General features: G+C 41.4%; 1 protein-coding gene across 2 annotated transcripts; it reads right to left on the bottom strand.

Annotated features, from left to right (window-relative positions):
* Window positions 1–106,105: 106,105 nt before the first annotated feature.
* On the bottom strand, window positions 106,106–556,078 carry negr1 (neuronal growth regulator 1). 2 transcript variants are annotated; one of them, XM_014215672.2, is made up of 8 exons: window positions 555,643–556,078; window positions 395,954–396,180; window positions 337,921–338,046; window positions 310,232–310,363; window positions 233,474–233,594; window positions 231,739–231,887; window positions 201,106–201,147; window positions 106,106–114,076 (listed from the first exon to the last, which is right to left on the bottom strand). In XM_014215672.2, the coding sequence occupies exons 1-8, from the start codon at window positions 555,810–555,812 to the stop codon at window positions 113,976–113,978; spliced, it is 1,068 nt and encodes a 355-aa protein (XP_014071147.1). In that variant the 5' UTR covers window positions 555,813–556,078; the 3' UTR covers window positions 106,106–113,975. The 2 variants fall into 2 exon arrangements, with proteins under 2 accessions (XP_014071147.1, XP_014071148.1); XM_014215673.2 differs by lacking the exon at window positions 201,106–201,147 and having other exon boundaries at window positions 555,643–556,077.
* Window positions 556,079–576,716: the final 20,638 nt, after the last annotated feature.

Here is a 576,716-nt window from a genome sequence, read left to right as displayed (position 1 = left end):
CTATTTTACACCATTTTAAAGACAAGACTCTCCTTTATCTAACCACAGCCAGCCAGAAATAATCAGACACCCATTTTTCAAGCTAGCATATAATGTCACAAAAAACAAAACCACAGCTAAATGCAGCACTAACCTTTGATGATCTTCATCAGATGACACTCCTAGGACATGATGTTATACAATACATGCATGTTTTGTTCAATCAAGTTCATATTTATATCAAAAAACTGCTTTTTACATTAGCATGTGACGTTCAGAACTAGCATACCCACCGAAATTTCCGGTGAATTTACTAAATTACTCACGATAAACGTTCACAAAAAACATAACAATTATTTTAAGAATTATAGATACAGAACTCCTTTATGCAATCGCTATGTCCGATTTTAAAATAGCTTTTCGGTGAAAGCACATTTTGCAATATTCTGAGTAGATAGCCCGCCATCACGGGCTAGCTATTTAGACACCCACCAAGTTTAGCCCTCACCAAAGTCAGATTTACTATAAGAAAAATTGGATTACCTTTGCTGTTCTTCGTCAGAATGCACTCCCAGGACTTCTACTTCAATAACAAATGTTGGTTTGGTTCCAAATAATCCATAGTTATATCCAAATATCGGTGTTTTGTTCGTGCGTTCAAGACACTATCCGAAGGGTGACGAAGGGTTACGCGCCCGATGCGTTTCGTGACAAAAAAAATCTAAATATTCCATTATCGTACTTCGAAGCATGTCAACTGCTGTTTAAAATCAATTTATATGCGATTTTTCTCGTAAAAATGTGGTAATATTCCGACCGGGAAACTCTGTTTTCGTTCAAAGACGAAAAAATAAAAACATGGTGTCGGCTCGTGCACGCGCCTCAGTCTCATTGTTCTCAGATCGACCACTATCCAAATGCGCTACTGTTTTTCAGCCTGGGCCTGCAGAGTCATCTTTCACCGTTTTGCCGCCTTCTGAGAGCCTATGAGAGCCGTAGGAAGTGTCACGTTACAGCAGAGATCCTCAGTTTTCAATAAAGAGAGTGTATAAGGCCAAGAAATGGTCAGAGAGGGCACTTCCTGTAAGGAATCTTCTCAGGTTTTGGCATGCCAAATGAGTTCTGTTATACTCACAGACACCATTCAAACAGTTTTAGAAACTTTGAAGTGTTTTCTATCCCAAGCTAATAATTATATGCCTATTCTAGTTTCTGGGCAGGAGTAATAATCAGATTAAAAACGGACCCGATTTATCCGGCCGTGAAAATACTGCCCCCTAGCCATAACAGGTTAATTAAAGCAAGGCCCTTGAACTCTCATGTATTTTTTGTAATATGCAATGATATGGGCAGCAACCATGTAATGCTTTTACAACATACAGAAGTGCACTGGTTATCAAGGGGTAAAATATTGACACGTTTTTTAAATTGGGAGACGAGCTTAAAGTTCTTTACTGACCATAATTTTCACTTGTCTTACCGCTTGCATGATGACGAGTTTCTCACACGACTGGCCTATTTGGGTGATGTTTTTTCTTGCCTGAGTGATCTGAATCTAGGATTACAGGGACTCTCCGCAACTATTTTCAATGTGCGGGACAAAATTGAGGCTATGATGAAAAAGTTAGAGCTCTTCTCTGTCTCCAATAAAAAGGACAACACACAGGTCTTTCCATCATTGTATGATTTTTTTGTGTCCAAATGAACTTCGTCAAGGTCAAAACAGTAGAAGAGCTCAATATTGGATAGTGCTAGAGGTTCCAAGGGTGGCTTCTGATTTAGGGAGAGCTGATTTTGGTTCATGTTCCACAGATGTGGAATGTGTTGCAAGGGAAGGCTTGATTGCCTGTTGCCCTTTAGGGAATTTAAAACATTAGTGGGAAATGCTCTAAGTGAAGATTTTGTTTTGTAATTTAGTATTTTATTGTGTTTTGTATTGATGTGTGTGTTTGTATTGTGCAGGGCTCATTTGAAAAAGACACCCTGTTAAAATAAAGGTTAATGAAATAAGATGAGAGTTTATCAATAATTCTAATATTTGGCTTAATACAAAAGCTGTGATGTAGGGCAGTAGTTGTTTAGGTGGCTAGGATGAACCGTTGTGAAGAGGAAAAATATATACTACTTTCCATACTTAAGGAATAATCCCATAAATAAGTTAAATAAAAAAGATTGTCTTCTTAAAAAAAAGGGCAAAAGGGCAAAATAGATTAAATCGAAACGTCAGATGAGACTTTCTAGACATCCTGTTTTTTGTATTTTAAACTTTCAATTCTCTCTCTTTTAAGTCTAATTTGGTTGGTGTGGTGGCAGCGAAGGTATTGTGATGAAGGCTGCCGCTTTCCCAGGCAAGGTCATGATTCACAGTGATTTAATTGGAATAATGTATAAAATAAGTTGCAGGCGGGAATGTTAACTTTGAGCTCTGCCAGCCTCGACAGAGATCAATTCACCTAACCTCAATTCAAGAAAACATTCTTTAATGGATCCCCCCGGGACCTGCGCTGAGCGTCTTTCGCTGACTTATTTATTTAAATGTTTGTGCGACTGTGCCACAACACTTTTTAATTATCAGCCTGAGGATTGCCAGACCGGTGGGAGAGGACCATTTTTTATCTTGTCACGCCAAACAATGCCATTTTATCACGTCCTATCCATTTGCGATGACTGGAACTGTTTGTTGTCATCATTAGGACATGTTTTGTTTGACAGCATGGTCAGCATGGTCTGATCTCTTCTTGACTTTCAGGTTTAGTGCATGCTATAGCCACAATGTTTTGAGAGGGATATCCAGTAAATAATATCCAATATTTATCCAATTATTTTCTAAAGTGTAACAATTGTGCATGAGAAGTAGAATGATTACATTCTCTACATGTTTTATCTCAATGCAAAAAAAAAGTATCTCAAAAAAGGTTATCTGTGTGCCTTTGCGACTTTTTGGACCCCAGTTCTTCTTCAGTATGGCATTTGATGTCATTCCCTTTTTAGTTAAATTCATTTTCTCATTTGTTTTCTCCCTCTTCAGATTCCCATGTGAAAAACAAAGGGAACTACAGGCACTACAATGTCCCCCAGCATGTGCATTGCTATGCTATTTTATCACATTTCCCCCACAGACATCCCTACCATACTGCTGAGATAAAATACACAAACATTATTTTTATCAAACGTACAATATTTTATGAGGTTTAGTGTTGGGAATTTGTTTATATTATTTGCCGAGGACTCATTCACTGTTGCTTTGTATATTGTTCTATAGCTAGTAGTGACGGATACTTAAGTTACAAGTGACAAAATACTTGTAGAGATGCCATATGAGCGATTTGGCTCTATAATTGAAAAGCTAGAAGAGCTTAAGGATTGTATTAGAGTTTGCAGATGCACTAGGTTCTCAATACATGACGTTTAATGTGCCATAGTATGTCTCAAAACATCTGTCAGACATGCAGTTTGTCATCGTCACTGGGGCTTTCCATTGGGGCCCTCAAATATTTTGTGAATTCTTTGCCATGAATTGCATTTAAATTGTCATATTGTCAGACACACAGAGCTCCATGTCACAAGGCCCAAGCCAAATACAAAATGGCAGTGTGCTCAAGATTTTCCTTCTTCCTTTTCTAATGTATCATCAGTGGGCTGGCTGCTTCCACCCCACATTGCCCATTGTCCGCCTGACATTCTTTCCTTCATCGTGCTTGGGGGAAAAGGGGGAAGGATGTGTCAGTGTGCTCTTTATTATTATTATTATTATTGCGGGGGCGATACCATTGGTTAAAGCTCAATGGTACATTTGAATCTCCCTACCATCATATTTAAGCCAATATGACACCAATGTCAATGAAAATGTGTAAATCAACTTGATTGGAGGTTCATGAGCTGTCCGGCCGTTACCGAAAACCACATAATGGATTTTTAACAGGGTCTTTAGCAATTGAGTTTTCAGAGTATTTTATGCGCTCACCTAGCTCAAATTCTAGAAGTCGGTTTAAAACGAGAGTATAGCATCCATAAAGTGACAATTGGACTGTGGGGGGGGGGGTCTCAGATGGTTGAGGGGCAGCTCTCTGGGAACTGTGGGGGGGATCTTGGATTGTTGGTGGCCTTGCGGTTGGGAACTTGGGCCATGTGGCCAACTTGACCGTGGTTGCTCCTGTGCGTCGTTCTGGATGATTTGCCAAAATTTCAAACACAGAACAACACATTTTGACATAGTGAATTTAAAATCAAGGAGTGATAAAAAAAGTTAATAATTTACAGTTTTAATACGATTAATGATATTGATTATGCCTAAAAAACAACCTAAATTTTTGCCATTGATTTAATATACTATGTTTTGAGGAAATTTCAAACCCGCATGAAGAAAAGTGTTGATCACTACGAACAGCAGATGGCAGCACATCTTCAAACCCACAGAAGAAGCCTTCAACAGGAAGTTATCTTTGTTACCATCCTCCAAGTTTTCAGGATTAGCATCACGGCAGCAACATTAGAAGTCCGTTTTTTTCCGATTTTGCTTTCAAAATAAAAGTGTGCAATTTTTTGCAACTTTGCATTGTTGTCACATCCTGACCATAGTAAGTTGTTATTTTCTATGGTAGAGTTGGTCAGGGCGTGACAGGGGGTGTTTGTCTATGTTTTGTATTTCTATGTTCAGTTTCTAGTTTTGTATTTCTATGTTGGTTTTGTTTGGTATGATCTCCAATTAGAGGCCGCCGGTTGTCATTGTCTCTAATTGGAGGTCATATTTAAGTTGATGTTTGTCCCACCTGTTTTTGTGGGTGATTAATGTTTGAGTAGTGTGTTTTCTCTCTGCGTCACGGTTTGTTGTTTTTGTGTATTGAAGTATTTAGTGTATTGCATTTAGTTTCACGGTAAATAAAATATGTGGAACTACGAACACGCTGCATTTTGGTCCGATCCTTTGAACAGGCGTGACAGAGGCGGAGGGATCTGCGGGCGGAACGGGGGTTACGCCCTGAGCCGGAGCCACCTCCGTTGCTGGAGGATCGGAGGGAGAGGAAGGTTCTGGGTGTAACACTAGAGCCGCCATAGACTTTTGTCATGCCTGTTCAAAGGATCGGACCAAAATGCAGCGTGTTCGTAGTTCCACATATTTTATTTACCGTGAAACTAAATGCAATACACTAAATACACAAAATACAAAACTAGAAACTGAACATAGAAATACAAAACATAGACAAACCCCCTGTCACACCCTGACCTACTCTACCATAGAAAGTAACAACCAACCGTGCTATTTAAATTTTTTTTTGCATTGTTTGTAACTTATTTTGTACATATTGTTGCTGCTACAGTCTCTTATGACCGAAAAGAGCTTCTGGACATCAGAACAGCGATTGCACACCTCAAACTGGATAAAGAGTTTATCTTTAATGAGTCTGAAGGGAAGGATATACTCCAAACACCCGAACAGGCACTCATCCCCATAATTCAGAAGAGAAAGAAAGAGATTTCGCGGAAAGAGATCGTGGCTAATCTGTCTTTGCCATCCGTATTGTTAGCCAATGTTCAATCGCTGTAAAATAAATGGGACAAAACACGCATATCCTACCAACGGGACATTAAAAACTGTAATATCTTATGTTTCACCGAGTCGTGGCTGAATGACAACATTAACCTCTTACATCTAGACGTTCCGCTAGCGGAACACCTGCTCCAATATCCAATGATAGGCGTGGCGCGAATTACAAATTCCTCAAAAATACAAAAACTTCAATTTTTCAAACATATGACTATTTCACAGCATTTTAAAGACAAGACTCTCCTTTATCTAACCACACTGTCCGATTTCAAAAAGGCTTTACAGCGAAAGCCAGAAATAATCAGACACCCATTTTTCAAGCTAGCATATAATGTCACAAAAACCCAGAAGACAGCTAAATGCAGCACTAACCTTTGATGATCTTCATCAGATGACACACCTAGGACATTATGTTATACAATACATGCATGTTTTGTTCAATCAAGTTCATATTTATATCAAAAAACAGCTTTTTACATTAGCATGTGACGTTCAGAACTAGCATACCCCCCGCAAACTTCCGGGGAATTTGCTAACAATTTACTAAATTACTCACGATAAACGTTCACAAAAAGCATAACAATTATTTTAAGAAGTATAGATACAGAACTCCTCTATGCACTCGATATATGCGATTTTAAAATAGCTTTTGGTGAAAGCACATTTTGCAATATTCTAAGTACATAGCCCAGCCATCACGGGCTAGCTATTTAGACACCCGGCAAGTTTAGCACTCACCAAAATCAGATTTACTATAAGAAAAGTGGTCTTACCTTTCCTGTTCTTCGTCAGAATGCACTCCCAGGACTTCTACTTCAATAACAAATGTTGGTTTGGTCCAAAATAATCCATCGTTATATCCGAATAGCGGCGTTTTGTTCGTGCGTCCCAGACACTATCCGAAATGGTATATCAGGGTTGTGCGCATGGCGCAATTCGTGACCAAAAATGTCTAAATATTCCATTACCGTACATCGAAGCATGTCAACCGCTGTTTAAAATCAATTTTTATGCAATTTATCTCGTAAAAAAGCGATAATATTCCGACCGGGAATCTCCTTTTCGGCAAACAGAGGAAAAATCACAAAGACGGGGGCGGCCAGGGCACGCGCCTAAGCCCACAGTCCCTTGATCGGCCACTTGAGAAAGGCGATAATGTGTTTCAGCCTGGGGCTGGGATGACGACATTCAGGTTTTTCCCGGGCTCTGAGCGCCCATGGAAGACGTAGGAAGTGTCACGTTAGAGCAGAGATCCTTTGTAAAAGATAGAGATGGCAAAGAAGTTCAAGAAATGGTCAGACAGGCCACTTCCTGTAAAGGAATCTCTCAGGTTTTGACCTGCCATTTGAGTTCTGTTATACTCACAGACACCATTCAAACAGTTTTAGAAACTTTGGAGTGTTTTCTATCCAAAGCCAATAATTATATGCATATTCTAGTTACTGGGCAGGAGTAGTAACCAGATTAAATCGGTACGTTTTTTATCCAGCCGTGAAAATACTGCCCCCTAGCCATAACAGGTTAATAACATACTGGTGGGTTATACACTATCGGCAGGATAAAACAGCAGCCTCTGTAAGACACGGGGTGGCAGCCTCTGTATATTTGTAAACAACAGCTGGTGCACGATATCTAAGGAAGTCTCGAGGTTTTGCTCGCCTGAGAGAGTAACTCATAATAAGCTATGGACCACACTTTCTACCTATAGAGTTTTCTGTACTTTCGTAGCTGTCTACATACCACCATAGACCGATGCTGGCACTAGGATCGCACTCAATGAGCTGCACACCACCTTAAGCAAACAGGAAAACGCTCATCCAGAGGCAACACTCCTGGTGTCCGGGAACTTTCATGCAGTTTTACCTAATTTCTATCAACATGTTAAAGGTGCAACCAGAGAGGAAAAAAAATCTAGACCACCTTTACACCACACAGAGAAGCATACAAAGCCCTCCGTTGCCCTCCATTTGCAAATCTGACCATAATTCTATCCTCCGGATTCCTGCTTACAAGCAAAAATTAAAGCAGGAAGCACCAGTGACTCGGTCTATGAAAAAGTGGTCAGATGAAGCAGATGCTAAACTAGAGGACTGTCTTGCTAGCACAGACTGGAATATGTTCGGGGATTCTTCCGATGGCATTGAGGAGTACACCACATCTGTCACTGGCTTCATCAATAAGTGCATCGAAGACGTTGTCCCCACAGTGAATGTACGTACATATCCCAACCTGAAGCAATGGATTACAGGCAACATTCGCACTGAGCTAAAAGGTAGAGCTGCTGATTTCAAAGAGCAGGACTCTAACCCGGAAGCTTATAAGAAATCCCGCTATGCCCTCCGACGAACCATCAAAAAGGCAAAGCGCCAATACAGGCCTAAGCTCGAATCGTGCTACACCAGCTTTGACACTCATTGGATGTGGCAGGGCTTGCAAACAAATATAGACTACAAAAGGGAAGCACAGCCAAGAGCTTCCCAGTGACACGGGCCTACCAGACAAGCTAAATAACTTCTATGCTTGCTTCGAGGCAAGTAACACTGAAACATGCATGAGAGCATCAGCTGTTCCGGACGACTGTGTGATCACTCTCTCCACAGCCAATGTAAGTAAGTAACATTCACAAGGCCAGACGGATTACCAGGACATGTACTCCGAGCATGCGCTGCCCTAATGGCAAGTGTCTTCACTGACATTTTCAAACTCTCCCTGTCTGAGTCTGTAATACCAACATGTTTCAAGCAGACAACCATAGTGTTCTTGCTCACAGGGACTAAGGTAACCTGCCTAAATGACTATCGACCTGTAGCACTCACGTCTGTAGCAATGAAGTGCTTTGAAAGGATGGTCAGGGCTCACGTCAACACCATTATCCCAGAAACTCTAGACCCACTCAATTTGCATACCGCACCAACAGATTCACAGATGATGCAATCTCTATTGCACTCCACAGTGCCCTTTCACAACTGGAAAAACGTAACACCTCTGTGAGAATGCTATTCATTAAATTCAGCTCAGGGTTAAACCCCATAGTGCCCTCAAAGCTCATCACTAAGCTAAGGACCCTGGGATTAAACACCTCCCTCTGCAACTGGATACTGGACTTCCTGACGGGCCGCCCTCAGGTGTTAAAGGTAAGTAACAACACATCCGCCAACACGGGGCCCCTCAGGGGTGCATGCTGAGTCCCCTCCTGTACTCCCTGTTCACTCATGACTGAATGGCCAGGCACAACTCCAACACCATCATTAAGTTTGCTGATTACACAAGTGGTAGGCCTGATCACCGACAATGATGAGACAGCCTATAGGGAGGAGGTCAGAGACCTGGCCATGTGGTGCAAGGACAACAACCTCTCCCTCAACGTGATCAAGATAAAGGAGATGATTGTGGACTACAGGAAAAGGAGGACCGAGCACGCCCCCATTCTCATCAACAGGGCTGTAGTGGAGCAGGTTGAGAGCTTCAAGTTCCTTGGTATCCACATCACCAACAAACTAACATGGTCCCAGCACACCAAGACAGTCGTGAAGAGGGCACGACATAACATATTCCCCCTCATGAGACCGAAAAGATTTGGCATGGGTCTTGAGATCCTCAAAAGGTTTTACAGCTGCACCATCGAGAGCATCCTGACGGGTTGCATCACTTCCTGGTATTGCAACTGCTCGGCCTCCGACCGCAAGGCACTACAGAGGGCAGTGCGTATGGCACGGTACATCACTGGGGCCAAGCCTCCTGCCATCCATGACCTCTATACCAGGCAGTGTCAGAGGAAGGCCCTAAAAATTGTCAAAGATTCCAGCCACCCTAGTCATAGACTGTTCTCTCTGCTACCGCATGGTAAGCGGTACCGGAGCGTCAAGTCTATGTAGGTCCTAGAGGCTTCTAAACAGCTTCTACCCCGAAGCCATAAGACTCCTGAACATCTAATCAAACAGCTTCCCAGACTATTTGCATTGCCCCCCCTTCTTTTATGCTGCTGCTACTCTTTGTTATTAGCTATGAATAGTCACTTTAATAACTCCACCTACACTACCGTTAAAAAGTGTGTGGTCACTTAGAAATAATTATTTTTAATTTAAATAATAATTGTGTCCTTCAAACTTTGCTTTCGTGAAAGAATCCTCCATTTGCAGCAATTACAGACTTGCAGAACTTTAGCATTATAGTTGTCAATTCTAATGTACTTGTCCTCTTGCTCAGTTGTGCACCGGGGCCTCCCACTCCTCTTTCTATTCTGGTTAGAGCCAGTTTGTGCTGTTCTGTGAAGGGAGTAGAACACAGCGTTGAATGAGATCTTCAGTTTCTTGGCAGTTTCTCACATGGAATAGCCTTCATTTCTCAGAACAAGAATAGACTGATGAGTTTCAGAAGAAAGTTCTTTGTTTCTGGCCATTTTGAGCCTGTAATCGAATCCACAAATGCTGATGCTCCAGATACTTAACTAGTCTAAAGAAGGCCCGTTTTATTGCTTTTCTAAAATCAGTACAACAGTTTTCAGCTGTGCTAACATAATTGCAAAAGGTTTTTCTAACCATCAATTAGCCTTTTAACTTCTCTAGGGCCAGTGGGACGATTTCGTCCCACCTACGTAACAGCCAGTGGAATCCCGTGGCGCGTTATTCAAATACCTTAGAAATGCTATTACTTCAATTTCTCAAACATATGACTATTTTACACCATTTTAAAGACAAGACTCTCGTTAATCTAACCACACTGTCCGATTTCAAAAAGGCTTTACAACGAAAGCAAAACATTAGATTATGTCAGCAGAGTACCCAGCCAGAAATAATCAGACACCCATTTTTCAAGCTAGCATATAATGTCACATAAACCCAAACCACAGCTAAATGCAGCACTAACCTTTGATGATCTTCATCAGATGACAATCTTAGGACATTATGTTATACAATACATGCATGTTTTGTTCAATCAAGTTCATATTTATATCAAAAACAGCTTTTTACATTAGCATGTGACGTTCAGAACTAGCATACCCCCCGCAAACATCCGGTGAATTTACTAAATTACTCACAATAAACGTTCACAAAAAACATAACAATTATTTTAAGAATTATAGATACAGAACTCCTCTATGCACTCGCTATGTCCGATTTTAAAATAGCTTTTCGGTGAAAGCACATTTTGCAATATTCTAAGTAGATAGCCCGGCATCACAGGGCTAGCTATTTAGACACCCACCAAGTTTAGCCCTCACCAAAGTCAGATTTACTATAACAAAAATGTTATTACCTTTGCTGTTCTTCGTCAGAATGCACTCCCGGGACTTCTACTTCAATAACAAATGTTGGTTTGGTTCAAAATAATCCATAGTTATGTTCAAATATCCTCTGTTTTGTTCGTGCGTTCAAGACACTATCCGAAGTGTAAAGAAGGGTGATGCGCACGATGCGTTTCGTGACAAAAAAATTCTAAATATTCCATTACCGTACTTCGAAGCATGTCAACCGCTGTTTAAAATACATTTTTATGCCATTTTACTCGTAAAAAAGCGATAATATTCCGACCGGGAAAGCGTGTTTACGTTCAAAGAGAGAGAAAATAAAAACATGGGGTCGCCTTGTGCACGCGCCTCAGTCTGATTGTCCTCTGATAGACCACTTACCAAAGGCGCTAATGTTTTTCAGCCAGGGGCTGGAATTACATCATGCAGCTTTTTCCCGGGTTCTCGAGAGCCTATGGGAGCCGTAGGAAGTGTCACGTTACAGCAAAGATCCTCAGTTTTCAATAAAGAGAGTCAAGAAGAACAAGAAATTGTCAGACAGGCCACTTCCTGTAAGGAATCTTCTCAGGTTTTTGCCTGCCATATGAGTTCTGTTATACTCACAGACACCATTCAAACAGTTTTAGAAACTTTAGGGTGTTTTCTATCCAAAGCCAATAATTATATGCATATTCTAGTTTCTGGGCAGTAGTAATAACCAGATTAAATCGGGTATGTTTTTTATCCGGCCGTGTAAATACTGCCCCCTAGCCCTAACAGGTTCAAATAATAAACTTGGATTAGCTAACACAACGTGCCATTGGAACACAGGAGTGATTATGGGCCTAATGGCCCTATGTAGATATTCCATTTACAACATTAACAATGTCTACACTGTATTTCTGATCAATTTGCTGTTATTTTAAATGGACAAAAAAAAGGCTTTTCTGTCGAAAACAAGGACATTTCTAAGTGACCCCAAACTTTTGAACGGTAGTGTAGATGTACAGTTGAAGTCAGAAGTCATTAAAACTCATTTTTCAACCACTCCACAAATTTCTTGTTAACAAATTATAGTTTTGGCAAGTCGGCTACGACATCTACTTTGTGCATGACACGTACATTTTCCAACAATTGTTTACAGACATATTATTATTTCACTTATAACTCACTGTATCACAATTGCAGTAGGTCAGACGTTTACATACACTAAGTTGACTGTGCTTTTAAACTGCTTGGAAAATTCCAGAAAATTATGTCATGGCTGATAGGCGAATTGACATCATTTTAGAGTCAATCGGAGGTGTACCTGTGGATGTAATTCAAGGCCTACCTTCAAAGTCAGTGCCTCTTTGCTTGACATCATGGGAAAATCAAAAGAAATCAGCCAAGACCTCAGAAGAAAAATTGTAGACCTCCACAAGTCTGGTTCATCCTTGGGAGCAATTTCTAAACACCTGAAGGTACTACACGTTCATCTGTAAAACAATAGTACGCAAGTATAAACACCATGAGACCCCACAGCCGTCACACCGCTCAGGAAGGAGACGAGTTCTGTCTCCCAGAGATGAATGTACTTTGGTGCGAAAAGTGCAAATCAATCCCAGAACAACAGCAAAGGACCATGTGAAGATGCTGGAGGAAACAGGTACAGAAGTATCTCTATCCACAGTAAAACGAGCCCTATATCGACATAACCTGAATGGCCGCTCAGCAAGTAAGAAGCCACTGCTCCACAACCGCCATAAAAAAAGTCAGACCACGGTTTGCAACTGCACATGGGGACAAAGATAGTACTTTTTGTAGAAATGTCCTCTTGTCTGATGAAACAAAAGTAGAACTGTTTGGCCATAATGACCATCGTTATGTTTGGAGGAAAAAGGGGGTGGCTTGCAAGCTGGAGAACACCATCCCAACCGTGAAGCACAGGGTGGCAGCACCATGTTGTGGGTGTGATTTGCTGCAGGAGCTATTCGCAAAATAGATGGCTTCATGAGGACGGAAAATGATGTGGATATATTGAAGTAACATCTCAAGACAAGGAAATTAAAGCTTGGTCGCAAATGGGTCTTCCAAATGGACAATGACCCCAAGCATACTTCCAAAGTTGTGGCAAAATGGCTTAACAAACTCAAGGCATTGGAGTGGCCAACGCAAAGCCCTGACCTCAAACCTATAGAACATTTGTGGGCAGAACTGAAAAAGCGTGTGCGAGCAGGGAGGCCTACAAACCTGACTCAGTTACACCAGCTCTGTCAGGAGGAATGGGCCAAAATTCACCCAACTTATTGTGGGATGCTTGTGGAAGGCTACCCGAAACGTTTGACCCAAGTTAAACAATCTTTAAAGGCAATGCTACCAAACACTTAATGTATGTAAACTTCTGACCCACTGGGAATGTGATGAAAGAAATAAAATCTGAAATAAATCATTATTTTCTATTATTCAGAAATGTCACATTCTTAAAATAAAGTGGTGATTCTACAAGGATTAAATGTCAGGAAATGTGAAAAACTGAGTTTAAATGTGTTTGGCTAAGGTGTATGTAAACTTCTGACTTCAACTGTACATATTACCTCAATACCGGTGCCCCCGCACACTGATTCTGTAACGGTATGCCCTGTATATAGCTGCACTATTGTTATTTTACTGATGCTCTTTATCTATTTGTTACTTATCTTACTTTTTTGCAATTTTCTTAAAACTGCATTGTTGGTTAAGGGCTTGTAAGTAATTTTTTCACTGTAAGGTCTACAACTGTTGTATTCGGCGCATGTGACAAATACAATTTGATTTATAAGGTGGAGCACATTGAGAAATGGCTATGTTTTTAATATGTCATTGTACAGTAAGTTATGTGCTATGACTAGTGCTATGCTTTAAGTGTATTTAAGCCAATAGGGTGCCACTAATAAGACACATGAGGTAATAAGCCACTAGGGCGAGGCCATATTTTCATCCAGAAATACATTTTAAGCAAACTGGAAGTACATTTTATTAACTGTAATAAGATCTATAACAACCATTAATGCCTTGTGCCTTATCCTACTGTAGCTCTGTGAAACCATAACGCTATGTGCTGTGCCCAGCAGTTGTCTTACTATCTTTTGATAATAAATACAAATTATTTGGTAATTCAGAGTTTGTGACTGTTTACCCATGCAACAGAGCAAAGCCGACAACGCAATTAAATGTATACGGAAAACATATTGGACTGTAGAGGAAAATGTTTACTGCCTGTATCAGCTAAAGTGAGGTGGAAAAGACTCAGTAGGGTTCCTAACTAACCAAATATGTTTCGTTTTGGAGGGGGACTGTGGCGTACGGACTGTTATTGGCTTTTTCCATAGCCCCCAATGCAATACACTGTATTTGACTGTCTACTACCTGGCTCTGCTAAAGTGGGGTGGAAAAGACCAGGTAGAGTTTGGACAAAATGCTAAGTCATAGGAAGTGTTGCTGGACTTTTATTGTGGTCAAACAGCTTAAAATGTGGTGCCTGAACAGACAGTTTAAATACAGCACTGTGTCATAGGACATTTACATTTACATTTAAGTCATTTAGCAGACGCTCTTATCCAGAGCGACTTACAAATTGGTGCATTCACCTTATAATATCCAGTGGAACAACCACTTTACAATAGTGCATCTAAATCTTTTAAGGGGGGGGTTAGAAGGATTACTTTATCCTATCCCAGGTATTCCTTGAAGAGGTGGGGTTTCAGGTGTCTCCGGAAGGTGGTGATTGACTCCGCTGACCTGGCGTCGTGAGGGAGCTCGTTCCACCATTGGGGTGCCAGAGCAGCGAACAGTTTTGACTGGGCTGAGCGGGAACTGTGCTTCCTCAGAGGTAGGGAGGCGAGCAGGCCAGAGGAGGATGAACGGAGTGCCCTTGTTTGGGTGTAGGGCCTGATCAGAGCCTGAAGGTACGGAGGTGCCGTTCCCCTCACAGCTCCGTAGGCAAGCACCATGGTCTTGTAGCGGATGCGAGCTTCGACTGGAAGCCAGTGGAGAGAGCGGAGGAGCGGGGTGACGTGAGAGAACTTGGGAAGGTTGAACACCAGACGGGCTGCGGCGTTCTGGATGAGTTGTAGGGGTTTAATGGCACAGGCAGGGAGCCCAGCCAACAGCGAGTTGCAATAATCCAGACGGGAGATGACAAGTGCCTGGATTAGGACCTGCGCCGCTTCCTGTGTGAGGCAGGGTCGTACTCTGCGAATGTTGTAGAGCATGAACCTACAGGATCGGGTCACCGCCTTGATGTTGGTGGAGAACGACAGGGTGTTGTCCAGGGTCACGCCAAGGCTCTTAGCACTCTGGGAGGAGGACACAAGGGAGTTGTCAACTGTGATGGCGAGATCATGGAAGGGGCAGTCCTTCCCCGGGAGGAAGAGCAGCTCCGTCTTGCCGAGGTTCAGCTTGAGGTGGTGATCCGTCATCCACACTGATATGTCTGCCAGACATGCAGAGATGCGATTCGCCACCTGGTTGTCAGAAGGGGGAAAGGAGAAGATTAATTGTGTGTCATCTGCATAGCAATGATATGAGAGACCATGTGAGGATATGACAGAGCCAAGTGACTTGGTGTATAGCGAGAATAGGAGTGGGCCAAGAACAGAGCCCTGGGGGACACCAGTGGTGAGAGCACGTGGTGCGGAGACAGATTCTCGCCATGCCACCTGGTAGGAGCGACCTGTCAGGTAGGACGCAATCCAAGCGTGGGCGGCGCCGGAGATGCCCAGCTCGGAGAGGGTGGAGAGGAGGATCTGATGGTTCACGGTATCAAAGGCAGCAGATAGGTCTAGAAGGATGAGAGCAGAGGAGAGAGAGTTAGCTTTAGCAGTGCGGAGAGCCTCCGTGACACAGAGAAGAGCAGTCTCAGTTGAATGCCCAGTCTTGAAACCTGACTGATTAGGAGATAGCAAGAGAGCTGGCCAAGGACGGCGCGTTCAAGAGTTTTGGAGAGAAAGGAAAGAAGGGATACTGGTCTGTAGTTGTTGACATCGGAGGGATCGAGTGTAGGTTTTTTCAGAAGGGGTGCAACTCTCGCTCTCTTGAAGACGGAAGGGACGTAGCCAGCGGTCAAGGATGCGTTGATGAGCGAGGTGAGGTAGGGGAGAAGGTCTCCGGAAATGGTCTGGAGAAGAGAGGAGGGGATAGGGTCAAGTGGGCAGGTTGTTGGGCGGCCGGCCGTCACAAGACGCGAGATTTCATCTGGAGAGAGAGGGGAGAAAGAGGTCAAAGCACAGGGTAGGGCAGTGTGAGCAGGACCAGCAGTGTCGTTTGACTTAGCAAACGAGGATCGGATGTCGTCAACCTTCTTTTCAAAATGGTTGACGAAGTCATCCGCAGAGAGGGAGGAGGGGGGAGGGGGAGGAGGATTCAGGAGGGAGGAGAAGGTAGCAAAGAGCTTCCTAGGGTTAGAGGCAGATGCTTGGAGTTTAGAGTGGTAGAAAGTGGCTTTAGCAGCAGAGACAGAAGAGGAAAATGTAGAGAGGAGGGAGTGAAAGGATGCCAGGTCCGCAGGGAGGCGAGTTTTCCTCCATTTCCGCTCGGCTGCCCGGAGCCCTGTTCTGTGAGCTCGCAGTGAGTCGTCGAGCCACGGAGCAGGAGGGGAGGACCGAGCCGGCCTGGAGGATAGGGGACAGAGGAAATCAAAGGATGCAGAGAGGGAGGAGAGGAGGGTTGAGGAGGCAGAATCAGGAGATAGGTTGGAGAAGGTTTGAGCAGAGGGAAGAGATGATAGGATGGAAGAGGAGAGAGTAGCAGGAGAGAGAGAGCGAAGGTTGGGACGGCGCAATACCATCCGAGTAGGGGGAGAGTGAGAAGTGTTGGATGAGAGCGAGAGGGAAAAGGATACAAGGTAGTGGTCGGAGACTTGGAGGGGAGTTGCAATGAGATTAGTGGAAGAACAGCATCTAGTAAAGATGAGGTCAAGCGTATTGCCTGCCTTGTGAGTAGGGGGGGAGGGTGAGAGGGTGAGGTCGAAAGAGGAGAGGAGTGGAAAGAAGGAGGCAGACAGGAATGAGTCGAAGGTAGACGTGGGGAGGTTAAAGTCACCCAGAACTGTGAGAGGTGAGCCATCCTCAGGAAAGGAACTTATCAAGGCGTCAAGCTCATTGATGAACTCTCCAAGGGAACCTGGAGGGCGATAAATGATAAGGATGTTAAGCTTGAAAGGGCTGGTAACTGTGACAGCATGGAATTCAAATGAGGAGATAGACAGATGGGTCAGGGGAGAAAGAGAGAATGTCCACTTGGGAGAGATGAGGATTCCAGTGCCACCACCCCGCTGGCTCGATGCTCTAGGGGTATGCGAGAACACGTAGTCAGACGAGGAGAGAGCAGTAGGAGTAGCAGTGTTATCTGTGGTGATCCATGTTTCCGTCAGCGCCAGGAAGTCTAGGGACTGGAGGGTAGCATAGGCTGAGATGAACTCAGCCTTGTTGGCCGCAGACCGGCAGTTCCAGAGGCTGCCGGAGACCTGGAACTCCACGTGGGTCGTGCGCGCTGGGACCACCAGGTTAGAGTGGCAGCGGCCACGCGGTGTGGAGCGTTTGTATGGCCTGTGCAGAGGAGAGAGAACAGGGATAGGCAGACACATAGTAGACAAGCTACAGAAGAGGCTACGCTAATGCAAATGAGATTGGAGTGACAAGTGGACTACACGTCTCGAATGTTCAGGAAGTTAAGCTTACGTTGCAAAAATGTTATTGACTAAAATGATACAGTACTGCTGGCTGGTGGAGTAGGCTAGCTAGCGGTGGCTGCGTTGTTGACTTTGAACGTGTAGCTGGCTAGGTAACCTCGGTAGTTTCAGTACTACACCTTGTCATGATAAAAAGCAACTTTGTAGCTAGCTAGCTAACATAACACTAATCAAGACGTTCCTTGTAGTGTATTTAGTTTCAACAATGCTGCTCGTCGGTAATAGTTGGCTAGGTTAGGAAAAATGGCGTCGCGGGGGACGGAAATAGCTGGCTAGCTAACCTCGATGGCTGGCTAGCTAACAATTATCAATTATCAAGCTATGACAAAGACAACTAGGTAGCTAGCTAGGTAACACTGCACTAGTCAAATCGTTCCGTTGTAAAGTATTAGTAGCTACAGCGCTGCTAGTCGGTAACGGTTGGCTAGCTGGCAGTGGGTTAATGATGACTAGGTGTGTTGAGTAAGTCTGGCGCCGCGTCGCGGCTGGCTAGCACACCTCGATAATACTCAAACTGAAACTACACAATTATCTTAGATACAGAGACAGCAAAGACAACTATGTAGCTGGCTAACTAACACTAACACCACACTAATCAAGTCGTTGCGTTGTAATGTAATAGTTTCTGCGGTGCTGCTAGTCGGTAGAAGTTGGCTAGCTATGACATAGCATATATAACGTAAAAGACAAATGTCTTATAATCTTCCTTCTGGTGGACACTGGAAAGAATACAACACAATATGTTTATACAAAAAGTCGAGAGCTGCAAGACAATTTGGTTAAAATAAGCATACTTTATTCATAATAAATATCACAATGAAGTCAATTATTCAAATTACTCATCAACAGTTAGAGAAGTTTCAAGTTGTATTGCCACGTGCACAAGTACAGTGAAATGCTTACTTGCTGTCTCCTTCCCAACAATGCAGTCAGTAATCAAATTAATAAAAAAAACAAATTTAAGTGAAATATTAGCTTTTGTCTGAAGCCGAAAACGACAGGAAATTCTAAAGCTAATTTGACCTATGCACTAAAGGCTTTTCAGCATAAGTAGCTTGACTACTGCTAGAGACCTGTAGCTTTATTTCTATAACAACAGCTGTGCTCACATTGGATGGGTTGATAAGATTTCAAACCTTCTCTCAAACAGCCTAATACATACTTTTAGAGTTGGTTTACCCCATTAACCTGTTATGGCTAGGGGGCAGTATTTTCACAGCCGGATAAAAAACGTACCCGATTTAATCTGATTATTACTCCTGCCCAGAAACTAGAATATGCATATAATTATTAGCTTTGGATAGAAAACACTCCAAAGTTTCTAAAACTGTTTGAATGGTGTCTGTGAGTATAACAGAACTCATTTGGCAGGCCAAAACCTGAGAAGATTCCATGCAGGAAGTGCCCTGTCTGACAATTTCTTGCCCTTCTTGATTATCTCTATCCATTACAGGGGATCTCTGCTGTTACGTGACACTTCCTACGGCTCCCATGGGCTCTCAGAAGGCGGCAAAAAGCTGAATCGTGGCTTTGCAGGCTCTGGCTGAAAAACATTAGCGCGTTTGGATAGTGGCTGGTCACAGTACTGTGAAACTGAGGCGCGTGCACGAGTCGACTTATTTTCTCTCTCTTTGAACGAAAACCACCACTCCCGGTCGGAATATTATCGCTTTTTTTACGAGAAAAATGGCATAAAAATTGATTTTAAACAGCGGTTGACATGCTACGAAGTACGGTAATGGAATATTTAGAATTTTTTTGTCATGAAATGCGTCGTGCGCATGACCCTTATTTACACTTCGGATAGTGTCTTGAACGCACGAACAAAACGCCGCTATTTGGATATAACCAAACCATCATTTGTTATTGAAGTAGCAGTCCTGGGAGTGCATTCTGACGAAGATACCAAAGGTAATCAAACTTTTCTAATAGTAAATCGGAGTTTGGTGAAGGCTAAACTTGCTGGGGGTCTAAATAGCTAGCCCTGTGATGCCGGGCTATGTACTCAGAATATTGCAAAATGTGCTTTCACCGAAAAGCTATTTTAGAATCGGACACCTCGATTGCACAAAGGAGTTCTGTATCTATAATTCTTAAAATAATTGTTATGTTTTTTGTGAACGTTTATCGTGAGTAATTTAGTAAATTCACCGGAAGTGTTCGGTGGGAATGCTAGTTCTGAACGTCACATGCTAATGTAAAAAGCTGGATTTTGATTTAAATATGAACTTGATTGAACAAAACATGCATGTATTGTATAACATAATGTCCTAGGGTTATCATCTGATGAAGATCATCAAAGGTTAGTGCTGCATTTAGCTGTGGTTTTGTTTTTTGTGACATTATATGTTAGCTTTAAAAATGGGTGTCTGATTATTTCTGGCTGGGTACTCTGCTGACATAATCTAATGTTTTGCTTTCGTTGTAAAGCCTTTTTGAAATCGGACAGTGTGGTTAGATTAACGAGAGTCTTGTCTTTAAAATGGTGTAAAATAACCATATGTTTGAGAAATTGAAGAAATAGCATTTCTAAGGAATTTGAAAATCGCGCCACGGGATTCAACTGGCTGTTGCGTAGGTGGGACGATTTCATCCCGCCTAGCCCAGAGAGGTTAATATTTATCAACTCTGTTGTGCCTTCTCCGCTGCCCCCAACCCCCTTGTTTGTTTAACCTGTTAGGGCTAGGGGGCAGCATTGACACGGCTGGATAAAAAACGTACCCGATTTAATCTGGTTACTACTCCTGCCCAGTAACTAGAATATGCATATAATTATTGGCTGGTGGCTGGTTATTGGCTAGTGGCTGGTTACAGTACTGTGAGACTCAGGCCCGTGCCCGCGTCGACCCCATGCCTTGTTTTCTTTCGTCTGTTTACCGAAACACAGATTCCCGGTCGGAATATTATCGCTTTTTTATGAGAAAAATGGCATAAAAATGGATTTTAAACAGCGGTTGACATGCTTCGAAGTACGGTAATGGAATATTTTGACATTTTTTGTCACGAATTGCGCCATGCTCGTGACCCTTATTTACACTTCGGATGGTGTCTTGAACGCACGAACAAAACGCCGCTATTTGGATATAACGATGGATTATTTTGGACCAAACCACCATTTGTTATTGAAGTAGCAGTCCTGGGAGTGCATTCTGACGAAGACAACAAAGGTAATCAAACTTTTGTAATAGTAAATCGGAGTTTGGTCAGGGCTAAACTTGGTGGGTGTCTAAATGGCTAGCCGTGATGGCTGGGCTATCTACTGAGAATATTGCAAAATGTGCTTTCACCGAAAAGCTATTTTAGAATCGGACACCTCGATTGCACAAAGGAGTTCTGTATCTATAATTCTTAAAATAATTGTTATGTTTTTTGTGAACGTTTATCGTGAGTAATTTAGTAAATTCACCGGAAGTGTTCGGTGGGAATGCTAGTTCTGAACGTCACATGCTAATGTAAAAAAGCTGTTTTTTGATATAATCATGAACTTGATTGAACAAAACATGCATGCATTGTATAACATAATGTCCTAGGTTGTCATCTGATGAAGATCATCAAAGGTTAGTGCTGCATTTAGCTGTGGTTTTGTTTTTTGTGATATTATATGCTAGCTTGAAAAATGGGTGTCTGATTATTTCTGGCTGGGTACTCTGCTGACATAATCTAATATTTTGCTTTCGCTGTAAAGCCTTTTTGAAATCGGACAGTGTGGTTAGATTAACGAGTCTTGTCTTTAAAATGCTGTAAAATAGTCATATGTTTGAAAAATTGAAGTTTTCGGATTTTAGAGGAGTTTGTATTTCGCGCCACGCCCATCATTGGATATTGGAGCAGGTGTTCCGCTAGCGGAACGTCTAGATGTAAGAGGTTTTAATGCACTTGGTAATGTAAATGTGTTCTTTCATGTAAAACATAATCCCAGACACAGATTAAACCAGACTCTTGTGGATCGCCATGATGGCAGCATCCTTCTGCTGTGCTCTCCATACACTCATCATCCAGAGGAAAGGAGTCATCCAGACACGTAGCGGTAGTGTAAGTGCTGCACAAGGGAGGGCAAACATTGGCAGTCTCTGTAATCAGAGAAAGGGCATCTGGTACAACGTTCAGTTTTCCTTTGCTATACTCAATGATGAAGTCAAATAAGACGGCTGTTGGTCTTGCCTGATGCCAGAACCCACTGCGGAGCAGCGTGGTCTGTGACAATGGTGAAGACCTTCACCTCCAAGTAGTAGCTCCATTTCTCCAAAGCCCAGACCAGAGCGAGGCACTCCCTTTCAGTTGTTGAATAATTCCTCTCGGCTGAATTAGGGGTGCGACTTGCATAGGCAAGAACTTCTTCTGTTCCAAGTCCTGTTTGTTGAGCCAAGACTGCTCCAAGTCCTGTTTGTCTTGCATCCATGTACAGAATGAAATGAGCATTCAGGTTAGGATGTTCAAGCACTGGAGGAGTAATGAGACTGTTTTTGAGTGCCTCAAATGCACTTTAGCATGCAGGGCCCTTCTTCTTAGGTTCGGCGACCTTTTAAAAGTCAGGCAAAAACCTGTGGTACCATCCAGCCATATCCAGAAAGAGCTAAACAGCCTTGAGGGATGTGAGAATAGGGAATTCCTGCACTGCTGCAACTTTGGCTGGATACGCATGGATACCTTCAGCATTAACCACATGACCAAGGAACTTGAGTTCTGGCAAACACAAATGACACTTTTTCAAGTTCAAGGTCAAACCAGCAGCGTTTAGTCAGTCGAAAAGTATGTCTTGCAGATGATCTGCGACAGAGGAGGTATAGATTATGATATCATCCAGATACACAAGACATTGACTACCCCTCAGATCTCCCAGGATAGTCTCCATCAACCTTTGGAATGTTGCGGGAGCATTCTTCAAACCAAAAGGCATGACTTTGAAGGAGTACAAACCAGCAGGGATGACAAAGGCAGCCTTGTCCTGACTGGCGGGATCCATTGCAACCTGCCAATAGCCGCTGTTCAGATCCAGATTACTGAAGATGGATGCTCCTGCCAGAGATTCCAGTATGTCATTTATGTTTGGTAGAATGTAGGCATCACTTTCTGTTATGGCATTCGGCTTCCTGTAGTCCACACAGAATTGATATCCACCATCTTTCTTTGGAATCAGGACAACCGGAGAAGCCCATCTGGAAAAAATAAGGTTCCACAAATTCATTCTCTAACATGCTTTTGAGCTGTTCATTGAGAATTTCCAGTTTGGCGGGGGACAGCCTGTAGGGACGCTGCTTAATGGGGACTTCATGCCAGGTATAGATTTTGTGTTTGAAGACGGTTGTACGGCCGGGTGTAAGAGTACAGACTTTACTGTTCATCTCCAACATCTGGGAGAGCTGCCACCTCTCAACAGACAAACATGACTGTTTCACTGCTTATTTGATGTAGAAATCAGCATCAGGTTTGCTTTTGCTCTCAGATAGAAGGGAGGGTACAGCGGTAATCAGGGTGATAGTTGGGTTCTCTGACTTCACTGTTTTTGTCTTTGTCTCTTTGCATTTTCTCTGTCTCCGACTTGACCTAGTGCGGACTCTGCATAATGTAGCAGGCTCCAGCCTGAAATCAGTACATTTCCAGGTTGAAATGGATGAGGCTGGGAATAGTCAGAGTGCAGCCGATAGGATGGTTCGGACATCAAGATGGTCAGTCCACTGAAGAACAGGAAGTCCAGGCCAAGGACTACAGCAAATGCAAAGCTCAAAACTGCAATAATAGCCACAGGAAGGTTAATGGTCTCATCATGCAGTTGTATTGTTATACCAATCCAGCCCAAGGGGGTGGTAGGTTCTCCATTGGCCAAGTACAATGGTCCCTCCTCCCATGTTCGTAGCTCCTCATGAGCTCCTCGTAATGCCATGTTTCGCCACTGGGCCTCCTGCATCAGGGTGTAAGTTGCTCCTGTGTCGATTATGGCCTTCCCTCTCCAGTTCCTAACAGTCAGAGGAACCAATAGTTGTTGCGGAATAGGAATAAGACCGCTAGTTGTGCTGTCTAAAGGCTTCATGGTGGGCATTAAAGCTGACCCAATTGTATGCAAGCCACCACGCCTGTCTAGACTGTCGGTCTTATGTCCTTTTCCTTTTCCTGACGCTGGCCATAGAGTGGGAAAGAACCTGGAGGATGTTGGACTTTACGCCTCCAGCACATCACTGGACTTTTGTCTTGAATCTTGGGCACAAATAGCAGAGACGGTTTAGCCCCAGGAGAGTTATGGGTATACTGGGATGAGGGAACACGGTTTTTAGTTTGGAGGTGGTGCTTTCAGTCCCCAGGCACACCAGATCATCCACATTCTACACACGTTCTCGAAGTTGACTAGCAAGGCAGGGAACCATGTTCTTAAGAATGAGTTTGACAATCTCCTGCTCAGTACAGTCAGCCTTCCATCTCCTACATAGAACTCGATAGGAGAAGGCAAAGTCCCGTATTGTCGCTGCTTCACCCTGGACTCTGGTACGAATACTTTCTGCCAGTTCATCTCCATAGCTCTCTGAGAGGAAGGCTGAGAGGAATATTTTTTGAATCTCCTCCCAGGTTGACACATGTTCACGGGCAATCTCTCAGTCTCTTGCTGTACCATGGAGAACACTGGGGAGGGTGGCAAGAACCTCCAAGTCAGTAAAGGGCTGGATTGAAAGAAAATCATTACACTTAGATAAGGAAAACAATGGATCAACATCATCTTCTGGGCTGCCAAAAGTGAGGAAAAGTAGTTTTATATGGAGGGAGCGCTCTAGAAGAAGCATGACAGTGGCAAGGGGTCTTGGGGAAACAGGAGTTCTGTTGTTTAACAGTATCAGAGAGGTTTTTGTAGTGCTACCTGTTCCTATTCCCTTAATGGCAGAGCCAGTGGCAAACCCTGAGGGAAGTGCAGAAGATTTGTCCAGAAGGGAAACACTGCATTTCCTCCTGGTGCAGCTCCGTGGCCTTCTGTGCTTTTTCCATCTCATTATCAGTGTCCTTTTGAGTCTGTCAAATCAAAAATCGTAGTTCCCGTGAGAGTTCCTCATATCCTCCATAACTTCTTTCAGATAAGAACACACTCCCTTCACAACAGAGGCAGACTCCTCTGCTCTATGTTTTTGTTCCTCCTCAAGATAGTCGTGGCCAAAAGTTTTGAGAATGACACAAATATTAATTTCCACAAAGTTTGCTGCTTCAGTGTCTTTAGATATTTTTGTCAGATGTTACTATGGAATACTGAAGTACAATTACAAGCATTTCATGAGTGTCAAAGGCTTTTATTGACAATTACATGAAGTTGATGCAAAGAGTCAATATTTGCAGTGTTGACCCTTCTTTTTCAAGACCTCTGCAATCCGCCCTGGCATGCTGTCAATTAACTTCTGGGCCACATCCTGACTGATGGCAGCCCATTCTTGCATAATCAACGCTTGGAAATTTTCAGAATTTGTGGGGTTTTGTTTGTCCACCCGCTTCTTAAGGATTGACCACAAGTTCTCAATGGGATTAAGGTCTGGGGAGTTGCCTGGCAATGGACCCAAAATATTGATGTTTTGTTCCCCGAGCAACTTTTGGCTTATCACTTTTGCCTTATGGCAAGGTGCTCCATCATGCTGGAAAAGGCATTGTTCATCACCAAACTGTTCCTGGATGGTTGGGAGAAGTTGCTCTCGGAGGATGTGTTGGTACCATTCTTTATTCAAGGCTGTGTTTAGGAAAAATTGTGAGTGAGCCCTTGGCTGAGAAGCAACCCCACCCATGCATGGTCTCAGGATGCTTTACTGTTGGCATGACACAGGACTCATGGTAGCGCTCACCTTGTCTTCTCCGGACAAGCTTCTTTCCGGATGCCCCAAACAATCGGAAAGGATATTCAGAGAAAATGTCTTTATCCCAGTCCTCAGCAGTCCAATCCCTGTAGCTTTTGCAGAATATCAGTCTGTCCCTGATGTTTTTCCTGGAGAGAAGTGGCTTCTTTGCTGCCCTTCTTGCCACCGGGCCATCCTCCAAAAGTCTTCGCCTCATCGGGCGTGCAGATGCACTCACACCTGCCTGCTGCCATTCCTGAGCAAGCTCTGTACTGGTGGTGCCCCGATCCCGCAGCTGAATCAACTTTAGGAGATGGTCCTGGAACTTGCTGGACTTTGTTGTGTGCCCTGAAGCCTTCTTCACAACAATTGAACCACTCTCCTTAACCTGTTGGGGCTAGGGGGCAGCATTTGCACGTCTGGATAAAAAAAATGTACCCGATTTAATCTGGTTACTAATCCTACCCAGTAACTAGAATATGCATATACTTATTATATATGGATAGAAAACACTCTAAAGTTTCTAAAACTGTTTGAATGGTGTCTGTGAGTATAACAGAACTCATTTGGCAGGCAAAACCCTGAGACATTTTCTGACAGGAAGTGGATACCTGATGTGTTGTATTGACTTTAAACCTATCCCATTGAAAAACACAGGGGCTTAGGAATATTTTGGCACTTCCTATTGCTTCCACTAGATGTCACCAGCCTTTACAAAGTGTTTTGAGTCTTCTGGAGGGAGATCTGACCGAACAAGAGCCATGGAACGATGATGGCCCATTAGACACCTGGCGCGCGAGTTCATGTTGGGTACCCTCGTTCCAATACGTTATAAAAGAGTATGCATTCGTCCACCTTGAATATTATTCATGTTCTGGTTAAAAAGGCCCTAATGATTTATGCTATACAACGTTTGACATGTTTGAACGAACGGAAATATATTTTTTCCCCTCGTTCATGACGAGAAGTCCGGCTGGCTTACATCATGTGCTAACGAGACGGAGATTTTTGGACATAAATGATGAGCTTTTTTGAACAAAACTACATTCGTTATGGACCTGTGATACCTGGAAGTGACATCTGATGAAGAGAATCAAAGGTAATGGATTATTTACATAGTATTTTCGATTTTAGATCTCCCCAACATGACGTCTAGTCTGTATCGCAACGCGTATTTTTCTGGGCGCAGTGCTCAGATTATTGCAAAGTGTGATTTCCCAGTAAGGTTATTTTTAAATCTGGCAAGTTGATTGCGTTCAAGGGATGTAAATCTATAATTCTTTAAATGACAATATAATATTTTACCAATGTTTTCTAATTTTAATTATTTAATTTGTGACGCTGACTTGACTGCCGGTTATTGGAGGGAAACGATTTCCTCAACATCAATGCCATAGTAAAACGCTGTTTTTGGATATAAATATGAACTTGATAGAACTAAAAATGCATGCATTGTCTAACATAATGTCCTAGGAGTGTCATCTGATGGAGATTGTAAAAGGTTAGTGCATCATTTTAGCTGGTTTTATGGTTTTGGTGACCCTGTCTTTGACTTGACAAAACATTACACACAACTCTTGTAAATGTACTGTCCTAACATACTCTAAATTTATGCTTTCGCCGTAAAACCTTTTTGAAATCGTAAAACGTGGTTAGATTAAGGAGATGTTTATCTTTCAAATGGTGTAAAATAGTTGTATTTTTGAAAAATTTGAATTTTGACATTTATTTGGATTCAAATTTGCCGCTCTTGAAATGGACCTGCTGTTGATGGAGTGCACCACGGGTGGCACGCTAGCGTCCCACCTAGCCCCAAGAGGTTAAACTTCTTGATCATCCGATAAATGGTTGATTAAGGTGCAAACTTACTGGCACCAATATCCTTGCCTGTGAAGACCTTTTTTGTGCAAAGCAATGACGATGGCACATGTTTCCTTGCAGGTAACCATGATTGACAGAGGAAGAACAATGATTCCAAGCACCACCTTCCTTTTGAAGCTTCCAGTCTGTTATTCGAACTCAATCAGCATGACAGAGTGATCTCCAGCCTTGTCCTCGTCAACACTCACACCTCATGATGTCAGCTGGTCCTTTTGTGGCAGGGCTGAAATGCAGTGGAAATGTTTTTGGGGGATTCAGTTCATTTGCATGGCAAAGAGGTATTTTGCAATTAATTGCAATTCATCTGATCACTCTTCATAACATTCTGGAGTTTATGCAAATTGCTATCATACAAACTGAGGCAGCAGACATTGTGAAAATGTATATTTGTGTCATTCTCAAAACTTTTGGCCACGACTGTAGATTATGACATGATGATGGTTAGTTTCCATTTGTTTTGAACATGTGCAGTTTTCCTTGAAAATCCTGCTTCAGAGAATCTGAACAATTTGTTGTTGGTTTTCCTTCATTTGACAGGGAAGGTAAGCCAACCTCTGCTGCACATCTATCTGATGAGCCTCCACACTTTCACTGAGTTTGCGAATGTCGTTCTCCTGCATTGTCAAACTATGATTGGTGTGTGTCCGTTGATGTTCCATTTGTCCAGTGATCACGGCCTCCAAACCCTCAAGCTGCATACTGGACCCCATTCCAACTAAACTACTGAAAGAGCTGCTTCCTGTGCTTGGCCCTCCTATTTTGAACATAATAAACGGCTCTCTATCCACCGGATGTGTACCAAGCTCACTAAAAGTGGCAGTAATATAGCCTCTCTTGAAAAAGCCGAATCTTGATCCAGAAATTATTACTATATCGAATCTTCCATTCCTCTCAATATCAGTTTGTCTCTGTGAATGGTTTGTCCTCTGACAAATCAATTGTAAATTTCGGTGTTCCTCCAGGTTCCGTTTTAGGACCACTATTGTTTTCACTATATATTTTACCTCTTGGGGATGTCATTCGAAAACATAATGTTACATTTCACTGCTATGCGGACGACACACAGCTGTACATTTCAATGAAACATGGTGAAGCCCCAAAATTGCCCTCGCTAGAAGCCTGTGTTTCAGACATAAAGAAGTGGATGGCTGCAAACTTTCTACTTTTAAACTCGGACAAAACAGAGTTGCTTGTTCTAGGTCCCAAGAAACAAAGAGATCTTCTGTTGAATCTGACAATTAATCTGGATGGTTGTACAGTCGTCTCAAATAAAACTGTGAAGGACCTCGGCGTTACTCTGGACCCTGATCTCTCTTTTGAAGAACATATCAAGACTGTTTCAAGGACAGCTTTTTTCCATCTACGTAACATTGCAAAAATCAGAAACTTTCTGTCCAAAAATGACGTAGAAAAATTAATCCATGCTTTTGTTACTTCTAGGCTGGACTACTGCAATGCTCTACTTTCCGGCTACCCGGATAAAGCACTAAATAAACTTCAGTTAGTGCTAAATACGGCTGCTAGAATCCTGACTAGAACCAAAAAATTTGATCATATTACTCCAGTGCTAGCCTCCCTACACTGGCTTCCTGTTAAGGCAAGGGCTGATTTCAAGGTTTTACTGCTAACCTACAAAGCATTACATGGGCTTGCTCCTACCTATCTTTCCGATTTGGTCCTGCCGTACATACCTACACGTACGCTACGGTCACAAGACGCAGGCCTCCTAATTGTCCCTAGAATTTCTAAGCAAACGGCTGGAGGTAGGGCTTTCTCCTATAGAGCTCCATTTTTATGGAATGGTCTGCCTACCAATGTGAGAGACGCAGACTCAGTCTCAACCTTTAAGTCTTTACTGAAGACTTATCTCTTCAGTAGGTCCTATGATTAAGTATAGTCTGGCCCAGGAGTGTGAAGGTGAACGGAAAGGCTGGAGCAACGAACCGCCCTTGCTGTCTCTGCCTTGCCGGTTCCCCTCTTTCCACTGGGATTCTCTGCCTCTAACCCTTTTACAGGGGCTGAGTCACTGGCTTACTGGTGTTCTTCCATGCCGTCCATGGGAGGGGTGCGTCACTTCAGTGGGTTGAGTCACTGACGTGGTCTTCCTGTCTGGGTTGGCGCCCCACCTTGGGTTGTGTCATGGCGGAGATCGTTGTGGGCTATACTCGGCCTTGTCTTAGGACGGTAAGTTGGTGGTTGGAGACATCCCTCTAGTGGTGTGGGGGCTGTGCTTTGGCAAAGTGGGTGGGGTTATATCCTGCCTGTTTGGCCCTGTCCGGGGGTATCATCGGATGGGGCCACAGTGTCTTCTGATCCCTCCTGTCTCAGCCTCCAGTATTTATGCTGCAGTAGTTTATGTGTCGGGGGGCTAGGGTCAGTCTGTTACATCTGGAGTATTTCTCTTGTCTTATCCGGTGTCCTGTGTGAATTTAAATATGCTCTCTCTAATTCTCTCTTTCTCTCTTTCTGTCTTTCTCTCGGAGGACCTGAGCCCTAGGACCATGCCTCAGGACTACCTGGTATGATGACTCCTTGCTGTCCCCAGTCCACCTGTCTCTCACTGTTCAAATAAACCTACCATTAAAATTATAGACTGATCATTTCTTTGTAAGTGGGCAAACGTACAAAATCAGCAGGGGATCAAATACTTTTTTCCCCCACTGTATAAAACCCACATCACAGCACAGGGGTAACCCCACCAATAATACCTCATACAATAATAATAATCATTATTATAATGGCAGAGCAATTGAACGGCAACTTCATAGAAGAAATTTACCAGAAACAACCCAGTTATCAGAGGATATGCAATAATCTGTATTACCTTCCAGTGGAGGACTGTGAAGGGTATGAATGTGGGGGGTGTTCATAGACCAAACAAAGACCTTAAAATGTCCACCATCTTCTCGGCCACGTCATTAGCACACACCACCTCAATCCAGTTCAAATACAATACACAACTTGCAAGCAACCTCCCTTTTAACTAAAATGTAAACCCAAATACTTCTGGCAGGGCAATAATTGTCCAGCGCTAATGAACATCAACGGGAAGTGCATTTGAAAATAGAAAGTCTGCTGCAGTGTAAAGCACTGGAACAATAGAGGGGAGAGAGATAGAGATCTTAGCTGTTGACTTCAGGCTTGCAGTTGTACTGTCTAACCGTCTGATGGTTTGTATGTCAAAGCTTCGCAAACAATGTTGCTACTAATCTAAGCGATCCATAACCGGTGCGGTCACAAACGACAACAACCACGACCTAGAGCGGTCACACGATGATTGAGTTAAACACTTTATAAACTAAACACGCTGAAAATAAACAAGGACTTCTGCAACATAGAACACACAATCAAACTGTCATGCCAACCAAGAGCTCCTCCCCCAGAGAGCTGAAAGAGCTGTCTTTATCTCCTCCTTCCTTACTGCTGATGTGCTCTTAAAGTGGCAGCGCACGGTGAAGGCTCGGTGCAGGATTTCGCCACAAGGTCAAAAGCATTAAATATTTTTGACAATTTAACTAGCTAGCATTCTGTTGCTAGCTAATTTGTCCTGGGATATAATCTTTGGGTTGTTATTTGACCTGAAATGCACAAGGTCCACTACTCCGACAATTAATCCACAGAAAAAAAGGTAAACCGAGTTTGTTTCTAGTAACCTCTCCTCCTTCAGGGTTCTTCTTCTTTGGACTTTATATGGCGGTTAGCAACCATCTTTAAGAAGCATTACCACCACCACCAACTGGACTGGAGTGTGGACCTCAGTTCATCTTTCAATCACCCACGTGTGTATATGCTCCTAAAAACCAATGAGGAGATGTGAGAGGCAGGATTTGCAGTGGGTCAAGGGACACAAATAGAACCAAGTTCTATTTTAGCGCCTGGTTAAGCGGACGCTATTTGGCTACGCAGACGCTATGCAGACGCGTGCTGGCAGCGTGGGTGCAATGATTGAATAACATGTATGTATGAATTTATTTTGCAACGCTCGCGCACAGGACGTGAGCGGTGTGGTCAACATATAAGACTACCAAGAAACATTATGTGTGACCCTGATTTAGCCCACTACAGTAAATGGTTAAGATTTTACATTTTAGCAGACGCTCTTATCCAGAGCGACTTACAGTAGTGAATGCATACATTTCATACATTTTTTTTTTCCGTACTGGAAAAACCCACACAACCCTGGCGTTTGTAAACACCATGCTCTACCAACTGAGCCACACATAGTTTAACATCTTTTATTTCCATGTTTTTTCCTGGAAAGGTCTGATAATAGCACAAGTCCTACCACCAAACATGATTACTGTGCATTATAACTATTTGAAATGCCATGATACAATATGGCTGTCAATGACAGCCCAAAGTGGTTGATTTACAAAATGGTACAGCTCTTTCACAGTTTAAGTTACAGACACTGAACTAGACCAACGTTAAAAAGGTCTTACATAACTATATTGATAAAAAAATATAAACGCAACATGTAAAGTGTTGGTCCCATGTTTCATGAGCTGAAATAAAAGATCCCAGAAATGTTCTATAAGTTTATACCCCTGTTAGTGAGCATGTCTCCTTTCCCAAGATAATCCATCCACCTGAAAGGTGTGGCAGATCAAGAAGCTGATTAAACAGTTTTACACTGGTGCCACATTGTGCTGGGGACAATAAAAGGCCACTCTAATATGTGCAGTTTTGTCACACAACACAATGCCACAGATGTCTCAAGTTTTGAGGGAGCGTGCAATTGGCTTGCTGACTGCAGGAATGTCCACCAGAGCTGTTGCCAGAGAATTTAATGTTAATTTCTCTACCATATGTCGCCTCCAATGGCATTTTAGAGAATTTGGTAGTACGTTCAATCGGCCACAAAACCGCAGGCCCCACGTGTAACCAAGCCAGCCCAGGACCTCCACATCCGGCTTCTTCACATGCGGCGGGATTGTCTGAGACCAGCCACCCGAACAGCTGAGGAAACAGAATCGTTTTTCTGTCTGTAAAAAAGCCCCTTTGTGAAGAAAAAAATATTCTGATTGGCAGGTCCTGGCTCCCAAGTGGATGGGCCTGGCTCCCAAGTGAGTGGGCCTATGTCCTGCCCAGGCATGTGAAATCCATAAATTAGGGACTAATTAATTTATTTAAATTGACTGATTTCATTATATGAACTGTAACTCAGTAAAATCGTTGAAAGTGTTGCATGTTGCGTTTATATTTTTGTTCAGTATAGTTTAGGAAATATGTAATGATTTAAATGAGCATACATTTGGATAAAAGGAATATCTTTACCATAGTACCTAACTTCTCCCATGATGGATTCTTGGAATATCTTGCCGAGCCGAACAACGCCATTTACCTGTTTATGTGTTTATTCTTCCTGGGGTCCACAAAAAACATTGAACATGACAAGTAACAAAACCCTGATACACTGATAGACAAGGACAGTCACACAAATGTAAAATACAATGATATAGAAACAATACAACAAAATAAGTTGTGTTAGAGTGTCTGTGTGTACATGTGTTTGTGTGCATGTTCTCTCACAGTCCAGCCGTTCCATGAGATGTTGTTTAATCAATTTTTTTAAAGGTAATTTCGTTGTTTGCATCATGGATGCTGATTGGATGAGCAGTGTTCCAAGCCATGCTGTATTGACCGTCACACTATGCTTGTTAACAGTTCCATCTGAATTATCACAGCGCCTTCATAATACCAACATGGTCTTGTTGCTGTCCCGAATCACCTGCGACTGTATTCATGATACAGTACTGCCTCACGTGCCTTATTGCTTTTATAAAATGGTTACCAACAGGTTAAAATAACAATTAATTAGATATATTCATAACATTTATTTTGGTAGATAAATTCGTAAAATGTCATTCTTTCACCAGAATACATAGTTTCTTAGTTCATAAAGTTCTTGTCACTTGCTAGCCATCTAGCCAACTTCAGCTAAGTCAGTCACATCAAACATAGCACCTGAAATGACAGTACACTAGCTGCATTTTTGTGTTTTAGCTTTTTTCTATTGGCATTCACCTGAATATATCCATGTTAATGACGTTAATGTGTGATTTCTCCTGGCTCAGAAAGAGTTGTCTCATCTTATCTGGGCATCTCTGTATGTATGCTTTTTTCAACAATTAATTATTTAAAAAAACTGAAAATTGGTGCGTGCATGTGTATTCAGCCCCTTTGCTATGAAGTCCCTAAATAAGATCTGGTGCAACCAATTACTGTCAGAAGTCACATAATTAGTCAAATAAAGTCCATCTATGTGCAATCTAAGTGTCACATGATCTCAGTATATATACACCTGTTCTGAAAGACCCCAGAGTCTGCAACACCACTAAGCAAGGGGCACCACAAAGCAAGCGGCACCATGAAGATCAAGGAGCTCTCCAAACAGGACAGGGACAAAGTTGTGGAGAAGTACAGATCAGGGTTGGGTTATAAAAAAAATGTCCAAAACTTTGACATCCCACGCACCACCATTAAATCCATTATTAAAAAATGGAAAGAATATGGCATCACAACAAACCTGCCAAGACAGGGCTGCCCACCAAAACTCAAGGAGGGCATTAATCAGAGAGGCAACAAAGAGACCAAAGATAACCCTGAAGGAGCTGCGAAGCTCCACAGCGGAGATTGGAGTGTCTGTCCATAGTCCACTGTAAGCCGAACACGCCACAGAGCTGGGCTTTACGGAAGAGTGGCCAGAAAAAAAGCCATTGCTTGAAGAAAAAAGTAAGCAAACACGTTTGGTGTTCGCTAAAAGGCATGTGGGAGACTCCCCAAACATATGGACGAAGGTACGCTGGTCAGATGATACTAAAATATAATTTTTAGGCCATCAAGGAAAACGCTATGTCTGGTGCAAACTCAACACCTCTCATCGCCTCAAACACCATCTCTAGCATGGTGGTGGCAGTATCATGCTGTGGGGATGTTTTTCATCGACAGGGACTGGGAAACTGGTCAGAATTGAAGGAATGATGGATGGTGCTAAATACAGGGAAATTTTTGAGGGAAACCTGTTTCAGTCTTCCAGAGATTTGAGACTGGGACGGAGGTTCACCTTCCAGCAGGATAATGACCCTAAGCATACTGCTAAAGCAACACTTGCGTGGTTTCAGGGGAAACATTTAATTGTCTTGGAATGGCTTAGTCAAAGCCCAGACCTCAATCCAATTGAGAATCTGTGGTATGACTTAAATATTGCTGTACACCAGCGGAACTCATCCAACTTGAAGGAGCTGGAGCAGTTTTGCCTTGAAGAATGGGCAAAAATCCCAGTGGCTAGATGTGCCAAGCGTATAAAGACATACCCCAAAAGACTTGCAGCTGAAATTGCTGCAAAAGGTGGATCTACAAAGTATTGACTTTGGGGGTGTGAATAGTTATGCACGCTCAGGTTTTGTGTCTTATTTCTTTCACCAGAAAAAATATTTTGCATCTTCAAAGCGGAAAGCATGTTGTGTAAATCAAATGATACAAACTCCCCCAAAAATCCATTTTAATTCCAGATTGTAAGGCAACAAAATAGGGAAAATGCCTAGGGGGGTGATGACTTTCGCACGCCACTGTACTGTCTGAGTCCGTTCAGCCAGTTTGGTTCTCAGTTCGTCGTGCAGACAGAAATACATATCTCTTCAGGAAGAAGAAGGGCTGGGGTGTATATTTCATTATTAACTAGTCATTGTGTGATGGTGATAACATATATGAACTCAAGTCTTTCTGTTCACCCGACCTAGAATACCTCACAATCAAACGCCGAATGTATTACCTCCCAAGAGAATTCTCTTCGGTTATAGTCACAGCCATGTGTTCTCCCCCTCAAGCTGATACCACGACAGCCCTCAATGAACTTCACTGGACTTTATGCAAACTGGAAACGACATATCCTGATTCTGCATTTATTGAAGCTGGGGATTTTAACAACGACAATTTGAAGAAAATGCTACCGAAGTTTTATCAACACATTGCCTGTAGTACTCGCGCTGCTAAAACACTCAACCACTGCTACTACAACTTCTGGGATGCCTAAAAGGCCCTTCTCCACCCTCACGTCGGCAAATCTGATCACGACTCGATTTTGCTCCTCCCTTCTTATAGGCAAAAACTCAAACAGGAAGTACCCATGCTAATGACTACTCAACGCTGGTTTGACCAATCAGAATCCAAGCTTCAAGATTATTTTGATCACGAGACTTGGATATGTTCCGTGTAGCCTCCGAGAACAACATAGACAAATATACTGATATGGTGTCTGAGTTTATCCGGAAGTGTATCGGAGATGTTGTACCCACTGTGCCTATTAAAACCTACCCTAGCCAAAAACTGTGGATAGATGGCAGCATCCGCACAAAACTGAAAGTGTGAACCATAGCATTTAACCTCTCTAGGGTATCTGGGACAAAATCGTCCCACCTACTCAACAGCCAGTGGAATCCCGTGGCGCGATATTCAAATACCTTAGAAATGCTATTACTTCAATTTCTCAAATATATGACTATTTTACACCATTTTAAAGACAAGACTCTCGTTAACCTCTATGGGCTAGGCGGGACGAATTCGTCCCACCTACGTAACAGCCACTTGAAGCCTGTGGCGCGATTTTCAAAAACATAAAAATCCTATTACTTCAATTTCTCAAACATATGACTATTTTACAGCTATTTAAAGACAAGACTCTCGTTAATCTAACCACACTGTCCGATTTCAAAAAGGCTTTACAAGGAAAGCAAAACATTAGATTATGTCAGCAGAGTACCAAGCCAGAAATAATCAGACACCCATTTTTCAAGCTAGCATATAATGTCAAAAAAAACAGAAGACAGCTAAATGCAGCACTCACCTTTGATGATCTTCATCAGATGACAACCCTAGGACATTATGTTATACAATACATGCATGTTTTGTTCAATCAAGTTCATATTTATATCAAACACCAGCTTTTTACATTAGCATGTGACGTTCAGAACTAGCATACCCCCCGCAAACTTCCGGGGAATTCGCTAACATTTTACTAAATTACTCACGATAAACGTTCACAAAAAGCATAACAATTATTTTAAGAATTATAGATACAGACCTCCTCTATGCACTCGATATGTCCGATTTTAAAATAGCTTTTTGGTGAAAGCACATTTTGCAATATTCTAAGTACATAGCCCAGGCATCACGGGCTCGCTATTTAGACACCCGGCAAGTTTAGCACTCACCATAATCATATTTACTATTATAAAAGTTTGATTACCTTTTGTTGTCTTTGTCAGAATGCACTCCCAGGACTGCTACTTCAATAACAAATGTTGGTTTGGTCCAAAATAATCCATCGTTATATCCGAATAGCGGCGTTTTGTTCGTGCGTTCCAGACACTATCCGAAATGGTAAAGAAGTGTCGCGCGCATGGCGCAATTCGTGACAATAAAATTCTAAATATTCCATTACCGTACTTCGAAGCATGTCAACCGCTGTTTAAAATCAATTTTTACGCCATTTTTCTCGTAGAAAGCGATAATATTCCGACAGGGAATCTCCTTTTCGGCAAACAGAGGAAAAAAATCACAAAGGCGGGGGCGGTCGGGTCACGCGCATAAGCCCAGAGTCCCTTGATCGGCCACTTGAGAAAGGCGATAATGTGTTTCAGCCTGGGGCTGGAATGACGACATTCTGTTTTTTCCCGGGCTCTGAGCGCCTATGGACGACGTGGGAAGTGTCACGTTAGAGCAGAGATCCTTAGTAAAAGATAGAGATGGAAAAGAAGTTCAAGAAATGGTCAGACAGGCCACTTCCTGTAAAGGAATCTCTCAGGTTTTGACCTGCCAATTGAGTTCTGTTATACTCACAGACACCATTCAAACAGTTTTAGAAACTTTAGGGTGTTTTCTATCCATATGTAATAAGTATATGCATATTCTAGTTACTGGGTAGGAGTGGTAACCAGATTAAATCGGGTATGTTTTTTATCCAGCCGTGTCAATACTGCCCCCTAGCCCTAACAGGTTAATGCAACCGCTGTGACAGATTTCAAAAAAGCTTCACGGGGAAAGCACACTTTGCAATAATCTGAGTACGGCGCTTAGAAAAATACATAAGGCAATACAGATACCCACCAATTTTGGAGTCATCTAAAATCATAAATAGCATTATAAATATTCACTTACCTTTGATGATCTTCATCAGAAGGCACTTCCAGGAATCCTAGGTCCACAATAAATGTTGTTTTGTTCGATAAAGTCCATAACTTATGTCCAAATACCTCCTTGTTGTTTGCACGTTGAGTATACTCCAAATGTAGGAAGCGCGCCGAATATTTCACGACAAAAAGTCAAAAAGAGTTCTATTTACGTTCGTAGAAACGTCAAAACGTTGTATAGCATCAATTTTTAGGGCCTTTTTAACATAAAACTTCAATAAAATTCCAATCGGACGATTCCAATGTCTTGAAAAACATTATGGAACACCTCACACGTGAACGCACGCCAATGAACTCATGTCATTTTCTGAGTCAACAACTTCCCGGCCTTCTTGTTCGCTCTCTGTTCACTGCAAAAGCCTGAAACAAGGTTCTAAAGACTGTTGACATCTAGTGGAAGACTTAGGAAGTGCAAAATGAACCCTAAGTCACTGTGTGTGAGGTAGGCAATGACTTGAAAAGACTACAAGCATCAGATTTCCCACTTCCTGGTTGGATTTTTCTCAGTTTTTTGCCTGCCATATGAGTTCTGTTATACTCACAGACATCATTCAAACAGTTTTAGAAACTTCAGAGTGTGTCTATCCAAATCTACTAATAATATGCAAATATTTGACTCTGGGCCCGAGTATTAGGCAGTTTACTCTGGGCACTCTTTTCATCCGAAATCGAAAATACTGCTCCCTATACCTTAACCTCTCACCTACGTAACAGCCAGTTGAATCCCGTGGCGCGATTTTCAAATACCTTAGAAATGCTATTACTTCAATTTCTCAAACATATGACTATTTTACAGCATTTTAAAGACAAGACTCTCGTTAATCTAACCACACTGTCCGATTTCAAAAAGGCTTTACAACGAAAACAAAACATTAGATTATGTCAGCAGAGTACCCAGCCAGAAATAATCAGACACCCATTTTTCAAGCTAGCATATAATGTCACAAAAACCCAGAAGACAGCTAAATGCAGCACTAACCTTTGATGATCTTCATCAGATGACAATCCTAGGACATTATGTTATACAATACATGCATTTTTTGTTCAATCAAGTTCATACTTATATCAAAAACCAGCTTTTTACATTAGCATGTGACGTTCAGAACTAGCATACCCCCCGCAAACTTCCGGGGAATTTACTAACAATTTACTAAATTACTCACGATAAACGTTCACAAAAAGCATAACAATTATTTTAAGAATTATAGATACAGAACTCCTCTATGCACTCGATATGTCCGATTTTAAAATAGCTTTTCGGTGAAAGCACATTTTGCAATATTCTGAGTACATAGCCCAGCCATCACAGCTAGCCATTTAGACACCCACCAAGTTTAGCCCTGACCAAAGTCAGATTTACTATTACAAAAGTTTGATTACCTTTGTTGTCTTCGTCAGAATGCACTCCCAGGACTGCTACTTCAATAACAAATGTTGGTTTGGTCCAAAATAATCCATCGTTATATCCAAATAGCGGCGTTTTGTTCGTGCGTTCCAGACACTATCCGAAATGGTAAATCAGGGTTACGAGCATGGCGCAATTCGTGACAAAAGATTTCTAAATATTCCATTACCTAACTTCGAAGCATGTCAACCGCTGTTTAAAATCAATTTTTATGCCATTTTTCTCGTAAAAAATATAATAATAATAATATTCCGACCGGGAATCTCCGTTTAGGTAAACAGAGGAAAGAAAACAAAGCATTCGGTCGACGCGGGCACGAGCCTGAGTCTCACACTACTCTAAACAGCCACTACCCAAACGCGCTACTTTTTTTCAGCCATAGCCTGCAAAGCCACGATTCAGCTTTTTGCCGCCTTCCGAGAGCCCATTGGAGCCGTAGGAAGTGTCACGTAACAGCAGAGATCCTTTGTAATGGATAGAGATGGCAAAGAAGGCCAAGAAATGGTCAGACAGGGTACTTCCTGTACAGAATCTTCTCTGGTTTTGACCTGCCATTTGAGTTCTGTTATACTCACAGACACCATTCAAACAGTTTTAGAAACTTTGGAGTGTTTTCTATCGAAAGCCAATAATTATATGCATATTCTATATACTGGGCAGGAGTAGTAACCAGATTAAATCGGGTACGTTTTTTATCCAGCCGTGTCAATACTGCCCCCTAGCCCTAACAGGTTAAAAAGTTTTAAGCTGGCTAGTTTGCTATCTGAATGTGTCCTTGCTTGCCAAGTTCCCTAGCTAGCTAGCTTGCTAATGTTAGATAATTTGCTAATATCTTTAATAATCTTATATTGGCTAATTTGAAGAATCTCAAATATAAAATATATTTTGATTTGTCTAACACTTTTTTGGTTAATACATGATTCTATATGTGTTATTTCATAGTTTTTATGTCTTCACTATTGATCTAGAATGAAGAAAATAGTAAAAATAAAGAAAGGCCCTAGAATGAGGTGTGTTCAAACTTTTGACTGGTACTATATATATACTATATATACATATATAGCATCCCGGAGTTGCCTCTTCACTGTTGATGTTGAGACTGGTGTTTTGCGGGTACTATTTAATGAAGCTGCCAGTTGAGGACTTGTGAGGTGTCTGTTTCTCATTGGCTATTTAGCTAGCTATGTTTCAAAACGATAGGTGATCATTGGACCAAGACACTGTCAATCAAGTGAACACCGCTCGTCTCATTGGTGTGTAATGATGGCTGTCCTTCATTGGCAATTTGACCTGTTGTGTAGCCAATACGTAATGTAGAAGGATGAAAAAAGGTGGTTGCCTTCTAGAGTGTCTGAAGATGCACAGAAACCGAACTTGACCAGGTTAGGCAATGTTTTGCCAATTAGATTTCATAAATTGTTTTGTTGCAAGCTGAAAGACTCGGAATTCATGCAAAACGCTATGTACAACATGTATCGTGTTAGGATATAAAAATTGATTTTATCAAACAAAAATATGCTACATTTTATCTCTGGGACTCTCAGGATGACAAATCAGATCAAGATTACTGAATGTAAGTACATTATTTACCGCCAGAGGTGAATGTATCAAACCAGTTGCCTTAACCTGTTTAGGATAGGGGGCAGTATTTTCACGTCCGGATAAAAAACGTACCCGATTTGATCTGGTTATTACTCCTGCCCAGAAACTAGAAAATGCATATAATTGTTTGATTTGGATAGAAAACCCCCAAAAGTTTCTAAAACTGCACAAATTTTTGGTCACGATACGCGCCGGCGCGTCACCCTTCGGATAGTGTCTTGAACGCAAGAACAAACGCAGCTATTTGGATATAACTATGGATTATTTGGAACCAAAACATTAGATTATGTCAGCAGAGTACCCAGCCAGAAATAATCAGACACCCATTTTTCAAGCTAGCATATAATGTCACATAAACCCAAACCACAGCTAAATGCAGCACTAACCTTTGATGATCTTCATCAGATGACACTCCTAGGACATTATGTTATACAATACATGCATGTTTTGTTCAATCAAGTTCATATTTATATCAAAAACCAGCTTTTTACATTAGCATGTGATGTTCAGAACTAGCATACCCACCGCAAACTTCCTGTGAATTTACTAAATTACTCACGATAAATGTTCACAAAAAACATAATTATTTTAAGAATTATAGATACAGAACTCCTTTATGCAATCGCTATGTCCGATTTTAAAATAGCTTTTCGGCAAAAGCACATTTTGCAATATTCTGAGTAGATAGCTCGCCATCAAGGACTAGCTATTTTGACAGCAACCAAGTTTGGCACTCACCAAAGTCAGATTTACTATTAGAAAAATTGGATTACCTTTTCTGTTCTTCGTCAGAATGCACTCCCAGGACTTCTACTTCAATAACAAATGTTGGTTTGGTTCAAAATAATCCATAGTTATGTTCAATTATCCTCTGTTTTGTTCGTGCGTTCAAGACACTATCCGAAGGGTAACGAAGGGTGACGCGCCCGGCGCGTATCGTGACAAAACATTTCTAAATATTCCATTACCGTACTTCGAAGCATGTTTAAAATCAATTTTTATGCGATTTTTCTCGTAAAAAAGCGATAATATTCAGACCGGGAAACCCTGTTTTCGTTCAAAGACTAAAAATCTTAAATGGACTCTTCACGTACACGCGCACCCCCGTCTCATTGTTCTCAGATCGACCACTTACCAAATGCGCTACTGTTTTTCAGCCATGGCCTGCAAAGTCCTCATTCAACGTTCTGGCGCCCTCTGAGAGCCTATGGGAGCCGTAGGAAGTGTCACGTTACAGCAGAGATCCTCAGTTTTCAATAAAGAGAGTGTAGAAGGCCAAGAAATGGTCAGAGAGGGCACTTCCTGTTTGGAATCTTCTCAGGTTTTTGCCTGCCATATGAGTTCTGTTATACTCACAGACACCATTCAAACAGTTTTAGAAACTTTAGGGTGTTTTCTATCCAAATCAAACAATTATATGCATATTCTAGTTTCTGGGCAGTAGTAATAACCAGATTAAATCGGGTACGTTTTTTATCCGGCCGTGCAAATACTGCCCCCTACCCTTGAGAGGTTAACCTGTTTCCTCCACTTCATCTAGACTGATTTAAAGTTGATTTAAGTTAATAAGGGATCATAGCTTTCACCTGGATTCACCTGCTCAGTCTAAGTCATGTAAAGAATAATGTTTTGTATACACATCAGGAAGCCAGATCTGAAGCCATTGATGAGGGCACCCCCTTGCCAACCCCAGCCTCTCTGTAGGCGCTGTGGTAAACTACTCCTCCAACATCATATAGCACCCACCTGGGGGATGCCAGCTTGGTGCCGCTACGGCGCCAAAGCCTCACTGCACATCAGTTACTGGAAAAGTCCACCTTGGAGTAACCACTCGAGAGAGCCGCTCAATTTCAAAAAGCTTTTGCTATCTCCAAGCCAACGATTCTGTTTTTATTAAAATACAAACAATTGCTAGCTAGCTAGTTAGCTACGCTCTCAGTTGTCTTAGCAAACAAACTGACTTGCCAGTTTTACAACACTGTGGATCAACATATTCATAATCAATACAAAAAATAAATACAAGTTGACAAAAAACAAAAATCCTATCAAAAGACCTTTTAAGGTCATTATTATGTCTTATTAGCCATATATTAGGTCTTAATTGTTTTCTTATTCAAAAAGTATAATTCATGTTCTACTGGCAAATCCTTAAGAACCTCAAATAAAGGCATATTACTACTTAATATAAGGAAAAGTACACAAGAAACAGACCCTTGGTACGCTGTCTTTATGTGGGTGTCACGCCCTGACCATAGAGAGCCTTTTATTCTCTATGTTGGTTGGTCAGGGTGTGACAAGGGTGGGTTATCTAGGTTGTTTTATGTCTATGTTGGCCTGGTATGGTTCCCAATCAGAGGCAGCTGTTTATCGTTGTCTCTGATTGGGAATCATATTTAGGCAGCCATTTCCCCACTGGTTTTTGTGGGATCTTATTTTGAGTTAGTGCATGCTGCACCTTTTATGTTACCGTTTGTTGTTTAGTTCCTTTTTGTTTCGTAAGTTTCACCCAAAAAAAGATGTGGAACTCAGAGCACGCTGCGCCTTGGTCAGTCTCTCCACACAATTGTGACAGTGGGACTAACAAGGGCATAGTACCTCAATATATGTTCCCTTTTCTGAAGTGTGACCATACTGTACATTTTCATTAAGATACAGGAAGCATTCACAATTAGGATTTCATGATATGCTTGCTCTGCTTATCGTACCATGAGCAGGTGAATCATTATTTCCTGAGGGGCATCTCATTCTTAAAAGGCAGATGCCTCTGACTTGTATAATACTGAAAAAAATAACTAAAAACAAGTGCCTAGCACTGATTGAACCCAAGCTCCTCGGAGCCATAGCTTGCGGTTTTTTATTTGGTACAATATCTTAAAATATTACTCAAAATGGTATGAAAGCAGTGGAGGCTGCTGAAGGGAGGATGGCTCATAATAATGGCTGGAATGGTGTAAATGAAATGGTATCAAACACACCATGTGGTTGATATCATTCCATCCATTACTATGAGCCGTCCTCCTCTCAGCAGCCTCCATATATGAGAGAGATTATTCAAACCCACCATACAAACTGTCATCGGTGTCTCGGACAGAGCAAGAAGCTAAAGCAGTTAGCCCAGGGGAGTTATGAATTATGCTTTCAGTCAGCAGGTTTGGAGTGATTCCGCAGGTCCTCTTATCCTCAGGTGAAAAAACGAGTGGAGGAAAGTGGCAAAGAGCGATTAGCCGCTTATTATGGCAAGGCATTCTGGGGGAGTCAAGGTGAGGGACAAATGCATTCATTATCTTCACATCCTACCGAAATCATTAAGAGACCTCCATGACTTGGCCACGATTATTACAGCGAAGCAGCTCAGCCATGTTAAAGATTAATCATATGAAAATATATGACACGGAATAATGACAACAAGTCTGCTTCAAATTTCATTCTAAGAATGTAGTGAAAAATGATTGACAGACAGTGTAAAACGTTTTATTTGTCTAAGTTCTCTTGGAAATCCATACAACACATACATATTCGAGACCCCTTAATCTAGGTATATTTCCACACTATGAGTTTGGAATAATACTGTGAAATTGTGAATATTTTGATAATGCACTTTTAGTGTAAGCGGTTCAGCCGTTTTTTTTGTGGGATTGTGTTTTGGCCTGCCTGGAGACATCACCAGGTGGTAAATTAGTTAATAGACCAATAAAAAAAGATTTCAAAACCTCTCTGCCAATAACAGCTAGTTTTCAGACCCCCCCACTTTGACCACTCCCAGACAGCCCTAGCAAAAATATTGCTTGAGAAATTGCCCTCGGCTAAGAATCAATTTTTGCTTATTTCTAACCATTTAATTGAAAACAGTCACAGTAAGGTACATAAATGTTACTCTGAAGTTATTTGATATTGAGATAAAAATGGCTGCATTGGACCTTTAAGTGCCTTGCTAAAGGGAACAATGGTAGGATGGGTCTGAATCCAACAGCCCTCCAACTAATTCAGACTATTTAGCGCATGGCTCGAGATTCAAATCAGCAACTCTCTGGCTATAGGTCTACCTCTCTGACGTCTATGGTACCTACCGCCTTAATTGTGAGCAGCACTATGTTGCTTCAGCCCATAAATCTGGAAAGAAGGCGCTTGTGACAGAAAGCTTGCTTTATCTTAAATCACCAAACTTGTCTTTTATACCTGTTTAGACAATACACACCCCAACACAGTAGACAGTGGTATGCACTTTTTCAATTAATTTACGAACTGCCAATACATTCATAGAAGTAGAAGAAAACATTGACTACTTTAAAATAGAGATAGCCCTCAATGGCGCTGACGATGCTGTCACAGAAGAGGCCATTGTATAAATAGGAGATGGGCTCTCTAGTATCTCTATTCTTCAGTCACACGTCGGACCATGTTTTCATTGGGCTCGTTTGAGTGGTAAGGCTAAAGCAACTGACTGTAGATGCATGGCCGGCCCTGGTTATAAGCAACAGGGCCCCTGATCTCCCCGATCCCACTGTTCTGTCCCTGGGCAAGGCAGTTAACCCACTGTTCCATGGGCACCGATGACGTGGATGTTGATTAAGGCAGCCCTCCATACCTCTCTGATTCAGAGGGGTTGGGTTAAATGCAGAAGACACATTTCAGTTGAATGCAGTCAGTTGTTCAACTGACTAGGTACCCCCCCCCCCCAAAAAAAGAAACTTGGTCGGGGTCTCAACTTACTGTTCTTACTGTTGAGCGTTAGAATAGTAGAATATACAAGGTACAATTTTGGTTGTGCATCAGCAGTCACTGACAGTCACTCAATTAGCTCATGTCAGCTAAAAATTGTCACAGTTTCTGTTTTATTTGATTGTTGTTTCCTTGGGTTACCGCCGGAGGGCACCCTTACCTTGTTTTCTAGGTTCCAGATTACCCTGATTATTACTTATTGGTTTCACCTGTGTTTGATTACATTCTTTCTTCACTTAGTTGCCTTGCTATTTAGGTTCCTCTGTTGTGTGTATCTGTGCTTAGGTCTCATGTTTTCTTAGTGTACTCTTGTGCGGTTACTTGTTTCTGTCAAGACTTTAAGTAAAGATTTGGATTTAACATTACCTCTGCTTGCTGTGTTTTTCTGCACCTGGGTTCGAGTTCGAACAAGCATTATTGTAACAAAAATGTTTTGATTGGTAAGTTAGCTGGGTAGACTATCTAAACTTGTAGTTATCATGGCCGAATTACTGACTGGGCATGAAGGTCACGGGCCCAGGGTTCCTGACCTCCAGAGGGCCTTCATTAATGTTGTTAGTCACTCTCACTCATGTCATATTAGCATGGAATAAGTCATGGCAAAATGTGCAGAATTTCACAATTTGCTTTAACTGAAAAAAAATTCTCCACCTTATGGCAAAATGCGTTGAATTGCTAGTAATGTGTTATAACATGTATGATTCATTAAGATACAGGAACCTTGTACATGTGACTATTATCCCCTAAGGTTGATGTTTGCGCACCCACAGAAATAATGAAATAAAAATCTCAGTTTAAGCTAGCGATATCTGTTTTTGCATTGGATGCATCTCAATCCACCACATCTGCCTATGTCGCACTTTCATAACTGCGGTGAAAGGTGACAGAGCAATGTTTGTCCATGAGACATGGCCTACAAACTATTATGACCCCTATGTGGAAAGATGAGACTCTCACTAACAAAATGGTGTTCTCCATTTTACCCTATGACACCCCAAAAGCTTCTTGGGACTCGTCTGAAGTCGGTACAGCCAATCTGTTAACTTCTGTTTGTAGCGTCCGAACAGTTTGGGGTACACAGTAGTCTGTTATATATATTGTGGCAAAGAAGGGGGTCGAGTCAGGGGCGAAAATCTGATATCAACTTTGGAGGGGACAATTACATGAAATTTTCTCAAGAGCAATTCCTGAGGGGGACACCAAAAGTAGTGCTGTAACACATAGCCTACATTGTAATATGGTAAATGTATATTGAGGAACCAAAGAAATAAGGTGTTTGCCGTACTCCTAACTACTGGTACCCAAAACTACACAACTAATCACAACAGCAATACCATTGCCTTTAACAAATCTTAGTTCAGTCACCAGTTTAAGTTGAGAGTGGTCTAGTCTTTGAGATATTAGGCTACTAGGGTTCTTACTATGCATTTTGGTGTATTGAAAAATACTCTGATGTCCGTCTTTTATTTTTCTGTCATTTTTCTACCTGGCTGGCTAGCTGGCTAAACACACACAGTGTGTAGGTTATTTACAGTAGGAGATGGGCTTCTATCATCTTCTATCATTCTATTTGGGCTTCGATCTAAAAGGTAGCTAACAAATGTGAAACGGATTAAAATGACAAGAGTTGACAGCTGTATGAGTTCACCATTTACACAACATATGCTGCAACCTTTTGTAATTTTAATAGTTTGTTTCATATTGGCTGGCTTCCAACAATAGCTGAATTTGCAAAGCTAGCGAGCACCAATTCAGTTTCAGTGGTGTTTGCTATAATCTTTGCTACCCAGGTTAAATAAAGGTGAAATAAAATAAATAAATAAAAGTTCACTTGCGACAATTTAGCTTTTGCAACGAGACCATTAAATATATTTAAGACAATGGTAGATGAGAGTGTAGTTCTGTTCAGTTTGGATTTCAGTTTATCGCTAACCTTATCACAGGGACTTGAAGCACTAACTTACATCATCTGCATGCTGATTCCATCTTTGACGATGCCACATAAATGGAATAGGTACTAGCTAGCTTAATAGTTAATATCTGCGCGCTAGCTCTGCATATTCAGCTAGTGTGTGTGTGCGATTGACTAGATTAACCTCACGTCAGTTACGTGCATTGAGTGCCAACTAAGGAACTGGCAGTCGATCAAACCATTGTGGGGGGGTTGCAATCTTTTGAAACTTAAAAACGCGTTATTAAATGTCTATAATCAGCACAATTGCTTTCATTGCGTATTATTAATATTATTTAAATTACATAGTTATGTTTCACTGATATATTAGGGGGGACAAATCATATTTTTCCCAGGGTGGGGGGGTCGTGTCCCCCCCGTCCCCCCCGGGATTTCCGCCCCTGGGTTGAGTGATAAATGGCAGATATGTGAGAGCAGAACTAATAAACGGGCTCTGACCTATCACTAAAATGGCCGACCCGATCAGAACTACAGATCAAAATGGCCACCCCAATCAGAACTACAGATCACAAAATGGCCGACTGCCAAAACTACAATTCCCAGAAGGGGAACCCTCAAGTGGGGCCGACCCACAGATAAAGGGTCAAGACAAACCAGGAAGAGAGAGAAAGGGTTGGAAGGATCTGTGAACCATAGAGAAAGAGACGATATATATATATATATATATATATATATATATCGGCAGGATTTACCGTGTATGACCTGGACTGTTTGGACTTACCTGTTGGCGTTTGGACCTGGACCTACCAAGAACCCGATTCGTGTACCGTACCCTGCTATCCTTGACCTTGCCTGCAACCTGGGTGGACCAGGATAGAGAAACAAACACACAGGTACTGTCCTGTTCGAAATAACTCTCATTCTGGGGTGATTTTGGTGACAGTTTCCCACTTAATTTGTGACAAACGCTCCTAATCTTGAAGAGATTTGCCACAATATATAACATTCTCTTATTACCTCTCATTCCCAGGTGTCCATCTCAATAAACCTGGGTGTACCTGGAACTACCACCACTCGTTGTCAGAAAGTTAGAGAATGCATTCGGCATCATGGCAGCAAGGATGAGGATTCTTGATGGACACACAGACTCAGTACTTTGTGTGCACTTTGAACCAGTAGTTTTAATCTTGCTATTAACCTCTATGGGCTAGGTGGGACGCTAGCGTCCCACCCGTGGTGCACTCCATCAACAGCAGGTGCATTTCAAGAGCGGCAAATTTGAATCCAAATAAATGTCAAAATTCAAATTTTTCAAACATACAACTATCTTACACCCTTTGAAAGATAAACATCTCCTTAATCTAACCACGTTGTCCGATTTCAAAAAGGTTTTACGGCGAAAGCATACATTTTTAGTATGTTAGGACAGTACATTTACAAGAGTTGTGTGTAATGTTTTGTCAATTCAAAGACAGGGTCACCAAAACCATAAAACCAGCTAAAATGATGCACTAACCTTTTACAATCTCCATCAGATGACACTCCTAGGACATTATGTTAGACAATGCATGCATTTTTAGTTCTATCAAGTTCATATTTATATCCAAAAACAGCGTTTTACTATGGCATTGATGTTGAGGAAATCGTTTCCCTCCAATAACCGGCAGTCAAGTCAGCAACACAAATTAAATAATTAAAATTAGAAAACATTGGTAAAATATTATATTGTCATTTAAAGAATTATAGATTTACATCTCTTGAACGCAATCAACTTGCCAGATTTAAAAATAACCTTACTGGGAAATCACACTTTGCAATAATCTGAGCACTGCGCCCAGAAAAATACGCGTTGCGATACAGACAAGCCGTCATGTTGGGGAGATCTAAAATCGAAAATACTATGTAAATAATCCATTACCTTTGATTCTCTTCATCAGATGTCACTTCCAGGTATCACAGGTCCATAACGAATGTAGTTTTGTTCAAAAAAGCTCATCATTTATGTCCAAAAATCTCTGTCTTGTTAGCACATGATCTAAGCCCGCCGGACTTCACTTCATGAACGAGGGGAAAAAATATATTTCCGTTCGTTCAAACATGTCAAACGTTGTATAGCATAAATCATTAGGGCCTTTTTTAACCAGAACATGAATAATATTCAAGGTGGACGAATGCATTCTCTTTTATAACGTATTGGAACGAGGGTACCCAACATGAACTCGCACGCCAGGTGTCTAATGGGCCATCATCGTTCCTTGGCTCTTGTTCGGTCAGATCTCCCTCCAGAAGACTCAAAACACTTTGTAAAGGCTGGTGACATCTAGTGGAAGCAATCGGAAGTGCCAAAATATTCCTCAGCCCCTGTGTTTTTCAATGGCATAGGTTTAAAGGTAATACAACACATCAGGTATCCACTTCCTGTCAGAAAATGTCTCAGGGTTTTGCCTGCCAAATGAGTTCTGTTATACTCACAGACACCATTCAAACAGTTTTAGAAACTTTAGAGTGTTTTCTATCCATATATAATAAGTATATGCATATTCTCGTTACTGGGTAGGATTAGTAACCACATTAAATCGGGTACATTTTTTTATCCAGCCGTGCAAATACTGCCCCCCTAGCCCTAACAGGTTAATGATTGTTTTTGGTCACGCGGACTGGACTATGTTCCGGGTAGCCTTGGAGGATAACATTGATGAATACACGTACACGGTGGCTGAGTTCATCAGGAAGTGTATAAGGGATGTTGTTCCCACTGTGACAATTAAAACCTACCCAAACCAGAAACCATAGATAGATGGCAGCTTTCGCGCTAAACTGAAAGCAAGAACCACCGCAATTAACCATTGCAAGGTGACTGAGAGTATTGTCGAATACAAACAGTATAGTTTTTCCCTCTGTAAGGCAATCAAACAGGTAACACGTCAGTACAGAGAGAAAGTGGAGTCGCAATACAACGGTTCACACACAAGACTTGTGGCAGGGTGTCTACCTTACCTGACACCCTAGTACCAGGTAAATGTGCTTATCGTCCCAATAGGTATACAGACGATGCAATCAGTGGGCTCTCCTTCTCCATGGCCGACTGAGTAAGCACCTTTTCTGACACTTTAGACCCACTTCAATTTGCTTACCGCCCCAACAGATGCACAGACGATACAATCACCATCGCACTGCACACTGTCCTATCCCATCTGGACAAGAGGAATACATATGTAAGAATGCTGTTCATTGACTAAAGCTCAGCCTTCAACACCATTGTACTCCTCCAAGCTCATCATTAAGCTCGTGGCCCTGGGTCTGAACCCCGCCCTGTGCAACTGGGTCCTGGACTTCCTGACGGGCCACCCCCAGGTGGCGAAGGCCCCAGAAGGGTGCATGCTCAGCCCCCTCCTGTACTCCCTGTTCACCCATGACTGCGTGGCCACACACGCCTCCAACACAAATCATCCATTTTGCATACGACACAACCATAGTAGGCCCAATTACCAACATTGACGAGACAGCCAACAGGGAGAAGTTGAGGGCCCTTGTGGAGTCATGCCAGGAAAATAACCTCTCCCTCAACGTCAACAAAACGAAGGAGATTATTGTGGACTTCAGGAAAAAGCAGAGGCAGCACACCCCTATCCACATTGACGGGACCACAGTGGAGAAGGTGGAAAGCTTCAAATTCCTCGGCGCACACATCACTGACGATCTGAAATGGCCACCCACACAGACAGTGTGGTGAAGAAGGCGTGACAGCTACATGCATTTCCACTGCATTTCAGCCCTGCCACAAAAGGACCAGCTGACATCATGTCAGTGATTCTCTCGTTAACACAGGTGTGAGTGTTGACGAAGACAAGGCTGGAGATCACTGTCATGCTGATTGAGTTAAAATAATAGACTGGAAGCTTCAAAAGGAGGATGGTGCTTGGAATCATTGTTCTTCCTCTGTCAATCATGTCAATCAGGGCTTCACAGGCAAGGATATTGCTGCCAGTAAGATTGCATCTAAATCAACCATTTATCGGATCATCAAGAACTTCAAGGAGAGCGGCTCAATTGTTGTGTAGAAGGCTTCAGGGCGCCCAAGAAAGTCCAGCAAGCGCCAGGACCGTCTCCTAAAGTTGATTCAGCTGCGGGATCGGGGCACCACCAGTACAGAGCTTGCTCAGGAATGGCAGCAGGCAGGTGTGAGTGCATCTGCATGCACAGTGAGGTGAAGACTTTTGGAGGATGGCCTGGTGCAAAGAAGCCACTTCTCTCCAGGAAAAATATCAGGGACAGACTGATATTCTGCAAAAGCTACAAGGATTGGACTGCTGAGGACTGGGGTAATGTCATTTTCTCTGATGAATCCCCTTTCCGATTGTTTAGGGCATCCGGAAAAGAAGCTTGTCCGGAGAAGACGAGGTGAGCGCTACCATCAGTCCTGTGTCATGCCAACAGTAAAGCATCCTGAGACCATTCTTGGGTGGGGTTGCTTCTCAGCCAAGGGAGTGGGCTCACTCACAATTTTGCCTAAGAACACAGCCATGAATAAAGAATGGTACCAACACATCCTCAAAGAGCAACTTCTCCCAACCATCCAGGAACAGTTTGGTGTCGAACAATGCCTTTTCCAGCATGATGGAGCACCTTGCCATAAGGAAAAAGTGATAACTAAGTGGCTCGGGGAACAAAACATCAATATTTTGGGTCCATGGCCAGGAAACTCCTCAGACCTTAATCCCATTGAGAACTTGTGGTCAATCCTCAAGAGGCGGGTGGACAAACAAAAACCCACAAATTCTGACAAACTCCAAGCATTGATTATGCAAGAATGAGCTGCCATCAGTCAGGATGTGGCCCAGAAGTTAATTGACAGCATGCCAGGGCGGATTGCAGAGTTCTTAAAAAGAAGGGTCAACACTGCAAATATTGACTCTTTGCATCAACTTCATGTAATTGTCAATAAAAGCCTTTGACACTTATGAAAGGCTTGAAATTATACTTCAGTGTTCCATAGTAACATCTGACAAAAGTATTTAAAGACACTGAAGCAGCAAACTGTGGAAATTAATATTTGTGTCATTCTCAAAATTTGGGCCACGGCTGTACATTATAGAATAATAGTGAAGACAACAAAACCATAAAATAACACATATGGAACTATGCAGTAACAAAAAATATATTTTAGATTTTAGATTGTTCATAGTATCCACCCTTTGTCTTGATGACAGCTTTGCACACTCTTGGCATTCTCTCAGCCAGCTTCACCTGAAGGGACTGAGCACGCACCCCTGAGGGGCCCCCGTTTTGAGGATCAGCATGGCAGATGTTACCTACCCTTACCACCAGGGGGCGGCCCGTCAGGAAGCCCAGGATCCAGTTGCAGAGGGAGTTGTTTAGTCCCAGGGTCCATAGCTTAGAATGAGCTTTGAGGGCACTATGGTGTGAATTAATAGTATTCTCACATAGGTGTCCATTTTGTCCAGGTGGGAAAGGGCAATGTGGAGTGCAATAAAGATTGCATCATCCATGGATCTGTTGGGGCAGTATGCAAATTGGAGTGGGTCTTAGGGTTTCTGGGATAATGGTGTTGATGTGAGCCATGACCAGCCTTTCAAAGCATTTCATGGCTACAGACGTGAGTGCTACGGGTCGGTAATAATTTACGCAGGTTACCTTGGTGTTCTTGGGCACAGGGATATGCTGCTCTGCTTGAAACATGCTGGTATTGCAGACTTGGTCAGGGACAGGTTGAAAATGTCAGTGAAACAATTGGCCCTGCGTCGTCCGGGTTAGGGAGGGTTTGGTCGACAGGGATATCCTTGTCTCATCGCGCACTAGCAACTCCTGTGGCGGGCCGGGTGCAGTGCACATTGACCAGGTCGCTAGGTGTACGGTGTTTCCTCCGACACATTGGTGCGGCTGGCTTCCGGGTTGGATGTGCGTTGTGTCAAGAAGCAGTGCGGCTTGTTTGGGGTTTTGTTTCGGAGGACGCATGGCTCTCAACCTTCGCCTCTCGATTCTTTATGGGAGTTGCAGCGATGAGACAAGACAGTAACTACTACCAATTGGATACCACAAAAAAAAATGTCAGTGAAGACACTTGCCAGTTGGTCAGTGCATGCTCGGAGTACACGTCCTGGTAATCAGTCTGGCCCTGCGGCCTTGTGAATGTTGGCCTGTTTAAAGGTCTTACTCACATCAGCTATGGAGAGCATGATCACCTAGTCGTCCGGAACAGCTGGTGCCTGCTTCAATGTTGCTTGCCTCGAAGCGGGCATAGAAGTCCTTTATCTCGTCTGGTAGGCTCTTGTCACTGGGAAGCTCCCGGCTGTGCTTCCCTTTGTAGTCCGTAATAGTTTGCAAGCCCTGCCACATCCGACGAGCGTTGGAGCCGGTGAAGTAGGATTCAATCTTAGTCCTGTATTGATGCTTTGCCTGTTTGATGGTTCATCGGAGGGCATAGCGGGATTTCTTATAAGCGTCTGGGTTAGAGTCCAGCTCCTTGAATGTGGCAGTTCTCCCCTTTAGCTCAATTCGGATGTTGCCTGTAATCCATGGCTTCTGGTTGGGATACGTACGGTCACTGTGGGGACAAAGTCATCAATGCACTTATTGATGAAGCCAGTGACTGAGGTGGTGTACTCCTCAATGCCATCGGAAGAATCCCGGAACATATTCCAGTCTGTGCTAGAAAAACAGTCCTGTAGCTTAGCATCTGCGTCATCTGACAACTTCCGTAATGAGCGAGTCACTGGTACTTCCTGCTTTAGTGTTTGCTTGCAAGCAGGAATCAGGAGGATATAGTTATGGTCAGATTTGCCAAATGGAGGGTGAGGAAGAGCTTTATACGCGTCTCTGTGTGGGGAGTAAAGGAGGTTTCGAGTTTTTTTTCTGCTGGGTACACATGCTGGTAGAAATTAGGCAAAACTGTTTTATATTTGCCTGCATTTAAGTCCCCGGCCACTAGGAGTGCCGCCTCTGGATGAGCATTTTCTTGTTTGCTCATGACCTTATTAATCCTAATCATATTTTTAAAAATCTAACACTAAAAGGCATTATTTTTCACAATTTCACAGTATTATTCTAACCTCATAGTGTGGAAATATAAAACATAGGAAATAACATTTGACTACACTGGGCCTTTAAGTTTGAGCTTTTTTCAACTTCAAGGGTTATGTCCTTTCATCCAACGTGTTAGTCATTTCATTTGGCTTTTTTTGTTGTTGGAATTTCCAAAATGCAGAAATGCTAAATGCACATTCCATCTACGTAGATAAGAACAAAATAATATGGTCATGACCTTGTTTGAGAAATTTGAATGTAGGAAAAACCCTGCATTTCACTCCCTATTCTAGACCAAATTGACCCTTAATTACCATGAAAATGGGTTGAGCTAACATACCCATTTTATAGCAAAGATAACACCATGAATAGACTGCCATGACATCATATTTGTCTCACTGTCAAATCAGGTTAATACATTACTAAACAGGCCATTCTCCAAACTAATCATTGGGAAGTACCCACATGAATATTTCTGTATGCAAATGAATGTTTGTGTAGTACATTGTAAATATTATTTATATTATTGAAGTTGACACTAGTTTTTATGACTACACTACAGGTTTAAATTGTTTGTTAACCATGGCAGGCCTGAATAAAATTAGACCTTTGTTGCCAGCAGGGCCTATTCACTAGGTATGTTAGGCCTCTGGTATGGAGAATGTTCTTTGTTCGAGAATGGAAATGTGTCTATTTACCTTTTTTAGGGGTTGGTAGCACAGTGCCCTTTGAGCAGTTGGTGGCAAGAGATGGATATGAATGCCAGAAACCAGAGATTTCCTGTCAGATCTGGGATACAAACTTCTTACTGGCTGCATCTTTAACCGTTAGGCTACCTGCCACCCATATGTGCGAAGGTCACATTAGTTCAGTGTTGTTACTCTGTTACTTTTTATTTCATGAAGCTGGTACAGCAGAAAACAATTGATATTATTTAGGTGCCAAGTGGATAGTGTTATTCATTCTTGGTTCAAAGAGACGTGGGAAGAAAATGACACTTGTCAATGAGGTGCGAACGGCACAATCTGCAGAAGAGGGGCTCATAATGTGGATGTCAGGCACAGAAGGTCGTGAGACTTATGAGCTAAGACCAGGCTAAAAGCAACATCTCTTATCCAAGTCATAATGGGATGCACAGATGTTATGGAGTGAGAATGCACACTCCACCCCCTGCAGCCACCGTCGGCACCATCGTAAATTAGCACCTGTCATATCGCCGACATTTCAGATATGGTGGAGATATGGACTTGAGCGATTTTCTGGAGTTTTGCTGCCAGCCCATGCCAGAAGCCCAGATTGGAGCCCTAACTCTGTTTTATCAGTCTCCTCCATCTTAAAAGGATAGATCAAACATAAAACACTTGCAGCATAGAAACTGAGATCAGAGTTCAGATTGACTAATCTGGAATACAGCATGTCTAATCTCCATCAATGGAGATGACTGTTTCAAAAAAGTCAACAGCCTCAAGTATCTGCAGACACAAGGTGAGCATGACGCTGTGCTCCCAAATAGATTACAGGCAAACATGTACAACAAAAATAAAATAAAAATGTGTTTCCTCACAGCCACAAAAGTTTTATTTAACCTTTATTTTGATGTCAGTAGGGCTTTATAAATAAATGTGAGTTTAATTGATATACAGATCAATTTATACATCAATACACGAAAAGTAAAACATAATCAAATAAAGCAAAATGTATTCAGACCCCTTCACTTGTTAGGTTATAGCCTTCTTCTAAAATTGATTAAATCATATTTTTCTCTCAATCTACACACAATGCCCCATAATGACAAAGCGAAAACAGGTTTCTAGATGTTTGATCATTTATAAAAAAATATATACAATTCAGACCCTTTGCTATGGACTCGAAATTGAGCTCAGGTGCATCCTGTTTCCATTGATCATCCTTGAGATGTTTTTACAACTTGTTTGGAGTCCACCTGTGGTAAATTCAATTGATTGGACATGATTTGGAAAGGCACACACCTGTCTATATAAGGTCCCACAGTTGACAGTGCATGTCAGAGCAAAAACCAAGCCATGAGGTCGAAGGAATTTTCCCTTGAGCGCCGAGTCAGGATTGTGTCAAGACACAGATCTGGGGAAGGATACCAAAACATTTCTGCAGTCATTGAAGGTCCACAAGAACACAGTGGCCTCCATCATTCTTAAATGGAAGAAGATTGGAACCACTAAGACTCTTCCTAGAGCTGGCCGCCTGGCCAAACTGAGCAATCGGGGAAGAAGGGCCTTTGTCAGGGAGGTGACCAAGAACCGGATGGTCACTCTGACAGAGCTCCAGAGTTCCTCTGTGGAGATGGCAGAACGTTCCAGAGGACAACCATCTCTGCAGCACTCCACCAATCAGTAGAGTGGCCAGACGGAAGCCATTCCTCAGTAAAAGGCACATGACAGCCTGCTTGGAGTTTGCCAAAACGCACTTAAAGGACACTCAGACCATGAGAAACAAGATTCTCAGGTCTGATGAAACCAAGACTCAACACTTCAGCATGAATGCCAAGCGTCAAGTCTGGAGGAAACCTGGCACCATCCCTACGGTGAAGCATGGTGGTGGCAGAATCATGCTATTAGGATGTTTTTCAGCAGCAGGGACTGGGAGACTAGTTGGGATCAAGGGAAAGATTAACGGAGCAAAGTACAGAGTATTCCTTGATGAAAACCTGTTCCCGAGTGCTCAGGACCTCAGACTGGGGCGAAGGTTCACCTTCCAACAGGACAACAACCCTAAGCACATAGCCAAGACAACGCAGGAGTGGCTTCGGGTCAAGTCTCTGAATGTCCTGAGGGGCAGCCTATCCCCAGCCAGAGCCCGGACTTGAACCAGAGCCCGGACTTGAACTTGAACCGGACTTTGATCTCAGAAATGTTCCATATGCACTCAAATGTTGTGCACAAATTTGTTTGCATCCCTGTCAGTTAACATTTCTCCTTTGCCAAGAGAATCCATCTACCTGACAGGTGTGGAATATCAAGATGCTGATTAAACAGCATGATCGATACACAGGTACACCTTGTCCTGGGGATAATAATTGGCCACTACAAAATGTGCAGTTTTGTCACACAACACAATGGCACTGATGTCTCAATTTGAGGGAGTGTGTAATTGGCATGCTGACTGCAATTATGTCCACCAGAGCTGTTGCAAGAGAATGGAATATTCATTTGTCTTCCATAAGCAATGCCATTTTAGAAAGTGTGGCATTACGTCCAACTGGCCACACAACCATGCCAGCCCAGGACCTCCACATCTGCTTTTTTACCTGCGGGATCGTATGAGACCAGCTACACAGACAGATAATGAAACTGTGGGTTTCTCAGGGAAGCTCATCTGTCCTCAGCAGTGTCTTGACCTGACTGCAGTTTAGCATCGTAACCTACTTCAGTGGGAAAAGGCTCACCTTCAATGTGGGCGAGCGGTTTGCTAATGTCAATGTTGTGAACAGAATGCACCATGGTGGAGGTGGGGTTATGGTATGAGCAGGCATAAGCTACGGACAACAAACACAATTGCATTTTATCCATTGCAATTTGAATGCACAAAGACACTGATGAGATCCTGAGGCCCACTGTCGTGCCATTCATCCGTTTCCATCACCACATGTTTCATCATAACAATGAACAGCCCCATGTCGCAAGGATCTGTACACAGTTCCTGGAAGCTGAAAACATCCCAGTTCTTCCATGTTCTGCATACTCACCGTGTCACCCATTGAGCATGTTTGTGATGCTCTGGATCGACATGTACGACAGCGTGTTCCAGTTCCCGCCAATATCCAGAAACTTTGCACAGCCATTAAAGAGGAGTGGGACAACATTCCACTGGCCACAATCAACAGTCTGATCAAGTCTACGCGAAGGAGATGTGTCAAGCTGCATGAGACAAATGGTGGTCACACCAGATTCTGACTGGTTTTCTGATCCACGCTCCTACTTTAAGGTATCTGTTTTCCCAGTCATGTGAAATCCATAGATTAGGGCCTAATGAATTTTTCAATTGACTGATTTCCTTATATGAACGGTAACTCAGTAAAATATTTGAATTGTTGCATAAAATTAGGCTGTATGTATTTCTAGATACAGGCCTATTATAAATCTGTATTGTAGTGTCGCCATCTTTATTGCAGAAATAAATACACATTTAAACATACCTTTAAGCTACATATTCATTGTCAGAGGTAATGAACTGCCCATTGATCAGCACAGCAATTGATAAACACTAGGCGAAATGGGTCAATAACAGGGGATATCTTTATCATGATATCTGACATTTTATAAGATATAAGGAGTAGTAGACATGTTCCAGATACGCATGTCCTTAATTTCATATATGGAGCTAGGATATTCTCTGTAATGGGACAGTTTCTACATGCATCCAATCCAGAATTCAGAAACCTCACTATCATATGAGTCCAGGGAGATATGGGGTGAGATCCCTTCAAGACACTCCTGATGCGCGTGCACCCGCTTACATATTTGTAGAGTATTTTAACTCCAGAAAGGTTGTCAACATGCTGACATATGTAAGCCCTTATACTTAGACATGAACAAATCCTTAACTGATCATTTATGGATCCGTATTTCTCAAAACATTCATGATTTCAATAGAAATCCTTACATGATATGTAATATTCATCCTCATACACTACCGTTCAAAAGTTTGGGGTCACTTAGAAATGTCCTTGTTTTAAAAGAAAAATATTTTGTGTGCTTTTCTTTCAAAAGCAAGGACATTTCCAAGTGACCCCAAACTTTTGAACGGTAGTGTATATTGCTCTTTCCTCCATCACCTGATTGGCTCTAGAACTTCTCATCTATTTCCATTTCTCTGGCAGACAAACACCCTCCTTTTAAATGCCTTAAGAGGTAAAAATAGAACAAATCCTTGATTCTCTATAGAACTTCTAGATCTTATTATGGTGAGAATTATGGTGAGAATTCAGGCTTGCGACTCAGTAGCTGATTGTCAGAGTTTCAGTCATAATGACAAGTACTTTCTCTCATGGCTAAATACCAGGAAGTTTGAAAAGACAGGCTGAGTGGGCGGGAAGCTTATATTCATAAGCTCACCTCAACTGACAGCTCTTTGAAATGCCAATGTCATGCAAATTAGATGCAGTGAACGGTGTTGCAGTAATATCATCTCAAGCTAATTTGGTGACACAGTCACTGAAACATTGAAATTGCATCAATGAGATATATTTTGGCACCAGTAGAGTAGCTATATAAACCACGCCCTTCTGCAAACTGGCTTCTCCTAAGAGAATATCATGTTACCATTGGTGTATTAAAATGAGAGTTAAGGTGATGCCACCTTGTGTTAATAATGAATCCAAGTGTTTGACATGGGGAGGGGACCAGACATTTTTATTTCACGAGGTAGGCCAGTTAAGAACAAGTTTAACAACTGCGACCTGGCCAAGATAAAGCAAAGCAGTGTGACAGAGTTACACATGGAATAAACAAATGTACAGTCAATAACACAATAAGGGAAGAAAAAAAAATCTAAGATTAGAGAGGTAAGGCAATAAATAGGCCGTAGTGGCGAAGTAATTCAAATTTAGCAATTAAAACACTGGTGTGATAGATGTGCAGAAGATGAATGTGCAAGTAGAGATACTGGGGTGCAAAGGAGCAAAATAAAAAAACAATATGGGGATGAGCTAGTTGGATGGGCTATTTACAGATGCAATGATCTGTGACCTGCTCTGACAGCTGGTGCTTAAAGTTAGTGAGGGAGATAAGTCTCCAGCTTCAGTGATTTTTGCAATTCGTTCCAGTCATTGGCAGCAAAGAACTGGAAGGAAAGGCAGCCAAAGGAGGATTTGGCTTTGAGGGTGACCAGTGAAATATACCTGCTGGAGCGTGTGGTACGGGTGGGTGCTGCTATGGTGACCAGTGAGCTGAGATAAGGCGGGGCTTTACCTAGCAAAGACTTATAGATGACCTGGAGCCAGTGGGTTTGGCGACGAATATGAAGCGAGGGCCAGCTAACGAGAGCATATAGGTTGCAGTGGTGGGTAGTATCTAAGGGCTGCCTGGTTGGCTTGGCTGGTGCGTATGTTGGTGTTTGGGTCTGTGTTTGGTTAAATCCAAGATGGCGTAGCAGTCAGACGTCTTTTGTCCTCGTCTTGTCCCGTGTATACATCTTTTTTCTTCGCATATATTTAAAAAAATATTTTTCTTAACCTCAACATAATCTCCTGCAATCCACCTCACCCAATGTGGTATGGATCAACTATTTTCTTTACTTTTGAACCGGAACCCCCAACAGAAGGTTGCCAGCTAACTAGCTAGAATTCAGCTAGCCACTGTTAGCGTCACCAGCTACCTTTTAGCCCGGACAACTCTTGCCAGTCTGCACAGCGCGACTCAAACCAAAGCAAATCGGACTTATTTTTCTTCATATCTCCGGATTCCTACCGCAAGCGCTGAACCTTTTCAGCTGGATCATCGCAGCTAGTTAGCTGCTATCCGAGTGGCTACCGTCTCTGTCCTGAAGCAAGAACCAATTAGCCTGGAGCTAGCCTTTGCTAGGCCCATCTCCCGTCTAGCCGATGAGGTCCATCAGCCACTCCTTGGGCTACAATACCATGGGGCTTTGGTGACAACGGATGGCACTGTGATAGACTTCATCCAATTTGCTGAGTAGTATTGGAGGCTTTTGTAAATGACGTCACCGAAGTCAAGGATAGTCAGTTTTACTAGGGTATGTTTGGCAGCATGAGTGAAGGATGCTTTGTTACGAAATAGGAAGCCGATTCTAGATTGGAGATGCTTAATGCGAGTCTGGAAGGAGAGTTGACAGTAACCAGACACCTAGGTAGTTGTCCACATATTCTAAGTCAGAACTGTCCAGAGTAGTGATGCTGGAGGGGAAGGTAGGTGCAGGTAGCGAATGGTTGAAGAGCATGAATTTAGTTTTACTTGTATTTAAGAGCAGTTGAGGACACAGGAGAGTTGTATGGTATTGAAGCTCGTCTGGAGGTTAGTTAACCTGTTGGGGGTAGGGGGCAGTATTGACACGGCCGGATAAAAAACGTACCCGATTTAATCTGGTTACGACTCCTGCCCAGTAACTAGAATAAGCATATAATTATTGGCTTTGGATAGAAAACACCCTAAAGTTTCTAAAACTGTTTGAATGGTGTCTGAGTATAACAGAACTCATATGGCAGGCAAAAACCTGAGAAGATTCCTTACAGGAAGTGCCCTCTCTGACAAGATCTTGTTCTTCTTGTCTCTGTTTATTGAAGACTGAGGATCTTTGCTATAACGTGACACTTCCTACGGCTCCCATAGGCTCTCAGAGCCCGGGAAAAAGCTGAACGATATCGAGGCAGCCCCAGGCTGAAACACATTTGCGCGTTTGGCAAGTGGCCGATCAGAGGACAATGGGCTTAGGCGCGTGCACGAGTCGACTCCATGCTTTATTTTCTTTCGTCTTTTTACCTAAACGCAGATTCCCGGTCGGAATATCATCGCTTTTTTACGAGAAAAATGGCATAAAAATGTATTTTAAACAGCGGTTGACATGCTTCGAAGTACGGTAATGGAATATTTAGAATTTTTTTGTCACGAAATGCGTCGTGCTCGTCACCCTTCTTTTACCCTTTCGGATAGTGTCTTGAACGCACGAACAAAACGCCACTGTTTGGATATAACTATGGATTATTTGGGACCAAACCAACATTTGTTATTGAAGTAGAAGTCCTGGGAGTGCATTCTGACGAAGAAAACAAAAGGTAATAACATTTTTCTTATAGTAAATCTGACTTTGTTGAGTGCTAAACTTGCTGGGTGTCTAAATAGCTAGCCCTGTGATGCCGGGCTATCTACTTAGAATATTGCAAAATGTGCTTTCAACGAAAAGCTATTTTAAAATCGGACTGTATTCAACATCCTACCATACCCTTGTCTGTTCATTATGCCTTGAATCTATTCTTCCGCACCCAGAAACCTGCTCCTTTTACACTCTGTTCCAAACGCATCAGACGACCAGTTCTTATAGCCTTTAGCCATGTCCTTATCCTACTCCTCCTCTGTTCCTCTGGTGATGTAGAGGTTAACCTCTCTAGGCTAGGCGGGACGAATTCGTCCCACCTACGTAACAGCCACTGCTATCCTGTGGCGCGATTTTCAAAATCTTAAAAATCCTATTACTTCAATTTCTCAAACATATGACTATTTTACAGCCATTTAAAGATAAGACTCTCGTTAATCTAACCACACTGTCCGATTTCAAAAAGGCTTTACAACGAAAGCAAAACATTAGATTATGTCAGCAGAGTACCAAGCCAGAAATAATCAGACACCCATTTTTCAAGCCAGCATATAATGTCACCAAAACCCAGAAGACAGCTAAATGCAGCACTCACCTTTGATGATCTTCATCAGATGACAACCCTAGGACATTATGTTATACAATACATGCATGTTTTGTTCAATCAAGTTCATATTTATATCAAAAACCAGCTTTTTACATTAGCATGTGACGTTCAGAACTAGCACACCCCCCTTCAAACTTCCGGGGAATTCGCTAACATTTTACTAAATTACTCACGATAAACGTTCACAAAAAGCATAACAATTATTTTAAGAATTATAAATACAGACCTCCTCTATGCACTCGATATGTCCGATTTTAAAATAGCTTTTTGGTGAAAGCACATTTTGCAATATTCTAAGTACATAGCCCAGGCATCACGGGCTCGCTATTTAGACACCCGGCAAGTTTAGCACTCACCATAATCATATTTACTATTATAAAAATTTCGTTACCTTTTGTTGTCTTCGTCAGAATACACACCCAGGACAGCTAATTCAATAACAAATGTTGGTTTGGTCCAAAATAATCCATCGTTATATCCGAATAGCGGCGTTTTGTTCGTGCGTTCCAGACACTATCCGAAATAGTAAAGAAGTGTCACGCGCTTGGCGCAATTCGTGACAATAAAATTCTAAGTATTCCATTACCGTACTTCTAAGCATGTCAACCGCTGTTTAAAATCAATTTTTACGACATTTTTCTCGTAGAAAAGCGATAATATTCCGACAGGGAATCTCCTTTTCGGCAAACAGAGGAAAAAATCCCAAAGGCGGGGGCGGTCGGGGTCACGCGCATAAGCTAGTGTCTCTTGATGGGCCACTTGAGAAAGGCGATAATGTGTTTCAGCCTGGGGCTGGAATGACGACATTCTGTTTTTTCCCGGGCTCTGAGCGCCTATGGACGACGTGGGAAGTGTCACGTTAGAGCAGAGATCCTTAGTAAATGATAGAGATGGAAAAGAAGTTCAACAAATGGTCAGACAGGCCACTTCCTGTAAAGGAATCTCTCAGGTTTTGACCTGCCATTTGAGTTCTGTTATACTCACAGACACCATTCAAACAGTTTTAGAAAATTTAGGGTGTTTTCTATCCATATGTAATAAGTATATGCATATTCTAGTTACTGAGTAGGAGTGGTAACCAGATTAAATCGGGTATGTTTTTTATCCAGCCGTGTCAATGCTGCCCCCTAGCCCTAACAGGTTAACCTCTCTAGGGTCGGCGGGACGAAATCGTCCCACCTACTCAACAGCCAGTTGAATCCCGTGGCGCGTTATTCAAATACCTTAGAAATGCTATTACTTCAATTTCTCAAACATATGACTATTTAACACCATTTTAAAGACAAGACTCTCCTTTATCTAACCACACTGTCCGATTTCAAAAAGGCTTTACAGCGAAAGCAAAACATTAGATTATGTCAGCAGAGTACCAAGCCAGAAATAATCAGACACCCATTTTTCAAGCTAGCATATAATGTCACAAAAACCCAGAAGACACCTAAATGCAGCACTAACCTTTGATCTTCATCAGATGACACACCTAGGACATTATGTTATACAATACATGCATGTTTTGTTCAATCAAGTTCATATTTATATCAAAAAACAGCTTTTTACATTAGCATGTGACGTTCAGAACTAGCATACCCCCCGCAAACTTCCGGGGAATTTACTAACAATTTACTAAATTACTCACGATAAACGTTCACAAAAAGCATAACAATTATTTTAAGAATTATAGATACAGAACTCCTCTATGCACTCGATATGTCCGATTTTAAAATAGCTTTTTGGTGAAAGCACATTTTGCAATATTCTAAGTACATAGCCCAGCCATCACGGGCTAGCTATTTAGACACCCGGCAAGTTTAGCCTTCACCAAAATCAGATTTACTATTATAAAAGTTTGATTACCTTTTGTTGTCTTCGTCAGAATGCACTCCCAGGACTGCTACTTCAATAACAAATGTTGGTTTGGTCCAAAATAATCCATCGTTATATCCGAATAGCGGCGTTTTGTTTGTGCGTCCCAGACACTATCCGAAATGGTAAATCAGGGTCGCGCGAATGGCGCAATTCGTGACAAAAAAATTCTAAATATTCCATTACCTTACTTCGAAGCATGTCATTTTTTTATGCAATTTATCTCGTAAAACAGTGATAATATTCCGACCGGGAATCTCCTTTTCGGCAAACAGAGGAAAAATCACAAAGACGGGGGCGGCCAGGGCACGCGCCTAAGCCCACAGTCCCTTGATCGGCCACTTGAGAAAGGCGATAATGTGTTTCAGCCTGGGGCTGGGATGACGACATTCAGGTTTTTCCCGGGCTCTGAGCGCCCATGGAAGACGTAGGAAGTGTCACGTTAGATCAGAGATCCTTTGTAAAAGATAGAGATGGCAAAGAAGTTCAAGAAATGGTCAGACAGGCCACTTCCTGTAAAGGAATCTCTCAGGTTTTGACCTGCCATTTGAGTTCTGTTATACTCACAGACACCATTCAAACAGTTTTAGAAACTTTGGAGTGTTTTCTATCCAAAGCCAATAATTACATGCATATTCTAGTTACTGGGCAGGAGTAGTAACCAGATTAAATCGGGTACGTTTTTTATCCAGCCGTGAAAATACTGCCCCCTAGCCATAACAGGTTAACGGCGTTCCAGGTTTCCCTTGAGCGCTGGACCCAGTCCTCCACCGCAGGGGCCTCCATCTGGCTCTGATGCCAGGGCCCCAGGACCGGCTGATAACCCAACACACATTGAAAAGGTGAAAGATCGGTCGAGGAGTGGCGAAGAGAGTTCTGAGCTAACTCGGCCTCACGGCACGAACCTCGCCCACTCCCCTGGCCGGTCCCGGCAGTAGGACTGCAGAAACCTGCCCACATCCTGGTTTATCCTCTCCACCTGCCCATTACTTTCGGGGTGAAAACCTGAGGTCAAGCTGACCGAGACCCTCAGTCGCTCCATAAATGCACTCCACACTCGGGACGTGAACTGGGGACCTCGATCCGAAATTATGTCCTCAGGCACCCCGTAGTGCCGGAAAACGTGGGTGAATAGTGCTTCCGCGGTCTGCAGAGCTGTAGGAAGACCAGGTAAAGGGAGCAGACGGCAGGACTTAGAGAACCGGTCCACAACGACCAGGATCGCGTTGTTGCCCTGAGACGGCGGGAGATCGGTGAGGAAATCCTCCGCCAGGTGGGACCATGGTCGCTGTGGAACCGGAAGGAGCTGTAATTTCCCTCTAGGCAAATGCCTAGGAGCCTTACTCTGGGCGCACACCGAACAGGAGGAGACATAGCGCCTCACGTCCTTCACCAAGGTGGGCCACCAATATTTCCCACTAAGACCACGCCCCGTACGCTCAATCCCCGGGTAACCCGAGGAGGATAGCGTGTGCGCCCACTGAATCAACCAATCGCGGACACCGAGCGGGACGTTCTTATGGCCCACGGGACACTGAGGAGGAGTGGGTTCCGCCCGTAACCCCCGCTCGATATCCGCATCCACCTCCCAGACCACTGGTGCCACCAGGCCGGAGGGTGGAAGTATGGGGGTGGACTCGGTGGACCGTTCCTCAGGGTCATGGAGACGAGATAGTGTGTCGGCCTTAGTGTTCCGGGAACCTGGGATGTACGAGATTGTGAACTGAAATCTCATAAAGAACATCGACCACCTGGCTTGACGAGGGTTCAGTCTCCTCGCCGCCCGGATGTACTCCAGGTTACGGTGGTCGGTCCAGATGAGAAAAGGGAGACGCGCCCCCTCAAGCCAATGTCTCCACACCTTCAGAGCTTTTACCACAGCCAGCAACTCCCTGTCCCCCGCGTCATAGTTACACTCCGCCAGACTTAACTTCTTAGAGAAGAAAGCGCAGGGGCGAAGCTTCGGTGGCGCGCCCGAGCGTTGTGATAGCACAGCTCCCACCCCAGCCTCGGACGCGTCCACCTCTACTATGAATGGCAAAGAGGGATCCGGATGCGCCAGCACCGGCGCATCGGTGAACAGAGCCTTCAGCCGACTAAAGGCCCTGTCCGCCTCCGCCGACCACCGTAGCCGCACCGGGCCCCCCTTCATCAGTGAGGTAATGGGAGCCGCCACCTACCCAAAGCCCCGGATAAACCTCCGATAGTAGTTGTCAAAACCCAAAATCGCTGCACTTCCCTCACCGTGGTGGGAGTCGGCCAATTATGCACGGCCGAAATGCGGTCACATTCCATCTCCACCCCGGACGTGGAAATGCAATATCCCAGGAAAGAGACGGCTGGTTTGGAGAACTCACATTTCTCCGCCTTGACGTATAGGTCATGCTCCACCAGTCGTTCAAGCACTTTACGCACCAGAGACACATGCTCGGCGCGTGTAGCGGAGTAGATCAGAATATCATCGATGTACACCACCACACCCTGACCGAGCAGGTCCCAGAGAACCTCGTTCACAAAGGACTGAAAGATGGCGGGAGCATTCTTTAACCCATACGGCATGACGAGGTACTCATAATGGCCAGATGTGGTACTAAATGCTGTTTTCCACTCGTCTCCCCCTTGGATACGCACCAGATTGTATGCACTCCTGAGATCTAACTTCGTGAAGAAGTGCGCCCCGTGAAATGACTCTATCGCCAATGCGATGAGAGGTAGCGGATAACTGAAACCCACCGTGATGGCATTTAGACCTCTATAGTCAATGCACGGGCGCAGACCCCCCTCCTTCTTCTTCACAAAGAAGAAGGTCGAGGAGATGGGTGAGTTAGATGGCCGAATGTATCCCTGCCTCAAGGATTCAGTGACATATGTTTCCATAGCCACTGTCTCCTCCTGAGACAAGGGATACACCTGACTACGGGGAAGTGCAGCGCCTACCTGGAGATCTATCGCACAGTCTCCTCGTCGATGAGGTGGTAATTGGGTCGCCTTCGTTTTACTGAAGGCGATAGCCAAATCGGCATACTCTGAGGGAATGTGCACGGTAGAGACTTGGTCTGGACTCTCCATCGTAGTCGCACCAACAGAAACCACTATGCATCTGCCCAAGCACTCCCTTGACCGCCCCTTAAGAGCCCTCTGTCTCCACAAAATCTTAGGGTTGTGAGTGGCTAGCCAGGGGATCCCTAGTACCGCCGGAAATGCCGGGGAATCAATGAGGAAGAGACTGATACTCTCCTCATGATCCCCCTGCATTGACATTACCAGAGGCACGGTAACCTCCCTGACCCGGACCCTAGTGGTCGACTATCTAAGGCGTGCACAGGGAAGGGTTGGCCCAGCTGAACCAAGGGAATCTCTAACTTAGTGGCGACCCCACGGTCCATAAAACTCCTGACCGCGCCTGAATCGACTAGTGCCTTAAGCCGGGAGTGAGGGGAAAAAGCGGGAAAGGACACTAATGCATACATATGACTGACAGAGGGGTCTGGGTGAAGCTGGTGCTGACTCACCTGAGGTGTCAAAGAAGTGCTCTGCCTGCCATCTAGACTCCCGGGTGAGCTCCTCCAGCACCGGTCCACAGTGTGTCCTCTGCGACCACAGGCAGTACAGGAGAGACCCCCCCCCCCTTCCGGCCTTCCTGGCGGCAGCCCCCCCCTATCTCCATAGGCGTGGGAGCAGGAGGGCTAGGAGGTGGAATGAGCAGGGCCCGGTTCGGATGCCCGCGGGCTGCCAGCAGACGGATCGACAAGTCAATCAGCTGGTCCAGAGAGACTGTAATGTCCCTACATGCTAACTCCCGGCGGACGTCCTACCTCAAACTACACCTGTAGTGATCTATAAGGGCCCTCTCATTCCACCCCGCTCCAGGAGCCAGGGTCCGGAACTCAAGAGCAAAGTCCTGCGCGCTCCTCGTCTCCTGTCTCAGGTGGAACAGCCGCTCCCCCGCCGCTCTCCCCTCCGGGGGATGATCGAACACTGCCCGGAAGCGACGGGTGAACTCCGGGTAGTTGTCCCTGGCTGAGTCCGGACAGTCCCAGACGGTGTTGGCCCATACCAGGGCTCTACCCGTGAGACACGAGACGAGGACGCTGACACTCTCCTCCTCCGAGGGAGGAGGACGGACGGTCACTAGGTACAACTCCAGCTGGAGTAGGAACCCCTTACACCCAGCGGCCGTGCCATCATACTCCCTAGGAGGGGAGAGTTTAACCCCGCTGGCACTGGGTGCTGGAGGTGCTGGTTGAGGTGCCGGCTGTTGAACCGGCTGGTTAGTGGGGCCGGAAGCGCTTCGGTCCCATCTCTCTAGGCGCGCCAGCGCCTGGTCCATGGCAGTACCCAGACGGTGGAGGAGGGTGGAGTGTTGGTCAATCCGCTCCTCTATGGACGGGGCTGGTCTTGAAGCTCCTGCTGACTCCATGTTGTGGTGCGGGATTCTGTCACAATGGGTGGCTTGAGTAATCAGGAGAGGTGGAGTCAGGCGCAGGAGACAGATGATTCCGGGAATACATTTTAATAAAATATTCACATGGAGAAATATGCAAAGAACAGAGTGCAGGGTGTGCAAAAATAAAGGCACCACCCTTAACCTCTCTGGGCTAGGTGGGACGAATTCGTCCCACCCACGTAACAGCCAGTTGAATCCTGTGGCGCGATTTTCAAAACCTTTGAAATGCGATTACTTCAATTTCTCAAACATATGACTATTTTACAGCTATTTAAAGACAAGACTCTCGTTAATCTAACCACACTGTCCGATTTCAAAAAGGCTTTACAACGAAAGCAAAACATTAGATTATGTCAGCAGACTACCCAGCCAGAAATAATCAGACACCCATTTTTCAAGCTAGCATATAATGTCACAAAAACCCAGAAGACAGCTAAATGCAGCACTAACCTTTGATGATCTTCATCAGATGACAACCCTAGGACATTATGTTATATAATACATGCATGTTTTGTTCAATCAAGTTCATATTTATATAAAAAAACAGCTTTTTACATTAGCATGTGACGTTCAGAACTAGCATACCCCCGCAAACTTCCGGGGAATTCGCTAACAATTTACTAAATTACTCACGATAAACGTTCACAAAAAGCATAACAATTATTTTAAGAATTATAGATACAGAACTCCTCTATGCACTCGATATGTCCGATTTTAAAATAGCTTTTCGGATGAAGCACATTTTGCAATATTCTAAGTACATAGCCCGGCATCACAGGGCTAGCTATTTAGACACCCAGCAACTTTAGCATTCACCATAATCAGATTTACTATAAGAAAAATGGTCTTACCTTTCCTGTTCTTCGTCAGAATGCACTCCCAGGACTTCTACTTCAATAACAAATGTTGGTTTGGTCCCAAATAATCCATCGTTATATCCGAATAGCGGCGTTTTGTTCGTGCGTTCCAGAAACTATCCGAAATGGTAAATAACGGTCGTGCGCATGGTGCATTTAGTGACAAAAAAATTCTAAATATTCCTTTACCGTACTTCGAAGCATGTCAACCGCTGTTTAAAATCCATTTTTATGCCATTTTTCTCGTAGAAAAGCGATAATATTCCGACCGGGAATCTCCTTTTCGGCAAACAGAGGAAAAAATCACAAAGACGGGGGCAGCCAGGTCACGCGCCTAAGCCCAGAGTCCCTTGATCGGCCACTTGAGAAAGGCGATAATGTGTTTCAGCCTGGGGCTGGGATGACGACATTCTGTTCTTTCCCGGGCTCTGAGCGCCCATGGACGACGTAGGAAGTGTCACGTTAGAGCAGAGATCCTTTGTAAAAGATAGAGATGGCAAAGAAGTTCCAGAAATGGTCAGACAGGCCACTTCCTGTAAAGGAATCTCTCAGGTTTTGACCTGCCATTTGAGTTCTGTTATACTCACAGACACCATTCAAACAGTTTTAGAAACTTTAGGGTGTTCTCTATCCATATATAATAACTATATGAATATTCTAGTTACTGGGTAGGATTAGTAACCAGATTAAATCGGGTACGTTTTTTATCCTGCCGTGAAAATACTGCCCCCTAGCCCCAACAGGTTAAAAGAACGTTCACCAGGGACGCAGCCCAAAAACAATACAACGTAACTCCAAGAGGGAAAAACACAGAACCTCATAACAAACAATCAACCCTGACAATGAACAATCCCGCCGAAACCACAAACCTAACTAGCTAGCCTAAATACCCTTCCCCACTAACAACTAACACAAAACAGGTGCGTAACTAATCTAGACCTAACTAACAGAACGTGAAACATAAATCGGTGGCAGCTAATAGGCCGGCGACGACGACCGCCGAGCGCCGCCCGGGCAAGGAGGGGCGCCACCTTCCGTAGGTGTCGTGACAGTATCCTCCGCAGTTTTTTATCCTCTTACATCTAGACGTTCCGCTAGCGGAACACCTGCTCCAGTATCCAATGATGGGCGTGGCGCAAAATACAAACTCCTCTAAAATCCGAAAACTTCCATTTTTCAAACATATGACTATTTTACAGCATTTTAAAGACAAGACTCTCGTTAATCTAACCACACTGTCCGATTTCAAAAAGGCTTTACAGCGAAAGCAAAACATTAGATTACGTCAGCAGAGTACACAGCCAGAAAAAATCAGACACCCATTTTTCAAGCTAGCATATAATGTCACAGAAAACAAAACCACAGCTAAATGCAGCACTAACCTTTGATGATCTTCATCAGATGACAACCCTAGGACATTATGTTATACAATGCATGCATGTTTTGTTCAATCAAGTTCATATTTATATCAAATACCAGCTTTTTTACATTAGCATGTGACGTTCAGAACTAGCATACCCCCCGTAAACATCCGGTGAATTTACTAAATTACTCACGATAAACGTTCACAAAAAGCATAACAATTATTTTAAGAATTATAGATACAGAACTCCTCTATGCACTCGATATGTCCGATTTTAAAATAGCTTTTCGGTGAAAGCACATTTTTGCAATATTCTCAGTAGATAGCCCAGCCATCACGGCTAGCCATTTAGACACCGACCAAGTTTAGCCCTGACCAAACTCCGATTTACTATTACAAAAGTTTGATTACCTTTGGTGGTCTTCGTCAGAATGCACTCCCAGGACTGCTACTTCAATAACAAATGTTGGTTTGGTCCAAAATAATCCATCGTTATATCCAAATAGCGGCGTTTTGTTCGTGCGTTCAAGACACTATCCGAAAGGGTAAATAAGGGTCACGAGCATGGCGCAATTCGTGACAAAAGATTTCTAAATATTCCATTACCGTACTTCGAAGCATGTCAACCGCTGTTTAAAATCAATTTTTATGCCATTTTTCTCCTAAAAAAGCGATAATATTCCGACCGGGAATCTGCGTTTAGGTAAACAGATGAAAGAAAACAAGGCATGGGGTCGACGCGGGCATGCGCCTGAGTCTCACCGTACTGTAACCAGCCACTACCCAAACACGCTACTTTTTTTCAGCCAGTGCCTGCAAAGCCACGATTCAGCTTTTTGCCGCCTTCTGAGAGCCCATGGGAGCCATAGGAAGTGTCACGTAACAGCAGAGATCCTCTGTAATGGATAGAGATAATCAAGAAGGGCAAGAAATTGTCAGACAGGGCACTTCCTGCATGGAATCTTCTCAGGTTTTGGCCTGCCAAATGAGTTCTGTTATACTCACAGACACCATTCAAACAGTTTTAGAAACTTTGGAGTGTTTTCTATCCAAAGGTAATTATATGCATATTCTAGTTTCTGGGCAGGAGTAATAATCTGATTAAATTGGGTATGTTTTTTATCCGGCTGTGAAAATACTGCCCCCTAGCCATAACAGGTCAACAGATAGACAATATTATTTATATAAATAGTGAAGAGAATAGGGCCCAAAATCAACCCATGCAGCACACCTTTCATAATATTGAGGAAACTAGATTTGACACTGTCAGTAAGCACACATTGTGTGCTGTCCGTTAGATAGTTCTTGAAACAATTGCAAGATGCCTGATCTAGGCCTATTTCAGAATCTTTCAACAAAACCGTAACAAATGCCTTCAAAAGGTCAACAAATAAGGCAGCAAAATTCTAATATCATAATATAGCACATCTTCTAAGACAAGTTTGGCCACTAAAATATTTCCAGGTCTAAAACCAGATTTGTGCTCATTAAGAATAGAATGAGAAGCAGAGAGTAGGCCAGGGACTCTAAAACTCTGAAAAAGCAAGATAGCTTGGAAATTGGACAGTAGTTATCCAAGTCAGAAGGGCCTCTCCCTTTGTGTTGGGGGAAGACTTGTGCCATTTTCAGATCTTAAGGATAACCCCAGAAACAATTGTGAAGTAAAACATATAGGTAAATGATTCTGCAATAAGTGGGGCAGACAGCTACAGCAAAAAGGGATTAAATGAGTCAGACCCAGTGGATTGTTTTTACATCCATCTTCAATAAGGTTGAAATGAAAATGTGGAATGTGTATCTGGGAATGTCTTGTTCTCTGCAACCTGACTCGGGGTGAGTAAAGGAGTCCCTCTGCTGGAATCAGAGTTTTCAGAAGCTATTCTTTCAAATGTTATTGCCTGCTGAGGTAAAGTGGTTATTAAAAGCACCACAAATGTCCATCTTATCTGTGAGGCTGTCATAGCCTGCTGGGGTAATGAGGGGATGGAGTTTTGTTTCAGAGATTTGACTACCTTCCGAAAGGCAGCTGAATTTCCACCATTCTCCAATACACAGTTCAAGAAGTATGTAGCTTTTGCTTTTCTAACCAGGGATAGACATATTTCTCAAGCATCTGAAGGACTGCCAGTTAGACGTAGAATCAGTCAGCCTAGCCTTAGCCCAAGCTAAATTTCTCTTCTGAAGTTTCTGTTATAGTTCATGCCTGAACCAGAGATTAGTTTACCCTTAGTTTTTTGAACGGAGCATGCTTATCTACAATAGAGTTGAGCAAAGAAGTAAAATAATTTAGTGCCTGGTCCGAGTCAGAGATATGTGACACAGCCCATCCATTCACACAATCCCAGATCAGGCAAGAATTGTTGCTCATTGAAATTTCTATAATTTCTCTTTGTAGTAATGTGAGGGTGAGATTTAGGTAGCTTTGCATCTCTTATGCATGCAACGGGACAATGGTCACAGAACTCATTAGCAAAAATACCATTGGCTGTATACTTATGAGGGGTATTTGTCAAATAATACTGTATCTTAAAGAGTAGATTCTTCAGGGTGTTTAAAGTTGGTTCAGTTATCAGATGTGTTCAATTTAGCTCAATGCAGACATATTTCGGCCTATCAGAAGCTGGCATCAACCAATCCAGATTATGATTACCCAAAATGAAGAATTCAGATTTAGTATAGTTAGCAAGTCAGACAACTGGCTAAGAGCACATGTTGAGGCAGAGGGAGGACAATAAATTCCCACTTGCGGTAATTGGGCATTATTACTAAGGCCCACATTTAGGACTAGAGATTAAAAATGCTTAGGGACAGAGGTACTGAGATATACAGAACACCAGAGAAGCCCCCCACATCACAGCGTCATTCCATTTTTTTATTTTATTTAACCAGGTAGGGCAGTTGAGAACAAGTTGTCATTTACAACTGCGACCTGGCCAAGACAAAGCAACGCAGTGCGACAAAAACAACACAGAGTTACACATGGGATAAACAAACGTACAGTCAATAACACAATAGAAAATCTGTATACAATGTGTGCAAATAAAGTAAGGAGGTAGGCAATAAATAGGCCAATAGTGGCGAAGTAATTACAATTTAGCAATTTACACTGGAGTGAAATACAGTTGAAGTCAGAAGTTTACATACACTTAGGTTGGAGTCATTGAAACTCGTTTTTCAACCACTCCACAAATATCTTGTTAACAAACTATAGTTTTGGCAAGTCGGTTAGGACATCTACTTTGTGCATGACACAAGTCATTTTTCCAACAATTGTTTACAGACAGATTATTTCACTTATAATTCACAATTCCAGTGGGTCAGAAGTTTACATACACTAAGTTGACTGTGCCTTCAAACCGATTAGACAATTCCAGAAAATGATGTCATGGCGTTAGAATCTTCTGATAAGCTAATTGACATCATTTGAGTCAATTGGAGGTGTACCTGTGGATGCATTTCAAGGAAAATCAAAAGAAACCAGCCAAGCCCTCAGAAAAGAAATTGTAGACCTCCACAAGTCTGGTTCATCTTTGGGAGCAATTTAAAAACGCCTGAAGGTGCCACGTTCATCTGTACAAACAATAGTACGCAAGTATAAACACCATGGGACCACGCAGCCATCATACTGCTCAGGAAGGAGACGTGTTCTGTCTCCTAGAGATGAATGTACTTAGGTGTGAAAAGTGCAAATCAGTCCCAGAACAACAGCAAAGGACCTTTTGAAGATGCTGGAGGAAACAGGTACAAAAGTATCTATATCCACCGTCAAACGAGTCCTATATCGACATAACCTGAATGGCCGCTCAGCAAAGAAGAAGCTACTGCTCCAAAACCACCATAAAAAAAGCCAGACTACGGTTTGCAACTGCACATGGAGAAATGTCCTCTGGCCTGATGAAACAAATAGAACTGTTTGGCCATATTGACCATCGTTATGTTTGGAGGAAAAGGGGGAGGCTTGCAAGCCGAAGAACACCATCCCAATCGTGAAGCACGGGATTGGCAGCATCATGTTGTGGGGGTGCTTTGCTGCAGGAGGGATTGGTGCACTTCACAAGATCGATGGCATCATGAGGGCGGAAAATTATGTGGATATATTGAAGCAACATCTCAAGACATCGGTCAGGAAGTTAAAGCTTGGTCGCAAATGGGTGTTCCAATTGGACAATGTCCACAAGCATACTTCCAAAGTTTTGACAAAATGGCTTAAGAACAACAAAGTCAAGGTATTGGAGTGGCCATCACAAAGCCTTGACCTCAATCTCATAGAACATTTGTGGGCAGAACTGAAAAAGCATGTGCGAGTAGGGAGGCCTACAAACCAGAGTTAGTTACACCAGCTCTGTCAGGAGGAATGGGCCAAAATTCACCCAACTTATTGTGGGAAGCTTGTGGAAGGCTACCTGAAACGTTTGACCCAAGTTAAACAATTTGAAGGCAATGCTGCCAAATACTAATTGAGTGTATGTAAACTTCTGACCCACTGGGAATGTGATGAAAGAAATAAAATCTGAAATAAATCATTCTCTGTACTATTATTCTGACATTTCACATTCTTAAAATAAAATGGTGATCCTAACTGACCTAAGACAAGGAATTTTTACTTGGATTAAATGTCAGGAGTTTTGAAAAAATGAGTTTAAATGTATTTGGCTAAGGTGTATGTAAACTTCCGACTTCAACTCTATGTGCAGATGAGAATGTGCAAGTAGAAATACTGGTGTGCAAAAGAGCAGAAAAACAAAAAAAAATATGGGGATGAGGTAGGTAGTTGGCCTACGGTAGGTGATGTGCTTCCATGGTTGGGCAGCAGGACTGGTGACTGTACAATCTGCTAAATCCACCAGAACCAACGGTCCTGCTCCATTCCTAGGGGAGTGGGAGACTTCTTCGAGGGGTCCCTGGAAGGCATTGGCCATTTAGTCAAGGAGTGTTGACACGGTGGTGATACTCTTAACACATCGGAACGGCTTCCAGCCTGTGGTGTAGAGAAGGAGAAGGTAGGCAGAGGTACTTTCCCCAGTAGATTGTGCAAGTTTTTTATCTGTTTCCTAAGAGTAGCCACTTCATCCCTATAGTCCTCTGATAGATGGTAGCTTTCTGGTTGGCTGGATGTCCTTTGGGTGGTGGACCATTCTTGATACACACGGGAAACTGTTGAGCGTGAAAAACCCAGCAGCATTGCAGTACTTGACACAAACCAGTGCGCTTTGCACCTACTACCATATCCCGTTCAAAGGCGCTTACATCTTTTGTCTTGCCCATTCACCCTCTGAATGGCACACATACACAACCCATGTCTCAAGGCTTAAACATCCTTCTTTAACCTGTCTCCTCCACTTCATCCACACTGATTGAAGTGGATTTAACAAGTGACATCAATAAGGGATTATAGCTTTTGCCTGGAATCACCTGGTCAGTCTATGTAAAACTACTACCACACAGCCCGGACACCCATGCATACCCCACAAGACATGGCACAAGAGGTCTCTTCACAGAAAATACTATGGGAGGCGTACAGTACTACATAGAGCCATGACTACATGGAAATCTATTCTGCATAATGTAACTGATGCAAGCAGAACAATCAGATTTAAAAAAAACGCATAAAAATACACCTTACGGAACAGCGGGGACTGTGAAGAGACACACACACACACACACACAGGTACCGACACATGCATACGCACATGGGCAGTCTACACACTCTACACACATACATTGTAATATTATTGCATGGTGGTATCATACATTTTGTGTTGTAGTGGTGTAACAATGTAGTATGATGTACTGTTTTATCTTTTGTTTTATGTGTAATGTAAGTGCCTTAATGTGTTTGGTCCCCAGGAAGAGTAGCTGCTGTCTTGGCGGAAGCTAATGGGGATCCCTAATAAATACAAAGATCAGGTGTCCTTAATGTTTTGTACAGTCAGTGTATGTTAGCTAGCTAACCCCAGTTAGATAATGTGTTTTCACTTATTGCATCTGCGTGCTTGTTGCGATCTCCCTGGTGCACGCATTCATTCGTGACATGAGCTGACTGGCCATCCTAAATAGTATAATTCAATCTGTTCAAAACAGTGGCAGCATGTGCAGTAGTGGTGTAGGTGTATTTATGCTGTTGTTCAAGTGCACAGATCGCTTTATATATCTTCTCAAAGAAACTAGCAGTAGTTTGAAAACTTGGCACCATATTTCTGTCATGCTGCTTTATTGACAACTCCGCGTGCCCCAGGTATTCAGCCAATCAGTGGCCCCCATGCTTGTGTGTAACTCTGAGGTTGCCTTATTCCCCTCTTACCAGCGTAGGTGCTAGCGGGTTACAGATCAGCCCAAACAGAGAGTCTCTCTCTTTCAACATTCATACCGGTTATAGACTATGGGTATATTGTCTATATGAATGCAGCTGCCACCGTATAGAAGCCATTGGAGACAGTTTATCATAGCGTACTACATTTTATTACAGGCAATAGGTTTGGTACACATCATTGTTGTGTGATTGTGAGATATGACATATTAAGCTGATTGAAATTTGGCTGATTGAAATTTGGATAATAAGTTAGATTGAAATTTGCTATAACATACTGAGTGAGTGAGAGCTGACAGGGGACTAGCTCCAGTATGAATGTGAGCTCAGTTTTCCAATTCTATGTGAGAGAGTTTTTCAAACTATAACGTTATCTACAGGTTCCATCCACCATAACCCATCGTAGTCTGGGACTACTAATAATATCACGTGGTTATTGAACCCAATGTTGTTTTATATGTAGCGGTCTATAGGCATTTCTGAATTGTTTATGTGGTCTGGGACCACTGTCTCTGGGAGGCTAGAACTGTTGAAGATACATATGGTGCATACCTAAGTATAGTTATATAGGGAAAATAATGAATACCCCAACCAGTTCTGTGAGCTGAGTTTTTAGATTGACAATGTTACAAGATTCATAACGTTATATAGGGATTCTGTATGGAGATATGTGTAACAACCTCTTTCAAGAGGGGGGTGTGTGTGGAATCAGGAGCAGGAGAGCAGATGGGTTCCAGGGAATCAAATGTATTTTAATATAGGCAGTCCCAAAAGCACAGCACAAAACGCACAAGGTAACCACACTAAATGATTTATCCACCCACAGGGAATGGGAACACAGTTCACACAGAGGAGAAATCTCAACTCCGAATCTAGCGAACACAAGTGTCCACGGTAAAACACATACCGTTCAAAACGAAACCAAAATCCCTTGGTCCAGGCACGCACCCCTTACTGTACTAACTAGTAACAATCCCGCACACAGCCTACCCTGCAGCGGGGAATTATAAACCTACCGAATCAGACACAACACGACACAGGTGTGACAAACCAGACAGTGCTAAATGAAAAAGGAAAATGGGATTGGTGGCAGCTAGTAGGCCGGCGACGACGACCGCCGAGCACCGCTCGAACAGGGAGAGGAGCCACCTTCGGTGGATGTCGTGACAATATGAAAGAAGATAGTATTATTCTGAATATACTATTAAATAGAACAACTAGTGTAAATATCTAAACCCCTGTATGAATAAAACACTAGTCTAAGGGAGGAATTTGTGATGTAACACAAATGTATAATGGGTTAGAGATAAAGTAACATAATATTGAGTATAATGAGTTATTAAATGATGATGAAGTAACAATAGAAGTAACAATAGAAAAATAATAATATTCAACTTGCACACCCACACATGGACAGACATATGTAAGTGGTGCAAAAAGTATTCTGAGAAATGTTCAGAGTGGTCCCTTTATGGATCATTTGATGAAGATGAGGCTAAAGCATTGTAAAGGACATTTTTTTTTACCCCTAACCAATGAGATTTCCTCCACCCTGGTAATACATTTTGAAATAAGCCCATACACTGTTAAATAGAACCAATGATTTTCTTTATTCACCTACTCAACCGTTTAACGTGCTAGGTAGAGACTTATTATGGACAGAGCATGCCATCTACAGGGGACTGATAGACAGTGCAACCCAGTTAATACATATTGATTCCTCCAATGTATTACATATGAATCTTCAAATAATAAACATTTAATAAATATTTAAGCAGAAAGTCAATATCCCACAGAAATTTGAAATAAATATAGAGCAACTTTTTAAGTTATACTAAGATAAAAACAATGCCTTCCAATACGGAGAAAGTTATCATGTTTGTTTAGTTTTGTTTTAAACCTTGCAAGAGGTGGAAAAGTAGAATGTTTGAGAGTGAGCCATGTGTTTTAAGCGATTGAGATCTTCCTATGGGGAAGGAAGTCCAAGTTGAGGTAGACAGATATGGAGACTAGTGAAAGTAACAAAGTGAATGGTAATTGTCTTTCAGATAGCGTTCCAATAATGCAATACCTTTAGTAATTTGAATAAGTAAGACAGAGGGATTGAGCATTGTGACTTAAATTAGAGGCTGCTCACTCTTCAAGGCCTGGTCCACTGCTCTCATGTTTAAGTAATCTGTTTATGATTTAAGATAATCTTCCTGTGGAACAATAGATAGCCGCCAATGCACACTGAACTCAAACAAGCTGTAAGAGAGACAGTGGGGACATTGGGCGCAGTTTGTACAGAATGCAACAGGTCAAACTGACAATGTTTACTTTAGAAGGTACCTATTCAGCTTGGCAAGACACGATCATCTGATGTGTCTGAAGTATAATTCTGTATACGACTGATGGAATGTCCGCTACCAAGTTTTTTCATGTTTATCAATGATTCTGTATCCCTCCCTTTGAAAGGCTTTGGGAGAGCTGTTAAAGGTACCCGGATCCAGGTGTTAAGGGAGCTCCCAAATTAAGTAAGGCCTGGCAATTTTGTTTGTTTTTACCCTACGTTTTACCACACATGCCAGTACCCACACACAACCCACCTGTTATGAATATTTCTTAGTGGTGTTAATGCTGATTTATGATGTGTATTTTTACACATTTGGTTTTAGTGGGATTTTCACCTGTCTCTAGTCTATTTTACCATTACCTTGTGGGATACAATTATTTCCTTACGGAGTTATCAAGAGTTGTCATTCTAATTTGATTTGTTATTCTAAATTGTTTATTTAACAGGCAGTGTTATTTTTTGGACACATGAGTCACGATGTGAGTCATGTGTCCAAGGGGAGAATTACCAGGCCCCTGGGACCCTTTTGTAAATATGCAAATACATTTTATTCACATGCCTGCCTGTAAATGGCAAAAAGAGATGTTGGTAATGGTTGACAGTTACTCCAAATGGATTGAAGTTTCCCCCACATTGAGTGATATATGTGTATTGCTGTTGTTGTTTTCTTTTCTTTGTTTTTGTCTTGCTTCACTAACAAATCTCCCCAGATTGGGTCTGCTGGATGGACGGGATTTCTCCCTAAGGATTACTGACCTGTAACTCTGCAGTGAGATCGCCAAGATGATAGGGTAGTATTAATAAACAAAATGTTTTGTGTTTTGACTAGTCTCAGGGACAGTCACAGCAACCGAATGTGGTAAGAGCTATGCAAACAATGGTTAAACATTGAGAGATTTACTCAACTCTGATGTATGTGTGTATCTTAGATTGTAAAACCCAGAATGAAGGGTTTGAAATGAAGTGTCTGATTTTATGTGTTGATTTCCATTTCTACATTTTTACATTTGCGTCATTTAGCAGATGCTCTTATCCAGAGTGACTTACAAATTGGTGCATTCACCTTAAGATATCCAGTGGAACAACCACTTTACAATAGTACATCTAAATCTTTTTTTGGGGGGGGGGTTAGAAGGATTACTATATCCTATCCCAGGTATTCCTTAAAGAGGTGGGGTTTCAGGTGTCTACGGAAGGTGGTGATTGACTCCGCTGTCCTGGCGTCGTGAGGGAGCTTGTTCCACCATTGGGGTGCCAGAGCAGCGAACAGTTTTGACTGGGCTGAGCGGGAACTGTGCTTCCGCAGAGGTAGGGGGGCCAGCAGGCCAGAGGTGGATGAACGCAGTGCCCTTGTTTGGGTGTAGGGCCTGATCAGAGCCTGAAGGTACGGAGGTGCCGTTCCCCTCACAGCTCCGTAGGCAAGCACCATGGTCCCTTACTTTAATAGAAGCTAAAATGCTTACATTAAATGTAATGAATATTATCACAGACGTTATAAGAGTATGGAATGTGATGGAAATGTTATACTTGAGCTTTTCTAATAACTCATTTCTGTGTTCTGTTCATGTGCTGTTCTAATAACCAATTTCTGTGTTCATGCAAGTGACTGATTGAACGAATCAGTATCTGCAATTTGGCAGTACGCCCAGGCCTTATTTTGAGAATGAAAGATATCTCAGTTTCAAGGTCTCAGCTTAGACCAATACCTCACGAGGTTTCTTCTCTCTGTCACATGCATGACCCAGTATTTGTCGGTCACATTAATTAATCAAACGTTAATGATTAATTCATTATGAATAAGCTATATCATGCAAATATGACTTGTCAGTATATAAGAGAGCTAGTGGGACTGCCCCGTTAGAGCTTCTGATAGAAGTTCACAATGGTGCATTGAGTTTGTTGGAACCTCTCCAGCGCGCTGACAACAATTATTAATTTAAGCTTGACTTTGATTGTCCCAGTGTTAAATAATTTCCACAACAACTACATTCTGTATCAGAAAGTAGGCTGGCACACTTGGAGTCTCATAGATCCATGCATTACACACTTTTTAACCTCTCTGGGCTAGGTGGGACGAAATCGTCCCGCCTACGCAACAGCCAGTGTAATCCCGTGGCGCGATATTCAAATACCTTAGAAATGCTATTACTTCAATTTCTCAAACATATGACTATTTTACACCATTTTAAAGACAAGACTCTCGTTAATCTAACCACACTGTCCGATTTCAAAAAGGCTTTACAACGAAAGCAAAACATTAGATTATGTCAGCAGAGTACCCAGCCAGAAATAATCAGACACCCATTTTTCAAGCTAGCATATAATGTCACAAAAACCCAGAAGACAGCTAAATGCAGCAATAACCTTTGATGATCTTCATCAGATGACAACCCTAGGACATTATGTTATACAATACATGCATGTTTTGTTCAATCAAGGTCATATTTATATCAAAAACCAGCTTTTTACATTAGCATGTGACGTTCAGAACTAGCATACCCCCCGCAAACTTCCGGCGAATTCACTAACAATTTACTAAATTACTCACGATAAACGTTCACAAAAAGCATAACAATTATTTAAAGAATTATAAATACAGAACTGCTCTATGCACTCGATATGTCCGATTTTAACCTGTTGGGGCTAGGGGGCAGTATTTTCACGGCTGGATAAAAAAACGTACCCGATTTAATCTGGTTACTAATCCTACCCAGTAACTAGAATATGCATATACTTATTATATATGGATAGAAAACACCCTAAAGTTTCTAAAACTGTTTGAATGGTGTCTGTGAGTATAACAGAACTCATTTGGCAGGCAAAACCCTGAGACATTTTCTGACAGGAAGTGGATACCTGATTTGTTGAATTACCTTTAAGCCTATGCCATTGAAACACACAGGGGTTGATTAATGTTTTGGCACTTCCTATTGCTTCCACTAGATGTCACCAGCCTTTACAAAGTGTTTTGAGTCTTTTACTGTGAGATCTGACCGAACAAGAGCCATGGAACGGTGATGGCCGATTAGACTCTGGCGCGCGAGTTCATGTTGGGTACCCACGTTCCAATACGTTATAAAAGAGAATGCATTCGTCCACCTTGAATATTATTCATGTTCTGGTTAAAAAAGGCACTAATGATTTATGCTATACAACGTTTGACATGTTTGAACGAACGTAAATATATTTTATCCCCTCGTTCATGACGAGAAGTCCGGCTGGCTTAGATCATGTGCTAACAACACGGATCTTTTTGGATATAAATTATGAGCTTTTTTGAACAAAACTAAATTCGTTATGGACCTGGGATTCCTGGAAGTGACATCTGATGAAGAGAATCAAAGGTAATGGATTATTTACATAGTATTTTCGATTTTAGATCTCTCCAACATGGCCGTTTGTCTGTATAGCAAAGCATATTTTTCTGGGCGCAGTGCTCAGATTATTGCAAAGTGTGATTTCCCAGTAAGGTTATTTTTAAATCTGGCAAGTTGATTGCGTTCAAGAGATGTAAATCTATAATTCTTTAAATGACAATATAATATTTTACCAATGTTTTCTAATTTTAATTATTTAATTTGTCGTGCTGACTTGACTGCCGGTTATTGGAGGGAAACGATTTCCTCAACATCAATGCCATAGTAAAACGCAGTTTTTGGATATAAATATGAACTTGATAGAACTAAAAATGCATGCATTGTCTAACATAATGTCCTAGGAGTGTCATCTGATGGAGATTGTAAAAGGTTAGTGCATCATTTTAGCTGGTTTTATGGTTTTGGTGACCCTGTCTTTGAAATGACAAAACATTACACACAGCTATTGTCAATGTACTCTCCTAACATAATCTAACTTTATGCTTTCGCCGTAAAACCTTTTTGAAATCGGACAACGTGGTTAGATTAAGGAGATGTTTATCTTTCAAAGGGTGTAAGATAGTTGTATGTTTGAAAAATTTGAATTTTGACATTTATTTGGTTTCAAATTTGCCGCTCTTGAAATGCACCTGCTGTTGATAGGGTGCACCACGGGTGGCACGCTAGCGTCCCACATAACCCCAAGAAGTTAAAATAGCTTTTTGGTGAAAGCACATTTTGCAATATTCAAAGGATGTTGTGAAGATGCTGGAGGAAACAGGTACAAAATCTATATCTATATCCACAGTGAAATGAGTCCAATATCGACACAACCTGAATGGCCGCTCAGCAAGGAAGAAGCCACTGCTCCAAAACCACCATTCCAAAAAATCCAGACTACGGCTCGCAACTGCACATGGGGAGAAAGATCTTACTCTTTGGAGAAATGTCCTCTGGTATGATGAAACAAAAATAGAACTGTTTGGCCATATTGACCATCGTTATGTTTCGAGGAGAAAGGGGGAGGATTGCAAGCCGAAGAACACCATCCCAACCATGAAGTACGGGGATGGCAGCATCATGTTGTGGGGGTGCTTTGCTGCAGGAGGGACTGGTGCACTTCACAAAATAGATGGCATCATGAGGACGGTAAATTTCCCATCTCAAGACATCAGTCAGGAAGTTAAAGCTTGGTCGCAAATGGGTCTTCCAAATGGACAATGACCCCAAGCATACTTCATAAAGTTGTGGCAAAATGGCTTAACCTGTCTGGGAACCTGGGACACTTGCGTCCCACCCTAGTCAACATCCAGTGGAATCGCGTCGCGCGAAATACAAATACCTCTATATGCTATAACTTCAATTTCTCAAACATATGACTATTTTACACCATTTTATAGATACACCTCTCCTGAATCGAACCACGTTGTCCGATTTCAAAAAGGCTTTACAGCAAAAGCAAAACATTAGATTATGTTAGGAGAGTACCCTGCTAAAAAAAAATCACACTGCCATTTTCAAAGCAACTAACATGCATCACAAATACCCAAAACACAGCTAAATGCAGCACTAACCTTTGACAATCTTCATCAAATGACACTCCTAGGACATCATGTTACACAATACATGCATTTTTTTTTCGATAAAGTTCATATTTATATCTAAAAACAACATTTTACATCGGCGTGTGACGTTCAGAAATGCTTCCGGTGAATCAGCGCTACAATTTACAAAATTACTATTCCAAAACATTGTTAAAATGTAATATTGCCATTCAAAGAATTATAGATTAACATCTCGTGAATGCAACCGCATTGCCAGATTTAAAAATAACTTTACTGGGAAACACACTTTGCAATAAACGACGTGGTATGCCCAGAAAAATAGGCTAGGCGATACATGTTAGCGCCATCTTGGAACCATCTAAAATCAAATATACTATTGTAAATATTCCCTTACCTTTGATTATCTTCATCAGAAGGCACTTCCAGGAATCCCAGGTCCACAACAAATGTAGTTTTGTTCGAAAAAGTTAATAATTTATGTCCTAATAGTTCCTTCTTGTTAGCGCGTTCCGAATGCTACTCATAATGTACTGAAGCGCGCGGGACTTGTCGTCACGAATGTGCAAAAAAATATATTTACGTTCGTTCAAACATGTCAAACGTTGTATAACATAAATCTTTAGGGCCTTTTTCAACCAGAGCTTCAATAATATTCAAGGCGGAAGATTGCATTGTCTTACTAAACGTTTCGGAACAAAAGGGTTCCCATGGGCGCCCGCGTCATAGTGTTAATGGCCCTCCCCCTGTGACCAACTTCCCAAGCCTCTCTTTGGGTCAGTTTCTTCCATAGAAGACTCAAACCACTTTGTAAAGACTGTTGACATCTAGTGGAAGCCTTAGGAAGTGCTAAATGATTAATAAGTCCCTATGTGTTTCAATTGCAAAGGCTTGAAAGTGATTCCACAAATCAGATTTCCAGTTCCTGCATGGAATCTTCTCAGGTTTTTGCCAGCCATATGAGTTTTGTTATACTCACAGACACCATTCAAACAGTTTTAGAAACTTTAGAGTGTTTTCTATCCAAATCTACTAATTATATGCATATTCTAGTTACTGGGCAGGAGTATGAAATGAAAATGAAATGAAAATAGTAACCAGATTAAATCGGGTACGTTTTTTCTCCGGCCGTGCAAATACTGCCCCCTATCCCCAACAGGTTTTAAGGACAACAAAGTCAAGGTATTGGAGTGGCCATCACAAAGCCCTGATCTCAATCCTATAGACAATTTGTGGGCAGAACTGAAAAAGCGTGTGCGAGCAAGGAGGCCTACAAACCTGACTCAGTTACACCTGCTCTGTCAGGAGGAATGGGCCAAAATTGAAGCTTGTGTAAGGCTACTCAAAATGTTTGACCCAAGTTAAACAATTTGAAGGCAATGCTACCAAATACTATTTGAGTGTATGTAAACTTCTGACCCACTGGGAATGTGATGAAAGAAATAAAATCTGAAATAAATCATTCTCTCGACTATTATTCTGACATTTCACATTCTTACAATAAAGTGGTGATCCTAACTGACCTAAAACAGGGAATTTCTGCTAGGATTAAATGTCAGGAACTGTGAAAAACTGAGTTTAAATGTATTTGGCTAAGGTGTATGTAAACTTCCTACTTCAACTGTACCTGAAAATGTAGCTGGATAGACTATCATGCATGATGGACGCGTCTCCCTGTCACGGATGCCATGCCACGGTTTCCCTTAGTTTGAAGATGTAATCCAGAGACCGGTGTTTTCTCCATCTCTTTAGCTATCATACTCTAATTCCATTGGTTTCAAAACTCGATCCTCCAGCAAGTGGAGAGCAACACTTACGCAGCTCCACTACATAATATATTTTTTTAAAAGCCGTGCTCGACAGGATTGCCAACACAGACTGACCAGCTCAAGTAGACAGAAGCCTTCTGTATGGCAGACCAATCCTCTTTCCCCTCTCGCCATGTCCAGCCAACTTATTATCTCAGCCAATCATGGCTAGTGGGAAGGTTGCTGACTTTTTCTGTGGCGTAACCAACAAGTCTCGTAATTTAACAATTTTATTTGTAGTTACAGATGGCATACACGTTTGTTATTAAGTCACATGAAAGTTCACATGTTCCAGAAGGCATTTCTGCCAAAAAACACATTTTGATAAAAATCTTTAAATAAATGTTTAAATGGCTCTCCTGTGAAATCGTAACTTGCGACACACGCCTAGTTTCCTGAAACGGTCACATATAGCTAATATCATCAGAATCCACCACAGTGTTAAAACTGAATCTGGCAAGTAATTTGTTTGTTTGGGTAGCTAGCTAACATTTTGATTTGAATGCAACAACTGCTCTATTTTGTTATCAAAGCTCGAGATCACTGTGTCTGAATGTTGAGGATGGAGAGAACCCGAAAAAGCAAGACGGCAGAAGTGTGCAGTGATGAGGATCGTAGGAAAGACAAAGTTACAAGGCTGCTAATAAAACTCGAGCTTGGGTAACAAAATCAACCAGTTGTTGTATCACTTGCGAGACACAGCTGAGCGTTAATTGAAATAATTTGCAAATAATTAGATTTTTTATTTTACTGGACTGATGGTACCTGCATCTGATAGTTAGTTTCAGCGGAGGGAGGGAAAGAGCAACAAAAGGTCCACCTCTCACGGTCCGTGCTCTCTCCTTTCCTCCAGTTAAACTGACGAGAAAGGGGAAACCGTCTTCCACCTGATGGCGAGTCGCATCGCATTATTCCTGCCTCATGCACAAACTCATGTTGTTCCTATGACCAGAGAAAGTGAAATATTCCACAATATTAAAATAGACATGACGAGCTGCTGAGAATAAAAACACAGTCCTATCGATACATTTGGCTAATCATTCATTGCAGCTGCAGTACAAGTGGAAGTATGAAGAAGCGTGTTTTATGTTTTGTAAAAGTGTTGAATAAAAACAGTGTTGACAGAGCTGAATAAAAACTTAAACCAGAACCTAGGAAACCAAAGTTCCAAAGGCTGGGCCTAATATATTGTTTAAGAGGTCATACAAGAAGTTTTGTAGTGAATCTTATGTTGATGATGTAAATAATATCTGCTGGTCTGTGGTGTGTACTGAGGAGCAACCAGACACTTATTCTAGTTACTAATAATTATGCACCCATTAAGAAAATGACTGTAAAAACTGTTAATTAAATCCCCTTGGATTGATGACGAATTGAAAAATTGTATGGTTCAGAGGGATGAGGCAAGAGGTATGGCAAATACAGTGCATTCGGAAAGTATTCAGACCCTTTGACTTTTCCACAAAAATAATTACGTTACAACCTTATTCTAAAATGGGTTTAAAAAAATCCTCATCAATCTACACACAATACTCAATAATAAAAAGGCAAAAACATTAATATTACATTTACATAAGTATTCAGACCCTTTACTCAGTACTTTGTTGAAGCACCTTTGGCAGTGATTACAGCTTTTAGTCTTCTATGACACTTGGCACACCTGTATTTGGGGAGTTTCACCAATTCTTCTCTCAAGCTCTGTCAGGTTGGATGGGGAGCGTCGCTGCACAGCTATTTTCAGGTCTCTCCAGAAATGTTCGTTCAGGATCACATCAAATAAAATAAAATAAAATGTTATTTGTCACGGGCTCTGGCTGGGGATAAATCTAAGATAACTCAAGAAGTCTGTAATTCATTTTGACGTTTTTGCCGTGGATGTTTTAGTTGCACAATTTTATACCTAACTAAGGTGATTGGTGCAGTATTTCTCAAGTAAAAATATGTGCGACATGTTGTCTTATGTAAAGAAAGTCAGAGCTGCTGGCCAGGTCTGTCTCACTGTCTATGCTACTGGATAGACAGCAATCACCACAGCTGTTCACCCATGTTAGTGGGCAAATGGACATCATCAAATCAGAACCCAACCTTCATTTAACCATTGTGACGCACGAATGTTCCAAACTCCATGTTAGACGAGACTGACTTTATGACCGACATTTTCCTATTTACACTTTGTAGTCAATTTTGACACTAGAATAACTGTTGCTGACTGATATCGATGCCACATAGGCCATTTTCAAAGGGATTGATTGCATCTTATTGCAATTGCATTTTAACACTTTGCCTACCCAGCACGCAGGTCTTCTGAATCAAGAGCACTTAGCACCAACAGTTTAAGATTAATAAAACAAACAGGAGCGCAAGGCTTTATTGTTGTCTTTTCTACAGAAATGTATTGTTGTGTATTATAATGTGTATTTTAATGTATTGTTGTGCTAAACAGAACTCATCTGGAAAAGAGACCTTGGTAGTGTAATATAGATGTGTAGTTTAATGTGTATATTGTATTTTGATGTTTATTGCTGTGCTAAACAGGGCTCATCTGGAAAAGAGACCTTGGTCTCAGCATTGATTCCCTCTCAAACTAAAGGTTCAATAAAAAAATCTAACAATCAACAACATATCAGTTGTCAACACGGCCTCCCTAAAATAAATAGCATTAGCACCTTTCTGTTATTTGTTATCGGTTGCATTATGGAATCCTCTCCTGTCAATGGTTACATTTCCATTAGCCATGCTTACCAGTTGTCGTGGCAGAGAGTGAGCTGGGATATTGACATGGTGGCATGATTTTAGGACACGCACTCTGTGACAGTGTGTCTCTTTCGAGTGCATTTGTAGATCCTCTCCAAAAATATGCACCACGTGAAATGATCCATTGGAACATTTGGAAGATAAATAATCTTCAGGACATCTTCGGTTTTGTTGGCCCTGAATCGTTCAAATCCCATAATAATACAAATGAGTAATCTATGTTTAAACATGTTGGTAATTCTTCATCGTGGTATTAGTCTCAGAGCCTCTCTCTGGTCCTCTTAATGACTGGCTGGATTAACTAGCGTGGGGATGATGGGAGGCCGAGTGGTCTGCTCACTCATTAGTCTCAGTGAGTAGGTGTTCTGGACACCTCGGCAGCCCTCTACACTATACCTAGCACAGGGAAGACTGAGAAGAGAGACCGCTCCCACGGTATCCATCTTAGGAGCTGTGGCCACACAGGACGAGGGCTCACAAAAGTGACCAAGAGTGACAGAAGAAGATAGAGTATGTGATGGGAGTTCGATTGTGTGGAGTGCTCCAACTGTTTTTCATCATGATAAAATGGTTGCATATTGTTAAACGTGGTTCAAATGATGATGCCTTCATGTTCTTGTACGGCTCCCTGACACAATGCATTTGAATTTCACTACATCTTAGTAAAGTAAGATGAGAATATATTCATAAGAGTAACGAGCATAGCTAACCTATCTGGACCCTGTATGTGTGTAACCTTTGAAAGCCGTGTTGGTGATGTGATAATGGTTTCGACACCATTCACTTTGCAACAGTATATTAACAAGTGTGGTTGCAGCCTAAGGGCTCTATTGTATCGCGTAAGTTCAGCGTTACGGTGTGATTGAAATTTAAACGCAATGTTCCCGCGTTAGCAGAGGCTGCATTCATGGTAAATGCTGCGTATGTTAGCTCAATCAGAAATTGCCTTTACAATCTGTAAGAATCAAAGGATAAAATCTTTGTGCTATACATTGGCATGTTCCCAAGAAGGTCTATTCATCTGCAAAACCTCTTAAGAGCAGTTGTTGAGTGACAATATTTCAAAAAGTAAAAGACAGGAAAAGCTAGATAGCTGGCATCCAGCTTGTCATAGACATCCTAATTGATGGTAAAACCATGAATCACCCTGGAATAGAGGTCTCATTATACTGACTTTAATTTCACAAATACTTTGCTTAAGTGTCTCTTTCAGACTTTAGCTGCTGTCATTTATTGTTCTAGCTCAGAACAGAGCTGTTCTGGATCATAAACTCCATCTCTGCCAATTTGCATATTCTCGGCAAGGTGAAGGGATTACGGTTCCACTTTACATTCCAGCTCGGTAATAACCGGGTAATAAGATGCAGTGTTTTCCATAAGCACATGGAATAGCTAGAGTGTATTTTCAACCAGCAACTATCAGGAAATCAGGAAACACAGATTTTTTTTAAAACACACACATTAAGCTACCTTTTAAGAGGCATTTTCCCAGCTATCTGCAATACAGGTATGATTTGAAGAATGAAGCAAGTGTTAAACGTTGGCTTTGCTACGCAGAAAGCAGCAGCTGACTACTGCATTGTCAACACTTTGATTAAATCAGTAGACCTAGATCAATATGTTTGAAAATAGCTTTTAAAACAATTTAATCTGTTTTGTTGTATCATATTTTGAAACCACTAGCCTACCTATTGTTCTGCATTGAGGAGGATTTATCATCTTTATTGAATGTTTTCATTATTTATCTGCAGATAATCACCAAAAAGCCTACCAGTGTGCAAAATAGGGAGCCAAATGAACAGCTCTCTTACTAATACAATTCGGTAAGCTACTGATGAGTCACTCACTTTAACATCACTGCCTGGCAAGTCCTTATGGACTTCATATCAAAAATACAAACGAGATCTTTAGTTTACGTGTCCCGATGCAATATCATGGACATATAACAACGTTGTATATGATGTAGGATATATGAGATCAACTTTCAGTCAGTTCGACACCTTTTCTAAACCAGTCAAGCTTGCTGTTCGTCAATCAAAGCACAGGAAATAGACTATTTATCACCACACTGTGGTTGCATTTGAAACACGCCAAGGTCCAACATGAACTTTTCTTCTCACTGGCCCAGTTGGGCTAGTTTGCCAAAAATCTACTGGCACAAACAGAATTTCTACTGGCCCGGACATGTTGTAGTTTTTAAATGCATTGGGGTCATGCAGGGCTAATTAGGTTGGCATGCTTTCTCTCTATAAATTAATAGGATACATCCAAATTCCAAGATGGCGTAGCAGTTAGACGTCTTTGTCTTGTCCCGTGTATATATAGTTTTCTTCATATATATTTCGTATATATTTTTTAGATTTTTAATCTCAATTTCAACATACTCTCCTGCACCCCGCCTCACCCAATGTGGTATGGATCTGCTATTTTTTATACTTTAGAACTGGAACCCACATCAGAAGCTAGCCAGCTAACTAGTTACTAGCTAGTAGTCAGTTAGCCACTGCTAGCAGTCATCACCGTTAACCTGTTATGGCTAGGGGGCAGTATTTTCACAGACGGATAAAAAACATACCCGATTTAATCTGATTAGTACTCCTGCCCAGAAACTAGAATATGCATATAATTATTAGCTTTGGATAGAAAACACTCCAAAGTTTCTAAAACTGTTTGAATGGTGTCTGTGAGTATAACAGAACTCATTTGGCAGGCCAAAACCTGAGAAGATTCTGTACAGGAAGTACCCTGTCTGACCATTTCTTGGCCTTGTTGATTATCTCTATCTATTACAGGGGATCTCTGCTCTTACGTGACACTTTCTACGGCTCACATGGACTCTCAGAAGGCGGCAAAAAGCTGAATCGTGGCTTTGCAGGCTCTGGCTGAAACAAAGTAGAGCGTTTGGATAGTGGCTGGTTACAGTACTGTGAGACTGTCTAGATGTAAGAGGTTAACTGTGAGACCGTCTAGATGTAAGAGGTTAACCTCTTACATTAGCATGTGACGTTCAGAACTAGCATACACCCCGCAAACTTCCGGGGAATTCGCTAACATTTTACTAAATTACTCACGATAAACGTTCACAAAAAGCATAACAATTATTTTAAGAATTATAGATACAGACCTCCTCTATGCACTCGATATGTCCGATTTTAAAATAGCTTTTTGGTGAAAGCACATTTTGCAATATTCTAAGTACATAGCCCAGGCATCACGGGCTAGCTATTTAGACACCCGGCAAGTTTAGCACTCACCATAATCATATTTACTATTATAACAGTTTGATTACCTTTTGTTGTCTTCGTCAGAATGCACTCCCAGGACTGCTACTTCAATAACAAATGTTGGTTTGGTCCAAAATAATCCATCGTTATATCCGAATAGCGGCGTTTTGTTTGTGCGTTCCAGACACTATCCGAAATGGTAAAGAAGGGTCGTGCGCATGGCGCAATTCGTGACAAAAAAATTCTAAATATTCCATTACCGTACTTCGAAGCATGTCAACCGCTGTTTAAAATCAATTTTTACGACATCTTTCTCGTAGAAAAGCGATAATATTCAGACCGGGAATCTCCTTTTCGGCAAACAGAGGAAAAAATCACAAAGGCCGGGGCGGTCGGGTCACGCGCCTAAGCCCAGAGTTCCTTGATCGGCCACTTGAGAAAGGCGATAATGTGTTTCAGCCTGGGGCTGGGATGACGACATTCAGGTTTTTCCCGGGCTCTGAGCGCCTATGGACGACGTAGGAAGTGTCACGTTAGAGCAGAGATCCTTAGTAAAAGATAGAGATGGAAAAGAAGTTCAAGAAATGGTCAGACAGGCCACTTCCTGTAAAGGAATCTCTCAGGTTTTGACCTGCCATTTGAGTTCTGTTATACTCACAGACACCATTCAAACAGTTTTAGAAACTTTAGGGTGTTTTCTATCCATATGTAATAAGTATATGCATATTCTAGTTACTGGGTAGGAGTGGTAACCAGATTAAATCAGGTATGTTTTTTATCCAGCCGTGTCAATACTGCCCCCTAGCCCTAACAGGTTAACTAGGACATCAGCCAGCCTCAGCCCGGTCAATTCCTGCCAGTCTGCACAGTGCAATATCAACCCTGAGCATATCACATCTCTGGATTCCTACTGCAAGCTCTGAACCTTTACACCGGATCATCGCAGCTAGCTAGCTGCTATCCGAGTGGCTACTCCTGGCTAACGTCTCTGTCCTGAAGCAAGCACCAGTTAGCCTGGAGCTAGCCTCAAGCTAGGCCGATCTCCCGGCCGAAGAGATCCATCAGCCATTTCCTGGGATTCAATGCCTCTTTTGCTAATTGGCCTGGACCCTTTGCTGCCGACACGGAGCCCCGCCGATCCATCATGACTGGTCTGACGACGTAGCCGTTCGAGGGGTTTCAACAGGCTCTCCCGTTGCGACGTCCCCCTGAGGCCCATCTGCTAGCCTGCTAGCCCTGGCCTGCTAGCTGTCTGAATCACGTGTCTCCAGCCTAGCTACTCACTGGACACTATGACCACTCGGCTACACATGCCTCTCCCTAATGTCAATATGCCTTGTCCTTTGCAGTTTTGTTTAGTGATTATTGTCATATTTCACTGTAGAGCCTCCAGCCCTGCTCAATATTCCTTAGCTAGCCCTTTTGTTCCACCCCCTACTTATGCGGTGACGACAAAATCTCTCTCATTGTCACTCAATGCCTAGGTTTACCTCCACTGTACTTGCATCCTACCATACCCTTGTCTGTACATTATGCCTTTAATCTATTCCTCCACGCCCAGAAATCTGCTCCTTTTACTCTCTGTTCCGAACACACTAGATGACCAGTTCTTATAGCCTTCAGCCGAACCCTTATCTTACTCCTCCTCTGGTCCTATGGTGATGTAGAGGTTATCCCAGGCCCTGCAGCCCCCAGCATCACTCCCATTCCTCAGGCGCCCTCATTTGTTGACTTCTGTAACTGTAAAAGCCTTGGCTTCATGCATGTTAAAATTAGAAGAATCCTCCCTAAATTTGTTTTATTCACTGCTTTAGCACACTCCGCCAATCCAGATGTCCTAGCTGTGTCTGAATCCTGGCTTAGGACACCAAAAATCCTGAAATATCCATCCCTAACGATAACATTTTCCGACAAGAAAGAGCTGCCAAAGTGAGCAGAGTTGCAATCTACTGCAGAGATAGCCTGCAGAGTTCTGTCATACTATCCAGGTATGTGCCCAAACAATTCGAGCTTCTACTTTTAACAATCATCCACCTGTCCAGAAACAAGTCTCACTGTTGCCGCTTGTTATAGACCATATGTGAATTGATTGCCCCCCCATCTATCTTCAGAGTTCGTACTGTTAGGTGACCTAAACTGGGACATGCTTAAAACCTCTTACATCTAGACGTTCCGCTAGCGGAACACCGCACCAATATTCAATGATTGGGCGTGGCGCGAAATACAAACTCCTCGAAAATCGGAAAACTTCCATTTTTCAAACATATGACTATTTTACAGCATTTTAACCTGTTAGGGCTAGGGGGCAGCATTGACACGGCTGGATAAAAAACATACCCGATTTAATCTGGTTACCACTCCTACTCAGTAACTAGAATATGCATATACTTATTACATATGGATAGAAAACACCCTAAATTTTCTAAAACTGTTTGAATGGTGTCTGTGAGTATAACAGAACTCAAATGGCAGGTCAAAACCTGAGAGATTCCTTTACAGGAAGTGGCCTGTCTGACCATTTCTGGAACTTCTTTGCCATCTCTATCATTTACTAAGGATCTCTGCTCTAACGTGACACTTCCCACGTCTTCCATAGGCTCTCATAGCCCGGGAAAAAAGAGAATGTCGTCATTCCAGCCCCAGGCTGAAACACATTATCGCCTTTCTCAAGTGGCCCATCAAGAGACACTAGCTTATGCGCGTGACCCCGACCGCCCCGCCTTTGGGATTTTTTTCCTCTGTTTGCCGAAAAGGAGATTCCCTGTCGGAATATTATCGCTTTTCCACGAGAAAAATGACGTAAAAATTGATTTTAAACAGCGGTTGACATGCTTCGACGTACGGCAATGGAATACTTTGAATTTTATTGTCAGGAATTGCGCCAAGCGCGCGACACTTCTTTACTATTTCGGATAGTGTCTGGAACGCACGAACAAAACGCCGCTATTCGGATATAACGATGGATTATTTTGGACCAAACCAACATTTGTTATTGAAGTAGACGTCCTGGGTGTGCATTCTGACGAAGACAACAAAAGGTAATGACATTTTTATAATAGTAAATATGATTATGGTGAGTGCTAAACTTGCCGGGTGTCTAAATAGCGAGCCCGTGATGCCTGGGCTATGTACTTAGAATATTGCAAAATGTGCTTTCACCAAAAGCTATTTTAAAATCGGACATATCGAGTGCATAGAGGAGGTCTGTATCTATAATTCTTAAAATAATTGTTATGCTTTTGTGAACGTTTATCGTGAGTAATTTAGTAAAATGTTAGCGAATTCCCGGAAGTTTGCGGGGGGTATGCTAGTTCTGAACGTCACATGCTAATGTAAAAAGCTGGTTTTTGATATAAATATGAACTTGATTGAACAAAACATGCATGTATTGTATAACATAATGTCCTAGGGTTGTCATCTGATGAAGATCATCAAAGGTGAGTGCTGCATTTAGCTGTCTTCTGGGTTTTGGTGACATTATATGCTGGCTTGAAAAATGGGTGTCTGATTATTTCTGGCTTGGTACTCTGCTGACATAATCTAATGTTTTGCTTTCGTTGTAAAGCCTTTTTGAAATCGGACAGTGTGGTTAGATTAACGAGAGTCTTATCTTTAAATGGCTGTAAAATAGTCATATGTTTGAGAAATTGAAGTAATATGATTTTGAAGATTTTGAAAATCGCGCCACAGGCTGGCAGTGGCTGTTACGTAGGTGGGACGAATTCGTCCCGCCGGTCCCATAGAGGTTAAAGACAAGACTCTCCTTTATCTAACCACACTGTCCGATTTCAAAAAGGCTTTACAATGAAAGAAAAACATTAGATTATTTCAGGAGAGTACCCAGCCAGAAATAATCAGACACCCATTTTTCAAGCTAGCATATAATGTCACAAAAAACAAAACCACAGCTAAATGCAGCACTAACCTTTGATGATCTTCATCAGATGACAACCCTAGGACATTATGTTATACAATGCATGCATGTTTTGTTCAATCAAGTTCATATTTATATCAAAAAACTGCTTTTTACATTAGCATGTGACGTTCAGAACTAGCATACCCCCCGCAAACATCCGGTGAATTTACTAAATTACTCACGATAAACGTTCACAAAAAACATAACAATTATTTTAAGAATTATAGATACAGAACTCCTCTATGCAATCGCGGTGTCCGATTTTAAAATAGCTTTTTGGTGAAAGCACATTTTGCAATATTCTGAGTAGATAGCTCGCCATCACGGGCTAGCTATTTTGACACCCACCAAGTTTGGTACTCACCAAACTCAGATTTACTATAAGAAAAATTGGATTACCTTTGCTGTTCTTCGTCAGAATGCACTCCCAGGACTTCTACTTCAACAACAAATATTGGTTTGGTTCCAAATAATCCATAGTTATATCCAAATAGCGGCGTTTTGTTCGTGCGTTCAAGACACTATCCGAAGGGTAACGAAGGGTGAGGCGCGGACGCGTATCGTGACAAAAAAATTCAAAATATTCCATTACCGTACTTCGAAGCATGTCAAATGCTGTTTAAAATCAATTTTTATGCGATTATTCTCGTAAAATAGCGATAATATTCCGACCGGAAGTCGTAGTTTTCGGTCAAAGACTGATAATCTAAAGTGGACTCTTCACGTGCACGGGTACGCCCGTCTCATTCTTCTCAGATCGACCACTTACTAAATGCGCTACTGGTTTTCAGCCATGGGCTGCAAAGTCATCATTCAACGTTCTGGCGCCTTCTGAGAGCCTATGGGAGCCTTAGAAAATGTCACGTTACAGCAGAGATCCTTTGTTTTGTATAGAGATGACAAATAAGGCCAAGAAATGGTCAGACAGGGTACTTCCTGTACAGAATCTTCTCAGGTTTTTGCCTGCCATTTGAGTTCTGTTATCCTGTTAGGGCTAGGGGGCAGTATTGACACGGCTGGATAAAAAACGTACCCGATTTAATCTGGTTACTACTCCTGCCCAGTAACTAGAATATGCATATAATTATTGGCTTTGGATAGAAAACACGTGTCGTTCTTCTTGTCTCTGTTTATTGAAGAGTGAGGATCTTAGCTGTCCCGTGACACTTCCTACGGCTGCCATAGGTTCTCAGAAGGCGGCAAAACGCTGAATCGTGGCTTTGCAGCCTCTGGCTGAAACAAAGTAGCGTGTTTGGGAAACTTTAGGGTGAAAACTGTTTGAATGGTGTCTGTGAGTATAACAGAACTCAAATGGCAGGTCAAAACCTGAGAGATTCCTTTACAGGAAGTGGCCTGTCTGACCATTTCTTGAACTTCTTTTCCATCTCTATCTTTTACTAAGGATCTCTGCTCTAACGTGACACTTCCTACGTCGTCCATAGGCGCTCAGAGCCCGGGAAAAACCTGAATGTCGTCATCCCAGCCCCAGGCTGAAACACATTATCGCCTTTCTCAAGTGGCCGATCAAGGGACTCTGGGCTTAGGCGCGTGACCTGACCGCCCCCGCCTTTGTGATTTTTTCCTCTGTTTGCCGAAAAGGAGATTCCCGGTCGGAATATTATCGCTTTTTTCGTCTCAAATAAAACTGTGAAGGACCTCGGCGTTACTCTGGACCCTGATCTCTCTTTTGAAGAACATATCAAGACTGTTTCAAGGACAGCTTTTTTCCATCTACGTAACATTGCAAAAATCAGAAACTTTCTGTCCAAAAATGACGCAGAAAAATTAATCCATGCTTTTGTTACTTCTAGGCTGGACTACTGCAATGCTCTACTTTCCGGCTACCCGGATAAAGCACTAAACAAACTTCAGTTAGTGCTAAATACGGCTGCTAGAATCCTGACTAGAACCAAAAAATTTGATCATATTACTCCAGTGCTAGCCTCCCTACACTGGCTTCCTGTTAAGGCAAGGGCTGATTTCAAGGTTTTACTGCTAACCTACAAAGCATTACATGGGCTTGCTCCTACCTATCTTTCCGATTTGGTCCTGCCGTACATACCTACATGTACGCTACGGTCACAAGACGCAGGCCTCCTAATTGTCCCTAGAATTTCTAAGCAAACGGCTGGAGGTAGGGCTTTCTCCTATAGAGCTCCATTTTTATGGAATGGTCTGCCTACCAATGTGAGAGACGCAGACTCAGTCTCAACCTTTAAGTCTTTACTGAAGACTTATCTCTTCAGTAGGTCCTATGATTAACCTCTCCATCGTCTCATCCCGTCAGTGGGATCAAAATCCAGCGAAAAATCATATCGCCAATTAGCATTAAAAAAAAATCATAATTTAAAAAAAATAATAATAATATATATATATTTTTTTTATAGATACACCTCTCCTGAATCGACCCACGTCGTCCGATTTCAAAAAGGTTTTACAGGAAAAGCAAATCATTAGATTGTTAGATGAGTCCATCGTAAAAAGCAGCTTCATAGCCATTTTCCGACCAACCACTTGCATCACATATAATCAAAAAACAGCTAAATGCAGCACTAACCTTTTACAAACTTCATCAGATGGCACCGCTAGGACATCATGTTATACAATGCATGCATTCTTTTGTTCAATAAAGGTCATATTTATATATAAAAACAGCATTTTACATCGGCGTCTGACGTTGACTTAATAATTTCCCCTCAAATGCGTCCCGGTAAACAATGCTACAATTCCCTAAATTACTATCCGATAACGATTTTTTAAATTTATATTGTCAATCTAACATTTATAGATGAATATCTCTTGAGAACACCTGTCATACCAGATTTTAAATTAACTTTACTGGGTAATCACACTTTGCGATAAAAGGAGATGCGATACTGAGCTAATATACAGAGCTCGGCGCCATCTTGGCACAATCGCATGTCACATCTCATCTTGTATAATATTGTCAATAATCGCCTACCTTTAGTTGTCTTCATCAGAAAGCATCCCAGGTCCACAACAGATGTATTTTCGGTCGAAAAAGTCCATACTTCACGTTCCATTAGCCTGCTGTTGGTAGCGCGTCCTTGGGCTCTCTCCAAATTCTCCGATGTGCGCAGGGCTGAAGTTTCGGATAAAATGATTCTCCCGCCTGTAGGTTCGTTCAAACATGTCAAACGTTGTAAAACATTAATCTTCAGGGCCTGTAACACCAAGAGAGCCAATAAGATTCGAGGGGGATGATTTAATTGTCTTTCAAACCCATTCCAAAGGTGGGGGTAGACATGGCCGCCGGCGTCATAATGGTGATGGCCCATCCCCTGTGACCAATCTCCAAAGAGTCTCATTCACTGAGTTCGACTGTATAAGGCTCAAACCACTGTGAAAAGACTGGCGACATCTAGTGGAAGCAATAGGAAGTGCTCACTGAACCATGGTTAACGGTGTGATTTATAGGGAAAGATGAGAAGTCGAGTCCACAATTCTGAATTCCACTTCCTGTTTCAATCGGTCTCGGGGTTTTGACTGCCATTTCAGTTCTGTTATACTCACAGACACCATTCAAACAGTTTTAGAAACTTTAGGGTGTTTTCTATCCATATATAATAAGTATATGCATGCCCTAGCTTCTGAGTTTGATTAGTAGGCCGTTGAAAATGGGAACGATTTTTTTTCAAAATGCGCTGTGGCGCCCTCTATCCTAGGGTATCCTCAAGAGGTATAAAGTATAGTCTGGCCCAGGAGTGTGAAGGTGAACGGAAAGGCTGCCTTGCCGGTTCCCCTCTTTCCACTGGGATTCTCTGCCTCTAACCCTTTTACAGGGGCTGAGTCACTGGCTTTCTGGTGTTCTTCCATGCCGTCCATGGGAGGGGTGCGTCACTTGACTGGGTTGAGTCACTGACGTGGTCTTCCTGTCTGGGTTGGCGCCCCCCCTTGGGTTGTGCCATGGCGGAGATCGTTGTGGGCTATACTCGGCCTTGTCTTAGGACGGTAAGTTGGTGGTTGGAGACATCCCTCTAGTGGTGTAGGGGCTGTGCTTTGGCAAAGTGGGTGGGGTTATATCCTGCCTGTTTGGCCCTGTCCGGGGTATCATCGGATGGGGCCACAGTGTCTTCTGATCCCTCCTGTCTCAGCCTCCAGTATTTATGCTGCAGTAGTTTATGTGTCGGGGAGCTAGGGTCAGTCTGTTACATCTGGAGTATTTCTCTTGTCTTATCCGGTGTCCTGTGTGAATTTAAATATGCTCTTTTCTCTCTTTCTCTCTTTCTGTCTTTCTCTCGGAGGACCTGAGCCCTAGGACCATGCCTCAGGACTACCTGGTATGATGACTCCTTGCTGTCCCCAGTCCACCTGGCCGTGCTGCTGCTCCAGTTTCAACTGTTCTGCCTTTGGCTATGGAACCCTGACCTGTTCACCGGACGTGCTTGTTGCACCCTCGACAACTACTATGATTATTATTATTTGACCATGCTGGTCATTTATGAACATTTTAACATCTTGACCATGTTCTGTTATAATATCCACCCTGCACAGCCAGAAGAGGACTGGCCACCCCTCATAGCCTGGTTCCTCTCTAGGTTTCTTCCTAGGTTTTTGGCCTTTCTAGGGAGTTTTTCCTAGGGAGTTTTTCCTAGCCACCGTGCTTCTTACACATGCATTGCTTGCTGTTTGGGGTTTTAGGCTGGGTTTCTGTACAGCACTTTGAGATATCAGCTGATGTACGAAGGGCTATATAAATACATTTGATTTGATTTGATTTGGTTCAAAGGGGTGGTACATCCGTTCATTGTGTGGACCGACCACAAAAACATGGTGTATCTCCACACCGCCAAGCGCCTCAACACCAGACAGGCGAGATGGGCCCCGGTGTTTACCCAGTTCAACTTTTCCTTCTCCTACAGGTCGGGGTCCAAGAACATCAAGCCAGATGCCCTGTCTTGCCACTATAACCCCACGGCTACCACCCCGGACCCGAGACCATCCTTCCCACCTCGTGCCTGGCAATGGCACTCAGCTGGGGTATCGGGAAACAGGTCCGGGAGGTGCAGCGGTCCCAGCCGAACCCTGGGTGGGGCCCAGATAACCAGATGTTTGTGCCTGACGCTGTCCGCTCGACGGGCCTGGAGTGGGCCCATTCCTCCAGGCTTGCCTACCACCCGGGCTCCCAGCGGTCCCTGCCTTCGTGCGACAATGCTTTTGGTAGCCTACCATGGATCCGGATGTCGCCGCCTTTGTCGCTGCCTGCACAGTCTGTGCGTGGCACAAGACCCCTCGACAAGCTCCGGCTGGCCTCCTCCAACCTCTGCCCATCTCTCATCACCTCTGGTCTCACATCTCCCTGGACTTTGTCACGGGTCTCCCCCCGTCTGATTGCAACACCGCCATCCTGACCCTGGTGGATCGGTTTTCAAAGGCCGCCCACTTCATTCCTCTACCCTAGTTACCCTCTGCCAAGGAGACGGCCCAGCTCATGGTGCAGCAAGTCTTCCGGATCCATGGACTGCCCGTGGATATGGTCTCTGACCGCGGCCCTCAGTTCTCGTCTCAGTTCTGGAAGGCGTTCTGCACCCTCATTGGGTCATCGGCCAGCCTGTCCTCCAGGTTCCACCCCTAGTCTAACGGCCAGTCGGAGCGAGCCAACTAGGACCTCGAGACCACTTTGCACTGCCTGGTCTCCGCCAACCCCACCACCTGGAGCCTGCAGCTGGTGTGGGTGGAATATGCCCGCAACACCCTTCCCTGCTCTGCCACCAGCCTATCACTGTTTGAGTGTTCCCTGGGGTATCTGCCCCCGCAATTCCCTGAGCAGGAAGAGGAGGTCAGGAATACCTTCTGCCCAGATGTTTGTGCAAGCCGCTGTCGTCGTACCTGGAGGAGAGCCTGGTCGGCCCTCCTTAAAGCCACCTCCAGGTATCAATGACAAGCGGATCGCCATCGGACCCCGGCTCCCCGGTATCGTCTCGGGCAGAAGGTATACGGGATCTGTCCCTCCGGGTGGAATCCTGCAAACTCTCCTGGTTTATCGACCTGTTCCCCCATCTCCGAGATCATTAGCCTCTCTGGTGTTCATCTTCTGTTGCCTCGTACCCTTTGTATACATCCCACCTTTCATGTGTCCAGAGTCAAACCAATGTCTCACAGCTCTTTGTCTCCTGTTTGTGATTGTCTCCACCCCCCTCTAGGTGTCGCCCATCTTCCCCACTATCTCCTGTGTATTTATGCCTGTATTCTCTGTTTGTCTGTTGCCAGTTGGTCTTGTTTGTCCGAGTCAACCTGCGTTTTGTGTCTCAGCTCCTGCTTTTTCCAGTCTCTCTTTTCTCACCCTCCTGGTTTTGACCCTTGCCTATCCTGACTCGGAGCCCGCCTGCCTGGCCACTCTGCCTGACCTTGAGTCTGCCTGCCAACCTGTACCTTTGCCCCCCTCTGGATTACCGACCTATGCCTTACCCTGACGCTGAGCCTGCCTGCCTTCCAGTACCGTTGCCCCACCTCTGGTTTGCTGACCCCTGCCTGCCTTGATCTGTCTATCGCCTTCCCCTGTTGAAATACTAAACCATTGTTTATTCGACATGGTCTGCATCTGGGTCTTACCTTCATCCCTGATACCCTGTACTTGCTTCTGGTCTCCCAGTGTCTGTCCTTACAGGCTTTTCCATTTTTGCAGTAATGCTGCAAATAGTTGGTTGTAATTTTGGTTAGAGCAGACATTTCCATATATTTTTGTTAGCTGCTTGTGACATAACTCCACAAGTAAATTTTTTTTATTTCACTTCGCCAATTTTGACTATTTTGTGTAGTCGTGGACAAAAGTTTTGAGAATGACACAAATATTAATTTTCACAAAGTCTGCTGCTTCAGTTTGTATGATGGCAATTTGCATATACTCCAGAATGTTATGAAGAGTGGTCAGATGAAGGGTCAAAGTCCCTCTTTGCCATGCAAATAAACAGAATCCCCAAAACATTTCCAATGCATTTAATTCCGGACACAAAAGGACCAGCTGACATAATTTCAGTGATTCTCTCGTTAACACAGGTATGAGTGTTGACGAGGACAAGGCTGGAGATCGCTCTGTCATGCTGATTGAGTTCGAATTACAGACTGGAAGCTTCAAAAGGAGGGTGGTGCTTGGAATCATTGTTCTTCCTCTGTCAATCATGGTTAACTGCAAGGAAACACGTGCCGTCATCATTGCTTTGCACAAAAAGGGCTTCACAGGCAAGGATATTGCTGCCAGTACGATTGCACCTAAATCAACAATTTTTCGGATCATCAAGAACTTCAAGGAGAGCGGCTCAATTGTTGTGAAGAAGGCTTCAGGGCGCCCAAGAAAGTCCAGCAAGCGCCAGGACCGTCTCCTAAAGTTGATTCAGCTGCGGGATCGGGGCACCACCAGTACAGAGCTGGCTCAGGAATGGCAGCAGGCAGGCGTGAGTGCATCTGCACGCACAGTGAGGCAAAGTCTTTTGGAGGATGGCCTGGTATCAAGAAGGGCAGCAAAGAAGCCACTTCTCTCCAGGAAAAACATCAGGGACAGACTGATATTCTGCAAAAGTTACAGGGATTGGACTGCTGAGGACTGGGGTAAAGTCATTTTCTCTGATGAATCCCCTTTCCGATTGTTTAGGGCATCCGTAAAAAAGCTTGTCCGGAGAAGACGAGGTGAGCGCTACCATCAGTCCTGTGTCATGCCAACAGTAAAGCATCCTGAGACCATTCATGTGTGGGGTTGCTTCTCAGCCAAGGGAGTGGGCTCACTCACAATTTTGCCTAAGAACACAGCCATGAATAAAGAATGGTACCAACACATCCTCCGAAAGCAACTTCTCCCAACCATCTAGGAACAGTTTGGTGACTAACAATGCCTTTTCCAGCATGATGGAGCACCTTGCCATAAGGCAAAAGTGATAACTAAGTGGCTCGGGGAACAAAACATCAATATTTTGGGTCCATTGCCAGGCAACTCCCCAGACCTTAATCCCATTGAGAACTTGTGGTCAATCCTCAAGAGGCGGGTGGACAAACAAAAACCCACAAATTCTGACAAACTCCAAGCATTGATTATGCAAGAATGGGCTGCCAACAGTCAGGATGTGGCCCAGAAGTTAATTGATAGCATGCCAGGGCAGATTGCAGAGGTCTTTAAAAAGAAGGGTCAACACTGCAAATATTGACTCTTTGCAGACTCTCTCAACTTCATGTAATTGTCAATAAAAGCCTTTGACACTGTAATTATACTTCAGTATTCCATAGTAACATCTGACAAAAATATCTAAAGACACTGAAGCAGCAAACTTTGTGGAAATTAATATTGGTGTCATTCTCAAAGCTTTTGGCCACGACTGTATGTCCATTACATGAAACCCAAAGAAAAATCTATTTAAATTACAGGTTGTAATACAACAAAATAGGAAAAATGCCAAGGGGGATGAATACTTTTGCATGGCACGTAATCTTTGTAAAAGTATATTTTTTCTTAGATCTGCAAATACGATGACAGATTCATGCAACGCTTTTACTATATAGGAGATCTTTCCACCCCTACTCTGGTCCACGGTGGTCTGCAAACCCATAACCTTCTGGCCCGCAGTCCTGAGCATGATCAATATTCCCGCATTGTCATGTAATGCTAATGGGACGAAGAAGAGTTTCTAAAACTAAATATCTAAGACTCTGGTCTGTCCAACAAGTGAGTGTAAACGGTAGACATTTTCTCTGCTATCCACGTTGTTTGAATTATTATTTTGTGTATAGGGGAGAGTCACTTGTTTATTTTGTTCAAGCGTTCAGGGAGGGTTTAGGTCAAATACATTTTGCTGAAGGGAGGGCCATCCATTTTCATTTCAGAGAGGTCCAATTTTCTCCATGTAACCCTTCTTTAAAATAACATTCACTCCCTAACACAACAAAATGTGAATGAAGTGAAGGGGTGTAAAAACCTTTTGAAGGCACTGTATATATTTCTGCCGAGGCACACTTTTAAAAGGGATAGTGTGAGATTGTGGCAATAGTGCGAGATTTCTACTTACCCAGAGTCAGATGACTGGTTGTGTTACAGCAAAAAAAATAATATGTACATTTCCTTGAAGAACAGTGCATATGCAAAGTTTGGCAACAGAATGACGATTTGTGCTGTTTGTGGGCTGGTTGGGATGTCTGGAAAGGGGGGAAACAACATGGTAACTACTAATGGTAATTACTAGCTAATTACCTAGTAAATACCTAATTATTACCATCTTATTACCCAGTTATTACCGAAGTGGTACCAGGATTATATACTCCTCTCCGCCAGAAGCCACTTGTGGATTTGATAGCTTTAACACAATTCCACTGCTATATAGATGTTGGCTAAAGCGGTTCTGATTGAATAGAGTCAATGGTTTGGAATAATTATTGCTCTATACACCTACAGAATAGCTGTGAAACCATGGCAGTTTTTTAATCGTGGGGGATCTAAAGAGTGTGATGTAGACTTCATCAGTACTCTGTAGCACTCAGCATCAGGCCACTGCAAATTAGATGTATGGGTGGGTGGGGGGGGGGGGGGGGGCAATTAGACTGTATAGCAGGACTACTCAGTGCTGGTCCCAGAGGACTGCTGTCTCCAGATTTTGGTTCCAGTCAGTTATTCAGCCACCGACCAAACTGATTTAGCCCTCTTTTCTCAGCTCTGATATTATTAATGATTTGAGAGGGGCTGAAGTGTCAGTCAATGGCCACTTGTACTTGATTTGGCTGGACAGTGAAATTCAGCCTTGATGGAGGTACTCTTCATACCGGAGCACCTAAAGTCTAGGTAGACAAATGTTGCATACATTTCTGTGTGAAATAACAACGTGCACATATCAGTGTCTCTGGTGATAGTGGCCGAAAAGTCACTTCACTGCTCAAATCAGACAATACAGAGCATCCTACAGTTCCATCATAAACTGCCATTTATTAGTATCAAACCACTGCTACAAAAATTACATCAAACATGATGAAAATTAACTTGCATACGTGCTATACACAATGTAAGCTTTAAAGTAATTAAAGTACATGATTTTTTTTGTTGTTGACAAATATCAATATATATCAATGCCACTTAAAGCCATATATGTCATTCCAGTGATCTAGAGCCTATAAATATACAACTATATCCCTGGTGGCTAAAGGACCTTCATACACATTTGAGTAAAGATAACCATTTCAAATTTCTCATCACAGAATTTTCTAAATGATGATTTGAGGATGAAATAAATTGCCACATTTTTTAATCTCTACACAAATATTTTTTGTTATGGTGTAACCATCTACTCCACATAATCATCAACATCGTTGTAAAAAAAAAGGATATAATGAAATAAACATATGTACAGAGAGAAAGATATATAAGACAGGGAAATGCTGCACCTCATATTTCGAAGACCCCAGTATCAGAGATTATTGGGAAATAGACTTGCGAATTGGAAATTCGTGACAGGCACACAAAAAAGTATATATTTTAGTGATTAGTACACGATTTTCAATCACAGATAAAGATAGTAGGTTACTTAAGACAAATAAAATAGGAAGGAGGTTGGTCGGGCGTATGTCTAGCAAGCCAAAGGTTGCGTGTTTGAATTTCATCACCGACAACCTTTGGATTTGAACTAATTTGCAACTACTTAGTGTGTTAGCTAACCCTTCCCCTAACCTTAACCCTTTAAGCTAACTCCCAACCTTAACCCTAACCTTAACCCTTAACTACTTAGCTAGCATGTTACCTAACCTCTAGCCCTAGCCCCTAAACCTAACTCTAACCTTAACTCCTAACCCTAACCGTAACCCCTAGCCTAGCTAACGTTAGCCACCTAGCTAGTCTAGCTAACGTTAGCCACCTAGCTAGTCTAGCTAATATTAGCCACAACAAATTGGAATTCGTATAATGCACACAAATGCGTTATGAAGAAGATTGTGTAATACACATTTAATATGTTGTGATGAAAATCTTGTAATACACACAAAAAAGTGTATTTTTTGTGTGCATGTCACGAATTTTGAATAAATAATGATAGTGTGTTGATTTTGAAAGGTTGCCTGGGTGAAAAGCAAATCATTGTCTACTCTGTGCTTCATTCCATAGAAACTAATGGCTCAGTGAAATGTCATAAATTGTTCCCTCTTACACTCAACATCATGTGGTAGTTGGTTATGATTAAATCAATGATTTAAAGATCATCCTGGCAAGAACTCAGGATTTGCCATGTCATTCAGTATGAAACAATAAAATGTGCCATCGGAGGCACAATAACAAAAAAACTAATTGGATTGTACTGTATTTAGTTTCATAGTGATATTTTTTATACAACACCCTGCTTGGTCCTTTTTGAAACTGACAATTGCTCTCAAAGTTTACATAAAAACATTTCTCACTGTGCGATTCAGTCATCAACTGCACATGGAGACTCTCTATGATTAGATAGCTTGCTTTAAAATGTAGCATTATCGGAGTCTCTGCATCAGTGCCTTGCTAACTTATTTTCCAGCTCAGTGAAAGTATTGAGGGAGAGATTGACAAATACTTCATAGTATGCCTTTTAAAGCCACACGTTCCACTTTTTAGCAGCTATTGTACTGCCGAAAAGGATACTATCAACAGCGAGATACATTCACGCCAGTCACAAATAAAAAATTGACAATTTGAAAAGTTCAAGACAGATGCTGCAAACCAGATATATATATTTTTTACATGACTATTTTCCACCACACAATGCTGTATGAAGACTTGCCTGACGATCAGTTATCAAAAATGTAGAAGGGGTCTGTGGCTCGGGTTGACAGGGGCGAGGAGAGCTCTTGCCTGCTGTGCTACAAGCGTATTCACTGAGTTGAATGTGAGTACTTTAAAAACACAGAGGTTTTTACTCAGTATGCTGCTCAGGGAGTGGACACAGAGGGCCCGAGCAGGCAGCACCTCCAGCGTTTGACAAAATCGCCCAGTAAAAATTGACAAAGGCACAGGAAGGATTTTATTAACCGCAGGGTCAGAGGAATCGCCTCTCTCAAAACGGCTCTGGCCATTCTCCATTCACTCAGCCAACAGATGCCTTTGTGAAGAGCCAGGCAAAAGCAAGAGAGAAAAAGGCCGGACAGCATCCTAATCATCTCGATAAACCACAGCATATCCTCTCATACTGCCAATCAAGCAATAGCAAGTTGTTCGAGGACAGGAAATAAACTGTTTTCAATACTCAAAGCCTGAGTAACAGTCACCAATGTAAATTCTCAAATTTTGACATAGCATAAACAGGTTTCAAATAACTCTTCCAGGTCATTTAGTCTAAGTATGATTGTATAACCGGCGCCAGTGTGCTAGGTTAGCATAAAAGCTTTGCCTCCCTGAACTTGCCTCTGACTGGGCTTGAACCAGCATCCTCTACCTCGCCAACACACGTGACCGCCCGCATGACAAAATATAAACTGTTCTAGCTATACAAAAGATGCGCCATCGGAGACATTTCAAGCTAGCTGTGGAGTGAGGTTATGGTATGTCCTTAACTCTGTTACGCATGTTTTACAAGACAATAGTAGAGTTACAAACGAAGCTGTTTTAATTACTATTGTGTGTGTTGATGAGATAACAATCGGGAGTGGCCACGCACTTCGGTTTTGGCACTGTGATTCAATGGAATCTTACATTAGCTACTGAGTTTTACATTAAATTGACAGTTCACTCCAAAATGTAAGTTTGTCATATGTTGAGATTAGTCCACGTCCCAGACCATGTACCTTGTAGAGCCATCTGTAAGCCCCAACTCCAAATTAATGGAAAAGAAAGGCATATGGCTGGATCTACACAACAGATGACATGGGAAATTGACTCATCTTGACATTATTCTACTTTTGGGGTCTGAAAACTTCACTAATTGTAGAGAGAGTCTGATAAATGACTAACACGTCAAATACTTTTCTATCCATTGGCAGCTGGTATGAAGAGTTTTGTCTGCTTGAACGGCAATAGCTCAGATACACAATAAAATGACCCCAGGAATTGATTTAACATCGCTCAGAGATGCACACCAACGATATAACATAAAAAAATGGGCATATCTTTCCTGAGGTCTGAGTATTGTGCAGTAATTTTTTTATTAGACAAGTCAGTTAAGAGCAAATTTTTATTTTACAATGGCCTACCCCGGCCAAACCCTCCCCTAACCCGGACGACGCTGGGCCAATTGTGCACCGCCCTATGGGACTCCTGATCACGGCCAGGATCGAACCAGGGTCTGTAGTGACACCACTAGCACTGAGATGCAGTGCCTTAGACCGCTGCGCCACTCGGGAGCTATGAAGGTGTAATCAGTAATCAAATTATAAAGATTCAATAAAAACACACTTAAATAAGGTTTGCCCATACTCTCATTGAGTTCCTATAACGATGTGAATTGATTTTTGCTGAGGATGCTTTAGACTAACTGAGTGTTGTTTTACTGTATTTTGCTTGGAATGTAACTATTACACTATCTACAAGAAATAAACTGTTTTCACAGCATACTGCAATGAAATGCTGTATGAAGCCTGATCATGTTTTATTTTTTTTTTACATTTTACCACATAAACCCAATACAAGCAAATAGTTGGAGACAAAATGGGGGAAATTATCCACATCGGATCAAATGATCTTAACCTGCATGTAGCACATTGCTTGTATTATTGAAAAGCTTAATATGACTGGTGATATTTAAGCGATAACATACAGCGAATTCAAGATATGGAATGATTAAGCAATCATGAATCTTTTGATATTGTTGAAATACATATGCCCTGTAAATGACCCTTCTCCAAGGGCCTTATCTAGAGGTGCAATAATTGTTTTATAAATGAGGCTAGGATATGGTATTTAACGTATTATTTAAATACTTTAAAGGCACATTCAGTACATTACTTGTTCCCCTTGTGGACTCATTTGACAGCTGTTGTTTCATTATTCAAAACAATGCCTTCTATTCTGTATTCAAAGCATTGCACATTTAAATTGAGGGATTATCACAATATCAGGTGAGTTGAAGAGCACTCTTTGAAGTCGTCCCCAATACTGCAGTGGTAAAACTCAAGGGAAAATTCAGAGCTTGGCCTGGTCGTAATTGCATGAATACTTAAATATCCTCTTATCTGAAATGTGAAAGCTGAATGATTTTCTGTTAACAGCTAGCACAGAGACAGGTCACCTTATTCACAGGGGGATAACCTCTGCAGATGTGTGCCAGGGCCTCATTTTTGACAAAGTGAGGAATGAACATGGTTCATTCCTCTTTTGAAGCCTAATAAACACAACCTTGGTTTTCAAATATACTCTGATTTGGATTATCCTCTGTTGAAATTACAACTGTTGTTGTGACCCACCTCTTAAAGTTAGAGTGGAAAAGTCATGTTAATTTATCTCTTTGTCAAAAAAGAAACCATGTTCCTTCCTGTCCAATAAGAAACACTCAATTTAGTTTTCCATTGCAAAACATTTTAAAGCATTTTTTCTGTTGTGTGCCCTAATGAACATGACCCAGGTATGTTAGTCTAATTTAAACAGCACAAGCTTTTTACCCAAATGCATCCTGGATTGGTATAGTGGACTGTGGCACAGTGGTGTCCGCATCAAACACTGTCTAGGAAACATCTCAATAGATGGAGGGGGGGACTCATTATTATTTTGTTGTTTACCTGTGGTACAGACAGCTATATCGGTCCGCTAATACAGCACTACTTTTGTGAAGAAAAAAAATGTGTGTTCACACGTGGCAAGTGTTTGCACATTCACTCAAAATATGCACCCAGGGGGGTCCCAGGACCGAGTTTGGAAAACCCTGTTCTAGATAACTTGAAACAGTCTAACCAGGTATTGTATCCTGAAATTGCCTAGGCTAGCTATTTCTAGCCAACTTCATTCACCAATTAGCTTCAGCTGGCTGGTGTGGGACTGTGGCAGAGTTGGTTTGACTTTGGATAGCCTATCTTTGGGGCTAGTTAGGGACTGTCAAGAAATTACACAATGTAAATGGGACAATATTTTTATGTTGCACACCTTTTAGTCTCACCTTTTAGTCTCTTATGCTTTCAATAATTGTATATGAATTTCTACAATTTTTTGTTGGTTTGAGGTTAAGTTATTGAAATTTGGAGCTATTGAAATGCCCCATAGGGATATCGAATGTCAAACCAAATTGGCCATAGGCCAGCTGCACTCTGAATTGATGATTACTTGAGTGCTGCCAGCTGTGGGCAGGATTGAAATAAACCCAACCCAAGGAAAACTGTTAAGGTAACCTTCATTCCATTACATAACATTTTTCCCTATCATCTCGCAAATCTCGGTTTTGGACAAGACTGACTTTATGACCAAAATTATCCTATTTAATCAAATCGATACCGCATAGGTGTTTTTAAAAGGAGTAGTTGGTTTTTAGGGGCAGTTGCTCTTTAACTCAAATGTGTAATTTTAAGTCTGTTAACATCAGGAAACATCAGGAAATTGCAAATAATAGTGACTATATAAATGGTCTTGGTTAATGCCAAATTGTATAATCAAAATAATGAAAACACAGTACATTTTACATGATGAAATAATTCCATGTTCTGAGCTGCTTAGACAGGCAACCAACACACTCCATGCTGTCACCAATGTGCCACTCTTACTAAGACTTGAAAATAGCAACACAGTATTGTCACATAAATACTCAAGTTAGATTCAAACAAAACACAAATGGATGTAGCCTGGTGAGTTTTAGTATGCAATGCTCTTTTTTTGTCATAGAGCTGAAACATTCTTAAAACTGGTTTTACCCATAAAAGTATTGATTATTTGTAAACTGGCCACCTTAAAACACAGGTTAATTTTGACATGCAGCACAATCATACTCTCTGCACATCATCAAACAAGTGTGTGAAAACTAAACTACACACCGGCTCTACCAATAAGATCAAAAGGAATCCTATTTTCTCCAAATATACACACAATTTACTCATTTCTATAATACTGTTATATTGGTTCACACCACCTCAGTTTCAAAAAGTAGATAATTAGATTGCAAACATCTCTTTTTTAATCTATTGTTTTGACAAGAATCAACAACAGTGATGGCATCTAAATTAATTGACAACATTATAAACTATGCCATACTGTGCTTCATTGAAATAATTTCACATATCCAGATTCACGTTTTAAATCGTTTTTTTGTTGTTGTTTTTTTACAGTGTTTTCACAAAGGAAGATAATAAATATATTTCTGACCCATTTTGCATCATACTTACATTTAAACAAGATTATATGGTGCAGTATTTTCATATACCACCAAACAGGCTGAAAACAATTCCAGTACAAACAAAATAATAAAAACAGAAAATTAATCAAACAAAAATGTCTTCACTATATATTTTAAAAACAAAACACTACACAATCAAAAATAACAGCAAGTACAGTATTTGTGCTTTCAGATTTATATCTCGATGGCTATGTTGTCTCCGGTTTTATAGTACACGTTTTGTTCATTAGACCAATCTGTGTTTTAAGAAGTTGGCAGACATAATTCCCTTGTCCTGTGGAAGATATGATTCATAAAACTCAAACTGAAACACATCATAATGCATAAATCCTCTTTATCCTCCATTTACCAATCCCATCTTAGTTATTTAAAAGTTTGATCTTAAATTACAAGGCTAATGTTATTTGTAAATTTCGGGATGGAAAATATTTGCATCTGTCTAGAACCATAGTTAGTCAGTGTTAAATGTTGTCTTAAACTTTACTATATTGGAAGATCTTTACTAATACCTAAGTATCCCTTCATCAGAGGTCTTCCTCTTCATGTTCAGTACCTCTGTAAACTTGTAAACGCATCTCTCTCAAACCATAGAAATTCAAATGAAAAACTGTAAACTTGTACTTTCTTGTCCTCAGAGAGGAAAACTGTCTTCCCTTCAGTATTGAAAATGAGTGAGCTGTTTTCTGATGAAATGGTAATTATGTAAATTATATTACCCCCCAGACTACAGTATCTTACCAGTACTAACGTAAACACTTGCTACTCTGTTCACTGCCTGGTCAAATATGAGTGTCAAGTATATATCATACATTTAGGACCCATGCCTGGAAAGAAAGATTACTATTCCAATAGTCAAAAGAGGAAAAATTATTTGGGACAGATGATGAAAGGCTCTGCATTCAAATAGAATATGGCCAAGATCAAATATGTCTGAAATGTTCCCTTTCCAATGTCTATTGTGCAGCATTTCAGCTATTGTATTATTATACTAGCACATCTCAAAATATGTCATCATTCTACCATGCTCTAACCTTAATTTGTAATGAATGGTATCTAAAATGATGCTTTCCTTTTTAACCCTGTATACTTTCAATACTGGCCACAACATTAGTATGGAAATGATGCATTGATGTATTGAGGGACACACAATGGCATCTTTTGAGCCATTTACAAAAACTGAGATGAAAATGTCAATTTCCGCATCACCACCTCCTGGTGAGAGAATAATAAAATAACAAATTTCGGAGCTTTCATGGTCTTTGAAAGGGGACAATGAGCACTGATTCACAAAGTGGACAATCAAAATAAAAAAACGAACGATTTTTAAGTATTTACATGATGAGAAATTCCACAGAAATAAAACGATCATCCCCACATAAGTAATGCTGATTATATCCCACACTGCTTTCAACAAACTGTACCAGATTTGATCCAGACATGAGCATTGTCAAAGGATTCATAAATGCTTGAAGGGCTCTTTACAGTCATTGTGTATGGCTGCCCTTCCACTAGTACACACTGATGAAGGAGGAGAGAGCCAGGATCAGGTACCGACAGGCCAGCAGGACTTCCGCTCTTCCTGTACTCCCATACGGCGCAGTGTTTGGCGCTGCGGGCAGGAAACAAGAGACACACTGATTAGTATGATTGCACTTTCACCACACCACACCTCTTTTTCAGTCATTTTGTTCAGTCATTTGTTTCAGTCGTTAGCAAACCACCAATAACTACTACCGTTTACCTAAGCTCTTATGAAGATTGTGAGTCAGATGACAAACAAATCCATTCTGTTCCAAGAAACAATGTTCTTGCTGTGTTAAGACACTGCATTTTGACATCTCAATTCATGTTTAAACCATATTCCTTCCCTCTACTGAGTCCTTTTATATATGTGGAAACATACGTGTGACTCTCATATTGACACAGTGGGTAAAAGAGGTAACAGGGAATGAGGAGAGGAGGAAAGGAAGCAACTAATTCTACTTGAATGTGGCGTTTGAATGTGCTAGTCAGACACAGCTGTGCTCTCTGCTTTCTAAGGAAATTATGATCCTGACCAGTGGAAAGAACCCAAAATAGCCAGACTACAGTATGTTACCAGTACAAACGTAAACACTCGCTACTCTGTTCACTGGCTGGCCAAAAACAAGTGTCAAGTATATATCACACATTTAGGACCCCTGCCTGAAAAGAAAGATGACTAATCTAATAGTCAAAAGAGGAAAAATACTTTGGGAAAGACACATGTTATGAGGGTGTGATGAAGGGCTCTGCATTTAAATAGAATATGGCCAAGATCAAATACACTCTTAAAAGGCTGCATTTCGACATCTCAATGAATGTTTCAACCATATTCCTTCCCTCTATCGAGTCCTTTCATGTATGTGGAAACATACGTGTGACTGATATTGACACTGTAGGTAAAATAGGCAACAAGGGAAGAAGGAGAGGAGGGAAGGAAGCAACAAATGCTACATGAATGTGGTATTTGAATGTGTTAGTCAGATGCAGCTGTGCCATCTGCTGTTTCCAAGGAAATTCTGATCCTGACCAGTGGACACTAGTACACTGGTGCTTCATGAGCAAACACATCTCTCTGGTCTCTGGAGAGATGCTTCAGAGCAGGAGGGAATGGAAAGGCTTTCATTTTGAGGGAGGGGGAGGATCACACACAGACTCACACACGTGCTACCCGGCAGGCTCAGCCCTACCTGGGGAAATCATGTGGAGCACAGCCCATCACAGTAGGGTGCCTCTATTTACACACCTATGTAATTAGTTAATGTAACTCCTCCAATGTGGACTTTGGTTTGCATATATATACTGCACTGGTGTATACGCAAGCAGTTACTTACTCTCTTACATACACACAAGCAAACACACATTGCAACAACTTCTACAAATGTCTTCAGATTTGTCCACATACATCTGTATTTTATATGTTGAGGATCAACATCATGTTGAGCTATTGTCAATTTATTTTGTGTTTGAATTCAATAAGATTCCTGTAATGGATTATATATCTTAGTGTCATGTGGTGAGTTGCTTAATGACAGGAAAGTGTAGTACATATTTCAGTTTGTTGGTGTTCACATAACAACTTGGTGGTGACAGTTATTTTTGTGAATTACAGAAATTTGACAGCAAATGTGAAAAGCTACACATCCCATTTCAGCCTGCTATTTTTCCTGAATTTTCCTCTGGTATTATGCTTGTTGTTTACCTATTACTGTGAAAACTGTACTCTCCAACAAATGGAAAGCAAAAAAAGAAAGGTTTGAATAGAGGAGAGAAATTGTGCAAATTGTGATGGGGTTTGTAAGATGCATGAGCAGGCTGTGGACTGCAGCCTCTCTCTTTCTCACTTTGCTCCAATCCATAGCGGAGGATAATGACACAGTTTTCCTGGGCTGCTAGAGCCGAGATGGTTACCATGGCAACAGCTCATGTCCTGCATGGCCCTATTGCCGGAGCTTGAGTGTGCATTGTGTAGCCATGCTAACAAAATAATTCGGGGGCCATATAAGCAGATCCTCTTCCCCTTCTCGGCTATAGGATTCCTTATCCGAGCTGTGGACATGGCATGGCATGGCATGGCTGCTGGGTCAAAAGCACAATCAGTGTAATCTCCTGTACAATTTTCTTTTTATCCTCTTTTTTTAAGCACATGTGCATAATAATATCTATCCTGAGTGTTTTTTCTGGTCTACAGTCAAGTGTGCCAACAAACACCATAGCCTTCTCTAGCAGAAGTAATTAAAGAGAGTCTATATTACCTGCTTCTTAGCAGTGCTTTATTTTGTGCTTGTTTAATATCCCCCTGCGCTTTTTCTAAACCGGGCATCCATTGTTTTGACTGTGTGGGTTGCAACTTGCCATTTTAATTAACTCCCCAACCAGGATCTGCCTCGAACACGATTCCTCTCAGCTTTTAACATGAAGGGAATGGGAGGGAGGGATGGAGAGGGGAGGGGGAAAGGAAGAGGGAGAGAGAGAGAGATATAATTGTGCATGTACATCAGCAAACCTACAATGAAGCACTAGAATCCAAGACAATATATCACACAGAAAACAAGGCGATGAGACAAGCCTGTTCAGAGAAAAGCGCTTTCCAAAAGGAAATAGGCTAGTGGCAAGGCATCCACATTTTTTAGATACCCATACCTGAGGTAGAACAAAACACAACCGTGATTTTTTTTTTTCAATCTCTAATTTTTCAATCTCCCATTAATGAAAAGGATGGTTATGAAAACAAAAAAAATTGTACTGCAAAACTGGTTAAAAGTGGTTACATTTATAGCTATTGTGACACACCCTCTAAACTCAAAACATCCAGAATGATGCCAGGCTGGAGGGGTGGTGGGCCACATAAGCTCATGTAACCCAATATTGCAAGCTCTGATTTTGGCAAAAATGAGGAATACAAGTAGTCAATTGTCTGTCCTACATACACAAACTGAACAACATTAGGATATCTTAATGCATCTTAGAAATATAGACCTGTAAGCACAGAGATAAAATATACGGACAGTTTTGGTAGCTAGACAACTTTCTTAGTCAAAGTTGCTCTCATTTAGTGCTGTATGGTCCTGCCTGACAAGAATACATATAGTTACATGTCTTTTGATGTTGTGCTATTGTTATCGACTCTAAAATTAAATCAAATGAAATTGTATTTGTCACATGCGCCGAATACATAAAAAAATTAAGGAGAGCCGCACACTCTAGGAGCTCAGATGCAAAAATATTTATGTCCAACGTTTCGACAGACAAGCTGTTTTCATCAGGGTATAATGACAAACACTGCGGGATGACTCATTTATATAGTGTCAAAAGACACACAGGTGTCTGTAATCATGGCCGGGTGTGGGCTGAAATCATTGCTTAATTCTCATATATTAAAATAGTATACAAAAAACATAAATGGATAGCTTCCGATCATAGATACAATTTGGCTACATAAGCCTACAAACATTTACAATAGCAAAATCACAATAATCACAAGAATGGCTTCAGATCAAAGTCTACGATGAGACCGAAGGGAGCAAGGGTCTTTAAATTAAAGATTCAGGCAGCCTCTCGTTTTAACAATAAATTGTTGAGGTCACCCCATCTCCTAGGGAGGGTGACATGTTCGATGCCAATATAACGTAGAGACGATATCTTCCAAAAAGTGGGCCGCAACTGGGCAAGTCGAGTTTTTGCACCTAATGGTGCTCGATGCTCGGAGATACGTACTTTTAATTCACGCTTTGTTTTACCCACATAATTTTTACCACAAGAACAAGTTATGAGATAAATAACTGCCTTAGTGGAGCACGTGATAACACCTTTGATTGGGATCTGTTTCCCTGTTTGGGGGTGTTTGAAGGATCTACATTTATAAGTGCCATTCCATTGAGCACAGCCGTTCCACTTGTAGTTTCCATCCAGTAGGGGCGCAAATACACATTGTGCAGGGATATTTTGGGGTGGTAAATCAGAGTTTACCTGTTGATCTCTGAGGTTTCTTCCCCGCGAGAATACGACCAAGGGAAGATCCGAAAACACATTACCGATACTATCATCGGATCTTAGAACGTGCCAATGTTTGTGAACAATTCCTTTAATTTGTTCAGAGCACTTTGAATAGTGGGTAGTTAGAATACAAGAATGCTTATTTGTGCGAGACTGACCTTGAAAAAGGTCATGTCTCATTTTGTTTTGCATTTTCTCAATGGCAGTATTAATCTGACCATTTTTGTACCCCCTTTTTTTATTTTCTTTGCGTCTCAGCCATATTTCTGTCAAAATCTGATTGTTTTTTTTACAAATTCTTTTGATTCGACAGAATTGGCTGAAGGCAAATTGTTTTTCAAGGGAAGTGGGTGACAACTATCAGCCCTCAACAAACTGTTATGATCAGTAGGTTTCCTGTAAAGATCAGTGTATAGAACATTATCTTCACACAAGATCAGAAGATCAAGAAAACTGATTTGACGTGTATCAGATTGCATAGTAAATCTCAGATGCTCAGAACTGGAGTTAAGAAAATCATGGAACGCTTGGAGCTGTTTTGCATTTCGCTTCTACGTTATATTGGCATCGAACATGTCACCCTCCCTAGGATAGGGGGTTACCTCGACAATGTATTGTTAAAACGAGAAGCTGCCTGGATCTTTAATTTAAAGACCCTTGCTCCCTTCGGTCTCAACATAGACTTTGATCTGAAGCCATTCTGGTGATTATTGTGATTTTGCTGTTGTAAATGTTTGTAGGCTTATGTAGCCAAATTGTATCTATGATCGGGAGCTTCCATTTATGTTTATTGTATACTATTTTAATATATGAGAATTAACCAATGATATCAGCCCACACCCGGCCATGATTAGACACCTGTGTGTCTTTTGACACTATATAAATGAGTCATCCCGCAGTGTTTGTCATTATACCCTGATGAAGACAGCTTGTCTGTCGAAATATTGGACATAAATATTTTTGCATCTGAGCTCCTAGAGTGTGTGGACCTCCTTTATTTTTTTAAGAGTTCCACTCCGCTAGCCAGCGCCTTGCCTAAATAGGTGTGCGTTTCTTTCGCCTCTAGACATGCGCCGAATACAACAGCTGTAGACCTTACAGTGAAATGCTTACTTACAAGCCCTTAACCAACAATGCTTTAAGAAGTTAGAAAAAAATAAATACATAAAAATAGATAAGTAAAAAATTTAAAATAAAAGAAACAATGAATTAAATACCAGCACCTAAAATAACAAGCAAGGCTATATACAGGGGGCAGCGGTAGAGAGTCAATGTGCGGGGGCACAGTTTAGTTGAGGCAGTTGAGGTAATATGTACATGTAGGTAGAGTTAAAGTGACTATGCATAGATTATGAACAGAGCGTAGCAGCAGCGTAAAAGAGTGGCATGGGTAGCCCTTTGATTAGCTGTTCAGGAGTCTTATGGCTTGGGGGTAGAAGCTGTGAAGAAGCCTTTTGGACATAGACTTGGCGCTCCGCGTGCGGTAGCAGAGAGGACAGTCTATGACTAGGGTGGCTAGAGACTTTGACAATTTTTAGGGCCTTCCTCTGACACTGCCTGATATAGAGGTCCTGGATGGCAGGAAGTTTGGCCCCAGTGATGTACTGGGACGTACGCACTACCCTCTGTAGGGCCTTGCGGTCAGAGCCCGAGCAATTGCCATACCAGGCAGTGATGCGACCAGTTGATGATCTCGCTGGTGCAGCTGTAGAACCTTTTGAGGATCTGAGGACCCATGCCAAATCTTTTCAGTCTCCTGAGGGGGAATAGGCTTTGTCGTGCCCTCTTCACGACTGTCTTAATGTGTTTGGACCATGATAGTTTGTTGGTGATGTGGACAACAAGGAACTTGAAGCTCTCAACCTTTTCCACTACAGCCCTGTTGATGAGAATGGGGGAGTGCTCAGTCCTCCTTTTCCTGTAGTACGCAATCATCTCCTTTGTCTTGATCACGTTGAGGGAGATATTGTTGTCCTGGCACCACATGACCTCCTCCCTATTAGCTGTCTCATCGTTGTCGGTGATCAGGCCTACCACTGTTGTGTCATCGGCAAACTTGATGATGGTGTTGGAGTCATGCCTGGCCATGCAGTCATGAGTGAACAGGGAGTACAGGAGGGGACTGAGCATGCACCCCTGAGGGGCCCCCTGTTGAGGATCAGCGTGGCGGATGTGTTGTTCCCTACCCTTACCACCTGGGGGCGGACCATCAGGAAGTCCAGGATCCAGTTGCAGAGGGAGGTGTTTAGTCCCAGGGTCCTTAGCTTATTGATGAGCTTTGAGGGCACTATGGTGTTGAACGCTGAGCTGTAGTCAATGAATAGCATTCTCACATAGGTGTTCCTTTTGTCCAGGTGGGAAAGGGAAGTGTTGAGTGCAATAGAGATTGCATCATCTGTGGATCTGTTTGGGGCGGTATGCAAAATGAAATGGGTCTAGGGTTTCTGGGATAATGGTGTTGATGTGAGCCATGACCAGCCTTTCGAAGCACTTCATGGCTACAGATGTGAGTGCTACGGGCAGGTTGCCTTTGTGTTCTTGGGCACAGGGACTATGATGGTCTGCTTGAAACATGTTGGTATTACAGACTCAGTCACAGACAGGTTGAAAATGTCAGTGAAGACACTTTCCAGTTGGTCAGCACGTGCTCGAGGTACATGCCCTTAAATCCATCTGGCCCTGCAGTCTTGTGAATGTTGACCTGTTTAACCTCTATGGGCTAGGTGGGACGCTTGCGTCCCACCTACGTAACAGCCACTGCCAGCCTGTGGCGCGATTTTCAAAACCTTAAAAATCCTATTACTTCAATTTCTCAAACATATGACTATTTTACAGCCATTTAAAGACAAGACTCTCGTTAATCTAACCACACTGTCCGATTTCAAAAAGGCTTTACAACGAAAGCAAAACATTAGATTATGTCAGCAGAGTACCAAGCCAGAAATAATCAGACACCCATTTTTCAAGCCAGCATATAATGTCACCAAAACCCAGAAGACAGCTAAATGCAGCACTCACCTTTGATGATCTTCATCAGATGACAACCCTAGGACATTATGTTATACAATACATGCATGTTTTGTTCAATCAAGTTCATATTTATATCAAAAACCAGCTTTTTACATTAGCATGTGACGTTCAGAACTAGCATACCCCCCGCAAACTTCCGGGGAATTCGCTAACATTTTACTAAATTACTCACGATAAACGTTCACAAAAAGCATAACAATTATTTTAAGAATTATAGATACAGATCTCCTCTATGCACTCGATATGTCCGATTTTAAAATAGCTTTTTGGTGAAAGCACATTTTGCAATATTCTAAGTACATAGCCCAGGCATCACGGGCTCGCTATTTAGACACCCGGCAAGTTTAGCACTCACCATAATCATATTTACTATTATAAAAGTTTGATTACCTTTTGTTGTCTTCGTCAGAATGCACACCCAGGACTGCTACTTCAATAACAAATGTTGGTTTGGTCCAAAATAATCCATCGTTATATCCGAATAGCGGCGTTTTGTTCGTGCGTTCCAGACACTATCCGAAATAGTAAAGAAGTGTCGCGCGCATGGCGCAATTCGTGACAATAAAATTCTAAATATTCCATTACCGTACTTCGAAGCATGTCAACCGCTGTTTAAAATAAATTTTTACGACATTTTTCTCGTAGAAAGCGATAATATTCCGACAGGGAATCTCCTTTTCGGCAAACAGAGGAAAAAATCCCAAAGGCGGGGGCGGTCGGGGTCACGCGCATAAGCCCAGTGTCCCTTGATCGGCCACTTGAGAAAGGCGATAATGTGTTTCAGCCTGGGGCTGGAATGACGACATTCTGTTTTTTCCCGGGCTCTGAGCGCCTATGGACGACGTGGGAAGTGTCACGTTAGAGCAGAGATCCTTAGTAAATGATAGAGATGGAAAAGAAGTTCAAGAAATGGTCAGACAGGCCACTTCCTGTAAAGGAATCTCTCAGGTTTTGACCTGCCATTTGAGTTCTGTTATACTCACAGACACCATTCAAACAGTTTTAGAAAATGTAGGGTGTTTTCTATCCATATGTAATAAGTATATGCATATTCTAGTTACTGGGTAGGAGTGGTAACCAGATTAAATCGGGTATGTTTTTTATCCAGCCGTGTCAATACTGCCCCCTAGCCCTAACAGGTTAAAGGTCTTACTCACATCAGCTACAGAGAGCGTGATCACACAGTCGTCCGGAACAGCTGGTGCTCTCAAGCATTCTTCAGTGTTACTTGCCTCGAAGCGAGCATAGAAGTAATTTAGCTCGTCTGGTAGGTTTGTGTCACTGGGCAGCTTGTGGCTGTGCTTCCCTTTGTAGTCTGTATTAGTTTCCAAGCCCTGCCACATCCGACGAGCATCCTAGCCGGTGTAGTACGATTCAATCTTAGTCCTGTATTGATGCTTTGTATGATGGTTCATCGGAGGGATTTCTTATAAGCTTCCGGGTTAGAGTCCCACTCCTTGAAAGCGGCAGCTCTACCCTTTAGCTCAGAGTGGATGTTGCCTGTAATCCATGGCTTCTGGTAGGGGTATGTACATACGGTCACTGTGAGGACGACGTCATCGATGCACTTATTGATGAAGCCAGTGACTGATGTGGTGTACTCCTCAATGCCATAGGAAGAATCCTGGAACATATTCCAGTCTGTGCTAGCAAAACAGTCCTGTAGCTCAGCATCTGCTTCATCTGACCACTTTCTTATTGATCGAGTCACTGGTGCTTCCTGCTTTAGTTTTTGCTTGTAAGCCGGAATCAGGAGGATAGAATTATGGTCAGATTTGCCAAATAGAGGGTGTATGAGAGCTTTGTACGCGTCTCTGTGTGGAGTAAAGGTGGTCTTGAGTTTTTTTCCCACAGGTTGCACATTTAACATGCTGATAGAAATGAGGTAGAACTGATTTCAGTTTCCCTGCATTAAAGTCCCCAGCCACTAGGAGGGCCGCCTCTGGATGAGCTATTTTTCTGTTTGCTTATGGCTGTATACAGGTCATTGAGTGCGGTCTTAGTGCCAGCATCGGTTTGCAGTGTTATATAGACATCAACGAAAAATATAGATGTAAACTCTGGTAACTCTGAAACATAAGATATTACAGTTTTTAATGTCCCGTTGGTAGGATATACGTGCTTGTGAATCGTCTATTTTATTATCGATTGATTGTAAATTGGCTAATAGGACCGATGGTAAAGGTAGATTACCCTCTCTGCGACGGATCCTTATAAGGCACCCGGACCGTCGTTCACAATACCTCTGTCTTTCCTCCTGCAAATGACAGTGATGAGGGCCTTGTCGGGTGTCTGGAGTAAATCCTTCTCATCCGACTCGTTGAAGAAGAAGAATTCCTCCAGTACGGGGTGAATAATCACTGCCTTGATATCAAGCTCTTTTCGGTCATAAGACACGGTGGAAGAAACATTATGTACAAAATAAGTTACAAATAACGCAAAAAAACATATTCAATAGCACAATTGGTTATGGGATCGTAAAGCGGCGGGCATCTTCTTCCGCGCCACTATCTAAGGAAAACAAGTGGGCTCAGACATTGAAATTAAATGTTTTGGGGTCCAAGGTTCCTTCATTTTATATCTTTAGCCCCTGCTCTTGTGATTTAGTCAGGGGGCCACTACAGATTATATTTGTGGCCACCCTGGATTTTGTTTCAAATCCATTATGGCGTCCAAAATACAATATCACTCATGCACATAACGACTGTTTTGGTGTAAATCTATTTTATTCAGAATCCAATATGGCCAACATAATTACATTCAAACACCATCGCCTGCATATAAATTGCCTGGTTTATTTTGTGTTGTGTTATTCGTCTTTAAAAGGGTTTCATACAACTTTTGGTATAACTAGGACTATGAGTGGCACTGCCATGCCCCTGTTGTGTTAAATAGCTGAAGCCAACTAGCGTTTCAAAGGGTGTTCATGTTTTTCAGGACAAAAGCACGTAGTAGCATAACCAAGTTATAGGAAAGCAACCTGTAATACAACAGTCAGCTACTCTAGTAGCGTATATGTACAGCTCTAACATTTCCCCTCTTTTCCTCACTGAAACTAAGTGTGCAAAGTTGATTCAAAGTCTTTGAGGTGGCCAAGACATCATTGTGTCCTAACACGGTGAGGAGACAAAGTAGCCATTCTTGAGCTCCGAGCTCCAACAATGCAGGACAAAGTGAAATAAAACAATAAAATATATAATAATAATAATATTACTGAACAGTTTACCAGACCAATGCATTAGTCACCACAACATGAGAGCTCATTCTTCACATGCGAGTCCAGTTCAGGTGTCACATGAGCTGGCCACCCATGGGTGGTAGCAAAATAGGTACATATGAGGACAATGAACGCCAGCTAAGGCCCACTAAGTTTATGGTATTTGTTGTCAATGATTGTCAGGTTGTGTTGGTTTATTATAGTGAGCACTTGCCTTATGTGTTTGTTATCATGTGTGGTTTCATCCACCCCATACATCACAATGTCACTGTGGCACCGTGAGAGGCATGGGCATAAGTGTGGCTGAAGGACTCAGCCACACTTGTGCAGCACCATGGACAGAGCCACCCACCACAGCACAGGAGACAGGTGCACTCACTTCAGCACCATGGACAGCGGCACTGGCTGCATGACAGTGGACTGTGGAAAGCTGCACTACCTTCAGAACCAGGCCAGCCGAAGATGGCAACACAGCTCTGCTCACCCAACACACCTGTGCAGGATTAATCAACTGACCGGCACAAGACCGCAGCCTGGACCTCACTCAAGTGGAGCAGTTAGGAAGGCACAGCGACAGTGCGCCTACTCTTACACTGTGTTTCTCTCTCCTTCCACAGTTTCCTCAGAATGAGAGTTATGGATGCAAGAGACTACAGGTGGCCACCATCTTTATCCACCCTCTTGCCTGAATGGCTTGTGGACTAGAATGCCAGAGACACTAAAAGCTAATGTAAAAGCATTTTGTTGTGTTTACTCATTGCCGTTGTGTAGTCGGGCACACCCACTCTTCCCGACATATGGTGGAAAATGCGTGCACCTGAGTAAACACAACATTCTTTTTAAATCTGTTTCTTTTTGCGCAAGAGTGGAACCATGTTTAATCGTGGAGTTGGAAACTTGAAAAACATGCTGGGACAACTCATAAATCTTCATGGAGTCAGTCAACAGACCTCCAATATCATAGCAGAAAAAAATGGCTGAAGCCACAAGGCAACTCTGTGGATGAGGTGATCGACAAAGTTGTCCTGGATCAGTTCATGAGAGGCCTTCCCTATGTTCTGCACAAATCAGCCACCAAACAATGCCCTAAGTCTTACCAGGACATGATTCAGCTAGTGGAAAAGTTGGAGGCCTCAAAAGATGCACTTAACCTGTTAGGGCTAGGGGGCAGTATTGACACGGCCGGATAAAAAACGTACCCGATTAATCTGGTTACTACTCCTGCCCAGTAACTAGAATATGCATATAATTATTGGCTTTGGATAGAAAACACCCTAAAGTTTCTAAAACTGTTTGAATGGTGTCTGTGAGTATAACAGAACTCATATGGCAGGCCAAAACCTGAGAAGATTCCATGCAGGAAGTGGCCTGTCTGACAAGTTGTTGTTCATCTTGGCTCTTTTTATTGAAGACTGAGGATCTTTGCTATAACGTGACACTTCCTACGGCTCCCATAGGCTTTCAGAGCCTGGGAAAAAGCTGAATGATATCGAGGCAGCCTCTGGCTGAAACACATTATCGCGTTTGGTAAGTGGCCGATCAGAGTACTATGGGCTTAGGCGCGTGCACAAGTCGACCCCGTGCTTTATTTTCTTTCCTCTTTTTACCTAAACGCAGATTCCCGGTCGGAATATTATCGCTTTTTTACGAGAAAAATTGCATAAAAATTGATTTTAAACAGCGGTTGACATGCTTCGAAGTACGGTAATGGAATATTTAGACAATTTTTGTCACGAAATGCGCCATGCTCGTCACCCTTATTTACCCTTTCGGATAGTGTCTTGAACGCACGAACAAAACGCTGCTATTTGGATATAACAATGGATTATTTGAGACCAAACCAACATTTGTTATTGAAGTAGAAGTCCTGGGAGTGCATTCTGACGAAGAACAGCAAAGGTAATAACATTTTTCTTATAGTAAATCTGACTTTGGTGAGTGCTAAACTTGCTGGGTGTCTAAATAGCTAGCCCTGTGATGCCGGGCTATCTACTGAGAATATTGGCAAATGTGCTTTCACCGAAAAGCTATTTTAAAATCGGACATATCGAGTGCATAGAGGAGTTCTGTATCTATAATTCTTAAGATAATTGTTATGCTTTTTTGTGAACGTTTATCGTGAGTAATTTAGTAAATTCACTGGCAGTGTTCGGTGGGAATGCTAGTCACATGCTAATGTAAAAAGCTGGTTTTTGATATAAATATGTACTTGATTGAACAAAACATGCATGTATTGTATAACATAATGTCCTAGGGTTGTCATCTGATGAAGATCATCAAAGGTTAGTGCTGCATTTAGCTGTGGTTTGGATTTATGTGACATTATATGCTAGCTTGAAAAATGGGTGTCTGATTATTTCTGGCTGGGTACTCTGCTGACATAATCTAATGTTTTGCTTTCGTTGTAAAGCCTTTTTGAAATCGGACAGTGTGGTTAGATTAACGAGAGTCTTGTCTTTAAAATGGTGTAAAATAGTCATATGTTTGAAAAATTGAATTTTTGCATTTTTGAGGTATTTGAATATCGCGCCACGGGATTACACTGGCTGTTGAGTAGGTGGGACGCAAGCGTCCCACCTAGCCCATAGAGGTTAAGTTAACAAACAGGAACAACCTCCACCTATATAACACAACATTTTAACTCAAGAAAATATGAGCTTCTGAAAACAACCGCTTACTTCCCAGCCAGAGAGAAGCGACAAAATGTTGGCTGGTGCGGAAAATGTGGTGCCAAAGGAGACCATACTCATTAGTGTTGACTAACAGATGAGCCAATGACTACAAACCCAAGGGTGGCTGGCCAACCCTCTCATACCAGGGATTGCCACCTGCCAGACCTGAGGGAGGGGGGAAGTGAGGTACCCACTTGCCAGTATCTAGTGCAGGTGGGCTCCCATAACCTAATGGCTCTCTTGGATTCTGGCAATTCCATCACCCTGATATGCCCAGAATGGATTCCTGTAGGGTCTCTTCAAAACCACAACACCCTACCCCTCACCTGTATCCATGGGGACATCTGGGACATACCGACAGCTTGCATCCGTCTCAACACTGATTGTGGGGCACGAACGGTCATTGCAGAGAAAATGCAGAATTTATAACCCCTCTGCTCCTAGGTCGAAACTGCCTGTGATTTGACACGGTCTTTGAGGCTGCTGGGGTAAGCAAAAAATGCCTTTCGCACTACCTCTGTTCTTCACCACACTCATAGACCCAAGCCTTTGCTGCCTGTTCAGAAGGGGCGACATACTAAAAACTGTTCTTGCAGCAGAGGTAAGTGAAGGTGCTGCTGGGTGATGCGGCACAACCAGACCAGCCTGATGACAGCGGAGATCCCGCTGATGTGGAAGGTGAGCCTCCCTCTACTTATCAATTACTTAGCAGTTCTGTTGCAGAGTCTATTCGGCGTGCCCAACTGAGAGACCAAAACCTCCCAAGTGCCTTAGCCTCTTACATCTAGACGTTCCGCTAGCGGAACACCTGCTCCAATATCCAATGATGGGCGTGGCGCGAAATACAAACTCCTCTAAAATCAGAAAACTTCCATTTTTCAAACATATGACTATTTTACACCATTTTAAAGACAAGACTCTCGTTAATCTAACCACACTGTCCGATTTCAAAAAGGCTTTACAGCGAAAGCAAAACATTAGATTATGTCAGCAGAGTACCCAGCCAGAAATAATCAGACACCCATTTTTCAAGCTAGCATATAATGTCACAAAAAACAAAACCACAGCTAAATGCAGCACTAACCTTTGATGATCTTCATCAGATGACAACCCTAGGACATTATGTTATACAATACATGCATGTTTTGTTCAATCAAGTTCATATTTATATCAAAAACCAGCTTTTTACATTAGCATGTGACGTTCAGAACTAGCATACCCCCCGCAAACATCCAGTGAATTTACTAAATTACTCACGATAAACGTTCACAAAAAAACATAACAATTATTTTAAGAATTATAGATACAGAACTCCTCTATGCACTCGATATGTCCGATTTTAAAATAGCTTTTCGGTGAAAGCACATTTTGCAATATTCTCAGTAGATAGCCCAGCCATCACGGCTAGCCATTTAGACACCGACCAAGTTTAGCCCTGACCAAACTCCGATTTACTATTACAAAAGTTTGATTACCTTTGTTGTCTTCGTCAGAATGCACTCCCAGGACTGCTACTTCAATAACAAATATTGGTTTGGTCCAAAATAATCCATCGTTATATCCAAATAGCGTTTTGTTCGTGCGTTCAAGACACTATCCGAAGTGTAAATAAGGGTCACGAGCATGGCGCAATTCGTGACAAAAGATTTCTAAATATTCCATTACCGTACTTCGAAGCATGTCAACCGCTGTTTAAAATCAATTTTTATGCCATTTTTTCGTAAAAAAGCGATAATATTCCGACTGGGAATCTGCGTTTAGGTAAACAGACGAAAGAAAACAAAGCATGAGGTCGACTCGGGCACGCGCCTGAGTCTCACAGTACTGTAACCAGCCACTACCCAAACGCGCTACTTTTTTTCAGCCAGAGCCTGCAAAGCCACGATTCAGCTTTTTGCCGCCTTCTGAGAGCCCATGGGAGCCGTAGGAAGTGTCACGTAACAGCAGAGATCCTCTGTAATAGGTAGAGATAATCAAGAAGGGCAAGAAATTGTCAGACAGGGCACTTCCTGCATGGAATCTTCTCAGGTTTTGGCCTGCCAAATGAGTTCTGTTATACTCACAGACACCATTCAAACCGTTTTAGAAACTTTGGAGTGTTTTCTATCCAAAGCTAATAATTATATGCATAGTCTAGTTTCTGGGCAGGAGTAATAATCAGATTAAATCGGGTAAGTTTTTTATCCGGCTGTGAAAATACTGCCCCCTAGCCATAACAGGTTAGAAAGGGTCCAGGAGGTGGATGGTAAAGTCCTGGGAGACTGGCCATTGGTGACTCCTTACTTCGTCCTTCGTCAAGGGCTACCCTACAGGATTACAGCAGTAGGTTGTATCCCAGCTCCTAGTGCTCAAAATGTATGTTCCAGTTGTTCTCTAACTGGCCCATTCGTACGCCTTGGGCACTCATTTGGGTAAGGAAAAGACAAGGGAACGGATCCTACAGAAGTTTTACTGGCACGGAATATACATGGCAAGTTACTTTTCGGAGGTATCACACCTGTCAGCGGACTGCCCCAGTAGGGCATTCCTGAGCTCCTCTCATTCCGCTACCCATCATTGAGACCTCATTTGATAGAATAGGGATAGACCTAGTTTGACCTCTCCCAAAGTCTGGGCGAGGATACAACATATCCTGGTGGTGGTAGACTACGACACCAGGTGCCCGGAGACGATTCCCCCAAGAACCATTACCACTAAGGCTATAACCAAGGAGTTGGTACATATGTTCGCCAGAGTTGGCCTTCCTAGAGAAATCTGATGGACCAGGGGACCCTTTTCATGTCAAGAATCATGTGGAACATGTGTAAGCTCCTGAGGATCAAATAGATGCGACTTCGGTCTACCATCCACAAACTGATGGACTGGTAGAGTAGTTCAACCATACCCTCAAATAGAATGTTGAAAAGGGTGTCAGACCAAGGAAAGGACAGGGATCAGCTACTGCCTTATGTCCTCTTTCCCATTCATAAAGTGCCCCAGTCCTCCACAGGGTTCTCCTTTTGAGCTCCTCTACGCTCACCACCCAAGAAGGGCAGACACTTAATGTGTTGTGAAAAGTGTTATAAAATGTAATGTCATGTAATATTTGTAATAGTGTATATACTATAACTGCCTTAATAATGTTGCTGGACCCCAGGAAGAGTAGCTTCTGCCTTGGCACCAACAAATGGGGATCCTTAATGAATACAAATACAAGAGAACTCCTCAATGTCACCAGGGAAGCCTGGGAAGACCAGCTGTCTGCCCATCGTACCCTGGTTGAACATGTGGTGGGGATGCAGATTAGGATTGCCACAGAGGACTCAAAAAGTAAATGGGCCTGCCCCGTCGTCCTGGTATCCAAGCCAGATTGTACACTGTGCTTCTGCAACGACTTCCGACAACTAAATGAGGTGTCAGAGTTCGACTCTCATCCCATGCCAAGGGTTGATGAGCTCAGTGGCTCGGACGAGCTCGCAACATAACTACCCTAGACCTTTACCAAAGGGTACTGGCAGGTCCCACTTACTGCCCCAGCCTGTGAGAAAACTGCTTTCTCCACACCTGATGGGCAATTCTTGTTGGCCATCATAGGGCACCAGCCACCTACAGTGCCTTGCAAAAGTCCCCCTTGGCATTTTTCCTATTTTGTTGCATTACAACCTGTAATAAAAAATTTATTTTTATTTGGATTTAAAGTAATGGATATAAACAAAATAGTCCAAATTGGTGAAGTAAAATTAAAAAATAACTTGTTTCAAAAAAGAAGTAAAAAAGAAAAAGTGGTGAGAAAATACATGTACAATGAGGGAAAAAAGTATTTGATCCCCTGCTGATTTTGTACGTTTGCCCACTGACAAAGAAATTATCAGTCTATAATTTTAATGGTAGGTTTATTTGAACAGTGAGAGAGAGAATAACAATAAAAAAAATCCAGAAAAATGCATGTCAAAAATGTTATAAATTGATTTGCATTTTAATGAGGGAAATAAGTATTTGACCCCCTCTCAATCAGAAAGATTTCTGGCTCCCAAGTGTCTTTTATACAGGTAACAAGCTGAGATTAGGAGCACACTCTTAAAGGGAGTGCTCCTAATCTCAGTTTGTTACCTGTATAAAAGACACCTGTCCACAGAAGCAATCAATCAATCAGATTCCAAACTCTCCACCATGGCCAAGACCAAAGAGCTCTCCAAGGATGTCAGTGACAAGATTGTAGACCTACACAGGGCTGGAATGGGCTACAAGACCATCGCCAAGCAGCTTGGTGAGAAGGTGACAACAGTTGGTGTGATTATTTGCAAATGGAAGAAACACAAAAGAACTGTCAATCTCCCTCAGGCTGGGGCTCCATGCAATATCTCACCTCGTGGAGTTGCAATGATCATGAGAACAGTGAGGAATCAGCCCAGAACTACATGGGAGGATCTTATTAATGATCTCAAGGCAGCGGGGACCATAGTCACCAAGAAAACAATTCTGTTACACACTACGCCATGAAGGACTGAAATCCTGCAGCGCCCGCAAGGTCCCCCTGCTCAAGAAAGCACATATACATGCCCGCCTGAAGTTTGCCAATGAACATCTGAATGATTCAGAGGACAACTGGGTGAAAGTGTTGAGGTCAGATGAGACCAAAATGGAGCTCTTTGGCATCAACTCAACTCGCCATGTTTGGAGGAGGAGGAATGCTGCCAATGACCCCAATAACACCATCCTCACCGTCAAACATGGAGGTGGAAACATTATGCTTTGGGGGTGTTTTTCTCCTAAGGGGACAGGACAACTTCACCGCATCAAAGGGACGATGGACGGGGCCATGTACCGTCAAATCTTGGGTGAGAACCTCCTGCCCTCAGCCAGGGCATTGAAAATGGGTCGTGGATGGGAATTCCAGCATGACAATGACCCAAAACACACGGCCAAGGCAACAAAGGAGTGGCTCAAGAAGAAGCACATTAAGGTCCTGGAGTGGCCTAGCCAGTCTCCAGACCTTAATTCCATAGAAAATCTGTGGAGGGAGCTGAAGGTTTGAGTTGCTAAACGTCAGCCTCGAAACCTTAATGACTTGGAGAAGATCTGCAAAGAGGAGTGGGACAAAATCCCTCCTGAGATGTGTGCAAACCTGGTGGCCAACTACAAGAAACGTCTGACCTCTGTGATTGCCAACAAGGGTTTTGCCACAAAGTACTAAGTCATGTTTTGCAGAGGGGTCAAATACTTTTTTCCGTCATTAAAATGCAAATCATTTTATAAAATTTTTGCCATGCATTTTTATGGATTTTTTTGTTGTTATTCTGTCTCTCACTGTTCAAATAAACCTACCATTAAAATTATAGACTGATCATTTCTTTGTCAGTGGGCAAACGTACAAAATCAGCAGGGGATCAAATACTTTTTTCCCTCACTGTATTCCCTCCTTTGCTATGAAGCCCCAAAATAAGATCTGGTGAAACAAATTACCTTCAGAAGTCAGATAATTAGTTAAATGAAATCCACCTGTGTAAAATCTAAGTGTCACAGGATCTCAGGATATACAGTTGAAGTCGGAAGTTTACATACACCTTAGCCATATACATTTAAACTCAGTTATTCACAATTTCTGACATTTAATCCTTGTAAAAATTCCGTCTTATAACCGACTTGCCAAAACTATAGTATGTTAACAAGAAATTTGTAAACTTCCGACGTCAACTGTATATACAGTTGAAGTCAGAAGTTTACATACACTTAGGTTGGAGTCATTAAAACTCATTTTTTCAACCACTCCACACATTTCTTGTTAACAAACTATAGTTTTGGCAAGTCGGTTAGGATATCTACTTTGTGTGCATGACACAAGTAATTTCTAAAACATATGTTTACAGACTGATTATTTTACTTATACTTCACTGTATCACAATTCCAGTGGGTCAGAAGTTTACATACACTAAGTGACTGTGCCTTTCAACTGCTTGGAAAATTCCATAAAATTATGTCATGGCTTTAGAAGCTTCTGATAGGCTAATTTACATCATTTCAGTCAATTGGAGGTGTTCCTGTGGATGTATTTCAAGGCCTACCTTCAAACTCAGTGCCTCTTTGCTTGACATGATGGGAAAATCAAAATAAACCAGCCAAGACCTCAGAAAAAAATTGTAGACCTCCACAAGTCTGGTTCATCATTGGGAGCAATTTCCAAACGCCTGTAGTTACCACGTTCATCTGTATAAAAAAAAGTACACAAGTATAAACACCATGGGACCACGCAGCAGTCATAACGCTCAGGAAGGAGATGTGTTCTGTCTCCTAGAGATGAACGTACTTTGGTACGAAGAGTGCAAATCAATACCAGAACAACAGAAAAGGACCTTGTGAAGATGCTGGAGGAAACAGGTACAAAAGTATCTATATAGCAGGACAAGGACCCCAGGTCCCGTGTGGCTCAGTTGGTAGAGCATGGTGTTTGCAACGCCAGGGTTGTGGGTTCGATTCCCACGGGGGACCAGTACGGAGAAAAAAATATATGAAATGTATGCATTCACTACTGTAAGTCGCTCTGGGTAAGAGCGTCTGCTAAATGACTAAAATGTAAAATGTATATCCACAATAAAACGAGTCCTATATCGACATAACCTGAAAGGCCGCTCAGCAAGGAAAAAAACACTGCTCCAAAACCGCCATAAAACAGCCAGACTACGGTTTGCAACTGCACATGGGGACAAAGATTGTACTTTTTGGAGAAATGTCCTCTGGTCTGATGAAACAAAAATAGAACTGTTTGGCCATAATGACCATCGTTATGTTTGGAGGAAAAAGGGGGAGGCTTGCAAGCTGAAGAACACCATCCCAACCGTGAAGCACGGGGGTGGCAGCATCATGTTGTGCGGGTGCTTTGCTGCAGGAATGACTGGTGAACTTCACAAAATAGATGGCATCATGAGGACGAAAAATTACGTCGACATATTGAAGCAACATCTCAAGACATCAGTCAGGAAGTTAAAGCTTGGTCGCAAATGGGTCTTCCAAATGGAGAATGACCCCAAGCAAAGTTCCAAAGTCGTGGCAACATGGCTTAAGGACAACAAAATCAAGGTAGTGCAGTAGCCATCACAAAGCCGTGACCTCAATCCTAAAGAAAATTTGTGGTCAGAACTGAAAAAGCGTGTGTGAGCAAGGAGACCTACAAACCTGACTCAGTTATACAAGCTCTGTCAGGAGGAATGGGACAAAATTCGCCCAACTTATTGGAGGAAGCTTGTGGAAGCCTACGCGAAACGTTTGACCCAAGTTCAACAATTTAAAGGCAAAGCAATGCTACCAAATACTAATTGAGTGTATGTAAACTTCTGACCCACTGGGAATGTGATGAAAGAAATAAAAGCTGAAATAAATCCTTCTCTCTACTATTATTCAGAAATGTCACATTCTTAAAATAAAGTGGTGATCCTAATTGACCTAAGACAGAGAATTTTTACTTGGATTAAATATCAGGAATTGTGAAACTGAGTTTAAATGTATTTGGCTAAGATGTATGTCACCTTTAGACGTCAACTGTACACCTCTTCTGAAAGGCCCCAGAATCTGCAACACCACTAAGCAAGGGGCACCACCAAGTAAGCGGCACCATGAAGACCAAGGAGCTCTCCAAACAGGTCAGGGACAAAGTTGTGGAGAAGTACAGATTAGGGTTGGGTTATAAAAAAATATCAGAAACTTTGAACATCCCACGGAGGAACAAGAAATCATTATAAAAAAATGGAAAGAATATGAAACCACAACAAACCTGCCAAGTGAGGGCCGCCCACAAAAACTCACGGACCAGGCAAGGAGGGCATTAATCAGAGAGGCAACAAAGAGAAAAAGGATAACCCTGAAGGAGCTGCAAAGCTCCACAGCAGAGATTGGAGTATCTGTCCATAGGACCTCTTTAAGCCGTACACTCCATATAGCTTGGCTTTACGGAAGAGTGGCCAGAAAAAAGCCATTGCTTATTAAAGAAAAAAAAAAGCAATCACGTTTGGTTTTTGCCAAAAGACATGTGGGAGACTCCCAAACATATGGATTTTTGTATTTTATTTTACCTTTATTTAACTCGGCAAGCCAGTTAAGAACAAATTCTTATTTTCAATGATGGCCTAGGAACAGTGGGTTAACTGCCTTGTTCAGGGGCAGAACGACAGATTTTTACCTTGTCAGCTCGGGGATTCGATCTTGCAACCTTCCGGTATTTAGGATGAGACTAAAATTGAGCTTTTTGGCCATCAAGGGAAACGTATGTCTGGCGCAAACCCAACACCTCTCATCACCCCGAGAAAACCATGTTGTTTTTCATCGGCAGGGACTGGGAAACTGGTCAGAATTGAAGGAATGATGGCTAGCGCTAAATACAGGGAAATTGCTGAGGGAAACCTGTTTCAGTCTTCCAGAGATTTGAGACTGGGACGAAGGTTCACCTTCCAGCAGGACAAGGACCGTAAGCATACTGCTAAAGCAACACTCGAGTGGTTTCAGGGGAAACATTTACATTTCTTGGAATGGCCTAGTCAAAGCCCAGACCTCAATCCAATTGAGAATATGTGGTATGACTTAAATATTGCTTTACACCAGCGGAACCCATCCAACTTGAAGGAGCTGGAGCAGTTTTGCCTTGAAGAATGGGCAAGAATCTGAAGGCATAGGTGTGACTGAAGGACTCCCAGTGCAGCACCATGGACAGAGCCACCCACCTCATTATGTTCAACCAGGGTACGATGAGCAGACAGCGGCACTGGCTGTAGTACAGCGGACAGCGGCACTCAGTTCAACACTGTGGAAGGCTGCACTATCTTCATTACCAGGCCAGCCGAAGTCGGCGCCACAGGTCTGCCCACCCAACACACCTGTGCAGAATTACTAATCAGCACACATGCAAGGCATTCCCTAATCAACTGACCGGCACAAAAGTGCAGCATGGACCACACTCAAGTGAAGCAGTTAGGAAGACAGCCACAGCGTGCCTACTCTCCAACTTACAGTGTTTTTTGCGCTCTCCTTCCACAGACTCATCAGAAGGAGAGTTACGGACTCTGCCAGTGAGGCCACACCGCCGCAAGAGTCTACAGGTGACCGCCATCTTTAACCACCCTCTTGCCTGAATGGTTGTGGACTAGAATGCCAGGGACGCTAAAATCTAAAGTAAAAGCATCTGAAACATGAACTAATTTGTTGTGTTTACTCATTGCCGCTTGTGTAGTTGGCGACAGCCCACTCTTCCCGACAGTCACCATATGGCAACTCCAGGGCAGACAGCCAAGATAGGATAGTGGACATGTTTTAAAAAAAAATGTATTACATTTTTTTTATGTGCCAGCTCAACCCAAACAGCAAAAGAGTGCACCGGAACATCCCTATGCGCATCAGAAATGCAGTGAGCCAGCGGAAGGTTGTGTTGAATTCAGGCAGCCATAATGGACTAGCAATGAATCAAAGCTTACTTCTAAATAATGAGGTGATGGCAGCAGTGTATGTGCAAAGTTTTAGACTAATCCAATGAGTCTAAAACTTGAACTTTCTGTTCAAAATTGTGCATCAAGACTGCCCAAATGTGCCTAATTGGTTTATTAATACATTTTCAAATTCATAACTGTGCACTCTCCTCAAACAATAGCATGGTATTATTTCACTGTAATAGTGATAAAGGAATGTATATGTTTAAAGTAATGACTAAAGAATTCCACCCTGAAACATATTTATTAACGGTGTGAAATGTATTAGAATTATAAGAATATAATCCAATAATGTGTGAGACAAGTTAAGGGTGAGAAATGTATGGTTGAGAAAACAAAGGACAATTGAACTACACATGACCTGGTTGTAACTCTGAAAACTGACAACAGGAAAGAGGGCCCTTCCAAGGCCCCTCTAATCTAGGGAGGAGAGGAACGGCTATAAACTGCCAGTCTGGTAGAAAAGTGATAAACTGTGTGTGTGTGTGTGTGTAAGTAGGGGGGGGGGGGAGTTATAAAATGACTGTGTTTGCATTTTTTACTATTGTAAAGTGGTTGTTCCACTGGATATCTTAAGGTGAATGCACCAATTTGTAAGTCGCTCTGGATAAGGGCGTCTGCTAAATGACGTAAATGTCAATGTAAATGTAACTTACCTTTTGCAATATCTGAGACTTTGCCTAATTCTTATTTTGAACCCGGGATTTACAACCTCGGGTGAATTGGTCAAAGCTATAAAATAGTTCGGTTAGAACATTGGGAAAAAATGATCGTGACAACTTGGTCCTCTCAATACCTTTTTATGTCGTCCCATGGGACACCGAAATCGTGCACGGGCGGATTAAATATCCGTAGATTAAAGACCTGGCCCCATTCTGAGGGTTCTTTACAGGCCGGTGGCAAACTGGTACACGACAGAAACGGTGACGAGATCCAACCTACATTGAAATCTCACCTGCAAGCATAAAGTCAGTAATCTTTATTCATTAGTTTGGGATTAAATTCTAAATTTACTAAAATTGATTTAGAATGGACTGGATTAAATTCCTATAAAGCATTGTTCAAGATAAATGTGAGGGAGGATTTTAACTGTAAAACTAAGAGTAAGTAAGATTTGTATCAGGTATACCGTCTATATAATCTAATGTAGAGAAAGTTTAAGACAAAAGTATCTATGTTAGTGTTGGCGGCACTGGGTCACAGATCTCAGTAAGTAAGTTTGGGTCCGAAATGACTCAGGGTAGTTGAGGCCATTACCAAAATGAACTAAGTAAGTCACGTTAGTCTAGGACTAACGGAAGAAAATTAGATTATGTATAGTAACAGTAAGAGCACACACAGAGATTGTGAGAATAAGTATAATAACAGTAAGAGCACACACATAGATTGTGAGATTTAAGTATAATAACAGTAAGAGCACACACATAGATTGTGAGATTTAAGTATAATAACAGTAAGAGCACACACATAGATTGTGAGATTTAAGTATAATAACAGTAAGAGCACACACATAGATTGTGAGATTTAAGTATAATAACAGTAAGAGCACACACATAGATTGTGAGAATAAGCATAATAACAAGGAAAGTAATTGAATAACATGGGTGGTAAATCCTCAAAGGAGGTCCCGGGGTTAACCGGGGATGAAAGGTATATGGAGTCTAAGGATAAAATGAATGTGTTTATGGACCTAAGTGGATGAACAAATACGGGTTTATGGGGCGTCTAGATGTAGACAAGCTGGAGGTTATGATAAAACAGATGTATGAAACCTGTGGTAATAACATCCAGAAACAACAGGCAGAAGGTTTAGATACAGCCAGGGTGTGGCTGTCAGAGGCCTGGAAAAGAGTAGAAGGTAATAATAAAAAGGCAAGTGAAAAGAAGGAAGAGGAAAGTAGGAAAGAGAGGGAGACAGTACCCACAGCCCCTGTAGAAAGTCCACCCAGGGGTGGGGAGAAGTTATATCCAGTCCTAGCAGAACAGGCATGGGTAGATAATCCAGATAATGAGGTAGTGGTAGTCAGACAGAGAGAGAGAGAACAGAGCAGATTGAGAGAAAGGGAGCCAAGTAAGAGTAGAGAGATATGGAGATGAGACAGCACCAACTTTTTAAAGGTTTTAGATTTGTTGAACAACAGGATTCTTTCTTCCGGAACGGATAGAAGTCACCTAAAGTATGTTTAAGGAGACATAGGAGGACTCGTCTACATTTTTATTAAATGCCTGGGATTAAATATCACTGATTCCTTACGCTGAGAAATGTACTACATTTGAGAAGAAAAAAAATATGTTGCATTTAGTGGGGTAACAGGAACAATCTAAGGAGAAAAAGCAATCGCATATTTGTTGGACATGTGTCTAGTAAGGATACCAGGATAATTGAATCTAAGGATAGCGCATGTTCAATTGAGTACATATAAACATTGAGGAAGATTAAAACTAATGATTTGAGGGAGTACAGTGGAATTATCATTATTATTAGGTTTTGTTTGAAGTTAACTTTTGGGTTTCTGTATCGGTGTAGTATAATAAATGCTGACGAAGTGTTTGTGTTTTTTTCTGGGAAAATGGGTGTTTCATTGTCTCTCTTTGGAATGTTTTCCTGGGGCTATAATTTTGGGGAGAGTGAGTGAGATTGAGGCCGAAAACTACCAAACTGAAAAGGCCTGGCAAGTTTTTGTTTGTTTTTACCTTAGGGTTTGCAAATACCCACACACAACACATAGTGTATAACTATTTGTTGGTATTTTTAAAATACTATGTTTGATTCGTGTGTACTATTTCTTTTGAGTTTGGTGAGATTTCCATTTGTCTTAGTGCCAAGGTATCTTAAAGGGGAACGCACACACATGAAATTTTAGAAGTTTTAATTAAACACGTGAATTCTTTTCATAAAGGAATGTTCTGGGAACCTGGGATACAACATGTAGGAAATGTTTGATGCTTTTTCTTTAATTTGTCTAATATAGTAAGAAACACTTCTTTGAAGGGTTTGTATGACCTATGACCTCTATCATGACTTTCCATTGTGGTTTGATCAGCCTCATTGGAAAGCCATTTGGATAATGAATTTAAGGTAATTTATAATACTGATTTTGAGGTAATTTGTGTAATTGATAATTATGATGGAGTTTAAAGTTCTTAGACATATTTGTAATTTGGACCAATGAGAAAAAAGAAAGGGCATTGCCTTTGACTAAGGGTAGGCTTCCTTAAGTGTATTTTCCTATGACCATAAGGGTACAAAAAAAATTCTTTGGGGAGTTTTTCCAGGGTTGTGATATTAATTTGATTGTTATTTGTTATTATCTTTTGACCAGTAGTATTTTTTTTATACATTACTCTCATGGAGAGTTATGTGTTTAAAAATGGGGCGAAGGTGGGTTTCTAAAAAATTGTTATAAGGTTATTTTGAAACTCCCACTATTTTGGCTTAAGGAATGTTTAGTGACCTAAGATATCCTGATGCTGTTTGTTTGTGTATGTAGGGCAGACAACTGATTATTTACTTGTATTACAAATGCAATTTATGTTGCCCACCCCCCTTCCAACCAGACTATATTCTGAACGTTTTGAGTTTAGGGGGTGTGTCACAATATCTATAAAGTTAATGGTTCAAATGCCATTTGTTTTCATTATTTATGCTCTTGCCCTTCCGATTTGGTTTGGCTTGTGACCTTACACACTACAGCAATACAGTATACAATTGTTTGAATAGCAACTTTAATAGCATATTTAATAATAATTTAAGTAATTCTTAAATTCATGAATGTCAAAGTAGTGTCCGAATTCAAAAACCATGCATATTGTTTGTTGAAAGTACATAAAGTACATAAAGTAGCATACTTTACATTGACTTGCTTGCAAATTATTTACTTTATATGTGGTAACTCCACAAAACACAGAATTCAAATCCCCACTGAACTTTGTATCTCAACATTTAAAATTTAAAATCAAGTTGCACATCTTGCTTATTCAAAACACAGCCTGCATTGGGAATAAACATAGTGAGTCTGTTCAATCTGGATTGATCATTGTGAAAGCAAAGGTTTTCAGTAGTGGCATAATTATCATATTACTTGAGTGCTTTGGCAAAATCCGTTAATGTTTGGAGTCTAATGAAATGCATTGGGACACAAATGAAATGCGTCAGCACTGAAGTTAATGTTGTAGATGTAACGAGTACAGCCTCATTTTGGGCCTTGCTCTACTAAACTCTGTCTTTCTCCCTCTCCTCTTTCTCTCTGTCTCTCTCTTGCTCTCTTTTAATGTTTGTTATGCTTTTTTTTTTTCTCTGAGGGAGCCTGTTCCAAGCCCTCAGATGTGCTGAGTCAGACATCACTTAACTCATGGCCCCTTATGATGACAGCTCCAACTGGCTGTGAAGGATTCCTTATGGGACATCAACACCACTATGCATCCTCAAGAAATTAGCTATCAACAGTCTGGATCGGATCTGAACTCAAGCCAAGAGGTATCCCTTTCCCTCCCTCCTTCCTCTCACCCGTCCTGTCCCTTTACCTGCATGGAGAAAATGTACCTCAAGTCTACTTTTTAAGCCATGCGTCTGTATTATGATAAATGTGACTTGTTATTATCTATTTGTACTACTTGATGGTAGGGTTAATTTCAGAATGGGGGATTAGAGTACTGATGGATTTACAAGATAACTTTATCATTCAAGGTTGGGTATATCTTATTTTGCTTATGGTCATTTGAGCCTGGCTAGAATAATATCTATTTCTGAACAACTTTGCACAAGGGTATTAATCACAGTCTGGATTTGCTTGGATGGACATTTGCAGAACAAATCAATATATTTACCTCCAATGTGCTGTTAATTGATTTCTACATAATCAATCCTGTAGTTTACATACTGTGCATTTGGAAAGTATTCTTACCCGCTTACTTTTTCCACATTTTGTTATGTTACAGCCTTATTCTAAAATAGTTTAAATGTTTTTTTTCCATCATCAATCTAAACACAATACCCCATAATTACAAAGCAAAAACAGGTTTTTAGACATTTTTGCAAATTGATGAAGAATAAACCCCCGGAAATATCACATTTACGTAAGTATTCAGACCCTTTACTCAGTACTTTGTTGAAGCACCTTTGGCAGCGATTACAGCCTCGAGTCTTTACAAGATTGGGACACTTATATTTGGGGAGTTTCTCCCATTTTTCTCTGCAGATCCTCTCAAGCTCTGTCAGGTTGGACAACTATTTTCAGGTCTCTCCAGAGATGTTCGATCGGGTTCAAGTCCGGGCTCTTGCTGGGCCACTCAAGGAAATTCAGAGACTTGGCCCGAAGCCAATCCTGCATTGTCTTGGCTGTGTGCTTAGGGTTGTTGTCCTGTTGGAAGGTGAACCTTCACCCCAGTCTGAGGTCTGAAGCTCTCTGGAGCAGGTTTTCATCAAGGATCTCGCTGTACTTTGCTCCATTAATCTTTGCCTCGATCCTGACTAGTCTCCCAGTGCCTGCAGCTGAAAAACATCCCCACAGCATGATGCTGCCACCACTGTGCTTCACCATAGGGATGGTCCCAGGTTTCCTCCAGATTGGCATTCAGGCCAAAGAGTTTAATCTTGGTTTCATCAGACCAGATAATCTTGTTTCTCATGGTTCGCCAGCAGTGTACCACCCTGCATCCCACTGCTGGCTTGCTTCTGAAGCTAAAAAGGGTTGGTCCTGGATGGGAGACCAGATGCTGCTGGAAGTGGTGTTGGAGGGCCAGTAGGAGGCACCCTTTCGTCTGGTCTAAAAAAATATCCCAATGCTCCAGGGCAGTGACTGGGGACATTTCCCTGTGTAGGGTGCTGTCTTTTGGATGGGACGTTAAACGGGTGTCCTGACTCTCTGTGGTCACTAAAGTTCCCATGGCACTTATTGTAAGAGTAGGGGTGTTAACCCTGGTGTCCTGGTTAAATTCCCAATCTGGCCCTCATACCTTCATGGACACCTAATCATCCCCAGCTTACAATTGGCTCATTCACCCCCCTCCTCTCCCCTGTAACGACTCCCCAGGTTGTTGCTGTAAATGAGAATATGTTCTCAGTCAACTTACCTGGTAAAATAAGGGTTAAATAAATGGTCTGAGAGTACTTTAGGTGCCTTTTGGCAAACTCCAAGTGGGCTGTCTTGCCTTTTACTAAGGAGTGGCTTCTGTCTGGCAACTCTACCATAAAGGCCTGATTGGTGGAGTGCTGCAGAGATGGTTGTCCTTCTGGAAGGTTTTCCCATCTCCACAGAGGAACTTTGGAGCTCTCTCTGAGTGGCCATCGGGTTCTTGGTCACCTCCCTGACCAAGGCCCTTCTCCCTTCTTGGTGGTTCCAAACGTATTCCACTTAAGAATGCCTCGACACAATCCTGTCTCGGAGCTCTACGGACAATATCTTCGTCCTCATGGATTGGTTTTTGCTCTGACATGCATTGTCAACTGCGAGACCTTATATAGACAGGTGTGTTCCTTTCCAAATCATGTCCAATAAATGTAATTTACCACAGGTGGACTCCAATCAAGATGTAGAAACATCTCAAGGATGAGCAATGGAAACAGGATGCACCTGAGCTCAATTTTGAGTCTCATTGCAAAGGGTCTGAATACTTATGTAAATAAGGTATCTGTCTTGTATCATCTATAAATTTGCTAAAACGTCTAAAAACCTGTTTTCACTTTGTCATTATGGGGTATTGTGTGTATAGATTAATGAGGAAAACATTTTATTTAATCCATTTTAGAATAAGGATGTAACGAAACAAAATGTAGAAAAAGTCAAGTGGTCTGAATACTTTCTGAATGCACTGTAAATGATTGTACCCAACTGAAAAAAGGGTATAATCAGATGCCTGGTGATTAGCATACGATGTAGTCTAATTCTAGCTATTTTGAGTATAGTTGCATTTAATGTGAGTACATCGCCATATTTTTGCATTAATTATTGTTATCTGAGCCTGTGCTATATGGTTGTTACCCCCATAGGCTACCAGTGTGTCACACATGAAATATATCTTTATTACGCCAAAACAAAACTTGGGGCCGTAAACACACTCAGTTTTATACTCACCCCCTGTGAGCCGCTCCAGGTATGTACAGATAAAAGAGGTGGTGTCTTGGAGAAAGCTCCATTCATACAAGATCTTGGATATTTCATGCAGCACTTCAAGGGGGTTCTCTCACAAAATACAAAAAATATATTTGGCCTGTGTTTGTGAATGCCTTGTTATTCTCCCATTGCCTGCTGAGGGATCATTTCACAGACAATACCTAACAGCGCAAGGCCAAAAAATGGAAATGGACATTTACACCCCATTCATCACAGACCACACTGTGCGATACTCCTGTGCCAAAAACACACTTTGTATCAAAAGGAACCTCTTGATGAACATGCCTGTGAGATCAGAGTCACAAATAAGAATGAGCCACCATTTGGCACATGAGAATACTAATTGCTAAGCTGTAATTAATAGTTAAATAGTCAGGGAGTCTGCAGTCAGGGAGACAGTTGCTTAGGCTACACTAATAAGAGGAAAAATTAAGTATCCAATGCAATATAGAGATCGTTAAGGGAGTAGTCAAACATATGTCACAATAGAGTAGTAAGATCTAGAAGAGCTTGGTCAGATCTAAACAGAGAAGTTAGAGTAACAGCAGAGTACAGAAGTGTACTGCACAGCAGAGTAGAGAGTAGATAATTAGACACATTTGATATATAGGGGAGAAGTCCAATTCAATACTAGAAAAGTGAGGGATAATAAGAGACCTTCTGTATAGTGGAACAGTAATATCAACAGACAGATATTTAATTCACCCCAGAAATGGCAGGACGTGAACCTAGCAAAGGCAGACAATATCAACTACTTCAATCGAAAAGTGTAAAAGCGCACACACAAAAAAATCCTTCAACTGTTTTCAACTCCAAATCCACTAAATCCTTTCTTCTGCAAGCTTATCCTCTCCGGCACACTGACACTATCTGTGTGTGACTTACACTGCTGTATAAATACCACATCCAGCACCAGTGACACATGCACTTTCCCTTGATATGGGCGCTGTTAGTCGTCTGCAGCTGGCAGCATTACTGAAGAAGAATGAGTGTGTTTATGGACAAATGATGCCCAGATGATTGACCCCAGTTCAACCTTAGCCAGGAGCTCAGCAGCAGCTCATATCAATACATTTGTGAGAAAGCAGGTCAAACTGATTCCAATAAACATATTCATCATGCACGTGCACAGATATGGGTCGACCTGTGCTGGAGCACCTGCCCCTTTGCCCCTTCCCACTCAGCAAGTGCCCTTTTGAATGTGTTTTATTTATTTATAGGGGACAATGCACATTAATCAACATCAATATTACAATAATGCAACATCCATGTAAATGTGCCAAGGTTAGCTAAAAGCTAATTTGCACTCGTGGTCCCAGGGCAGGTAAGGGCAATTACACAGCCACAATACACATACTCACTAAAACAATACAAAATACAAATACATTACATCCAATAATATATAATACTAATGACAACAACAACAACACTATCATCAACTGTCATCTTACATATGAGGAACCACAGATAACTTGTGTACAGGTTTGGATAGATTTTAGCCATGTTTTCAATTCAAATTTAAAAGTACAATAATCAGTGCAGCTTCTCAATTCCATGGGAATTGCATTCCAGTATATTGTAGCTCTTAAAGAGAAGGCTGATTGGCCGATTTTACTGTGTTGAAAAGGGACAGCGTAATTCCCTCTAGTTACTGCCCTTGTTATCCTGGAGGTGCTTTCCTTGAGCATGATATGCCGGCATAACCATGCAGGATCTTAAAGGCTTGCATCTACATACTGCTTAAAGCTATCCAGACTAAATAAATTATGTTTGTAAATGATATAGATTCCAAGATAGCGTATCAGTAGGACATGTGTGTTTGTCTTTGTCTTATCCTGTATCTTATCCAGTGTAAATAGCCAGTCTTTTTCTTATATATCTTAATCTCACTTTCTATCTACGAACTAAATATACTTTCCTGCAACCCGCCTCACCCAATGTGGTGCAGATCTGCTATTTTTATTCCTTATAACTGGAACTTCCATCAGGAGCTAGCCAGCTAACTAGCTACTAGTCTTTGTTAGCCACAGCTAGCGGTCTTCACCTTTTTCTCGGTCACCAGCCAGCCTTAGCTCGGACAACACCTGCCAGTCTGCACAGCGCGATATCAACCCAGAACATATCGGACTGCTTCTCTCTACCACATCAACGGATTCCTGCCGCTCTGGATCATTACACTAGATCATTGCAGCTAGCTAGCTGCAAACGAGTGGCTACTGTTAGCTAACGCCTCTGTCACCAGCTAGCCTTGAGCTATCCTCGAGCTAGGCCCATATACCAGCTAATTCTAGGGCTACAATACCTCCTTTGCCAATTGGCCTAGACCATTTATTGTCGGCACGGAGCCTCGCCGATCCATCACAACTGGACTGCCGACGTGATTGCCCGATGTGCTCTCAACAGGCTATTCTGTTACGATGTTGCCGAAGAACCATCTACTAGCCCCGGCCCGCTAGCTTTTCTGAACGCTGTGCCCCCTGCTCACCTAGCGTAGTAGTGACTACCGAACGGCACCCTGACTTATCCTGCCTGTTCACCCCGCTATCATCCAGAAGGCGAGGTCAGTACAGGTGCATCAAAGCCGGGACCGAGAGACTGAAAAACAGCTTCTATCTCAAGGCCATCAGACTGTTAAACAGCCATCACTAACATTGAGTGGCTGCTGCCAACATACTGACTCATTTCTAGCCACTAAATAATAAAACATTGGCTGTAATAAATGTATCACTAGCCACTTTAAACAATGCCACTTTATATAATGTTTACATACCCTACATTACTCATCTCATATGTATATACTGTACTCTTTGCCATCTACTGCATCTTGTCTATGCCGTTCGGCCATCGCTCATCCATATATTTTTATGTACATATTCTTATTCATTCCTTGTGTGTATAAGGTAGTTGTTGTGAAATTGTTAGATTACTTGTTAGATATTACTGCATGGTCAGAACTAGAAGCACAAGCATTTCGCTAAAATCTGCTAATCATGTGTATTTCATTTGACTCACCTATTGCTGCTCTTTTGACCCTACTCAGCTACACAGCTGATGCCCCCTGTATTGTTTCAATAACAAGGTACCTCATTTAGTTTACCCGTCTCGGCCCCAACCTTGAACTCAGGTCCTGTATGTACCTAACTGACCCGCTTTGCCCATTCATTGCCATTTACCCGTTGTCATCTTAGCTCTCCTGATCAACACCTGTGATTGCTTTATGCCTCTCCCTAATGTCAATATGCTTTGTCTACTGCTGTCTTGGCTAGTTCTTATTGTAGAGTCCTCAGTCCCGCTCAAAATGCCTGAGATAGCTCTTTTGTCCCACCCCACACACATGCGGAGACCTCACCTGGCTTAACTGGTGCCTCCAGAGACAAAGCCTCTCTCATCATCACTCAACGCCTAGGTTTATCTCCACTGTACTCACATCCTACCATACCATTGTCTGTACATTATGACTTGAATCTATTCTACCATGACCAGAAATCTGCTCCTCTTATTCTCTGTCCCCAAAGCACTAGACGGCCAGTTCTTATAGCCTTTAGCCGTACCCTTATCCTACTCATCCTCTGTGGCTCTGGTGATGTAGAGGTTAGCTCAGGCCCTGTAGCCACCAGTTCCACTCCTATTCCCCAGGCGCTATCATTCTGTAACCGTAAAAGCCTTGGTTTCATCAGAAGCCTCCTCCCTAAGTTTGTTTTATTCACTGATTTAGCACACTCCGCCAACCCTGATGTCCTAGCCTGTAACCGTAAAAGCCTTGGTTCCATGCATGTTAACATCAGAAGCCTCCTCCCTAAGTTAGTTTTATTCACTGCTATAGCACACTCCGCAAACCCTGATGTCCTAGCCGTGTCTGAATCCTGGCTTAGGAAGGCCACCAAAAATTCTGACATAGAACTGCCAAAGGGGGTGGAGTTGCAATCTACTGCAGAGATAGCCTGCAGAGTTTTGTCATGCAACCCAGATCTGTGCCCAAACAGTTCGAGCTTCTACTTTTAAAAACCCCCTTTTCCAGAAATACGTATTTCACTGTTGTCGCTTGTTATAGACTCCCGTCAGCCCCCAACTGTGCCCTGGACACCATATATGAATTAATTGCCCCCCATTTATTTTCAGAGTTTGTACTGTTAGGTGACCTAAACTGGGATATGCTTAACACCCCGGCCATCCTACAATCTAAGATAGATGCCCTCAATCTCACACAAATTATCAAGTAACCTACCAGGTACAACCCTAAATCCGTAAACACAGGCACCCTCATAGATATCATCCTGACCAACCTGCCCTCTAAATACATCTCTGCTGTCTTCAACCAGGATCTCAGTGATCACTGCCTCATTGCCTGCATCCGTAATGGGTCCGCAGTCAAACGACCACCCCTCATCACTGTCAAACGCTCCCTAAAACACTTCAGCGAGAAAGGCCTTTCTAATTGACCTGGCCCAGGTATCCTGGAAGGATATTGACCTGATTCCATCAGTAGAGGATGCCTGGTTATTCTTTAAAAGTGCCTTCCTCACCATCTTAACCTGTTAGGGCTAGGGGGCAGTATTGACACGGCTGGATAAAAAACGTACCCGATTTAATCTGGTTACTACTCCTGCCCAGTAACTAGAATATGCATATAATTATTGGCTTTGGATAGAAAACACTCCAAAGTTTCTAAAACTGTTTGAATGGTGTCTGTGAGTATAACAGAACTCAAATGGCAGGTCAAAACCTGAGAAGATTCTGTACAGGAAGTACCCTGTCTGACCATTTCTTGGCCTTCTTTGCCATCTCTATCCATTACAAAGGATCTCTGCTGTTACGTGACACTTCCTACGGCTCACATGGTCTCTCAGAAGGCGGCAAAAAGCTGAATCGTGGCTTTGCAGGCTCTGGTTGAAACAAAGTAGCGCGTTTGGGTAGTGGCTGGTTACAGTACTGTGAGAGTCAGGCGCGTGCCCGCGTCGACTGAATGCTTTGTTTTCTTTCCTCTGTTTACCTAAACGGAGATTCCCGGTCGGAATATTATCGCTTTTTTATGAAAAAAATGGCATAAAAATGGATTTTAAACAGCGGTTGACATGCTTCGAAGTACGGTAATGGAATATTTAGAATTTTTTTGTCACGAATTGCGCCATGCTCGTGACCCTGATTTACCATTTCGGATAGTGTCTGGAACGCACGAACAAAACGCCGCTATTTGGATATAACGATGGATTATTTTGGACCAAACCAACATTTGTTATTGAAGTAGCAGTCCTGGGAGTGCATTCTGACGAAGACAACAAAGGTAATCAAACTTTTGTAATAGTAAATCTGACTTTGGTGAGGGCTAAACTTGGTGGGTGTCTAAATGGCTAGCCGTGATGGCTGGGCTATCTACTGAGAATATTGCAAAATGTGCTTTCACCGAAAAGCTATTTTAAAATCGGACACCTCGATTGCACAAAGGAGTTCTGTATCTATAATTCTTAAAATAATTGTTATGTTTTTTGTGAACGTTTATCGTGAGTAATTTAGTAAATTGTTAGTAAATTCCCCGGAAGTTTGCGGGGAATGCTAGTTCTGAACGTCACATGCTAATGTAAAAAGCTGGTTTTTGATATAAATATGAACTTGATTGAACAAAACATGCATGTATTGTGTAACATAATGTCCTAGGTGTGTCATCTGATGAAGATCATCAAAGGTTAGTGCTGCATTTAGCTGTCTTCTGGGTTTTTGTGACATTATATGCTAGCTTGAAAAATGGGTGTCTGATTATTTCTGGCTGGGTACTCTGCTGACATAATCTAATGTTTTGCTTTCGTTGTAAAGCCTTTTTGAAATCGGACAGTGTGGTTAGATTAACGAGAGTCTTGTCTTTAAAATGCTGTAAAATAGTCATATGTTTGAGAAATTGAAGTAATAGCATTTCTAAGGTATTTGAAAATCGCGCCACGGGATTCAACTGGCTGTTGCGTAGGTGGGACGAATTCGTCCCGCCTAGCCCAGAGAGGTTAAATAAGCACGCCCCATTCAAAAAATGTAGAACTAAGAACAGATATAGCCCTTGGTTCACTCCAGACTTGACTGTCTTCCCTTGACCAGCACAAAAACATCCTGTGGCGTACTGCATTAGCATCGAATGGCCCGCACAATATGCAACTTTTCAGGGAAGTTAGGAACCAATATAGACAGGCAGTTAGGAAAGCAAAGGCTAGCTTTTTCAAACATACATTTGCATCCTATAGCACAAACTCCAAAAAGTTCTGGGACACTGTAAAGTCCATAGAAAATAAGAGCACCTCCTCCCAGCTGCCCACTGCACGGAGGCTAGGAAACACTATCACCCCCCATAAATCTACGATAATCGAGAATTTCAAGAAGCATTTTTCTACAGCTGGCCATGCTTTCCACCTGACTACCCCTACCCCGGTCAACAACTTTGCACCCCCAGCAGCAACTTTCCCAAGCCTCCCCCATTTCTCCTTCACCCAAATCCAGATAGCTGATGTTCTGAAAGAGCTGCAAAATCTGGACCCCTATAAATCAGCTGGGCTAGACAATCTGGACCCTCTCTTTCTACAATTATCCGCCTCAATTGTTGCAACCCCTATTACTAGCCTGTTCAACCTCTCTTTCATATCGTCTAAGATTCCCAAAGATTGGAAAGCTGCCACGGTCATCCCCCTCTTCAAAGGGGGATGACCCAGACTGTTACAGACCTATATCTATCCTACCCTGCCTTCCTAAAGTCTTTGAGCCAAGTTAACAAACAGATAGCCGACCATTTCGAATCCCACCCGGGCCTTCTACGCTATGCAATCTGGTGTCAGAGCTGGTCATGGCTGCACCTCAGCCACGCTCAAGGTCCTAAATGATAGCATAACCGCCATCGATAAAATACAACACTATGCAGCCGTCTTCATCAACCTGGCCAAGGCTTTCGACTCTGTCAATCACTGCATTCTTATCGGCAGACTCAACAGCCTTGGTTTCTCAAACGACTGCCTTGGCTGGTTCACCAACTACTTCTCAGATAGAGTTCAGTGTGTCAAATCGGAGGGCCTGTTGTCCGGACCTCTGGCAGTCTCTATGTGGGTGCCACAGGGTTCAATTCTCAGGCCGACTCTTTTCTCTGTATACATCAATGATGTCGCTCTTGCTGCTGGTGATTCTCTGATCCACCTCTACGCAGACGACACCATTCTGTATACTTCTGGCCCTTCTTTGGACACTGTGTTAACAAACCTCCAGATGAGCTTCAATGCCATACAACACTCCTTCCGTGGCCTCCAACTGCTCTTAAATGCAAGTAAAACTAAATGCATGCTCTTCAACCGATCGCTACCTGCACCTGTCCGCCTGTCTAGCATCACTACACTGGATGGTTCTGACTTAGAATATGTGGACAACTACAAATACCTAGGTGTCTGGTTAGACTGTAAACTCTCCTTCCAGACTCACATTAAGCATCTCCAATCTAAATCTAGAAACGGCTTCCTATTTCGCAACACAGCATCCTTCGCTCATTCTGCCAAACATACCCTCGTAAAACTGACCATCCTACCGATCCTTGACATCGGCGATGTCATTTAGAAAATAGCCTCCAACACTCTACTCAGCAAATTGGATGTAGTCTATCACAGTGCCATCTGTTTTGTCACCAAAGCCCCATATACTACCCACCACTGTGACCTGTATGGTCTCGTCGGCTGGCCCTCGCTACATATTCGTCACCAAACCCACTGGCTCCAGGTCATCTATGTCTTTGCTAGGTAAAGCCCTGCCTTATCTCAGCTCACTGGTCACCATAGCAACACCCACCCGTAGCACGTGCTCCAGCAGGTATATTTCACTGGTTAACCCCAAAGTCAACTCCTCTTTGGCCGCCTTTCCTTCCAGTCCTCTGCTGCCAATGACTGGAACGAATTGCAAAAATCATCAATCAATCTTATCAATCTTATCTCTCCCTCACTAACTTTAAGCATCAGCTGTCAGAGCAGCTTACCGATCACTGCACCTGTACACAGCCCATCTGTAAATAGCCCACCCAACTACCTCATCCCCATATTGTTATATCCCCATTTGCTCCTTTGCACCCCAGTATCTCTACTTGCACATTCATCTTCTGCACATCTATCACTCCAGTGTTTAATTGCTAAATTGTAATTATTTCGCCAGTATGACCTATTTACTGCCTTAACTCCCTAATCTAACTACATTTGCACACATTGAATATAGATTTTCTATTGTGTTATTGACTGTACCTTTGTTGATCCCATGTGTAACTCTGTGTTGTTTGTGTCGCACTGCTTTGCTTTATCTTGGCCAGGTCGCAGTTGTAAATGAGAACTTGTTCTCAACTGGCCTACCTGGTTAAATAAAGGTGAAATAAAAAACAATATGTGGTATGAACAGTGGTGATAAGAACAATATTCAGTTCACATTTTGTTACGTTACAGCCTTATTCTAAAATGGATAAAACAAAAACAATCCTCATGAATCTAAACACAATACCCCATAAAGACAACACGAAAACAGATTTTATGAAATGTTGGGAAATGTATTAAAAATAAAAATCTGAAATACCTTATTTAGATAAGTATTCAGAACCTTTGCTATGAGACTTGAAATTGAGCTCTGGTGCACACTTTTTAATAAAGTACACGATTGGAGTCCACCTGTGGTAAATTCAAATGATTGGACATCATTTAGAAAGGCACACACCTGTCTAAAAAAGGTCCCACAGTTGAAAGTGCATGTCAGAGAAAAAAAACAAGCCATGAGGTCCTTAGAGCTCCGAGACAGTAGCTTTTGCTCTGACATGCACTGTCAACTATGGGACCTAATATAGACTCTTGTGTGCCTTTCCATATTTACCAGAGGTGGACTCCAATCAAGTTGTAAAAGCATGTCAAGGATGATCAATGGAAACAGGATGCACCAGAGCTCAATTTTGAGTCTCATAGCAAAGGGTCTAAAATAAGGTAATTTTTTTTATATAAATGTTCAAAAATGTGTAGATTGCTAATGATTTTTATTTACAGTTGAAGTCGGAAGTTTACATACACCTTAGACAAATACATTTAAACTTTTTCACAATTCCTGACATTTAATCCTAGCAAAAATTCTCTGTCTTAGGTCAGTTAGGATCACCAATATATTTTAAGAATGTGAACTGTCAAAATAATAGTGGAGCGATTTATTTCAGCTTTTATTTCATTCCTCACATTCCCAGTGGGTCAGAAGTTTACATACACTCAATTAGTACTTGGTAGCATAACCTTTAAATTATTTAACTTGGGTCAAACATTTTGGGTAGCCTTCCACAAGCTTCCCACAATAAGTTGGGTGAATTTTGGCCCATTCCTCCTGACAGAGCAGGTGTAACTGAGTCAGGTTTGTAGGCCTTGTTGTTCTGGGATTGATTTGCACTTTTTAGCACCGAAGTACGTTCATCTGTAGGAGACAGAACGCGTCTCCTTCCTGAGCAGTATGACGGCTGCGTGGTCCCATGGTGTTTATACTTGTGTACTATTGCTTGTACAGATGAACGATGTACTTTCAGGCGTTTGGAAATTGCTCCCAAGGATGAACCAGGCCTACAATTTTTTGGTCTTGGCTGATTTCTTTTGATTTTCCCATGATGTCAAGCAAAGAGGCAGGTAGGCCTTGAAATACATCCACAGGTACACCTCCAATTGACTCAAATTATGGCAATTAGCCTATCAGAAGCTTCTAAAGCCATGACATCATTAACTGGAATTTTCCAAGCAGTTGAAAGGCACAGTCAACTTAGTATATGTAAACTTCTGACCCACTGGAATTGTGATACAGTGAGTTATAAGTGAAATAATCTGTCTGTAAACAATTGTTGGAAAAATTACTTGTGCAATGCACACAGTTAACAAGAAAATTGTAGAGTGGTTGAAAAACAAGTTTTAATGACTCCAACCTAAGTGTATGTAAACTTCCGATTTCAACTGTAAGTATTTTACAATTTAATCAATTTTAGAATAAGGCTGTAACGTAACAAAATGTGGAAAAAGTCAAGGGGTCTGAATACTTTCCGAAGGCACTGCATATATTTTTGTATACAGTTTTTGTTGTTGTTGTTCTGAACCCAATGCCCCAATGTCATCGTGACGTCGTCAACTTCGCCAGCCCCACCCCTACCGCTACCCCCACCCCGTCCGTTGGTCTAACCTGTACCGAGCTCACATGAGCCCAGTTGTGTGCCTTTTTCCCAGTCTGCCCTGTATGGAGATTGCACCTGGTATCCAAACATGCATGGTCACCAGTGTGTGTAGCAAACTACCTAGTTTAAATACTGCCACAGCAGCATAACATTTGATTAACTCTTGATAACACTTGATTTACATCATCATCAATATTCAGTCTGGTTGTCTAATAGCCTACCCGCAGCAGCACTTCATAAATTCTTTCCTTATAGAATCTTAGCCGTGGGAAGGGTGCTGGAGGTGCTGCAGCACCCCTGGTAAATTGAAATAAATTTGCCTAAGTTATAGAATTACTGCTGTCTGTTCAGAAATAAATTAAATAATTCAGAATAGCCTACTACTTTGTAGGAGCACATCGGTGGTGTGAGTAAGCTGCTCATCATTGGGTGAGTCAGTGAAACTGGAAAGCATTTTTAGGAATATAATTTACTCCTCATATTGTACAATATGTGTGTCTCCACACACCTAGGCCATTGATGGATTCAAGACAAGGTTGTTTTTATTAATCTCAGATTCTCAGTTTGTCTATCATTTTGATCATTTGTGCAGTATTAACAAATATTCTGCCAGTCTCCAGCAATATAAAATGACATAGAATGGCATGACATGCCTTCGTAAAAGGCCCTCCAAAAATTGTCCACCTGTGTGCAACCTCTGTATGTGCCTCTATTCTACTCTACTGTTTTACACCACTATGGAAATGCGATGATATGCATGCTATGCTTTATTATAAAGGTTAAAAAAAACATAATCTCATGCGTTCTGGTACTTCAGAGCTCCCTAGTTCAGCACCCCCACGCGCTCACTTTTTTGCTCCAGCATCTCCCGATTTACAAATGAAGCACTGAACACAAGTAGTCTAGACTCTAGCTAAACACCATATATTAAAATATCCACACAAGCCATTAGCCAGCCAGCCATATGTCACGAGTTAGTTAAGAGCATTGACGATAAATCCCAATCAGTAAAAAAAAAGATCAGCTAACTTGCAGATTTACATCATTCATCAACATCAATGATCAGCTGATGGCCTACCCTCTTTTCCCAATGTCAATCATGTCTTTAGGAGGCACTGTAACTAGCTTGCTTACATTTACTTACCTGCCCCCTGAAAGATCTGTGCACGGCCCTGATATTCATCAGCACCACCACCACCACCACTCACTTAGTTGATTCACGCTTCCTCTTTAATTCTCTTTTGGCAACAAAAAATGTAAGCATTGTAAATTCCATTTCAATTATCTAATTTTCAGTGGAGCAATTACTGGAGAAGCTAAAATGCTATACAAGCTACAATGCCAATTATATGACCACCTACCCAGAAACCTATTATCAAAAGTTTCACAATACTTTTTTGTGTCTTTTTTCGCTCGAGTGTTACCCAAATAACTCTTGCTGATATCTTAATCTACATCTACTTAAGGTATATGGTGTCCCATGCCTAAAATATAATTTACAATGTAAAAAATATTCAAATTTCCACTTCAGAACTTAATAAAAATATTGTTCTCTTGCCTCACTCCCTTCTCCCTATTCTCGTGCCTCTTTGACACGTGCCTCTTTTTTAGATTCCTTGATTTAATGGGCATATCACAACAGACATGCAGTAAATCCTGTACAGTAAAAAATGGCTATCGATTTGACCAAGCCACCCCCACCACAGAAGATTCATGACAACTTTCTCTATAGCATTTAGCTACTTGTACCTTTTAATTAAATTATTTCTCACGTTCAAAACCAAATTCATATGTTTTCAAACCAGTGCCATGTTTCCATCAGATAATGACAACAGGGTGATCATTCTGTGTCCCATTATGGTCATAATAAGAGCCTAAATTAAGCCTAAGCTCACAAAAACGGACACTTTATAAACACCCCCACACTAAACAATGCAATAAAGTATAATAAAGTACACGATAACAGTATGTCTATTAATATTATGCTTCCAAAAATATTATGTGACAAATTCCCATTTACAGAACAGATGCAACATACTTTTATTTATATTTATTTAAATATATGTATGTATGTATGTATGTGTGTGTGTGTGTGTGTGTATATATATATATATATATATATGTATGTGTTTGTGTGTGTGTATATGTGGACACCCCTTCAAATTACACACACACACACATACACATACACACACATACATATGGATTCGGCTACTTCAGCCACACCGGTTGCTGACAGTTATATAAAATCGAACACACAGCCATGCAATCTCCATCGAGAAACATTGGCAGTAGAATGGCCTTACTGAAGAGCTCAGTGACTTTCAACGTGGCACCGTCATAGAATGCCACGTTTCCAACAAGTCAGTTTGTCAAATGTCTGCCCTGCTAGAGCTGCCCCGGTCAACTGTAAGTGCTGTTAAGCAACGTCAGAGCAAGAACTGTTTGTCGGAAGATTCATGAAATGGGTTTCCATGGCTGAGCAGCCGCACACAAGACTAAGATCACTAATGCACAATGCCAAGTGTTGGCTGGAGTGGTGTAAATCTCGCCGCCATTGGACTCTGGAGCAGTAGAAACGGGTTCTCTGGAGTGATGAATCACGCTTCAACATCTTGCAGTCCGAAGGATGAATCTGGGTTTGGTGGATGCCAGAAAAACGCTACCTGCCCCAATGCATAGTGCCAACTGTAAAGTTTGGTGAAGGAGGAATAATGGTCTGGGGCTCTTTATCATGGTTCGGGCTAGGTCCCTTAGTTCCAGTGAAGATACATCTTAATGCTACAGCATACAATGACATTGTAGACAATTCTGTGCTTCCAACTTTGTGGCAACAGTTTGGGGAAGTCCCTTTCCTGTTTCAGCATGCCCCTTTCCTGTTTCAGCATGCCCCCGTGCACAAAGTGAGGTACATACAGAAATAGTTTGTCGAGATCGGTGTGGAAGAACTTAACTGGCCTGCACAGAGCCCTGACCTCAACGCCATCAAACAACTTTGGGATGAATTGGAACGGCAACTGCGAGCCAGGCCTAATCGTCCGACATCAGTCCCCGACCTCACTAATACTCTTATTTCTAGCCAAAATTCATTCTAAATGCCACATTATTTGTATCAGTTGTTACGTTTTATAACAGCTATTCATTGTTTATTTCCACACGCAAGGGCAAAAAGAACAATAACTATTTAATAACTGTTTTCTTTTCGTATTGGCAGCCGGTGGAAATCAAGGTTTCATCTGAGCTGGGTAGGTGTGAGTGCTGCTATTCATCTACCAACCCACATCAATCACCCAAATGTCACAAACAAAGTAAAGGACAGACTATCAAAATCTAATCTCATCGCAGACATGTACAAGTGCTCCAAATAAACAACCCTGGAAGTAAACATCCTTGGATATTTCCTCTGACAGGATGCGCTGCTTGCAACACACACAATGGCCAATTCCAGTATTAATTAATACCAAAAACAGTTTTAAGTGAAATATTAGCTTTTGTCTGAAGCCAAAATTGACAGGAAATTCAAAAGCTAATTTGCATATGCACTAACAAGGCTTTTCAGCATACATAGCTTGACATCTGCTAGAGTACTGTAGCTTTATTTATCTACTGTACTTCAACAACATCTGGCCCTCTGCCCTCCCTATATCGTGGCATTGAACGGTTCAGCAGACTTTTAGCCCTCATAACTGGCTACGAGACTATTGCAGCTCTGTGGGTGTAACGTTTTATTGACAATTTTGATACCTTCTGGAAACAAAGGTTGTTTTATAAGGAGGATGGGATCCACCCAAATAATTTGGCTTCCTTGATCCTTTCACAGCATTATAAGGCTGCGTTGAGACAATGACTCATCAATGACCCAAGTCCAGCTCATTTAATCCCTACCATTGTGTCACTGAGTTGTCATAATGCTTCAGCAAATGTACATTATCCTAGGGGCGTTGGAAGACACAATGTAAATAACCTAATTTATGTCCCTCTTACTGTCTGGAATGCCTCTGTTGATCATACAGCTATTTTATGCTGCAAACATATGCCTATTAACCAGAGTAATACTGTTGGCACTGAGGTGGTGTGCCCTAGTAGGAAGTCCACTGTGTGCAGCTCACCCTACACTAATAAAATAACCAGAGTATGTCTACCTCTTCTAAGCTGCCCAGTAAAGCAAGAAAAATAATCAAGCATCCCAGAAAAGTGTTAAAAATAGCCCACATTAACACATGTAGCTTCATGAATCAAGGTTCATGAAATCAATAATTTGCTAGTAACAGATGACATTCATAATCTGACAATCTCTGAAGGTCACTTAGATAATACCTTCGATGATACAGTGGTAGCAATACAAGGTTATAACATTTACAGAAAATACAGAAATGCCAACGGGGGCGGTGTTGCAGTCTATATTCAGAACCACATTCCTGTAAAGCTTAGTGTGGATCTCATGTTAAATACTGTTGAAGTAATATGGCTACAGGTTCACCTGCCTCACCTAAAGCCCATTCTTGTGGGAAGCTGCTATAGACCACTAAGTGCTAACAGTCAATATCTGGATAATATGTGTGAAATACTTGATAATGTATGTGATATCAACCTACCAGGGTAGTTTTAAACAGTACAGGAATTAAATCATAATGATCATGACTTTACTAATGCTGCAGAAATTTGTTTGAAAGCAGTATCCAAATCCATTGGATGTAGTGAGCACAATGTAGAAGCTATCTAGGATAACCAAAGTTCCAAAGGCTGGGCCTAATATTGTGTAAAAGAGGTCATAAAATACGTTTTGTAGTGATTCCTATGTGAAGAACATTTGTTGGTCTGTGGTGTGTAATGGCAAGTAACCAGACACTGCACTTGACACATTTATGAAATTGCTTATCCCAGTTACTTATAAGCATGTAAAAACTGTTAAATCCCCATGCATTGATGAGGAATTGAAACATTGTATGGTTGAGAGGGATGAGGCAAAAGAGATAGCACATCGGTCTGGCTGTACAACCGATTGGCAAACGTACTGCAAATTGAGAAATCATGTGACTAACAATAAAAATAAGAAAATACATAAAGAATTATAGTAAAAAGCTTTGGAGCACCTTAAATGAAATTTTGAGCAAAAAGGCAAACTCCGCCCATCATTCATCGAATCAGATGGCTCATTCATCTCAAAACCCACTGATATTGCCAACTACTTTGCTAATCTTTTCAATGAAAAAATCATTAAACTTAGGCATGACATGCCAGCAACAAATGCTGACACTACATATCCAAGTATATCTGACCAAAATATGAAAGATAAACATTGTAATTGTGAATTCCATAAAGTAAGAGTGGAAGAGGTGAAAAAAGTATTATTGTCTATCAACAATGACAAGTTACCGGGGTATGACAACTTGGATGGAAAAATACTGAGGATAATAGCGAACGATATTGCCACATATATTTGCCATTCGTCAATTTAAGCCAACTAGAAAGTGTGTGCCCTCAGGCCTGGAGGGAAGATAGAGTTAATCCCTTACCCAAGAATAGTAAAGCCCCCTTAACTGGCTCAAACAGCTGACTAGTCAGGCTGTTACCAAGCCTTGTTTGACCAGATAAAACACTATTTTACAGGACGCGTATAGGGAAAGACTTTCAGCACGCGTATAGGGAAAGACGTTCAACAAGCACAGCACTTACACAAATGACTGATGATTGGCTGAGAGAAATTGATGATAAAAAAATTGTGGGGGCTGTTTTGTTAGACTTCAGTGAGGCTTTTGACATTATCAATCATAGTCTGTTGCTGGAAAAACGTATGTGTTATGGCTTTACACCACGTGCTATAGTGTGGATAAAGAGTTACCTGTCTAACAGAACACAGAGGGTGTTCTTTAATGGAAGTCTGACCAACAAAATCCAGGTTGAATCAGGTATTCCCCAGGGTAGCTGTCTAGGCCCTTTACTTTTTTCAATCTTTACTAACGACATGCCACTGCAGTAAATCATTCACTAAATCCTAAATATTGTAATGAATAATGTGGAAATTGAGCACGTTGAGGAGGATAAACTGCTTGGATTAACCCTGGATTGTAAACTGTCATGATCAAAATAGATTGCTACAACAGTAGCTAAGATGGAGAGAAGTCTGTCTATAATAAAGCGCTGCTCTGCATTCTTAACAGCACTATCAACAAGGCAGGTCCTACAGGCCCTAGCTTGTCGCACCTGGACTACTGTTCAGCCGTGTGTTCAGGTGCCCCAAAGAGGGACTTAGGAAAATTGCAATTGGCTCAGAACAGGGCAGCACGGCTGGCCCTTGGATGTACACAGAGAGCTAACATTAATAATATGCATGTCAATCTTTCCTGGCTCAAAGTGGAGGAGAGATTGACTTCATTACTACTTGTATTTGTGAGAGGTATTGACATGTTGAATGCACCAAGCTGTCTGTTTGAACTACTGGCACACAGCTCCAACACCCATGCATACCCTACAAGACATGCCACCAGAAGTCTCTTCACAGTCCCCAAGTCCAGAACAGACTATGGGAGGCGCACAGTACTCTTCCACATCAAGTAACTCATGCCAGCAGTAACATTTGATTACATTTTTTTTATTGATAAAAAAAAAATGTATTTACAAATACACTTTATGGAACAGCGGGGACTGTGAAGCAACACAAACATAGACACATGCATACAAACACGATATCATACAGACTATACACACATGCACACATGGATTTTGTGTTATAGATATGTGGTAGTAGAGTAGAGGCCTGAGTGCACACACTTAATATGTTGTGAAATCTTTTATGTATGTATTGTAATGTTTTTAGTAATGTTTTTAAAATGTATAACTGCCTTAATTTTGCTGGACCCCAGGAAGAGTAGGCAGCTAATGGGGATCCATAATAATACAAATACTACATACAAACACATGTACTCACATTGGATGGGTAATTTAGGATTCAAACTCTCTCAAACAGCCTAATACATACTTTTAGAGTAGGTTTACCCAGTGAATGTACTTGGTAATGTAAACATGTTTTTTTTCATGCAAAACATCATCCCATCATCATTTAAATATTATGGGGAGGTTTTCCGAGACACAGATTCAGCCTAGTCCTGGACTAAAAAGCATGATCATTGGAAAATCTCTAGACAAAATTATTTATAGTCCTGGACTAAGAGTAATCTGTGTCCACAAAACCGCTCCTTAACCCTACATGTGGGCTAGCCTAATACATAGGCCTACTCAGATGGGAAATGGGCAAGGTAGTTGACAGCTTTTGAACATATTTTGAAGCTGCACATGGTTTATGTTCCTGTTATAAACAATGGTAATGCAACTTTATATATTGGGTTATGATAGGGTAAGACAGTTGCACTATGCTCTTGAAACATTTATAAATTATATAATTTAAAGGGTCAATCTGCGATTAAAGTAACTGTCTAGTGAACATTCACTTTTAAAAGTTCATATTCATGCACATAAGCAAATAATGTTGTTGACTCATCCTATACTTGTATATGTGGCAAGAGCATAGATTGAGCACCTCAAACTTGTATCTCAAACAGAGCATTTGAATAATGCTTGCCATTTCCTTACAGAGTTTGATGTCATACTCCTGAGGAGGACGAGCTGGCCTATCAGCGGTCTAGAGGAGGAATATTTTTCATGACCGGTATATGCCTACACCATTCTGTTGTTGGGGTATGCCCCACCATTACAACACAGAAAAGCTGCTTTTTATGATGCAATATGATATACTTTATTGTCCATTTCCATGGAAAACATTTTTAGGACATCAGCATACAAATACACAAACACAACAGAATATATGACATGCAGTACGGAAAAGTACACAAGATACATTTTCACATATTAAAAGTCTACTATTCGACCGTTTATTGGCCTACTCCCAGACTGTGTATTGCAGTGGAAGCTGGTGGGAGGAGCTATAGAAGGACGGACTCAATGTAAAGACTGGAATGGTATAAATGGAACTGTATTAAACACAAACATATGGAAACCACGTTTGACTCCGTTCTATTGATTCCATTCAGCCATTACAATGAGCCCATCCTCCTATAGCTCCTGCCACCAGCCTCCACTGGTGTATTGGGCCTGCATCTGTCCTATGTTCAGCAGCCCAATGACTGATGGAATGAAACTTCCCTTCCTATTCTTACTGAACAGTGGGAACCTTAATCTATTTTTGGAAGGAAAAAAATGACAGGTCATATTTCATAGAAATCTGGAAACACTGGACAGTTACTTTAAATTATTTACACACACCCATTGATTCTTGAAGAATATAACTTATATAATAAATGCCTCATGAACATAGTCCAATTGTCGCACCCCATCAAAGCCCCAAATATATGCTTATTCTACTAAATTGTTTGTAAACAATGCAGGTTGTATACAAACATTGTTTAGCCTCTGAATATGGTTAAAATTGTCATTTTGTATCCATACTGTAGCTCTATCGATGAATTTGAGAGTGGTAACACTTCTCTAACCTCCTCAACTTCTTACCAAAACAATGGCAGGGTGATGGCTTTGTTGTTGTATGAAATGCAGATTGCCCTTGAACCAATGGGTATACAGTATATCAAGATTAGGGCCATTGAACAGATTCCCAGATGGCAGATTGCATGGGTACAGTACATGTACCAAGTACATTAATGGGGTAAACCTACTCTAAGAGTATGTATTCGGCTGTTTGAAAGCTAATCAACCAATCCAATGTGAGTACATCTGTTCTTGAAGTACAGTAGATAAATAAAGCTACAGTACTGTAGCACAGTGGTTCCCAACTCAGGTCCTCGAGAACCCCCAACAGAAGACATTTTTTATCGTAATCCCAGACAAGCTGTGCTGAAGTACGTGTACACAGGGCGCTTCTGTTCCCGCACTGACCTGTTCTTGCCAGCTGTCTTTGCCTCCCATACCTGGTTGTACTTACAGGTATCTCCTTTTTTTGGGCACACCCCCATACATGCCTCTAATGTTTCTGTTACTTTACACAATTCTGTTGTGAGCTGGATTTGTGAGCTGTCCCCTCTGAGAGAATTGCAATGGACCTGGTGGGGCACCTGGTAAAGTACGCCAAAGGGCACCAATATATCCTGGTGATTCTAGACTATGCCACCCGCTACCCAGAGGCAATGGCCTCGAAAGGTATTGCCAAGGATCTAGTGATGTCCTTTAGCTGAGTGGTAATAGCCAAGGAGATCCTCACTGACCAGGGGACCCCCTTCATGTCTCGGATCATGCAGGACTTGTACAAGCTCCTAAAGGTAAAACAAATCTGCACTTCTGTGTACCACCCTGAGACAGATGGGCTTGTTGAAAGGATTTAAGAAAAATTTAAAGAGCATGCTCCATAAGGTAGTAGACCAGAATGGAAGGAACTGGGACCAGTTGTTGCCATATTTGCCCTTTTCGATTCTCCCCATTCAAGCTCATATATGGACGACAACCTCAGGGCTTCCTGAACATTGCAAAGGAGACCTGAGAGACTGAGCCAAGCCTGCATCACAGTATCATTGACCATGTGGCTGAAATGGGTGATCGGATACAGAAGTTATGGCCAAAGGTAAGAGAGCATATGGCCCAAGCCTAAGAAGCACAAAGGAGGGTCTACAATCAGGGAGCTCAACCCAGAGAATTCCAGAATGGGGGGAGAGTTCTGGTACTGGTGCACACAACAGAAAACATGTTCTGTCCACCTGGAAGAGGCCATATGAGATCCTGGGGAAGGTGAGTCCAGTGAACTACAAAGACTGGTAATATGTACATGTAGGTAGAGTTAAAGTGACTATGCATAGATAATAAACAGAGAATAGCAGCAGCATAAAAGGGTGGGTGCAAATAGCCTGGGTAGCCATTTGATTAGCTTTTCAGGAGTCTTATGGCTTGGGGATAGAAGCATGCATGCTGTGCAGTAGCAGAGAGAACAGTCTATGACTAGGGTAGCTGGAGTCTTTGACAATTGTTAGGGCCTTCCTCTGACACCGCCTGGTCTAGAGGTCCTGGATGGCAGGAAGCTTGACCCCAGTGATGTCCTGGGCTGTACGCACGACCCTCTGTAGCACCTTACGGCCAGATGCAGAGCAGTTGCCCTACCAGGCAGTGATACAACCAGTCAGAATGCTCTCGATGGTGCAGCTGTAGAACTTTGTGAGGATCTGGGGACCCATGCCAAATCTTTTCAGTCTCCTGAGGGGGAAAAGGTGTTGTCGTACTCTCTTCATGACCATGATGGTTCGTTGGTGATGTGGACACCAAGGAACTCGAAATGCTTGACCCGCTCCACTACAGCCCATGAGGATATTAATGTGGGCTTGTTCGGCCCGCCTTTTCCTGTAGTTCACGATCAGCTCCTTTGTCTTGCTCACATTGAGGGAGAAGTTGTTGTCCTGGCACCACACTGCCAGGCCTCTGACATCCTCCCAATAGCCTGTCTCATCGTTGTTGGTAATCAGGCCAACCACTGTTGTGTCGTCAGAAAACTTAATGATGGTGTAGGAATCATGCTTGGCCCTGCAGTTGTGAGTGAACAGGTAGCAAAGGAGGGGACTAAGCACACACCACTGAAGGACACTTTCAGAAGAAATGTATTTGATTCTGGCCATTTTGAGCCTGCATTCGAACCCACAAATGCTGAAGCTCCAGATACTCAACTAGTCTAAAGAAGGCCAGTTCTGTTGCTTCTTTAATCAGAACAACAGTTTTAAGCTGTGCTAACATAATTGCAAAAGGGTTTTCTAATGATCAATTAACCTTTTAAAATGATAAACATGGATTAGCTAACACAATGTGCCATTGGAACACAGGAGTGATGGTTGCTGATAATGGGCCTCTGTACGCCTATGTAGATATTCCATAACAAAATCTGACGTTTCCAGCTACAATAGTCATTTACAACATTAACAATATCTACATTGTATTTCTGATCAATTTGATGTTATTTTAATGGACAAAAAAAAAAGCTTTTCTTTCAAAAACAAGGACATTTCTAAGTGACCCCAAACTTTTGAATGGTAGTGTACTTTTCGACATAGTCTCATCAGGGAGCCTGCTCGTTTGCCTCTCCTGTGCCGTCTCTTCCTCTTTCGAGTCCCGGGGTTTAGGGCCTGGTCCGGGATGAGCAGTACATCCACAGCTGCTGACTCGTTTAAGTAGAAATCTTCATCCAAATTGAGGTTAGTAATCGCTGTTTTGAAGTCCAGAAGCTGTTTTCGGTCATAGGAAATGATGGCAAAAATATTACGTACAAAGAAGTTGAGATTAGTGGAAAAAAATACACAAAATAGCAGAATTGGACAGGAGCCCGTTAGACGGCAGCTCTCCATCTCTGCAGCACCATCTCAGAGATTCAATGTTGTCAGGATATAACTTTAGCTAGCTAGCTAAAAATGTGTGCAGGTAGCTAGCTACTGTAGCTATAAGATGAGAGAGTGGCTAGGTTTAAGTTTGCGTCACAGCCCCGAACACAGATCAAATAGATATCCAATCAAGACATGCTGCATTCTCACTTTGAATGAGACTGTATGATCTGTCATACTAATTCTGTTCATCTGTTTCTGTTAAACTAATATTAATTATTAGTAGTTAGCATGTGTGTTTTCACCATTCATTAGCTATCATTAATTTGCTATTATGAATAGGGAAATCAAAACTAGAAGATTGGTTTTAATTACATCAACAACGCCTTTCTTGAATATTCAAACAAAAGGTGAAGGTCAAATTGATCTTTCTCTGTGATTCGAGTGCCACTGTTGACAACTTTGTGGAATTTCTTGTAGGTCATTTCAAATCTGATTCTGGCAAATGTAGCTATTTATTCGTCCCCCTTTTCTAGAGAAAACTAGCAAACCGATCGCGGCGCCATCTGGTGACCATTTTTAAGGAATGGAGTTCTCAGTTGATTTGCGGATTTTCAATAGAGAATATGGAGGATTGACGGGGAAAAGGGGACAGGGAAAAGTCAATTTAAAATGCATGAATCAATCAAAATGTAATATGCTATCATCACGTCTATAATATTCTTCCATTTTGCTTTGGAAAGCGGCATGGCTGATACCTACCTATAGCCCACCCTCTTCTTTGCAGAGAACTCCTCAGCCCTAGACTGCATTAGGGAAAAACTGTAGAGAAAAATGAACTTATCCTCTCTCTCCCCCTGCAAATCCACTCTGACAAAAGTGCCTGGGATTCTTTTGGCATGCTAATTATCAATGTCAATGCTGACAGGACAGAGGATGAGGCTTTTCTAGCTCAACTCATTGATTGTTTTACTATGTTAATGCAAGGGGGAATTGTAAAATGTGCGCTTATGATTTCAGAGCCCTGGGTGGCCTTGGGGGTACGTGCCTTCAGATCTCTTGCCAACTGCATTGTGACCCTCTTAATCACGGCGAGGGGCCCAGTGAAAGCCCAATGACGGGCCACTGGATGTCTTGCCACTGGTGATGAGCTTGCTAAAGGGTTAATGGTCTCTGTGTGTGGTCCTCAGTGTATGTTCCTTCAAAGCAGTTTCATTTGAGTTCAATAATTACATGAGTACAACCAAGTGAGGCAACATTGAGCGCTGTAAGGTAGCTCAGTGGGAAAAGGTGTCATGGATGTGATGCACACAATAATTAGTGCATGTGTGTGTTTAAGGGTCAGGGTGTGCATTTAGCGTTTCCCTGTGTGTGTGTGTGTGTGTGTGTGTGTGTGTGTGTGTGTGTGTGTGTGTGTGTGTGTCAGGGTGTGTATTTAGTGCAGCCTATGCATGTTTGTGTCAGTGTAGTCCTCACATACCTCCTGAGGGCTGTATAATTCACTGTGAAATTCTCAAGCTGAGTATGTAATGGTGAGCGACATGCTTGAGCAAGGAAGAGCGAGGCAGTGTTTATGTGGGCATTTTGGAGGCCACAAAATAGATAGAAATTGAGCCAATATGACTGCTAACCTTGTTTAACAGGCCATCATCCAGACTGCTCCCCAAAGAGAATGGCATTTCTGAATGTCATGACCTTTCCTAACCACATTAAAAACCTCATGGTTTTGTTAATCAATAAAAATTCCAAACCATCATGAAAGTAAGAGGAAAAACCATCTGAAGAATATGTATTCATGTGTGTTAGGGGGACATCTCGTTTTACCTGTCATCTGTAGAAGCTAAATGAGAAGATTTCTCTCGGCGGGGTGACAGTGAGTGAGGTGTGTATGTTTGTGTGATGGGTACTGTGGACGGATGGAGGGGGAAAATGGTCTTGGAAAGAGCAGCTCTGTTCGTCCAGGGCTCTCAGAGGTAATTGGGTGCCAGAATAAGACACTGTCACTACTGCCCCACAAGTACATCCTGATGGGCGGTGAAAAAACTGAAAACATCAAACCCGACAGAAAAACGAGAGAGAGGGGGTTAGAATATAGAGGTTTCCAGGGTAAGACCCCCCCAAAATAAATAATTATGTATATGCTAATTCACAAGGGTCAGTGTTTAGCAGTGTTGTTTCTGGAAGCTGTGGGCACTGTATCGTGACTCTCCAGCCTCCCCTCTCCCTCCAATGTCAATCGGGGGCGGCCTGTAATGTTGGAGAGACTAATTACTGTGTAATTTCAACTCTTATCGTAGGGACACATATAGACATCGGACCCCTTCTCCATGCAAATACTGGTGGAGATTAAATGGTCGCTGGTGAACAAAGTCCTGAAGGTAAAGAGGCTATGGGCAGAGTGGCAAAAGAGAATACCCTGGCACAGACACATGGAAGACTGATTATTGATTATTTTGATTATTTTGATTATTTGTGAATTTGTATTGTATTTGTGAGACATTCTACTGCACTGTTGGGGCTAGAAACACAAGAATTTCACTGCACGTGCTATAACACCTGTAAATCTGTGTACATGACAAATAAACTTTGATTTGAATGGGAATCTGCTGACAGCCAGTTGTCATATTAAACCCAAATATTCCAAGCCAAGACACATCAAGTCACAAATGGCCAGGAACATACCGGATGTTACTTGGCCTGACTGCCGTAAGGCCAAGCCTGTTGGATTTCTGTCTTCTTTTGTTGGATATGCCGGTAAACAGCTTAGCTGTCCGGTAGCAAAGAGGGACCGGAAGACCTGTGTAGAAAGGCTCTGTCACGTCCTGACCAGCAGAGGGAGTAGTTGTTTAGTATTTTTGGTCAGGACGTGGCAGAAGTACTGTGTTGTATGTGTTTTCTGGTATTTCTGTTTCTATGTTGGTCTGTGTGGCTCCCGATCAGGGACAGCTGGTTATCGTTGTTCCTGATTGGGAGTCATATATTAGGAGTGTGTTTGTCACCTGGTTTTTGTGGGTTGTTTTATTTCGCACTGCTGTATGTAAGTACATAGCCTGTGAAACTGTCTAGTCGTTCATGTTTATTGTTTTGTCCGTGTCCATCATAATTTAAATAAAATGATGTGGAGCACGCAAGCCGCTGCGTATTGGTCAGATAATGATTTCGAAATATCTTCAGATGAAGGTGAAGATTGTGAAGACGAGCTAGGTTTTGGTTTGGTTTTGTTACCCATTGCTGTGGCGTATTCTGTTGTTTCTTTCCCTGAATAAAAGTCCTGGATCGTTTCCCTAGAGAAAGGTCAATTTTGCTTTACGCTTGAGTTACTTCACAATCTCGTCAGATGTTGACCAGCCCCCCCCGACCGCTACACTGGTGGAGAATGCAGGCATTATTCCTTCGGGCTTCAAGGGCAAGTGACAAGAGACTGTGAAATAATACCAGATCATGGAGAGCCTCATCAAGCAGCTGGCTCATGACAGCCAAGCCCAGCTCGACATGCACAGGGAGTTCATTTCAGAGCAAAGGAATCAAAATGCTAGGTTGTTGGCACACCTACAAACCCTCACTGTTTGTGCTCCACAGGCAACCCCAGCCAGTGGACCCAACCCGGAAAGTTTCCTGTTGAAAATGACACAGGCAGAGGACTTGGAGGCCTACCTCTTAACCAGCAACACGGGAGGGTTGGCCCAAGAACACCAGGGCTGGGTTGCTTGGACCCTGCCTGGTGTGAGAAGCACAACTATGACCTATTAGATGACCAGGCTGAAAACTTCAAGGTGGTTAAAGGCAGCGGTTCTTGCCTGGTATGGGTATACGTTAATGACCTGGGCCTTGAAGTTCCAGGAATGGACCTTTGTTCCCACCCAGTCAGTCTGGTTGCAGAGTGACCCCACAGGGCCCAGAGTGGTGGAGACCACTTCCTATGGGGCCCTTCTCTATAATGCCAATAAGGTGGCCAGCCAGGGCAATCCACAGTCTGTGGAACAACAATGGATCTGCTGAAGTCTGGTAAGACAGACCCAGTTGGGGGGAGGCCCTGTCACTTAATGAACTCCTGTTGGGCCCATAAGGAAACAGCCCCCACGATCCCAACCAAAGTAGATGGAAGAGATGCAGAAGCCCTTTTGGACTCCGGCAGTATGGGGTCATTGATACAGCCACAGCTAGTAGGAGAGCACAATCGTACCGCAGAGAATCCTGTGGCAGTGTCCTGCCTTCACGAGGACACCAAGGAATATCCAATGACAGTGGTGAAGCTTACAACCCCTCAAGGGAACTGTCAACTTCAAGTAGGCTTAGTCCGCAACCTCCCCGTACCCCACCTGAGGCTTGGAGGAAAACTAAACATGCCATGGTCCAAGAACCCATCCAAAAGTCAACAAAAAACCTATTTGCGCTGCCCAGGGGAACCCAGATGGAGCCTCCACTGAGCCGGGATTAGGGGAATAATCAGCAGGACCCTTCGATACATTCCCAGTCTGGGAGCTGTCAGAGGAAGATCTTGGGGAGGGGCCCATCAGTCTCAACCTCAAAGGCCAGTTCGGAACGGCCCAACTGGAGGACCCCAATCTCACACATGCGAGGGTCCAGGTCACCGAAGTAGATGAAAAGAGATATCCTCACTTTGTGATTAAGAGGCAGCTGTTGTATTATGCTAAAGAAGTCAATTCTAAAGTTAACCTGTTAGGGCTAGGGGGCAGTATTGACACGGCTGGATAAAAAACATACCCGATTTAATCTGGTTACCACTCCTACCCAGTAACTAGAATATGCATATACTTATTACATATGGATAGAAAACACCCTAAATTTTCTAAAACTGTTTGAATGGTGTCTGTGAGTATAACAGAACTCAAATGGCAGGTCAAAACCTGAGAGATTCCTTTACAGGAAGTGGCCTGTCTGACCATTTCTTGAACTTCTTTTCCATCTCTATCTTTTACTAAGGATCTCTGCTCTAACGTGACACTTCCTACGTCGTCCATAGGTGCTCAGAGCCCGGGAAAAACCTGAATGTCGTCATCCCAGCCCCAGGCTGAAACACATTATCGCCTTTCTCAAGTGGCCAATCAAGGAACTCTGGGCTTAGGCGCATGACCCGACCGCCCCCGCCTTTGTGATTTTTTTCCTCTGTTTGCCGAAAAGGAGATTCCCGGTCGGAATATTATCGCTTTTCTACGAGAAAGATGTCGTAAAAATTTATTTTAAACAGCGGTTGACATGCTTCGAAGTACGGTAATGGAATATTTAGAATTTTTTTGTCACGAATTGCGCCATGATCACGACCCTTCTTTACCATTTCGGATAGTGTCTGGAACGCACAAACAAAACGCCGCTATTCGGATATAACGATGGATTATTTTGGACCAAACCAACATTTGTTATTGAAGTAGCAGTCCTGGGAGTGCATTCTGACGAAGACAACAAAAGGTAATCAAACTTTTATGATAGTAAATATGATTATGGTGAGTGCTAAACTTGCCGGGTGTCTAAATAGCTAGCCCGTGATGCCTGGGCTATGTACTTAGAATATTGCAAAATGTGCTTTCACCAAAAAGCTATTTTAAAATCGGACATATCGAGTGCATAGAGGAGGTCTGTATCTATAATTCTTAAAATAATTGTTATGCTTTTTGTGAACGTTTATCGTGAGTAATTTAGTAAAATGTTAGCGAATTCCCGGAAGTTTGCGGGGGTATGCTAGTTCTGAACGTCACATGCTAATGTAAAAAGCTGGTTTTTGATATAAATATGAACTTGGTTGAACAAAACATGCATGTATTGTATAACATAATGTCCTAGGGTTGTCATCTGATGAAGATCATCAAAGGTGAGTGCAGCATTTAGCTGTCTTCTGGGTTTTGGTGACATTATATGCTGGCTTGAAAAATGGGTGTCTGATTATTTCTGGCTTGGTACTCTGCTGACATAATCTAATGTTTTGCTTTCGTTGTAAAGCCTTTTTGAAATCGGACAGTGTGGTTAGATTAACGAGAGTCTTGTCTTTAAATAGCTGTAAAATAGTCATATGTTTGAGAAATTGAAGTAATAGGATTTTTAAGGTTTTGAAAATCGCGCCACAGGCTGCAAGTGGCTGTTACGTAGGTGGGACGAATTCGTCCCGCCTAGCCCAGAGAGGTTAAAAATCCTATTGCTTCAATTTCTCAAACATATGACAAACTTCCGGGGAATTCGCTAACATTTTACTAAATTACTCACGATAAACGTTCACAAAAAGCATAACAATTATTTTAAGAATTATAGATACAGACCTCCTCTATGCACTCGATATGTCCGATTTTAAAATAGCTTTTTGGTGAAAGCACATTTTGCAATATTCTAAGTACATAGCCCAGGCATCACGGGCTAGCTATTTAGACACCCGGCAAGTTTAGCACTCACCATAATCATATTTACTATCATAAAAGTTTGATTACCTTTTGTTGTCTTCGTCAGAATGCACTCCCAGGACTGCTACTTCAATAACAAATGTTGGTTTGGTCCAAAATAATCCATCGTTATATCCGAATAGCGGCGTTTTGTTTGTGCGTTCCAGACACTATCCGAAATGGTAAAGAAGGGTCGTGATCATGGCGCAATTCGTGACAAAAAAATTCTAAATATTCCATTACCGTACTTCGAAGCATGTCAACCGCTGTTTAAAATCAATTTTTACGCCATTTTTCTCGTAGAAAAGCGATAATATTCCGACCGGGAATCTCCTTTTCGGCAAACAGAGGAAAAAATCACAAAGGCGGGGGCGGTCGGGTCACGCGCCTAAGCCCAGAGTCCCTTGATCGGCCACTTGAGAAAGGCGATAATGTGTTTCAGCCTGGGGCTGGGATGACGACATTCAGGTTTTTCCCGGGCTCTGAGCGCCTATGGACGACGTAGGAAGTGTCACGTTAGAGCAGAGATCCTTAGTAAAAGATAGAGATGGAAAAGAAGTTCAAGAAATGGTCAGACAGGCCACTTCCTGTAAAGGAATCTCTCAGGTTTTGACCTGCCATTTGAGTTCTGTTATACTCACAGACACCATTCAAACAGTTTTAGAAACTTTAGGGTGTTTTCTATCCATATGTAATAAGTATATGCATATTCTAGTTACTGGGTAGGAGTGGTAAGCAGATTCAATCGGGTATGTTTTTTATCCAGCCGTGTCAATACTGCCCCCTAGCCCTAACAGGTTAAGGGGCTAACCAGCAATTACCATAGGTTCATTCCTGACTATGCAACTGTAGCTTGTCCTCTATCAGACCTGACCAAAAAGACCCAGCCCAACGGGGTCAGGTGGACTGACAAAGCAGAAGAAGCCTTCCAGAACCTGAAGGAGGTCCTGTGCTCCGGACCGGTATTGGTGATGCTGGACTTTGGGAAAGAGATGGTGGTCCAGACTGATGCCTGCAACACAGGGGTGGGAGCATCCCATCTTATACATCATCTGGAAGCAGTTGCCCCGAGAAATCAAATACTCAACAGTGGAGAAAGAGTGCCTAGCGGTGCAGTGGGCAGTGAAGAAGTTAAAGTACTACCTCCTGAGAGTCTCTCTTCTCTGGCACTAGAGTCCTGCATCAGGCAACAACAAAAAAACACTGGTGGTCCTGGAGTTAAGAGAGAACTTGGGTAAATACAATGGGGGAATTTCACTTGACATGTGGACAGACTATTTTCAAAAGATAGACACAGTGGGCTTTTGGATTCTCTCCCTCTAAAAATAAGGGGAAAAGTAAGAAACCTGTCTATCAGCCCTGCATTAAAGACCAAAATTGGTTAAAGAAAATTGTGATAAATAAAAATATATACCGATTCCATGGCACATGGTTTGTGAATTGACACGCAATTTCGATTTATTATAACCTACTGCAGGCCTAAAACCTATGGATTTAACCTTCTGAATTAATGATAATATTGAAGATAGAACCCGCCTCTTAATGACTTCCTAGAGCCGATCTGTTATCGGCTGTTAATTACTGAATGACAGAGCTTCCGGCTGATGTATAGGATGGGATGCTCCTCCGCTCAGATTTTTATTTAGAAAATAATGCAGTCACTTCGTAGCTTAGGCCTGCAGTACTCTCGACCGGTCCCGTTGTACAGCGCCATATTTTCCTAACTGAAATTGGCGGAGAGTCAGGCAGAGAATGACACGTTGAAAAGGGAGGAATGAGATGGAGTCACAATCCATACCATGCACACCTGTGAGCTCTGCAACTACACCTACTGTTTGTGGAATCTGCAAAGAACATGCCCTTGCTGAAAATACCTGTCTAAATGCAATCTCTCTGTCACCCACACGCACTGCTCTGAGACAAGCATGGGGACTGGTCTTGATGAATCAATGAGATTTCCATTTTCACTGAATCTCCATTTGGGTATTGGTTAGCCTACAATTAGGGTGTGGAAATGTTAGGATATTTTTGCTCTTCACTTGCAGTCACTTAGTAGCCTACTCCCGACCGGTCATGTTGTACAGCGTGTTTCGTTTTTCTTGGAATAGAAACAGCATAATATTAATCAAATTGATTAAGCAGAATTTCTTAAAATCAATCCCATATACTATGTTCTTACAAAAAACATGTTAAATTCTCTAGTATAGCCAATATTAAAAACAGTCAAATGCTTCTCAAAGATGCCCTCTGGTGGTCAAACTCGCACTAACGAGCATTAATGGCAACAAAGGCTGACACTTAAATAACGTGCCATAGAATTGCCCGCAAGCTGTGCTACAGTACGACAACTTTTAAAGGAAGAACCACTGTATGCTTTCTTTATTAATTCAAAAAGCTTTTAACCTCTATGGGCTAGGTGGGACGCTTGCGTACCACCTACTCAACAGCCAGTGTAATCCCGTGGCGCGTTATTCAAATACCTTAGAAATGCAAAACCTTCAATTTTTCAAAAATATGACTATTTTACACCATTTTAAAGATAAGACTCTCGTTAACCTGTTGGGTCTAGGGGGCAGCATTTGCACGTCTGGATAAAAAAAATTTACCCGATTTAATCTGGTTACTAATCCTACCCAGTAACTAGAATATGCATATACTTATTATATATGGATAGAAAACACTCTAAAGTTTCTAAAACTGTTTGAATGGTGTCTGTGAGTATAACAGAACTCATTTGGCAGGCAAAACCCTGAGACATTTTCTGACAGGAAGTGGATACCTGATGTGTTGTATTGACTTTAAACCTATCCCATTGAAAAACACAGGGGCTTAGGAATATTTTGGCACTTCCTATTGCTTCCACTAGATGTCACCAGCCTTTACAAAGTGTTTTGAGTCTTCTGGAGGGAGATCTGACCGAACAAGAGCCATGGAACGATGATGTCCCATTAGACACCTGGCGCGCGAGTTCATGTTGGGTACCCTCGTTCCAATACGTTATAAAAGAGTATGCATTCGTCCACCTTGAATATTATTCATGTTCTGGTTAAAAAGGCCCTAATGATTTATGCTATACAACGTTTGACATGTTTGAACGAACGGAAATATATTTTTTCCCCTCGTTCATGACGAGAAGTCCGGCTGGCTTACATCATGTGCTAACGAGACGGAGATTTTTGGACATAAATGATGAGCTTTTTTGAACAAAACTACATTCGTTATGGACCTGTGATACCTGGAAGTGACATCTGATGAAGAGAATCAAAGGTAATGGATTATTTACATAGTATTTTCGATTTTAGATCTCCCCAACATGACGTCTAGTCTGTATCGCAACGCGTATTTTTCTGGGCGCAGTGCTCAGATTATTGCAAAGTGTGATTTCCCAGTAAGGTTATTTTTAAATCTGGCAAGTTGATTGAGTTCAAGAGATGTAAATCTATAATTCTTTAAATGACAATATAATATTTTACCAATGTTTTCTAATTTTAATTATTTAATTTGTGACGCTGACTTGACTGCCGGTTATTGGAGGGAAACGATTTCCTCAACATCAATGCCATAGTAAAACGCTGTTTTTGGATATAAATATGAACTTGATAGAACTAAAAATGCATGCATTGTCTAACATAATGTCCTAGGAGTGTCATCTGATGGAGATTGTAAAAGGTTAGTGCATCATTTTAGCTGGTTTTATGGTTTTGGTGACCCTGTCTTTGACTTGACAAAACATTACACACAACTCTTGTAAATGTACTGTCCTAACATACTCTAAATGTATGCTTTCGCCGTAAAACCTTTTTGAAATCGTAAAACGTGGTTAGATTAAGGAGATGTTTATCTTTCAAATGGTGTAAAATAGTTGTATTTTTGAAAAATTTGAATTTTGACATTTATTTGGATTTAAATTTGCCGCTCTTGAAATGCACCTGCTGTTGATGGAGTGCACCACGGGTGGCACGCTAGCGTCCCACCTAGCCCCAAGAGGTTAATCTAACCACACTGTCCGATTTCAAAAAGGCTTTACAACGAAAGCAAAACATTAGATTATGTCAGCAGAGTACCCAGCCAGAAATAATCAGACACCCATTTTTCAAGCTAGCATATAATGTCACATAAACCCAAACCACAGCTAAATGTAGCACTAACCTTTGATCTTCATCAGATGACAACCCTAGGACATTATGTTATACAATACATGCATGTTTTGTTCAATCAAGTTCATATTTATATCAAAAACCAGCTTTTTACATTAGCATGTGACTAGCATGTGACTAGCATTCCCACCGAACACTGCCGGGGAATTTACTAAATTACTCACGATAAACGTTCACAAAAAGCATAACAATTATTTTAAGAATTATAGATACAGAACTCCTCTATGCACTCGATATGTCCGATTTTAAAATAGCTTTTCGGTGAAAGCACATTTTGCAATATTCTCAGTAGATAGCCCGGCATCACAGGGCAAGCTATTTAGACACCCAGCAAGTTTAGCACTCATCAAAGTCAGATTTACTATAAGAAAAATGTCATTACCTTTGCTGTCTTCATCAGAATGCACTCTCAGGACTTCTACTTCAATAACAAATGTTGGTTTGGTCCAAAATAATCCATCGTTATATCCAAACAGCGGCGTTTTCTTCGTGCGTTCAAGACACTATCCGAAAGGGTAAATAAGGGTGGCGAGCATGGCGCAATTCGTGACAAAATAATTCTAAATATTCCATTACCGTACTTCGAAGCATGTCAACCGCTGTTTAAAATCAATTTTTATGCCATTTTTCTCATAAAAAAGCGATAATATTCCGACCGGGAATCTGCGTTTAGGTAAACAGACAAAAGAAAAGAAAGCATTCGGTCGACTCGGGCACGCGCCTAAGCCCATAGTACTCTGAGCGGCCACTTGCCAAACGCGATAAAGTGTTTCAGCCAGAGCCTGCCTCGATATCGTTCAGCTTTTTCCCGGGCTCTGAGAGCCTATGGGAGCCGTAGGAAGTGTCACATTATTGCAAAGATCCTCAGTCTTCAATAAAAAGAGCCACTACTTCTCAGGCAGGCCACTTCCTGCATGAAATCTTCTCAGGTTTTGGCCTGCCATATGAGTTCTGTTATACTCACAGACACCATTCAAACAGTTTTAGAAACTTTAGGGTGTTTTCTATCCAAAGCCAATAATTATATGCATATTCTAGTTACTGGGCAGGAGTAGTAACCAGATTAAATCGGGTACGTTTTTTATCCGGCTGTGTCAATACTGCCCCCTAGCCCTAACAGGTTAAACATTACTTCAACATTACACCCATTTAACTCTGCCAAAGAGTAGTCTCGCCAGAGAAGAAAGGTACCTACGGTGTGCTATCCTCTAAGTGTAATGTTCAAATTGTCTAGAAAGCATTCTTTTCTGATTTACTGTGGCCTCTATTGTAAGTGTATGGCTTTCTTCAATCATACCCCTTAATGTACTGACCATTAGAGTCTGAGAAAGGGAATACACCCTTGTGTCTCAATTATAGAGAAAGACTAAATCACCACAGCAATCTTGGTTGTCTATAAAATAATGACTATCCATTTTCTGCTTCAGGTCTCACACAGCCTCTGAGCTTGTCTATGGGGCAGAATCACAAAAACATGTCATATGAATCCCATTTTTTAGCTTTCCAATTAAATCAAGATTAATCATTTGAGCAAGAAGAGAAAACAGCAACCAAGTGGTTTGATATTTTCCAACTTTCTTTGCAAACTTTTTGTTCACAGGTATATGTAAGTATGTGTGAGGCTTTGAAAAACACTTGTAACTGTTTTAATCTGACATCAAAAAGGGGACAGATGCTGAGACCTGAAAGCAGTACATTGCATGAAGTACTTTGATCTCAGGCGCAGTGATAGAAATGAGAGATATAGAGAGACTGAGTAAATAAAAGTAATACTTGGGAAGGAAAGTTAATGGCAACAGTATAAAACCAATGTCTACTTTATAACCAAGAACTAAAATGAGAGAAGGGAACAATTGAATGAGTGAGTTCAGTAACATTCAGGAAAAGAGAAGTGGAAGGGGAGACAGAGCTCAGTCCAAACACCCAGACCACCACCACACTCATTAACTTCAGGGGGGCACGGTGGGGAAGTCAGAAAAGTTTGTGTCGTAATTGTTTTCCCGGCTTCCTGGGTATTTACCATGGTTTAGTGTGCGGCAGCACGTGAGACTGACAGCACGCTGAAGCTTGCATTTAATGGCCACTGCTCCAGTGGATATCCGGAGTGGGAGAGTAAATCAGAGGGAGAGAGTGCATGTGGGAGAGAGGCACGGATAATAGAGAGTGGGAGAGAGAATAGGAGCGGTCAGGATGATGATCTGGGGGCACAGCCATTTGTAGCTGCATCCCTCTCTGAATGCTGAAAAAAACAAGGCTGAAAATTGATCTTCACAGGGGTCGAGAGAGGAGAAAGGAGAGAGGAGGACTTAAGCCCATGAAATATGTGTGTATCTGTTTATGTATTTTATATGGGGGGGTGGGGGGATAGGCAAAACAGTAACTGGCCAATGCTGGAGTTTAAAATGTGCTCAGAATCATCCCAGACATAAGAATCTAAGATTTGGGAATACCAAATTAATACCATGTCCATTTGTATTCACTCTCAACAGTTGTGTTTACAACAATCAGAATATGACTTTGAACAATCAGAATCATAGCCTTCACTTTTTTGTTCTGAACTTCTAACACGGATAGAAAGGGTGACAATGACTACAAGAGGTGCTGATCACTGATTTGACAGCTCCAACACAGTTACACCTCAGACATTGCCTAAACAAAAACAATTAAATGCTATGCATTTTGTCGGTTATCACGGGTTAACGTTGAACTGATTCTAGGCCTTATTCTCTCAAATGTGCTTGCAGAATATGCCACGGTGTATGGTGTGTACCTCACTTGGGACAATGGACATTGTCAACAACATAAATTGACAATACCAGCTAGAATACCAGCCAGGCTAGAATACCAATCTAACAACAAAATAAAATGAATGTCTCTTCATTTACTTTCATGAACAAAATTACTTGCAGAGACAGCATTCATTATTCTGTTACGTCAAACCAAGCTACTCCAGCTGGTTATGGCTACCTGTGTCACCCCTGTTCCACAGGCCGTGGTGGCGGCCTCGCTGTACTGTACAATCCAAAATAGAAATAACTGAACTGTCTCTCCCTACTGTCTCCTTTGAATACATTACATACAAATAATATTGCTCCATGACCACTATCCTTGTGTACCATCCTCCAAAAGCTAATAAATCATTCTTGTCTGAACTATCTTAACTACTCACCGTTGCTATCCCACTCTCCACTTAGTGTTGCTTGGCAATATGAATATTCACGTGGACTCATCAAACTCAAAACTTGCCTCTGATTTCATTGCTGTTCTGGACTGTTTCAATTTTCCTACTTGCATCAAAGGAAACATACTTGACCTCATCTGCTCTCTCTCATATTTCACCCTTCCCTGTTCCCACTGTCTGACCACAAGATACGTAATTTCTCTCTTACCTCATACTCACCCCACAACACGCCTCATCTCCTTCCACAACATCAAAGCTTTTGACCCCCTCCAACTCTCATGCCATCTGCTCTGCCCTGCCCCTTGACCACGCCCCCAACTCACCTGATGAACTAGCTGCCCAAATCAATACTGCTCTATCTCTCCCTCAACTCTCTGGCCCTCCTCCAAACTAAACCTCCTCCTTCTCCTCCTCCTCCCGGTTTACCCTTGAGGTAGGCGCCATGAAGCAAGCTGGCCGCTGCCTGGAGTGCCGGAAAAGGAAGTCTGAGCTCACTGTCTACGCTGAGGCCTTCAAACTCCACCTCTCCACCTCAATTTTTTTTTTCAACCTTTATTTACCTAGACAAGTCAGTTAAAAACAAATTCTTATTTACAATGACGGCCTACGCCGGCCAAACCCTAACCCGGACGAAGCTGGGCCAATTGTGCGCCATCCTATGGGACCTACAGAGATGCCCTCAGTGCTGCCAGGTCCACCTACTCCCGGACTTTGTTCTCCACTGTCAGCAAACTACTTCAGCCCCGTGACGACACCTTCTCTACTCACTCCACTGAACTCTACAACTCTCTCCTTATATCTCAAAGCTCATCATGTCATCCAAAGCTACAATTTGCTCCCTGGATCCTCTCCCCACTGTTCTCATCAAAGCCTGCTTGCCTGCTCTCTGTCCATATATCACACACATTGTCAACCTCTCCCTTGCCTACATAACTGTCCCGTCTAACTACAAAACAGCTGCAGTCATCCCCATCTTAAAAAAGACAGGACTGGACCCCAACATCCTCAATAACTTCCGGCCCATTTTGAACCTCCCCTTCCTTGCCAAGACGCTGGAACGTACTGTTGCCTCCCAATTACAAACCCACCTGCTAATCAACACCCTGTTCAAGCCCCTCCAGTCTGGTTTCCGCCCCCTCCACAGTCCTGAAACTGCACTCCTCAAAGTTATCAATGACCTCCTCAACTCTGCTGATGCTGGTGCCATTAACATCCTGATTCTTCTTGACCTGAGAGCCACTTTTAACACAACAAGCCATCAGATCACAAACCGGACCCACTACATCTCCCTCAATGGCCACACCTCAGCCTCAGCGGCAGTTATATACAGGGTGTCCCCCTAGGCTCTGTGCTGGATCCCTTACTCTTCATCATCTACAATCTCCCTCACTTCAACCTTGACTTCCACTGCTATGCTAATGACACCCGTATCTACCTCGGCACCAAATCCATCCTTAACCCACCTCTGACCCACATTGAATCCTGCTCCTCTGCAATAAAAACATGGATGCAACAAAATTCCTCAAGCTCAACAGTGATAAAATGGAACTCCTCCTCACAGACACCAAATCAAATGTTATTTGTCACATGCGCCGAATACAACAGTGAAATACTTACTTACAAGCCCTAACCAACAATACAGTTTTAAAAATAAAATAAATAAAAATACCTAAAAAAAATAAGAATAAGAAATAAAAGTCACAAATAATTCAAGATCAGCAGTAAAATAACTATAGCAAGGATATTTACAGGGGGTACCGGTAAAGATGTGCAAGGATGCCGGATAGTCGAGGTAATTGAGGTAATATGTACAAGTAGGTAGAGTTATTAAAGTGACAATGCATAGATAAAAACAGAGACTAGCAGCCGTGTAAAAGAGGGGGGGGGCAATGCAAATAGTCTGGGTAGCCATTTGATTAGATGTTCAGGAATCTTATGGCTTGGGGGTAGAAGCTGTTTAGAAGTCTCTTGTATCTAGACTTGGTGCTCCGGTACTGCTCCGGTACTGCTCTTAGCAGAGAGAACAATCTATGACTAGGGTGTCTGGAGTCTTTGACAATTTTTAGGGCCTTCCTCTGACACCGTCTGGTATAGAGGTTCTGGATGGCAAGAAACTTGGCCCCAGTGATGTACTGGGCCATACACACTCTGTAGTGCCTTGCGGTCGGAGGCCGAGCAGTTGCCATACCAGGCAGTGATGCAACCAGTCGGGATGCTCTACATGGTGCATCTGTAGAACCTTTCGAGGATCTGAGGACACATGACAAATCCTTTCAGTCTCCTGAGGGGGAATAGGCTTTGTCGTGCCCTCTTCACAACAGTGTTGGTGTGCTTGGACCATGTTATTTTGTTGGTGATGTGGTCACCAAGGAACTTGAAGCTCCCAACCTGCTCCACTACAGCCCCGTCGATGAGAATGGAGGTGTGATCGATCCTCCTTTTCCTGTAGTCCACAACCATCTCCTTTGTCTTGATCACGTTGAGGGAGAGGTTGTTGTCCTGGCACCACACGGCCAGGTCTCTGACCTCCTCCCTAAAGGCTGTCTCGCCGTTGTCGGTGATCAGGCCTACCAGTGTTGTGTCATCTGCAAACGTAATGAGGGTGTTGGAGTCGTGCCTGGCTGTGCAGTCATGAGTGAACAGGTAGTACAGGAGGGGACTGAGCACACACCCAGGAGGGGACCTCATGTTGAGGATCGGTATGGCGGATGTGTTGTTGCCTACCCTTACCACATGGGGGTGGCCCGTCAGGAAGTCCAGGACCCAGTTGAGTTTAGTCCCAGGGTCCTTAGCTTAGTGCTGAGCTTTGAGGGTACTATGGTGTTGAACGCTAAGCTGTAGTCAATAATAGCATTCTCACATAGGTGTTCCTTTTGTCCAGGTGGGAAAGGGCAACTTGGAGTGCAATAGAGATTGCATCATCTGTGGATCTGTTAGGGCGGTATGCAAAATGGAGTCGATCTAGGGTTTCTGGGATAATACTGTTGATGTGAGCCATGACCAGTCTTTCAAAGCACCTCATGGCTACAGACGTGAGTGCTACGGGTCCATAGTCATTTAGGCAGGTTACCTTAGTGTTCTTGGGCACAGGGACTATGGTGGTCAGCTTGGAACATATTGGTATTACAGACTCAGACAGGAGAGGTTAAAAATGTCAGTGAAGACACTTGCCAGTTGGGCAGCACATGCTCGGAGTACACGTCCTGGTAATCCATCTGGCCTTTTGGATGTTGACCTGTTTAAAGGTCTTACTCACATCGGCTGCTGAGAGAGTGATCACACAGTCATCTGGATCAGCTGATGCTCTCATGCTTGTTTCAGCGTTACTTGCCTCGAAGCGAGCATAGAAGTAATTTAGCTCGTCTGGTAGGCATGTGTCACTGGGCTACTCTCGGCTGTGCTTCCCTTTGTAGTCTGTAATAGTTTTCAAGCCCTGCCACATCTGACGAGCGTCAGAGCCGGTGTAGTACGATTCGATCTTAGTCTTGTATTGAAGCTTTGTCTGTTTGATGGTTCATCGGAGGGCATAGTGGGATTTCTTATAAACTTCTGGGTTAGAATCCAGCTCCTTGAAAGCGGCAGCTATAGCCTTTAGCTCAGTGCGAATGTTACCTGTAATCCATGGCTTCTGGTTGGGGTATGTACAGTGGGGATGACGTCATCGATGCACTTATTGATGAAGCCAGTGACTGATGTGGTGTACTCCTCAATGCCAACGGAAGAATCCCGGAAGATATTCCAGTCTGTGCTAGCAAAACAGTCCTGTAGCTTAGCATCTGCTTCATCTGACCACTTTGTTATTGACCAAGTCACTGGTGCTCACTGCTTAAATTTTAGCTTGTAAGCTGGAATCAGGAGGATAGAATTATTGTCAGATTTGCCAAATGGAGGGTGAGGGAGGTGCGAGGGAGGGCAAGGGAGAGCTTTGTACGCGTCTGTGTTTGTGAAGTAAAGGTGGTCGAGAGTTTTTTCCCCTCAGGTTGCACATTTAACATTTTGGTAAAATGGATTTAAGTTTCCCTGCATTAACCTGTTAGGGCTAGGGGGCAGCATTTGCACGTCTGGATAAAAAAAATGTACCCGATTTAATCTGGTTACTAATCCTACCCAGTAACTAGAATATGCATATACTTATTATATATGGATAGAAAACACTCTAAAGTTTCTAAAACTGTTTGAATGGTGTCTGTGAGTATAACAGAACTCATTTGGCAGGCAAAACCCTGAGACATTTTCTGACAGGAAGTGGATACCTGATGTGTTGTATTGACTTTAAACCTATCCCATTGAAAAACACAGGGGCTGAGGAATATTTTGGCACTTCCTATTGCTTCCACTAGATGTCACCAGCCTTTACAAAGTGTTTTGAGTCTTCTGGAGGGGAGATCTGACCGAACAAGAGCCATGGAACGATGATGTCCCATTAGACACCTGGCGCGCGAGTTCATGTTGGGTACCCTCGTTCCAATACGTTATAAAAGAGTATGCATTCGTCCACCTTGAATATTATTCATGTTCTGGTTAAAAAGGCCCTAATGATTTATGCTATACAACGTTTGACATGTTTGAACGAACGTAAATATATTTTTTCCCCTCGTTCATGACGAGAAGTCCGGCTGGCTTAGATCATGTGCTAACAAGACGGAGATTTTTGGACATAAATGATGAGCTTTTTTGAACAAAACTACATTCGTTATGGACCTGTGATACCTGGAAGTGACATCTGATGAAGAGAATCAAAGGTAATGGATTATTTACATAGTATTTTCGATTTTAGATCTCCCCAACATGACGTCTAGTCTGTATCGCAACGCGTATTTTTCTGGGCGCAGTGCTCAGATTATTGCAAAGTGTGATTTCCCAGTAAGGTTATTTTTAAATCTGGCAAGTTGATTGCGTTCAAGAGATGTAAATCTATAATTCTTTAAATGACAATATAATATTTTACCAATGTTTTCTAATTTTAATTATTTAATTTGTGACGCTGACTTGACTGCCGGTTATTGGAGGGAAACGATTTCCTCAACATCAATGCCATAGTAAAACGCTGTTTTTGGATATAAATATGAACTTGATAGAACTAAAAATGCATGCATTGTCTAACATAATGTCCTAGGAGTGTCATCTGATGGAGATTGTAAAAGGTTAGTGCATCATTTTAGCTGGTTTTATGGTTTCGGTGACCCTGTCTTTGACTTGACAAAACATTACACACAACTCTTGTAAATGTACTGTCCTAACATACTCTAAATTTATGCTTTCGCCGTAAAACCTTTTTGAAATCGTAAAACGTGGTTAGATTAAGGAGATGTTTATCTTTCAAAGGGTGTAAAATAGTTGTATGTTTGAAAAATTTGAATTTTGACATTTATTTGGATTCAAATTTGCCGCTCTTGAAATGCACCTGCTGTTGATGGAGTGCACCACGGGTGGCACGCTAGCGTCCCACCTAGCCCATAGAGGTTAAAGTCCCCAGCCACTAGGAGCACTGCCTCTGGATTAGCGTTTTCCTGTTCACTATACCGCTTATGGCGGTATACAGCTCATTGAATGCGGTCTTAGTGCCAGCATCGGTCTGTGGTGATATGTAGACAGCTACGGAAAATACAGATGAAAACTCTGTAGGTAGATATTGTGGTCTACAGCTTATCATGAGATACTCTACCTCAGGCGAGCAAAACCATGAGACTTACTTAGATATCATGCACTAGCTGTTTTACAAATATACATAAACTACCAGCCCTTGTCTTACCACAGGTAGCTGTTCTATCCTGCCGATACAGTGTAAAACCCGCCAGATGTATGATGTTCATGTTGTTATTCAGCCATGACTCGGTGAAACATAAGATATAACAGTTTTTAATGTCCCGTTGGTAGTTTAATCTTGCTCGTAGGTCATCGATTTTATTTTCCAATGATTGCATGTTTGCCAATAGAACGGATGTCAATTGGGTTTTCTCGCTCGCCTACAAATTCTCAGAAGGCAGCCCAACCTCTGTCCCCTTTTTCTCCGTCTTCTCTTCGTGCAATGATGGGGATTTGGTCCTGTTCCCAGGAAAGCAGTATATTCTTCACATCGTACTCGTCGGACTCGTTAAAGGAAAAAGCTTCTCCCAGTTCGTGGTGAGTAATCGCTGTTCTGATATCCAGAAGTTATTTTCGGTTATAAGAGACGGTAGCAGCAATATTATGTACAAAATAAGTTAAAATATAAGTTAAAAACAACAAAACAAAATGTACAAAATAACAGAGTTGTTAGGAGCATGTAAAACGTCAGCCATCCTCTCTGGCGCCAAAACTACCCTCACAAAACACTGGCATCATCCTGGACTCCACCATATCCTTTAACTACCACATAAGACAGACTGTCAAATCCTCATTCTTCCACAACATTTCCTGTTCCTCCGCTGAAACCCTCACACTGTACATGCATTCATCTCCTCCCGACTTGTCTACTGCAACTCACCACTATCCGGCACCAACTCAAGCTCCCTCCATAAGCTCCAAATGGTTCAAAACTCTGCCGCCTGAATCCTCACCCACACTAAGTCCTGGAAGCACATCACCTCTATCCTCCATGAACCACTGTCTACCTGTCTCCCAATGCATTGATTACAAGATCCTCCTTCTGACCTACAAAGCTCTTCACCAAATTGACCAAATTGACCCCCCCCACCCATTCCACAACAGTGGACCACCTTGTCATCCCCAGGTTGAAGTTGCAGAGTGTCGGCGACAGGACCTTCTCCAGGGTTGCTCCTAGGCTCTGGAACTCCCTCCTTCCAACCATCCATGACTTGGACTCTTCAGTCCCTCCTAAATTACTACCTAACCCTACCCTACCCATATATATCACACTCTTTCCCCTCTCTGAGCCCACCCTCTCTTTATTCATGTTTTTGTTTAGGCTGAGGTTTTGTTTTGACTCCTGTTTTTTGTTTTTCTTTTCATTTCTACAATTGTAAAGCAACTTGGGGTCCTTGAAAAGCTATATATATATATAAGTGCCATGTAATAATATTATTATTATTATAGCTTTCAGTTAATCTGACTATTCTCTCAAATATTTAATTTATTATTTTATCAATTTTAGTTTGGATCTTCATTATAGTATCTAATGTTGGTGGGACATATTATTCTGTTTTAATGTTACTCCTGAATCATTATGATAAATATAATATTTTTCTTCAGTGTATTTTTATAAGAGTTAAGATGTACTTTGAAGTGCAAAGTGTAGGAATAGGCCTACAGGTGAAATTAGTTTGTGTGTGTGTGTGTGTGTGTGTGGGTGTACCTAGCTTTGCCAAAAGACAGTGGTTCACAAATCGGGGCCTTGATGGTCTTAGTAACAAGCAGTGATGTGTAGTGAAACTAGGGTGCGTGTGCCCTGGGTAAAACAAACATTTTGGGGGGATAAACATTACTTAGCAACCATCAGGTGACGTCCCCGAGACAAACCGGAAACTAGAAGAAAAAACTCCAGTGGACCTCCGTAGTCAACGTGAGTAAGACCTTTAAACAGGTCAACATACACAAGGCTGCGGGGGCCAGATGGATTACCAGGACTTGTGCTCCGGGCATGTGCTGACCAACTGGCAGGTGTCTTCACTGACATTTTCAACATGTCCCTGTGCCCAAGAACACAAAGGCTACCTGCCTAAATGACTACAGACCTGTAGAACTCATGTCCGTAGCCATGAAGTGCTTCGAAAGGCTGGTAATGGCTCACATCAACACTATTATCCCATAAACCCTAGACCCACTCCAATTTGCATACCGCCCAAACAGATCCACAGATGATGCAATCTCTATTGCACTCCTTTCCCACCTGGACAAAAGGAACACTTATTTGAGAATGCTATTCATTGACTACAGCTCAGCGTTCAACACCATAGTACCCTCAAAGCTCATCACTAAGCTAAGGATCCTGGGACTAAACACCTCTCTGTGCAACTGGATCCTTGACTTCCTGACTGGCCGCCCCCAGGTGGTGAGGGTAGGTAGCAACACATCTGCCACGCTAATCCTCAACACTGGAGCCCCTCAGGGGTGCATGCTCAGTCCCCTCCTCTACTCTCTGTTCACCCACGACTGCATGGCCAGGCACAACCCCAACAGTGGTAGGCCTGATCATTGACAACGACAAGACAGGCTATAGGGAGGAGGTCAGAGACCTGGCCAGGCGGTGCCAGAATAACAACCTATCCCTCAACGTAACCAAGACTAAGGAGATGATTGTGGACAACTGGAAAAGGAGGACCGAGCACGCCCTCATTCTCATCGACGGGTCTGTGGTGGAGCAGGTTGAGAGCTTCAAGTTCCTTGGTGTCCACATCACCAACAAACTAGAATGGTCCAAACACACCAAGACAGTCATGAAGAGGGCACGACAAAGCCTACTGCCCCTCAGGAAACTAAAAAGATTTGGCATGGGTCTTGATCTCTTCAAAAGGTTCTACAGCTGCAACATCGAGAGCATCCTGACTGGTTGCATCAATGCCTGGTACGGCAATTGCTTGGCCTCCGACCGCAAGGCACTACAGAGGGTAATGCGTACGGCCCAGTACATCACTTTTTTTATTTTACCTTTATTTAACTAGGCAAGTCAGTTAAGAACAAATTCTTATTTTCAATGACTGCCTTGTTCAGGGGCAGAACGACAGATGTGTACATTGTCAGCTCGGGAATTCGAACTTGCAACCTTTCGGTTACTAGCCCAACGCTCTAACCACTAGGCTACCCTAACCACTGGGGCTAAGCTGCCTGCCATCCAGGACCTCTACACCAGGCAGTGTCAGAGGAAGGTCCTACAAATTGTCAAAGACCCCAGCCACCGCAGTCATAGACTGCTCTCTCTACTACCGCATGGCAAGCGGTACCGGAGTGCCAAGTCTAGGACAAAAAGGCTTCTCAACAGTTTTTACCCCCAAGCCATAAGACTTCTGAACAGGTAATCAAATGGCTACCCGGACTATTTGCATTGTGTGCCCCCCCCAACCCCTCTTTTACGCTGCTGATACTCTCTGTTTATCATATATGCATAGTCACTTTAAGTATACATTCATGTACATACTACCTCAATTGGCACAAACAACCAGTGCTCCCAAACATTGGCTAACCGGCCTATCTGCATTGTGTCCCGCCACCCACCACCCGCCAACCCCTCTTTACGCTACTGCTGCTCTCTTTTCATCATATATGCATAGTCACTTTAACCATATCTACATGTACATACTACCTCAATCAGCCTGACTAACCGGTGTCTGTATGTAGCCTCGCTACTTTTATATCCTCGCTACTGTATATAGCCTCTCTACTATTTTTCACTGTCTTTTAACTGTTGTTTTTATTTCTTTACTTACCTATTGTTCACCTAATACCTTTTTTGCACTATTGGTTAGAACCTGTAAGTAAGCATTTCACTGTAAGGTCTACACCTGTTGTATTTGGCGCACGTGACAAATAAACTTTGATTTGATTTGACACAATGTCCCAAGAAAGTCCTAAAAACGTCCTTGGGACATCCATGGGGAGGGTATTGTTCTATTGAAGAGCCCCTATGAAAGATGAGATATTCTATGGAGCCTGAATATAATTTGCTGTTTTCATTTTATTGTTGTATTATGTAAGGGCTCACTGGGGAATTTTGATTCCGAAACAATTCTTAAAATGTGCGGAATAAAAGGTTTTATTGATACTGTGTACGCAGCTCTTGTGCTCGCATTATCATAAACCCATTCATTGTAGGGGAACACTTTAGACCGGCCGTACAACAGGCCCCAAGTTCAGTGGGGATAAATGACCCGTGGTCTATTTCTGCCTGGAAAGGATCTAGATGTGAAGTATGATATATGTCATGTCATCTGCTTATCAGCCCCTTCCAGAGAGGAATCTGGTTTTAGCATGGCGCAAAATTAAGGTCAGGTAGTACCTCTTAACAAATCATAGAGGGGATTTTGGATCTCGCCGAACCTGATACGTCATATATAGTATCTGATAATCGAAGCTGAAATGCATCACCAAAATGGATTACCCTCAGATAGCCCACCGTGCACTACTATCCAGGGCATGCTGGGTAAATAGGTGTGTGGATGTTTATGGCTAAGGCTGTTATTAAAATCAATTAGCAGGGATTATAGGCAGACACTTGTCCCCTTCTTTGCATTGAAGTAAATGAGTCCACAAGGAATGAACATTCCATTTAAGAAAACCTTGATAAGCTAAAATGGGGTGTACTCCAATATTATATACCTAGAATCAATTCCTTATTTTTTTTATCTGCCAGATAGATGCATCTCGTAGCAAAAGCATATCTCGTAACACTATCATATCAAAATCAGCTTACAAACAGCTAAAATATAATTGTTGCATACTGTAAGTGCTGAACGAGGTAAGTACACTGGAAAATGTCATTTGTGCCATGCAGTGAAACACAAATTCATCACCAGTATTCATGTTCTTCCTCCTGCTTCACTTCAAATCTAAGAATCCAACCTCATCCTCAATGTGTACCCACAACTCACCAGTGGTGTAAAAATACTTTAAAGTACTACTTAAGTAGTTATTGGGGGTATGTCTACTATACTATTTATATTTTTGACAACTTTTACTTTTATTTCACTACATTCTTAAAGAAAATAATGTACTTTTTACTCCATACGTTTTCCCTGACACCCAAAAGTACTTGTTACATTTTGAATGCTTAGCAGGACAGGAAAATGGTCCAATTCACACACTTATCAAGATATCTATCTGGTGGACTCACTAAACACAAATGCTTCGTTTGTAAATGATGTCTGAGTGTTGGAGTGTGCCCCTGGCTATCCGTAAATTATAAAACAAAAAAACAGTGCTGTCTGGTTTGTATAAAATAAGTTATTTTAAATGATTTATACTTTTGCTTTAGATACTTAAGTACATTTTAGCAATTACATTAACTTTTGATACTGAAGTATATTTAAAACCAAATACGTTTAGACTTTTACTCAAGTAGGGTGATTTACTACTTTTACTTTAGTCATTTTCTATTAAAACCTGTTGGGGCTAGGGGGCAGTATTTTCACGGCCGGATGAAAAACGTACCCAATTTGAAAAGGTTATTACTCTGGCCCAGAAACTAGAATATGCATATTATTAGTAGATTTGGATAGAAAACACTCTGAAGTTTCTAAAACTGTTTGAATGGTGTCTGTAAGTATAACATAACTCATATGGCAGGCAAAAACCTGAGAAAAATACAAGCAGGAAATGAAAATCTTGTGGCTGTACTATTTTTAAGTCATTGCCAATGGAACACACAGTGACAAAGGATTCATTTTGCACTTCCTAAGGCTTCCACTAGATGTCAACAGTCTTTATAAAGTTGTTTGAAGCGTCTATGGCGAACAGAGACCAGATGAGAAGGAAGGGAAGTTGATGTCCCTGGGATGACGTCACTTCATTATTGCGTGTTCATGTGAGATGAGACCTTGTGTTCCAAACGTTTTTCAAGACACAGGAAAGGTCCGGTTGAAATATTACTGACATTTCACGTTAAAATGTATTTTTCTGAGCAGAGTACTCAGATTATTGCAAAGTGTGCTTTCCCAGTAAAGTTATTTTGAAATCTGTCAATGCGGTTGCATTCAGGAGATGTTAATCTATAATTCTTTGAATAACAGTTTAATATTTTATCCACGTTTTATAATGAGTATTTTTGTAAATTCACGGGGAGTTTTGGGGGAGATACATTTTCTCAACGTCACGCGCCGATGTAAAATGCTGTTTTTGGATATAAATATGAACTTGATTTAACAAAAAATGCATGTATTGTCTAACATAATGTCCAAGGATTGTCATCTGATGAAGATCACCAAAGGTTAGTGCTGCATTTAGCTGTGGTTTTGGTTTTTGTGACATATATGCTTGCTTTGAAAATGGCTGTGTGTAATGTTTTGTCTATGTACTGTCCTAACATAATCTAACTTTATGCTTTCACCATCAAGCCTCTTTGAAATCGGACAATGTGGTTGGATTAAGGAGATGTTTATCTTTCAAATGGTGTAAAATAGTTGATTGTTTGAGAAATGTAAATTATTAGATTTTTGCTGTTTTGAATTTCGCGCCATGTATCTTGTCAAGCAATCCCGTTACCGGGATAAGAACGGGAAGGGGTGGCCCCAAGAGGTTTTAAGGTATCTTTACTTTTACTTAAGTATGACAATTGGGTACTTTTTCCACTACTGCAACTTACTGAAAAAAATCTCCCACCCTTATAGAAACACTTCTTCCCTGGGTGTGCTCAAGAGCTCTGCCATGGGTGATTTAAAGCCTCCAGTCACTGCAGGGAGAGGGAGTGGGGAAATCTCTGCTGCTGCGCAAAGATACAAGGGATGAAAAAAAGCATCCTTTCATAATCTGGCACATGATTCGATTGGACAGAGTTTCAGATTACAATTCTGTTGAGTTGAAAGTGCCTGAAAAGGACTAACGATGAGGAGATGTGTGAACAAATTTAAGCTCAAGAGGGCTGCAATGTGTTATGCAACTGCAATGCACAGTGATTTATGATTATTCATCTGACTGACTACATCTAAAAGTGAATTTAAGGACATTGGTATCTGGCTCATAAAATGACACATAAGAAATCCAATATTACTCTGTTAGTTTCCATTTTATGCTGCATAAAATCAGATGAAATTGTGGTGAAAATTAAGTACCCGCAGAGTCACAATACATACATCAATGACGAAGCCAAACCTACTTTAATAGATTATCTCCTTTTCGTTCCAACACGACTGAGAGCCTGTGAGTGTCTTCTGATGTTTTAAAGCCTGCTTTGGTCAGAATGACCCAGTATTTGTGCTTTGGTCAGAATGTATTTGCAATGATCAGTATTCAAGTGATGTGGACGTGTAGCATATGTTGAACCATATGTTTGCAGTACAGTGCAAGGTGTTTGAATGCACTGCTGCAAGGCCCAGGAGTAAAAAAAACACCTCCTGAATAGAAAAAGAGTGAACATTTCATTAAAAACTTCTTTAGCCTCACTCATAAAAAAAAAAAGGAAAGTTCCAAGACCAACAAGCTGAGCTTCAAGACCTACACAAACATAAATTAAGACATTTCTGAGCAACAGCTATTTTTGGTGCCACAAATGTGGGACCAAATGGGATGTGATAATTTTGATGTTCTGCTGGAAAAAAAACTGCCAAAAATGAAGATGTTATACCATTGCTGAATGTGATACCAAATGTATAATGATCTAGTGGACCAAATGCTAAGAAATTATATAATGCTAATACCTATCTCTGTATTTCTATAAATGAATCTTTAGAGATGAATCAAGAGATTGATCATTTTGTTGACTAAACTTTTGAGAAAATAATAGGTACATGTTATTCTCCTCATTTGTAGCATATTCTGATAACACGTATAATTTATGTCAAAACCTTTGTTGTGCAAGATATATTGTACTTGAATCCAATCAGCAAAATACATAATATGAGTTTAGGATTAAGTTATCAAATGTTTCAGTGATGGAAAGTAAACAACTGGATAAGACATTCTCTCATTTGAAATAGATGCAATCATTAAAAAAGCAAATTAAGTAGGTTTCAAAACAGGGGTAAAAGTGCTGATAAGCTTTCCCCATCACACGTATTTGTTATTATTTACAAAGTGCTGGCCAAGAGAGAACATTGGAGTGGGAAAATGAGAGAAATGGCAAGTTGTTTGTTCATTAGAGATGGTGTCATGTGCAGTGCTATATCAACCTCATGCACCCTCTGGGCCTAGTATGCAACATGATCAGATAATGAGTTGGGTGCTTGGGAGAAGGAACTGTAACTGTAACCTCACTTCCAAAGAAAACATTACTCCAATTCCAGACCTACATTACCCACATATCATTTGATTAGAGAAGCTTTACATACTTACTGAAATAATGTGATTAGAACAGCTTTCTGTGCCCATAGGGGGCAGAGTGAATGACTTTGGAATTTTGGAAAAGCAAATTAAGAATATTGAACAGGGTGGACTTGACCACTTTGATGGACTACACCACAATTCAGTGTAAATCCCCATTCCCCTACCACTTGGAAAGTTGAAATAAGGATATTTAGCTTGATGTGCTACACAGGGTAATTCATTGTATTGTAGGGCAGACAAACCCTGGGGATTCTCTGTTTATTTCCATGCCCCACCAAAATTGCATGTATCATTCAAGTAGGGACGGATTGAGTTAAAAATCATAAATCGTTGTCTTTTAAATAGTTGCTACATCATGGCTCCCCTCGTCAGAAAATTGATAAATGGTTTATGGCTTACTCCGAGACATTACCAAGACACATAAACCTTCATGGAGTCGTTAATCATGTTTTTCCTGTAGATCCATAGCCTATCTGGGGGAGGGTCAAAGGAATGTTAGTTATTTACCTTTATTTCAACAGGTAAGTCATATTGAGACTAAAGTCTCTTTTACAAATGAGCCCTGGACAATACAAAAACAAGTATAGATAAACATACAGGCAAGTATAGATAAACATACATATTAAAATACACATTAAGATCCATAACACAGTCAATTAAAACAAACACATTATTCATTATAAAAATCCTGTGTCGGTTGTCTGTATTGCCCTAGGGACATCAAAGCATCCAATCAAAACGTATTTTGGAGATTATTCCAAACATTGGGTGCAAGTAAATTAAAGGCAAATTTACTGAACTCTGTAGACACCAGAGGAGTCTCCAAAGTTAACCAACCCTGTGAACGGGTTTGATAACTTGTCATTTTAAATCTTAACAGTGATATCAGGTAAGTGGGAAGCTTATGGAGCAGGGCTTTGTAAACAAAAATAGTGTAATGATGTGATGTACGTGACTTTAAGCCATGGATCCAAGGTTCATGATACTATTATGATACCCGTGCATAAAGTAATAGTCTGATTATGTCAGAAATGGTCAGAATGATGTACAGTGTATTCGGGAAAGCATTCAGACCCCTTGACTTTTTCCACATTTTGTTAGGTTACAGCCTCATTCTAAAATTGAATAAAAATAAAATGTCTTATTAATCTACACACATTACCCCCTAATGACAAAGCAAAAACAGCGTTTTAGAAATGTTTGCTAATTTATAAAAATTAAAAAAAAATGAAAATTCACATTTACATATGTATTTAGACCTTTTACTCAGTACTTTGTTGAAGGGCCTTTGCCACCTTTGGTATCTTCTCTTCAGATCCTCTCAAGCTCTGTCAGGTTGGATGGGGAGCGTTGCTGTACAGCTATTTTCAGGTCTCTCCAGAGATGTTCAATCGGGTTGAAGTCTGGGCTCTGGCAGGGCCACTCAAGGACATTCAAAGACGTTTCCCGAAGCCACTCCTGCGTTGTCTTGGCTGTGTGCTTAGGGTTGTTGTCCTGTTGCAAGGTGAACTTTCGCCCGAGTGTGAGGTCCCAAGCATTCTGGAGCAGGGTTATATCAAAGATCTCTCTGTACTTTGCTCCGTTCATCTTTCCCTCAATCCTGACTAGTCTCCCAGTCCATGCCTCTGAACAACATCTCCACAGCATGATGCTGCCACCACCATGCTTCACCGTAGGGATGGTACCAGGTTTCCTCCAGACATGACGCTTGGCATTCAGGCCAAAGAGTTCAATCTTGGTTTCATCAGACCAGAGAATCTTGTTTCTCATGGTCTGAGAGTCTTTTGGCAAAATCCAAGCGGGCTGTCATGTGCCTTTTACTGAGGAGTGGCTTCTGTCTGGCCACTCTACCATAAAGGCCTGACTGGTGGAGTGTTGCAGAGATGGTTGTCCTTCTGGAAAGTTCTCTCATCTCCACAGAGGAACTCTAGAGCTCTCTCAGAGTGACCATCGAGTTGTTTGTCACCTCCCTGATCAAGGCCATTCTCCCCCGATTGCTCAGTTTGGCTGGGCGGACAGCTCTAGGAAGAGTCTTGATGGTTCCAAACTTCTTCTATTTAAGAATTATGGAGGCCAATGTGTTCTTGGAGACCATCAATGCTGCAGAAATGTTTTGGTACCCTTCCAGAGATCTGTGCCTCAACACAATCCTGACTCGGCGCTCAAGGGACAATTCCTTCGACCTCATGGTTTGGTTTTTGCTCTGATGTGCACTGTCAACAGTGGGACCTTATATAGACAGGTGTGTGACTTTCCACATAATGTCCAATCAATTGAATTTACCACAGGTGGACTCCAATGAAGTTGTAGAAACATCTCAAGGACGATCAATGGAAACAGGATGGACATGAGTTCAATTTCGAGTCTCATATCAAAGTCTCAATACTTATTTTTAATACATTTGCAAACATTTCTAATAACCAGTTTTCACTTTGTCATTATGGGGAATTGTGTGTAGATTTCTGAGGATTTTTATGTATTTAATATATTTTAGAATAAGACTGTAATGTAACAAAATGTAGAAAAAGTCAAGAGCACTGTATGTAATAGTAAAGATTATTCAGAGCAAAAAAGGGATCAAACTGGTAAATGGAAGAAAGAAACAATGTGAGAATGTTCTCCGTTTTGTATCTGTTCATCTTGGGACTGTATTTGGAGTGCTAATGAACAAAACACCTGGGAGATTTGATCGTATTCATTGAATATATAAAAATATACACTATATAGAAAAGTATGTGGATACCCTTTCAAGTTAGTGAATTCGGCTAGATCAGCCACACCCATTGCTGACAGGTGTATAAAATCGAGGACACAGCCATGCAATCTCCATAGACAAACATTGGCAGTAGAATGGCCCGTACTAAAGAGCTCAGTGGCTTTCAACGTGGCACTGTCATAGGATGCCACCTTTCCAACAAGTCAGTTCGTCAAAAGTCTGCCCTGCTAGAGCTTACCCGGTGAACTGTAAGTGCTGTTATTGTGAAGTGGAAACATCTAGGAGCAGCAACACGTCAGCCGTGAAGTGGTAGGACACACAAACTCACAGAACGGGACCGCCAAGTGCTGAAGCGCGTAAAAATCGTCTGTCCTCGGTTGCAACACTTACTACTGGTGTTTACATTCCTATTGGTCATGTAGTATATACAGTGGGGGAAAAAAGTATTTGATCCCCTGCTGATTTTGTACGTTTGCCCACTGATAAAGAAAAGATCAGTCTATAATTTTAATGGTAGGTTTATTTGAACAGTGAGAGACAGAATAACAACAAAAATATTCAGAAAAATGCATGTAAAAAATTGTATAAATTGATTTGCATTTTAATGAGGGAAATAAGTATTTCAGGTTGGTCACATTTGATCTGGTCATAGGTTAAAATACTATCACTGTCCTGGAATTCACCTAACAACCATTGATAATGTTCTCAGCAGAGGTGTCGACTTGAGTCACATGACTTGGACTCAAGTCAGACTCGAGTCACAAATATGATGACTTGCAACGACTTTGACTTCAACACCAATGACTTGAGCCTTTTGACTCGAATTGACTTGATACCCTCCCCATGCCCAAATATAAAAAATGCTGCTATTAAAAAAGTGGGCAATGCATCAACTCTTCATTTAACGGTTTGAATCGGACAGCAGCCAATCAAATTGTGCAAGCTGACAAAAAGTTGCGCGTGGTTGTGCAGAGGAATGTCGGCGGGTGAATTCAGATGGAGGCCTTGGAAAGATGATACCCCAAATTATTATTTTCAGATATAAAGACCACGCTGAGGTCAACAGAAAACGGATTGCAACTTGCAAAACATGCGGGAAGAAAATTACAGACAGAGGCGCAACAACTTCCAACTTGTTCGACATTTGAAGCTGCACAAAGAACGGTAAGTCGTGGCTAGTATAACCAACAGCTATATATAACTTTGCTAGTGCAGCATGTAGGCTAACGTAACATTAAATCAATGAGCCTTCACACAGTCAGTCATTGCACCCAAGATTGCGCTACAGCTGGCTAGTGCTAAGACTTGAGACTTACTTGTGACTTGTAAAACAATTACTTGGTCCCACCTCTGGTTCTCAGTGCTGTGTGTATCAACTCTACCTTGTAGAGACGGTTTGGAGAGATGATGCACATCTCTACTGGTTTGGAGTGTCATACACTCCACCCCTCCTGCCATCTGACTGCACCTGTTCATAATCTGTAATACATTACGTACAGGGAAGGGACTTCATCACCCACTGGAGACTTGAAGACAGAACCTCACCCAGAGAGCTGTGCATGTCAGAAATACAGTGTAGACATTGTTAATGTTGGAAATTACTACTGTAGCCGGAAACGGCAGATTTTCTTTATGGAATATCTACATAGGCGTACAGAGGCCCATTATCAGCAAACATCACTCCTGTGTTCCAATGGCACGTTGTTAGCTAATCCAAGTTTATCATTTTAAAAGGCTAATTGATCATTAGAAAAACCTTTTGCAATTGTTAGCACAGCTGAAAACTGTTGATCTGATTAAAGAAGCAACAAAACTGGTCTTCTTTAGACTAGTTGAGTATCTGGAGCATCATCATTTGTGGGTTCGATTACAGGCTCAAAATGGCCAGAATCAAAGAACTTTCTTCTGGAACTCATCAGTCTATTCTTGTTCTGAGAATTGAAGGCTATTCCATGTGAGAAATTGACAAGAAACTGAAGATCTCGTACAACTCTGTGTACTACTCCCTTCACAGAACAGCACAAACTGGAACTAACCAGAATAGAAAGAGGAGTGGGAGGCCCCGGTGCACAACTGAGCAAGAGGACAAGTACATTAGAGTGTCTAGTTTGAGAAACAGACACCTCACAAGTCCTCAATTGACAGCTTCATTAAACAGTACCCGTAAAACACCAGTCTCAACGTCAACAGTGAAGAGGCGATTTCAGGATGCTGGCCTTCTGGCAGAGTTGCAAAGAAAAAGCCATATCTCAGACTGGCCAATAAATAGAAAAGATTAAGATGGTCAAAATAACACAGACACTGGACAGAGGAAGATTGGAAAAAAGTGATATGGACAGACAAATCTCAGTTTTAAAAAACATGCTGGAGGAGTGCTTGACACCATCAGTCAAACCCGGTGGAGGCAATGTGATGGTCTGGGGGTGCTTTGGAGGTGGTAAAGTGGGAGATTTGTACAGGGTAAAAGGGATCTTGAAGAAGGAAGGCTTACACTCCATTTTGCAACGCCATGCCATACCCTGTGGACGGCGCTTAATTCAAGCCAATTTCCTCCCTCAACAGGACAATGACCCAAAGCACAGCTCCAAACTATGAAATAACTATTTAGGGAAGAAGCAGTCAGCTGGTATTCTGTCTATAATGGAGTGGCCAGCACAGTCACCAGATCTCAACCCTATTAAGCTGTTGTGGGAGCAGCTTGACCGTATGGTACGTAAGAAGTGCCCATCAAGCCAATCCAATTTAAGGGAAGTGGTTCAGGAAGCATGGGGTGAAATCTCTTCAGATTACCTCAACAAATAGACAACTAGAATGCCAAAGGTCTCAAAGGTTGTAATTGCTGCAAATGGAGGATTCTTTGAAGAAAGCAAAGTTTGAAGGACACAATTATTATTTCAATTAAAAATCATTATTTATAACCTTGTCAACTTCTTGACTATGTTTCCTATTCATTTTGCAACTAATTTCATGTATGTTTTCATGGAAAACAAGGAGATTTCTAAGTGACCCCAAACTGTTGAACGGTAGTGTATATGTTTAATCCATTTTGAATTTCAACATTTACACATTTTCTACTACTTATCAACTAATCTTAACATCCCAGTGCAGTCAAAAACATGTGTTTTATATATTTTTCAACAGTATGAGTTTGGAATAATACTGTGAAATTGTGAAAAGGATGATAATGCTCTTTTTAGTGTAAGAGTTGTTGGAAAAGGCCACCTGAAATGTTGACCTGTTTTGGTGGGATGGAGTTTTGGCCTGACAGGTGACATCATCAAATCAAATTTGTCACATGCGGCGAATACAACAGGTGTAGACCTTACAATAAAATGCTTACTTACACACCCTTAATCAACAACGCAGTTTAAGAAATACAGTTGATAAAATATTTACTAAATAAACTAAAGTAAAATGAATATAATCAATCAAAAAGTAACACAAGATAGGTACATAACAATAACGAGGCTATATACAGCGGGTACCGGTACCCGAGTCAATGTGCGTGGGTACAGGATAGTTGAGGTAATTTGTAAAGTGACTATGCATAGATAATAAACAGCGAGTAACAGCAGTGTAAAAACAAAGGGGGGAGGGGGTTTAGGGGGGTTCAATGTAGTCCGGGAAGCTAGTTGATTAGTTGTTCAGCAGTCTTATGGCTTGGGGGTAGAAGCTGTTAAGGAGCCTTTTGGTCCTAGTCTTGGCGCCCTGGTACCACTTCCCGTGCGGTAGCAGAGAGAACAGTCTATGGCTTGGGTGACTGGAGTCTTTGACAATTTGGTAAATTAATGAATAGACCAATAAGAAAGAGAGTTCCAAACTCTGCCAATAATAGCTAGTTTTCAGTTTTCCCCTCCCCACTCAGATCACTCACAGACAGTCCTAGAAAAATTCCTGCTTGAGAAATTGCTCTTTCCTTAGTAGCTATTTTTGTTTATTTTTTATTTATTTATTTTATTTTTACCATTTTAATTGAAAACAATCACAGAAATTGCTATCCATAAATGATTTGATATTGAGATAAAAATGGCTGCATTAACATTTCAGTGCATACTGTAGCGGTGCTCAAACAAGACAAAGTGATATTCAAGTACTGGACCGACCATTTAATATAATTGCCACAGCCATGCGGTGTCATACTGTACTGTCACTAACCTATAGGAAGAGGTCAACTGTAGAGCACATTTCCCAAATCTCATGTAGAAAACATTAGCCAATGTGTTGTCTGTAAAAAAAGGTAATTAACCCTTTTATTGACATTTCAGTGTTGTTTAAGAAGGCAATGTTTTGTGGGCCGGTGCTGCCACAACCATGCAATTTACTTTGTATATTAGATAGTCGTGTTGACCATTTTTACTTTAACTTTCATAAGAGTTTGAGCATGTCAATTGAGACCAAGCAAGAATGCAGTCCTAAATGAGCATCAATGGTATTTGAAGGGAATCATTAAATTGTTTAATCTACATGTTTGATGAGGTTTAGCATCAATTGTTTCCTGTTTGATATCTCTAAATGACAACAAATGTGGTTCCCTACATGGACCTTTCCCCCACTCCTCCTTTGTGGAGCTGACAGAAGATAATTATATATCTTCAACCTAATTAACAGACATGGTTAAATGAGTTGGAGGCTACCTGTTGCCAGGAATCTAAAACAATTGCCTATGCCAAACTGCTCAGCTAGGGCACTGCAAAAAAATTACTAAAAATAACTTGGAACTTGGAACAAAACAAGAACAATGGGACGTCGAGTTAATTTATCTCCACAATTGATAGCACTGGTGTTGCGTTGGACCATGAAATTGTCATTTGTTCTGCAAGCATTACATAAAATGAGAGTTCAGGGCTATGTGTTGTCAGAGAGCAGAATTTTACTTGCAATTTGACAAAATCCCCATGGAGATCCATTTCAAATAAAAATGTAAGGGATGCAGGAGAGTACATGCTCATACAGAGCCACGTCTCCAGAGTGGAAAATGAAACGACAGGCAAATCCATGATGCAGGATGAAAAACTCTGGATAGCGCTGAGTAGATTTATCATGCAATGTCACTCGCCATGTGTGTCTGTGCATGTGTGTGTGTGTATGCGAGCGGGGTGTGAGTATGTGGGCAAACAGTATTAAGCAAAATAATGTAACCAACGTGAGAGATTACATTCTGCGACTTGCTTAAAACCATAAGAGAGGGAGAAAAGACGGCCTGGCAAAGAGATTATTCCCGAGCTGTAATTTGAAAGCAACAGAAGTAGAGTGGAAAAACACCTGCCACATCGACAGCAGCAGCAGAACAGGTTAGAGAGGCGGCAGCAGCATAGCCCGGCTGCTTCTGGAAGGAGAGAAACGGAGACAGAGCCACTGCACATAGCAAACAACAAACTAACAGGGTCCTTTCACTGACATCCTGCCCTTCATGCAGACTGTACTTAGCTAGCATAGGAGGAGGGATGAAGAAGCCAGAGTAAAGCCATCAGCAAAAGGAAACGCATCGGTCCCAGAGCCATATGTAACAGTCACTTTTATGATGCCACTACGCTCCAAAGGAGAGAGAGTAAAGGAGGTGGGGGTGTGCAATGAGACGGACGAGCTGTTTACATTGACAGGAAGAAAATAAAACAGAAACAAAACAGAACCAATCCTGAGAAACCAAAATAAACTGCAAGTAAAAGCACATACAGTGAAGCTGTACCCCAGCAGGCATCCCAGCCAATCAAGAGAGAGGAATTGGAGATGGAGGAGAGGTTTTTAGGTTAGTGTGGAGTGGATCCCTTTGCTGGTTTACGTACAGCACGGTGACATATACTGACCTGAGCGGGAGACAGCACTAGTTGCGGTGGGTTCAATAATTGCTACAGGAAAAAAGGGGGAAAGAAGGGAAAAAGAGGACATTCATGTATTATTAACAGAATGGAGACGCAAAAGAAAATAATAATCCACATTCAAGGACAAAGGACAGGGAATGAAGACAAAACTACCCATGCCTAAGGTCTGTCGTTTCTGTGGTAAGCTGTAAACTAAATATGCTTATCAACAACATATCCCTTCCCTTAGGTCTGAATGGTGAAGGCCACTGCTGAGCTTCTCAAAATGTTCTTAGACTGAGTCCATATGGAGCTCATCAAACTTCCTTGTCCTGAGATTATAAACTACTGACCGTCTCTCGCTTTGATGCGTGGAATCAAACTTGGCTCAATTAACAATCATAATTACATCTGCACCTTGTGGCAGCCGTTTAATCATATTGATGTAATTTGATTTTCACTTTAATATCACGCAACTCTCCCCATTTCTTGTTCTCCTTTTTTTGGAGTCTGCCTTAAGAATGAGGAGAGAGAGAAAAAAAATCCTCTTTGATCCCTCTGAGGGGGAAGTGAATCCCAATCTGATTACCTTATGAACTCATTTCAAACTGAGCGGGCGGTGGCATTTGGGGAATCGAATAATGTGACATCCTGAAATGTCCACATCCACCATCTTGGAAAAACAGTCATACCCGATGTGTCTATTAAAGGTCTTCCTCTTTATAAATTTCAAACGTTCATATTTACATAACTATACGAAAAAATATATGTATTTTGTGTCGTTTTTGGCATTAAAGGTCCTATGCAGCCATTTTTATCTCAATATCAAACCATTTCTGGGTAACAATTAAGTAACTTACTGTGATTGCTCTACTACACTAGCTTCCAACATACCTAACTTTGCTGTTAAAATATAAAAACATGAGATACCAAACCCATTCACAAGCTTGGTTAACTCTTGAGGTTCCTTGGGTCTCCACCGAACTATGCAAATACACTTTTAGTTTTAAAGCACCTCATTGCTGGAACTACAAAATACATAACAATTGGATGTTCTGGTGCCGCTAAAGCAATTTAAAATATTGATTGGGGACTTTCTTACTGAGTAAGGTAATAGTTTTTCTTGAAAAGAATTGTGTTGTGCTGTATTTTACTTGTTCTATATTGTTTTCCATTTTTTATTTTGTCTATTAAATTGTATATGTAGGACTCTGTTGTGAAAGAGACCCTGGTCTCAATAGTGACTCAATTGTGACTCAAACCTCTCCCAGACAAAAATTGCTTCTTTTTTGATAGGACTGTGTGGGAGAGGTTTGAGTGGGGAGGGGAAAAATGAAAATGTGCTGTTACTGGCAGGGAGGATTGGAACTCCCTTACTTATTGGTCTATTAAGTAATTTACTGCATGGTGATGTCACCATGGAAAGACAAAACTCCCTCCCACCAAAACAGGCATTCATTTCAGTCTTTTCAAACAGCTCTTACACTAAATTTCACAATTTCACTGTATTATTCCAACCTCAGTGTGGAAATATATATAAAACACAGAAAATTGTGTTTTTGACTGCACTGGGCCTTTAAACATTGTACATACAGTTTATTGATGCCAATGGTTGAAGCTTTGCAGTGCTGTTACAGTATCATATTGTGTTAAATATATTCAACACATAGGATCTAGTCTATTATTTCAAATATTTTTACAAAAGAAACCACGCCTTAGGGTGTTTACACTCTTGCTCCCTTTCAAACAATTTGTTGTGCAGTGTGAACACTCCAAAGAAACTAAGGATCTCGAGAGGTGGTCTGAGTTCGGTTCGCTTGAATTCCGCAGGTTCTCCCCAGGTTCTCTTATCATTATTCCCACACCACACACTAGACTACTACAAACACGTTTCCCCTGCCATAACCCCTTACATTGGTGCCACAAAAGAGAAAGGATGATGATGTGCAGGTTCGCAGAAAAAACGTGTGCTGTTTTTGGATATTGATTAGCGATTGTCAAGAATGCACAGACATTTTTTTGTTCAGATTATTGGTTTGCAATATGTGATCTATATGCTATAAGGGCTTCATAATCTGTTTATTCGATTGTGGGGTTTGAATAGTGTGAAAAGACAACAACATATTTGATGAGAATCACTACATACACTGAGAAAAAAGAGTTCCAAAAGGGTTCTTCAGCTGTCCCCATAGGGGAACCACTTTGGTTCCAGGTAGAACCCTTTTTTGTTCCAGGAAGAACTATTCTGGGTTCCATGTAGAACCCTCTGTGTAATAGAGGACCTGGAACCAAAATGGTTCTACCTGGAACCAAAAAGGGTTCTTCAAAGGGTTATCCTATGGGCAGGGTTGGGTAGGTTACTTTCTAAATGTAATCGATTTCAGTTACTAGTTACCAGTCCAAAATTGTAATCAGTAACGTAACTTTTGGATTACCCAAACTCAGTAACGTAATCTGATTACATTCGGTTACTTTTAGATTACTTTCCCCTTAAGAGACATCAGAACTAGACAAAAATGTATGTTACCAACTGAACGACATCTATTGCAAGATAAATCAATGTTAAAGTTTACATAGCTGGCCATATATGGATATTACAATGTACTTTATCGGTTGGTTATGTAGGCGTCTTCTAATCCATTGCTTCCTACTACAAATAATACAATTAAATTATATCAAAGTCTATTATATCAAAGTCTATCAGAATTCCAGTCATTCCAATAAATGTTATCATTTGTTTTTCAACAGGACAATGACCCAACACACCTCCAGGCTGTGTGAGGGCTATTTGATCCAAGAAGGAGAGTGATGGAGTGCTGAATCAGATGACCTGGACTCCACAATCACCCGACCTCAACCCGGTTGAGATGGTTTGGGATGAGTTGGCCCGAAGACTGAGGGAAAAGCAGCCAACAAGTGCTCAGCATATGTGGGAACTCCTTCAAGACTGTTGGGAAAGCATTCCAGGTGAAGCTGGTTGAGAGAATGCCAAGAGTGTGCAAAGATGTCATCAAGGTAAAAGGGTGGCTACTTTGAAGAATCTCAAATATAAAATATATTTGTTTAGCACTTTTTTGGTTACTACATGATTCCATGTGTTATTTCATAGTTTTCATGTCTTCACTATTATTCTACAATGTAGAAAATAGTAAAAATATTTTTTTAAACTTGAATGAGTAGGTGTGTCAAGACTTTTCACTGGTACTGTGTATATATATACAGTTGAAGTCGGAAGTTTACATACACCTCAGTCAAATACATTTAAACTCAGTTTTTCACAATTCCTGACATTTAATCCTAGTAGACATTCCCTGTCTTAGGTCAGTTAGGATCACCACTTTATTGTGAAATGTGAAACGTCAGAATAATAGTAGAGAGAATGATTGATTTCAGCTTTTATTTCTTTCATCACATTCCCAGTCTGTCAGAAGTTTACATACAATCAATTAGTATTTGGTAGCATTGCCTTCAATTGTTTAACTTGGGTCAAACGTTTTGGGTAGCTTTCCACAAGCTTCCCACAATAAGTTGGGTGAATTTTGGCCCATTCCTCCTGACAGAGATGGTGTAACTGAGTCAGGTTTGTAGGCCTCCTTGCTCGCAAACGCTTTTTCAGTTCTGCCCACAAATGTTCTATAGGATTGAGGTCAGGGCTTTGTGATGGCCAATCCAATACCTTGACTTTGGTGTCCTTAATCCATTTTGACACAACTTTGGAAGTATGCTTGGGGTCATTCTCCATTTGGAAGACCCATTTGCGACCAATCTTTAACTTCCTGACTGATGTCTTGAGATGTTGCTTCAATATATCCACATACTTTTTCTTCCTCATGATGCCATCTATTTTGTGAAGTGCACCAGTCCCTCATGCAGCAAAAAGCACCCCAACAACATGATGCTGCCACCCCCATGCTTCACGGTTGGGATGGTGTTCTTTGGCTTGCAAGCCTTCCCCTTTTTCCTCCAAACATAACGATGGTCAATATGGCCAAACAGTTCTATTTTTGTTTCATCAGACCAGAGGACATTTCTCCAAAAAGTACGATTTTTGTCCCCATGTGCAGTTGCAAACAGTAGTCTGGCTTTTTTATGGCTGTTTTGGAGCAGTGGCTTCTTCCTTGCTGCGCAGCCTTTCAGGTTATGTCGATATAGGACTCGTTTGACTGTGGATATAGATACTTTTGTACCTGTTTCCTCCAGAATCTTCACAAGGTCCTTTGCTGTTGTTCTGGGACTGATTTGCACTTTTCGCACCAAAGTACGTTCATCTCTAGGAGACAGAACGTGTCTACTTCCTGAGCGGTATGATGGTGTTTATACTTGCGTACTATTGTTTGTACAGATGAACGTGGTACCTTCAGGCGTTTGGAAATTGCTCTCAAGGATGAACCAGACTTGTGGCGGTCTACAATTTTTTTCTGAGGTCTTGGCTGATTTATTTTGATTTTCTCATGATGTCAAGCAAAGAGGCACTGAGTTTGAAGGTAGGCCTTGAAATACATCCACAGGTACACCTCCAATTGACTCAAATGATGTCAAATTAGCCTATCAGAAGCTTGTGAAGCCATGACATAATTTTCTGGAATTTTCCAAGCTGTTTAAAGGCACAGTCAACTTAGTGTATGTGTAACGCCCTGGCCATAGAGAGGTTTTTTTTGTTCTTTATTTTGGTTAGGCCAGGGTGTTACATTGGGTGGGCGTTCTATGTTTTGTTTCTATGTGTTTGTATTTCTTTGTTTTGGGCCGTGTGTGGCTCCCAAATCAGGCACAGCTGTAGTTCGTTGCTGTTGATTGGGAGTCACACATAAGTGCATGTTTTTCCGTTGGGGTTTTGTGGGTAATTGTTTCTGTTCAGTGTGTTAGCTGTCAGTACTGTTTAGCTGTCGGTTGTTTCTTGTTTTGTAGTTATATAGTGTTCTTTCTGAATTAAATTATGAACACTAACTCCGCTGCACCTTGGTCTTCTTCCGACGACAGACGTTACAGTATGTAAACTTCTGACCCAGTGGAATTGTGATACAGTGAATTAAAAGTGAAATAATATGTCTGTAATTATATAATTTATAAATCCAAAAATCCAAGTTTGAGCATGTGTCCATTAGGTCTATGGATTTTTTATTTTTTTATTAGCATGAATTAGATTGAACAATAAAAGCCCCACTTGTATTCCATAGGCTGGGATCCACACCATGCAGCTGTTGCAAGAGCATATTATTTACTGGCTGTCTACTGGTTTCAAAAACAATGATTGATAGGCAGCTTAAACTTCTTGAACTCAACCATTATTGGGTTCAAATACACATCTAGATTTGTGAACAGCCATCCACAACAACCACTATCCGTGAGTTGCAAATAGCTAAATGAGAGAGCAGCAGTGTGATTCAAATCAATGCGCTATGTAGATATCAATAATAAGTGGTATCGTATCGCTGTTGATTAAACCACTGCTGTCAACCTTAACTCCTAGCGTTTATTCAAGTTGGATAATCTTTGGATGCCGACATCAGTCGCACAATTGGAAGACATAGCTTGTACTGTAGCCTACAAAAGCCTATGCCTGCTCATTTCCCGCTATCAAACAAACACATTTGGTGTGTCATCATAGTGGTCTCTGACTTGTGGTCAGACTCGTTCAGGTGGAACAAACTTAACCTTGTGCCTTTTTTCAATGATTTGAATGTCATTGAGATAAGAGAAGTGTCAAAGATTTTTTTTCCGCAAACATCCTTTCTGAATTTAAAAGTCATCCAAGAAGTAATCATCTAGTTTTCCAAAAGTATATGTAATCTGATTACAATATTTTAGCTGGTAACGTAACAGATTACAGTGTCTGTTTTTGTAATCCATTACTCCCCAACCCTGCCTATGGGGACAACTGAATAAACCTTTTAGGTCCTCGATAGCAGCTTTTTTTCTAAGAATGTAGGGTACAAAATCAATTATAGTGCCAGTAGAATACATTGGGTGTACAATTTAAGTACAGAATTATTTAATATGCAGTTATTCTTCTGCTATTTATTCTGTTACCAATAATATTTATATATTAATATTATCTTCTGATTACAATTATTATGTGAATACAAAATTATTGTGTGAATACAAATATAACTGAGTTATTGAGCTTTTTTATACCCCAGAGTTTAAAGAGGACTGAGATCGATTATTTTAACCCAATAAGGCTGTTTTCACATATAGTCCTCTTTAAAAGAACAAATCTCAGTCCTCTTTAAAGTGAACTCTGGGTAAAAAAAAGGCTAAATAACTCCGTTTTCTTTGTATTCACACAATAATTGTGTATTCATATAATTGTATATTCACAGATATACCAACGTACTTTGGAAGCTAATAGATTTAATTTAGCTAAAAGATTAGACATACTAATTATAACCAGAAGATAATATTAACATGTAAATATTATTGACAACATAATAAATAGCATACGTAAGGAATAATCAACAAAGGGCTATGTGTTCTCTGGAAAGTAATGAACTCCGGGGAAGGTGTGTTCCACGACGCGCTAACTACGGAGTTGCATTATTTTCCAAAGAACGCATAGAGCCAAGAGTTCATTATCCCTTTTATACCATGGCTATAATTTAACACATTTGCCTCTAAGAAATGTGTTCAGTTGCCACTAGAAATGTGTTCATCTGAAGTAGCTAGCAAGTGTACTAGATAGTGAAAGCAGTTACGTTGATAACCAAACAAACAGACTTGCTAGTTTAGTTAACCAAACCATCAGTCCTAGCTTGCTATTATGAAAATTGAATTCAACAATGCCAATAATGTTTTCAATTTGAATTTTGCATTCAAACGCAGCTCAAACACAGAACATGTAAGAATGAACTATAGCATAGTCACTTTAACCATATCTACATGTACATACTACCTCAATCAGCCTGACTAACCGGTGTCTGTATGTAGCCTCGCTACTTTTATAGCCTCGCTACTGTATATAGCCTGTCTTTTTCCTGTTGTTTTATTTCTTTACTTACCTATTGTTCACCTAACACCTTTTTTGCACTATTGGTTAGAGCCTATAAGTAAGCATTTCACTGTAAGGTCTACACCTGTTGTATTCGGCGCATGTGACTAATAAACTTTGATTGAGCCAAACAGAAACGAGTATTCAACAATCCCATGGTATAATTAAGCAATAAGACCCGAGGGGGTGCGGTATATTGCCAATATACCATGGCTAAGGGCTGTTCTAAGACACAACGCAACGCGTATGTCACGACTTCCGCCGAAGTCGGCTCCTCTCCTTGTTCAGGCGGCGTTCGGCGATCGACGTCACTGGCTTTCTAGCCATCGCCGCTCCATTTCTCATATGTCCATTTGTTTTGTCTTGTTCCATACACACCTGGTTTTCATTCCATAATCACACTGCATGTATTTAGTCCTCTGTTCCCCTCCATGTCTTTGTGTGTAATTGTTTCGTGTTACGTGGTTATCGTTACGTGCTAGACTGGGTTTTCATGTTTCCGTGTTTTTTGCACACGGTTTGTTTATTTTGTATTACAGTGTCTTGTATTGAACATTTATCGCGCCTTACACTTTTGCCTTGTGGGCTGGAGGTTTTCAGGAAGCTGCGTTCTTTTGTTATTTTCTCTACTGCCATAATAAAGTGTGCGCTTGTTAAATACTCCCTGCTCTCCTGCACCTGACTTCTCCACCAACGGCGCACAGCCCTGACAGAATTACACACCCGAACCATGGAGTCAGCAGGAGCAGGTACCCCAGTTAGAGGAGTCGAGGAGCGTGTCCAGGAACATTCTGCTACGTTACATCATCTTGGTGCCATGATGGATCGCGTTGTCCAGACTATGGACCACTGGGAGAGACAGGAGGTCTCCCCAGTTCCTCGACCAGTGCAACCGGGGTTACCTGTACCCGTCCCGTCCGGAGCCAGTCCCAGTGGGATGCGTCTCTCCCTTCCCAGGTAGTATGATGGGACGGCAGCACAGTGCCAGGGATTCCTGTTACAACTGGACCTCTACCTGGCCACTGTGCACCCAGCTCCCTCGGAAAGGGAGAAAGTGTCTGCCCTCGTCTCATGCCTCTCAGGGAGAGCTCTGGAGTGGGTAAACGCCATGTGGGGAGAGGGAGACGCGGCGTTGAACCACTTCGGGGAGTTCACCCGTCGCTTCTGGGCCGTCTTTGACCATCCGCCCGAAGGTAGAGCGGCGGGGAAACGGCTCTTCCATTTGAGGCAGGGGACGAGGAGCGCCCAGGAATTCACCCTGGAATTCCGGACCTTGGCCGCCGGAGCAGGCTGGAATGACAGGGCCCTCATCGACCACTATCGGTGCAGCCTGCGCGAGGACGTCCGAAGTGAGCTGGCCTGCAGGGATGCCACCATCTCCTTTGACCAACTGGTGGATTTGTCCTTCCGGTTGGATAACCTGCTGGTCACCCGCGGCATCCAGAGGGGGCTCTGTCGGTGCCATCTTCCAGCACCCCCGCTCCAGTGCCAGTGGAGTTGGGAGGGGCTGCGCGATGTCTCAACAAAAAAAAAAATGCATGAAATGAAATGTATGAAATGTATGCATTCACTACTGTAAGTCGCTCTGGATAAGAGCGTCTGCTAAATGACAAAAAAATGGAGACTGGAGGAGGAGCCATCACGTGCACCATCTGTGGCCGCAGAGGGCACACTGCTGGTCGGTGCCGTGTTGGTTCCTCTGGGAGTCGAGGCAACAGGCAGTGCACTCTGGCGTCACCCCAGGTGAGTCTGCACCACACTCATCCAGAGTCCTCTGTTGACCACCTGTTTGTACCTGTTTGTTTGCCTGATATTTCCCCCGCATTCCAAGCATAAGGCGCTCGTCGATTCAGGTGCAGCTGGGAATTTTATCGACAGAGCGTTAGACCTTTCCTGGTTCACGCTCTGGATAGTCGACCATTAGGGTCCGTGCTAATCAGGGAAGCCACCATCTCCCTGGACATGGTGATGCAGGGGGGTCAAGAGGAGAGAATCAGTCTCTTCCTCATTGACTCTCCTGCGTTTCCCGTGGTACTAGGCCTTCCCTGGTCTCCACCGTGAATATGCCGACTCAATTACCACCTCATCAACGGGGGGATTGTGCGATAAATCTCCTGGCAGACGCTGCGCTTCCCAGGAGTCACGTGTATCCCCTGTCGCAAGCAGAGACGGTGGCTATGTAGACATATGTCTCTGAATCCCTGCATCAGGGGTACATTCGGTCTTCCACTTCACCCGCCTCCTCGAGTTTCTTTTTTGTGAAGAAGAAGGATGGAGGTCTACGCCCGTGCATTGACTATAGATGTCTCAATCAGATCACAGTGAGGTACAGTTACCTGTTATCGCCACGGCGATTGAGTCAATGCATGGGGCGCGCTTCTTCCCGAAACTGGATCTCAGGAGTGCGTATAACCTGGTGCGTATCCGGGAGGGAGACGAGTGGAGGACAGCGTTTAGTACCACCTCAGGGCATTATGAGTACTTAGTCATGCGGTACGGGTTGAAGAATGCTCCATCAGTTTTCCAATCCTTTGTAGACAAGATTTTCAGGGACCTACACGGGCAGGGTGTAGTGGTGTATATCGATGACATTCTGATATAGTCCGCTACACGCGCCGAGCATGTGTCCTTGGTACGCAAGGTACTTGGACGACTGTTGGAGCATGACAAGTACGTCAAGTTCGAGAAATGGCTGTTCTTTCAGCAGGTCTTCTCCTTCCTAGGGTATCGCATTTCCACATCAGGGGTGGAGATGGAGTGACCGCATTGCAGCCGTGCGTGATTGGTCGACTCCCACCACGGTAAAGGAGGTGCAGCGATTTTTAGGGTTTGCCAATTACTACCGGAGATTTATCCGGGGTTTTGGCCAGGTGGCTGCTCCCATTACCTCACTGCTGAAGGGGGGTCCCGTAAGATTGCAGTGGTCGGCTGAGGCGGACAGGGCTTTTGGGCAGCTAAGAGCTCTGTTTTCTTCGGCTCCCGTGCTGGCCCATCCGGATCCCTCTTTGGCGTTCATAGTGGTGGATGTGTCCGAGGCTGGGATAGGAGCCGTGCTCTCACAGCGCTCAGGTACGCCACCAAAACTCTGCCCCTGTGCTTTCTTCTCGACGAAGCTCAGCCCAGCGGAGCGTAACTATGATGTGGGGGACTGGGAGCTGTTGACTGTGGTTAAAGCATTGAAGCCATGGAGACATTGGCTTGAGGGGGCTAAACACCCTTTCCTCATCTGGACTGACCACCGCAACCTGGAGTACATCTTGGCAGCGAGGAGACTGAATCCTCGTCAGGCAAGGTGGGCCAAGTTCTTTACCCGTTTTGTGTTTACTCTGTCCTACAGACCAGGTTCCCAGAATACGAAGGCAGACGCACTGTGCCGGCTGAATGACACAGAGGAGCGGCCCATGGATCAGACTCCCATACTCCCGGCCTCTTGCCTGGTAGCGCCGGTCGTGTGGGAGCTGGACGCGGACATTGAGCAGGCGTTGCGTACAGAGCCCGCTCCCCTCCAGTGTCCTGTCGGGCGTATATACGTTCCGTCTGCTGTCCATGACCAGTTGATCTATTGGGCCCACACGTCACCCTCCTCTGGTCATCTGGGGATCGGTCGGACGGTGCGCTCTGTGATTGGGAAGTACTGGTGGCCCACCTTGGCTAAGGACGTGAGGGTTTATGTTTCCTCCTGCTCGGTGTGCCCAGTGTAAGGCTCCGAGACACCTGCCCAGAGTTAAGCTACACCCCTTACCCATTCCACACACCTGTCTGTGGAGTTTTTAACCGATCTACCTCTTTCACAGGGAAACACTACGATCCTGGTCGTTGTGGATCGTTTCTCTAAGTCCTATCGTCTCCTCCCTCTGCCCGGTTTTCCTACGGCCCTACAGACTGCGGAAGCCCTGTTTACTCACATCTTCCGGCACTACGGGGTGCCTGAGGATATAGTGTCTGATTGGGGTCGCCAGTTCACGTCGAGAATCTGGAAGGCGTTCATGGACTGTCTGGGGGTCTCGATCAGCCTAGAGAGAGGTCAACCAGGTAGAGTCAACCAGGATGTGGGCAGGTTTCTGCGGTCCTATTGCCAGGCCCGGCCGGGGGAGTGGGCGGCGTTCGTGCCCTGGGCCGAGATGGCACAGAACTCGCTTCGCCACTCCTCCACTAACCTCTCCCCCTTTCAGTGCGTATTGGGGTACCAGCCGGTTCTGGAGCAGTGGCATCAGGGTCAGACCGAGGCTCTTGCGGTGGACGACTGGTTCAGGTGCGTGGAGGAGACATGGGAGACCGCCCATGTTCACCTCCAGCGAGCCGCGCTTCGCCAAAAGACCAGCGCAGACCGTCACCGCAGTGAGACTGGCTCTCGACCCGAAACCTGCCCCTCCGCCTGCCCTGTCGGAAGCTGGGCCCGCAGTTCGTGGGGCCATTCAAAGTCCTGAGGAGGGTGAACGAGGTGTGTTGCAGATTACAGCTTCCCTCTGATTACCGTATTAACCCCTCGTTCCATGTGTCTCTCCTCAGGCCGGTGGTGGCTGGTCCGCTCCAGGAATCTCTGGACATCGAGGAGGCCCCCTGCAGTACCTCGTGGAGTGGGAGGGGTCACGGTCCGGAGGAGAGGTGCTGGGTTCCGTTTTCTGATGTTTTGGACCCCGAACTGCTGTGGGAGTTTCACCGTCGCCCTGCGCCTCGCCCTCCGGGTCGTCCCCGAGGCCGGTGTCGGCACGCCGCTGGAGCCGCGCGTCAAGGGGGGGCACTGACAGCAGAGTATATTGGCAATTTACCAGAAACACCCGAGGTGCCTTAGTGATATTATAAACTGGTTACCAACATAAATAGAACAGTAAAAATAAATGTTTTTGTCATACCCATGGTATATAGTCTGATATACCACAGATTTCAATCAACCAGCATACAGGGCTTGAACCACCCAGTTTATAATGCAGATTAAATAATGCTGTAATTGAAAATTGTACACCCAATGTAGGTTACTGCCTTATAGGGCGGCGCATAATTGGCCCAGCGTTGTCGGGGTTTGGCTGGGGTAGACTGTCATTGTAAATAAGAATTTGTTCTTAACTGACTTGCCTAGTTAAATAAACGTTACATTTTTAAAAAAACAAGAATAAAAAGACGTAACATAGATGTTTTGATTAGTGCTATTGTCGATTCTTGGGATGTCCCTAACCTTAACCCCTACACTTACCCTAACCTTAAACCTTACCATTTTAAATGTCAACTTCAATGGGGTAACTTCAGAGTTGGTACGTCCCAAGGATTCCGGATAGCAAGGACCTTAATTTTGTAACCTATGTTGTGATTCTCACTAAATATGTTGTCTTCTCACACTATTCAAACCCCACAATAAACAGTTTAGGAAGCTCCCAGCCCATAGATCACGTATTGCATACAAATCATCTGAACATTGTGTCAGTACAAAACTCCACACATATTTTGGAATTTCTATGCATCGCTAATCAATATTGAGAAACAGCACACGTTTTTTCCACGATCTCGCACATCATCATCTTCTCTCTTTTGTGGCACCAATGTGAGGGCTCATGGCATCGGAAACGGTGTTGCAGTAGTCTACTGTGTGGTGCGGGAATAATGACAAGCGAACCTGGGGAGTTTTTTTGTTCAACTTGCCCTTAAAAAGGGAAGCGAACCGAACTCATACCACCTCTCGAGATGGTCTCAGTTCCGTTAGCTTCAGGGGCTCTTTTGAGGAGTCTGAGTTCTTTTGGAGTTCAAACTGCTCCAAAAAAAATAAGTGAACCTCACTGAGTACACACAAATTGTCTGAAAGAGACCAAGTGGGAAAACACTCCCACCACGATGCCGGCGTGATTTGGCCTACATACTTCTGGGTTGTACCATTTGATTAGTCTATTTCTTCTGCATCTGTTGGTACCAACCATTAAGCATTAGTTTGTGCGATTAACAGGGGCTGAGCTAGAGTGGTGTTTGTGTGACAAGGGTGGATCCCGAAGGGGCCTGAGGCCGGGCCTTTTTACAAAAACGTCTGTAGAGCCTGAATGGTTTCAGCTACAAACTATTAAAGGGTAGGTAGCATAAACATAACCACATGTAATATATGGATTTGCATTTATATACGCATCAAAATTCACAATGCAAAGTTACACCTCACTTTTCTATTTTGCGAGTTATTCTGAAAAATGCCCAAGTCATGTTGGAAAATGTTTTTCCGGGGTGTGATGTAATATGGAGGACCCGGCAATAATGTAAACGCAGAAATAATAACCTAAAATGTATAACTTATGATTAATGACTGCTGGTTTGAATTACATTTTAAGCCAACCAAATATTTTATGAATGTATGAATGAATGTAATCAACTTGCCAGGTTACTAGCTAAGCAGCCTGCTTACGTTAGCCTTACTAGCCAGCTAACGTTAGCCTACCAGCCTGCTAATGTTACATTAGCAGTTCATGAGTCAGCCAGTTGCTATCAACACCTAGCTTACAGCTACATTTAAGTAAACCAAAGTTTTGAAAATACATAACGCCATCTAACCAGTTATCAAAGAATGTTAGCTTTATGCACTTATCTTAGCCAGCAAGCTAGCCAGCTAACGTTAGCTATTTAGCCAACTAGTTTTTAGCCGAGCCAGCCAAGCCAAAAACCCCGGTTATGGTCGGCAAGCGAGAGCCCAACTACTGGAGACCAGCTAGAACATAACTAACACATCACAACCAAAACAGAACCACAAATAGAGCAAGCATGTATAATTTTCTCTTTTGTTTTGAGCCCACGGCAAGAAGGCACCAGAGCCTGCCATGCTAATGGGTTCCCACTAGATAACACAGCCACAAAGTCTGTGAAGAACAAACTGCATGGCCGCACGTGCCCCATCTGCTCCTTGTTTACATCACACTTTCTCGTGATTGGTGGATTGTAACTCACCAACGCCAACACTTGGTGTGGAAGGTAATTAAATGCTAGCATGGCTAGTGACTAATGTTAGCCAGCTTGAGCTAGCTACAGAGTTAGCATATGAACGTGGTAGCAGAGAGTATATCCTCCATATCACGTTGAGAAATAGTGCATTGGGGGTAGTTTAGAAGAAATAATGTAATAAATATGTAATAACCCAAAAACATAACTATGTTTGTAATTATAGGTAACCAGATCGTGACTACAATTAAGTTACTAAGTCTTTGACTACACTGTGTTGTTACATTGGTAAGTAAAAACTCATGCTTCACACCCTTTAAAAGCTATCTATATTAGCTGAGAATCACAAACAAACAGTTGTCACTGACAAGGTGGATATTAATTTCCCACTGAGCAAACAATTTCTGTACTTAAAGCATTTATATACACTACTGTTCAACAGTTTGTGGTCACTTAGAAATGTCCTTGTTTTTGAAAGAAAATCTATTTTTTTTACATTAAAATAACATCAAATTCATCAGAAATACAGTGTTGTAAATTATTATTGTAGCGGGAAACTACAGATTTTTTATATCTACATACAGTGCCTTGCAAAAGTATTCATCCCCCTTGGTGTTTTTCCTATTTTGTTGCATTACAACCTGTAATTTAAATTGATTTTTATGTGGATTTAATGTAATGGACATAGACAAAATAGTCAAAATTAGTGAAGTGAAATGAAAAAAATTACATGTTTAAAAAATTCTAAAAAATAAAAACACTTAAAGTGGTGCATGCATATGTATTCCCTCCCTTTACTATGAAGCCTCTAAGATCTGGTGCAACCAATTACCTTCAGAAGTCACATATTTAGTTAAATAAAGTCCACCTGTGTGCAATCTAAGTGTCACATGATCTCAGTATATATACACCTGTTCCGAAAGGCCCCAGAGTCTGCAACACCACTAACCTGTTAGGGCTAGGGGGCAGCATTGACACGGCTGGATAAAAACATACCCGATTTAATCTGGTTACCACTCCTACCCAGTAACTAGAATATGCATATACTTATTACATATGGATAGAAAACACCCTAAATTTTCTAAAACTGTTTGAATGGTGTCTGTGAGTATAACAGAACTCAAATGGCAGGTCAAAACCTGAGAGATTCCTTTACAGGAAGTGGCCTGTCTGACCATTTGTTGAACTTCTTTTCCATCTCTATCATTTACTAAGGATCTATGCTCTAACGTGACACTTCCCACGTCGTCCATAGGCGCTCAGAGCCCGGGAAAAAACAGAATGTCGTCATTCCAGCCCCAGGCTGAAACACATTATCGCCTTTCTCAAGTGGCCGATCAAGGGACACTGGCTTATGCGCATGACCCCGACCGCCCCCGCCTTTGGGATTTTTTCCTCTGTTTGCCGAAAAGGAGATTCCCTGTCGGAATATTATCGCTTTTCTACGAGAAAAATGTCGTAAAAATTGATTTTAAACAGCGGTTGACATGCTTCGAAGTACGGTAATGGAATACTTAGAATTTTATTGTCACGAATTGCGCCAGGCGCGTGACACTTCTTTACTATTTCGGATAGTGTCTGGAACGCACGAACAAAACGCCGCTATTCGGATATAACGATGGATTATTTTGGACCAAACCAACATTTGTTATTGAAGTAGCAGTCCTGGGTGTGTATTCTGACGAAGACAACAAAAGGTAATGAAACTTTTATAATAGTAAATATGATTATGGTGAGTGCTAAACTTGCCGGGTGTCTAAATAGCGAGCCCGTGATGCCTGGGCTATGTACTTAGAATATTGCAAAATGTGCTTTCACCAAAAGCTATTTTAAAATCGGACATATCGAGTGCATAGAGGAGGTCTGTATCTATAATTCTTAAAATAATTGTTATGCTTTTTGTGAACGTTTATCGTGAGTAATTTAGTAAAATGTTAGCAAATTCCCCGGAAGTTTGCGGGGGTATGCTAGTTCTGAACGTCACATGCTAATGTAAAAAGCTGGTTTTTGATATAAATATGAACTTGATTGAACAAAACATGCATGTATTGTATAACATAATGTCCTAGGGTTGTCATCTGATGAAGAACATCAAAGGTGAGTGCTGCATTTAGCTGTCTTCTGGGTTTTGGTGACATTATATGCTGGCTTGAAAAATGGGTGTCTGATTATTTCTGGCTTGGTACTCTGCTGACATAATCTAATGTTTTGCTTTCGTTGTAAAGCCTTTTTGAAATCGGACAGTGTGGTTAGATTAACGAGAGTCTTGTCTTTAAATGGCTGTAAAATAGTCATATGTTTGAGAAATTGAAGTAATAGGATTTTTAAGGTTTTGAAAATCGCGCCACAGGATAGCAGTGGCTGTTACGTAGGTGGGACGAATTCGTCCCGCCTAGCCTAGAGAGGCTAAGCAAAGGGCACCACCAAGCAAGCGGCACCATGAAAACAAAGGAGCTCTCCAAACAGGTCAGGGATGAAGTTGTAGAAAAGTACAGATCAGGGTTGGTTATAAAAAAAACATCCGAAACATTGAACATCCCACGGAGCACCATTACATCCTTTATTAAAAAATTGAAATAATATGGCACCAAAACAAACCTGACAAGAGAGGGCCGCCCACCAAAACTCACAGACCAGGCAAGGAGGGCATTAATCAGAGGCAACAAAGAGACCAAAGTTAACCCTGAAGAAGCTGCAAAGCTCCACAGTGGAGATTGGAGTATCTGTCCATAGGACCACTTTAAGCCGTACACTCCACAGTGCTGGGCTTTACGGAAGAGTGACCAGAAAAAAGCCATTGCTTAAAGAAAAAAATAAGCAAACACGTTTGGAGTTCGCCTAAAGGCATGTGGGAGACTCCCCAAACATATGGAAGAAGGTACTCTGGTCAGATGAGACTAAAATGTAGCTTTTTGGCCATCAAGGAAAATTCTATGTCTGGTGCAAACCCAACACCTCTCATCACCCCGAGAATACCATCCCCACAGTGAAGCATGGTGGTGGCAGCATCATGCTGTGGGGATGTTTTTCATCGGCAGGAGCTGGGAAACTGGTCAGAATTGAAGGAATGATGGATGGCACTAAATACAGAGAAATTATTGAGGGAAATCTGTTTCAGTCTTCCAGAGATTTGAGACCGATACGGAGGTTCACCTTCCAGCAGGACAATGACCCTAAGCATACTGTGAAAGCAACACTCGAGTGGTTTAAGGGGTAACATTTAAATGTCTTGGAATGGCCTAGTCAAAGCCCAGACCTCAATCCAATTGAGAATCTGTGGTATGACTTAAATATTGCTCTACACCAGTGGAACCCATCCAACTTGAAGGACCTAGAGCAGTTTTGCCTTGAAGAATGGGCAAAATTCCCAGTGGCTAGATTTGCCAAGCTTATACCCCAAGAGACTTGCAGCTGTAATTGCTACAAAAGGTGTCTGTGCAAAGTACTTACTTAAGGGAGGGGTGAATAGTTAGGCACGCTCAAGTTTTCCGTTTTTTGTCGTATTTCTTGTTTGTTTCACAATAAAAAATATTTTGCATCTTCAACGTGGTAGGCATGTTGTGTAAATCAATTGATACAAACCCCCCAAAAATCAATTTTAATTCCAGGTTGTAAGGCAACAAAATAGGGAAAATGCCAATGGGGGTGAATACTTTCACAGGCCACTGTAGGCGTACAGAGGACCATTATCAGCAACCATCACTCCTGTGTTCCATTGGCACGTTGTGTTAACTAATCCAAGTTTATCATTTTAAAACGTGAATTGACCATTAGAAAACCCTTTTGCAATTATGTTAGCACAGCTGAAAGCAATAAAACTGGCCTCCTTTTGACTAGTTGAGTATCTGGAGCATCAGCATTTGTGGGTTCGATTATAGGCTCAAAATGGCCAGAAACAAAGAACTTCCTTCTGAAACTCGTCAGTCTTTTCTTGTTCTGAGAAATGAAGGCTATTCCATGTGAGAAATTGCCAAGAAACTGAAGATCTCATACAACGCTGTGTACTACCTCACAAGTCCTCAACTGGCAGCTTCATTAAATAGTACCTGCAAAACATTGACATATTCCATTGCATGGAATAGCCTGCATTTCTCAGAACAAGAATAAACTGACGAGTTTCAGAACAAAGTTCAAACTGCAATCGAACCCACAAATGCTGATGCTCCAGATTTTTGAACTGTAGTGTAAATAATGTTTTTTATCAGGTTTTTGTTTTGGCTGACCTTTTGTTTGTTATTGAGATTTGTCAATATAACTCATGAATACAACTCTTTATATCAGATTTGTATTCTACTTGTATCCCTGGTTGTGCTGAAAAAAATGGTAAAATACTTAATTGTGAGCCTATATAAAGGGATTGACATGCAAATAAATTAAAGTCAGATAAATGAAAAGCCGATGTTTGCTGGAGTCTCAAGACTGAAAGGGTTAAAGAGGACTGTATGTGAAAACACCTTTATACATATGGATCATTAAGTTAGATGGTTGCTTCGTCAGATAGAATTTGGTGGGAGGTGACAAACAAGATTACTGTATGTTGTGCTAAAACAAAGTAAAATGTAGACCTCACCATAATCCCAAAATGCAGAGATGAACTCCCCCAGAAACTTCCACAGGGGAGAGGAAACTCAGGCAGTCATTATTGTGGTTACGCTGCCTTCATATACAGTACCAGTAAAAAGTTTGGACACACCTACTCATTCAAGGGTTTTTCTTTATTTTTACTATTTTCTACATAGAATAATAGTGAAGACATCAAAACTATGAATTAACACATATGGAATCAAGTAGTAACCAAAAAAGTGTTAAACAAATCAAAATATATTTTATATTTGAGATTCTTCAAAGTAGCCACCCTTTGCCTTGATGACAGCTTTGCACGCTCTTGACATTCTCTCTCAAAATATTTTTGTGATTTGTTTAACCTGTTAGGGCTAGGGGGCTGTATTTACACGGCCGGATAAAAAACGTACCCGATTTAATCTGGTTATTACTACTGCCCAGAAACTAGAATATGCATATAATTATTGGCTTTGGATAGAAAACACCCTAAAGTTTCTAAAACTGTTTGAATGGTGTCTGTGAGTATAACAGAACTCATATGGCAGGCAAAAACCTGAGAAGATTCTGTACAGGAAGTGCCCTCTCTGACCATTCCTTGGGCTTCTTGACTCTTTTTATTGAAAACTTACGATCTTTGCTGTAACGTGACACTTCCTACGGCTCCCATAGGCTCTCAGAACCCGGGAAAAAGCCGAATGACGTCTTTGCAGCCCCTGGCTGAAAAACATTAGCGCCTTTGGTAAGTGGTCTATCAGAGGACAATGAGACTGAGGCGCGTGCACAAGGCGACCCCATGTTTTTATTTTCTCTCTCTTTGTACTAAAACACGGTTTCCCGGTTGACATGCTTCGAAGTACGGTAATGGAATATTTAGATTTTTTTTGTCACGAAACGCGTCGGGCGCGTCACCCTTCTTTACCCTTTCGGATAGTGTCTTGAACGCACGAACAAAACAGAGGATATTTGAACATAACTATGGATTATTTTGAACCAAACCAACATTTGTTATTGAAGTAGAAGTCCTGGGAGTGCATTCTGACGAAGAACAGCAAAGGTAATAACATTTTTCTTATAGTAAATCTGACTTTGGTGAGGGCTAAACTTGGTCGGTGTCTAAATAGCTAGCCCTGTGATGCCGGGCTATCGACTCAGAATATTGCAAAATGTGCTTTCACCGAAAAGCTATTTTAAAATTGGACATAGCGAGTGCATAAAGGAGTTCTGTATCTATAATTCTTAAAATAATTGTTATGTTTTTTGTGAACGTTTATCGTGAGTAATTTAGTAAATTCACCGGAAGTTTGCGGGGGGTATGCTAGTTCTGAACGTCACATGCTAATGTAAAAAGCTGGTTTTTGATATAAATATGAACTTGATTGAACAAAACATGCATGTATTGTATAACATAATGTCCTAGGATTGTCATCTGACGATCATCAAAGGTTAGTGCTGCATTTAGCTGTGGTTTGGGTTTATGTGCCATTATATGCTAGCTTGAAAAATGGGTGTCTGATTATTTCTGTCTGGGTACTCTGCTGACATAATCTAATGTTTTGCTTTCGTTGTAAAGCCTTTTTGAAATCGGACAGTGTGGTTAGATTAACGAGAGTCTTGTCTTTAAAATGGTGTAAAATAGTCATATGTTTGAGAAATTGAAGTAATCGCATTTCTAAGGTATTTCAATATCGCGCCACGGGATTACACTGGCTGTTGCGAGCCCAGAGAGGTTAACACTTTTTTGGTTACTACATGATTCCATATGTATTGTTTCATAGTTTTGACGACTTCACTATTATTCTACAATGTAGAAAATAGTCAAAATAAAAACTCCTTCAATGAGTAGGTGTCTCCAAATGTTTGACTGGTAATGTACGTAAAGACTGCCACTTTATTTTCTTTCTACTTGCAAAGTGAGCAATGATATCTAGGACATCCAAGAGTAGTGCGGAGCCTACTTACACTTTCCATTTTAATCCAGTTACATGGGCACTCAATATATACATTTCGATTTCAGGGCAAATGGAGAGACACCAATTGTTCATTCAACTTTTTCAGGCCTTAGCCTCCTTGCTAGTTTTCCAAGTACCTGAACTAGAAGGGCTCCTAAAGAAGAACCATTAGGATTTGTAACAAAAATTAAAAGTCCGATATGCTTTACATTTGAATATGTGTAAAGAGCCATATATTACATTTACAATGATACTCTTTTTCTGACTATATTGGTGGGAACCAGTGATTTTTTAAATGTATTTTGGGGTAACTAGTGCAGTAGTGGATATCTGACGACAGGCTTTTTTCAAGCAGCAGCACTATCTGATTAATACTTGAGCACGAATCCACTACTGAATCATCTCCCATTCTCAGCTCTCTCAGACATTCTTCCATTACTGCAAAGTATGATATCCTTTGACATGCAATCTCCCTCCTATATCCTCAATGAGGTTGGGAGTTAGCTACATTCTCACATTCACACAATGTATCCCATCAAAACACATTCTTGTGTATGCTGAGTGACCTCTATACAGTACTCACTTGCGAGACAAAACACATTATGCAGCGGGGTATTTCATCTTACACTTTAATAAAACATCCTCTTGTCTTCACAGAACAATGATGGCAGAAAATGAGTAACATTCACACAATTCAGAGCTTCCCAGATTAATTTAGTGGGGAGTTGTATGCGATTTGCTTTGTGTTCTTAGAGTGGTTCTTAGAATAACTAATGAATATCTTTAAATAGACTTGTTCAGCTTTGGCTAAAGGTTGATTATCAAATCAAAACTAAGGTCATGATAATGATGAAAAAATCACCAATTTACTAAATTGCAATTCCGACTGAGCCCAACCCAGGCTACCATGACATGATTACATCATCTGTCTTTCATGCACAGCCACATTCATTGCGTGAATATTTCTTGAGGCTATCTTAACTGTTTTTCCTCTTTAATGATATGGCACACAGGTGTTAATATTTTATTTATTTAAGAACCACATAATTTGTTATTCTTCTCCTTGTTAATGCTGCTTAGCATGCATATCATCTTATGTGGGCGTTCCAGGGGCTCAGTCATCCAAAGACGGATATTTACATTTCCAGACCCTTCCTCAGTCTCCACTCCCATGTGCTACTCCACAGGGAATCTGGACCATGAACACAACCAGAGTGTTGTAAATTAATTTGGGGGTTAAAATGGGGGTTAAAATGGCCAAAACATTTTATACAAGAAGTGAGATATTAGCCAATTAAAGAAAACAATGCACTCTCTCTACTGAAATGGTTTAACATTTGGAAGTGGAGCAAACCAAAGAAGTAAACCTATTTCTCAATCAGTTTAATTTTCTGTAGTAGCAGGGGGGGCATTGTTTAAAGCCATTAAACTGTGCAATTGGCCTCATGGTGAAATCTCTGAATGTTTTCCTTCCTCTCCGACAACTGAGTTAGGTAGGAAGGACGCCTGTATCTTTGTAGTGATTATGGGTATTTATACACCATCCAAAGTGCAATGAATAGGGCTTGGTGAAGTTATTAATTGCACTTTGGATGGTGTATAAATATCCACAGTCACTACAAAGAGACAGGCGTCCTTCCTACTCAGTGAGTTAGGCGTCCTTCCTGACTCACTGAGTACCACTCTTCATATTTTCAAGCATGGTGGTGGCTGCATCATGGTATGGGTATGCTTGTTATCGGCAAGGACTGGGTAGTTTGTTCGGATAAAAAGAAACGCAATAAAGCTAAGCACAGGCAAAACTCTGGTTCAGTCTGCTTTCCAACTGACACTGGGAGACAAATTCATCTTTCAGCAGGACAATAACCTAAAGCACAAGGCCAAATATACACTGGAGTTGCCTAGTTACAATTTTGACATGAATCGGCTTGAAAATCTATGGCAAGACATGACAGAGCTTGAAGAATATTTTTAATAATAATTAGCAAATATTGTAAAATCCAGGTGAGCAAAGCTATTAGAGACTTACCCCCCAAAAAACTCACAGTTGTAATCGATGCTAAAGGTGATTCTTACATGTATTGACTCAGGGATGTGAAAACGTACACTATATATAAAAAAGTATGTGGACACCCATTCAAATTAGTGGATTCGGCTATTTCAGCCACACCAGTTGCTGACAGGTTTATAAAATCGAGCACACAGCAATGCAATCTCCATAGACAAACATTGGCAGTAGAGTGGCCTTACTGAAGAGCTCAGTGACTTTCAACGTGGCACCGTCATAGGATGCCAGCTATCCAATAAGTCAGTTTGTACAATTTTAGTCTTGCTAGAGCTTCCCTGGTCAACTGTAAGTGCTGTTATTGTGAAATGGAAACATCTAGGAGCAACAACGGCTCAGCCATGAAGTGGTAGGCCACACAAGCTCACAGAATGGGTCCGCGGAGTGCTGAAGTGCATCTGTCCTCGGTTGCAACACTCACTACTGAGTTCCAAACTGCCTCTGGAAGTAACGTCAGCACGAGAAATGCTCGTCGGGAGCTTCATGAAATGGGTTTCATTGGCCGAGCAGCTGCACACAAGACTAAGATCACCATGCACATTGCCTAGCGTCGGATGGAGTGGTGTAAAGCTCACTAGCATTGGATCATTCCATTTCTGGAATGATGAATCACGCTTCACAGTCTGGCAGTCCGATGGACGAATCTGGGTTTGGTGGAAGCCAGGAGAACGCTACCTGCCCAATGCATAGCGCCAACTGTAAAGTTTGGTGGAGGAGGAATAATGGTCTGGGGCTGTTTTTCATGGTTTGGGTTAGGCCCCTTAGTTCCAGTGAAGGGAAATATTAACGCTACAGCATACAATGATTCTAGACGATTCTGTCCTTCCAACTTTGTGGCAACAGATTGGGGAAGGCCCTTTCCTGTTTCAACATGACAATGCCCCCGTGCACAAAGCGAGATCCATACAGAAATGTCGAGATTGGTGTGGTAGAATTTTCTATAGTTATTTTTAAAATTTGAATTGTATTTTTATTGAATATCTGAAACATACAATATACTTGCAGTGAAGCCGCTCAACAACTACATCATACCAGTCATCCAACAGACTCCCATTCAGAGCGACACACAGAAGCATCCAAGGTCAATGCCCTGCTCAAGGACATGTTGACCAATCTACCACCAGGCCAGAAATGTGAACCCAAACCCTCCAAGATCCCCCCAGAGTTTCCCAATAGCTGTCCCTCAACCATTCGAGACCCCTCCCACAGTCCCCCCCAATAATAAAAATAAAAATGATAATTAATTCCATTCCACAACCAAAAGAACACCGCAATGCACCAACAACCAAGAGAATGAACTAAAGAGGAAAAAGAAAAAGACAGAAGAAAACAGCAAACAATGCAAAAACATTTATATATATATATATATATATATATATATATATATATATATATATATATATATATATATATATACATTTATATATATATATATACACACACACATACATATATACACACACACATACACTTAGCCAAATACATTTAATCATAGTGAAAATTCCCTGTCTTAGGTCAGTTAGGATCACCACTTTATTTTAAGAACGTGAAATGTAAGAAAAATAGTAGAGAGAATGAATTATTTCTGCTTTTATTTCTTTCATCACATTCCCAGAGGGTCAGAAGTTTACATACACTCAATTAGTATTTGGTATTTCTCACGTCACCCCGCTCCTCCGCTCTCTCCACTGGCTTCCAGTTGAAGCTCGCATCCGCTACAAGACCATGGTGATTGCCTACGGAGCTGTGAAGGGAACGGCACCTCCATACCTTCAGGCTCTGATCAGGCCCTACACCCAAACAAGGGCACTGCGTTCATCCACCACTGGCCTGCTGGCCCCCCTACCTCTGAGGAAGCACAGTTCCCGCTCAGCCCAGTCAAAACTGTTCGCTGCTCTGGCACCCCAATGGTGGAACAAGCTCCCTCACGACGCCAGGACAGCGGAGTCAATCACCACCTTCCGGAGACACCTGAAACCCCACCTCTTTAAGGAATACCTAGGATAGGATAAAGTAATCCTTCTAACCCCCCCCCTTAAAAGATTTAGATGCACTATTGTAAAGTGGTTGTTCCACTGGATATCATAAGGTGAATGCACCATTTTGTAAGTCGCTCTGGATAAGAGCGTCTGCTAAATGACTTAAATGTAAATGTAAATGTAAATGGTAGCATTGCCTTCAAATTGTTTAACTAGGGTCAAATGTTTAGGGTAGCCTTCCACAAGCTTCCCATTCCTCCTGACAGAGCTGGTGTAACTGAGTCAGATTTGTAGGTCTCCTTGCTCGCACAAACTTTTTCAGTTCTGCTCACACATTTTCTATAGGATTGAGGTCAGGGCTTTATGATGGCTACTCCAATACCTTGACTTTGGTGTCCTTAAGCCATTTTGCCACAACTATGGAAGTATGCTTGGGGTCATTGTCCATACGGAAGAACCATTTGCGACCAAGCTTTAACTTCCTGACTGATGTCTTGAGATGTTGCTTCAATATATCCACATACTTTTTCTTCCTCATGATGCCATCTGTTTTGTGAAGTGCACCAGCCCCTCCTGCAGCAATGTACCTACACAACATGATGCTGCCACCCCCGTGCTTCACGGTTGGGATGGTGATCTTCGGCTTGCAAGCCTCCACCTTTTCCCCCCAAACATAACGATGGTCATTGTGGCCAAACAGTTCTATTTTTGTTTCATCAGACCAGAGGACATTTCTCCAAAAAGTACAATATTTGTCCCCATGTGCAGTTGCAAACCGTAGTCTGACTTTTTTATGGTCATTTTGGAGAAGTGGCTTCTTCCTTGCTGAGCGGCCTTTCAGGTTATGTCGATATAGGACTCGTTTTACTGTGGATATAGATACTTTTGTTCCCGTTTCCTCCAGCATCTTCACATGGTCCTTTACTGTTGTTCTGGGATTGATTTGCACTTTTTGCAGCAAAGTACGTTCATCTCTAGAAGACAGAACATGTCTATTTCCTGAGCGGTATGACGGCTGCGTGGTCCCATGGTGTTAATACTTGCATACTATTGTTTGTACAGATGAATGTGGTACCTTCAGGTGTTTGGAAATTGCTCCCAAGGATGAACCAGACTTGTGGAGGTCTACAATTTTTTTCTGAGGTCTTGGCTGATTTATTTTGATTTTTTCATGATGTCAAGCAAAGAGGCACTGAGTTTGAAGGTAGTCCTTGAAATACATCCACAGGTACACCTCCAATAGACTCAACTGATCTCAACTAGCCTATCAGAAGCTTTTAAAGCCATGACATCATTTTCTGGAATTTTCCAAGCTGTTTAAAGGCACAGTCAACTTAGTGTATGTAAACTTCTGACCCACTGGAATTGTGATACCGTGAATTATAAGTGAAATAATCTGTCTGTAAACAATTGTTGGAAAAATTACTTGTGTCATGCACAAAGTAGATGTCCTAACCGACTTGTCAAAACTGTAGTTTGTTAACTGTAGTTTTAATGACTCCAACATAATTGTATGTAAACTTCTGACTTGAACTGTATATATAAAGATATTTTTTATTTAAAAAAATAAATAAAAATAAAGGACATCAAGGACATCTAAAATCATAATAGTAATGCCAACTGTATAAGTTTGTGTGCATGTCTGGCACTATTACATGTGTGTGTGTTCTTGTATGCGTTTATTTGAATGAGAGTGTGTGTATATGCATGTGTACAAACACTTGCACTGCATCAGCCTCAGGCAAACCAGCATTAGTTGTAAAAACACTGCCCCTCAGTGTCATTCAAACTTACTTTTTATTATGTTTTATTTTTACTTAAAAAAAAAAAAACGTTTATCTTTGACTATCATTCTATCTCCTGCACAGCAACTCCACTCCCACTTGTTTCCAATTCCACATCCCAACCCTCAGCTTCCCTCAGCCCATCTATCTCTGCTGGTCACCCACTTCGGGATTCTGCGCAAAACTTATCTTTCAACTATGCTGTGATGTTTAACGTACAATTTCAATCTATCTAATCAAATAGAATCCACAGATTGCGAGTTGAAGATACATACTTTTACTATGAGTATTAGTGTATTAGTAATTGACTGACCCGGTCTCTCCAGATCTCCTAACAGTACTATTTCTAGGGTCAATTTTAGATCAATGTTATGTATTTTCAGCCATTCCTGAACCTGAGACCAGAAACAGGCTACATGAGGGCAATACCAAAATAAATGGTCTACTGATTCTGTATCCTCACAACAAAATCTGCAAAGCTTTGATGATGTTATGCTCCAAATATTCAACATTTTGTTGGTGGCAAGAATGATATATAATAATTTTAGCTAAAAAGCACAAAGTCTTGAATCTTGTGTTGTTTTACATATATACTCATCAACTCTGTACCATGGAATCGCACATCAAAAATCTCTTCCCAACTATTTTGCAATCTGTATTGCACAGTTGTCAACATCCTGGTCCTCAAATGAAACTGATATACCTTCCTATTTATGCTATTTTCATTCCTCTGCCAGTTCTGCTCCTTTATATTGGGCAGACAGACCAGTTCCCTACCTCCTCCCGCTGCCACCTGCATTTTTGGGGTAATGCTGTAATCAATTGGTTGTACTCTTGGATTGAGCAGACCTTCCCGTACAATTCTGAACTCCATGAAGGACATAACTCTACCATCCCAATTTACAATATCATTTCAGAACAAAATACCCTTTTCAAACATCTTTCCCATAATACAGGTATTTTATCAACCAGCACATTTGAGTTCAGCCATCATATTTGTTGTGTAGAATAACTTGACTGGTCTGCACAGAGCCCTGACCCCAACTCTTTGGGATGAATTGGAATGCCGACTGCGAGTCATGCCTAATCTCCCAACATCAGTGCCTGACCTCACTAATGCTCTTGTGGCTGAATGGAAGCAAGTCCCAGCAGCAATGTTCCAACATCTAGTGGAAAGCCTTCTCAGAAGAGTGGAGGCTGTTATAGCAACAAAGGGGGGACCAACTCCATATTAATGTCCATGATCTTGGAATGAGATGTTCAACAAGCAGGTGTCCACATTCTTTTAGCCATGTGGTGTATGTAAATTATACTGAACAATAATATAAACGCAACATGTAAATTGTTGGCCCCATGTTTCATGAGCTGAAATAAAAGATCCCAGATATTTTCCATATGCACAAAAAGCTTATGTTTCTCAAATTTTGTTCACAAATTTGTTTACATCACTGTTAATGAGCATTTCTCCTTTGCCAAGATAATCCATCCACCTGACAGGTGTAGCATATCAAGAAGCTGATTAAACATCATGATCATTACACATGTGCACCTTGTGTTGGGGACAAAAAAAGGCCACTCTAAAATTTGCCGTTTTATCACACAATACGATGCCACAGATGTCTCAAATTTTTAGGGAGTGTGGAATTGGCATGCTGACTGCAGAAATGTCCACCAGAGCTGTTGCCAAAGAATTGAATGTTCATTTCTCTACCATAAGCCGCCTCCAATGTCGTTGGTAGTATGTCCAACCGGCCTCACAACCGCAGACCGAGTGTAACCACTCCAGCCCAGGACCTCCACATCCAGCTTCTTCACCTGCGGGATCGTCTGAGACCAGACACCTGGACAGCTGATGAAACTGAGGAGCATTTATATCTGTAATAAAAACCTTTTGTGGGGAAAATTCTGATTGGCTGGGCCTGCCTCCCCAGTGGGTGGCCTGGCTCCCAAGTGGGTCGGCCTATGCCCTCCCAGTCCCACACATGGCTGTGTCCCTGCCCAGTCATGAAAAATCCATAGATTAGGGCCTAATGAATTAATTTCAATTGACTGATTTCCTTATATGAACTGTATCGCAGTAAAATCAGTATACATATTTCTGCATTTCATTTTAAATAAATTAGCAAAAATGTCTAAAAACAAAATTTCACTTTGTCATTATGAGGCATTGTGTGGAAAAGTATTTAATACATTTTAAATTCACGCTGTAACAGAACACAATCTGGAACAAGTCAAGGGGTATGAGTAGTTTCTGAAGGCACTTTATATGACATTATTTGTAGGCATAAACTCCTATCATAGCCACCAGGATTTGGTACAAGTTTTTGGCCCTTTATGCTCGATGACTGAGGTGTGGTCACAGTATGGTGACTGCGAACAACAACACTAATAACAATGACAACAACAACAATAACAGACAAGGAGACATGGAGAGATGACACAAACCCGGGCAGTGACTGATAAGCATGAAAAACAAACTAGGCAGTTATTAGCCCACCAGCTAGTGGAGCCCTGGTTCAACATGGCTGCTAGGAGGAGGTTTTTCAGGAGAAGAAGGTGTTACTGTGTGTTTCTTCTCCTTTTGGCCAATAGCAGTAGGAGGAAGGTTGGGGGTAGACTGCAAAGCTCCTCCAGAGCTAAGCCGAGGTGGGCAGGGGATAATCGCTTGACCAATTAAGCTAGAGGAGTCCTCTGAATTGTTGGGGGAAAGGGGGACTAAATCTGTGCATGATTTTGTAAAAGTAACAGCTCTTTTTTTTATGGAGACTATATACACGAGAGCGTGATGCAGCAGTGCATGGTGTATAATACAAGACAGGCATTCTGAAAGACAGTCTTGAGTTTTTTTAAAAGTTGAATAGAGTGGATATTGGATATGATGTATCAGCGTGGTGAGTACCCTGTCGAAAGTTTGAGTGTCTAAAATGCCAGGGAGGCTCACAACTCTTTGCAGCAGAGACCCTGGCTAAATGAAAACTCCAGGGAAACAAAGAACCCACACTTTCTGACAAAGACTTGGTCAAACAAACTCAACCACTTTAACAGCACAGTTGGTACACAACAATCCCACAACTCCCCCCGACTAGACAGAAATCAGTGAAACAATTTGTGTGCAAGACACAAAACGACATACAAGCCCAAAGCTCAGATGTTGATACTCACCCCTCTTTTCCAACACAACCAAACCATCTGTCATTGGAAATACACTGAGGAAGACTGGTGCAGGTTGTCACCTTTTTCATGTTCTCTTTGCACTTAAAAGTACTATGCATCCTGCCTTAATTCACCACGGTGTATATAGCTGCAGTTTTTGAGGTTAAGGTCTATACTTGAGCAATGTACATTATTATATAATTTAAGTTTCAAATTGATAGGGTTATAAGTTGATGTGTAAAGTTTCAACCCTTGGGTGTGATTAAAAGAACCAAACAAAACAGAGAACGTACCCAAAGAAAGAAACAGGACCGATGGACGAGCAAAAGATGGCCCAATGCAACAGCCCACAATTTCACACGTTTTTCCCCAAACACATGAACCCATACTGTCACTGTTGCCACATTAATTTACCCCAATGGGCACTTCTTGATTAAATATTAATTTCTCCCCTCCTCCACCTCATCAATACCTATCGACTGTTACTAGGATAGCAATTTAAAGTCACCCACGGCAAATTCACTCCTTGGTTTGTTGTGTTTATGTGCGGGTTTTGAGTCGTGCTGCAGGGATTGGCCTCTTCCATTAGTGTTTATCAGAGAGAGAGGGCGAAACCACGCGAGAGAGAGAGAGAAGCACAGTTCTGAGGGAACACAGGAAGCTGCCTGGCTGTCTATTTTGGGGCCCTGTTGCCACTCAGTCTGCCTTTGAGGCCTCGGCAGCGTCGTCACATTAAGATCCCTCCATTTGAGGATCTCACACAGCCTTTGATGTGGCTCTTTGTGCATGCACAAATAGGAGACTCAAGCACTCCCTTGGCATTCACCACCTATAAGGGTATCTTTCTGTAGAGCAGGGTTTGGTCTGTTAAGGACACTGTTATTAGAGGGAGCTGCACAAACTATTGAATAATTGAAATGTACCGGCTAATATTTCATTGCTGAACATTTCAAATGGAATTTTCTACATCATCTACTTGATCAAAAATGGTTTACAGTAAATATTATCTTTCCTTGTTGCTTCCTTGCTGCTTGCTTGATGTGTGTGGACACACACACACACACACACACACACACAAGCATATACACACGTATATCCTTTAACATATAAAAATACACAAAAATGTATGACAAAATTAATATATCTGCACCGGCAGAAAGGAAGTGGTCAAGCAATGTTTCACACTGTTTCAAAATGCAAGAGCCCCCACAGAAAAGGCCCATGTCAGCAATGACATAGACATATCCAGGCTACTTACGAATGAGAGGCACACTGGCGTTGGCCCTTCCCAGGATGTTGGCAGCGACACACGTGTAGTTACCATAGCGATCCTCTGTCATGTTGGTCACTGTGAGGACTGATCTGGAGCTGAGGTTCTTGATGTCAATCCCCTGTCCCTTGTTAATCCTGAAATAGAACGGACTACAAATAAAGCTTTCCTTTTCTGAAAATGTCAAGTAGGAAGAGGTGAGTCAAGGAGGGAGAAAATATTTATCAACCTCAAATAGGGTCTCTACAGTACTTCATCATCCTCTTCAATACATCCATTTATCCTTTCGCTGGGCTTATGTCTTTGAGTGTTGTTTTGAAGGACTGCCACAGCGTGATAGAGATAACCCTAAGAGTAAGTGTGAACTAGATGTATGTCACTTATTATTGGCATTCAATGTATAATTGCATGACATGTTCACCATTATTCCTTTCTAATCAGTTTCTTTAGTTTTTTTTTCTTCTGGTGCATACTATTAACAATCTGAGGAGGTAGGGTGAGATATCTAAGATATGATCTACAAGTTAGCCATTGTTTAAACTAAATTACCTAAAATATTGAAAATGTCCAGGGAGAAGACAGGGACTACTCCTATTTTGGAAGCTCAGTGGCCTCCTGTATGTGCACTTGCGTAGTTTGACTGGCTCACAGTGGCACTCAGAGTTGAAACGCTATGTGTGACCTTATGTCCAGCAAATCTCTGAGCATCTGTTGTTCTCTCTCCCACTGCGATTTCCTCAAATGTTAGTTGAACATTCACTGATAATCTCGGTGGGAGTCTGGGAGCATGCTTGCTTCTCCTCCAGAACGCCACAAAACAAGCATCACTGTCTCTGCCAGAGCAAACACATTTCTCTTTCAACACCATGAACAGTGAAGCCTCAAAAGAAAGATTTTACTGTCAAAACTGTCTCATTATTTCCAATGCAGACAAACCAGCGGCATGACTGCATTCATACTATAGTGACATCCACACACAGCTAAATGTACTGTGGTGGCACTTAACATCTGGGAACACTGAGCGCTGCCTAGCATATAGAAACATCCATGCTCTACCATAATGGAGCGCACACATCCATAATGTCTTTAAGACCTCTTTATAACTATCAATGTGTCAAGAAAAATGACTTTTCATGTTAAAAGGCTCAAACGTAGAGCTAGGTTTAGGATTAAATAAACACTAGAATCATGGCAATGTGCCTCCTTAGCAATTTAAATAAATTGAATCCACCCTATAATTACAATTAGCACAGTGTGAACTGATGATTGAAATTGTGCTCACTAGGAGTGGGTAAATGATGGGTAATGGGAGTAATTTGGTTTCTAAATTCAAGAACAGCCACTTGAATCTACACTGATTGATGTATGTGCTGAGAATGTTTCTAGCTCATTGATGAGCTAGGCAAACATTTCATTAGAATGCAAGGTGAGGATGTAGTCAACATTACTTTTCTTATTGGATTATTTATACTTTCCAGGGCCAGACTAGAGACAGTTAGTGCCAGACTAAAACATTGTTAACACATTTACTATATGGTGATGTTTGTCATGTGTAAAGAAGTCAAAGATGCTTCAGAACACGCTATACCCTCATTGCATAATGGATCGAACCAATGGAACTACTTGAGTTCTAATGGTTGGCAACAAGTGTGCATCCAACTCTATAAACCCAAATAACATTTATTTCCATGGCGAATGATGCAGAGCAATTTGTTTCTCTAACCTTTTCTCTCCCTTGTACCACTCAAATGATGGTGTGGGTACAGCTGCAGCCTCACACCTCAGCAGAGCTGTGCGTCCCAGGCCGACTCCATGGCTTTTCATCTCGTGGATGGCTGGGGCAACTGAAACGAAGAAGAAATACAAATGTTATAAGGAGGAAACACTATGATATTGAAATACATTAAATTAAAGCCACTTTCCCCAGCTTGAATGTAGTACTGGAAAATGGCTTTGGTCCAGTTAGGTGTAACAGGTGAGAAAGGCTTGAAACTTAAAAGACAAAACTAGGGTTGCAAAGGGAGGCTATATTACTGGAAACTTAAAAAATGTCCGCATTGACTGACCTTCATGTCCTAAAGTAATGATGTACTGTCGATTCTCTTTGCTTATTTGAGCTGTTCTTGCTATAATATGGACTTGGTCTTTTACCAAAGAGGGCTATCTTCTGTATACCATCCCTAACTTGTCACAACACAACTGATTGGCTCAAACGCATTAAGAAGGAAAGAAATCAACAAATTAACTTTTAACATGGCACACCTGTTAATTGAAATGCATTCCAGGTGACTACCTCCTGAAGCTGGTTGAGAGAATGCCAAGAGTGTGCAAAGCTGTCATCAATGCAAAAGTTAGCTACTTTGAAGAATATATTTAGATTTGTTGAGTACATGATCTGAGTACACGTCCTTGTAATTGGTCTTGTGAATGTTGACCTGTAACCTCTTACATCTAGACGTTCCGCTAGCGGAACACCTGCTCCAATATCCAATGATAGGCGTGGCACGAATTACAAATTCCTCAAAAATACAAAAACTTCAATTTTTCAAGCATATGACTATTTTACAGCATTTTAAAGACAAGACTCTCCTTTATCTAACCACACTGTCCGATTTCAAAAAGGCTTTACAGCGAAAGCAAAACATTAGATTATGTCAGCAGAGTACCCAGCCAGAAATAATCAGACACCCATTTTTCAAGCTAGCATATAATGTCACAAAAAACAAAACCACAGCTAAATGCAGCACTAACCTTTGATGATCGTCATCAGATGACACACCTAGGACATTATGTTATACAATACATGCATGTTTTGTTCAATCAAGTTCATATTTATATCAAAAACCAGCTTTTTACATTAGCATGTGACGTTCATAACTAGCATACCCCCCGCAAACCTCCGGTGAATTTACTAAATTACTCACGATAAACGTTCACAAAAAACATAACAATTATTTTAAGAATTATAGATACAGAACTCCTTTGTGCAATCGAGGTGTCCGATTTTAAAATAGCTTTTCGGTGAAAGCACATTTTACAATATTCTGAGTAGATAGCCCAGCCATCACGGCTAGCTATTTAGACACCCACCAAGTTTAGCCCTGACCAAACTCCGATTTACTATTAGAAAAGTTTGATTACCTTTGGTGTTCTTCGTCAGAATGCACTCCCAGGACTGCTACTTCAATAACAAATGTTGGTTTGGTTCAAAATAATCCATTGTTATATCCAAATAGCGGCGTTTTGTTCGTGCGTTCAAGACACTATCCGAAGTGTAAATAAGGGTCACGAGCATGGCGCAATTCGTGACAAAAGATTTCTAAATATTCCATTACCGTACTTCGAAGCATGTCAACCGCTGTTTAAAATCAATTTTTATGCCATTTTTCTCGTAAAAAAGCGATAATATTCCGACCGGGAATCTGCGTTTAGGTAAAAAGACGAAAGAAAATAAAGCATGGGGTCGACTCGGGCACGAGCCTGAGTCTCACAGTACTGTGACCAGCCACTATCCAAACGCGCTACTTTTTTTCAGCCAGAGCCTGCAAAGCCACGATTCAGCTTTTTGCCGCCTTCTGAGAGCCCATGGGAGCCGTAGGAAGTGTCACGTAACAGCAGAGATCCCCTGTATTGGATAGAGATAATCAAGAAGGGCAAGAAATTGTCAGACAGGGCACTTCCTGCATGGAATCTTCTCAGGTTTTGGCCTGCCAAATGAGTTCTGTTATACTCACAGACACCATTCAAACAGTTTTAGAAACTTTGGAGTGTGTTCTATCCAAAGCTAATAATTATATGCATATTCTGGGCAGGAGTAATAATCAGATTAAATCGGGTACGTTTTTTATCCGGCCGTGAAAATACTGCCCCCTAGCCATAACAGGTTAAAGGTCTTGCTCATATTTGATACGGAGAGCGTGATCACACAGTCGTCCGGAACAGCTGGTGCTCTAATGTATGCTTCAGTGTTGCTTGCGTTGAAGCGAGCATAAAAGGCACTTAGCTTGTCTGGTAGGCTCGCGTCACTGGGCAGCTCACGGCTGGGTTTAGCTTTGTAGTACGTAATAGTTTACATGCCCTGCCACATCGGACAAGCATCAGAGCCGGTGTAGCAGGATTCAATCTTAGTCCTGTATTGACACTTTGCCTGTTTGATGGTTCGTCTCAGGGCATAGCGGGATTTCTTATAAGCGTCCAGACTAGTGTCCCGCTCCTTGAAAGTGGCAGCTCTAGCCTTTAACTCGGTGCGGATGTTGCCTGTAATCCATGGCTTTTGGTTGGGATATGTATGTACGGTCACTGTGGGGACAACGTCGTCGATGCATTTATTGATGAAGCCGGTGACTGAGGTGGTATACTCCTCAATGCCATTGGATGAATCCCGGAACATATTCCAGACTGTGCTAGCAAAACAGTCCTGTGGCGTAGCATCCGCGTCATCTGACCACTTCTGTATTGAGCAAGTCACTGGTACTTCCTGATTTCGTTTTTGCTTGTAAGCAGGAATCAGGAGGATAGAATTATGGTCAGATTTGCCAAATGGAGGGTGAGGGAGAGCTTTGCATGCATCTCTGTGTCTGGCATTAAGGTGGTCGAGTTTTTTTACCCTCTGGTCGCACATGTGACATGCTGGTAGAAATGAGGTAAAACAGATTTAAGTTTGCCTAAATTAAAGTCCCTAGCCACTAGGAGCGCCGCTTCTGGATGAGCATTTCCTTGTTTGCTTATGGCCATATACAGCTCATTGAGTGCGGTCTTAGTGCCAGCATTGGTTTGTGGTGGTAAATAGACGGCTACGAAAACTATAGATTAAAACTCTCTTGGTAGACAGTGTGGTCTACATCTTACCACTCTAGCTCAGGCGAGCAATACTCGAGACTTCCTTAATATTTGACATCGTGCACCAGCTGTTATTGACAAAAAGACACACACCCCCACCCCTCGTCTTATCAGACGTTGCTGTTCTGTCCTGCCGATGCATGGAAAAACCCAGCCAACTGTATATTGTCCATGTCGTCGTTCAGCCACAACTCAGTGAAACATAAGATATTACAGTTTTTAATGTCCCGTTGGTAGGTTAGTCTTGAATGTAAATCATCCAGTATGGATGGTCGAGGCGGGTTACCCACTCGCCAACGAATTTTCACAAAGCAGCCGATCTCCGCCCCCTGTATTTCCGTCTTTATTTAACGCGAATGACGGGGATTTGGGCCTGGTCTCGGAGGAGTATATCCTTCACTGGCCCTCTGTGTGGCCTTATCGCATGTAAAATATATAAAATAATAGGTCATTATCAATAAAGGGATTGTTAAATAAAAGTTATAACTATTTGGTTTTAATATCATCACTTTTTGAAGATCATAGTTAGAACTACCCATTTCCGATTATTCCACATTTAGCTCCATCATGATCCTTTTCATGATCAGTTGATCATGTATTTTCAGATACGTGAGGGTAGCCTATACATGAGGGTAGCCTATCCAAACAACGCGCCATTTAGCTTGCTTCATCAGAGATTAGGCTTTTGGAAAGAGCTTGACATTGGCAAGTCCTCGTCCTGGTAAAGTTGTCAGCCAGATTACATTCATCACCACTATAGATGGCAAGCAAATTTAGCCATCTAGTTTATCCCCTCAAAATTACTTTATTAACTTATTATCAAATAAATTGACAATAAGAAGATAGTGGGAGCTGTACTGTTTGATTTCAGTGCAGCCTTTGATATTATTGACCATAACCTTTAACCAAAACCCAGCTTTTCAACCTCTGCCATATCGTGGATTATTAATAGAACTCAAAGGGTTTTCTTTAATGGAAGCGCCTCTAATGTGAAACATGTAAAGTGTGGTGTACTGCAGGGCAGCTCTATAGGTCCTCTACTCTTTTCTATTCTTACCAATGACCTGTCACTGGCAATAAACAAAGCATGTGTGTCCATGTATGCTGATGATTCAACCATATACGCATCAGCAACCACAGCTAATGAAGTCACTGAAACCCTTAACAAAGAGTTGCAGTCTGTTTCGGAATGTGTTCAGGACCAGTAATAAACTGGTCTTGAACATCTCTAAAACTAAGAGCATTGTATTTGGTACAAATCATTCCTTAAGTGCTAAACCTCAGCTGAATCTGGTAATGAATGGTGTGGCTGTTGAACAAGTTGAGGAGACTAAATTACTTGGCCTTACCTTAGATTGTAAACTGTCATGGTCAAAACATATCGATTCAATGGTTGTAAAGATGGGGAAAGGTCTGTCTGTAATAAAGAGCTGCTCTGCTTTTTGACACCACACTCCAAAAAGCAAGACCTTCAGGCTCTAGTTTTGTCTAATCTTGATTATTGTCCAATCGTGTGGTCCAGTGCTGCAAGGAAAGACCTAGTTAAGCTGCAGCTGGCCCAGAACAGAGCGGCACGTTCTGCTCCTCATTGTAATCAGAGGGCTGATATAAATACTATGCATGCCAGTCTCTCTTGGCTAAGAGTTGCGGAGAGACTGACTGCATCACTTCTTCATTTTATAATAAACATTAATGTGTTGAAAATACCAAATTGTTTGCATAGTCAACTTACACACAGCTGTGACACACACACTTATCCCACCAGACATGCCACCAGGGGTCTTTTCACAGTCCCCAAATCCAGAACAAATTCAAGAAAGCGTACAGCATTATATAGAGCCCTAATTGCATGGAACTTCCTTCCATCTCATATTGCTCAAATAAACAGCAGAACTAGTTAAAAAAAAAGATAAAGCAACACCTCACAGCACCACGCCTCTCCCCTATTTGACCTAGATAGTTTGTATGCGTTGATATGTAGGCTAAGTGTGCCTTTAAAAAAAAAAATGTAGTTCTGTCCTTGAGCTGTTCTTGTCTATTGACGTTCTGTATTATGCCATTCTGTATTATGTTTCATGTTTTGCGTGGACCCCAGGAAGAGTAGCTGCTGCTTTTGCAACAGCTAATGGGATCCTAATAAAATACCCAAAATACCAAACTAGCCATATTGACCTGATCTGTTATTAGCTAGCTAGCCAATTTGACATGGTCCATCAATCAATGTAGCCTATCATGTCTGTCAGCATGAACACTCTTAAGCCAGGTCTACTTACAACTATGTTTAGCCAACTATACAAAGTTCCTACCGGGAGCTTTTAAAAATATATTTTTTAATTTAACCTTTATTTAACTAGGCAAGTCAGTTAAGAACAAATTATTATTTACAACGACAGCCTACCTTGGCCAACGCTGGGCCAATTGTGCGCCACTCTATGGGACTCCCAATCACAACCAGATGTTATACAGCCTGGATTCGAACCAGGGACTGTAGTGACGCCTCTTGCACTGAGATGCAGTGCCTTTGACCACTGCGCACACTCGGGAGCTTGCAAAGTGTACATTATCAGCTAACAGTACATTGGCAAATGCGCCCTTCTGCTGCTTGACAGGCAGAGCCTAAAAAGGATGGGAAATTAACCTAAACCCCTCATACTTTTATTTTCTATCACTCAAATATCCAATTAATGGTGGCCAATATTGAGAGATATCATGAGGCTTCCTCACGTATCTGAAATGACATGATAAATTCATGTTTACTGATCATGAAAAGCATGCAGTAACTTGCTGTATAACTCTGATGATAGAGCTAAAGGTGTACAATTGTTTTGCATGGAATAATCAGACACTTGTAGTTCTGACTATGCTTTTCAAGAAGTGATGGTAAAACAACCAAACACTTAACATTTCTTTAACAATCCCTTGAAAACAGCATGCAGTTGTCAATCTAAAAATAGAATGACAAAACTATAAAACATTATCCTGAATATAAACCATCAACTTAGTGGCTACCATTGGTGTTTAATATGAGGGATTCCTTTATATATATTTTTACACACTTTCATTTATTTTACTATGTCAGTATGTATTTGTTATCAATGTTTTGGCATTAAACTGGTGGCTGTTGCGAAAAAAGTGAATAGTTGGAAGTTGCAGAGTTGATTAGATGCTTTTTTCATTAATTAGGCAACTTTCTCTTAAACCATATAGTCTATCTACTAGAAACTCATGGACAATATGGACACAGATATAAAGAATGAACATATATGAATACATCTTTTTTAAGTTATTCAAGTATAAATTACTAAGGTTATGATAGATTGCCATAGATTTTCTGTTAATTACCAAAATTACTGCAGATTCTGGTAACTTTAGTAAACTACCGGTGGCTTTGCAACCCAACAAAACTGTGGTCAGTGCGCTGTGGTCAGTGCGCATACGTATTTAATGTAAATGCTACGGAAGCAGTGGGAAGAAAAAAACATCATTCCCAAGGGTTAGGAAAATGAAATGAATTGCATGGTGATAAATTGCTTAATGGAAGTTCAAAGACTGAATGACAGAGGCAGGTTCTGTGAATACAAAATGAGTCTCCTTTCATGTGCCAAGACGCAGTGTAAATCTCTTTGCCAGTGTCAGGGAGGCAGCTTTAACTATGAACACTTTCTTAAGCAGCCAGGGCTTTCTGTATTTAAAATATTTACAGAGCTTAATTAAAGTAACACAGTCTTGAAAGGAAAATGTAATTGCTGGATTGAAATGATATATAATTCACACAAAGCATTTGGTTGAATCTAGTATGTGACGACAGTGGTTGGCCACTGAAACAATCACCACATAAAATAGGCTACAACGAGAGCGCCTTTTGTTTTCACTTTTGCATGTGCATTTATCACCAACTATTAACATAATGTTAAAATCGTATCACTATTTTCAGGTTAGTGGGAAAAAAGCACATTGTGCACAATATGTAAAGAATAGCAGTGCACATACACTGGAAATGTTCCTAATGCAGACAATATTTCCTTCTCACAGGGGTCTTCTGTGGGTCAGTGAAAACAGGTAACATATATCCTATTCTCTTCATACAAATCATACAACCATTCCAAATATGTCCCTTGAGAAGTGTTTGTCACTGAACTGCTGATTCAAAAGGCATAGTGAAAGGGACAGACGTCAATGCCACACTACTGTTGTGATGTTAGTGGTGAATATGAATCAGAGTAGCACTCAAGCTACACAATGACCAAGTGAGTAGCATTGGTTTGAGGTTATACAATTGTTTACGGCAGTTTGGTCTAGTGGCCATTGAGAATGCTATGTCAACATGCAAAACAAGGTTGAGGTCAGAACATACTATAATACCGAAAGTAAACAGAAGCACATATGGTGACTGAAACAAAAAACAAAAATACGACTGCCTATTCTGGGAAGTCTGTCCACTTAGGATTTGCAGGCTAGCATTCAATCACATGCCATGTCTGAATCTGAGTTATGGTATATTCTCCACTATTGAGTCTTTGAGAATCACCTGCCAGTCAGTCACGGCCAGTCTGTGTTCTGCTCAGCGGGAAATTTGGCAGATTGCACTCAAACCTTTATTTCCAATTGCATTTGTGAAGTGAAACAAGGAAATGGTGCCAATAATTTTTCCACCATTCATTTTTCCCATAGGGGATTTTAGAAATACTTAAAATAAGGGCTGTTTCGTGTAGGCTTAACCTGGCATGACAGCCTTCCCTGTAGCTCAGTTGGTAGAGCATGGTGTTTGCAACGCCAGGGTTGTGGGTTCGATTCCCACAGGGGGCCAGTACGAAGAAAAAAAAAATGTATGAAATGAAATGTATGCATTCACTACTGTAAGTCGCTCTGGATAAGAGCGTCTGCTAAATGACTAAAATGTAAATGTAATGTAAATGGGTAACCGTCTAAATCTCTCTAGGACAAGGTGAATGTTATCAATATATTCGCCTGTGTTAATCCCCCAATAATAACATGCTATTTAACTGCTAATCATAAAGAACTACAAATGCCATGATGATCTGGACGAAACTGCCGAATCGAGGCAAAGGTAAAAATCTTTTGAATCTTTGGATAAACTATCTAACTTTAGGTCAATTTAGTAATGAATAAATTGGCTACATTTCTTTAAAATGACAATTCTGTGAACTGTGTTATGCAAGCTATAAAGTGACACAATACCTGTTAGCAAAGGTGTCAGATAGAGATGAAGTGCAGGAGCTTGCAGGGATTTGTAGTCTTGCATGATGTCTACTTTGATGCTAATTAGCATTTTAGAATCTGAGAGTAAATAGAGCCGAATATATTGATAAAAGTCCAAGAGAGATGTCCATGGTTATCAAAACTTCACGCCAGGATAAGCCTACATGAAACACTGCTCTTATTTTGAAGTGTTTTTAAAATCCCATATGGAAAAAATGAATGGTGGAAAAACGATTGGAACCATTTCCCTGTTTGACCGCTAGGTTTAATGGGTATTATGACACCTCCACTGTGGGGCTCTATTGAGACACAAATCACCAGTACAGAACATCTTATTCAATGACTCATGTTCTTGTGTAAGAGCAGGGCACTCCATATACAGGTGTGTGCTGGTGTTCTTTTAGCAAGTTCGTACTGTGCATACCCTATAATGAATATGCTACCTTTCTTTGCACTACGTATCATTGCTGACGTCAACAGTCCACTTAGATAGATGAGGCGCAAAAAGAAAGATGCATTGCAACGCTGAAGGGTGTGAGTGTGTGCATGTCGAATGTGTTTGTGTGCAGTACAGTACAAGCTTCCAAAGACAAGTCTGCCATCTTTCACATGGAGTCCTTATAAACATAATACTGTTCATTCTGTTTGTGTATGTTGAATTCCTGTACTTGCGTGTCTCCCAATTACCTCTGCATCCCTACGCCTCTGTACTCTGGAGAAGGGAGACCTAAGATTGCAAATCTAGTGGGCAAGTGAGACAGGGATTTTTCCTGGTAATCTATCACAGGGATTGGTGCTGTGTTGAGGGGTATTGGCAGGGGCTTGGCAGGCTGCCTGTGTGTGTGTGTGTGTGTGTGTGTGTGTGTGTGTGTGTGTGTGTGTGTGTGTGTGTGTGTGTGTGTGTGTGTGTGTGTGTGTGTGTGTGTGTGTCTGTGTGTGTGTGGACACGGATGCTTGCGTTTGTGTCTGTCTGTCAGTGTGTGTGTGTGTGTGCATGTGCATGTGTGGAGAGAAGGTAGAGAGCTGGGGCTGTGATGGATCTGCAAGGCCCTAAAACCCTGCCTCGTTCTCACAGCTGGATCTGGACCTCTGGAAGGCCAGCTTCTTCAATTACAAAAAACATTAACCGCACCACAAACAAAGGCAACAAAGCAATTATAGCCTCTACCAGCACTATCTCAGCAGAACAGCAGAAACTAAACTACAATGAGAAACTGGACTCTCTAGATACAGTAACAGAGTCAAAACACCTCGTTGTTTTAACGGTTTAGAAAACACCCACACACTCCTGAGCCCCAAATACACTGGAATAGGAAACATGGGTTTACCTTTAGTGTATTTGGGTATTCCAAGTTTATCAGACCATTTTATCAGTTTATCAGACCATTTGACTAGTGCAGTGTTAGCTAGCTACATAGTTGTCTTTGTCATAGTTTGATAATTGTGTAGTTTAGAGTAATTATCGAGGTTAGCTAGCCAGATATTTTCGTCCCCCGCGATGCCATTTTTCCAAACCTAGCCAACAATTACCGACGAGCAGCATTGTAGAAACTAAATACATTACAAAGGAACGTCTTGATTAGTGCTATGTTAGCTAGCTACATAGTTGCTTTTGTATCATGATAAGGTGTAGTACTGAAACTATCGAGGTTACCTAGCCAGCTACACGTTCAAACAAAGTCAACAACGCAGCCACTGCTAGCTAGCCTACTTCACCAGCCAGCAGTACTGTATAATTTTCGTCATTTTAGTCAATAAGATTTTTGCAACGTAAGCTTAACTTTCTGAACATTCGAGACATGTAGTCCACTTGTCATTCCAATCTCCTTTGCATTAGTGTAGCCTCTTCTGTAGCCTGTCAACTATGTGTCTGTCTATCCCTGTTCTCTCCCCTCTGCACAGGCCATACAAACGCTTCACACCGCGTGGCCGCTGCCACTCTAACCTGGTGATCCCAGCGTGCATGACCCACGTGGAGTTCCAGGTCTCCGGCAGCCTCTGGAACTGCCGGTCTGCGGCCAACAAGGCAGAGTTAATCTCAGCCTATGCTACCCTCCAGTCCCTCGACTTCTTGGCGCTGACTGAAACATGGATTACCACAGATAACACTGCTACTCCTACTGCTCTCTCCTCGTCTGCCCACGTGTTCTCGCATACCCCGAGAGCATCTGGCCAGCGGGGTGGTGGCACTGGAATCCTCAACTCTCCCAAGTGGACATTCTCTCTTTCTCCCCTGACCCATCTGTCTATCTCCTCATTTGAGGAACTCAGAATGACCTTCTTGATCCAAATCAGTCAGGTTTCAAGACTGGTCATTCAACTGAGACTGCTCTTCTCTGTGTCACGGAGGCTCTCCGCACTGCTAAAGCTAACTCTCTCTCCTCTGCTCTCATCCTTCTAGACCTATCTGCTGCCTTTGATACTGTGAACCATCAGATCCTGCTCTCCACCCTCTCCGAGTTGGGCATCTCCGGCGCGACCCACGCTTGGATTGCGTCCTACCTGACAGGTCGCTCCTACCAGGTGGCGTGGCGAGAATCTGTCTCCGCACCACGTGCTCTCACCACTGGTGTCCCCCAGGGCTCTGTTCTAGGCCCTCTCCTATTCTCGCTATACACCAAGTCACTTGGCTCTGTCATATCCTCACATGGTTTCTCCTATCATTGCTATGCAGACGACATACAATTAATCTTCTCCTTTCCCCCTTCTGATAACCAGGTGGCGAATCGCATCTCTGCATGTCTGGCAGACATATCAGTGTGGATGACGGATCACCACCTCAAGCTGAACCTCGGCAAGACGGAGCTGCTCTTCCTCCCGGGGAAGGACTGCCCATTCCATGATCTCGCCATCACAGTTGACAACTCCCTTGTGTCCTCCTCCCAGAGTGCTAAGAACCTTGGCGTGACCCTGGACAACACCCTGTCGTTCTCCACTAACATCAAGGCAGTGACCCGATCCTGTAGGTTCATGCTCTACAACATTCGCAGAGTACGACCCTGCCTCTCACAGGAAGCGGCACAGGTCCTAATCCAGGCACTTGTCATCTCCCGTCTGGATTACTGCAACTCGCTGTTGGCTGGGCTCCCTGCCTGTGCCATTAAACCCCTACAACTCGTCCAGAACGCCGCAGCCCATCTGGTGTTCAACCTTCCCAAGTTCTCTCACGTCACCCCGCTCCTCCGCTCTCTCCACTGGCTTCCAGTTGAAGCTCGCATCCGCTACAAGACCATGGTGCTTGCCTACGGAGCTGTGAGGGGAACGGCACCTCCGTACCTTCAGGCTCTGATCAGGCCCTACACCCAAACAAGGGCACTGCGTTCATCCACCTCTGGCCTGCTCGCCTCCCTACCTCTGAGGAAGCACAGTTCCCGCTCAGCCCAGTCAAAACTGTTCACTGCTCTGGCACCCCAATGGTGGAACAAGCTCCCTCACGACACCAGGACAGCGGAGTCAATCACCACCTTCCGGAGACACCTGAAACCACACCTCTTTAAGGAATACCTAGGATAGGATAAAGTAATCCTTCTAACCCCCCCTTAAAAGATTTAGATGCACTATTGTAAAGTGGTTGTTCCACTGGATATCATAAGGTGAATGCACCAATTTGTAAGTCGCTCTGGATAAGAGCGTCTGCTAAATGACTTAAATGTAAATGTAAGTCGGAAGTTTACATACACTTAGATTGGAGTCATTAAAACTAGTTTTTCAACCACTCTACAAATTTCTTCTTAACAAACTATAGTTTTGGCAAGTCGGTTAGGACATCTACTTTGTGCATGACACAAGTAATTTTTCCAACAATTGTTTACAGACGGATTATTTCACTTATAATTCACTGTATCACAATTCCAGTGGGTCAGAGGTTTACATACTCTAAGTTGACTGTGCCTTGAAACAGCTTGGAAAATTCCAGAAAATGATGTCATGGCTTTAAAAGCTTCTGAAAGGCTAATTGACATAATTTGAGTCAATTGGAGGTGTAGCTGTGGATGTATTTCAAGGTCTACCTTCAAACTCAGTACCTCTTTGCTTGACATCATGAAAAAATCAAAAGAAATCAGCCAAGACCTCAGAAAAAAAATTGTAGACCTCCACAAGTCTGGTTCATCCTTGGGAGCAACTTCCAAACCCCTGAAGGTATCACATTCATCTGTACAAACAATAGTACCCAAGTATAAACACCATTGGACCACGCAGCCGTCATACCGCTCAGGAAGGAGACGCGCTCTGTCTCCTAGAGATTAACGTACTTTGGTGCGAAAAGTGCAAATCAATCCCAGAACAACAGCAAAGGACCTTGTGAAGATGCTGGAGGAAACAGGTACAAAAGTATCTATATCCACAGTAAAACGAGTCCTATATCGACATAACCTGAAAGGCCGCTCAGCAAGGAAGAAGCCACTGCTCCAAAACTGCCATAAAAAAAGCCAGACTACAGTTACAACTGCACATGGGGACAAAGATTGTACTTTTCCGGTAATGTCCACTGGTCTGATGAAACAAAAATCGAACTTTTCGGCCACAATGATGATTATGTTTGGAGGAAAAAGGGGGAGGCTTGCAAGCCAAAAAACACCATCCCAACCATGAAGCATGGGGGTGGCAGCATCTTGTGGGGGTGCTTTGCTGCAGGAGGGACTGGTGCGCTTCACAAAATAGATGGCATCATGAGGCAGGGAAATTATGTGGATATATTGAAGCAACATCTCAAGACAGTCAGGAAGTTAAAACTTGGTCGCAAATGGGTCTTCCAAATGGACAATGACCCCAAGCATACTTCCAAAGTTGTGGCAAAATGGCTTAAGGACAACAAAGTCAAGGTATTGGAGAGGCCATCACAAAGCCCTGACCTCAATCCTATAGAGCATTTGTGGGCAGAACCTGACTCAGTTACACCAGCTCTGTCAGGAGGAATGGGCCAAAATTCACCCAACTTATTGTGGGAAGCTTGTGGAAGGCTACCTGAAACGTTTGACCAAAGTTAAACAATTTAAAGGCAATGCTACCAAAAACGAATTGAGTGTATGTAAACTTCTGACCCACTGGGAATGTGATGAAAGAAATAAAAGCTGAAATGAATCATTCTCTCTACTATTATTCTGACATTTCACATTCTTAAAATAAAGTGGTGATCCTAACTGACCTAAAACAGAGAATTTTTACTCGATTAAATGTCAGGAATTGTGAAAAACGGAGTTTAAATATATTTGGCTATGGTCAACTTCCGACTTCAACTGTACCTGGGTTCCTAGTCCCTTGTGTTTGTGGCTATGATTTCAGATAATCTGGATTTCTATACTGTTGTGTGGAGTTTGAATGAACAAGGGGCCACAGATTCATATCAGTCCTAAGCCAACGTGAACAATGTCACTCAATACTCAGGAGAGATAAAGGCAGAAGACTGCCACGGGGTCTACAACATTTGCAGAAATGGAAGCCAATAACAAGAGTAACAAAATCAATCGCAGTATGCAAATGCTAAGAGCAAGTCCTCATAATCCTCCACTGGTGTCATTGTGTGGGGCCATTGATTAACATGCATCTGAAAGGTCTCTGTGACCTGCCTGTCAGTACAAAACCACATCCCCTCCCATAGTGGGCTACATTAGAGACAGCGGTGGACACAATAGTGGAGGCAGCACCGACACTAAGAACGAACAGACCACGCAGTCTGTGACATTTTCAAAGCAGTGCAATAATGCCTCCCACTTGTGTACCTGCCAGTGTTTGTGCCTTACAACTAGCATCAATTTGAGTAAAATATCTTTCAACTTTTTAAGATTTAAGATTTTAACGAGTTGTATTTATTTTTGCTTAGCAGTTAACAATGTTTCAGCACTGATTTGTGAAGTATCACATTTGCTTTGCTTTGCCTTGAAGGAAGTAATTTTTTACCAAAAGTGACTGAATAATCAAGACTCTAGTAGACATTTAGCAAAACACAGGCAAAATAATGAGTGACCTAAAATAGGTCTCCATCTTCAATTTGTTTTGGGGAGATGCACAGATAGTTGTTTAAATGTATGGAAGGATACAATCATATTAATCATGTGCTGAAATGAGCATGATGGTAGATAAATCCATACCAGACAGATTATTCAGCCAGATACATGCCTGTAGTTTATATTTTGACACACAATGGTAGTTTGGGCCTAGTATAATAGTATACAGTAGGGGTAAAAAAAATGGGCAATGACTCCCCAGAATAAAAACTAAAAACATAAAATCCAGTCCCATTTTAATAATTTCAATTTGAGCCAGCTGGCACGTTCTTCATCATCATATATTATAAATACAGGGTCAGGATTTTTGGAGAGTAATGCAAAGTAGTGCACAAAAAAACATGATGGCCAAATAATCCAGGTAATTTAGTGGCTGGAGAGCACTGTAGCGTAGCTGTTAATCATGGCTGAGGTCCAGGAGTAGCACAGCCTCCATGAAGAATAGGTGCTGTTTGACAAATTGCAAGTTGCAGGTGGATCATAAAGCAACTTCCTATTATATTTACATTATGCATGCCGTTTCACCAAAACAAAGATGATGTGTACAATGGAACAGCAGCTATACAATACGGTGAACGGACACATACATTATAAATACATTGTTTAATCTCTCTCTGTTTAATATTAATGGATGATGATGAACTGCAACAGTTTTGCCGGTCAGTAGCATTAAGGGCTCCTCCGTGTAGTCCCTTTAAGTGTTCCTCCAGTTGATATTGTAGCCCGGAAATATATTGAACAACAATATAAACGCAACATGCAACAATTTCAAAGATTTTACTGAGTTACAGTTCATATAAGGAAATAAATCAATTGAAATAAATTCTTTAGGCCCTAATCTATGGATTTCACATGACTGGGAATACAGATATGCATCTGTTGGTCACGTCCTGGTAGGGGTGTCACGTCCTGACCAGCAGAGGGAGTAATTGTATTAGTTTTGGTCAGGGCGTGGCAGAGGTCTTTGTGTTTTGGTATGTGTGTCTACGTTCTGTCTAGCTTTGGTTTTCTATGTAGAGTTAATTGGGGTGGGACTCCCAATTGAAGGCAGGTGTGTTGAGTTGCCTTTGATTGGGAGTCCTATATTAGTAGGGTGTGTTTGTGGGTAATTGTTTTTGCACTGCGTTTGTATGCCTGCAAACTGTTCCTGTCGTTGTGAGTATTGTTTTCCCTGTGGATGCTTTGCGTGATTTTTCATTAAAGAAAGATGAGTATCCACATTCCCGCTGTGCCTTGGTCTTCTCTCCACTACGATACGTGTGACAAGGGGCGTGAATCAGAAAACCAGTCAGTATCTGGTGTGACCACCACTTGTTTCATACATGGCGGAAAATGGAATACGCTGTCGTTCACGTCGATCCAGAGCATCCCAAACATGCTCAATGGGTGACATGTCTGGTGAGTATGCAGGCCATGGAAGAACCGGGACATTTTCAGCTTACAGGAACTGTGTAGAGATCCTTGCGACATGGGGCCATGCATTATCTTGTTGAAACATGAGGTGATGGCGGCAGAAGAATGGCAGGACATTGGGCCTAAGGATCTCATCAAGGTATCTAGGTATCTTCTGCGCATTCAAATTGCCATCGATAAAATGCAGTTGTGTTCATTGTCCGTAGCTTACGGCTGGCCATACCATAACCCCACCGCCACCATAGGGCACTTTGCTCACAATGTTGTAATCAGCAGACCACTCACCTTCACAATGTCATACACATGATCTGTAGTTGTGAGGCCAGTTGGACATACTGCCAAATTCTCTAACACGACGTTGGAGGTGGCTTATGGTAGAGCAATGAAAATGTAATTATCTGGCAACAGCTCTGGTGGACATTCCTGTAGTCAGCATGTAAATTGCATGCTCCCTCATAACTTGAGACATCTGTGGCATTGTGTTGTGTGCACATTTTAGAGGCCTTTTATTGTCCCCAGAACAAGGAGCACCTGTGGAATGATCATGCTGTTTAATCAGCTTCTCAGAGTGCCAAGTGTAGTTCCAAAAGGCTTATTAACAGCTTCTACCCCCAAGCCATAAGATGCCTGAACAGCTAACCAAATGGCTACCCGGACTATTTGCATTGACCACTCGAGTGTTGCTTTAGCAGTATTTTTAGGGCATTGTCCTGCTGGAAGGTGAATCCCCGTCCCAGTCTCAAATCTCTGGAAGACTGAAACAGGTTTCACTCAAGAATTTCCCTGTATTTAGCACCATCATTCCTTCAATTCTGATTCAATTTTCCCAGTCCCTGTCGACGAAAAACATCCCCACAGCATGATGCTGCCACCACCATGCTTCACTGTAGGGATAGGGTTCTCGGGGTGATGAGAGGTGTTCGGTTTGTGCCAGACATAGCGTTTCCCTTGATGGCTAAAAAGCTCAATTTTAGTCTCATCTGACCAGAGTACCTTCTTCCATATGTTTGGGGAGTCTCCCCAATGCCTTTTTGGAAAACACAAAACGTGTTTGCTTATTTTTTTCTTTAAGCAATGGCTTTTTTCTGGACACTCTTTCATAAAGCCCAGCTCTGTGGAGTGTACAGCTTAAAGTGGTCCTATGGACAGATACTCCAATCTCTGCTGTGGAGCTTTGCAGCTCTTTCAGGGTTATCTTTGGTCTCTTTGTTGCCTCTCCGATTAATGCCCTCCTTGCCTGGTCTGTGAGTTTTGGTGGGCGGCCCTCTCTTGGCAAGTTTGTTGTGGTGCCATATTCTTTCCATTTTTTAATAATGGATTTAATGGTGCTCCATGGGATGTTCAAAGTTTCTGATATTTTTCTTATAACCTGTTAGGGCTAGGGGGCAGTATTGACACGGTTGGATAAAAAACATACCCGATTTAATCTGGTTACCACTCCTACCCAGTAACTAGAATATGCATATACTTATTACATATGGGTAGAAAACACCCTAAAGTTTCTAAAACTGTTTGAATGGTGTCTGTGAGTATAACAGAACTCAAATGGCAGGTCAAAACCTGAGAGATTCCTTTACAGGAAGTTGCCTGTCTGACCATTTCTTGAACTTCTTTTCCATCTCTATCTTTTACTAAGGATCTCTGCTCTAACGTGACACTTCCTACGTCGTCCATAGGCGCTCAGAGCCCGGGAAAATCCTGAATGTCGTCATCCCAGCCCCAGGCTGAAACACATTATCGCCTTTCTCAAGTGGCCGATCAAGGGACTCTGGGCTTAGGCGCGTGACTCGACCGCCCCCGCCTTTGTGATTTTTTTCCTCTGTTTGCCGAAAAGGAGATTCCCGGTCGGAATATTATCGCTTTTCTACGAGAAAAATGGCGTAAAAATTGATTTTAAACAGCGGTTGACATACTTCGAAGTACGGTAATGGAATATTTTGAATTTTTTTGTCACGAATTGCGCCATGGGCGCGACCCTTCTTTACCATTTCGGATAGTGTCTGGAACGCACGAACAAAACGCCGCTATTCGGATATAACGATGGATTATTTTGGACCAAACCAACATTTGTTATTGAAGTAGCAGTCCTGGGAGTGCATTCTGACGAAGACAACAAAAGGTAATCAAACTTTTATAATAGTAAATATGATTATGGTGAGTGCTAAACTTGCCGGGTGTCTAAATAGCTAGCCCGTGATGCCTGGGCTATGTACTTAGAATATTGCAAAATGTGCTTTCACCAAAAAGCTATTTTAAAATCGGACATATCGAGTGCATAGAGGAGGTCTGTATCTATAATTCTTAAAATAATTGTTATGCTTTTTGTGAACGTTTATCGTGAGTAATTTAGTAAAATGTTAACGAATTCCCCGGAAGTTTGTGGGGGGTATGCTAGTTCTGAACGTCACATGCTAATGTAAAAAGCTGGTTTTTGATATAAATATGAACTTGATTGAACAAAACATTAATGTATTGTATAACATAATGTCCTAGGGTTGTCATCTGATGAAGATCATCAAAGGTGAGTGCTGCATTTAGCTGTCTTCTTGGTTTTTGTGACATTATATGCTAGCTTGAAAAATGGGTGTCTGATTATTTCTGGCTTGGTACTCTGCTGACATAATCTAATGTTTTGCTTTCGTTGTAAAGCCTTTTTGAAATCGGACAGTGTGGTTAGATTAACGAGAGTCTTGTCTTTAAATAGCTGTAAAATAGTCATATGTTTGAGAAATTGAAGTAATAGGATTTTTAAGGTTTTGAAAATCGCGCCACAGGCTTCAAGAGGCTGTTACGTAGGTGGGACGAATTCGTCCCGCCTAGCCCAGAGAGGATAACCCAAGCCAACCCTGATCTGTACTTCTCCACAACTTTGTTTGGAGAGTTCCTTGGTCTTCATGGTGCCGCTTGCTTGGTGGTGCCCCTTGCTTAGTGGTGTGCAGAATCTGGGGCCTTTCAGAACAGGTGTATATATACTGAGATCATGTGACACTTAGATTGCACACAGGTGGACTTTATTTAATTAAATATGTGACTTCTGAAGGTAATTGGTTGCACCAGATCTTATTTAGGGGCTTCATAGCAAAGGGGGTGAATACATATGCACGCAACACTTTAACGTTTACATTTTGTTTTTTGTATTTTTTGAAACAAGTCATTTTTTTAATTTCACTTCACCAATTTGGACTATTTTGTGTAGGTCCATTACATGAAATCCAAATAAAAATGCATTTAAATTACAGGTTGTAATGCCACAAAATAGGAAAAATGCCAAGGGGGTGAATACTTTTGCAAGGCACTGTAATTGGTAGGAAGGATGTTTGACAGGCTTTTTACGTTTGTATCACAAACAAAAAAATGTTTTAATCATGATTACATTTTAGGCCCTTTATCAGTGGTGTGAAGTACTTAAAAAAAATACTTTAAAGTACTACTTACGTAAGTAATTTTTGGGGGTATCTGTAATTTACTTTTTATATTTTTGATTACTTTTACTTCTACTTCACTACAGTCGTTATGAAAATATTATACTTTTTACTCCATACATTTTCCTTGACACCCATTACATTTTGAATGCTTAGCAGGACAGGAAATAGTCCTATTCACACACTTATCAACAGAACATCCCTGGTCATCCATACTGCCTCTGATCTGGCGGACTCACTAAACACACGCTTCGTTTGTAAATTATGTCTGAATATCGTGGTGTGCTATTGGTAAATAAAAAAACAAGAAAATGTTGCAGTCTGGTTTGCTTAATATAAGGAATTTGAAAGTATTTATACTTTTACCTTTACTTTTGATAATTAAGTATATTTTAGTAATTACATTTACTTTAATACTTAAAATTATTTTAAAGCAAATACTTTTAGTTACTTTGAGTGATTTTCTATTAAAGGATCTTTACTTTTACTCAAGTATGACATTTCCAGTGGGCTCTCTGCTAATTCTGAAGGTATAATATATTTTATGAGCACCACCAAAAAAGTTAACGGGAAAATTGATTAAAATGAAACTCCCTCTGATGGTGACTTACTGAATGTGCAATCCTAAAGGAGGGCTGTGATCGGTTAATGACTGAAAATGTAAATTTCTATGTATAAAAGGGGTCATATCATTAAAAGCACCAGAGAGTCCACTCTGGAAATTTGATGTGTTTTAACAGTATATTGTTACAAACAATATGTCTAAAAATAAGCTAATTCAAAAAGGGTCGTTTTGAGATATTAATATTTTTAATGTTGAATAAATGAATGTTAACATTTGTATTTCAGAATCTAGACATACTCCATATTTGAGAGAACACTATGTATAATGACACCAAGATGTTGTCGGTATCATGTATGGTTCACAGATAGATCATAGGGTCTTACAGGAGGCATGTATATGTCTAAAAAGGGCCTAAAATACCACTTTTATTGTGATTATCGAACAAAATGGTTTGTGATACAAATGTAAAGAGCAACGTGAGAATTGCCAGAACACTCTGAGATACTCCCGAAAAGATCGGACTACGCTGCTGTGGAATCGACCATGATTAATTGGTGTGTTTCTCAACGGAATATGATTTATTTAGCCGTGAACTATTGCTCTCTAAAAAATAAATCGGGCTGGCTTTTTAATTAAAAGATCAATTAATAACCTACCTCTTCAGCCATTTGAAAATGAGTTTTCCTTGCAATTAAGAGACGGACTCAACAGTCCATGACTTATCAGCTTACACATAGAGAAGGCTTCCCAATACGGTCTGGGCCTCATTGTCCTGTACTTTCAACCAGCAGTGGTTTTGTAGCCAAGATTTATTCATTCATTAAGATTCCTATTCAGATGATCCAGAGTAACATTGTGCTCTTTACCTCATGCACACAGAGCGTATAAATAACAGTCATGGTACGTGAGAATACGTAGGTTGTCTCCTCCGAAGATAACATGGCCAACGTTTAACACTGAATGAAGCCAAAGGGACACGCCCACAAATCTTTGTTAATATATGAATGAGCTCATGGGATAGTTCACAACGTAAATGTTCAATGTTTACACTGAAGCCATTCAGCAATGTAAAGACAAGGAGTTTTGACTGCGTAACCCTTGCTTATTCAAGGGAAGTCGTGTCTGGCCACTGTTTATCATTAGCAGCGAGGAATTTATATCAGTGCCAATCACAGCCATTACTACATATGAGGACACCGAGGTCCGGACCTCTGTAATTCTTACTAATATGAAATATATACACTGCTCAAAAAAATAAAGGGAACACATCCTAGATCTGAATGAAAGAAATAATCTTATTAAATACTTTTTTCTTTACATAGTTGAATGTGCTGACAACGAAATTACACAAAAATAATCAATGGAAATCCAATTTATCAACCCATGGAGGTCTGGATTTGGAGTCACACTCAAAATTAAAGTGGAAAACCACACTACAGGCTGATCCAACTTTGATGTAATGTCCTTAAAACAAGTCAAAATGAGGCTCAGTAGTGTGTGTGGCCTCCATGTGTCTGTATGACCTCCCTACAACGCCTGGGCATGCTCCTGATGAGGTGGTGGATGGTCTCCTGAGGTTCTCCTCCCAGACCTGGACTAAAGCATCCGCCAACTCCTGGACAGTCTGTGGTGCAACGTGGCGTTGGTGGATGGAGCGAGACATGATGTCCCAGATGTGCTCAATTGGATTCAGGTCTGGGGAACGGGCGGGCCAGTCCATAGCATCAATGCCTTCCTCTTGCAGGAACTGCTGACACACTCCAGCCACATGAGGTCTAGCATTGTCTTGCATTAGGAGGAACCCAGGGCCAACCGCACCAGCATATGGTCTCACAAGGGGTCTGAGGATCTCATCTCGGTACCTAATGGCAGTCAGGCTACCTCTGGCGAGCACATGGAGGGCTGTGCGGCCCCCCCAAAGAAATGCCACCCCACACCATGACTGACCCACCGCCAAACCGGTCATGCTGGAGGATGTTGCAGGAAGCAGAACGTTCTCCACGGCGTCTCCAGACTCTGTCACGTCTGTCACATGTGCTCAGTGTGAACCTGCTTTCATTTGTGAAGAGCACAGGGCGCCAGTGGCGAATTTGCCAATCTTGGTGTTCTCTGGCAAATGCCAAACGTCCTGCACGGTGTTGGGCTGTAAGCACAACCCCCACCTGTGGACGTCAGGCCCTCATACCACCCTTATGGAGTCTGTTTCTGACCGTTTGAGCAGACACATGCACATTTGTGGCCTGCTGGAGGTAATTTTGCAGGGCTCTGGCAGTGCTCCTCCTTGCACAAAGGCGGAGGTAGCGGTTCTGCTGCTGGGTTGTTGCCCTCCTACGGCCTCCTCCACGTCTCCTGATGTGGCTCAGTTGGTAGAGCATGGTGTGTGCAACGCCAGGGTTGTGGGTTCGATTCCCACGGGGGGCCAGTACAAAAAAAAAAAAATGCATGAAATGAAATGTATGCATTCACTACTGTAAGTCGCTCTGGATAAGAGCGTCTGCTAAATGACTAAAATGTAAATGTAAATGTAATGGCCTGTCTCCTGGTAGTGCCTCCATGCTCTGGACACTACGCTGACAGACACAGCAAACCTTCTTGCCACAGCTCGCATTGATGTGCCATCCTGGATGAGCTGCACTACCTGAGCCACTTGTGTGGGTTGTAGACTCCGTCTCATGCTACCACTAGAGTGAAAGCACCGCCAGCATTCAAAAGTGACCAAAACATCAGCCAGGAAGCATAGGAACTGAGAAGTGGTCTGTGGTCTCCACCTGAAGAACCACTCCTTTATTGGGGGTGTCTTGCTTATTGCCTATAATTTCCACCTGTTGTCTATTCCATTTGCACAACAGCATGTGAAATTTATTGTCAATCAGTGTTGCTTCCTAAGTGGACAGTTTGATTTCACAGAAGTGTGATTGACTTGGAGTTACATTGTGTTGATTAAGTGTTCTCTTTATTTTTTTGAGCAGTATATATAAATATATAGGTTCCACTCAGAACAGGCCTCGCCATGGTCAACCAAAGAAGTTGAGTGCATGTGCTCAGCGTCATATCCAGAGGTTGTCTTTGGGAAATAGATGTATGAGTGCTGCCAGCATTGCTGCAGAGGTTGAAGGGGTGGGGGGTCAGCCTGTCAGTGCTCAGACCATACGCCGCACACTGCATCAAATTGGTCTGCATGGCTGTCGTCCCAGAAGGAAGCCTCTTCTAAAGATGATGCACAAGAAAGCCAGCAAACAGTTTGCTGAAGATAAGCAAACTAAGGACATGGATTACTGGAACCATGTCCTGTGGTCTGATGAGACCAAGATAAACTTATTTGGTTCAGATGGCGTCAAGCGTGTGTGGCGGGCAACCAGGTGAGGAGTACAAAGACAAATGTGTCTTGCCGACAGTCAAGCATGGTGGTAGGAGTGTCATGGTCTGGGGCTGCATGAGTGCTGCCGGCACTGGGGAGCTACAGTTCATTGAGGGAACCATGAATGCCAACATGTACTGTGACATACTAAAGCAGAGCATGATCCCCTCCCTTCGGAGACTGGGCCGCAGGGCAGTATTCCAACATGATAACGACCCCAAACACACCTCCAAGACGACTGCCTTGCTAAAGAAGCTGAGGGTAAAGGTGATGGACTGGCCAAGCATGTCTCCAGATCTAAACCCTATTGAGCATCTGTGGGGCATCCTCAAATGGAAGGTGTAGGAGTGCAAGGTCTCTAACATCCACCAGCTCTGTGATGTCGTCATGGAGGAGTGGAAGAGGACTCCAGTGGCAACCTGAGAAGCTCTGGTGAACTCCATGCCCAAGAGGGTTAAGGCAGTGCTGGAAAATGATGGTGGTCACACAAAATATTGACACTTTGGGCCCAATTTGGATATTTTCACTTAGGGGTGTACTCACTTTTGTTGCCAGCGGTTTAGACATTAATGGCTGTGTTATGTTATTTTGAGGGGACAGCAAATTTACACTGTTATACAAGCTGTACACTCACTACTTTACATTGTAGCAGTGTCATTTCTTCAGTGTTGTCACCTGAAAAGATATACTCAAATATTTACAAAAATGTGAGGGGTGTACTCACTTTTGTGAGATACTGTATATACACACATTGCCTTCAGAAAGTATTCATACCCCTTTACTTATTCCACATTTTGTTGTTACAGCCTGAATTCAAAATTGATTAAATAGATTTGTTTCTCACCCATCTAAATGTACATTTACATTTAAGTCATTTAGCAGACGCTCTTATCCAGAGCGACTTACAAATTGGTGCATTCACCTTATGATATCCAGTGGAACAACCACTTTACAATAGTGCATCTAAATCTTTTAAGGGGGGGGGTTAGAAGGATTACTTTATCCTATCCTAGGTATTCCTTAAAGAGGTGGGGTTTCAGGTGTCTCCGGAAGGTGGTGATTGACTCCGCTGTCCTGGCGTCGTGAGGGAGCTTGTTCCACCATTGGGGTGCCAGAGCAGCGAACAGTTTTGACTGGGCTGAGCGGGAACTGTGCTTCCTCAGAGGTAGGGGGGCCAGCAGGCCAGAGGTGGATGAACGCAGTGCCCTTGTTTGGGTGTAGGGCCTGATCAGAGCCTGAAGGTATGGAGGTGCTGTTCCCTTCACAGCTCCGTAGGCAATCACCATGGTCTTGTAGCGGATGCGAGCTTCAACTGGAAGCCAGTGGAGAGAGCGGAGGAGCGGGGTGACGTGAGAGAACTTGGGAAGGTTGAACACCAGACGGGCTGCGGCGTTCTGGATGAGTTGTAGGGGTTTAATGGCACAGGCAGGGAGCCCATCTACACACAATACCCCAACATTTTGCCACTGTATTGAAAATAAAATACAGACATATCTAATTTACATAAGTATTCATACCCCATCAATACTTTGTAGAGGCACGTTGGCAGCAAGTCTTTCTGGCAAAGTCTTGTGCAACATTTTCCCATTATTTTTCTCTAAATTCTTCAAGCGCTGTCAAATTGGTTGTTGGTTATTGCTAGACAACCATTTTCAGGTCTTGCTATAGATTTTCAAGTAGTAACATTCACTGTCTTCTTGGTAAGTAACTCCAGTGTATATGTGGCCTTGTGTTTAGGTTATTATCCTGTTGAAAGGTGAATTCATCTCCCAGTGTCAGGGGGAAAGCAAACTGAACCAGGTTTTCCTCTACGATTTTGCCTGTGCTTAGCTACATTCCGTTTCTTTTTTATCCTGAAACACTCCCCCGTCCTTAACGATCACAAGCATACCCATAACATGATGCAGCCACCACTATGCTTGAGAGTGGTACGCAGTAATGTGTTGTGTTGGATTTCCCCCAAACATAACACTTTGTATTCAGGACAAAAAGTGATTTGCTTTGGCACATTTTTGCAGTATTACTTTAGTGCCTTATTGCAAACAGGATGGGTATTTTTGGAATATTTATATTCTGTACAGACTTCCTTCTTTTTCCTCTGCCAATTAGGTTAGTATTGTGGAGTAACTACAATGTTGTTGATCCATCCTGTTTTCTCCTTTCACAGCCACTAAACTCTGTAACTGTTTTAAAGTCACCATTTCATGGCGAAATCTCTGAGCGGTTTCCTTCCTCTCCGGCAACTGAGTTAGGAAGGACGCATGTATCTTTGTAGTGACTGGGTATATTGATACACCATCCAAAGTTTAATGAATAAATTGACCATGCTCAAAGGGATATTCAATGTCTGCTTTTTTTTTACCCATCTATCAATATGTGCCCTTCTTTGCTAGGCATTGGAAAACCTCCCTGGTCTTTGAGGTTGAATCATTGCTTGAAATTCACTGCTCAATGTCACATGGGATAACGCTGGAGAGACGAAGCAAGTACGGGGAGTCAAACATTTAATAAAGAACGGACATGGAACGAGACAGGAACAGCGTCAGCAAACAAGTAACACAAACAAAAAACAATTAATGCAGCAGCGGGGAACAGAGCAGGGGAACCGACAAATATAGGGGAGGTAATAAACAGGTGATGAGTGAGTCCAGGTGAGTCCAATTTCGCTGATGTGCGTGACGAGGGAAGGCAGGTGTGCATAATTGATGATAGCAAGAGTGTGTGACGCAGAGCAGAAGAATGGGAGCAGACGTGACACTCAACTGAGGGACCTTACAGGTAATTGTATGTGTGGGGTACAGTGATGAGGTAGTTATTCAAAAATCATGTTAACCACTATTATTGCACCCAGAATGAGTCCATGCAAATTATTATTTGTCCTCCTGAACATATTTAGGCTTGCCATAAATTGACTCAAGACATTTCAGCATTTTATATTTAATTAATTTGTAAAAAATGTTGTAAAAATAATGCCATAATTATACAAAATAAATGAATAAATACATACACACAAATGGATAAATACATTAATAAATATATAAATACACACATAATTTAATCAATGAGCAAGTACATACAAAAAATACTGACTAAAATGTATACATTTTCTTTACATAGTGTATCTATATGTATTTTATTATTTATCTATGTATTATCTAATTATTCAAACTTTAATTACATTTATTCATGAATTCATTTATTTCTGTTTTTCTTCCTCCAACGTAATAATGAGTGGTTTCAATCAAACATCTGTGGGTGGTATCTAACACACCATTGGTTGATCAATGTCACAGTGAGTTGCTTGATAGGTTGTGGAAGAGCAGGCAAAAGCTATGTAAAGCTAGCGACAATAAGGATTAGGTTCAAAATAAAAGTTCCACATTGAAACTGATGCAATCATAGAAATAGTGGAATCATGCCATATTTGGACTAGATAATGCTTAACAAGTTTGGAATGTTGTTATATGAATTCCACAAATGACAATAATATGTTAATTTGTCAACAAAAGAAATCTGTTGAAATCACACTGTGATTGTATTAGACTTCAGAATTCAATTGGGGGCCTGCTATATGCATTATACAGGTTTGACTATGGCACTTGAGTCCATGAAATGTTCAAAACTGTGAAGAGTTAACACAAATATGAGCATTGTAACTCAAATTGCAGGAATTTGACTATGGGAAATCCCCTCAGCAGTCAGTCTTTTGTGCGTATTGGACATTCATATTGCAATGTACAGCCTTACTTATGGCTCTTGGGTCCATGATATGGGCTATCAGCCTACTGAGTGACACCCACAGAACACAACTATGAAGAGTGTACACAAATATAAGCATTGTAGCTCATATTGCAGGACTTTGACCGTGGAAAATCACCTCAACAGTCAGTCTATTGTGCGTATTGGACATTCATATTGCAATGTACAGCCTTACTTATGGATCTTGGGTCCATGAAATGGGGTGTCAGCAAACTCAGCGTACTCAGTGAAACCCACATAACACAACTGTGAAGAGTTCAGACAAATATTAAGGTCGTAGCTCTTGTTGCAGGACTTTGACACCACTGTGAAATGAAACCACTGTGAAATGAGCGACTGGCTCACCAGTCAAAAAACTGAATAGTGAAGTGATTTCCCACAGTCAAAGTCCTGCAGTAAGAGCTAAGAAGCTAATATTTGTTTACACTCTCCATAGTTGTGTTCTGTGGGTGTCACTGAGTAGGCTGATACCAGGGATGTACAGTAGTGCTGTCATAGCGCGGTGGAGAGGCGCTCCCTCACTTGGAGCTGGTAAAAAAAATATATTCTGATAAACTCTAGACAAATTATATTTAATTACCACAAAAAATCCATGAAAACGATAGAATGACTAAATAAATATGTAGGTTATAGCAGCCTATAAGTAGGTAAATGGTGGTTTCTTCCATCTTCTCTCTCTCTCTGGCGGTTGTGCGAATGATGAAACATTGTAGGCGTGTGTGCAGAGGCCCGTCAGTCAGAGGCTTGACCACTTTGAGCGGGCCAAATCCGACGTAGTGTAACAAGAACAGCCTCAGACAGAAGACTCAGGGGTTGCTAAAACGGCTGCCCTTAAAACAATTTGTTATGGAATTGGGGCACATGTAGGCCTACGACACACTTGAACTCACCCTAGTGTCTGAGTGCTTAGCTTACTGAAATGTACCACCTCTATTGTATAAGCAGACAAACTGATCCACCACATGAACATTATCATCACACCAAGGACATCTAGGATCCAAATTCACCACGTGTCTGCCTTGATGTTTAAAAAACTCCAGGGTTGCTAAAATGTCTGTCCTCAAAACAGTTTGTTATGCACTTGAACTTGCCCTAGTGTCTGAGTGCTTAACTTACAGAAATGTACCACCTCTATTTCGTATGCAGACAAACTGATCCACCGCATGAACCTTATCATCACACCAATGACATCTAGGATTCAAATTCAACACGCGTCTGCCTTGATGTTCACCCCTCTTGCACAGTGGGTACCCAGAACGGTATGTGACCACTTGGTTACGGTGCTGTCCTTTCACCACCATGATTCGAAGGGCGCTCAAACCGCTTAAACTAACCCTCATCAAGATCTGTTGCATATGCCTAATAGTCCTGCTCATCAATTGTTATTACAAATAGAAGATTATCACTTCTCACAATGGTGCTCATTTAGTAAAGTTAGTAGATCAAAGCAGCATCAATCTGTATGTTACAGAACCAAATATAAAAGTATAAAGTCTACTGTACTGTAAAATAGTAGGCCTATAATATGTTACACCAAAAACACCTCATCAGTCATTTCTTATCTAAAGTTGAATAGTCACATTTATTTCCTCATGCGGACAAAATGTAACAGTGCACGCAAACAGGCAGGATAAATAATATTTGATTGAAACAAAATAGGCCTACAAGAAAGGCTAATAGTTTGTTAAAACCATCTGCTTTAATTCAACTAATTCAGTAATTCAAGAAGATCTAAACTCATATTCCCATGAAACTGATAGAGATCAAATGATTGGCATGCAGTTTGGACATTTCAAATGTAAAAAGTGAAGAATTATCCTTCACGATTGACAGTGATGGCCTATTTTTAAAATTAGTTATGCCTAACTAGGTGTTTGAGGGTATTAAAAATAGAACTACACCACTACACCCAAGATCCCTAGGTAAAACTGTACATTGCAATATGAATGTTCAAGACATATAGGTTAAATAGTATGTTGACATGTGAACAGGACATCTGTTGCCTACCCCTGCCCTAGAGGTCAATGTGAATTTCTATATCAACGACAATAACAGAAGGGTTGACTTGTTCAACATGTGCAGTAAATGTTAACATGACTTTGGTGATGAAAGGTACATAATCTATTTGTCATCAGGCCAATGCATACTGTGACATGGGCCTGGACGGTGACACATCTTCAAGCTGCCTGACTGAATACTGTGGCCTTCAGCTGTACCAGGAGCAATGTCCTTACTTGGGAGTACAGCAACACTCTCTTGGTCTCACAGCCCTTCTGTCAATATGTATTGTATGTAACCACTCAAATCCATACAGACAGCTATGGACGCAATCATTGATTTATAGTCACTTTGTCTACTTGTCCAATTCAATCTTGTCTAGGATATATATTTTAGTTGACACACCTGTGTGATGTCTTTTTATACAGTGAGGGAAAAAAGTATTTGATCCCCTGCTGATTTTGTACATTTGCCCACTGACAAAGAAATTATCAGTCTATAATTTTTATGGTAGGTTTATTTGAACAGTGAGAGACAGAATAACAACAAAAAAATCCAGAAAAACGCATGTCAAAAATGTTATAAATTGATTTGCATTTTAATGAGGGAAATAAGTATTTGACCCCCCCTCTCAATCAGAAAGATTTCTGGCTCCCAGGTGTCTTTCATACAGGTAACGAACTGAGATTAGGAGCACACTCTGAAAGGGAGTGGTCCTAATCTCAGTTTGTTACCTGTATAAAAGACACCTGTCCACAGAAGCAATCAATCAATCAATCAGATTCCAAACTCTCCACCATGGCCAAGACCAAAGAGCTCTCCAAGGATGTCAGGGACAAGATTGTAGACCTACACAAGGCTGGAATGGGCTACAAGACCATTGCCAAGCAGCTTGGTGAGAAGGTGACAACAGTTGGTGCGATTATTCGCAAATGGAAGAAACACAAAAGAACTGTCAATCTCCCTCGGCCTGGGGCTCCATGCGAGATCTCACCTCGTGGAGTTGCAATGATCATGAGAACGGTGAGGAATCAGCCCAGAACTACACGGGAGGATCTTGTCAATGATCTCAAGGCAGCTGATAACACACTACGCCATGAAGGACTGAAATCCTGCAGCGCCCGCAAGGTCCCCCTGCTCAAGAAAGCAAATATACATGCCCGTCTGAAGTTTGCCAATGAACATCTGAATGATTCAGAGGACAACTGGGTGAAAGTGTTGTGGTCAGATGAGACCAAAATGGAGCTCTTTGGCATCAACTCAACTCGCCGTGTTTGGAGGAGGAGGAATGCTGCCTATGACCCCAAGAACACCATCCCCACCGTCAAACATGGAGGTGGAAACATTATGCTTCGGGGGTGTTTTTCTGCTAAGGGGACAGGACAACTTCACCGCATCAAAGGGACGATGGATGGGGCCATGTACTGTCAAATCTTGGGTAAGAACCTCCTGCCCTCAGCCAGGGCATTGAAAATGGGTCGTGGATGGGTATTCCAGCATGACAATGACCCAAAACACACGGCCAAGGCAACAAAGGAGTGGCTCAAGAAGAAGCACATTAAGGTCCTGGAGTGGCCTAGCCAGTCTCCAGACCTTAATCCCATAGAAAATCTGTGGAGGGAGCTGAAGGTTCGAGTTGCCAAATGTCATCCTCGAAACCTTAATGACTTGGAGAAGATCTGCAAAGAGGACTGGGACAAAATCCCTCCTGAGATGTGTGCAAACCTGGTGGCCAACTACAAGAAACGTCTGACCTCTGTGATTGCCAACAAGGGTTTTGCCACCAAGTACTAAGTCATGTTTTGCAGAGGGGTCAAATACTTATTTCCCTCATTAAAATGCAAATTGTTTTATAACATTTTTGACAAGCGTTTTTCTGGATTTTTTTGTTGTTGTTGTTATTCTGTCTCTCACTGTTCAAATAAACCTACCATTAAAATTATAGACTGATCATTTCTTTGTCAGTGGGCAAATGTACAAAATCAGCAGGGGATCAAATACTTTTTTCCCTCACTGTACATGAATAAAATGTATTCACCTTGGACATAATACTTGCATTTATTTTAGACCTTTAGAATCTTTGTATATAAATTACCACAGAAATTAGTCAAAGTTTGTGTGAAGACCAATGTGAAAAGGTTTTCCTTTTGTAATCTAACAAAATAATAAAATTTTATATATCGTTATTTTACTAGGTAAGTTGACTGAGAACAAGTTCTCATTTACAGCAACAACCTGGGGAATAGTTACAGGGGAGAGGAGAGGGATGAATGAACCAATTGTAAGCTGGGGATGATTAGGTGACCGTGATGGTATGAGGGACAGCTTGGGAATTTAGCCAGGACACCGGGGTTAACACCCCTACTCTTACGATAAGTGCCATGGGATCTTTAATGACCTTAACGACACCCCTTTAACGTCCCATCCGAAAGACGGCACCCTACACATGAGTTGTTTATTCAAAACTTTATTGCATCCCCAAAATGTGGCTTTTGAAAGCCTTGATAGTTGCATTCTTCCTCTGGGAACTGTCTGCAGATAGATGACAGAGTGGCAGGTTTTTTGATGTGCTGCTCTAAAGTTTCATAGCTCAGCAGACACACCTGGGGATAGAGAAATGGACACATTTTAGTTTTGATAAAAGTCTGGGAGAATTTTACAGGGAGAGAGCATGAGTTTTGGAGTGAGTACATTATATCCAATCCAACCAGTGGCACTTAATAATATGCTAAATGATCACTGGCAGACTGCCATAGTGAAGTATACTATTGTGTGTAGCTTACTTTTCTGCTCTAGAGAGATCGCAGGTAGTTGGTCAGGAGGACCATTCTGTCTCTGTATCACCTGATAAGAGTCGGATAGAGGTACTGAGTGTGTTAAAGAGAGACCTGACCTCCCACTGGCCCAGGTCCTCCTACCTAGTATCATGCTATGTAAAGGAAAACAACAAATATCATGACTTACTGTTGGAGTGCTCCATGTTCCTGCCGGTAGCAAGCCTCAACCTGGATACAGAGAAATGTCCTGCCTTGTAGTATGGTTGCATATCGATCTCCACCAAGTTCCAAGAGATCAGATGACAAACCTGCAGAGATTAACAAAATAAAACAACTGTATTTAGGATTCCTGTATCAGTTTTTCTACTTCACATTCATGTCTGTAAATGACAACAATAGAGCTGATTAAAAGTATGCGTGCCTTTTGTGCTAACGTCTACGACAAATTACATGACATACATGTGCATTTATAGCTAGGTAAGCTATTATTTATATTATGGCACCACGTCTCATCTCACTAACAATTGCTAAAGTGAAAAGCAAATTCCACTTTTGTGGCTAATCCGTATTGTGGCTAGCTTCATATAGGTGACTTATTCCATGATGACATTCTCCTCCTTATTTGACTGTAGTTAGCTAGCATAGATGCATGTGATTATTGAGACCTAATTTTGCAACCCAACTGATTCAAAGATGGATGATGTTAATTAAGAATTATCCTAGATAGCTAGCTAGCTAAATGACAACCCTATTAATTAAGTATGCACTCTATTACTAATACGTGATCTAGCTAACATGCATTGCTTCTGACACATGCCACAGTCTTGCTTCCTTTATATCCAACAGATATTTAGCTACCCCAACTAGATATATAATAATGTTTTATGATAATTGCAGTTTAGTTCATAATCTAGCTAAGTGTAAAACAGCTAGCTAGCTAGCCAACTCAACTTTATCAGTTGTAGCTAAGCTAGATACTCACTCAATAATGTTAGCTTACCATGATTTTCTGGTCAATCCCAGTCGACTCCTTCTTGCCTACCTACTCCCGTCTCTTGGTCTTCTAAATTCAAAACTATATGGCGGTAGTCCGCTGCCTTGTTGTCGAATGCGACCCACTCATTACAGAGCCACCTGGTGCAGCCAGGCAGTCAATGGCTCAGTGTTGACAATGACAATGTTTTTTGTGTGTGCTTTTATGCAGCATATAATCAATTTTATCTCAAATGTTATTCATTATTTATCTATTTATGTGTGCATTTATTTATATATTAATTTATTTCTAATTACGGGAGATTTGTTCCTCCATACTGAGAGTGGCGCTCAGTGGTGAGGCTGAGGCAGGATCAATGCATGCAGAGGAAGCAGAGGAGACAGAGAGAGGAAGCAAGAAGAGAGGAGGTTAGTGGTTCCAAAACTTGGGATCTGGGCCCCCTGAGTAAATCTGTACTAAGTTAGGAACCTAAAGAAATAAGATATGTCCTATTAAAATGCAATAGAAATGCCAACAATACAGTTCTAAAAATGTAATAGGTTTTAGTTTCGTCACTGATGCTATGTCAGTGTGAAAAATGTATCATATTTTCCCCTTTCAGGGGTATAATATTACAATTGTATAGCTAATAGGCTATGTGTTTGTAGATCGACTGAGGTGAATGAAACTACAGCAGCCAAGGTGATAATGGCTGTGGTCATTTTTGCTTGTCTTTGCTGTTCTCCAAATAGCATTTAAAAGTTTTTGAATTGTATAGATAGAAGGGTTTCAGTTTTGTTGAGCCATTTCAGATCTCAACAAAACTCAAACCCTGGTTATCGACCTGGTGCCAATAACATTACATTCAAAGGCCTTTTTGAGGTCCCCAAAAAGTGCTTCTGTAAACGGGGTCATACAGAATTCAGCCTTACTGGTATGGGGAATGGCATCTATTCAAATGAAGCTTAACTCCATAACACCATGAATAAAGAATCCAGTGAAGATTCTAAATAATAATCAGGGAGAGAGCTTGAGAAACATACACTATATATATACAAACGTATTTGGACACCCCTTCAAATTAGTGGATTTGGCTATTTCAGCCACACCCGTTGCTGAAAGGTGTATAAAATTGAGCACACAGCCATGCAATCTCCACAGACAAACATTGTCAGTAGAATGGCCTTGCTGAAGAGCTCAATGACTTTCAATGTGGCACCATCATAGGATGGCACCTTTCCAATAAGTCAGTTCGTCAAATTTCTGCCCTTCTAGAGCTGTCTTGGTCAACTGTAAGTGCTGTTCTTGTGAAGTGAAAAAGTCTAGGAGCAACAGTGGCTCAGCCTCAAAGTGGTAGGCCACACAAGCTCACAGAACGGGACCGCCGAATGCTGAAGCGCATAGCGTGTTAAAATCGTCTGTCCTCGGTTGCAACAGTCACCACCGAGTTCCAAACAGCAACTGGAAGCAACGTCAGCACAATAACTGTTTATTGGGAGCTTCATGAAATGGGTATCCATGGCCTAGGAGCTAAACACAAGCTTAAGATCACCATGCACAATGCCAAGCATCGGCTGGAGTGGTGTAAAGCTTGCTGCCATTGGACTGGAGTAGTTGAAACGCATTCTCTGGAGTGATGAATCGCGCTTCACCATCTGGCAGTCCTGACGGACGAATCTGGGTTTGGCGGATGCCAGGAAAATCCTACCTGCCCCAATGCATAGTGCCAACTGTAAAGTTTGGTGGATGAGGAATAATGGTCTGGGGCTGTTTTTCATGGTTCGTGCTAGGCCCCTTAGTTTCAGTGAAGGGAAATATTATAGCTATAGCAAGCAATGACATTCTAGGCGATTCTGTACCTCCAACTTTGTGGCAACACTTTGGGGAAGGCCCTTTCCTGTTTCAGCATGAAAATGCCCCCTTGCACAAAGCGAGGTCCATACAGAGATGTTTTGTTGAGATCGTTGTGGCCTGCACAAATCCCTGACCTCAAACCAACTGAACACATTTGGGATGAATTGAAACGCCGACTGCGATTATGGCTGACTGTCCCCGCAGCAATGTTCCAACATCTTCCCAGAAGAGTGGAGGCTGTAATAGCAGCAAAGGACCAAATCCATATTAATGCCCATGATTTTAGAATAAGACGTTCAATGAGCAGGTGACCACATACTTTTGGTAATGTAGTGTATTTAAAGAGAGATTTACATCCAAATAGCTTGAGTGTATTGGTTTGACTTTATTTGGGTTGGAATTAGCATCTACTCCCTGGAAGATGTCTCTTAAATATTCTCTGTATGTTAACCATGATTCTACAGTTGTTATAGTATATCACTGTAACTGATGCATGCAGCATGGGGCTAATTTATTATATGGGAATGTATCAGCGATACTTCAAACTATAACCCTGATGTAAATCACATTCCTAATGGTTCCCTTCGGTATAACACTCTTGCGACTTCATTTGAAGGATCTACAATCATACTAAGGCCAATGAAATCCGAGCCTCGCTGGATGGCCCGCCTTCCACAGGTGATAAGAGTGAGGCTCGGATTCATTCCATCAATTATTCTGCTCTTCACCTCGGTGTGAACAGGAACGATTCACGCTACGAAAACAAACAATTGGAACACGCGACTGTCTTACGTTGCACCAACTAACGTGCTCACCCCCTGGACATTGTGTGCTGAAGTTTGTAAGTTTCCCTATCAATAAACAATTTGTTTGGCTTGGCTATAGCAAAAAGTAAGATGGCTAAAGGCTAACAAGGCGATTTCAGGTTTGCGACCATGCCCCAATGAATTAAACGTTACGTTTATTGTCTTGTATGTCTCGGCTCGCTGCATGCTCAGGCTGAAATCGCTCCAATCAGTTCATGTGCGAGACTAGGGGACGGCTGGCACTGTTCCCCTACTAGTCCGTGGCACAGGTTGTCTTGACAATTGTGTAGCATTCTTTAGGGGGCTTGAGTTGCGGGACACGGAGATGGATTGGGTCATTGTTTAGTATACATAGCCAGCATTAAGTTGCTTTGTTATTCTAAACGGACCGTGCTGAGGTCAAAGAAGCTAGCTAGGCTACCTTAGACTAGAAGCCTCATCATGGCTAATGTCGGCTAGCATGCATAACTTCTGGCAAATGAAGCTCACTAGCTTTCCCCCGGCGTTATGGCAATCACATTCCTGTTTCCAATTCCTGGATTTGGAGGGAGGAAGCATCCTCCAGGCACATGGGTCGGGTAACCCCCGGAGCGATTGGCCTTAGCATGGATTTGAGCAACCCGTGAGCCCCTCCAAAAAAATATTACTGTGATGTCAACGCCCCCACATTTGGTTACTGCCAAACAGGGCGCTACGTCAGCCATTGCCCGAGCCCACTGTGTCCATAATGGGCCAGGCTTCATCCAGGCTATAGAGTCTCATGGAAGCACAACTTTGTTTGGATACTTGTCCATGCTTAAAGCCCCCTCTGTTACCCCACGTTCCATGGTGTTCACCAAGTTCAAGGGATATATCAATCTTCCCAGAGTGAGAGTAATAAATTGGGCAATTCACTCTCTGGCCACGAGGGGGCCCTCCTCCCCATAGGTGGCTCATTACTGGGATTCATTGTTGATTCCTGCCTGTAGCTCGCTAGTCCCAATGAGGTGCTTAGTGATACAGGTTATGAGTAGTATAGGCGATTGGTTTCATTCCTGGGAATTACACTGAACACAAATATGAACGCGTTCATAAAGTGTTGGCCCCATGTTTTATGAGCTGAAAAAATATCACAGAACTCTTCCATACACACAAAAAGTTTATTTCTCTAAAATGTTGAGCACAAATGTGTTTACATCCCCACTTTGCCAAGATAATCCATCCACCTGACAGGTGTGGCATATCAAGAAGATGATTAAACAGCATGATCATTACACTGGTGAACCTTGTGCTGTGCACAATAAAAGGCCACTAAAATGTGCAGTTTGTAACACAACACAATACCACAGATGTCTCAAATTTGGAGGTAGTGTGCAATTGCCACGCTGACTGCAGGAATGTCCACCAGAGCTGTTGCCGGAGAAATGTTATGTTGATTTCTCTACCATAAGCCGGTTTAGAGAATTTGGCAGTACGTCCAACTGGCCTCACAACCACAGACCACGTGTAACCACACCAGTCCAGGACCTCCACATCTGGCTTCTTCACCAGCTGATGAAACTGTGGGATTGTACAACCAAAGTTTTCTGTACAAACCTTCAGAAACCGTCTAAGGTAAGCTCATATGCGTGCTCGTCGGCCTTATCAGGGTCTTGACCTGACTGTAGTTCAGTGTCGTAACCGACTTCAGTCGGCAAATGCTCACCTTCGATGGCCACTGACACGCTGGAGAAGTGTGCTCTTCATGGATTAATCCCGGTTTGAACTGTACCGGGCAGATGGCAGACAGCATGTATGGCGTCTTGTGGTCGAACGGTTTGCTGATGTCAACATTGCAGAGTGCCCCATGGTGGCGGTGGGGTTATGGTATGGCCCGACATAAGCTACGGACAACGAACACAATTGGGCCGGTTCCATTTCAGTGCTCTGTGAGGGACACACTTATGTTCCTTCAGGATCTGTTCGTCCAGGGGTGGGCATTCTTCCCTTTAAACATGTACATTGCCGCTATCTCAGTCAGTATATCTGACAGTATCTCTGTCAAGCCATGTGGGAACTGACAGAGCCACAATGGGGGCCCACCCCCTGGTTGTGCGGTTCCTGAAAGGTGTACTTCATCTCAGACTGATCTCTAAACCTATTGCGCCCCCATGGGACTTGGCACTGGTTTTGGAAGCACTGTGTGACGTCCCCTATGAGCCTCTGGTGTCGGAGGATCTGAGGATCCTCTCCTACAAAACCTCCCTGCTCATGGCTTTGTCCTCATCTAAACATGTTGACCTTCACTCGCTATCTCCACGCGTTATCCATACATCCTTCCTGTACTCAGTTCATTCCGGGGGATTCTAAGGTGACGTTACGTCCAAATGCGACCTTTCGCCCCTAGAGTCATGGCTACAGTATGTCCTGCAGGCCCTTAGCTTCAAGCTATTTCCCTTTTTGCTTCTGAAGAGCAACAGAGGTTACATGCCCTGTGTCTGGTGTGAGCTTTACACATGTACATTGAAGGGACCCGGGGAAAATCCGGTTATGTGACAACCTTTTTGTCTGTTTTTCTAATCCAGCTCACGGCAGGGCGGTCTCTAAACAGCGTCTCTCCCACTGGATTGTGGAGGCTAATTCCTTAGCATATGGCAGCAAGGGGCAAGGGCTACCTAGCGGTGTACTCGCCCACTCCACCAGGTGTGTGGCAGCATCTTGGGCATTGTTTAAAGGGTTGATTGTAGGAGATACAGTATATATGATGCAGCGAGTTGGGCTTCACCACAGATTTGTGAGGTTTTATCGGTTGGATGTCAGTAGCTCACAGTGTGCTTATGGCTGGCACAGGGTAAATTCACTAGGCAGCGCATTACCCAGACTGGTGCACCAACCGTTTCTGGGCTCAGTGAAGAGCGGTATTGAATAGAAGGAATTAATCCGAGCCTCACGCTTATCACCTGTGGAAGGCGGGGCTTCCAGCGAGGTGCGGATTTCATTGACATTGTCAAGCGTGATTGTAGATTCTTCAACCAAAGTTGCGAGAGTGCGACTCCCCATAGTATGTTGTACCTTGTTTCCCTCCTTCAGGGAACAGTGGTTATAGTCACAATGCCGCAATTTGATTGACCTGCGATGCACACCATTCCTTCCACCCCAGCCAGTGCGAGTGGAGGTATGACATCCGGAGCTGACACACACACACACGCACATGCAAACTCCCCTCCCAACCTCTCCTCCCCTACTGGGTCTGATCTGGCTGGGGACTTCTTCATTTCCATGTCATTATTTGATGTTATAATATCAAGTAATTAGGATGCAAGGTGTGTGCTCCTGACCACAAATAAAGAATATCGCTGTTCACATGGTTGAAAGATGATGTTCTGTGTATTCTGTGTGTCTTTGTGGTGAGGGACTGCAAGGGACAGAGAGGATGCAAAGCATTTTAAGTATCTGCATTAAAAAAATGGAAAAGTAGTGCGTGCATATGTATTCACCCCCCTTGCTACGAAACTCCTAAATAAGATCTGGTGCAACCAATTACCTTCAGAAGTCACATAATTAGTTAACACCTTACATTTTAATTACGGCTTAGAAGTATATCAATACTGTAGGTAAATTGCTCATAGCAGTTCTAATGTACAGTGCCTTGCAAAAGTATTCACCCCCTTGGCATTTTCCCTATTTTGTTGCCTTACAACCTGGAATTAAAATAGATTTTTGGGGGGTTTGTGTCATTTGATTTACACAACATGCCTACCACGTTGAAGATGCAAAATATTTTTTATTGTGAAACAAACAAGAAATAAGACAAACAAACAGAAAACTTGAGCGTGCATAACTATTCACCCCCTCAAAATCAATACTTTGTAGAGCCACCTTTTGCAGCAATTACAAGCCTCTTGGGATATGTCTCTATAAGCTTGGCACAACTAGCCACTGGGATTTTTGCCCACTCTTCTAGGCAAAACTGCTCCAGTGCCTTCAAGTTGGATGGGTTCCTGCTGGTGTACAGCAATCTTAAGTCATACCACATATTCTCAATTGTATTGAGGTCTGGGCTTTGACTAGACCTTCCAAGACATTTAAATGTTTCCCCTTAAACCACTCAAGTGTTGCTTTAGCAGTATGCTTAGGGTCATTGTCCTGCTGGAAGGTGAATCTCCGTCCCAGTCTCAAATCTCTGGAAGACTGAAACAAGTTTCCCTCAAGAATTTCCCTGTATTTAGCGCCAGCCATCATTCCTTCAATTCTGACCAGTTTCCCAGTCCCTGCAGATGAAAAACATCCCCACAGCATGATGCTGCCACCACCATGCTTTACTGTGGGGATGGTGTTCTCGGGGTGATGAAAGGTGTTGGGTTTGTGCCAGACATAGTGTTTTTCTTGATGGCCAAAAAGCTCATTTTAGTCTCATCTGACCAGAGTACCTTCTTTGGGGAGTCTCCCACATGCCTTTTGGCGAACACCAAACATGTTTGCTTATTCTTTTCTTTAAGCAATGGCTTTTTTCTGGCCACTCTTCCGTAAGGCCCAGCTCTGTGGAGTGTGCGGCTTAAAGTGGTCCTATGGACAGATACGCCAATCCCCTCTGTGGAGCTTTGCAGCTCATTCAGGGTTATCTTTGGTCTGTTTGTTGCCTCTCTGATTAATGCCCTCCTTGCCTGGTTCGTTACTTTTGGTGGGTGGCCCTCTCTTGTCAGGTTTGTTGTGGTGCCATATTCTTTCCATTTTTTTATAATGGATTTAATGTTGCTCTGTGGGATGTTCAAAGTCTCTGATATTTTTTTATAACCCATCCCTGACCTGTTTGGACAGCTCCTTGGTCTTCATGGTGCCGCATGCTTGGTGGTGCTCCTTGCTTAGTGGTGTTGCAGACTCTGGGGCCTTTCAGAACAGGTGTGTATATATATACTGGTGAAGTGAAAAAAAAGACTTATTTAAAAAAATATATTTAAAATGGAAAAGTGGTGCATGCATATGTATTCACCCCCTTTGCTATGAAGCCCCTAAATAAGATATGGTGCAACCAATTACCTTCAGAAGTCACATAATTAATTAAATAACGTCCACCTGTGTGCAATCCAAGTGTCACATGATCTGTCACATGATCTCAGTATATATATATATGGAGAACACATTGGCCCAGAATAGATCCTCTTTGCCATAGTTTGTTCTCAAGAGACAACCAGTTTTATGCAAAGTTCAGTGCACACTTCTTTTATTTAAATAAATATTCTGGGCCGTCTTTTTTTTTTCACTTCACCAATTTGGACTATTTTGTGTATTTCCATTACATGAAATCCAAATAAAAGTCAATTTAAATTACAGGTTGTAATGAATCAAAATAGAAAAAACGGTAAGGGGGTGAATACTTCTGCAAGGCACTGTACATGCTTATAATTAATTAAAAAGTATTACAATTGCCAGTCAATTACCATAAGATGGGAATAAAATGGAGTTCCTGTCTTTTCCTTGGCCAGGTTTGAATATGAACAGAATCAGCAGTCGTGAGATACCAGAGAGGATGTTAACAAATGGCTGACAATCTAGAAAGCATACAGTGCACAGCTTCTCTCAGCAAAGCAACAGCAGTGGAGTCTCCACATGAAGGAAAACAAGTGCGAGAGGAGGTACAATGAGCTCACTCAAGCTCATAAACTTGCACTCTGAGTCAGGCAAACATGGCAGGAGTAGCTGGCATACTGTATCTAGTACATGGGTGGAAGACTACAATCACCTTTAGGTAGCTCTCACACCCTGCCATTCTTGAATGCTCCAGATCAAGACAATCACTCAACGTTTTGGTCATGAGACCTACCTCGGATCATTGAATGGGTCACAGTATAGTATTGACCAAAAAACATGAATCCAGTTTCTCATTGAATATTTGTTTTGATGTATCACAATGGAATCCACGAAAGGCTCTTCACTACTTTATTTAACCTTTATTTTAGCAGGGAAATCCCATTGAGAACCAGGCCTCTTTTCAAGGGAGCCCTGCATGTACACAAATCATACATAATTTACAACATTTGCAAAAATGCAATACAAACACACAATATTTACAAGCGACAAAGAAAAGCAATCACATTCCTCAACATGGATTCCTCATCACATTCCATCAACAACTTGAACATGACCTGCTACTGGCAATAAACAAAGCATGTGTGTCCATGTATGCTGATGATTCAACCATATACGCATCATCAACCACAGCTAATGAAGTCACTGAAACCCTTTACAAAGAGTTGCAGTCTGTTTTGGAATGGGTGGCCAGTAATAACCTGGTCTTGAACATCTCTAAAACTAAGAGCATTGTATTTGGTACAAATCATTCCCTAAGTTCTAGACCACAGCTGAATCTGGTAATGAATGGTGTGACTGTTGAACAAGTTGAGGAGACTAAATTACTTGGCGTTACATTAGATTGTAAACTGTCATGGTCAAAACATATAGACTCAATGGTTGTTAAGATGGGGAGAGGTCTGTCTATAATGAAGAGATGCTCTGCTTTTTTGACACCACACTCCAAAAAAGCAAGTCCTGCAGGCTCTAGTTTTGTCTCCACTTGATTATTGTCCAGTCATGTGGTCGAGTGCTGCAAGGAAATATCTAGTTAAGCTGCAGCTGGCCCAGAACAGAGTGGCACGTCTTGCTCTTCATTGTAATCAGAGGGCTAATATACATACTATGCATGCCATTCTCTCTTGAGAGAGTTGAGGAGAGACTGACTGCATCACTTCTTCTTTTTATAAGAAACATTCATGTGTTGAAAGTCCCAAATTGTTTGCATAGACAACATACACAAAGCTCTGACACACACACACACACACCTATCCTACCAGACATGCCACCAGGGGTCTTTTCACAGTCCCCAAATCCAGAACAAATTCAAGAAAGCGTACAGTATTATATAGAGTCATTATTGCATGGAACTCCATTCATTCTCATATTGCTCAAGTGAACAGCAAACCTGGTTTAAAAAAAGAGATAAAGCAACACCTCACTGCACAACGCCTCTCCTCTACTTGACCTAGAAAGTTTGTGTGTATGTATTGATATGTAGTCTACATGTGTCTTTTGTAATTTTTTAAAACATATATAGCTCTGTCCTTGAGCTGTTTTTGTCTATTAAAACCTCTTGACGGTCGCCTAGGATAGGGGGCGCCACAGCGCATTTTGAAAAAATTTGGTGCCCATTTTAAACGGCCTACTACTCAAACTCAGAAGCTAGGATATGCATAGAATTAATACTTGTGGATAGAAAACACCCTAAAGTTTCTAAAACTGTTTGAATGGTGTCTGTGAGTATAACAGAACTCATATGGCAGTCAAAACCCCGAGACAGATCGAAAAAGGAAGTGGAATTCTGAATTGCGAACTCAACTTCATCACGTTGCCTATTAATCACACCGTGAGCTATGGTTCATTGAGCACTTCCTATTGCTTCCACTAGATGTCCCCATTCTTTACAAAGTGGTTTGAGTCTCCTACTGTTAAAACTGAATGAATGAGACGCTGTGGAACGTGGTCACACGGAGAGGGCCATCACCATTATGACGCCGGCGCCCCTGGTTACCCTCCCCTTTCGAAACGTTTTGAAACACAATGCAATCGTCCCCCTCAAATCTTATTGGCTCTCTTGTTGAAAAACGCCCTGAAGGTTTATGTTATACAACGTTTGACATGTTTGAACGAACCTAAATGGGAAAAAAATGCATTTTCTCGAAATGGCTGTCCCGTGGCCGACGGAGAATTTAGATCAGCCTTCAGACGCGCTAACAAGAACAAGCTCTTGGAACATAAAGGAGTAATTTTTTCGAACGAAAATACATTTGTTGTGGACCTGGGATTCCTGGAAGTGCTTTCTGATGAAGACAACCAAAGGTAAGGGATTATTGACAATAGTATACAAGACTAGATGTGATATGCGATTGTTCCAAGATGGCGCTGACCTGTAACGTTAGCCTATTTTTCAGAGTATCGCATCCCCTTTCATCGCAAAGTATGATTACCCAGTAAAGTTCATTTTAAATCTGGCATTACAGGTGCTTTCAAGAGATATTCATCTATAAATCTTAGAATGACAATATTACATTTTAAAAATGTTTTCGAATAGTAATTTAGTAAATTGTAGCTCTGTTTCATCGGATGCATTTGAGGGAAAATAGTTAGTCAACGTTACGCACCGATGTAAAATGCTGTTTTTATATATAAATATGAACTTTATCGAACAAAAGAATGCATGTATTGTGTAACATGATGTCCTAGGTGTGTCATCTGATGAAGATTGTCAAAGGTTAGTGCTGCATTTAGCTGTTTTTTGGTTATTTGTGATGCATGTGGTTGGTCGGAAAATGGCTATGTGGCTACTTTTACGATATACTCCTCTAACATAATCTAATGTTTTGCTTTTGCTGTAAAGCCTTTTTGAAATCGGACAACGTGGTTCGATTCAGGAGAGGTGTATCTATAAAACGATATAATTTTTATTTTTTTTATTTAAAAAAATGTAATACAATTTTGTTATGCTAATGGCGATATGATTTTTCGCTGGATGTCCGTCCCGCCGCACAGGGGTTAATGTTCTGTATTATGTCATGTTTCATGTTTTGTGTGGACACCAGGAAGAGTAGCTGCTGCTTTTGCAACAGCTAATGGGGATCCTAATAAAATACCAAATACCGAACTGCCCTAGAGGTAACAGAGCATTAAGGTGCAGAGAGCTCTGCTGATCATTCCATACACGAACCTACAGGAAGAACCAATCACACAACGTATGTCGGAGACAGGTCGAGTGGCGAAAGAGGTGAACCCCTCCCAATCGCCCACTCACTGGTTATTCGCGCTCTCTTCCTTGCGAAGATCAATATGCTCCTGAAGCTCTCCTCAGCACGACTTGATCCCTGTTTTCCTGCTTAACTGTTCTTAGGCGAACCGCAATGTTAATGCTGCCAAAAGTAGGACCTCAGCACTTGTCCCTTTGTGTTGAACAACTGACTAAAAAGCACATTTTGATTTGTGTAGAATTCTTATTTTATTTCACCTTTATTTACAGTGGGGGGGAAGAGTATTTGATCCCCTGCTGATTTTGTACGTTTGCCCACTTACAAAGAAATGATCAGTCTATAATTTTAATGGTAGGTTTATATGAACAGTGAGAGACAGAATAACAAAAAAAAAATCCAGAAAAACCAAGGTCAAAAATGTTATAAAATGATTTCCATTTTAATGAGGGAAATATGTTTTGCAGAGGGGTCAAATACTTAACTTAGTACTTGGTGGCAAAACCCTTGTTGGCAATCACAGAGGTCAGACATTTCTTGTAGTTGGCCACCAGGTTTGCACACATCTCAGGAGGGATTTTGTCCCACTCCTCTTTGCAGATCTTCTCCAAGTCATTAAGGTTTCGAGGCTGACGTTTGGCAACTCGAACCTTCAGTTCCCTCCACAGATTTTCTATGGGATTAAGGTCTGGAGACTGGCTAGGCCACTCCAGGACCTTAATGTGCATCTTCTTGAGCTACTCCTTTGTTGCCTTGGCCGTGTGTTTTGGGTCATTGTCATGCTGGAATACCCATCCACGACTCATTTTCAATGCCCTGGCTGAGGGAAGGAGGTTCTCACCCAGGATTTGACAGTACATGGCCCCGTCAAATGATGCGGTGAAGTTGTCCTGTCCCCTTAGCAGAAAAATACCCCCAAAGCATAATGTTTCCACCTCCATGTTTGACGGTGGAGACGGTGTTCTTGGGGTCATAGGCAGCATTCCTCCTCCTCCAAACACGACGAATTGAGTTGATGCCAAAAAGCTCCATTTTGGTCTCATCTGACCACAACACTTTCACCAGTTGTCCTCTGAATCATTCAGATTTTCATTGGCAAACTTCAGACGGGAATGTATATGTATTCTTGAGCAGGGGGACCTTGCGGGCACTGCAGGATTTCAGTCCTTCACGGCGTACTGTGTTACCAATTGTTTTCTTGGTGACAATGGTCCCAGCTCCCTTGAGATCATTGACAAGATCCTCCCGTGTAATTCTGGGCTGATTCCTCACCGTTCTCATGATCATTGCAACCCCACGAGGTGAGATCTTGCATGTAGCCCCAGGCCGAGGGATATTGACAGTTCTTTTGTGTTTCTTCCATTTGCGAATAATCGCACCAAATGTTGTCACCTTCTCACCAAGCTGCTTGGCGATGGTCTTGTAGCCCATTCCAGCCTTGTGTAGGTCTACAATCTTGTCCCTGACATCCTTGGAGAGCTCTTTGGTCTTGGCCATGGTGGAGAGTTTGGAATCTGATTGATTGATTGCTTCTGTGGACATGTGTCTTTTTTACAGGTAACAAGCTGCGGTTAGGAGCACTCCCTTACGAGTGTGCTCCTAATCTCAACTCGTTACCTGTATTAAAGACACCTGGGAGCCAGAAATCTTTCTGATTGAGAGGGGGTCAAATACTTATTTCCCTCATTAAAATGCAAATCAATTTATAACATTTTTGACATGCGTTTTTCTGGATATTTTTGTTGTTATTCTGTCTCTCACTGTTCAAATAAACCTACCATTAAAATTATAGACTGATCCTTTCTTTATCAGTGGGCAAACGTACAAAATCAGCAGGGGATCAAATACTTTTTTCCCCAACTGTAACCAGGTAGGCCAGTTGAGAACAAGTTCTCATTTACAACTGCGCCCTGGCAAAGATAAAGCAAAGCATTCCGACAAAAACAACAACACAGAGTTACACATAAACAAATGTACAGTCAATAACACAAAAGAAAAATTGAAAAATCTATGTACAGAATCAGCTCTTTCAATTTTTGTACTAAGCGTCTGATGGCGCCGGATGAGATGGCTGCCGTTTTACAGTCCCCTAACCAATTATGCTATTATGTGTGTTTTTTTGTATATAATGTTTCTGCCACAGTCTCTTATGACCGAAAATAGTTTATAGATAACAGGACAGCGATTACTCACCCCGTACTGGAAGAAGATTTTTTCTTTAACCTGTTGGGGCTAGGGGGCAGTATTTTCACGGCTGGATAAAAAACGTACCCGATTTAATCTGGTTACTAATCCTACCCAGTAACTAGAATATGCATATACTTATTATATATGGGTAGAAAACACCCTAAAGTTTCTAAAACTGTTTGAATGGTGTCTGTGAGTATAACAGAACTCATTTGGCAGGCAAAACCCTGAGACATTTTCTGACAGGAAGTGGATACCTGATTTGTTGAATTACCTTTAAGCATATGCCATTGAAACACACAGGGGTTGATTAATGTTTTGGCACTTCCTATTGCTTCCACTAGATGTCACCAGCCTTTACAAAGTGTTTTGAGTCTTTTACTGTGAGATCTGACCGAACAAGAGCCATGGAACGGTGATGGCCGATTAGACTCTGGCGCGCGAGTTCATGTTGGGTACCCTCGTTCCAATACGTTATAAAAGAGAATGCATTCGTCCACCTTGAATATTATTCATGTTCTGGTTAAAAAAGGCACTAATGATTTATGCTATACAACGTTTGACATGTTTGAACGAACGTAAATATATTTTTCCCCCTCGTTCATGATGAGAAGTCCGGCTGGCTTAGATCATGTGCTAACAACACGGATCTTTTTGGATATAAATGATGAGATTTTTTGAACAAAACTACATTCGTTATGGACCTGGGATTCCTGGAAGTGACATCTGATGAAGAGAATCAAAGGTAATGGATTATTTACATAGTATTTTCGATTTTAGATCTCTCCAACATGGCCGTTTGTCTGTATAGCAAAGCATATTTTTCTGGGCGCAGTGCTCAGATTATTGCAAAGTGTGATTTCCCAGTAAGGTTATTTTTAAATCTGGCAAGTTGATTGCGTTCAAGAGATGTAAATCTATAATTCTTTAAATGACAATATAATATTTTACCAATGTTTTCTAATTTTAATTATTTAATTTGTGGTGCTGACTTGACTGCCGGTTATTGGAGGGAAACGATTTCCTCAACATCAATGCCATAGTAAAACGCTGTTTTTGGACATAAATATGAACTTGATAGAACTAAAAATGCATGCATTGTCTAACATAATGTCCTAGGAGTGTCATCTGATGGAGATTGTAAAAGGTTAGTGCATCATTTTAGCTGGTTTTATGGTTTTGGTGACCCTGTCTTTGAATTGACAAAACAGTACACACAGCTATTGTCAATGTACTCTCCTAACATAATCTAACTTTATGCTTTCGCCGTAAAACCTTTTTGAAATCGGACAACGTGGTTAGATTAAGGAGATGTTTATCTTTCAAAGGGTGTAAGATAGTTGTATGTTTGAAAAATTTGAATTTTTACATTTATTTGGTTTCAAATTTGCCGCTCTTGAAATGCACCTGCTGTTGATAGGGTGCACCACGGGTGGCACGCTAGCGTCCCACATAGCCCCAAGAAGTTAACGAGTCAGACGCGAAGGATTTACTCCAGACACCCAACAAGGCCCTCATCCCCTTAAAATCCAGGAGAAAGAGACAGAGATATCTGGGACGTAGGTCTGGGATCCGACAGCAAGTGGGTAATCTGCTTTTACCATCGGTCCTATTAGCCAACATACAATCATTGGATAATAAAATAGACAAACTACGAGCACGTATATCCCACCAATGGGACATTAAAACCTGTAATATCTTATGTTTCACCGACTCGTGGCTGAACGACGACATGTATTACATACAGCTGGCGAGTTTCACACTTTTTCGGCAGGATAGAACAGCCACCTATGGTAAGAAAGGCGGTGGCGGTCTATGTATATTTGTAAACAACAGCTGGTGCACGAAATCTAAGGAAGTCTCAAGGTTTTGCTCACCTGAGGTAGAGTATCTCATGATAAGCTGTAGACCACACTATTTACCAGGAGAGTTTTCATATATATTCCTCGTAGCTGTCTATTTACCACCACAAACCGATGTTGGCACTCAATGAGCTGACCACACTCAATGAGCTGTACACGGCCATAAGCAAACAGGAAGACGCTCATCCAGAGGTGGCGCTCCTAGTTGCCGGGGACTTTAATGCAGGGAAACTTAAATTTGTCTTACCTAATTTCTACCAGCATGTTAACCTGTTAGGGCTAGGGGGCAGTATTTACACGGCCGGATAAAAAACGTACCCGATTTAATCTGGTTATTACTACTGCACAGAAACTAGAATATGCATATAATTATTGGCTTTGGATAGAAAACAACCTAAAGTTTCTAAAACTGTTTGAATGGTGTCTGTGAGTATAACAGAACTCATATGGCAGGCAAAAACCTGAGAAGATTCCAAACAGGAAGTGCCCTCTCTGACCATTCCATGGGCTTCTTGGCTCTGTTTATTGAAAACTTAGGATCTTTGCTGTAACGTGACACTTCCTACGGCTCCCATAGGCTCTCAGAACCCGGGAAAAAGCTGAATGATGTAATTCCAGCCGCTGGCTGAAACACATTAGCGCCTTTGGTTAAGTGGTCTATCTATCAGAGGACCATCAGAGTGAGGCGCGTGCACGGGGCAACCTCATGTTTTTATTTTCTCTCTCTTTGAGCTAAAAAACAGATTCCCGGTCGGAATACTATCGCTTTTTTACGAGAAAAATGGCATAAACATTTATTTTAAACAGCGGTTGACATGCTTCGAAGTACGGTAATGGAATATTTAGAAATGTTTTGTCACGAAACGCGTCGGGCGCGTCACCCTTCTTTACCCTTTCGGATAGTGTCTTGAACGCACGAACAAAACGCCGCTATTTGGATATAACTATGGATTATTTTGAACCAAACCAACATTTGTTATTGAAGTAGAAGTCCTGGGAATGCATTCTGACGAAGAACAGCAAAGGTAATAACATTTTTCTTATAGTAAATCTGACTTTGGTGAGGGCTAAACTTGGTGGGTGTCTAAATAGCTAGCCCTGTGATGCCGGGCTATCTACTTAGAATATTGCAAAATGTGCTTTCACCGAAAAGCTATTTTAAAATCGGACATAGCGAGTGCATAGAGGAGTTCTGTATCTATAATTCTTAAAATAATTGTTATGTTTTTTGTGAACGTTTATCGTGAGTAATTTAGTAAATTCACCGGAAGTTTGCGGGGGGTATGCTAGTTCTGAACGTCACATGCTAATGTAAAAAGCTGTTTTTTGATATAAATATGAACTTGATTGAACAAAACATGCATGTATTGTATAACATAATGTCCTAGGGTTGTCATCTGATGAAGATCATCAAAGGTTAGTGCTGCATTTAGCTGTGGTTTGGGTTTATGTGACATTATATGCTAGCTTGAAAAATGGGTGTCTGATTATTTCTGGCTGGGTACTCTGCTGACATAATCTAATGTTTTGCTTTCGTTGTAAAGCCTTTTTGAAATCGGACAGTGTGGTTAGATTAACGAGAGTCTTGTCTTTAAAATGGTGTAAAATAGTCATATGTTTGAGAAATTGAAGTAATATCATTTCTAAGGTATTTGAATAACGCGCCACGGGATTCCACTGGCTGTTACGTAGGTGGGACGAAATTGTCCCACTGGCCCTAGAGAAGTTAAATGTTGAACCAGAGGGGAAAAAAGCTAGACCACCTTTACTCCACATACAAGAGACGTGTTCAAAGCTCTCCCTTGCCCTCCATTTGGCAGATTTAACCATAATTCTATCCTCATGATTCCTGCTTACAAGCAAAAACTAAAGAAGGACACACCAGTCAATAAAAAAGTGGTCAGATGAAGCAGATGCTAAGCTACAGGACTGTTTTGCTAGCACAGACTGGACTATGTTCTGAGATTCTTCCAATGGCATTGAGGAGTACACCACATCAGTCACTGGATTCATCAATAAGTGCATTGATGACATCATCCCCACAGTGACTGTACGTTCATACCCCAACCAGAAGCCATGGATTACAGGCAACATCTGCACTGAGCTAAAGGGTAGAGCTGCCACTTTCAAGGAGCGGGACTCTAACCCGGAAGCTTATAAGAAATCCCACTAAGCCCTCTGACAAACCATCAAACAGGCAAAGTGTCAATACAGGAAAAAGACTGAATCATACTACACCGATGCTCGTCGGATGTGGCAGGGCTTGCAAACTATTACAGATTACAAAGGGAAGCACAGCCGCGAGCTGCCCAGTGACACAAGCCTACCAGACGAGCTAAATTACTTCTGTGCTCACTTCGAGGCAAGTAACACTGAAACATGCATGAGAACATCAGCTGTTCCGGACAACTGTGTGGTCACGCTATCCATAGCCGATGTGAGTAAGACTTTTAAACAGGTCAACATTCACAAGGCAACATGGCCAAACAGATTGCCAGGACGTGTACTCAGAGCATGCGCTGACCAACTGGCAAGTGTCTTCACTGACATTTTCAACATGTCCCTGAGCCGGTAATACCAACATGTTTCAAGCAGACCACCACCTGTGCCCAAGAACACTAAGGTAACCCGTCTAAATGACTACCGACTCATAGCACTCACGTCTGTAGCCATGAAGCGCTTTGAAAGGCTGGTCATGGCTCACATCAACTACATTATCCCAGGAACCCTAGACCCACTCCAAGTTGCATACCGCCCAAACAGATCCACTGATGATGCAATCTGTATTGCACTCCACATTGCCCACCTACAGTTGAAGTCTGAAGTTTACATACACCTTAGCCAAATACATTTAAACTCAGCTTTTCACAATTCCTGACATTTAATCCCAGTAAAAACTCACAGTCTTAGGTCAGTTAGGATCACCACTTTATTTTAAGAATGTGAAATGTCAGAATAATAGTAGAGAGAATGATTTATTTCAGATTTTATTTCTTTCATCACATTCCCAGTGGGTCAGAAGTTTACATTCACTGAATTGTGAAAAACTGAATTTAAATGTATTTGGCTGAGGTGTATGTAAACTTTCGACTTCAACTGTATATACTGTATTCTATTCTACTGTATTTTAGTCAATGCCACTCCGACATTGCTCGTCCTAATATTAATATATTTCTTAATTCCACTCTTTTACTTTTAGATGTGTGTATTGTTGGGAATTGTTAGATACTACTGCACTGTTGGAGCGAGGACCTCAAGCATTTTGCTGCAAACGCAATAACATCTGCTAAATATGTGTATGTGACCAATACAATTTGATTTGATTTGATTTCTGTATCTGAGTTCTATGCTTTTTGCAGGATCTTTTGGATAGAGGTAATGCTTTTTCCACTGTAAAGGTCTATTTAGCTGCTATCTCGCCTGTCATATAAGCTTGAACAACAACACAGTAGGGAAGCTTCCTCTTATGTCATTTATGTTCAGTCTCCAAGCCTTTCGTCCCATCTTGGGACTTGTCAGTTGTGCTTGAGGCTGTTTCACAGCAGCCGTTTGAGCCGCTAGAAAGTGTGGAGATGAAATATCTCTACTTCAGGACACAATGCACATAGCCCGGTTAGCCAATGTGCAGGAGCACTGGTTGGTCGGGCCAATTGAGGTAGTATGTACATGAATGTATAGTTAAAGTGACTATGCATATATGATAAACAGAGTATCAGTAGCGTAAAAGAGGGGTTGGGGGGGCACACAATGCAAGTAGTCCGGGTAGCCATTTGATTACCTGTTCAGAAGTCTTATTGCTTGGGGGTAAAAACTGTTGAGAAGCCTTTTTGTCCTAGACTTGGCACTCCGGTACCGCTTGCCATGCGGTAGTAGAGAGAACAGTCTATGACTGGGGTGGCTGGGATCTTTGACAATTTTTAGGGCCTTCCTCTGACACCGCCTGGTGTAGAGGTCCTGGAAGACAGGCAGCTTAGCCCCAGTGATGTACTGGGGCATACCACTACCCTCTGTAGTGCTTTGCGGTCGGAGGCCGAGCAATTGCCGTACCAGGCAGTGATGCAACCAGTCAGGATGCTCTCAATGTTGTAGCTGTAGAACCTTTTGAGGATCTCATTACCCATGTCAAATATTTTTTGTTTCCTGAGGGGGAATAGGCCTTGTCGTGCCCTCTTCACGACTGCCTTGGTGTGTTTGGACCATTGTAGTTTGTTGTTGATGTGGACACCAAGGAACTTTAAGCTCTCAACCTGCTCCACTACAGCCTTGTCGATGAGAATGGGGGCGTGCTCGGTCCTCCTTTTCCTGTAGTCCACAATCATCTCCTTAGTCTTGGTTACGTTGAGGGATAGGTTGTTATTCTGGCACCACCCGGCCAGATCTCTGACATTCGTGCCTACAGTTTGCCCCGGGTTATCCAAGGTAACTTTGTTACCTAACCCGCCAATACACATAATGTCAGCGATAAGTATAATTGTCTCACCTTACGAGCTTGTGGCTTTCCAACCACGCCCTTCACTTCTACGGTAGAAGTTTGTGTCCAGTACGCGCTTTGCGCATTTACTTGGATAGGACGAGAGCATTACGAAAGAGCGACCAACTCTTCGTTTCTCGGGCGCCCCCCTTGCAAGGACCATCCCATTGGATAGTGGAGGCTATTATATTGCCTTATAATAGCAAGGGTTTACAGTCCCCGGAGGGGCTGAGGGCTCATTCCACTAGGCTACCTCTTTGGTACTGTTCAAAGAACTCTGTTTACAAGAGATTTGTGATGCGCATGTTGGGCTACCCCTCATACATTTGAGGTTTTACCGACTGGATGTTACTTCACTTTCGTTGGTGCTTACTGTCCTCAGTGTCGGAGCCTCTGAGGGATGATACTGTTTGGGACGACTCTGGCTTCAGAGAGCATGTCTGCGATACGGGAGTTGGCCATATCCCATTTTGATACATTGAATATTTGAAAGAGAACTCGAGGTTACTATGAGTGAGATGTATCACTGCATTTCCCTGCTCGCAGAATGCAAGGAAGAGAGACATGCTTGAGAATAACCAGTGGGCCAGCAAGTGGCACTTTATAAAGAGGGACCTGTCTGTCTTGTGTGATTGGTTCAGCCTGTAGTGATCTGCCAATCTCAAATCCCATTGTGACACATTTTCATCATATTATCAGAGAACCAGGTTTATGAATGTAACCATGAGTTATGTTGGCTAACAGTGCTTTCAAAGCTCAAAATATTATTTTTTTCTAATATGAAGTTGCCCCCTACCTTTTGGGCAACTTGTCTCTCTTGATGACATGTTCATCTCACAGTGATTACTGTACAAATATATTTTCCATGTGGGTTAAGCTGTATGGTTGACCTTCTAATGACAAATTGTGAATGTGGATTTGAACAGCAAGACAATCACAGTTCCAAGAGGGTGTTGAGGGTGATTGGTTTGCCATAATTTGCTTGGCCATTTGGCTATTACATAATCCGCAAATTGATTTCATAATGTGGGGCAACTAGAAGTTTAAAAGAGAATTAACAACATTTAAATAATTAAAACAACAAAAACACATTGGTTCTGCATCAACATTATAAGCATCTGCACTGGCAACATGACATCACATAATCTGTCTTCTGTCATATATTTATTTCCCATGATTTGTCTAGTGGCAGCATTTGAATGTTGCATGGATGGAAGGTAAAAACAAAACATCTGGTGCGTTTGGAAACTGCCAGTGGTTAGACATGTTGAGTTCATGAAAGACAAACAGCGCTCCAAGACATGTCACTCAGTCTGTGTGTGTGTGTATGTGTGTGTGTACTTTTGAAATGTAGTACAAAGTTTTAAGCAACTGTCAAAGCAAAGCAAGTAGGTGGTATTAGTTTATTGGTGTATACACACCTTTTGGGAATCAATATGAATACGTTTTGAATGTAAGATTCAAGGAGCAGCAATGCACTGACAGCTCGAAGAAGTGTCTCAATTTGCAGTTTTACAGAGGGTTATTCAAGTAAATCTCATCACAATACGTGAAACAGTAAAACATGAGCAATGTGGGTATTGTACCTGTTTATAGCCTTCAGTTTCAACTTCAGATAAAAGCTCTTAATTCATGCCGCAACAATGAGGGCAATTCCTTAATTAATGACTCAATTGCTTTTTATCTCGGGCAGAGGCATTTCCATGGTTCTTTCCTGCCTATTTATCTCTCTGTGCGTCAAAGTTAGACGTGATCTTTTTGGCTTTGAATCAATCTGTGCTCAGAGATTTCAGCCAATCACACCCACACCGGCAGCGAATATGAATATGTAAATTTGAAAAGTGGGTCAGAGATCACTTTTCATCACGTCCAATCATTGCAGAAATATAATTTAGCCAAGTGGGGCTTTTCAGGCAATCTGATATAATGATGACCTTCTCAATGGCTGTCAGAATTGAGGTCTGCTTGGTAAATTATTGGAGGGCATGTACTTGCATTAACTCATGCAGAGTTAGCAATTCATAAGATAATTATTACGGCCTTTATTGAGATACCGTTCTTGATTTACCAACTATAAATTATTTGTTTTTAAACGGTGATTAACGTTATACTTTTGGTACAATCATTTTATTTGATTCAAAATCTCCCCTCAACACAGGTCTAAAAAACATGTTCTGCATTTGAGTTTTTAGTCGGATTTGGTTATTGCGGATTCAACATTGGTTATTGTGGATTCAGCCATTTTTATCCAAACACCTATAAAATCTGAAGTGCCAGCCTTTTACACATTAGATAATGTTACGCCAAATGGCACACAAAACATTAAAACTCCAAACATGCCGGAGCTTAATTTTGTTTTCATTACTTTGGTTTGCTTATTTTAATTAGCGGCCCTAATCTGCAATTAGCCCGGAGGTCAACTATGCTCTTACCTAAAAGCTGTAATTATTTTTTAAAGGGGAATGAGATTATTTGGGCATGTATTTAATTATACTGCTTACCCTTGAAATGTCAGTGTCATTCACTTCATCTGTATTATAGTTAACAAATAAAAGCAAAACAGTGGGATAATTCCAAACTGAAATACAATAGTGATAATAGTGATATACACTTCTAGAAAACTTCTAGAAAAGGAAATGTATCCTTCCTGTAGGTAATTACATTTACATTTAAATGTAAATGTAAATGTATATGTAATTACGATTACCGTGACATTTTACTTGACACCCAGTGTCATAACACGTTATGCCATGGTCATAACAATGTCATGTTATGTCATAACAGCTGACATAACTTGTCATTACCTGTCTTAATATGGTCATAACCCTGTCATGACACATATTTACACCTGTTGTGACATATACTGCGTTATTTTATGGCTGGTTATGACACCAGCCTCCTGTGTCACTTTACTTGGACTAAGAAAATACACTTTATGACACTTTTAAGAAGCATTATGTCCATCATAATCATATAAGCCAGATAGGCCTTTCATGTACATGCTCTTATCTCAGTCATCAGTAAAAAAAAGGGTGTCTTGTCCTGCTCCTGAAATCTGCTCCTGCATTCATCCCAGTCTTCAGCAACAGAACATTGGGGTAGGTTGCATGTCTGACATCAATGTGTGCGCAATTACAATGATAATTTAATATGGTACATTTCAGAAAATGTTATATAACATACTGTTGACAAGTAGGCTACGATGTAATGGAATGTTTTGCCTTGTGTGGTAGATTTTGTGGGTTTTGACACTTTTATGTAGGTGTCATAACCAGCCATAAAATAATTCAACAGGTCTAAATATATGTGACATGACAGTGTTATGACCATATTATGACAGGTTATGACAGCTGTTATGACATTATGACATGGGTATGACTGTGGTCAATTGGCTGTCAAACTAGTGTCAACAAAACTTTACTTTACTGAAAGTACTTTACTGAAAGTCTTGAAAATTCCACATTTCTGTGGCTGTGACATGATCAAAATGATACTTGCAGAACTCCCTTAGGGACTCTTATGAGGTTGAGTCATTCCTTCAGCCACAATTGTGCCCATTGGCAAATGAGAATAACCTTTATTTAACAAGCAAATGCATGTCAGCAGATAAGATTGCTCTCGCTGTCTTGCTTTCTTGTCGTAATTTTATCATCCTTTCTTCCCAGAGATGTTGACAGGGGTAATACCTTTATTCTAATTCCAAATGTGGCATGTCTGTCCTCTCCTGAATTCCCCAGTGACAGAGTCTGCTCTATGATTATACAGGGATGTGTGAGTGTGGCCTGAAGGATGGATTGGGCCCAAACTCATCTCTTGTCCCGCAGAGGCTGAGTTAAGCAAGTCGTTGAAAGGCAGCGAGGAGTGCCCACCAGTTGGCCCTCCCCTCGGCCTGCTGTGGTATCTGCGGATCCAATGAAACTTCAATCCATTCATTGAGGCCTTATCTTTTGCAAATGAGCCTATTTGTCGCAATCCACCCAGTATGGACATTCACACACACAAATATAGGATTCAGACACATACATGCACACTCTTAAATGCAGAATTTTGTTATCTTCAAGAGCCCTCTTACATATGCAAACCCGGCAGCCTGGTTATGATTACATAGAGCTACAATACTAATGACATGGAGGAGGAAAAGGGGTACGCAACAAGTCATTAGCAACTAAATTCCTATGCTTTCCATTCCCAGCCCAGTCATTTACAGTTGAACAATTGAATGGGAGGGTCAGTTCATGTGTCTTCGAACACATTGTTGGTGAGTGGAAATGCAGCAAGAGTCATAACAGGAATTGGCGAGCAGGTTGGAAGGTGAAGGTGGCAGAAGGCATAACACACAGGATTTAAAATATTTAATCTGCGGTAGTTCAAATCCAGATGTTTTCTTTTGGCATGTTTTTGATTTCTAACCTTACCTTAGCCACACCCTATCATGCCTAAACTTAACCTTACCCTTACCGTAACCACCTGCTAGTAATCAAGTATTTTCACATGCACTGAATATAACAGGTGTAGACCTGGCCATGAAATGCTTGCTTACAACCCCTTAACCAACAATGCAGTTAAGAAAAATGTCTAAAGGTCTTACTCACATTGGCTACGGGGAGCGTGATCACACAGTCATCCAGAACAGCTGGTGCTCTAATTCATGCTTCAGTGTTGCTTGCCTCAAAGCGCACATAGAAATCTCTTAGCTTGTTTGGTTGGCTCGTGTCACTGGGAAAGGACAATTGTTTAGGAGCCCATAAAACGCCAGCCATCCCCTAAGGCGCCATTCTCATTCCGGAGGGAATGGAAGTGGATTGTCAGGCAGTGGATAAACAGAATAAATTACACACAGCTTAAACTGCAGCTCTTTGAGACCTGCCACCTAGCCTATTATACTGTAGGTCACTTGTAAAAACAATTATCATACAGTAATTATTCACTCATTATTAGAAGAGAGTCAAAACAGAAGACCCATCCATGGCTCCAGACCATTTTAGTCACATTTTGTGACCCTTTGACTTGGCTGTGCAAGTTACATTTTGAATTGGTTGTAATCAGTGCATGCTGGTCATTCTATATGGTCAACTCACTCAAAACTTCCTATTTTTTTTAGGAGGCTAAAAACATGATTTGGTCAAACAGTGAAGTACATTATGCTCATGATAATAAAAGTGTCTGCCTGCCCCTGTACCAGTTTAGCTGGGGCCTGCTGCTGTGTTGAGTGAGACACTCTCTCGCTCCATTCCCAGAGAAAGAAATGCTCCGGGAGAAAAGTGTTCTGATTGTATAACATTTCAAATTCCAATTGTGGAGAAGACACAACTTTCCTGTTGTCACAAGAGAGGAGGTCCTCCGCTTTCTGTAGGTATAATAGTTTTTTCTCAACTCTCAATTTTTGAACTCAATTGCAACTAATATTTTACAACCTAGATATTTTATATGGCTTTGAGATACGGAGCGTGCAAATTGCGCATTGGCCATTGCAATTGCATAGGTCTCATTGGGTGGTAGGCTACAACTGGAATGTATTTTTTTGGACAATACATTTACTGTTAGATTAATATTAGTATTTAATATTTTGGGATTTGATTAGGATCCCCATTAAATCTTGATTGGCATACACATGCATCAGATCAGTTTAAGAATATCTGCTTGAGTTCAACTTGACTCTGCTGATAATGAAACCCACTCGGATGAATGTAAAAAACCTAGCAAACTCCTCATTGATTGACCTTATCCTGACTAACCATCCCCATAAGTATTTGGCTAGTGGTGTTTTTGCAAATGATATCAGCGACCACTGCCCTATTGCTTGCATTAGAAATACCAATTGAAAAACTCTGACCCTCATATAATTGTGAAGAGAAATATAAAAACAAATTCTCACCCCAGGCGTTCCTTGATGTATATTCTACTAGCTGCATACAACACCCTGTTTTGGCACTTACATTTTTCAAGCGACTCAGAGTCAATAACTGAACTAACCCATGGTACTCTCCTGTACTCTCAGAACTGCTCTTGATAAGTAATCAAGCCTGGGCCAAGGCTAGACAAACTGGCTAGTTAGCTGATTGACAGCTATTTAGGCAATTGACCAATAGGTGCACTGCCTCGGTGAAACAGGCCAAATCAAACTACTTCCTTAGCGCTATGCCACTCTGTTAGTGATCCCTCTACATTCTGGAAAAACGTTAATTCACTGAAGCAGGGTAATTCCTCTACTTCCCTACCTAAGCAAATTGTTTTAGACTCCTGCATCAACACTTAAAAAGTTAAGATTTGTGATGCTTTTAAAATCAACATTTTACCTCAGCTCATTTCCTGTTTGAAAGAAATGGTGGTCATACTGGTATTGGCCAGTCAGATGACTGTTCTTCCCACATACAGCATCCAGTTGTCTCGATGGATGATCAGTCAACCTCACGTGACTTGGGAAATGGTAGGCAGGGTTTTTACTTTGGGAACTCACAGAAAAATAAGTTATTTCTGCCTTATTAGCTATTGACACCAAGAAGTCATTAACCTGTTGGGGCTGGGGGCAGTATTTTCACGGCTGGATAAAAAAACGTACCCGATTTAATCTGGTTACTAATCCTACCCAGTAACTAGAATATGCGTATACTAATTATATATGGATAGAAAACACCCTAAAGTTTCTAAAACTGTTTGAATGGTGTCTGTGAGTATAACAGAACTCATTTGGCAGGCAAAACCCTGAGACATTTTCTGACAGGAAGTGGATACCTGATGTGTTGAATTACCTTTAAGCCTATGCCATTGAAACACACAGGGGTTGATTAAAGTTTTGGCACTTCCTATTGCTTCCACTAGATGTCACCAGCCTTTACAAAGTGTTTTGAGTCTTTTACTGTGAGATCTGACCGAACAAGAGCCATGGAACGGTGATGGCCGATTAGACTCTGGCGCGCGAGTTCATGTTGGGTACCCTCGTTCCAATACGTTATAAAAGAGAATGCATTCGTCCACCTTGAATATTATTCATGTTCTGGTTAAAAAGGCCCTAATGATTTATGCTATACAACGTTTGACATTGAACGAACGTAAATATATTTTTTCCCCTCGTTCATGAAGTGAAGTCCGGCGGGCTTAGATCATGTGCTAACAAGACGGAGATTTTTGGACATAAATGATGAGCTTTTTTGAACAAAACTACATTCGTTATGGACCTGTGATACCTGGAAGTGACATCTGATGAAGAGAATCAAAGGTAATGGATTATTTACATAGTATTTTCGATTTTAGATCTCCCCAACATGGCGGCTAGTCTGTATCGCAACGCGTATTTTTCTGGGCACAGTGCTCAGATTATTGCAAAGTGTGATTTCCCAGTAAGGTTATTTTTAAATCTGGCAAGTTGATTGCGTTCAAGAGATGTAAATCTATAATTCTTTAAATGACAATATAATATTTTACCAATGTTTTCTAATTTTAATTATTTAATTTGTGGTGCTGACTTGACTGCCGGTTATTGGAGGGAAACGATTTCCTCAACATCAATGCCATAGTAAAACGCTGTTTTTGGATATAAATATGAACTTGATAGAACTAAAAATGCATGCATTGTCTAACATAATGTCCTAGGAGTGTCATCTGATGGAGATTGTAAAAGGTTAGTGCATCATTTTAGCTGGTTTTATGGTTTTGGTGACCCTGTCTTTGAATTGACAAAACATTACACACAGCTATTGTCAATGTACTCTCCTAACATAATCTAACTTTATGCTTTCGCCGTAAAACCTTTTTGAAATCGGACAACGTGGTTAGATTAAGGAGATGTTTATCTTTCAAAGGGTGTAAGATAGTTGTATGTTTGAAAAATTTGAATTTTGACATTTATTTGGTTTCAAATTTGCCGCTCTTGAAATGCACCTGCTGTTGATGGAGTGCACCACGGGGGGGACGCTAGCGTCCCACCTAGCCCATAGAGGTTAAGGGCTGACAATTTGGACCTGTCTTTGCTTAAGGATGCAGTGCCCCTCATTTCTGGCTCAGTAACACACATTTTTTATTGAACTTTTGTATCAGGAAATATTCCAAAAGTGTGGAAAACAGCTCCATAAGGGCGGGGATAGTAGCAATCTTGATACTTATCGACCCATTTCCAGGCGCTCTTGTCTTGCGAAAATACTACACTGAACAAAAATATAAATGCAATATAAAACAATTTCAAAGATTTTACTGAGTTACAGTTCATATAAGGAAATCAGTCAATTGAAATAAATTCATGACGCCCTAATTTATGGATTTCACATGACTGGGAATACAGATATGCATCTATAGATCACCGATATCTTTAAAAACAGTTAGGGGTGTGGATCAGAAAACCAGTCAGTATCTGGTGTGACCTCCATTTGCCTCATTCAGAGCGTCACATCTCCTTCGCATAGAGTTGAGCACGCTGTTGATTGTGGTCTGTGGAATGTTGTCCCACTCCTCTTCAATGGCTGTGCGAAGTTGCTGGATATTGGCGGGAACTGGAACACGCTGTCGTTCACGTCGATCCAGAGCATCCCAAACTTGCTCAATGAGTGACATGTCTGGTGAGTATGCAGACCATGGAAGAACTGGGACATTTTCAGCTTACAGGAACAGTGTAGAGATCCTTGCAGCATGGGGCCGTGCATTATCCAGCTGAAAAATGAGGTGATAGCGGCAGATGAATGGCACAATGGGCCTCAGGATCTTGTTACAATATCTCTGTGCATTGAAATTGCCATCGATAAAATGCAATTGTGTTCATTGCCCGTAGCTTATGCCTGCCCTTACCGCTACCATGGGGCACTCTGTTCACACTGTTGACATCAGCAAACCGCTCGCCGGATGTGGAGGTCCTGGGATTGGAGTGGTTACATGTGGCCTGCGGTTGTGAGGCCGGTTGGATGTACTGCTAAATCTTCTAAAATGACGATGGAGGCAGCTTGCGGTAAAGAAATGAACATTAAATACTCTTGCAACAGCTTTGGTGGACATTCCTGCAGTCATCATGCCAATTGTACTCTCCCTCAAAACTTGAGACGTCTGTGGCATTGTGTTGTGTGACAAAACTGCACATTTTAGAGTGGCCTTTTATTGTCCTCAGCACAAGGTGCACCTATGTAATGATCATGCTGTTTAATCAGCTTCTTGGATGGATTATTTTGACAAAGGAGAAATAAGCTTTTTGTGCATATGGAACATTTCGGGGATCTTTTATTTCAGCTCATGAAACATGGGACTAACATTTTATATGTTGTGTTTATTTTTTGGGTCAGTATAGAATCATTAGTCAACAAACCACTATGTTATTTTCTATCTGTAAATGTTAACTCAATCCGTATTCAGACCTAAACCTAGCACCACTACGGCTACCATGCTTGTTGTAAATTATACTGCTCAAAAAAATAAAGGGAACACTTAAACAACACATCCTATATCTGAATGAAAGAAATAATCTTATTAAATAAATTTTTTCTTTACATAGTTGAATGTGCTGACAACAAAATCACACAAAAATAATCAATGGAAATCCAATTTATGAACCCATGGAGGTCTGGATTTGGAGTCACACTCAAAATTAAAGTGGAAAACCACACTACAGGCTGATCCAACTTTGATGTAATGTCCTTAAAACAAGTCAAAATGAGGCTCAGTAGTGTGTGTGGCCTCCACGTGCCGGTATGACCTCAATGCAACGCCTGGGCATGCTCCTGATGAGGTGGCGGATGGTCTCCTGAGGGATCTCCTCCCAGACCTGGACTAAAGCATCCGCCAACTCCTGGACAGTCTGTGGTGCAACGTGGCGTTGGTGGATGGAGGGAGACATGATGTCCCAGATGTGCTCAATTGGATTCAGGTCTGGGGAACGGACGGGCCAGACCATAGCATCAATGCCTTCCTCTTGCAGGAACTGCTGACACAATCCAGCCACATGAGGTCTAGCATTGTCTTGCATTAGGAGGAACCCAGGGCCAACCGCACCAGCATATGGTCTCACAACGGGTCTGAGGATCTCATCTTGGTACCTAATGGCAGTCAGGCTACCTCTGGCGAGCACATGGAGGGCTGTGCGGCCCCCCAAAGAAATGCCACCCCACACCATGACTGACCCACTGCCAAACCGGTCATGCTGGAGGATGTTGCAGGCAGCAGAACGTTCTCCACGGCGTCTCCAGACTCTGTCACGTCTGTCACATGTGCTCAGTGTGAACCTGCTTTCATCTGTGAAGAGCACAGGGCGTCAGTGGCGAATTTGCCAATCTTGGTGTTCTCTGGCAAATGCCAAACGTCCTGCACGGTGTTGGGCTGTAAGCACAACCCCCACCTGTGGACGTCGGGCCCTCATACCACCCTCATGGAGTCTGTTTCTGACCGTTTGAGCAGACACATGCACATTTGTGGCCTGCTGGAGGTCATTTTGCAGGGCTCTGGCAGTGCTTCTCCTGCTCCTCCTTGCACAAAGGCGGAGGTAGCGGTCCTGCTGCTGGGTTGTTGCCCTCCTACGGCCTCCTCCACGTCACGTGATGTACTGGCCTGTCTCCTGGTAGTGCCTCCATGCTCTGGACACTACGCTGACAGACACAGCAAACCTTCTTGCCACAGCTCGCATTTATGTGCCATCCTGGATGAGCTGCACTACCTGAGCCACTTGTGTGGGTTGTAGACTCCGTCTCATGCTACCACTAGAGTGAAAGCAACGCCAGCATTCAAAAGTGACCAAAACATCAGCCAGGAAGCATAGGAACTGAGAAGTGGTCTGTGGTCCCCACCTGCAGAACCACTCCTTTATTGGGGGTGTCTTGCTAATTGCCTATAATTTCCACCTGTTGTCTATTCCGATTGCACAACAGCATGTGAAATTTATTGTCAATCAGTGTTGCTTCCTAAGTGGACAGTTTGATTTCACAGAAGTGTGATTGACTTGGAGTTACATTGTGTTGTTTAAGTGTTCCCTTTATTTTTTTGAGCAGTGTATATTGCAAATGGCTTAAATGATAGAAAGTGATGCCATGTTTGTAGACTTGTCCTGAGCTATCGATACTGTAGACCATGTTATTCTGTTGAATAGGCTGTCCTCTATAGTGTTGGGTACTGATGCTTGCCGATGGTTTCATAAATATCTCAATGACAGAACTCAGGCCATCAAGGTAGAAGGGGTCAAATCAAATTTCCCTAAGTTACATAAAGGGGTGCCCCAAGGTTCAATATTCGGCCTACTACTGTTTGCAATCTATTCAAATAATATTGTTAATGCTGTTAAAAAAGACATTCATTTATATGCAGATGATACAGTGTTGTATTCCATTGCTCCATCGGTTAGCCAAGCCTTTTCACATTTGATGTCTCATTTTCAAGTACTGCAGAGGTCACTATTTGATCTAAAGTTAGTACTAAATGCAAACAAAATGCATGCTTTTTTCTAGGTCCCATAACCCATATTTAAATGCATTTTTAATGACAAGTTCATTCCTACAAATATCTTGGTATCTGGCTTGATGAAAAAAGTCACTGAGCTGGTGAAGAAGTTCAAGGTTGGTTTCTTTTACAGAAACAAACATGTATGACTTTTGTTAATAGAAAAGAAATGATCCAGGCCACATTAATGTTTATTTTAGATTATGGAGATATTATCTAGTATATGCATGTAGCAACATCTACACTTAAACCATTAGATGCTGTTTTCCATTGTGCCCTTAGGTTTATTACTGGTGATGGTTAAACTCACCATTGTTTTTTGTAATTCTGTATCAAAAAATGGGTTGGGCGTCTTTGTATGTAAGGAGAGAGCAGCATTTTATTGTGTTCATCTACAAAGCACTCATGGAGACACTTCCGATGTATAGTATGTGACATCATGAATTAAATTTACTTACAAATGACCAAACCTGGTCTCAGGAAGCACCTTTGGTCTCCACAGAGTTGGGTAGAGCTGCTTTTAGTTTTTGTGCACCCTTTATGTGGAACAATTTACAGAGCTCTCTAAAATGAGATGTTCTGGCCCACCTTGAGTTATGATAGGAGACCTCAGTTGATAAAAATGTCTGTTTTTCTTAATATGTTTTGTCATTTTGTATATTGTATATGTTTGATGTATTTATGCAGGGCTCATCTGTAAGAGAGACCCTAGTCTCAATATGACTTCCCTGTCAAAATAAAGGTCCACACATAACATAAAATAATACATAACGTTAACCCACTGAGTTCCACTGAGTCCAAAACGCACCAATGTATCATTGGTGCGTTTTGGACTTCTAACCCCTTTTAAACATTGTGTGTTTGAGCTACATTGGATTCATCTATTCATTCTGCATCCGTAGATACCAGCCATTAATGGGGGCTGACCTAGAGTGGTGTTTGTAAGTCAAGTGCAGATCCTGGGTCATTTATACAAAATGTTTGTAGAGTCCGAATGGTTTGAGCTACAAACTATTAAAAGCTATCTATGAAAAGCTGAGGCTCTCACGAATATGCACATGTTTTGCCCTATGATGCTTACAAGCTACACAAGAGTCGTTAGAAGGTAAGGGGTTCTTCTACATAGAATATCAATGGAAATCCCTGGAAATAGTGTCTATAATACTGCAATAAGCTCCCATAGTTGCTGTCACAACCTCCAAACTCCACACACAGATGTCACTGATGAGTTGTTTATTCATTTTCCAGTACAAACAATTTCAAACAATTTGTAATTATAGCATTCATATTCATTCATTTGTAGCAGTTTTTTTTGCTTTGGCGGACCTCATTTGTCAATAAAACTCATGAATACAACTGTTTATGTCAAATTCTTTTGTGTTGTAGTTGTAGCCCTAGTTATCCTGAAAATAAAATGGTAAAACACGTCATTGTGAGGCTAAATATAAGGGCTGGACTTGCAGATAAAAGAAAGTAAGATAAATTAAAAGCTGAATATTGCTGGGATCTCGGTACTGATAGGGTTAATAGTACAGCACAAGGAAAGAACTACATATATTTAAAATTTGAATACACCCTTTCATACGTTTATGCCTTAGCATTCTATGTGTCATGTACTCATTATAACGGCAATACTGCAGCCATTCATTTTCCCATATATTTCAATACTTTGCTCTACTGTTAAAATTGCTTTGACTAAGTAGGTCCTGATATTATCCTTATCTCACAGCATCCTTGAATCCTGATATCCTAATCTCACAGTACCAGTTGTTCTGAAAACACCAGAGAGAATCTCACAACATCAGGAACCATCTGTGTCCTTGCTTCTTCCGTTTGACGTCAATACTATGCATAATCATGTAATTAACCTGTTGGGGATAGGGGGCAGTATTTACACGGCCGGATAAAAAACGTACCCGATTTAATCTGGTTACTACTCCTGCCCAGTAACTAATATATGCATATAATTATTGGCTTTGGATAGAAAACACCCTAAAGTTTCTAAAACTGTTTGAATGGTGTCTGTGAGTATAACAGAACTCATATGGCAGGCAAAAACCTGAGAATATTCCATACAGGAAGTGACCTGTCTGACAAGTTCTTGTTCATCTTGGCTCTTTTTATTGAAGACTGAGGATCTTTGCTGTAACGTGACACTTCCTACGGCTCCCATAGGCTCTCAGAACCCGGGAAAAAGCTGAATGATATCGAGGCAGCCCCAGGCTGAAACACATTATCGCCTTTGGTAAGTGGCCGATCAGAGGACAATGGGCTTAGGCGCATGCACGAGTCGACCCCATGCTTTATTTTCTTTTGTCTTTTTACCTAAACGCAGATTCCCGGTCGGAATATTATCGCTTTTTTACGAGAAAAATTTTATAAAAATTGATTTTAAACAGCGGTTGACATGCTTCGAAGTACGGTAATGGAATATTTAGAATTTTTTTGGCACGAAATGCGTCGTGCTCGTCACCCTTCTTTACCATTCGGATAGTGTCTTGAACGCACGAACAAAACGCCGCTATTTGGATATAACTATGGATTATTTGGGACCAAACCAACATTTGTTATTGAAGTAGAAGTCCTGGGAGTGCATTCTGACGAAGAACAGCAAAGGTAATAACATTTTTCTTATAGTAAATCTGACTTTGGTGAGTGCTAAACTTGCCGGGTGTCTAAATAGCTAGCCCTGTGATGCCGGGCTATCTACTGAGAATATTGCAAAATGTGCTTTCACCGAAAAGCTATTTTAAAATCGGACATATCGAGTGCATAGAGGAGTTCTGTATCTATAATTCTTAAAATAATTGTTATGCTTTTTGTGAACGTTTATCGTGAGTAATTTAGTAAATTTTTTGTAAATTCACCGGAAGTTTGCGGGGGGTATGCTTGTTCTGAACGTCACATGCTAATGTAAAAAGCTGTTTTTTGATATAAATATGAACTTGATTGAACAAAACATGCATGTATTGTATAACATAATGTCCTCGGGTTGTCATCTGATGAAGATCATCAAAGGTTAGTGCTGTATTTAGCTGTCTTCTGGGTTTATGTGACATTATATGCTAGCTTGAAAAATGGGTGTCTGATTATTTCTGGCTGGGTACTCTGCTGACATAATCTAATGTTTTGCTTTCGTTGTAAAGCGTTTTTGAAATCGGACAGTGTGGTTAGATTAACGAGAGTCTTGTCTTTAAAATGGTGTAAAATAGTCATATGTTTGAGAAATTGAAGTAATAGCATTTCTAAGGTTTTTGAATAACGCTCCACAGGATTCCACTGGCTGTTACGTAGGTGGGACGATTTCGTCCCGCCGACCCTAGAGAGGTTAAAAGTTGCTACTGAATGCAAGTGCAACACATGGAAATGCAATAATCATGAGGAATTTCACAGAAGTCGTTAACTCCTGCTCCCTAGCGTGAACAGAGCCACATATCATATTGTATGGAGTTGTACCTAAGTTTCACCCCTGCTATGTTCCCCTGACATGAATGCAGCAACCTTGAATGGTACAGTGGTTCCTCCTTTAATTAAAAGTTGTGTCATACTGCGGCACACCTTGCGTGCTGCCGCAGAATTCTGTGGCACGTCATTACATTTTCAGCCAAGTTATTGCTAGTTTGACCACCAGAGTGCATCTTTGAGAAGCATTTGATAGTATTCTGTACTGGCATTACCAGAGAATTTAAAACCTATTTTTTGTAATAACATAGTATATGGGATTGATTTTAAGAAATTTGGCTGAAATTAATTTGATTAATATTGCGGTGTTTCTATTCCGAGAAAAATGGAAAACGAAACCCTCATTATGGATCCATAACTAAATAAACATCTGTCATTATTATTATAAACATTTATCATTATTTTATTAACAAAATGTGTTCATTTGTTTATTAGGCTACTGTGCAGTCTCCAATACGTACTGTAATAAACATGGGAAAGTGCCTAATTCCTTACATAAGGGAGAGCAGGCCATGTCTGTACTACAGAATGCAGGGCATGCAGGAGACAGGTGTTATTTCATAGTTGTGATCCTGGAATGAGTGGGTGTGTCCAAACTTTTGACTGGTACTTGCTTAATTAATTTGATTAATATTATGGTGTTTCTATTCCATGAAAAATTAAAAACCCTCTGGGTTTCCGTTGGAACAGAAAATATGGCACTGTACAACGCTCATAAATTCAGAGTGTTGTCAGTTTGTATATTGAGACTGTTTTGCTCTCAGAGCGCACACTGGACGTTCGGGCCAAGGAGTAGGGTTGATTTGAGCGTTCTGGCCTTAAAACGGCAGTCAAGCACCAAAGCTAACGCTACTTCCAGACACAAATGAGACCACTCTGATCATTTTACTCGCCCTAGCAGAGCTGGTTAGGCAGTTTTCGTGATAACCGAAGCGTTGGTGACTGTGCTGCTGGAAACAATTTAATTACGCTTTTTTTGCCAACGTTTACTGACACCGGCCATATTCAATCAGTGTTGAAAGCTCGTAAATTCATTATTCTGCACTCGGGTACACTCAGACGAGAGTGCTCTGAAATCGGTGTAGAAAGCCAGAGCGGATTTGCGAAGGCACCCGAATGTCCATTGAGAACGCACAACGACTATACCATTTAGCTAAGCTAAGAATGACAGGCATAATCAATTCAATAAACGTTGGGTAGGTAGATAGCTTATAGTTAATATACTGACAAGTTTGATGTATAACTACTAACGTTAGGTAGTTAGCCAACATACCGGTACATACTGCTGTAATGATATGCTATTTGGTTCGTAAGGACAGCATAGCTAACAAATTGTCAGCCAACATAACGTGTAAGGTAACTTATTTGAAAAGTCATTACTTCATTACATTGAGTAGCAAGCTTCCCCTTGGTTGTCTGGGCAAATCTGGTCTGTAAAAGGGGGGGGCGGGGAGGGTTCACACCTAAAGGTTGAATAGTCTATTGTTCATTTATTAGCCCCCTTCCCCAACTTGCAACAAATTGTTGTTGTTCCCATCTCGTTCATCGCCCTCTTCCACACGACATCATTCTGCACCTGAGTGGCTCGCTTGTGGGCGTGCTGGCAGGATATGGCAGTATCTTCGGTTGTGCGTCAATAATTCTGCATAGAGTAGCACATTTGTATGAAGATGTGGTTATTCACAGGCAAATTGTTATATGCTATGGAGGTACATTTGTGTCTCTTTGTTGAGAGCAAAACTTATTTTATTTTCAATCAAAAATAATTGTTCTGAAAGCAACTTTTTACCGACACAAAGGAAGTCATAGCGGAGACCTACGAAGAAGGACTGTGATGATGGTATCTCAGGTAAGCAGCACTGGGCGTTCTTCCGTCCAACTTTTACATTTCTAGTAATTAGCTCCTACGATTCAGTGTCGCTTCATAAAATCCAATTTGTAAGTCGCTCTGGATAAGAGCGTCTGCTAAATGACGTAAATGTAAATGTAAATGTAACATTCTACTATATTACACACATACATACATACTGTAGAATGATAAATCATGCAATTATTATTCTCAAGCTAACCAAAAGCATTTAGCTACGAATGCATGTTCTCGACATTTTCAGTTGAATTAATCTAACTTTCTTTCATGGCAACTCATAAGCAGGCCATGTCATATTTGTTTCATAGTCGATATATAATCATATTTCATGACAGTGTAATGGTTTGCTTTTTTTTACAGAAGGATGAAAGAACACAATATGTCTGTCACGAAGAGTTAGGTTTGTCTTTGCAGTGTGTAGATGGTGCCGGTATCATTGCAAATTTCCCATCACCTAATGAACAACAACAATACCAGTCTGGTGTTAAGCTTTCTGTGCTGTATTGACATATCCTGAAAATTACATCTGCTGCTTTAGATTGAACGGTCATATCTCAGTTATTGTTTTCATATCTACAAAAAATAAGCTATTTTCTTGACTTTCAGAGAGCGAGCTGATCAAGGGGTCAAAAATGTAGATATGTGCCAGATGTTCACAGTCCGAGGAACAGGCCGTGTGTAACGGCTGTCTTCGTGAAGAGAGGACCAAGGAGCAGCGGGTTGCGTGCTCAACATTATAATTTATTAAATGTGAACACCAAAAACAATAAACAAAGAACCGACGACAGGAAACAGTTTTGCAGGCTACACCAACGCAATGCAAAAACAACTACCCACAATTAACAAACAAAACACATCCCTATATATAGGAATCTCAATCAAAGGCAACTACAAACACCTGCCTTCAATTGAGAGTCCAATACCCAACTACCTAACATTGAAAATACTAAACTAGAAAGAACATAGAATTACAAAAACATAGAACATAACCCAAAACCCGTCTAAACAAACCACCACCCCGAACCACATAAAACAAATACCCTCTGCCACGTCCTGACCAAACTACAATAACAAATAACCCCTATACTGGTCAGGACGTGACACCGTGGAAGCTTTATTGCTTGCAAAAGTGTCCATAACCAGAGGTAATTAAACTGTTCTGTGTTATTTTTCTCTTCATCTCTGTCTGTCTTGTTGTACATGGAACCTGTCTCACATTCATGAATTAAAAATCCCTTAAGATGTCAGCTGCTAATTTGCAGATTTACACCACATAAACACAGCCATTTTCACTGGACTATCTGTTGCTATCTGTTGCTGCCAAGTCATGATTTCCCTGGGGGTTAGCCTGGCAATAATCAAGTGGTGAGACACATAGCCCTATAGCTCTATATTTAAATGCGTCACATACAGTATCTTCTATTCACATGATCTTCTATTGTTTGTCCTCATGTGTCTGTTTTTCAGCATAAAGTACTCTATAGCCACTTAGTGTGGACACCAGGTGAGACCACACACACACACACACACACAATAACAGTCTCTCTTCTTCACTTCATCCCTCTCCCCCTTCTCCATAAATTCTCTAGGTTATATCAGCTGTTTTGGTGAAGCCCTCCCGCATCTGAACTGGCTGACACAGAGGGCACAGCATGATCATAGGTGAGAGGTCACTTGGTTGGGTCAACAGGAAGTATTATTAAAGAGATGCCTTACATTGAAATACAGACAGAGATGCAGTACTCGTAATGATCCAAAGTCAGTTTTGCATTTCACCTCCTGATGATTTTGATGACTGACCGTGTTAGAATAAAAAAAACAAGGCTTAATTATGCTCTCTCTCTATCCATCTGTCTCTCATTTGCAGGTATGTTTTGATGTGAGAGAGGAAACCAGTCCCGTCATCTCCACTTCACCCGCTCTTAAGATAACCTTCGGGCCAACTGGGGGCTCAAGGCTGGTTAGGAGACACCGCAATTGTGATGAACTGAGAGAATATTAGGGTAACACTGTAATTCATTAATCATATGCTGTCTGCCGGTGTCTCTTTCCCTTTCTCTCTTCTACACCTCTTTCCCCACCTCGTCTTTCTTCCTCATTTTATAATGCACACCATATGTGCATTGAAGTACAGATTGAACTTGTATTTATAATAAAATATTACAATGCATGTATTATGTATTTATAACATCTGGATAATGAACTTCTTTTAATAAAGCGTTTCACATTCTCCACTGGTTGAAATTAAGCATCTCATTGAAATACTATCCTGTGTCCTCAGATTAATGCAGATGAAGGGAGTTTGATATGCATATTTTTTTTCTGTATATATAAATTACAAATCAGCCTTTACTTAACCTGTTATGGCTAGGGGGCAGTATTTTCACGGCTGGATAAAAAACGTACCCGATTTAATCTGGTTACTACTCCTGCCCAGTAACTAGAATATGCATATAATTATGGGCTTTGGATAGAAAACACTCCAAAGTTTCTAAAACTGTTTGAATGGTGTCTGTGAGTATAACAGAACTCAAATGGCAGGTCAAAACCTGAGAGATTCCTTTACAGGAAGTGGCCTGTCTGACCATTTCTTGAACTTCTTTGCCATCTCTATCTTTTACAAAGGATCTCTGCTCTAACGTGACACTTCCTACGTCTTCCATGGGCGCTCAGAGCCCGGGAAAAACATGAATGTCGTCATCCCAGCCCCAGGCTGAAACACATTATCGCCTTTCTCAAGTGGCCGATCAAGGGACTGTGGGCTTAGGCGCGTGCCCTGGCTGCCCCCGTCTTTGTGATTATTCCTCTGTTTGCAGAAAAGGAGATTCCCGGTCAGAATATTATCGCTTTTCTACGAGATAAATTGCATAAAAATTGATTTTAAACAGCGGTTGACATGCTTCGAAGTACGGTAATGGAATATTTAGATTTTTTTTGTCATGAATTGCGCCATGCGCGCGAACCTGATTTACCATTTCGGATAGTGTCTGGGACGCACGAACAAAACGCCGCTATTCGGATATAACGATGGATTATTTTGGACCAAACCAACATTTGTTATTGAAGTAGCAGTCCTGGGAGTGCATTCTGACGAAGACAACAAAAGGTAATCAAACTTTTATAATAGTAAATCTGATATTGGTGAGTGCTAAACTTGCCGGGTGTCTAAATAGCTAGCCCGTGATGCCTGGGCTATGTACTTAGAATATTGCAAAATGTGCTTTCACCAAAAAGCTATTTTAAAATTGGACATATCGAGTGCATAGAGGAGTTCTGTATCTATAATTCTTAAAATAATTGTATGCTTTTTGTGAACGTTTATCGTGAGTAATTTAGTAAATTGTTAGCAAATTCCCCGGAAGTTTGCGGGGGGGTATGCTAGTTCTGAACGTCACATGCTAATGTAAAAAGCTGTTTTTTTATATAAATATGAACTTGATTGAAAAAAACATGCATGTATTGTATAACATAATGTCCTAGGTGTGTCATCTGATGAAGATCATCAAAGGTTAGTCCTGCATTTAGCTGTCTTCTGGGTTTTTGTGACATTATATGCTAGCTTGAAAAATGGGTGTCTGATTATTTCTGGCTTGGTACTCTGCTGACATAATCTAATGTTTTGCTTTCGCTGTAAAGCCTTTTTGAAATCGGACAGTGTGGTTAGATAAAGGAGAGTCTTGTCTTTAAAATGCTGTGAAATAGTCATATTGCAAAGCCACGATTTCAGCTTTTTGCCGCCTTCTGAGACCCTATGGCAGCCGTAGGAAGTGTCACGGGACAGCTAAGATCCTCACTCTTCAATAAACAGAGACAAGAAGAACGACACCTTGTCAGACAGGCCACTTCCTGCCTGAAACCTTGTCAGGTTTTTGCCTGCCAAATGAGTTCTGTTATACTCACAGACACCATTCAAACAGTTTTGGAAACTTTAGGGTGTTTTCTATCCATATGTAATAAGTATATGCATATTCTAGTTACTGGGTAGGAGTGGTAACCAGATTAAATCGGGTATGTTTTTTATCCAGCCGTGTCAATACTGCCCCCTATCCTAAACAGGTTAACTAACATATTCCTCTCAATTGTAAAAATTTTTCTTGACTTGTTACGACGTTATAACTACTTACATTTGGTTCCACCGTAATGTTTTGCCAGCCATCTTCACCCAGGGATGGGTGGCTTGCGTCAAATTCATCATTGGAACCACTCGATATGATTGGTCATATAAAAACCTTGGGACCCAAATGCATAATGAGTGCTCTAACTCCCCCTTTGTGGTGGTCTGGAGCAATGAAGCCATGACACTGGGTACCTCTAAGTCCTGCTGTGCAAGCTCACAACTTTTAAAGGAGGAACCACTGTATGGAATTCCACCTAAGTTTCACTCCTGCTATGTTCCACTGAAGTGAACACAGCAACCTTGAATCATATTGAGTTGCACAGGACTCAGTTAAATGCTAAATTCCCCTGACGTGAATAAAGCTACCTTGTTTCACTAAATTCCCCTCATGTGAATAAAGCTACCTTGTCATCTACAGTTACCGCCCTCAATGGGTATCATGGGGTAAAATATAGACTTTATTACAGTTACCACCCACAATGGGTTTCCTGGGGTAACATGTCATTTCTTGAATCTTATGGAGTTGCACCAAAGTTTCACTTCTGCTATGTTCCCCTAACATGAATGCATCAACCTTGAATCGTGTGGAGTTTCCTCCCACTATTGTTTCAACTTAATGTTTTCACCTCAGCAACTTGTCTTACATTCCCCTACATCACATTCACACCCAGCAGATTCCCCCAGTCACACACATGTACATATACTTAGGTCTACAAGTATATGTGGCTACATGGCTACTACATAGCATTGGGTATTATATTTAGATTTGGCGATCTAGCCAAATATTCAGTATTAGCCTATGATAATAGTGCACATAAAGATGCAGGCAAAGTAATCTCTATTGAAAAAAAAATACAGAAAATCCTGGAGCCCTATTTTAACACATTAAATATAACAACAATAATTGTCAACCCAAAATGCATGACAATCACTGGATTAGGTTGCACATTCAAATATTTAGAATCTCAACATGAAAAGATGATGAACAACTTATTGAATAGCATCTCAGTAGTCTATTACACTTTATAATAAAGCACTTTGAATTACAGTATTCAGGCAACCAAATCATGGGCTGGTGCCACCAACTGAAAAATTTAGTGAGACCAGTGCCACCAGGGGAAAATGTTCAAATGAAATATCTCATTTACATAAGTATTCATATCCTTGAGTCAATACTTTGTAGAAACACTTTTGGCAACGAATACAGTCTTTCTGGGTGAGTCTCTAAGAGCGTTCCACACCTGGATTGTGCAACATTTGCCCATTATTCCTTTCAAAATTCTTCAAGCTCTGTCAAATTGGTTGTTGATCATTGCTAGACAACCATTTCCAGGTCTTGCCATATATTTTCAAATAGATTTAAGTCAAAACTGTAACTCAGTGACTCAGGAACAGTCTTCTTGGTAAGCAACTCCACTGTAGATTTGGCCTTGTGTTTTAGGTTATTGTCCTGCTGAAAGGTGAATTCATCTCTCAGTGTCTGGTGGATAGCAGACTGAACCAGGTTTTCTTCTAGGATGTTCCCTGTGCTTAGCTCCATTCAGTTACCTTTTAATCCTTTAAAACTCCCCAGTCCATAACAATTACAAGTATACCCATAACATGATACTGCCACCACTATGCTTGAAAATATGGAGTACCGTAATTTCCGGACTATTAAGCGCACCTGAATTTAAAAAATATATATTATTTTGAACATACCGTAATTTCCGGACTATTAAGCGCACCTGAATATAAGCCGCACCCACTGAATTAAAAAATATATATTATTTTGAACATAAATAAGCCACACATGTCTATAAGCCGCAGGTGCCTACCGGTACATTGAAACAAATGAACTTTACACAGGCTTTAACGAAACACGGCTTGTAACAAAAAGAAATAGGCTTTAACGAAACACGGCTTGTAAGAAAAAAAATAATTTTGCAGTAAGCTTTAGTTGTCTTTTTTTTGGAGTCAATTCCTCACGCTGCTGTTTCCAACGTCTTATCATCAACTCATTAAGACCAAGCTCCCGTGCAGCAGCTCTATTTCCTTTTCCAACAGCCAGATCAATCGCCTTCAACTTGAAAGCTGCATCATATGCATTTCTCCGTGTCTTTGCCATGATGAGGGTGACAAAATGACTACCGTAATCAGAATGATGGGAAGTTTGAGAGCGCTCGATTTAATCTAAACAGTAAACAAAAAGTTGTTTGACCTTAACCCGTTCGGCAATTTCATTGGTCTGATGAAAGCTTCATGCCGCCAAAAAACTGAGCACGTCACAGAATGTGTTTTTTGGGAGAACATTTTTTGAAAGCGGGAAAAATCCATATATTAGGCGCGTCATTGTTTAAGCTGCGAGGTTCAAAGCCTGGGAAAAAAAGTTGCGGCTTATAGTCCGGAATTTACGGTAGTGTGTTGTATTGTATTTGCCCCAAACATATCACTTTGTATTCAGGACCATTCAAATCACCATCCCAGTGTAAATGTGTCCATAGCACAGCATATTAATCATTATGAATTTCCTCTTAAGTGACGTTAAGACATTTCCAGTTGCCAAAGCATCTTTCATCTCTTAAAAGCCGTGTCTCTAAATAATTGGCGTCTAATATTCCTCTGAAGTACAAAATAATAGCAAGACATCCATTTAAAAAAATAAATCGACACAAACAGGTGCCAAACTTTCTGTAAGCATAGACAAGGGGCGATAATGGCAAGTCTAGACAACTATAGGATAACTAAAGGTAGAAAGGAAAGGTAGAAAGCATGACTGTCTAGGGTATTGTATTACTGATTACTTTTCTGAATATATCATCATTACAGTAACTTAATCGACTCAGAAATCTGAGAAATCCTTAATCAACCCGGTTAGCATCAAACAAACTAGGCGTCACCATTTTCCTCACACACTTGTGACTGGTCATAGCGGTGGTGTGATTCAGCACAGGGTATCAATGGAGAGGAAGACTTAAAAGCGAGAGAGAAGAGGATGGGAAGAGTAATAATTGTCAAGCACCCTTCCACCTCATACTTAGGAGTGCTGATTTCCATGTGACCATGATAACTAAAGCCACTATCATTCATTAATGCTCTGGGTCCTCATTACAGTCTCTTCACACTTTTTGAAAGACTCATTACCTGCATAATGGAATAGCCCTTAAAAACAGCCAGACCTTTCCTTAACGTGAATTAATCACCTCGGCAACGAGACAAAAAGGGAATTATCTTGTTAAATATTGAGAAACTTCAAACCAAGACTTTCATTCAAACTTCAGCCAATCTGACTAGATGGCTCATAAAGAGATTTGGGTCATTGTCAATAAACAGTACACATTGATATAGATGAGAATCTGCTTTGGCAGCCAAATTGTAGCAAGGACAGAGATGTACTTACATTTGACTACGACTTTCACAGTCTTGGTGTCAGGAGAGGCAATGTCATTCATTGCACTGCATTCATAGTCCCCTGCTTGGTCCCTTGTGATACCGGTGATGTTTAGATATTCTCCACTGTCATACTTCCTGGCTAAAAATAAAAGGAAAACAAATGGTCATATTCAGGAAGATACAGTATACAAGATGCTTCAATATCAATTCCCTAAATACAGGAAAATAATTATTACAATGATATACAGTTCCTTGAGAAAGTATTCACACCCCTTTACTTTTTATACATTTTGTTGTGTTACAGCCTGAATAAAAAAATTAAATAAAAAATCCTTTATTATTTTTCCCTACCCTACCACCCCTCCCCTAATTGGAGTAACTAATGGACAACAACACTTAGGCTTCTACTTCCAGCTTATACATACTATATACATTTTACGGACACAGTATATTTTACAATAGTTATATTTTGTTTGTACTTAGTCCCATCCTTCAGCTACCCTCAACCCCTACCATCTATCTCTGAAGACCATCCCGTTTTGACTTATATTTGCTAATTATTTTTAACTGTGCTGTTTCACAAAAGTTCTGAACCTACAGTATATATATATATATATATATATATATATATTTTTTTTTACGAACACAGTACATTTTACATTCATAATTGTTTTATTTATAGTCCCACAATTCAGCTCCAGTCAACGCCTCCCATCTATCTCTGAACACCATCCAGTCTTGATTACTATTTGCCATATATTATTCAACTGTGCTGTGATGTTTCACAAAAGTTCTGAACCTTTCTATTCTCATAGTTTCTACATATTGTAAATTAAATATACTTTTTTTTTGTTGCTAAAAGTGTTATATTATTGACTATGACATTTCAAATCACCCAGCAGTGCTATTTGCAGAGTTAACTCCAGGTAAATGATGCAATTCTTAAGCTATTCCTTGACCAAAAACAAGCTACATATGGACAGTACCAAAACAAATAATCTAATTTTTCTAACTCTTTGGCCTGAATGCCAAGCATCACGTCTGGAGGAAACCTGGTACCACCCCTACAGTGAAGCACGGTGTTGGCAGCATAATGCTGTGGGGATGTTGTTCAGTGGCAGGGACTGGGAGACTAGTCAGGATCAAGAGAAATATGAACGGAGCAAAGTACAGAGAGATCCTTGATGAAAACCTGCTTCAAAGCGCTGACTGGGGTGAAGGTTCGCCTTCCAACAGGACAGCGACCGCAAGCACACAGCGAAGACAACGCTAAAATATCTGTTCAGCGAAGCTCCCCATCCAACCTGACAGAGCTTGAGAGGATCTGCAGAGAAGAATGGGAGAAACTCCCCAAATACAGGTGTGCCAAGCTTGTTGCGTCATACCCAAGAAGACTCAAGGCTGTAATCGCTGCCAAAGGTGCTTCAACAAAGTACTGAGTAAAGGGTCTGAATACTTATGTAAAGGTGATATTTCAGTTTTGTATTTTTAATACATTTGTAAAAATGTCTAAAAACATGTTTTTACTTTGTCGTTATGGGGTATTGTGTGTAGATTGATGAGGAAAACAATCAATTTAATCCATTTTAGAAGAAGGCTGTAACGTAACAAAATGTGGGAAAAGTCGACGGGTTTGAATCGGTGTCGTTTTGTGTATCTGTTCATAAACCATGTGCCATGTAATCGATACAATGGAAATCTCTATCCAATAATTTTGCATTCTATATGGCACAGCTGTCAATTTTTGGGTCCTGAAATGAAACTGGTATATTTTTTTATTTATTACAATTTTCATTAACCAATTTTGATATTTAATGCTGGGCAGACAGACAAGTTCCTTACATTCTCCCCCTTCCACATGCTTCTTCCATTTTCCCGGTAATGCTGCAATAAGTTGGTTGTAATTTTGGGTAGAGCAGACATTTCCATATATTCTTGTTAGCTGCATATGTGACATAACTCCACCAGTCCTAATTATGATTTAATTTACAGAGTATACATTTTCTCCAAAAATAAAGTTTTTTTAATAAATTATTATATTTGAGTTTAACCATAATATTTGTTGTGTTTTCTGGTGGATTAAACTGAAATTGCAACCAACTTTCTATGGCTTGTTTTAAAAATTTAAATCTTTCTTTCAGGATATGAATACCGAATATGTCCACTTCACCGTCAGAACATTTTATTGGTAAACTACATAGTAATGTAAAAGTTTTATTTTTTTGTGATCCATTACGTAATATCTTATCATAATTAGGTTGTAATTTTCTAACCTCTCTAGATTATCTAGATCCTCTATGAGGCTGTGGAGGGATCCAAATTGTGGATTTAAAAGAAAACATGAATCATCAGTGTATAATGACACCTTTGTTTTTAAGCCTCAGATTCCTAGCCCCTTGATATTATTGCTGCCATTATGATTGAGTCCATACCATGATATTTGCAATGCTACTGAGTAAAACTCAAATTGTTCTTCACTATTCCACGCGCAAAAACCTCCCTCCATCCCAAGTTGGGCTGTCGTCCAGTGACTGGCAGACCACTCCTGTCCACCTGGATCCTAGGGCCTTTGAGAGATTGGGACCCATCCTTTAAAAATAGCACACAGTGCCACCTACAGAACAGAAATAGATGAGCAGCCAAAAGTATTTCCAACGCCCTGACCTCGATTGTATTGTATGTTACATAAATATATATATATATACAGTGGCTTGCAAAAGTATTCAACCCCTTTAGAATTTTCACTATTTTGTTGAATTACAACCTGGAATTTAAATGGATTTTTGGGGGGGGTTTGTGTCATTTGATTTACACAATATATTTAACTGTGAAACAAACAAGAAATAAGACAAAAAAAATTAAAACTTGCGCTTACATAACTATCCCCCCCCCCGAAGTCAGTACTTTGTAGAGCCACCTTTTGCATCAATACAGCTGCAGATCTCTTGGGGTATGTCTCTATAAGCTTCACGCATCTTGCCACTGCGATTTTCACCCATTCTTCAAGGCAAAACTGCTCCAGCTCCTTCAAGTTGGATGGGTTCCACTGGATGTTCAGCAATATTTAAGTCATACCACAGATTCTCAATTGGACTGAAGTCTGCTGCCACCACCATGCTTCACTGTGGGGATAGTGTTCTCGGGGTGATGAGAGGTGCACCAGATATAGTGTTTAACTTGATGGCCAAAAAGCTAAATTTTTGTCTCATCTGACCAGAGTACCTTCCCCCATGTGCCTTTTGGCGAACACTAATAATTTTTTTCTTAAAGCAATGGCTTTTTTCTGGCCACTCTTCCGTAAATCCCAGCACTGTGGGGAGTATGGCTTAAAGTGGTCCTATGGACAGATACTCCAATCTCCGCTGTGGAGATTTGCAGCTTCTTCAGGGTTATCTTTGGTCTCTTTGTTGCCTCTCTGACTAATTCCCTCCTTGCCTGGTCTGTGAGTTTTGGTGGGCGGCTCTTTCTTGGCAGGTTTGTTGTGGTGCCATATTCTTTCCATTTTTTAATAATGTATTTAACCTGTTAGGGCTAGGGGGCAGTATTGACACGGCTGGATAAAAAAACATACCCGATTTAATCTGGTTACCACTCCTACCCAGTAACTAGAATATGCATATACTTATTACATATGGATAGAAAACACCCTAAATTTTCTAAAACTGTTTGAATGGTGTCTGTGAGTATAACAGAACTCATTTGGCAGGCAAAACCCTGAGACATTTTCTGACAGGAAGTGGATACCTGATGTGTTGTATTACCTTTAAACCTATCCCATTGAAAAACACAGGGGCTGAGGAATATTTTGGCACTTCCTATTGCTTCCACTAGATGTCACCAGCCTTTACAAAGTGTTTTGAGTCTTCTGGAGGGAGATCTGACCGAACAAGAGCCATGGAACGATGATGGCCCATTAGACACCTGGCGCGCGAGTTCATGTTGGGTACCCTCGTTCCAATACGTTATAAAAGAGTATGCATTCGTCCACCTTGAATATTATTCATGTTCTGGTTAAAAAAGGCCCTAATGATTTATGCTATACAACGTTTGACATGTTTGAACGAACGGAAATATATTTTTTCCCCTCGTTCATGACGAGAAGTCCGGCTGGCTTAGATCATGTGCTAACAAGACGGAGATTTTTGGACATAAATGATGAGCTTTTTTGAACAAAACTACATTCGTTATGGACCTGTGATACCTGGAAGTGACATCTGATGAAGAGAATCAAAGGTAATGGATTATTTACATAGTATTTTCGATTTTAGATCTCCCCAACATGACGTCTAGTCTGTATCGCAACGCGTATTTTTCTTGGCGCAGTGCTCAGATTATTGCAAAGTGTGATTTCCCAGTAAGGTTATTTTTAAATCTGGCAAGTTGATTGCGTTCAAGAGATGTAAATCTATAATTCTTTAAATGACAATATAATATTTTACCAATGTTTTCTAATTTTAATTATTTAATTAGTGGTGCTGACTTGACTGCCGGTTATTGGAGGGAAACGATTTCCTCAACATCAATGCCATAGTAAAACGCTGTTTTTGGATATAAATATGAACTTGATAGAACTAAAAATGCATGCATTGTCTAACATAATGTCCTAGGAGTGTCATCTGATGGAGATTGTAAAAGGTTAGTGCATCATTTTAGCTGGTTTTATGGTTTTGGTGACCCTGTCTTTGAATTGACAAAACATTACACACAACTCTTGTAAATGTACTGTCCTAACATACTCTAAATTTATGCTTTCGCCGTAAAACCTTTTTGAAATCGTAAAACGTGGTTAGATTAAGGAGATGTTTATCTTTCAAAGGGTGTAAAATAGTTGTATGTTTGAAAAATTTGAATTTTGACATTTATTTGGATTCAAATTTGCCGCTCTTGAAATGCACCTGCTGTTGATGGAGTGCACCACGGGTGGCACGCTAGCGTCCCACCTAGCCCATAGAGGTTAATGGTGCTCAGTGGGATGTTCAAAGTTTCAGATATTTTTTTATAACCCAACCCTGATATGTACTTCTCCACAACTTTGTCCCTGACCTGTTTGGAGAGCTCCTTGGTCTTCATGGTGCCCCTTGCTTAGTGGTGTTTCAGTCTCTGGGGTCTTTCAGAACAGGTGTATATATATACTGAGATCATGTGACTTGCACACAGGTGGACTTTATTTAACTAATTCTGTGACTTCTGAAGGTAATTGGTGGCACCAGATCTTATTTTGGGGCTTCATTGTAAAGGGGGTGAATACATATGCATGCACAACTTTTCAGTTTATTTTGTATTTTTATATTTTTAAACAAGTTATGTTTTTCACTTCACTTCACCAATTTGGAATATTTTGTGTATGTCCATTACATGAAATCCAAATAAAAATATATTTAATGACAGGGTGTAATGCAACAAAATAGAAAAACTCCAAGGGGGATGAATACTTTTGCAAGGCACTGTATGTATATATATAAATCGTGCATATCTTATTTTATTTCCACAATTAACTAATAATATGTGTAATAATGTAGGCAGTTCATATGGATTGTTACCTATAACCAAGATTGCATTACAAAAATTACATTTTTGGCAAACAATTATTGTGATTCATCCTACATTGTCTCTAACATCATTACACCATAACAACAGACGTGGGGTAAACACAGACACTCCCCACCCTTCCCCCACAAACAACCACAAGCTCAGTTTGACCCCACTGCTGTCTCTGGCTCCACAACACCACACCCGGCCATCTAGATGTGTGAAAGTTAGTGTATAAGTTAATGATCCATCATGTATGACATTCCTAGGAGTGTGTAAACTTACATTTTTTATTACCATAGCATTGTTGTATGTTCTCTATAGTTATGTACTTGAAAATGTAATAATTTACCAATTCGGCACATTTGGGCAAACTCCTGACAGACTTGATACAAAATATTGCACAGCAAAGTAATTCATCACTGGATCAGTCTGAAACTTTTCACACAAACTGCTGCCCACTGAAAGTATGGCCTTTCTCTTGCATTTCAAAGATGATGGGGAAAAAAAGGAAAACACATTTTTTTGTTGGTATTATCTTTCACCAGATCTAATATGTTATATTCTCTTACATTAATTTCACATTTCCACAAACTTCAAAGTGTTTCCTTTCAAATGGTATCAATAATATGCATATCTTTGCTTCAGGTCCTGAGCTACAGGCAGTTAGATTTGGGTACGTCATTGTAGGACAAAATTGAAAAAAGGGTATGATCCTTAAGAGGATTTAAGACATGAAGGTCAGTCAATACGTACAATTTCAAGAACTTTGAACATTTCATCAAGTGCTATGATGAAACTGGCTCTCATGAGGACCGCCACCGGAAAGGAAGACCCAGAGTTATCTCTGTTGCAGAGGATAAGTTCATTAGAGTTAACTGCACCTCAGATTGCAACCCAAATAAATGCTTCGCAGAGTTCAAGTAACAGACACATCTCAACCTCAACTGTTCAAAGGAGACAGTGAATCAGGCCTTAATGGTCAAAATGCTGCAAAGAAATCACTACTAAAGGACACCAATAACAAGAAGAGGCTTGCTTGGGCCAAGAAACACGAGCAAACACGAGCAATGGACATTAGACCGGTGGAAATCTGTACTTTGGTTTGATGAGTCCAAATTTCTCTGCGTCTTTGTGAGACGCAGAGTAGGTGAACGGATGATCTCTGCATGTGTGGTTCCCACCGTAAAGCATTGAGAAGGAGGTGTGATGGTGTGGGGGTGCTTTGCTGGTGACACTGTCTGTGATTTATTTAGAATTCAAGGCACACTTAACCAGCATGGCTACCACAGCATTCTGCAGCGATACGCCATTCCATCTGGTTTGTGCTTAGTGCGACTATCATTTGTTTTTCAACAGGACAATGACCAAACACACCTCCAGGCTGTGTAAGGGATATTTTACCAAGAAGGAGAGTGATGGATTGCGCATCAGATGACCTGGCCTCCACAATCACCCGACCTCAACCCAATTGAGATGGTTTGGGATGAGGTGTATTTTTATCTGTATTTTTATCTAATTTTACTGCTTGCATGAGTTACTTGATGTGGAATAGAGTTCCATGTAGTCAGTATGGTTACCAAATAGTATGGTCTACAACTTACCATGAATTTTTCTAACTCAGGCGAGCAGGACCTCAAGACTACCTTTGTTAACAGCAGCACTAGCTGTTGTTAACAGAGAGACACACACTACCCCCCTGAGTTTGACCGACGCTGCCGTTCTATCCTGTCGATGTATAATAAAACGAGCTAGATTTATATTTACCATGTCCTTGTTCAGCCACAACTCAGAGAAACATAGGATATTACAGTTTGTTAACAGATTGGCTTCACCTCGTTAGGCAGTATGTTTTACACCTGTGCTGGCTTGTCCATCTCGTAAGTGGGAAGGTGTTTCACCTGTACTGGCCCAGTGGATATTTACGAGGGTCTGGCCCAGTGCTCCAGTTGTCTTGAAAGATGAAAGGTTTAACCTGTTAGGGCTAGGGGGCAGTATTGACACGGCCGGATAAAAAACGTACCCGATTTAATCTGGTTACTACTCCTGCCCAGTAACTAGAATATGCATATAATTATTGGCTTTGGATAGAAAACACCCTAAAGTTTCTAAAACTGTTTGAATGGTGTCTGTGAGTATAACAGAACTCAAATGGCAGGCCAAAACCTGAGAAGATTCCATGCAGGAAGTGGCCTGTCTGACAAGTTGTGTTTCATCTTGGCTCTTTTTATTGAAGACTGAGGATCTTTGCTATAACGTGACACTTCCTACGGCTCCCATAGGCTCTCAGAGCCCGGGAAAAAGCTGAACGATATCGAGGCAGCCTCTGGCTGAAACACTTTATCGCGTTTGGCAAGTGGCCGATCCCATGCTTTATTTTCTTTCGTCTGTTTACCTAAATGCAGATTCCCGGTCGGGAATATTATCGCTTTTTTATGAGAAAAATGGCATAAAAATTGATTTTAAACAGCGGTTGACATGCTTCGAAGTACGGTAATGGAATATTTAGAATTTTTTTGTCACGAATTGCGCCATGCTCGTCACCCTTATTTACCCTTTCGGATAGTGTCGAACGCACGAACAAAACGCCGCTATTTGGATATAACAATGGATTATTTTCAACCAAACCAACATTTGTTATTGAAGTAGAAGTCCTGGGAGTGCATTCTGACGAAGACAGCAAAGGTAATAACATTTTTCTTATAGTAAATCTGACTTTGGTGAGTGCTAAACTTGCTGGGTGTCTAAATAGCTAGCCCTGTGATGCCGGGCTATCTACTGAGAATATTGCAAAATGTGCTTTCACCGAAAAGCTATTTTAAAATCGGACATATCGAGTGCATAGAGGAGTTCTGTATCTATAATTCTTAAAATAATTGTTATGCTTTTTGTGAACGTTTATCGTGAGTAATTTAGTAAATTCACCGGCAGTGTTCGGTGGGAATGCTAGTCACATGCTAGTCACATGCTAATGTAAAAAGCTGATATAAATATGAACTTGATTGAACAAAACATGCATGTATTGTATAACATAATGTCCTAGGGTTGTCATCTGATGAAGATCATCAAAGGTTAGTGCTACATTTAGCTGTGGTTTGGATTTATGTGACATTATATGCTAGCTTGAAAAATGGGTGTCTGATTATTTCTGGCTGGGTACTCTGCTGACATAATCTAATGTTTTGCTTTCGTTGTAAAGCCTTTTTGAAATCGGACAGTGTGGTTAGATTAACGAGAGTCTTGTCTTTAAAATGGTGTAAAATAGTCATATGTTTGAAAAATTGAAGTTTTTGCATTTTTGAGGAAATTGAATAACGCGCCACGGGATTACACTGGCTGTTGAGTAGGTGGGACGCAAGCGTCCCACCTAGCCCATAGAGGTTAACACCTTTAGTTGGCTCTCCCTCTTTGATTACTAAACAAACAATCCTTTATCTGATCTTCACTGTTTCTTTTGCTCCACTTTTTGGTTTGCTTCCTATCTTTAAGTTTGGTGTGGGTTTTTCTTTTGTTTGCTTCCTCTTGGGCAAATTTAGTTGGAGCTCATGGTGGGTGTCTTTTAGGTCCCAGTTGTTGTTGCTAGTCAATTTTCAGCGGACACCCCCATGAGTGTCTTTCAAAACCCCTCCTAAAACCCCACCTGTTTAATTTAGGTTGTTATCAGTGACTCTTTGTTAGTTTCCCTTTCTGTTTGAGTGACAATTTTTGGTTTTCTTGTTGGGGAACGTAACAAATTCTTCAGATCACGTTGATAGGAGCCCGTCCAGTTTATTCACCAGTGATTGCACATTCTCCAATGAAACGGAGGGCAGTGGTGGTTTATCCACTTGCCGACGTAGTCTCGTCCGGTATCCCGCACGCCAGCCTCTATAATGGCGCCTCTTCCTCCTTCGAGTGTCGGGGATTTGGGCCTGGTCCGGGATGTGCAGTATGTCATTCGCTCATTGAAGTAGAAAACCTCATCCAAATCCAGGTTAGTGATCTGATGTCCAGAATCTCTTTTCGGTCATAGGAAATGATGGCGGAAGCATTATGCACAAAAACACAAAATAACACAATCTGTCAAGAGCCTGTAAAACAGCTGCGATTCCCTCCAGTGCCATTTATTTTATCCTGATGGTTTTGTTTTGTACATCACTCCTTGTGCCACTCGTCACCAAAAAACGACTTCAATGATTATTCTCCGACTGTGCATTTACGGCAGTTTTTACTTTCACCATTAAAGGGCCAATTTCTAGTGTTCTGTACTCCCGAAGTTGTTGACAGTTTCTGTGCTTGCCAGTTAGCTAGCAGTTTCTTACTGGCGATAAAAACGGATGATTGCCATCATTTCTCAAGTCATTACTGAATTGCTTTAATGTAACAAGTCAAACATCAAACTTTGTAAACAATTCATGGTAACCTAGTAACAATACATTTAGACCTGGTGATTATTTGAAACAGCCGTTTATTTGCTGGAATGTGTGCCGTTGCCTGGCTATTAAAAGGGACAGACGGCTATTTGAGATTCAGAGTTTAATTGAAGTTTTACGGTGTGTTAATGTCAATATACTTCAATGCAAGTTTGAAAGAAGAGCACTTCTCAACAGTAGATTCACCCTACAAATTGTCTTTGCTCCTGAATTCTGTATGTCTCCTCTTACCCAGACTGCACAATGAAACCCTGGTTATCTTATTGATTAGAAAGGGGAAGGGGAAATAACTAAGGTCAGCAGGCCTGTAATAAGAAATGTATCCTTGGAGTATCCATTACTGTATTAAGTGTCTCAACCCTGACCACCTCTACTCAACCACCTCAAGCAGTAGCTTTGTGACAAATAGTAGACAATCTGACGAAGAAGTGAAGAAAAATCTGAGGCACTGGCTTTAAAAAAGATATCACATACAGGTCTATTAGCACTCAACAATTGCCTGGTTGAACAAAACCATGCGAAGGTCCTCCACTGAGAACTTCATTGAGAGAAGACACTGACGGTGTGTGTTGAGAGGTATTTGGAAGCTTCAGAGGAGCCCCTCACACCTGAGGGAGATGTCACTCCAAACAAATTAAAGAAATCATAGAGAGGTTAATTTTCGTATTCAGTGCAGTCACAGTAAGCAATTTCCCACATTGTGTAGGGAGCACGGAGTACATTTCCTCCAGGGCTGCAACACACAGATAGCACGAGCACCACAGAGAAATCCATTATAGCACAGGCTGCATTTTTACATCCATTTATCCTTTAAACTCTTGAAAATAGAGTACTACCCACGCAGTGGCTTTCTCAGCGGCTCCCCTCTAGGCCTGCTCAAGGTACGGGCCAGAACCCTTTTCCTTTCACACTGTGTCTCTTCAAAAATAGTTTCTCTGCCTTGACACATCAACCTCCAGAGTTTATTGTCAATCTGGAACATTAACGTCTAGCCGGGACTCAATTAATACAGCGGATCTAAAACCCACTGAGTCATACCTGACTGAGGACCCCACCTTTGTGACCTGTAGTATTATTTTAGTAACATTTTGTATTCAAATGTTTAGCCACATGTGGCTAGGAAAAATATGTGTCCATACATACTGTAGATAGGATTAAAAGCATTTCACATACGGTGTCCATATTAGGACACTCTGTCTCAGTAAGAATTGCATCGTTGTCAGGAGTTAAGTCGTTCTCAGTAGGAGTTGAGTCACTGTCAGTAGGAGTTGAGTCAGTCTCAGGTGTTGAGTCAGTAGAACTTGAGTCAGTGTCAGTATGAATTAAGTCAATCTCAGTAAGAGTTGAGTCATTGACAATAGGAGTTGACTCTCTCAGTAATAATTAAGTCATTGGCAGTAGGAGTTGACTCTCTCAGTAAGAATTGAGTCATTAGGCATGTTTCTATTGACCCAGCTATATTTGAAAAAAGCAATGTCGCAAAAAAAATTATTGCGATGTGTAATGGAAACAGCAGACATGAGACATTTTCTAAAGATCAACAAAAAATGTATCTGTTCGACGGGTTGTGAGAAATTGTGAGAAATTGTGAGAAATTATGATGGAAACTGTGTTTCAACTTCGCAGGACAAGGATTGTCCTGACTTTCAAGAATGCTTAAATTGCTTCGCCTTGCTTTTTCTGGTTGGCTAGCAAATTTCACCATTCAATTATTTCAGATCTACAGGAGTGTAAGATTCACAATCCATGGACTAGCGTAGGCAGCTGATCCGTGGCGATACACTGGCACATAAGAATTATTAGAATATGGCAAATATTAGTCAATTATTTAATTCTATCCATGCTGGCTTTCACATGCTACCTGAGACATGAAACAGATAGGTGGGAGGGGGTATACAGGTTGTCACCAATTTATTAATGCACAATTTGCCTAAGTGGGTAATGGAAACACTTCAACCACTAGATTTTTATTCGACACTGTAGATTTTTGCTAAAAAGTTGTTATTTCAGGTATGATGTCATTACATCAAACTATTTTTATTGACGGAAGATAGTTAAATGGAAATGCACCCTAGTAGGCAATTGTCACATCTATTTTCTTTCTAAATGTTGACAACAACTTTCTAAACGTTGACAAACAAATCTCTGGACACTTTGTGACATCGGCTGATGTAAAAATGGCTTTATAAATACATTTGTTTGAATGACAAGTCAATGGAAACATAGCTAGTGTCAGTAGGAGTCGATCTCAGTAGGAGTCTGAGTCAATCTCAGTAGGAGTCGATCTCAGTAGGAGTTGAGTCAGCAGGTATTGCATCAGCCTTAGTAGGAATTTATTCAGACTCTCCTAGATCCCTTTAATTCTTTCCTCCAATCCTACATCCCTTAATTCAACATTTTCTTGTTTCCTTTCCTGCATCCCTTGACTCCTATCATAACTTTTTTCCTTCCCTCCTTCTGTTCTCTTTTCTTAAATCCTTATCCTTTCATTTCCTAGCTTTTCCATGTCTCTTATCCCTTCCAAGCTTCCTTTCCTAGTTCCCTTTCGTCCTTTCCTAGAGTTATTTCCTCCTTTCCTTATTTCGTAGCTTGTGAACCCTTTGGAATTACCTGGACTTCTCCATAAATTGGTCATAACATTTGATCTGATCCTTATCTAAGTCACAACAATAGGGGGCAGTATTTGCACGGCCGGATAAAAAACGTACCCGATTTAATATGGTTACTACTCCTGCCCAGTAACTAGAATATGCATATAATTAGTAGATTTGGATAGAAAACACTCTACAGTTTCTAAAACTGTTTGAATGGTGTCTGTGAGTATAACAGAACTCATATGGCAGGCCAAAACCTGAGAAGATTCCATGCAGGAAGTGGAAATCTGATTAGTGGAATCACCTTCAACACCTTGCCTATGAAACACACCGTGAGTTAGGATTCATTTAGCACTTCCTAAGGCAACTAGATGTCAACAGTCTTTACAAAGTGATTTGAGTCTTCTCCGGTAGAAACTGACCGAACGAGAGGCCTGGAAAGTTGGTCATAGGGGGAGGGCCATTACTACTATGACGCGGGCGCCCGTGGGGACCCTTTTGTTCCGAAACGTTTAGTAAGACAATGTAATCGTCCGCCTTGAATATTATTGAAGCTCTGATTGAAAAAGGCCCTAAAGATTTATGTTATACAACGTTTGACATGTTTGAACGAACGTAAATATATATTTTTTGCACATTCGTGACGGCAAGTCCCGCGCGCCTCGTACATTATGAGTAGCCTTCGGAACACGCTAACAAGAAGGAGCTATTGGGACATAAATTATTAACTTTTTCGAACAAAACTACATTTGTTGTGGACCTGGGATTCCTGGAAGTGCCTTCTGATGAAGATAATCAAAGGTAAGGGAATATTTACAATAGTATATTTGATTTTAGATGGTTCCAATATGGCGCTAACCTGTATCGCCAAGCCTATTTTTCTGAGCATAGCACCTCGTTTATTGCAAAGTGTGATTTCCCAGTAAATTTATTTTTAAATCTGGCAATGCAGTTGCATTCCTGAGATGTTAATCTATAATTCTTTGAATGACAATATTACATTTTAACAATGTTTTTGAATAGTAATTTTGTAAATTGTAGCCCTGATTCACCGGAAGCAACGTCACGCGCCGATGTAAAATGCTGTTTTTATATATAAATATCAACTTTATCGAACAAAAAATGCATGTATTGTGTAACATGATGTCCTAGGAGTGTCATCTGATGAAGATTGTCAAAGGTTAGTGCTGCATTTAGCTGTGTTTTGGGTATTTGTGATGCATGCTAGTTGCTTTGAAAATGGCAGTGTGATTATTTTTGGCTGGGTACTCTCCTAACATAATCTAATGTTTTGCTTTTGCTGTAAAGCCTTTTTGTAATCGGACAATGTGGTTCGATTCAGGAGAGGTGTATCTACAAAATGGTGTAAAATAGTCATATGTTTGAGAAATTGAAGTTATAGCATTTATGAGGTAATTGTATTTCGCGCGACGCGATTCCACTGGCTGTTGACTAGGGTGGGACGCAAGCGTCCCAGGTTCCCAGACAGGTTAAACAAATAACACAAACCATTTTACATGCATGTCTTTACTGAACACATTGTGTAAACATTCACAGTGCAGGGTGGGAAAAGTATGTGAACCCTTGGATTTAATAACTGGTTGACCCTCCTTTGGCATCAATAAACTCAACCAAACATTTTCTGTAGTTGCGGATCAGACCTGCACAACGTTCTGGGAATGCTAGACCATTCCTCTTTACAAAACTGTTTCAGTTCAGCAATATTCTTGGGATGTTTGGTATGAACCTCTCTCGAGGTCATGCCACAGCATCTCAAATCGGGTTGAGGTCAAAAGAATGGGCCACTCCAGAAGGCGTATTTTCTTCTGTTGAAGCCATTCTTGTTGATGATTTACTTCTGTGTTTTGGGTCGTTGCCTGTTGCATCACCCAACTTCTGTTGAGCTTGAATTGGTGGACAGATAGCCTTACATTCTCCTGCAAAATGTCTTGATAAACTTGGGAATTCATTTTTCCATCGATAATAGCAAGCTGTCCAGGCCCTGAGGCAGCAAAGCAGCTCCAATCTATGATGCTCCCTTCACCATACTTTACAGTTGGGATGAGGTTTTGATGTTGGTGTGTTGTGCCTTTTTTAGTTCACCCATAGTGTTGTGTGTTCCTTCCAAACAACTCAACTTTAGGTTCATCTGTCCACATAATATTTTGCCAGTAGCGCTGTGGAACATCCAGATGCTCTTTGTGAACTTCAGACGTACAGCAATGTTTTTTTTTGGACAGCAGTGGCTTCTTCCGTGGTGTCCTCCCATGAACACCATTCTTGTTTAGTGTTTTACATATCGTGGACTCGTCAACAGAGATGTTAGCATGTTCCAGAGATTTCTGTAAGTCTTTAGCTGACACTCTAGGATTCTTCTTCACCTCATTGAGCATTCTGCTCTGTGCTCTTGCAGTCATCTTTGCAGGAGGGCCACTCCTAGGGAGTGTAGAAACAGTGCTGAACTTTCTCCATCTGTAGACAATTTGTCTTACCGCAGACTGATGAACATCAAGGCTTTTAGAGATACTTGTGTAACCCTTTCCAGCTTTATGCAAGTCAACAATTCCTAATATTGGGTCTGAGATCTCTTTTAGTCAGGCAATGCTTCTTGTGAATAGTAAACTAAAATGTTGTGAGTTTTTTATAGGGCAAGGCAGCTCTAACCAATGATTGTACTCCAGGTTAGCTGACTCCTGACTCCAATTTGCTTTTGGAGAAGTCATTAGCCTAGGGGTTCACATACTTTTTCCAACCTACACTGTGAATGTTTAAATTATGTATTCAATATAGACAAGAAAAATCCAATAATTTGTGTGTAATTTGTTTAAGCTGACTGTTTGTCTGTTGTGACTTAGATGAAGATCAGATCAAATTTTATGACCAATTTATACAGAGATCCAGATAATTCTAAAGGGTTCACATACTTTTTCTTGACACTGTATGTGGTAGGTATTCACCAGCACCAGTAGATGTTAATAGTAGTGGGCTTTAAAGTTGCAATCAGCAGTTGAAACAATAACAAAGTGTTTCACTGCCTCTTGTTTCAGTAAATAACTGAAGTATGGGCCTGGAGAAATGTAACCACTTTCAAATTCATAGACAGGGCTATGAATGCAAGGGCTGACCATCCATGATATCAAAATTATAGTTTTAACCATGTTTTGAGGATATATAGTCTTTACGTTTTCTCTTTTTTACAAGCATTGGAGTAATACTGTCATATTCGTATATGTAGGTGGCAGGGAAGTCAGGCGCAGGAGAAACCAAGTTGGTTAATATGGAGTATTTAATGAAAAACAAACTCCAAAACCAAAGTACTAAATAAAATGGGTAAAGGATACCCGTCGCACAACGATACGCAAACCCACGTAACATAACTTACAATCACCGACAAGGACATGAGGGGAAACAGAAGGTTAAATACACAAGTAATTAATGGGATTGGAAACAGGTGTGATGGAAGACAAGACAAAACCAATGGAAAATGAAAAATTGATCAATGATGGCTAGAAGACCGTTGACGTCGATCGCCGAGCACCACCCGTGCAAGGAGGGGCATCGACTTCGGCAGAAGTCGTGACAAATACAAGCTTATAGTTTGGGTTCTGATGAAGTATGACAGTTGAACTAAGCTCATGAGGCATTTCTAAGTTATATTCTTCAAGAATCAATGGGTAAGTATTGTAGCGATCCTCTCTGTATGAGCCACTACTCACCACATTTTATAAACTGCAGTGCTAGCAAGCTGTAGATTATGCTTTCATTACTAGATTAATTATCTAATACTTTGATTGGGGGACAACATCTCAGTTCATGCTGCAAGAACTCTGATAGGCTGGAGGACGTCCTCTGGGAGTTGTCATAATTACTGTGTAAGTCTATGGAAGGGGGTGAGAACCATAAGCCTCCTAGGTTTTGTAATGAAGTCAATGTACCATGGTGGAGGACGGAAACTAACTGTCCTCCGGCTATAACATGGTGCTACCCTACAGAGTGCTGTTGAGGCTACTGTAGACATTCTTTGCAAAATAGTGTGTTTTAATCAATTATTTGGTGACGTGATTATATTTTGTATAGTTTTATCTAAAATGGATAACCTTTTTTAATGTTTTACATTTTAAATTCACTGAGGAGGATGGTCCTCCCCTTCCTCCTCTGAGGAGCCTCCACTGGTGTATAAAACCACTGGAATTGGAATTTTGCTTTATCTCCTTTAATCAGCTGCTCTTCCACAAACATTGTTTTGTTATTCTTGTTACTGTACATGAAGCAAATGTACTTTACAGGAAGCATATTAAAGCCAAATTATATTTTCAAAATACCATACTATAGCCACACTTCAATAAATATAGTTAATGATTAGTCAGCATTTTTTTGGTTTCCAAGAGAAAAGGGTGGAAAAAAATAAGGAAACAAGAAAACATTTGGAGAAGGAACAGGAACTTGACAGTCAGTCAAGGCAATTCATCATTCTGTCAAACTCCACTGACTGCTGCAGCACAGCTATCTACAGTACACACAATCTCACCAAAATGGCTGAGTCGAGTGCTAGAGAAAGCAAAGAAAAAGATGCCATGTTTATGATTTCACATACTTGGTTTCTTGTCAATCATACACTCATACTGCATCTTAACAAACCCAAAGTACTCTGAGTTTTAAAATCAATGTATATTGTTGTTGGGATCCTCTATTTAATGGTTTACCCCTCCCAAATGCACAGAATTAAAATATGAATAAAAGTATAACGTAAATCCTTTGCTGTCAGTTTGATACCTGTGTAGTTTAATTCTGTAGGTGGTGGATGTATGACGCGTTGTTGACAAACACTGGACGGAGATCGATTACCCTTTTGCATGAAGAAGAGCCGAACGAGAAGAGAGGAAGAGGCAAAGCAAGAAGATCGACTCCACCCAAAATCTGTCCACATGTAAATAAGTGTTAAGCAGAACAAGTGAGTATGGGGAGCAATGAGAGAGTGTCGAATTTGGTCAATATAAAAGTGAATTGCTATTTTGATAGGTGAGGCTTATTTGATGTAATATTTGTTTCATAATGTTTAGGTTGTTACGAGTGTACTGATATAAGTGTAATGCACATGAGATTCCGGCAACTTTGTGAAAAACTATTTTATATTGGAGATGTGCCTGGTATTCACACATGTACATGTCCTCTCATTGGCTAGAATGCTCCCACCTGATCTCGCCTACTATCACCTTTGCGGATATGTATTTCCATTCTTAGTGGGCAGTCAACCATCTTCTCAATATAATAGATAATCTTTGACTGACCACAGTTACAGCCATGCATCAATTCAACTACTTCTTGTCCTCAAGTAATACACATCTGACCAATCAGAATAGAGCACAGTAGTAGCTAGGTAGATAATCAATTACCATTACAATTCCAAAAAACTGATTCATCATATTTTAGAACTACACAACAGTGACATAGAAAACAATAATATTATACTGTTCAATGAGTGGGCTAGACTATATCAAATATGGTATACTAAATGTACTTGTTTCAAGGTACACTATTTATACAAAAGGAGCAACGACAATTCAGCCGCAAAAATGGTAGGCCACACAAGCTCACAAAACGGGACCGCCGAGTGCCGAAGCGTGTGACGCGTAAAAATCGTCTGTTCTCGGTTGCAACACTCACTACCGAGTTCTAAACTGCCTCTGGAAGCAACAACAGCACAATAACTGTTCGTCGGGAGCTTCATGAAATGGGTTGCCATGGCTGAGAAGCCGCACACTAAGATTACCATTCGCAATGCCAAGTGTTGGCTGGAGTGGTGTAAAAGTTAGCCACCATTTGACTCTGGAGCAGTGGAAAACCGTTCCCTGGAGTGATGGATCAAATCAAATCGCATTTGTCACAGTCGCCAAATACAACAGGTGTAGACCTTACAGTGAAATGCTTACTTACAAACCCTTAACCAACAATGCAGTTTTAAGATAAGAGTTAAGAAACATATTTACTAAATAAACTAAAGTAAAAAAATAAGAGCAACAATAAAATAACAAAAATGAGGCTATATACAAGGGGTTACCGGTACCGAGTCAATGTGCGGGGGTACAGGTTAGTCGAGGTAATTGTGGTAATATGTACAGTACCAGTCAAAAGTTTGGACACACCAACTCATTCAAGGGTTTTTCCTTAATTACTTTTTTCTACTGTCACAGACCGGCTCATAGCCTGTGGCAAAAATGAGAGGACATCGACAACTGGTATAGGCCAATTCAAAACGTTCTTTATTATAAAACAAAACTATTAACTATAAACAAAGAAAAAGGAATGAGGTGTGGAAATGTCATAATGTAAGGTGCATGGATGCGTGAATATGTATGTGTAAACATGACTGAGTGGAAACTAAATACAGCTACAAAGGAACAAACAAAACCGGATCATACCTGGAGGAGCAAGGAGAAAGAGAGCAAGCCCAGCGAGCCAGAAGCTCAGCGAGGAGCCAGAAGCCAGACCCGACAGACCAGAGAGAGGTTAGTGGAGCAGTTGGTTAAATACCCTGAGCCCAGGTGGCTCCAATCACACCAGCTGCAATCACTAACGACCCTCCTCTGCCTGCAGGGGGAACCACCCCTGCACTGCAGAGGAGGAGCTGTGACACTACATTGTAGAATTATAGTGAAGACACCAAAACTATGAAATAACACACATGGAATCATGCAGTAACCAATAAATGATCTCTGCATGTGTGGTTCCCACTGTGAAGCATGGAGGAGGAGGTTTGATGGTGTGGGGATGATTTGCTGGTGACACTGTCTGTGATTTATTTAAAATTCAAGGCACACTTAATCAGTATGTCTACCACAGCATTCTGCAGCGATACGCCATCCCATCTGGTTTGCGCTTAGTGGGACAATTATCTGTTTTTCAACAGGACAATGACCCAACACACCTCCAGGCTGTTTTGCATCTTCAAAGTGGTAGGCATGTTGTGTAAATCAAATGATACAACCCCACAATTTTTTTTTTTATTCCAGTTTGTAAGGCAACAAAATAGGAAAAATGCCACGGGGGTGAATACTTTCGCAAGGCACTGTAATAAACAGAGAGTAGCAGCAGTGTAAAAAAAGGGGGGGATCAATTCAAATAGACCGGGTAGCCATCAGATCACGATTCACCATTTGGCAGTCCGAAGGATGAATCTGGGTTTGGTGGATGCCAGGAGAACGCTACCTGCCCCAATGCATAGTGCCAACTTTACAGTTTGGTGAAGGAGGAATAATGGTCTGGGGCTGTTTTTCATAGTTCGGGCTAGGTCCCTTAATTCCAGTGAAGGGAAATCTTAACTCTTCAGCATACAATGACATTATACACAATTCTGTGCTTCCAACTTTGTGGCAACAGTTTGGGGAAGGCCCTTTCCTGTTTCAGCATGACAATGCCCCCGTGCACAAAGCGAGGTCCGTACAGAAATGGTTTGTGGAGATCGGAGTGGAATAACTTGACTGGCCTGTACAGAGCCCTGACCTCAACCCCTTCAAAAACCTTTGGGATGAATTGGAACGCCGACTGCGAGTCAGGCCTAATCGCCCAAAATCAGTGTCCAACCTCACTAATACCCGTGGCTGAATGAAAGCAAGTCCCCGCATCAATGTTCCAACATCTAGTGGAAAGCTTTCCCAGAAGAGTGGAGGCTGTTGTAGCAGCAAAGGGGGGACCAACTCCATATTAATGCCCATGATTTTGGAATTAGATTTTCGACGAGCATGTGTCTGCATACTTTTGGTCATGTACTGTATTTCTGTACACATCCAACACACTGAAAATGATGTAGATCTAGACATTTGATTATACCATTACAACCTAGTCCATTGGACCAATTGCCATTACATAATAGCTGGTCCATATCTTCTATGCCAAATGGCCCCTTTTGAAGTCCTAGACTTCCTCTGTGATTACATTTAGTTCCTGGTTCTTTCATTTGACCAGAATATAATTTCCCCCCAAGCAACATCAAAGTATGGATACTTCAAAGTAGAATAAGGGACTGCCACTTTGACTCCTCAGATGGGTCTTTTGATCAGCTTCTCAAAACCCCAATACAATAAGGGAAAATGCACCACATAAGAGGATTTGACTGCCATATGATTAATGTAGTCATCCTTACAGTTATCAGATAAGCACAGCATGGACTAATCCATTAATATGAAAATGAGGGGGGATTCAAAGTCAGTGTAATGGCAGGGGAACTGTTGCAGCACCACGGCTCTGTCAATTCATTTTTGAATGGGGCCTAAAAGTTTCAGAAGCTTAATGGTGTACGAAGGTATACACATACAAGCCAGGAGGATCAGCAGTAGTCCAAATGATTACTTTTGGAGCTCTTGTAATCAACATCCAAGACATCAAATTGCATTAATGTGCTGAGACTCTGAATATTCATGCAGTGATTATTAACCATTGATAATCTTCATAAAAACCAACCCTGTTTTTTATTATTGTCATGCCCTGACCTTAGAGATCCCTTTTATTCTCTATTTGGTTAGGTCGGGGTGTGACTAGGGTGGGAAATCTATGTTACTTATTTCTATGTTGGCCTGATATGGTACCCAATCAGAGGCAGCTGTCTATCTTTGTCTCTGATTGGGGATCATATTTAGGCAGCCTATTCCCACCTGTTTGTGGGATCTTATTTTGAGTTAGTGCATGTTGCACCTCTGTCGTCACCGTTTGTTGTTTTGTTTATAGTATGTCTTGCATAGTTTCACATATTAATAAAGATGTGGAACGATACTCACGCTGTGCCTTGGTCCTTCTCTACACACAAACGTGTCAATTATCCAAGCAATATTTGTGACATCATAAAAACACAACCATAGTTTATTTTTATTTAACCTTGGCAAGTCAGTTAAGAACAAATTCTTATTTTCAATGGCGGCCTAGGAACAGTGGGTTAACTGCCTTGTTCAGGGGCAGAACAACAGATTTCTACCTTGTCAGCTCGGGGATTCGATCTTGCAACCTTTCGGTTACAAGTCCAACGTTCTAACCACTAACCTACCTGCCGCCCCATAAAGAGTGATCATACTTACTGTCAAATAAAGAAAATCAACTGAACCCAAATCATGTTCTTGTTTAGGTATTTCCATTAAATTAAGGTGAGGCACCACAGGCTAAAACGACAGTTTTGAAATTCAGGAGTATTTTGGTCATTTTAATATTAGTACTTCCAAAGGTACAATAAAAAATGTCAGCTTGATGTATCTAGTACCAGCCAAAAGTTTGGACACCAACTCATTCCAAGATTTTTCTTTATTTTTACTATGTTCTACATTGTAGAATATTAGTGAAGACATCAAAACTATGAAATAAAATATATGGAATCATGTAGTAAGCAAAAAAGTGTTAAACAAATCAAAATATAGTTTATAATTTGAGATTCTTCAAAGTAGCCACCCTTTGCCTTGATGACAGCTTTGCACACTCTTGGTATTCTCTCAAGAGGTAGTCAACTGGAATGCATTTCAATTAACAGGTGTGCCTTGTTAAAAGTTCATTTGTGTAATTTCTTTCCTTAATGCGTTTGAGCCAATCAGTTGTGTTGTGACAAGGTAGGGGGGAATACAGAAGATAGCCCTATTTGGCAAGAACAGCTCAATGAGAAACGACAGTCCATCATTACTTTAAGACGTGAAAAAAGGTCAGTCAATCCGGAAAATGTCAAGACCTTTTGAATGTTTCTTCAAGTGCAGTCGCAAAAACCATCAAGCGCTGTGATGAAACTGGCGCTCATGAGGACCGCCACAGGGAAGGAAGACCCAGAGTTACCTCTGCTACAGAGGACACATTCATTACACCATCCCATCTGGTTTGCGCTTAGTGGGACTTTCATTTGTTTTTCAACAGGACAATGACCCAACACACCTCCAGGCTGTGTAAGGGCTATTTGATCAAGAAGGAGTGTGATGGAGCGCTGCATCAGAAGACCTGGCCTCCACAATCATCCCGACCTCAACCCAATTGAGATGGTTTGGGATGAGTTGGACCGCAGAGTGAAAGAATAGCAACCAACAAGTGCTCAGCATATGTGGGAACTCCTTCAACACTGTTGGAAAAGCATTCCAGGTGAAGCTGGTTGAGAGAACGCCTTGATGACAGCTTTGATGACAGCACACTCTTGGCAAAGGGGGCTACTTTTGAAGAATCTAAAATCTAAAATATATTTTGAGTTGTTTAACACTTTTTTGGTTACTACATGATTCCATATGTGTTATTTCATAGTGTTGATGTCTTCACTATTATTCTACAATGTAGAAATTAGTTAAAATAAAGAAAAAACATTAAATGAGCAGGTGTGTCCAAACTTTTGACTGGTACTGTATATTATTTGTATTTATTTAAAATTTATTTTGACAGGGAAGTGATCATAGGGACTAGAGTCTCTTTTACAAATGAGCCCTGCATACATTCAATATACAATATACACAATTACAAAACATGAAGAAATACAGACACATTAATCAACAGAGGTATCTGATCATTACTCTGAACTGACCAAGAGGGACCAGAACATCTAATCTCAGAGAGCTCTGGAAACTGTTCCATATGTAGAGGGTGGTCATCAAAACGTCATGGATTGTAACCATATTGAAATGAACATGAATCCATCATTTCAAAGCTGACTACATGTATTCATACAGTGCCTTCAGAAAGTATTCACACCATTTGACTTTGTCCACATTTTGCTGTTACAGCCTGAAGATAAAGTTTTCGTTCCTAACTCAGTTGATGGAGAGGAAGGAAGCTGCTTAGGGAAATCACCATGGGGCCAATGGTGACTTTAAAATAGTTCCAGAGTTTAATGGCTATAATAGGAGAAAACTAAAGGCGGATCAACAACATTGTAGTTACTCCACAATACTGAAAAGGAAGCCTGTACATAATACAAATATTCCAAAACATGCATCCTGTTTGCAATAAGGCACTAAAGTCAGTGGTGTGTATACATGGAGCCAAGGGAAATTATTTTTATTTTGTCTCTCTGTGTTTTCATAATTTTCCGTCAATTGCAAGTGGCTGAATCTCACTGGAAAAATCATCAGAGCGAGAGAAACAGCGACCCTCTGTCTCAGTATGTGTAGCCCATGTATATGATGCTATCTGGAACAAAAGACTATGACATGTTGCTGCTGTAGCAATTGATTGATTGATGCCAGCAAGCATTTGGCCTCCCTTGATAAAAACATTTATATAAAAGAATTAGATGTTAGATGTTGCTCTCTGTTTTTTTGATGAAACAAATGCACGTATAGTTGAATTTATTCCTCCATTGTGTGACTGTCTTTTTGTCACTGTCTTATTATATATCACAGCAAGCCTTTTCCTTTTGGACAAAAATTATAAGAATATGGAGAGTTATGAAGTTATGAAAAATGGGTGTTTTGCAAATGTTGAACTTATAATATGGCTACTAATACTGGAAAAGCTAAATCAAAGTCCAAGTATACAGATTTGACGATATTCTTGCAGAAAAATGTAATGTGAATGTAAATGTCTCCTTCACGATTTGCCCAAATGTACCTGGGTAACTTTTTATTTTTTTTATTTCACCTTTATTTAACCAGGTAGGCTAGTTGAGAACAAGTTCTCATTTACAACTGCAACCTGGCCAAGATAAAGCAAAGCAGTGTGACACAGACATCAACACAGAGTTACACATGGAGTAAACAATAAACAAGCCAATAACACAATAAACAAGTCAATGACACAGTAGAAAAAAAAGAAAGTCTATATACAGTGTGTGCAAAAAGCATGAGGAGGTAGGCAATAAGTAGGCCATAGGAGCGAATATTTACAATTTAGCAGATTAACACTGGAGTGATAAATGAGCATATGATGATGTGCAAGTAGAAATACTGGTGTGCAAAAGAGCAGAAAAGTAAATAAAATAAAAACAGTATGGGGATGAGGTAGGTAGATTGGTGGGCAATTTACAGATGGACTATGTACAGCTGCAGCGATCGGTTAGCAGCTCAGGTAGCTGATGTTTAAAGTTGGTGAGGGAAATAAAAGTTTCCAACTTCAGCGATTTTTGCAATTCGTTCCAGTCACTGGCAACTTCATACTAAATGTCATGTAGTTTGCTCATACTTCAAGTTATCCGTCTGAAATATACACTGTTTGCACATACACCGTTTGCACATACACTGCTGCCATGTTGTGAACACCATCGGAATACCAACCAGAGTGATGGCTAGTTTCTGTTGCATTTCAAAGATGGTGGTAGAAATAAAATAAAAACGGTTGTTTTTTTTCTTTGTATTTTCATCTACATTCAATTCACATTTCCACAAACTTCAACGTGTTTCCTTTCAAGTGGTACCAATAATATGCATATCCTTGCTTCAGGGCCTGAGCTGCAGGCAGTTAGATTTGGGTATGTCATTTTAGGCGAAAATTTTAAAAAAGGGGGCTATCCCTTAACAAATGGGTTATAGAGCAAACAACGCATATATCACAACATAGGTTGTAATATGACTTTTTTATTGGCTTGGCTTACCCAGTGATTTTACCCAAGCACCACTACTGACTAAAGTAAAACTGCAAGAAATGTGGCAAAGAAATGTACTTTATGTCCTGAATACAACGTGTTATGTTTGGGGCAAATCCAACACATCACTGAGTACCATTCTACATATTTTCAAGCATAATTGTGTCTTCATCATGTTATGGATATGCTTGTAATTGTTAAGGACTGGGAAGTTTTTTTAGGATAAAAACGAAAATGAATGGAGCTAAGCACAGGCAAAATCCTAGAGGAAAGCCTGGTTCAGTCTGCTTTACACCAGATACTGGAAGATGAATTCACCTTCCATCAGGACAATAACATAAAACACATGGCCAAATCTACAATGCAGTTGCTTACCAAGAAGACAATGAATGTTCCTGACTTAATTCTACTTGAAAATCGATGGAAAGACTGTCAAATTGGTTGTTGATCATTGCTAGACAACCATTTTCATGAGATTGAAGATACATGGACGAATATTGTACAATCCAGGTGTGAAAAGCTCTTAGAAACTTACTCAGAAAGACTCACAGCTGTAATCATTGCCATAAGCGCTTCTAACATGTTGATTCAGGGGTGTGAATTCTTATGTAAATTAGACATTTCTATATATTTGCAAAAATGTCAAAACACATTTTTTCACTTTGTCATTATGGGGTATTGTCACGGTGTCGTAGGGTAGAGACCAAGACGCAGCGGGAAAATGTATACTCATCTTTATTATAGTGAAGAAGGAAAACGTATACAAAACAAAAAAACGAACTTGACAGTCTTGTCAGGTAAAACAGCTAAACAAGAACAATCTCCCACAAAATCCCATGAAAAACAAACTCCTAATTATAGGACCCTCAATCAGAGGCAACAATAACCAGCTGCCTCCAATTGAAGGTCCAACCCCAATTAACTAAACATAGAACTACAAAAGACTAGATAGAACATAGAAATATAATAACATAGAACAATGACTAACAAACCCCGGACTAATAAATGAAATACCCCTCTACCTAAACACATACACAAAACACACCCTGAACCACATAAAACAAACACCCCCTGCTACGTCCTGAACAAACTACACTAACAAATAACCCCTATACTGGTCAGGACGTGACAATTGTATGTAACTGGGTGAAAAAAATATTTAATATATTTTTAATTCAGGCTTTAACACAACAAAATGTGGAGTAAGTGTCACGGTTAATTTCTGTATTATCAAATAAGGAGAGGCAAACATCACACAAGTCAGAGATATACATCGACTAAATCTTTATTCACTTATTAATAAAGAAAGCATGTCATATCACACACAAGTGAATGATGTGAGTGCTTTACAATATGGCTGGTCGACAAACCACTCTTAGATGATTTGTTGAGGTCCCGACACAAAGGATACAAAGATCTTTTATAGCAAAGATACACCCCCTTAGTCTACATGACAAACAACAGACGTGTGGAAAGGGTCACAAGGTTAGGATCCGTACGAAATAAATGAATAATTCACAGCAGACAGTATCTGCTCTAAAGACTGTTCTCTTTGTGTAGAAACCAGGGTCTGGCCCCCAAAACAAGGTTCCTCTCATAATTATACATACCCGAGCCATCTCCACCCTATCTCCCGGCACACAAACACCAACTCATGCTATGGAATGTGGTCTTTTAGGTTTTATCACCAAAGGCATCGTAAATCCACTGTCAGCATTAAGCCCCAGAGGCCCAACTCAGAAGACCACACACAGATGAGTGTTCTAAGAACCATATTCTATTCCACAAAACAACCATTTGATGCAATAACAGTATTGTAACATAATCTTGTAATTTTGCTCTCACATACGTCAAGGGGTATGAATACTTTCTGAAGGCACTGTATATAATTTAAAAGCCCATTTCATAGAGTCCAGTTTGTAAATTTCTCATGTAGTAACTTACTTTAAAGAGGTCGTGATTGAGTCTAATTTGGTGTTTGGCGATTGGTAGGCTAAATTAATTGTACCTTTCCTTAACTGCTATTTCCTGAAAGTAAGACTCTTCCCACATGCTAACACATTTTTCTCAGCTACAGAAGCATCTGTACTCACCACATTCTGTGGTTATCCTTAGATATATGCTACAGACTTGTATAGAGGTAATTGTTGATATGTTGTCAAATTTTCATTCCACATAACATTTTCTTTGGAAATATGTGCCAAAAATGCAGTTTACGTACATGTCTTTGGTATTTTACAGATTGAAATATGAAAGAAGTATATATCCACAATCTAGTCAATGCAAGTCCGGTCCTGGAGTGTCTCAACAGAGTGAAACCAAAATAGTTAGGCTGACATCATCCAGTTTCCAGAAAAATAGATTTGGGGTATGTGCATATTAATGAGTGTTGCCTCATTTGCATATTTTAATACAATATTTCATAGAAGTTATAGCTAATACAAAAAAGTATTATATTGCTGTCTATATTCAACTAGTAAAGTTAATTGTGATATGATTAAGAAGGGGGACATTTGTCTATTAGGGTGTGGTGCCTCGCCTTAAATTACTTTCAACAAACCATAAACAACAGTTCACAAAGCCATTTCTGTCTATTAGTGTCAGGTATGTGAGAGTGTTTCCTGTAAAGTGAACTCACCTAATGGGGTTATATGTCTCCAGGAGATGGTGGGATCTGGTTTCCCACTGGCTGTGCAGATGAGTGACACGTTGCTGCCCTCGTTTACCGTGATGTCAGAGGAAATGTCATAGATCTTGGGGGGAACTGCAAAGCAAAAGAAACATAAAAGAAATGAGATTACCATTTTGAATCTTTGACCGACAGTGCACCCTCCCACTCACTTCTTTACGATGGAACAGTCATCAAAAAAGTGTAAATAATAACATTGAAACTGATATACACAGGGTTAGGGGAGTAACGGATTACATGGAATTCATTACGTTACCAGCTAAAATATTGTAATCAGATTACAGATACTTTTGAAAAACAAGATGACAATTTAGAGGATTACTTTTAAAATCAGAAAGGATGTTTGCAAAAAAAAATCTTTGACACTTCTCTGTTTTCTCAATGACATTCAAAACAGCATTGAAAAAAGGTGCAAGGTTAAGTTGTGTTTGAAGGCTCGCGGGAAAGAGCAGGAATAGGCTTTTGTAGGCTACAGTCCAAGCTATGTTTTCCAATGGTGTGACTGCTGTCAGCATCCAAAGACTTTCCAATTTGAATAAATGCTTGGAGGTAAGGATGACAGCAGTGGTGTAGTCTACGGCGGTATGAATATCACTTATCATTGATATCTACATAGTGCATTAATTTGAATCACACTGCTGCTCTCTCATTTTGCTATTTGCGCCTTATGGATTGTGGTTGTTGTGTATGGCTGTTCACAAATCTAAATGTGTATTTGAACACAATAATAGTTGAATTTAAGAAGTTTAAGCTGTGTATCAATCATTGTTTTTGAAACCAGTGGGCAGTCAGTGGACACTTACTCATTCTAGGGTTTTTCTTTATTTTTACGATTTTCTACATTGTAGAATAATAGTGAATACATCAAAACTATGAAATAACACTGTATAGCCTCATAACATGGTTAAAACAATCATGTTGATATCATGAATGGTCAGTCCTTGCATCCATAGCTCTGTCTATTCATCTGAGAGTGATTACATTTCTCCAGGCCCATCCCTTAGCTTTTTACCAAACCAGAGGCAGGGCACCATTTTGCTATTGTTTCATCTGTGAATTTGCCCTTTAAACAGCTGCATATTATCAAGATATCAAAGTGTCACCAACAAAAAGGTAAACAATAGGCCAATATCAAATGCAACACATGGCATTTATTTTTCACATGTATATAGCATTTTTCAGTAGTGCTCAAAGCATGCCATTCCATGAGCGCATAATTTATTTTTCAATTTGAAACAATGATCCCAATCAGTCCTCCATGACAACAAAATCATAATCAACAGAGTAGGGCTGGCTAATAAGTCCTTCGTTTTGGGGTTATGCTCAGGTGAAACAATTTGGCTCGTCTATACTTCCATATTTACTCTAGAAGATCAAGGGGTATTACTGGAATGACAAGAATTCTGATAGACTTTTTGTAATGTAAAGATATAATTTAATCATATTATTATATGTAGTAGAAAGTGATGGGTTAGAAGAAGCCTACATAACCAACCCATAAAGTAAAATTGAATATCCATATATGGCCAGCTATATAAACTTCAACATTAATTTATCCTGCAATAGATGTCATTCAATTGGTAACATACATTTGTCTTCTTCTAATGCCTCTTAAGGAGAAAGTAATCTAAAAGAAACTGAAATTACTGAATTTGGGTAATCCAAAAGATACTTTACTGATTACAATTTTGGACAGATAACTATTAACTGTAACAGATTACATTTAGAAAGTAACCTACCCAACCCTGGATATACAGTAATACCTTGATGAATTGTATTCAGGTGTCTATTGCACTATACTGTAATGTATGCGGCAATGTGATATAATTATAGACCGAATCACAGTTATTGAGTTCACTTTGCTCACAATCATAGAATCAATTTGAAAAAGTTACAGGGAAAATTCTGAAGATGTCCTCTGGTGATAATAGCTCATCAACAGAAGTGACATCACCTCCTATCATTATGGGTAAGTTTATGGGCAGTGGAATTCTTTGAGAGCATTTTCAAATACACTTTCATATTTAATTTAACCTGTGAGATATGTATCTCTTAGTAAGCTTTTCCACACTCCCAGTGTTTGATGTCAGTCATCTAAGGTTTCCCAAAATGGTTCTAACCCATGATCTGTCTATTCTACTTAATGTTGGTTGAAAAAAAAAATCCCCTTCCTCGTAAGACCCAACTCCAACCCTGAGTCAAATCAGCAGTGCCAGCTGGACATCACTAGTGACAGAACACAGGCCATCGTGATAGATGGGGTTCAGTCTGAATTTCTTAAAGGTGTACCACATGGGTCGATTTCGAGACCTGTTCTCTACACTATTTATATAAACATTGGTCAATCTGTTAAAAACTATAAACTTCATCTACACTACATGACCAAACATATGTGGACACCTGCTTGTCGAACATCTCATTCCAAAATCATGGACATTAATATGGAGTTGGTCCCCCCTTTGCTGCTATAACAGCATCCACTCTTCTGGGAAGGCTTTCCACTAGATGCTGGAACATTTCTGCGGGGACTTACTTCCATTCAGACATGAGCATTAGTGAGGTCGGCACTGATGTTGGGCGGTAAGGCCTGACTCGCAGTCGGCATTCCATTCCATCCCAAAGTTGTTTGATGGGATTGAGGTAAGGGCTCTGTGCAGGCCAGTGAAATTCTTCCACACCGATCTCAACAAACCATTTCTGTGTGGACCTCACTTTGTGCTGAAACAGGAAAGGGCCTTCCACAAAGTCGGAAGCACAGAATCGTCTAGAATGTCATTGTATGCTTTATCTTTAAGATTTCCCTTCACTGGAACTAAGCGGCCTAGCCCGAACCATAACTTTACAGTTGGCACTATGCATTCTGGCAGGAACTTCCTCCTGGCATCCGCCAAACACAGATTAGTCTGTCGGACTGCCAGACGGTGAAGCATGGTGATCTTAAGCTTGTGTGTGGCTGCTCGGCCATGAAAATCCATTTCATGAAGTTTCTGACTAACAGTTCTTGTGCTGACGTTACTTCTGGTGGCAGTTTGGAACTGAGTAGTGAGTTTTGCATCCGAGGACAGATTATTTTTACTCACTAGGCGCTTCAGGACTCGACAGTCCCGTTCTGTGATCTTGTGTGGCCTCCCACTTCACGGCTGAGCCGTAGTTACTCCTGAACATTTCTACTTCACAAAAACTGCACTTACAGTTGACCGGGGAAGCTCTAGTAGGGCAGAAATGTGACGAACTGACTTGTTGGAAAGATGGCATCCTATGACCATGCCACGTTCAAAGTCACTGAGCTCTTCAGCAAGGCCATTCTACTGCCAATGTTTGTCTATGGAGATACACCTGTCAGCAATGTGTGTGGCTGAAATAGCCAAATCCACTAATTTGAAGGGGTGGCCACATACTTTTGTATATATAGTATATATGCAGATGATACTATTACGTATGCCTTGACTGTTGATCTGGCTGTGTCAAAACTACAGTCAGATTTTATAGCTATTTAGCAGTGTTATGGCTTGGGGGTAGGTGTCTCAGAGCATGTTGGTCCAAGAGCCGATGCTCCGATATCGTTTGCCTTGGTCTTACTGATGTTGAGGGAGAGGTTGTTGTCCTGGCACCACACTGCTAAGTCTCTGATCTCCTCCCTGTAGGCCGACTTGTCGCCTACCACCATTGTGTCGTCAGCAAACTTGATGATGTTGGAGTCCTGCGAAGAGTACAGGAGGGGACAAGGAGTACAGGAGGGGACTAAGCACAAACCCCTTTAAACAAGGTCACAGGGCCAGACAGATTACAAGGACACATACTCAGAGCATGTGCTGCCCAGCTGGCAAGTGTCTTCACTGCCATATTGAACCTCTCCCTGACCCAGTCTGTAATACCTACATGTTTCAAGCAGACCGCCATAGTCCCTATGCCCAAGAACACCAAGGTAACATGTATAAATGATCACTCCGATCTGTAACCATGAAATGCTTTGGCTCACATCAACACCATCATCCCATACACTCTGGACCCACCACAATTTGCTTACTGCCCCAACAGGACCACAGATGATGCATCTCTATTGCATTCCACACTGCCCTTTCCCACTTGGACAAAAGCAACACCTACACTATGTAAGAATGATGTTCATTGACTACAGCTCAGCGTTCAACACCATAGTCCCCTCCAAGCTCATCACTAAGGTCAGGGCCCTGGGAGTGAGCACCTCCCTCTTTTCAGTCTGCTGAGTGGGAAAAGGTGTTGTTGTGCCCTCTTCACAACTTTCTTGGTGTGTTTGGACAATGATTGTTTCTTGGTGATGTGGACACCAATGAACTTGAAACTCTCAACCAGCTCAACTTCAGTCCCGCCAATGTTATTGGAGGCTTTTTCAGCCCTCCTTCTCTTACCGTCCATGATCAGCTCCTTTGTCTTGCTCTCTTTGCGAGAGAGGTTGTTTTACCTGGCACCACACTGCCAGGTCTCTGACCTCCTCCCTATAGGCCTACCACTGTTGTGTCGTCAGCAAACTTAATGATGGTGTTGGAGTCGTGTTTGGCCTCACAGTCATGGGTGAACAAGGAGTACAGGAGGGGACTAAGCACGCCCCCGAGAGGCCCCAGGATCAGCATGGAAGATGTGTTGTTGCCTACCCTTACCACCTGAGGGCGGCCCATCAGGAAGTCCAGGATCCAGTTGCAGAGGGACGTGTTTAGTCCCAGGGTCCTTAGCTTAGTGATGAGCTTTGTAGGCACTATGGTGTTGAAAGCTGAGCTGTAGTCAATTAACAGCATTCTCACATAGGTGTTCCTTTTGTCCAGGTGGGAAAGGGCAGTGTGGAGTGCGATTGAGATTGTGGCATCTGTGGATCTGTTGGGGCAGTATGCAAATTGGAGTGGGTTTAGTGTTTCAGACATGATGGTGTTGATGTCAGCCATGACCAGCCTTTCAACGCACTTCGTGGCTACCGACATGAGTGCTACGGTAATGATTTAGGCAGGTTACCTTCTCTATCTTGGGCACAGAGACTATGGTGGTATGTTTGAAATATGTAGGCATTATAGAGTCGGCCAGGGAGAGGTTGAACATGTCAGTGAAGACACTTGCCAGTTGGTTCGCACATGCTTTGAGTACACGTCCTGGTAATCCGTCAGGCCCCGCGGCTTTGTGAATTTTGACCTGTTTGAAGGTCTTGCTCACATCGGCTACGGAGAGTGTGATCACACAGTCGTCCGGAACAGCTGGTGCTCTCATGCATGCTTCAGTGTTTCTTGCCTCAAGGCGAGTATTAAAGTCATTTAGCTTGTCTGGTAGGCTCATGTCACTGGGCAGCTCATGGCTGGGTTTCCCTTTGTAGTCCATAATAGTTTTCAAGCCCTGCCACATTCAAAGAGTGTCAAAGCTGGCATAGTAGGATTCAATCTTAGTCCTGTATTGACGATTTGCCTGTTTGATGGTTTGTCTGGGGGCATAGCAGATTTCTTTTAAGCGTCCGGATTAGTGTCCCGGTCCTTGAAAGGGGAAGCTCTAGCCTTTAGCTCGGTCTGGATGTTGCCTGTAATCCATGGCTTCCGGTTTTGAAACATACATACAGTCACTGTGGGGACGACTTCATCCATACACTTATTGACGAAGCCGGTGATTGAGGTAGTATACTCCTCAATGCCATTGGATGAATCCCGGAACATATTCCATTCTGTGCCATCAAAACAGTCGTGTAGCGTAGCAACCGCGTCATCTGACCACGTCCGTATTGAGTGAGTCACTGGTACTTCCTGCTTTAGTTTTTGCATGTAAGCAGGACTCAGGAGGATAGAATTATGGTCAGATTTGCCAAATGGAGGGGGAGGAAGAGTTTTGTATGCATCCTTGTGTGTTGAGTAAAGGTGGTCTCGAGTTTTTTTTATGACGTGCTGGTAGAAATTAGCTAAAATGTATTTAAGTTTTCCTACATTAACGTCCCCGGCCACTAGGAGTCCGCTTCTGGATGAGCATTTTCTTGTTTGCTTATGACCTTATACAGCTCGGTGAGTGCGGTCTTAGTGCCAGCATTGGTTTGTGGTGGCAAATAGACGGCTACAAATAATATAGATATGAACTCTCTTGGCAGATAGTGTGGTCTACAACTTATCATGAGGTATTCTACCTCAGGTGAGCAATACCTCGAGACTTCTTTAATAGTAGACATCGCGCACCAGCTGTTATTGACAAATAGGCACACACCCCTGCCCCTCCTCTTACCAGACGTAGCTTCTCTGTCCTGCCAAAAAACGGAGTAGCCAGCCAGCTCTATATAATCCGTGTCGTCGTTCAGCTAAGTCTCTGTGATACATAAGATATTACAGTTAACGTCCTGTTGGTAGGATATTCTTAATCGTAGATTGTTCAGTTCCTTTTAGAATGATTGCACATTGCCCAATAATACTGAGGGTAGTTGTGCTTTACTCACTCGCCAACAAATTCCCACAAGGTACCAAGACCTCTGCCCCCTGTATCTCCATCTTTTCTTCATGTGAATGACAATGATGAGGGCCTGGTCTCCGGGAAGCAGTATATCCTTCGCATCAGACTCATTAAAGAAAAAATATTTGTCCAGTGCGAGGTGAGTAATCGCTGTTCTGATGTCCAGAAGTTATTTTCGGTCATAGGAGACCGTAGCAGCAACATTGCGTACAAAATTTGTTTAAAAAAATGCCAAAAACTAACAAAATAGCAAAGTTGGTTGGGAGCCAGTAAAACGGCAGCCATCCCCTCCGGCGCCATTGTATACTTTTGGTAATATGTGTTGTCAACAACAGTGATATTTGAAGCGTGACACTGGTATATGACATTAGGTCTTCCATATTCTCCAGTAGTAAATTAGAAGATGCTTCAGTACTAGTTCTAATACAAGGTGTCAGGTGCCGTGACCAATTGAAAGACACAAATACCATAATTACTCTCCGGGGAAGTGGGTATCACCACCTTGGAAAATGGTTAAAATTGGCATATATTAAAACCGTGAAATTTAAACTCTTGACACCGTTGAGAGCGCCGCAGAAAAAAACATAAAAGAAAAGATAGCAAAGCCATAGAGGCACTAAAAGAAGCGCAAGAGCATTCTACAAATTTTGCTCGAATATGGGAAAAGATCTCATCATGTATAAAATTGGTTAGCATTTCTCTGCTGACAGAAAATTCCAATCTAATAAACAATTCAGAGATGCTATTGTGAATTGGCACAATGACTTGAAAGAAAAATCAAAAGCTCAATACATCAACGGTTTGACGTAAGCGTTCTATCAACAGAAAAGCAAAACCGATAAAATCAAGATAAGTATATTTACTCAGCATAACCGCACTAACCATACTATTTGTGAAGTAAATTGAGTATGTGAATAGCTTATTGGTCTTAAGATACAAATTAATTGATTTAATTAATTTTGACAAATGTTATGAAAATGTTGAGCAATGTTATAAAGTAATGACTTTTCAGATAAGTTACGTTATACGTTATGTTGGCTGACAATGTAAGTTATGTTATTCTTATGAACCGTATACCATATCATTACAGCAGTATGTACCTGTAATATATGTTAGCTATCTACCTAATATTAGTTGGCTACTAATACATCAAACAAGCTAGTATATTAACTATATGCTAACTACCCGATGGTTATTAACTTGATTATTCTTAGCTTAGCTAAATGGTATAGTCGTTGTGCGTTCTCAATGGACATTGTTAAAACTGGTGCTTCATAAATTCGCTCTGGCTATGTGCTCCGATTTCAGAGCAATCTCGTCTGAATGTACCAGAGCACAGAATAACTGATGAATTTACGAACGCTCAACACCCGTTGAATATGGCTGGTGTCAGTTAACATCAGCGAAAAACGTAATTAAATTGTTGTCATAAAATAGCTTTTCTTTCAAAAATGTCTGTGTTGATACAGTATGTAGTGACTCGTTATTGGCATAAAAAGACGAATAAACTCATATGTCAGACATCACCACATTAGTAAACTATTAGGTAGAGCAGGGTCACAAGGCATCATATGGGAAAGTACAACCAGCGAAACAAGATAACATATTTGTGGCCTCACTGTGAACAGATGTTATCATGTTTGTTTTGACTGTTATTTAAAACTTTTTGTTCACACGGTAAAGTAAAAGTTAGACGGAAAGACAGAGATAGAATATAGTAGAGATTGTAGAGGGAAACACCTGTTATGAATATTTGTTAAGTGGTGTTAATACCATGTTTTATTTCTTGTGTGGGGTCTTTTTAAATTTGGTTGTAAACTAGGTACGCAGAATGAGGGAAATGTTTGAAATGTTTTTAAATGTTTTCTGAGGTGGAGGGAAAGAAAAGGGAAAGAAAACACTTTATGGGGTTGAATGACCTTTGTTCTGACTTCCTGGTGAGGCCTGATCACCATCACTAGAAAGACTGAAGGCATTGTGTGAGTTTTAAATGGGCTATGTAAAACACTAATAATTTCATAATTGAGCAATAGACCTATGTGTGATTTGGAACACGAGAAGGAGATAGCGAGAGTGCTGCCCTGAATGAGGGACACCTGTCTCTAATCTATTTTACCATTAACTTATGGGATACAATTATTTCCTTTTGGAGTTATCAAGAGTTGTAATTGTAATTTAATTGGGTATTATAATTTGTTTATTTTTTATTTAACAGGCATATAATTTCTCTGACACCCCTAAGAAGGCTGAAAACATTTGGCATGGGCCCTCAGATCCTCAAAAAGTTCTACAGCTGTACCAATGAGAGCAATGACTGGCTTCATCACCGCTTGATATGGCAACTGCTTTGCATCCGACAGTAAGGTGCTACAGAGGGTAGTGTGTACGGCCTAGTACATCACAGGGGGCAGAGCTCCCTACCATCCAGGACCCCTATACCAAGCAGTGGCAGAGGGAGGCCCTAACAATTGTCAGACTACAGCCACCCAGGTCATAGACTGTTCTCTCTGCTACTGCATGGAAAGCGGTACTGATACACATAAGACTGCTAAATAGTTAGTTAAATAGCAGCTATTTGGTTATCTACATTGACCATTTTTTTATTAACTTTGACATGCGCTGCTGCTACTGTTTACAGTCTGTCAGGTTATTCTTAGTTACAGTGTCTTGCAAAAGTATTCACCCCACATGGCATTTTCCCTATTTTGTTGCATTACAACCTGGAATTAAAATAGATTTTTGGGGGGTTTGTATCATTTGATTTACACAACATGCCCACCACTTTGAAGATGCAAAATATATATATTTTTTTATTGTGGAACATACCAGAAATAAGCCCAAAAAAACAGAACACTTGAGCGTGCATAACTATTCTCACTGGTTCAAAGCCAATTCTCCCTTAGGCCACCTTTCCTTCCAGTTCTCTGAGTCCAATGACTGGAACGAACTGCAAAAATATCTGAAGCTGGAGACTCTTACCTCCCTCACTAGCTTTAAGCACCAGCTGTCAGAGCAGCTCACAGATCACTGCACCTGTACATAGCTCATCTGTAAATAGCCCATCCAATCTACCTCATCCCCATACTGTGTATTTATTTATTTATTTATTTACCTTGCTCCTTTGCACCCCAGTATCTCTACTTGCACATTCAGCTTCTGCACACCCTACCATTCCAGTGTTTAATTGCTATATTGTAATTACTTCGCCACCATGGCCTATTTATTGCCTTACCTCTCTTATCCTACCTCAATGGCACTGTTTATAGATTTTTCTACTGTATTATTGATTGTATGTTTCTTTATTCCATGTGTAACTCTGTGTTGTTGTATGTGTCGTACTGCTTTGCTTCATCTTGGCCAGGTCGCAGTTGCAAATGAGAACTTGTTCTCAACTAGACTACCTGGTTAAATAAAGGTGAAATAAAAAAATAAATACAAATTCACGCTCCCAAAGTGAATACTTTGTAGAGCCACCTTTTGCAGCAATTACAGCTGCATGTCTCTTGGTGTATGTCTCTATAAGCTTGTCACATCTAGCTACTGGGATTTTTGCCCACTCTTCAAGGCAAAACTGCTCCAGCTCCTTCAAGTTGGATGGGTTCCGCTGGTGTACAGCAATATTTAAGTCGTACCACAGATTCTCAATTGGATTGAGGTCTGGGCTTTGACTAGGCCATTCCAAGACATTTAAATGTTTCCCCTTAAACCAATCGAGTGTTGCTTTAGCAGTATGCTTAGGGTCATTGTCCTGCTGGAAGGTGAATCTCCGTCCCAGGCTGAAATCTCTGGAAGACTCAAACAGGTTACACTCAAGAATTTCTCTGTATTTAGCACCATCCATCATTCCTTCAATTCTGACCCGTTTCCCAGTCCCTGCCATTGAAAAATATCCAGGGTGATGAAAGGTGTTGTGTTTGTGCCAGACATAGTGCTTTCCTTGATGGCCAAAAAGCTCAATTTTAGTCTCATCTGACCAGAGTACCTTCTTCCATATGTTTGGGGAGTCTCCCACATGCCTTTTGGCAAACACCAAACGTGTTTGCTTATTGTTTTCTTTAAGCAATGGCTTTTTCTTGCCACTCTTCCATAAAGCCCAGCTCTGTGGAGTGTACGGCTTAAAGTGGTCCTGTGGACAGATACTCCAATCTCTGCTGTGGAGCTTTGCTACTTCTTCAGGGTTATCTTTGGTCTCTTTGTTGCCTCTCTGATTAATCCCCTCCTTTCCTAGTCCGTGAGTTTTGGTGGGCGGCCCTCTCTTGGCAGGTTTGTTGTGGTGCCATACTCTTTCAATTTTTTTTATAACGTATTTAATGGTAATCTTTTGGATGTTCAACATTTCGGATATTTTTTTTATAACCCAACCCTGATCTGTACTTCTCCACAACTTTGTCCCTGACCTGTTTGCAGAGCTTCTTGGTCTTCATGGTGCCACATGCTTGGTGGTTCCCCTTGCTGAGTGGTGTTGCAGACTCTGGGGCCTTTCAGAACAGGTGTATATATACTGAGATCATGTGACAGATCATGTGACAATTAGATTGCCCACAGGTGGACATTATTTAACTAATTACGTGACTTCTGAATGTAATTGGTTGCACCAGATCTTATTTAGGGGCTTCATAGCAAAGGGGGTAAATACATATGCACGCACCGTTTAAAGGATCTCTGCTCTAACGTGACACTTCCTACGTCTTCCATGGGTGCTCAGAGCCCGGGAAAAACCTGAATGTCGTCATCCCAGCCCCAGGCTGAAACACATTATCGCCTTTCTCAAGTGGCCGATCAAGGAACTATGGGCTTAGGCGCGTGCCCTGGCCGCCCCCGTCTTTGTGATTTTTCCTCTGTTTGCCGAAAAGGAGATTCCCGGTCGGAATATTATCGCTTTTTTACGAGATAAATTGCATAAAAATTTAATTTAAACAGCGGTTGACATGCTTCGAAGTACGGTAATGGAATATTTAGATTTTTTTTGTCACGAATTGCGCCATGCGCGCGACCCTGATTTACCATTTCGGATAGTGTCTGGGACGCACGAACAAAACGCCGCTATTTGGATATAACGATGGATTATTTTGGACCAAACCAACATTTGTTATTGAAGTAGCAGTCCTGGGAGTGCATTCTGACGAAGACAACAAAAGGTAATCAAACTTTTATAATAGTAAATCTGATATTGGTGAGTGCTAAACTTGCCGGGTGTCTAAATAGCTAGCCCGTGATGGCTGGGCTATGTACTTAGAATATTGCAAAATGTGCTTTCACCAAAAAGCTATTTTAAAATCGGACATATCGAGTGCATAGAGGAGTTCTGTATGGATAATTCTTAAAATAAGTGTTATGCTTTTGTGAACGTTTATCGTGAGTAATTTAGTAAATTGTTAGCAAATTCCCCGGAAGTTTGCGGGGGGTATGCTAGTTCTAAACGTCACATGCTAATGTAAAAAGCAGTTTTTTGATATAAATATGAACTTGATTGAACAAAACATGCATGTATTGTATAACATAATGTCCTAGGTGTGTCATCTGATGAAGATCATTAAAGGTTAGTGCTGCATTTAGCTGTCTTCTGGGTTTTTGTGACATTATATGCTAGCTTGAAAAATGGGTGTCTGATTATTTCTGGCTTGGTAATCTGCTGACATAATCTAATGTTTTGCTTTCGCTGTAAAGCCTTTTTGAAATCGGACAGTGGGGTTAGATAAAGGAGAGTCTTGTCTTTAAAATGCTGTGAAATAGTCATATGTTTGAAAAATTGAAGTTTTTGTATTTTTGAGGAATTTGTCATTTGCGCCACGCCTATCATTGGATATTGGAGCAGGCTAGCGGAACGTCTAGATGTAAGAGGTTAACAAACTATAGTTTTGGCAAGTCAGTTAGGACATCTACTTTGTGCATGACACAAGTTATTTTTCCAACAATTGTTTACAGACAGATTATTTCACTTATAATTCACTGAATCACAATTCCAGTGGGTCAGAAGTTTACATACACTAAGTGACTGTGCCTTTAAACAGCTTGGAAAATTCCAGAAAATGATGTAGTGGCTTTAGAAGCTTCTGATAGGCTAATTGACATAATTTTAGTCAACTGGAGGTGTATCTGTGGAAGTTTTTCAGGGTCTACCTTCAAACTCAGTGCCTCTTTGCTTGACATCATGAGAAAATCAAAAGAAATCAGCCAAGACCTCAGAAAAAAATGTAGACCCTCACATGTCTGGTTCATCCTTAGGAGCAATTTCCAAACGCCTGAAGGTACCACGTTCATCTGTACAAACAATAGTACGCAAGTATAAACACCATGGGACCACGCAGCCGTCATACCGCTCAGAAAGGAGATGTGTTCTGTCTCCTAGAGATGAACATACTTTGGTGCAAAAAGTGCAAATCAATCCCAGAACAACGGCAAAAGGCCTTGTGAAGATGCTGGATTAAACAGGTACAAAAATATCTATACCCACAGTAAAATGAGTCCTTTATCGACATAACCTGAAAGGCAGCTCAGCAAGGAAGAAGCCACTGCTACAAACCCACCATAAAAAAGCCAGACTACGGTTTGCAACTGCACATGGGGACAAAGATTGTACTTTTTGGAGAAATGTCCTATGATCTGATGAAACAAAAGAAGAACTGGTTAGCCATAATGACCATCGTTATGTTTGGAGGAAAAAGTGGGAGGCTTGCAAGCCAAAAGAACACCATCCCAACCGTGAAGCACGGGGGGTGCTTTGCTGCAGGAGGGACTGGTGCACTTCACAAAATAGATGGCATCATGAGGCAGGGAAATGATGTGGATATATTGAAGCAACATCTCAAGACATTAGTCCGGAAGTTAAAGCTTGGTCGCAAATGGGTCTTCCAAATGGACAATTACCCCAAGCGTATTTCCAAAGTTGTGGCAAAATGGCTTAAGGACAACAAAGTCAAGGTATTGGAGTGGCCATCACAAAGCCCTGACCTCCATCCTATAGAACATTTGTGGGCAGAACTGAAAAAGCCTGGCTCAGTTATACCAGCTCTGTCAGGAGGAATGGGCCAAAATTCACCCAACTTATTGTGGGAAGCTTGTGGATGGCTACCCTAAACATTTGACCCAAGTTAAACATTTTAAAGGCAATGCTACCAAATACTAATTGAGTGTATGTAAACTTCTGACCCACTGGGAATGTGATGAAAGAAATAAAAGCTGAAATAAGTAATTCTCTCTATAATTATTCTGACATTTCACATTCTTGAAATAAAGTGGTGATCCTAACTGACCTAAGACAGGGACATTTTAGAAGGATTAAATGTCAGGAATTTTGAAAAACTGAGTTTAAATGTATTTGGCTAAGGTGTATGTAAACTTCCAATTTCAACTGTATCTAGTATTACTTTTATTATTACGTGTTTTTCTCAATTTCCTTTATCTCTGTATTGTTGGAAAAGGCCCATAAGTAAGCATTTCACTGTTAGTCCACACATGTTGTTTAAGAAGCATGTGACAAATAAAATGTCATTTGATGTCAGCAAATCTATAATGAGGACTTTTTTCCAAATGGGTAATTAAATTATACTTTTTTCCCTTTTCACTTAAAATTAAAACAAATTGACCTAATAAATATGCATAATAAATAAATAGGACTTTGCAATGTATGAACAAATGCAAAATAACATTTCCCCTGTGATGCTATAAAAAAATGGTACATCTGGGAACAACAAATAGAGTAATCGTTTAAAATAAAATGAAGGATAATGTTAGAATCGGCTAAACTTTGATCATTGAGGTAGTAAATGAATGATAGGAAATGAAAGAGACTGGGTGTTGTGTTAGAAGTTAATGGTTCTCTGAAGAAAGACAGAAGGCTTTGGAAGGTGTTTGATGGAGGAGAGGAGAGCAATGTGTTGATATAGGGAAGACAGATGGATATCTGTGGATTAGGTGAGGGGTGAGGTCAGTTCCCCTTAAGGGAGTAATCAGGGTTGGTATCTGGTTACCTTCTTTCCTGTGGAGCCATAAACTGTAAGGAGGAGGAGTGTCTTAAGTAGGATGCATATAAACTGTGATGTCTGAAATGTTTAGCAGTCTGATTTCAGCTGTACAGAACCTTTGGGAAAGATTAAACTTGGTTAAAGCTTCTCCAGTGTCCGTGAGTTATTTACTCTGAGAAATAAGAACCTAACAATACTGATTAAGTGCCACATAAAAAACAATTACTAATATCATATATAGCTCTGATATGGGGTGTTTAACCTTTATTAAAAAAAATTGTCATTCGAGCCCTGAATGCTGATTGTCTGAAAGCCGTGGTATATCAGACCACATACCACAGGTATGAAACTTGTTACTGTTCTAATTACATTGGTAACCAGTTTATAATAACAATAAATCACCTTGGGGTCTGTGGTATATGGCCAGTATACCACGGCAAAGGGCTGTATCCAGCCACTCCGTGCTGCGTCATTGGAACTCTAAAAATGTTATATTTCCTTCCTCACTTGGAATAATCACTGATCCGGCATTACTGTATTGACAAAAACTGTGTACTGAAACCTATACCAACTGTGTTAGATCAGTGACTACTACAAGGAATGGAGGAAGGAAGGACGCAGTTTACATGCCACTCAGTGTGTTGTTCAATGGAATTTGTGTTGTGGAAATGGCTTTCTGATCAACAGATTTGGATCCAAATGGGAATAAAGTAGCACACCTTTTGTTTTACGACAGTCTTTCTGAGGCTCTGCTGAATCAATTATTGCTTGTCTGACTCATGTTTACTTGATGTTGCTCCCACTGTTGACACATCTCCTTAATGTCGGATAGCACAAATGGAAAATGTTGAGTTTGTCTGCTGATCCTATCTCAACCTTGGCAGGAACCAAGACCCTTTCGCAGACGTGGCAAAGGGGTCCCAACTGTTTCAACAGAGATGTCGGGAGACAGTTTGCTGTGGAATCAATGTCACAGGTGTGACTATTTTGCATGTTTAACAATAAAACATTCCTATTGAACGATTAACGCAACATGCAATTTTCAAATTGTGTATTTACACCCCCTTGTATGTGTCCCCCATGCGGCCGACCACAGGAAGTGATACGGTCCAGAGGCATGGTGGATCATTGTTGCAACAGAGCTTATGACTAAAATGTTTGACGAGAGCACATGGCAAATGGACTTTGTGATGTAAGTCTGAGGAAAGATGGACAACTGCCTGCTGGCCTTACCTCAATTAGCCTCGAAATCCCTAGTCTGAAAGCGTCTGTTTTCTTGAAGCTGTGCTGCACCATTTTTCCTACATGGGCCAGCCCCCTAGAAATTAGTGTTCTAGCCAATGAGCCTCAGCCCTCCGCATTTGAGTGACAGCTAGCAAGACGCCTGCCCAGCGTTCTCCAATGAGGTTGCAGGGTAGGCCCAACGGCTGAGTGAGTGAGTGTTTTCAGAACGTGAGTGCTACTTTCAGAACCAATGGCTAAAAAGTATACAAAAGCACCGGAGAATTTAACAAAAGTCGTTAGATGCAGTTTACCAAAGTGTACTTAATTTTATCACAGGTGAAAGTTTTTGCACTCATCACTGCTTTCTCTATTAGAAAATAGTATGGCCCCTTGCTCCTCTCCTCCCCTATGGGTGCTGGATCGCGCCTCTGCTTGCTCAGCATTTTGTGGCCACGGCCTGTCCTTCCTCCTTCCTTCCTGTCCCTCACTTCCTGCTGAATGCGGAACGAGGAAGAGCTCAGTTTTGTTTGTTTGGAAAGTGTGTTGTTTGAAAGTGTACTGGAAAGTTCTTGGTAGCTAGCTAGCTTCTTAGTTTGGATCCCGTGACGCAGTTGGCATCAGTTGCTGGGACTGCTTGTCTCTTTCCAGTGATCCTGCCAACCAATGACGGGTCTGAAGAGCTATTTGGTATCGCAGCTAGCCTAGCTGCATATCAAGCTAGCGGGGTTTTCTTGAACGCAGCCTGCGACATGGTTAGCCATTGTGGCTGGGACCGCGGATTGTCCCGGGTTTGTGGCTGTCTAGATCCCTGCAGTTTATTGTTTTCAATCTTCACCCTGACCTGCCCTGTCTGGAACTGCGAGGACTAACAGCGTAACCTACGTTGTTAGCTACCATGACAAAGACCAAAGCTGGTGGGAGTACCGTTGAGGACAACAGTGTCTCTCTATCACACATGAAGGATCTTTTAAACAAACAAAAAGAGACCTACAAGCAGTTGTTACAACAACAACAAAATAGCTTTAAGTGTTTTGTACAAATACTTGTGGATTCTACTAACAAAAGAATGGACGACCTGACTGGAGAGGTCCAGGACCTGAAGAACAGTTTGCAGTTCTCCCAGGGTCAGCTTGAGGAGTTGAAACTGGAGAACGGCAAGATGACAAAAATCTGTAAGTCATTGAGAGAGGACATCAGTTCTGTGTGTGAATCCATGATAACAATGATGGATACATCTCGAGGGACAATCAAGGTGGAACAACATGGTTGTGGACGGAATGCAGAACAACATGGTTGTGGACGGAATTGCAGAATCTCCACATGAGACCTGGACGGAGTCTGAGGACAAAGTGAGGGAAATGATCTCTGAGAAATTGAAGACGGACCACAGAAGGCTTGAGGTGGAGCGCACCCACGGGACTGGAACATCCACCACCGGCCCAGGTGACAGACCCAGGCCAAAAGTTCCTGAGGTTCAAGGACAAGGTAGCTGTTCTGAAAACAGCCAAGAACTTTGAGAGGAACTTATATCTTCCTCAACGAGGACTATCCTGAAGCTGTGAGCCAGAAGAGGAAAGAACTGATCCCAGCCATGAAAGGGATGAGAGAGCCAAGCTTATGGGTTCGTAGCTTCAACCCCACAGCACACACCCACAAATTGATTAACCTGCTGGGACTGCTGAATCTATATATTTTTTTCTCTTGCTTTGTTTGCTCTTTTCAGTAGTATGACTATCTATGATGTATTTATGAAATTGCTTCTTTCAATTATTGATAAACATGCACCTGTTAAGAAACTGACTGTTAGAACTGTTAAGGCACCATGGATTGATGAGGAATTGAAAAACTGTATGGCTGAGAAAGAGATGGGGCAAAAGGAGTGGCTAATAAGTCTGGCTGCACATCTGACTGGCTTACTTACTGCAAATTGAAGAATTATGTGACTAAACTCAACAAAAAGAAGAAGAAACTGTATTATGAAGCCAAGATAAATGATATAAAGAATGATGGGAAAAGCTTTGGAGTATTTTAAATGAAATTATTGGCAGAAACAAATTCAACTCCATCTTTGAATCAGATGGCTTATTCATCATGAAACAATTTGATGTTGCCAATTATTTTAATGATTATTTCATTGGCAAAGTGGGCAAACTTAGGCAGGAAATGCCAACAACAAACAGTGAGCAATTGTATTCATGCATTAAACAAATAATGAAAGAAAAGCATTGCACGTTTGAATTTTGTAAAGTTAGTGTGGGAGAGGTGGAATCATTGTTATCGATCAACAATGACAAACCTCCTGGCATTGACAACTTAGATGGAAAGCTACTGAGGATGGTAGCTGACTCTATAGCCACTCCTATTGTCCTCAACCCTGGAGGGCTACCCAAGAGTGGCAAAGTGACCTTTACTGGTTCTAACAGCAGACCTATAAGCTTGCTGCCAGCTCTTAGCAAACTCTTGGAAAAAATTGTGTTTGACCAAATACAATGCTATTTCTCTGTAAACAAATTAACAACAGACTTTCAGCATGTTTATAGAGAAGGGCACTCAACATGTACAGCACTGACACAAATGACTGATGATTGGTTGAAAGAAATTGATAATTGTTAGACTTCAGTACAGCCTTTGATATTATTGACCATAACCTGTTGTTGAAAAATCGTATGTGTTATGGATTTTCAACCTCTGCCATATCGTGGATTCAGAGCTATGTATCTAATAGAACTCAAAGGGTGTTCTTTAATGGAAGCTTCTCCAATGTCAAACATGTAAAGTGTGGTGTACCACAGGGCAGCTCTCTAGGCCCTGTACTCTTTTCTATTTTAACCAATGACCTGTCACTGGCATTAAACAAAGCATGTGTGTCCATGTATGCTGATGATTCAACCATGTACGCATCAGCAACCACAGCAAATGAAGTCACTGAAACCCTAAACAAAGAGTTGCAGTCTGTTTTGGAATGGGTGGCAATTAATAAACTGATCCTGAACATCTCCAAAATTAAGAGCATTTTATTTGGTACAAATCATTCCTTAAGTTATAGACCTCAGCTGAATCTGGTAATGAATGGTGTGGCTGTTGAGGAGACTTCAGATTGTAAACTGTCATGGTCAAAACATATAGATTCAATGGTTGTAAAGATGGGGAGAGGTCTGGCTGTAATAAAGAGATGGTCTGCTTTTTTGACACCACACTCCAAAAAGCAAGTTCTGCAGTCTAGTTTTGTCTAATCTTGATTATTGTCCAATCCTGTGGTCTAGTGCTACAAGGAAAGACATAGTTAAGCTGAAGCTGGCCCCGAACAGAGTGGCACGTTTTGCTCTTAATTGTAATCAGGGGGCTGATAGAAACACTATGCATGCCTGTCTCTCTTGGCTAAGAGTTGAGGAGAGACTGACTGCATCACTTCTTTTTTTATAAGAAACATTGTGCTGAAAATCCCAAATTGTTTGCATAGTCAACTTAAACACAGCTCTGACACACACACTTATCCAACTAAACATGCCACCATGGGTGTTTTCATAGTCCCCAAATCCAGAACAAATTCAAGAAAGCGTACAGTATTATATAGAGCCCTTATTGCATGGAACTTCCTTCCAACTCATATTGCTCAAATAAACAGCAAATCTGGTTTAAAAAAAACAGATAAAACACCCTACGGCACAACACCTCTCCCCTATTTGACGGCGATAGTTTGTGTGTATGCACTGATATGTTAGCTACGTGTTCCTTTAAAAAAAAATGTATGTAGTTCTGTCTTTGAGCTGTTCAAGTTCATTGATGTTCTGTATTATGTCATTCTGTATTATGTTTCATGTTTTGTGTGGACCCCAGGAAGAGTAGCTGCTGCTTTTGCAACAGCTAATGGGGATCCTAATAAAATACCAAATACCTCTTTGACGTCTCAAAGGTCCAAACACTGCATTATGTTCCTTTATAAAGACTTTTTGCAAAAAATATTGCATTACCTAACATTGTTACTAACCTATAGAAGTACAAAATACTGTACCATAGCCAATCACAGGTATGGCTAACACTTTTTTTCTTTAGCCTCTATATTGACAAATGCCATGGTAGCATAAGTGCATCTTTAGCTAGTATTGCTGGTTGCTCACAAATGGGTAATGTGTCAAATAGGGTCAATTTAAGAGCACCATATACCCACAATAGAATTGAAAGCTTGAAATATGTTGCATGTACCACTAGAGGACGATGGGAACCTGCAGACAATGGATAAACTCAAACTATGTTAATACAGTGCAGTGGGTTTGAGTGGGAGTGTGAATAGCTTGGAGGGCCTCCATAGCTTTTCACTCAACATACTGTGTAGTCATAAACAGCAAGAAAGGTTAACACCAGTACAGAGCACACTCCTTTATGTTCCATTGAGCATATAATGATTGAAAAACATGATTTAATCTCCAACCCGGGGGGATTCTCTTATTTCATCAGTTTTTTTGCAGCTCTGTTGTTTTGATTATCCTCTAAACTCCCTGGACACCATTTACTTCAAAGGCTACAGAAAGCGGTGGCTTTAAGATGTGAGTTTCTCCAAAACAATGGAAGAGGCCGTGACAATGCCACCACACCATCCCTGTAACAAAACAACATTCTAACCCCTTCCCAGTCCCCTCCGAGTCGACTTGTTGTTTTCTTTACGTGGTAATTCATTAACGGCTGTGTGATTGTCGTGTTTGCCCATTCCACTCTAATTTCGATTCTACAGCCCTGCGGGAGGTGGTGAGACGAAGCTGCCACAGCTGATCGGGACGGCATCATCTCCTTTCCCCAGCCCGGAGTGAATAAATAAGCCTCTAATGACGCCACCTTGAATTACTGAAACGCTTACAGCTGCACTATTAAAATGCAGGGCTTTCTCCACAGCAAAGCGGAATACATGTCTTTACATAAATTCTGACAGGTTCTCTGGGGCTGACTACTGCCACCAAATTGCAGGACCCCATTACTATACACCTACTGCCAACTCGCATTCCAATTACTGCACAGGGGAAGCCATGCCTCCTGTCATAATGCTCACTACCATGGGCAAAGGGCGGAGAGGAGCAAAGGAAAAATAAATCCCTTATTCACCTAATTTATTCATATATTATTTTGTTTTCCATTTTCTGCATGAATAAATGAAACCAACACTGCACAATCACAATAATGTCTAAATACACTCATTTAATATCATTACAGGGCACAGATGCTTACATGATTGAGGGAGGAAGTCCATTGATCAAGAAAAGTCTAATTTGGGTACTTTTGAAAAATATTTTTGGGGCTGTACTCAAGAACGGACAGAAATAAAAACTTTGTGGGTTCATACCCTTGAAATCCTCATATTATGTTTATCCAAATATGTTCCAAATTACCAGTTGTTAAAGATGACATTGATATAGGCCTAAATGAAAAACCTAAAAAGGTACAGTTTCTCTGGCTTAGCCAGTTAATATACACCTCAGTTAGAGACAGTTTCTACATATTCCTACAGGTATTCAATTCCCTCTTCCTGCTGCGAGCTGTAAAAAAAATGTAAATCCCTTAATTAGGTGTCAGACACGGAAACTAAACATACAGACTGACAGATTATATTACCCAAAGGGATTACCTCCATTTGCAATGTCAAAGTATTCACAGATAATACACTGTACTTAACTTTAGAAGAAATTGGTCCAAGTTGAAAAAAAAATGTCATTGGTAGCCAATTTATTTAAATGAAATGATAAAACTTGGTTGAATAATGTGTCTAAAATCCCCTAGTTTGTTTGCTTGTGTCTAACTTTCTTCTAAATATAGCCCTCCAGGTGTAGCCCATCTTCCCCATTATCCCCTGAGTATTTATACCTGTGTTCTCTGTTTGTCTGTGGCCAGTTCGTCTTGTCAGGTCTTACCAGTGTGCTTTCCAATTTTCCTGTTTCTCAAGTGTTTGTTTCCTAGTTTTCCCAGTTATGAACCTCTGCCTGCCTTGACCTGAGCCCGCCTGCCATACTGTACCTGCCTGACTCTGACCTAAAAACGAACTGCTGCCTGTCCTCAACCTGGCCTTTGCCACGTGTTATAACAAATGATTGAGAACTGTACTATCCGCCTCCTGTGTCTGCATGTGGGTCATGATACCATGAACTAATGTGGTGAAGATCAGTGATGTAGAAAAATATGTTTAGGGGCGTTGGGTAATGCAAATATAAATCCTAACAATGCTAATGTTGAGATGCATTTGCACCATTCGCCATAATAAAATGTGCATAAACAGTGTTTTTGTGCATTTAAACTGCACCACATCCCTGATATTTGTTAAACACTGTCAACCCTCCTCTATGTTACTTTATCTCTCCAATTGATATCTATACTTTTCGGCTGAAAAACACAAACTAATAATAAAAAGCAATACATGTTCAGAGACATATAGATGTTTTCATTTATTTGAGCATAGAAGCAATGGTAGAAGTGGAATGAATGTGAGAGAGGGGGCAAAATATAAAACCTCATCAACGATGATTCGCTGATCAGATATCTGTCTTAGACCGTCAGTATTGCTCTACAGTTTTGTGATGAAACAAAGGTGTGGTTGAATTTATTCTGCCACAGTGTCTTCTTATTGTCTCGGCCTTAGGCCTAAATATCACGGTGGCAAGGCATATGAACTAACAGGTTATAAAGCAAACAATGCAATTATCATTAAAAAAAAGGTTGTAATATGCTTTTTTGTCTGGCTTGGCTTCCCAGTGATTTTAACCATGCACCACTATTGGAGTGGTCTGAGAGGGGAGGGGAAAACTTAAAACTAGCTGTTATTGGCAGAGAGGTTTGTAACTTTCTTTCTTATTGATGTCACCAGGCAGGTCAAAACTCTATCCCACCAAATCAGGCTTACATTTTAGGCGGTGTTTTCAAACAGCTCTTACACTAAAAGGACATTCATAATTTTCACAATTTCAGTATTATTCCAACGTACTAGTGTCGAAACATAAATAAAAATCAGGTAAATCATGTTTTTGACTGCACTGGGCTTTTAAGTTTATACTACAAAGTATAAAACATCAAAACAATAGAAAGGATACATTTACTGTTTGGTCCTTTGTCACAAGTGATACCTACAGACTATGAAAAGCCAACTGACATTTACTCCTGAGGTGCTGACCTGTTGCACCCTCAACAACCACTGTGATTATTATTATTTGACCCTGCTGGTCATCTATGAACATTTGGCCATGTTCTGTTATAATCTCCACCCAGCACAGCCAGAAGAGGACTGGTCACCCCTCATAGCCTGGTTCCTCTCTAAGTTTCTTCCTAGGTTCTGGCCTTTCTAGGGAGTTTTTCCTAGCCACTGTGCTTCTACACCTGCATTGCTTGCTGTTTGGGGTTTAAGGCTGGGTTTCTGTACAGCACTTTGTGACATCAGCTGATGTAAGAAGGGCTTTATAAATACATTTGATTGATTTGATTGATACAGACCACAAGTACAGGTTCAGATGTCATTATTTATCATGTGCAGTAGGAACCTCAAAAGTAATGCTTTACTTCTCCTTACATTACCTTGATTCAAAAGACTGCCTGTGACCTTTACTTGAGACCTACGCATAAGGCCCATCTTAGTAGCAGTCTTTCTCCCACTTCATGTATTCACCATGTATTGCCTCCAATATTAATACATAGCCAAAAGGGTTGTTATTATTATTATTGGTCTGAATTAGCCAAACTTGGTAAAACTGAAATTCCACATAATAGATGGGGAAAGGTGTTAAATTGGAGCACTCATTCCCAAAGTGCCACTTTTGCATTTTCAAAGAGAAGAAAAGAGGACATATGCATTGCACAGTTGGTAAGAGATTGTTTAGGAGCAAATACAGAGATATACAAGACTAGTGCATGTTTCCATGTACACATTATCCAATGAACATACTGCTATAATGGTATCATTATGCCTGATGGATCCTTCGATTCATTCAGAGTATTAATGTATCCAAGTGTTGGAAGTTTCTGCCTGGAGGGTAAATTCAAGAGTGTGCAGATTGAGGAGCCCATTAAAAATATAATGTCAAAGCTATGCCTGCTAACAGTAACACTGTCTGCTGAGTAATAGTAAGATCACAGCAGTTTTAACACAACATTTGTTGTTTATTAATTAATTTGATACAGGGACTCACCCTGAATTGAATAACTCTATTCTTTCTAAATGTGTCCAGTTGTCCTTGTCCTCAACACTGGATTTGTAGTTTCTATCTTGTTTTGTAAATGCCCTAGTTCTATTTTAACAACTGTATCACAGTAAGCACCTTTCTCAGGAGATTCACAACAGATGCACTTGGTAACCAAACACTGAAGCTAAATCGGTGGCCACAAATTCAGTTACCTAACCCTGGCGTTATATTGCTTTCCCAACCCATTAAATGGCCTACTTCTGAGCTTTAAACAACATAATTTAGTTTGTATTGCTGTACATTATGTCAGCTGGCCTACCACTGGCTGTGGCCTGATACTGTAATTAAAGCAGAGAAGCCGCAAGGAGAGAGGAAGGAAACAGTGAGGATTAAATGTCACTTCAATAAAAATGTATACAACAAATGGTTGTCGTTTTTTAATCAAGTGCATTGATCTCCTCAATAGGCATGCACAACTTTGATTGGGCATTCGGGTAAGTCATTACAATGATTGATCATAGGATTAATTATAGAGGTTATTGAATAAGAAAGTCTGTCAAGCATCGGCCTCAAGAATGTAGAGTTTGAAGGAAGATATGTGTGAACAGCAACTGTGCAAAAGAAGTTCAACTTTGAGCAAGTTCAGTGACTATTTAGTCATGAGTTTATGATAATGTTCCTGTCATGACTTAATGATGCACACATAACATGCTTCCACAAATGTCACAACTTATACATGTGTTGAGTAATTACAGATGAAGGGTAACGATGCAGAAAGTGTGATTCTGAACGAGCCCGATGGAAATGTCATGCACTTCTGAGTATTTCTCAAATTTAATAAAAATCAATTGATGAAAATGAACTTTTGGAAACATCTTGCAAGAGATGCAATTACTCTAGAGCGCAGATTCCACACTGGCATGTCATTTTAAGATAAGGTATCATCCACTTATGGAAATTGTGCCTAATTTATTCATGGTAATCAGTGTCTCTCCCCAGCATCTCTCTGACGATAAACACAATTATTTTACGAGGGGGCCACTCTCTTTTCATCTTCAAAGCTGATAACCATGGCTTTTCAATTACATGTATCAGCCAATACGTATTTTGAGTTAAGTGAAGTGATTTTGAGATGCTTTGAAAATACAAAAAGAAGACACAAAGCAAATGGCAGATGGGTGAGAGCATACTCTCTCCCTTTACGATACTCTTCCCCTTTCGAAATATCAGCTTGTGACCACACGATACCGTTGCTGGGTGATATACAGTAGCATCACGGCACATTGTGTTTGCTGGAACATTTGATGTGGAGAAAATTGGCTTTGCTCAAGACGGAAGTTGGGGTCATGATTAATTGTGGACGCAAGGTTGGCAGCAGACACATACAGTGCCTTCAGAAAATGTTCATACCGTTTGATTTTATTCATTTTTTTTGTGTTACAGCCTGAATGTAAAATGGATTATATTGAGATTTTTTGTCACTGGCCTACACACAATACCTCATAATGTCAAGGTGGAATTAGATTTCAGGCATTCACAGCTTACATTTTTAAATGATTTTTTGTCGTATTTTACTGTTATACATAGATGCCATTTTTCTACATTTGACAGGTGGACTTAATTAAAGGGTACAGTAGCACAAAAAGCACCCCCTCTATATAGCCTAGAATGTAAATGGCAATAAAAAAATATTGTTCAATATGATCAATAGTAACTTTAGCAAAATCTACTCATACAATATTTGGAAACATTTGGTTTGGGGTATACATATACACTATAGAGTAGAATACTATGCATTCTCTTTTTCACCATAAATCACTGTTATTCCAATTAAGCCCAGTATGCTCCTATTTTTATTTCTTTATGTTACCAGGCAAGTCAGTTAAAAACAAACTCTAAAGTTTCTAAAACTGTTTGAATGGTGTCTGTGAGTATAACAGAACTCATATGGCAGGGAAAAACCTGAGAAGATTCCAGGCAGGAAGTGGCCTGTCTGACAATTTGTAGTCCTTCTGTTGCATCTCTATCGAAATTACAGCATCTGTGCTGTTACGTGACACTTTCTAAGGCTTCCATTGGCTCTCTAAAGCCTTTAGAAAGCGGAATGACGCGTCTCCTGTCTTTGGGCAAAGTACAGAAGCAGAGTTTGTAAGTGGACTACCTGGGGACAGTGCGTGTTTTACGAGACCTCACCATTTTCTTTCTTTCACTCTTTGAATGAATACAACGTTGCCCGGTTGGAATATTATCGCTATTTTACGAGAAAAATTGCATAAAAATTGATTTTAAACAGCGTTTGACATGCTTCTAAGTACGGTAATGGAATATTTTGAAATTCTTTGTCACGAAATGCGCTCGCGCGTTACACTTTGGATAGTGACCTGAACGCACGAACAAAACGGAGGTATTTGGATATAACTATGGATTATTTGGAACCAAAACAACATTTGTTGTTGAAGTAGAAGTCCTGGGAGTGCATTCTGACGAAGAACAGCAAAGGTAATCCAATTTTTCTTATAGTAAATCTGAGTTTGATGAGTGTCAAACTTGGTGGGTGTCAAATTAGCTAGCCGTGATGGCCGGGCTATCTACTCAGAATATTGAAAAATGTGCTTTCACCGAAAAGCTATTTTAAAATCTGACACCGCGATAGCATAAAGGAGTTCTGTATCTATAATTCTTAAAATATTGTTATGTATTTTGTGAACGTTTATCGTGAGTAATTTAGTAAATTCACCGGAAGTTTGCGGTGGGTATGCTTGTTCTGAGCATCACATGCTAATGTAAAAAGCAGTTTTTTGATATAAATATGAACTTGATTGAACAAAACATGCATGTATTGTATAACATAATGTCCTAGGAGTGTCATCTGATGAAGATCATCAAAGGTTACTGCTGCATTTAGCTGTGGTTTTGGTTTTTGTGACATATATGATTGCTTGAAAAATGGCTGTGTGATTATTTTTGGGAGGGTACTCTCCTGACATAATCTAATGTTTTGCTTTCGCTGTAAAGCCTTTTTGAAATCGGACAGTGTGGTTAGATTAACGAGATGCATATTATGCCTCTAGCCATTGTGTGTTCACATTTGAAACCTCTGTACTCTCTCCAAGACATTTGGAGTGGACAGGTAGCCAGTTTGCAGAGAAAGAAAAATAAAATCAGGGTTGACAGATATCAGGGATAGAAAACCTACAAGTGGTGGATAAAAATGGAAACAAATGAGGGACAACAAGATGACTATTGGGTGACTTCTCAAGCACTTCTGGGTGGGGGCATTGTCATATTATTGTCCTTCATTCATCCAGGTGATACAATTTTTGCATCTACCACCTGTACCTTTGTAACACAACAGCAGACAGGGAGATTTGAAATTGTCTTCAGATAGGCATTAGGGATAGCAGTACAGCAGTACATCAAATGTGAATCCGCTTTCAGATAATTAATTGAAAGTAGTGTTATGACTGCTACTTTCATGATCAGTTTATTTTAACTTTAGAAATAACTTTAGTAAATTATGTTTGTTTAAGAGGTTGGAACAATCATGGGTTTAAAAGGGTAAATTTGGTACCCCATTAAGCCCAGTACAAACTTTTCACAAACAGTAACTGCTCCCAGGCAAAATGCTATACTGTGGAGTCTGGGGAGTTTCAAATAACCAATGTGGGTTGGTATCTATGAATGCCTGAGTTCATCCTGACATAAAAACATCAAGACCAAAGGAAGGTCAGAATGCAGAAACCATTCCCATCCAACCAGTGTGCATATGTATCACTGATATTTTGTTTATAGCCTACCAGAGAGCAAAATTATTAGAGATCACATAATTGGAATCTGATGCCTAGTCTAGTTGTCTTGACTGAGGCATATGCATACAACTGGCATACAATATGCTAATGGTTTGAATAGATGTCTTTGCTGTTCTCCAAGACACCAACTTGTATTATTGTCACAAACTAACCACAATAAATGTTGAACAACTAACCACTAAGAACCACTAGTTTCACACCTGCTGAATTTGGGATTCAGACACAAACTCCAGGAGCTTTCAGTATCCAGACATGGAGACCACAGGTCAGTTGAAACATCTTAATGAAGTACACTGAAACACTGCTGTTTTCTCTCTAACTAGCCTCTGTCTCTCCAGAGAAAAGGGACACATGCAAGCAGAGTCTCTAACCTTTGTCACCCACTATTTTAATTAGCCCGAGCTAATGGCAGCCATTTCTGTGAGGACTCACAATATCATTTTGGAGAGCAGACATAAATACGTACGCACATGCATGCAGGCACACACTCGCATGCAAGCACGTACAAAAACACACATGCAGTACACATATGCATGCATTCACATACACACACACACACGCAGACGCACACAATGTAAAAGGTGATGAGGCCTATAAGTCAGTGGATCTCAAACTTCTCCTCAGTGACCCCAAGGTGTTTCACAATTTTGTTGTAGCATTGAACTAGCTCACCTGATTCAACTAGTCAAGGGATTGATGATTCGTTGACAAGTTGAATCAGGCGACTGTGGGTCCCCGAGGAGAGTTTTGAGAACCACTGCTATAAGTAAGTAAGAACTGTAAATGTCAGGGGCTATGACGGCAAATGTGTTCCTTCTGGGGAGACACAAACACACGCAGACAGACAAAGACAGACAGACAGACAAAGACACACACACACACACACACACACACACAATGTGGCACGGCAGTACATGCCAGGTTGTCTTGTGGTAGGTTAGGAATGTCATGAAATAGTAATGTCATGAAATAATAACACTCTTGGTGATTGCCCTTCTTGCACCAAGTGTTGGTATAACCTTTTATTTACTTCATTTAGGTGTTTGTTTTCGTCATGATACAGTAATTACATTTTTATTTATTGTATTTATTTAAATGTATTTGAACAGGGAAAACCCATTGAAACCAAGGCCTCCTTTAAAAGGGAGCCCTGCACACATTCATACAAATTCACAATATTTACAATTTCAACTAAATAAAAACATATTTACAAGCAATTTAAATGGGAAGTTCACCCCAAAACACTTCTGGGCCCTTTATAACACTTGCCTGGCTGTTTGTCAGTACCCCAGACGTTTTGAGGTCCATTGTTCCAGTATTTAGATTCCTGTATGTTTATACCAAAAATGCTGAATTTCTGAAATGACATAAAATGCATTAAAAACGGTGTGTTTATTGTTACATAAACAGCGATTGGTGTCTCGGCATTGAATTGCCAAATAAATGTGTTGTTTAATGTAAAAAGTATAAAAATCAAAGTAGGTCTTCCATATAGTCTGTAATCAGGTAGATACTCTTCTTTGTGGTTCTAAAATTGATAATTACAGGAAGCGGGACGAAGGAGCGTCTTACTATTGTTCTTGAAAAAAGGAAATGATAACGAAAGGAAGTAAACAAAGATGGTAGCTAGCTAGGCTAGTGTTTAGTAATCACTGAAGTAAATATAGGCAAATAACGTTCGTAGTCAAGTGGCTGAGTGATGTTGGCCAAAATGAAGTGCATTGTACCCGGGAGCAATAATGTTCCGGTCAGATACAAATCCACTACACATTTCCACTCTTTTCCTGACCGCGATGGAGCCTTGTGCAGGACATCCGGCATCCTGCTTATGGTGTCGATACGACGCCTGAAGTCATTCACCACTTGAGGTCGACCGTGTCCAGTGATCACTTTGTGGCCACCTGTTACAATGGGGATTGGTTGAAACCGGGTTCTGTATACACCGCCTTTCCACCATGGACGGGAAAGTTCCAACTATGCAGGGTATGATGCTAGCTAGCTAAGTTGCTAACCCCTGTAATGACAACCTTTACATTATTTAAATTAAAACATTTAGAATATCAGCTCATGCCCTGAATTGACATGTAATGAATGACTGTTTTATACCAGCCAGCATCACCAATCACTCTTTATGTTTCTACCTGCCTGGGAGTGAATGGAAGAAGGAGAGGGGTGGTGGAACAGACATGAGGATAGGACAATGAACCATACTGTATTGGATTTGATCTTTGTTTAATTTTTCTCATCTTCTATCTTTGTATCCTTGGCACACCCTTTTCAAGGAAGGGACCCAATGTTCCTCCACTCATGCCTCCTCCTTCAGGAGGATGCAAGGAAAGATTAATTAGGACTCATTTCTATTTCTGGTTTTGTTATTTTGTTACACATCTTTCAGTAGATCCAGAAGCCGTGTGGAGTAATCCAAACAGGCCAAGGACTGGGTAGAAGAGTGTCTGAACAGAAAATGTTCAACTTTAGAACACGATTGGTCCAGCAGGCTGTCAAGCGATGGGGAGATAAACAGGTAATATACAAAGTTGACACACCAGACCTACCTCCCAACATCGCCCTGGTTGAAAAACCAACCAAGGAGGAGCTGGTGGCAAAACTTTTCAGTCCAACTTTGCAACTAACTTTAACTAGCCTAATGATGGCAGTGTGATGTTGTGGAATGCCATCAATAACATGTCATGCAATCATTGGTGGCTGCGTGCAGTATGACTGCTATGTAGACCACCTGGAACAGCACCATTCTCTACCTCAGGGGTGTATTTATTCAGGTAAATTCATGGGCATAGAAATCCGAATGAATGGAACAGGCTTGGAACCTCTATCCCTGGCAATTTGACTGGTCAACTCATGGGTACACTTGCAATGGCTGCCTGGTGTTGTCATCAAATCAAATGTTATTTGCCACTAGCTTTGTAAACAACAGGTGGAGTGTAACAGTGAAATGCTTACTTTATGCAGAGAAAGAAAATAGAGAAATAACAGAAAAGTAATAACACCTAATAATAACAGTAATAATAGATACACAATGAGTAACTATAACTTGGCTATACACAAGGGGTACCAGTATCGAGTCAATGTGCAGGGGTACGAGGTAACTGAGGCAGATATGTACATTTAACTAGGAATCAAGTGACAGATAATAAACAGTAGCAGCAGCGTATGTGATGAGACAAAAAGTTGGTGCAAAAAGTGTCAATGCAGATAGTCCGGGTAGCTATTTTGTTATGCAATGGAATGTATTTTGTGTAATGTCAGTTGAGTTGATTCAACAAATCACAGCACAGATTGATGGGTACACTTCCTGCTTTACTTTATGATTTTACTTCCTGCTTTGCTCCTATGGGTACACTCGCAATGGCCGGCAGTCCACCCATTATGCCATCATTGTCTTGAATGGGAAAACCCGTTTTATTCAATGAGGGGATTCGATTAATCTGGCTCGTGTCCCAGGTAGGCGTGTTTTGCACCGGGTGAAGTTTTAGAACAGGGAGACCTCCCAGTAATGAGTAAGATTATGTGGGAAGATATCATTGCATACTCCTCGCGTCCTCTCTCCTCGTCTCCTTCTCAAATCACATTGGATGAGAAAGCGTCCTCTGGCTTCTCATCCAATGTGTTTTGAGAAGGAAAGAGGATGCAAAGATGCAAGGATGCAATTGGGAACTTCCCTGTGTTTTACATAACCCCACGGTTCTCAAACTGTCACGGTTGTCGTAGGATGAAGCGGACCAAAGTGCAGCGTGATTATAATTCCACATATTTTATTGAACAGTGAAACTACGCAATGCATACAAAAAAAACTGAAATGAACAAAAACAACAAACCGTGACGAAGAGTTAACATACACTTACTCAAAATCAATCTCCCACAAACCCAGGTGGGAAAAACACCTACTTAAGTATGATCTCCAATTAGAGACAACGATGACCAGCTGCCTCTAATTGGAGATCATCCCAAACAAAACCCAACAAAGAAATACAAAACTAGAACATAACAACATAGAAAATCTAAACTAGAAAAAAAAAACTGTCACGCCCTGACCTACCCTACCATAGAAAATAACAGCTTTCTATGGTCAGGACGTGACACAAACCTTGTACATAGAGAGCTATCGTCGTATAGGTTTTCAATCCAACCCAACCCTAATCAAGTTCATCAGGTGGAGTGAAAACATACAAGACGGTTGCTCTCCAGGAACATGTTTGTAAATCCCTGGTCTAACTAATGCTGAGTGACAGTGTGAATGGCATAGTAAATGTGTAATGGTTGTTTAATAATAACATTAAATTATTGATAACATTTTCATGAACAACAATTTAATTTCTTGAAAATGTTATTCGTATAAGACGCTATGAGCCTCCTCAACTTCCTGGAATCCAATGTAGCTGCTGATGGGGTCAGGGTAGTTGGATGTAACTGCTACCACCACAGAGGCTGGGAGTACCCATTTTTGGCCTCGACCTAGATGTTCTCCCCTCAGCATCCACTCCAGGGTTATCCGATAAGAGACCAGTCTGTATTGTCTAGAGAGACAGAAAATAAATACATTACAATGTTATATACAACAATCAAGAAAATAAATAGCCCTAGGTCTATACAACATAAAATATAACAGGCTCAGGGATCATTAAGCATATTCATTTATAAGCCGTATGGATGATGGCACAATACATTTAGGTCATTTAGCAGACACTCTTATCCAGAGTGACTAACAGGAGCAGTTAGGACTAAGTGCATTGCTCATAGGCACAGAGACATATGTTTCACCTTGTCGGCTCGGGGATTCGAACCAGCAACCTTTTGGTTTCTGGCCCAAAACTTTAATCGAAAGGCTACCTGCCTGATGGCTCTCTTGGTGTTATATACTTGAAGACTGTATAGCCAACTCATTGTTCAAAGGGTGATAGTGGTTTGTCTTCCTCTTGTGTGTGGGTTTACAGGCTAGTTAGGAGATTATTGGTAGAAAAGCTAGACTGGCACTTACAAATAACATGTTCTTCTCTACTACTACTATTGATGTTATACTTCTTATACTGTTTGGTAATATAAATTATTGTTTATGTAAACCCATATTCTATTTCTATGGCGCGCATCCACTCGTTCTAGACACTGTTTACCTAGCCAGAACTTCATCATTGTCAGACAAACTTGAAGGGGAATACGGTAGCCAGTAACATTATGGGGTTTAGGCAGCATACTAAAAAATACAGTTGGAAGGGTGTAATTAGGTAGGTTATTTATTTTTCAAGTTAGAGAGTAATATAAATATCCTGTGAGTAATATTAGCCAAAACACTTACACTTCAGAGAGCTTCCCATTTGGACCGTCAGGTGTGGCACGTCGTTTCAAGTTGATCCTGGGCATTCTGAAGATAGTCTCCAACAAACCAGGATTGATATGAGACAAGAAATTGAAGCGTTTAGTTACACACAGGCCATCTTCTTCTGCATCGTCAGTCTGATGTTCTACCTCCTCCATTATTGGAATAAGCTGGTCCCATTCCTGACAGCCTGTCTGTTGGTAGAGGTAGGTATCTCCCACAACTGCACCACCAGTCACTGTGCGTTCTGGGAAGAGCCTGTGTTTCCTCGACATCTGCTCGCTCCTGTCTCTCTCTAGCTCATTTCTCTAAGTCATCCCGCAAATGGAACAACTCAGCCTCAGTATAATCCATCTCAAACCGATATGGCACAACAAAATCATTCTAAAAATGAGGCCGGCCTCCAATTTCCTCTTCGTTCTCGTGATCTGACATTCTTTACTCTAATTTGACGAGGGCAGCAAATACTGTGAGGGAGTGAGAACAGAAAATTATTGTTTACATCCTTCAACCACGCCCACCTCGGATGTCCCGACCTAGGTACTGACTTGCGGCGCACATTAATCTACTTCCTGGATTTCAATATGAAAATAACAAAATACATTGGGTAAAACTATGCCTACTAAAATAAGTTAGCTGAAAAGTTATGCTGAGAAAGTAATTACAAGGACTATTGCGGTAATGGGAGTCCAGAGCAGTGTGTTTGGGGTTTCTATGGGGAAGGCGGGCGTAGAGTCAGCTTATTACATACATCGAAATACTCAAGCAATTGACCTAAAAACTGTCTGGAGTACTGACAAACAACCAGGCAAGTTTTATAAAAGGCCCAGAAATGTTTTGGGGTGATCTTCCTCTTTAAGGAAAGTATTTTATAAAACACAATCATGAAAAACAAACACATTCCTCTGTAAAATAGTCATCAACCAGCTGTCTGAACTGCCCTAGAGGTACCAAAACATTAAACTTCAGAGAGTTCTGGAGCTAAAAAATAAATACATTAATTTCCACCTCACTCAGTGGAGACCAAAGGGATCTCCAGAGTTAGATGTCCCTTTGATCGGGTCTGGTGACCCATATGTCTGTAATTTAACAATGAGGTAAGGTATGGCGGAAGTTTGCACAAGAGGACTTTATAAACAAGAAGAGAGCAGTGCATTTTGATCAAAATGATTTGAGAGGGCCAGTCTACTTTCTCATAGAGTAATGCAGTGATGTGTACAGAACCTGTTGCCCATAATAAAGCGATGAAAAACTGCATCCAATGGCTTCTATACAGTGGCAACTGCATTCATATAGACAATAGTCTAAAGCCGGAACGAATATCGACTGAATGATTTGCCCTGGTCTAACTGCAAGACATAGTCTATGTAATCAGAATTATAATGATACCTCTGAGCTACAATCATTGTGAGTATTGATGGAATTTCTGAGGCCGCTGTAGTTTGGTGAACTACTATTAACAACAAGGAAAAAAAATAATAACACATTACGAATAACAATCGAGAGATTCATAACAGCTTACAAGTCAAGGAGGTTCAAGACTATCAACTTTAAGCCGGGTAAGAGTATTGATATTATATGAAACATAGTATAACCAATGTATTCACACAATGCAATTTATCCTTAATTAAGTTCCGAGCAATGGAGAGCTAAGATGCAATTACGCTCAAACCATATAATATTGATGGAGCCCAGCCTCGGGAGACATTTCCAACAGTAAATGAAAGAGAAATGTCATTGAAAAGGTGTTCATTCTCCCAAATTAATTTAGAGAATGGCGCAAAAGTGCCTTTGACTGGAATTTATTTTCTGTCTTGAGTCTGGGAAAATGAAATCTATTTATACCCAAGCAATTAATGAGAGTGACAGAATCATACCGTATCAAGTATAGATTTGGATCTGCTGGGGTTTTTTATGCTGCACTCTATAATTATACTCAGCCGAAGCCTGACATCAAAGCTATAGTGAGACCCAGAGGTTTTAACCCTCCCTGGTCTCCTTTTCTGAGTAAAACTGAGACCACGGGTGTGTCCAAATGGTGACCTGGTCAAAAGTAGTGGGGATATTGGGGATATTGCAGCCCCCCTCTCCAAAGAGAGAGAGACACTTGATGTTGTTGGTTGTATTCACAGTGGATCTGCCAGTAGTCCATATTAATGTTCACAGCGTCAGAAGTGGCATATATTTAAAACATCAAAATCCAGACGTGGTAACATGATATCCATGCTTAATATTAATGTTGGGACTTGGAGTTGGGATCATAAGTTTGGATATTTTTATTTCATAGCGCCTACAGGACCATTGGCACACTTGAAATATTATTTTATAATATTTTACTTATTTTGATGCTGATTTCTTTGGTACTTCAATGTGTTAATTGTTGCCAGTTACAAAATGTTTACCATGGTAGTGAACATAATTTGCAGTTATATAATAAAGTATAAGAATGGTATGTGTGATTTAATGTCTGATTTAGACAAAGATGGGATGTGTTTTATTGCCAAACATCTGGATCATGAAAAGAGATCAGGCAGTCTTAAGTGGCAAAAATGAAGGCAGTTATATACAATTTAAAATATTACATGACATTACATTTCATAACACATTAAGTGTGTTCACTCAGGCTACTACTCTACTACCACATATCTACAATACAAAATCCATGTGTACATGTGTGTAGAGTGTTTGTCTTATTATGTGCATGTGTCAGCGTGTCTGTGCCTGTGTGACTCTCTTCACAGGAAACGCTGTTTCATAAGGTGTATTTTCGTCAGTTTTTTAATCGGATTCTAATGCCAGCTGATGTGGAATATAGTTTCATGTAGCCATGGCTTTACGTAGTACTTTGCGCCTCCCATAGTCTGTTCTTGACATGGGGAATGTGAAAAGACCTCTGGTGGCATGTCTTCAGGGAATGCAGGGTGTCCGAGCTCTGAGCAAGTATTTTAAAACAGACACCTCGGTGCATTCAGCATGTCAACACTTCTTTAAAAAAAAACAAGTAGTGATGAAGTCAATCTCTCCTCCCCTTTGAGGCATGAGAGATTTACAGTTGAAGTCGGAAGTTTACATACACCTTAGCCAAATACATTAAAACTAATTTTTTCAAAATTCCTGACATTTAATCCCAGTAAAAATTCCTAGTAAAAATTCCCTGCCTTAGGTCAGTTAGGATCAGCACTTTATTTTAAGAATGTGAAATGTCCGAATAATAGTACAGAGAATAATTTATTTCAGCTTGTATTTCTTTCATCACATTCCCAGTGGTTCAGAAGTTTACACACACTCAATTAGTATTTGGTAGCATTGCCTTCAAATTGTTTAACTTGGGTCAAACATTTTGGGTAGCCTTCCACAAGCTTCCCACAATAAGTTGGGTGAATTGTGGCCCATTCCTCCTGACAGAGCTGGTGTAACTGAGTCAGGTTTGTAGGCCTCCTTGCTCGCACACGCTTTTTCAGTTCTGACCACAAATTTTCTATAGTATTGAGGTCAGGGATTTGTGCTGGCCACTCCAATACCTTGACTTTGTTGTCATTAAGCCATTTTGCCACAACTTTGGAAGTATGCTTGGGGTCATTGTCCATTTGGAAGACCTATTTGCGACCAAGCTTTAACTTCCTGACTGATGTCTTGAGATGTTGCTTCAATATATCCACACAATTTTCCTGCCTCATGATGCCATCTATTTTGTGAAGTGCACCAGTCCCTCTTGCAGCAAAGCACCCCCACAACATGATGCTGCCACCCCCGTGCTTCAAGGTTGGGATGGTGTTCTTCGGCTTGCAAGCCTCCCCCTTTTTCCTCCAAACATAACGATGGTCATTATGGCCAAACAGTTCTACTTTTGTTTCATTAGACCAGATGACATTTCTCCAAAAAGTACGATATTTGTCCCCATGTGCAGTTGCAAACCGTAGTGTGGCTTTTTTATGGCGGTTTTAGAGCAGTGGTTTCTTCCTTGCTGAGCGGCCTTTCAGGTTATGTCGATATAGGACTCGTTTTACTGTGGATATAGATAGTTTCGTACCTGTTTCCTCCAGCATCTTCACAAGGTCCTTTGCTGTTGTTCTGGGATTGATTTGCACTTTTCGCACTAAAGTACGTTAATCTCTAGGAGACAGAATACGTCTCCTTCCTGAGTGCTATGACTGCTGCGTGGTCCAATGGTGCTTATACTTGTGTACTGTTGTTTGTACAGATGAATGTGGTACCTTCAGGCGTTTGGAAATTTCTCCCAGGATGAACCAGACTTGTGGAGGTCCGCAATATTTTTTCTGGGGTCTTGTCTGATTTCTATTAATTTTCCCATGATGTCAAGCAAAGAGGCACTGAGTTTGACGGTAGGCCTTGAAATACATCCACAGGTATACCTCCAATTGACTCAAATTATGTCAATTAGCCTATCAGAAGCTTCTAAAGCCACTACATCATTTTCTTGAATTTTCCAATCTGTTTAAAGGCACTATCAACTTAGTGTATGTAAACTTCTGACCAACTGGAATTGTGATACAGTGAATTATAAATGAAATAATCTGGCTGTAAACAATTTTTGGAAAAATTACTTGTGTCATGCACAAAGTAGATGTCCTAACCGACTTGCCAAAACTATAGTTTGTTAACAATAAATGTGTGGAGTGGTTGAAAAACAAGTTTTAATGACTCTAACGTAGGTGTATGTAAACTTCCGACTTCAACTGAAATTGCATAATATTAATGTTACCTCTTCATGTACATTTAAGGGACAAACGTGCTGCCCTAATCTGAGCCAATTGTAATTTTCCGAGATCCCACTTTGTAGCACCTGACGACATGTCTGAACAGTAGTACAGTTGAGAAAAAACTAGGACCTGCCTTGTTGATAGCGTTGTTAAAAAGGCAGAGAGCTGTGCTTTATTATGGACAGACTTCTCCCCATCTTAGCTACTGTAGTATCAACATGTTTTGACCATGACAGTTTACAATCCAGGGTTACTTCAAGCTGTTTAGTCACCTCAACTTGCTCAATATCAACAAAAAAAAATATTACAATATTTAGTTGAGGTTTAGGGTTTAGTGAATGATTTGACCCAAATACAATGCTTTTTGTTTTGGAAATATTTAGAACTAACTTATTCCTTGCCACCCATTCTGAAACTAGCTGCAGCTCTTTGTTAAGTGTTGTAGTGATTTCACTCGCTGATGTGTATAGTGTTGAGTCATCCACATTCAGACACACTGGCTTTACTCAAAGTGGCATGCCATTAGTAAAGATTGAAAAAGTAAAGGGCATAGACAACTGCCCTGGGTAATTCCTGATTCTACCTGGATTATGTTTATAGGCTTCCATTAAAGAACACCCTCTGTGTTCTGTTAGAGAGGAAACTCTTTATCCACAATATAGCAGGGTTGTAAAGCCATAACACATATTTTTTCGCGCACTGGCGACTCCTGTGGTGGGCCGGGCGCTGACCGGGTCCAGGTGTTTCCGCCGACACATTGGTGCGGCTGGCTTCTGGGTTGGATGTGCGTTGTGTCAAGAAGCAGTGCAGCTAGGTTGGGTTGTGTTTCGGAAGACGCATGGCTCTCGACCTTTGCCTCTCCCGAGACCGTACGAGAGTTGCAGCGATGAGACAAGACTGTAACTACTACCAATTGGAAGAAAAAAAAATTGGATGCAGTCTATCACAGTGCCATTGCCATCCGTTTTGTCAATAAAGCCCCATATACTACCCACCACACTCTCGTTGGCTGGCCCTCACTTCATACTCGTCGCCAAACCCACTGGCTCATCTACAAGTCTCTGCTAGGTAAAACCCTGCCTTATCTCAGCTCACTGGTCACCATAGCAGCACCCACCCGTAGCACGCGCTCCAGCGCTCCACTGGTCATCCCCAAAGCCAACTCTTCCTTTGGCCACCTTTCCTTCCAGTTCTCTGCTGCCAATGACTGGAACAAACTGCAAAAATCACTGAAGCTGGAGACTCATATCTCCCTCACTAGCTTTAAGCACCAGCTATCAGAGCAGCTCACAGATCACTGCACCTGTACATAGCCCATCCAACTACCTCATCCCCATACTGTATTTATTTATTTATCTTGCTCCTTTGCACCCCAGTATCTCTACTTGCACATTCATCTTCTGCACATCTACCATTCCAGTGTTTAATTGCTATATTGTAATTACTTCGCCACCATGGCCTATTTATTGCCTTACCTCCCTTATCCTACCTCATTTCCACACAATGTATATAGACTTTTTTCTACTGTATTATTGACTGTATGTTTGTTTATTCCATGTGTAAATCTGTGTTGTTGTATGTGTCGAACTGCTTTGCTTTATCTTGGCCAGGTCGCAGTTGTAAATGAGAACTAGTTCTCAACTAGCCTACCTGGTTAAATAAAGGTGAAAATAGAAAATGTGTTTTGTTTCCAAAAAGTATCAAAATTGTCAACAAAAGTTACACCCATTGAGCTGCAATAATCACATAGCCAGTTGTGAAGATAAAGAATCCTGCTAAAGCGGCATCGGGCGCCTTAACCCGGCATTCAGATCATCGCTGCGGCCCACTAGGCGGCTCGCATTCCACGTCCGGCTCCAGGACAGCGAGCCGGGCTTCTTACACATTTAAAGTTTGAGAATAGGTTGAAATCGTTTCAGCCCCAAGACCTCTAATCATTCGCTTTACCAGATGTAACTGTGAGACTTCGAGCGCCAGCTATCCTGAGGGAAACTATAATTTTATTTTATTTTATTCCGGGACAGGTGATATTCCGCCCAAACTCTATGCCATGGCCTCTCCAACCCTGTTCCTGCAGCTACCAAGTGCTTAATTTGGGAAACAAAGTCAAATATTTTTGGGAACATTGAAAGTAACATGTTTTCACAACTAAACATATTTCATTAAACTGTTGACAGCTCCTCTCTCTGCATGCTTGAGAATGTAATGGAGGAGAGAGGGGAGGAGATGGAAACACACAGTGGTGAGATATTCTGTAGCTAAAGGTAGCCTAATGTGTCACCCAATTAATTATGAAAATATAAAAAATTCCCTATTACTAGGCTATTGAAATCCAAATTCACTATTGTAGGCTAACTCTGTAAGCCGCACTGCACTATCAATGAACCAACAGCATCGCCTAGGCCTATACATTCTCTCCCAGACTAATGAATACAAACTTGAGTGTAGCATATGCTAATCAGTCAATCCAGCACGCATAATAATACAACCCACACTCAAAAGCGATTACTAGAATTTGTTTAATTTTGGAATACAGGCCAGACCAATTAAAGACATCTTAAATCAGTTTTTTAAATGTTTTTCTGCAGTGTGTAATATGCGTTAGGGTTTGTATTGTATAAGGAATGGCACAATCATTATTTTAATTCCATTTTGGCTCATACATAGGCCTATGCATATGTATAAGACTCAAACATGTGTATTCGTGTTTTTAATTAATTATCACTTTAGAAATCGCTGTCCATTTCGTTGTTAAGCTTTGAAACAACATCCACAATGACTGGCCACCCCTCATAGCCTGGTTCCTCTCTAGGTTTCTTCCTAGGTTTTTGGCCTTTCTAGGGAGTTTTTCCTAGGGAGTTTTTCCTAGCCACCGTGCTTCTTTCACATGCTTTGCTTGCTGTTTGGGGTTTTAGGCTGGGTTTCTGTACAGCACTTTGAGAATATCAGCTGATGTACGAAGGGCTATATAAAAATAAATTTGATTTGATTTGATTTGATTTGAATGACCATGTTTTCCACTCAGTTTCAACCTGTTGTTGAACTTCTTTCTTGAAATTGATCATCACAGTGAGGTGAGTTTTAAAAGCACAATACTGTTTTGATGATAAGTGTTTGATGTGATTTTAGATTGCATTGATGTCAGAGTGGTTAGAAGCACAACAGAGCCCTGAGTACCATGGATACTACCAACGCATGTCCCGAGTGCATAAGAGGAGAGATTACTGCGGTCATGACTCATGACTGTCGGTGTGGCGGTAATATGGTCACTACAACAGCCTTAGTCGGTCTTTAAAAAAAATGAATCAGTTGGCATTTTCTACACCAGTAAATTATACCTCAATTCAATCAAACCTGCACTGGAGTATTACCAGTGGTGTAAAGTACTTAAGTAAAAATACTTTAAAGTACTAATTAAGTACTGTTTTTTTGTATTTGTACTTTACTTTACTATTTACATTTTTGACAACTTTTACTTCACTACATTCCTAAAGAAAATAATGTACTTTTCCGTGACACTCAAAAGTACTCGTTACATTTTGAATGCTTAGCAGGACAGGACAAGGGTCCAAATCACAGACTCATCAAGAGAACATCCCTGGTCATCCCTACTGCCTCTGATCTTGCAGACTCACTAAACACAAATGCTTGTGTTGGAGTGTGCCCCTGGCTATCTGTAAATAAATAAAAAAGAAAATGGTGTCATCTGGTTTATTTTATATAAGCAATTTGAAATTATTTATACTTTTACTTTTGATACTTAGGAATATTTTAGCAATTACATTTACTTTTGACTAAGCATATTTAATACTCAATACTTGTATACTTACTCAAGTAGTATTTTACTGGGTGACTTTCACTTTTACCTGAGTCCTTTTTTTTATTTTATTGTCTTTACTTTTACTCAAGAATGACAATTGGGTACCTTTTCCACCAGTGAGTATTACTAGGATCAATACCATAGTACCATAGTACAATTTCACATGCAGTTACCTTTCCTGAGTACACCAGAGCACTTGGACAGAAGTTCTCAGCAAAGTCAACATTTTAATGGCCATTGCATAAATTGGCCCTCAATGACCAGTCAATATACAGTAGTAATGACATCACATACAGGCTCAAGCTATCTCACTATGTGGTCTTTAACATAGAAAATGTATGGAATACAAAAGTAACCTAATGGCTCTAGGTGGTGAATGTTCAGTTATTGAGTCATGGTCTGTTAGCCACTGTATTTTTTTCTACAAAATGTGAACGCACAAGACAATACTGTTACATTTGTACTACATCAATTTACTATTGTGATCCTAATGTCACACATTGGCCCGCTAATCTATTGAAGCATACCTTCACATTATCTGTACACCTTGACATTATAGTTTTCTTTTTTCTACACTATGAAGTGCTGGAGGAAAATGACCTGATACATCCAGACCAGAATAATCTGGATTATTTGCACACACAGCACAATGGTGAAAAATATTCTCTCCCACAAGAGCCATTGGGGAAACTAAGGTATTCAGATGTGCCCTTTATGTCCAAGGCAACCCTCTGTGCTGCTTGTGATACCTAAGCAATAAAGCGTTTTGAATTCAATGATTTTTAAACAGCCTCCTGGGTACTGTTTAATGGCAATAAAGCTCAGGGAGAGAAGCACAGATGCAAAACTCTAATTTGTTGAGGTGACATGGGGTCCCCGATGAGGATAATGTCACACAGAGATTAAATGATTCAGAGAGGTGAGGGAGCAGTTATATCCATATCTACCCCCCTGCTTTCACTTGCATATTCAACAGCCTTTAAATCAGGGATATCTTTGTAGTGTGAAACTTCCCACTCCTGACTTTGCACATTGCCATAAAGGGTCAGGGTCATGTTCAGTAGGCACCAAACAAAATAAACAGAGTAAAACGGGGAGGGACTACATGGAATTGTCCAATAGGAAATGCACATTTTTGTTTTCCATTGCAACACATTTTGCTACTGTGTGCCATAATGAAGACAACCCGAGAGCTTGATACAATGAGGCTTGTAGGTCTATGTCATGAATGCTGACAGTAAAAATTATGCAGATTGTCTGTAGTTCGCAAATTGTTATGTGACGCCAATATGATGGGTTTTAGGTGGGTGTAATGCACAATGAATGTGCTTAACTGTAGCAGTTACTGTAACATAATGTGACATAATATGACAACGGATCTCATCTGAGCATGAATCCCTCTGTACCAGAGACAAAGTCTACATACACAATGGAAGGCATCACAACGTGACAGGCAATAATTCACAATGTAGAGTTTGACAAAGCAAATAAACAAAATTACATACAACTCATGAAGTTGTGGAGGTGTCAAAGTGTGCTGTGCAGACCCTATTGTACATAAATAGATATATGACCGAGCTGCTGCCAATTAATGAACCATATTCTTAACTACTGTGAGCAGCTTGTCTGGGACCTGACCGTGATCAGCTGGAGTGATTCGTCCTTTGAAGCATTGGGCTCCTCTGGCATACGTTCAAATATGCCCCTGTCTCCCAGGCTTGTGTCTGGTGGCTCAGTTGTGGCAGATGTCTCCTCACTCATATACTTGATATGATGTGGCTGCAAGCAGTAGGTACTGTAGGTAACCTGACCAGCATGATAACAACATTTACACAACGTTCGGAAATTGTGGAAAATAGGTTTGGAGCGGTATCCAGTTCCCTTTCAGTCGGTACTCTTGGTAGAACACAACTATGGGGAGTGACGGTCTCAAGACTTCGACTTTAGAACTAAAATCACCCCTGACAAGGCCAATGAACAAAAAGCCTTCCCCAGGTGATAACCCTGAGACTCGGATTGATTTCTTCAATTATTCCGCTCTTCACCTTGAGCTGAGCAGGAATGATTCACGCTATAATTTTGTAACACGAGACTATCTGACTTTGCGCCAACTTAACTGTCCCTTTGTGATCGAGTGTGCTCACCCTCTGGACGTTAGACCACTAACCACAAACCAATTAGTTATTGGTCGGATTGCTTGGCCTGGCTATAGCAATGGCTAAGATGGCTAATGTGACCGAAACGACGAAAGCTAACAAGCTGGGTTGGGGGTCGCGACCATGCCCAAATGAAACTCACGTTTGTTGTCTTGTTTGTTTCTGCTCGGTGTATGCTCTGGCTGCTCTTGCTCGAATCAGTTCATATGCAAGACTAGTGGACGATGTCAGAAACAGTGGCTGGTCCGCGACTGGTGTTTCCAATAGTGACTTCATCTCCAGGATGCTCATACCTCGGCTGAGTTGCGGGATGTGGAGATGGATTGGTTCTTTGGTCGGATCAAAGATATTTTCTGCCTGGGCGTAGTGTTTGAGGTAGCTGCCTGCGCTTAACCTGTGAGCTCTGTCGCAGGTTATGGGAATCTACCCACCACCTGTATATGCCTCAGTCAAGCAATATATGCCTCTCTTCCCAGACTTGTCAATGAAGGGTCCGGTCCCACCTCGGTGATCCGGTCCTATGTAGACTTTCAAGACCAGGCTAGCTAAACAAGCACTGCATAGCGTGCAAGCCAGGTTAGCTAAATCGCCAAGGTGGACTAGCTACTGCTACTAGCTATTTCTACCTCCCCACGGTGGATTTGCTTCTGTTGCTCTCTTGTTTAGTATCTTTAGCATTAGGTCGCTTGGTTGTTCTAAACGGATCGTGCTGCGGTCAAAGAGTGTTTCAAGACTGAAGGAAGATGCCACACTGCTTTCTTCTGCCATTGAGAGGCTTTAGTGTATATATCAGTCATCTAGTGTACATATAAATCATTATGCTCCCCTCCACAAAAACATTACTGTGACCACTGGGCCCTCATTTTGGTTAAGGCTGAAAGGGGTACTACATCAGCCATTGCTGGAGCCCCCTGTGCCCATAAAGGGGCCAGGCTTTATGCAGGCTATACAGTTTCACAGAAGCACGACGGTTAATGGGAAATGATCTGTGTTTGATGCCCCCTCTGTTACCCCGAGTTCCATGGTGCTCACAGGGTTCAAGGGGTCCACAGGGTGAGAGTAATAAGACGAGCAACTCGCTCTCTGTCCACAAGGGGGCACTCCTCGCCCATTGGTGGCTCATTACTGGGGTCCATTGCTGATTCCTGCCTGTAGCTCAATAATCCGTATCTAGTGATGCCAGGCGATTGGTGGTTGGTAGCAGAGTCGAGGAAACAAGCAGGGTTGGACACAACCATGCTACTATCCAACACACAGTCTCTTTGGCTCATATGAACCCTGAAATTAGCTGTCTGTCTCCAGCACCACAATTTTTAATGCGGGCGGTCCAGCGCTGCATGCCAGCCGGTTACCGGGACTCATCTTACTTCTTGTGGCATTGCCAATCGAGGTACATCACTGATTACTGGAGCCCTTGTACCCAGATGATGCAAAACGCAGCATCATATGACTGTGAAGTAACACAAACATAGGCACAGACACGATAACATACGCATTATACACACACGTACGCATGGATTTTGTGTTGTAGATATGTGGTAGAGTATGGGCCTGAGGGCACACACTTAGCGTGTTGTGACTTCTGTAATGAATGTATTTTAATGTTTGTATAAAATTGTATAAATGCCTTAATTCTGCCGCACCCCAGGAAGAGTAGCTGCTGCCTTGGCAAACTTTTGGGACTATATAAACAATGGACTAATGAAAGAAATACTACAAGATTGTTTTGGGTGATCTTTTCCTTTAACTATGGAACATTTGAAAATGGTTAGATAGATCCATGCGGTACATTTGCTCTTTAGTAATTGCAGGAAGATGGGTTCCAGATTTTGTGATGCAGGGTCAAACCGGTCAAACCCTTAGGGAATAATGTAGGGTACTCCATACAAAAATGGTTCCCAGAAAGCTATAAATAACCCACAAAAAAACTATAGTTTCTTCAGCATCCTCATTGGTAGGATCACCCATAAGCTTATTCCCACCTCACACTCTTCTCTGTAACATAGGCTTCAACATGAAAATCATATTCTGAGTCAGGTCGACTGTAATTTCTTTAGCATCACCCCATTAAAGAGCTAGAGCATGGCATTTGGAAAATGGATTTTCAATAAGGTCACTCTCGTGATCTGCAGCACTCAACGGTTGGAGCATTCGTACATTAACATACACACTCAGCCACACTCAGCCTATATTACACCACCAACAAACTATTATTTTGCTGTCTATGTTGTCAATTAGCTCTGCGCAAGCATGTCAGAATAAAAAAAAAGATTGCAGCAGAATAGATACATTTATTGACTGTAAATATGAATGAAGATGCAATCCAATTTGTTCTGCCTTCAAAGGGCCCGCTGGCAGTTATACAGTATATAAGGCTGAAACCTCTAGTATTATGTCCCTCCTATTATGAATACGTGTAAAGAAACACAAATCAATAGTGAAAGGTCATAGCTCTCTCTGAAATGTGCCCATATTCTCAATTAGACAAAAATGTCACCATTGTTTAACCTTCAATCTTTAAATTCCATGATAAAAAAAGAGAGACTTGGGTAAAAACACACATAGCCTATCTAGCCTATCTTATGCAAATCATAAAACCATTTAACTCAGTTTACCATAGCCTATAGGCCTAAAGGAAAGCCTTAATTCCAAAGTATTTGTAGAGCAACAAATATCACCCACATGTTTATAGAGCGAGTTGAAAAATGAATCCCAAACACATCCCCAGCACAGATGGTGCTGGATACACCTGTGATCATTAGCTAGCTGATATATTGGGCGATGGGAGGATATTGTCAGGTCCAATATGATAAATTGTGAGGAATACATGATCCATGTAATAGCTTACAAACAACATCATGGAATCTTAACAATAACTGTCAGCACTAGGGCTACACCCTACAAATGTAGCTACATTGTCTGCTTTGGTAATATAAAGCATTCCCCACGGTCTTACTTTTAAGAAAAAACATAATTGGGGTGATTATGAACATCTCACCAATGAACATACAGTGAGGTTCGGGATTTATTGGAACCGTAGATAAAAATGAGTGAAAAAAGACTGTATAAAATAAAAAACACAAATATTAAGCTATATTGTATAAAAAGAAAACATGAACATTTGTATTATTTTATACTAATACAATTGCTCAGATAAATAGATTATTTATCTTGTGTGGAATTGTTAGCCTGACTCTCTATCTCTGCATTATCCACAGGGTAACTGTCAATTTGTGAGTCTGAAAATGGACACTGGAGGTTAAGGAATCTGTATGGTAGGTATACATTTTATGTTCATGAACATTAACACGTAATTATTCATTTTGTGTGGATTTTCATCTTTGACACTGTCTCCGCATTATCCATAGGTTACCTGTCAACTTAATCTGAAAATGGACAAGGTGAAAGAATATGTATTGTAAGTATCAATTTGATGTTTAAAAGACCTTATTTTCAAATGATTAATATTATTAAACCTTTATTTGGACAGGGAAGTCATACTAGGACTAGGGTCTCTTTTTTAGATGAATGTTTTAAAATGTCTCTTCAATTATACAAAGGTCAGAGTTTTTCAATATGCTATCTCTAATGCAAGCAATAGGGCAGTGGTTGCTGATATCATTTGCAAAAACACCACCAGCCAAATACTTATGGGGATGGTTAGTAAGGATAAGGTCAATCAATGAGGAGTTTGCTAGGTTTTTACATTAATCCGAGTGGGTTTCGTTATCAACTGTGTCAAGTTGAAATCAAGACAGATATTCTTAAACTGATCGGAGCCATGTGTAAACCAATCAAGATTTAGATCTAACACAACGAGTTCAGATACCAGAAAGGGTTTTAATTAATCAGAAATAATACCAACAGCCTCCACTGAAGTGGCTGGAAGGATGTATGCATATTTGTGACCAACTGCCTTGATTCAGTCTTATGTAATACAATTTGAAAGTGTGTTTTTACATTGGATAAAAGTAGACACTCAGAGCTACAAATGGGATATCATACACTGCATTTGAGGAACAATGGGAAAGTAATTCTGCTTTGAAAGTTGATAAACTTGCAACCTCACTTTTGAGAAAACCACGAAATACTTGACTTTAATGAAAGTTAACCAGAGAGACTCTGATGAACTCTCCAGCAGATGGACCGGATTCCAACAAAGAAGACAACAACATCCGGGCGCAAATATGAATTGCAATTTATTTTTCGAATGAGCGGCCGTTCATGGGCAAAGGATTAGCATGTTAATGAATATAATTATAGACTGTGTGTAATAATCTATTTGTCTTTCCCGCTCTTTCTCAGTCCACACCCCCTTTCCTTTGTCTACCAAGCCGTCATATTCGGCTTAGCCCACTAGGGACTCTTTCCTATCATTGTTAGTAACCAATATCTATTGTTTGTTTGTTGTGTATTTCTGTGATTATTTAGTTAGTAAATAAATAATTAAGCCAATTTGTGTATGGATGATTCATAGTAGAGGCTGGGTTCGTGCAGATAACCAATAATTTTACGATGTTCAGATGAGACTGACGGAAGGTAATAACAACAATTAATAGAAGACTAATTGATCAGATATTAAAATATATGAGTTATATTCGGAAAATGATGACTCTGTAAACCAACATTTTCCATACTTCCTAGTTAATTAAATGTACATGATTAGTTTAATCACGTAATAATAACTATAGAAAATGTATTTGATAAAATAAGTCTAGACATTTAATGATAAGCCAGAGACACGACATTAATGACACCCCGTGCGAGGGATCTAAGACAGAACGAGACTTTACTATGAATTAGATATATATCAATTGTGCAAACAGAATTGTACGAATTCTGGCGTGTGTGTTTCCATTTGAAGTGCCTTCGGTGTTGTGTATCTGATAGCGTCAATGCAATGAGTTGTAAATTACAGATTTAGTCCGTTAGGCCAAAAGGTACAAATTCTGTCAGTCAATATTAATTAAGAGCATAGATCCAGTAATGTTTGAAATTAGAGGATAGATCTGTTCGGTGACCGAGCCGAAGTGTTATCTTTCCGCCTATAGCGTGGGTAGGTCACAGGTGTATCTGTTTTATGTACCGTGAGCTCCGGTAATATAATACAAGCAAAGAGTATGCTGAATGGGTTAATGTGAGACGTCACTAGTAAAACCCCCTTTCCATGTGTATGGAATTATTTGTGCTGTGGAACAGTATACGAATAGCTAGCTGGCACGAGATGCTACAGCTAAGAGGGGAACAGCAGCCATTTGTTTTCTTGTGTCACATTGAATTTCTTCCTCCTTGTGCGAAGGAAGTCCCGCCCTTTGAACTTCTGTTTGATTTCAGTGTGTGCTTTCAGTGACCTCTGGTGGTGACGATTAGCCAGTACAGGTTTGATTTATCATTAAAAATGATCAATCAGTAAAATGTGCTTTTGCAAAGCACATTCAGTAAACCCCAGCACTGACGGAAGTCCCGCCTCCAGTGGAGGCCTTAGGGATATGTGGCCTTAGGGATATGTAAACCTAGTGGTGAATGTACCCTAACATTTGAACTACTGTTTACACATGATAATCCAGACACTCAATTGATTGGATATCATCGTATCAGTCAATTTAATAAGTTATATTGTCGAACATACCTTAAGATTCTTCCAATTAAATGAGACATTTTAAACTTTCCAATAGTGACCTAGATGAACCAACTTCCCAGGTTAATTAAAGTTTAATTCCCAGATAGCCTATCCAGGTATGATTAATCATTATCATTGATTAATTAATTCAAATTGCTTTTGCAAAATCATTCACTTCTAAACTCCCACATTACTGGTACAGTACTGATGGTTCATTAACGTCTATAAAAATATTAAAATCATCTTTGCAGCTTCGAATGCATTCCAAAACCAAACTTTGGACAATTAGGAATTACATTTTTTTTCCTTTCAAATGTTCTAATAATGTGCAAGATATCAGAGTAGGTAATCCCCACTCGCCCACTAATTAGTGAACCTCCACCCATAAATGGATTGATCTCTGACCACAGCAGCGATACCAACCCTAATTATGGCATTAGCGGAAAAATAGCAGAAATTGCGAACAACGCTCTCCAAAATCAACCATCGTGCTCAGGCCTTGTAAAGGTTCTCTCCAGTCTAGCCCTGATGTCTTGCCATCTGAGATTGGCATCGGTCCAATACAGCAGTGCACAGCTGAAACACGAGCAAGTAACAGGAGACATAAAGGGACAGGTGGAGAGAACCGGGAACCTGATGACAAATGCAGAAAAGGGAAAAATTCTGCTAGCTATGGAACTGCGTTTGAAAACTAAACAATTAAATGTAATTGCAAAAACTTATGACGAACGAGCACAAACTCTTCAACTAAATCATCTTCTACAGGAACAAAATCGTATTTTACAGGATCAACTCGATTTAGCCAAAGCTAAATATGATGATATCCACGCCAAACTAGATGCCACCATCATTAAGTTTGCAGACGACACAACAGTGGTAGGCCTGATCACCGATAACGACGAGACAGGCTATAGGGAGGCTATAGGGAGGGGGTCAGAGACCTGGCCGGGTGGTGCCAGAATAACAACCTATCCCTCAACGTAACCAAGACTAAGGAGATGATTGTGGACTACAGGAAAAGGAGGACCGAGCACACCCCCATTCTCATCAACGGGGCTGTAGTGGAGCAGGTTGAGAGCTTCAAGTTCCTTGGTGTCCACATAACCAACAAACTGGAATGGTCCAAACACTCCAAGACAGTCGTGAAGATAGCACGACAAAGCCTATTCCCCCTCAGGAAGGTTCTACAGCTGCAACATCGAGAGCATCCTGACTGGTTGCATCACTGCCTGGTACGGCAATTGCTCGGCCTACGACCGCAAGGCACTACAGAGGGTAGTGCGTACGGCCCAGTACATCACTGGGGCTAAGCTGCCTGCCATCTACACCAGGCGGCGTCAGAGGAAGGCCCTAAAAATTGTCAAAGACCCCAGCCACGCCAGTCATAGACTGTTCTCTCTACTACCGCATGGCAAGCGGTACCGGAGTGCCAAGTCTAGGACAAAAAGGCTTCTCAACAGTTTTTACCTCCAAGCCATAAGACTCCTGAACAGGTAATCAAATGGCTTCCCGGACTATTTGTATTGTGTGCCCCCTCCCCAACCCCTCTTTTACGCTGCTGCTACTCTCTGTTTATCATATATGCATAGTCACTTTAACTATACATTAATGTACATACTACCTCAATCAGCATGTCTAACCGGTGTCTGTATGTAGCCTCGCTACTTTTATAACCTCGCTACTGTATATAGCCTCGCTACTGTTTTTCACTGTCTTTTACTGTTGTTTTTATTTCTTTACTTACCTATTGTTCACCAAATACCTTTTTTGCACTATTGGTTAGAGCCTGTAAGTAAGCATTTCACTGTAAGGTCTACACCTGTTGTATTCGGTGCACGTGACAAATAAACTTTGATTTGATTTGATCAAATCTGATGAGTTATCTACAAACAGGAGCGCAAGACTTGATAACATGCATGCAGTTTTGTTGAGCGTTACTCAAAGTAACACTGGTCTGCAGCATTTGTAGTTCAACAAAGACGGTCAGTTAATTAACATAATGACTAAGTTGGATGACAGGTCAGCAGAACTCTTTGAAGTCGCTGACCAACTGAATAATGAGAGAACTCAGGTGTTGAAGATTGAAATATTGATTTCTAAACAAGCGGAGGAAATCTCATCACTGAATCTCTCACTCCGTACTCAAGACCTCTATCTGCAAACCATGACAGATAAGTTTGAGACCGAAAGGAGCAATTGTGACACTCACATGTCCAAAATCAGTACTCTAAGTGCTCAAGTGGACTCTGCGATGCAGCAGAATACCACCCTTAGGTACAATCTGGTGGAATTCCAGAACGGTCACGCACTACAGCGTGACAACACAACCAAGCAACTGGAGCCAAGAACAGAAAGGAGTGAAGATGATAGGTTTCAGACTTTGCCTCCCTCACCAGTCCCTCAGTCTTCTCCTCTTGGCCATTCGGCACTGAGTAATATGGCGCCTTTTCGCCAACAAAGCCAAAGATTGGCTTCGCCTCTTGGCCCTTCGGCCCCAATTTCCCCACACACTTTTACAGCTCACACATTTTGGGGACATACAGTAGATGCTAAGAGAGCACATTTTGTTACATTACAGCCTTATTTTTAAATTGATTAATTAGTTTTTTTCCCCTCATCAATCTACACACAATACCCCATAATGACAAAGCAAAAACAGGTTTCTCGAAATTGTTGCTAATTTAGTAAAAATAAAACAATGAAATATTATAATTACATAAGTATTCAGACCCTTTAATCAGTACTTTGTTGAAGCACCATTGGCAGCGATTACAGCATCGAATCTTCTTTGGTATGACGCTACAAGCTTGGCACACCTGTATTTGGGGAGTTTCCCATTATTTTCTGCAGATCCTCAAGCTCTGTCAGGTTGGATGGGGAGCGTTGCTGCACAGCTATTTTCAGGTCTCTCCAGAGATGTTAGATCGGGTTAAAGTCTGGGCTCTGGCTGGGCCACTCAAGGACATTTGGAGACTTGTCCTGAAGCCACTCCTGTGTTGTCTTGGCTGTGTGCTTACGGTCGTTGCCCTGTTAAAAGGTGAACCTTTGCCCCAGTCTGAGGTCCTTAGTGCTCTGGAGCAGGTTTTCATCAAATATCTCTCTGTACTTTGCTCTGTTCATCTTTGCCTTGATCCTGACTAGAACAACATCCCTACAGCATGATAATGCCACCAACATGCTTCACCGTAGGGATGGTGCCAGGTTTCCAATTGGCTTCTGTCTGGCCACTCTACCATAAAGGCCTGATTGGTGGGGTGCTGCAGTGATGGTTGTCTTTCTGGAAGGTTCTCACATCTTTACAGAGAAAATCTAGAGCTCTGTCACCACCCTGACCAAGGCGCTTCTCCCCCAATTGCTCAGTTTGGCCGGACGGTCAGCTCTAGAAAGAGTCTTGGTGGTTCCAAACGTATTTCATTTAAGTATGATGGAGGCCACTATGTTCTTGGGGACTTCAATGCTGCAGACATTTTTTGGTACCTTTTCCCAGATCTGAGCGTTGACACAATCCTCTCTCGGAGCTCTACGGACAATTCCTTTGACCTCATGGCTTGGTTTTTGCTCTGACATGCACTGTCAATTGTGAGCCCTTTATATAGACAGGTGTGTGCCTTTCCAGATCATGTCCAATCAATTGAATTTACCACAGTTGGACTCCAATCAAGTTGTAGAAACCTCTCAAGGATGATCAATGGAAACAGGATGGACTTGAGCTCAATTTTGAGAGTCATAGCAAAGGGTCTGAGTACTTACGTTAATAAGGTATCTTTTTTTTATGATTACATTTGCAAAAAATTATAAACCTGCTTTAGCTGTGTCTTTATGGGTTATTGTGTGTAGATTGCTGATTAATTTATTTTATTGAATACATTTTAGAATAAGGTTGTAACGTAACAAAATGTGGAAAATGTCAAGGGGTCTGAATACTTTCAGAAGGCACTATATAGGTAACAGTCCAAGCCCTCTGCGAGATATGAAAACATCAGGAGTATCCATGGTGACACAAGAGTCAATAGAACTGGATGAGCTTGCCACAATTGGCTTTCTGATTGGATTCAACATTTAGCCTTTATTTAACTAGGCAAGTCAGTTCAGAACAAATTCTTACTTATAATGACGCCTACATGTAAAGCCCCTCCGGTCAAACCCTCCCCTAACCAGGACGACACTGGGCCAATTGTGCGCCGCCCTGTGGGACTCCCGATCACAGCCGGTTGTGATACAGCCCGGGATCAGACCTGGGTCTGTAGTGACGCCTCTAGCATTGATATGCCTTAGAACACTGCGCCACTCGGGAGTCAAACTAATAGTAGATTCAGGTAAATGTGCACAAGATTACTGTTGACAATACCCGTATGCTTATGAGCACATGTAGCAATATGATAGCTTGATATACAACTATTTATAGCATATTTGGAGCTAATAACAGTGGGTTCCTTATGGGAGCTAACAGAGCTATCAATGGAAATTAAATTAAACAGCCACAGAATTACTATTTATAATACCCCTATCAACATGGGAAGCTGTGGCAGAATGATATATTTAATGGGAGTAAATACCTTTGAGGAGCTTGATTTGATCAGTCAATGCTTCAATGTAGAGACAGAACTGGGGACAAAGGCATTGGCAGGTACCTCTGGATCTGATATTGAAACAAAACCATGCAGGGATTAAGGCGCTAGAACCCCAGGATCCAAGGTGGCGAAGCTGTTTGAAGTTTGTACCCGGTCCGGGCTTCCCACCACCAAGGATGCCACTATTGCCAAAGGCCGCCGCTGTTGACTTCCACGACGAGAGACGTGCCTCCATGGCTGGTTGGTAAGGTCAAGAATAGGAACATCCACTAAGTCATCCAGAAGCATCCTACTACTAACTCCATTCTCCAGGGAATGGGGAGACCCCTTCGCAGTGGGATCCCTGCAGAACACTGGTAAGTCGGCTGTGGAGAGACGACATGGTGGCAACACTCCCACCAGGCCAGAGCATTGTCCAGCTTCTGGAGTAGAAGAGAAAGAGAAAGTAGGTGGATGTGGATTCCCCAGTAGCTTGTGTAAGTTCGCTACTAGTTTTCTAAGAGTAGCCACTTCGCCCCTGTAGTCCTCTGCAAGCAAACAGTTGCTACATTGAAAGTCCAGACTGAACACATTGTCCCAGAATAGAGCAAAATAAACACAGCTCCTGTAGCATTGAAAACATTTGCTAGCGACCTCCATTTGAAACTACGGTGGTTCGTCCTTTAAAAGCTGCAGTGTACTGCAGCATAGCTTGCGTGGTGCCGCAGAATTCTATGGCACGTTATTTAACCTGTTATGGCTAGGGGGCAGTATTTTCACGGCTGGATAAAAAAACGTACCCGATTTAATCTGGTTACTACTCCTGCCCAGTAACTAGAATATGCATATAATTATTGGCTTTGGATAGAAAACACTCCAAAGTTTCTAAAACTGTTTGAATGGTGTCTGTGAGTATAACAGAACTCAAATGGCAGGTCAAAACCTGAGAGATTCCTTTACAGGAAGTTGCCTGTCTGACCATTTCTTGAACTTCTTTGCCATCTCTATCTTTTACAAAGGATCTCTGCTCTAACGTGACACTTCCTACGTCTTCCATGGGCGCTCAGAGCCCGGGAAAAACCTGAATGTCGTCATCCCAGCCCCAGGCTGAAACACATTATCGCCTTTCTCAAGTGGCCGATCAAGGGACTGTGGGCTTAGGCGCGTGCCCTGGCCGCCCCCGTCTTTGTGATTTTTCCTCTGTTTGCCGAAAAGGAGATTCCCGGTCGGAATATTATCGCTTTTTTACGAGATAAATTGCATAAAAATTGATTTTAAACAGCGGTTGACATGCTTCGAAGTACGGTAATGGAATATTTAGAATTTTTTTGTCACGAATTGCACCATGCGCGCGACCCTGATTTACCATTTCGGATAGTTTCTGGAACGCACGAACAAAACGCCGCTATTCGGATATAACGATGGATTATTTGGGACCAAACCAACATTTGTTATTGAAGTAGCAGTCCTGGGAGTGCATTCTGACGAAGACAACAAAGGTAAGAACATTTTTGTTATAGTAAATCTGATTTTGGTGAAGGCTAAACTTGCCGGGTGTCTAAATAGCTAGCCCGTGATGGCTGGGCTATGTACTTAGAATATTGCAAAATGTGCTTTCACCAAAAAGCTATTTTAAAATCGGACATATCAAGTGCATAGAGGAGTTCTGTATTTATAATTCTTGAAATAATTGTTATGCTTTTTGTGAACGTTTATCGTGAGTAATTTAGTAAATTGTTAGCAAATTCCCCGGAAGTTTGCAGGGGGTATGCTAGTTCTGAACGTCACATGCTAATGTAAAAAGCTGTTTTTTGATATAAATATGAACTTGATTGAACAAAACATGCATGTATTGTATAACATAATGTCCTAGGTGTGTCATCTGATGAAGATCATCTAAGGTTAGTGCTGCATTTAGCTGTCTTCTGGGTATTTGTGACATTATATGCTAGCTTGAAAAATGGGTGTCTGATTATTTCTGGCTGGGTACTCTGCTGACATAATCTAATGTTTTGCTTTCGCTGTAAAGCCTTTTTGAAATCGGACAGTGTGGTTAGATAAAGGAGAGTCTTGTCTTTAAATAGCTGTAAAATAGTCATATGTTTGAGAAATTGAAGTAATAGCATTTCAAAGGTTTTGAAAATCGCGCCACAGGATTCAACTGGCTGTTACGTAGGTGGGACGAATTCGTCCCGCCTAGCCCAGAGAGGTTAACAAAAGCATAAAGATGTTGATGAAGAAATACTGTACCGCTGTTTTGAGTTAGAAATGTAAGACTTCAGAGTACTTAAGCATCGAATACATTGCAGATAGGGGGATGTTCACACCTACAGTAGCCAGGCTATAAAGAGTCTATTGTCCTGCTAATCAGGCTACATGTGCTTGAAAACCTGTTTTCAAAATGCCACCAGCTGTCCATCACCACTACAAATAAAAACAAAGCATCTTGTTTACATTCTTTATTGTAATCACAATGTCGCAAATAAATTGTATCTACCTTTCCAATTACGTTTAGAGTTTAGGATTAATTTGATTAATATTAGGGTGTTTATATTCCAAGAAAAATGAAAAACCCTCTGGGTTTCCGTTAGGATGGAACGAAAATTATGGCACTGTACAACATGACGGTCGGGTGTAGGCTACACAGTACTGGGCTATTTAGCTAAGAATATGTGTCCTGTGCGCGGCTCTGTGGCCCATCCCGTGCCTCCTACCCTTGTGCCTTGAACCTCGCGCGCTTTCAGTGGATACAGCTGGAGAACTGCAAGGCAATCCCATTGTGCGGCACTCAGGAGCCAAGACCAATATGGCCAAAATATATTGTCCTGCTAAAAACAGGGTTAATAATATATCTGTAAGAATATCCAAGGGGCTTTCATATAATTCTAGATTTATAATAATAATCGCTTTGCTTAAAAAATAACAATATTTTGGATATTTCGTTTTCAAATAACGTAAAAAGAAGGAGAAAAGGCCATTCTTGAACATGGGGTGAGACATTGTTACTAATTTGTAAATAAAGCCAGTTTGTTATTTAGAATTCATTCCTGTTTTTAGAGGGAGAGAAACCAAAAACCAACAGTCACCTCATGGGTCTTACAGTCAAGGCCAGCACAGGTATTGAACCAGCATCTGTAGCAGCACAGCTTGCACTGTTATGCAGTGTCTTAGACTGTTGCGCCACTCAGGCGCTGTACAAGGTGACCGGTCGGGAGTGGCTTACAGTACTACTGTAAGAGCAAAATAATCGTAACAAAATAAAATAATAAAAACCTTAGTGTAACAACAGTTTTAGTAAGTAATCTTGAAGTCGTGCAGAATTATCCGTTTCTATTTAGGTTTATGTCACCAATTAATTGTCAGTTAGAGACACAGTAGGACCCAAAAGCATAATCAGTGCTCTATCTCCCCCTTGTGCTGGTCTGGAGCAATGAAGTGGTGACACAGGGTACCGTACTGAACCACAAATTACCTCTAAGTATCGCAGCATAATTGCAAAACCTTTAGTGGAGCAACCACTGTACAAACTAGCTGGGCTTCTGTCAAAAATATAAACATATCATATAAAAACAGCCAAAATCCAATATGTAAATAATAATAATAATAATAATAATACATAGGACTTATTATATAGCACTTTTCAAGGACCCAAAGTCACTTTACAATTGTAGGAATGAAAAGAAAAACAAAAAACAGCAGTGAAAACAATACATCAGACTAAACAAAAACATGAATAAAGAGCAGAAAAGTTGACAAAAACAGAGACTTACCGAAAAACAGACAAAGCACTATCAAATCAAAGTTAATGAATAAACAATCAACACTGTTACTAAACAGGTACCAGGAAGAAGCGACAGTCAAGCGCGAAGCCAGCAGATACTCTCGCCTGGAACTCTCGACATCACTATGAATATATTTATGAAATATATGTGACATATTGTATATGGACATATTTAAATAATAAATGTATTTAGATCTATTTATTTAAAATATGAGTACATACCGTAAGCATTTGAAATATATGTCAATATATTAGGCTTCGGTATTAGGCTTCGGTATGTATTATTTATTTTATACAGTCTTTTTTGCTCATCTTTATGAAGGGATGGAATAATTCCAGACCCCACTCAATTATTTAAAAAAACACAGTGTGATGCAGGGTGGTGTACCCATGATATGTTAAAAAGTCAGATACCTTTAACGACTAGATGAAGGTGCTTTGGCTTTGGATTGCGCTCGCTCTGAACAGAGCAGGTATACAAGCCGTCGTCAGTCACGTCCACTTTCTGTATCTGCAGGCTGTACTCCCCCCCACTCGATACGATGGACACACGGGGGTCCACGGACCACTTGTCATTCCCTGCGAAGATGATGCTGGAACGGTTCAACCAAGCTCCTTTAGAGATTCCATCTGAAGTGCACCTAGAAGTAGAAAAAAAAGAGCCTAGTCAGATTTCAAGGAGTCTCTAAGGCTGGAAGTCACTGATGACATGGCTAATCAATGACTGACCCACAAGAGCCTGTTACGCATAACAGTAGACTGGTCCAAGGCCTTTTTGTGCTGTATATCGAACTCCTATGCTCGTCGTCATGCCAATGCACAAACAGATCTGGGACCAGGTTAAACATTTAGTAGTGTACACATAAAGTAAGAGCCTGTGCAAGACCCTGTACATACACTAGGACACTATGATAGAGACCAATGGTCACTAGCTGGCACAGCCACAAAGTCATATAATCTTATTTTAAACCTGCCTATCCCTAACCTTAAATTAAACCAAAAAGCAAATTTTTGTTTTCATACATTTTTACGATAAAAGCCAATTTTAACTTTGCTGCTGGACTATCTAGTGGAAATCACTCAGTTCTGCCTCCAGTGAAAGATTCATGACAATAAATGTCAGCCTTCCACAGGGGCCGCTGTTTTGAAGCCAATGCGCTGACAGTTTTGACCTACTTCACATTGTTTCAAAGGATTTTTGGAAGATACAGTACCAGTCAAAAGTTTGGACACATAATAATAATAATGATTATTATTATAATAATAGTGAAGACATCAACACTATGAAATAACACATAAGGAATAACGTAGTAACCAAAAAAGTGTTAAATATATTTTAAATTGGAGATTCTTCAAAGTAGCCACCCTTTGCCTTGATGACAGCTTTTCACACTTATGGCATTCTCTCAACCAATTAACACATGTAGGCAGGTAGGGGTGGTATACAGAAGATAGCACTATTTGGTAAACGACCAAGTCAATATCATGGCAAGAACAGCTCAAATAAGCACAGAGAAATTACAACCCATCATTACTTGAAGACATGAAGGTCAGTCAATCTGGAAAATTGCAAATAGTTTTAAAGTTTCTTCAAATGCAGTTGCAAAAACCATCAAGCGTTATGATGAAACTGGCTCTCATGATGACCGCCACAGGAAAGGAAGACCCAGAGTTACCTCTGTTGCAGAGGTTAAGTTCATTAGAGTTAACTACACCTCAGATTGCAGACCAAATAAATGCTTCACAGAGTTCAAGTAACAGACACATCTCAACATCAACTGTTCAGAGGAGACTGCATGAGTCAGGCCTTCATGGTCAAATTGCTGCAAAGAAACCACTACTAAATGACACCAATATGAAGAAGAGACTTGCTAGGGCCAAGAAACATGAGCAATGGACATTAGACTGGTGGAAATCTGTCCTTTATATTGGTCCCATGTTTCATGAGCTGAAATAAAAGATCCCCAAAAAATGTCATATGCACAAATAGCTTATTTCTCTAAAATGTTGTGCACAAAAACATGTAAATAAACATGTAATAAAGTAGCAAGAGCCTGCTTATATCGGTCACAAGTGGGATCTATTTCTGGTCTAATCTTGGATAATGTTGCCTTTGACCAATGTAGCCGATGAACTATTTTAAATTGAATTACAGCATGTCTTAGACATAGATGAAGAAAGTATTATCTGAAGCATACTCTGCCAAGTTTCATCTGAAAGTTGTTCACCTAAATCCTCTTCCCATTGGTTCTTCTCATAGTTCAAGCATATGCCCCCATTGAAATAAGGGTTCACTTTAAAAATATAATCTAGAAGGGAGGTAGGTGGGTGTGATGGGAAGTGACTAGAGTATGAAAATACAAAACTACGCAATTGCAGGTATCTAAAGAAATGGGATCTAGGAATATTGAACTTTTGTACTAAATGCTAAAAATATGTCAAATCCATATCAATGTACAAGTCGTTCAGTGAGGAGATCCCTTTTCCAGACCAGATATGAAACACCCGGTCTGATAATGAGAGAATGTATGTGTCACGCCCTGACCTTAAGAGATCCTTTTATGTCTCTATTTTGGTTGGTCAGGGCGTGAGTTGGGGTGGGCATTCTATGTCCTTTTTTATATGCTTTGTGTTTCTTTGTTTTGGCCTGGTGTGGCTCTCAATCAGGGACAGCTGTACTTCGTTGTCGCTGATTGGGAGTCATACTTAGGCAGCCTGTTTTCCTTTGGGGTTGGTGGGTAGATAATTTCTGTTTAGTGTTTTGCACCTGACGGGACTGTTCGGTTGTTCTTTTGTTTTGCTTGTCGGATTTAGTGTTCAGTTTTATCATTAAAAATTACGAACACTTACCACGCTGCATTTTGGTCTGATTTCTCTTCCCCTTCATCTGAGGACGACGAAGACCGTTACAGTATGGTTCTGAGAGAATGTATGGTTCTTTAATAAGTTGAAAATTCACTGAGACCAAACGATCGCCTGAACTGTGCACATTTATAGAGAATGTTTCACAATAGTGTTTCTAGTGTATTTGGAAACAGGCTCAGCTAATGCAATTTTTGCACAGACTAAGGCAGGGTTAATAGGCATCAATTCACTTTTTTGTAGATTAACCTTATACCCGGATATTTTACTAAATGTCTTTAGTAGAACCTGGATCCCAGTTAAAGGGTTGGACATATATAAAAGCATGTCTAAGCCCCTTCTTCGAATACCTTTGATAGTGGTGTTATTACATATTGTTATGTCTCAATTTCGATGGCAAACAGCTGAGGGGATAGAGGACAATCTTGTCTTGTCCCACATTGGAAATAAGTTGGAAATAAGATGAAAGGTTATTGTTTGTGCACACTGCAGCCATAGGAGAGGAGTAAATAACTTTGATCCAGGACATAAAATTGGGACTGAATCCAAATTGTTTGAGAGTATAAAATAGATGATCAAACGCCTTCTCAGCATCAAGTGATAACAATAGCTCTGGAGTGTCAGATGAAGAGGGATTATAAAGTATATTATAAAGACATCTGATGTTGAAAAAAGAATGATGATTTTTAATGAAACCAGTTTGTAGAGATAATGAGGGAGCGGCAGGCAATACTCCTAGAAAGTATCTTTACATCGCAATTCAGTAAAGAAATTGGCATATATGAACAGCACAAGTTTTTTTTTCCTTTTTCATAACAAGTTAAATAAACTCAGCAAAAAAAGAAACATCCTCACTGTCAACTGCGTTTATTTTCAATGAACATAACACGATTCAACAACTGAGACATAAACTGAACAAGTTCCACAGACATGTGACTAAACTGAACGAGTTCCACAGACATGTGACTAACATAAAATGTGTCCCTGAACAAAAAAGGGGGGGTGGGTTAAAATCAAAAGTAACGCACAATCCCTCCATCAGTGCTCCGACTGTCTGCAATAGGCTGAGAGACACTACAGAGCTATTGTTATCACTTGATGCTGAGAAGGCGTTTGATCGGGAGAAGTGGGATTATCTATTTTATACTCTCAAACAATTTGGATTCAGTCCCAATTTTATGTCCTGGATCAAAGTTCTTTACTCCTCCCCTATGGCTGCATTGTGTGGCCACCAGCTGCATTAAGTATTGCAGTGCAGTCCTCATGGACTGCACCAGATTTGCCAGTTCTTGCTGTGAGATGTTACACCACTCTTCCACCAAGGCACCTGCAAGGTCCCGGACATTTCTGGGGGGAATGGCCCTGGCCCTGGCCCTCACCCTCCGATCCAACAGGTCCCAGACATGCTGAATGGGATTGAGATCTGGGCTCTTCGCTGGCCCTGCAGAACACTGACATTCCTGTCTTGCAGGAAATCACGCACAGAACGAACAGTATGGCTGGTGGAATTTTCATGCTGGAGGGTCATGTCAGGATGAGCCTGCAGGAAGGGTACCACATGAGGGAGGAGGATGTCTTCCCTGTAACGCACATCATTGAGATTGCCTGCAATGACAACAAGCTCAGTCTGATGATGTTGTGACACACTGCCCCAGACCATGACGGACCCTCCACCTCAAAATCGATCCCGCTGAAGAGTACAGGCCTCGGGGTAACGCTCATTCCTTTGACGATAATTGTGAAAAACGGTGAAAAAACGGTGAAAAAAACGCGACTCATCAGGGAAGAGCACTTTTTGCCAGTCCTGTCTGGTCCAGCGACGGTGGGTTTGTGCCCATAGGCGACGTTGTTTCCGGTGATGTCTGGTGAGGACCTGCTTTACAACAGGCCTACAAGCCCTCAGTCCAGCCTCTCTCAGCCTATTGCAGACAGTCTGAGCACTGATGGAGGGATTTTGCGTTCCTGGTGTAACTCGGGCAGTTGTTGTTGCCATCCTGTACCTGTCCCGCAGGTGTGATGTTCAGATGTACCAATCCTGTGCAGGTGTTGTTACACGTGGTCTGCCACTGCAAGGATGATCAGCTGTCCATCCTGTCTCCCTGTAGCGCTGTCTTAGGCATCTCACAGTACCGACATTGCAATTTATTGCCCTGGCCACATCTGCAGTCCTCATGCCTCCTTGCAGCATGCCTAAGGCACATTCACGCAGATGAGCAGGGACCCTGGGCATCTTTCTTTTGGTGTTTTCAGAATCAGTAGAAATGCCTCTATAGTGTCCTACGTTTTTATAACTGTGACCTTAATTGCCTTCTGTCTGTACGCTGTTAGTGTCTTAATGACTGTTCCACAGGTGCATGTTCATTAATTGTTTATGGTTCATTGAACAAGCATGGGAAACAGTGTTTAAACCTTTTACAATGAAGATCTGTGTAGTTATTTGTATTTTTATGAATGATCTTTGAAAGACAGGGTCCTAAAAAAGGGATGTTTCTTTTTTAGCTGAGTTTACATGTTTGTCTAATTGTTAAGGGTAAAGAGTTTGAGGAGAATGATTTCTCAAATAGGGAAAGCAAGAGAGGAGAGAGTTGATCTGAGAATTTTTTCAAGAATTTGCTCGGAAATCTGTCAGTTCCAGGGGATTTACCACACTGCATAGATTTAATTGCCAACATAATATCTTCTACAGAGAACTGTTCTTCTAATTCAGCAGCTATCTCAGGTTTAACTGTAGGATATCTAAGTTCTCAAAGAAGGTGTCGAGTAAGGTAGCACTACCAGCGGATTCCGAAGTGTATAATTGTGAGTAAAAGTTATGAAAGCATGAATTGACCTCTAAATACATTTATTTCTCAGCTCGTCAGTTATCTCAGTTATGGCTTGATTTGCGGTTCTCTGATGCAGTTGGTGTGCTAGCATTTTCCCTGATTTCACTCCATGTTCATAATTTTTGCATCAAGATTTACTAATTAGATTTTCAGCTTGTTGCGTTGAAAGAAGATCAAACTCTGTCTGAAGTGTCAAACGTTGTTTTAGTAAATCTGCGGATGAAGAGTGTGAATATGCCATATCCAAATCCAAGATTGTATTTGTAAATTCCCCTAGGTGTTGAATATTGCACTTCCTTAAATAGTGTGCTGTACGAAATAATTTGGCGCCTTAGATTAGACTTCATTGATTCCCATACTGTTGTAGGAGACATTCCATGAGTTTGATTAAGCTCGATAAATATCTCAATTTGAGATTATATAAAAGCAACAAAGGTTTCTTCTGATGCAGTGGCAGATTTAGGTATGGGCGACATGGGCAGCCGCCCAAGGCGGCATCTTGCCAGGGGTGGCACGGGGCACCAGCACAATTGTTGGGGGAACGGTGACATTTGCACGATCGGTTTTCTATCGCTTATTTACATGTCACATCAATGATATCATGTCACCGTGTGGGACTGTTGGTCAATTATCCTTGTCGGAGTGGGTGCCCTGATTCTAGTTTGTGAGCTAGGCAGGCTACTGCCTGTGAAGGTCTCCCACTCAGAAGTACGAGATGAGGAGGGGGGCATGGGTAGGTTGACCTTAGGTCTCCCCACTAGAAACCTGAGGTAGGGGTAGTGGGGGAATCTATCAAATAGCGCAGCTCTAACTTGGTACAGTACTAATGCAATTAGTAATTGCCTTAGTCTTGACTCTTGGTTGACAGTGTTGGGGGATGGGTAATGTATTGATGCTCGAGTGCCAAGTCATCACACATGGATAAGAAAAGGTCTAAGCCATCAGGAGCCCAGTTTAGGAAAAAGAGGAAAGAAGAAGACGAGAAACGCACCAAAGATAAAGGTATGCACCAATGTCATCTCTTTATGAGTATAATATTACACATGTAATGAAATAGGCTAGTATAACACTTGTGTTTGTTAGCCTATGTTGCTAGCATTGCTATTACACATATGGCGACAATATTCCATTTTCTGTCCAACTAGCTTACAGAACATTGGATATAATTTCACACAGTTTCATCATGATAATGTGAGTAGCCTGCAGCAAAACGATTACAACCTAACTAGCACATTATTGATTTGGTTAAAACCTGTTGGGGATAGGGGGCAGTATTTGCACGGCCGGATAAAAAAACTTACCCGATTTAATCTGGTTACTACTCCTGCCCAGTAACTAGAATATGCACATAATTAGTAGATTTGGATAGAAAACACCCTAAAGTTTCTAAAACTGTTTGAATGGTGTCTGTGAGTACAACAGAACTCATATGGCAGTCAAAACCCTGAGACAAATCCTAACAGGAAATGGAAATCTGATGTGTGGAGATCACTTCAAACTTTTGCCATTGAAACACACAGGGGCTTATTAATAATTTAGCACTTCCTAAGGCTTTATTTTTTGCACATTCGTGACGACAAGTCCCGCGCACTACGGTACATTTTGAGTAGCCTTCGGAACGCACTAGCAAGAAGGAACTATTGGGACATAAATTATTAACTTTTTCGAACAAAACTACATTTGTTGTGGACCTGGGATTCCTGGAAGTGCCTTCTGATGAAGATAATCAAAGGTAAGGCAATATTTACAATAGTATTTTTGATGGTTGATGGTTCCAAGATGGCGCTAACATGAATCGCCTAGCCTATTTTTCTGACCATACCACGTCGTTTATTGCAAAGTGTGATTTCCCAGTAAAGTTATTTTTAAATCTGGCAAAGCGGTGGCATTCACAGGATGTTAATCTATAATTCTTTGAATGACAATATTAAATTTTAACAATGTTTTCGAATAGTAATTTTGTAAATTGTCGCGCTGATTCATTGGATGCATTTGAGGGAAAAGATTTTCTGAACGTCACGCGCCGATGTAAAATGCTGTTTTTATATATAAATATGAACTTTATCGAACAAAAAATGCATGTATTGTGTAACATGATGTCCTAGGAGTGTCATCTGATGAAGATTGTCAAAGGTTAGTGCTGCATTTAGCTGTGTTTTGGGTATTTGTGATGCATCTAGTTGCTTTGAAAATGGCTGTGTGATTATTTCTGGCTGGTTACTCTCCTAACATAATCTAATGTTCTGCTTTTGCTGTAAAACCTTTTTGAAATCGGACAACGTGGTACGATTCAGGAGAGGTGTATCTATAAAACGGTGTAAAATAGTCATATGTTTGAGAAATTGAAGTTATAGCATTTATGAGGTTTTGTATTTCGCGCAACGCGATTCCACTGGCTGTTGACTAGGGTGGGACAACAGGTTAACTTGGTTAACAAATGCTGTAGGCTAACTTAAAATATGTCTATATTAGGCTGATATTTTGTATCTTTTGTGATATATTGAGTCTTTTGGGGTGTCTTATGCCTAGAATTAGCTAAGGAGGTTGTATGGTTCATTTGGTTGACATGACATGTATATTTAATTGTGCAACAAATGTATTTAGGGTGTCAGACTCATATACTGTATTTCAATGCAAATTCAGGGGCACTTCTGAAATACTTTGGAGCACCCTCTGGCACTGGCCAGGATGAGGAGCCATCCACCTCCTCAGCCATACAGGCCTCTTCAGAAATTATCTCGGAGCCTCAGGATGAGGAGCCATCCACCTCCTCAGCCATACAGGCCTCTTCAGAAATTATCTCGGAGCCTCAGGATGAGGAGCCATCCACCTCCTCAGCCATACAGGCCTCTTCAGAAATGATCTCGGAGCCTCGGGAAGAGGAGTCATCCATCTCCTCAGCCACACAGGCCTCTTCAGAAATGATCTCGGAGCCTCAGGATGAGGAGTCATCCATCTCCTCAGCCACACAGGTGACTTCACAAATGTTGTCTGAGCCTGAGGATGAAGACCCATTTGCTTCCACTTCTCCACAGCAGGATTCTTCAAGTGTGTTTGTGTGCACATGTGTTTGTGTGTGTGTGTGTGTGTGGGGAGGGTGGGGGGGGTACATGCACATGTGTTTATGTGAGCATCCCTGCATACCATAAACAAAATAAATAATTTCCCTTTTGCAAAGCTTTAAGTTTCCATATTGTAGGTACAATGATAATTTTATTATTACTGGGTATGTACAGTTCAAGTCGATAGTTTACATACACTTAGGTTGGAGTCATTATAACTCGTTTTTCAACCACTCCACAAATTCCTTGTTAACAAACTATAGTTTTGGCAAGTTGGTTAGGACATCTACTTTGTGCAGGACACAAGTAATAACACTAAGATGACTGTGCCTTTAAACAGCTTGGAAAATTCCAGAAAATTATGTCTTGGCTTAGAAGCTTCTGATTTTTTTATAATTGTTTTCCTTTATTTAACTAGGCAAGTAATTGAAGAACAATTAACTAGGCTAATTGAGAGAGCTCAGCAAAAAAATTGTAGACTTCCACAAGTCTTGTTCATCCTTGGGAGACATTTCCAAACACCTGAAGATACCACTTTTATCTGTACAAAAAATAGTATGCAAGTATAAACACCATGGGACCACGCAGCCATCATACCGCTCAGGAAGAAGACGTGTTCTGTCTCCTAGAGATGAAGGTACTTTGGTGCAAAAAGTGCAAATCAATCCCAGAACAACAGCAAAGGACCTTGTGAAGATGCTGGAGGAAACAGGTACAAAAGTATCTATATCCACAGTAAAGCCAGTCATATATCGACATAACCTGAAAGGCCGCACAGCAAGGAAGCAGCCACTGTTCCAAAACCACCAGAAAAAAGCCACACTATGGTTAGCAACTGCACATGGGGACAAAGATTGTACTTTTTGGAGAAATATCCTCTGGTCTGATGAAAGAAAAATAGAACTGTTTTGCCATAATGACCATCGTTTTGTTCGGAGGAAAAAGAGGGACGCTTGCAAGCCGAAGAACACCATCCCAACCATGTAGCAGGGTGTGGCAGCATCATGTTGTAGGGGTGCTTTGCTGCAGGAGGGACTGTGCACTTCACAAAATAGATGGCATCATGAGGGAGGAAAATTATGTGGATATATTGAAGCAACGTCTCAAGACAGCAGTCAGGAAGTTGAAGCTTGGTCGCAAATTGGTCTTCCAAATGGACAATGACCCCAAGCATACTTCCAAAGTTGTGGCAAAATGGCTTAATGACAACAAAGTCAAGGTATTGGAGTGGCCAACACAAATCCCTGACCTCAATCCTATAGAAAATGTGTGGGCAGAACTGAAAAAGCGTGTGCGAGCAAGGAGGCCTACAAACCTGACTCAGTTACACCAGCTCTGTCAGGAGGAATGGGCCAAAATTCACCCAATTTATTGTAGGAAGCTTGTGGAAGGCTACCCAAAACGTTTGACCCAAGTTAAACAATTTAAAGGCAATGCTACCAAATACTAATTGAGTGTATGTACACTTCTGACCCACTGGGAAGGTGATCAAAGAAATAAAAGCTGAAATAAATCATTCTCTACTATTATTCTGACATTTCACATTCTTAAAATAAAGTGGTGATTCTAACTGACCTAAAACAGGACATTTTTACTAGGATTAAACGATTAAACTCCCGACTTCAACTGTAAGTGTGTTATTCTATTTCTGTATTTGTACACTTTAGTTTTATTTGTGTGTTTTTTGTTAGCAATAGGGTAATAGTGTAATAATTCAATTCAGTTTTTTATTGTATTTATATACTACAATATGTTTCTATTTTGGCTTTGTTACTTCTTTTTGATATTTATGATTCTTATTTTTGTATATATTTTTATAGTTTTAAATGTTATGATAATTGGCTGTGTATTTGGTATAAGTAGTTTAATAGTGTTGGTTTGTAATTTGAAATACTTGCTACACCAGAAGTTAATGGTTATAAGGAGTAGCAATGTATATGATGGGGTTAATGGAGGGTGGATAAGAAGTAGGGGCCTGGAAATTTACTAAGGTAAAAGACAATCACATGGTTGCGGTCACTGATAAGGGTGAAAAGCTGTGGATTAGTGAGGCATGTGGGCCGAGGTCAGGTCAGGTCACATGAAGGGAGAAGGCACAGTTTATTACCCACATTACTTAACTTCCTGCCTAGCAACAAAGATGTAGTGTTTGGAGGAAACTCCGCATAAGGTGGTATAAATACTTGTGCTGGTGGAAACATGTTTTTGTGTTTGCAGCTGTTTGACCCAGTGGGTGAATAAACTTGGTATGAGCTTTGACTAGTTGTCTGTTAGTTTTTCACTCTGCTTGTCAGAACCTAACAATAGTAAAAGGAGAATGATCCGAAAAGACTATAGCTTGGTAATCAGTGGCAGCAATCTATTGTCTAGGAAAAAGTAGTCTATACATGAGATGGTATTATGAACTGATGAGAAAAAAGAATACTCCCTAGCTGTGGGATTGTGGAAATGCCACACATCAGATATGCTATATGTCTTAAGAAATTAGCTGAATTGTGGATACTGTCTTTGATGAAGATGATACCTTAGGATAGCTAAGATCCAGATTGGGCGACTACACAATTCATATCACCACCTAGTATTAGATGGTGTGTGTCCATATTTGGTAATCGAGAAAATACATTTGTGAAGAATGTTATCCCAATTTGGTGCATAAATGTTAGCCAAGATAACAGGTGTATTATACAGTCTTCCTACTACAATAATGAAACGGCCTGCTGAGTCTGCCTCTACACTTGACATTGTGAACGGTATGTTTTACTAATTAAAATGGCTGCTCCTATAGTTTTAGAATGAAACTTGGAATGATATGATTGACCGATCCATCCTCCTTTTAAACGAGAGTGGTCGAAAGTGCGGAGATGTGTCTCATGAAGAACGGCAATATCTACTTTAGGTGATTTAAATGAGAAAGAACCCTTTCACGTTTCACTGGGTGATTTAAAGATGTAACATTTCAGCTAGCAAAAGTGACAGAGCAACCAGCTGTCCCTCTCATGATATTAGGCCTAGCCATGTAAAGTCTGGGAGGGAAAGGATAGATGACAGATTACAATAACTGATCCATTAAAAAAAATGTTTTAAAAAATGCAAATAAAAAACCTAAAAGTTCAAATAAAAAACATAAACAAACAATACTCTGAAGTCTGGTATGAAAAAGAAATCCCACCCAGGTCACCTAATAGAACAAGTTAACCGCTAATCCCCACACAAAGATATCCACACACAATGTGCTTGTAGTGGGGAAAACTAGACCTATCGAGAATAGAGCCCTACTGAAATAGTGAAGGATTTAAAACAACTTGTGCATAATAAATAAATAAGAAATACTTATTTGCAACCCAAAACTAGGTTGTTTTAAAAGAAAGTATAAAGCATTTTATAAATCACATCTTGCAGCAACGTCTTTAACTAAGCTTTATCTACCCTGGATACGGTACCATCAATAAACATGAGCAGCTTCATGGTAATAAAATAAAACAAAAGGAGAATTGACTCACCAGAACTAACAAGCTGACCACACTGATCGTGTTGCGTGCGTGAGCGTTGCAAAATAAATGTACACATACATTTGATTCAATCATTGCACCCACACTGCACGCGTGCGCCAACGAGTGTCTGTGTTGCCAAGCGCTAAAATAGAAGTTGGTTCTATTTGTGACGCTGAACACGGTGCAAGTCCTGCCTCTCCCATCTCCTCATTGGTTTATAGAAGCATATACCCACGTGCCATCTCCTAATTGGTTATACCCACGTGGGTGATTGAAAGATGAACTGAGGTCGGTCGGTCAGTTGTGGTAATGGGGGCTGTGCTTTGGCAAAGTGGGTGCGGTTATATCCTGCCTGTTTGGCCCTGTCCGGGGGTATCATCGGATGGGGCCACAGCGTCTTCTGATCCCTCCTGTCTCAGCCTCCAGTATTTATGCTGCAGTAGTTTATGTGTCGGGGGGCTAGGGTCAGTCTGTTACATCTGGAGTATTTCTCTTGTCTTATCCGGTGTCCTGTGTGAATTTAAATATGCTCTCTCTAATTCTCTCTTTCTGTCTTTCTCTCGGAGGACCTGAGCCCTAGGACCATGCCTCAGGACTACCTGGTATGATGACTCCTTGCTGTCCCCAGTCCACCTGGCCGTGCTGCTGCTCCAGTTTCAACTGTTCTGCCTTTGGCTATGGAACCCTGACCTGTTCACCGGACGTGCTTGTTGCACCCTCGACAACTACTATGATTATTATTATTTGACCATGCTGGTCATTTATGAACATTTTAACATCTTGACCATGTTCTGTTATAATATCCACCCTGCACAGCCAGAAGAGGACTGGCCACCCCTCATAGCCTGGTTCCTCTCTGGGTTTCTTCCTAGGTTTTTGGCCTTTCTAGGGAGTTTTTCCTAGGGAGTTTTTCCTAGCCACGTGCTTCTTTCACATGCATTGCTTGCTGTTTGGGGTTTTAGGCTGGGTTTCTGTACAGCACTTTGAGATATCAGCTGATGTACGAAGGGCTATATAAATAAATTTGATTTGGTAATACACCTTATTATGAAAGTTAAATGTCAATCGCCATATAAAGTCCAAAGAAGAAAAGGCCTGGAAGGAGGAGAGATGACTAGAAACGATTCGGTTGACCGTTTTATGTGTGGATTAATTGTCGGAGTAGAGGATCTTGCGCATTTCAGGTAAAATAGCAGCTCAACGTTTATATCCCAAGACAAATTAGCTAGCAACAGCAAGCTAGCTAAATAGGATAAATTAGCTAGCAACTGCAAGCTAGCTAGCTAAATTGCCATAAATTATTAATGCTTTTCGACCTGTCCCCAAATTAATATAATTGGTTCAGAGTTTGTTTTGATATTTGAACCTGTGTGTTGTGATCGTGTTTGGTGTGGCGGGATAAAATAAATCTTTGTACGATGGCACACGTGGACACACGAGCGCGTCCGGTTTGGGTATGGTGTTAGGCACTAATGTTACCTAATAATAACAATATCAACTGATGCCACTGGTAACGCTTTACAGTATCTACAAAAGAGAGACTGAGTCTGCAGTGGTAGACACATTCGTCCATTACCCTAATCGCCAAATAGGTTCATCCACAGAACATTTGCCTTATGGGGTTCTTGGAACTCTTTCTCGTGCCGTTATATGGAGCCGGGCAGGAAAAGCCCCACCATACCGAACGCCGGTCCGTCCACGGAGCAGATTCTTGACATTGTTAAAAGCAGCATGGTTATGAGTACAGCTGGGGGCATAGCCTTGGAAGATAGAGATGGGTGCTTTGTTGCATCGAAGTGGACCAAATTCTATGTCACGCCGAAGAACATCAAAACAATCCGGATAGTAGTGTAGTTTAGCCACAAGGTCGCAAGGTTTTCCACCAGCCTTTCTTGCTTGAGAGCCCCGATGTGAGCGGTCTACAAGGATGTCTTGAACCAATTTGAGGGCTTCCTTCAATAATTTTGAGACCAATGAAGTAGAACTTAAGCACGGGTCCTCAGCTACCCCCATGATTTTAATATTGGATCTTCGCATATAACCTTGTAAATGTATGCATTGTTCCTTAAGGCTAGCCACATCAGTTTTAAGCTTCTTAACCGTGGTTTGTAGCAGAGTCGTGTCATCTGAGCATGTTGACAAGCCTTGTTCCGTGTCGGAGACAGTTTGCTTCTTTTCTCGCTGCTCCCTGTGGCTCAGTTGGTAGAGCATGGTGTTTGCAACAACACCATGGTGTGTGCAACGCCAGGGTTGTGGGTTCGATTCCCATGGGTGGCCAGTACAAAAAAATAAAATAAAATAAAAATTATGCATGAAATGAAATGAAATGTAGGTATTCACTACTGTAAGTCGCTCTGGATAAGAGCGTCTGCTAAATAACTAAAATGTAAATGTTAAAGAACTCGAAATCCTCGTCATGGTGTCGTGGAAAATTGCAAGATTATGGTATAATGCTTGTATTGTATTATAATGGTTGTTTTATTTGACAGAATAGAGTATTCTGTTAACTATTGTGTGTGTGTTTTACTGAGGATGGGCCTCTATGAGATAGCACTGACAGAGGAGATTTACGATGTCTTTGGGTGATAAAACCTAAAGAGCATTCCAGAGAACATGAGCTAATGGTTCTGTTCTATACCGTACCAGGAACGAGATTGGGACCAAACTGAACGATAATTTATAGCGAATGCTATCTGGCTAAGGGATACTCCTTTCTTAATTATAAAGTCCCTTTGTGAACTGTTCCTAAGATCTGTGGTCCGTCATGTAAGTATGAGAGGGGTGTATCTTGGCTATAAAAGATCTTTGTACTTTTGTGTTGTCACTTTTCAATGGCGCATCATTGAAAGTCATTGCTAATGCAATGCTCTTATCATTAAAGATGTAGTTTAAGTATAACTCTGACTGGTGTGTGAAGTCTAACTCTCCTCATTTGGTAATGCAGAAATTAGCCACCACAATGGGCCGAGTGTTTTCTCTTTTGTCAGTGACTCCGCTGAATCTAAAATTTTGCAGGTTATGCACCATTTACGCATTTCACCAAAATAAAAGTTGAACAAAGTAAAGCAGGTCATTCAAAGGCTGTGTTTCCTAGTTATTTTTGGGTCAACTCTCAAACAAAGTATTAAATAAATGCAATTTCAGCAGGAGCTCGGAAAAACATAACCAACTCCATGGCTTGCTCACTAGTGCCCCCCTGGGCGAGCTGTTTGCTGATGTCAACGTTGTGAACAGAGTGCCCCATGGTGGCGGTGGGGTTAGGGTATGAGCAGGCATAAGCTACACACAATGAACACAATTGCATGTTATCGATGGCAATTTGAATGCATAGAGATGCTGTGACGAGATCCTAAGGCCCATTGTCATGTCATTCATCCCCCGCCATCACCTCTAGTTTCAGCATCTGTACACAATTCCTGGAAGATGAAAATGTCCCCTGTTCATGGCCTGCATACTCACCAGACATTTCACCCATTGAGCTGTTTGGGATGCTCTGGATCAACATGTACAATAGCGTGTTCCAGTTCCCGCCAATATCCAGCAACTTCGCACAGCCATTGAAGAGGATCGGGACAACATTCCACAGGCCATAATCATCAGCCAGATCATATCTATGCACATTGCGCTACATGAGGGAACGGTGGTCACACCGGATACTGACTGGTGTTCTGATCCACGCCCATCTTTAAAAAAAGTTATCTGTGACCAACAGATGCATATCTGTATTCTCAGTCATGTGAAATCCATAGATTAGATTGATTTCTTTATATGAACTGTAACTCAGTAAAATCGTTAAAATTGTTGCCTGTTGTGTTTATATTTTTGTTCAGTATATATTCCAATATGCATTTAAATGTATTTGTAAGAAATCTCCATGACAAAGACTGACTAGGAGAAAGATATGATCCCTCATTGATGTTTTATTCAACTAGGCAAGTCAGTTAAGAACAAATTCTTATTTACAATGACGGCCTACCCCAGCAAACCCTCCTCTAAACCGGAAGACGCTGGGCCAATTGTGTGCTGCCCTATGGGACTCCCGATCACGGCGGTTGTGATACAGCCTGGGATAGAACCTGGGTCTGTATTGACGCCTCTAGCGCTGAGATGCAGTGCCATAGACCTCTACGCCACTCGGGAGGCCACACAAGATGTCACTTGTTAAATCTAATTAAATCAGGGGGCAGAAGACAGGTTAAATAAGGATTTTTAAGCCTGGACACAATTGAGATATGGATTGTGTGCCATTCAGAGGGTGAATGGTCAAGACAAAATATTTAAGTACCTATGAACAGGGTATGGTAGTAGGTGCCAGGCGTAGCACTTTGTGTCAAGAACTGCAAAGCTGCTGGGTTTTTAACACTCAACAGTTTCCTGTGTGTATCAAGAATGGTGCACCACCCAAGAACATTTGGTTCCAAGATGGCGTAGCAGTGCGGACGTGTTTGTTGTTGTCCCGTGTACATTTTATGTTTCTTTCTTCTTTTTTTGTATATATTTCAATATCTTTTTCCATTTATAAATTAAATATACCTTCCAGCAACCCGCCTAGCCAAATGTGATACGGATCTGCTATTTTTAGATCCTATAGCTAGAACCTCCATCAGAAGCTAGCCATCAGAAGCTAACCAGCTAATTAACTACTAGCTATTTAGTCATTGTTAGCCAATGCTAGCGGCCTTTACCTTTAGCTCAGACACCAGCCGCTTTTAGCCTGGATAATACCTGCCAGTCTGCACAGCGCAATATCAACCCTAAGCATATCGGACTGCTTTTCTCCACTACCGGATTTCTGCCGTAAGCTCTGGACCATTTCTCCGGCCTGCTCAGTGGACCCTATGATCACTCGGCTACACAGCTGATGCCTCCTGGACTCTTCACTAACACGACTAGAAGCCACTACATCACCGGATTCCTGCCGTAAGCTCTAGACCTTTGCACCGGACACACCGGAGTGGCAATAGTGGCTAACGCCCTTGTCCCGAAGCTGGCTCCAGTTAGCCTCGAGCCAGGCACATCTCCCGGCTAGCAAACAAAATTACTCCAGCTGCAATACCTTTTGCCAACTTGGCGTGGACCCTTTGTCGACACGGAGCCCCGCCGATCCATTACGACTGGTCTGCCGAAGTAATTCCGTCTGATGTGCCCTCAACCGGCCTTTGCCGGATGTCGGTGAGACCCTTGTCCCGAAGCTAGCACCAGTTAGCCTCGAGCCAGGCGCATCTCCCGGCTAGCGTAGTAACGACTACCTAATGGCTTCCCAGTTTCATCTACTGCTGTTCACTGGACCCTATGATCACTTGGCTACATAGTTGATGCCTGCTGGACTGATCATTAACGATACTCTATTTTGTTTATCTGTCGGTCCCAGCCTTGAACTCAAGCACCGTGTGTAGTTAACTGACCATCTCTGACCATTCATTGCCATTTTACCTGTTGTTGTTGTCTTAGCTGATTAGCTGTTGTTGTCTTACCAGTTGTTGTCTTAGCTAGCTCTCCCAGAAATTCTGAAATTTCCATCCCCAACTACAACATTTTCCGTCAAGATAGAACTGCCAAAGGGGGAGGAGTTGCAATCTACTGCAGAGATATCCTGCAAAGTTCTGTCATACTTTCCAGGTCTATGCCCAAACGGTTTGAGCTTCTAATTAAAAAAATTCATCTCACCAGAAATAAATCTCTCACAGCCTGTTATAGAGCCCCCTCAGCTCCCAGCGGTGCCCTGGACACCATATGTGAATTGATCGCTCCCTATCTAGCTTCAGAGTTTGTTCTGTTAGGTGAACTAAACTGGGATATGCTTAACACCCCGGCAGTCCTACAATCTAAGCTAGATGCCCTCAATCTCACACAAATTATCAAAGAACCCACCAGGTACAACCCTAAATCTGTAAACATGGGCAGATATTATCCTGACCAACATGCCCTCCAAATACACCTCTGCTGTCTTCAATCAAGATCTCAGCGATCACTGCCTCATTGCCTGCATCCGTTATGGGTCCGCGGTCAAACGACCACCCTTCATCACTGTCAAACGCTCCCTAAAACACTTCTGCGAGCATGCCTTTCTAATCGACCTGGCCCAGGTATCCTGGAAGGATATTGACCTCATCCCATCAGTAGAGGGTGCCTGGTTATTCTTTAAAAGTAATTTCCTCACCATCTTAAATAAGCATGCCCCTTTCAAAAAATGTAGAACTAAGAACAGATATAGCCCATGGTTCACTCCAAAACTGACTGCCCTTGACCAGCACAAAAACATCCTGTGGCATACTGCACAAGCAACGAATAGTCCCCGCGATATGCAACTGTTCAGGCTAGTTAGGAACCAATACACACAGTCAGTTAGGATGCAAAGGCTAGCTTTTTCAAACAGAAATTTGCATCCTGTAGCTCTAACTCCAAAAAGTTTTGGGACACTAAAGTCCATGGAGAATAAGAGCACCTCCTCCCAGCTGCCCACTGCACTGAGGCTAGGAAACACTGTCACCACCGATAAATCCAAGATAATCGAGAATTTCAATAAGCATTTCTCTACGGCTGGCCATGCTTTCCTCCTGGCTACCCCAAATCCGGCCAACAGCTCCGCAACCCCCGCAGCTACTTGCCCAAGACTCCCCAGCTTCTCCTTCACCCAAATTCCAGATAGATGATGTTCTGAAAGAGCTGCAAAACCTTGGCCCGTAGAAATTTACATTTACATTTAATTCATTTAGCAGACGCTCTTATCCAGAGCGACTTACAAATTGGTGCATTCACCTTATGGTATCCAGTGGAACAACCACTTTACAATAGTGCATCTAAATCTTTTAGGGGGGGGGGGTTAGAAGGATTACTTTATCAGCTGGGCTAGACAATATGGACCCTCTCTTTCTAAAATTATCTGCCACCATTGTTGCAACCCCTATTACTAGTCTGTTCAACCTCTCTTTCATATCGTCCGAGATTCCTAAAGATTGGAAAGCTGCCGCGGTCATCCCCCTCTTCAAAGGGGGTGACACTCTAGACCCAAATTGTTATAGACCGATATCCATCCTGCCCTGCCTATCTAAAGTCGTCGAATACCAAGTTAACAAACAGATCACTGACCATTTCGAATCCCACCGTACCTTCTCCGCTGTGCAATCCGGTTTCCAAGTTGGTCACGGGTGCACCTCTGCCACGCTCAAGGTACTAAACGATATCATAACCGCCATCTATAAAAGACAGTACAGTGTAATCGTCTTCTTTCGACCTGGCCAAGGCTTTCGACTCTGCCAATAAGAATACGGGAGATTGACAGACTCGACAGCCTTGGTTTCTCAAATGACTGCCTCGCCTGGTTCACCAACTACTTCTCAGATAGAGTTCAGTGTGTCAAATCGGAGGGCCTGTTGTCCGGACCTCTGGCAGTCTCTATGGGGGTGCCACAGGGTTAAATTCTCAGGCCGACTCTTTTCTCTGTATATATCAACGATGTCGCTCTTGCTGCGGGTGATTCCTTGATCCACCTCTACGCAGACGACACCATTCTATATACACTGCTCCAAAAAATAAAGGGAACACTAAAATAACACATCCTAGATCTGAATGAAAGAAATAATCTTATTAAATACTTTTTTCTTTACATAGTTGAATGTGCTGACAACAAAATCACACAAAAATAATCAATGGAAATCCAATTTATCAACCCATGGAGGTCTGGATTTGGAGTCACACTCAAAATTAAAGTGGAAAACCACACTACAGGCTGATCCAACTTTGATGTAATGTCCTTAAAACAAGTCAAAATGAGGCTCAGTAGTGTGTGTGGCATCCACGTGCCTGTATGACCTCCCTACAATGCCTGGGCATGCTCCTGATGAGGTGGCGGATGGTCTCCTGAGGGATCTCCTCCCAGACCTGGACTAAAGCATCCGCCAACTCCTGGACAGTCTGTGGTGCAAAGTGGCGTTGGTGGATGGAGCGAGACATGATGTCCCAGATGTGCTCAATTTGATTCAGGTCTGGGGAACGGGCGGGCCAGTCCATAGCATCAATGCCTTCCTCTTGCAGGAACTGCTGACACACTCCAGCCACATGAGGTCTAGCATTGTCTTGCATTAGGAGGAAAGCAGGGTCAACCGCACCAGCATATGGTCTCACAAGGGGTCTGAGGATCTCATCTCGGTAACTAATGGCAGTCAGGCTACCTCTGGCGAGCACATTGAGGGCTGTGTGGACCCCAAAGAAATGCCACCCCACACCATGACTGACCCACCGCCAAACCGGTCATGCTGGAGGATGTTGCAGGCAGCAGAACGTTCTCCATGGCATCTCCAGACTCTGTCACGTCTGTCACATGCTCAGTGTGAACCTGCTTTCATCTGTGAAGAGCACAAGGCGCCAGTGGCGAATTTGCCAATCTTGGTGTTCTCTGGCAAATGCCAAACGTCCTCCACAGTGTTGGGCTGTAAGCACAACCCCCACCTGTGAACGTCGGGCCCTCATACCACCCTCATGGGGTCTGTTTCTGATCGTTTGAGCAGACACATGCACATCTGTGGCCTGCTGGAGGTCATTTTGCAGGGCTCTGGCAGTGCTCCTCCTGCTCCTCCTTGCATAAAGGCGGAGGTAGCGGTCCTGCTGCTGGGTTGTTGCCCTCCTACGGCCTCCTCCACGTCTCCTGATGTACTGGCCTGTCTCCTGGTAGCGCCTCCATGCTCTGGACACTACGCTGACAGACACAGCAAACCTTCTTGCCACAGCTCGCATTGATGTGCCATCCTGGATGAGCAGCACTACCTGAGCCACTTGTGTGGGTTGTAGACTCCGTCTCATGCTACCACTAGAGTGAAAGCACCGCCAGCATTCAAAAGTGACCAAAACATCAGCCAGGAAGCATATGAACTGAGAAGTGGTCTGTGGTCCCCACCTGCAGAACCACTCCTTTATTGGGGGTGTCTTGCTAATTGCCTATAATTTCCACCTGTTGTCTATTCCATTTGCACAACAGCATGTGAAATGTATTGTCAATCAGTGTTGCTTCCTAAGTGGACAGTTTGATTTCACATAAGTGTGATTGACTTGGAGTTACATTGTGTTGTTTAAGTGTTCCCTTTATTTTTTTGAGCAGTGTACATCTGGCTCTTCTTTGGACACTGTGTTAACCTGTTAGGGCTAGGGGGCAGTATTTGCACGGCTGGATAAAAAAAAATTACCCGATTTAATCTGGTTACTAATCCTACCCAGTAACTAGAATATGCATATACTTATTATATATGGATAGAAAACACTCTAAAGTTTCTAAAACTGTTTGAATGGTGTCTGTGAGTATAACAGAACTCATTTGGCAGGCAAAACCCTGAGACATTTTCTGACAGGAAGTGGATACCTGATGTGTTGTATTACCTTTAAACCTATGCCATTGAAAAACACAGGGGCTGAGGAATATTTTGGCACTTCCTATTGCTTCCACTAGATGTCACCAGCCTTTACAAAGTGTTTTGAGTCTTCTGGAGGGAGATCTGACCGAACAAGAGCCATGGAATGATGATGGCCCATTAGACACCTGGCGCGCGAGTTCATGTTGGGTACCCTCGTTCCAATACGTTATAAAAGAGTATGCATTCGTCCACCTTGAATATTATTCATGTTCTGGTTAAAAAGGCCCTAATGATTTATGCTATACAACGTTTGACATGTTTGAACGAACGTAAATATATTTTTTCCCCTCGTTCATGAAGTGAAGTCCGGCGGGCTTAGATCATGTGCTAACAAGACGGAGATTTTTGGACATAAATGATGAGCTTTTTTGAACAAAACTACATTCGTTATGGACCTGTGATACCTGGAAGTGACATCTGATGAAGAGAATCAAAGGTAATGGATTATTTACATAGTATTTTCGATTTTAGATCTCCCCAACATGACGACTAGTCTGTATCGCTACGCGTATTTTTCTGGGCGCAGTGCTCAGATTATTGCAAAGTGTGATTTCCCAGTAAGGTTATTTTTAAATCTGGCAAGTTGATTGCGTTCAAGAGATGTAAATCTATAATTCTTTAAATGACAATATAATATTTTACCAATGTTTTCTAATTTTAATTATTTAATTTGTGATGCTGACTTGACTGCCGGTTATTGGAGGGAAACGATTTCCTCAACATCAATGCCATAGTAAAACGCTGTTTTTGGATATAAATATGAACTTGATAGAACTAAAAATGCATGCATTGTCTAACATAATGTCCTAGGAGTGTCATCTGATGGAGATTGTAAAAGGTTAGTGCATCATTTTAGCTGGTTTTATGGTTTTGGTGACCCTGTCTTTGAATTGACAAAACATTACACACAACTCTTGTAAATGTACTGTCCTAACATACTCTAAATTTATGCTTTCGCCGTAAAACCTTTTTGAAATCGTAAAACGTGGTTAGATTAAGGAGATGTTTATCTTTCAAAGGGTGTAAAATAGTTGTATGTTTGAAAAATTTGAATTTTGACATTTATTTGGATTCAAATTTGCCGCTCTTGAAATGCACCTGCTGTTGATGGAGTGCGTCCCACCTAGCCCATAGAGGTTAATAAACCTCCAAACGAGATACAATGCCATACAACACTCCTTACGTGACCTCCAACTGCTCTTAAAAGCTAGTAAAACTAAATGCATGCTCTTCAACCAATCGCTGCCTGCACCTGCCCGCCAGACTAGCATCACTATGGTGGATGGTTCTGACTTAGAATATGTGGACAACTACCTAGGTGTCTGGCTAGACTGTAAACTCTCCTTCCAGACTCACATTAAGCATCTACAATCCAAAATTAAATCTAGAACAGGCTTCCTATTTCGCAAACAAAGCCTCCTTCACTCACGCTGTCAAACATACCCCCGTAAAACGGACTATCCTACCGATCCTCGACTTCGGCGATGTCATTTATAAAATAGCCTCCAACACTACTCAGCAAACTGGATGCAGTCTATCACAGTGCCGTCCGTTTTGTCACCAAAGCCCCATATACCACCCACCACTGTGACCTGTATGCTCTCGTCGGCTGGCCCTCGCTACATATTCGTCGCCAAACCCACTGGCTCCAGGTCATCGATTAAGTCTTTGCTAGGTAAAGCGCCGCCTTATCTCAGCTCACTGGTCACCACAGCAACACCCACCCATAGCACGCGCTCCAGCAGGTATATTTCACTGGTTTTGTTTTTCGTCGCACTGCTTTGCTTTATCTTGGCCAGGTCGCAGTAGTAAATGAGAACTTGTTCTCAACTGGCCTACCTGGTTTAACCTGTCTGGGCTAGGGGGCAGTATTTTCACGGCCGGATTAAAAAACGTACCCGATTTAAACTGGTTACTACTCTTTCCCAGAAATGAGAATATGCATATTATTAGTAGATTTGGATAGAAAACACTCTGAAGTTTCTAAAACTGTTTGAATGGTGTCTGTGAATATAACAGAACTCATATGGCAGGCAAAAACCTGAGAAAATTCCAAGCAGGAAGTGGCCTGTCTGACAATTTGTAGTTCTTCTTTCTAGTCCCTTTCGAAACAACAGTATCTCTGGGGTTACGTTGCACTTTCTAAGGCTTCCATTGGCTCTCTAAAGCCTTCAGAAAGCGGATTGAGGCGTCTCCTGTCTCTGGGCAGAGTATAGGAGCTCAGTTTGTCAGTGGTCTGCCTGGTAACAAAGAGATTGGAGATGCACGGTCCCGCGACCATGCTGTTTTTTCTTTTCCTCTTTGAATGAAAACACTATTGTCCGGTTGGAATATTATCGTTATTTTACGAGAAAAATACCATAAAAAATTATTTTAAACAGCTTTTGACATGCTTCTAAGTACGGTAAAGGAACATTTAGAATTTTTTTGTCTCGAAATGCGCTAGCGCGTTACCCTTTGGATAGTGACCTGAAAGCACGAAAAAAACGAAGGTATTTGGACATAACTATGGATTATTTGGAACTAAAACAACATTTGTTGTGGAAGTAGCAGTCCTGGGAGTGCATTCTGACGAAGATCAGCAAAGGTAATAAAAATGTTCTAATAGTAATTCTGAGTTTAGTGAGCCCCGAAGTTGGCGGGTGTCAAAATAGCTAGCCGTGATGGCTGAGCTATGTACTCAGAATATTGCAAAATGTGCTTTCGCCAAAAAGCTATTTTAAAATCTGACATAGCGATTGCATAAAGGAGTTCTGTATCTATAATTCTTAAAATAATAGTTATGTATTTTGTCAACGTTTATGGTGAGTAATTTAGTAAATTCACCGGAAGTTTTGGGTGGGAATGCATGTTCTGAACATCACATGCCAATGTAAAAAGCTGTTTTTGGATATAAATATGAACTTGATTGAACAAAACATGCATGTATTGTATAACATAATGTCCTAGGAGTGTCATCTGATGAAGATCATCAAAGGTTAGTGCTTCATTTGGCTGTGTTTGGGGTTTATGTGACATATATGCTTGCTTGGAAAATGGCTGTGTGATTATTTGTGGCTATGTACTCTCCTAACATAATCTAATGTTTTGCTTTCGCTGTAAAGCCTTTTTGAAATCGGACAATGTGGTTAGATTAACGAGAGTCTTGTCTTTAAAATGGTGTGAAATAGTCGTATGTTTGAAAAATTTAAATTATAGCATTTTTGAGGTTTTGTATTTCGCGCCACGCTCTTCCACTGGCTGATGAATAGAGTGGGACGGTGACGTGCCACCTAGCCCATAGAGGTTAATAAAGGTGAATTAAAAAATAAAATAAAAACATCCAGCCAATTTGACACATACATGTGGAACGCTTTCGACACCTTGTTAAGTTCATGCCCCAACAAATTGCGGCTGTGTTGAGGGTAAAAGACAGTACAATGCAATATTAGGAAGGTGTAAAATGTATAACATGCACTTACGTTAAAGTTTATGCATGTTCATCCAACTTCTGCATTGTCCATACAGCATTTACTGCGATGGGGCCTCCACAGAAGTCAGAAGTCAGAGCAAACATACTTTTTGAGCTTCGCGGAGCAGCGCAGAGCTGTTGTCAAGAAAGTGAGTTTGTGTTTATACAGGACCTCCTGCCCCACCTACCGTCAACCAATCATGTCAATGTGGAGCTATACGGCGCCCACTGCATTGTAAAAAACATTCTGAGGCGCACAGCGATGCAGAGCTCAATTTGGCCTCCGCATGCCTCCGGAGGTGAGTGCTGCATTTAGCTGTCTTCTGGGTTTTGGTGACATTATATGCTGGCTTGAAAAATGGGTGTCTGATTATTTCTGGCTTGGTACTCTGCTGACATAATCTAATGTTTTGCTTTCGTTGTAAAGCCTTTTTGAAATCGGACAGTGTGGTTAGATTAACGAGAGTCTTGTCTTTAAATAGCTGTAAAATAGTCATATGTTTGAGAAATTGAAGTAATAGGATTTTTAAGGTTTTGAAAATCGCGCCACAGGATAGCAGTGGCTGTTACGTAGGTGGGACGAATTCGTCCCGCCTAGCCCATCATTATTAAATCATTATGTAAAACTGAATGACTACCAACCAGTAGCACTCACTTCCGTCATCATGAAGTGCTTCGAGAGGCTAGTCAAAGACCATATCACCTCCTCCCTCCCCGACACACTCTACCCTCTCCAATTCGCCTACCGCTCGGACAGATCCATGTACAACGCAATCACCATTGCACTGCACACTGCCCTTACCCACCTTGACAAAACGAATGCATATGTGAGGATGTTGTTCATCGACTACAGCTCGACGTACACATCTCACATGGACACCGTGGTGAAGAAGGCACGACAGCGACTCTTCAACCTCAGGATGCTGAAGAAATGTGGCCTGTCTCCGAGGGCCTTCACAGCGTTCTACAGGAGTACCATTGAGAGCATACTGCCGGGCTGCATCACAGCCTGGTACAACAACTCCACCGCCACGGACCGCAAGGAACTTCAGAGAGTGATACGTGCAGCCGAATGCACCATTGGGTGCACACTGCCTACCCTACAGGACGCCTACCACACCAGGAGTCGCAGAAAGGCCAAGAAGATCATCAGGGACCCCAGGGACCCAGATCCCCAGTTCAATCACTCAGACTTCCAGTGCATTCGAAAAGTATTCAGACCCCTTGACGTTTTACACATTTTGTTTATTTTCAGCCTTAATATAAAATGTATTCAAAAGTTTTTTCCCTCATCAATCTACACACAATACCCCATAATGACAAAGCATAAACAGGGTTTTAGAATATTTAGCAAATTTATGAAAAAATAAAAAACTTTAATATTACATTAACATAAGAATTCAGACCCTTTACTCAGTACTTTGTTGAAGCACCTTTGGCAGCGATTACAGCCTTCTTGGGAGTCTTCTTTGGTATGACACTACAAGCTTGGCACACCTGTATTTGGAGAGTTTATCCCATTCTTCTCTGCAGATCCTCTCAAGCTGTGTCAGGTTGAATGGGGAGCGTCGCGGCACAGCTATTTTCAGGTCTTTCCAGAGATGTTCGATCGGACTCAAGGACATACAGAGACTTGTTCCAAAGCCACTCCTGCATTGTATTGGCTGTTTGCTTAGGGCCATTGTCCTGTTGGAAGGTGAACCTTCACCCCAGTATGAGGTCCTGAGCGCTCTAGAGCAGGTTTTCATCAAGGATCTCTCTGTACTTTGCGCCATACATATTTCCCTCGATCCTGACTAATCTCCCAGTCTCTGCCACTGAAAAACATCCCCCCACCATGCTTCACCATAGGGATGGTGCCAGGTTTCCTCCAGACGTGACGCTTGGCAATCAGGCCAAAGAGTTCAATCTTGGTTTCATCAGACCAGATAATCTTGTTTAGCTGCCTTTTGGTCAACACCAAGCGGGCTGTCAAGTACCTTTTCATGAGGAGTGGCTTTCATCTGGCCACTCTACAATACAGGACTGATTGGTGGAGTGCTGCAGAGATGGTTGTCCTTCTGGAAGGTTCTCCCATCTCCACAGAGGAACTGTGGAGCTCTGTCAGAGTGACCATCGGCTTCTTGGTCACCTCCCTGACAAAGACCCTTCTCCCCCGATTGCTCAGTTTGGCCGAGCGGACAGCTCTAGGAAGCGTCTTGGTTGTTCCAAACGTCTTTCACTTAAGAATGATGGAGGCCACTGTGTTCTCAAACCAAATCAAAGTTTATTTGTCACGTGCGCCAAATACAACAGTGAAATGCTTACTTACAGGCTCTAACCAATAGTGCAAGAAAGGTATAAGGTGAACAATAGGTAAGTAAAGAAATAAAAAAAATGTAAAAAGACAGTGAAAAACAGTAGCGAGGCTATAAACAGTAGCGAGGCTACATACAGACACCGGTTAGTCAGGCTGATTCAAGTACTATGTACAGTGAGGGAAAAAGTATTTGATCCCCCGCTGATTTTGTACGTATGCCCACTGACAAAGAAATGATCAATCTATAATTTTAATGGTAGGTTTATTTGAACAGTGAGAGACAGAATAACAACAACAAAAATCCAGAAAAACGCATGTCAAAAATGTTATAAATTGATTTGCATTTTAATGAGGGAAATAAGTATTTGACCACTCTGCAAAACATGACTTACTACTTGGTGGCACAACCCTTGTTGGCAATCACAGAGGTCAGATGTTTCTTGTAGTTGGCAACCAGGTTTGCACACATCTCAGGAGGGCTTTTGTCCCACTCCTCTTTGCAGATATTCTCCAAGTCATTAAGGTTTCAAGGCTGACGTTTGGCAACTCGAACCTTCAGCTCCCTCCACAGATTTTCTATGGGATTAAGGTCTGGAGACTGGCTAGGCCACTCCAGGACCTTAATGTGATTCTTCTTGAGCCACTCCTTTGTTGCCTTGGCTGTGTGTTTTGGGTCATTGTCATGCTGGAATACCCATCCACGACCCATTTTCAATGCCCTGGCTGAGGGAAGGAGGTTCTCACCCAAGATTTAACGGTACATGGCCTCGTCCATCGTCCCTTTGATGAAGTGAAGTTGTCCTGTCCCCTTAGCAGAAAAACACCCCCAAAGCATAATGTTTCCACCTCCATATTTGACGGTGGGGATGGTGTCTTGGGGTCATAGGCAGCATTCCTCCTCCTCCAAACACGGCGAGTTGAGTTAATGCCAAAGAGCTCCATTTTGGTCTCATCTGACCACAACACTTTCACCCAGTTGTCCTCTGAATCATTCAGATGTTCATTGGCAAACTTCAGACGGGCATGTATATGTGCTTTCTTGAGCAGGGGGACCTTGCGGGCACTGCAGGATTTCAGTCCTTCATGACGTAGTGTGTTACCAATTGTTTTCTTGGTGACTATGGTCCCAGCTGCCTTGAGATCATTGACAAGATCCTCCCGTGTAGTTCTGGGCTGATTCCTCACCGTTCTCATGATCATTGCAACTCCACGAGGTGAGATCTTGCATGGAGCCCCAGGCCGAGGGATATTGACAGTTCTTTTGTGTTTCTTCCATTTGCGAATAATCGCACCAACTGTTGTCACCTTCTCACCAAGCTGCTTGGCGATGGTCTTGTAGCCCATTCCAGCCTTGTGTAGGTCTACAATCTTGTCCCTGACATCCTTGGAGAGCTCTTTGGTCTTGGCCATGGTGGAGAGTTTGGAATCTGATTGATTGATTGCTCCTGTGGAGAGGTGTCTTTTATACAGGTAACAAACAGATTAGGAGCACTCCCTTTAAGAGTGTGCTCCTAATCTCAGCTCGTTACCTGTATAAAAGACACCTGGTAGCCAGAAATCTTTCTGATTGAGAGGGGGTCAAATACTTATTTCTCTCATTAAAATGCAAATCAATTTATAACATTTTTGACATGCGTTTTTTTGGATTTTTTAGTTGTTATTCTGTCTCTCACTTTTCAAATAGACCCACCATTAAAATTATAGACTGGTCATTTCTTTGTCAGTGGGCAAACGTACAAAATCAGCAGGGGATCAAATACTTATTTCCCTCACTGTACATGTAGTTATGGTAAAAGTGACTATGCATATATGATGAACAGAGAGTAGCAGTAGCGTAAAAGAGGGGATGGGGGGGGCACACAATGCAAATAGCCCAGGTAGCCATTTCATTACCTGTTCAGGAGTCTTATGGCTTGTGGGTAAAAACTGTTGAGAAGCCTTTTTGTCCTAGACTTGGCACTCCGGTACCGCTTGCCATGCGGTAGTAGAGAGAACAGTTTATGACTGGCGTGGCTGGGGTCTTTGACACTTTTTAGGGCCTTCCTCTAACACCACCTGGTGTAGAGGTCCTGGATGGCAGTCAGCTTAGCCCCAGTGATGTACTGGGCCGTACGCACTACCCTCTGTAGTGGTTTGCGGTCGGAGGCCAAGCAATTGCCGTACCAGGCAGTGATGCAACCAGTCAGGATGCTCTCGATGTTGCAGCTGTAGAACCTTTTGAGGAGGTCAGGACCCATGCCAAATCTTTTTAGTTTCCTGAGGGGCAATAGGCTTTGTCGTGCCCTCTTCACAACTGTCTTGGTGTGTTTGGACCATTCTAGTTTGTTGGTGATGTCAACACCAAGGAACTTGAAGCTCTCAACCTGCTCCACTACAGCCCTGTCGATGAGAATGAGGGCGTGCTCGGTCCTTCTTTTCCTGTAGTCCACAATCATCTCCTTAGTCTTGGTTACGTTGAGGGACAGGTTGTTGTTCAGGCACCACCTGGTCAGGTCTCTGACCTCCTCCCTATAGGCTGTCTCGTCATTGTCGGTGATTAGGCTTACCACTATTGTGTCATCTGCCAACTTAATGATGGTGTTGGAATCGTGCCTGGCCATGCAGTTATGGGTGAACAGGGAGTACAGGAGGGGACTGAGCACACACCCCTGGGGTCTCCAGTGTTGAGGATCAGCGTGGCAGATATGTTCCTACCTACCCTCACCACCTGGGGGCAGCCCGTCAGGAAGTCCAGGATCCCGTTGCAGAGGGAGGTGTTTAGTCCCAGGATCCTTAGCTTAGTGATGAGCTTTGAAGATACTATGGTGTTGAACGCTGAGCTGTAGTCAATGAATAGCATTCTCACATAAATGTTCCTTTTGTCCAGGTGGGAAAGGGCAGTGTGGAGTGCAATAGAGATTGCATCATCTGTGGATCTGTTTGGGAGGTATGCAAATTGGAGTGGGTCTAGGGTTTCTGGGATAATGGTGTTGATGTGAGCCATTACCAGCCTTCTTAGGGACCTTCAATGATGCAGAAATGTTTTTGTACCCTTCCCCAGATCTGTACCTCAACACAATCCTGTCTGTGAGCTCAACAGACAATTCTTCGAACTAATGGCTTCGTTTTTGCACTGGCATGCACTGTCAACTGTGGGACCTTATATTGACAGGTGTTTGCCTTTCCAAATCATGTCCTATCTATTTAATTTACCACAGGTGGACTCCAATCATGTTGTAGAAACATCTCAAGGATGATCAATCGAAGCAGGATGCACGTGAGCTCAATTTTGAGTCTCATAGCAAAGGGTCTCAATGTCTGTTTTTTATTTGTAATAAATTAGCAAAAATTACTCAAAACCTGTTTTTGCTTTGTCGTTATGGGGTATTGTGTGTAGATTGATGAGGAAAAATAAGGCTGTAACGTACCAAAATGTGGAAAAGGTCAAGGGGTCTGAACACTTTCCAAATGCACCGTACCTTACTTGCTGCTCCCCCTATGGACAGACTTTTACTCTGCCCCCACCCCAACAACATTCATCACTGTTGCAGTTGTTCATATGTATATTATTTTATAATAATTTGTATTGTTTTTATTTCACTTGTTTCCAACACATGCTGTTCACCCTATGGTCATCCCCCACCCTCTCAACAGTCTTTACTCTGCCTCCACCCCAATGGACATTTATTTACTCATCACTGCTTCAGTTGTTATGATGTACAGTATCTCACAAAAGTGAGTACACCCCACACATTTTTGTAAATATTTGAGTATATCTTTTCATGTGACAACACTAAAGAAATGACACTTTGCTACAATGTAAAGTAGTGAGTGTACAGCTTGTATAACAGTGTAAATATGCTGTCCCCTCAAAATAACACAACACACAGTCATTCATGTCTAAACCGCTGGCAACAAAAGTGAGTACACCCCTAAGTGAAAATATCCAAATAGGGCCCAATTAGCCATTTTCCCTCGCCGAGTATAATCTCCATTGATCAATACGTAAAGAGTAATTTAAGAAGCCAAATTAGGAACCAATTTGGGCACTCTGAAGACTAGTCATAGCCATGCATTTCTGGAATATTGTCAGGCATTACATACATTTCAGAAAAGATGCAAATGTATGTACATGCATCTCTGGAATACATTATAAGGTGTTGCATACATTTTAGCAAAGATGCAAATGTATCTACATGTTTTTGAAATACATTTTACGTGACGTTAAATATACTGAAATGTCTTTTTTTTCTCGTATAGGTTCAAGGCATTGTTAAAAGATTGTCACTGTGCCATTAAGAGTGCCAGCTCAAGTAATAAAGCCACCAAGGAAATCAGTTTGGCACACCACGCAAAGTCCTCACTGCCACCCACGCCAAGAAAATGTCTGTCTGACAATGAATAGAGGACAATGGCCTAGTCCTCACTAGCATTACCCTGGGGAGGTGCTGCCCTGGAGGTATTTGGCAAAACAATGGTCAACAATAGAGACATTGGCGTATAACCCTCAATTTCTTACAAAACAAGGTTTTTAAATTGTCTTTCCAAAGTTAGCATTTTATTTTAAGATAAAAAGGTTGAGACTACCTAGAAGTGACACATTTACCAAAAAAGACCACTTTGTAGTATTTGGAATGATGAATGCAATGTTCCTAAGGGGCTTGCATTGATAATGACAAACTGTGAAGCCATCGCAATCAAGTCATGTTCTTGCAGCTGATGATTCTTTATTCCAGTAAATTTCATCATCTATATTCATCCCCTCAAAGAGTTCCCCTCTGAAGCACATCAACACAAAACCGATCACACCCAAGGTGGGCTTTTCTTTTATCAAGTCCTTCCTTTAGAAGGCAGGCGGGTGCTGGGCTTCCCATGGTTTTACAGGAAGTTAAGTCAATTATTTCATTGACCCTGGCACATACATGTTGATGTAGCTTTTACATCTGAAAAATTCATTAAATTGTGCTTTATTTATTTAATCTCCCAAAGAGTGATTTGTGAAAAGGAAGCTCATTACAAGCATTTTGTATATTTTTGGCTCACAAAGAGCATCTGTTTTTTTTGTTCACCCCGTTAATTATGTAGGATACAAAAAGGGAAGCGTGAACATGTCGAGCACCTTCTATGAATAGAGGATGATGAAAACCCACTGTTAATTAAAGTATGGCAGTTATTAAGTGAAGCAGACCGTCATCGTTTTAGCCAAACTCACTTAGGCACTTTGATAGTGTGCCATAATTATTGTGGTCCTCAGGAACTGGTGTTCGCTATGCCAGGACAGTGGGTTTGATTCCCAGGACCACCCATACGTAAAATGTATGCATGCATGACAATAAGTCGCTTTGGATAAAAGAGTCTGATAAATGGCATATTTTATATTATTATTGCTGGGACATAGGTTTGACCCAGATTCTTATTTGCTTTTGAAAATGTCTTCTCAGTCAAACTGTTTGCAAAAATGCAAATATGCTTCCTGGCACGGGCATTACAAATCTTTTCGGTGGTACACACAGTCTAGTAGTTCACATGAAGCAGATCTTTGTGTTTGGATAATGCGATGAGCACACTTCTGGAAAGGCTCCTGTGAAGGCTGAGATGGTTTAGTTATGTAATATTTACAGTTGAAGTCGGAAGTTTACATACACTTGGGTTGGAGTCATTAAAACTCGTTTTTCAACCACTCCACAAATGTATTTTTAACAAACTATGGTTTTGGCAAGTTGGTTAGGACATCTACTTTGTGCATGACAAGTAATTTTTCCAACAATTGTTTACAGACAGATTATTTCACTTATAATTCACTGTATCACAATTCCAGTGGGTCAGAAGTTTACATATGCCAAGTTGACTGTGCCTTTAAACAGCTTGGAAAATTCCAGAAAATGATGTCATGGCTTTAGAAGCTTCTGATAGGCTAATTGACATCATTTGAGGTGGAGGTGTACCTGTGGATGTATTTCAAGGCCTACCTTCAAACTCAGTGCCTCTTTGCTTGACATCATGGGAAAATCAAAAGAAACCAGCCAAGACCTCAGAAAAAAAATTGTGGACCTCCACAAGCCTGGTTCATCCTTGGGAGCAATTTCCAAACGCCTGAAGTTACCACGTTCATCTGTACATACAATAGTACGCAAGTATAAACACCATGGGACCACGCAGCCGTCATACCGCTCAGGAAGGAGACGGGTTCCGTCTCCTAGAGATGAACGTACTTTGGTGCAAAAAGTGCAAATCAATCCCAGAACAACAGCAAAGGACCTTGTGAAGATGCTGGAGGAAACAGGTACAAAAGTATCTATATCCAGAGTAAAACGAGTCCTATATTGACATAACCTGAAAGGCCGCGCAGCAAGGAAGAAGCCACTGTTCCAAAACCACCAGAAAAAAGCCACACTACGGTTTGCAACTGCACATGGGGACAAAGATTGCACTTTTTGGAGAAATGTCCTCTGGTCTGATGAAACAAAAATAGAACTGTTTGGCCAGAATGACCATCGTTATGTTCGGAGGAAAAAGGGGGAGGCTTGCAAGCCGAAGAACACCATCCCAACTGTGAAGCAGGGGGTGGCAGCATCATGTTGTGGGAGTGCTTTGCAGCAGGAGGGACTGTGCACTTCACAAAATAGATGGCATCATGAGGGGGGAAAATTATGTGGATATATTGAAGCAACGTCTCAAGACAGCAGTCAGGAAGTTAAAGCTTGGTCGCAAATGGGTCTTCCAAATGGAGAATGACCCCAGCATACTTCCAAAGTTGTGGCAAAAGAACCACAAAGCCCTGACCTCAATCCTACAGAAAATTTGTGAGCAGAACTGAAAAAGTGTGTGTGAGCAAGGAGGCCTACACCAGCTCTGTCAGGAGGAATGGGCCAAAATTCACCCAACTTATTGTGGGAAGCTTGTGGAAGGCTACCTGAAACGTTTGACCCAAGTTAAACAATTTAAAGGCAATGCTACCAAATACTAATTGAGTGTATGTGAACTTCTGACCCACTGGGAATGTGATGAAAGAAATGAAAGCTGAAATAAATCATTATCTACTATTATTCTTACATTTCGCATTCTTAAAATAAAGAGGTGATCCTATCTGACCTAAGGTAGGGAATTTTTACTCTGATTAAATGTCAGGAATTGAGTTTAAAAACTGAGTTTGAATGTATTTGGCTAAGGTGTATGTACACTTCCGATTTCAACTATATGTAATACAAACCCAGGCCATTAATTTCATGTTGAACTGTGGCCCTATCTGTACAGTGCCCTGCATGCTCATAATTGATATTGCAGCATGCAATATGGCTGGATTCTAACAAATAGAGCCGTCTATGCTCATTGTTTTAATGTAGACCCCGGGTAAACATGTATCACTGGTGATGGGTTCTGACTTCTAAACTTGAAAATATGAAATATCCTTATACATGTCACTGAGGGAGATAGGGGAATGTAGAACATTTACATTCTGTCAGGATATGTTATTGTTAGACATCATGTATCCTATGGGAAGGAGAAGGGCCGAGGTCAGGTCAGATGAAGTGAGGAAGAACAGATATCACTAAAGTTCTGTCTAGCAACAGTGTGTTGGGTGATCAGATGTATAAGGAGGAGACTCAGCATAGGAGAAAGGGTTAAATACCAGTACTTGTGTAAATATGTTTTGGTCTGTTCAGCTGTGGGTGAATAAACTTGGTTTGAGCTTTAATAATCGTCCCCATGAGTTTTTACTCTGTTTCATTAGAAGCTAACACTGGATACTGTTCACAGATAATGGCTGTGTGTGTGTTGCTTTTAATAGCAAACAATTATCCTACTTGAATACAAGAGATGTGTTTTGAAGAGTGTAATGAGATGTCATTCAGTTGGTCTTGAAGAGGGAAGCCTTTTGATTGTGAAATGTGAGACAAATGTTGTATTCCATTGTCTGTGCTTCACCGTTGAGGACAGGGGCGCCTAATTAGCCTTCTCATTATCATTTGTTCCACAGTCCTCAATAAAATGACTCAGGGATGAATCCTCACTTGAGATACTACTTCTGAAACACATACTGAGTTGATGTCAATGCAATATCATGGTGAAAATGTGTTAATGCTATATTCAAAGGTCACATGTAGTGGCATGTAGCCACTGAAAAAACTATAAGAGGTCAACAATCTAGACCTCAAGACCTAGATTCAGCACACTGTAGATTCAAGAAGATATGAAAAAGATCAAATAAATCTAATATGAAAGATGAAAACATTCCACCATTCATTATAAATAAGCATGCTTTAAAAATCATTATGAATGCTATGTATGGCTTAGGTGTGAGGGTATAAGGGCTTGGGTGTGAGGGTATATTGAGGCAGTTTATCTTACAGTACACTGTGGTCATCTTGATTGAATATGGGAAATGGTACTTTTATTAGGTCAATCTGTTGGTACACTTCTTCAAACCATGGTGTGTGTGTTTGTGTGTGTGTACCAACATGCACCTATAAAGTGTATTTTTGTCTATTTTGCTCTTCACACTATTGCTGTGTGTGTTTGGTGTGAATGTAGGTGTGAGGTTTGTGTTTACTCGGCATGAGAGGGAAAAATGAGGACATGCTGCTGTGCAGTGAAGGTACAGAGCACTGAGGCATTAATTCCTGCAGTAATCCTGTGTACTGTGGCCTGTGGGACACATCAGAAGCCCTCCAGCCATAATCCACGCAATCCAAAGGCTCAATCCGATATCAAAAACTCAATCCGATATCAAAGGCTCAATCTGATACCAAACACCAAAGACGGCGAAGAGAACACTGAACCCGTTTAATATAACTAGAATTCTGGGTTCTTGCTTGCCGTTCATGACAATTCCGAATCGTTTCAAAGTTGCCTCTGCAGTCATTTCGTTTTTGGATTGATGTTTGTGATTGAAAATTCAAATAATCAGAAATAACTTCTTGCATTGTTGCCTACAGCTACAGTACAGTTCAGTCCATGTTATCCTTAAAGGGTCAGTGCAGTCAAAAACTTGATTGTCCTGTGCTTGATTGTCCTGTGCTTTGTGTACAAAACATTAGGAATACCTTCCTAATATTGCGTTGCATCCCCTTTGTCCTCAGAACAGCCTCAATTCGTCAAGGCATGGACTCTACAAGGTGTCGAAAGCATTCTACAGGGATCCTGGCCCATGTTGACTACAACGCTTCCCATAGTTGTGTCAAGTTGGCTGGATGTCCTTTGGTGGTGGACCATTCTTGATACACACGGGAAACTGTTGAGCGTGGAAAAACCCAGCAGCATTGCAGTTCTTGACACACTCAAACCGGTGTGCCTGGCACTTACTACCATACCCCGTTCAAAGGCATTTCAATATTTTGTCTTGCCCATTCACTCTCTGAATGGCACACATACACAATGTCTCAATTGTCTCCAGGCTTAAATTATGTTTTTTACCTGTCTCCTTCCCTTCATGTACACTGATTGAAGAGTATTTAACAAGTGACATCAATAAGGAATCATAGCTTTCATCTGGATTCACCTGGTCTGTCTATGTCAGGGATAGGAAACGTTGATGGGGTGGAGGCCACAACAAATTATGGGTCACAGTGGCTAGTGAGTCCTTGTACCTACATCCATACCCCGACCATGCGTAATACACATTTAGATAGCTAGACACTAGACTAATTTACCAATCTAAAAATGTTTAGCTGACATGGGTTAATTGAGTGACTACTGATGCACAACCACATCTTCAAATTGCACCTTGTGTATTTTATTATTCTAACTCTCAACAGTATGTTGAGACCCCGACTGAGTCCCCGCCTAATTTAAATTGGTCCTGAGTTCCCTGGTCTATATCATGGAAAGAGCAGGTGTTCCTAATGTTTTGTACACTCAGTGTATATTTCTACACTATGAGGCTGGAATAATACTGAGAAACTGTGAAAATTATTATAATGCACGTTTAGTGTAAGAGGTGTGTAAGAGCTGTTTGAAAATTGTTTGGCTGTGTGGGGTTTTTGGACGGTATAAATTAATAGACGATTTAACAAAGAGAGTTTGGCCTCCTCTCTGCCAATAAAAGCTAGTTCTCAGGTTACACATCACTCAAATTAGGCCCCTCTCTCTTTGACCACTCCAAGACAGTCCTAGCAAAATGCTTGAGAAATTGCATTTCGCAAAGAAGCTATTTTTGTTTCTTTTTGACCATTTTAATTTAAAACAATCACAGTAAGGTACTTCATTGTTACCCAGAAAGGATTTGATATTAAGATAAAACTGCTGCATTGGACCTTAAAAAATAATCAATTCATAAACCTCTATGGAGTTTGACATATTGCGTAGAATCTATTTTTCATGTTCTGAATTAAAACATTTACATGTGATGGGTTTTCATAGACCATTTACTTTAATTAGAACATATGTCATATGTCTTTACACTAAAACTAAATCATGTATAGAAAATCATTCAAAGCTCTACCCTAGTAAGCTCTGGATTCATTCTCACAATTGATTTCTTTGGAACACTTTGGAATTTGACTTCAAGTGAATGAAAAGGCTCGGGCTTCACAAGTTATGCTCGGTTCACAAGTTGTGAGATGGAATTTGAAAGGATAAAACCAGTCTTTGTTGGACATAATGTGGCTGGCATTTGTTCCCTCATGGACACAGTTATACCCATTATGAACATGTGTGAATATGCTTTTGACGTGTGTGGAGCCAACAGGCCTAGTAACCAGTAGGCCCCCATACAGTTACTCATCAGAGCCTTCCGCACAGTGTATATGTCACATTCTAAAGTGTCTTGAAATTGCGTGATAAAGCATAAGAATGGCCCACAGCGCCATTATCTGAAAAACAAATAGCACATTGTCTGTAAGAGAACGTATTATATCCTAAGGCAACCGACCACAGAATCTCGGTCTCTATCCTACATTTTAGCAAGGCTACTGTAACAAAGACAATCTAATAACTCAGTCCCACTGAATTATGTCCACACCTGGAGATACAGCATACACATAAAGTAATGAGTTTTGTACAATGGTAATTACATTCCTACCTACTTATATGGTTTTGGGGGAAAAACACATCCATATCAACCTAGGTGGGTGCTACACATAGTGGGTAAGGTGAGGTAATGATTTGAGCACCGTATAAGTGCTATACAAATACAATCCATTGTTATCATTATCCATTAACTTGATTTGTTTGCTTTTGATATCCACCCTGAAAGGCTCAGGGTTGACTTGAATACATAAAAGAGCAGCAAGAGCAAATCTATAATGTAAACAGTCCTTATTTGAACTCCCAGTACTTCAAGGATATCTGGTACAGAGGATGATTTAGAAATTCTCTGTTACAGCACTTCAGTGCGCAACTAAATATGTTTGCAGAAACCAAATCTCTGGACTTCAGGCTCTCACCTTTGCCATGTCATGTTTTGTTACCGTTATTTTACCAGGTAAGTCAACTGAGAACACATTCTCATTTACAGCAATGACCTGGGGAATAGTTCCAGGGGAGAGGAGGGGGATGAATGAGCCAATTGTAAGCTAGGGATGATTAGGTGGCTATGATGGTATGAGGGCCAGATTGGGAATTTAGCCAGGACACCGGGGTTAACACCCCTACTCTTACAATAAGTGCAATGGGATCTTTAATGACCTCAGAGAGTCAGGACACCCGTTTAACGTCCCATCCGAAAGATGGCACCCAACACAAGGCAGTGTCACTGACAGGGAAGTGTCACAGAGGAAAGAGTGCCTCCTACTGGCCCTCCAACACCACTTCCAGCAGCATCTGGTCTCCCATCCAGTGACTGACCAGGACCAACACAGCTTAGCTTCAGAAGCAAGCCAGCAGTGGGATTCAGGGTGGTATGCTGCTGGTATGCTGCTGGTAAACACCAATGCATCATGTACTCAACATCTATCCACTACCTCACTGGGCACCAGAGAATACATTTACTCAAGGGACAATTGTCCTTTCCTCCAAATATTGTAGGAGCCTAATCTCATTTCGGGGGCCCTAAATGCTTCCTCAAAATGTCCAATGTCAAATAAGGGACAGTTTGAAAAAGCCCTGTGATTTGAATATTTCATTACATTTGGGTCTACTCTCAACACTTTGTTCTAATATGATTAGGCTACTTCAAAAGTCACCTGTAGGCTACCTGTGCACGTTCATTCAAAATAGAATTCCAGCATCCAAACTGTGCAGATTGTGGTGTTGAAAACGTAAACCATGATGTTGAAGTACCCGAAGATGATATGCTTTGCATATTGGTTGTGGTGCATTGGCACAGAAACCTGTTTATGGAAAATGTGTTGCATATATTCCATGTAATTATATATCTAGCTGGTCATTGTCTACAGCTGGCAGTAAGTCTAATGAAACAGGCAGGGAGAGTTAGTTCAACCTTGTGGCCCGTAGCCCTGCGTGGCATCGACTGTGCCACAAAATCGTGCTGAAGTGGCAAAATCGATACCCATGTTTATTACCACAGGGTCACTACAGTTATTGTTATTTGAGGTCGTAAACATACTTTTTTGTAAAATGTATGAGGGGGGAGAGTGTGCAATTTTTTTGATAGTACAATATTGGTGAGGAGGGTGCAATTTTCCCCAAGATGGCGTAGCAGTCAGACGTCTTTGTCCTCGTCTTTGTCCCATGTATATATATTTATATATTTTTTCTTCGCAAATCTTTTTTATCTTTATTCTAAACCTCAACTTCAAAATACTCTCCTGCAACCCGCCTCACCCAATGTGGTGTGGATCTGCTTTTTTCTAAAGTTTTTTCTTTACTCCTGAATCGGAACCCCAACAGAAGCTAGCAAGCTGACTAGCTACTAGTCAGCTAACCACTGCTAGTGGTCATCAGCTAACCTTTAGCTCGGAAAACTCTTGCCAGTTTACACAACACGATTCAAACCAGAGCATACCGGACCTATTTTCTCTCCATATCCCCGGATTCCCACCGCAAGCTCTGAACATTTTCACCTGGATCATCGTAGGTAGCTAGTTGCAATCCGTGTGTCTACTCCTGGCTAACGTCTCTGTCCCGAAGCAAGCACCAACTAGCCTGGAGCTAGCCCATGCTAGGCCCATCTCCCGGTTAGCTGAAGAGTTCCATCAGCCACTCCTGGGTTACAATACCTATTTTGCCAATTGGCCTGGACCCATTTTACTGCCGGTGCGGAGCCGGTCCTTCACGACTGGACAACCGATGTAATCTGTCCGAGGGGGTTATTCAACTGGCCCCTCCGTCGCGACGTCCCCTGAATGCCCATCTGCTAGCCGCAGCCCGCTAGCTGTCTAGAGCATATCGGCTGTTAGTTCAATAGGTCCATCGGACAATTTCTTGGGCCTCTATACCTATTTTGCCAATTGGACTGGTCCCCTTTACCACACGGAACCCTACTAATCCATCACGACTGGTCTACCGACGTAAAAGCACGAGAAGGCTCCGCATGAGGAGGCTATAAACAGACTTCCCCCGTCGCGACATCCCTCTGAGGACCTTCTGCTAGCATGCTAGCCCCAGCGTGCTAGCTGTCTGAATCGCCATGTCTCCAACCAGCCTCACTACACACTGGACCCTTATGATCACTTGGTTACGCAAGCCTCTCCTTAATGTCAATATGCCTTGTCCATTGCTGTTCTGGTTAGTGATTATTGACTTATTTCACTGTAGAGCCTCTAGCCCTGCTCAATATACCTTAGCCAAACCTTTAGTTCCACCTCCCACACATGCGATAACATCACCTGGTTTAAATGATGTTTCTAGAGACAATATCTCTCTCATCATCACTCAATGCCTAGGCCTACCTCCACTGTATTCACATCTTACCATACCTTAGTCTGTACATTATGCCTTGAATCTATTCCATCGCGCCCAGAAACCTGCTCCTTTTACTCTCTGTTCCGGACGTACTAGACGACCAGTTCTTATAGCTTTTAGCCGTACCCTTATCCTACTCTGTTCCTCTGGTTATGTAGAGCTTAATCCAGGCCCTGCAGTGCCTAGCTCCACTCCAGTTCCCCAGGTGCTCTCATTTGTTGACTTCTGTAACCGTAAAAGCCTTGGTTTCATGCATGTTAACATTAGAAGCCTCCTCTGCCAACCCGGATGTCCTAGCCGTGTCTGAATCCTGGCTTAGGAAGACCACCAAAAACCCTGACATTTCCATCCCAAACTATAACATTTTCCGACAAGATAGAACTGCCAAAGGGGGCGGTGTTGCAATCTACTGCAGAGATAGCCTGCAGAGTTCTGTCTTATTATCCAGATCTGAACAAAAGCAATTTAAGCTTCTACTTTTAAAAATCCACCTTTCCAGAAACAAGTCTCTCATTGTTGCCGCTTGCTATAGACCACCCACTGCCCCCAGCTGTGCTCTGGACACCATATGTGAACTGATTGCCCCCATCTATCTTCAGAGCTCGTGCCGCTAGGTGACCTAAACTGGGACATGCTTAACACCCCGGCCATCCTACAATCTAAGATTGATGCCCACAATCTCACACAAATTATCAATGAACCTACCAGGTACCACCCCAAAGCCGTAAACACGGGCACCCTCATAGATATCATCCTAACCAACTCGCCCTCTAAATACACCTCTGCTGTTTTCAACCAATATCTCAGCGATCACTGACTCATTGCCTGCATCCGTAATGTGTCTGCGGTCACTGTCATCACTGTCAAACGCGCCCTAAAACACTTCAGCGAGCAGGCCTTTCTAATCGACCTGGCCCGGGTACCCTGGAAGGATATTGACCTCATCCCGTCAGTAGAGGATGCCTGGTTATTCTTAAAAAACATCTTAAATAAGCATGCCCCCTTCAAAACATTTTGAACCAGCAACAGATATAGCACTTGACTTCCCCTGACCAGCACAAAAACATCCTGTGGCGTTCTGCATCAGCATTGAATAGCCCCGCGATATGCAACTTTTCAGGTATGTTAGGAACCAATATACACAGGCAGTTACAAAAGCTAAGGCTAGCTTATTCAAGCAGACATTTGCATCCTGTAGCACAAACTCAAAAAAGTTCTGGGACACTGTAAAGTCCATGGAGAATAAGAGCACCTCCTCCCAGCTGCCCACTGCACTGAGGCTAGGAAACACTGTCACCACCGATAAATCCACTATAATTGAGAATTTCAATAAGCATTTTTCCACAGCTGGCCATGCTTTCCACCTGGCTACCCCTACCGCGGTCAACAGCCCTGCACCCCCCTCAGCAACTCGCCCAAGCCTCCCCCATTTCTCCTTCAACCAAATCCAGATAGCCGATGTTCTGAGGGAGCTGCAAAATCTGGACCCCTACAAATCAGCCGGACTAGACAATCTGGAACCTCTCTTTCTAAAATGATCTGCCAAAATTGTTGCAACCCCTATTACTAGCCTGTTCAACCTCTCTTTCGTATCTTCTGAGATTCCCAAAGATTGGAAAGCAGCCACTGTCATTCCTCTCTTCAAAGGGGGAGACAATCTAGACCTAAACTGCTACAGACCTATATCTATCCTACCCTGCCTTTCTAAGGTCTTCGAAAGCCAAGTTAACAAACAGATTACCGACCATTTAGAATCCCACCGTACCTTTTCCGCTATGCAATCTGGTTTCAGAGCTGGTCATGGGTGCACCTCAGCCTCAGCTTTTCTCTGCATACATCAATGATGTCGCTCTTGCTGCTGGTGATTCTCTGATCCACCTCTATGCAGACGACACCATTCTGTATACCTCTGGCCCTTCTTTGGACACTGTGTTAACTAACCTCCAGATGAGCTTCAATGCCATACAACTCTCCTTCCATGGCCTCCAACTGCTCTTAAATGCAAGTAAAACTAAATGCATTCTCTTCAACCGATCGCTGCCCGCACCTGCCTGCATCACTACTCTGGACGGTTCTGACATAGAGTATGTGGACAACTACAAATACCTAGGTGTCTAGTTAGACTGTAAACTCTCCTTCCAGACTCACATTAAGCATCTCCAATCCAAAATTAAATCTAAAATCGGCTTCCTATTTCGCAACAAAGCATCCTTCACTCATGCTGCCAAACATACCCTCGTAAAACTGACCATCCTAACAATCCTCGACTTCGGCGATGTCATTTACAAAATAGCCTCCAACACTCAACTCAACAAATTCGATGCAGTCTATCACAGTGCCATCTGTTTTATCACCAAAGCCCCATATACTACCCACCACTGCAACCTGTACGCTCTCGTTGGCTGGCCCTTGCTTCATACTCGTCGCCAAACCCACTGGCTCCAGGTCATCGATAAGTCTTTGCTAGGTACAGTTCCGCCTTATCTCAACTCACTGGTCACCATAGCAGCACCCACCCGTAGCACGCGCTCCAGCAAGTATATCTCACTGGTCACCGCCTTTCCTTCCAGTTCTCTGCTGCCAATGACTGGAACGAACTGCAAAAATCACTGAAGCTGGAGACACATATCTCCCTCACTAGCTTTAAGCACCAGCTGTCAGAGCAGCTCACAGATCACTGCACCTGTACATAGCCCATCTGTACATAGCCCATCCAACTACCTCATCCCCATACTGTATTTATTTAATTATTTATTTATCTTGCTCCTTTGCACCCCAGTATCTGTACTTGCACATTCATCTTCTGCACATCTACCATTCCAGTGTTTAATTGCTATAATGTAATTACTTCGCCACCATGGCCTATTTATTGCCTTACCTGCCTTATCTTACCTCATTTGCACACACTGTATATACACTTTTTCTAATGTATTATTGACTGAATGTTTGTTTATTCCATGTGTAACTCTGTGTTGTTGTATGTGTCGAACTGCTTTGCTTTATCTTGGCCAGGTCGCAGTTGTAAATGAGAACTTGTCCTTAACTAGTCTACCTGGTTAAATAAAGGTGAAATAAAAATATATATATATTTAATGACACCTCAAGTAGAACCAGACCACCCCCACCCGCTTCCAGTAAATTTTTAATTGTCCCAAAGTAACACACATTAACACCTTGTTATGAACATGTTTATTTAGACTCTCTCATCTTTTCTAACCAAGTGCAGCCTTCGCTTTTCTCTGCCAAGTATGTTGGGCTGTATAGGTACTGCTTTTATGAAACCATAAAATGTAAAAGGAAGGCAATTTGAATGTTGCCTTCATCTTCTTAGTTGCTCCTCAATTGGTCATAATTACTTCTGGATGCAGAGACCACCAACGGTTCTCCCAAATCGATTTACAATGCCCTTCAAAATCAGGTTTGAGACTGTACACAGTACTTTTTTGTGTTGCTTTTGTAAAACAAGCATATAGGCTACAGCAAATCGGACACAGATCACTTGCATGCAAAATTATAAGAATTGCCTCTAAAAGTAGATGATTGGGTTGATCTTGAAATTCAAATGCCATCCATGAGGAGGGGGAGGGGGAGGGAGAATTCTCAGATGAAAGGGGACCAGGATTTGGAGATTAATGGACCAATTGTGTGCATGTAACGGCAGAATCTGGGACGACATTCTGTGTGAATACATGCCTCGATAATTCCCCCCTACTGAGAGAGAGAGAGAGAGAGAGAGCAGGAGAGATTAGAGAGAGAGAGAGAGAGAGAGAGAGAGAGAAGAATATAAATACAGAGTATAATTGCATTTGTGCTCTATCTTGGAGACCCAGGGATAGGACTGGGAGGCAGTGGGTGGTGGACTCACCACAGACAGCGCAGGAGCTCAAAGCGCTAATGGCTCCTTGGTTCCTTGGAAGCCTATTAATTATGCCTAAATTCATTTAAAATGTGTTGTAATGTGCTCACAGAAGAACAATACGGCAGATACCTTATCATTGGCCCTTCTCCCTTCTGTGACTGGAAGCATTCATCAGCCGACAAGCCTATACCCCCGTTCACACTGCCCGATGTACCCGCACATCCATAAGCGCAAATACACGTAACAGAACACACAGACACACACAGGTAAACACACACGCGGCATGGTTTTAGCAGCTGCTTTTCTAAATCTACCCAGCTCTAAGGTATTCATTCGTTGTTACTGTTACCCTTTCAGAGTTGGCAGGGCTAACCTGAATGGTGCATCAGGGACATCTGTCTCCCTGAGCAATCTGTGCTCAGGTCCATATCATAACATAAGGTAGAGTTATTACAGCCTTCAGTTCCATGCGGACAGAAGAGGAGGTTCACATCTGAATTGAATTCACATCTAGACGTCATGCTACTGTATATATTTAAGTCTCTGTAGCTTTACTTACATGACAGGATGTATTGCAGCTTTGTGTTGGGTCAGAAATGCCTGAATACAAGCGAAATGAGCCAAATTCAAAACCTGATGACCTTCAAACTGCCATAAACAGCCACAAGGGCTCACATATATGGCCATCATTTAAATACAGTTTGTATTTCTGAATAATAACACTCCTTGCCCCCCCACCCCCTTTAACCTAAAGTGAAACTGAAAATAACTATTCACATCCTCATATAAAGTTGCTGCTTTGTATTCGACCCACTCCTCTAACACAGGCTTGTTTGTGTTGCTGAGGTGTATGGGGGCCTTTTCCTGTCTTTTAAGTCCACATGCAACTGCTGCGCTTGGTTGAGTAATCTGTGTGGCACTATTTACCAATGCTGCCCACCATCCAGGTGACAGGTCAGGCTTGGCAGAGCGCCAGGGAGATGGGGTGAAGTGGAATCGCAGGGAGGGGGTCAGGCTGCTACGTGAGCCACTAAAGATTTCTCTCTGTTAAGCATTGCCCACCCAGGTAAGAGACAATACACACTGGGCACATACTGGTTGAACCAACGTTATTTCCACATAATTTCAATAAAATGACATTGAACCAGCGTGGATTAGACGTTGAATTTGTGCCCAGTGGGTAAAGTGCTTGAAGTAATAGAAGTTGGCCCCAAGTGCAGGATCTAGGGCTTTACTAACCCTTATCCTGTTGATCGACTGTGATGGTGCTGTCGTTTAGTCTCTCTCTATCTTTCTGAAGTGGGCCTTGCGGGCCAAAACATCAATGTTTAAGGGTGCAATCTAGGATTTGTATTAATTATACATACCCATTGACTCTTGAAGAATATCAACGCCCCGTGAGCATAGTAGAACTGTTCTTGCCCATCATAACCCAACACACAGTGCATTCAGAAAGTATTCAGACCCTTTGCTATGAGACTCGAAATTGAGGTCAGGTGCATCCTGTTTCGATTGATCATCCTTGAGATGTTTCTACAACTTGATTGGAGTCCACCTGTGGTAAATTCAATTGATTGGACATGATTTAGAAAGCAACACTCTTGTCTATATAAGGTCCCACAGTTGAGAGTGCATGTCAGAGCAAAAACCAAGCCATGAGGTCGAAGGAATTGTCCGTAGAGCTCAGAGACAGGATTGTGTCGAGGCACAGATCTGGGGAAGGGTACTCAAAAATGTCTGCAGCATTGAAGATCCCCAAGAACACAGTAGCCACCATCATTCTTAAATGGAAAAACTTTGGAACCACCAAGACTCTTCCTAGAGCTGGCTGCCCGACCAAACTGAACAATCGGGGGAGAAAGGCCTTGGTCAGGGAGGTGACCAAGAAGCCGCTGGTCACCCTGACAAAGCTCCAGAGTTCCTCTGTGGAAATGGAAGAACCTTCCAGAAGGACATCCATTTCTGCAGCACTCCACCAATCAGACCTTTATGGTAGAGTGGCCAGACGAAAGCCACTCCTCAGGAAAAGGCATATCACAGATCACTTGTAGTTTCCCAAAAGGCACCTAAAGTACTCACAGACCATGAGAAACACGATTCTCTGGTCTGATGAAACCAAGATTGAGCTCTGGACTGAATGCCAAGTGTCACATCTGAAGGAAACCTGCACCATCCCTATGGTGAAGCATGGTGGTGGCAGCATCATGCTGTGGGGATGTTTTTCAGCGACAGGAACTGGGAGACTAGCCAGGATCGAGGGAAATACGAGCGGCGCAAAGTGCAGAGAGATCCTTGATGAAAACCTGCTCCAGAGCGTTCAGGACCTCAGACTGGGGCGAAGGTTCATCTTCCAACAGGACACCGACCCTAAGCACACAGCCAAGACAACGCAAGAGTGAATTCGGGACAAGTCTCTGTATGTCCTTGAGTGGCCCAGCCCAGACTTGAACCTGATCATCTCTGGAGAGACCTGAAAATAGCTGTGTGGCAACGCTCCCCATCCAACCTCACAGATCTTGAGAGAATCTGCTGAGAAGAATGGGAGAAACTCCCCAAATACAGGTGTGCAAAACTTGTAGCGTCATACCCAAAAAGATTCGAGGCTGTAATCGCTGCCAAAGGTGCTTCAACAAAGTACTGAGTAAAAGGTCAGAATACTTATGTAAATGTAATATTACATTTTTTTCATATTTAATACATTTGCTAACATTTCTAAAAATCTGTTTTTTCTTTGTCATTACGGGGTATTGTGTGTAGATTTGTGAGGGGAAAAAACTAATTTAATCCATTTTAGAAAAAGGCTGTAACGTAACAAGATGTGGAATGATTCAAGGAGTCTGAATACTTTTGAATGCACTGTATATGGTTGTTTTACTCCATGTCTTTGTTGACAAAAAAAATACAGCTTTAAAAGGTTCAAACTAATTTCTCATTGACTGCAAGTCTTTCCATCAATAAGTCCAGCTATGCAGTTGAGAGTGGTTACAGTTCTACAGCCCCATTCCCTTAACAATATAGCAAACCAAGTGATGAGGCTGCTGTTTGTTTTTGGAATTAAAAATGGCGGCTTAAAATCAAAGGCATGAATACAAATTCTGTGCGAGCAGTACACTTATTTTCTCTGACAATCCTGACCTAATCCATCCAACACTGATCTTCGATCTCAGAGCAAACTCCATCCGTCATCCAACAACAAACACAGTTCCTCTCAACTGCACATTAACAGATGATAGAGATTTGCATGGCTTTTACGGGGACAGCTACATAGCTCTATAGACAGTAAAGTAGTGTTTGTTGTTGCTTTTCTGTAGGGTTTAAACCACTGTTTTGATGTGCTGCGTCCAAAGCACAAATGGACCATTCTTCACTGTCAAATGACTTATAGAACTGAGTGCAGGCAGATAGTTGCTCTGGTATTTATCACCCTGACAAATAGAAATAAGCAATTGCCAGACCTCAACTGTTTTCAGTCATCTGCAAATATTGGAATAAATATGTCTAGAAGAGGAGGGCCCCTTAGGGCCTAGTCATATTTTACATGCCCTATTTGTGCTTACTGTGCCTTCCTTTGGGGACATCTTTATTTCCTCTCTTTCCTGCAAGATACTTACACACCATCAATTTCCATCCCTACTATATAGTGTGGGTGAAAAGACTAGGCTGTATGGCACAGCTGCCCAGCTTCCTGGTTGTTCTTCCCTAAAGCAGAAAGAAACACATCATGCGAGTCCCACTAACAAGGGGACCGACCATGGAATGCAGTGGGAAATGGCTCCAGTTTGTGGAACTGTAGTAGCCTACAATAAACACCATTTTAATATATATATTATTTAATTTAACTAGGCAAGTCAGTTAAGAACAAATTCTTATTTACAATGACGGCCTACCGGGGAACAGTGCCAGACCTCAACTGTTCAGGGGCAGAACGACAGATTTTAACCATGTCAGCTTAGGGATTCGATCCAGCAATCTTTTGGTTACTGGCTCAACGCTCTAACCACTAGGCTACCTGCGCCCCACCATTCATCCTCTGAAGACCACATTTCTGCAAACAATGCAAGATTTGATTCAATAATAACATTGGTTGGCTATTAACGATGTCAAAGCATGTCTTACATTCCTGGGTGTATCGGGACCTTTGTCAGCAGTATGTGTTCGCGTGTGTGTACATGGTTGTGTATGAGGAAGAGAAGGAGAGGGGCAATTCCATGCCAATGTAGCCTGACATTGTTTGTGGTAGCTCAGATTGTTCTGGCAATTCTCACATAGAAACTTAATTTGGAGAAAGGATGTTGGACATGATTTTTACATTTCTATCACAAACCATTGTTTAGAAAATCATGATGAAAGTGTCCATTTTAGGCCTTTTTTAGACCTATTCATGCCTCCTGTGAACCATACATGATACAGACAACATCTTGGTGTCAATATACTCCTTATAGTGTGCTCTAAAATATGGAGTATGTCTTGATTCTGAAACACACATTTTGACATTAATCTTTTCAACATAATATAAATATTATGCAGAAATCACTCCGCCATTTCCTGGTTTCTAAAATTCTAATAGTTCCTTTGAAGAGGGGGATGACAGCAGCTGCTTTCCAATCTTTTGGAATCTCAGATGACACGAAAAAGAGGTTGAACAGGCTAGTAATAGGGGTTGCAACAATTTTGGCAGATAAGATAAGATTTTAGAAAGAAAGGGTCCAGATTGTCTAGCCCGGCTGATTTGTACAGGTCCAGATTTTGAAGCTCTTTCAGAACATCAGCTGACTGGATTTGGGAGAAGGAGAACTGGGGAAGGCTTGGGCAAGTAGCTGTGGGGGATGCAGTGCTGTTGACCTCGGTAGGGGTAGCCAGGTGGAAAGCATGGCCAGCCGTAGAAAAATGCTTACTGAAATTCTCAATCATAGTGGATTTATCAGATGTGACAGAATTTCCTATCCTCAGTGCAGTGGGCAGCTGGGAGGAGGTGTTCTTATTCTCCATGGACTTTACAGTGTCCCAGAACTTTTTTGAGTTTATGTTGCAGGAAGCAAATTTCTGCTTGAAAAAGCTAGCCTTGGCTTTTCTAACTGCCTGTGTATATTGGTTTCTAACTTCCCTGAAAAGTTGCATATCATGGGGGCTGTTCGATGCTAATGCAGAACGCCACAGGATGTTTTTTTGTTGGTTAAGGGCAGTCAGGTCTGGAGAGAACCAAGGGCTATATCCGTTCCTGGTTCTAAATTTCTTTAATGGGGCATGCTTATTTAAGATGGTGAGGAAGGCATTTAAAAGAAATAACCAGGCATTCTCTACTGATGGGATGAGGTCAATATCCTTCCAGGATAACCGGGCCAGGTCGATTAGAAAGACTTGCTCACTGAAATGTTTCAGGGAGCGTTTGACATTGATGAGTGGAGGTCGTTTGACAGCTGACCCATTACGGATGCAGGCAGAGGCAGTGATAGCTGAGATCTTGGTTGAAAACAGGTGTATTTAGAGGGCAAGTTGGTTAGGATGATATCTATGAGGGTACCCGTGTTTACGGCTTTGGGGTGGTACCTGGTAGGTTCATTGATAATTTGCGTGAGATTGTGGGCATCAAGCTTAGATTGTAGGATGGCCAGGGTGTTAAGCATGTCCCAGTTTAGGTCTCCTAGCAGCACGAGCTCTGAAGATAGATGGGGGGCAATCAGTTCACATATGGTGTCCAGTGCACAGCTGGGGGCAGTGGGTGGTCTATAGCAGGCGGCAACGGTGAGAGACTTGTTTTTAGAGAGATGGATTTTTAAAAGTAGAAGTTCAAATTGTTTGGGTACAGACCTGGATAGTAGGACAGAACTCTGCAGGCGATCTCTGCAGTAGATTGCAACACCACCCCCTTTGGCTGTTCTATCTTGTCTGAAAATGTTATAGTTAGGGATGAAGATTTCAGAGTTTTTGGTGGACTTCCTAAGGCAGGATTCAGAAACGGCTAGGACATCCGGGTTGGCAGAGTGTGCTAAAGCAGTGAGTAAAACAAACTTAGGGAGTAGGATTCTAATGTTAACATGCATGAAACCAAGGCTATTACGGTTACAGAAGTCATCAAAAGAGAGCGCCTGGTGAATAGGAGTGGAGCTAGGCACTGCAGGGCCTGGATTCACCTCTACATCACCAGAGAAACAGAGGAGGAGTAGGCTAAGGGTACGGCTAAAAGCTATGAGAATTGGTTGTTTATGACATCCGGAATAGAGAGTAAAAGGAGCAGGTTTCTGGGGGCGATAAAATAGCTTCAAGGTATAATGTACAGACAAAGGTATGGTAGGATCTGAGTACAGTGGAGGTAAACCTAGGCATTGAGTGATGATGAGCGCGATATTGTCTCTAGAAACATCATTGAAACCAGAAGATGTCATAGCATGTGTGGGTGGGTGGTGGAACTGAAAGGTTGGATAAGGTATAATGAGCAGGGATAGAGGCTCTACAGTGAAATAAGTCAATAAACACTGACCAGAAGAGCAATGGACAAGGCATATTGACATTAAGGAGAGGCATGCTTAGCCGAGTGAATCATAAATGCCCAAGTGAGATTCAGACAGCTAGCAGGGCCATAGGTAGCAAGCTGGCAGAAGATGAAGGGAGGTCTGTTTTTAGCCACCTCGTGCGTCTGTAGGTTAGTGGGGTTCCGTGTGGTAGGAGGGCCCAGTCCAATTGGCAAAATAGTTATAGTTATAGTGGCTCAAGAGATAGCAGCCGATAAGACAGCTAACGATTAGCGGGCCGCAGATGGGCGTTCAGGTTACGTCGCGACGGAGGGGCCGATTGGATAACTTCCTCGGGCAGATAACGTCGGTAGTCCAGCCGTGAAGGCCCGATGGGGCTCCGCATCGGCAGTAAAACGGGTCCGGATAGGTGATTGTAGCCCAGAAGTGGCTGATGGAACTCTTCAGCTGGCTAGCTCCAAAATAATTGATGTTAGCTCCGGGACCGACGTTAGCCAATAGTCACTCGGGTAGCAGCAAGCTAGCTGCAAGATCCAGGTGTAAATGTCCAGAGCCTGCGGTACAAATCCGGGGATATGGAGAGAAAAATAGGTCCGGTATGCTCTGGTCTGAGACGCGCTCTACAAAAGTGGAGATAGCTTTTCGAGCTAAGGGATAGCTGATGACCGCCAACCGTGGCTAGCTGAACTCCAACGTTAACCAGTAAACTGGCCAGCCTCTGGCTAACCTCTGGCTAGCTTCTGTTGTGGATTTCAGATTTGAGGTAAATAATACTTTTGTTTTTAAATTGGTGAGGCGGGTTGCAGGAGAGTGTTTTGAGGTTGAGTTTTTAGAAAAAAAATTGTAAAAGATATGCAAAGAAAATATGTAAATATATATATGTATATAGACTGCTAAAAAAAATAAAGGGAACACTTAAACAACACAATGTAACTCCAAGTCAATCACACTTCTGTGAAATCAAACTGTCCACTTAGGAAGCAACACTGATTGACAATAAATGTCACATGCTGTTGTGCAAACGGAATAGACAACAGGTGGAAATTATAGGCAATTAGCAAGACACCCCCAATAAAGGAGTGGTTCTGCAGGTGGGGACCACAGACCACTTCTCAGTTCCTATGCTTCCTGGCTGATGTTTTGGTCACTTTTGAATGCTGGCGTTGCTTTCACTCTAGTGGTAGCATGAGACGGAGTCTACAACCCACACAAGTGGCTCAGGTAGTGCAGCTCATCCAGGATGGCACATCAATGCGAGCTGTGGAAAGAAGGTTTGCTGTGTCTGTCAGCGTAGTGTCCAGAGCATGGAGGCGCTACCAGGAGACAGGCCAGTACATCAGGAGATGTGGAGGAGGCCGTAGGAGGGCAACAACCCAGCAGCAGGACCGCTACCTCCGCCTTTGTGCAAGGAGGAGCAGGAGAAGCACAGCCAGAGCCCTGCAAAATGACCTCCAGCAGGCCACAAATGTGCATGTGTCTGCTCAAACGGTCAAAAACAGACTCCATGAGGGTGGTATAAGGGCCCGACGTCCACAGGTGGGGGTTGTGCTTACAGCCCAACACCGTGCAGAACGTTTGGCATTTGCCAGAGAACACCAAGATTGGCAAATTCGCCACTGGCGCCCTGTGCTCTTCACAGATGAAAGCAGGTTTACACTGAGCACGTGACAGACGTGACAGAGTCTGGAGATGCCGTGGAGAACGTTCTGCTGCCTGCAACATCGTCCAGCATGACCGGTTTGGCGGTGGGTCAGTCACGGTGTGGGGTGGCATTTCTTTGGGGGGCCGCACAGCCCTCCATGTGCTCGCCAGAGGTAGCCTGACTGCCATTAGGTACCGAGATGAGATCCTCAGACCCCTTGTGAGACCATATGCTGGTGCGGTTGGCCCTGAGTTCCTCCTAATGCAAGACAATGCTAGACCTCATGTGGCTGGAGTGTGTCAGCAGTTCCTGCAAGAGGAAGGCATTGATGCTATGGACCGCCCGTTCCCGAGACCTGAATCCAATTGAGCACATCTGGGACATCATGTCTCGCTCCATCCACCAACGCCACGTTGCACCACAGACTGTCCAGGAGTTGGCGGATGCTTTAGTCCAGGTCTGGGAGGAGACCCTCAGGAGACCATCCGCCACCTCATCAGGAGCATGCCCAGGCATTGTAGGGAGGTCATACAGGCACGTGGAGGCCACACACACTACTGAGCCTCATTTTGACTTGTTTTAAGGACATTACATCAAAGTTGGATCAGACTGGAGTGTGGTTTTCCACTTTAATTTTGAGTGTGACTCCAAATCCAGACCTCCATGGGTTGATAAATTGGATTTCCATTGATTATTTTTGTGTGATTTTGTTGTCAGCACATTCAACTATGTAAAGAGAAAAGTATTTAATAAGATTATTTCTTTCATTCAGATCTAGGATGTGTTGTTTAAGTGTTCCCTTTATTTTTTTGAGCAGTATATATATATATATATATACACACGACAAGAGGAGGACAACGGACGTCTGACTGCTATGCCATCTTGGAAAAACTTGCTTTCAACGAGAATGACATATCTATAACTCACATTTCTATGTGAATTTGGTCAGGGCCACCCAAAAAGTTAAATATTGCAGCTTTAATATCTCAAAACTACCCTTTTTGATTTTGTTAATTTTAAGACATTGTATGGAGCAATATACGCTACAAGCACATAGCATTACCAGAGTGGGCTATCTGCTAATTCTGAAGGTATGATACACTCTGGCACTGCATCTTAGTGCAAGAGGTGTCACTACAGTCCCTGGTTTGAATCCAGGCTGTATCACATTCAGATTCAGGAGTCCCATAGCGCGGCGCACAATTGGCCCAGCATCGTCCGGGTTTGGCCGGGGTCGGCCGTCATTGTAAATAATTTGCTCTTAACAGACTTGCCTAGTTAAATAAATGTTAAATAAAAATAAATAAATAGAAATAAAACACAGTGAATGGGAAAATGGAACGAAAGGGAACTCCCTCTGCTTGTGACTTGCTGAATGTGCAATCCTAAAGGAGGACTGTGATTGGTTAATGACCTATAATGTCAATTTCTATGTACTGTATAAAATGGGTCATATCTGTCACGTCCTGACCAGTGAAAAGGGTCATTTGCCATAGTAGAATGGTCAGGGCGTGGCAGGGGGGTTGTTTTGTGTATTTTGTTTTTTTTTGGTTCAAGGGGAATTTGTTCTAGTTTTCATTTTTATGCTTAGTTTTCCAGGTTTGGCCGAGTATGGTTTCCAATCAGAGGCAGGTGTCTTTTGTTGTCTCTGATTGGAAGCCATACTTAGGCAGCCTGTTTTCCTTTGGGTTTTGTGGGTGGTTGTTTTCCGTATTAGTCTTTGTACATTACGGAACTGTTGGTCGTTGTTATTGTTCTGTTTAAGTGTTCTCCTATAATAAATTAAGAATGAGCACTCTACACGCTGTGCCTTGGTCTGTTCACTACGACGCCTGTGACAATATCATTTAAAGTACCAGAGAACCCACTCTGGACATTGGATGTGTTTGAAAATTACATTGTTACAAACAATATGTCTAAAAATAAGCTAAATCAAAAAGTATAGGTTTGACATAGTTATATTTTTTATGTTGAATAAATGAGTGTGATCATTTGTATTTCAGAATCTAGACATGCTCCATATTTGATAGAACACTATAAGGAAAATAATAACACCAAGAAGTTGTCTGTATCATGTACGGTTCACAGATCACAGGGTCTTATAGGACGCATGCATAGGTCGAAAAAGGGCCTAACATGCCCACTTTCGTCATGATTTAAAGAAAAATGGTTTGGTAAAAAGCATGTTAACCATCCTTCCTCCCAATGAAGTTACTATATGAGAATTGCCAGAACAATCTGAGATACCAAAAAAGATTTGGACTGCGCTGGCATGGAATCGCACAGAGGAGGGATTAATATGCCCTACGACGAACCATCAAACAGGCAAAGAGTCAATACAGGACTAAGATCGAATCATACTAGACTGGCTCCGACACTCGTTGGATGTGGCAGGGATGGAAAACTATTACAGACTACAAAGGGAAGCACAGCCGAGAGCTGCCCAGTGACATGGGCCTACCAGATGAGCTACTAAATTACTTCTATCCTCGCTTCAAGGCAAGTAACACTAAAACATTCATGAGAGCACCAGCTGTCCCGGACGACTGTGTGATCAAGCTCTCCACAGCCGATGTAAGACCTTTAAACAGGTCAACATTCACAACTTGCAACGGACTGCATGGAATATCTACTAATGTGACAGTGCATCAAATGGAAATGTCTGTGATAAGTAACGCTAGGATTTGATAGCTCTAACGTAGTTACACCCCCGGCGGCTACCGCTGATAGGATTTCATCCTAGCATCAAAATGGCTACATATCAAAGCTATACCAAAGACAGACAATGCGAGCTAAATACACAGTATCAAGAGATTAAGCTCATAATTGGAAAAACGTACTGGTTTACATTATGTGATATAGCTAGAATAACTTTAAGGTCACCATTAATGATGTGGCCTGTAATTAGTATGAACAAGTAGATAAAACATTGTGAAATGACTAACTAATTGGATGCTTACACCACATAATAGCATTGTAGGGCAAGACTTTCAGGTCAAAAACTATGCTCATAATGTGAAATGCAAACATTGAAATGGAACGGAACAACAGTAAGAGGCAATTCAACCATGGCCAATCCTGAGATTCAACAAGCGAAAAGCTGCCAGACAAATAAACTAAATCCAAATGCATGATAATCGCTCTTTGTGACCTTAACCCAGAACAAAGGTAATAAAAATCACATTTATTTGTGTGGCCTTAGAGATCTTTCCTTAAGTTATCAACATCCTGTTTTAACACAGACAAATGAAACCACTGCATCATGAATCTTCTAAAGCTATCAAAAGTAAACAGCACAATCCTAAAGTGTCAATGATCACTTAACATCTGCAATCGAGGAGAGTTGGGCCACTTTCGGAACGTTCAGACAGAAAGTGTAATAACCAAACTAAATATATTTCTCTGGGTTGCACAATTCTTCTACTAAGGGCAGCTAAGTACATGTTATTTTGGTCTGGTGTAAAAATAAATCCTCTGCAGAATGAAGATTAATGATGCACAGAGATTTTTCCACTCTCCTTGACAACCCAAATAATCAACATTTGTTGTTCTCCATTGCCAGAGGTAAAAAATGCAATAGCTTCATAATACAGATCACTCAGAACGTAATGTCATTTAAACATGCACAGCAGTGGTGGCATTGCTCCAAAATCATGGTACCAGATTGGCTCAGTTACATATTAGCCATCATCATGTTGTTATCTAAAGCCTATTATATGATGGATTTGGCCTGGCTTTCTCCCACTCATAAACTGATACAGGGAATAGCGGAAAGCATTGGAGTGAACAGGTTCATTAAGCCCATGTAAATTGCTGAAACATCTGGGACTTGAGATCTTGGCAACCAGGACAATAATGCTAAAACAGAAATCCACAGGAGAATCCATGTCACTCATTCATTCCTTTTGCATTTAATGTGTTCGGAATGTCAGGCAACTCATTGCAGAAGTCACTGATTCAAATGAGACCGAATGCACTGCCATGTAGCTTGGACTATTGGTTCAAGGACACTGCACCAGATGGCAAGCTCTCATCGCTATACTATTTTAAAACCAAACGCAGAAGGATTTCCATCATTCTGGCACTCATGGGTATGTATACAAAACCATACTGACCACAATTTTATTTTACTGTTACAGTATGTCATTTTCGGAGGCACCAGAAGTGAAGGAAACACGGCAAGAGTCAAAAACAGAAAACGCTCAATAAGGAGGTTGGTTGGGACTAGTGGGGGGCTAAATCTAACCTCACACACTTGTACAGTGGCTAGTTTGTTGTGTTACAAAGTGAGATTGATATTGATTTAATTAGTATTTTTATATTATTTTTGTCACAAAACACTCCATAGTGTGAAAGTGAAAAGACATACAAAATAAATAATAATAATAAGTGAAATATATTGCTTGTTTGAATATTCACCCCTTCTGTTATGGCAAGCCTCAATTAATCGCCTAAACAAATCACATAATAAGTTACATGGACTCTGTGTGAAATAATAGGGGTTAACATCCTCTGTACCCCAAACATACAACATCTGTAAGGTCCATCAGTCTAGTATTGAATTTTAAGCACAGATTCAGCTATCAAGACCAGGGGTCTCCTTTATAACCGATGTGTAAATTTAACACTAAATATCCGCATGCGCCATTTCTGAAAAGGCTGCGCCTGCACAAAAATATTAAGACTCATAAACTTGGCACATGCCATACATAAGCACGTTTCCCGTTATAAATCAGACCTGTCGTAAAATAGTGCGTGTGTGAATGAGCATTATAATTCTGCCTCAAAAACGCCCATAATTAACCTTTTGTGGTGAAGATATTGCCCTTACTTGCTGTATACTTTGGAAGTATTAGAATTAGGCCAAGACAGTATCTAAAGGAAATAGCAATGGCAAACTTGGAGGTGTTGGTAGAATGTTTCCTTTTACAATGACATTTTCTGTATCTGACCGTTTCTGAAAGACAAAAACAACTGCAAATTGTTGTGGGCCTGTAAACAAATTGTTTGAATGCAATAATGCTTACATTCACTTTTCCAAAACCTAAATATGCTGTACTGCTCGCGGATTCTGAAACATTGTCTACTGATTTTGTTTTTTACAACAGTAGTCTTACTTACAGTGGTAGCCTACACACATGCAAAATATTGTCTGTTAACCTGTTAAATTCTACTGTATGTTATAAATCACACTCCCTGTCGGAGGCATAGAACATAAATATAACAGCCTATCTAATAGGCCCAATTAAACGAGAGATGCACGTGGCTACTTCAAAATCAACTGCCTCAACCTGCCCAGAAAAGGTGAAGAATATATTCTTCAATGGTTAGGATATATGTATTGTGTTTTTAAATGTAATATTGTCTACTCAAGAAATTTGACATTACAGTATTCAGCCGTAGCCTATAAACATCAATGGAAAAGGTGAACCATCTGTTAAACCGTTAAACTGTGTTTCGGATTGGATCGCATGGAACAACATATTTGAAATAGCTTATCTATTTACTACTGGGACATGTGACAATTAAATGAAAGATGGGACGAATGGTAGCCTATACTAACTTGTTTTAGGCCTATAGGCTATTTTGCGCCACAGTCAGAAAAGGTGAGGAATTGATTCTGCAATGATCATGGAAATGAAAAACATATGCCTATTTATAATTATTATAGAATGAGTTGATCAGAAGAAATAAACACTCTTCTCACTAACGGCAAATGTTTCCATCTTATTATATTTAGCTAGGCCTCCAGTTTTTTTAATATGAATAACAGTGTCATATATTCCCCATTTGCACAAGCCTACTACTTTTGCCTTCTTGCAATCCAATACTTCAACCACTAGAAACTGTACGCATGATCTAAAGTTTTGCGAGAGGATATGCACACTCTCAAGTCCAGTTTAGTTTTTATAAATGCCAGCTTTTGTGTGAAAACTGGTGAACGCATATTTTGAAGCATACTTTGTGCGTACGCAATGTTTATAAATGAGGCCCCAGAGCTTTTCCAATGCCTCCTAAAGAAGGGCAGTGATTGGTAGATGGGTAAAAATAACAAATCAGACAATGAATTATGCATGGTCGAATTAATAGAATTCATTTGATATATCGCCCAGCCCTAGTTATTGTCCTGCTGAAATGTCAATTAATCTCCCAGTGTATGGTGGAAAACAGACAACCAGATTTTCTCTATGATTTTGCCTCTCAGTTTTCTATGACAACCATGAAACTCTAACTGTTTTAAAGTCACCGTTGGCCTGAAGTCCCTGAGTGGGTTCCTTGCTCTCCGGCAACTGAGTAAGGAAGAACACCTGTATTTTTGTAATGACTGGGTCTATTGATACACCATCCAAAGGGATATTCAATGTCTGATTTAAATATATATATATATCAAAATAAATCTACCAATAGGTACCCTTCTTTGCGAGGCATTGGAAAACCTCTCTGGTATTTGTGGTTGAATATGTGTTTGAAATTCACTGCTCGACTGAGGAACCTTACAATTATCTGTATGTGTGGGGTACAAAGATGAGGTAGTCATTCAAAAATAATGTTAAACACTATTATTGCACACAGAGTGAGTCCATGACACTTTTACTCCTGAACTTGTTTAGGCTTGCCAAAACAAAGGGGTTGAAAACTTAATAACACAAGACATTTTTTATTAATTTGTAAACATTTCGAAAATATCATTCCACTTTGATATTATGGGGTATTATGTATAGGCCAGCGGCAAAACAAATCTCAATTTAATCCATTTTACATTCAGGTGGTGTGACAACAAAATGTGAAAAAAGTTAAGGGATGTGAATACTTTCTGAAGACACTGTAAATCTGCTTGAAAATCAATGGCAAGACTTGAAAGTGGCTGTTCTTGACAGAGCTTGAAGAATTTTGCCATAAATAATCTGCAACTATTGCACAATCCAGGTGTACAAAGCTCTTAGAGACTCAAAGCTGTAATAGATGGTGTTTATAATGTACTTACTCAGGGGGGTGAATACCTATCTAATCAAGATATATTTGTGTTTTATTAAACCCAAGGGGGTGGATACTTATTATTGGCACTGTATGTAAATATCGGCCATTTTGAGATTCAGAGAAAGTGTACACTTCTCAGGCTGTGGCAATTCGGACAACAACATTTTGTCCGAATGCAACAGGTCAAAGTAAAACTAGTGAATAAAAATATAAGCTCTTAAATTTGACAGTGGTGCCCTCTTGTAAGATGTATGGTGTGCAGCCTACAAAGTGTGTGACTTGTTCTTATCAGTTTATAAAACATGCATTATTTTAAGATGGCTAGGTTTACTGAATAACCCTATTAAAGTGATCACAGTGTTAAATAAGAAAGTGCCAGCGGGCCAGTGTAATGGGTTTTTACATGGACATGCTTTTCATTTGATGGGAATACAGCAACATTTTCCTCCACGGTTTAATTCAGGTTTGTTAACGTACCTTCAGATTGATGGGACACATCTAGTCAAATATAATTTATAAACATCATTCTCCCAAAATAAAAAGGTAATTTAACTCTAGTATTTTTTTTCACCCCATCTGGTTTGCAACCAACATGATTTTTAAACCCTAATTTACAACCCTGAAGTCAATCATGCTTTCTTTACATTATGGTTGGGAAGACTGTGAAAATACAAAATGTGACATACACATATTGTGCATAAACTAATAATATTTAGAACTCCAAATGAAATACACAATTGCATGGGCCTTTCCAGTAGGCAATCTTTGGCACATGTCTTAATGACATTTTGTCTGGTTGGAAACTGGTTTTCTGGTTGATAAGATATCATTCAGTATAACCAAATTACAAACAGTTAAAGAGGTCACTGGAAAGACCAGTGACCAAGACCAACCAACCTGCCATTACAACCAGATAAATACATATTTTCTGGTTGCTAAAATGGCATTAACAAAACAGCCTTATACAACCAGTATACAACCTGACCATGACACCGTAAAACACTTCATAAGTTTTGTTCCACTGCAGCTGGGTATAGTGTGCAGCGTTTACTCTGAGGTTCATGACAAATACACTTCTCTATCCTGTGGTTGTGTTTTCAGTAGTATTGTCTGTTGACATTGTTGACAGAGCACAAATCATACACAATAAGAACTCTGTCATGACTCGCTTTCAGTGAGAGGAATCCTCCGCGCCCCCTGCTGAGTTCCTCCGTGCGCCTACGACAAACCCTGTGACAGAAGACACGACATATTCCCTATACTGATCACTTGCCTTTTTAACAGATCATTGTATTTATTGGAAATATTGTCACTGAATAGGTTTCTTTGGCAAGACTGGCATTTCCTTTCAGCAGTGGCAAAAGAGTTGATTGAATTAGAAACTAGCTTCTCCGTGTGTAAGACTGAAACACTGTCACTGCTAGAATGGTCACAGACAAAAATGGGCAGATTTTGAGACAATATGGCAAATTCGGTGTGCAGTTGACACGGTCAAGAAAATAGACTGCATTGAACCCTAGCTTACCAGGCTTAGGCTCTTCTACTGTATTATCCCCACAGCCAATGACCTTGACAGAGAGGTAGAACAACCCCCATCTTGAAGAAGAGAGCTGCTGGTAAACCAGTTCATCAATTATTTTCTCAACGAACCAAACACATTGAAAACCCCATACATTCACGGATGTTCCTTCCTTGGCATACACAATAGGAAAAGCCAGGGAAAAAGGTATTTTTCCCTGTACCTATAACAGTTAAATGCTAATTTTGTCAACGATTAATGATGGCTTGGGCTGAATAGTGTTGTGGGAGAGTGGGCCCCTTGGTCCCTCTCCATGCCAAGAAATGCTGTTTAGCCTCCTCTCACTGAGTGCTCTTTTCCTCTGACTTAGTGAAATTGTCTAAGGCTTCGGCATATCACCTCTAGAAAGAGAGGACCTTGATTCCCCAACAGCACACACTAACAAGAGGGGGTCAGCTCTGCCTGTCCTTGGCTGCTGGATGAAACCACAGAAGAGTTTATTACCACTAGGTTCCAGTTCCCTCTTCCATGGCAGTTTTTTGTCTAAAGCACTGCTCCCACCTGAATATGGAAGCAGATGAAGAGCACACACATTGGCATGTAGTTACAATGTCTGAACATGATCCCCTGACCCTTGTCATGAAGATACAGCCAGCCCCCTATATCCCAGCTTTTTCAATCAATCTGGGACAATAAAGTGGTACAATAAACATTTATTCCCATCACCAATAAACGGCACAGCCATCTTGGATGCCATATGGACATTATCATCAAGATAATGTTGTTGAACATCATTTGCGAGCAATATTGTACCAATGGAGGGCCAAAATCTCTCAAAAGCTTAATTACACCACTCAGTAAATGCTGCTGATTGTTTTATGGAAAGTAGGCGGATGTCAGAAAGTTGGTTAGGATAACAGGGCCAATACAATGACTGCCCATCTAATTCAATGTATTTTTCCATATCAGATATGACCATTGTTATAATGGTGACAATTGGGAAGGTTGAATAGTCATAACTGCAAAATGCATAACAATTAAAATATATTTTAACTGTTATATCCTTTTGTCCCATTTTCAGTATGTCTGGGTAGTTTCTGATATATTCTATATTTCTGCTCCCGGAATGGAAATAGCTGATGAGAGAAGTCTGTGCATAAAATGAAGAGAGAAAAAAAAGGTGCAGGCTAGAAACTGTATCTGGAATCTAATTTGAGTAATGGAGCATCTAGCTGGTAGAGTGCATACTTGAAGAATACCTTCCTTCAATGTTGATATTATAGGAACAGTATAAGGACCTTTATTTAGCCAGGGAGTCATGCTGAGACCACGGTCTCTTTTGCAGATAAGCCTGCATGAACACATACATAAACAACAATTGCACTATACATATCTATATACACATCAAACCAAAAAGTGTTTTTCAGAGGGTTCTCCTATGGGGACAGCCAAATAACCCTTAAAGGTTATAGATAGCACCTTTTTTTCTAAGAGTGTATGAAACAAACACATTCTTCAGTAAAAAAGCCCTCTAACATCCGATTGAATTGCTCTAGTAGCAGTAATTCCACCAACTTTAAGGAGTTTGAGATTATTCCACATGAGAGGCGCAAAAATACTAAAAGCAGATTTACCTAACTCGGTGGAGATTAAATGGATCTCCAGGATTAGCCATCCCTAATTTATGCATCTGAAGGTTATAAAATGAGGCGGAAGTTTACGCAAGAGGAGTTTATAGACAAAAAGAGCGCAATGCATCGATCTACGAGAGTTCAAAGAGGGCCAGCCTACTTTCTGATATAAAATGCAATGATGTGTAATGAACCTATTACCCGTAATCAGGTGCAATGCGCTATGACAAACTACATCCAATGGCTTCAATACAGTGGAAGTTGCATTCATATAGACTCTTAGACGATATCGCCATAGTCAATAACCGGAATGAATGTTGACTGAATGATCTGTTTTCTGCTATTTAACAAAAGACATGACCTGATCCTATAGAAGAAGCATATTTTAATTATTCATTTCTTAACTAACCCATCAACAGGCTTTTTAAAAGATAGCTTTTCGTCAATCCAGACGCCAAGATATTTATAAAAGGGGACACGGTCAATAAGGGCACCATTCAAAGTACGTATGCATAAATCAACAGATACAATTTTACGTGACTTGGAAAATAACATATACTTGGTTTTACCTACATTAAGTACCAATTTCAGTTCAACAATGTCTTTCTGCAGGGCAATAAAGGCAGATTGAAGCTCTGACAGAGCATAGTCAACTGTGGGGGCAAAACAGATGAAAGTATATATATATATATATATATATATATATATATATATATATATATATATATATATATATTTTTTTTTTTACAAATAAACCAATAAATAGTGGAAATGTTTTATATATATATATATATATATATATATATATATATAATTTTTTGGTTGTTGTTACAAATAAACCAATAAATAGTGAAAAGAACCGGACCAAGAATCGATCTCTATGGGACACCCTTATGTCCAAAAAAACTGATTTAACACCATCAGGAAATAGACACTGTGTTCTGTCCTTTAAATCATTTCCAAAGCAGCTAAACACAGCCTGGTCCAGACAAATTTATGAAAGTCTCTGAATAAGCAATGAGTGGTCCAAAGTGTTGAATGCTTTAGACAGGTCAATAAAAAAGGTCTACACAGTGATCCTTCGTATCCAAAAAATTAAGAACATCATTTAAAGCCAAATAAGTAGCTATCTTATTTTGCTGATAGTCTGTCAAAGTAAGAAAAAGTAATGAGCAGATTATTTTGTTGTGAGAGACATTTTGTCTGACAATGAACTGTCATTATGCTTATACTGTATGTACAGTGCATTCGGAAAGTATTCAAACCCTTTGACTTGTTCCACATTTTGTCACATTACAGACTTATTCTAAAATGTATTAAATCATCCCCCCCCCCCCAATCAATCGACACACAATACCCAATAATTACAAAGCAAAAACTAGTAGAATTTTTTGCCACGTCTACATAAGTATTCAGACCCTTTACACAGTACTTTGTTGAAGCACCTTTGGCAGTAATTACAGCCTCGGTTCTTCTTGGTTATGAAGCTACATGCTTGGCAGTCCTGTATTTGGGGAGTTTCTCCCATTCTTCTCTGCAGATCCTCTCAAGCTCTGTCAGGTTGGATGGGGAGCGTCGCTGCACAGGGTTCTCCAGAGATGTTCAATCGGGTTCAAGTCCGGGTTCTGGCTGGGCCACTAAAGGAAATTCAGAGACTTGTCCCAAAGCCACACTTGTCCCGAAGCCACACCTACGTTGTCTTGGCTGTGTGCTTAGGGTCGTTGTCCTGTTGGAAGGTGAACCTTTACCCCAGTCTGAGGTCCTGAGCGCTCTGGAGCAGGTTTTCATGAAGGATCTCTCTGTACTTTGCTCTGTTCATCTTTCCCTCGATCCTGACTAATCTCCCAGTCCCTGCTGCTAAAAGACGTCACCAACTCATGATGCTGCCACCACCATCCTTCACCATAGGGATTGTGCCAGGTTTCCGCCAGATGTGACGCTTGGCATTCAGGCCAAAGAGTTCAATCTTGGTTTCATCAGACCAAAATATTGTTTCTCATGGTATGAGTGTCCTTTAGGTGCCTTTTCGCAAACTCAAAGCGAGCTGTCATGTGCCTTTTCATGAAGAGTGGCTTCCGTCTGGCCACTATCATAAAGGCCTGATTGGTGGTGCTGCAGAAGTGGTTGTCCTTCTGGAAGGCTCTCCCATCTCCACAGAGGATTTCTGGAGCTCTGTCAGAGTGACCATCGAGTTCTTGGTCACCTCCCTGACCAAAGCCCTTCTCCCCCGATGGTTCAGTTTGGCCGGGCGGCCAGCTCTAGGAAGAGTCTTGGTGGTTCCACTGCTTCCATTTAGGAATGATGGAGTCCACTGTGTTCCATTCCTTCGACCTCATAGCTTGGTTTTTGCTCTGACATGCACTGTCAGCTGTGAGACCTTATATTGATGTAGAAACATCTCAAGGATGATCAATGGAAACAGGGTGCACCTGAGCTCAATTTCAAGTCTCCTAGCAAAGGGTGTGAATACTAATGCAAATAAGGCATTTCTGTTTAGTTTTTTTATACATTCGCAAAAATGTTTTTTTTTTAAAAACGTTTTTGCTTCGTAATTATGGGGTACTGTGTGTAGATTGAGGGAATTGTTTTATTTAATCCATTTTAGAATAAGGCTGTAATGTAAAAAATGTGGAAAAAGTCAAGGGATCTGAATACTTTCCAAATGCGTAACTCACAATCATGGTAACAGAAATAACCCTGATTGCTTTCGTAACGCTGTAACCGCTGGCCTTCCTAATTAGCCGGGTCTTCTCTTCCCTTCCTCATCCAGATCTGGAAGACGGGGCTGAACGAACAAGGGGCTGGAGTGATGATTGATGACACGCCTCCTCTGGCCCACATGTCCCTACTGATGCACTTTCACCGCCCTACACTATTCACTGCTAATCAGGCAACCCTAAAAAACTCAGACACTGTGGGGTCCACCAAAACCACCCACTCAGAGGAGTGTGGCTAGTGGCTCTGATTAACCTGTTGGGGCTAGGGGGCAGTATTTTCACGGCTGGATAAAAAAAGGTACCCGATTTAATCTGGTTACTAATCCTACCCAGTAACTAGAATATGCATATACTTATTATATATGGATAGAAAACACCCTAAAGTTTCTAAAACTGTTTGAATGGTGTCTGTGAGTATAACAGAACTCATTTGGCAGGCAAAACCCTGAGACATTTTCTGACAGGAAGTGGATACCTGATGTGTTGAATTACCTTTAAGCCTATGCCATTGAAACACACAGGGGTTGATTCATGTTTTGGCACTTCCTATTGCTTCCACTAGATGTCACCAGCCTTTACAAAGTGTTTTGAGTCTTTTACTGTGAGATCTGACCGAACAAGAGCTTTGGAACGGTGATGGCCGATTAGACTCTGGCGCGAGTTCATGTTGGGTACCCTCGTTCCAATACGTTATAAAAGAGAATGCATTCGTCCACCTTGAATATTATTCATGTTCTGGTTAAAAAAGGCACTAATGATTTATGCTATACAACGTTTGACATGTTTGAACGAACGTAAATATATTTTTTCCCCCTCGTTCATGACGAGAAGTCCGGCTGGCTTAGATCATGTGCTAAGAACACGGAGCTTTTTGGACATAAATGATGAGCTTTTTTGAACAAAACTACATTCGTTATGGACCTGGGATTCCTGGAAGTGACATCTGATGAAGAGAATCAAAGGTAATGGATTATTTACATAGTATTTTCGATTTTAGATCTCTCCAACATGGCCGTTTGTCTGTATAGCAAAGCGTATTTTTCTGGGCGCAGTGCTCAGATTATTGCAAAGTGTGATTTCCCAGTAAGGTTATTTTTAAATCTGGCAAGTTGATTGCGTTCAAGAGATGTAAATCTATAATTCTTTAAATGACAATATAATATTTTACCAATGTTTTCTAATTTTAATTATTTAATTTGTGGTGCTGACTTGACTGCCGGTTATTGGAGGGAAACGATTTCCTGAACATCAACGCCATAGTAAACCGCTGTTTTTGGATATAAATATGAACTTGATAGAACTAAAAATGCATTTATTGTCTAACATAATGTCCTAGGAGTGTCATCTGATGGAGATTGTTAAAGGTTAGTGCATCATTTTAGCTGGTTTTATGGTTTTGGTGACGCCTGTCTTTGAATTGACAAAACATTACACACAGCTATTGTCAATGTACTCTCCTAACATAATCTAACTTTATGCTTTCGCCGTAAAACCTTTTTGAAATCGGACAACGTGGTTAGATTAAGGAGATGTTTATCTTTCAAAGGGTGTAAGATAGTTGTATGTTTGAAAAATTTGAATTTTGACATTTATTTGGTTTCAAATTTGCCGCTCTTGAAATGCACCTGCTGTTGATAGGGTGCACCACGGGTGGCACGCTAGCGTCCCACATAGCCCAAAGAGGTTAAGGATCGCCTGTGGGCCCCTCGTGCCAGCGGGACACTACATCGGGTCATGGTACTCGGTGGGACGCACACTAGTAGACACCAGATTGGGCACCTCTTCCCATAAATATTGAGAGAACACGTGAAGCTGAGAGTCCTCCCCAGAAAAGAGAAATACAATACAAAGGAAGGAGCCCCTTGATATTCCTTCAACTTTGTCTAGGGGCCAGAGCACAGGGCTAACATGTTTCCCCCCCTGAATTTATCACGAATCACTTGCATAACCTATGCTATATACAGTTGAATTCGGATGTTTACATACACCATAGCCAAATACATTTAAAATCAGTTGTTCACAATTCCTGACATTTAATCCTAGTAAAAAGTCCCTGTCTTAGGTCAGTTAGGATTACCACTTTATTTTAAGAATGTGAAATGTCAGAATAATAGTAGAGAGAATGATTTATTTCAGTTTTTATTCCCAGTGGGTCAGAAGTTTACATACACTCAATTAGTATTTGGTAGCATTGCCTTTAAATTGTTTAACTTGGGTCAAATGTTTCAGGTAGCCTTCCACCAGCTTCCCACAATAAGTTTGGTGAATTCTGGCCCATTCTTCCTGACAGAGCTGGTGCAACTGAGTCAGGTTCGTAGGCCTGCTTGCTCGCACACGCTTTTTCAGTTCTGCCCTCAAATTCTCTATAGGGTTGAGGTCAGGGCTTTGTGATGGCCACTCCAATACCTTGACTTTGTTGTCATTAAGCCATTTTGCCACATCTTTGGAAGTATGCTTGGGGTCATTGTCCATTTGGAAGACCCATTTGCGACCAAGCTTTAGCTTCCAGACTGCTGTCTTGAGATGTTGCTTCAATATATCCAGATACATTTCCTGCCTCATGATGCCATCTATTTTGTGAAGTGCACCAGTCCCTCCAGCAGCAAAGCACCCCCAAAAAATGATGCTGCCACCACCGTGCTTCACGGTTGAGATGGTGTTTTTCGGCTTGCAAGCCTCCCCCTTTTTCCTCCAAACATAACGATGGGCATTATGGCCAAACAGTTCTATTTTTGTTTCATCAGACCAGAGGACATTTCTCCAAAAAGTACGATCTTTGTCCCCATGTGCAGTTGCAAACCGTAGTCTGGCTTATTTATGGCAGTTTTGGAGCAGTGGCTTCTTCCTTGCTGAGCAGCTTTTCAGGTTATGTCGATATAGGACTTGTTTTACTGTGGATATAGATACTTTTGTACCGGTTTCCTCCAGCATCTTCACAAGGTCCTTTACTGTTGTTCTGGGATTGATTTGCACTTTTCGCACCAAAGTACACTCATCTCTAGGAGACAGAACGTGTCCCCTTCCTGAGCGGTATGACATCTGCGTGGTCCCATGGTGTTTATACTTGCGTACTATTATTTGTACAGATGAATGTGGTACCTTCAGGCATTTGGAAATTGCTCCGAGGAGTGAACCAGACTTGTGGAGGTCTACAATTTGTTTTCTGAGGTCTTGGCTGATTTCTTTTGATTTTCTCATGCTGTCAAGCAAAGAGGCACTGAGTTTGAAGGTAGGCCTTGAAATACATCAGAAGCTATAAAGCCATGACATAATTTTCTTGAATTCTCCAAGCTGTTTAAAGGCACAGTCAACTTAGTGTATGTAAACTTCTGACCCACTGGAATTGTGATACAGTTAGTTATAAGTGAAATTATCTGTCTGTAAACAATTGGTGGAAAAATTACTTGTGTCATGCACAAAGTAGATGTCCTAACCAACTTGCCAAAACTATAGTTTGTTAACAAGAAATTTGTTGAGTGGTTGAAAAACGAGTTTTAATGACTCCAACCTAAGTGTATGTAAACTTCCGACTTCAACTGTATATAATGCGTATATGAAGATGGATATTAACTGACACCATTTAGATTAAGTGCCTCCCCCAAGGACACATAAGCAGTATCCTCGGGCTTGTATTTGAACTGACAACCTTTGGATCATTAATCCATTTACGTCTCTGAGGTTTAAAGTAAACACAGCCCAGTGTCGTTTAGGGCTTCGTACAAATAGTACTCCCATTCAGTTCTTCAATTTTCCTGAAATGTTCTCAACTGCAGGACCACTGACCCTGCAAGTCATAAGACCGGAGATATTTTACTAATAACAATGCCCATGTTCCACGATTTCCTTTGAAGGTCAAAGAGTACAAATTCTGGGTGGGAATTTGCTACAGTGAACTGAAGCGCCTTCTGATCTCTGCAATTGGTCCACAGCACAAAGAGTATTATGTAAAAATGTTTGCATTGAATAAAAATGGATAATGTGGCTCTAAATCTGGTTACAACATAGAAACAAGTAGAAAGAGACCATTAGCAGAGTTTCCCTGCACCACACATCAAATCCCTCTCTCTCTCCCCAAACCCTTCAACATCTTAGATTTGTAATCCCTTCTTTCCTGACTGCATTTGCAATTCCTTTCATTTTCTACCTGGCCCTCTTTCTTCTTTTATTCCTCCCCTTTCATCTGCTGCTTTTATCCTTAAGTAATTCTTAATGTTGAAGTGCCTCGGGGCACCCAGATTGTATAATTAGGTGCTGTCACTGTCTCCTCAGTGACAGAGGAAACAGTGAGAGGGTGCTTTGGCATGTCACGTGTCCAGGAGATAACCATCATCTGGAATATAGCTCGTGGAGGGAGCGTCTACCTACAGACGCCCTTTGAATTAATTTCTGGCTCTCATCTTGGGTTTAAACCCCAAACTTCAGAAGAGCAGGTAGCTACTGTGGGAGTAGCTACCCAGACAGGTTTGTGAGTTGATTAGCGTTTTTTCTAAAACCATTTATGTAAGCTTACAGTAGTGTTGCACGATATACCAAAACTTCAGTACTTTTTCGATACTAGAACATGAAAAACGTTTCGATACTATCAAATGTGTCTGGCGTCGTCTACTGATGGAGAGAGGATCAAGTCTGTCTATCAGCGCAGCAGATGTCCACTTATAGCACGCATGCATGTGCCTGCTCCACTTAGAGTGTCCTGAGGAACCACTGCACTCACTGGGAGTCTGGGCTGCATCATGTTAGCTCCCCACTGATGCTGCACAGAAGTTAACACAATGAATAATACAACACGATATGTAGAAGTGTTGCAACTGTTTACTGTTTGCAAAACAATGTCCACTATAGACTAGAACTCTTTACAATGCAAGAAGATACTGGTAGCTTCCAGCTTTGTAGTCTAACTTTCCTTGCTAGCTTACAGCTGAAGCTAGCATCAATTCACTACCCTAGGACCAAAACAGAAAATATGCTGATTGTCGCCAAAAACCCTAGTCATTGCCAAAAACGTTATTCATTCACTTTGTCTCCCTCGCCTCAGTCACAGCTCTCCTTTCTCTCTCATTGTGTGTGTGAATGACGTCATTAGGTGTTAAAGAGACAGCGCACACTTTTATAAAAGAGATCGCTTCTTCTATGAAAATGTTATTGATCAGTGCAATAACTACCAAATCAATAGAGAATTACTATTCAAATAAATTATTAACATTATGTTGTTATGAAGTTAGATAGGTAAAAACAAAGTCAAATTGATCGTATGATTGTATAATTGTACATTAATGCATTCATGGCTGTCTGAACAACAGCACTTTTTAATGTAATGATATAAAAAAAAATAATAACTGTCTGGATCAAAGGCCATTCTATGACCTTGGGTAATATGCCTTCTTTTTTTGCTGTGGTATCATTTTGGTATCGAGTATCGTGATAGTATCGAGTATTGTGACCCTAAACCTGATACACAAACATACAGTGTAAATTATTCTTATTCCGTTTTTTTATCTATACAAAGGAATGCTTCTTTGAATAATGTATGATGCTGTATGGTAGCTACCCATTGTTATTGATTAATGTAGTGCATTGTTGAGAGAGCTAGCACATAAGCATTTAGCTGCACCTTTTATACCTGCTGTAAACTGTGTATGTGATGAATAAAATGTAATTCGATTTGATTTTGATTTACACCCTTATTAAGTGTGCTGAACATTTTTTAAATATCTCAGAAATAATTTACACAGCTGAAGTAGCAAAATAGCGCTGAGTTGTGCAGCGGCTGATCACACAAAATGGAAATCATTTCAGAAAAATTGACGAGTCCATTTGCTGATGCTTAAACCATTCGTTCATATTGACCAATTTATGTACTGTGAATTGCGACCTAAAAAAAGTATTTTCAGGTTGTTGGTACCTGCACTCTATATGTTCGTCATAAGTCAAACAATAAAATAAATAATAATAAAACAGTGTGCTTTATACTTTCCCATTGTGGAATCCATTGGTATTTTGTTGCGACCTAGATTTGAATCCTTATCATTTATCGCCCTCCAGGTTCCCTTGGAGAGTTCATCAATGAGCTTGACGCCTTGATAAGTTCCTTTCCTGAGGATAGCTCACCTCTCACAGTTCTGGGTGACTTTAACCTCCCCACGTCTACCTTTGACTCATTCCTCTCTGCCTCCTTCTTTCCACTCCTCTCCTCTTTTGACCTCACCCTCTCACCTTCCCCCCCTACTCAAGGCAGGCAATACGCTTGACCTCATCTTTACTAGATGCTGTTCTTCCACTAATCTCATCGCAACTCCCCTCCAAATCTCCGACCACTACCTTGTATCCTTTTCCCTCTTGCTCTCATCCAACACTTCTCACTCTGCCCCTACTCGGATGGTATTGCGCCGTCCCAACCTTCGCTCTCTCTCTCCCGCTACTCTCTCCTCTTCCATCATATCATCTCTTCCCTCTGCTCAAACCTTCTCCAACCTATCTCCTGATTCTGCCTCCTCAACCCTCCTCTCCTCCCTTTCTGCATCCTTTGATTTTCTCTGTCCCCTATCCTCCAGGCCGGCTCGGTCCTCCCCTCCTGCTCCGTGGCTCGACGACTCACTACGAGCTCACAGAACATGGCTCCGGGCAGCCGAGCGGAAATGGAGGAAAACTCGCCTCCCTGCGGACCTGGCATCCTTTCACTCACTCCTCTCTACATTCTCCTCTTCTGTCTCTGCTGCTAAAGCCACTTTCTACCACTCTAAATTCCAAGCATCTGCCTCTAACCCTAGGAAGCTCTTTGCTACCTTCTCCTCCCTCCTGAATCCTCCTCCCCCTCCCCCCCCCTCCTCCCTCTCTGCGGATGACTTCGTCAACCATTTTGAAAAGAAATGTTGACGATATCCGATCCTCGTTTGCTAAGTCAAACGATACCGCTGGTCCTGCTCACACTGCCCTACCCTGTGCTTTGACCTCTTTCTCCCCTCTCTCTCCAGATGAAATCTCGCGTCTTGTGACGGCCAGCCGCCCAACAACCTGCCCACTTGACCCTATCCCCTCCTCTCTTCTCCAGATCATTTCCGGAGACCTTCTCCCCTTCCTCACCTCGCTCATCAACTCATCCTTGACCGGCTACGTCCCTTCCGTCTTCAAGAGAGCGAGAGTTGCACCCCTTCTGAAAAAACCTACACTCGATCCCTCCGATGTCAACAACTACAAACCAGTATCCCTTCTTTCTTTTCTCTCCAAAACTCTTGAACGTGCCGTCCTTGGCCAGCTCTCCTGCTATCTCTCTCAGAATGACCTTCTTGATCCTAATCAGTCAGGTTTCAAGACTGGGCATTCAACTGAAACTGCTCTTCTCTGTGTCACGGAGGCTCTCCGCACTGCTAAAGCTAACTCTCTCTCCTCTGCTCTCATCCTTCTAGACCTATCTGCTGCCTTTGATACTGTGAACCATCAGATCCTCCTCTCCACCCTCTCCGAGTTGGGCATCTCCGGCGCGGCCCACGCTTGGATTGCGTCCTACCTGACAGGTCGCTCCTACCAGGTGGCGTGGCGAGAATCTGTCTCAGCACCATGTGCTCTCACCACTGGTGTCCCCCAGGGCTCTGTTCTAGGCCCTCTCCTATTCTCGCTATACACCAAGTCACTTGGCTCTGTCATATCCTCACATGGTCTCTCCTATCATTGCTATGCAGACGACACACAATTAATCTTCTCCTTTCCCCCTTCTGATAACCAGGCGGCGAATCGCATCTCTGCATGTCTGTCAGACATATCAGTGTGGATGACGGATCACCAGCTCAAGCTGAACCTCGGCAAGACGGAGCTGCTCTTCCTCCCGGGGAAGGACTGCCCGTTCCATGATCTCGCCATCACGGTTGACAACTCCCTTGTGTCCTCCTCCCAGAGTGCTAAGAACCTTGGCGTGATCCTGGACAACACCCTGTCGTTCTCCACTAACATCAAGGCGGTGACCCGATCCTGTAGGTTCATGCTCTACAACATTCGCAGAGTACGACCCTGCCTCACACAGGAAGCGGCGCAGGTCCTAATCCAGGCACTTGTCATCTCCCGTCTGGATTACTGCAACTCGCTGTTGGCTGGGCTCCCTGCCTGTGCCATTAAACCCCTACAACTCATCCAGAACGCCGCAGCCCGTCTGGTGTTCAACCTTCCCAAGTTCTCTCACGTCACCCCGCTCCTCCGCTCTCTCCACTGGCTTCCAGTTGAAGCTCGCATCCGCTACAAGACCATGGTGATTGCCTACGGAGCTGTGAAGGGAACGGCACCTCCATACCTTCAGGCTCTGATCAGGCCCTACACCCAAACAAGGGCACTGCGTTCATCCACCACTGGCCTGCTGGCCCCCCTACCTCTGAGGAAGCACAGTTCCCGCTCAGCCCAGTCAAAACTGTTCGCTGCTCTGGCACCCCAATGGTGGAACAAGCTCCCTCACGACGCCAGGACAGCGGAGTCAATCACCACCTTCCGGAGACACCTGAAACCCCACCTCTTTAAGGAATACCTAGGATAGGATAAAGTAATCCTTCTAACCCCCCCCTTAAAATATTTAGATGCACTATTGTAAAGTGGTTGTTCCACTGGATATCATAAGGTGAATGCACCATTTTGTAAGTCGCTCTGGATAAGAGCGTCTGCTAAATGACTTAAATGTAAATGTAAATGTAATTTGGACCTCTTGACATAATGGCTAAAGTGTACTGACAGTTGCACAGACTTGGGTATGAGTCCCCCCAAACTCGTGACATTGTTTCAGAAATGGGATGGTGCTGCTGAGAGGCCCATCAAAAGCATGTTCCATTGGTACAAGCTTGTGAGTTGCAAGGTTACAGAATGGTTTAGTAAAACATCTAGTGAGCTCATAAAGAGGTTCTGACCTCTTGGTGTATTGATTAAGGTGCTGGACTGGCAGTCAGGACCCAGTTTCAAGTCCCAGTGGAATTCAATACAATATCTACTTTGGAAACCACTACTAAATAAATCAAAACAAGAAGTAAATGGTTGGCAATGTATGCTAATTGCTCACTCAAAGTGATTTTCACATAGTCATATGACAGCTGGACAACATTGTTTTTTGTATGCATGAACATAATAGTGTGAATTACTGACTGTTTAACTGGCAATTACACTTAATATGTGAAGCCAGGCCAAAGATACCTTTACATTAACTGCCTACTTAGTATATTTAGACTAAAAATCGCTCACAAAACATTACACTCATTACACCTACTGAAACTGTTCATCAACTAGAGATAGCTTTGTAAAACAGGAGGAAATTCCTACCTCATTTATTGCAACTATGGATATAATTGTGATGGCCTGTCCCAATGGGCGCTTATCTCCAAAAAATCCAAAATGCTTTTTTTTTAGCATAAAGAAACCAACAATTCTGACTCAGAGCTCTAAAATGGTAGGCCTTTATCATATACTTTGATTGGAGGAAGCATGGGAAAGTTATGCTGCATTAAAAGTTGCTAAACGTGTTATCCCAAGAGACAAGTAGGAGAAATGTCCTTGAGAGATTTTGTTAAGCGCTATAGAGCTCTACTTTATTTACACCCATTCAGCATCGTTCACACATACTTAAGCCATAGACCCAATCATCTCTTTAAGAATTCACATGTAAATGCAGGCCAATCGTCAGAATGATCAACTCCTCCATTATCTCAGCCAATCATGGATAGCCAGGAAGGATCCTGTCTTTCTCCCTATATAGCTCCTTGGCAAAACTAGGCTCATCATTTTACATTTTTATTTACATTTACGGATCCCATACACATTTGTAATTAAGGCATATGAAAATTAAAATGTTCAAGGAACTAGCAATGTTTCAGGAACTAGCATCTCACAATTCAAATGGAACCTGCCTTAGCAATATCTAGCTAAAAATAGTGTTTGTTTACAAACTGTTTAATGAGTCCGTGACATACTTCTTCAACGTAGTAGTAGTAGTAGGGGGAGTTACTCTTCCTGGGGTCCAGCAAAATTAAGGCAATTTTAAAAACATTCAAAGATTTCGCAACACACTGTGTGCCCTCAGGCCCCTATTCCACCACTACCACACATCTACAATACAAAATCCATGTGTACGTGTGTGTATGTTATCGTGTGTGTATGCATGTGTCTTTGCCTATGTTTGCATTGCTTCACAGTCCCTGCTGTTCCATAAGGTTTATTTTTAACTGATTTTAAATCAAATTTTACTGAATGCATCAGTTACTTGATGTGGAATAGAATTCAATGTAGTCATGGCTCTATGTAGTACTGCCATAGTCTGTTCTGGACTTGAGGACTGTGAAGAGACCTCGTGGGGAATGCATGGGTGTCCGAGCTGTGCGCCAGTAGTTCAAAAAGACAGCATTCAACATGTCAATAACTCTCATAAATACAAGTAGTGATGACGTCAATCTCTCCTCCACTTTGAGCCAGGAGAGATTGATTAACTTTAATGTTAGCTCTCTGTGTACATCCACGGGCCAGTCGTGCTGCCCTGTTCTGGCCAATTGTAATTTTCCTAAGTGACTTTTTGTGCCACCTGACCACACGACTGAACAGTAGTCCAGGTGCGACAAAACTAGGGCCTGTAGGACCTGCCCTTGTTCATAGTGCTGTTAAGAAGGCAGAGTAACGCTTTATTATGGACAGACTTACCCACATCTTAACTACTAATGTATCAATATGTATTCCTTGCTATCCACTCTGAAACTAACTGCAGATCTTTAAGTGTTGCAGTCATTTCAGTCGTTGATGTGTATTGTGTTATTTTTTTATTTAACCTGGTAGGCCAGTTAAGAACAAGTTCTCATTTACAACTGTGACCTGGCCAAGATAAAGCCAAGCAGTGAGAAAAACAACAACACAGAGTTACACATTGGATAAACAAACGTACAGTCAATAACACAATAGATAAACCTATATACAGTGTGAGCAAATGTAGTAAGATTAGGGAGGTAAGGCAATAAATAGGCCACAGTGTCGAAATAATTACAATTTAGCAAATTAACACTGGAATGACGGATATGCAAATGATGATGTGCAAGTAGAGATACAGGGGTGCAAAAGAGCTGGGTGACCAGCGAAATATACCTGCTGGTGCGCATGCTACGGGTGGGTGTTGCTATGGTGACCAGTGAGCTGAGATAAGGCGAGGCTTTACCTAGCAAAGACTTATAGATGACCTGGATCCAGTGGGTTTGGCGATGAGTATGAAGCGAGGGCCAGCCAACGAGAGCATACAGGTCGCAGTGGTGGGTAGTATATGGGGCTTTGGTGACAAAACGGATGGTACGGTGATAGACTACATCCAATTTGCTGAGTAGAGTGGTGGAGGCTATTTTGTAAATGACATCGCCAAAGTCAAGGATCGGTAGGATAGTCAGTTTTAAAAGGGTATGTTTAGCAGAATGAGTGAAGGAGGCTTGGTTGCGAAAGAGAAAGCCGATTCTAGATTTAATTTTGGATTGGAGATGCTTAATGTGAGTCTGGAAGGAGTGTTTACAGTCTAACCAGACACCTAGGTATTTGTAGTTGTCCACATATTCTATGTCAGAACCGTCCGGGCGGTTGAAGTACATGCATTTAGTTTTACTAGCATTTAAGAGCAGTTGAAGGCCACGGAAGGAGTGTTGTACGGCATTGAAGCTTGTCTGGAGGTTTGTTAAAACCTCTTGGGGCTAGGTGGGACGCTAGCGTGCCACCCGTGGTGCACTCCATCAACAGCAGGTGCATTTCAAGAGCGGCAAATTTGAATCCAAATAAATGTCAAAATTCAAATTTTTCAAAAATACAACTATTTTACACCATTTGAAAGATAAACATCTCCTTAATCTAACCACGTTTTACGATTTCAAAAAGGTTTTACGGCGAAAGCATAAATTTAGAGTATGTTAGGACAGTACATTTACAAGAGTTGTGTGTAATGTTTTGTCAAGTCAAAGACAGGGTCACCAAAACCATAAAACCAGCTAAAATGATGCACTAACCTTTTACAATCTCCATCAGATGACACTCCTAGGACATTATGTTAGACAATGCATGCATTTTTAGTTCTATCAAGTTCATATTTATATCCAAAAACAGCGTTTTACTATGGCATTGATGTTGAGGAAATCGTTTCCCTCCAATAACCGGCAGTCAAGTCAGCGTCACAAATTAAATAATTAAAATTAGAAAACATTGGTAAAATATTATATTGTCATTTAAAGAATTATAGATTTACATCTCTTGAACTCAATCAACTTGCCAGATTTAAAAATAACCTTACTGGGAAATCACACTTTGCAATAATCTGAGCACTGCGCCCAGAAAAATACGCGTTGCGATACAGACTAGACGTCATGTTGGGGAGATCTAAAATCGAAAATACTATGTAAATAATCCATTACCTTTGATTCTCTTCATCAGATGTCACTTCCAGGTATCACAGGTCCATAACGAATGTAGTTTTGTTCAAAAAAGCTCATCATTTATGTCCAAAAATCTCCGTCTCGTTAGCACATAATGTAAGCCAGCCGGACTTCTCGTCATGAACGATTGGAAAAAATATATTTCCGTTCGTTCAAACATGTCAAACGTTGTATAGCATAAATCATTAGGGCCTTTTTTAACCAGAACATGAATAATATTCAAGGTGGACGAATGCATACTCTTTTATAACGTATTGGAACGAGGGTACCCAACATGAACTCGCGCGCCAGGTGTCTAATGGGACATCATCGTTCCATGGCTCTTGTTCGGTCAGATCTCCCTCCAGAAGACTCAAAACACTTTGTAAAGGCTGGTGACATCTAGTGGAAGCAATAGGAAGTGCCAAAATATTCCTAAGCCCCTGTGTTTTTCAATGGGATAGGTTTAAAGTCAATACAACACATCAGGTATCCACTTCCTGTCAGAAAATGTCTCAGGGTTTTGCCTGCCAAATGAGTTCTGTTATACTCACAGACACCATTCAAACAGTTTTAGAAACTTTAGAGTGTTTTCTATCCATATATAATAAGTATATGCATATTCTAGTTACTGGGTAGGATTAGTAACCAGATTAAATCGGGTACATTTTTTTTATCCAGACGTGCAAATGCTGCCCCCTAGCCCTAACAGGTTAAGGTTGAAAAAATTAAGGGGCCTAGATAGCTGCCCTGGGGAATTCCTGATTCTACCTGGATTATGTTGGAGAGGCTTTCATTCAAGAACACCCTCTAAGTTCTGTTGGACAGGTAACTCTTTATCCACAATATAGCAGGGGGTGTAAAGCCATAACACATACGTTTATCTAGCAGCAGACTATGATCGCTAATGTCAAAAGCCGAACTTAAGTAAAAAAAACAGCCCACCCAATCTTTTTATCATCAATTTCTCTCAGCCAATCATCAGTCATTTGTGTAAGTGCTGTGCTTGTTGAATGTCCTTCCCTATCAGTGTGCTGAAAATTCTGTTGTCAAATGGCATTGTATCTGGTCAACAAAAAAACTCCAAAAGTTTACTTAGGGTTGGTAACAGGCTGATTGGTCGGCTATTTGAGCCAGTAAAGGGGGCTTTATTATTCTTAGGTAGCGGAATGACTTTTGCTTCCCTCCACTCACTTTACAGAATTCAAAATTACAATGGTCAGATATATTTGGATGTGTGGTGTCAACATTTGTTGCTGGCATGTCATAACTAACTAAATTTGACTAATCTTGCCAATGAAAAAATACTTAAAGTAGTTGGCAATATCAGTCGGTTTTGTGATGAATGAGCTATCTGATTCAATGATTGATGGAGCTGTTTGCCTTTTTTCCCAAAATGTAATTTATCTTTGTTTCATAGTGTAATTTCTTGTTCTTTGTATTCAGAATATTCACATTATTTGTCAATTTGCATTTGCCAAATCGGTTGCGCAGCTGCACTTATTTGCCATTCATTTTGCCGTATCCCTCTCAACCGTATAATTTTTAAATTCCTCATCAATCCACAGGGACTAAACAGTTTTTACAGTATTTTTAAAAAATGGGCGCATATTTATTATTAACTGGAATAATCAATTTCATAAATGTGTCAAGTGCAGTGTCTGTTTGCTCCTCATTACACACCACGTACCAACAAATATTCTTTACATCAACAACGTAGGAATCACTACAAAACATCTTGTATGACCTCTTATACACTATATTTGGCCCAGCCTTTGGAACTCTGGTTTTCCTAGATATGGCTACTATATTGTGATCACTACGTCCGATGGATTAGTAAAGATGTGATCAATACATGTTGATGATTTAATTCCTGTGCTGTTTGTAACTACACTGGTATGTTGACTGAAAACCTGAACCAGGTTGCAAGGCACTGGTTACAGTTTGAAGCTTTTTCTTGAGTGGGCACCTTGATGAAAGCTAGTCAATATTTAACCTTTTGGGGCTAGGGGCAGTATTTTCACGGCTGGATAAAAAAACGTACCCGATTTAATCTGGTTACTAATCCTACCCAGTAACTAGAATATGCATATACTTATTATATATGGATAGAAAACACCCTAAAGTTTCTAAAACTGTTTGAATGGTGTCTGTGAGTATAACAGAACTCATTTGGCAGGCAAAACCCTGAGACAGATTCTGACAGGAACTGGATACCTGATGTGTTGAATTACCTTTAAGCCTATGCCATTGAAACACACAGGGGCTGATTAATGTTTTGGCACTTCCTATTGCTTCCACTAGATGTCACCAGCCTTTACAAAGTGTTTTGAATCTTCTACTATGAGATCTGACCGAACAAGAGTCTTGGAACGGTGATGGCCGATTAGACTCTGGCGCGCGAGGTCATGTTGGGTACCCTCGTTCCAAAACATTTTAAAAGAGAATGCATTCGTCCACCTTGAATATTATTCATGTTCTGGTTAAAAAAGGCACTAATGATTTATGCTATACAACGTTTGACATGTTTGAACGAACGTAAATATATTTTTTCCCCTCGTTCATGAAGTGAAGTCCGGCGGGCTTAGATCATGTGCTAACAACACGGAGCTTTTTGGACATAAATGATGAGCTTTTTTGAACAAAACTACATTCGTTATGGACCTGTGATACCTGGAAGTGACATCTGATGAAGAGAATCAAAGGTAATGGATTATTTACATAGTATTTTCGATTTTAGATCTCTCCAACATGGCCGTTTTTCTGTATCGCAAAGCGTATTTTTCTGGGCGCAGTGCTCAGATTATTGCAAAGTGTGATTTCCCAGTAAGGTTATTTTTAAATCTGGCAAGTCGATTGTGTTCAAGAGATGTAAATCTATAATTCTTTAAATGACAATATAATATTTTACCAATGTTTTCTAATTTTAATTATTTAATTTGTGGTGCTGACTTGACTGCCGGTTATTGAAGGGAAACGATTTCCTGAACATCAACGCCATAGTAAAACGCTGTTTTTGGATATAAATATTAACTTGATAGAACTAAAAATGCATGCATTGTCTAACATAATGTCCTAGGAGTGTCATCTGATGGAGATTGTCACAGGTTAGTGCATCATTTTAGCTGGTTTTATGGTTTTGGTGACGCCTGTCTTTGAATTGACAAAACATTACACACAGCTATTGTCAATGTACTCTCCTAACATAATCTAACTTTATGCTTTCGCCGTAAAACCTTTTTGAAATCGGACAACGTGGTTAGATTAAGGAGATGTTTATCTTTCAAAGGGTGTAAGATAGTTGTATGTTTGAAAAATTTGAATTTTGACATTTATTTGGTTTCAAATTTGCCGCTCTTGAAATGCACGTGCTGTTGATAGGGTGCACCACGGGTGGCACGCTAGCGTCCCACATAGCCCCAAGAGGTTAAATCACCCAGATAATATACCTCTCTGTAGATATCACATACATTATCAAGCATTTCACACGTTATCCAGATACTGACTGTTAGCACTTGGTGGTCTATAGCAGCTTTCCACAAGAATGGGCTTTAGAGGAGACAGATGAACCTGTAGCCATGTTACTTCAACAGTATTTAACATGAGATTTGCAGGAATGTGGTTCTGAATATAAACAGAAACACCTCCACAATTGGCATTTCTGTATTTTCTGTACATTTTTATAAACTTTTACTGCTACTACTGTATCAAAAGTACTAGTTAGTGAGTTTCAGAGATAGTTAGAATATGAATGTCATCTGTTACTAGTAGGTTATTGTTTTCATGAACCTTGTTCCTTGAGCTACATATGTCAACGTGGGATATTTTGAGCACTTTTCTTCTGGGATGCTTCATTGCTTCACTGGGAAGCTTAGGAAAAGTAGATATGCTCATGTTATTTATGTTAGTGCAGGGTGAGCTGCACACAGTGGACTTCCTACTAGGGCACACCGCCTCAGTGCTAACAGTATAAATCTGGTTCATAGGCACATGATTACTGCATGATTAATGCATACTCGAGCTCCGGGATAGGACATTGTTTTTTCCGAGTGATCCGGTTTGTCCCGAAACAAAGCAATGTACATACAGCTCCTACAGTGCTGGAACCGTTCATTTATTTCTCCAGACAAATAGGGCTCAATTGCAAAACTCATCTGTGTCTAACTTTGTTAGCTTGATGGCTAGCAGCATAGCAGCTCTGTTAAGCAGACTTCAACCTGTCTGTTAAGCAGGATTCCGAGACAAGAAATAGCGGTCCTAGCTGTTAAAAGCTAAACATGCCGCAGAATCCACACAAAAACAAGTTCGGTATTTATTTTGAAAGAATATGGGTATGTTTTAGTCAAAAATAACAAACCGATGCTTCCAGCATACAATGTTCAGCTGCGCACTCTGATGGCGTAGTCACCTGACATGGATGCAGCTCTGTAGTGGTAATTAAACAGTCCAGTAGTACAAATAAGCTACTAGGTTTTTACAGTACAATAAAAAAAGCTCTTCAGTTACACTTTACTATAAGGGGTTATGTACTGTATAAGGGATTCATGACATATTTATGAAACCAGTCATGAAACCTTTACGCATGCTGCCGTAACGTTCATAACACATTTATTCAACATCATTATAAGAAGTTGAAATAATGGTAATGAGGAAATTTAAGATCACTAAAGTTCATATTCATTTTAGAGTAATTAACACAATGTTTAGCATATTTATACATTTTCCCTTTCTGTAAACACATGATTTCCAGCATTCAATTTGTGACACTGGTGTGGGTTGGTCACTAGACTTGACACTGAATGCTATGGATTATTCTCATATCTGTTGACAGTGATTGATGCCAGACTGGAGGTACATGGACCGAGGACACACTGATTATGCACTATTGTATTGTATTGATTGCATTCTGTGAACACTGTGTGATTCTATAGCAGCTGACAAAGTCACTGGCCGTGTCCGAATATCCATACTGTCCTAAATAGTAGGATGTTTGAGTATGCAAATGTTTTTTGTTTTATAGTATGTGAATAAAAAAATAAAAAATCAAGTGTACTTTAAATGCCCGGATGTCATACTCATTTTGGCTTTTCATCTAGTAGAATTGGCTGCACACACACACACACACACACACACACACACACACACACACACACACACACACACACACACACACACACACACACACACACACACACACACACACACACACACACACACACACACGTGTATTCGACAACAGCTCATAATCATACAAAAATGAACGAATGGCGGGGAACAAGTACAATTGCGGCAGGTAGCCTGGCGGGTAAGAGCGTTAAGCCAGTAACCAAAAGATTGCTGGATTGAATCTCCGAGCTGACAACTAAAAAAATATGTCGTTCTGCCAATGCGCAAAGCAGTTAACCCACTGTTCCCCGGCCGCTGAAGATGTGAATGTCGATTAAGGCAGTTCTCTGCACCTCTCTAATTCAGAGGGGTTGGATTAAATGCGGAAGACACATTTCAGTTGAATGCATTCAGTTGTACAACTGACTAGGTATCCGCCTTTCACAATTGTGCATTTAATGATGCCTTCTCAATATGGATGATTAGTATGTTTATATTTAAGTAATTTTTATTTACCTCTTTTTCTCCCCAATTTCGTGATATCCAATTGGTAGTTAGTCTTTTTCCATCGCTGCAACTCCCCTACGGACTCGGGAGAGGTGAAGGTCGAGAGCCATGCGTGTTCTAAAACACAACCCTGCCAAGCCGCACTGCTTCTTGACACATCTCTTGCTTAACCTCTCTTGGGTAGGGGGCAGTATTTTCACGTCCGGATGAAAAGCGTGCCCAAAGTTAACTGCCTGTTACTCAGGCCCAGAAGCTGGGATATGCATATAATTGGTAGATTTGGATAGAAAACACTAAAGTTTCAAAAAATATATAAAATCAAATCTTACCAAAAAATATAATATGGAAAAATGACAAGCTTGCAACACGATTATTCATTATGAATAAGATTTATTGCATTTACATTCTTCATTAATTCACAATTCATTTAACACACACACAACATGAGCAGATTAAGTTGGTGAAAATGTTTCTTTATTAAAGACTATCAGAAAGAATGTTGGTACTAATTGATTTTGATTGAAAACCATAAATGAGTGAGCCACAGCTTTATGCTGACAAATATTGCTTTATGCTGTGAAATAGCCTACTAAATAGGCCAAGCCTAAACAAATATATTAAATTGACTAAATAAACTAGTACATTTCATAAATAAATTAAGTAGCTCAGGTCTTGAAAATATAGGCAACCTTTTCCCCCTCCCTATCCTCGCTGGACTCTCTTTCATTCAGTTTCTTCTTTACATCAGCAAACAAGGACTCCGTGTTTCAGAAACTCACTTCATATAGAGAGACTATTAGTCTTTCACACTGTGGTAAATACAGTTTGTTATTTCGAATTATTTCTGTCAGTTGTTAGAGGGAGAGAAACCAAAAGCCCATCATGCCTATTTTTCGAAAATCGTCAGTTCACATTTTAAGTGTAAATGCGCCATTGTATTTACCCAAGTTCTCTCTCAATCCAGGACCACCCACCAACAATTTTTGTTGTTGTTGCTTGATGCAGGACTCTAGTGCCAGAGAATAGATTCTTGGGCTAAAACATTCACACCTCCATTAACTTACAAAAAACATAGTCCATTTGTGCCACAGTTCAGACTACCAGTAGATCAGCGTTCTAACTCCCCCTTGTGATAGTGTGGTGCAATGACAGAATGACACAATTTACCACAATCTGCCACCATCTACCACAAATGGTCGCAGCATAAGCTTGAAACTTTTAATTGAGGAACCACATTGAGTAGCAATGTTTTCTTGATAACATGAGCAAAGAGATGGTGCTTATCACAGTGATTCTATACTATTTTGGTCTCTATGCGGACGGTAATTTGTTAGTGCAGCAATCTATTAATAGTAGCTATCACTGTGTTGCAGAGCTCACAAGACATGCAGACACACTATCAGTAATACATTTTATGGCGTTCTCTCAGTCAAATTACTTAGTCTGACTTGCGCCGGCAGTCACACCTCGCATTTTGTACAAATTATCTGACTTATGGTCATCGTCTGGAATCAGTGGTGTAAAGTACTAAGTAAAAATATTTGAAAGTACTACTTAAGTCATTTTTTGGGTATCTGTACAATACTTTACTATTTTTATTTTTACTTCACTATATTTCTAAAGAAGATAATGCGATGCAGTGCGATGACCAATCAAGGCTCGCTATAGCTTCCTGTCGTGTTGGATTGGCTGGTGATGCTAGCTTTACCTAGCAAGCTGTGGGCTTCAATCAATCAAATGTATTTATACAGCCCTTCTTACATCAGCTGATGTCACAAAGTGCTGTACAGAAACCCAGTCTAAAACCCCAAACAGCAAGCAATGCAGGTGTAGAAGCACGGTTGCTAGGAAAAACTCCCTAGAAAGGCCAGAACCTAGGAAGAAACCTAGACAGGAACCAGGCTATGAGGGGTGGCCAGTCCTCTTCTGGCTGTGCCGGGTGGAAATTAAAACAGAACATGGCCAAGATGTTCAAATGTTCATAGATGACCAGCAGGGTTATACCCACATGGGTATGTTCGCAATCATGCGTTAATTTCCTCTATGGTAACGTTCTGTTAGAGAGCTTATTTCAGACATAAAGGCTTATTCTAGTCATCTACAGGGTCTATTATTTTTGTTCAGGTCATCTATCTTCTCTCTTGGTTTACTGGCATATACTGTTAGACATAAGCTTCAGCTCAGGTAGACAATATTGAAGGTCTAGGGTTTAGATTATCATGTCACTTTCACCGTGACGTGCATGCTGCAGATATTCAGCTACTGCCGAGCAGTATCTGTAGTGACATTAGGCTTTGGATAGCACAGGTGGTTCTATGTAACTACCATGTTAGTTGTGGTTTTGAAGGGTTGTTATTATACTCTATGTTGTATATGATATGTGATGGTATGTCATGGCTGAGCTGTGCGCTCTGCAGAATTCATTGTCTGCTCTTCTCTCTGTATGATGTCTTCTGTTTTATAATCATGTATGCATTTTCTATTCCCAATTTCAGGTAGGCAAAGGCAGCCTTTCTTATCATGGTCCGATAGCTGATTTTTCAGTTAATCTCAGGACCAGTGTGCAGTTCGCTCAGGAATCCATCTGTCGCCTACTCTTCATGGTCTACGGAAAACAACCAACATGCATATCAGGAGTAGCTCTCCTCTCTCAGTAGCACAAGTTTGAGTTCACTTAAGGCGATGGTGTTGAGTTAACCTTTGCTAGAGGCGGTCTGTTTGATGTCTTTTATGGGTTCTTTAGTCTGAACTGCACTAAATGTTCCATCCCTTTAATCTTGTATGATATATACATTCCTATGAAGAATTAGGCATCATAGGAACTAACACTGCCTTGTCCTCTCTTTCATGTTACGCTACCTGCATGCTGAGCACCTGGCTAACCCCTGTTCAACACCGATGTTGGCAACCAATGACAAGTTCCTGGAACTCCTCACGGATCTGGTTCCTTCTTCCGTGCTGTGGGCCAGCTCTGAGCTATGGGCCGCCCACTCCTGTATCGGCACTGTTTATCATCGGTCACAGCTTGACCCTCAAGATTATGGGCCATAATCCACTACTGCCTACGATGTCACACTCTAAGAGTGTGGAGCCTACATGTGTTCCGGCAGTAATTCCTAATATGATCTTGAATGTGTCAGCCTTATGGTCCAGTAACTATGTTGGTTCTGTTTTTCATCACATCTGATACAGTACATAACACTGTTAGCTCAGGTGGTTGGCTGGCATCCTGCGGTGCATCCATTTTGCAGGTGGTTGGCTGGGCTCATAGTTAGAATATTCTCATGTACCAAAATCACAGCTCATCTTGCCTCAGCAAGGGCACCCAGCACCGTGTCACTAGAGCAGGTTCATACTACTACTTGTTAGATAGGTCGTTTTTTTCCCATGTACCAAGATGACCACCCATCTTGCCTCATCGAGTGTTCCCGGCGGTACGTCATATGTGAAATACAACTGCATTAGCTCATACTACACATAGTATTCACACATAGGCCTAGTAGTCATGAATGTATGGTAGAATTACCTTCGCTGGTCTATTGAGAGCTCTTAAACAGCACTTTCTGCCTTACACATAGTTAACCTCTATGGGCTAGGTGGGACGCTTGCGTCCCACCTACGTAACAGCCACTGCCAGCCTGTGGCGCGATTTTCAAAACCTTAAAAATCCTATTACTTCAATTTCTCAAACATATGACTATTTTACAGCCATTTAAAGACAAGACTCTCGTTAATCTAACCACACTGTCCGATTTCAAAAAGGCTTTACAACGAAAGCAAAACATTAGATTATGTCAGCAGAGTACCAAGCCAGAAATAATCAGACACCCATTTTTCAAGCCAGCATATAATGTCACCAAAACCCAGAAGACAGCTAAATGCAGCACTCACCTTTGATGATCTTCATCAGATGACAACCCTAGGACATTATGTTATACAATACATGCATGTTTTGTTCAATCAAGTTCATATTTATATCAAAAACCAGCTTTTTACATTAGCATGTGACGTTCAGAACTAGCATACCCCCCGCAAACTTCCGGGGAATTCGCTAACATTTTACTAAATTACTCACGATAAACGTTCACAAAAAGCATAACAATTATTTTAAGAATTATAGATACAGACCTCCTCTATGCACTCGATATGTCCGATTTTAAAATAGCTTTTTAGTGAAAGCACATTTTGCAATATTCTAAGTACATAGCCCAGGCATCACGGGCTCGCTATTTAGACACCCGGCAAGTTTAGCACTCACCATAATCATATTTACTATTATAAAAGTTTGATTACCTTTTGTTGTCTTCGTCAGAATGCACACCCAGGACTGCTACTTCAATAACAAATGTTGGTTTGGTCCAAAATAATCCATCGTTATATCCGAATAGCGGCGTTTTGTTCGATGCGTTCCAGACACTATCCGAAATAGTAAAGAAGTGTCGCGCGCATGGCGCAATTCGTGACAATAAAATTCTAAATATTCCATTACCGTACTTCGAAGCATGTCAACCGCTGTTTAAAATCAATTTTTACGACATTTTTCTCGTAGAAAAGCGATAATATTCCGACAGGGAATCTCCTTTTCGGGAAACAGAGGAAAAAATCCCAAAGGCGGGGGCGGTCGGGGTCACGCGCATAAGCCCAGTGTCCCTTGATCGGCCACTTGAGAAAGGCGATAATGTGTTTCAGCCTGGGGCTGGAATGACGACATTCTGTTTTTTCCCAGGCTCTGAGCGCCTATGGACGACGTGGGAAGTGTCACGTTAGAGCAGAGATCCTTAGTAAATGATAGAGATGGAAAAGAAGTTCAAGAAATGGTCAGACAGGCCACTTCCTGTAAAGGAATCTCTCAGGTTTTGACCTGCCATTTGAGTTCTGTTATACTCACAGACACCATTCAAACAGTTTTAGAAAATTTAGGGTGTTTTCTATCCATATGTAATAAGTATATGCATATTCTAGTTACTGGGTAGGAGTGGTAACCAGATTAAATCGGGTATGTTTTTTATCCAGCCGTGTCAATACTGCCCCCTAGCCCTAACAGGTTAACTGACTGGCTGTGGTACCGGTGAATTGGGGAATTTGATATAGCATATCATGCTCACTGCCTGTAGTTACAGTGTATTCGGAAAGTATTTAGACCTTTACTTTTTTTGTTGACTCCAATCAAGTTGTAGAAACATATCAAGGACGATCAATGGAAACAGAATGCAGCTGAGCTCCAATTTCAAGTACCATAGCAAAGGGTCTGAATACTTATGTAAATACGATATTTCTGGTGTTTATTTTTAATACATTTGCAAAAATGTATTTAATACATTTTAGAATAAGGCTGTAACGTAACAAAATGTGGAAAAATGGAAGGAATGCACTGTATATAATCATCTTCATCTCATGCTTTGCTCTGGCAGTGAGCTACCCTGAAGGAGCACAGCCATAACGCCAAAACATGAATTGCTATCTTTTCTAATAAATGGTTAATCTTACACGTGGTGTTTTCTTTCTGAAATACAATTAGTACACAGTACGCAGTTTAAGTAAGTAGTAGGAAAGTCTTCGGACACGGCCACTGCCTTTTTGTTAGACTCTTGGGCTGGTGTTTACAGAATATTTGGTGCTGTCTAATAAGGATATAAAGGGCCTGTGCTGGAGGTGTCTCCATGTTGCAACATGTAATAAACCAGATTTTGGATTGATTTTACATAAAACTGCTCTTCTTTTTGTTCACCTTGAAATTCCTATTACAATAATAAAAGTCAGATTCACATGACCCTTTTTATTATATCTGGTGAGAGTGAGTCAGGTGAATTCTAGTGATACTAACTGGTTGAGTTCCAACCGGGTCTCCTGTGCACCATAAGACTTTGTTAGCCTGCTGAGCAAAAACTTGGGCATTATGTTCTGGAGCTAATGGAAGTATGTAGGACTCAAACAAGGTTATTTGAAAGGAAATGTAAAACAAATTCAACTTTATTCATAATCTCCATCACCACCCCACCATGTGAAAATGGCAGTTTCTGTTTTGTAGTTAAACACTAAATCGGAAACAATTTTGACATCATCTAGTGTATATCATGCGATTTTAACCAGCTATGAGCAGGCAAAGGTTAGTAAAGTTTAAATCCCAAGATGCAAACCAGATGATGCCATCCAGACCTCATTGAAATGTATTTGAAATCTTGTAATAAACTTGTCAGACATTTTTGTACTGTGTTCGTAAAATGACGCAGATTGCACAAAAAAAGAAATCCCCCAAAAAAGAAGTCCAAGCCACTGGCCGTATTCGAATACTCGTACTTGCGTTCTAAATAGCAGGCATTTTGGGTATGCGACAACATTAAGTTTAATAGTATGTGAGATTTCTCAAATTTAGTATGCTTTAAAATGCCAGGATGTCATACTCATTTTTACTTTTCATCTGGTAGAATTTGCTGCACACAAATGAGAAAGGGAATCATATTTCGAACCCACGTGTGTACTGTATGTTCATTTCTTTACCATAAGCTGCTGAGGGGAAGCGCTGTACCAAAATGAATGAATGGTGGAAATCAACGTAATTGAGCATGATGACGCATTCGCAGGAGGATGAACCTAGTATTCTGATACTATATTACGTTCTAAATAGTGTGTAGTACGATTAGTACACAGTGTGCTGTTTAAGTAAGTAGTAGGCAAGTCAAATTTCGGACACGGCCACAGTCTTTTGGGGTGAATAGTTATGTCAAAAACTTTGAGAGATTGCCATGGCTGGGATTTGCATTTTGGGGATTATTCCATTGTGCCAGGCAAACTCAAATTAGCACGGTTTACGTGGGGTCTAAAATGACTGACACCCTTGATAAAGATAAGCAAAAATGACTGTATAAAATAAATAATTAAAATACTGAGCTTTATTGTATAATCAAGAAAATTGGGAAATTATATTATGTAAAACTAATACAATTTTTCAGAGAAAGAGATTTTGTTTAACAAGTACACTGGCATAAAATATAAATGCAACAATTAAAGATTTTACTGAGTTACAGTTCATATAAAGAAAATCATTTAAATGATTTAGGCCCTAATCTATTGATATCACATGACTGGGAATACAGATATGTTGGTCACAGACACCTTAAAAATAAGTTAATGGTGTGAATCAGATAACCAGTCAGTATCTGGTGTGACCACCATTTGCTTCATCTCCTTCACATAGTTGATCAGGCTGTTGATTGTGGCCTGTGGAATGTTGTCCCACTCCCCTTCAATGGTTGTGGGAAGTTGTTGGATATTTGCAGAAACTGGAACACGCTGTCATACATGTCAATCCAAAGCCTGGTACAGTTGAAACTGGAATTCAAGCGTGCCAGTGGCCATCAAAGGTCAGCATTTGCCCACTGAAGTCAGTTACGATGCCAAACTGCAGTCAGGTCATGACCCTGGTGAGGACGACAAGCTCGCAGATTAACTTCCCTAAAACGGTTTCTGACAGTTTGTGCAGAAATTCTTTGGTTGTGCAAACCCACAGTTTCATCAGCTTTCCGGGTGGCTCGTCTCAGATGATCCCGCAGGTGAAGAAGCCGGGTGTGGAGGTCATGGGCTGGCATGGTACATGTTGTCTGCGGTTGTGAGGCCGGTTGGACGTACTGCCAATTTCTTGAAAACAACTTTGGATGCGGCTTATAGTAAAGAAGTTAACATTCAATTCTCTGGCAACAACTCTGGTGGCCATTCCTGCATGCAGCATGCCAATTGCACGCTCCATCAAAACTTGAGACATCTGTGACATTGTGTTCACACAACTGCATATTTTATTGACCCCAGCACAAGGTGCACCTGTTTAATGATCATGCTGTTTAATCAGTTTCTTGATATTTTATTTCAGCTCATAAACCCTACATTTTGCGTTTATATTTTTGTTCAGTGTAATATTTTTGTTCCTAGAAAGGTAATGATTTAAAATGGTTGACACCCCTATTTTCAATACATCACCTTGCAAGGAAAATGAGACTGAGCTTTTTCTAAAATGTTGTATGAGTTGGAGAACACATTGGGAGGGATCCTAAACCATTCCTCCATACAGAATCCTTCCAGGTCCTTGATGTCCTTCGTCTGCTATTATGGACTGCCCTCTTCAATTAAAACCACAGGTTTTCAATGGGTTTCAAGACCAGAGACAGATGGCCATTGTAAAATGTTGATATTAAGCATTTGTTTGTATATTTTGATGTGTGCTTTGGGTTATTGTTCTCGCTGGAAGATCCACTTGCGGCCAAGTCTCAGCCTCCTGGCAGAGGCAACCAGGTTGTTTGATAAAATGTGACTCACCAGCTGGATTCGGTCTTATGTAGCAAAATTTGAAATTGTGTTTCTTATATTGGACAAAAGTATAGACTCAGAGCTACAAAATGGTATATCATACACTGCATTGTTGAGGAACAGTGGGAAATTAATTCTGTAAGTTGATAAACTTGTAAACTCACTTTTAATAAAATGGCCTTTCAATGTTTTTGGTATCTAGTGAATAGCTCTTCTTTGTCTACAACCATTCAGCATCGTTCACACCCTCTTAAGCTGTAACCTCTCCCAGTTTGTTTTGCTCTCGGAACGTTCAGAGCGCATACTTGACACTCTGGCCAATGATTTGTTTACCTCTGGATAAAACGAAAACAGCCTAACCAGCTCTGCTGGCAACAATTTCATTACGCGTTGTTGCCGACTTTTACTGACACCAGCCATATTCAATGGGTGTTGTACACTTTAGCTTAAGACATGTAGCTAGCTAGCTAGCTAGCTAGCTAGCTAGGTAAACAACATGTAAGATCACACACATCACGTAACGTTAGCTAATGAGCCAGCCACGTTAGCTAGTTAAACAACAATGAACATAGTGCCAAATCATGTTGTTAATACCCTGCATGAATCTGCTGGGAGCTAACCAACCAGGTTCAATGTTAGCTAGCTAACATTGAGCTCTAACTAGCAAAGCAAATGGCTCTGGGATACGAATAATAACATTAGCTAGAGAGCCAGCCAGCAAACGCTAGCTAGCTAGCTAACAGTACACTTTAGCTTAGACATGTAGCTAGCTAGCTAGGTAAACAATGAACCTAGCTAGGTAAATAACGTGTAAGATCACACACACGTCACGTAACATTAGCTAATGAGCCAGCCAGCTAATGCCAAATATATCGTTACTACCCTGCATGAATCTGCTGGAAGCTAACCAACCAGGTTCAATGTTAGCTAGCTAAAATTAGGTTCGAACTTGCAAAGCAAATTCTTCAGGGATCCAAATAATGTCATACAGCTAACATTAGCTACTTAGCAAATAGTACAATTTAGCTTGAAACGAAACCACTTTCTGTCAAAATTTGAAACGTGTAATATCTGAAAACGTAGCTAGCTAGATTATCTTACCCGTATACATCATCATGCATGATGGACCCGTCTCCCGGTCACGGATGCCATGCCACGGTTGCCCTAAATTTGAAGATGTAATCCAGAGACAGGTGTTTTCTCCATCTCCTTAGCTATAATACTCTAATTCCACTGATTTCAAAACTCGATCCTCCAGAAAGTGGAGAGCAACACTTATGCAGCTCCACTACACGATACATTTAAAAAAAAGCCGTGTTCGACAGGATTACCAACACAGACTGACCAGCTCAAAATAGACAGAAGCCCTCTATATGGCAGACCAATCTGAACTCCTCTCTCAGCATGTCCAGCCAACTCATTATCTCAGCCAATCATGGCTAGTGGGAAGGTTGCCACTTTTTCTGTGGCTTAACCAACAAGGCTCGTAATTTAACAATTTTATTAATATTTACAGATGGCATACAAGTTTGTTATTAAGGCACATGAAAGTTCACATTCCAGAAGGCCGTTCCGCTCAAACGACGCATTTTGATAAAATAAATATTTTAAAAACTTTACAAATGGCTCCCCTGTGAAGTCATGACTTGTGACATACGTCTAGTTTCCTGAAACAGGTCACACTTCCTGGTACTGGGTACATTTCATGATGCCGTTGACCTTAACAAGGGCACCAAGACCAGTGGAAGCAAAATATCCCCATAACATAAAAGATCCACCACCATATTTTACAGTAGGGATTATTTTCTGCTGATGCATTCTTATTTCGACAACAAACCCACCACTGGTGTGCGTGGCCAAATGTAAAAGCCTGAAGTTTGCTAAACGGCATTGATACTTGGATTAGAACCAGTGCTTTGGTCTGACGACATGTGGGTGGGTTTGGCATCTAAATGAGAATGCATGAGCAGAAAAGAACTCCTATACAGTCATTTTTGCTCATCTTTATCAAGGGTAATGTTCTGAGGCAGACCCTGTGCTGGTCCCAGCCTGTTGCCTGAACAGTGTGTAAGGGGGTTTGGTAAAAAAATGAAAAAAAAGTCTGTACAATGGATAAATAAAGATCTAGTCGAAGGGACTTTTAATTTGAAAACTCCTTATAAAGGATGCTGAATAAATGTGTTATGGAGGTTGTTATGAATTATACTGTAACACGCATTAAGGTTTTATGAATGTCTTACGTAAACACCTCAAAAGCAATGTTACCGCACTACAATGTACAAACTGCAATGTGACTTCAACTGAATTATATCTCAGTATTTTACTTCAAGCACACTCTCTGTATCGACAAGTTAAACTGCAACTGATGTAGTGGTTATTATACAGTAATAGAGTATGCCAGCTTCTTAAAATGGCAAACGTGATCCCCTCGCGAAGGTCTTTTCCTGTCAGATTCTGTATCAGTGTTGTTAAGTTTGTTTATCTGCAGCTCTGATGAGTGTAAATTGGAATATAAACCAAAGCTGGTTCTGAAAGCATGCCATTGCCTGTCATTTCACTTTCCTCTCTGTGCATTGTGGTGCACTAACATCACCATTATTGCAACATAATGAAGCACCTGCTTAAAATTTCTCCATAAAGTGAGCCAGCACATGCTACATAAATCGTAGTACATGGCATCTGTTTTCACATAGATCTATACTATACACTAGTGGTGGGCCTATGGGAATGGATGCATCCTTAACACAGTGTCATATTTCACTGTGGGGTTGGGCTTCATATAATGTAGTTTGCTTGAACCTTCATTATAGTGAAAAAGCCATCAAAAACAAAGACATATTAATCCCATCTCTGGATGGGATTACCCATGCAATGCCGATGGCAAAGGAGTTTGAATATTCAAAGTGCCATTCACACTGTACAGGGAGGAAGGTAGTGGGAGACACAGGCCATGTCCCAATCCAAAGCCAGCTGCCTACCTGCCTCCAAAAGGCACCTACCTTAATAGGTAGCACTTTTCCAGTATGTTACTGCCATTTGGGACGGGATTCGAAAGCAGCATCAGTGACAACACATTTACATTCCACTGAGCGCAAGATGTTTGTTTACATTGTAGCCACTGTAGCAGCGTGAGCAATTAGTGCTAGCAATTCAGTGAACAACTATCCCAAAATGGAAATCTCTGACATGAATAACAAGTAAACAAGAACCAGAATCTATCTCCTTAGTACCTGTTCATGAATTAAGTTGACACCGACCAGAATAATTATCCTACGGTATAGGGTCCTCCTCTCGCATATTGCTTGGTCTGCCGCCCCCTCGTTGTGGACAGACACACTTGCATGCATGATAAAGGATACGATTTTTTGAGATTGCTAAATAAGCTATTTTACTGACTGTTTAAGAATGATTAATAGCCAGAATATTACTGTTTCACTGTGAATCTAATATTGCATTAGATCTGCTAATGTTTTTTCTATTGAGTAGGCTTAAATTGCGATTAATACATAAAAATCAAATGTTATTAGTCACATGCGCCGAATACAAAAGGTATAGGCCTTACAGTGAAATGCTTACTTACGAGACCCTAACCAACACTGCAGATTAAAAAAATATGGATAAGAATAAGAAATAAAAGTAACAAGTAATTAAATTAAAGAGCAGCAGTAAAATAACAATATCGAGACTATATACGGGGGGGTTCAGAGGCCGAGCAGTTGCCATATCAGGCAGTGATACAACCAGTCAGGATGCTCGATGGTGCAGCTGTATAACCTTTTTGAGGATGTGAGGACCGATGGCAAATCTTTTCAGTCCCCTGAGGGGGAATAGATTTTGTTGGGCACTCTTCACGACTGTCTTGGTGTGCTTGGACCATGTTAGTTTGTTGGTGATGTGGACACCAAGGAACTTGAAGCTCTCAACCTGCTCCACTACAGCCCCATCGATGAGAATGGGGGCATGCTCGGTCCTCTTTTTCCTGTAGTCCACAATCATCGCTTTTGTCTTGATCACGTTGAGGGAGAGATTCTTGACCTGGCACCACACGGTCAGGTCTCTGACCTCCCCCCTATAGGCTGTCTTGTTGTTGTCGGTGATCAGGCCTATCACTATTGTGTCATTGGCAAACTTAATGATGGTGTTGGAGTAGTGCCTGGTCGTGCAGTCATGAGTGAACAGGTAGCACAGGAGGGGACTGAGCACACACCCCTGAGGGGCCCCCGTGTTGAGGATCAGCGTTGCGGATGTGTTGTTACCTACCCTTACCACCGGGGGCGGCCCGTCAGGATGTCCAGGATCCAGTTGCAGAGGGAGGTGTTTAGTCCCAGGTTCCTTAGCTTATCGATGAGCTTTGAGGGCACTGTGGTGTTGAACACTGAGCTGTAGTCAATGAATAGCATTCTCACATAGGTGTTCCTTTTGTCCAGGTGGGAAAGGGCAGTGTGGAGTGCAATAGAGATTGCATCATCTGTTGGGGCGGTATGCAAATTGGAGTGGGTCTAGGGTTTCTGGGATGATGGTGTTGATGTGAGCCATGACCAGCCTTTCAAAGCACTTTATGGCTACAGACTTGAGTGCTATGGGTTGGTGGTCATTTAGGCAGGTTACCTTAGTGTTCTTGGGCACAGGGACTATGGTGGTCTGCTTAAAACATGTTGGTATTACAGACTCAGACAGGGAGAGGTTGAAAATGACAGTGAAGACACTTGCCAGTTGGTCAGCGCATGCTCGCAGTACACGTCCTGGTAACCCATCTGGCCCTGAGGCCTTGTGCATGTTTACCTGTTTAAAGGTCTTACTCACATTGGCTGCGGAGAGCATGATCACACAGTCTTCCAGAACAGCTGGTGCTCTCAAGCATGTTTCAGTGTCATTTGCCTCGAAGCGAGCATAGAAATAGTTTAGCTCGTTTGATGGGCTCGTGTAACTACAACTATCACACCCGTGCCTATTATTAACCTGTTTAGGATAGGGGGCAGTATTGACACGGCTGGATAAAAAACGTACCCGATTTAATCTGGTTACCACTCCTACCCAGTAACTAGAATATGCATATACTTATTACATATGGATAGAAAACACCCTAAAGTTTCTAAAACTGTTTGAATGGTGTCTGTGAGTATAACAGAACTCATTTGGCAGGCAAAAACCTGACAAGGTTTCAGGCAGGAAGTGGCCTGTCTGACAAGGTGTCGTTCTTCTTGTCTCTGTTTATTGAAGAGTGAGGATCTTAGCTGTCCCGTGACACTTCCTACGGCTGCCATAGGGTCTCAGAAGGCGGCAAAAAGCTGAATCGTGGCTTTGCAGGCTCTGGCTGAAAAAAAGTAGCGCGTTTGGGTAGTGGCTGGTTACAGTACTGTGAGACTCAGGCGCGTGCCCGCGTCGACCGAAAGCTTTGTTTACTTTCCTCAGTTTAGCTAAATGGACATTCCCGGTCGGAATATTATCGCTTTTTTACGAGAAAAATGGCATAAAAATGGATTTTAAACAGCGGTTGACATGCCTCGAAGTACGGTAATGGAATATTTCGATTTTTTTTTGTCACGAATTGCGCCATGCGCGCGGACCCTGATTTACCATTTCAGATAGTGTCTGGGACGCACGAACAAAACGCCGCTATTCGGATATAACGATGGATTATTTTGGACCAAACCAACATTTGTTATTGAAGTAGCAGTCCTGGGAGTGCATTCTGACGAAGACAACAAAAGGTAATCAAACTTTTATAATAGTAAATATGATTATGGTGAGTGCTAAACTTGCCGGGTGTCTAAATAGCTAGCCCGTGATGCCTGGGCTATGTACTTAGAATATTGCAAAATGTGCTTTCACCAAAAACCTATTTTAAAATCGGACATATCGAGTGCATAGAGGAGGTCTGTATCTATAATTCTTAAAATAATTGTTATGCTTTTTGTGAACGTTTATCGTGAGTAATTTAGTAAAATGTTAGCGAATTCCTCCGGAAGTTTGCGGGGGGTATGCTAGTTCTGAACATCACATGCTAATGTAAAAAGCTGGTTTTTGATATAAATATGAACTTGATTGAACAAAACATGCATGTATTGTATAACATAATGTCCTAGGGTTGTCATCTGATGAAGATCATCAAAGATTAGTACTGCATTTAGCTGTCTTCTGGGTTTATGTGACATTATATGCTAGCTTGAAAAATGGGTGTCTGATTATTTCTGGCTTGGTACTCTGCTGACATAATCTAATGTTTTGCTTTCGTTGTAAAGCCTTCTAGGATTTTAAGGTTTTGAAAATCGCGCCACAGGCTTAAAGTGGCTGTTACGTAGGTGGGACGAATTCGTCCCGCCTAGCCCAGAGAGGTTAACCTCTATGGGCTAGGCGGGACGAATTCGTCCCACCTACGCAACAGCCAGTTGAATCCCGTGGCGCGATTTTCAAATACCTTAGAAATGCTATTACTTCAATTTCTCAAACATATGACTATTTTACAGCTATTTAAAGACAAGACTCTCGTTAATCTAACCACACTGTCCGATTTCAAAAAGGCTTTACAACGAAAGCAAAACATTAGATTATGTCAGCAGAGTACCCAGCCAGAAATAATCAGACACCCATTTTTCAAGCTAGCATATAATGTCACAAAAACCCAGAAGACAGCTAAATGCAGCACTAACCTTTGATGATCTTCATCAGATGACACACCTAGGACATTATGTTATACAATACATGCATGTTTTGTTCAATCAAGTTCATATTTATATCAAAAACCAGCTTTTTACATTAGCATGTGACGTTCAGAACTAGCATACTCCCCGCAAACTTCCGGGGAATTTACTAACAATTTACTAAATTACTCACGATAAACGTTCACAAAAAACATAACAATTATTTTAAGAATTATAGATACAGAACTCCTTTGTGCAATCGAGGTGTCCGATTTTAAAATAGCTTTTCGGTGAAAGCACATTTTGCAATATTCTCAGTAGATAGCCCAGCCATCACAGCTAGCCATTTAGACACCCACCAAGTTTAGCCCTGACCAAAGTCAGATTTACTATTACAAAAGTTTGATTACCTTTGTTGTCTTCGTCAGAATGCACTCCCAGGACTGCTACTTCAATAACAAATGTTGGTTTGGTCCAAAATAATCCATTGTTATATCCAAATAGTGGCGTTTTGTTCGTGCGTTCCAGACACTATCCGAAATGGTAAATCAGGGTCACGAGCATGGCGCAATTCATGACAAAAAAAATCTAAATATTTCATTACCGTACTTCGAAGCATGTCAACCGCTGTTTAAAATACATTTTTATGCCATTTTTCTCGTAAAAAAAGCGATAATATTCCGACCGGGAATCTCCGTTTAGGTAAACAGAGGAAAGAAAACAAAGCATTCGGTCGACGCGGGCACGCACCTGAGTCTCACAGTACTGTAACCAGCCACTACCCAAACGCGCTACTTTGTTTCAACCAGAGCCTGCAAAGCCACGATTCAGCTTTTTGCCGCCTTCTGAGAGCCCATGTGAGCCGTAGGAAGTGTCACGTAACAGCAGAGATCCTTTGTAATGGATAGAGATAATCAAGAAGGGGAAGAAATTGTCAGACAGGCCACTTCCTGCATGGAATCTTCTCAGGTTTTGGCCTGCCATATGAGTTCTGTTATACTCACAGACACCATTCAAACAGTTTTAGAAACTTTAGGGTGTTTTCTATCCAAAGCCAATAATTATATGCATATTCTAGTTACTGGGCAGGAGTAGTAACCAGATTAAATCGGTACGTTTTTTATCCAGCCGTGTCAATACTGCCCCCTAACCCTAACAGGTTAAATGACACTGATGTTCAGGATAACATGGTTTTATATTCATAGATAACTAATATTGAAAGGTGATTTGATGCAATCTAGCTAGATAAGAAAGCCTAGGCTAATTCATCCTATTGTAAGCTAAATGCATTTGTTACAAAACAAATACTGGCATGTGATAAAGGATAGCATGCCGAATATAATTATATAAATGCATATCAAACAGGAATATATATTAAATGAAATGAATACAGCATTGTAATATTATTGATGCCGTTCTCATTCCTTGTAGGGGATTGGACATATGAACTGCAGTCACCAGATGCCCAAGCCTCAAAACCAGAAACACGTGGAGACACTTGTCATTTTCAATAAATATTACACTTTTTATTGGTTTCCCTGTATCTGTGCATGAGCACTTAAAACATAGTCCATTGTACAAAATAAGTCATTCCCAAGTGAAGGACATCTCAAGGAGATTAACCTCCAACATTCATAAGCTTGTTCAGTACACAAGGGCAATTTTTTTCATGAACGCCACAGGTTGTTTTATACACAGGACAGGAGTTTAAAGGTTTTTGTTCCAGGCCTTTTTTTAACTAATTGTGGTCTAAATTGAAGACGTGCACAGTGCAATCCACTGGGACAGAAAACCTTGTCTGTATTTTAGAAAGAGCTTCAAAAGTTACAATGTCCTGACAAATCAGCTTGATAGAAATATATTCACCAATGTTATTATTTATCTAACATTGTGATGATGCACACTCTTTAATAAAATCCTGGGATAGGGTGATTATCCTGGTGGCTGGGAGGTTCCCAACAAGTTACTTACATCTGCAGGGTGAGATGTCCTTCAATTTGGAACAAACCGAGACAAGGGGGGAGAAATTAACCTCTGCTCAAATGTCAGTGCTGGTTCATGTTGCTCAAGCCACAGCTACCTTTATTAATGTGCAATCGTTTTGAATATTTTTAGGCTTGGTCAGTTGTTTACAGTAAGAGTAGAATAACAGCCTTAATTTTAACTAGTAACACCAAACCCTCATGCAACACAATAGGGGAAGGGGAAGTGACAAGAGAAAGTTAGCTAACGTTATGTAAACAGACACTGCATGCAGCTAGCTAGCTAAACAGACTCATCAACAAAATGCACAAATAACTTGGCTGGCTAGCAAGATTAGATTAAACAGAACACAGCTGACTGTATTTCCTACAATTTTCAAATGTTGTTAACATTTTTAACATGTCTTACCTCTGTTTGGTTTTAACTTGAAATATACTTATTCCTGTCACTATATAAGAACGTATTGATTACATTTACATTTACATTTAAGTCATTTAGCAGACGCTCTTATCCAGAGCGACTTACAAATTGGTGGATTCACCTTATGATATCCAGTGGAACAACCACTTTACAATAGTGCATCTAAATCTTTTAAGGGGGAGGGGGGGGTTAGAAGGATTACTTTATCCTATCCTAGGTATTCCTTAAAGAGGTGGGGTTTCAGGTGTCTCCGGAAGGTGGTGATTGAGTCGGCTGTCCTGGCGTCGTGAGGGAGCTTGTTCCACCATAGGGGTGCCAGAGCAGCGAACAGTTTTGACTGGGCTGAGCGGGAACTGTGCTTCCTCAGAGGTAGGGAGGCGAGCAGGCCAGAGGTGGATGAACGCAGTGCCCTTGTTTGGGTGTAGGGCCTGATCAGAGCCTGAAGGTACGGAGGTGCCGTTCCCCTCACAGCTCCATAGGCAAGCACCATGGTCTTGTAGCGGATGCGAGCTTCAACAGGAAGCCAGTGGAGAGAGCGGAGGACCGGGTTGATGTGAGCGGGTTGACCCCAACGACCCTCCTACTACACTCTTACATACCCTTCCAACGCCAACGAAGGTTCCAGCATCAGGCAGGGCCATGACTACACCAGTGAGAGAAACCAATTAAGTTTCTGCCTAGCAACTGAGATATATTGTCTTTGCAGCTGTATGACCCAATGGGATTAATAAACTTGGCTTGAGCTTTTTCTAGTTGTCCATTTGAATTATTACTACTACTATTTGTTCAGAACCTAACACCTCCAAACGAGTCTGGCAGGACTGTTTTCTCCTGCCAAGCCAATGCAATGGAGTGAAATGCAATCAGGTGCCCTCTTTAGTCCATGAAAACAAATGGGAAAAAATGTATTTAGCTGGCTAGCAAGTTCAACAATTCCTGATTTAAAAACTGTCCGGGTCTTCACAATTGACACATTGCTGAATTTACGATTAGGCCTAATTAGTTTAGTTGTTCATCTCTAAAAAGGCCGATAAGCAGGACGAGATCGCCTACTAACATTAGCTAGTTATCACGTACAACGGGTTAGCTAGCTAGCTAATGGGTTGATAAACAATATTTACTCAACATTTGAATTCAAAATTCATATGAAAGTAATTTGTTAAACATTTTAATATAATTTGGTGAATAAAGAAACATTATACTTAACATTTTTCAAAGTTATTGCTTATTCTTCTGGAAAATGTTATCCCAAGCGGGGACTTCTGTCTGCCATTAATTCCGGAATTTGGGGAATTTTTGCTGAGCCGCAAGGTGTTATTGGATAGCCTCCCCGGGGAAGTATACATACATCGGATGCTGCCTTCAAAATCACCCGAATGAAAACATCTTAGAAGGCAGCATTTTAAAGTACCTTGGGATTGGGTCATGCCAATCCCGATTGGGACACAGCCACAGTGTTGGCATCAAAAATTATGCCTGGTTTGAGTATGGAGGCAGGGTGCACAGCACAGTGAGGTCAATTGGCTGGTTAGAGAATGCGGAGCATGCTGTAGAAAAATGTATCAAAGATGAGGGGACTACAATTCTCACTGCTTGCCTCCAGTAGTTTTGTGTTCTACCATGACAAGAAACCTGAGTTAAAGTGTGTCACACAATGCAGTCGACGTGAAGATATCTATCGTCAAATGTTAATGCATAAGTTTTGCTGCCACAGCGTGACGTTAACTAGATATGAGCATTGTCTTATCTACAAATCAATTTCTTCGGGAGCTCCTTGCACTGAATATGAATTAGCTTGCCCCTTTTCTTTTTCTTCTCTGGAAATCACTCGAAATAACGCAAAGGTTAGTAAAGTAAACTCACTGGTGTTATTCACGTAATTCTGTTTCAAGCAATTGTGCCAAGAAAGAGGTAAAGGCAATGCAATGCATTCTCTATACTGAAAAAAAGGGTTCTTGGAAAAAAAGCTTCCAAAATGGTTATTTAGCGTTCCCCATAGGATAACCATTTTTGGTTCCAGATAGAACCCTTTTTGGTTCCAGGTAGAACCCTTTTGGTTGTCATGTTGAACCCCCCATGGAAAGGGTTCTATCTTCATTCAGCTTGTTATAGAAGACACACACCGAATGGTAACTCAAGCTCATTTGCATTTGATGTATCATTTGATGTATCATTTGACGTAACCTAAATTAACTAAACGAGGCTCTCTATTTTGCAAGTGAGGCTCTATTTTTGTTTCTCAATGACTGCTTCACTTATTTAGTCATCATTTAAAAAATCAAAGAGTAAAGCACTTTACTTTTGTTGCCAAATATGTTCAAGACGGCAGTAGTCTATTCCTAATGAAATCCATTATGCACAATGACTCCTTGGCAGATTAGCCCAACTTGTTCCTCCTGGGATTTCAGCAGTGATGGCAGTTGGGGTAATCCTGTTGCATACATCTATACATCTACATCATTAAAAAAATACACAAATAATGCTGCAATTAGTGGGTTGCAATTAGTTTATCATTTTAAAAGGCTAATTGATCATTAGAAAACCCTTTTGCGATTATGTTAGCACAGCTGAAAACTGTTGTCCTGATTAAAGAAGCAATAAAACTGGCCTTCTTTTGACTGTAGCATCCTCAATATGCCTGTCTGTATTTCATGACTTGACTTGAGGACCTCAGTAGAAACACTCAGAACCCTAGCTCGGGTTATTGATGGTTCGATCAGGACTGATACGGGCCAGAGCCTCTGTTAACCTGTTAGGGCTAGGGGGCAGTATTGACACGGCTGGATAAAAAACGTACCCGATTTAATCTGGTTACTACTCCTGCCCAGTAACTAGAATATGCATATAATTATTTGCTTTGGATAGAAAACACCCTAAAGTTTCTAAAACTGTTTGAATGGTGTCTGTGAGTATTGGCTCTTTTCATCTTGGCTCTTTTTATTGAAGACTCAGGATCTGTGCAATAACGTGACACTTCCTACGTCTTCCATAGGGTCTCAGAGCCCGGGAAAAAGTTGAACGATATCGAGGCAGGCTCTGGCTGAAACACTTTATCGCTTTTGGCAAGTGGCCACTCAGAGTACTATGGGCTTAGGCGCGTGCCCGCTTCGACCGAATGCTTTCTTTTCCTTTGTCTGTTTATCTAAACGGAGATTCCCGGTCGGAATATTATCGCTTTTTTATGAGAAAAATGGCATAAAAATTGATTTTAAACAGCGGTTGACATGCTTCGAAGTACGGTAATGGAATATTTAGAATTCTTTTGTCACGAATTGCGCCATGCTCGTCACCCTTATTTAGCCTTTAGGATAGTGTCTAGAACGCACGAACAAAACGCCGCTGTTTGGATATAATGATGGATTATTTTGGACCAAACCAACATTTGTTATTGAAGTAGAAGTCCTGGGAGTGCATTCTGACGAAGACAACAAAGGTAAGAACATTTTTCTTATAGTAAATCTGACTTTGATGAGTGCTAAACCTGCTGGGTGTCTAAATAGCTAGCCCTGTGATGCCGGGCTATCTACTGAGAATATTGCAAAATGTGCTTTCACCGAAAAGCTATTTTAAAATCGGACATATCGAGTGCATAGAGGAGTTCTGTATCTATAATTCTTAAAATAATTGTTATGCTTTTTGTGAACGTTTATCGTGAGTAATTTAGTAAATTCACCGGCAGTGTTCGGTGGGAATGCTAGTCACATGCTAGTCACATGCTAATGTAAAAAGCTGGTTTTTGATATAAATATGAACTTGATTGAACAAAACATGCATGTATTTTTATAACATAATGTCCTAGGGTTGTCATCTGATGAAGATCATCAAAAGGTTAGTGCTACATTTAGCTGTGGTTTGGGTTTATGTGACATTATATGCTAGCTTGAAAAATGGGTGTCTGATTATTTCTGGCTGGGTACTCTGCTGACATAATCTAATGTTTTGCTTTCGTTGTAAAGCCTTTTTGAAATCGGACAGTGTGGTTAGATTAACGAGAGTCTTATCTTTAAAATGGTGTAAAATAGTCATATTTTTGAAAAATTGAAGTAATATCATATCTAAGGATTTGAATAACGCGCCACAGGATTCAACTGGCTGTTGAGTAGGTGGGACGCACCTAGCCCATAGAGGTTAATTCAGTTGTTCAAACAAGCACTCATTGATTGTGATCCCCTTGATCAAGCACAATGAGTCAACTATTGAATCGTACTGTGCAGAACGTAGCGGAGCTAACATGGTGCCAGAGGAGATAGTGAGAGCATTATGAGTAGACAAAAGTCTCAGGTTCTTGACACAGCCACTGGGCATGTGAAAATGATCTTTCTGCCAAGTGCCACCAACAAAGTGACTCCCAAGTAAACATACTATAAGAAACCAAAGGCCATTAAATAAAACATTCTAAAATATGTCTGAGGGTGAAGGGATGGAGGGGGATTGGGGGAGGGGGTGAGCGAGAGGGAAAAAGAAAGAGGGAGGGGTGGTGTGGGGTGTGTGGGAGAGAGATTGCGGTCCAATTATGACTGCAAAAAGGCCCCTGAGCCTAAAATTAGAATTCTAATGACTGCCTGTCTCACAAATCACTTGATGAATTCACTGTTGTACATTAACACTGATTGACTAAATTTGTCTGCCATAGGATGGTAGGAACAATACTTGGAAACCTAATAATGTCAGGGAAATTTTATACCAATATGTCAAGACCAATATCTTTAGTGACCTTTCAGAGTTTGTGTTATATTGCATTTGTCAACATGGTTGTTTCTGAAACAGGGCCTAGAGAAACTGTTCAGGAATAGATCAGGTAAGAGTTTGACCAAAACAATGGAAATGCCATGGAAACGCCACGTTGACTGTTGTGGCTAGCCAAAAAAGAGTGGTTTTGAAAGTTTGCTCACTTTATCCTATAACGCCTTAAAGTGTAAGTACACGATTATTTTGAACATTCAAAGCAACTGGGAAACTTCCATCGCTGGCATTGCTATCACCTTAGCTTGCTAAACAACCATGTCTGAGTAAGGAAGCACAAGCACCACCAATCAGCCTACACCCTTCGTTACTATGACAACTAACAAACCATGTCAGCAAATGACTACTGTCTGAACACACATATATCAGATTTGGTCACTTGGTGATTGTTCCGGCGCCGACAGAGATGGCCGCCTCGCTTCGCATTCCTAGGAGATGCACAATCGAGAGCATCCTGTCGGGCTGTATCACCGCCTGGTACGGCAACTGCTCCGCCCACAACCACAAGGCTCTCCAGAGGGCAGTGGGGTCTGCACAACGCATCACCGGGTGCAAACTACCTGCCCTCCAGGACACCTACACCACCCGATGTCACAGGAAGGCCAAAAAGATCATCAAGGACAACAACCACCCGAGCCACTGCCTGTTCACCCCACTATCATCCAGAAGGCAAGGTCAGTACAGGTGCATCAAAGCAGGGACCGAGAGACTGAAAAAACAGCTTCTATCTCAAGGCCATCTGACTGTTAAACAGCCATCACTAACATTGAGGGGCTGCTGCCAACATACTAACTCAACTCTAGCCACTTTAATAATGGAAAAATTGATGTAATAAATGTATCACTAGCCACTTTAAACAATGCCACTTTATATAATGTTTACATACCCTACATTACTCATCTCATATGTATATACTGTACTCTATACCATCTACTGCATCTTGCCTATGCCGTTCGGCCATCACTCATTCATATATTTTTATGTACATATTCTTATTAATTCCTTTACACTTGTGTGTATAAGGTAGTTGTTGTGAAATTGTTAGGTTAGATTACTTGTTAGATATTACTGCATTGTCGGAACTAGAAGCACAAGCATTTCACTACACTCGCATTAACATTTGATAACCATGTGTATGTGACAAATAAAATTTGATTTGATTTGTAACTTGCCGTTTGCACAGTCAGTATTCCAAAACAAAACTGATTGAGCATTAAACCTGCAGTATGAACAAAGCTTTAGAACATATAAATCATGCTGGACACTTTGTTAGACCAGTCCTTGTGCTATCCCCCACCATCTGCGTTCCATTGATCTATAAATGCATCCATACTCGTATTCCATTTGTAGGGGTGAATAAATGATATGACGCACATATAAGGGATGGAATATTTACCTAGAGTTAATTAAAGTAATTGATATAGAAGGAGTTACACTACTACCAGGGGAGTAGTGTAACTGGAGTTACACTACTACCAGGGTTATTTTCATCATATGTTTAATACTTTTTATCACCCAGTACATAATGAAATTGTAATTTCACAAATGTAATTTCACTTCTATCAGACCAGTATGTCTCAGAGTAAGGCAAGGACATTTTTGATCAGTATTATTATATAATACATTATGTACATACATTTGGGGTCACTTGTGAATAAATCACCCTCACAAATTAAGCTTTTTCTAATCTCTGTGCAGCATGACACCTTTGTTACCTTAACTTCCTCTCCCAGTAAAAGGTGGAAAAGAAAAGGGTTCTGTGCTCAACGATATTGTTTTGCTTCACTGCCTCTTTCTCCATTTACTAATAATTACCAATGCGGTCCTTCCAATTACTCAGCTCGAACAAACATTTTCTGCAATCCACATACTCATTATGCAGATGACAGGAAAAAACTTCAGACCTGCTGCTTACTCCAATTAAAATCCTTTGGCCAGGGCATTGCAGAGACAAATAAATTAGCATGACAACACTTATTTTATAGCTTCACTTGAAACTGAACTAATACCAGTAACCAAACAGAAGTGGTTTGAATAGAGAGGTCGAAGTGAAAAAATTATAATAATCTTTGTCAAAAAGAAATGGCTTTGTCTTAGTTATATTAACCAACATTCTCTCATTGACAGTATATGGACTGTTTTGTCTTTGAACACTCACCTTTTGTTTAGGAGATAATGCTGTTGTTTTACAATATTATTCAAATCCAACATCCAATTGGTAAACTATGTAAAACAAACCATGATTTCAATGTCATTGTACAGTATTGACGTAATTCATCGATCGGCAGGTAAAGGTGCTCTCAAGTGGCTAGATGTTCTTTACCATTTGGCCATTAGATTTTCCACCAATGCTCCTTATAGGACACATCACTGAACTCCTCAGTAAACTGATAACCCATCGCAAGACCCACTGGTTTATGCTTATTCATAAAACCCTCTGGCCTCACTCCCCCCTATCTGAGATACCTACTGCAGCCCTCATCCTCCACACACACACACACACACACACACACACACACACACAACACCCGTTCTTCCAGTCACATTCTGTTAAAGGTCCCCAAAGCACACACATCCCTGGGTCGCTCCTCTTTTCAGTTCGCTGCAGCTAACAACTGGAACGAGCTGCAAAAAACACTCAAACTGGACAGTTTTATCTCAATCTCCTCATTCAAAGACTCAATCATGGACACTTACTGACAGTTGTGGCTGCTTCGTGTGATGTATTGTTGTCTCTGCCTTCTTGCCCTTTGTGCTGTTGTCTGTGCCAAATAATGTTTCTACCATGTTTTTTGCTGCTACCATGTTGTGTTTCTACTGTATTGTTGTCATGTGTTGCTACCATCCTTTGTTGTCATGTGTTTCTGCCATGCTATGTTGTCGTCTTAGGTCTCCCTTTATGTCGTGTTGTGATGTCTCTCTTGTTGTGATGAGTGTTTTGTCCTATATTTTTAATCCCAGCCCCCATCCCCGCAGGAGGCCTTTGGCCTTTTGGTAGGCCGTCATTGTAAATAAGAATTTGTTCTTAAATGACTTGCCTCGTTAAATAAAGTTTTAAATAAAAATATATAAATAAATTGACCACACCATGTTAAACCTTTACACTCATGGGAATTGGCCTATATGGATAAAGCTAAATTTAAATGTTTCTTACATAAGAAATAGGAAAAGCATTTACTGTACTTTCCACCGCATTTGTTGATAACAAAATTAGAAAATACTTTGGACACATTCAGTAACACAAGAATATTCCTGGAAAATGCTGACAAGGACTAACTAGGTTCTCCAAGTGGCCACACACCTCTCCAAAGTGGACACAGTTCCTAACTCATTTCAATGCAGTCTTCAACTATTCAACTAAGTGTTTTTGGAGCTTTTCTAGCTGTGCTATTGAGGAACTAGCAAGCACACTTGTTTTGGCATTTCTGCCAAAAAGCACGTTTTGATAAAAAAAACACAAAAAACGTTCAAATGCCTCTCCTGTGAAGTAGTGACGTGTGACATATGCCTATCTTCTTGAAACGGGTCACATTTTAAGTGGGTCATTCATTGACTGAAGAGTATCAGCCTGTCTGTTCATAAAGGAGGTTTCCAACAGCACCATCCTTCCGCTTTAGTTTAAAACATGGCTGTAGTTTGGCTGAAAAACTAATCACTGATGCTAACTGATGATATTAACCAGAATTTGTATGTTACATTTTATTTATCTTCCTCAAGGAGGATCCACCCATCAAGTGCCCGCATCAACTACGCCTTGGGGATTGTGACTTTATGATCCAGATTCAGAGCATTGATATGTAAGTATGAACATAGGTAATGAGTAACAATGCATGCTCATCCTTGTCTTTACTCTAGATATCCATATGACTGAATTCTCTCAGGGACAACCAAGCCTAGAATACCAGTACATGAAATGGTGTTGATAATTTTGTATTGTTTTCTTTTTGATTGTCAGGAAAAATATTATGATGCAGCTTCTGGGTCTGGGCCGGAGAATAAAGACAGTGGCACGCACCACATCATGTGATACCCAAAAGCCAACCAAGTCCACCTATCAAAATAGTCCAAAGGCTCAACGAAGTTCCCATTCAGCTGTTGAGCAACTGTCAGGTGATGAATGCAGAGAGGCACCATCTTTGCTGAAGCATACAACTGATGAGGCACTGTTCAAAGAGAAGATGAAGGCGACGTTCCAATGGAGACAGGAGATGTATCATGATCCATCCAAAGATTCCTTGACATTCCAGGCTTGGTAAGATTAACTCTATTCATACAATCATGTTGAAGTTAATTGTAAAAAAAAATATATGTTTCAGATTGGCCAAGTGGCCAATTTAATTTTCCCAAAACCAGGGTCTTCGCAGACTGCAAAACCCATCCCTCCGGTGAACTTCTGGAAGACTTCCTCATCTGTGCGGCAGGAATATAATTATTATTGTATGCGTGCCGAACTCGTATATATTCTGTGGAATTACCAATATCTTTTCTAACTTGAAAATACAATCCTTTAGTCGTATTAACATGGCATGTGAGCTTTATCAATATTTTATTGAATAAAAAAAAAAAGCAGGATTGGAGAGTGACTTGGCAGCCATTTTGTCATTCCTGCATCTCCTACCCCCAACCTCAAAAGGCCTGAAAACTACAAAGACTCATACCTCTCAAGCTGCTGACCATCTGGTTAGATTTCTGAAGGTATGTTGTCATCTTTGTGCCCGTCTCCTTTCCCTAGAAGAGTACTTGTTAACGATATACACAGCTCCTGTCTGCCCCTCCCATGATATATTCTTTCTGTCAGTGTCACATATGGTATTAGAGGCGTAGCCAAATTCAAATACAGGCCTCTTCCCATGTAATTAGGACAACAATCCATGTTATATGAAAACCAATTGGCATGGTCACTCAAACTCTGAGCGCATATTTGAGTGCAGTGTGAGAGAAAATACTGAACAGAAATATGAATGCAACATGCACCAAATTCAACTATTTTACTGAGTTACAGTTCATATAAGGAAATCAGTCAATTGAAATAATTTCATTAGGCCCTAATCTATGGATTTCATATGACTGGCCAGGGGCGCAGCCATGGGTGGGCCTGAGAGGGCATAGGCCCACCCACTGGGGAGCCAGGTCCAGCCAATCAGTTTTTGTATTTCCCCACTGTTTCATCAGCTGTCCGGGTGGCTGATCTCAGACGATCCCGCAGGTCGTTACACCTGGTCTGGGGTTGTGATGCCGGTTGGAAGTACAGCCAAATTCTCTAAAACAACATTGGAGGTGGCTTGTGGTAGAGAAATTAACATAAAATTCTCTGGCAACAGCTCTGGTGGACATTTGTGCAGTCAGCATGCCAATTGCACGCTCCCTCAACTTGAGAGATCTGTGGCTTTGTGTTCTGTGACAAAACTGCACACTTGAATCATTCCCACGGTGAATGGCTAGGCCCACTACGCTATGAAACCAAACATTATTGCAGAGAGTTTGATATTACCGGCCGCAATTGATATGGTGAAAACAATGTGTGGGGAGGCAGAGGCACAGAAGCTCACATCAATACCTTTGTCAGATAACACTGTTAAACTAACAATTCATTCTATTGCTAGCAATCAAGAGGAAACTGACTGAATGACTCAAAAACTCCCCAGCTTGTGCTCTCCACATGGACTTTAGCTTTGAGGGCCGAGATGCCCAAGCACTGACTCTATACATGTCGGGGGATGCTATTCACGAGGACATATTGTTCTGTCTCTCGATGCCTGAGCATGAAACGGCACAGGGGATGTTCAGTGTGCTGCGTGGCTATATTGACGAAAAACAGATTCCATATGGGATCGAATGGTGGGCTTTTGCACAGATGGGGCTCCATCTATGGTGAGACGGCAGGTAGGCCTCTGCACTCTAGTTATGAATGTGTCTCCCTCAGCCATATGGACAAATTGTATGAAACACCGAGAGCAACTGGAGGCAAAAGAGCTGAGCACAGAACTCAGAGATATACTGCAGCAGGTAACTTCGAATGTAACCTACATCAAACGTCATCCACTGCGCGCACGCCTGTTCGCAAACTATGTGGAGATATGGGATCAGAGCATGACAATGTTCTATTTCACACCGAGGCTTGGTGGTTATCAAGGGGGAGTTTTGGAAAGATTTTTCGCATGGAGAGAGGAACTGTTGTCATTCACAATACTGTAAAAAAAAAAAACAGACTTGGTTGACTTTCTGTGTAATGAACATATTTGGGAAACTGAACCAACCGAACACAAGCATGCAGGGGAATTACCAAAACATTCTACAGATGAGTGACCGAATCAGCGGATTCAGAGGAAAAAATGATTATTGAAGAGAAAGTATTTCAAAAGCGAAACCACGACCCTTCCCTCGGCTGTGCATGTTTCTAAAAGAAAACAGCATCAGTAAGTGTACCACACGAGTGATGACTGCTCACCTCAAACGCTTGGAAGAGCATTTTGAGACCTACTTCTCAATCCGATTGACTGTGATCCTGGCTCAGTTGACATGCCGGTAACTGAAATCGAACAGCTGATCGAGCTGCAGTGTGACCGAATGCTGCAGACAAAGCATTCACGGGTCACTACGGAGGAGTTTTTGTTTCGACCGTCTCCCTCTGAGCATTAATGCAGCGTTCTAATCAACTGGGAAATCTCAGACTTCCTACTTCAGTGCGTTCAAGACAACTGGTAACTCTGAAAAAAACGAGCTCCAACTGGGAAAAATAGTTTGGAACGGTCATCCAACTCAGAATTACAACTCAGGAACTCGGGCCTCTATCTTGACCGCCAACTTTCTGACCTGAAGATCATTTACATCATGATTTGCCTTCGTATTTTTCCAAGTTCCTAGTTGTCTTGAAAGCACCATAAAACTCATAGTACCCTTCGCCAGCTCATATCTGTGTGAAGCTGGATTTAGTGCTCTCGTCTGCATTAAAACAAATTATCGATCCAGGTTGGATGTGACAGCAGAGATGAGGTCCGCACCGTCGACCACACCACCTGACTTTGAGAAACTTTGACGCAAAATGCATCAAGCAGACCCATCTCACTAGTGGTGGTGAGATTTTGGTATTTGGTATTTTATTAGGATCCCCATTGCTGTTGCTTTTACAACTGCTACTCTTCCGCGGGTCCACACAAAATATGAAACATACTATAGAATGACATAATACAGAACATTAATAGACACGAACAAGTTCAAGGAAAAAAATGTTTAAAGGCACACGTAGCTAACATATCAATGCATACACACAACCTATCTAGGTCAAATAGGGGAGAGGCGTTGTGCAGTGAGGTGTTGTTTTATCTGTTTTTTTTAAACCAGGTTTGCTGTTTATTTGAGAAATATGAGATGGAAGGAAGTTCCATGCAATAAGGGCTCTATATAATACTGTACGCTTTCTTGAATTTGTTCTGGATTTGGGGACTGTGAAAAGACCCCTGGTAGCATGTCTGGTGGGATAAGTGTGTCAGAGCTGTGTGTAAGTTGACTATGCAAACAATTTGGTATTTTCAACACAATGTTTTTTATAAAAAAGAAGAAGTGATGCAGTCAGTCTCTCCTCAACTCTTAGCCAAGAGAGACTGGCATGCATAGTATTTATATCAGCCCTCTGATTACAATGAGGAGCAGAACGTGCCGCTCTGTTCTGGGCCAGCTGCAGCTTAACTAGGTATTTCCTTGCAGCACTGGACCACACGATTGGACAATAATCAAGATTAGACACAACTAGAGCCTGCAGAACTTACTTTTTGGAGTGTGGTGTCAAAAAAGCAGAGCATATTTTCATTACGGCCAGACCTCTCCCCATCTTTACAACCATTGAATCTATATGTTTTGACCATGACAGTTTACAATCTAAGAGATAAGAGACAAAATGTCAGACTAATTTGCAATTGACTCTCATAGCCCCACATTAAAAGTATGTGATGGTGAGTTGAGAAGGAAAATCAGAAATACTGCTAGCATTTCTTTCAATTGACTGCCACAGCCCCCCCCAAAAAGGAAACATTGGCTGTTAATTACATAATTTAGTTGGGGTCACGATAATTTTCAGATATCAAAATGGGGTCGTACTGTATAGTGAAATAATTAAAATGTTCATTCCAGTGTGTAGTGAAATTCAAATCAAATTGTATGTTATTAGTCACATGCGCCGAACACAACAGGTTTAGACCTTACAGTGAAGTGATAGTTCACCCCACAGAAGATTGAGTATATTGTACTGTAATATACTCTACTTTTCTTTTCTGTACTGTACTCTAACCTACTGAAAGTGGCAGGTAGCCCAGCAGTTAGAGAGTTGGGCCAGTAACCGAAATAACACATTTTGTTGAACCTATCAGGTGTATGTCACAATAAAACTACAGAACCAAATCTGAACCAATCATGGATGTCTATGTTTGAGCCAAATGAAGGCCGTTCCACAATGTCTGTGGACTTTGAAATCAAGGCCAGGACAGAGTGACCAAGTTTCAACGTCCATGGACGTCCTGTGTCGGTCGGTGCTCAGTGGGTGAGGATGCTGGTTACAGTAAATGGAAAGAGAGTGGCCTCATGGCTAGGTGTCTTTAAGAGCTGGGAGAGGTGATATTCATTGGAGAGAGAGAGAGGAGAGAGGAGGAGGGGTTGTCCAGACTTTTCACACTCTTGCTTTGACCACCAGATGACAGAAAGAGAAAGATAACAGCCGAACCTAACAGTATGCCAGTGGAAGGGAGGACAGTAGCAGGTGACCCAACTGTGGTTTGTGACTACTATGATTGCCCGTTGTAGCCAATTCAATTGCAGAAATACAGTTACCAATTTTTCGGCAATCACTTAATAATTTATAAAACAAAAACGATATAATTAAAAACACTATAACTAATTGATACAGTAGGTCTACCTTTATTTGTTACTTCTGAACTTTCATTATCCTACCTGTGAAAATGTTTTGGTAACGGAATGTTAAGGCATAAGGCAACGTTTCTTAAACTTACAGAAGGCAGAAAAATGGATCCAAAACTAAATATGTGTTGATAATAGTTGGCAGGGGTCTTTACTTCAACATTATTGTGTTTAATGTATTTCTAATACTTTTTAAGACTTTTTCTGGGAGATGTTTTCTAAGACCCATTTTCCATCTGTTTGACAAGAAATCAAAGCCTTTGCTTATTATACATTTTTGGGATGGAAAATGGTTGAAAAATGCATATACGGCTCAAAAATATTGAGTATTTGTCACGCCCTGGCCATAGAGAGGTTTTTGTTCTCCATTTTGGTTAGGCCAGGGTGTGACTAGGGTGGGCATTCTATGTCCTTTTTTCTATGTTTCGGTATTTCTTTGTTTTGGCCGGGTATGGTTCTCAATCAGGGACAGCTGTCTATCGTTGTCTCTGATTGGGAACCATACTTAGGCAGCCTGTTTTCCTTTGGGTTTTGTGGGTGGTTGTTTTTCGCTTCGTGCTTGTGTCCTTACGGAACTGTTGTTTGGCGTTAGTTTATATTTTGTTTAAGTGTTCTCTTATAATAAATAAAGAAGATGAGCATGACACCCGCTGCGCCTTGGTCTAGCTTTTACGACGCACCTGACAGTATTACCATTCATTTGATACCCAATTTGACATGCTCTTATGAACTTCGCACGTTGGTGCTCATGGGTCTTTTTACATGGAAATGACCTAACTCGTGGCTCTCGTGGCTCTCTCTCGTCCCTCTGCAGCAGATTATAGTGAGCAATATGTTTGGAATCACATTGAATCGTAATGAAGAGACTTCCAAACATCTCGAGGCTGCGTTGAGACAATGACTTATCAATGACCCAAGACCAGCTTAGTTAATCCCTACCATTGTGTTGCTGAGTTGTCATAATGCTGCAGCAAATGTACATTATCCCAGGGGCATTGGCAGACACAATGTAAGTAATTGAATTTCCAATATGTCCCCCTAACTGCCCTGAATGCCTCTGTTGATCCTACAGCTAATGTATGCAGTAATCATGTGCCTATGAACCCGAGTTATACTGTTTGCACTGAGGCGGTGTGCCCCAGTATGAAGTCCACTGTGTGCAGCTCACCCTGCACTTCTTTTATTGCTTCCCAGAAAGCAATAAAAACAATCAAGAGTCCTAGAAAAGTGCTATAAATAACCCACATTAACATATGTCGCCTAATGAACAAGGTTCATGAAATCAATAACTTGGTAGTAACAGATGACATTCATATTCTGACTATCTCTGAAACTCACTTAGATAATCCCTTTGATGATACAGTGGTAGCAATACATGGTTATAATGTCTATATATTAAGAACCACATTCATGTAAAGCTTAGAGAGGATCTCATGTTAAATATTGTTGAAGTAATATGGCTACAGGCAATGAGGAGCAACCAGACGCTGCACTTGACACATTTATGACATTGCTTATTCCAGTTACTAATAGCATGCACTCATTAAGAAAATAACTGTAGAAACTGATCATCTCCGTGGATTGATGAGGAATTGAAAAATGGAATGGTTGAGAGGGATGGGGCAAAAGGAATGGCAAATAAGTCTGGAAGCACAACCGATTGGCAAACTTACTGCAAATTCAGAAATCATATGAATAACTGAATAAAAAAAAGAAACTATACCATGAAACAAAGATAAATGACATAAAGAATGACAGTAAAAAGCTTTGGAGCACCTTAAATGAAATTTTGGGCAAAAAGGCAAACTCAGCTCCATCATTCATTGAATCAGATGGCTCATTCATCACAAAACCCACTGATTTTGCCAACTACTTTAATGATTTTTTTCATTGGCAAGATTAGAAAACTTAGGCATGACATGCAAGCAACAAAAGTCGACACTACATATCCAAGTAAAACTGATGAAATGATGAAAGACAGGCATTGTAATTTTGAATACCGTAAAGTGTGATGTAGTAATGGTGCCGGAGGGGATAGCTGCAGTTTTATGGGCTCTTAACCAACCGTGCTATTTACTTATGTTTTTCGCATTGCTACAGTCTTTTATGATCTAAAAGAGCTTCTGGACATCAGAAAAGCGATTACTCACCTTGAATTGGACAAATATTTTTTTTAAATGAGTCGGACGAAAGGGATTTACTCCAGAAAGTTGAACAGGCCCTTATCCCTGTCATTCGCAGGAGAAAGGAGAAAGAGACGGAGGTTTCGCGGAAGGAGATTGGGGTGCCTTGTGAGGATCCGGCGATGAGTGGCTAATCTGCCTTTGCCATCGGTACAATTGGCCAATGTATAATCGCTGGATAATTAAGTGGATGAACAAAAAGCACAAATATCCTACCAACGGGACATTAAAAGCTGTAATATCTTATGTTTCACCGAGTCGTGGCTGAATGACCACATGAAAAACATACAGCTGGCGGGTTATACACTGTACCGGCAGGATAGAACAGCAGCCTCTGGTGAGACAAGGGGTGGTGGTCTATGCATATTTGTAAACAACAGCTGGTGCACGATATCTAAGGAAGTCTCAAGGTTTTGCTCGCCTGAGGTAGAGTATCTCACGATAAACTGTAGACCACACAATCTACATAGAGAGTTTTCATCTATATTCTTCGTAGCTGTCTATTTACCACCACAAATCGATGCTAGCACTAAGACCACACTCAATGAGCTGTATACAGCCATAAGTACACAGGAAAACACTCAACCAGAGGTGGCGCTCCTAGTGGGACTTTAATGCAGGGAAACAAATCCGTTTTAACTCATTTCTACCAGCATGTTAAAAGTGCAACCAGTGGGGGAAAAAAATTCTAAACCACCTTTACTCCACACACAGAGAAGCGTACAAAGCAATCATCGCACACCATTTGGCAAATCTGACCATAATTCTATCCGCCTGATTCCTGCTTACAAACAGGAAGCACCAGTGACTCAGCCAATAAAAAGTGGTCAGGTCGACCGATTAATCGGAATGGTTTTCATAACAATCGGAAATCGGTATTTTTGGATGCCGATTTGGCCGATTAAAAAAAAAAAACATGTTTTATATATATATATATATATATATTTTTTATTTTTTTTTAACCTTTATTTAACTAGGCAAGTCAGTTAAGAACACATTCTTATTTTCAATGACGGCCTAGGAACGGTGGGTTAACTGCCTTGTTCAGGGGCAGAAAGACAGATTTTTACCTTGTCAGCTCAGGGATTCAATCTTGCAACTTTACGGTTAACAAGTCCAACCCTCTAACCACCTGCTTTACATTGCACTCCACGAGGTTACACGAATGCAGTAAAAGCTAAGGTAAGTTGCTAGCTAGCATTAAACTTATCTTATAAAAAACAATCAATCAATCATAATCACTAGTTAACTACACATGGTTGATGATATTACTAGTTTATCTAGCCTGTCCTGCGTTGCATATAATCGCTTAGGTACACGTTGCTCCAACCATAAACATCAATGCCTTTCTTAAAATCAATACACAAGTATATATTTTTAAACCTGCATATTTAGTTAATAATATTGCCTGCTAACATGAATTTCTTTTAACTAGGGAAAATGTGTCACTTCTCTTGCAAACAGAGTCAGGGTATATGCAGCAGTTTGGGCCGCCTGGCTCGTTGCGAACTGTGAAGACAATTTCTTCCTAACAAAGACAGCCGACTTCGCCAAACGGGGATGATTTAACAAAAGCGCATTTGCGAAAAAAAGCACAATCGTTGCACAACTGTACCTAATCAATGCCTTTCTTAAAATCAATACACAGACGTATATATTTTTAAACCTGCATATTTAGCTAAATGAAATCCAGGTTAGCAGGCAATATTAACTAGGTGAAATTGTGTCATTTTGCGTTCATTGCACGCAGTCAGGGTATATGCAACACTTTGGGTAATTTGTCAGAATTTTACGTAATTATGACATAACACTGAAGGTTGTGTAATGTAACAGGAATAACGTTTTGTTTTCGAGATGATAGTTTCCGGATTCGACCATATTAATGACCTAAGGCTCGTGTTTCTGTGTGTTATTATGTTATAATTAAGTCTATGATTTGATAGAGCAGTCTGACTGAGCGATAGTAGGCAGCAGCAGGCTCGTAAGCATTCATTCAAAATAGCAATTTCGTGCGTTTTGCCAGAAGCCTTTCGCAATGCATTGCGCTGTTTATGACTTCAAGCCTATCTACTCCTGAGATTAGGCTGGTGTAACTGATGTGAAACGGCTAGCTAGTTAGCCGGGTGCGCGCTAATAGCATTTCAAACGTTACTCACTCTGAGATTTGGAGTAGTTTTTTCCCTTCCTCTACATGGGTAACGCTGCTTCGAGGGTGGCTGTTGTCGATGTGTTCCTGGTTCGGGCCCAGGTAGGAGTGAGGAGAGGGACGGAAGCTATACTGTTACACTGGCAATACTAAAGTGCCTATAAGAACATCCAATAGTCAAAGGTATATGAAATACAAATCGTATAGAGAGAAATAGTCCTATAATTCCTATAATAACTACAACCTAAAACATCTTACCTGGGAATATTGAAGACTCATGTTAAAAGGAACCACCAGCTTTCATATGTTCTCATGTTCTGAGCAACGAACTTAAACGTTAGCTTTTTTACATGGCACATATTGCACTTTTACTTTCTTCTCCAACACTTTGTTTTTGCATTATTTAAATCAAATTGAACAAGTTTCATTATTTATTTGAGACTAAATTGATTTTATTTATGTATTATATTAAGTAAAAATAAGTGTTCATTCAGTATTGTTGTAATTGTCATTATTACAAAGAAAAAAAAATATAATAATAATAAAAATAAAAACATATTTTTTTATTTATTAAATCGGCCGAATAATCGGTATCGGGTTTTTGGTCCTCCAATAATCGATATCGGTGTTGAAAAATCATAATCGGTCGACCTCTAGTCAAATGAAGCAGATGCTAAGCTACAGGACTGTTTAAATGGCACAGACTGGAATATGTTCCAGGATTCTTCCAATGGCATCACACCACATCAGTCACTGGCTTCATCAATAAGTGCATCGATGACGTCGTCCCCACAGTGACTGTAAGTACATACCCCAACCAGAAGCCATGGATTACAAGAAACATCCTCACTGAGGTAAAGGGTAGAGCTGCCGCCGTCAAGGAGCGGGACTCTAACCCGGAAGATTTTAAGAAATTCCACTACGCCCTCCGATGAACCATCAAACAGGCAAAGCATCAATACAGGACTAAGACCGAATCATACTATACCGGCTCCGACGCTTGTCGGATGTGGCAGGGCTTACAAACTATTACAGACTACAAAGGGAAGCACAGCCGAGAGCTGCCCAGTGACACGAAACATGCATGAGAGCATAAGCTGTTCCGGATGACTGAGTGATCACGCTCTCCACAGCCAATGTGAGTAAGACTTTTAAACAGGTCAACATTCACAAGGCCACAGGGCCAGACGGATTACCAGGACGTGTGCTCTGAGCATTCGATGACCAACTGGCAAGTGTCTTCACCAACAGTTTCAACCTCTCCTTGTCTGAGTCTATAATACCAACATGTTTCTAGCAGACCACCATAGGCCCTGTGCCCAAGAACACTAATGTAACCTGCCTAAATTACTACTGACCCGTAGCACTAACATCTGCAGCCATGAAGTGCTATGAAAGGCTGGTCATGGGTCACAACAGCATTATCCCAGAAACCCTAGACCCACTCTAATTTCCCTACCACCCCAACAGATCCACAGATGATGCAATCTCTATTGCACTCCACACTGCCCTTTCACACCTGGACAAAAGGAACACCTATGTGAGAATGCTATTCATTGACTACAGCTCAGTGTTCAACACCATAGCGCCCTCAAAGCTCATCACTAAGCTAAGGACCCTGGGACTAAACACCTCCCTCTGCAACTAGATCATGGACTTCCTGACGGGCCTCCCCCAGGTGGAAAGGGTAGGTAACAACACATCCGCCACGCTGATCCTCAACACGGTGGCGCTTCGGGGGTGTGTGCTCAGTTCTCTCCTGTTCGTTCATGACTGCACGGCCAGCCACGACTCCAACACCATTATTAAGTTTGCTGATGACAATGCTAGGCCTGATCACCGACAACAACAAGACAGCCTATAGGGAGGAGGTCAGAGTCCTGGCTGTGTTGTGCCAGGACAACAACCTCTTCCTCAACGTGATCAAAACAAAGGAGATGATTGTGGACTACAAGAAAAGGAGGACCGAGCACGCCCCCATTCTCATCGACAGGGCTGTAGTGGAGTAGGTTGAGAGCTTCAAGTTCCTTGGTGTCCACATCACCAACATACTAACATGGTCCAAGCACACCAAGACAGTCGTGAAGAGGGCACAACACAATTATTCAAAACTATTCCCCCTAAGGAGACTGAAAGGATTTGGCATGAGTCCTCAGATCCTCAAAATGGTTCTACAGCTGCACCATCAAGAGCATCCTGACGGGTTGCATCACTGCCTGGTACGGCAACTGCTCAGCTTCTGACCGCAAAGCACTACAGAGGGTAGTGTGTGTGGCCCAGTACATCACTGGGGCCAAGCTTCCTGCCATCCAGGACCTCTATACGAGCCGGTGTCAGAGGAAGGCCCTAAAAATTGTCAAAAACTCCGGTACCGGAGCGCCAAGTCTAGGTCTAAGAGGCTTCTAAACAGCTTCTACCCCCAAGCCATAAGACTCCTGAACATCTAATCAAATGGCTACCCAGACTATTTGCATTGCCGCCCTCCCCCTTTTACGCTGCTGCTACTCTCTGTTATCCTCTATGCATAGTCACTTACCTCTACCTCCATGTACATATTACCTCAATTACCTCGACTACCTGGTACCCCTGCCCATTGACTCTGTACTGGTACACCCTATATATAGCCTGTTATTTTACTGATGCTCTTTAGTTATGTTACTTTTAGTCATTTATTTTTATTTTCTTAAAACTGCATTGTTGGTTAAGGGCTTGTAAGTAAGCATTTCACTGTAAGGGCTACACCTGTTGTATTCGGCACATGTGACAAATAACATTTGATTTGATTGGAAGAGGTGAAAAAATTATTTGTTGTCTATCAACAATGACAAGCCACCGGGGTCTGACAACTTGGATGGAAAATTACTGAGGATAACAGTGGATGATATTGCCACTCCTATTTGCCATATCTTCAATCTAAGCCTAATAGAAAGTGTTTGTTCTCAGGTCTGGAGCGAAGCAAAAGTAAATTCACTACCCAAGAATAGTAAAGCCCACTTTGTCTCAAATCGCTGATCAATCAGCCTGTTACCAACCCTTAGTAAACTTGTGGAAAAAATGGTGTTTGACAAGATACAATGCTATTTTACTGTAAAAAAATTGACAAGACTTTCAGCACGCTTATAGGGAAAGACATTGTGGTGGCTAATTTCTGCATTACCAAATGAGGAGAGTTACAAACTTCACACACCAGTCAGAGTTATACTTAAAACTACATCTTGAATAATTAAGATGCTTTTGCAAAAGCACTTGACCTTCAATGAACAATTGAAAAGTGATTACAAAAAAGTACAAAGATCTTTTATACCCAAGACCCACCCCTCTCAATGTACATGAAGAACAACAGATCTTAGGAACAGTTCACAAAGGTTAAGGTTTGTATGAAAGATATCTATAAAACATAGCAGACAGCAACTGCTGTATCAACAGTGTTCATTGTATAGACCAGTATCTGGTCCTCCTACCCCAAACTGGAACCGTCTCCCCCTGGTACGGTATAGAACAGAACCCTTAGCTCATCCAATGGCATAAATCAACTGACAACTCTAGATACTCCCATCTCGAGTAAACCCCCTCTTGACTCCACTCCTGGACAAGCTCACTGAGGGGAGTGACTTGCGCACAGACATTGTGGAGACAAATAATTGGTTCCCCATTAACCTGTTATGGCTAGGGGGCAGTATTTTCACGGCCGGATAAAAAACGTACCCGATTTAATCTGATTATTACTCCTGCCCAGAAACTAGAATATGCATATAATTATTAGCTTTGGATAGAAAACACTCCAAAGTTTCTAAAACTGTTTGAATGGTGTCTGTGAGTATAACAGAACTCATTTGGCAGGCCAAAACCTGAGAAGATTCCATGCAGGAAGTGCCCTGTCTGACAATTTCTTGCCCTTCTTGATTATCTCTATCCAATACAGGGGATCTCTGCTGTTACGTGACACTTCCTACGGCTCCCATGGGCTCTCAGAAGGCGGCAAAAAGCTGAATTGTGGCTTTGCAGGCTCTGGCTGAAAAACATTAGCATGTTTGGATAGTGGCCAGTCACAGTACTATGAAACTGAGGCGCGTGCACGAGTCGACTCCATTGTTTATTTTCTCTCTCTTTGAACGAAAACCACCACTCCCGGTCGGAATATTATCGCTTTTTTACGAAAAAATGGCATAAAAATTGATTTTAAACAGCGGTTGACATGCTTCGAAGTACGGTAATGGAATATTTAGAATTTTTTTGTCACAAAATGCGTCGTGCGCGTGACCCTTATTTACACTTCGGATAGTGTCTTGAACGCACGAACAAAACGCCTCTGTTTGGATAGAACTATGGATTATTTTGAATCAAACCAACATTTGTTACATTTACTTTTTTACATTTACATTTTAGCAGACGCTCTTATCCAGAGCGACTTACAGTAGTGAATGCATACATTCTTTTCTCCGTACTGGTCCCCCGTGGGAATCGAACCCACAACCCTGGCGTTGCAAACACCATGCTCTACCAACTGAGCCACACGGGACTGTGTTATTGAAGTAGCAGTCCTGGGAGTGCATTCTGGCGAAGAACACCAAAGGTAATCAAACTTTTCTAATAGTAAATCAGAGTTTGGTGAAGGCTAAACTTGCTGGGTGTCTAAATAGCTAGCCCTGTGATGCCGAGCTATGTACTCAGAATATTGCAAAATGTGCTTTCACCGAAAAGCTATTTTAAAATCGGACAACTCGATTGCACAAAGGAGTTCTGTATCTATAATTCTTAAAATAATTGTTATGTTTTTTGTGAAGGTTTATCGTGAGTAATTTAGTAAATTCACCGGAAGTGTTCGGTGGGAATGCTAGTTCTGAACGTCACATGCTAATGTAAAAAGCTGGTTTTTGATATAAATATGAACTTGATTGAACAAAACATGCATGTATTGTATAACATAATGTCCTAGGGTTGTCATCTGATGAAGATCATCAAAGGTTAGTGCTGCATTTAGCTGTGGTTTTGTTTTTTGTGACATTATATGCTAGCTTGAAAAATGAGTGTCTGATTATTTCTGGCTGGGTACTCTGCTGACATAATCTAATGTTTTGCTTTCGCTGTAAAGCCTTTTTGAAATCGGACAGTGTGGTTAGATAAAGGAGAGTCTTGTCTTTAAAATGCTGTAAAATAGTCATATGTTTGAAAAATTGAAGTTTTTGTATTTTTGAGGAATTTGTAATTCGCGCCACGCCTATCATTGGATATTGGAGCAGGTGTTCCGTTAGCGGAACGTCTAGATGTAAGAGGTTATTAATCACACCATCCCTTCACATGGTTTAACAATACATTCACATATGACAAGTATCTCACATAAGCATATTATGCAAATAAAACATCTTAATTATCTATGTTACCCAACTAATTCTGATTCATCCACCACAACATTCAGCAAGCACAGCACTTAACCTCTTACATCTAGACGTTCTGCTAGCGGAACACCTGCTCCAATATCCAATGATAGGCGTGGCGCGAATTACAAATTCCTCAAAAATACAAAAACTTCAATTTTTCAAACATATGACTATTTTACAGCATTTTAAAGACAAGACTCTCCTTTATCTAACCACACTGTCCGATTTCAAAAAGGCTTTACAGCGAAAGCAAAACATTAGATTATGTCAGCAGAGTACCAAGCCAGAAATAATCAGACACCCATTTTTCAAGCTAGCATATAATGTCACAAAAACCCAGAAGACAGCTAAATGCAGCACTCACCTTTGATGATCTTCATCAGATGACACACCTAGGACATTATGTTATACAATACATGCATGTTTTGTTCAATCAAGTTCATATTTATATCAAAAAACAGCTTTTTACATTAGCATGTGACGTTCAGAACTAGCATACCCCCCGCAAACTTCCGGGGAATTTGCTAACAATTTACTAAATTACTCACGATAAACATTCACAAAAAGCATAACAATTATTTTAAGAATTATAGATACAGAACTCCTCTATGCACTCGATATGTCCGATTTTAAAATAGCTTTTTGGTGAAAGCACATTTTGCAATATTCTAAGTACATAGCCCAGCCATCACGGGTTAGCTATTTAGACACCCGGCAAGTTTAGCACTCACCAATATCAGATTTACTATTATAAAAGTTTGATTACCTTTTGTTGTCTTCGTCAGAATGCACTCCCAGGACTGCCACTTCAATAACAAATGTTGGGTTGGTCCAAAATAATCCATCGTTATATCCGAATAGCGACGTTTTGTTCGTGCGTCCCAGACACTATCCGAATGGTAAAGAAGGGTCGTGCGCATGGCGCAATTCGTGACAAAAAATTCTAAATATTCCATTACCGTACTTCGAAGCATGTCAACCGCTGTTTAAAATCAATTTTTATGCCATTTTTCTCGTAGAAAAGCGATAATATTCCGACCGGGAATCTCCTTTTCGGCAAACAGAGGAAAAAATCACAAAGACGGGGGCGGCCAGGTCACGCGCCTAAGCCCACAGTCCCTTGATCGGCCACTTGAGAAAGGCGATAATGTGTTTCAGCCTGGGGCTGGGATGACGACATTCAGGTTTTTCCCGGGCTCTGAGCGCCTATGGACGACGTAGGAAGTGTCACGTTAGAGCAGAGATCCTTTGTAAAAGATAGAGATGGCAAAGAAGTTCCAGAAATGGTCAGACAGGCCACTTCCAGTAAAGGAATCTCTCAGGTTTTGACCTGCCATTTGAGTTCTGTTATACTCACAGACACCATTCAAACAGTTTTAGAAACTTTAGGGTGTTTTCTATCCATATATAATAAGTATATGCATATTCTAGTTACTGGGTAGGATTAGTAACCAGATTAAATCAGGTACGTTTTTTATCCAGCCGTGAAAATACTGCCCCCTAGCCATAAGAGGTTAAACAAATGACTGATGATTGGCTGAGAGAAATAAAAGGATTGTGGGGGCTGTTTTGTTAGACTTCAGTGCAGCGTTTGACATTATCGATCATAGTCTGCTGCTGGGAAAATGTATGTGTTATGGCTTTACACCCCCTGCTATATTGTGGATAAAGAGTTACCTGTCTAACAGAACACAGAGGGTGTACTTGGAAGCCTAGCCAACATAATCCAGTTGAAATCAGGAATTCCCCAGTGCAGCTGTCTAGGCCCCTTACTTTTTTCAATCTTTACTAACGACATGCCACTGGCTTTGTATGCGGATTCCTCAACACTTTACACGTCAGCTACTACAGTGACTGAAATTACTGAAACACTTAACAAAAGAGCTGCAGTTAATTTCAGAATGTATGTCGAGGAATAAGTTAGTCCTAAATAATTTTAAAACTAAAAGCACTGTATTTGGGGCAAATTTGTCAATAAACTCTAAACCTCAACTAAATCTTGTAATGAATAATGTGGAAATAGAGCAAGATGAGGTGACTAAACTGCTTGGAGTTACCCTGGATTGTAAACTGTCATGGTCAAAACATGTCGATACAACAGTAGCTAAGATGGGGAAAAGTCTGTCTATAATAAAGCACTGCTCTGCCTTTTTAACAACACTATCAACAAGGCAGGTCCTACAGGCACTAGTTTTGTCACACCCGGACTACTGTTCAATCGTGTGGTCAGGTGCCACAAAGAGGGATTCAGGAAAATTACAATAGGCTCAGAACAGGGCAACATGGCTAGCCTTTAAATGTACATGGAGAGCTAATATGAATAATGCATGTCAATCTCTCATGGCTCAAAGTGGAGGAGAGACTGACTTCTTGTTTTTGTAAGAAGTGTTGACAAGCTGAATGCACCGAGATGTCTGCTTAAACTACTAGCACACAGCTCAGACACCCATACATACCCCACAAGACATGTCACCAGAGGTCTCTTCACAATCCCCAAGTCCAGAACAGACTATAGGAGGCGCACAGTACTACAAAGAGCTATACCACATCAGGTAACTGATGCAAGCAGTAGAATCCAAAATGTACTTTATGGAACAGCAGACACTGTGAAGAGACACACACAGGTACACTATTGTTATTATACATTTTGTATTGTAGATATGGAATAATGTTATATGATGTACTGTTTTATGTTTTGTGTGATGTCATTTTATTTACAGGTAAGTTGACTGAGAACACATTGTCATTTACAGCAACAACCTGGGGAGGAAGTTACAGGGATGAATGAGCCAATTGTAAACTGGGGATGATTCAGTGACCATGAATTTCGCCAGGACACCAGGGTTAACACCCCTACTCTTACAATAAGTGCCATGGGATCGTTTAGGGACCAAAGAGAGTCACCCGTTTAACTTCCCATCCAAAAGATGGCACCCTACACAGGGCAATGTCCCCAATCTTTGCCCTGGGGGATTGTGATATTTTTTTAGACCAGAGGAAAGGGTGCCTCCTACTGGCCCTCCAACGTCACTTCCAGCAGCATCTGGTCTCCCATGCAGGGACTGACCAGGACCAACCCTGCTTAGCTTCAGAAGCAAGCCAGCAGTGGGATGCAGGGTGGTATGCTGCTGGCAAAGTGCCTTAATGCGTTTGGACCACAGGAAGAGTAGCAGCTGCCTTAGCCGCAGCTTATGTGGATCCCTAAAAAATACATTCAAATCTCTGCCAATAACAGCGAGTTTTCAGGTCACATATCGACAACACCCAGACAGTCCCAGCAAAATGGGACTGTCTTTTGTGGGACTGTCCCATTTTTGGACTGTCTTTTATGGGACTGTCTTTTTTTGCTTTCATTTTTTTCGAACATTTTAAAGGAAAACTATTACATTAACTAGGTTTCCATACAATTGGCGACAGATTTTCATGCAAATATTCTAAAATACGGATAAAATCAATTACCCACCAAAGATGTTTCCATCAAATTTACTTGCTATAGATAAAAGGCTGCGCGTGATGATGTAGCGCACATAAAAATACATTTTGCGGTTAAATTCTCATGCACAGTATAAAAAATACAAGTTAAATGGGTTTCTATCGCATTTTCAACTCTGATGGTTATCTCACAAAAAAAATGTGTTATATAGCGAGTATGCCCAATCTGGTATTGGCACATGCGCTCTAGCCAACAGCGCCATCTGCTCGCTAGAGCGCATGTATAGCCAACTCAAAAATATAGCCTACTCAATGAGATTATTAAGGACAAAAGAGCAAGATTTTATTTTTTTCCCCCAAAACGGCAGCCAATTATTGATTATCATGTCACCAAAATACAGTGGGGCAAAAAAGTATTTAGTCAGCCACCAATTGTGCAAGTTCTCCCACTTAAAAAGATGAGAGAGGCCTGTGATTTTCATCATAGGTACACTTCAACTATGACAGACAAAATGAGAAAAAAAAATCCAGAAAATCACATTGTAGGATTTTTTATTAATTTATTTGCAAATTATGGTGGAAAATAAGTATTTGGTCAATAACAAAAGTTTATCTCAATACTTTGTTATATACCCTTTGTTGGCAATTACACAGGTCAAACGTTTTCTGTAAGTCTTCACAAGGTTTTCACACACTGTTGCTGGTATTTTGGCCCATTCCGCCATGCAGATCTCCTCTAGAGCAGTGATGTTTTGGGGCTGTTGCTGGGCAACACGGACTTTCAACTCCCTCCAAAGATTTTCTATGGGGTTGAGATCTGGAGACTGGCTAGGCCACTCCAGGACCTTGAAATGCTTCTTACGAAGCCACTCCTTCGTTGCCCGGGCGGTGTGTTTGGGATCATTGTCATGCTGAAAGACCCAGCCACGTTTCATCTTCAATGCCCTTGCTGATGGAAAGAGGTTTTCACTCAAAATCTCATGATACATGGCCCCATTCATTCTTTCCTTTACACGGATCAGTCGTCCTGGTCCCTTTGCAGAAAAACAGCCCCAAAGCATGAGGTTTCCAACCCCATGCTTCACAGTAGGTATGGTGTTCTTTGGATGCAACTCAGCATTCTTTGTCCTCCAAACACGACGAGTTGAGTTTTTACCAAAAAGTTATATTTTGGTTTCATCTGACCATATGACATTCTCCCAATCCTCTTCTGGATCATCCAACTGCTCTCTAGCAAACTTCAGACGGGCCTGGACATGTACTGGCTTAAGCAGGGGGACACGTCTGGTACTGCAGGATTTCAGTCCCTGGCGGCGTAGTGTGTTACTGATGGTAGGCTTTGTTACTTTGGTCCCAGCTCTCTGCAGGTCATTCACTAGGTCCCCCCATGTGGTTCTGGGATTTTTGCTCACCATTCTTGTGATCATTTTGACCCCACGGGGTGAGATCTTGCATGGAGCCCCAGATCGAGGGAGATTATCAGTGGTCTTGTATGTCTTCCATTTCCTAATAATTGCTCCCACAGTTGATTTCTTTAAACCAAGCTGCTTACCTATTGCAGATTTCATTCTTCCCAGCCTGGTGCAGGTCTACAATTTTGTTTCTGGTGTCCTTTGACAGCTCTTTGGTCTTGGCCATAGTGGAGTTTGGAGTGTGACTGTTTGAGGTTGTGGACAGGTGTCTTTTATACTGATAACAAGTTCAAACAGGTGCCATTAATACAGGTAACGAGCGGAGGACAGAGGAGCATCTTAAAGAAGAAGTTACAGGTCTGTGAGAGCCAGAAATCTTGCTTGTTTGTAGGTGACCAAATACTTATTTTCCACCATAATTTGCAAATAAATTCATTAAAAATCCTACAATGTGATTCTCTGGATTTTTTTCTTCTAATTTTGTCTGTCATAGTTGACGTGTACCTATAATGAAAATTACAGGCCTCTCTCATCTTTTTAAGTGCGAGAACTTGCACAATTGGTGGCTGACTAAATACTTTTTTGCCCCACTGTAAGACCCTTGATATTTATTGGAAAGGAGCATCAAGCTCATCATCTTACACTTTCACCACCCTGTGAAGTTCATCGTAACTTATTTCATCCGTAGCCTAATAAACTGCATGCTTTCCCGACAAGTCGTAGTGGGATGACCACACAACATGTCATCGCGTGACTCCAAGTTTACTTCGATATGATGGTAATTATATTAATATTTGCGCATGACACCAACATGTCTAGCATAATTCATTTTACCAACACAACAAGATCCCACCTTGTCTAGCGTATTGTGATTCGTTGACATTTGGAAAGTTTCCATCAGGCCTGACATTAAATATTTCGTCCGACATGTACTTTACTCGCATAAAATGGTTGGATGGAAACCTGGTTATTAAGTAACTTTAAATTGTTACCCAAAATGTTTGGATTTTGAGAAACGGTTGCACTGGGTATTTAAGAAGCATACTGTATGCTTACCAGGACCCGCTTGTTACTAAATCAAATCTATGCAGTTCTTTTATACCAACACTAGTGATGGGGGGGAGAAAAAAAATAATATAAATACGTAAATAAATAAATCGATAGAGTATTGCGATATTCATTTTGACGATTCTATATCGATGCTCTGACTCCAAGTATTCATTCTAAGAAAGAAAACACGGTAGTTAACGTTAGCTAGTGCTAGTCAGCGGTACCTGCGCCAAAAACTCTTATTTCTCAACCTATAGCTTGTTCTCCACCTTCTTTTTATAATGTGATCTTTTATTTCCATGACTGATTAAAACTTGTCTCTCTTGTCCCTGTGCAGCAGCAATATGTTTGGAACATCGAATCGCAATAGATATCATATCGGCACGTAAGTACCGTGACAATATCGTATCATGAGGTCCTTGCCATTTCTCACCCTAAACTGACACATAAAAGTATGTGTCTTGTTTATCCTTAACTACAGACAACTGTCCCTGTATGACACAAACGTATGGCTAGATTTTATTAAAAGACAAGAAAATCTGTCCCAGAAGAGACAGAAATCCCTCTGGATCATATTTAACAGAGAATAAAGGGCATTGCTGAGGCGACCATGTGCCAACACTTGCTGGTAATAGATTGTCGCATTGCTCCTGAGGTAAAGTGAAGCACCTGTCTGATATATTAATCCCAAAAGGATCAAATCAATGTTTACCTGAAGTCCCTTAGGCTGAGACCATGTTAACACATTGAAGATGATCATACAACTCAGAATCTGCAAGGAAGTTACCAGCAGTACCAGTAGGTTTACTGTGCCGTGAGAGATTTCCACATGATGACTCATTAATTCTTTCTATTCATTCTTGTACTGTAAACATAATCTCATCAAACATAATCGAAACAATCCCTTGAAATAGTATTTGACCCACGAGGTTGTCTGAGACTTCTATCCCACTAGGGCAAACTAAATTGCAGGACAACTGATGCTATTCACTGAACAGCACTTCATTCAAGATTGTAAGGCTACTTAACCAATATCTGCATTGAAAAATGCATTGATGCATTTATGTGAAAGAAACTGATTTATGCCGAATTGATATAGCTGTGGTAGCCTAGATAAATAAAAATACATATTTTTATTTTATAAGGGCTCCTATTTTGGTTTACTAAGGGCCTGAGCCTCAACGCTGAGGTGGTGTCAAACATTAATGACACAGGTTGTCTGTAACCCAAGGTTCAGCATAGAAAGAGCCTCAATTGAGAAGTCAAATATGAAATTAAGCAATGGTGGCATGATTAAATACACTATATATAAAAAGTATGTGGACACCCCTTCAAATTAATGAATTTGGCTATTTCAGCTGCACCAGCTGCACCTGTTGCTGACAGGTGTATAAAATCGAGCACACAGCAAAGCAATCTCCATAGACAAATATTGGCAGTAGAATGGCCTTACTGAAGAGCTCAGTGACTTTCAACGTGGCACCGTCATAGGATGCCAACTTTTCAACAAGTCAGTTTGTCACACTTCGTCACATTTCTTGCGCAGCGGTCTAAAGCACTGCATTGCAGACCCGAGGTTCGGTCCCAGGCTGTGTCGCAGCCGGCCGCAACCGGGAGACCCATGAGGCGGCGCACAATTGGCCCAGCGTCGTCCAGGTTAGGGGAGGGTTTGGCCGTCCGGGATCTCCTTGTCCCATCATGCTCTAGTGCCTCCTTGTGGCGGGCTGGGCGCATGCAAGCTACCTATGGTCACCAGTTGTATGGTGTTTCCTCCAACACAAAGGTGCGCCTGGAGCAACAACGGCTCAGCCACTAAGTGGTAGGCCAAACAAGCTCACAGAATGGGACCGCCGAGTGCTGAAGCACGTAGCGCGTAAAAATTGTCTGTCCTTGGTTACAACTAGAGGTCGACCGATTAATCGGAATGGCCGATTAATTAGGGCCGATTTCAAGTTTTCATAACAATCGGTAATCGGTATTTTTGGCCACCGATTTGCCGATATATATATATATATATATATATATATATATATATATATATATATATATATTTTTTTTTAACACCTTTATTTAACTAGGCAAGTCAGATTAAGAACACATTCTTATTTACAATGACGGCCTAGAAACGGGGGTTAACTGCCTTGTTCAGGGGGGATTCGTTTTTGCAACCTTTGGTTACCAGTCCAACGCTCTAACCACCTGCCTTACATTACACTCCACAAGAATTAACAGGCTGACTACCTGTTACGCGAGGGCAGCAAGAAGCAAAGGTAAGTTGCTAGCTAGCATTAGACTTATAAAAAACTATCAATCTTAGTTAATCACTAGTTAACTACACATGGTTGATTATATTACTAGTTTATCTAATGTGTCCTGCGTTGCATATAATCGATGCGGTGCCTGTTAATTTTCATTGAATCACAGCCTACTTCGACAAACGGGTGTTGATTTAACAAGCGCATTTGCGAAAAATGTACTGTTGTTGCACCAATGTACCTAACCATAAACATCAATGCCTAACAGGAATATTTAGACTTAGCCACCCGTTAGATAAAATACGGAACGGTTCCGTATGTCACTGAAAGAAAAAAACTTTTGTTTTCGAGATGATAGTTTCCGGATTCGACCATTTTAATGACCTAAGGCTCGTATTTCTGTGTGTTTATTATATTATAATTAAGTCTATGATTTGATAGAGCAGTCTGACTGAGCGGTGGTAGGCAGCAGCAGGCTCGTAAGCATTCATTCAAACAGCACTTCGCTGTGCTTCAAGCATTGCGCTGTTTATGACTTCAACCTGGGTGGGTATAATTTGTGGAACGTTCCAACAGGAATCTATTCCAAAAACTTCGTAAATAACAAGGTTTCCAAAAATACAATGCATACAAAGTTGTATAGCGGCAGAATAAGATACCGGGTAGGGAGTGGTCTATTTCATTGCGTTTTTCACTCATCACGTTTATTCCGAAAAATGTCTGTCCTCACATGTCTGTTTGCCTATGGACAAACATTAAGAATAAGCTACGTGGTGAGTTGATGCCTATTCGGCAGCTAGTTAGCTAGGTTTGTATGCATTGCTACTTTGTATGCGTTGTTGGTTGGCAACCTTTTACTTTACGTTTTTTTGAACAGATTCCTGTTGGAACGTTCCACAAATTATACCCACCACTTCAAGCCTATCAACTCCCAAGATTAGGCTGATGTAACCGATGTGAAATGGCTAGCTAGTTAGCCGGGTGCACGCTAATAGCGTTTGAAACGTCACTCACTCTGAGACTTGGAGTAGTTGTTTCCCTTCCTCTGCATGGGTAACGCTGCTTCGAGGGTGGCTGTTGTCGATGTGTTCCTGGTTTGAGCCCAGGCAGGAGCGAGGAGAGGGACGGAAGCTATACTGTTACACTGGCAATACTAAAGTGCCTATAAGAACATCCAATAGTCAAAAGGTATATGAAATACAAATCGTATAGAGAGAAATAGTCCTATAATTCCTATAATAACTACAACCTAAAACTTCTTACCTGGGAATATTGAAGACTCATGTTAAAAGGAACCACTAGCTTTCATATGTTCCCATGTTATGAGCAAGGCACTTAAACATTAGCTTTCTTACATGGCACATATTACACTTTTACTTTCTTCTCCAACACTTTGTTTTGCATTATTTAAACCAAATTGAACATGTTTCATTATTTATTTGAGGCAAAATTTATTTTATTGATGTATTATATTAAAGTTAAAATAATTGTTCATTCAGTATTGTTGTAATTGTCATTATTACCCAAAAAAAGTAATAATAATCGGCCGATTAATCGGTACCGGCTTTTTTGGGCCCTCCAATAATCGGTATCAGTATCGGCGTTGGGGAAAAAAATCATAATCGGTCGACCTCTAGTTACAACACTCCCTACCGAGTTCCAATGTCAGCACTGTTCGTTGGGAGCTTCATGAAATGGGTTTCCATGGCTGAGCAGAGACACACAAGCCTAAGATTACTATGCACAATGCCTAGCGTCGGCTGGAGTGTTGTAAAGCTCGCCGCCATTGGACTCTGGAGCAGTGGAAATGCGTTCTTTTGAGTGATGAATCATGCTTCACCATCTGGCAGTCTGACGGACGAATCTGGGTTTGGTGGATGCCAGGAGAATGCTACCTGCCCCAATGCATATTGCCAACTGTAAAGTTTGGTGGAGGAGGAATAATGGTCTGGGGCTGTTTTTTATGGTTCGGGCTAGACCCCTTAGTTACAGTGAAGGGTAAACTAAACACTGCAGCATACAATGACATTCTAGACGATTCTGTGCTTCCAAATTTGTGGCAACAGTTTGGGGAAGGACCTTTCTTGTTTCAGCATGACTATGCCCCCGTGCACAAAGCAAGGTCCATACAGAAATGGTTCGTCGAGATCTGTGTGGAAGAACTTGACTGGCCTGAACAGAGCCCTGACCTCAACCTCATCAAACAACTTTGGGATGAATTGGAACGCCGAACGAGGCCTAATCGCCCAACATCAGTGCCCGACCTCATTAATGTTCATGTGGCGGAATGGAAGCAAGTCCCCGCAGCATGAATCTTTATGTTCTGTCACAAAGAAAATCATGAAACCATGAGCAGGCATCAGACCCCTGGCCAATCGAGGACAATGTTAAAAAAAATAGCATGATCAACATTATCAAACACTTTTGACAGGTCCACAAACAGGCAGCACAATTTATTTTAGCCTCTAAAGCAATGACACTATCATTAACAACTGATGTGGTTGCTGTGATAGTGCCCTAGCCTAAACCTAGATTGATTTATATTCAGAATACCATACTCAGATAAAAAAGAGCAAAGTTGCATATTTACCAAAGATTTGCGAATCTTAGCAAGACATGGAAGCCCGGAGATGGGACGAAAATTATCAAGATCACTACCATCCCCACCCTTATGGAGTGGCAGCACATAAGCTGTTTTCCATACTTTTGGAATATTTCCTGATAACAATGTAGGATATGAGTTACTGAGCCAGCAATGAGGGGGGCAGCACACTTGAGCAGACTGAGTTCCAATCAGTCAGCCCCTGTAGATTTCTTGGTATCTACAGCAAGTAACGCATCAAGGATTTATTTTTCTGTGAATTGCCGAAATGCAAAAACACTACCATTTTCCGAGTCAATCTGCAAAATTCCAGAATCAGCGTTTAGCCCACTCTTAGAGATAGTAGGGTCAGACACTCTTTCAAAAAGATAGCCCTTGATATAAAATGGCAGTAAAATGCATCAATGATGGCATTTTTGTCTGTAATCGGGCCAGAGTCTGAATTAATTTGTTGGGGCAGAGAGTAAGAAGTGCAACCCTTCAGAGATTTGACAGATTACCCGCACACAATCAGAAAGAGTGGTTACATACAGTGGTTGCTCCACTAAAAGTTTTGTGATTATGCTGCAGGACTTAAGAGGTAATTTGTGGTTTGTTACGGTACCCTGCGTCACCACTTCATAGCTCCAGACCACCACAAGGGGGAGTTACAGCACTGATTATGCTTTTGGGTCCTACTGTGTCTCTAACTGACAATGAATGCGCGACATAAACCTAAATAGAAACTCAAAATTGTGCATGACTTCACTTTAACTTACTAAAACTGTTGTTACACTAAGATTTTTATTATATGGGTCAGTCATATAGCCCGGCACCTACATAAAGCTGAATGACTCACTCATTCATGGCTTTGGATCAAAATAAATAAGTACCAACATTCTTTCTGATAGTCTTTAATAAATACATGTTTCGCTTATCCTGACCTGGACACCATGTACAGTATTATAATAGCCCATTATGGGCTATTAGCAGGACCATTTACCTTTACCGTCACCTCTCTATATTTTGATACTTTGTGGATGGGGGCTACCTCAGTGCTACAGATGCAGCTTCAATACCCGTGCCGGCTGCCACCGGGAGACCCATGAGGCGGCTTTTGGTTTTAATTTAGAATCTAGCACTAACTAGCATTAACGGTACCAGTGGTTGGCATAAATAACGTGCCCTAGAATTCTGCGGCACCATGTAAGCTGTGCCGCAGTACGCTGCAACTTTTAAAAGATTAACCACTGTACCTCATGAAGCTGGTTGAGAAATTGCCAAGATTGCCTTTATGACAAAGGGTGGCTACTTTGAAGAATCTCAAACATAAAATATATTTTGAAAATAGAAAAAAAAAAATAGTAAAATAAAGAAAAACCCTTTAATGAGTAGGTGTGTACAAACTTGACTGCTGCTGTATATCAATAATTTAGCCTAGACCAATTTATTTGAAGCCAAAATTCATGCAATTCTCTAATTTAACTGTTCAAATAAAATCTGCACTCCAACATTTAGACATTAAAGTAACTGTCCAGTGAAAATCTCACTTTTAAAAGTTATTATATTCCGTTAACTCATACCGAAATAATGTTGTTGACTTGTTTTATACTCATATTTGTGGCCAAAGCATACATTGGAGATAAAACCCCACTTCAAACTTGTCAAACAGACCATTTAAAGCTGCAATATGTCACTTTTTGGACAATCTTCCAAAATGCACATATAAATGTGAAGCTTAGATCTGTCATTCTCATTGAAAGCAAGTCTAATAAACAGTAGGTCTGTTCTTTGTGCTCTATTTCTAAGTTTCATTTTTGCATCTTTTACTTTTGGTCTTCAATACCAGCTTCAAACAGCTGAAAATACAATATTTTTGGTTATGGAAAATATATTTCACAGCAGTTCAGATGGTACAATGATTCTCTACACTATACCTCGCTTGTTTTGTCACATACACTGAAATTAGGTGAACTATTCGAATGTTAGTAACCAGGAAATGGCAGAGCAATTTCTGCATAGTGCATCTTTAAAAAAATATATACTTTCAATTACCTAATAGGAGTATGATGTCATACTCCTGAGGAGGATGAGCTGGCCAATCAGCAGTCTACTTGAAAAAATATTTTTATGACTGGTATACGCCCACACCATTCTGTTGTTGGGGTACGCCCACACCATTCCATTGTTGGGGTACACCCACACCATTCTACATTCCAACCGAGAAAAGCTGTTTTTTAACATACTTGGATTACCATTTCTTGGAAGGAAAAACTATTTCCCTCATATTGTAAGTAATTAGAGGGCAAATTTCATAGAACTCTAGAAACACTGGACAGTTACTTTCAGGATAATTTTGGAGAAAAAAAATATTTTGCATGCTCAGGTTGACTTTACCATGGAATCACCCTTAAAGTATTGTAAAGTTTAGCATGTTTTCTTTTTACTTCACTCATGTCAACATATCCTATCTTCGACCACAAGTCGCCTGACTAAATAGACTGCATTTCTTTTTGCCTAATGGTTCTAAACAGTTCCAAGACCTGTAATTGCTTTAGCCTTAAAACCTGATATCGCAGCTGTAATTATTTTGTGTCAAGTTTTATTTTAGCCATTTAGCAGACGCTCTTATCCAGAGCAACTTACAATAGCAATTAAGGTAAAGTTACCAAGTCAGCTCATGGATTCGAAACCAGCAACCTTTCGGTTACTGGCCCAACGCTGTTAACCCCTGTGCGGCCTCCAGCAAAAAATCCTATCACCATTAGCATAACAAAATTTAATTTAAAAACAATTCAATTTTATTTTCAAATTATATCGTTTTATAGATACACCTCTCCTGAATCGAACCACGTTGTCCGATTTCAAAAAGGCTTTACAGCAAAAGCAAAACATTAGATTATGTTAGAGGAGTATATCGTAAAAGTAGCCACATAGCCATTTTCCGACCACCCACATGCATCACAAAAAACAGCTAAATGCAGCACTAACCTTTGACAATCTTCATCAGATGACACACCTAGGACATCATGTTACACAATACATGCATTCTTTTGTTCGATAAAGTTCATATTTATATATAAAAACAGCATTTTACATCGGTGCGTAACGTTGACTAACTATTTTCCCTCAAATGCATCCGATGAAACAGCGCTACAATTTACTAAATTACTATTCGAAAACATTTTTAAAATGTAATATTGTCATTCTAAGATTTATAGATGAATATCTCTTGAAAGCACCTGTAATGCCAGATTTAAAATGAACTTTACTGGGTAATCACACTTTGCGATAAAAGGGGATGCGATACTCAGAACAATAGGCTAGCAATAGCAATAGGCTAGCCATCTTGGAACATTCGCATATCAAATCTAGTCTTGTATACCATTGTCAATAATCCCTTACCTTTGATTATATATCCAGGAATCCCAGGTCCACAACAAATGTATTTTCGTTCGAAAAAGTTCATCCTTTATGTTCCATTAGCTTGTTGTTGTTAGCACGTTCTGAAGGCTGCACCAAAAGTTCCGAGGTGCGCGGGGCTACTCTTTCAACAAAATGCATTTTTTCTTATTTAGGTTCGTTCAAACATGTCAAACGTTGTATAACATAAATCTTTAGGGCCTTTTTCAACCAGAGCTCCAATAAGATTCGAGGAGGACGATTGCATTGTGTTTCAAAATGTTTCGAAAGGGGAGGGTAACCAGGGGCGCCGGCGTCATAATGGTGATGGCCCTCTCCGTGTGACCACGTTCCACAGTGTGTCATTCTGTCAGTTTTCACAGTAGGAGACTCAAATCACTTTGTAAAGACTGGGGACATCTAGTGGAAGCAATAGGAAGTGCTCAATGAACCATAGCTCATGGTGTGATTAATAGGCAACGTGATGAAGTTGAGTTCGCAATTCAGAATTCCACTTCCTGTTTCGATCTGTCTCGGGGTTTTGACTGCCATATGAGTTCTGTTATACTCACAGACACCATTCAAACAGTTTTAGAAACTTTAGGGTGTTTTCTGAGTTTGAGTAGTAGGCCGTTTAAAATGGGCACGAATTTTTTTCAAAATGCGCTGTGGCGCCCCCTATCCTAGGCGACTGTCAAGAGGTTAACTGCTAGGCTACCTTCCACCACAGACTTTTCACTGAAATACACAAACACTCCTTTGAGATTTTCTCCTATAGAAACATTGCAATTATGGGGGTTCTGCCACAGTAAAATCTTAATTTTTAGCTATTTTGAAATTATTTACTTGCATTTTCAATGGCTATTGGGCCAACTTTATGGTTATAAAAGTTGTATAAAAGCTCCTGTAGTATAAATGAATAACTCATGAAATAAGTGCACTCAAACAACAATAAGCATTTGACACAGAGTGATAAATGGTTATAAATGACACAGAGTTAAATAAAGGTTAAATAAAATAATAAGCCTTTGATTTATCTACCGGTGATAGTCTTCCGGATCCTGTAATGAGGTGGGGAAATGTACTTGTACAGTGAGGGAAAAAAGTATTTGATCCCCTGCTGATTTTGTACATTTGACCACTGACAAAGAAATGATCAGTCTATCATTTTTATGGTAGGTTTATTTGAACAGTGAGAGACAGAATAACAACAAAAAAATCCAGAAAAACGCATGTCAAAAATGTTATAAATTGATTTGCATTTTAATGAGGGAAATAAGTATTTGACCCCCCTCTCAATCAGAAAGATTTCTGGCTCCCAGGTGTCTTTTATACAGGTAACGAGCTGAGATTAGGAGCACACTCTTAAAGGGAGTGGTCCTAATCTCAGCTTGTTACCTGTATAAAAGACACCTGTCCACAGAAGCAATCAATCAATCAGATTCCAAACTCTCCACCATGGCCAAGACCAAAGAGCTCTCCAAGGATGTCAGGGACAAGATTGTAGACCTACACAAGACTGGAATGGGCTACAAGACCATTGCCAAGCAGCTTGGTGAGAAGGTGACAACAGTTGGTGTGATTATTTGCAAATGGAAGAAACACAAAAGAACTGTCAATCTCCCTCAGCCTGGGGCTCCATGCAAGATCTCACCTCGTGGAGTTGCAATGATCATGAGAACGTTGAGGAATCAGCCCAGAACTACACGGGAGGATCTTGTCAATGATCTCAAGGCAGCTGGGACCATAGTCACCAAGAAAACAATTGGTAACACACTACGGCGTGAAGGACTGAAATCCTGCAGCGCCCACAAGGTCCCCCTGCTCAAGTAAGCACATATACATGCCCGTCTGAAGTTTGCCAATGAACATCTGAATGATTCAGAGGACAACTGGGTGAAAGTGTTGTGGTCAGATTAGACCAAAATGGAGCTCTTTGGCATCAACTCAACTAGCCATGTTTGGAGGAGGAGGAATGCTGCCTATGACCCCAAGAATACCATCCCCACCATCAAACATGGAGGTGGAAACATTATGCTTTGGAGGTGTTTTTCTGCTAAGGAGATAGGACAAGTTTACCGCATCAAAGGGACGATGGACGGGGCCATGTACCGTCAAATCTTGGGTGAGAACCTCCTTCCCTCAGCCAGGGCATTGAAAATGGGTCGTGGATGGGTATTCCAGCATGACAATGACCCAAAACACACGGCCAAGGCAACAAAGGAGTGGCTCAAGAAGAAGCACATTAAGGTCCTGGAGTGGCCTAGCCAGTCTCCAGACCTTAATCCCATAGAAAATCTGTGGAGGGAGCTGAAGGTTCGAGTTGCGAAACATCAGCCTCGAAACCTTAATGACGTGGAGAAGATCTGCAAAGAGGAGTGGGACAAAATCCCTCCTGAGATGTGTGCAAACCTAGTGGCCAACTACAAGAAGCGTCTGACCTCTGATTGCCAACAAGGGTTTTGCCACCTTGTACTAAGTCATATTTTGCAGAGGGGTCAAACACTTATTTCCCTCATTAAAATGCAAATCAATTTATAAAATTTTTGACATGTTTTTCTGGATTTTCTCTCACTGTTCAAATAAACCTACCATTAAAAATTATAGACTGATCATTTCTTTGTCAGTGGGCAAACGTACAAAATCAGCAGGGGATCAAATCATTTTCTCCCTCACTGTATGTGAGGTGACAAAGCAAGCATGATAATCTTAACTATTGATGAACTTCAGTTAACAAGGTGGCAAGGTAGTGCAGTATGTCCTGAGTGGCTAAACATACTTGAATGTTTAGCCACTCAGGACATACTGCACTACCTTGCCACCTTGTTAACTGAAGTTCATCAATAGTTAAGATTATCATATGCAAAATGGTTGCCAGTGTAATGAATTGAAATGAATAACTTTACTGTAGCGAGCCTTCCTTGGGTAACAATAGATAACACTAGCAAGCTGAGGCTTGCTGATTTGGAGCATTCAGAGAGCAGCTGTAGGCTTGATACAGTTAAGTATATTTCAGCTTAGCTGGAAAATCCTCTTAAGCGGATGCCATTTTTCTTCACATTTTACAGGCCTATACTGTATTTCATCTTGTTCATCATTTGTAAATGGTTGATATAAATTAACTGTTCATCGTGAACACTAAAGTCAACAGTGAATTATTACACAGTGCTATACGCCGGCACCTCAGTGGATATAGGCCTATACAAATCATTTGATTTTCAGTACATAGTGTGGTCCTTTGTAGCTCAGTTGGTGGAGCATGGCGCTTGTAATGCCAGGTTACTGGGTTTGATTCGCGTGACCAGCCATAGGTAAAATGCACACATGGATAAATGTATGGATAAATGCATCCACTAAATAGCAAATATTACATTGGTCATTGCAATCTTTTAACTGTAAAGATGGAGGGAGTGATGAACCATAATACTTGCATGAAATCATCTCTAAAAAAAAACTAGGTCAAAATAAGCATGCTTATTGCAAGGTATTTCCCAGTTTTAGTAAGCATTTGGGACATGAAGATTATGAAATGGAGAGCAATATTGTTTTGACAGCAACATTGATCCCATTAAACCCGTAGAGGAAATGGCATGTTGGAGGACATGGCCATTTAATCAGCAGCGACAATTTCAGATGTGTCCCCTGATGTGTCATGCGAGGCTAAAGCAGGTCACCTCCCACAGGGGCATCATGCACCCATTATTTTAGAGGGGGCACAAAGTATGTGAGGTTCAATTCAGAGAATTTAGCATTTTTCATACATCTGAAACAGTTTTTCCTTCAATCTAGAGCCAAAATCGTTATGCCTAATTTTATGTACAAACAAATAGTATAGATTTCTGGATAGGTTACATAAGCACACATCTTTACCCTGGTTGGGTTTCCCAAAAGCATCATAGCACTAAGATCATCTTAATTCCATTGAAACTAAATGGACGAAAGATGATCTTAGTGCTACGATGCTTTTGGGAAGCCCAGCCCTATCCAATTGTAATTTTAATGAATGATGCACATTGATTTTACTGCCACACTGGTATAGTAGCATAACCAAAGATTTAAAGCAATTTTAGTATTTTGTAAAGTCTAGCAACCTAAGATAGACAAGCTACTCTAACTTGATTGATAGCCTGAAATGGCTTGGTAGCTAGTCATGAGGTTGGGAGATTGTGAACCTATCTAGCTGGTTAGCTAAAGTCTACTTAATAAAATTGCTATGTGGCTAGTACTATAGAGAAACAAGAAAGCATTTTATTTGTATTTATTCATCAAAAAGGAATCAATATGCTACATAACTTGATCAAATTAATTTACAAACATACCTCCTGTGAGTCCAGCCTATCATTGGCAGCTAAAATCACTCTCTCCTCCTCCACTGTCTGCACGCACTGAAGTATCTAGCATCCAGCCTAGCATATCTTTGCTCTGTGGTGCACCTTGGAAGGAACCACTTACTAATGAGAAAATAACAATATTTGTATAAATAATTATAAAACATGGGTTTAAAAAGGAAGTTTAGTAATTATTTTAACATCTGAAAAAATAATAATATGTGATCATCCCCCTCGATTCAGTCTTATGTATCAACATTTGAAATTGTGTTTTTTTACATTGGATAAAAGTAGAGACTCAGAGCTAGAAAATGGTGTATCATACACGACAGTTGAGGAACAATGGGAAAGTACTTCTGATTTGAAAGTTGATAAACTTGTAGCCCCACCCATCTCTTTAAGGATTCACATGTGAGGCCATGTGGTAAACACAGTATATAAAATAAAATCTAAATGTATTTGTCACATGCACAGGATACAGAAGGTGTAAACGGTACAGTGAAATGGTTAGAGCAATATCAAAAACAGAAAGTCTCCAGATAAAAATATTTGATCATTATTAGATGACGCTTACCTGACACACTTGTCTAAATTGATGGGTCATGTAAAGGAAATGCTATAACCACCCCCCAGCCTCATCGAGCTAAGTGGATGGGTCACTATTGTCTAGACATGTACACAAGCTCATGAAATACTATAGATAGCTAGCGTTACATGTAACGTTAGCTAGCCAACCAGCAAGCTAATGTTCCCTAGATAGCTAACAGTACACTTTAACTTGCAATGAAAACGACTTTCTGACAAAATTAGAAACGAATAATGCCTGAAAACGTAGCTAGACTTTTACCCATATACATGTTTGAACGCTTCACAGCAGACTGGAACCATTTAACTCTGTTTTGTTTGTTGTTTGGCCAGCGTTGTGTCAAGTCACTCCGGTACACACGGACCGTGGCATATGCACAAAGTAATCCAACACTTTTTCCAACTGATCTGTTGATAGCACCTGCTAAATTCAGGGCATCAATGTTGTTGAGAAAAGTAGCAAAAAACTGTTGTAGTTCTCGATGGCTAACGTTATATCTTTCAAAAAAGGTGTGGGAGAAAGGACTTTCAACACATACAGTACAGCTCACGTTATAGACAGAAGCATTCTGCATGGCAGACCAATCCAAACTCATCTCCGGCATGTCCAGCCCATCCATTATCTCAGCCAATCATGGCTAGCGGGAAGGTTCATTGCTTTTTCACTGGCTAAACCAACTAGGCTCTTAATTTAACAATTTTATTGGTATTTATGGACGGAATACGCATTTTGATTAAAAAAAATAAACGTTTACGGTCAAATGCCTCTCCTGTGTTGTAGTGACGTGCAAAATACGCCAACTTTCCTGAAACGAGTCACATACTGTATATACACTAAAGAAAAATATAATCGTAAAGTGTTGGTCTCATGTTTCATGAGCTGAAATAAAAGATCCCAGAAATGTTCCATATGCACAAATAGCTTATTTCTCGCAAATACATTTTTTGCACAAATTTGTTTACATCCCTGTTAGTGAGCATTTCTCCTTTGCCAAGATAATCCATCCACCTGACAGGTGTGGCATATCAAGAAGCTGATTAAACAGCATGATCATTACACAGATCACCTTGTGCTGGGGACAATAAAAGGCTATTCTAAAATCTGCAGTTTTTTCACACAACACAATGCCCCAAATGTCACAAGTATTGAGGGGGCATGTAATTGACATTCTGACTACAGGAATGTCCACCAGAGCTGTTGCCGAGACTTTAATGTTAATTTATCTACCAATGCCATTTTAGAGAATTTGGCAGTACGTCCAACCAGTAGCGTTGCGTGGGTAAAATCACTGGGGAACCAGGCCAGGACAAAAAGCCATATTACAACCTGTGTTGTGATAATTGCATTGTTTGCACTAAAACCTGTTATGCCTTGACACAGTGATATATAGGCTTAAGGCAGAGACAATAAGAAGACACAGTGGCATAACACATTCAACACACTTTTGTTTCATCACAAAACTGGAGAGTGGTGTCTGGTGAAGTCCACAAAGCATATTGTATGTAACAAACAGTACCTGCCCTACAGCAGACCCTGGTCCCCGAGTACCCCCAACAGTACACATTTTTATTGTGAACTTGTCCACTAATCATCAAGCCCTCAATGAGTTGAATGAGGTGTGTTTGTCAAGGGCTACAACGAAACTGTTTACTGTTGGGGGTACTTGAGGACCAGGGTTGGGAAACACTGACCTACAGCATGGTCAAGTAAGTTAATGTTTGCAACATTTTCAGACTACTAAACAACTATTGATTTAGAACCACGGAGAGTTACCTTAAGTTGCAAAGAAAACAGGCGCTGCCTCCACTATTCCAGCACCATTTACACTTCAAAATTTCAACATCATCTAGTCACCTATGCTTAGTCTAATACATTGACAACTAAAAGATACCAAAAACGATTTAGTCCAATCAACGTATGTTAAATATGCTGTACTTGTCCATGGTACTGATTTCTGTGTCTGTGTGTCTGAATGTGTGTATGTGTGTGCTTGCAAGTAGAAAAAAACATGTTGACTAACCTTATTTGTAGGTAAACGCCAATGACATCCTCTTTCATGTTGCCTAAACGGTCTTTGACTCTGTCATACAGTACATGCTTTTAGGTTTTGTTGTACTAGGCTATCTGGCTATAAAGCTTGCTAGCTAGCCTAACTTCCTTTCATGGGCCAGCTAGTTAACATTAGCCTACTACATCTAGCTACATGTTGAACTTCCATCCTCTCAGACCAGGGGCACAATGTATGAATTAGTGGTAGATCAGAATTGCCGTTATAATCATTGGCCAGTACGGAGAATTAAGTAAAATCACAATTCCAAATCCCTATCTCCACCAATGGATAATTTAGGAAAGGGATGATTTTAGCAAGCTAGCACCGGAGGACAATGACAGTCCCAGATGTAACAATTCAATTTTTTTTTTCTGTCAATTACGTTTTCTGGTGTGATTGGTGTGAAGCCAAATCCAAACTGGCTACCCTTGACACTTTTTTTTGGTGCGCCAGGACCATTTACAGCTGAGTGGCTAAGGCCAAATGCTCGCTGGCTTCCCTTGCATTCAATGCTATGGGCGGCAACAATGTCATACTCTTTATGACCAGACAGCATCAGATAGATGGGTTACACATACCGAGACAGAGACCCGCTGTTGCGCTCGCTCGGATGCTTTTTCTGGTGAGAAACATTCAGCCTCTTGCGAATTGAAGGAAATGTATGAAACACAGAGAGACGAAAACCAAATTATTTGGTACATTTTTTTCTTGGTAAAATTCTTGGGGAAGCCTGACTTCCCTTGGCATCTATGAATAGATGCCATGCCACTGCGTCCAACTGGCCTCACAACGGCAGACCATGTGTAACCACGCCAGCACAGGACCTCCACATCCGGTTTCTTCACCAACAGAACCGCCTGAGACCAGCCACCCGGACAGCTGATGGAACTGTGGGTTTGCACAACCCAATAATTTCTGCAAAACTGTCAGAAATGTCTGGACCTGACTGCAGTTCGGAGTCATAACGGACTTCAGTGGGCAAATGCTCACCTTCGATGGCTACTGGCACACTGGAGAAGTGTGCTCTTCACGAATGAATCCTTGTTTCAGCTGTACCGGGCAGATGGCAGACAGCATGCTCTGCATCAACGATGCTCTGCATCGACGTGTACGAGACGGTGTTCCAGTTCCCACCAATATCCAGAAAACTTCTCACAGCCATTGACGAGGAGTGGGACAACATTACACAGGCCACAATCAACAGCCTGATCAACTCTATGTGAAGGAGATGTGTCGTGCTGCATGAGGCAAATTGTGGTCACACCAGATACTGACTGGTTTTCTGAAATCCATAGATTAGGGCCTAATGAATTCATTTAAATTTACTGATTTCCTTATGAACTGTAACTCAGTAAAATCTTTGAAATTGTTGCATGTTGTGTTTATTTTTGTTCAGTGTAATAATATAATTCAACATAAAAAATAAAAAAATGTATGTAATAAATAAAATATAGAGGAAGCCTCTGCCTCCCCATGTACGTCTGAGGATTCAGATACATGTGGCAGGTGGTAGACATGTTCAGACCACAGAGCATCGCGACCTAACCTAAACACAGGTTCTTCCATAGGAGAGCCACACAGGCACCTGAAATGCCCTCTGATCAAAATTAGAAGGGCTTCAAAATATGCTTTTAAGCAGAAACAAACAGCTATTTTTAACTTTGTGGGAGTCTCAGGCTACGTCATATAAACTATAAAATGCCCTATATGCATCTGAATATATTTTTTACTGATTAAGAAGTTGCAAACTGAAGAGGCTACATAGCCAGAATATTCATTTGTTCTTCGCTTAGGCCTACCTTTGGCATCTGTGTTGGGGACACAGGCATTCACGCTGGATGCCTGCCCTCGCATAAGCTCTATTGGCAAATGCCAAGATCTTTCCACGAGCCACAATAACAGATTTCAGAAAAACGATACATAAGAACCTTTGTCACGGAAACACCTCTGTAGAGACTGGTATAGGACATGCCTGGAAAACAGTGCTGTGAAATACGATACAATATAGGAAAGATACGTTTAGTTTGAGACGATTCGGTGCCATTCAGTTTGATTAGAGAACGAATCGACGCGATTTAGTTCGATGCGACATGATTTAATGCACCAACATATGTTGCATAAACATACATTTAAAATCGGCTGCTGATGGAGCGCATGAACTGGGCCTCTGAATTTGATCTGTCTGAGCTGAACAGATCACTCTGTATTCAGATGTTAACACAATGTGTAACTTAGCCTAGTAAACACAAAAATTATCGTTCAAGTAAGAATAAGGCAGGTCTGATGCTGAAAAAAAAGAAGAGGAAATTATTGCATACTTCACCAATATTTTAGTTTAGCAAACAAAGTAGTGTGTAGTTCCAGTAGTTAGCTACATCGCTACATGGCAAAAAAGTAATTAACTACTGAAAACACTACCAAGATTTGAATTTAGTTTAATTACGACCAAGATGTAATGCAAAATGTAGGTAAATTACTAGTTAAACTACATGTAGTTCACTACTCCCCAACACTGGAATGTACATGATGTATGTCTATGGTGTGCACTATGCAGGCACCTGAGCTGAGCCATAAAGGAGACTAGGCATCTACTACCCCACAACCACTATCAGATTGGGGGGGTTAGGGTTAGTAGCCTGTTTTTCGTTCCCCCCACCTTGGTTCTGAAACCACCTGCATCCACTAATGAACTTGTAATTTTTGAAGATTAAGCTTCCTCATTATGAAATTATCAACTTTACTCTGTATATCTAAAAATGACCATATACACTGATTGTTTAAAGCAAAACTACCAAAACTATTGCTGATGGTGAACCTGAACAATCAAAATAAAAGATATTGTAAGCCCCGTTCAGCAGGTATAGCCAGATGAGAGTTGTGCCTCTGGTAGCTTACTTTTATAACGGTAAAACACAATTTTCAACAGTTCAAAGATAACAATAATCTAGAAATTTACATAGGTTGTCACTTAACTAATGAAGCCTAATATTGTGCAAGCAATTTTATCATTTGAATGCTGAAGGTGCTGAGCAGATGTACAACAGGCCGCCTACCTCTCGTTGGTCAGCGTGCGAAGCAAGGCACAATACAGTTTGACTAAGCTATTGATACTCCCTAGGGTTGTTCGGGATGCAAAATTACTTGTAGATCAATGACTGTCAACACAGTTACATGCTTAGTTCAACACTGGAAATGAGGACGCATCAGTTGTCACAAAATATTAGGTATTTTCGTAAGGTAGAAAGAAAGTAATATGAGCAAAATATTTTTGTGAATCGGTGACTCGCTACGTTTGAATACATTTTTTACCCTTTTTGTGATATCCAATTGCGATCTTGTCTCATCGTTGCAACTCCCTAACGGGCTCGGCGAAGGTTGAGTCATGTGTACTCCGAAACATGATTTGCCAAACCACGCTTCTTAACACGGAAGCCAGCTACACCAATGTGTCGGAGTAAACACCGTTCAACTGACGACTGAAGTCAGCCTGCAGGCGCCCTGCCCACCACAAGGTGCTAGAGCACGATGATCCAAGTAAAGCCCCCCTGGCCAAACCCTCCCCTAACCCGAACGACACTGGGCCAGTTGTGCGCCACCCTATGGGAAACCCGGTCACGGACGATTGTGACACAGCATGGGATCGAACCCGGGTCTGTAGTGACGCCTCAAGCCCTGCGATGCAGTGCCTTAGAACGCTGCGCCACTCGGAAGGCGGAATCTATTTTCTGACTGATGCATGATATATTTGGATCAGTTTGGGGTCCATGGACTGATGCAGTCATATCTTCAATATTTGAATCGGGGACCGATGCGTATTGGTGAATCGTTACGTCCCTAATTATTGTACAGAGCGAAAAAGGTTTTCTTCAAACGCTAAGTTGATACAAGGCAATGATGTTACATTTATAAAAATATCAGACTTCTAAAGTAGTGACAGGTCAATTTTTACAGGGAATAAGGCCTCTATGCAGCCTTCATTTTGCAGCCAAGGGCCGACTGTAAAACTAAATAACAAAAATAAACTTGGATCTTTATCGTATCCTCAGTGTGGATAGATAGATAAACTCTTGCGATCATTTTGTGGTCCACGTCTTACTGTTCTAATACCGACGTCCAGGTTTTCACAGCATTATCGCTATGCCAAGTTTGTAAGATGAGGAAGTGATGCTGTGTTTCATTTCGGTATATTCAGCAAGTGAAATTCACTCATTATATTCCATTTTACAAAACACGACTTATCATCAAGCTGATACTATGTTGGCCTAGTCCTCAGGAGAAAGCTCAACATGAACAACTCGGCCTACTCAATAACAATGGAGGATGGTTTTCTTAAGGGGAAAAAAAAAAGTGTTTTCTATTCAACTGCCACTATAACCCCCTTTCGAATCGTGGTGGAAGAACCCCCTCAATTGAACCTCTGATTTATTATATGACTGCACTGAATAGCCTACTTACGGTTCGCCCCCCTTTTGAATCCATTAGAGTGTATAATGTAGGCTAATATTTGACAGCTTCTATCATCTATAACGTACCATGTCAATACCATATTCATAATGTCAATTCTTACAAATGTATATTCAAGATATAGGCTAAGCATACCTATGCAGCAGGCTACAGTTAACATTTGTTTAGGCCTATATCGCTTTATCTTGGAGGAATGGATTTCCTTTGATATCTTACCAGTTTTTCCTTCAAGACAATTGTCCCTGCTGTCCCGTGCTATAGTTTACTTAGCCATGCAGAACATTTAATGTGAAGAGTTGAGGCTTATCCGTCTGAATCTCAATGGCATCACACCAGTAAATAATAGAGAAGATGAGGGTGCATGGAAGTGATGATCCCATTGATGGTGTGCTCTCCATGGCAGCTGAGTGGCTGCCATGGAGACAAAAAAATATATATGATTTGGGGGATTTTCATGAACTGTAATCCATAGAATAGTCATTTGGAGGAAGGAGTTGACCTATATTTGGCATAAGTATAAAAAAGCATAACTGAGAAATAATTGATCAAAGTTGGCATATGTATGGCATTTTGGCCTTACCCAGGCCTCCTTTAAGACTCCATAGTGTCTCATTTGTAAGTGCTACAAAGCTAACATTGGTGTCTTATGAAGCTTTACTGCTTGCTCTGTAATATGAGTAGTATGTTGATTTCAATAAAAACATTTATTTACATTAATTTATGAATATATATAAATATAAAACATGAATATTGAAAGTATTATTTTTTTGATTTGGCAATTTTTTATTTTTTTATTGTGGAACAAAATATACTCTACGTGCATATCAAAGTCCCAGAGTGGGATCTCTGCTACTTTTAGAGTTATTATCCAGTTTGTAAGCATTACCAACAGAGTGAATGTAAAAATGTATTCAAAATGATCACCTCTGATGGTGATTTGCAGGATGTGCAAGTACAAGTAAAAGGAGGGCTGTGATTGGTTACATTGCCTACTATGCCAATGTCTATTTATAAAATAGGCCATAACTTAAAATTGGCTGAGATCCCACTCTGGAACTTTGATATGCCCATAGAGTACATTATGTTGAACAATATATTGAACAATTTGCCAAATCCAAAATGTTATATATTCAATATCATAGTTAATATTTTTCAATATTAATAAATGAATGTAAAACTATTTTTTATTTTAATCAAAATACTACTCATATTACAGAGCAAGTGGTAAAGCTTCATATGATAAATGTTTACCTTGCAGCATGTACAGATTAAACATTATGGAGTCTTAAAGGACACCTGGGTCAGGCCAATATTTTACAAATATGCCAACTTTGATTAATTAATTTCTCAATTGTGCATTTAGAAAAGTCAAATACAGTTGAAGTCGGAAGTTTACATACACCTTAGCCAAGTACATTTAAACTCAGTTTTTCACAATTCCTGACATTTAATCCTAGTAAAATTCCCTGTTTTAGGTCAGTTAAGATCACCACTTTATTATAAGAATGTGAAATGTCAGAATAATAATAGAGAGAATGATTTATATCAGCTTTTATTTCTTTCATCACATTCTCAGTGGGTCAGAAGTTTACATACACTCAATCAGAATTTGGTAGCATTGCCATTAAATTGTCTAACTTCAATCAAACGTTTTGGGTAACATTCCACTATAAATTGGGTGAATTTTGGCCCATTCCTCCTGACAGAGCTGGTGTAACTGAGTCAGATTGTAGGCCTCCTTGCTCGCACAATTTCTTTCAGTTCTGCCCACAAATGGGATTGAGGTCAGGGCTTTGTGATGGCCATTCAAATACCTTGACTTCGGTGTCCTTAATCCATTTTGCCACAACTTTGGAAGTATGCTTGGGGTCATTGTCCATTTGGAAGACCCATTTGCGACCAAGCTTTAACTTCCTGACCGATGTCTTGAGATGTTGCTTCAATATATCCACATAATTTTCCATCCTCATGAAGCCATCTATTTTGTGAAGTGCACCAGTCCCTCCTGCAGCAAAGCACCCCCACAACATGATGCTGCCATCCCCGTGCTTCACGGTTGGGAAGGTGTTCTTCGGCTTGCAAGACTCCCCCTTTTTCCTCCAAACATAACGATGGGCATTACGGCCAAACAGTTCTATTTTTGTTTCATCAGACCAGAGGACATTTCTCCAAAAAGTACAATCTTTGTCCCCATGTGCAGTTGCAAACTGTAGTCTGGCTTTTTATGGCATTTTTGGAGCAGTGGCTTCTTCCTTGCTGAGCAGCCTTTCAGGTTATGGCGATATAGGACTCATTTTACTATGGATATAGATAATTTTGTGCCTGTTTCCTCCAGCATCTTCACAAGGTCCTTTGCTGTTGTTCTCGGATTGATTTGCACTTTTTGCACCAAAGTACATTCATCTCTAGGAGACAGAACACGTCTCCGTCCGGTATAACGGCTGCGTGGTCCCATGGTGTTTATACTTGCGTACTATTGTTTGTACAGATGAATGTGGTACCTTCAGGCATTTGGAAATGAAAAAGGATGAACCAGACTTGTGGAGGTCTACAATTTTGATTACAATTCTACAATTCTGATTTCTTTTTATTTCCCCATGATGTCAAGCAAAGTGGCACTGAGATTGAAGGTAGGGCTTGAAATACATCCACAGGTACACCTCCAATTGATTAAAATGATGTCAATTAGCCTATCAGAAGCTTCTAAAGCCATGACATCATTTTCTTGAATTTTCCAAGCTGTTTAAAGGCACAGTCAACTTATCGTATGTAAAACTTCTGACCCACTGGAATTGTGATACAGTGAATTATAAGTGAAATAATCTGGCTGTAAACAATTGTTGGAAAAATTACTTGTGTCATGCACAAAGTTGATGTCCTAACCGACTTTCCAAAACTATAGTTTGTTAACAAGAAATTTGTGGAGTGGTTGAAAAACAAGTTTTAATGACTCCAACCTAAGTGTCTGTAAACTTCCGACTTCAACTGTACATCTCAGCAATTGTTCCTCCAAAGGACTATTCTATTCTAATAAAATCCCCAAAATGGTCTTTTTTTGCCTGAGTTTTGTGAGGAATCACTGGTTCAGAAACCCCTTTGAATGCAAAATGCACCAGATACATGAAACTATGCAGTCATGCATGGCATAAAACCAACAATAACTGATTCAGAATACAAGGCCCCTTGTTAATTACAGAAAATGACCCCATTAGGAAAATGGCAAAGTTTTTAGGTCATTAAAAAAGATTAAAGGTCCAATGCAGTTGATTTTAATCGCAATATCAAATTATCTGGGTAACAAATAAGTACCCTGTTTTCAATTAAAATGGTCAAAAAGAAACAAAAATAGCTTCTTAGCTATTAGAAAGAAATTTCTCAAGCAATAATTTTGCTAGGACTGTCTGGGAATGGGAAAACTATCTGTTATAGGCAGAAAGGTTTGGTACTCTTTCTTATTGGTCTATTAACTAAATTTACCAAAAACTCCATCCAACAAAACAGACTGAAGTTCCAGGCGGTCTTTTCAAACAGCTCTTACACTTAAAGGGCATCATCATAATTTCCACAATATTATTCCAACCTCAGTGTGGAAAAATATATAACACCTAGGAAAGTCAAGATTTGACTGCACTGGGCCTTTAAAAGGAAGATGATGCACATGCGGACAATTCCTTTTGTTCTAAGAGCCCTCGCCATTTAATTGATATGGACCCATTGTCCAACATAAATCAGGGAGGCAGGGGGAACACAGAAGGCCACAGTAAATCAGCATTAAGAATTGAAGAAGAGGGAGAAATAATGAACACATGACAGAGTGAACGTTCCTCTTGGGAGCTATTCCATAATCCAGAGGCAATGACTAATTGCATGCTTCTGGGTTTGTCACCATTTGAGAATGCTCACCATTTTCTTCCTGCAATCAGCTTCAGGAGAATGGAAGAAATTGCCTTATAATAGTCTATGGTCTGGAAAAAGAGGGCCAGCGACCTCGGACATTGTTTTATGGTTGCAGTCTCTAGCTACATGGTTATGTTTGAAACCTTCCTGAAAACAAAGGCCCCACTGTACTGGAAAAGTCCAATCCGAGCTTCATTCGGATTTCGAAAAACAGTCAGTTTTCTGAATACCTCTTATCGCAGTGCAAATATCAACACATCCAGTCATCCTGGTGATAACGATAAGCTGCAATTAGATGCAAGGCAGAGAGGCAAGTAGAGCAGCTTAAGAGCTTTCCAATATCCATTAGTTTAACAGTGTTGAACAGAGTAAAATGATAACTCCACACTGACTGCATACACACAGAAAATGCATTGAGTTTCAAATCAGAAATATAGGTTATTTTGCCTACAATTGACATTGTGAAATGAACTCTTAATTCATTTCAAAAACCCCGCCAAGGACCTTCAAAATGGTCCCCATATCCATTTCCACGATTTCCAGTCTGTCAGAGCTCCACAGAGTCAATGACCCCATTGTGGAGTGGTAAACTTGTTTGTTGAGTTGATTCATACCACAGGGATAATCTCTAGCCCAATGAACCATTGGGATTCAGGCACAGCTTCTGCCACTGATCACAAGCAACCCAGATTGACACCAGGGAATTAGACTCCTCTCTAGAGAGATCGTCTGAGGTGTAAGTCGGTTTGACATGACAGCCGTCGGGCATGCAGAGAATATGGCAAAAATAGTGCACTCCATCATCGCTGTTGCTAAGGTAATTTTGTGATGAGCGCCATCAAAAATTAATCACAAAATAACTAACAATATCTCATCACTGCTGTTCACAGGCCAAGCCAGACAACCAGATGCAATTCAGCTTTTTTAATTCAATACATAAAACCTACAACAAAATGCATAAGTTATATCACTTAAATTAAATAGTCCTTCGAATTCAGGTCCGCACCTTCTCTTTAAAAGGCCCAGTACAGTCAAAAATATGATTTTCTTTTGTGGAATTGTGAAAATGATGATAATACACTTTCAGTGTAAGAGCTGTTCAAAAAGACCGCCTGAAATTTCAGCATCTTTTGGTGGGACGGAGTTTTGGCCTGCCTGGTGAATTATACTGAAAATATATATATATAAAACGCAACATGTGAAGCTTTGGTCCCATGTTTCACCAACCAAAATAAAATGTCCCCAAAATGTTCCATACGAACAAAAGGCTTATTTCTCTCAAATTTGAAGCAAAAATTAGTTTACATCCCTGTTAGTGAGCATTTCTCCTTTGCCAAGATAATTCATCCACCTAACAGGTGTGGCATATCAAGAAGCTGATTAAACAGCATGATCATTACACAGGTGCACCTTGTGCTGGGGCAACAAAAGGCCACTCTAAAATGTGCAGTTTTGTCACAGAACATAATGCCACAAATATGCCACCTACAACGTCATTTTAGAACATTTGGCAGTACGTCCAACCAGCCTCACAAACGCAAACCACATGTAACCACGCCAGCCAGGACATCCACATCTAAAAAAAGAAACGTCCTCACTGTCAACTACATTCATTTACAGAAACTTAACATGTGGAAATATTTGTATAAACATAACAAGATTCAACAACAGACATAAACTGAACAAATTCCACAGACATGTGACAAACAGAAATGGAATAATGTGTCCCTAAACAAAGGGGGGGGGGTTAACCTCTCTAGGGTCGGCGGGACGAAATCGTCCCACCTGCGTAACAGCCAGTGGAATCCTGTGGCGCGTTATTCAAATACCTTAGAAATGCTATTACTTCAATTTCTCAAACATATGACTATTTTACACCATTTTAAAGACAAGACTCTCGTTAATCTAACCACACTGTCCGATTTCAAAAAGGCTTTACAACGAAAGCAAAACATTAGATTATGTCAGCAGAGTACCCAGCCAGAAATAATCAGACACCCATTTTTCAAGCTAGCATATAATGTCACATAAACCCAAACCACAGCTAAATGCAGCACTAACCTTTGATGATCTTCATCAGATGACACACCTAGGACATTATGTTATACAATACATGCATGTTTTGTTCAATCAAGTTCATATTTATTTCAAAAACCAGCTTTTTACATTAGCATGTGACGTTCAGAACTAGCATACTAGCAAACTTCCGGTGAATTTACTAAACATTTACTAAATTACTCACGATAAACGTTCACAAAAAGCATAACAATTATTTTAAGAATTATAGATACAGAACTCCTCTATGCACTCGATATGTCCGATTTTAAAATAGCTTTTCGGTGAAAGCACATTTTGCAATATTCTAACTAGATAGCCCGGCATCACAGGGCTAGCTATTTAGACACCCAGCAAGTTTAGCACTCACCAAAGTCAGATTTACTATAAGAAAAATGTTATTACCTTTGGTGTTCTTCGTCAGAATGCACTCCCAGGACTTCTACTTCAATAACAAATGTTGGTTTGGTCCCAAATAATCCATAGTTATATCCAAATAGCGGCGTTTTGTTCGTGCATTCAAGACACTATCCGAAAGGGTAAATAAGGGTTATGCACACGACGCATTTCGTGACAAAACATTTCTAAATATTCCATTACCGTACTTTGAAGCATGTCAACCGCTGTTTAAAATCAATTTTTATGCAATTTTTCTCGTAAAAAAGCGATAATATTCCGACCGGGAATCTGTGTTTAGGTTCAGAGACGAACGAAAATAAAAACATGGGGTCGACTCGTGCACGCGCCTCAGCCCATTGTCCTCTGATAGAGTACTTGCCAAAAGCGCTAATGTGTTTCAGCCTGGGGCTGGAATTACATCATTCAGCTTTTTCCCGCCTTCTGAGAGCCTATGGGAGCCGTAGGAAGTGTCACGTTACAGCAAAGCTCCTCAGTCTTCAATAAACAGAGTCAAGAAGCTCAAGGAATGGTCAGACAGGGCACTTCCTGTAAGGAATCTTCTCAGGTTTTTGCCTGCCATATGAGTTCTGTTATACTCACAGACACCATTCAAACAGTTTTAGAAACTTTAGGGTGTTTTCTATCCAAAGCCAATAATTATATGCATATTCTAGTTACTGGGCAGGAGTAGTAACCAGATTAAATCGGGTATGTTTTTTATCCGGCCGTGCAAATACTGCCCCCCTATCCCCAACAGGTTAAAATCAAAAGTAACAGTCAGTATCTGGTGTGGCCACCAGCTGCATTATGTACTGCAGTGCATCTCCACCTCATGAACTGCACCAGATTTGCCAGTTCTTGCTGTGAGATATTACCCCACTCTTCCACCAAGGCACCTGCAAGGTCCCGGACATTTCTGGGGGGAATGGCCCTAGCCCTCACCCTCCGATCTAACAGGTCCCAGACATACTCAATGGGATTGAGATCCGGGCTCTTCGCTGGCCATGGCAGAACACTGACATGCCTGTCACAGGTGTGATGTTCGGATGTACCGATCCTGTGCAGGTGTTGTTACACCTGGTCTGCCACTGCGAGGATGATCAACTGTCCGTCCTGCCTCCCTGTAGCGCTGTCTTAACCGGACATTGCAATGTATTGCCCTGGCCACATCTGCAGTCCTCATGCCTCCTTGCAGCATGCCTAAGGCACATTCATGCAGATGAGCAGGGACCCTGGGCATCTTTCTTTTGGTGTTTTTCAGAGTCAGTAGAAAGGCCTCTTTAGTGTCCTAAGTTTTCATAACTGTGACCTTAATTGCCTACTGTCTGTGAGCTGTTAGTGTCTTAAGGACCGTTCCACAGGTGCATGTTCATTAATTGTTTATGGTTCACTGAACAAGCATGGGAAACAGTGTTTAAACCCTTTACAATGAAGATCTGTGAAGTTACTTGGATTTTCACAAATCATTTTTGAAAGACAGGGTCCTGAAAAAGGGACATTTCTTTTTTTGCTGAGTTTAGCTTCTTGACCTGTGGGATCATCTGAGACCAGCCATCCGGGCAGCTGATGAAACTGAGGAGTATTTCTGTCTGTAATAATGCCCTTTTGTGGGGAAAAACTCATTCTGATTGGTTGGGACTGGCTCCCCAGTGGGTGGGCCTGGCTCCCAAGTGGATGGGCCTATATGCCCTACTAGGCCCACCCACCCATGACTGCACCCATATCCAGTCAGGTGAAATCCATAGATTAGAGACAAATTAATTTATTTCGATTGACTGATTGTCACATGTTGCATTTATATTTTTATTCAGTATAGAATGCGGAGACAGGACAGTACAGGTGCGTCAAAGCTGACTACCACCCGGTACTCTACCCTGCTGCCCTATGTACATATTCATTCACCACTGGTCACTTTTTAAATGTTTACATACTGTTTTTCCCATTTCATATGTATATGCTGCATTCTAGTCAAGGCTAATCCTAGATAACTACTGCTGTACACACATTTCCTATTCATATACTGGCCACACTGTCTATATATATACACACACACACTAACAGTACCAATCAAAAGTTTGGACACACCTACTCGTTCAAGGGATTTTCTTTATTTTTACTATTTTCTACATTTAAAAATAAGTTTGATGTCTTCACTATATGAAATCACACACGTAGTTACCAAACAAGTGTCAAACAAATCAAAATATTTTAGATTCTTCAAAGTAGCCACCCTTTACTTTGATGACAGCTTTGCACACTCTTGGTATTCTCTCAACCAGATAGATAGATATCTATTTATCTATATAACCGGTAAGAAATGTCTAATTAGCGGTGCGGACTAGTAGCGTTTCAATCGGTGACGTCACTTGCTCTTAGACCTCGAAGTAGTTGTTTCGAGGGTGACTGTTGTCGATGTGTGCAGAGGGTCCCTGGTTCAAGTCCAGGTTGGGGTGAGGAGAGGGACGGAAGCAATACAGTTACATTGGTGCCGTGACCCTGATTACTGCGAAGGAGTTCAAAGGGTGGTGAGTGTAACCGGTGTGAAATGGCTAGTTAGTGGTGCGTGCTAGTAGTGTTTCAATTGGTGTCGTCACTTGCTCTGAGACCTTGAAGTAGTTGTTTCCCTTGCTCTGCAAAGACTGCAACTTTATGGAGCGATAGGTAACGATGCTTCAAGGGTGACTGTTGTCTATGTTTTTTTGTGTGCAGAAGGTCCTTGGTTCAAGCCCAGGTTGGGGCGAGGGACGGAAGCAATACTGATATGTGTGTGTGTGTGTATATACATATAGATAGATAGATAGATATTTCAAACTCTGACATTGATCGTTCTGATACTTCTCAATTTCTTTTCATTGTGGGATTTGTGTGTACTTTCGCTGCACCTGCGATAACATCTGCAAAATATGTGTATGTGACCAATGAAATGTTATTTGATCAATAGCCTACCCTATTTTTCTGATGTCAATCATGTCTTTAGGAGGCACTGTAACTAGCTTGCTTACAACTAATAAATAGGCCTATACTAAAACATTTACAAATGTTTGCTACAGAGGCTGTTAGTATGTTATGAATTTCGAGATATGAATTACGAAAGCCACATTTTTTTTTTCAAGTGGGAGTGCCCTTTTTTCATTTTGAGCAACTGCCCCCTGAAAGGTCTGTGCATGGTCCTGCATACAGTGCAGATAAATTCTTCTAATTCATTATTTTACACAATATCTCATAACAGCACTGGATAACAATGGTTGGCCAACCCCTGACCAAAATGGCTGATCTCATCATAGCAAGGTTCATCCATTCTACGAAAAAATACACGGGCTAAGAATGGATTGTTTTTTGACCCAGTTTAGAATTGCTAACGTTGAACGCAAAACTGAAATGTATCAAATGATAGGCTGCTTAGTGTTTGGTGTCACAGCACTATTTGGTTAGATATTGAAACTCTGTCGTCCGTGAATGCAGGGACAGAGGGAAATTGAAGCTGCTTTGCTTGTTTTCCTACCTCAGGAGAGCCGTATCGCCTTGTCGGGTGACCACACTTTCAATCGATGCATAGTCCACAGTTTGTCCAGCGGGTAAGCACGAAGGCAAAAAGCAGCACAGACTGAGAATTATAGCGGTAAGCCATTGACTGGAGACACACACATCCTGCACCGCAATCATTATGTCCATCACAGCTGGATTGTATATTATCCAAGTCGCATGAAAACCTTAAAGCAAAGCTTTTATTCCCACACTTTCCTCCTCAAAAGCCTAAAGAAATGGCGCGTCGTATTATGTAGTTTTCCAGGTTTGTTTTGTTGGAGCCGTAGCCTACTCTCCAGTGGCTTGCACACCATCTAGTGAAGAAATGCGATAAAATGGGAGCAGACCTAGCGGCAGACAACTCCCAGGCTCTGATCCTGTTGCCATGCGGCCGTTTCCCAGGCAACCTGTTCCCAGTGCTTCGTGATAGAGCAGTTAAAGGGTTGTCACTAGTTACCACAGCCAGAAAGTCAAAATATCATAACAAAGAATGTCTTCATTTAAGCTTAGGGTTAGGCATAATGTTCGTAGTGTGGTTAAATCTGAGGTTAAGGTTAGAGTTTCGTTTAAAATAAGATTTTAATAAGAGAAATTGTAGCTATTTATAGGCGGGGTTTAGCCATAATGATGATTTTGTGGCTGAAGTATCTAGAGACGACCCAGTAAAGGTGCTACAGTACCGTCTTCCTCACTACCCAATAGCAATTAAAGATTGATTGGAGAATCATCCTCAGAGACAGATCGAAATTTACTGGGGGGAGGGGTGATCCAAAATAGGGGAAGGTTGTAAAAATGGTTATTTATTGCTTGGGGGGGGGGGGGGCACATGGGAGGGAAGTGCATTTTTTTCCCTGTTCTGCTCGTATTTTCCCAATAAACAACGGCTTGACTTACTTTTGATATTACCCTAATAAAGTTTAGAAACTTTTGTGAAGTTATGGTACGGCTGATATTAGTTTTATTTTTCTATATCTGTATAGTAGATGCAGTAGCTGACATAAAGAAATCCTTGTCGGTGGCATATCTCTCTGGGGTCAGATCTAAGCTTCTCTTCCTTTACAGTATATATATATAGTACCAGTCAAAAGTTTGGACACACCTACTCATTCAAGGGTTTTTCTTTATGTTTACTATTTTCTACATTGTAGAATAATAGTCACCACATCAAAATTATGAAAAAACATATCAAATTATGTAGTAACCAAATGTGTGTTCAACAAATTCTTCAAAGTAGCCACCCTTTGCCTTGATGACAGCTTTGCACACTCTTGGCATTCTCTCAACCAGCTTCACTTGGAATGCTTTTCCAACAGTCTTGAAGGAGTTCCCACATATGCTGAGCACTTGTTGGCTGCTTTTCCGTCACTCTGCGGTCCAACTCATCCCAAATCATGTCAATTGGGTTGAGGTTGTGTGATTGTGGAGTCCAGGTCATCTGATGCAGCACTCCATCACTCTCCTTCTTGGTCAAATAGCCCTTACACAGCCTGGAGGTCTGTTGGGTCATTGTCCTGTTGAAAACAAATGATAGTCCCACTAAGCGCAAACCAGATGGGATCACATATTGCTGCAGAATGCTGTGGTAGCCATGCTGGTTAAGTGTGGCTTGAATTCTAAATAAATCACAGACAGTGTCACCAGAAAAGCACCCCCACACCATCACATCTCCTCCTCCGTGCATCACGGTGGGAACCACACATCATCCGTTCACCTACTCTGCGTCTCACAAGATACGGCGGTTGGAACCAAAAATCTCAAACTTGGACTCATCAGACCAAAGGACAGATTTCCACCGGTCTAATGTCCATTGCTCGTGTTTCTTGGCCCAAACAAGTCTCTTCTTATTATTGGTGTCCTTTAGCAGTGGTTTCTTTGCAGCAATTCATCCATGTAGGCCTGATTCACGCAGTCTCGTTAGAACAGTTGATGTTGAGATGTGTCTGTTACTTGAACTCTGTGAAGCATTTATTTGGGCTGCAATTTCTTAGGCTGGTAACTTAATGAATGATCCTCTGCATAGAGGTAACTCTGGGTCTTCCTTTCCTGTAGCGGTCATCATGAGAGCCAGTTTCATCATAGCGCTTGATGGTTTTTGTGACTGCACTTGAAAAAACTTTCAAAGTTCTCGAAATGTTCGGTATTGACTGACCTTAATGTCTTAAAGTAATGATGGACTGTCATTTCTCTTTGCTTATTTGAGCTGTTCTTGCCATAATATGGACTTAGTCTTTTACCAAAGAGGGCTATTTTCTGTATACTACTCCTACCTTGTCACAACATAACTGATTGGCTCAATGTATATGTTTCTTGTGTATGGACAGTGTGGACAGCATATGAATAGGGAAGGTGTATACAGCAGTAGTTATATAGGATGAGCCTTGACTAGAATAAGGTTTTTACTAGAGGTCGACCGATTAATCGGAATGGCCGATTAATTAGGCCCGATTTCAAGTTTTCATAACAATCGTAAATCGGTATTTTTGGACGCCGATTTGGCCGATTTAAAAAAATATATATTTTTATTATTATAAAAAAAGTACACCTTTATTTAACTAGGCAAGTCAGTTAAGAACACATTATTATTTTCAATGATGGCCTAGGAACGGTGGGGTAACTGCCTTGTTCAGGGGCAGAACGATAGATTTTTACCTTGTCAGCTCGGGGATTCAATTTTGCAACCTTACCGTTAACTAGTCCAACGCTCTAACCACCTGCTTTACATTGCACTCCACGAGGAGCCTGCCTGTTATGCGAATGCAGTAAGAAGCCAAGGTAAGTTGCTAGCTAGCATTAAACTTATCTTATAAAAAAACAATCAATCAATCATAATCACTTTTTAACTACACATGGTTCATGATATTACTAGTTTATCTAGCCTGTCCTGCGTTGCATATAATTGCTTAGGTACACGTTGCTCCAATGTGTACCTAACCATAAACTTCAATGCCCTTCTTAAAATCAATGCACAATTATATATTTTTAAACCTGCATATTTAGTTAATATTGCCTGCTAACATGAATTTCTTTTAACTAGGGAAAATGTGTCACTTCTCTTGCAACAGAGTCAGGGTATATGCAGCAGTTTGGGCCGCCTGGCTCGTTGCGAACTGTGAAGACTATTTCTTCCTAACAAAGACAGCCGACTTCGCCAAACGGGGGATGATTTAACAAAAGCGCATTTGCGAAAAAAGCACAATCGTTGCACGACTGTACCTAACCATAAACATCAATGCCTTTCTTAAAATCAATACACAGAAGTGTATATTTTTAAACCTGCATATTTAGCTAAAATAAATCCAGGTTAGCAGGCAATATTAACCAGGTGAAATTGTGTCACTTCTCTTCCGTTCATTGCACGCAGAGTCAGGGTATATGCAACAGTTTGGGCCGCCTGGCTCGTTGCGAACTAATTTGCCAGAATTTTACGTAATTATGACATAACATTGAAGGTTGTGCAATGTAACAGGAATATTTAGACTTAGGGATGCCACCCGTTAGATAAAATACGGAACGGTTCCGTATTTCACTGAAAGGAAAAATTTTTGTTTTCGAGATGATAGTTTCCGGATTCGACCATATTAATGACCTAAGGCTCGTATTTCTGTGTGTTTATTATAATTAAGTTGATGATTTGATAGAGCAGTCTGACTGAGCGGTGGTAGGCAGCAGCAGGCTCGTAAGCATTCATTCAAACAGCACTTTTGTGCGTTTTGCCAGCAGCTCTTCACTGTGCTTCAAGCATTGCGCTGTTTATGACGTCAAGCCTATCAACTCCCAAGATTAGGCTGGTGTAACCGATGTGAAATGGCTAGCTAGTTAGCGGGGTGTGCGCTAATAGCGTTTCAAACATCACTCGCTCTGAGACTTGGAGTAGTTGTTCCCCTTGCTCTGCATGGGTAACGCTGCTTCGAGGGTGGCTGTTGTCGATGTGTTCCTGGTTCGAGCCCAGGTAGGAGAGAGGAGAGGGACGGAAGCTATACTGTTACACTGGCAATACTAAAGTGCCTATAAGAACATCCAATAGTCAAAGGTATATGAAATACAAATCGTATAGAGAGAACTAGTCCTATAATTCCTATAATAACTACAACCTAAAACTTCTTACCTGGGAATATTGAAGACTCATGTTAAAAGGAACCACCAGCTTTCATATGTTCTCATGATCTGAGCAAGGAACTTAAACGTTAGCTTTCTTACATGGCACATATTGCACTTTTACTTTCTTCTCCAACACTTTGTTTTTGCATTATTTAAACCAAATTCAACATGTTTCATTATTTATTTGAGGCTAAATTGATTTTATTGATGTATTATATTAAGTTAAAATAAGTGTTCATTCAGTATTGTTGTAATTGTCATTATTACAAATAAATAAAGCAACAAAAAAAATCGGCAGATTAATCGGTATCGGCTTTTTTGGTCCTCCAATAATCGGTATCGGCGTTGAAAAATCATAGTCGGTTGACCTCTAGTTTTTACAGTGACTTTTTCCACATTGTGTTACGTTACAGCCTTTTCTAAAATGGATTAAATAAAACATTTTCCTCATCAATCTACACAAAATACCCCATAATGACAAAGCGAAAACAGGTTTTTAGAAATGTTTGCAAATGTATTAAAATTGAAAAACCAATGCCTTATTTACATAAGTATTCAGACTCTTTGCTATGAGACTCGAAATTGAGCTCAGGTGCATCCTGTTTCCATTGATCATCCTTGATGTTTCTACAACTTGGAGTCCACCTGTGGCAAATTCAATTGACTGGACATGATTTGGAAAGGCACACACCTGTTCATATAAGGTCCCACAGTCGACAGTGCATGTCAGGGCAAAAACCAAGCCATGAGGTCGAAGGAATTGTCTGTAGAGCGCCAAGACAGGATTGTGTTGAGGCAGCATTGAAAGTCCCCAAGAACACGGTGGCCTCCATCATTCTTAAATGGAAGAAGTTTGGAACACCAAGACTCTTCCTAGAGCTGGCCGCCTGGCCTAACTGAGAAATCAAGGGAGAAGGGCCTTGGTCAGGGAGGTGACCAAGTACCTGATGGTCACTCTGACAGAGCTCCAGAGTTCCTCTGTGGAGATGGGAGAACCTTCCAGAAGGACAACCAAATCAAATGTATTTCTAAAGCCGTTCTTACATCAGCTGATATCAAAGTGCTGTACAGAAACCCAGCCTAAAACCATCTCCCAGTACTCCACCAAGCAGGTCTTAATGGTAGAGTGGCCAGACGGAAGCCACTCCTCAGTAAAAGGCACATGTACAGCCCGCTTGGAGTTTGCTAAAAGGCACCTAAACACTCTCAGACCATGAGAAACAAGATAATCTGGTCTAATGAAACCAATATTGAACTCTTTGGACTGAATGCCCAGCGTCACGTCTGGCGGAAACCTGGCACCATCCCTACGGTGAAGCATGGTGGTGGCAGCATCATGCTGTGGGGATGTTTTTAAGCAGCAGGGACTGGGATACTAGTCAGGATTGAGTAAAGTACAGAGCAATCCTTGATGAAAACCTGCACTTGAGAACTCAGACTGGGGCGAAGATTCACCTTCCAACAGGACATCAAACCTAAGCACATAGCCAAGACAACACAGGAGTGGCTTCCGGACAAGTCTCTGAATGTCCTTGAGTGGCCCAGCCAGAGCTCAGACTTGAACCTGATCGAACATCTCTGGGGAGACCTGAAAATAGCTGTGCAGCAACGCTCCCCATTTAACCTGTCAGAGCTTGAGAGGATCTGCAGAGAGGAGTGGGAAAACTCCCCAAATGCAGGTGTGCCAAGTTTGTATCCAAGAAGACTCGAAGTTGTAATCACTGCCAAATGTGATATTTCAGTGTTTTATTTGTAATACATTTGCTAAATAAAAAAATAATGTTTTTGCTTTGTCGTTATGGGGTATTGTCTGTAGCTTGATGAGGGAAAAACATTTTTTTTAATCAATTTCAGAATAAGGCTGTAATGTAACAAAATGTTGAAAAAGTCAAGGTCTGTATACTTTCCGAATGGACTGTACATATGAAGTGGGTAAAATAGTATGTAAACATTAAAGTGACCAGTGATCAATTACTATGTACATAAGGCCAAAGTCTTTAAGGTGCTGGGTACGTGTCTTGACTATCATTGATGTGTTTGACTGTTATTTTATAAAATAATTGCATACCACGTCCAATTATTACGCTATTAAATGAATCATATAAGAATTAATTAAGTAGTAATCTGGGGCACCACGGGAAAAGTTATTTAACAACTTACTATCTCCCGACTAAACTCTAAAGTTATAAATATCTCTTACGTCAGTCACAGTCAATTAATTCATTCTTATTTACCTTCAGTGTCATTCTGAATGTCGCAAAACTTTTGGAAATGTGCATGAACCCTAGCATAAATGATGAATCAGCGATATTGAAATTGGCTTAATTATTTATTTACTAACTAACTAAATAATCACACAGAATTACTTAAACACAGGATAGATTATACATTGGTTACTAACATGATGCAATGAAAAGTCCTTAGTGGACTAAACCGATATGACGGCTTGATTCAAAAGAGAGGGAAAGGGAGTGACAAAGGAATTCCACTAAAATCAAATCAAATTTTATTTGTCACATGCACCGAATAAAACAGGTGTAGACCTTACAGTGAAATGCTTACTTACAAGTCCTTAACCAACAATGCAGTTTTAAGAAAATACACAAAAAAGTAAGAGATAACAAATAATTAAAGAGCAGTAGTAAATAACAAATGCGAGGCTATAAACAGGTGGTACCGGTACAGAGTCAATGTGTCAATGCACGGGGGCACCAGTGTCGAGGTAATTGAGGTAATTATGTACATGTAGGTAGAGTTAATAAAGTGGCTATGCATAGATAATAACAGAGAGTACCATCAGCGTAGCGGGGGACATTGCAAATAGTCTGGGTAGCAATTTGATTAGCTGTTCAGAAGTCTTATGCCTTGGGGGTGGAAGCTGTTTAGAAGCCTCATGGACCTAGACTTGGCTCTCCGCTACTGCTTGCCATGCGGTAGCAGAGATAACAGTCTATGACTAGGGTGGCTGGAGTCTTTGACAATTGTTAGGGCCTTCCTCTGACACCGCCTGGTATAGAGGTCCTGAATGGCAGGAAGCTTGGCCTCAGTGATGTACTGGGCCGTACGCACTAACCTCTGTAGTGCCTTTTGTTCGGAGGCTGAGCAGTTGCCATACCAGGCAGTGATGCAATCCGTCAGGATGCTCTCGATGGTGTAGCTGTTAAACCTTTTGAGGATCTGAGGACCCATGCCAAATCATTTCAGTCTCCTGAGGGAGAATAGGTTTTGTGCCCTCTTCACGACTGTCTTGGTGGTCATGTTAGTTTGGTGATGTGGACACCAAGGAACTTGAAGCTCTCAACCTGCTCCACTACAGCCCCGTCAATGAGAATGGGAGTGTGCTCGGTCCTCCTTTTCCTGTAGTCCACAATCATCTCCTTTGTCTTGATCACGTTGAGGGATAGGTTGTTTTCCTTGCACCACACGGTCAGGTCTCTGACCTCCTCCCTATAGGCTGTCTCATCATTGTCGGTGATCAGGCCTACCACTGTTATGTCATCAGCAAACTTAATGATGGTGTTGGAGTCGTGGCTGGCCGTGCAGTCATGAGCGAACAGGGAGAACAGGAGGGGACTGAGCACACACCCCTGAGGGGCCCCGTGTTGAGGATCAGTGTGGCGGATGTGTTGTTACCTACCCTTACCACCTGGGGGCGGCCCATCAGGAAGTCCAGGATCCAGTTGCAGAGGGAGGTGTTTAGTCCCAGGGTCCTTAAGTTAGTGATGAGCTTTGAAGGCACTATGGTGTTGAACGCTGAGCTGTTGTCAATAAATAGCATTCTCACATGTGTTGGTGTTCCTTTAGTCCAGCTGGGAAAGGGCAGTGTGGAGTGCAATAGAGATTGCATCATCTGTGGCTCTGTTGGTGCGGTATGCAAATTGGAGTGGGTCTAGGGTTTCTGGGATAATAGTGTTGATGTGAGCCATGACCAGTCTTTCAAAGCATTTCATGGCTACAGACATGAGTGCTACGGGTCGGTAGTCATTTAGGCAGGTTACCTTAGTGTTCTTTGGCACAGGGACTATGGTGGTCTTCTTGAAACATGTTGGTATTACAGACTCAGACAGGGAGAGGTTGAAAATGTCAGTGAAGACACTTGCCAGCTGGTCAGCGCATGGTCAGAGTACACGTCCTAGTAATCCATCTGGCCCAGCGGCCTTGTGAATGTTGACCTGTTTAAAGGTCTTACTCACATTGGCTGCGGACAGCATGATCACACAGTCATCCGGAACAGCTGATGCTCTCATGCATGTTTTAGTGTTACTTGCCTCGAAGCGAGCATATAAGTTATTTAGCTTGTCTGGTAGGCTGTAATAGTTTGCAAGCCCTGCCACATCCAACGAGTGTTGGAGCCGGTGTAGTACAATTCGATCTTAGTCCTGTATTGACTCTTTGCCTGTTTGATGGTTCCCGGAACATATTCCAATCTGTGCTAGCAAAACAGTCCTGTAGTTTAGCATCTGCTTCATCTGACCACTTTGAACGTTTATCGTGAGTAATTTAATAAATTCACCGGAAGTGTTCGGTGGGAATGCTAGTTCTGAACGTCACATGCTAATGTAAAAAGCTGGTTTTTGATATAAATATGAACTTGATTGAACAAAACATGCATGTATTGTATAACATAATGTCCTAGGAGTGTCATCTGATGAAGATCATCAAAGGTTAGTGCTGCATTTAGCTGTGGTTTTGGTTTTTGTGACATTATATGCTTGCTTTGAAAATGGCTGTGTAATTATTTTTGGCAGGGTACTCTCCTGACATAATCAAATGTTTTGCTTTCGCTGTAAAGCCTTTTTGAAATTGTACACAGTGGTTGGATTAACGAGAGTCATCTTTGAAATGGTGTAAAATAGTCATATGTTTGAGAAATTGAAGTTATAGCATTTTTGAGGTATTTGTATTTCGCCCCACGCGATTCCACTGGCTGTTGACGTCCCACTGGCTGTTGACGTCCCACTGGCCCAGAGAGGTTAATGAGATACCAAAACATAAATTGATCTGACATAATTGTTATTTAAGTACCCACGGACCATTCCAACTGTTGGAATTACAGAAATATTGTTTCATTATTCCACCTTCTTATTTTACTGTTCTGCAAAGTCTATCTCTATTGTATCAAAGGGATTTTTAACTTCCATTTCTGCAGAGTGGGAGAGAGAGTTTTCAGTATTTACGATCATCATAAAACTGTGGTGAGAGAGACAGAGGGGGATCACCCAAAAGGGCAAGTCATGGCAGTAGAGTACTGGGTGGTAGCAGGCTAGTAACAGTGACAACATTTAGGGCAGGGTATTGGGCAGAGGCCAGCTAGTGGTGACTATTTAACAGTCTGATGGCCTGGAGATAGAAGCTGTGTTTTAGTCTCTTGGTCCCAGCTTTGATGCACCTGTACTGTCCTGTCTCTGCCTTCTATACTGAACAAAAATATAAACGCAACACGCAACAATTTCAACGATTTTACTGAGTTACAGTTCATATAAGGAAATCAGTCAATTTAAATAAAATAATTAGGTCAAAATCTATGGATTTCCCATGACTGGAAAGGGTTGCAGCCATGGGTGGGCCTGGGAGGGCATAGGCCCACCCACTGGGGAGACAGGCCCTGCAAATCAGAATGAGGTTTTCCCCACAAAAAGGCGTTATTACAGACAGAAATACTCCTAAGTTTCATCAGCTGTCTGGGTGGCTGGTCTCAGACAATCCCGCAGGTGAAGAAGCTGAATGCAGAGGTCCTGGGCTGGCGTGGTTACACATGGTGTGGGGTTGTGAGGCCGGTTGGACGTACTACCAAATTCTCTAAAATGACGGCTTAACAATCAATTATCTGGCAACAGCTCTGGTGGACATTCCTGCAGTCAGCATGCCAATTGCACGCTTCATCAAAACTTGAGACGTCTGTGGCACTATGTTGTGTGACAAAAATGTTAATATCATACAATGGACACTTAAGCCTTTAGGTCTTTGCATTCAATGCCCTTATACGTTTAGTGCTCAAATCTCTGGCAGCTGAATCGTGAGGTGGACAATTATTTTTAGGAAAGAAGCCCAAAAAATAAATAAATAGGCTATAAAGTTTTGCATATGCTACACATCGAAACACAAGGAATAGTGTATTTATAATTTGTTATAGGCTGTTTTTAAAGACACATTATGCCTGCACATCATGGTTCACCAGCAGCCTCAAACATCTCAAGAATAAGCTACCAGCCAAACAAGCTTGTAAGAAGCAGTGCGGCTTGGCAGGGTGGTGTTTTGGAGGACGCATGGCTCTCAACCTTTGCCACTTCCGAGTCCGTGCGGGAGTTGCATTGATGGGACAAAACTGTAACTACCAATTGGATATCACGAAATTGGGGAGAAAAAGGGGTAAAAGTTAAATAAAATACAAATATTTTTGATTTGTTCATAAACTCCCCCCTCATACTCATCTGGAGGTTGAGCATTTTTTCTAATCTATCTCTGTAATGTGTCTGTATCTATGTCCTTGTCATGACTGGCCTTTTTGGGTCAGGTTACCGTGGATCACAGTCCTACAGAGACATCTCACTGCCGCAGAGGGTGGGTTTATGACACCTTACGCCCATTGTAAATCTTAAGGCAGCAGACGAATCCTTTGTCCTCTCAGTATGGACGATTGGAATGTGTGAGTGGGCCCTATGGAGAACCTACCTCAGAACAGTAACATGCAATAAATGGACTTTGGGACTATATATTTCATCAGCCAAAATGGTGGTAACAATGATAGATGGAATATGAAAATGAATGTCGTTTTTGTTATATTATTAGACGTTAAAAAATGATGTTATAATGAAAACATTGTAACTTTGAAGAGTTGTCATAATATATACCTGATGTTTGCATACTGTGCATTGAGTAGAAAGTGTCCAGATCAAATTAAATGTTTTTGTAAAGATGAAATGTGAAGTTAGTTGTCTTAACTGGATCTGAGTAAAATCCATACCTTGCCTCGTAACTAGATACGCCCCAGAGAACTTACCATAAAGACGGAAACGCCCCTTTGTGACCCAGGGGTATAAAACATGTGAGTTAAGAATTTACATACAGACTAGGTGACCACGTGCTGCAGCCAAGGTCTAGGAGTAGTCGCATCCCCTAAACGCAACACGAGGTTGAAGAAGACAAAGCAACCTCTTAACAATCAATGCTGTTGTTGAGTAGCTGTATATGTATCTAAGGTGAATTCAAGCAAAACCACCCGGTTATTCTCTCCAAGGAATCGTGTGTCTACACTTCCTTCATTCCCACGCTGGAACCATCTACATGGCTGACCGGCCTCAGAAGACCCCTCTTACAGAACGGGGGCGAAGAAACAGACCTCTAAGAGAAAGAAGACTGACATCGTGTGGACAATCAGAGACTTACACTCGGTAACAAAAGAGGCGCCACATTCAGAGGAGAAGGCGGAACTCGGTCCACGAAGAGATACCCCAACGGAGACCTTCGACAAGTAATTACATCATTATATTCTGACCCATAAGAGCGGCAGTTCGGGGCAAGGTGTTAGGGCTAAACTAAGCATAGTTTACAAATGTATCCAAGTGTGCTTTTCTCTCGTGCACCCTCTCTCTCTCTTTCTAAATCCCCATTTTGTGTAACACGTGTCATATTGTGTTAGCCCACTAGGGACCTGTTTCATTGTACTAAGTTCTAATCAATAGCCTAGACTGTGTGTTTGTGTATCTTATATTATCCTTCAGCTTGTTAGTAAATAAATAATCAACTCAATTTCTTTGGTACAGAATGATTTAGTGAGACTCGGGTTTGTGCTGATTTACTAATTATGTGACGTTCAGAATGAGACTGGAGAGGAAATTAATGAATTAGCGACTGCTGTAAAATCGATATTCTGATATTCTTTGAGTTAATTTGGAAAACGGAAACTCATTAAAACAAACTTTTCCCATGGTGCCCCAGGTTACTTAGTTAATGATTTACCTGATTTAATTTAATCACGTAATTATAAACATAGTTAATTATTCGATAAACAGCAGTCGTCACATTAATGATACCATCGACATCATTATATATGTAAAAAATTGGGACCACAATGGAAATAAGTCCCTGACTTACTGTGCAATTCTAGTCACTATATAAACTCAGCACAAAAAGAAACGTCCCTTTTTCAGGACCCTGTCTTTGAAAGATAATTTGTAAAAATACAAACAACTTCACAGATCTTCATTGGAAAGGGTTTAAACACTGTTTCCCATGCTTGTTCAATGATTCATAAACAATTAATGAACATGCACCTGTGGAACGGTCGTTAAGACACTAATAGCTTACAGACGGTAGGCAATTAATGTCATAGTTATGAAATCTTAGGACACTAAAGAGGCCTTTCTACTGACTCTGAAAAACACCAAAAGAAAGATACCCAGGGTCCCTGCTCATCTGTGTGAACGTGCCTTAGGCATGCTGCAAGGAGGCATGAGGACTGTAGATGTGGCCAGGGCAATAAATTGCAATGTCCGTACTGTGAGCCGCCTAAGACAGCGCTGGAGGGAGACAGGACGGACAGCTAATCATCCTCGCAGTAGCAGACCACGTGTAACAACACCTGCACAGGATCAGTATATCCGACCATCACACCTGCGGGACAGGTACAGGATGGCAACAACAACTACCCGAGTTACACCAGGAACGCACAATCCCTCCATCAGTGCTCAGACTGTCCGCAATAGGCAGAGAGAGACTGGACTGAGGGCTTGTAGGCCTGCTGCAAGGCAGGTCCCCACCAGACGTCATCGGCAACAACGTCGCCTATGGGCACAAATCTACCATTGCTGGACCAAACAGGACTGGCAAAAAGTGCTCTTCACTGACGAGTTGTTTTGTCTCACCGGGGTGATGGTCGGATTTGCGTTTATCGTCGAAGGAATTAGCATCACACCGAGGCCTGTACTCTGGAGCGGGATCGATTTAGAGGTCGAGGGTCCGTCATGGTCTGGGACGGTGTGTCACAGCATCATCGGAGTGAGCTTGTTGCCATTGCAGGCAATCTCAATGCTGTGCGTTACAGGGAAGACATCCTCCTCCCTCATGTGGTACCCTTCCTGCAGGCTCATCCTGACATGACCCTCCAGTATGACAATGCCACCAGCCATACTGCTCGTTCTATGCATGATTTCCTGCAAGACAGGGCTGTCAGTGTCCTGCCATGGCCAGCAAAGAGCCTGGATTTCAATCCCATCTGGTGCAGTCCATGAGAAGGAGATGCACTGCTGCACTTAACACAGCTGGTGGCCACACCAGATACTGACTGTTACTTTTGATTTTGACCCCTCCTTTGTTCAGGGACACATTATTCAATTTCTGTTAGTCACATGTCTGTTGAACTTGTTCAGTTTATGTCTGTTGAATCTTGTTATGTTCATACAAATATTTACACATGTTAAGTTTGCTGAAAATAAACGCAGTTGACAGTGAGAGGACGTTTCTTTTTTTGCTTAGTTTATACAGTTGAAGTCGGAAGTTTACATACACCTTAGCCAAATACATTTTAAGGTTTAATCCTAGTAAAAATTCCCTGTCTTAGGTCAGTTAGGATCAGCATTTTATTTTAAGAATGTGAAATGTCAGAATAATAGTAGAGAGAATGATTTATTTCAGCTTTTATTTCTTTCATCATATTCCCAGTGGGTCAGAAGTTTATATACATGCAATTAGTATTTGGTAGCATGGCCAAACGTTTCTGGTAGTCTTCCACAATCTTCCCACAATAAGTTGGGTGAATTTTGGCCCATTCCTCCTGACAGAGCTGGTGTAACTGTCAGGTTTGTAGGCCTCCTTGCTCGCACACGCTTTTTCAGGTTTTGCTCACAAATCTTCTATAGGGTTGAGGTCAGGGCTTTGTGATTGCCACTCCAATACCTTGACTTTGTTGTCCTTAAGCCATTTTGCCAAAACTTTGGAAGTATGCTTGGGGTCATTGTCCATTTGTCAAGACCCATTTGCGACCAAGCTTTAACTTCCTAACTGATGTCTTGAGATGTTGCTTCAATATATCCACCAAATTTTCCATCCTCATGATGCCATCTATTTTGTGAAGTGCACCAGTCCCTCCTGCAGCAAAGCACCCCCACAACATGATGCTGCCACCCCCGTGCTTCACGGTTGGGATGGTGTTCTTTGGCTTGCAAGCATCCCCTTTTTCCTACAAACATAACGATGGTCATTATGGCCAAACAGTTCTATTTTTGTTTCATCAGACCAGATGACATTTCTCCAAAAAGTACGATCTTTGATCCCATGTGGAGTTGCAAACTGTAGTCTGGCTTTTTTATGGCGTTTTTGGAGCAGTGGCTTCTTCCTTGCTCAGCAGCCTTTCAGGTTACGTCGATATAGGACTCGTTTTACTGTGGATATAGATACTTTTGCACCTTTCCTCCAGCATCTTCACATGGTCCTTTGCTGTTGTTCTGGGTTTGATTTACACTTTTTCCACCAAAGTACATTCATCTCTAGGAGACAGAACATGTCTCCTTCCTGAGCGGTTTGATGGCTGCGTGGTCCCATGGTGTTTATACTTGCGTACTATTGTTTATACAGATGAACGTGGTACCTTCAGGCGTTTGGAAATTGCTCCCAAGGACGAACCAGGCTTGTGGAGGTCTCCAATTTTTTTTCTGAGGTCTTGGCTGATTTCTTTAGATTTTCCCTTGATGTCAGGCAAAGAGGCACTAAGTTTGAAGGTAGTCCTTGATATACATCCACAGGTACACCTCCAATTGACTCAAATGATGTCAATTAGCCTATCAGAAGCTTCTAAAGCGATGACATCATTTCTGGAATTTTCCAAGCTGTTTAAAGGCACAGTCAACTTAGTGTATGGTAACTTCTGACCCACTGGAATTGTGATACAGTGAATTATAAGTGAAATAATCTGTCTGTAAACAATTGTTGGAAAAATTACTTGTGTCATGCACAAAGTAGATTTGGACCGCAGAGTAAAGGAAAAGCAGTCAACAAGTGATGGTGTGTTATTTCATTTGGATGTCTTCACTATTATTCTACTATGCAAAAATAGTCAAAATAAAGATGAACCCTTGAATTAGTAGGTTTGTCCAAACTTTTGGCTGTTACTATATATTGCATTATTTTATGGCTGGTTATGACAACCACATAAGAGTGTCAAAACCCACATTTATTCAAATGTGTTTTTCCCTGCCAAGAAGTTTCCTTTCGTTTGAAATCTTGTTTATTAAATAATTTGTTGTTGTTGTAGTTAATTCTTTACAGTAGAATTATGACCATCCTGTGTCACTTTACTTGGACTAAGAAAATTAAATTTATGACACTGTCAAGAAGCATTAGGACTATCATAATCATATAAGCCAGATAGGCCAATCACGGACATGCTCTTACAGTGCATTCGGAAAGTATTCAGACCCCTTGACTTTTTCCACATTTTGATAGGTTAGAGCCTTATTCTAAAATGTGATTCAATTGTTGTTTTTCCCCATCTACACGCAAAATCTTTATTTTTTATATATATTAAAAATAAAAAACGGAAATATTACATTTACATAAGTATTCAGACCCTTTACTCAGTACTTTGTTGAAGAACCTTTGGCAGAGACTACAGCCTCGAGTCTTCTTTGGTATGACCCTAAGCTTGGCACACCTGTATTTGGGGAGTTTCTCCCATTCCTCTCTGCAGATCCTCTCAATCTCTGTCAGGTTGGATGGGAGCGTCGATGCACAGCTAGTTTCAAGTCTCTCCAGAGATGTTTGATCGGGTTCAAGTCCGGGCTCTGGCTGGGCCCCTCAGGACATTCAGAGACTTTTCCCGAAGCCACTCATACATTGTCTTGGCTGTGTGCTTAGGGTCATTGTCCTGTTGGAAGGTGAACCTTCGCCCCAGTCTGAGGTGCTGAGCGCTCTGGAGCAGGTTTTCATCATGAATCTCTCTGTACTTTGCCACATTCATCTTTCCCTTGATCCTGGCTAGTCTCCCAGTCCCTGCTGCTGAAAAACATCCCCACAGAATGATGCTTCCACCACCATGCTTCACCGTAGGGATGGTGCCAGGTTTCCTCCAGACGTGTCGCTTGGCATTCAGGCCAAAGAGTTCAATCTTGGTTTCATCAGACCAGACACTCTTGTTTCTCATGGTCTGAGAGTCTTTAGGTGCTTTTTGCCAAACTCCAAGAGGGCTGTCATGTGCCTTTAACTGAGGGGTGGCTTCTGTCTGGCCTCTCTACCATAAAGGCCTGATTGGTGGAGTGCTGCAGAGATGGTTGTCCTTCTGGAAGGTTCTCCCATCTCCACAGAGGAACTCTAGAGCTCTGTCAGAGTGACCATCAGTTTCTTGGTCACCTCCCTGACCAAGGCCCTTCTACCCCGATTGCTCAGTTTGGTCGGGCGGACAACTCTAGGAACAGTCTTGGTGGTTCCAAACTTCTTCCATTTATGATTGATGGAGGCCACTGTGTTCTTTGGGACCTTCAATGCTGCAGAAATGTTTCGTACCCTTCCCCAGATCTGTGCCTCGACACAATCCTGTCTTGGACCTCTACGGACAATTCCTTTGACCTCATGTCTTTGTTTTTGCTCTGACATGCACTGTCAACCGTGGGACCTTATATAGACAGGTGTGTGCCTTTCCAAATCATGTCCAATCAATTTAATTTACCACAGGTGGACTCCAATCAAGTTGTAGAAACATCTCAAGGATGATCAATGGAAACAGGATGCACCTGACCTGAATTTCGAGTCTCGTAGCGAAAGGGTCTGATCACTTATGTAAATAAGGTACTTCAGTTTTTTATTTTTAATACATTTCTAAAAAAAACAGTTTGTTATTATGGGGTATTTTGTGTAGAATGGTGAAGATTTTCTATTTATTTAATCCATTTGTCACGGTTGTCGTCGGTGAATGAGGACCAAAACGCAGCAGGTACGTGAATGCTCATCTTGATTTTTAATTACTCTCAAAATGAACATACAAAAATAACAAACACGAAAAAACGAACGACAATAACAGTCTGACTAGGCACACGGCTAAGCACAGAACATTCACCCACAAATCACACACACAAACACACCCTAATATATGGGACTCTCAATCAAAGGCAGATAGACAACACCTGCCTTCAACTGAGAGTCCCAACCCCAATTAACCAAACATAGAAACACACACACCAGACTAACCATAGAATACAAACACATAGACCATCAACCAAAAACCCGGAAATACTAAATCAAACCACCCTTTACACAAACACACCACCCCGAACCACATAAAACAAATACCCTCTGCCACATCCTGACCAAACTACAAAAACAATTAACCTTATACTGGCCAGGACGTGACACCATTTTAGAATAAGGCTGCACTGTTACAAAATGTGGAAAAAGTCAAGGGGTCTGTATACTTTCCGAATGCACTGTATAGTAAGCGTATGTCATGGAATTGACAGTTATAATTTGAGCGGAAATAAATAGTCCAAGATTATTCAATTTGATCCTAATGTGTAGTTTACCTGCCATAGTCAAATATAACCTAATAGTATATTATTTAGCACAAGGTCCACAGAACAATTACTATCCAATGTTTTTAGATTGGTCTGATTATTAGTAACATTCTACAGCTGGCTAGATTGGCATCGGTGGTTAAAAACAATAATCCGATTATTATCTGAGAAGGCAATGGCTAACTCTAGCAGTTTACCAACATTTACCCCTAAATACAGCATGCAGCATATTTTTTACACTGTGGTGCCGTTACAATAGGCTAACAACCTTTTGGCTACTCGCTCAACAAGATAGCCTAGCGGTTAAATTATTGGGCCAGTAACCAAAAGGTTGCTAGTTTGAATCCCTGAGCCTGAAAAGGTGAAAAAAACTGTTAATGTCCCCTTGAGCAAGGCACTTAACACTAATTGCTCCAGGGTCGCCATTAATAATGGCAGATCGTAATCGCACTCTCTGAGGGTGTCTCAGGGACAGTTGGAATATGCACAAAAAAAAAATACAATTCACACATGTATTTTAGTACGCACTTGTACATGTGTGAAGTAGGACACACATAAAGTGCCTTCAGAAAGTATTCATACTCATTCATTTATGTTTTTTTTAAAATTGTTACAGCCTGAATTCAAAATACATTAAATATACAAGCAATATCCCATAATGACAAACTTAAAAACATGTTAAAATTTTTTTTCAAATGTTTTGAAAATGAAATACAGGAATATCTCATTTACATAAGTATTCACACACCTGAGTCAATACATGCTAGAATCACCTTTCACCTTTTTGGGTAAGTCTCTAAGAGCTTTGCACACCTGGACTGTACAATATTTGCACATTATTCTTTAAAAATTATTCAAGCTCAGTCAAGTTTACTTGGTAGCCATTTTCAAGTCTTGCCATAGATTTCATGCCGATTTAAGTCAAAACTGTAACTAGTCCACTCAGGAACATTCAATATCGCCTTGGTAAGCAACTCCAGTATAGATTTGGCCTTGTGATTTAGGCTGTTGTCCTGCTGAAAGGGGTATTCATCTCCCAGTGTCTGGTGGAAAGCAGACTGAACCAGGTTTTCCTGTAGGATGTTGCATGTGCTTAGCTCCATTTTGTTAATTTTTTTAACCTGGAAAAACTCCCCAGTCCTTAATGATTACGATCATACACATAACATGATGCAGCCACCACTATGCTTGAAAATATGGAGAATGGTAATCAGTAATGTGTTGTATGTAACGGCCGTCGTTCAAATGAGACCAAGGTGCAGCGGAGGATGTGTTCATCATGAAAGGATTTAATGATCAACGAACACTATACAAAAGAAACCAAAAAAACGACTAGCAACAGTTCTGTCAGGAACACACTAAACAGAAAACAATCGCCCACAAAAACCCAAAGGAAAAACAGGCTACTTATGTGTGACTCCCAATCAGCAACAACGAACTACAGCTGTGCCTGATTGGGAGCCACACACAGCCCAAAACAAAGAAATACAAAAACATAGAAAATTGAACATAGAACGCGCACCCAATGTAACACCCTGGCCTAACCAAAATAAAGAACAAAAACCCCTCTCTTTGGCCAGGGCGTTACATTGTATTGGATTTGCCTTTGTATTCAAAGGCAAATCCACTTTGTATTCAGGACAAAAAGTTCATTGCTTTGACACATTTTTTGCAGTATTACTTTAGCACCTTGTTGCAAACAGGATGCATGTTTTGGAATAGTTTTATTCTGCCCAAGCTTCATTCTTTTCACTCTGTCAATTAGGTTAGTATTGTGGAGTAACTATGTTGTTGATCCATCCTCAGTTTTCTCCAATCACAGCCATCAAACCCTGTAACTGTTTTAAAGTCACCATTTTCCTCATGGTATTTGTATTTCAATTTATTATGGATCCCCATTACCTGCTGGCAAGACAGCAGCTACTCTTCCTGGAGTTCGGCAGAATTAAGGCAGTTATACAATTTAAAAAACATTACAATACATTCATTACAGAATTCACAACACACTAAATGTGTGCCCTCAGGCCCATACTCCACTACCATATATCTACAACACAAAATCCATGTGTATGTGTGTATAGTGCGTATGTTATCATGGGTGTGTATGCATGCGTCTGTGCCTATGTTTGTGTTACTTCACAGTCCCCACTGTTCCATAAGGTGTATTTTTATCTGCTTTTTAAATCTGATTCTACTGCTTGCATCAGTTACTTGATGTGGAATAGAGTTCTATGTAGTCATGGCTCTATGTGGTACTGTGCGCCTCCCATAGTCTGTTCTGGACTTGAGGACTGTGAAGAGACCTCTAGTGGCATGTCTTGTGGGGTATGCATGTGGTGTCCGAGCTTTGTGCTAGTATTTTAAACAGACAGCTTTGTACCTTAAGCTTGTCATCACCTCTTATGAAAACAAGTAATGATGATGTCAATCTCTCCTCCACTTTGAGCAATGAGAGATTGACATGCATGTCATTAATGTTAGTTCTTCCGGTACTTTTAAGTGCTGCTCTGTTCTGAGCCAACTGCAATTTTCCCAAGTCCCTCTTTGTGGCATCTGACCCCACTACTGAACAGTAGTCCAGGTGTGACAAAACCAGGGCCTGTAGGACCTACCTTGTTGATAGTGCTGTTAAAAAGGCACATCAGCGCTTTATTATGGACAGACTTCTCTCCATCTTAGCTACTGTTGTATCAATATGTTTTGACCATGACAGTTTACAATCCAGGATAACTTCAAGCAGTTTAGTCATCTCAACTTGCTCAATATCCATATTTATTATGAGATGTAGTTTAGGTTTAGGGTTTAGTGAATGATTTGTCCCAAATACATTGCTTTTAGTTCTGGAAATATTTAGGACTAACTTATTCCTTGCTACCCATTCTGAAACTAACTGCAGCTCTTTCTTAAATGTTGCAGTCATTTCAGTTGCTGTAGTAGCTGACGTGTATAGTGTTGAGTCAAACATAGACACATTGGCCTTACTCAAAGCCAGTAGCATGTTGTTAATAAAGATTGAAAAAAGTAAGGGGCCTAAACAGCTACTCTAGGGAATTCCTGCTTCTACCTGGATTATGTTTGAGAGTCTTCCATTAAAGAAAACCCTCTGTGTTCTGTTAGACAAGTAACTCTTTAGCCACATTATAGCAGGGGGTGTAAAGCCATAACACATCAGTTTTTCTAGCCGCAGACTATGATCAATAATGTCAAAAAGCTGCACCGAAGTCTAACAAGACAGCCCCCACATTCATTTTATCATCAATTTCTGTCAGTCAATCATCAGTCATTTGTGTAAGTGCTGTACTTGTTGAGTGTCCTCCATATGCGTGCTAAAAGTCTGTTGTCAATTTGTTTACTGTGAAATAGCATTGTATCTGGTCAAACACCATTTTTTTCAGAAAATTACTAAGGGTTGGTAACAGGCTGATTGGTCAGCTATTTGAGCCCGTAAAGGGGG

This window comes from Salmo salar, chromosome ssa10, assembly GCF_905237065.1.
Source record: "Salmo salar chromosome ssa10, Ssal_v3.1, whole genome shotgun sequence".
Lineage (NCBI taxonomy): Eukaryota > Metazoa > Chordata > Actinopteri > Salmoniformes > Salmonidae > Salmo > Salmo salar.
The sequence above is the reverse complement of the archived record's forward strand: the minus strand, read 5'-3'. Positions and strand labels throughout refer to the sequence as shown.

Bases quoted from the DNA above. Each gene is read 5' to 3' on its own strand.
- negr1 (XM_014215672.2), bottom strand. From the start codon at position 555,812: ATGGACATAATGATTGCGGTGCAGGATGTGTGTGTCTCCAGTCAATGG. The intron at 201,148-231,738 runs GTAAGTAGCCTG...TTTTTCCTGTAG, and splicing joins CGCCAGTGTGCCTCTCATTC to CAATTATTGAACCCACCGCA. The intron at 114,077-201,105 runs GTCAGTATATGT...TCCTGCCCGCAG, and splicing joins TAGTGCTGTCTCCCGCTCAG to CGCCAAACACTGCGCCGTAT.